The following is a 549,383-nucleotide window of genomic DNA, read 5'->3' as shown; positions in this document are numbered from 1 at the left end:
TGCGAAATTCAACTAGTTAACAGACACGAGTCAGTGTCATCAAACTAAGGGATGAAGGCTGGTTCCAGGATAACTCCACAGTGCCTGGTTCTCTTGCTCTTGAGAATCACTGTGAGGCCTAGAATTGCCCAGCTATCCAAATAAAGCTGTAGAGGAGGGGAGTAAATATTATCCATCTGCATATTTAGACACAGCAGCATACCACAAAACACAGTAGCAAAGACTGTTTTAGTCTTTGAGTACTGTTCAGAGAATCCTTTCCTTCAGCCATTGCAAGAGTTAATTAATGGACTGCTTTGCACCCCCTAAGTAAACTAGAGACAAAGACTGATCAGGCTCTGCACACTGATCTTTGAATCATGTTAAGATGATCATTAGATAAGCTGTTTTTTAATTTAAAAAAAAAAAAAAAAAAAAAGCTTTGCTAGAAAGCCTAATGTAGCTTCTTACTACCAAAACATAAATAACAAAAAGAACCCAAACAACAAAAATATATTAAAAAAAGGCAGGTACCATGGCAGAATCTCATTACTTGTGAAAATAGCCCTTCTGAAAAGGGAGTAAACCAAAGACCGACCAAAAACAATGAGTTGCTAGGGAATAATTTTCTCACGGATGCATGAACCTCAGCATAATGAGCAATGATGAAAAACACAAAACATCAGCAAATTTCCATTACATCTAAGACCTGAAAACAAAACTGTTGCTACAGACAGTGACAAAGAGCATTTTGTCACAGTCTGCTCGTGGATACAAATGGCCACAAAATGATTGCATAAGGGACTGCACAATTTACAATACTGGCAGCACAAATTACCTTACAGATAGAATAAAAGGAATATCCTTTCACAAGTCCAAGCAACAAAACGTGCACTTCCCTCCTGAGAATGACTGTCTCTTTATTCCCACCAGTTTCCTATCAGCTTACAACAGCTCTGGTACCTGAACTATGTGTTCACGTCTAAGTGAGCAAAAGATGCTGACAGAACAGGTAAGATTTGGAGACATCTTGGGTACAATGTATGAAGAGAATGCAGCATGGGTGAGCAGCAAACAAAGGAAGTGTGCCGTAGCGTTTTACATAGTTCAGTGCATCGAGGAACAGTCTGAACGTTTGCAGTGATATATTGACATAAGCAACAAAATACAAACATCAATATTAATAAAGCAAGCAGACTTACAAATGTCATGAGAGCTCACCATTAAGTGGCAAACTGAGTTTAGAACAAGTTTAGCAGAAGCATTTTAAGACAGCAGCATATAGTTAGTAATAAGCTTTATTTCTTTCCAAAGAATGATAAATTAATCCATTAACTTACCTTCTAACGAGGAGAAGCTGTTAGTACTGAAAGGCTACAAAAGCTGGCTGCAAGACAAATGTAGTAAAGAGTACAATTTATTGCTAGTAGTATTTTATTGTTACTTACACAGCATAATGTTGTATAACTGAGACTGGAAGACTTATCAGAGCGGAAGAAAAGTTGTTTTCAGTTTCAGGTTGTTTTTCTATCAGATATGCTACTGCTGGAGCAACTTGTGACAAACATATTCTACAAATGCTTAAAATAGCTGATTATTGGCCATTCTAGCCTAAACAATCAGGCAAGGAAATAAAACCCTCCCTGAGTAGAGAAACTTCAGCAAAACTACATTTAGACCGATGCCAGGTCAGATGTGGAGATCCTGCCAAATAGAGGTTCACGTAGAAGCTGCTGTAATTAAGAGAAATAACAATTACTCAGCATCAAGAACACAAGAGTGGCTTTGGATGAAACCTGCAGAATAATTATGGGCCTTAGTAAGAAATTCCTCTAAGATACACTGTCCATGGGTGTTTTCATACTGTGCTCCATTCACATGTGATGTAGCTCCACACACATTTTCCACCTAAGCAATACTTTTAAGATAGGCTAAAACGCTGAGCAAGTCACTAGTACGTGTCGCGTACCTCAAGCACCAATTGTTAACTGCAAATGAGGAAAAAAAAGAGGGAAGTACTATACACACAGGAGTAATACATTTTAAAGAATATCTGTGCATGATAAATTCTTTCATCTTACTCTTATTTCAGGTAAATCCAAATTACTGTTTGACACCCAACTTCTCCACTACAGTTCTGATTCCACATCCTCAGGTTCTAGAATAGATTACCTCAGAGTTGAGGATTAGCAAATGGGTCACAGCCATCAACATTTTAGTTACTTTTTTCCATATTTACTTTGCCTCAGAATACAGTTTATAAACAGAGAAAATATTAAGTTTTGCAAAGTTAACCTTTGCAGACTGTTGCATTTTTTAACCAATATCAAATAAGGAAGCTGTTGAGTTAGTAAGAAGAGAGATCTTCAGACGGGAGATTTTTTTAATCTACGACCAAAAGAGATGCGTACATCCCACGCAACATTTTGAAGACTGAACCAGCCAAATGACAGCGCTGAGCATGCCCTCGCACGGGTAAACACACATCAAACCTTCTGCAATGTGAATGCATTCTAACTTCACGTGGGCAGGTATACAGCCATAAAAGCCTGTATCCCTGCTTCCAGTTGATTCCAGTATCACAGGATTCCAGCTAAAAAAACAAGCAGAATGTAAAGCCAATATTGAAAATACTGCCTGCCCACTGTCTTATGCAGCTCCATCCTGTAACAGAAAGTCAGCATTCAGTAGCATTTATGTCATGACTGCAGCAAACAAGTTTAAGACTTGCAAATCAAAGTTTTTATTTCCCCTCTGCTAAAAAAATTTGTACCCTTTTATTTGATTATGAATCCATTTTTCACAGATGCTGCTTCTAAAAAAGATCATAAGCAGAAAACCATGAGATAAAACTGCTGTTTGCAGATCTTAAAACAACTTCATGATCACTTCAGTTTGCTAGTTTTGCTCTCTATATGAAGCAGTTACAGGAGATCACAGAATCACCGAATGGCTTCATTTGGAGGGGACCTTAAAAACCATTTCAACTCCCCTGCCACAGGCAGACTTGACAACCACCAGATCAAGCTGCCCTGGATCCCAACCTGGCCTTGAATACGCCTCCAAAGATGGAGCATCCACAACGCCTCTGCATAAACTGTTCCAGCACCTCACCACCCTCTCACTGAAAAATGTATTCCTAATACCTATCACCTAACCCCAATATCTATCCCTCTTTTAGTTAAAAGCTATTCTCCCTTGTCCTATCTCTATCAGACAGTAATAAAAGTTGGTTCCCCTCCTGCTTGCGAACTCCCTTCAAGTACTAGAAGGCTACAATGGTATCTCCACGAAGCCTCTTCTCCAAACTAAATATGCCCATCTTCCACTATCTTTCTCCACAGAAGAGCTCTTTGATGATCTCTGTAAGTCCTCTGCACTCAGTCCAGCAGATCTGCATCCTTTCTGTACTGGGGACCAGAGGCTTGGGCACAGTATTCCAGATGGGGCCTCACAAGGGCAGAGCAGAGGGGGACTACCCAAACCCCAAACTCGTACAAAGATAACAAAGAGGCTGGGAGCACTGCACAACAGACGAGGTTTATGATGAAATAGATCCTCTTCCCAAACTACCTCTGAAGAAAAAAAGAATCTGCAGGCAGGATGGCAAGCTCCCATCCACACGTAAAATACTTAAGCCTTCCAGTCAGACACACAGCAAGAAGTTGTCAGGCAGTTTACGCTACACAGAGGCAGAAGCTGAGATAACTTCACAGCAGGAATATCAGTGTCCGAGTCTGAAAGAAACTGTCCAGACTGTTACAGTAAATGACTTTTATTTAAAAAAAAATGAAATAACCGTGAACATATTAACAGGCCTGCAGGTGGCACTACAGTACAGCTGGATATAAGGTAGATATATTTCCCCATGTACCCAGACAATGAAATTCATTGCATCAATGCTGACATTAGTAAAATCTGAATACAGTTCTATCAAGCAGGAACATTTTACTTAAAATAGTTCTGGACAAAGTTGATACTCGAAGGACAACTTTTCCTTCACTTTCGAAAGGATAAATGTTTTCAGCTAGCACTGGTACTCGAAAAACTATTGCCTGTAGCTACCAGTGCAGGTAGAGATGTACAACATCTCTATGGGAGAATAGAGCTCCAACTCCTTTTTACTTCTCATTCTGTGGAAGCAGTGGGGAGACGGGAGAAGACAAGTGAGGAATATGGGTAAGGAAGGTGGGCTTGTCAATTTCTATTCACTCTCCTTTGGCTGTTTTTGTGCTATTTTGGACTGCCTTCTAAAAATCACTTCTTGATTTTATTGAAAGGAAGACTAAACATAATACACCTTTCCTTGAAAATCCAAGAACAGTTGTGGTACTTCAAAAATACTAAAAATATCTACTTTCATGAAATATTAACTGTTTAACTACAAACCTAGTTTTTCACTAAATACACAATTCTCCTGTTTCTGGAGTCTCCTGGGGAAAAAAAAGTGGGTTCTCCCTTTAGTTCTGCAACTCTACAGTGTATAGGGAAATGGCTGCAAAAAGGGGAGTGCAGAGAATAGCTTTTTCCTTGGCCTGTATCTCACATGGGAAATTTATGTAAATTTCTGCAGTTGGGCTACTGTTACTCACACTCTTTCAGCAGCTACCAGCTAAGTCTGCAGTAGAATGACCCACCTCCAGCAAATTTTGCTACCTTCAAGGAGACTAACTAGGCATGAGGAAAGACATCCACACTCTTTTCACCATTTCTGACCATAATACATATGAACACGAAGTGGTTTCCATGTTCTCCCAATTTGCAAAAGGCCACAAGAAAGGGACATGTCACCTTTCATTAGAATCTGGAATTCTGCATGTAGAAGTGCAACCTTCCATTAGACCTTCAGTGTTGAGGCAGCGTAGAAAACAGTAGCTGAAGAGTGTATAATATGAACCACACCAGCTCTCAGCGAGAAGCCTCTACTCCTGCAGAGGCAGACAGGTGCAGTCCCTGTATATACTGTGAGCAAAAGGCTTACTTCACAGGGTTCTTGGACATAGCAGTTCCTATGATCTAGCTAGCTTGGATTCATGAGCTTTCAGTGTGCCAACAGCGTCTTTCACTGCATGGTAGATAATGTTCTTCACCTGTAAATAGCAGAAAAAAAAAAAAATCAACTTCTCCACACAACAAGGAGTCAACTCTGGTAGCTGAATTTGTGATTAGTTAGCAAGTATACATTAAGTAGACTATTACAGCTTCAGGATATCAACAGCACAAAATTTAAACTGTTACCGCAGAACTATGTCAGAGACCTGCACTGATTTATCTACAGATCGTTTAGTCACCAACTCATTTACCTATGTGAAGATAAATCATATGGCTAAACTGTCTAAGTTAAGAAAATGCAACAAATCATCCCGTTGTTTTTGCATGGAGCCCAGATATTCTTTTAATTTGCGCGTTCTCCAGAAGGCCAAACAAGATCAGAGGTGAATCCATTGCCCACAGCGTTCTGCTTCATGTTTAGCTACCTAAAGCTGTACCTCATTTCTGACTTTTCTGATTTACGTTTATTTGATTTTAGTTTCTAGCTACTGAGCAGAACAGTTTCATCACTAAATGTGCAGCTTTTTCCAAAGCACTACTATGTGCAAAACAACACCAGTGACGTACTTAGGATCTCACAGTATTTTGTATTGAATGTGTGACAGTTTAAGAACTTAGCCTAGTTATTCTGCCTCATATCTATAAGATTTAAACACAAAAACAAGTGTATGAAAAATGCACATAGTATTATACGAAAACTGAGAAATTGAAAGTTACAAAGATGTAAAACCAATCCATTTACAGGTATGCTTCCACGCCTGTATAACTACTGCTGAGCAGTGTTAGAAGTTGGATTCTTCAAAATTAGAGCTGAGTTTTCTGCTTTACTTTAAGAATATATGCAAAAAACATACAGAAATCTACAGCAATTTTTCAGTGAATTCTTTGAGAGAATTAACATGCAGGTTCTGATGTTTGTGGGCAACATTCCTGGAAGAAAGGCTGGCTCAATACCGAGTATTCATTTTCCCAAGAACGGCTATTTCGGCAGATCTTCACCTCCCTTCATTCTACACGCATGAGATTATAAATAAACAAATATGCTGACAACATTTGCAAACTACGCTGTTAATTAAGTCCTTAGAAGCATACATCAGTGAAATCAAGAAAGGTCTCCTTATAGTCTTCTCCATGTTTTCAAGGCAGTAAGTCCTACGGTGTACTTTTTCTGTTCAGTGAATATATTTTGTGCAGAACTACGGTTCAAAGAGTTGCATTTCTTCAAAGCACATTTCTTGAAGCACATTCCACTTCCCTTTTCAGGGCTGACTTAAATAAGCAAGTCTTCACTTCCAGAGCAACTTTTAGGCAATAGAGAAATAAATACAAGGTTTCCTCAGTAAAATAAACATCTATTCAAAGCACAGCATTGCTTTTTCCTTTTTTTTTGGTAAGGATTTGCTTCCTGCTATGCGTCATCATTATTTAGGATTCACCCAGTTATAACCTAAAACTGACACATGCACTAGTTTAATAGTGGGAAAGTTCTCCGGGAAGTCAGAAGTTTATTATTAGTTTTTGTTTCTATAATACTGTAGACATAGATACACTGACTACCTTTTGAAATATTTACCAAACAAGAACCTCCAAAATTGCATAAAGTTGTTTCTGGCTTGTTCACTAGTCACAGGTTTCAAATACTGAACAAACTTGGTGAAACATAGGGCATACTTGGGACTGTCACTCCAAAATGGTTACCTGTAGTTTATCCTCATGGTTTGTATGAGTATTAGACAGGTGTCTGAACTCCTGGGTCAGACGAAAGCAGTGCTTCACATGTTCTGGAGATACAAAGTCTTCTGCCACTTTAATGCAACTGTACAAATTATGAACCTGGAGCAAACCATACAGTATTAGTAAAAAAAAAAAAAAAAAAACCAACCAAAACACCTGCAAACACATGTGAAGTTCTTTTGCATAGACTCATCAGAAAAATTAATTGTAACCTATTTTCATACAGAACTGTATGTCAAACACAGAAAACAGAGCAAATGACCTGACATCTCAGCTGCCCTCTTATCCTCCCTCATCTATTACTATATGCTGTTGTTTCCTGAAGTCATTCTCTTCTGATCTCCACAGTTTTTCAGAATTCTGTTCCCCAGGCTGAAGATTTACAACACAAATGCTTTCCAACCATTCATCCTAAGTATTTTTTTCCCTAATTCTATCACACCACTGTAAATGTGTAATTCAGGTATTTGTATTGTTTTTACTAATAAAACAATGACAGTTCAATTCATATAATTCCTGTAACAGCTGAACACACACAGAAAGAAGTTTAAGTCAGCAATGATAACTACGTTATTTGGAAGTCAAAGTTCTACTGTGCTTCAAACTTAATTATATCTGCCCACATGTCCTACAATTGACATACTTACCTGATGGGGAGCACCTGCAGGAATGAACACAGCATCTCCTAGGAACTGCACTATTGCCCAGCCTTGTACACCGTACTCATCATACAGTCTCTTACGTAAGGTCTGGTCCAAATACCAACTTTGGTCATGAATAGGGTCATGATCTGGGGGATTTTCTTGGCCTTGTTCCTCTCCAACCTAGGGCCAAGATACAAACAGGAAAAAACATCATGACACAGCACTTTTATACCGCTGGCTCAGAAGAAGTTAGGCACCAACACACATAATGCAACCTTAAACTACTTCAAAGTGGGGCACTACTGGCAACAAGTTCATTTAGGTCTTAGTGAGGTGCGTGTTAACACGAAGACCTTAGACTGAACTAAAATCCTGGGGAAAAAATAAACTACTTATTTACACTCACAGACAGCATTAGAACATTTTTGCACTTGATGCCAATAGCGATTTATAGCATTTAGCTGGTATAATTAAGCTTATCAAGAAATCCTACAGGCTCAAGCTTTCTTTGTCAGAAACACACCTTCCGGAGAAGTTCCCGTATCTTTTCAGCATCCTTGGCAGCATAGATATGCCACAATGCTCCAGGTTTTTCCCTTCCTTCATGGATTCGCTGCTTTGTTACATCATCAGCATCACCCTCATCAATTGTTTTCAAAACTTCTGCAAGGGGAATCCACATGAAAGCAGTATTACTATGAAGCTTCTGATTTCTGACACACAGAACAGAACAAAACTGCCTTTTGAAACACTAAATTGCAGCAGTTGCAGAATTGTAGAGTACCTTAAGTGCCTCAAGCTTTATCTTAACAAAATTCAAAAAAGCATGTACACTGACAGCTAATCAGAAGCCTTAGCAATTAGTTCAAACCAAACTAGCTACAATTTATCAAATATAAGGAAAAAGAATAATTTTTGTCCTACTTTATACAACCTAATTCCTAACAGAATTCTGCTCCTTTCACAGCTAGGAACCAATTCAAGATTACTGCACTTTTAAATATGCACTACAGACACCCCAAACTGCCTTAAATATCTGGGTTATGTTTCTCTGTTATGATAAGCTTAAGCAATAATATATAGTCTTTCTCAATGACGTAACTGATTTTTAATGGACAGAAAGCAGCTTTCCCCAAACGTTACCATCATCATGAGTCCCTTCTCCAATGGGAATTCCAACATACACCATGACATTCACAGCATCAGACACATCCAAATGCAGATTTGTTGTACCAACTCGTCTGTCTTCTGCAGTGATTAAGCCTATAAGAGCGTGTAAAATAAAATCAAATTCTACCTGATCTCCTAACAACTTACCTTCTTGAAAAATCTGTAATGATCGCTACATTAATGCAGCAATGAAGGCAGGAACCAATGTCAAAGAACAGCGATTTTCATATCATACGTGGAACTAGTGAGAAGCTTATTCATAATTGGTTTTTGTTTTTGTTTTTTTTTTAAACAGGAAATAGTATAATTCACCCCATCATAACAAAACCATTTCAAAAATAAAGCCTGAATTTATAAAGCAACAGTTTTGCATAAATGATCCTTAGAGAAACCATCTATGGTAGGGAACTTGACGCTTACAATACAAAGGTAGTACACATCCTCAGGCACTGTTTTCCTTTGGCTTTGAGACTAATACAGCAATTAATTCAAGCAATTAATTAATCTATCATATTTAGCCGTAAAATCCACGTGATCCACTGAATTCACAGTAGTTACTGTCCAATTCATTGTTAACATCACAGATTACAACCAAGTAAAGAAAAACACACACAGACTCCCAAGTGCTTACACTTTTATGCATTGGATGATCTCACTCCTCAGAAATGGCTACGACTAATGGTTAGAAAGGGATCTCAAGTGCTTACTGTTCAATGCTTTCACTTCCTCATATAAGAAATCCTGTCTTCCTCTGATCCTTAAATAGCACTCTCTACTTCTAACACTTCCTCTAACAAGTGACAAAGGAAAGAAATTTAAGAGATTACAAGAACAGTATCAAACATGAACAGATGACCACTAGTCTACCACTACACTTCAGGATCACCATCACCACAATCTGTTTCCTATTCAGAATACAAGTTTTTTGGAACAGAGGTTAACTCACTGTAAAGTACTTCTCAGAAACCACCACAGCTAATTTAGACAGTTTGTAACATCATAAAATTGTGCTTTAAGAAAGCACAATTGCAATACAAATATGGATAAGTATCACAAAAAAGAGAGTTAATTACTGATCTTAGGTAAGGGCCCTTACAGCACCCAGACCCCCCAAAAGCCAGCGCTTTGCCAGATACAACAGGTCACCCTTTCCTTAAATATTTTCTACTGTTCTAAATCACACAAAATACGCTGGGAAATATATCATCAATAGCAATTCTTCTCATGTTAAACATTTTAGGTATTCACTTATAAAATTGGTGAAAATTTGAGGATCTTACGCACGCAAAACCTGTTGAACAGAACAGGAATTCTTCATGGCTAGCTTCTATAAATGCGTGTTTTTATTTAGGTAACTGATTAACAATAAGTTTCACTCACAGTTTTCTCATCTTGATGCTTGAAAATACTAAGCACATGCAAGCCTCTACCTCACAACTAAGAGCTTTTCTCCACTACACATTCAAAAAACAAAGTCATATATTTACAATTGTGACATTTAATAAACAGGATCAACTCAAAAACCACAAGTGTGACGTAGGATAAGTTCTCAGAGTTTTGATAACACCTCTTCCTTCCATGAGGATAATAAAGAGTCATTAAAATCTGCACAACTATTCTCACGTACCATAGGCATTGTACATTTTGGGACCTAAGTCAGGACGAACAAAGTAGCTTGGCAGCCTGGAAGCCAAATTCAGTCTGCCATCTCTCTTTGTATATTCAGGAAGAGGAAGATTTTCCATCAAGTCCTCAAACCTAGAGAACAAAAAGAAAACAAAAGCATATTTTCCTGAGCTCTTTGACCAATGTTTCTGTAGTCTCTACAGCACTTTTGTATGTACTGATGTTAAGATTTACTTACCTTGTAGGCATCATATCTCTGAAGTCTTCCCCTGGAGGCCAATCCTTTAACTTTAGTACCATTGGCTGACCATCCTCTGACCTGAGCCGCTCTGCAAGAAAAATTAAGATTTACTCATGTTATATCTTTTCACCACAACCCATTACCCATTACCTTCTTTAAGCTATATGTGTTTTGTATCAAGAGCTCCTACACTGCATAGCAAAACCAGTCCTGATTTTCTGGGAGGTTCTCAAATACTATTGTAATACCATCAAATATTCAGCATTTAGACAGCTTATATCATTGTCTACTGCAAAGGCTCAGACCTTGGACAACTGACAAGTTTTTGTTCAACACTGAAAACAAGCGTTTCCAAATTATTCTGCCTTACTGCTTTCAACAAAGTCTAAAGGAGTTTTATCCCTCAATTCAAGAGAAGAGGGGTTTCTATAAAATTAAAATTATTGGCTAATTATCCAAATAAGTCCTAACTTAGGTATAAAGCACAGACCACGATACACCATACTCCAAAAGCTAAATGGCAGACAGTTACATAAAGAAGACAGCCTTCAGCTTCAACACCAACTGCTGTTCTGGCTCAGATATTAGAATGGCTACGAAAATACCTGGAAGTGTGTATACACAGCAACTCAGAAGACTAAGCATAACAAGTAGAGAGAAACAGAGTTCACTCTAACAGATTTGACAACTCCATAAGAAACTATCAAATGGAAAACAGGATAGACTGCAGCTTGCCATCTCCATATATCTTTTCCCCAGAAAATAATACTCTTCACCACTTTCTACCACAGCATTGACTGCCAGCCAAAAAGCAGCTAGCTTCATCCAGACTGCAGAACCTAGCAGAGCTGCTGAGAGCACCGATGGAGAAAATACACAAAAGAAACTAGGACTTAGAAACCTAAGTGAATCACTTCTGTATTATAAATTAAGAAGCTACACAAGACAGCTCTATTTTGCAATGTAAAATAAAAAGATGTTATTTAATTTAAAAGGAACAAAGAACTGCAGGTACATAAAACAAAAGTATGATGTAAACAGAACAAGCATTGATGAGCGAGGCGTTTTAGAAATTCAAGTGAAATGAAAAGCTCATGGATTTAAACTTAAAGATGTTTCAGAACTTGTAGTATTCAGGATTGTGAACTCATTACGGATCTTTATTCTAAAGCAGGAAAGGAAACTTATAGGAAGGGTACTCAGAAATGACAGAATATGAAGTTAATTAGAGGAGAACATAAAAGACCTGGTAATCTAAGGATGAAAATCCAGAAAACTGGTTCGCAAAGATGGACAGATCTAAGAATGATCCAAACAATTACAACTGCCAGAAGTCCACTTCAAACTCACTGATGTTAAAAGTAAGCAGCGCAAGATTGAAACTTAAAATATCATACAGCGTAATTTAGGGACCATCTCAATACCACCTCCAAACCAAGAGGCTGCTCTGTAGCTCTTCAATAAGTAAGTGACAGTCTGGTTAAAAAAAATCCAGCAGTTTGAGAAAACAAAAATTTATTTGAAGCAAAGAGATCAGAATCATTATATAATTCCCAAACAATTTTCATATGACTTCGTGTGTGAAATCTTGGGACTAGTATCAAATACTACTTCAATTTAGAGATTGCACATGGCTGAAAAATACTACAGAAAATGTCTTTTAAATACATTTGCAAAACTGATAAGGTTTTTCATCCTAGAATCTGAATGTTTCTCAAACAAAGAGAGGTAAGGGCATTGCCTAAAACGAATGCAACAGTTGATTTTGCTGAAAGGGGCGTATTTGGATAATATGCAAATAACATTTCTCAAGGATAACTTGACTCACAAATTCATTATTTTTATGAATGGCCCTTGCAAAAAAAAAAAAAAAAAGTTTGTGAAGTCCACTAATTGCAGTTAATACAGAAAAAGACCACACCATTATATCCTTCTGGACTGTTTATTTCTGAGTAAAAAAAGAAACAGTATGAAAATTAACAGTACAAAATACAAGACTGTACTTGGAACAATACAAATACAAGTCAAAAGCTGGGATTTCTTTGACTGGACGACTATTAGGGGGAATATTGTCATTTTAAAAGTCTAACATCTTATTTGATATTGAACAAACATTCATTTCATTAAGTTGTTCAGCAGTTCACCATTTTTCTTATGTGCACATAGCAATTAATACAGAATCCATTTTGTAGACAACGCTTCCAAAAAAACTGGCAGCCTTGCAATGAACTGTCACAATGCTAACATTTGTAAGTGTAAGAGCACTCTGCTGGAGGTGTGCACAACCTAAAACAGTGCCTCCTGCTTTTCAGAAGCTCTTTAATTTGACCAGCACAAGACAGATCAGTTTTATCCCCAGTAATTTAGGTGGTTAACTTGCACATCCACACTTGACAGAAGGGTTTCTCAAAGCAGATCTCAAGCATCAGCAATGAGTTATCACATAAGGTATGCATACAGCATTGCTATTCATTATTCATATAAAAATATATTTGTACTTGCAAAAGATCTGCTATGGAACTACTTTGTAACTCCCAATTTATTTGCTGCAGGTTCCCTTCAATTTTACATTAAATGCTGATGCTGGAAGGAGAGCAAGGGTAGCCAAATTACTTAGAATCTTAATAACAACAATGGATAATTAATTTCATTCAGGAAAGTTAAAAAAAAAAAAAGTTTCCCCTTAAATGAATCACCTTTTGACACATCAAAATAACGCGCCTAATTTTTCTTCAGTAGTCCAGCTGTTCACCAATAGAATACTTTGTACAGTTCACAACAACTAAGGAGAAATGGCTTCTTTGGATGATGCTGATAACTGCCAGGACAGTTCTTTTGTTGTTGTTTGAAAAAAATACTGAAAAAGGAGAAGCTGAAGGTAGGAATATATACTGCTCAGTTAAACTATAACTAATCAGCTGTAAGTATTACTTACTAGATATTATTTCAAAGCCATCCCAGAAGTCACGCACTTTCACGTCTGAAATTATGGCACAGTTCCTGCAGTTCACCAAATCTACATCTTGATCTCCAAATTCCAGGCTGAAAGCTTCTGGTTTCCAAAGCTCTGACTTCAACTTCTTATGAACACCAGATACCAGCACGGGCTGAGAATACAAAGATGCATGCTTACTCCATTATAACCAATTTTTTTTTTAATTTATTTTTTTACATTTGTTTGCAAAATTTAAGAGGTAAGACTCCTAGCTATCTTTATACAAAAGACATGATAAACCTATTTTCATTCACTTCTGTTTTTCACACATCAAACGTATAGCCAGAACCACAGAAAACTTAAGGCCATGTGCAGCTGCCTTATAAGTGATATTGCATTAGGCAAGTGTATTGGGTTTCTGTGACAAGGTTTTGGTAGCCATGAGACTACAAAGGCCGAGCTCTGTGAGATAAGTTCCAGCCAGCTTCAAGACAGGCCCACCATGGAACCATTACAGATGCTGGTACCACTTCTGTGATAATACATTTAAGAAAGCATACAAATCACTGCAGCAGCTCTAAGAGAAGAGTGAGGGAAAGACTTCGAAGGAAACAACCCCACAGACACCAAGGTCAGTGAAGAAGGATGAGGTCCTTCAGGTGCTGGATCAGAGATTCCCCTGCAGCACATGGAAAGGACCATCTGTGATTGCAGGCAGCCCCCCCATAGGCCATGGACAGCCAACACCAGAGCAGATCTCCATGCTGTACCTTGTGGAAAAGCCCATGATGGAGGCAGGTAGATTTGACCTAAAGGAAGCTGCAGCTCATGGAGAGCCCAGGCAGCGGAATTCTCCCAGTGGGAAACGCAGCCCCACGGAGAGATCACAGGAGCAGACTTTCTGGCAGGACTTGCATATGTGGGGGACACACACTGGAGCAGCCTATTCCTTAGAGATTGCACCCCATGGTAAGGACCATGGTAGAGAAGTTTATTCTGTGGGAGGGACCACATACTGGAGCATGGGAAAAGTGTGAGGAGAAGGGAACAGTGCAGAAGTGTTATGAACTGATTGCAACCCCCATTTCCTATAACTCTGCATCACTCAGTGGGGGAAAGGTGGGGAGGAGTGGAGAAAGGTAGAAAAGAAGGGAATGAAGGAGTGGAAGTGAGACTAGGAAGTAGGAAGGGTGAGTGCAGTTAATGCATTTTGTGTGTTTTTCGTTTCTCATCATTCTACTCTAATTGTCAATAAATTAATTTTGCACACGTTACGCCCATTTTTGTCAGTGACCGATAAGCGATCTCCATGTCTTTATCTTGATTCACAAGCTTCTCCATCTTCCTTCCTCCTCCTGTCCCATTGTAGAAGGAGGAATGAGAGCAGCAAGGTAGGAGTCTGGCAATCCAAGTTCAATCTCTGTAGAACTGTGTGTCCCAGTACCCTCCTTTTTTAAGCAAAAATGTAACTACCACTAGAAACTGCATTTGTGTTAAAACATACACAACATCTTCATATTCCAGTATGTCTTTGTTTCTAACTATTTCCTTAATTTTTGTATACAATTACGGTTCATCAACTCTTTAATACAAAATCAAGGAATGGATAAGTGGCTATTTACATTAAAAAGGTACACCAGGCAATTCTTCCCAGCACTGGCCAAGGACTTGTAAGTTTACAATGACTTGATTCTCTTACTACCTTTAAACTGCTGTAATCTCAAGACAGTTAAGACTTTGAGAAGGGGAAAAAAAAAAAAAAACAACTTAAGGTTTAGTCACTGCTGCCTATGTAAGCTTGAATCATCTTCAAGTTGTACTTTATATATTAGCAATGATTTAAAGGTGGATCTGTTTTATTTGCATGAATAAAGAACTCTGTGCAATTGAGGAGAATATCCTAGTATTACCAGAGTTCTAAGCAAAGATAACTGGAAGAGGTGAAGAGAAGTGATTTTGAAAATACACTCTTTAAAAAACACTTCAGTAACTACCTCTGCTTAACCTGGATTTAGCTGCAAAGGCCTACAAGACCCATCCTGTTCACTTTACCTCACACTGCTTGCTTGCCAACCCAGTCAGCTAATTCCTTTGTGGATTGCTTGTCATCCTCTCCCTCCACTGCTGTTCCTAGTTTGTAGCTCTCCTAATCAGAGTGGCCAGCCTGCTGGCAAGGGTGTTTTTATCCCACCTGGGATCCCACCTCTGGCCTCACTGACAACAGTAAGAAGACCAACTGTCCTCCTGTGCCTTTGACCACTACTTCCAGACCCATATAATCACTCTTAATATTGCCCATCCAAGTCTCCTCCCCAGCAGAATTGTATGCACCAATATGAGAGCGCAGTAGCATGGATGAGGGAAAAAATGCATTAAAAAAACAAAACAAAACCAAACCCCAGTACTTTTAATAGAATCGGTAGACACTCCTGCCAGATGCAAGCTGACAGATAAGCTATTCTTCTTCAGGACAGGTAAGTAAAATCATATTTTGTTCCCTGCTGTATTCACTTGACCACCTGAACGGTAATATCAAAAAACATAGTACAAATGTAGCAGAAGCCTGCTCTACTAAGCAGAGAATTTCCCGTTGAAGAGAAACAATGTTCTCCCTCTAGTGAATAAGGCAGCTAAAGCTGCAAGATAAAAACAAACAAGAAAACAGTGGACTTGTTTGCCAGACATCTGCCCCCAAAAAGCAGGAAGAAAACAAATTAAAACCTCCAACACCACTCCAAATTTTAAGTATCTCAAAAAAAAAAAAAAAAAAAAAAAAAAAAGAAAGCCTAGCATGAAAAGACAAAAAGCAACAGGTTTCTCTCAGATAAGTCATGTAACGGTATCCCTAAACAAGCAGTAGCCACGTACAGGATAGCAAAGTGCTCTTGAAGAACAGCTCCAGAAAGAAATAATCCTACTGCCTCTCCAGCAAAATAATCCAGCAAAATCTGGGTTAAGACAAAATTTAACTTAATTATCATCATTCCTAAGACAAAAATAGCTGAAAAACGCTGCTGCTCTTGAATGACACTGAAAGAGCACTATTTGTTATCCACATGCGAAGGGAAAATAATTTCCTTTGATACCAGTTTGGAATGCTATGGTGACTAAGATAGTCATATGTCTCATATCTAGGGCACAAGTATGGGCCAAGGGGTAGTCAAGAATTTTACTTATTAACCTTCTTCAATCCACTGAAGGTGGAAGGTGAAGGTGATTTTTCAGGGGGTAAAAATCATGTTGACTTCAAAGGTACAGCTGGACTGTACATGGGAATTCAGTTGATAGAGAATTGTGATACAGTAGAGTATGCTGAGAGAATCTCTGCTTGAACAATTTCTATTTACAATGGCCTTGCCAAGACAGCAGCACCTAGGTCACTGGCTTTCTCCACTGCTGTAATGAAAGAGTTCCAGTAAGCCTGCTGCCTGCACCTCAGCAGTAAACACAAGCGAGTGCAACATGACTGGAGAACCCTTGAATAAGCAAGGAATTCAACTTGTTTGTTGCTATGTCTTCTGAATGATAAAATCATGCAAAAACATTCCTACCATCTCCTGGGAAAAAACCTAAAAATCAAAGTTTACTAAGAATACATATGACATGGTCAGAATCAATACTGACTTGGAAGGTGAAGCACACTGCAAGCTACACCACTGACAAAATTCAGTAATCCCATCCCTAGATTCTGTAAGTCTCAAGATTCATTAAGTATCTCATGGTCATAGGCCGCATCTTGCACCTAGTGTTAATCTTATCTGCAGAGGTACTAATGAGCAACTCTTTCGTCAAATTATTCAGGATCGTCCTCTGAGTGAGAATATTATTTGCTGACAAGACAACAGGAAAAATTATGAGCATTCTGACCAGAAATTTAAGAGCTCTTAGCTAAGACAGATGACTGACACCACAGCAGTGCCAAACACTGAACTGAAATCCTTCAAAAAATCTGAAGACATCAGGTTCAAAAAAAAGATGAGATCTCTGTACACTCCAAAAAGAACAAGGATAAGAAAACCGCTACAGTTTAAGGGAAAGCTGTCAATAGCCGCTGTAGGCTATGTTTCTAGACAGGCAAACGAAGCACAGTGGCCTTCAGCATTTATTAGAGAGCCGCCTAGGAACAGCAGATCTGTAGTTGGCAGTGCTCCATCTCCCCAGATTTCACGGGTATCTGATAGTTATGCTTGTGTCCAAGGGATGAAAAGAATGTCAAGTTCCATAGGACATGCTGAAGTTAACTGAAAAGCATTCTTCCACTGACAGGAGCAGATCTGAGCTACAAAGTAGCCCACTGTGCTCCCCCATTACAGCTCAGTGGTGTGCATGACTTGTGAATAATCCATAATAAGGCACAATAGTGCCAAGAATGTTAGTATAACAGTAGCAAGGCTGACAACCAGGACTTCTCCGGAATAGAAGATGAGGGACGTATTTGCCTTGCACCGATGGTCTTAATTCTGAATAGTCAGTGAAGGTAACAGTAGCAGAGGTAACTGCAGAACCCAAATGCTAAGAACATATGTTGAACACCAACAGATATCAGATTCAGTCATATTTATTGGTACACTTCCTCTGCAACAGCAGATGCTCATCCATTTCTTAAGCTTTAGCTTGTCAGATTAGGCCAACCTTAAGGGCTCCAGAGATGTCTGCTGTAGCACTACAGACTGAGATCTGAAGAAACGGCTATACTGGAAGCAGATCTAAGGTCCTGCTCTCTTGACTACAGATCTAACTTGTCAATGACCACTAAGATAATCCAATAGAGAGCTCAACACATGACACGAGGAGTCCAAAACAACATGTGGGTTCATATAATTTGCAGGTTCAAGATAAGATACTGCATACAACACAACCCCAAAATTTTAGCACAAGTTACTTTATGGAACCCTCGTACTCTTGTACATGCTGCAGCTGGAAAGAATGGACCTTCCCCTGAGGCCAAAAAGCATCAAGTATGAGGTAAATGCTAGGATGCAAGCAGGAATCATAATGGATTCACTAAAAGGATGCGGCAGAGCAGGTATAGCACAAATCACACTACAAGCACACATACTTAAGTCACAGCAGCACAGAGTGGACAGGACCACTGCATTCCTTGTTTACATTGCTACAATTGAAATATTTGCTCATCATTTGCACCCAAAAGCAATGGGCCAAAGTTTGAACGGACACAATAAGCAAGGTACAGGTTAAACTGCCAGAACACTTTGAAGAAATAATGGGTTGGCAATTTGTAATCACCCACCTGGCCTTGTTTCCAGCACTCCCTGAAGATCTTCCAGTTGTTTTTGTTGCTAGGATCATGAAGGCAAAGGAGTCTACCATCACACAGCCAGGAGTGGGAAGTGTGTGGATCCAGCACATTCAAGCCCATTACCATTTCCTTCACATCTCTTTGCGTGTCCGCTAAATTACTAGCGCGTTTTGCAGCATCAGATGTCTTCTTATTTTCCACCACAGAAGCAATGATATGATCTAAGAAGTTAGGCAGGCTGGCTTTACCTTTGGCCCCCTAGAAGATGTAAAACCAGACATAATTTTAGTCTTGCAACAGCATACGCATTAACGTATAGCTGCTCTCATGCAGCTTTTAGTCATGAACATTTGCTACCAAAAAAAACATGCAGAAGTAAGTAACATGCAGCACAGAGACAGGCATGGATTCAGTAAGAACAAAACCAGATATCTTGTTTTATTATGGTAAAGTTTAATACAAGCTGCTCTAGGCTACCTAGAAAAAAAATATTACAGAAAACAGTCACAACAGAAAACTTCAGCAGATCTAGCCTCTGCTGCTTTAACAGTATGGATAGATCATACTGTTCATGCTCACAAGATTTTGCCTTTCTGGGGGTACAGTCTTACAGTGTTTTCAAAAATGCAGAATTTAAGTGAGCTTTTATAGGGAAGTGGATCATCAATTGAACAATTTAAAGGCCATACTTAACTCACTTTCACATTCTCTCAAAAAGAACAGCTTCTCACGGCAATAGCAAATCAAATCACAAACTAACAACTAGCATCAAAACGATCTACAACTTTCTGGGATGGTAGACTTGGCTAAATACTATATTTGTTTCAATATTTGACAATAAGATACTACAAAAAATTTAAACAAAAACTGTTGGATCACAAAATTCTTTCCTAGAACAGACACTGTTGAAGGAATTACAGAACTACTTACCGTAGGAGCTGCAGAAAAAACTGGAGGAAAGGGGATTCCTGTGTCTAATGGAACCTGAGGAAGCTTTCCCGGTCCTGTGTGTAGGAGATCTCTGAGGCTGGAGCCTTCAGCTTTGTTGCTAGATGTCACTGGGCCCAACAACAGGCTATTAAACAGCTTTGGGGTTAGTGGGGAAACCTTTGTACTGGAGTTGAAGGAATCCAATCCAAAGGGTGAGTGGGATTCTTTATTAAGCACTGATCTCAGTGACCCTGATTCTGCAAGAAAAATAATGACACTGAGGAAAAAATGGAAGGCAAAGTTCAAATGATCATGAAGTTCTCTGAGATAAGTTGCTCTTGCATCAAATATGATACTGACAGAATCATGTGGTAAATCATCATTCCAACAGTGAATATCACCTCAAAGAGAATCACAAAAAAATCTTATTTCAGACACATTTTACCTTTAGCACACTGTTAAGGTTTTGAGCAACACAGTAGATTATCTGATAGCAATGTTCAATAAGCCACAACTTTATAATCTGCTTACTTATAAAAAACCGCCTTGACCTTCTGAATTAATTTTTCAATATAAATTACTTCAAATGTTAACTGCTAACCCATGCAAAACTAGTTAGAAATTTAAGAACATTCCACATTAACATACGAAGTAGTTTTTGCTAGACACTTGGACAAGAATAAGTTCTGTTAGTTGTGCTGTGACAACTGGAAGGTGTATATTGTAAACAACTATTTTCAGACTGGTAATTATAGTTAATCTACTGAATACTAAAAGTAGTTCTAAGCTTTAATTAGACTTCTCCGATAGGCTCTAATTGCTCAATACCTAGGAAATGCACTCTTCATACAGTGCACTGAGCAGATTTGTTTACTTCAGAAATTAATACACAAATCTGCATCTAAAATGAATCATTATCATTTTACATCAAGACACCAGCTGGTTATTACTTAGAAAATAAATATACTGGAAATTAGATAAACTGGGGAGTTACAAGACAGTATTTTTCTCTTTAGCTGTATCATTATCATCCTAGTTTTCCATATTCCTAAGCCTGTAAGAAAAACAACTTCAGGTTTTTTGAAGAAAAACATTTTCTTCTTTCAACATGAATTGAATAAAAACTTCCATACTAAGACTAAGCACTCTCGTGAAGAATAGTAACCAAGCAGCACATCAACATTTATTTTTTACTTCCACCCCTAGAAGGTGTGTGTTCTGCTCACCTTTTGTTTCTTCCTTTGCTTTTTGTGTTGCTAAGTCTGCAAGCCAGTGTAAGGCTGATGACGGGGCTGTTTCTGAGCAAAGTGGTCTGTTGGTCTTTGTTTCAGCAGTGTTACTGATTGATAACGTCTCTGTTTTTACAGGCTCTTCTATCCTACTGTCATTTGCTTCAGATTTTGGAACACTGTCCATTTCTAACTGCCCCACTCCTGCTGTTCCTGCTCCACTGGAAAAGGTGCTCTCATTTCCAGAGACTGATGCACTGGGATTAACAGTTGGAAGCTAAAACATAAACATAAACATCTGCTAAAAGCTGAATAAAGGGAAGAACTCACCTTGAAAACATTTATTCAATACACTGGGTTTTGGTTGGTTGGTTGTGTCAAGTAAACAGCAGTGTTCCTTTGTGCTTATATAGTAGCAGAGTACAAAAGCTTGCTCTCTGTGTATATTAGACCTTGTGCTGTAGCCTCAATTTTTATCATTTACTGCTTAGCAAGTTGGTTTTTTGAAAGACTGAGCTTGTGTTTGTTTGTTTGGTTTTTTTTAAACAAACAAACAAACACAAGCTCAGTCTTTCAATTTGTTTTTTTTTTTCCAGGAAGCTGTGGGTTTGTGGTTTCTTTGTTGTTGTTTTTGTGTGAGAATAGTAACAAAACTCCTCTAGCTTCAGCATAATTTTCAGGAACTGTAACAAAGTAAATGCACATGCTGCAAGCTACTTGCACTGGTTTGTTCTGATTCATGAATGGCTTTTTAATAGCCCAGATTTCCACTTGGTAAATAAGAGTTGCAGCGCACAGTTCTGAAAAGTTCCCTGGAAGATTTTTTGCTAACCCAAAACACTTGTAACACATACTGAGAAAGAAAGTCCATATTTCACAACAGATAGGCCTAAATGATTTAACAGTATGATGATGATTTCAGTTCAAAACAACGTACCTGTGATATTCCATTAGTGACAGCTGGTCTCAATACCGATTTATTCTGTCGATTAATACATGGACAATTGGCTTTTATACCCCATTTGCCTCGTGCTGCATGAACCATGTCTCCAATATTGTAAAGGGCTGGAATAACATTTAAATCTTTACAATCACATATAAAGAAATCTAAAAACATGGCTTTGACTATCAAGTTCAATGCCTTCTATTTCTTTTTGAATTATTATTGATAAGTACCTTTAAAACCATGCATTATAACATGACATAAATCTCTGAACAGCACAGAAAATTGTGCTAATTCTAGCTTCTAGGACCAGTTATGTGAAGGGTGAACACTGTTTAATTTCCCATGCCATCCCTCAAAAGAAAAACATCTTTCTTGAAAAATAATCAAGAACAGTCTTGAAAAACATCAGTCAATTATTGATGAAAATAGCTGCGCATGAGTAGTCAAAGTTATAACCAGAAATTATCACTTTGAAATTCACAACATCATCTCACTTGTGCTACCATTCCTTCAGCACTTCTGCCAACAGAGAACAGAAGCCTCCTCTGCATCTAAGCTAGACAAGGCAACAGCTAGAAAACAAACTGATTTTTTTTCCACTTGTTTGCTCAGAACTGGGACAAAATTGCACCTTTCAACCTTCAAGCATTACCTGTACCAGGAATGATCTGTGTTGGCATAAGGTTTTCTGGTTCATGAGACTGACCCTTTGCACACTTCAGCCACGAGAAGACTTCCTCATCACCAATCTCCTCTGTCTCTGGAATAAAGATTGAAAAAAATAAAAATAAAAAAAAATTAAAAATCACCCAAATTTATTTATTTAAATACATTTTAAGAGGTTAGAACTGGAACTACAGCAACTTCTATTCCCCAGGTTATAAAACTACCAAATTCATTTTCACTTTACTAGTATCTTAGTTCCCTTCTTGCCTCAATTTCTGAGGATCATATCAGTGTTCTCATAGGGTAAGTCTAACTTTTCCGGTAACCATCTCAAGTTTTTTCCACAAGGAATACCTGCAGATCAGTTTGAAAAAATAAAAAACCTATATGCTTTCTGTGATTACATCTACTTAATAAAGCTAAAAAGTTACTAAAAGTGAATAGATGGAAAGTAGCCGGACAAATTTATATTTCATAGAATTACTCAGGTTGGAAAAGGCCTTAAAGATCATCAAGTCTAACCACAACCTAACCATACTACCCTACCTCTAACAACCCTCTGCTAAATCACGTCCCTAAGCGCCACATCCAAACAGTTTTTAAACGCATCCAGGGATGGTGACCCAACCATCCTCCTGGGGAGCCTATTCCAGTGCTTAACAGCCCCTTCTGTAAAGACTTAAACTTACCCTGGCACAACTTGAGGCCATTTCCCTCATCCTGTCACCTGTCACCACTGAGAAGAGACCAGCCCAGCTCCCACTGTAGGCACCTTTCAGGTACTGGAAGAGAGCAATCAGGTCTCCCCTCAGCCTCTTCTTCCCCAGACTAAACAGCCCCGGTTCTCTTTAGTAGTTCCTAGTAGGGCATATTCTCCAAAATTAGATTGAGTCCATAAATGCAGAAAGAATTCTTTCAGCTATTTCCATTACATCCTGGTACAGAACATCTTGAAGAACACTATGCTCTTTTTTGGTGTATTCTGACAATAATTTCATAGGTTGCAGTATGCAAAAATAAGGAAAGTTAATCTATTTCAATAAAATGTTACTTTTATAATTAATTCGGTTCTCTCTGGCAACTTATTACAATAAGTAGACAGTGGGACTCATATTTACTAACATCCTATTTTGTATATCGGCTTCACAGAGCAACATAACTGTCATTAGTAGACCTACATTTATTAAGATGGTCTACTGTCAGCATACACTCTACCAAAGCTGTCCCAATGCAAATGCACACAAAAGCACCAGATAATCACTTTTGTAAACACAGTGTACCTTTATTTTTTTAGCAAGGTTCATTTTCCTGCATCACAAATCTGAGCATAACAAGGAAAAAAAAAAAAACTTTCCAACAACTCCTTTGTACAGAAAGCACTTCTCCACAGTGTCTGCTTACTAGCCCATCTTGTGATAGCTCAGAATAGGCTTAGTATTATTTAACTCTTATACCTTCTCTAAGGAAAACACAGAACTATGCAGCAGTCTGTTTTAGTACGTACCCTATGCCTACTGATGTTAAAATTTTAATGTAAGAACTCTAATCAAATAGATGAAATACAGGTATTTAAGGAAACACAGAATGAACAGCATCACGTAAGACTGCATTGCTAAAATTCCAAACCTAAAGATCCCCATGCCGATACTTAGCAACTCTTCTGCAAAACCTTCAGCAACTACCTACAAACCATCCCCAAAAGCCAGCTATTTCCTAGATTACAGTAGGAAAAAAAAAAATCCAGTTCTCACCACTACGTGGACGATTCTTCCTCAGCCGGTAACAGTCCAGACAGACCCCGAATCCACACTTGCGACAAACCCAATGAATATTGAACAGAGTCGTCTCACATACATCACACATTTCCCGCACACCCCGTACTGCTCGCTTCCACGCCACTTTCTCTATAAACAGAAGGAACATGAGGAATTATTGCTTTGACATTCTATATTTCTCCCATCTAATGAGAATATCACAACATCGAGAAACAATTCACAGACACATGACTTGTGGGCAGAGCATAAAAACACCTACTTTTTTTTTTTTTTAATATCCAGAGACATCTTTTGTGTCAGTAGTCTCTTGACACTACTAACATAACCATTTTTAAGTTGCAAGGCCAAGTCCCAAAACACATGCTACAGGAAAATGAACCATTTTGCAGAGTTCTGTAGAAACTGAAATTCAAGCAGCACTTAAGGAAGTTACAGGAAAACAACAACAACAAAAAACTTCCACTAGTTTTAAGAACTAATAATGTGAGCCTATAAAGACTGAGTATTTAATTTTCTTGATTGGATGAATGTCAGTTCTTTGAATTTTGAATGCATTTGGTGAAGAATGGCTCCTGCTGCACACTTCAAAAGTGAGAATGAAAAATCAGAGCTATCCATATGATAGGCTGAATTGGATATATTGAAGAAATTTATTTCAAATTCACTTTCCCTCATAGTGGCAAGCTGTCAACTAGTTGCTCAGCTGAGCCACTGCAAGCTGAAAATACAAGCTGTTCCTTACATGGAAAATCCTGTGCTTTCAGGATTCAGGAACCCTGAACATCAGAGGGACAGGAGTATGTTAAAAAAAAAAAAAAAAAAGTTACTCATTAAAAGGAAGTTGGTCTCAAAGTGATAAAGCGTTCATTTTCATTTTCTTAAAAAAAACAAAAACAAAAACAGGTCAGCTTTGTAACTTACTTTTCAATAAGCAAATGCAATGATGTCTGGGAAAGTTACCATTAGCCTTGGTAGAAATGCTACACTGATCCAAAAGACAACCTCAAACCTGGGTCCAACAGTTACCTTAAAAAAGTGAGTACGGCTGCCTTTTTTGGGAAGAGAATATTTTTAACAAGAAATAACATTATTTCACTGCATTGTCTACACACTACACAGAGAAGACAGATAAACAACACGCCAAAAGCCCTGCGCTTACGATGTGGCTCCACCATCATCATTGCTTCCTTTTCTGACATAACGAGCTGGCAAAACTGGTCTCCAACATTGGCAAGGATGTATTTTGAAGTCTCCAGGTCAATACCCTCTGCAGGGGAGGAGGAAGGAATCCACAGACTCATGGCATCAGGGTCACTCTGTTGTGGGTTCAAGAAACCCTCTACTCTTAAAATACCTTTCCGGGTAAATATAAGCCTGCAGAAAACAGGATGAAGTAACTGGGAATCTGCTCAACGACCTTTAATTAATTTAATTAATGCCATCTACATTAGAATATAAACACAAAGGAAAAAAAGGCTTGAGCTACAGCATTATAGTAGTAAATCTATTATGCAAACCCAAATAAAGCAGGGAATAAGACACACAAAGGCAATGGCAGCAAAACCCAACAGAATGAATTTCTAGGTCTCGATACATGTTGGTGGGAAATTCACATAAAAGAGATTGTTCACAGCTTGCCACATTCTATGCTATTAATAGAATAAGATAACAAAACACAGATTACTTGGGCTGCTGAAGATACTGCCTGTAAAATCATGTATGGTTCACACTACATTTAAACTCAGTAAACAGTTATTTCTCAGCTTTTGGGAAACCAATATTTTAGTTCTAGCTAGTGCTGCTAGCACTTAAAAGCTGTTTAAGCCATTCACATTACAAGACACACAAGAATATTTATTGTACCTACTCTTCTTAATGCAGCTCTTCATACAGATGAGAGAACTATTTTTTATCCGTAACAGTTGACACCAATAGTTCTCATGTAAAACTTTTGACATATTAGGAAAGCCTGAATAACTTCAGCCATTATTAAAAGTAACTTCCTTCTTCGGCAAAGATAAACTATGCTTTAACCTCAATGCAAATGAATTTTCAACAAGTTCAGAATGCAGATATAATCCTTATGGGATAGTCGGCACATACTAAAATTTCACTTCATTTCAAAGCCTAAAAGAAAAGGACTTTTGCTTGCAAATGATGCCTTGCACTCACTAGAATGGGCAGATGAAGTGGAAGAGAAACTGGTCAAAGAACTGACAGGAGCATAAGGTGGACAGGAAACTGGACATGAGCCACCAGCGTGCTTGCAGCCTGGAAGGCCAACTAAATCCCAGGTCACTTTCAAAGAGGAGCGGCCAGCAGGGAGAAGGAGGTGATGTGATTGTCCATCTCCACTTAGCCCTTGTGAGACCCCATCTGGAGTACTGTGTCCAGGTCTGGGGTCCCCAGAACGGGTCTAGAAAAGGACACTAAGATGATCAGAGGGCTGGAGCACTTCTCCTATGAAGAAAGGTTGAGAAAGTGGGCTTGTTTAGCTCAGGGAAGAGAAGGCTCTCGGGAGACCTCATTGTGGCCTTCCAGTACTTGAAGGGAGCAAACTGTTTACAAGGGTGGATAGCAATAGGACAAGGGGGAATGGGTTTAAATTGAGACAGGGGACATCCAACCTAAACCTCAGGAGAACATTTTTCACTCAAGAGGATGGTGATGCACTGGCACAGGTTGCCCAAGGAGTCTGTGGATGCCCCATCCCTGAAGGCATTCAAGGCCAGGCTGGATGTGGCTCTGGGCAGCCTGCTCTGGTGGCTGGTGACCCTGCACACAGCAGGGAGGTTGGAACAAGATGATCTTTGAGGTCCTTTTCAACCCAGACCATTCTATGATTCTATCATGATTCTAAGATAAGCACTACAGAGAGAAAACACAGGTGATGTCCATTCCTCCTCGGCATCAATTCTGTACTCAATTTAGAAAACCTAGTAAAACATTAGCTTCGTCATGACAATATTGTCACTTGTTAAGTAAATTAAAACTGTATCTCTATTCTGAACTCATTATGATAGAGTAAAAGAGCAGCATACAAACTGTTATCCAATAAAGCAAATTCAATCCCCAAGGCTAAGTATGGCAGCCCCCATGGTTCCACCCATACAGCTATACTTTCTAGCAGCAGCTCTTCCTTCACCTCTCCAACTGAGAGCGAGGGAATTCCAAGCAGGTGACACAAACACAAAACAGATAAAATCTTCATTATCATACCCAAGGAAATTAAGTAAAGAATAATTACTTTGTGCTTGGACCTGATCCAAGCTCTACATTTAGACTACATAGAAAGCAAGGAAGGGTTTGAGCACCTCCGGAAATGGAAGAAGCGACATGCCACAGTTGAGTCATCTTGCTCTTGCTCCTTAAATTTGCGGTACCGTTCCAGACGGCATTCCCGGCACTTGTGCAGATGTGGGGCTACATTGATGCAAGAACCATCTTGGAGAAAAGGCTCACCTGACTGCTTCAGCTTCCTCACCTTACTCATATCCTTCAGCACAGACTGGCCAACTGGGTGAGACAGAGCAGAAGTAAAAAACCCAAAAATCATAGCAATTGAAAAAAAAAAAAAAAAAAAAAAAAAAAAAAAAATCAGTTAACTGCAACAGCAAAAGGATACTGACCCCAGTAAACATATCCATGTTTTTGTAACCATGCCAATCTAACAATACTGTCCATTTCATCAGACAAAAACTTCTATTAGTCTTTCACATACCACCAGAACCAGAGTTAAAACAAAGTAAGAAGTCTCCGGAAAATGAAGGGTTACCTGGTAAAACTGGGCTACGGACACAAAGTACTTACAATTTATTAACGGACATCTCAGCTTTTGCCCTCAATCTCAACAATCAGCTAATTTGAACAACACCTGTAGCCCATTCTCATCAATCAATGACAGCAGGCACTTTCAATTAGGATGCAAATTGTCAATAAAATTAACAAATTCACACCAAAAATACAAATCTGATGTTTTCAAGTCCACAGGCTACCACAGTTTTGTCCTGACATATTCTTGAGTCACTCTTAAGGCAAACACGCTAATTTATATACAAGAAGCACAAAGCTTTAGCCTTGTCAATATCTTGTGTTTGCTACTTACAATAAGCAAGCCTTGTATCTGAGGCTGTTTTACAGAGTTCATTATACAGAAGAAATCCTAGCATCCCACCCCTTTATGTTTCCAAGACATCCTGCATTCACCTTTTAGGGGAGCCGTGCGAGGCCGGCCCTTCGGGGCTTGCTTCCCTTTTCCTTTCCCCAGCAGCAATTCAGCATTGCGCTCTGCGTTGGGACCTAGTTTTGCCATCAAGTGGTCTGGGATGCCCTTCATACAAGCCTTGGCTTGCAACTGCTCTTCAGAGTCACTTAAATCTGAGAGGTCACTATTGGTACTGGAATCTGAATCCTGTTTAGATGTCAAGCTCCGTTCATCTAGTGAGAATCTTTTCACAGCTTCAAAGGGGGCTTTGTTGTCCTGCAGAAACTCAGCCTGTGAAGAGAAAAAGCCAGGTGGATGCCTGCCAAACACGTTAGAAAAAGTTTTCAGAAGAGGATTGTCCTGCTGGCCAGGCCCAACATCTGGTTTTTCTTCTGTTGGGCTAGAGGAAAGCGTGGGCATCTCAATAGGCTGTGTCAGGTTGCTGGTTGGTGAGCTGGAACGGCCATTCCCTGCAGTGGAAGGACTCTGAACACCAACAGAAGCTGCTGAGCCAGGAGTACTGGACATCATCTTTGAGGAATCAGTTGTTATAAACAAGGTTTTCTTCTTAGCTAGAGAGTCTGTAGCTGTGATTGATTCTGGCCAGCCAGAAGCAGTCTTATGACTCACAGATGTAGACAGAGTAGAAACCCCTGTCTGAGCTGATGCAAAGCCACTGAAAGGACTAAGTTCTGTTTTCTCAGCAAATGCCAGGAAAGGGTTTGAGGGTTCCTCTCTTGATAGCTTTGGGGGCTGTAAAAATAAGTTTTCATGACTATCTGGGGGGCGAGTATTCAACAAGCTTCGTGAAAAAGCTGGAGTTAGGGTGGGCATGCATTCCACAGGCAGCTTCCGCTCCACACAACTGCCAGACTGCGCGTCCACTGAAAGAACTTTACCTTTGCAGACCCCAGCACCCACGCTTTCTGTGCACTGCTTGAATGAGTCCCGACTAGAGGCATCTTCAGATAAGCTTTCTGAAATGACCGTGAAGTAGTTACTGGAAGGTAGGTTTTGGGTCATACACTGAAAAAACAGGTTCTTAGACAGATCAGAATCTTTCTGAGCCTCTTGTCCAGTATTGCAACCAAAAATGAATCCAGAAGGCTTGCTTTCTGGAGTCACCACTCCATTTGACTGGCTTCTTCCACCTCCAAATGCTAAAGAGTGGGAAGCACCTGGGAGAGAAATTCCAAATCCAGAGGAAGCTGAAAGTGAATTTCGAGAATTCTGAAACAAAATTAAAAAGCATTAGCCTGTTAAAGGATTGTTATTTGATTCAGCAAAACTTTGGCTCATTTAATTATACAATCAGCCACCATGAAAAACTTGTAGCAGAAATACTGCTACATCTCTTTAATAATTCTGTTAGAATGGTTTTTCCTACCTAAAAGGTACTGAAAATTTTGAGCTACTATTATAAAATAATCATTTAATGGGCCCATTATTACTGAAGACACATGGAAAAATGAATACTTAATGACCTGACAGGCTTTAGAACAAAACTGCAACACAAGACAAAGTGGGCTAATTCACAGAAAAATAAGGAATTTAAGATACTATTTGTTTTAGCTCCAATAGATAAGCAAAAGGCCTTAATTCACATTGCTTTTCAGTCGTACACTCTCCTGTAGCAAACTCATCCTTTCAATCTCTCGCCATTTCAGTATTTGCCCTCCCCTAAACTCATCCTGATCAGTCTCTCCTACTTAACCAGCATCCTTAAAACAATTAACTTAGTTTGTGAAGTTAAACAAAGTCCTCTAGCAGAGGAACAGAGGGCTCCAAATGACTGGAGGCCACCCCAGCTGACAGGCACATAGATGCATAAGAAATGGCTCCTTCCAGAGGACTGCTCAATGGAAAGCACAAACTGCTTAAATTTTTAAATATTGAGAAATTTTCTCTCTTGCAGGTTTCCATCACCGTTATGATATTCATTTGTTCTCTTCTCCATTTCTTGAGATTTAGTAATTCTCACTGTCAATCCTACTGTAACTGATCGTTCTATAATTAATTCATCAGTTCTCTTCCTTTTTTTCAAATTTCCACTTAGAAATCTTCATATAGGGAATACTCATAATAAGGGTGTATCTCCTCCTTTAAGTGCCAAGGTCCCTTTTCAATATTACAAGGGACAGTAAGAAAAAGGGGGAGCCATAAAAAAAAAAAACAATGAGAGACATAGACCTGACCAACACACGATAAGAGATGCAGTGATAAGAGCCAAATCTGGTCAGTCACACTAATTGACGAGGGCATACGAACGAGACTACAAGAGGCCTTAGTTGTGTGAGGTTGTCTGACTGACGAATGTCAGTTTGGGAAATAAGGAAAAAAGGGAAAGCCAGAAAACAAAATATATCAAGACACAGATCCAAGAAAACAAACAAAAAACCCACAAAACATGGATGCAAGGACAAGAAACAAACTTCCCACTCCTCCTAATTGACAGACTAACTAGAAACTGCAGGCATTGCTTTCAGCATGAAAGCACTTCGCAACTAATAAGACTGAACTTGGGCAGGGGGCAGACTGAGTGCAGAAGTCAACATCACTCTGAAAACTCCTGAGGGAATGTACAGGAAAAGGGAGGAATAAACAACTGAGGTAGGCAGAAAAAGTGTGCAAAAGGGGGCTGTTAGTGCACTTTTCTGGCTGAGTGCAGAGCCCAATCACTGCAGTCTTCCGTATCTTTGTAATCTTAACTATTCATTTCTCTCCCTTATCTGCGTGCAATATAAGGACCAAGTGATGGCTACTGGCGTGACCTGCGTAGGGGTGAAAACCAGTGCCAGCTACCAAAGCCAGATGAGAAGAGTTGGACAACCTTGTCTTCAGGTGCTCCAGGAGCAAGTGTGGGTCTTTTAATCCCAGGCACTGGAGCAGGCATTCTGTGCATTTCTAAAACAGGCTATGGGATGAAGGGATTACCAGTAGGAGAGAGGACTCAGGCCCGCATGCCTGGTGCCAGCTGCTGGAGATAAGCTGGAGCAGGATGGAGGTTGTCAGCACCTATTATATTGCAAAATCACATTTACATTGTTCCTTGCTATCAACCTCCATTTGTAGTAACTTTATCAATATATCAAGATACCAAGTTCTTCCAGATACCAGAATTTCGAATTTTTCTTTCTAAAGCCAAGCAAGAATCTTCCTTCTTTTCCTTAACTCCCTCTTTCTTCCCACAGAGCAGAGGCAAGTAGGGGATACATACTGAAACAGTAACTTGTCTCAATACAAGCTGTGTTTGCCAGTTTAGAATTACTACATTAAACATCCTAACAGTTTTTTAACAGCATGAATACGAATGCAAGCCAAGCTTATTAAGCAAGCTCAAGGACTAGATCACACTGTGATAAAGTCTATAGCCCAGCCCAAAGCAATCTCAAGAACCATAGCTTCAAAAGAAACAACCAAAATTAATCACATCTCAATCAATCAAAAAGACCCCAAAACTTGTCTATGCTAGATTTCCTCCCCTAAAGAAATTACTGTTTGACACAGTGCTTTGGAGAAGAGGAGGCTTGGAGGAGACCATATTGCACTCTACAACTTTCTGAAGGGAGGTTGTAATGAGGAGGGGTTTGGCCTCTTCCCCAGGCCAAACAGGACCTGAGGAAACAGCCGCAAGTTGTATCAGAGGAGGTTTAGGTTGGACATAAGGAAGAACAACTTCTTTCAGAGAGTGGTCAGGCACTGCAATGGCTGCCCAGGAAGCTGGTGGAGTCGCCATCCCTGGCAGCGTTCAAGAGGCGTCTGGATGAGGATGATCCAACAAGATCATCTACAAGATCTGCTTGGTGCTTGTGGTGGCAGCGGTGATGGGAGGGTGGTTGGACTGGATGATCTTGCAGGTTGTTTCCAACCTTGCGATTCTATGATTCATTTCTGGCCTAGCGGTCTAACTGCAAATTATAAAGCCAGAACATTATTATTAGTTTAAAACAAGTAATTTGGGGTTATGGAGAGTAGGGAAGAACATGCAGTACGAAACTCTCTCAGCACAATCAAAGCTCTTCTTTAATAACAAAAGCAACAGATACAATTCTGACCACTCACAGTGAGAACTTGTTCACAACTCTGATTTTGTTTTATTCCTCCAGGCAGAGAAGAGGAGTGAGAATGAACAACAAAAGGTTATGCTGCTATATAAAAATTTAATTATGTAACTTTCCTGACTTCTGCCATCTAATTTCTGCTTTATGTTTTTAAACACTTTGCCATTACTCCACTCATTAGCTAATACAGAAGAGATGAATGTAACTCATTTAACCTCTGGCAATCACCTTGGAATTCCTAATGCATCTTCTACATTACTAACTTCTTTATACTGTAAAAAACAAGTTTCTTCTTTTCTGTCCTCCTTACAGAGATGGGGCTTCGAGTTTGTCTTTTTTTATTTGGTCAGTTGTGTTTTAATTTTTTAATTTAATTTTCCTCTGATTACTTATATATTCTTTTTTTTTTTTTTTTTCCCTCCTTGAAAGGCAAAAATAAAAATTAATAGGATTTCTCTTCTATTATTCCCATTGAAAATAAGGGTGCATAACTAGAAGATCCTTAAGCCACTACCATACCAAGCTCTTTAAACAAATTGATTCTGAAGGTACCCATCTCAAGTCTTTCAATTACTTTGCTTTCAACCCTACACAGTGTATGATGCTACTGGCTCATTTTTCTCATATGGAGTTATCTCTTCTATAGGAGAAACCAGGAATCCATAAAAGGTCCTCCAAATACAGCTTCATATAACTTGAACATTCAACTGAAAGCATATTCTCATGAATATTTGCCAACATGAAGACAAGAGATTTTAAGTAGGCTACGTTCCACGCAACATGACCAAATTGATTATGTGAAGTGCAGTGCTCTAAATCACTTTAAGGTTGCATTTTGTAAAAAATTGCACTTAAGAAATTAAGGCTGAATAAAGAACAGTGTGCTGAAAAGTTCTCTATCAAAAACTATTTTCTTTTGGATCCTTTCTTAGATCAAATGACTGAAAGATCATTGTCTCTGGAAGGGAGAGATTTATGAAAGAAAAAATAGTTTTCAGTTTATGAACACACTTAGTACTATAGTCAAGTTCTAAAAGATCTGATACCGAATGCATATTTCTTCTTGAAGATGGCAAGATCATAGTCTACTCACCTCTCCCTGGGTTTGCGTTCGGCCTGTTTTCAGTTTCTCCTGTCCAGTAATTGCTGGCAAACTAGTATCGGAGATTCTCACAGTTGTTGGTGTCAAAGCAGCTGTACTAACTGTGGTTGCAGAAGTCACTGTGCCTTGGCCAATCTGTTCCAGTGATTTTCCAGCCTCTTTACATCCAGATCCAACTAGCAATGTTTGTCCAGACACAGAGGAAAATGGAGTGAACGGCACTGGTGTGTCACCACCAACTGGCTCATCCTGGACTACCAATGTTCGACCATTCTCTTTGGTGTAAGTAGCAAAGCGAATATTGCGATTAATTTGAGGAACAAATGAAGGCAACTGTTTGGCCCTTGGATCCAGTCCTGTTTCACTACTGGAGACTCCTTTCCAAGGACCTCTGCTTGCCTCACCTCCATCACTACCGTTGCCATCCACCTCACCCCTCTCCTTTAGCTTCTTTGTCGCAGGATCACACCCGGAATCTGAAACATTTTTTCTCCTCCGTCCATCTTTTCCCTCAAAACTTTCTCTCTTCTTCTTTCCTTTAGATGACTTCGATGCTTTTAGTCCCCCTCCCTATAATAAAAAACCCCATACAATCAGTAAACAGAACAAACAAGCCTATCTCTAAGAGCATTTTCTTTGTTAGAACAAGGTTTACTGTAGTCTAAGCTTAGAAACATTTATTTCAAAAACAAACTAGCAGATCTGAAGAAGGATACAATGTAAACAACAATCAGCAGTCTTTTTGCGGTTGCTGAAGGAGGCTCTTTATTTTTGCATTAGGGAGGATCCCCAAAGTAAGCTTGTTAGGTGAGCTGTTTTGCTGTTCCACATGCCATATCATAGCAAACTCTATGAAACACACAACATGGACACACTTCAACATAATTCTTGCTCATGTAAGGCAGGTATTTCCACACTAACTTGTGCAACAATTCTAATAACTATGGCTCTTTTCAAGGGCAGACCTCTCGTCCATTACCCAAAGCCTGTAATTTTCAACTGTATGATATACCTTATCCTTCAGCCTAGGGTAAAAGCACAGGTCCAAATGTTATCATGGCACCTCTCAACTGCAGCAATGAAATGCCACAAGCTTACCAGCCTGCTTTAGAGAGGCCAGAAGATACTTTTTAGAAATGTCTAGCAGGGTTTGTGGAGAAGCATAGGGTGATCCTGTTAAAAGGAAGGCTGTGAGCATAGAGACATTCTTTAGCAGAGCATTATCTCTTAAAACAGAACACAATAACACTGATTACTGAAACTCCCCAAGAGCCATGCTGAAGTTAGTAAAACAGGTCTGAACTAGAAAAAAAATAGATTGTTTAAAGAAAACCAATATCCATTTCTTAAAGTGGTAACTGACAGAGGAAAATTTTCTTCACATTACCAAAAGCCCACAGTGAACACACCATCAGTGTACAGTTATTCTCATGTTCTCTTTTTTCAACACTGTATACAAATAAAGACCTAAAATATTACAGTACCTCACTTGGAGAAGTGTTATCCATCACAACATGAATCAGACGAGGATCCACTGACTTTATTTCACCAGTCTAATTTTTATGCAAATTAATATTGAGGAGGTAAGAGGAAGAAGAGAAGTGGTTATTTTTTAATTCAGAGTAGACAGTATCAACATTAGGAGACCCTAAACACATGCTTGAATTCCTTAGCAATAACTAAAGGCTTTCAGTTTACCTTTCATTTGCTCCATCTCCCTAGTCCAAGAACTTTCAGATTTGATTGCAAACATTGCTTTCTTACATATCTGTTCTAAGGAGCATCTCTAGGTGCATCTCACTGCATTAAACACAACTGTCTAAATCTGTTTTAGTATTGTTCTAGCATTTTGTAAATTCATGCTGCTAGACATAGAAAAGACTATGTCAGTTTATGCTAATAATCCTCATCAGTACCTCTGCTAAGGCAGCGATGATTACCCAGTTTTTGTAGCAGTGCATGGAAGTTACCTTTTTATCTCACAGTAGATACATAGTAAATTTGCTTCTTTCCTGGCATGCACCTGCTGAAAGCCTATACTCTACAACTTCAATCTCTCCAAAGTACCAGACTTATTAACCATACATTGTATATTTCTTTCCTGTGAATTAGCAATAGATACAGTATTTGAAGTGTAAGATTATTGCACGTGTGTATAGGACTTAGCGGGCACACTCAGTGCATTTGTTCAGCACGCTTATCGCATATGGAAAAGTCTACAAGAAAAAGAAACCCACTGCTTTAAGAACATCCACACAGACATACAGATTTCTTTCTAGCTGCTCCTGAAAAAGGAAGCCATTAAAAGCAGGCTGCTGGTAAGGCTTAACTACTGTCAAACTCCACACAATCACGTAATGCAAACCAAAAACTGATTGGAACAGCCTAAGCTGAAGTACCTCAATTCAGTTTAGCCTAAGACTTCATTTTCTATCATGCACTTATTTCAAACCAATTCCCCAGTCTGTCAGACAGAAGCTGAGAAATGGCACAGGAAAACCACAGCCTAACCGATCCGGAAAGAAGCTTTCCTTACTTCTATCTCATGGAGAATAACAGCTTCATCACAACTTGAGCTTCTGGGTAGAAACTGTATTTTAGGAAACTTAAAGCAGCACTTCATATTTTTACCTCAGTCACAGACACCTCCATGAGACGTGTTATTGGGTCTTGATGGCTCACAACACCACAGAGCCAGCTATTTTCATCTTCTGGTTGATAAACTTTAACTCTTTGGCCTTGGATACTGTAAGGAACTGGAAAAGAAGCACTTTTGAGTTTATTTTCAAGAAAGCTCAGCATCATGCAAGATAAGTATCATATAATAAAAAGAGTTCAGGCCCTAATTATGCGTACAGAAGTGCCAGCTTTCGAGCAGAACAAACTTAAAATGCTCAATCTTCTGCCCAAGCCAAGCATTCTGCTCTTGTAGTAACGCCAAGCTACAGTAAAGACAAAATTCCTTCAGTTTACAAGGAGAAAAAAAAAAGTGAAAGATCAAAATGAACTTGGTCCTTTGATCCCCCCCCCCCAAAAAAAAAAAAAAATAAAAAAATAAAAAAAAAAAATCAAACAAGTGTGAGATACTTGCTATGTTCTTTTCCTTTCTAACCTACAGGTCAGTAATTCCGAGGCATCAACCCAGAAACTCAGTTCAGATGCATTAAGTCCCAGAATAAATAGTACATAGTTCAGAGCAGAAACATATTTGTAACTGTGAAAATAATAATATTAAGAAAAATCAATATAGATGCATAAAGATCCAGATCAACCATTTTAGTTCCTTGACATGGGGAATGTCATCTACAGAAAGGTTTACTCCCAACCCACTCCCTCTCTCCAAAACAGCATGCAGCGTGTTCTCCCTGCAGATCAAAAAAAAGTTAATATTAGATAATGAAAATTATCATGATCCACCAGTCTGTATCAGGAAGAAAATCAGAAGCCCAATTGGAACTCTACTTGGCTAGTATAGTAGAAGACAATTAAAAATGCTTTTATAAATACATTAGGAGCAAAAGGATTAAGGACAATCTCTAAACTTAACCATACATGAGGGCAAGTGCAGTGACAAAAGATGTGGGCAAGGCTGAGGTACTTCATGCCTCTTTTGCCTCAGACTGTATCAGTAAGGTCAATTCTCACAGTACCCAGCCCATCAAGTTAGATGATGGTGACAAGGAGAAAGATGAAGGCCCTACGATCCATTCAGAAGTCTACACAGCCAGATGGGATTCACCCAAGAGTACTGAACAACCTGGTATAAGTGTTCACTAAGCCACTCTCAATAATTAGCCACCCTAGCTAATTGGGAAGGTTCCAGTAACAAGAGGCTAGAGAACATGAATCCAATCTACTAGAAGGGTAAAAAGGAGGACCCAGTGAATTACAGGTCTGTCAGTTTGACCTCAGTCCCAGGGAAGATCACAGAGCAGATAATTTTGAGATCACCACGTAATCCACACAGGACACTTAAGTGATCAGAAGCAGCTAGCAAGGGTTTATGAACGGCACGTCCTGCCTGATCAACCTGATCATCTTCTATGATAGAACAACCTGTTTAGTAGATGAGAGAAAGGCTGTGGATGGAGTTTACCTTGATTTTAGTGGTGTTAGGTACTGACTCCCACTGTATTCTCCTGGAGAAACGAGCTGCCTAAGGTATGGACAGGAGGATTTGCTGGATGAAAATCTGGATGGACAGCCAGGCTCCAAGTGTCACTTAAATGGAGTTCAATCCAGTGGCACATCCCAGGCTATTTGGGTCCATTTTGATTAACATTTTTGTCAACAATCTGGTTGAAGGGACTGAGTGCACCCTCAGTAAATTTGCAGACAATATTGAGTTAGGCAAGACCGCTGATCTGCTTTAAGGTAGGAAAGGTCTGCACAGCGGTCTGGAGAGACTAGATTGATGAGTCAAGCACATTACATTCAACAAGGCCAAGTGCCGGCTCCTGCTCTTGAGTCATGAACAATTCTACGCAGCAGTACAAACCAGGGAAAGAGTGGCTGGAAAGCTGTCAGTCAGTGAAGGACTTGGGGTGCTGATCATTAGCAGGCTGAACACAAGCCAGCAGTATGCCCAGGTAGCTAAGACGTCATCCCAGTCTGCATCAGAAACAGCACATCCAGCAGGACTAGGGAAGTGATTGATTGATCCTTTGTGATCAATTTTGGGTCTCTCACTACAATAACAATTTTGAGTTGCTCAAATGTGTGCAGAGGAGTTGTTTAGTTTGCAGAAGAGGAGGCTGAGGGGAGACCTCATCACACTACAGATATCTGAAAGGAGCTGCAGCAAAGAAGGTGTCAGCTTCTTTTCTCTGGTAGCAAGTCATAGGACAGGGGGAAAGGATCTCAAGTTGTGTCAGAGAAGGTTTAAACAAGACATTAGGATGAACTGGAAAGGATGGCTTCCAAATGGACAATTCTTAAGTTACTAGGTGTATGCTATAATGGGATGATAATAGCACAGTGGCAAAATCTTTGGCTACAGCAAATGAGAACAAGCCAAAATACAGCAGCCACAGATGCAAAAATGAAGGAAAAGAGCTGCTTACCTTGGGAAGGCCTCAGGTAGGCAGAGACCTCCAGTAAGAGATGTACTCACCTCCACTGCCAGCCCTTAAATGAGGGCTGGGAAGGGGTTGATCCTGGTTCCACCCCTTCCAATCACTCAAATACATTGCTTGCACCTGAGATCCCCTAGGTTGGTCCTGCCTTCCCACTAGGTACTCAATCATTGTTTCAGGCAATGACTTAGCATTGCCACTACACTTGGTGTATGGGAACTACTGAGTCACGGCCTGAACCTCTGATTAATAACCTGAGGCGAGCCATGAGTCAGCCAGAGGAGCACAGGTGAAGGCAATGCAGCTGTGCTGCCGGAAGGGGTGCAGCCAGGCTGCACCTCTCCTAGACCTATTTAAGAGCTGGCTACCAGTGGGGAAGGATCTCTGCTGGAGATCCCTCCCTCTGGTGTTTTGTGGTGAGCCCAGCATAAGGGTAAGCCTTCCATTTATTCTCTCTTGTTACCATAGTCCACTTCACCTAACTCTCTTGTTTATTTTGTGATTGTAACATCTTGATATCCATTGATCATACACTTGGTCACTCACAATTGATATCAGTACATGTTTTATTAAAGGAAAGAGAACCAAGTAAATCTCCCTTAAGAATTTTATTTGCCCTTAAGTGTAATACAGAGGCCTATGTCTTAAGAGGCTACCCGAACAACAAACTCAAATTCTAGATGGAAAAAAAATCACTTTAGCACCAGACGACCACAACGTGACAAGCAAAACCTATAAAAAGAACTGAATCCTAGAATGCAACCTAGATAACGGCTACAGTAGTAACATTATGCTGAACAGCCATAGTCATGCAGTATTTTAAACATAGACAATGCATTAAATGTTAAAACACCAGAATGTGAATTTGATGCAACAAAGGAAAATTCTCTCTGATCAAAAGATCAATGAATACAGAGTAACTTAATCTCTAAATTTCCAGAATTTAAGAAGAGCACCAAAACTTAAAAATAAAAAAAACGAAAAAATAAATCAAAACAAGCTTTAAAAAAAAAAAGTCATAAATACATGGAAATTACAAATTGTATTCTGTACCACTTTAACTACATCTTCAGTGATAAAATACAGGATTTTTAGTTGTATCTGAGCGACATACTTATTGGTATCTGTCACAAAATAATGCTCCTTTAAATACAGAACTTGAAAAAGAATAGAGAAAAGCGATCTTCCAAACCAAACAGCAACAAATACTATTATTATTCTCCTCTGCAAATCCCAGAATAATCCAATTGTTACACAACAGTCATAGTAGCCCTGAGCAACAAAAATCAATCTTACCTCTACTAAATATCTCCTGAAGTTTCTGGTCACTGAACAATGAATTGACAGATTCTCTTAGCAAAGGCTGCTCCTGCAGTATCTGATTCTGACTTTCTGTTCCCATCTGCCAACAATAAACAATTTTAAATACAAGTAGAATGTTTTAAGGTAAGAAAACCTCCACTTTTTGAGGGACAGCTCTTCTTGGACTGCTTCCAAAAAACAGAACAACAAAAAAGAAAAAAGTATCTCTGAAACTTCTGTTGCAGTTATCAGCTACGCGATGTTCAACTGCTAGCTCATCAAGTGAGCAATGTGGGAAGGAATGAGGACTTCTACAAAGCAGATAGATCAGCATAAGTACCTGGAAAAACGTGGAACAAAGCAGCCCAAGACATGTTAGGCCAATGAAAGGGATTAGACCATAATATGGAAGTAGGTCAGTACAAAACAATAAAAATTGACATGCACAGCGGAAAGTTAAATTTTCACTATATCTGAACAAATACCTGAAACAATCGTAATCCACTGGCATCAGACAGGAAACGTAAGTGTCTGTCCAGAAGAAACTCCACTGGGACCACAGAGCCTAAACCCAGCTTATCTACTAGAGGAGTAAAGGTCTGTAATGAACAAAAGAAAATGAAGGTTATAGAAACAACTGAACATACACAGACCAACAACAGTTGTCTTCATCTACTACTTACATAACAAAAAATTAAAAAGTTTGATTTCCAAATCTGCACTTCCCAGTACCTAAGTTTTAGTGCAAATTATTATTCTATGTGTGAGCCAGTATTTCTTGCAAGTGTAGCATACTAACAATACAAAAGTAAATTGCAGAAAATTGGATCCACTTCTTCATTAAAACTCAAAGCAGAACTGAAAATGTTTTACTGTATTTGATTCTCCATAGATGTCGGGTTAAAAAAAACACCGTTATATACACAGCTTCCTCTGAAACTAACGCCTCTTATTTGTTTCCATGCAAACAACAGATACAAAAAGCACAGCAAATTCTGTTACAAAACACTATTTTTTAACAGTCACCACCACTAGCTATATATTCTTGCCCATGACAAATAAGAGCCTGCATGCTGTGCTCATAAAAATCTACACTGGAGAGATGCCCCACTGTCACCACTGCTGAAAAACACCATCCAACCCTTGCTATGCTGACATCCACTCTTTGGTCTCCCTAAAACATTCAGCAAGCACCGATTAATATCAATGGATGCATTTTTTTTTCTGCATGAAGGAATTAAATTTCACACCTTTGCTTAATATGCACTTCATGTCAGATGCCATTTTGACAAACTGCCTCTCTACTGCCATCTGTCACATGGCAGCAAAATGTAATGCGACACTGGCAGGAACGTTCAATCTCTGCTGCCACACCATGAATGTCCACCTTCGACACTGTGGGCCAATATCATAAAATAGGAAGTATTACTTTTGGAGAAGACCTTGTTTTTCAGGTATAGCCTCTGGAACAGAGGATTTTCATTCCTGCACAAAAGATACATGTTAGCACTAAGTAGGCGTGCAAATGAAGGGAAGCGTTTCTTGCTACTGTTTTATGCAGATTTGAAGCTCATACCAGGTGCACTTCTGACAACCAAACTACAGAATATGTTACTAATGGAAGAATATGCAGCAGACTCAGAACAATTTGACAATGTAATTTGCTGATGGAAGAAGAAATTACCAACCCCTGTAGTCTTGGAAATGTGTAATCTGTCTCATGAATGCACTTACACGGTTTTAACACAAATGTATTTATGACATTTTTTGTCTTTACTGCTCATCAAGTTTATTCATACTCCATTCTCTTGTTCATGACACTGACAATGCACATTTATTTTCCCATTGAAAGGAAAGTTCCACCTACAGAAAAAAAAACACATTCTGTCTACAGAATCTCTAGTGTAAAGGCCTGGTTTTATTCTACCTTAAGCCAACTGCAGTTAAAAAAATATCCCTGAGAGAAAAATGCAGTATCAAACTTTTTGCTTTGAGTTCAAGTGTTCATTTAAAATACCAAGTTCAGATTTTACCAAGTAAAAGGTTTTTAATTGGAAAAAACATTCTAATGAGCCCATGCACAAGATGTATTAAAAAAGTAGACAGTAGCATCTCAAGTAGTTCAAAGATGACAGAAAAAGAACAGAAGAAAGGTGAAATAATAAAAATCAGACTACACAAAAGCTTGAGTAAGATTCTTACATGAGCTCTCCTCTTCAAAAGGCACTAAGAGAAGAAAGAAGGACATAAGGAATCAATCCTCTTCACTGTATGCTACTCATCAGGATGTTTGAAGGATGAATATACTGGCAACTCTGGCTAAAAAACACTGGCTTTAGTCTCCAGTCTCACGGCATCTAAATGCCATGTGAAGAGCCACATGGATTACCGCTCCATGTAACAGGAGGAAGATCTGTACATCATGTTAGTTAATGCTGACAACATGGAAATGAATTTTTGTAGTTTACATTAGGAGTATATAACCCATACTGCTAACAGATCAGGCACAGTCCAGAGCCTCTTTTCTTCCCCAGGGACTTTCAGGAATGAGTGTTAAAATGATGAGCAATCTCTATCACACAGAACTCTACAAAGTCCATAATAAGACCCAAAGGCTTATTCTTTTCATTTCAGAAAAGCCTAACACACTCCAAGTTCTAAAATTGGGAAAAACAATCATCCATGTATGTACCACACTTCTTCAGATATTCAGATATTTCATTTCTGAAGGCTTTCCATTTCTAGAGCAGGAACTATAAGCAACTGCCTTTACAAGGGCACTACAACTCCTCTACACTACTTTTACTCTCCACAAAAAAAATAATAATAATAATAATCTGTCTCCAATCAAGTTTTAGTACCTGCAGAATTGAGCTCTGTACTATAGCCACATCTTGTGATTCATAGTCACGCTGATGCAGATCTCTGAAGGATATGAAAGCTTTCAGCCAAATACTCACCAGTGCGGGCCACTGTTTTGGTGAGACTCGAGCCCCCTGAAGCAGAACTGGATCATTTCGAGGCGCCCACACCAATGATCCTTCCAGCAACAGCACTATAACCTCTTCAGCATGGACTTTTACCCAGGCATGTTGCTTCCAGTTACAGCCATCAAATTCCACAAAGATCTGATTTAGTTAAAAACAAACAAACAAAAACCACCATTCAACTTTTTCAGACACTGAGTAGAATATGTGAGAATACAAGAATATACAATCTCTATTGACAGGGGAACAGCAGCTTTAGTCAGGAAAAAAAAATCAGGATTAGTATTTTAATGTAACCCTGAGAACATCACACCTATGTAGCTATCGTATTTCAAAAGAAATGGAAATCTAATTCATAGCAATTACTAAACTATGGAAGATGATTTGGTGCCCAAACACACATCACTAGCACCAAATGCAGCCTTTCTCCATACAGAACTAAAGATGGAAAACTTCTTTATCCCAAAATACAACTGATGATCCAATGCATCCTTCCTGCACATTGGGAATGACAGGGAGGCTCCTACTTGTCATTTCAACAGACAGCCAGTATCTGTCTGTTATCAGAATGGATAATTTTATAGATGAAATTCACCAAAATCCTTCAGCCAGGTAAGTTGGTGTTTGTGAAATCCACACTATACAAGAAGTCTTGTGCTACCCTGTACATTACACTAAGATCTCTGAACCAAATGCAGATATTTCTGGCATGAGATTATCCAGAAATACCTGTTTACCAGACTTCATGACCTGATAAGTACATGCAACAATACAAACTGCACTCCAGGTCTATATCATTGTTCTCAGATATCTTTTTCCCCCTATCACAAAGGGTACACATTAAAGCTACACGCAATTATACTGCAAGAATGCTAAGCAAAGGAGTGAGCTACAAGCCTCACTTGGTGCCCTAACAGTAAGGGCCGTTAAAGATTAAAAGATTCACCCTCCAGTCCTTCAGCTACAGAACTTACCTATTACACATATACAATCAAACAGGATACTCAAAATATGCCTTAGTACAAAGCACATACAAGACCACTGAGGATAACTGGGCACTAACCAGAAACAAGAAGTTCTCTGCTTTACCAATAATCCACATTAAAAGAGGCAAGAGGAGACCACTTACACTCCTTTTCCTCACCTCTTTTTTCCAGATGCAAAAGCTGCCCAGAGAGAGGGCAGGAATATGGAGCATCACTCCTCATGAAATCTTCAACTCTGTTACTGCCTGAACTGTCCTTCTGAGAAAGAAGACTGGGTTTCTCAAGGTATCCCTTCCTTAAATTCAACAAATTCCAGCAATATAGTGAAAATTCAACTTAACACCTTTCCTGTTTCAGGATCTGCACCTTTCTTAATATTATAGTTATGCTACCACAGCAGTAAAATGTGACAAAGAAAGGACTATCATGTTATGATTCTGTTATCATAAAGATGGTCAAAATCAACTACCGGAACGTCAACTTTGGAATATAGTCTTTTCACAAGGTACTTAAGAATTTTATTAAAAGGAGGATTTTATAAGAGGCTACACAGAGAGACCACCTCTCTGCAGCACGTATACTCGAACTATGTGGCAAAGATCACTGAAGGCAGACAACATAAATTCAACAGCCATTAATTCAAATAAGCAGTGAAGCACAGCTTGCTTCCCAAAAAACAACATCTATTAGCTTAATTTTTAATTCATTGCTTTATACGCAGCTCAAGGCAATTTATTGTGACAGACATGAAATCAGGCTACATGGAAATTTCTTCCAGTCTTAAACTACAACCCATTTCATATTCCTACGAATTATTACAAATTGACCAAGTGGAAAAGCTCTACTTTAACTGTAAATTTAACAAGTTACTGGTTTAAAAACAAAAACAAGGCTCCACAATCCCAGAAAAAATAGTCTTTGATGAACTTCAGGACGGACGTTCCACATTTCTTTAAGGTGCTTGCTAAATATTGAGACAGGTTCTGTGATTGCCAACACTTACAAAGCAGCAGCAATGCCTTCTGTTACTTAACTCTAAAGCCAGATCTTAGTTTCTCTTATTGAAATCTCAGATCCAGAACTGGAGCTGGGCAAAAAGTCTTATGAAGCTATTATACCACGCTCACCCCTCTTCTCTATAAAACAGAAAAGTTGTGGCATTTGTTTTACACAGTTCATGTCCAGTTCTCAGTTTTATTCCACCTTTGTATGCATAAGAAACGGAGTCCTTCCAAACTTTGATTTACAATCATGGAAAGCCATAATTAATTCTAAACCAATACCAAGTAGAGTGCTTTCCTCAACAGAAAAATGTAGGGCAGTTGTTCCAGGCCCATGCAAGACCACACATTATATCAGGAGAAATTACCACTGTTGTTTTCAACAAATCATATCAAACTATAAGGGCAGCAAGCCTCAAGACAAATAGCTGTATTCTCAGCTTCTGCAACAGAAACAGTTTTCCTGTGTACTGGGAGTGGCAACAAGCAGAAGATGACTTGTACAAAGTATTGTTTGTGCATACACTGCCTTGTGTGACTACAGGAAATTAACTACACGATGCATGAAGAGAGGGCCAACACTCAGCATAAGAAAACTGCTAAAGGAATCCTGAAACATAAGTCTAAAGCAAGGGAACTCGTGACAGACTTTTGAGTAAATCGTACTTATTTGCTTTTAATATGTAAGTGGCAAAAAAAAGTTCTACTTTTGTTATAAAACTCAGAAGTTTCAAGCAAAGCTGTTACAGTATAACAGAACCTGTTTTTTCTCATCTTAACTTGAAAATCCTGTAGTTCTGAGTCAAAGGGAAATGCTCAAGCCATGGCTACCCTAGAAAGAATTACCTCTCCAATGAATCGGTGGTCCTACAATTCACGTAATCACATACACCGACATCTGCTGATCCTTCTAACTTTGCTCACAACCAGTTTAGACAATCCACTAATAACAGCAATGGTGCTTCACTGATACCAATACTTTTGAAGAGTCACTGATGACAACAAGTAGGTTGTCAGAATAAGTGCAGACATATCCACATAAAATAGTAATTAAAAAAACCAGATACTGCTTAGATAAAATGCACCTGAAGGATTTCTCCAAGTTCTTCTAACTTTCTGAAGCAATATCTAATTACAAAGAAGCTTGGCTTTTATTAATGTTTTTTTTTAAATCTAGAAAAATTCTCTTGCAACACAGAAAAGGCCACAGATATGATAAGGGGCCTGGAATATCTCCTGTACAAGGAAAGGCTGAGTAACCTGGGCCTGTTCAGCCTGGAGAAAAGAGGATTAAGAAGAGATCTGATAATTGTCTATAACACTCTAAAGGGAGGCAAATGGATGAGGCCAGGCTCTTCTCCATGGTGTGCAGCACTAGCACAAGGAGCAATGGCCTGAAATTTGAATATTGGAAGTTCCATACAAACATGTGGAAGAACTTCTCTACAGTCAAGGTGACGGAGCACCGGTACAGGCTGCCCAGAGAGGTGGTGGATCTCCTTGTTTAGATATCTGCCAGACCCATCTGGACACCGACCTGTGCGAGTCATTGTGGGGAACCTGTGTTAGCTGGGGTGTTGGACTCAATGTCCTCTTGAGATCCCGTCCAACTCTTGCAATGTTGTGGTTCTGTGAAAATAGAGAGGGCGCAAATACATCTGTAATTCTCTCAGCCCATCTCCTCACCTTTTTTTCTTTTTTCGGCCCATGAACGTGACACCAGAAAGTAGAGCTGTTGCTCTGCTTCATTTGATATACAAAGACAACCTAAACTGTTTGCTGAGAAGATACATTTTTTCCTCTAGCTGTTACACTAACATTCAGGTCTTCACACATTCTAAATAACTACAGGCTGGTTGGTACAAACAGAATTTCTCCAAGGTCAGTTCCTCCAAAAAAGCAGTAAGAAAACAAAAGAAGTACTACAGACATATTGGTCTTTTTTTCACCATGATAGGATCCAATCATGACTTATAATAGAAAGACTTCTAGAATCAAAAGGAGGTGGCACAAACTATTAAATGCAGACAGTGATGGTTCAACAGGGAAAGCCTGAAGCACTGTGCAACTGGAGTCACAAGCACAGCGACCTCAGGACAAGAGCTATGCAGAGACAGAAACAGAATATTGTTTGGGTTCTTAAATGGCACTTGGAACTGGAAGCACTGTGTCTACTTGGAGAGTACTCTGACACTGCCAAGAAAAGTTACTGTATGAGCAAATGCACACACTGATTACACTAAGAAGCTATTGAGGGACAAAACACCAAGACAATGCACAAAATTGTCTCCTTGGAAAGACATTTCTTCAAATGTTTTTGTGAGATCGTATGGAGCTACATAGAGAATCACAGAATCATAGAATCACAAGGTTGGAAACGACCTGTAAGATCATCTAGTCCAACCGTCTCCTCATCACCATTGCCACCACAAGCACCAAACCAGATCTCGTAGCTCCTCATCCAGACGCCTCTTGAACGCTGCCAGAGATGGCGACTCCACCACCTCCCTGGGCAGCTATTGCAGTGCTTGACCACTCTCTGAGAGAAGTTGTTCTTCCTTATGTCCAACCTAAACCTCCTCTGATACAACTTGCGGCTGTTTCCTCAGGTCCTGTTTGTTGCCTGGGAAAAGAGGCCAAACCCCTCTTCACCACAACCTCCCTTCAGGAAGTTGCAGAGTGCAATGAGGTCTCCCCTGAGCCTCCTCTTCTGCAGACTGAACAACCCCAGCTCCCTCAGCCGCTCCTCATAAGCCTTGTGCTCCAGACCCCTCACCAGTTTTGCTGCCCTTGTCTGGACACGCTCCTCAACGTCTTTCCTGTAGTGAGGAGCCAAAACTGAACACAGTACTCAAGGTGCGGTGCGGCCTCACCAGTGCTGAGTACAGGGGATGCTCATCTCCCTGCTCCTGCTGGCCACACTATTTCTGATGAAGGCCAGGATGCCACTGGCCCTCTTGGCCACCTGGGCACGCTGTGGGCTCACATTCAGCCGAGCATCACAACACCCCCAGGTCTCTCTCTTCCTCACAATCATCCAGCCACTCGTCCCCAGTCCTATAACTCTGCATGAGGTTGTTGTGACCAAAGTGCAGGACATGATACTTTGCCGTGTTAAACCTCATCCCATTCACCTCAGCCCAGCGGTCCAGCCTGTCTAAATCCCTCTGAAGGTCCTCCCTACCCTCAGGCAGATCCACACCACCTCCCAGCTTGGTGTCATCTGCAAACTTACTGAGGGTGCACTCAATGCCCTCATCTAGGTCATCAATAAAGATATTAAACAAGATGGGCCCCAGTACCGACCCCTGGGGGACACCACTTGAAACGGGTCGCCAGCTGGATTTAACTCCATTCACCACGACCCACTAGGCACGGCCCTCCAGCCAGTTCCTTACCCAAAGAAGTGTATATATCTGCTCAGACCATGGGCAGACAGTTTCCCCAGGAGAAGCCTGTGAGGGACCGTGTCAAAGGCTTTGCTGAAGTCTAGGTAGACCACATCAACAGCCCTTCACTCATCTACCAGGCTGGTCACCCAGTCATAGAAGGAGATGAGGTTGGTCAAGCATGACCTGCCTTTCATGAACCCGTGCTGGCTGGGCCTGATCCCCTGGACACTGCGCACATGCCATGCAATCTCATCCAAGATGATTTGCTCCATAACTTTCCCTGGCACTGAAGTCAGGCTGACAGGCCTATAGTTCCCTGGATCCTCCTTACGGCCCTTCTTGAAGATGGGAGTCACACCAGCAAGCCTCCAATTCTCTGGGACCTCACCAGTTAACCAGGAGCGTTGATAGATGGCCGAGAGGGGCTCAGCAATCACCCCCGCCAGCTCCCTCAGCACCCAAGGGTGCAGCCCATCCTGTCCCATGGACTTGTGACAGTCCAGACGGAGGAGGAGTTCTCTGACTGTCCCCACTGGAATTGCTGGGGACATATTCTGAGCAGCGTCCCAGACTTCCAGATCAGGGCATAAAAAGCCCAGAGGATAACTGATCTGGCTGTTAAAGGCAGATGCAAAGAAGGCATTGAGGACCTCACCCTTCTCCTTGTCCTCAGTGGCCACATTCCCTGCTGCATCAAGTATAGGATGAGAATTATCTTTGGTGGCTCTTTTGCCGTTGATATATTTATAAAAGGATTTTTTATTGTCTTTTACTGCAATGGCCATCCTGAGTTCAAGTTGGGCTTTCGCCTTCCTAACTTCCTCCCTGCATACCTTAGCTACTTCTTCGTAATCTCCCCAAGCAGCCTGTCCTTTCTTCCAGAGGACATAGACTCTCTTTTTCTCCCTGAGTCTCAGCAGTAATTCCTGGCTCATCAACACCGGTCGTCTTCCCCTACAGCTCGCCTTACGGCGCTCAGGACAACCTGTTCCTGTGCCTTTAAGATTTCTGTCTTGAGGCACATCCAGGCTTCCTGGGCTCCTTTATCCTTATGAAGCGACTCCCAAGGGACCCACGCTACAAGCACCCTGAACCGATCAAAGGTACTGGTCTTGGCTGGGATTGGGTTAATTTCCTTCACAGCAGCTGGTATGATGCTGTTTTTCGTTTGTGATGAAAAACGCATTGATCAAATCACTCATGTTTTAGTTGTTGCTAAGTAGTGCATAGAGTCAAGGACTTTTCTGTTTCTCACACTGCTCAGCTAGCAAGGAGGCTGAGGGTGCATGAAAAGCTGAGTGGGAACACAGTAAGGACAGCTGATCCCAACTGACCAAGAGGATATTCAATATCACATGATGTAATGCTCAGCAACAGAAGCTGGGCAGGGAAGAGGTAGCAGGAAAGGTGTTTGTAGTTATGGCATTTGTCTTCTCAAGCAAATGTTACACATGATGGAGTCCAACTTTCCATCTGTCTGCTGATGGGAAGTAGTGAGTATTTTGCTTTGCTTGTGCATGCAGCTTTTGCTTTACCTATTACGCTGTGTTTATCTCAGTCCTCGAGTTTTCACAACTTTATCTTAACAATTCTCATCTCAATCCATCTAGGAGGGAAAATTAGCAACTTACATAAGCTACAACTGCAGAGGTATTCCATCTCCCTTGTAACATCCCTATTCCTTGCATTTCACTGTAAATAAATAGTTACAGAATCCCTCTTGACGCTTTTGATTCTTGAAAAAAGCAGTCAGTGGACACACAAAAGATATTGCTCATTGGATGAATGCTAATTTTTCATCTCACATGTTGGAAGACAGAAAAGACACCGGGGAGAAAAAAAAAAAACCACAACAAGAATTCATAATACTGTGTACTAAGGCCATCAAGAAAGTACTATACAGTGAGCGGAGAAAATGTATGCCCACTGCTTTGCAATCAGCTCTCTTTCAAAGAACGGTATTTTACTTGCAAAGTAAGTAAAAAATTCACTGCTAAAAAGTATTCGATACCCTGTTGGTCCTCGAATATTTATTTTACAACAAGAAGCACTATAGATATGCTCTACCTACTGGCCTAAAGAACATCCATCCAGCCCAGCATTCTACCTTCAACTGCAGCAATAGTAATCAGCAAATGAAACACATCAGACCACTTTTTGGGGTCTATATATATCTTCATAAATCTTTCCAACATGCAAACTCATGTATGTCTTGCTAACACAAAAAATGATCCAGGAATATGGCCATCTTTGCAGGTCAGAATGAAGCAAAGACAGAGTAGTAGAGAAAGCAATCTGGATATCATACAACTCTCCTGGGTTGTTTTGAACCTTCCCACCACCTCCAGAATCCCAGTTTCAACTACTGATCAGCCAACTCATCTTGCAACACTTATTGCAGTATGAATGCCTCCACAAACTTCCCATTCAAACAAATAAGACCAAAATTCTGCAGCAGATGTAAACCCTGACACTACCACACACGGCCAGCATGTGCACTTTTTCTCCACATTTTTTCTTATTGCCAAGAAGGCTTTCAAGTAACATCTCAAAACTGATAGAGAGCATGCACACCTAAATCCAGCCCTGCAGAGTTGCAGCATCCTTACTTAACATTAAAAAAAAAAAAAAAGATTTGCTCCCATAAAATCCCTTATGAAGACGACACTTTAGACTACAACATGCTTTTTTAGTAATACTGCTTTTCCAGTGTTAAAATACTATTTTAACAGCTTTCTGAAATGTTTGAAGTTCCCTGCTTTCCAGCGTTCTCCGTTTTCCTGCTTCAGAAAGGCAGAGATATAAAACTGCTCCTTATTTCTTAAAGGTGAACATGAGACTATGGACCACTAAGAAAAACCTTCTTCACAGGATACCATGAGAAAGCACAGTCCTAATTCAAAGTGTAGATGAGATTTTTTTTTCTAGTCTTCTTCAGACCCAGCTCACGTCATTATCTTAGAACAGTAATTCCTGAACTGGTGCCAAGTACTCACTTCTGACTGAATGAATTTTAAAAAGATGACACTCTCCTAACAGAACATCATTACAGAATAGAAAACTTCTGTTGGAATGGACCTTAAATCATCCAGTCCAACTGTCTGACCACTTCAGAACTAAACAAAAGTTAAAGAACATTACTGACGGCATTATCCAAAAGCCTCTTCAACAACAGGCATGGGGACATCAACCACTTCTTCAGAAAGACGGTTTTGGTGTTGACTCCCCTCACAGAAAAGAGGCTTTCCCTGACGCCCAGTCTGAGCTTCCCCTAGAGAAGCTTTGTGTTGTTCCCACACATCTTTTCATTGATTACCAGGGAAAAGAGACCAGGACCTCTCTCTCCACAAAAATGCAGAGGAATGAAGTTGCTTCCGAGCTCTTTTTCCAGACTGGACAATTCAAGTGTCCTCAGCCTTTCATCTTTCCAACCCTTTTACTGATTAACATTGTCAAAGCAGTGTCCATTATACACAGAAAGATTCATTTCAACACTAAATATTCCACAGTACAGAACTAAGAAGAATTCACCGTGTGTATTTTAAACAGTTTGTATTCAGTAGTTCTTGTACAGATTTGGAAAACATGTTTAGAGACAACTGTATCATTAAAACAGTGTGAAATGGAAAGTTACTGATGAAAAAACTGGGTTGAGAACAGCAGCATTATAAGAACGCTATGAATTCAAATACGTCAAAAAAACCAACAAATTATTTCCTATGCTATCAAGCACAGAATTTGATTTTTTTCTTTGTTAAAGTAGTCTAACAAGTGTCACATGACTAATGAGGAAACAAATGAGTTACTTTTAGTTGTCCAAGCAAAACTCCTCCAGTTCACACAGCTAAACAACAGTAGGAACTGGCACTACAAACACTCTTTACATCATAATCACATTTGTATCAGATGGGACCATAATACAAGGGTACCAATACACGTCAAATTCAGTCTGTTACCAAAGCGGCTTTCCAGACCAGACCACAGCCCTAATGTGTTTCCACATTTCAGACAGTCTCAAACACCTCCCCTAATTTATTTCTCAATATCCCCTCTCCTATGTATTTATTTATTTACCTCCAGCTTAAATAAACAGGGCGGCAATAGTGCATCACCCAATCCTCTGAGATGGTTGGTAGCTGCCAGACTAGAGTGATTTGCAAAGCATGCCATCAGTCACAATGACTTCTAGGAGAAATGGCATGCACAGAGAAACGGACAGGCTGTCTGTCCAGAGTTCTTTCCACAATCTCTACCCGAGTGTCTCACTGCACTACACCAGAGACAAGCAAAACAAAACCAAAAGTGATTAAACGCATTACACTAAATGCAAATTGCTGCAGCTGAAAACAGAATCGAAGACCTGAAACCACCAACCCCGACACAGAAGTACGTATTAAAACAAGAAACCTCACTTAGCCTGATCAAGTATACTTAACGTCTTCCCAGGAAACAGCACGGAAAAGTTGCGCGCACACGCAGCCGTACTTCAGCCATCACAAATCACAGCAGCTGAGGCCGCCGGGCTCCCTTCATCCGACCCACGCCCCGCCACCGCGCTCCCGCAGGCCGGACCACCGTTCCCCGGCCCGAAGCGCGTCCCGTCAGGCCCACGGGCGGCGCGGGCAGAGCTCCGCAGAGAAGGGCCGCCAGCACGGCGCAGCCGCGACCCGACCAGGGGGGAGGCAGCGCTCCGCGGCCGCGGCCCGTTCACCCCGCGGCCCGGCCCGGCCCGGCCCGCGCCCCGTCGCCGCTTCCGCCGCCGGGTCCTCACCGCCAGGTCCTGGGGCACCGCTCCGCTCATAGCCCGCACCGTGCCGCTCCGCCAGGCCCGGGAGGGCAGCGCAGGCCCAGAGTCCGGACCCGCCGCCTCACCCTCGCCCGGCGCCGCCGCCAGCAGCAGCAGGAGCCGCTTTCCCACGGGGGAGGCCGCCACGTCCGCCATCCCCGCCGGACAGGAGCCTCCTCCGCCGCCGGCCCGAGCCCACCGACCGCCGCGGCCCGAGACACCGACGGAACGACCGCCCCTCTCCGGGCCTCCCAGCGCCGCCCGCCCCGATCCCGGCATGCACCTCGCGAGGACGGCCTTCCCTCCCTCCTTCCTCTCCCCCACAATGCCCCGCGCAGCCGAGCTGGCTGGGCCGTTCTGGGACCGGCGGACGGACGGAGCCCTCCGGCCGCAGAGGTGCGGCGGCCGCGGACAGAACCTGGAGCAGTCGCAGAGACGAGGGCCGATCGGTGGCCAGGTGCCTTAGGAGGAGGAGGCCTTCCTGCGGCAGAGATGCTTATGAACTCCAGGTTCAGTGTCTGAAATAACAGAAATTAAGGAGTTTTTACCTAAGTTTTGAGGTAAATGGACATCATAAAAAAGATACAGTAACAGCTGTAGAAGTGGGGCCTGAGTTGCTTCAGATGGTTCTGAGTTGGCCCAGTAGTAAAAGCAATATTGCTAGTCTGGGTTCTTCCCTGTTAGCTGATGCATTTTTTTAATGGCATTATTAGGGGATAATTATGATATATCGTACCGTGTGGAGATGGGGTCAGGAAACCCAAAGCACAGATGGGACTCTACTTGATGAGGGACATGAAAAATAACCAGGGATTCCACAGGTGTGTTGGTCAGAAGAGACAGGCCAAGAAGAGTGCATCCCTTCTGATAAGTGAGAAGGAAGAACTGGAAACAGACACAAAGAAGGCTGAGGTGCCCAACTAGCTCTGTGCCTCAGTCTTCACAGGCAGCCAGAATGCATGTTTCCCTCACATCCTTGAACCTCTAGGTGGGAACTGGGGATGCAAATTCCCTCCCACTGTAAGAGAAGAGCAATTTGAGAAGAGCAATTTGTTTTTGAGAATAAACGTGTACAAGTCTATGAGGTCTGATTACATGCATCCCAGGGACTTGAAGGAACTGATGGATGTGGCTGCCAATCCATCAGTTTTGAAATCCATCATATTTGAAAAGTTGTGGCTGTTAGGTGAAGTCCCCCATGACTGGAAAAAGGGAAACATCACTCATTTTTGTGAGAAAGGAAGATCTGGGGAACTACATGCTAGTGAGCCTTGTGTCTGTGTCTGAGAAGATAATGAAACATATCCTCCTGGAAGACATATTGAAGCACGTGAGGGACAAGCAGATGATCTGAGAGAGCCAGCATGGCTTCACCAAGGGCAGATCATTCCTGAACAATCTGGTGGCCTTCTATGATGGAACAACAGCATTAGTGAACAAAGAAAAGGGCAACTTATTTCATCTACCTGGAATTGTGCAAGGCCTTTCATGTGATCCTGCACCACATCTTCATCTCTAAATTGAAGAGAGATGTGGGTTTGAAGGCTGAACTATTCAGTGGATAAGGAATTGGTTAGAAGACCAAAGCCAGAAAGTTGAGGTCAGCAGCTCTATGTTCAGGTGGAGGCTAGTCATAAGCAGTGTCCTCCAAGGGTCAATCTTAGGACTGGTACTCTTTAACATCTTTATCAGTGACACAGATGATGGGATTGAGTGCATCCTCAGCAAGTTTGCAGACGACAAGCTGAGTGGTGCAGCTGATACAACAGAAGGAAGGGATGCCATCCAGAAGGACCTGAACAAGCTCAAAAGGCAGACCCATGTAAGCTTAATGTGGTTCAACAAAACCATTGGTAAGGGCAATCCCAGATACATATACAGACTGGGAGAAGAACTCACTGACAGCAGCTCTGGCTGAGAATTTAGGGACTTGCAGCCCAGAAGGCCAACAATATCCAGGGCTGCATCATAAGAGGGGTGGCAGCAGAGCAAGGGAGGGGATCGTCCCTGTCTTTGCCCTCATGAGGCCCCACACAGAGTATTGCATCTGGGTCAGAGGCTCCCAGCACAAGTAAGATGTGGAGCTGTTGGAGAGGGTCCAGAGAAGGGGCACAAAGATGATCTGAGGGCTGGAGTACCTCTCCTACAAAGGCAGACTGAAGGAGCTTGGCTTGTTCAGTCTGGAGAAGGCTCCAGGGACACCTCATGTGGCCTTCCAGTACTTAAAAGGAAGATTACAAACAGGAGGGAGACTGACTTTTTATACAAGTCTGATAGCAATAGGCCAAGAGGAATAGTTTTAACTAAAGGAGGGGAGATTTAGATAAGGTGTGAGGGGGAAGTTTTTCACTGAGGGTGGTGAGGTGCTGGAACAGACTGCTCAGAGAGGTTGTGGATGTCCCATTCCTGGATGTGTTCAAGGCCAGGTTGGATGGGGCCCTAGTGCTTGATCTAGCAATTGGCAACCCTGGCCACGGCAGAGTGGTTGGAACTAGATGATCTTTGAGGGCTATTCCAACCCAAGCCATACTGTGATTCCAATATATTAATAGGATGCTGTTGTCATGATTACATAATGCATTTCAACAGCCCTCATGTAGAATAGTGCAGTGTCCTTTTCAGCATGCTTGTACAACTTAGTTCTTCAGAAGTCTACGTGCAGCTTTACACCTCTGTGCATTCAAGACACAGTAGCACTGATTGAAACTAGAATGAGTAGATGCTACTCTTGACATCAGAACAAGGATGTTCTTGTGAAAATCATTTGTTTTTTTCTTTACTGTTTTCTCTGAGTCATAGTTAACTTGACAGTGAATCATGATCAGCAGAGACAAGTTGCTTGCTTTCACCTACGTCTGTTCAAAATGATTGTGCCAGGTTGTTTACATTAAGTGGCAGTATTTCATCTTTGTTACTTTCTGGTTACAGGGATACAATCAATTTTAATAGGAAATGGATACAGTGATGCCCAAATACCAGTTTGCAGATTGCCTGTCCTCAGAATTGTATTTCTTTATCCCCTTATCTGTACTCCTTATCAATTGTCTGATGTTAGCCCTGATGTGGGATGCTGATAAAATAGTGGACAGATTTCAAGACAGATTATTTTATTTAGAGAGAGGCTCAAAAGACTCTTTTTTGCAAGCTGTGTCTGCCCTATGTATTTTAAAGAACTATGAAGAACTTAGGAATTTCTGCAATAAGACATAAACCCGTAACTGGAAAAAAGAGGAATTGGTTATTTTTCAGCCTTCTTGAAACATCTATTTAACCTAAAACTTTGGGGGAGGAAAAAAAAAAAAAAAAGCCTCACATTTGACTTGTGAGAAAGCAAGTAAGTACTGAGTACTGGGCTACATCCAAAGCTGTCTCTTAAGCCCTGAAGATGACTGCTTTTTTCAGTCTTTGTTGATAGTGAGTCTCCAGAATCCAAAGAAAGTCATTCACTATTGGGATCTAGGGAGTAATTATGTGGAAAATCAAACCCATCTTTTGTGATAAAAGTGGGACTGATGCAGACAATTATATGTACATGCTTTTTGTTTGTTTGTTTGTTTTTTGGGTTGGTTTTTTTTTTGCTTTTATACCCCCTCCCTCTTCCCACCCTCTTCAATGTATGCTGTATTTCAGGTTTCAGGCCACCACTTCCACAGACAGCAGCCACATTCTTTGGAGAAGTTTATTAAAATATATCCAAGTAATCAAACATTATCTAATAAGTCAGGAGAGAACTGAGCAAAACATCTGTACAGAGGACAGTGCTGTAAGCTTTTGTTTTACATGCTTTATTTCAATGTTTCACAGTTTAGTTATTGTCTACAAAAATATATTTCTGAAACTCTGAGTCCTCTATAAAAAAGCTGGTCAGCAGCAGTGACCCTGACAAACAGAATGTACCTTGGGACAGTATAAGCACCTCCTGTAAGCAGGTTAGTGAAGGTAGGGCACTCCTGCCTCACCCTAGGAAACTTCTGTTCTTTGGGAATAAAGCTCTGCACTAGTTCTGAAGGAGGGTATTTTAAGAGGGGAAAAAAACATCCTTCCACTTCTGTATACTGCACTAAAGGAGGAGCTGTGAGTCAGTTTATCACACATGAGAGGATGCTGTTGAAATAACTTGGCACTCATGGGATGGGGAAGACCACAGTATACTTCGGTACTGGTCATTTTTCTATGAGCTGTCTGTTCAGAACAGCCTTTGGTCTGGTGACGGCAAGATTAGTCCATGCACAGAGCTACAGACGGAATACAGGCAGAGCAATTCTACAAACACAAAGAGAGCCCTTCACTGAGGATGTCATGGTCAAGGTTCTGTTCAATTTCCACCTCAGCATCTTTTGCTGAGGCTCTCATCAAGGGAGATGTTGCCTTCATATCCAATCACTCTGCATGGTGTTGGATAAAGCAGAGCCACTATTGCTGTCACATTCCACCCATAAGAGGAGAGAAGGGATGCCTAGATTCACAAATAGAATCACCAGTGCTATCAGCTAGTGCTCCTCAGCATCCATAACAAAGTATTTCTTACATCAATTAGTTACTCCTACATTTACTAGTCATCACATACAAAGAGAAACTCGAAATGTCCCCTAGAAGAGATCTTCCCACTCTTCTTCAGAGTGCACAGAGCTGCCTGACTGATCTTAAAAATATACAGATAGACGGAAATAGATATGCTGCCTTTAACGAAAAGCATCTACCTTGCATTGTGCTCTAAAATAGAGACGATGAACATACTCTGATTCTCTGTACTCACTAAGGTTGTAACTAGAAGCACCTTACCACAAAATAATCTGCAGATGTTAACCTCTATGCAGAGCAAGAATTTTTAAGAGCAAATAAGGAAACAGTAGTTATGGACAGACTGCTCCCCTAAAGCAGTAATAGACAGATCAGCTCTCAGTACCTGAATGAAACATTTCCCCCCCGTCCCCCCATCCGTCTGTCAGAAGAACAGCTTTCTGAGTTAGCAGTTTGCAAAATGTAGGTTACCTAAAAATTACAGAAATCAGAAAGGAGCTGCTGGTTATTTTAGGTACGACTCAAACTGAACTGCTTCTGACTCTAAGCTTTCATTCAGAAGAATTCTCTTGTCACTTGCACCTAACACCAGTTCCAGTCTGACCTGGTAAACCTGAGCAGCCAAGGAGGTATATGGATTTTAATTAGAATCAGCATGATCCATGAAACACAGAAGCCAACCTTCACTAACACAAATACCTTATGAAAAAAAGACGCTCAACACTAAAGAACAAATATCTCACTCATGATGAACAGTTAAAAAGTGTTAAATCGGCAAAGAAACACCTGAAGCTTACATCTTGCCTATTTTTCTTTCTTGAATAGCCAAAGTTTTTCTGTTTTTGTGTGGTTGGAGGGGTGGCGGCAGCGCAGACTGGCGGGCGCATACAGGGAAAGGAATGAATCACTTCACTGTGTCATTAGTAAACTAGATAGTAAGCTATTATATAAACACATAAAAACAGGGAAGAGCCTAAAATCTTTGCTACTCTGAAGGCTTTGCTCAACTTCTTGAACTGTAAACAGCCTAAACAGATTATTTCATCCACTCCTCAAAGTGCATTTCCAATCTGTTCCCGCCTATTCAGCTCCCAGTCACAGACACACAAAAGGAATCAAGCAAGGCAGGTAACACCACACACAGGGTATGCCTCCTGTGTAGCACCTAGTATAACAAGATAAAACACACAGAATATTTAGAATTAAGGAAAATCTCCCGGGGAATCTGTTTTGTTGAAGGCTCCACCCCCCTCAAAGAAGTGAATCGGTTGGGACAGAGAAACAGAAAAATACTTCAGAATAACAATCCTGCCTTGGCTTCAGGTGATAACATAATTGTGTTCTCCTTTATGAATAAGCTTTTCTCCTACATGAATAAGCATTGTGATACTAAAAAAAAAAGCGCTCAATTTTACTCTGCTCTCTACTGAAGTTACAACATATGCTAGTAGAGCTACGCTAACTAGGCTAATTTGGTCAAGCCTTAAAAGCTTTCTCCATCAGCAGAGACTAGTGTCACCAGCACTGCTGTGCTACTTCTAATTGGTGCAGTTATGCCTACAAAGCTCTGTAGAACACAGCTTAGAATTTTAACGTCATACACTCTGTGAATAAACAGCGTCGTTAGACTGAGGTACGTGTGTGCAAGGAACCAGCAACTGCAGCTGCAAATTATTGCTACTTGCTGTCTCCCAGTGCAATTTTTTCCTATTTCTGTATTTTCTCATCTTCTCTGAGGTACATTCACATAGGTAAATTATTTTGAAGCCTTGCAAACACAGTGGCCACTGGAACACATTTGAAGACTTTTAAAATTCGTTTCAAATTATTTACAAGGCTGACTTTGAAACTGTTATTTTTATCTTCAGGCCTAGTACTGCATAGACAAAACTTACAGTCACGAACAAGCACTGCTTGTGCTGTCCGTTCTCATAGAAAACCTTAATTAAAACAAGCAAGGTAATGCACAGAGCTGAAGTTGCATTTTACTGACAGCATAATACAGACAAATCACAACTTCTCCAATTTATTAATCTTTTTCTGATATTTCCCATGTCTACACTTTGAGAGGTACAGCCAAAAGGAACTTACACTGCTACAACTGAAAAACATGCCCTGAAGTCTGCTGTTAGGGACACTGAAGGCCATCCCTGATCAGGAGGCATTACCTCTTCTATATTCAAGTGCACTAAAACAGTTCCCTGTCACAGACAACTGAGGCAGACACATAGGAAAAAAACACTGGTTAAACTAAGTATTTCCAAGGGGAGGCAAGGTCACTGCTGCCCTGCCCCAGAGAAGGAGAAAGATTCACCAAGAGATTATAACTAAAAGGGTTACAAAAATAAAGGCAAGACCTAAAGTTTGCCAGTAATGAAATGCATTGTCCTGCCCTGCATTAACAAGAAACAGTCTCTGCAGGGTGTTAAAGAAAGTCCTAGCAGAAGATACTTTTTTTTTTTTCCTTTTTTTTTTTTTTTTTTTTTTTTTTTTTTTTTTCCCCTGCTGCCAGAGAAGAGAAGATAAAGATGCTGCTACTGATCAGCAGGAATCTCTCTGTCTGCATCCAGTTTGCTTGTCTCTCCTGGGGAAGGGGTACGCGGTGCAGAGTGGGAAACAGAAGGGATCCCATGAGCTACAATCCCTTCCACTACTGGTGGTTCTGGTAGCCCAGGGGTGGTTACTCCCACTACTCCTGGAGGAAACCTGAAACCAATAGAAACATAGAAATTACATGCTTGTCTAGCAGTTATGCAAGGGGAAAAGAGATGCGTATGCCCTCAGGCAACTGAATACAAATCCCTCCTTTAAGTAGAGCTGCTCCAAAACAGAACACATGGAAAGTCTCCAGAGCTGAAGAACAGTAGTTACCACCCATTACCAATTTACACTTGATCTCAGACAGGCAGAGGCAGCTCTGTCACCTACTAAGCATTTGGAAGACAGGTGCAAAAATCGGAACCAGTGGGAAACAGCATGAGTCACAGTGTGGAGGCAGCCTGAAGAGCTGGCCTCTCCAACAACAGAAAGAATGCAATCTACCACCTATCTTCCACTGGGCTCCAACACAGAAAAGAGCTAAACTAGAAAAACAGTCAAAATAAGATGAAAAATGGTAAAGACACCTATGAATTGCTAATGAACCCTTTACTTCCATGTGGTCTCCTTATACCTTCCTTCTCCATAAATACATCAGAATCTGCGTAGATATCTCAGAGAAAGGAAGATAATATATTTCCTATTTTACAGAGAGGAGAGAAACAGATGGGAAACAAGCAATCCACAATCACTTGGCAGGTCTGTAACTGCCTGAAATATAACCCATTTAGGCCACTGCCTGAAACTACTGGACAATGTCTTTTTAAAAGTCCTCATCTGTGATGCAGGTAAGAACCATGTTTTATTTATAAAGCCACAGCAATATACACACCTTCTGTACGTTAAGATCCAGACCTCTTTTCAGGCATCCAGCAGGCTTTCTTATATTAATATATCTATTGGAAAGGTCTTGCAAGCATTAGGAAAAATCAACCAATACCCAACTGGAACTAAGCACGTTTCTGGAATGGATTCAGGAGTACTGCTCTTAAGTTTTTGCACAAAGCTCATTTACAGTGTATAAAGGCACAAAAGCACATCTGCTTATACGTAAAAGCCGTTCTCAAGCCCCAACAGTGATGGCTGACTTATTGCAGCAGGAAGATATGTTTGGAAGCAGTAACTCAGACAACCTACATATCTCACCTGTACGCTGCAGCTCCATTGAGTTCTGGGTGGACACTTGCAGGATCAATACCGGACCACTGAGCTGCTAACAGCAAATACTCCTTATTAACACAGTTCCTCAAAGCGTCAGGAATATGACCTGTGGGAACACCAAGAATGACAAACAAAACAAACAAACAAATAAAAACAGGAGACAAATAGCAGGGAAACAGGAGACAAACAGAAGAAAAGTAAAAAGGAAATGCTCAGTATCTTTTCCATCTACTCCCATATGATAACAATGTTCAGAGGAGTCTCCCTTGCCCAACAGAGGAAACTGATCCTTCCTCATCACTTCCGTGACCTTGGGAAAACCATTGGCCACATAAACTGCAATTGCCAAGGCTTACCTTCCCTAAGAGACAAACTGCTACTCCAAAAAAAGTGTACAAATTAACTGTCAAAGGAATTATTGCAAAGGATTTAGAAAACTTAGTAAGAGATTGCAACTCTTATGCCTTCCAAAGGAAGGAAAGTGCCACTTCAGCATTAGTTACTAGATTCTCAAGAAGCAAAGAGACAACTATCAACTTACACTCCAGTTCCAGAAAGTAGTTAACGAGCCTAATATTTAAAGAACAGTTAGCAATTTCAAATCCATAATCCTTGCAGTGAACTAACAAAAAGACTCCTAATTTATCAACAGCTGCAGAGCACAGTCTTCCTCATTACCTGTAATAGCTCTGCGGATCTCTTTAGCTGCATCTTCTCTGGATTCAATGGAAGCCTGCTCGCTGTACCAGGCAGTGTGTGGGGTGCAGATCACATTGGGTGCATCTTTTAAGGGCCCCTGAGCAAAGCTGTGGGGAAAAAAAAAAGAAAAAAAAGTAGTTTCTCTCCAGAAGTGATGAACCCACCTGTCCTCTCAAGTATCACTGTAATTTAAATAAAAAAGAATCATCCACTGCATGAATCATAGGATAACACAGGCATGCAGGCGCAGTTTTACCTGAAAGGCTCAGATTCGTGTACATCCAGTGCCGTTCCTCTGATTCTCCCCTCTTTCAAGGCTTGTGCTAAGGCTTTCTCATCGACCAGACCTCCCCGGGCTGTGTTCACTAAGAAGCAGCCCTGGCGCATCTGGAAGAAGAAAAACATGAAGTGCGTTGATAAAGAGACTTTTCAGGGGAGCAAAGTGAATGCTGGGAAGTCTACTGGAAATGAGCAGCAGCCTGCAGTGATTAGATGAGGCCTGGACGAACTAGGAGTGCTCTCACTGCAAAGCTAACCACAGGGGAAATGCCTGCAAGCAATGCCCAAGAAATTTGCTTTTAAAATGAACAAACAAAAACCACAAAAAAGACAACAAGGGCAAAAGTGGAACTCTCAAGTTTTGCACTCCATATTCATCCTACTACTTTAAAGAAGAAAGAGGACATGAATCAAGTACACAGCTATACAAAACTGGACTGTTGTATCCAGATGCCTCTCATGAAAGTACAGAAAAACATTCACAAACTACTGGAGTAGAGCCCGAGACTGGCTTTGCAGTGGGCTCGAGCAGAAAGACTTTGGCAGAGCAGTGTAAAGAAGCTTATAGTCCCAGCCACAGCAGATCTAGCTCTAATCAATACAGCCAGTTATGAATTTTAAAGGCAATTTGAAATTACTTAATCACTTAAAACATTCTTAATAATAATTCTTAACAAATTACTTGGCAAGAAAATATAATCCTATTTTTTTCTTATCAAGAAATTCTATAAGCACAAAGCACAGGCACCCAGGTCCACATGCTCCCAGCCTCCAAAGGCAGCAGGAGGCACACGGTAGAGGCAGCAGGATTCACACGCTCTCAGCCTCTGTGAAAGCAGCAGTTTCTGTTTGCATTCATTTCCACAGTGTTCTGTGGAGGAAATCAAGCTCCTGCTGCACCTGTTTAATAGTGAAGTCATTGATGAGGTGATGGTTATGTTCATTCAGGCTGCAGTGCAATGTGATGCAATCGCTGTGCATTAGTAGATCCTGCAGGGTTCCTACTCGCTGTAAACCCAAGGATCGCTCCACTCCATCCGGCAGATAGGGATCATAGAAAATCACGTTGAAGCCAAAGGACTTGGCTCGCAGAGCCACTGCCTGTCCAACTCGGCCTTCACAAAAGAAAACCCACAATCATCAAGGAAAGGTAAAACAAACTTTAAAGACAAGATACTGGGGTAGACTGGGAGCCTACGCTGGAGTTTACTGTCAAGGCCCAAGGTAATGCAGCCCTGAACATTGCTAGGATTGCCATAGCAACCCAGAGTAGGCAATTCAGTGTTGATCCCATGTGGCTAATTCTAGTTCTTCCCCATGCAATAGCCTAAAAGGAGCTCTGTTTTTCAAATCAAGCCTGTACCCTGTTTCAGAGGCAGTAAGAACTTGAAGGAAATGGAAGCTTTCAGGCAGCTTTGTTACTGATACAGAGCCTTGTATACAGGGAAACAGTCACTGAGGAGAGCTGCCTGAAAATTCCAATTCTTCTAACAGCATGGACAAGGAAAAAAAATCCCCAAACCCATGACATATACCCAACTCCTCAAGATGTGCATCATCACAGAATAGGGCACTAGCATTTCTTATGAGTCAGTGTGTTTCACAATGAACAGCTGTAGAATTATCCTCTTTGTTTTTCCTCTCCAGCCTGTGACTCTTTTGGTTCCCAAAGACGTTCGGTTTACTTTTCAGCCTAACGATTCCCATCACTTACCCAGTCCAATGATGCCCAAAGTCTCCCCACGGATACGCACAGCACCTCCGGCCACTTCTCGAATCTGCTCTACACTTGAAGCTCGATTCCCCTCCCGCATGGCCTGATGCAGCCACGTAACACGTCGATAAAGGTTCAAGATGTGGCAGAGGGTGGAGTCAGCAGTCTCCTCAACTGAGGAGGAGGGGATGTTGCAAACTGCAATGCCTACAAAGCCACAGAGTTCATGAGATTTTTACTGTCACATGATGATAAAACAAACCAAAATACAACTCTCTAGGCAGAAGTACTGAAACATAATTCAATGCTCCAGAACTACTACCAAGAAATGCAGAATTCATTTCAAAAAGTCGTTCTACAGCAACACAGACAGGACCAGACAGCTTTTTAATCCCAAGGAAATACCATCCCTTCCTTATATACAGATATTAATTTGACACCCTAACCAGCTTGAAAAAAAAATCGAAACAAAAAAAACCACCAGGCTGAAATGAGGACAAACAGATCACAAAGTGACAAAGGAAAACTGGACAAGTTTTCTACACTGAAAGATGCACGCATTCCTGTGGTACTCTTGGACAGATTGTGGAAGAATTAAGATGACAGATGGTTAAGCTCTTTCATGCCTCACTGACCAGATGCTGACTGCAACTAACAGCTTTTCCACGAGCAACGCTAATTACTTAATTCATTAATTGTAGAGAAAAAACACAGAAGTTTGAAATTATATTCAAAAATAATGACATGTAATATATGTGCTCTAGGAAAACATACAGCCACAAAGTACCATAAAACAAAGGCCAGAGCCACCAGGTAAATTACTAACACCAACAGAGTGAAGGTGCTGCAAACCTTAAGAAAGATTACTGGCGGGAAACGGAAAGATGTTAGAGCACAGTAACAAAACCTGGTCAAGCCTGAACAACCTGCCCCCTCAAGAAAACAAAACAAAAATCACAGAGGGACAGGCAGCATATGGCTTCACTGCCACTATCCTTCATTCAACAGCCTTCTGTTGAAAGGCCTTCTACCCCCAACAGGGGTAACACGGTAACACCTCTTTGGAAGAGACTTTTTTTAATCTGGCAAAATTTTTAGCAAAAAAAAAAAAAACCAACTTGATTAAAAAAAAAAAAAAAAAAAAAAAAGGGCCTATTCTGAACAAGCACACTTTTCCTCCTCAAAAGTCCACCAGTATCTAAAAATTAGGGTTAAAATTAAGGTAATCCTTGGAAAGAAATTCAGCAGTGCACCACAAGAGATGTTCAACTAACTTCAGATCACAGCTTCATCCCTAGCCAATTAGGAAAGCAAAAGCTATGCATGATCCCAGCAATGACTCCTTTTATCTATCAAACACTTTGTAATTGTGTCACAATGCCACACATTTTGTTTGGAGAAGATGAATAGAGCAGACAGGGAAACCCAACTAACTTCTTTTAATTTCACTAGTTAGCAGCTCATTCATCTTCAGAAAAGCATTCATTTCTTACATAAGTAGACACATATTTGTGTTTACACCTAATGATATTTGCATGGTAGAAAGCACACATGCAACCGTTTGGACCAATCAGAGGATTGGGAACATGTAAAAAACAGTATCATACCTTGGAATGAATTAAAGAGACTGGCTAAGCATGGAAATAATCATTAATTGTCCACTGAAATTTTGGCTATGAGTAAGAAGGATCACACTAGCTCTCCTTAAAGCAAAAATGGCAAGAAGCAATTTGATGGTGAAAGAACTTTGCCTGTTTAGCTTGAGTGCAGAATGAGGAGGAAAAGGAAAGCTTTGAATCTGAATCAAAAACATCCATGGTAACACTAAGCAGAGAACCCTAGGAGAGGACTAGGTTCGAACGCAACCCTGAAGTGCAATGGCAGGGTAAGAGGTGGAGGCCTTGCAAGGAAATTAGCAATCTTTAGCTGAATGGTTCAGACGAAAAGGCACTAGACAAAATTGCATTCTTCATTTGTTTACAGCTCTTCTGTTCCTACAGACCTCGGAACTGTACTGTCTATCACAATTTTAGATATAAATACTTGCACTTAGTTTAAGCTTAATTTAATTTGCATTAAGAAAGCTTTCAAAACACTGGAACAACCTCAAGACAGAAAGTAAGGGATTCTTAGCTGATCCATCTCCCTAAGGAAGCTACAAAGTTTAAAAGCCACATTGCCATATCTTTAGTAAGAAAAAGCAATTTTTGTCACCTGATACAGAGACTCTTCCCATGCCTTAAATCCAAAGTTCTAAAGTATTCCGTAAAATGTTGTACCAGAATCTGCCTGCTATAAAAACGTAAAAGAAACTCACTAAACTAGCATCTACAATGAGCCTACCCAGCATCAGCATTAGAATGATGTTTTCAGACATCAGTTTGCACAATCATTTTTCCACAAACAATCCAAAACTGCCTCACCGAGGAGTTATGTAGACATTGTATTTTAAGTTCCTGAACTCCAGACAAATTCAAAGAATCTGCCTCTTCAACAGACAAGTTTGAGATCTGAGAATCTTCCTTTCAGGCCATCCAACAGCTCAGATATTTCCCTGCTATGTAAATATGCAGCTCCATGGGAGCTCCCACTAAGCAGCTCCGAACCTTTTCAAGTAAAGGTTTCAAACGTACTGAGTTATAAAAGCAGAAAAAATGTAGAGTGTTCTGACTCCTCATTCAGTTCTGATCACAAAAGAGCCAACATGGCATCATCATACCTAATTCTGCAGCAGATTTGATGTCAACATTGTCATAGCCACTGCCAATACGCACAATGACCCTGAGGGCTTTGAATTTCTCCAGATCCTGACGAGACAGTGTAATGGTGTGATACATCAGAGCTCCTACTGCTTCATTCAGTACCTACAACAGAAAGAAGTTCAAATCAATCTTTGCTTCCTTACTCAAAGAGACAGAGCTTTACATTTAAATGCTCTCATGTTTTCTTCCTCACCTTCTCATGGATTTCCTGAGTTGACTGAGCATCACAAAATGCAACTGTAGCAACATCCTTCAGGATGGGCATCTCCACAGTGCAATCTCTTCCATCCAAGAGCGCAACCAGTGGCCGTGATGGCATTGGGCCATTCACAGCAGGAGGCCGTATGCCTATTAAGAAAGTCAACAGCAGTGGTTACATGAAAGATAAGAACACTGGAGCCCTCAACAGAGGTCCAAGTCACTCAACAACTAGGAAATGAATCTAGGAGGAAAAATAAATAGTACTCCCATCATTGATTCAAATTTTAATTTTTTTTAAAGCTCAATCATTAACAAGGTAACGGAAACGACATACTCGCAAGCACATCACCTTACTCGAGAATCCTAAAACAAACAGCACTCGCTTCAGGCCCAGCCTGCGTTACACCGCCTCGCTCCGGCTCAGCATTCCGTTCCGTTCCCTTCTTAAGCGTGCAGAAGGACCCCCGAGTCGTCCCCGGCGTCCCTGACAGCCTACCCCCGCCGCCCCTTCCCGGCCGAAGCTCTGCCTGCGGCTCAGCGCCAGGCACGCCAACGGTGCCGCAGAGGAAAGCGTCGGAGGAGGAGCGCGCCGGGGAGCGGCCGGAGGGCCCAGGTCGTGCGGGGAGCGCCGAGGCCAGATCCCCGCCGCATAGAGGCGGCCGCAGCACGGAGCCGAGCCGCCCGCAAGGCGCCGCCACGGCCGAGGGGCGCCTACCCGCCTCACCTTCACAGATCCGGTCCAGCCGCTGCCGCTTCACTTTGTGCCGGTCCATGGGCCGGGCCGGGCCGCGCCGCGCCAACGCTCCGCGCCGTGGGGGAACGCCGCCGGCTCCGGCGGGAAAGCAGAAGGGCAGGGCCGCGGCCCCGCGCCGCGCGGCACAGCAGCCGCAGAGGCGTCGCAGACGGAGCGCCCCTCGCTTCCGCTTCCGCTTCCGGCTGCCGCCGGCGCGCGACGCCGCGCCCCGCCCCACAAACCTTTGCGGCGCGGCAGGGAGGGGAACCGCGCGGTGCCGACGGGCGGCCGCCGCTGCCCTGAAACCTCCCGCTGCTCCCCGCCGGGCCGCACCACCGCTCGACCAAGGCCAGCCCTGGGCCGCCCGAGCCCTGCAGGAGCGGCGTCCGCCGTCGCGCCGGGAGTCAGCGCCCTACCCGCACAGCCGCCGCGTCCGGACCCTGCCGGGAGTCACCCCCCCCTCCCGCGGGTAGCGAAGGGCCGCCCCGCCCCGCGCGTGAGCTGAGCTGCTTCGCGGCGGTGCCCGATAAGGGCCGGGCGGGGCCAGAGGCACCGCTTTAGAGAGCGGCGCTACCGCCTCGGCTCCGCTGGAAGGACGATCGCGGTGGCCCCTTTGTATCTAAAGGCCCCACAACCTTTGTGGGGCGGCGTGGTTGGGCTGCCCTGAGCTTCGTAATCCGGTAGCACCAGAAGGAAGGTCTCGGTGCTTTGCTTTCAGAGCCAGAAAAAAGTCTGAGCTTTTCTTTCTGCTCCATAAATACATGTTCCCACATTTGGAAACTGGCTGCTGGCCATATCCATTTCACATTATATTGATGTTATAACCCTTTAAATCAATAAAAGTAAAAGGACAAAAATGAAGGAAGAAAAAAAAAGTTTGAGGGTGGAGAGGCAGTAATGTTAAAATCCGTACAGATACTGACTCATGCACATGGAGGGACTGCCAGAGTGTCTTGAGCAATCAGGGAAAGGCTACACAGAGGGAAACACGGAGTCACCAGAACACAAAAACCCTCACGCATCACAGCAGTGGCCAGCTGCACAAACACTGAGCAGTGATGCATGCGATGCCAGCTGTCACAGTACACCTTTCAGGAAGCATAATTTTTGCTCCATCCAGAGCACTTGACCAAAGCCAGTCTTCTCAGAGCACATCTCTGTCCTGCCCGTAGTCTTTTAGCCAGTGAACTGACTCTTGTCCAACAAACAAGATTCTCCCCTTCCTCATGCCATCCATGGGACAAACAGTTCACGTAGATAAGGGCCGCCATCAAGAGATGGCCAAAAGAGATGGCCAAAGAGATCACCCAAACAAGCTCAAAAGGCAGACTCGTATAAGCCTAATGAAGTTCAGTAAAGCCAAGTGCAAGGTGTAGCACTAGGGTCAGGGCAATCCCAGATACATGTACAGACTGGGAGAAGAACTCACTGACAGCAGCTCTGGCTGAGAATTCAGGGGCTTGCAGCCCAGAAGGCCAACAATATCCAGGGCTGCATCATAAGAGGGGTGGCAGCAGAGCAAGGGAGGGGATCGTCCCTATCTTCTCTGCCCTCGTGAGGCCCCACACAGAGTACTGCATCCAGGTCAGGGGCCCCCAGCACAAGAAAGATGTGGAGCTGTCAGAGAGTCCAATAGGAGGGGCACAAAGATGATCTGAGGGCTGGAGCACTGCTCCTAAGACAGACTGAAGGAGTTTGGCTTTTTCAGCCTGGAGAAGGCTCCAGGGACACCTCACTGTGGCCTTCCAGTACTTAGAGGAGATTTACAAACCGGAGGGAGACTGACTTTTTATCCAAATCTGGTAGCGATAGGACAAGGTACAAATGCACACAAAAAATGCTCACACAGTATTGAGTGAAACAGCCTGACAGCCCACATGGGCACTGTGGAGCTACAGTGTAGAGCTGCTATGCTTGTATATTGCAGCTAGTAATCGCAGCTACTTGTTTTGTTGCATGGCTTGACCCTTAAGACACTTCACTCTCAAAAGACAGTTCCACATTAATTTATCAGTTCTCATGTAACAAAATCCATCTGAGAGCAACAGAGTCTGAAGATTGTACTCACTAGGGAAAGAAAATCACCTTTTATGCACATCCTCTGGAGATAGTAGATAAACATGGTACTGTTCCCCTTGGTATTTTCCAGGTAGCCCTCTTGGGCCCCTCTGGGCTGAGGTGATTGTCAGGTAAGCCTCCCCTGCCATGCACCCAGCGAGGCTCAGGGCTTCTATGCGCGTGTGGAGAAGGGACCCACCAGGTGGCACTCCTGCAGCACCACTGAGGACCATATTCAATATCTGGTGCAGCCAACTGCTATTGCAGCATATCCCCACCCCAAGAGAAAAGGAAATAAAGACAGCTCTTTCCTGAAGGATGGCACAAACAGAAATTTCAGAGCGAAGCAGAAAATCTAGTGTTTCTAAGCTGCCTTCGGGCTGCATGATGGGATCTTCTCCCCGAGGGCTTTAGCTGGGCTACAGGCTCCAGCACTAAGGCCCAGGTGTGCACCTCCATCAAGCAGACTTACTGTGGTACTCCTTTGTTCTACTCCCCGGTATCTGTCCTCCCCCATCACGTGACCTCCCAGTGAACAGGGCCCTAGAGATCTAGCTAGAGTCTAGAGATCCAGCTGTACAAGAGGTGCATGAGCATATCTGTGATGGTGCCTCAGCCATTGACACAGCTTCCTTTCAACATGGCTTTCTTTAAAAAAAAAAAAAAAAAAAAAAAAAAAAAAAAAAGAAAAAAGTGTCTATATGTTACTACTAAAAAATAAGAGGGACAGCTTTACTCTTTTCACTTGCATGCAGAATCTCACCTTAACTTCTCACTTACTAGCCAAACAGATTTAGTTTTAAGGGACCATGTTGCATATGGAACATGCATTTACATTTATGCTGACTGACCTTCACCTCTATGTAGAAACCATAAAGCACCTGTGAATAGTGTATGTTGAGATATCTTCCTAGGCTGCTGACATCATCTTGCTGATAGTTTTTAAGGCAAGCAAATCCTTAATCTCTCCTTAAAAAGGAGAGAAAGGAGGGAAGATGTAAAGGAGAGGGTTTTTTGAGGGCAAAGACAGAAACTGGAAATCCCAGAAACCTTGTTGCCAAGGTCAGAACAGGTAGAGACATCTGGACACAGAAGCTTTGCTGTAGTCCAAAGTCCTACCATGTGGGAGTGGCTCATACCTAGGTCTTTCCTGGTAGACTCTATAGTACCTAATGCCGTTGATAAGATGTAAAGTAAACATTAGACCCTGTGCAGCTGCCCTGCCATGTTCCCATTTGTTTTACAAGCAAAGAGGAGAAAAGCTGCAGGAGTACTGAAAATAAAGCTCTGCTACAAGTCACAGGAAACTGCCACCTCCAGAGCTGCCTTCCACAGTGCTGAAGGTGATGGAGGTGGCAGCAGAGTGCTGATCAGTGATCTTTCCTACTAGGGTGCCTGGGAGTCCTGTCTCGTAGGTTGATGCAAATGGAAATCCAGACAATTTTCTCATGGAAAACAGAAGTAGGGCTGCTAAGGAATCAAGGGAAAATAATTTAATACATGCTCTGTCACTTGTTTCTTCTCATCTGTTTAAGTAGCTTGTCAACCTACACAAACAGTAAAATAACGTTTTAGATCCCATTATTTTTCTGTAACAATATTTAATATAACACGTACCTCTGAACAGCTGCTACCCTTAAGGTACTACAGTACCTTCTCAGCTCTGTCTTGCCATTGCCACATCCATAGTTCTGCATGTTAATTTAGCATTACTTGAGAGAAAGAGAACGCAAGCAGCTGCTCTGACATTATGTGGCATGGATATATCAAAATCAGAAAAACAAGCCAGCATCTGTAGATCTCACAGTGCATCATTTAGATAACTTTGAATCAAAATCTAGTGGAATGCATTATTAAAGTTAATTGTTCTATGCTCTTATCTCTGGGGAAAAAAGGAAACCTAAGGTAGTATAACAATGCTCTCAGAAGGAGCTCCTTTGCTCTCTTGAAAAAAATTTTAGCTTTCCTCTTACAAGCAAGTTTTCATAAGAACTGCTCATTACTTGGGTAGCTCTAGAATCTGTCACTTAAGCACATGCACTCTAACCACTGCCATGACTAGTTGGTGGGAAGGGCCTCATAGAGTCTTTAGTCCAACATCTATTTAACGCAGTACTATCATCAACACAAAAGAGAGTTGCTACAGCTTTTCCTACAAGTTTTGAAAACATTTAAGGATACAGTGCATCTCCAACACATCTGCAGATAACCCATTCCAGCACTGCACCAAATTCATTTTTGCAAAAAAAAAAAAAAAAAAAAACACACCACCACAAAACAATCTCAAGCAAGTCAAAAGCCTATGGGTGACAGAGACTGAGGCAGCAAAGGAAGTTTTATCATTGGTATCTACAACAGGCCACCAGGTCAGTCAGAGCCTGTCAGTGAGGCTTCCTACCTCCAACTGCACAAGGCACCACAATCACAAGTGCTCGTCCTGCTAGAGGGCTTCAACCACCCTGAGATCTGCTGGAACAGTAGTGCAGCGAGCTGCAGGCAATCCAGGAGGCTCCTGGAATACAGGAGGATAACTACCTGATCACAGCAGCATTTGGGGGGATGCAACACTGGACCTGTTGCTCACAAATGCAAATGAGCTGAGTGATGACATCAGGATTGGAGGCTGCCTAGGCTGTAGCAACTATACTATGTTTGAGTTCATGCTTTGAAAGGACATGAGACAGGTGAAGAGTAAAACTAGGAAGCTAAACTTTAGGAAAGCTAACATGCAGCTCATCAGGGAGTTAATCAACAAAGCACACTGGGAAGCTGTCCTCATGGCAAGGGTTTGGAGCAGAGACGGCAGATTCTTAAGGAGGCTTTTCTCAGGGCACAAGAGCTCTCCATCCCCAGGTGTAGCAAGTCAGGAAAGGCAGGCAAGAGACCAGCATGTCTGAACTGGGACCTGCTGGGCAAACTAAAGAGTAAGAAGAAAATTCACAGTCAGGGAAAACAACAGGTACTAGAGGAAGAATATAAGAAAGCAGCTATGCTGTGTAGGGATGGAGTCAGGAACGTCAAGGCCCAGCTTGAACTGAACTTGGCAAGGAATGCCAGAAAGAACAAAGGCTTCTACAAGTACCTCAACCAGGAAAGTCCAGGAGAGAATACCCCACCTAATAAGTGACACAGACAAGCTGGTAATAACAGACAAGATGAAAGTTGAGGTACTTAACAGCTTTTTGCCTCCAACTTCCCTGATAACTGCTCACCGAACAGCTCTCAAGTACTGGGTTTAGTAAGAAAGGATCAGGGAAGCAAAGTCCCTCCCACTGCAAACAAAGATCAGGTTTGTGACCACCTGAGAAAACTGAACATCCAGAAGTCTGAGTCCCAATGAGAAGCATCCCAGAACATGGAAGAAGTTGGCTGATATAGATGCCAAGCCACTCTCTCTATTATTTGAGAAGTTGTGACAATCAGGTGAAGACCCCAGTAGCCAGAAAAAGGAAACCTCACATCCAATTTTAAGAAGGGCATGAAAGAACAATCCTAGGAACTACCCACCAGTCAGTCTCACCTCTATACCAGTGAACACTATAGAACAGACCCTCCATGAAACAATACTAAAGCACATGAAAGACAGGAAGACACCGTGAGAGAACCACTATAGCTTTACTAAAAGCAACTCCTACTTAACCAAATGTAGTAATTGGACAGATCAAAACAAAAGGCACTACAACTGAGATGCGATAACAGAAGGATCAGCACAATAGAAAGGTACTACAAAGAAAAGATCACTCATGCATATCAGAAGATTCAAAGTTTGAAAGGAAAGATCCCCCAAAAAGAAATATTCAGAAAGAAGCCTTTCCCCAGTGGCAATCAGCCCTTAAATGAGGTCTAAGAGAGGAGCAGCCAGGCTCCATCCCTTCCTGTCACACAGGTAAATTGCTGCACCTGTGCTCCCAGGGCTGACGGTCCTTTATCAGGTGCTCCATCAGTGGTTCAGGCCACGACTCAGCAGATACCGTACAACCAACCTGGTTGCCTTCTATGATGATGTCACTGCATCAACAGACGAGAAGAGCCACTGATGATTCTATGATACCTGGCAAAAACAATTTTCACAGTATTCAGTCTGAATCACCCACATTACCAATTGAGGCTATGATCACTTCTTAAGTCATTTGCCCATTATCAACATGGGTTTGGCTTTGTCACTGTAGCAGAAATGCTGAGTCATGGTCTGAAACAGTGATTGGGCACCTGGTGGGAATTCAGGGTCAACCCAGGGGAGCTCAGGTGCATGCAATGTACCTGAGTGACCAAAAGGGGATGGATCCTGGCTCCACCCCTTCCCAGACCTCATTTAAGGGTTGGCCCTGGAAGCGAGGTTATATTTTTCTGGAGGTCTTTGTTCATCTGGGGATTTCTAAAGGTAAGTTTTTTTTGTATTTTGTTTTGTTTTTGATTCTATTTGAATTTCATTGTACTGTTCTTTTCAATGATGCTGTAGCTTTATGGTTATCTTTGTAACTCACCTTCCTGTGATTGTAAGTGGGTAGTAAGCTCCCTTTTGCCAAGCAAATAACCCAGTTTACTTAACTTTTTTTTAACGTGTATGCTGCTTTCTTGGTAGCTTCCTCTGGATCCCTGCAAGTTCCTTTAGATCCCACTTGAACTCTGGGGTTAGGGAATTTCCTACAGCATCCCATGTGGTACAGAATGCGTTGTCTTGTTCAGGATCTGAGCACGCGCATGTTTGTAGTAACCTCTAGGTCCTTTCTCTGAGGCTGTTTCTCAGCCAGTTGTTTCTTAGCTAGAACAGATTCATGGAGTAAGCTTTGCCCTGTTACAGTGTTCAGTCTCTCATTTAAGTTCAAAGGATCTCTGTTAATGTAACTTTCGTGTTTCTTGTGGTCTCTCTGGGTTGAAGCTTTATTGTTCAGCTTACTAATTAATAATCATTCCCTTTAAATGATTATTATGATGGAGTGCTTTTTCCTTTTTCCTTTTTTTCTATGACTACTCTTTTCAAGGGGAGTTATTTTACCTGAAGATGTAGTCTGTATGTTGGGTTACATGACTCTTTATCTATCCACATCTAAATGCTTCTGATACTCCTACTGGAGTGATACTGAGGTTAAAATACAAGAGCAGATCTGAATGTTTTCTTTGTAGGAACATAAGAGTAAAATGATATGAGCTGTAAGTGGCCAAATACTACAGTACATAGGCAGAAAACTATAGGTAACTGCTTTGGCTGTCAAGACTTCAGCAAAGCCTTTGACATGGTCTCACACAGTATCCTTCTGTGGAAACTGGCTGCCCATGGCTTGGACAGTTTTACACTCCGTTGGATAAGGAACTGGCTGGAGGGCCATGCTCAACGGGTGGTGGTCAATGGAGTGAAGTTCAGCTGGAGACCTGTTACAAGTGGTGTCCCCCAGGGGTCGGTACTGGGGCCCATCCTGTTTAATATCTTCATTGATGACTTAGATGAAGGGATTGAGTGTACCCTGAGTAAGCTTGCAGATGACACCAAGTTGGGAGGTTGTATCGATCTGCCTGAGGGCAGGGAGGCCCTGCAGAGGGATCTAGGTAAGCTGGATCGCTGGGCTGAGATGAATGGGATGAGGTTTAACAAGGCCAAGTGTCGGGTTCTGCACTTTGGCCACAACAACCCCAGGCAGCGTTACAGGCTTGGGGATGAGTGGTTGGATGATTGTGAAGAGGAAAGGGACCTTGGGGTGTTGGTTGATGCTCGGCTGAACATGAGCCGACAGTGTGCCCAAGTGGCCAAGAGGGCCAACGGCATCCTGGCCTGCATTAGAAATAGTGTGGCTAGCAGGAGCAGGGAGGTGATCATCCCCCTGTACTCAGCACTGGTGAGGCCGCACCTTGAGTACTGTGTTCAGTTTTGGGCCCCTCACTGCAAGAAAGACATTGAGGCCCTGGAGCGTGTCCAGAGAAGGGCAACGAAACTGGTGAGGGGTCTGGAGCACAAGTCTTATGAGGAGCGGCTGAGGGAGCTGGGATTGTTCAGTCTGGAGAAGAGGAGGCTCAGGGGAGACCTCATTGCACTCTACAACTTCCTGAAGGGAGGTTGTGGTGCAAAAGGGTCTGGCCTCTTCTCCCAGGCAAATAGTAGGACCCGAGGAAATGGCAAGAAGTTATACCAGAGGAGGTTTAGGTTGGATATTAGGAGAAACTTTTTCTCTCAGAGGGTGGTCAGGCACTGGAATGGCCTGCCCAGCGAGGTGGTGGAGTCGCCATCCCTGGCAGTGTTCAAGAGGCGCCTGGATGAGGAGCTACGAGAGATGGTTTAGTAGCTTGTGGCACTGATAGGAATGGGAGGGTGGTTGGACTAGATGATCTTGCAGGTCGTTTCCAACCTTGTGATTCTGTGACTCTGAACCGTCATCAACCATGAGCAGCCAGAGCTGTTTAGGGAACCAATAGTTAAGCTAGGAAATCAAAGAGGTTTTTGTTTGGTTTTCTGTGAATACAGGCACTAACTTCTGCAGGGCTGTTTGCTTTGGGTTAATATTTCTGTAGTGTACAGGTGTTAATATGAGCTGTGAGTGCCTGCTGTCCATTACCAGTCTGGTAAAGAGCAGAGTGTGGTGCTGTAAATATTAGGCCAGACAGGGAAGTGTTTGCTCAGCCTTTCTCTGTGCTGCCTCTTGCGGTAGTACTCCCACATGATAGTGCTCCTCACAAACCATCTGGCGTTCAGCTGTTGGAGTCTCAGCATCTTCTGTGAAGATCTGACTCAAAAAGCACTGCAGTGATCAAATCTTGCAAAATGCAGTGAAATCACTAGTGTGCATATTCAGAAGATTAGCATTACACAAAATAGGATACACTAAGCACTTCAGTGTGGGAATACAAGACAAGCTATTCAGAGCAGTAGCTGCGGAGCAAGATAAACAGTGTGAGAACCAAGCATCCCTCTAGAAGAAGAGAAAGCAAAAGGAACGGCTCATGGCTCTGACTGGATAAGTGCCCACATCCACGGTTAAGGAGTGTGCTCTGATATGTAAAGGTGGATAGAAAAGTTGTAAGAGGGGATGGGAAAGCTAAAAAAGGAAACTTCTGAATGTATATAAGTCATGTGAGAACTTATAACAAAAGACCTGGATCATTCACATCTGAGTCCATGCATCAGACACTGCACTTCAGAACATAGAACGAACAAAATACTTCAGTCAGTCTCACTGTTCATTGGTAGTGGCAGTTCCAGATGCAGAGAAGAAATGGCTAGCACATCACTGAAACACTGCTGCATGTTCTAGTACAGTGCTAGATAGTCATTTCAGGAGGAAACTAAGAATTTGTGCTCTTGATTTATTCGAAAGGGCTCCCCAGTAAAGAAAAGACAGGTCCATTGCTGTTGATTTGAGCAGATGAGGAATGTGAAACAATACCTCTTGCAGATACCCCAGGGATCTTCCAGCCAAAGAGAGGAACAACCAGTGAGCAAACGGCACCAGCATGATAAATGGATTATCTATTCCACACCTAGTCTATGATTAGAATTAGCATAGATGTATCCAAACTTGCAAGATGAGCTCTTGTGCTGTGCCTAGTTCTTCATAAGCTGAAAGCAAAATGAATAAGATGAACTGAGAAAGATGAGCTATTGTAATGACCAGACGTTCATCAGGGCTACCCTGCTCAATTTAAGTTATGCGATCATTGCCATCAGGACCCTCATCAAAGTTATTGTTGCCTCAGGAAGTGCAACAAAAGGCCTTTGTACATGCTCTGGTCTTGACTTTCTATAAGTTTATGAACTGTTCAACACAAAAGCAACAGGAAAACAAGCTGTATGTTGTCATCAGCCACCCTCACAACTAAGTACATGAAGGCGTAGCACAAAAGGCTGTTTTAATTCTCCTCTTCCAATCCAATACTGAGCCAGGTGGATTGGAAAAGCTGAAACATTCCAGTTTTCAGAGTTGCTGTTTGTAGAGAGAAGAAAGCAAATGCAGTATTAGACAAAGACAATACAGATGCGCTGTAAAAAGTCTTTGGGTTAATCGCATGTGGTACACACAGCCTCACAGGTAGCACATGGACAAGCACTCAGAGTAGACACTCGGAACTCTAAGATCAACAGCTAGTCAAATATCCCCCTTTACTCCAAAGCGTGTTGGAGCTTTGAAGATGTAACAAAATTATGTGTATGCCAGTAAGCACCTGTTATATTGAAGTAAAAAGCAAATAGACACTTCAGAGAAAAGCAGTTGTGTCCAAAATTCTTAGCTTTTATGGTGAACTCTTATCAGGGATTCATGGAATGACTTTGGAGTAGACATCCCTCTATGTCCCAGTTTAGCAATCTGTTAACAGCATATTGATTTCTCATTAGTAATTTAACAGTAAACCAACTTCAATAATGTCTTTTTTCTATGAAGTTGTAGGTACTAAGATCTATTTTTATAGAGTTCATTTATGCTAATCCATTTATTCTAATTGCTGCCACCAAAATATTAGGGAAGTCATTACTACTTCTTATCAGTAAGTCATTTGGGTCACAGAAAAATGCAGCTGTGATACTGTGTGTTCATGTGCATATAGGAAATAACTTTATTTCTATTGGGGTGGTTTGATATGTTCTCTGCACAAGGTTTGGTGCTAATATTTTCCATTAGAGGCTGTTGGATTGTAATCTGCACTGCAAAGACCAGAGGGTCCTCCACACTCATGAATGATAAAACAAAAATGAGAAGCAAAGTAAGGCTGTATTCCAGAGGGAAGGTGAGGTGGTGAGGAGAGGAAATTCAGTGTGTATTAGTTTTGCTGCCTGTATTGTACCAGGGTAGTGAGAGAGTTCCTGACTGCTGTAAAAGCAGTTGCTCTCTTTGGCTGATGATTTTGAGTGTAACAATCAAAACCACACAACATCCCTGAGGATGAAATAATGATGAAATGGGCAATGCAAATCTGATGCCCAATCAGCTTGTACATAGCTGTCCTCTTTAGTCTCAATGCGCATCAGGAAGGGCGTAATTTACCTTTGACAATAAAAGCTGAGGAAATGGTTTTCTCCTGTAGTCAGAAGTCTATCTTCCTGGGATTGGGGCTCAGAAGAAGGGGAGCGCAGCTTTTATTATAACACTGGCTCTGGTTGAAAAGTAACTGAGTGCCTACTTGACCATGACATTACTGAATGTTTCCTTCAGCTCTTTTGGCATAACATCCAATCACAAATATACGTGCAGTGATTACACCCTCCAACTAGTTGCTGGGGTGCAAATGCTCTCTAGACTATGAAAAGTGTGACTGCACAGCTCTGAACTCAAAGAATTCACAAGCAAATCAACTTCCTTGATGAATTTGAGCGCGTTTGTTCCTCAGGATCCCATATGTAAATAGTAGCAGTTATCTCTAGAGCTTATGTTTGAGAGTACCTGAGTGATGGTAAAGCAGTGCTTACTGCAGGAGGCATTGACTGGATCATAGAATCACCAAGGTTGGAAAAGACCTAAAAGATCATCCATCCAACCGTTCACCTATCACCAATAGCTCCCTCTAAACCATGTCCCTCAACACAACATCCAGCCTTTCCTTGAACACCCCCAGGCTCGGTGACTCCACCACCTCCCTGTGCATCCATTCCAGTGCCTGACCACCCTTTCTGAAAAGTAATACTTCCTCATGTCCAGCCTGAATCTCCCCTGCCGTAGCTTGAAACCATTCCCTCTGGTCCTAGATGTTAAGAACAAATCCATGAGGACAAGAAGGAAAGGAACGAGGTGACCAATTTCTGCATATGTTTAACTCCCATACAACCCTGAAACTACGCACAGGATTAACACTTTCATTTTGGGCAAGATATTGACAAAGATCTGAGAAGAACTTACTTCCTATATTCCACAGCCATGTCTGTTTCATTACAGGACTTGATGACCTCGCTTACTCCAGTCCAGCCAAGACCTATGTGAAACCAAAAAGAGTAAAATAGATAACAAGACATGGAACTGAGGCTAAATGCTGAGGAAATCAGATCAGCATTAATCACAGTTTGTACAGCTGCTTAAGAAGGTCAAAGGCCCAGACCTGGCAGGGAATCAGGGAGAGACCGATTCGTGAGATATTAAACATTACGCTAGTAGATGGTTCCCATAGGTCAGAGTTAACCTATAAAACTACAAACGGAAAGAGTGATGGCAGCACTACTCATGAGAGGCTGGTAATTATCCAACTCTCTGAGATGCGTAATGAGGTTAAAGTGCTGCTCTGTATGTGTGCATGGGGAAGAACAAACAAATAACCTCATACGTCACAGGTCCCAGGCAAAAATACACGTGAGCAATCAGAAGTCAAGAAAAGGATGTTTTCATCACAGTAGGTTGGTGTGCTGGCTAGTGAAGTGGTCAGCACTTCATCAGATGTCAAGCAACAGTTCCTCTGCTTGGCTACTCATCAAGGCAGCCTGAAAGCACTGCTGCAGCAAATGCATTTAATATGGAGGGAAAATATTTCCTTGTCCATTTTTATCCACTATAAAGAATAACTCAGAACTGAGTTAATCAATTACTTCTGTGGGATTTAGATGAAGATTTATAATCACAAGATCAGAAAAGTGGCCTGGAAAGGACTGTTAAAGATTTTCGCATCTGTCCTCTGGTACCCAGTTAGACTGACCTGATGAAAGCTGTTCTTAAAGATCCCCAGTACTGATGAGCTCTTCTTTTCTCTCTTCCCTACAAAACTTGTTGTTCTGTTACAGAAGAAATCATGTTGGTTCTTGGCTAATCCACTTTGGAGACTAATGGAGCCTGTTGCTTTTTCCCCCACATGCTAGCAGAATTTTTCCAGAGCTTGATGTTAAGATTAATGATTTATATTAATTCCTTTTTCAAGGTACAAAGATGCTTCTCCTGTGAGATGCTTTACATCAGTTTCCTGAATTTACTGGAATACGTCTTTGTTTAGAAGAAGCAAAAAACAGTGTAAAAGAAACAACAGACTAAAGATCACAGGCTGGTAATCACTATCATCCCGATTACCCTTTACATTCATATCTTCACAAAGTTATACCTGCTGCTACAAGTCGGTCTAGCAGAGCTCCCCCTCCTGTGACTGTTGTCTTCAACAGGACTGAGAGTACCACTGGCCACAAGCCTCCTGAAGCATTTGTACTCCTGCACTGACGGATGTCTGTGCTGCTATAACCTCACACCTTTTTATAAGTAAGTCTCCTTCTTAGTCTTTCTTCCATCCTCCTTGAACGATGACTGAAACAATTCTCCTCAAAGTTAAAAAGGCTGCATTCCCTCCACTGTTTGCCTTAAGTTCCCCCAACCATTAGACTTCAGTAAGCGCTTTAAGAATGGTGTGAACACTTTCTCTCCTCAAACAAGAAGTGAGAGCCTCCAGTGTTTGTGGATAACTTCTTCACAACTGGAAGAATTCTCTCACAACAGTAAGCAGAAGGACAAATCTTTTTCAAAACCCAGGAACAGGAAAGCAGCATTGAATTGGACTGTGAATGCTTAATGTGTTTGCACAGTTATTACTCTTTCTGTTGGGCTTTTTGGACAGATGGAGTTGGTCTCTCTTGTACAAACAACCGTTCTGCCAAAAAGTTCACCTTATTTTCATACATTAATGTATGTGTACGTGTTAGACTATTACTTTTTTCACATTGGTTAATTTGATCTTGGTATGGAAACTAAAAAGAAGGATTTGTTCAAAAAGAGACATGGCTGCCTAAATGTTGAGTAGGCTTCCAGAGGTGTCCTGCTCAACAGGACACAATGAAACAGCTCAACAGAAGCCAAGCCCACAACTGTAAGATTCTGAAGAAAGAACTTTCACAACAAAGCCAACGGGAAGGAGGCAAAAGCTCGCACCATCTCTTCGGCAGATGATAGAAGCATCGAGGGAATCAAGAACTAGCCAGCACCTGTCCCCTCTGAGGCCATTTCCTCCGATTAACGTTCGATTTCTTTTAACAAAGCAGCCTCACGTGAGCGCTCCCCGCAGAGAGGAGCATCCCCAGCCTTGCCCTCAGGTAGGACGTCAATAACCGAACCAACAAACGAAATTTTTACGTCACGCCGTTCCAAAGCGCCCCTTCTAAAACACTCGCCAGGGCGCGCGCTCCCTCACCGCTGACACCGCGGGGGTCCATCCGCGCCGCTCCCCGCCCTCACCGCCCCAACCCCGCCGGCTGTGGAGGCGGGCCGTGCGGTGGGGCGGTGCTCGCCGTTTGCACCTCGACGGGCCGGCGGCCGCTCACACGCTGGCGGGCGGCGTTCGGGATGTGAGCGGCGGCTCCGGCGCCGAGCTGCAGCATGTGGCCGGCCCTGCTCCTGGGGCTGCTCCTCTCCCGAGCCGGTAACGAACAGCACGGGGCGGCGGGCGGGAGAGCGCGGCGGGAAGAGCCTCGCGGCGGCGCGTGCCCGTCCCGGTTCCGGCGGGCGGCGAGAAGCTGCGGGTGGCCGGTCCGGCCCGGCCCGAGCAGCTGCTGGTGCTCGGCAGGAGAGGCGCGCGGTGCGACGTTTCGGCGCCCCTTGTGTCCCGTCCGGAGGTTGGGTTATGCGGAGCTCGGGGTGCGTCCCGGACTCATTGCTCCCGTCCGCTCTCGGCAGCGGCTCCGCTGCGAAGGAAGAACCATATTTCAAAGCAGGAAAGGCGCGCTGCTGCTTTGACCTGCGCTGCGAATTGCGAGTGTCGATGTGACCAAACTGGCTGGATGCTCTGCGGGAGGGATTTTAATTTCCTCGAGGCAAAGCTCGCGGAGGTAAAGGAGGGCGGTTTGCTCCTCTCGCTCGCGGCAGGGAGGGACCGATGTCAGGAGCTGATCCCTCAGCGCGGCGTAAAGACAGCGTCCCTTTCGGGCATAAAGACAGCATCAGTTCTAGCTCTCGGAGGAGATGCGGGACCGGAGATATCTTTGCTAAATGTTGTTTGTTTTTTTTTTTAACCCATCTTCCATGCACTCCCCCTCTGAATCGCTCCAGGCTGATATTCTGATGAGGCTCGGTTTGCAAACACCAATCCAGAAAGCTCCTACAAAGATGCAACTGTTTGTCTTACACTGTGCTCCGGTATTGCCAAGTCACAAGATCTGGAGGGGAGAAACGATTCCCCTTTTGCGTTCATCTCTCGTGCAGTCTTCATGGTTGCAGTGGCAAAAAATACAAGAAGTATTAAAAGAAGTTTCAAAAGCACCCGACCCTACCTATGAGATGTCAGTGCTTGACATTAAAAAAAAAAAATGCAACTGCTCAATATCATGACTCTGATAAAGATGAGCTATTGCACTGAGACCTCAGTAGCGTTTGCAGCCACATGACTACAATGGATTTCCCACAATTTTCCATTGTCCAAATACTGGTGCTTGTTTTAAATCTATTCTTAATAAATAAAAAGTTTCCCTTCTGTAATTGTCCTCTCTTACACAGTGTGGATGACAAGGGGTACTAAGATAATTCTTATATATCTAATATAAGATAATATAAGAATTATATCTAATCTAATTAAAATATTATATCTAATCTATAATATTATATTAGATATATTATATCTAATCTAAAATATTAAAATATTATATCTAATATCTAAGATAAGATAATAACTAAGATAACATTAATCATAATTTCATAGGTATATGACAGGGCGTGGATTCAAAAGTGAGAATAGATGGGCATTATATTAACTATCACTTTATTTTTTTAAGGTGTAAATAATCATTGTTTGTGAAGTGATTATTATAACTTTGTTTTTCATTTAGCTAAAGGGGCTCTGATGCACATGCACATTCAGTGCTTTCTGCAACCTAGACCAGAGAGCTTTCTAGTACAGTACTGGATATTTTACCTGATTATCTGGTATTATAAGTAGTAAGAAGTAGTAAGATGACTCTTTTTTTTTTTTTTTTTTTTTTTAATGAAACTTTATGTGCTAGGGCTTCAGGCTGCATAGCTGTTAAATTCTGTTAGTTAAGGAGGATTGCTTTTCTGCTTTGATGCTTCCAGAAGCTTCACCCAAAACATCTGGTGGGCCTGTGGTAGAAACAGAGTCCATCCACTTCACACTCAGCTCTGCCCTACCCTGTCAATTATGATACCGTTGTAAAGGTTTGAAAATGTCACTTCAAGCCATGCTGAATTTTGAGCAGTGCTCATAGCAGTGCGTCCTGTCCTTTCATGAACTTACTACGGCAGCTACTGCGGCCACTGAGGGCAGTGGCACTCTGCTCTGGCCTTGTGAGGTCTGTCAGTTTGCTCAGCTTAGAATTCCAAAACCTTGGAGGTAGCAGAATCATAGAATCATTTAAGCTGGAAAATTGCTACTGGAACTTTGCACTGTTTGCAGCCTTACAGAATGTAATCACACCCCATGTGTTCGTTAATGTTGTTCCAAGATGGAATGTCTAACTAAAACCAACTGTGCTGGTACAAAGCATTTCTGGTGAGAGATTTGTCTTTCTTTCAGGGAGCTTACCAACTCATGTAGTCTTTACGTAACAGCCAGATGAACAACAAAGAATTTGTTAGGAAAGCCAAGAAATATAAATGAATGGGACGGAGACACGTAAGGCAGCATTACTGGATTGAAGGCAGAATAGGAAGTTTGAGAATCAGACTAGTGTGGAATTATATGGCAAATAAACGGATAAAGCCAGTAGAATTGAAGGGAGTGAGAAAACAAATCAGACAGTGAAGACAGTATGCCAGATAATAAAAGCTGCACAGAGATTTTTTTTATTTTAGTCTTCAGTGAAGACAGACAGAAATAGTACTACAGTATATGCTGAACAAAAGAATGACAGATGAGATCACGCATCCAGAAAGCACTGAAGGTAGATGCTAGGTATGCAGTTTTGTCCTGAAAGGAGTAAACGTACTACTAGCCTATGTGTAAATTCTGTTAGCAGTTCTTATTCCAAATCTTTGAAAGGCCAAGTTGGGTGGAGCTTTGAACAACCTGGTCTAGTGGAAGGTATCTAAGCCTGTGGCATAGAAGTTGGACCCAGATGATCTTTAATGTCTCTTCTAGCCCAAACCATTCCATGATGCACTGTGCTCGTAGTGTAAACACAGATCCATATACTACAGAAATGAAGATTATATACTGAGTTGTGTTTAATATGAAAGGTGTCTTCTATTATGCAAAAAAAGTATAGTTGTTATTAAGTTTCCCAACTTAACAAATTAGTTGCTTTTACACCCTGCAAATGGCTTCCTCAGTGCAGCTCTTAATGACTGGCATATATGAGGGTTGCTTCAAAAGTCATGCCTCCTATTTGATGATGTTGGTCCACGACGTCAGAGGCAGATGTTGGCAGTATGGCCGCAGTGGATGAACTGTCCCACCAATAGTACATTGCATCTTGTTGCCATGTGACAGATGGCAGTAGAGGGGCAGTCTGACTAAATGGTCTCTGACATGGAAGCATATATGAAGCAAAGGTGTGGAATTGAGTTCCCCCATGTGGAAAACATTGCACCCAGTGACTTTAACTGATGCTTGCTGAATGTCAGCACAGTAAGGAGTGAGTGGTGCATTTCAGCCGTGGTGATAGTAGGGCACCTTCCCTGATGCAGACTTTTATGAGCACAACAAATAGGCTCTTGTTCATCACTGATGAAAATGCACAGCTAAAGGTGGTGACTGTGTTGAAAAAGAGTGGTTTGTAGCTGAAAATTTGCTCTATCAAATAGTGTTATTGTGCTTTGTATCTTCGTAGTTGCAGCAGAAATAAATAGGAGTCATTACTTTCAGAGTGACCTGTGTCCTTAGCAACAGCAGCAGCACTGACTTACACCACAATGTGGTGTTAGTGCTGCTTATTGCACTAAGCTTCTTATTACTCAGATAGGAGAGCTTCTTCAAAGAAGGCCTCAACAAAGCCAAAGTTTCCTTAGGGATTTACTGCTCTAGGAAAATAGAGAGCCACCCCTGATCCCAGCCAAGCTGAAAGAGTTAAAGGTGGTTTTAAAGAAAAGGGAGGGGATGTTATTAAACAAAATCATGTTGGAGATTTATCATTAATCTTTTGTTCTCTCTTCCACACACTAATTAGTCATTCCTCTGTTTCTAAACGGAGAGTGCTCTTGCTCCATACTGCTCCAATATGAAAGACCCCAACCAGTGCTGCCCCTTGAGTTCTTACTGAGGATGCCTACAAAACAATGACAAGGTGCTTGTGTGGCATTTATCATGACTGAAATCCTTACAATCTTTTCCTTTCTTTACCAGGAGACTTCCAGGCTCTACCACGGAGTGATTGCATAGTAGCAGAACAGCTGTGCCTCTTAGACTCCAACTGCAATGCCACCTACAGGACTCTGGAAAACTGTGACCTTGCTAAGACACGCTTCGTCGCGCTGGATCATGATAGCAGGGTCAGATGTCTGAATGCAGAGCTGTACCTCGGGAACAGCTCTTTACTGCACTGCAAGTGCCATCGGCGCATGAAGAGACAGGAGCATTGCCTGCGCATTTTCTGGACTGTTCACTCCAGCATGACAGACGGTGAGATAAATAATACAAATTTAGAAGGTACCAGTAAGGCTCAACACTGCCCCTCCCACCTGAAAGCACTGGTGAAAGGCCACTTCCCAGTACTGAAGGTACCCCTTTGGTCTCCTGGTCATTACTGCTCTGTATGATTTGCATGGAAAACCAATCTGGTTTGAGACTTGCCCCTCCAACACACCAGGGAGTCCGACAAACAAAGGTAGCAACTTTGAGACAATTACTTAACTGTAGTTCTATGTAAGTCACTTCAAAATGTTTACATCTGTCACTGAAAACGGATATGAGTTTATTGTAATGGCATCCATGAGCAGCATTTTGCTTCTCTCCAGCTTTACTGGGATGCTTCTAATAGCCTGCCACCAGGAACTACCTGTCCTGCACAGCTTCTTAGCACTGAGGCTGACAAAAAGCTAATTTCAACATAGGCTAAATTTCAGCCAGAGGAAATCTAATGACAAAATGTAATGCTGGTACTACACAGTCACACCTTTGCATCTCCAGCAGAACCATTATTGGCATTTGGCTTTCAACAGAACAGAGCACCTCTCAACTCCAGCCTGAAGAAGTGCAAATAAGGAAAAAAAGAAAAAGAAAAAAAAAAGCTGGCACATCTCTCATTGCATAAAATACCTTGTGTCTTGCCCAGGTTATTTCAATTTGGAAACCTCTCCCTATGAGAATCCAGCAATTGAAGAGCACTGGAAAACAGATTATAATGAACTGGCAGCTGTGGTATCAGGTAATAGCTTGTAACAGCTAAGTGATACAATTCTTTACCATTCTTAACTTTTCAGGGGCTAAAAATCATCAATAATAACGATTTGAGGTGATTGTCCTTTTAACCAGATAAATGCCTGCTCTGGATACCTGCCTGTATTTGCACTTAAATGTAATACAGTTACAGACCTAGGCCCATGAAAGAGGGAATAACTCACAATGACGTATTCTCTGAAAAAAAACATCCTAACATGAACCAATAAAACATGTGATTTTGTAACTAGCATCACTGTAATGTCTTACTACGAGCACATAGCAGGACTTCGTTCCCAATTTGTCCATCAAGTAAGGGTTACTCCTACATGAAGTTTCTTCTGGAGGTTTGCTTCTTTGCTTACAGATTTTTTTTTGCTTCATAGGCTCTCAGTTAGCAGGAGATGCAACAAACCCATGCCTGAAAGCAACTCATGTCTGTAATTTGAGCAAGAAGTGCGTTCGGCTGCGCACAGACTATGCCTCAATCTGCACCAGAGGGGCAGGAAGTGAGGACATGTGTGACCGTCGCAAATGCCATCGAGGGCTAAGAAATTTCTTCGAGAAAGTCCCTGAGGATTTCACTAGAAGGATCCTATTCTGTCCATGTCAGGATGAACTCTGTGGAGAACGGCGCCGGAAAACTATTGTTCCTGATTGCTCCTTTCAGTATAGCACCAAACCCAATTGCCTTTGGCTTCTGGACTCCTGCTTGGAAGACCATATCTGCAAGTAAGTCTGGCAGCAGCAGGCAGCGGCCACCAGAAGAGACATAGACACTGATAGTCTCATTTTCATTCCTACAGATCCCGACTCGCTGACTTCCAACAAAACTGCCAACCTGCAGATATGTCCCCAGATGGTTGCTCTCAGCACAACCATGCTGCATGCCTGCAGGCTTACATGGGGATGATTGGTAAGTGATGCCCAGAGGAACATTAAGGGTTACCTGCAGGCAACAAATTGTAGCCTCATTGTTATGCTAAGAGGGTCTGTCTCGCTTTGCTACGAGGGTGATAGTGCTAAGCATGCCAATGAACGTGCCTTAGCCTAATGGATGCCGGTGCTTCCACTTGTTTCTGAGGTAAATGTAGCACAAAGAGAGCTCCTTTGTGGCATTTATCACTCTGCTTTGTCCCATCCTCTGCTGGCAAAGCAGCAGCACTTGCCTGGGACTCTTGCATTCCTGTTTGCATCACCAGCTGATGCAAAGTGCTCTAAATACCCATCCGCAGAGTCTCTGTCAACTTGTATGGATTAAGTTATTCTTGCTGCTGGAGCTGCATCACAGTCACAGCAGAATTCAGTTGTAAGATCGTAGTTAAAGCTGACATTCCCTTGTTGCTTGATGTTTATACTCATGCTGTTTTAACACTGTGTACGCACTGTCTTCTCAGAGCCAGTGAGAACAACAGTAACACAAAGCACTACCAGCTGATGAATGGAAGGTTGTCTTTAGTTACAGGTATTAACTGCCAAGTTGTTTTTACTTTTTCAGAGTGGCTCAAAGGAGCTACAGAATGCAGTAGTATCTCAGAAGCTGTAATTCTAGGCTATATCTTCTGGTTTTCCAGATGTCTTTGCTGTTTTCATGCCAAATAAGCTCAGTGCTCTAATGGCACACTACAGGTGTGTAGCACTTGTTTGGAAAAAAAGCATTTGGCCACAGAGTGCTGCCAGCTACATGAGAGTTAGGAGAGCCATGTTTCAGCACTGCCATTGAATCTGCAGATGCTTCACATCCTTTAGTCCAATGTTTGCACATAGTTCGGTTTATCAGTGTGCTTCATCATCAGATTGACTGAGTCAGGGGTAGCAATCTCCACCCTTTCTCACAGAGCAGCAGACTGCATGTAGGCTCACCAGATGTGGGTCACCTTGCAGGGGCTCTGCAAGGTGACTTCTGAGTAATGGAAGGCTTTTGCCTCCAGGGCAGCATTGCCTTGAGGATAAGGGGACTCATCATGCTTCTTTCATTTGATGAAGTAAATCCTGATTCCCATTTCTGGGGGCTTGGGACAGGCACGCCTATGACACCCAACTACATCAGTAACTCCAGCGTGGAGGTCTCCCTGTGGTGTACCTGTGAAAGCAGTGGCAACCAGAAGGAGAAGTGTGACCAGATACTCGGCATGTTTGAGAACAACAAATGCCTTGGTAAGCAATATGTCGCAGAACTGGGGAAACAACTCAGCATGGGGAAGTTCAAAACCTGTTGATTTCGAGATCTTACGCTGCATTTCTCTAGCATACACTTCTGTCTTCTGCAGCATTTCCATGATCTCCTAACAAACCTCCAAGACTACCATGGATCTGCTTTTGAAAGTGTTTCTATATTTTTATTCAACGCTTCTGTTCATCTCAAACACTAGGAAGCTATCTACAAACAGCATTCAAATGAAGCAGTTGCAAAAAAGCAATACTGTGGGGAGGTCAGACATGCTGTATCTATAGGTTGTTGAGTAGTTCCAGCAATGCCAGGGTTATGGTGTTTTGGTTTCCACTCTCAGTCCTTTCATAGTTTTATAGATCAGCTTGGGTTGGAAGGGACCTCAAAGATCATCTGCCGTGGGCAGGGTTGCCAATTGCTGGATCAAGCACTAGATCAGGTTGCCCAGGGCCCCATCTAACCTGGCCTTGAACATGTCCAGGGATGGGACATCCTCAACCTCTCTGGGCAGCCTGTTCGAGCACCTCACCGCCCTCTCAGTGAAAAACTTCCCCAACATCTAATGTAAATCTCCTCTCATTTAGTTTAAAGCCACTTCCTCTTGTCCTGTCACTATCTACCTGTCTAAAAAAGTTGTTCTCCTTCCTGATTATAATCTTCCTTTACTGGAAGGCTGTAATGAGGTCTCCCTAGAGCCTTCTCTTCTCCAGACTGAACAAGTCAAGCTCTCTCAGCCCATCTTCATAGGAGAGGTGCTCCAGCCTGCTGATTGTCCTGTGCTCGTCTTTGGCCCTTATTTTGCCAAGACAAGTAGCTCCTGACACAGTCCTTGTCAGATTCAGCAGCATAGCAATTCCAAAAATCAGGCTTTGTCCAAATGTTTCCTGTGTGGAGCCAGGAGGTGGACTCAATGGTCCTTGTGGGTTCCTTCCAACTCGGTATATTCTATGATGTATATAATCTGAAGTTAGTATTTCTTTTATGCTCCTTAGCATATTAGCAACAGACTTAAGATTTAAATACTTTCTGTTTTGTAAAAGGTTCTGAAGTATATCAAACAAATCAACCACCTTTAGATAAAAGATTACTATTTAAATTACCTACTGCTGTACCAAAAAGCCTCACACAAGCACTATAGATACACCTATAACCTGAACATCCCACCTGAGATACTACATACTACAAGAAAAGCACAATAAGACTCTCGCTTTGCTTCTGTTCGCAGAAAATGCTATTTGGTCTCAAATGCACCAGAAGCTGACAGGTCTGGAAAGACAGAAAGACTTATATTATTCAGCTTCCCTAAATTTCCAAGGAGACAGCGCCAGCACATCTCTTGCTTCGGAAATGTCCCAGGTATGCATTGTTTTGTTGCCTCCAGTATCAGGTCAAGTAGCCTAGAGACAGTAGTTCAAAAACCCTGTACCTGGAAATGTGTGATTTTGGACATCAAAGTGAGGGATGCCATGTGCATGCAAAAACACAGACTGCTTTGACTCAGATATTCCTTCCACAGACAAACAGAAATTGGAGGCCATGCTGCCTGGCTGCAGAAGTTTTCTACAGTCTCATATCAGTGTCCAGAGCTTGAGGCCCTTCTGCTATTCGTGTTTGAGCACAAATGGGACTAACTGGGATTCATTCCTCCTTTTCATTTCCTAGGTGGCTGAAGTGAAGACACAGCAAGACACCTCTGAACACAGCAGTTTGCCTATGGCCTCCTCTGTATATTCTGGAGCTGCTGTTTCTTGGCCATCTCTGTCTCTATTCCTTCCCCTGTTGCTGAGCCCACTTTAACTTGGCATAAGTGACATCTTTCCTTCCTGTATTATTAATCTTATCCCATATCCAGGCACCTCCCACTACTGATTTACCCTCAACAAACAAAAAGCCTCTGTAAAAGAGGAAGGGAACAGCCTTAGCCTATAACTGCGGTCACCGAAAACCTCTCCCTGATTTGTGCCCCTCTTTCCTCCAATCAGTGTGCTCTGAGATGCAGATTTGGTGCCCACCATTGCTTCTGCCACATTTAGCATTTTGAGTGACAGTCAGGCTTATATTCAACCACAGCATTTTAAAACAAGTCTGCATTCTGTTAGAACTTGCGTGGGGTTCTGTTTCTAACTAGAGGGATGCACATGACACTGTTTCCTACTGCCCTACCTGTTGGAGCTCTTCCATAGGCATAGAGCACAACATACTTAAGCGTCAGGTCCTGCACTTTGGCCACAACAATCCCAGGTAACACTACAGGCCTGGGGCTGGAAGACTGCCTGGAAGAAATGGACCTGGGAGTGTTGATGGATGCTTGGCTAAACATGAGCCAGCAGTGCGCCCAGGTAGCCAAGAAGACCAATGGCATCCTGGCTAGTATAAGAAATATACTAGTATGCTAGTATAGCATTGCCAGCAGGGGCAGAGAAGTGATATGCCCTGTATTCAGCTCTGGTGAGGCTGCACCTTAGGTACTGTGTTCAGTTTTTGGCCATTCACTGCAGGAAAGACATCGAGGCCTTGGAGTGTGTCCAGAGGAGTACAGCCAAGCTGGTAAAATGTCTGGAGCACAAGCTTTGTGAGGAGCAGCTGAAGGAACTGAGATTGTTCAGTCTGGAAAAGAGGAGGCTCAGGGGAAATCTTGTCGCCCTCTACAACTATCTGAAAGGAGGTTGTGGTGAGGTGACGGTCAGCCTCTTCTCCTGCGTAAGTAGTGATGGGACTAGAGGGAATGGCCTCCAGTTGCATGAGGGGAGGCTCAGGTTAGATATTTGGAAAAATTTCTTCTCCAAAAGCTTGCTCAGCCACTGGAATGAGGTGCCCAGGGAGGTGGTTGAGTCACCTTTCCTGGAGGTGTTCAAGAAAGGTTTAGATGTTGTACTATGGGACGTGGTTTAGTGGGGAAGTATTGGAGGGGGTGGGTGGTTGGACTAGATGATCTTGGAGGTCTTTCCCAATGCTGGTGATTATATGATGAGGATTAAGAGCCCTCACTGCAGGGTGGTTACAAGTAAACCTAAGTGAGCATAAAATCCCTGTAAAACACCAGTTCTCAATTACTTTCAGTTCCCTTACATATATTTTTTTCAGTTCATTCTTTTAAATATAGGAAAAATATCGTTCCAGCTTGAAGACACTACACTTTAGTTTATGTTCTTGCTCCTTTCTGTTTTGCCCTTTGTAACTATATGTATCATCCTTTATCATGGATAGCAACAGACCTGCGTTTTGTGAAATAGCAGGGATTCCTGTACTCAATCCTAGTAAATTTACCTAGCCAAGGATGATGTTACCAGGCCTCAGGCCAGAGCTTTTTAGGAATGCCTAGGGAAGGTGATGCTCTATTCACCACAGGTCATTCAGTTGCAAAAGCCTCCAGGAGCTGGAACTGGTTTGTACCTGTCCACACACTGAAGTTGCCATTTTCCCCTTTCAGTCCTGCCAGTCTCCTTCTCTGCCAAGTTCTACTTCATGATCTGTTTATTCTGAATGTAAACATGTGCACTGTGTAACTGCTGTTATTTTATGCTACGTTGGCCTGTTAGAATGTGGTGTTAAGTGAATATTGATTTCTGAGCATAGGTTAATAGTCCACAATCAATTGTGTGCAAGAATTGCCTCATCAGCCAACCCACACTTTCAGGATAGCTAGAAACTCAGCTTAAAGCAGCTTCTCCATACACATGTATAATGCCTCTTGTTTATTCTATGAAATACAACAGATCTGGACAATATTATGCACAGCTGAGCAATATTACAGTCCAGAATAGATGCAGAACATGTGGCAATTTCTTTTTACACTGTGTTTTATCTGCACCTCACGAAGGTACCAACTAGGTAATATATTTTGGTTCCCATTCACTGTCAGACCCTTCTTACTAGAAAATCTTCCATTGCTGCATATATCTCAGTGTAGCTGTCCGTCTCTGCAGTGTAATATTGCCATTTCAAATTCTGGCCTCCTCTTATCTCCTTGGGCAGCTAGGACAGGGAGATGATTGCATGCAATAGAACCTGTCCCTCTGATGCAACACTGCATTTTCACGCAAAAGGAACAAGTATCATGTCATCTTGAGAGGAGATTTAGGACGGATCTTTAGCTCTCTACAACTACTGAAAGGAGGTTGTGGTGCGGTGGGGAATCAGCCTCCTCTTCTGCATAACTAGCAACTAGAGGGAATGGCTTCCAGTTGCACAAGGGGAGATTCAGGCCAGATGTTAGGAAAAATTTCTTCTCTGAAAGGATGGTCAGCCACTGGAATGGGCTGCCCAGGGAGGTGGTTGAGTCACCATCTCTGGAGGTGTTCAAAAAAGATTTAGGTGTTGCACTAAGGGATATGGTTTAGTGGGGAAATACTGGAGGTGGGTGGATGGTTGGACTAGATGATCTCGGAGGTCTTTTTCAACCTTGGTGATTCTATGATCTTAACTACGAGGAGTCAGAATGCTGGTACTTCCCACCATGTGCTGAAACATGGCTACGTGATTGAAGAGACAACGCTGTTTCTATGTTTGCTACCTCTCTTTAATGAAAACTGCCTGTGTTATTATAGGATTCTGAGATCTACATTTGGCCATCCTTCCTATGGTGGGGCTGTAACTGTAGGGTGTGTTCTGTCATTTCCAGAGATTACTTGTGAATGACAGGGAAAAGAAAAATGTTCTTTACAATAATCCAGAAATCAGTGTGAACATTGATAAGAAAGATGGAATAGCTTTCCATGAGCAGCATCCATCTTCTATTAATCTGCATTGTGAACTTTCCTCTTTCCACACTTGAGTGCTCTAAGTCAGGTTGATATGGGAAAAGCTATTATTATTTTGTTGTTCATATTCATCATACTGTGGACTTCTAGTCCCCTTGCCCCTACTAAGAAGGTTATTGATGGCAATTTCGGCCTCTAGTCATGTCCTGGATTACACAGGAAAATGCTTTACAGTCTGACAAAATCCTGCTCTAGACAGAAATTAAACAGAACACAACATTTTCTTCAAATGTCCCTTTTCCACGTTCCTATACACTTTTATATATACAGCTGCCTCCTACAATTGGTCATCAACAACCGGAAGCAAAAATCACCGCTAAATACGCCTGCATTGGTAGGTACTCACTCTGATGTGTATACAAATCCATAAGAGTGTGACGTAATACCAAGACTTGCTAATAAAAATCTATCTTGCAATTTTGGAAGTCTTCTGCCTTCCTGTGCATTTAGTAGAAGCTGCAGTGTTTGTGTCCTCCTGCTGGAGGCATTATGGGAAAGAAATCTCTTACAAAGTAATGTCAACAGCGACTTATACAGAAATCACTGTCAGATTTCAGACACAGCATCTAGAAATTTGACACAGCTTTAGATTTCTTAACATGGCCTACCATAGCATTTACTAAGAACATTAACAGCTCTCTTTGAGCAGTGAGCTCAGTCACTATGAGTTGATCTTATCTGACAAGTGAGAGAACTGATAGACATTTCCTGCCAAAAGTCACAAGCAAGGTGATGCCAGAAGTTATCCTTGAATTCCAAATCCCCAAACTACCATGGCCTTACCTCATTAAAATCATTCCTACTTCCCACAGCAAATGCTTATGTTTCAGGAAGGATGAAGTGGCTGTGGTGTTCTTTCTAAAGGGGACACAATCTGTATCACAGATACAGGAAAAACTAAGTTTTACTCCAAAAATGTAATATTTGGCTGCAGAAACCTGGCATGCCTATCAAAACCTGCTGACAGTGTATGGCAACTTCACATTTACAAGACACTCCTACAGGTTCAGCAGCCACAAAGAGCAAAGGCATCCTGATACATCATAAAAAGTTACTTCGCTAAGATGGAAGGTAACATTACCTGCGGAGCTCTTGGAGCAGGTCCAGAGGAGGCTGCTAAGATGATCAGAGGGCTGGAGCACCTCTCCTATGAAGAAAGGTTGAGGGAACTGGGCTTGTTTAGCTTGGAGAAGGCTGCAGGGAGACCTCATTGCGGCCTTCCAGTACTTGAAGCGAGCGTATAAACAGGAGGGGAAACAGCCGTTTATGAGGGTGGATGGTGATAGGACAAGGAGAAATGGTCTTAAGCTGAGACAGGGGAGGTTCAGGTTGGATATTAGGAGGAAGTTTTTCACACAGAGGGCGGTGAGGCACTGGCACAGGTTGCCCAAGGAGGCTGCGGGTGCCCCATCCCTGCAGGCATTCAAGGCCAGGCTGGATGTGGCTCTGGGCAGCCTGGGCTGCTGGTCATCAGCATATAGCAGGGGGGTAAAACTAGATGATCACCGTGGTCCTTTTCAACCCAGGCCATTCTGTGATTCTATGACAACAAACAGGAAGCCAATGAGCGATACTAAGCGTAATCGTCATTCAGTACTGCTATGGAATGAGAACCAGCTGCTGCTCTACAGTTGCTTCCTCCATCAAAATGTGTACTGGTAAATATGATCAGGGGCTAATCACCCCTACCTCAGGGACTTTGTGGCTGAACGTTTTTTCAGATGAGGGAAGGCCGTTTGAGCTTGGTTTTGCCTCTAATGGAAGCTCTTCTTGTGGTTGATTAGCTCTACTCCAGGAAGTGATTTGGCGTTTGGATTTCTTGCAAACCGTAGGGTTAGCAGAGGTCACAGGATACAGCACTTTCTCCAAGTGCCTTCATGAAAATAGCCCTACATTCTTTCCATTTACAGCTGATCACCTCCATTATCTGCAAGCTAGGAGGAGATGATCAGCTATTGTTAAGTGCTTGTATCAGACTAATAGCTCACTGCTAATTCCCCCAGTAATGTGAATCTAAATTCCTGGTAAACAAACTGACTGCTTTTCACACACAGGGATGATTGCCAAAAGCCTAATACTGGAGCTCTGGAGCTGAAGCTTTTAGAGCAATCTTGTCCACTCAAAGATGTTTAATGACATTATATTATGTACTAAATAATTAGAAAATGAAGGCCCACTTAGAATCAGTGAGTTATTGTCTAATTAAGATGAAAAAGAGGCTCTACTCGGTTTTAAACAAATTTATACTAAAGCTGTGTACCCGATAAATGGCACTGATAGCTAGCTCTTTACCTTTGGGCAGAACAAGGCAGCCATTAAGCTAGTAGTGATAACTCTGTGTGATTTTTGGCTCATATTTTCTTCTTGCTGGTCCCACCTGTTTTCCTGAAAGGCATGACCTTTGGCAGCTGTTCCCTCTCCCCATCCAATGACAGATTTTATTGAGCTCATTCACATAACTTATCCTGATACAGATAATCATCCTTGACTTTGTTTTTACCAAGTTCATACAACTAGATGTTTGAAGAGCTGAGATGTAGGTTGGAGCCTCTAGAAGGAGTTTATAACAGCAATTGCTAATGAGCTTCATGAGAATGCAGGAAAAAATTACAGTTATCTCTGCTCGTAGAAAGGAGAGAAATGTTCTATTGATTATCTGACTGAATTATAATTAATTAGTAAATTAGTCTTGAATTGAATTATATCTCAGCAACCTCTGAGCAACATAAGAGAATTCTAGAAAAGCAATAAAGGGTTAGAGCAGCAGGCACTATTTACCTATTTTTTTAATTACACCTTTGTTATACAACACACACATATATACTCTGTATATATACACACACCTTGAAGAAAGTGCAAGCCCTAACACTTTAATATTGAACTGCTGCACAGGCTTCTGTTTTCTTCCTCCTGCCACAGTCATCTAGCATTCCACACTGAGCCATGAGATCATTCACATTCACATTAAAAACTAAGTTACAGTTGTTAGCATATTCCCTCCAGCGTACTCCTTCCAGTACTACACAGATAATGAAAACAGAAGAGTTTTCCAACTGCTTTGTGTTAGAAACCATATTTATTCCTACACCTAACTTTCTGGCATTTGGTCATGGAGGAATGTGCACGGCAACACACACAGAGCCAAAATCAAACTTTGCTGATTTGCAGTGACATATTCGTTTAGAAAAAGCTGGAGGCTGTTTTATAACGCTGGATTTGGTGTAGCAGATAAATTCCCTTGGCATCCACAGGAGACTAATTTAAGTCCCACTGAAATAAAAGCATTTATTCAGTTGTCGTGAGACATATAAATCGTAGCACATTTACCCTCAGAAAAACAAGTATGTAATAAATTACATGTATGAGGTTTTGACTGTGACAACAGGAGATTGGATTTGGTGACACAGAAGGTTCCTTGCATTCTTTAATCTCCAAACAGAGCAAATAGTTTTCAAAACTGTTTTCCTAACGTTTGTTCCATTCTAATTTTTCTGGTTTTGTTCTTACAATATTGGGTATTATTGTGGAACTACCAGAAAAGGTAGATCATCTCCCTCATGCCCCCACTTATAAAAACATCTAGCATTCAAAGGTCCTAAGTTGAACACAATACAATGTGTTTACTCCTGTGAAAATGACACTATGAGAAACCAAAAGGATTTCTAATCTACATGGTAGTTTAGAATCACCTATCTGAGATTTTTACCAGGGCTATTCAAAAAAGGGTATGTAGTTGAAGAACCGTGGGGTATCAGTTATAATTCAGTGCTTCTTTTTTACCTAGGACTTCAGGAAAATGACTCAAAAGTCCCTGGAATGTGAGTCTGAATATGGGTAAAAGTTTCTTTGTAGTGGAGCATGTAAATATTACAGATCATGCACACAGCATAATTCTGTTCTCTTAACTCCTATAAATGCATAGTGTGTATTGTGTTTGCAGAGTCATATGCACTAAGAAATGTTTTAATAAGGGTAAGCAAAGTGCTACTTTTTCTACTCTCCTCCTTTTCACTTTTTTTCCTCCCCCACCATTCTAGCACTTAATTTTAGTTCCCTTCCATTTATGCTTGCCCATTACATACTGATATTATAGGTCACTGAGACTCTTCTAGGAGCTGAAATGTCTTAAACCATTTATACAGTTACTTGTCCAGAAGCCTCCCAAACAGCTTTTTCCTTTCTTGCTTGCTTTTTTTTTTTTTTTTTTTTTTGGTAAACTGAAGTCAATTTTGCTAAGTGCTAGCAGCTCTCCGAGCTTATTGTGGCAGAAATCCCCAGGGCTCCATTATATCTTCAAGTCTGTAAAACAGAAATTGCTCAGTCTTTTTGTAGAAATATACGATTAGTAGCTAATTCTTCCAGCTTTAAGCTCTTTGAATTTCACTCTCATAATTTCAGATCATAAAAAACCTGGTTATTTTATGAAAGCTCTTGTAGAACCTATTAAGAGATTTCTCATATTCAATCCAATCTTGTACAAAATCTTTATTGCACAAGTCTAGATCCTCAAATATACTACATGACTTGTTGCTATTCTACATCCAGCTTGGAGCTCCTGTGGTATCATATCAGAAGCATCTTAGTGAGCTGATCACCTCTTTCTCAATATGCATATTTCTAAAAGGAACTGCACATCACAGTGCAGATGCAAGTTTTATACTCATTTTAAACACAGAAAGGCTCTGAGGCAGAGAGATTATGATTTGTTATGCAGGGACTTAATAGAATGTTGTCACAAACATCTCTGCTGCATTTGTACCACATAGGACATGGATTCCCTCTTACAGGACTGAAATGCTAACACTAGAAGCTCAAGATCAGCCTCTGTTCTCAAACATCACCAAGTTAACTTTTCTGCCTGGTAAATCAGGCACAGATCTCATCTAGTTAGCATATCTCATCAGAAATCCCATAATAATTCATGATAGCACAGCATTACTCAGTTATCTACCTAAGCCTGTACTTCAATTCAGATTTTTAAGCATGTATTTTTAAATTCAGAAGCCTTTTGCTTGAGTTAAGACATAGCATTTCCAAGATTTAATCGAGCACACTGTTTTAACACCTTACACATTTCAGTTCTGATAAATGACAGCAATGACACAGATACAAGTACAAATGGTCTGTGTACTTGGTAATGTAATTCAGTTATACTTTTAAGATGAATGAATTTTAGATAATCTGGTATGTTGTAAATAAACACAAATACAATGTTTAAAACTCAGTTCAATCACATCACCTCCTGCTGTCACAGAACTTAGCTAACTGGGGAACATGTCCTGCCAAGGGTTACAAAACCATCCGCAACAAGTTATGGCTGATCTTTGATATTTCTCAGAAACAAACTCCACTTAAGTAGAAGCAGCATCAAGCACAGCACCTTTAATGTATCAAGACTCTTGCATGTCAGATGACTTTCTTAGTAGAAGAGGCAAAGCTTCTGAAAGGAATAGAAAATCCCCTTCGCCAATGAAACACCCGTATTGTATTCTTTGTTCTCAGCACTTGAATAAGGCCAGATGCTTGAGGGAGGAGGAAGGGATGAAAAGATCCCTCCTCCCTCCACGTATGAATTAGAGTAAACGCTCTGGGAGCAAACACAAACTGAAGTATGGGTTTGAGACAGTTGCTCTGTGTTGTGCTCATTTTCGACTTCAGAGTTATTTCTACCCAGCAGAGAGGCTGGGCTTCTAGCTGGAGACTGCATCAGCTCTCAACAGGACTGCCTCTTCCCCCCAAGTCCCTTAGTCCCCTTGTGCTGGATACTACTGCAGGATGGCTTCAGAATTCAGAGCGTTGTCTGTCTAGTATCAGCCAAGCATATGTTGCAATCGCTACACTATGCATAGTGATTGTTGTACATTGTTGTACTTCTTACTAAATCAAAATCCTATGTATCTTCAAATACGTTCCATTATATTTGTTCAACTTCAGCTAAATGTCATTGACATCTGATGAATGTTTCATGCCCTCATACACAGAAGATGGCTCACTCATCTTCAGGTCTTCATACCCCACCTTTTTTTGAATTTTCACCTGGCCTCACATCAGTAAAAGGGACAAATAATCCATTGAGAAGGATTAGAAAGGCAGGCATCCAGTCAGTGAACCAGCCCTGGCCAGACACACCAGCAACATAAGCCCTGGCACATGGGTAGGAATGTCGACAGCAGAAAGACAAACTTGCTTTGCAAGTTATTTAAAAGTAAAGTCATTGCTTAGATGATCTATTTTGCACAGAATGAGCTAATCTGGACAAAATCAAACATAAAAGGAGGACACATTTCATAACACAAACAAGTGGAAAGCTTCAAGCAGAAGGCTCTTGTTCAGCCTAATGCAGATGTCAGTTAATTAGAGTAGAAGGTTATATCATTAGTAGCCAAATCAATATAAAAGGAATTAAGAGCTCGGACAGCAAGCTTTTCTGCTTTCCAGCACAGCACCCGAGGCTGTATTTAGCTAAAATTCAATACACATTAGTGGACAATCAGTGCAGTCTTGTATGAAGATGTCTTCTTGAAATACTTTAATTGGACTCTAGTGTTATCAGTGCTAAACAATATGTCAGACAAAGGTAGAAGCTTTCCCAAAGGGGGTTGGCAGCTCACAGTCTGGAGAGGCTGCATGTGCTTCTATTAAAATCTTACTGCATTTCCAATATGTATTAATAGTACTATTTTCACAGTTATCTTAAGCAAGAGCAATGGAAAAGCATCCTTCCATCCATCCTGTAGAATTCAGCCACGTCCATTCTGCCAATAGCAGATCCGCCCTTTCTTGGAAATTTCAGTCCTACGCTTCATTAATCAAGAACCTGTCAGTCACATTGGACTGTTTTTATCCTGAATTTGTAGCCTCTTCAAAAACCACAAACCAATATTGAAATCAGCAAGTGTAAAATACTCAACTGACAACTCTTATAACCAGTATGACATTTCACAAGCCTATGCACATGTATGTAGCAGCACATGCTTTTCATGACAAAAATTTTAAACACTTTTAATTCTGTATAGTTTCTAGGAAAAACTGCAGTACTTCTTACCTAATCCGGAAATTACTGTTACTGTAAGGAATTTTATCTTTGCTGTTCGGGTAGGTAGCACATAGGTGCTGCATTACAACTTAGCTGTTCAGTGGAGGAGATGCTATAAACAGAAGCCAAATGCTTCCTCTGAAAAGTTTTACCTCAACTAAGATAAGAGACAAACAGATCTGTAAGATGACAGTATGAAAAGAAGAAACATTTTTACACTATCCATATTATTCTATAACCAAATAGCAAGGACCCTACTGCAGCTCCCACTGACTGGTACTGCAATCTGACATCAGTGCTTATAATCTGCAAAGTGCTAAATGAAAGTAGCATCTGTAGGGCAGAAAACAGCAGTAACATGAAATGTTCTTTATTCATGTTTAGTCTGGAAAACACAACATCAGGAAACATTACAGCAGATTGAGAAACACATCATCAGGGATGTTACAGAATACAAAAGAATCAGAACTAAAAATGAACTCAAGAATTGAGTTCATAAGTAGAGATGAGAAGTAAACATTCAAAGCAAAGGTGTATAAAAATAGGCCTGTCAGAGGCTATTAAACTTCTGATCATCTCAGAAGCAGTTTCCTTCAGAACAAGGGGAGACCTAAAGATGTCCCTTCTGCTATAGTGGGGAAAAATGATCCGGACAGTGTGTCTTCCACAGCCTAATTCTAACATTTTTGGGGGAGACAAAGACAGGAATGCAGATATGGGATCCTATCTCCCTTCTGTCCATGACATCACACACCAGGACAGCTCAGAGTACAATGCTTTGTGTCAGTGACCTGAAGTCTGATTCCAAGACTCCCCATTGGGCAGCCCACCTACACACTGCAGTTTTGTCAAAGGAAGTGATCAAGAAACTTTCTGATGCCCTAGAGCTAAGCAATAAGCTGTTTCCATGACCAAATTTTTATTTGTCCAGATTAAAGTTTCTTTGCTTTCTTTTGTGTACCTTGAAAAGCTCAACTGTCACAATGTAAGGATTCTTGGCAGCAGATGTTTCCACTGCAAAAGACTTAAGAATAAATGTAAGAGGAGAAATAATTAGAATATGATGACATATCTCCTAGAAATATTACATGCCCCAGAACTTAATAATAAAATATGGCCTGAATGGATGAAAAATCTTCATATTCTTCCCCCTTCAAAACACTTTCTTCCTAAGGACCCTAAGCTGTATTGCTTTAGTTAACTTTTTATTGTTTAAAGGTTGTTTCAAGACATACATTTATAAAATACATGCCCCATTCTGAATTATCCTATAACCTCTCATTTCCAGGAACTTACTGTAAGACATTGTTATGTAGTTTGTTTTCTCACATCTCACTTAAGTATAAAAAGGAGGATGATCATAATTTATATCAATGAATAAAAAAAAGACAGCATCTACAAGTTGTTCAACTCTTCCCTCATATTTGGTCTTCATTATTTCACATTTGAAACAGGACACAAAGTGTGCTTCTACATTTCAGTACCCTCTCTTGAAAACAGGTAATTGCTTGCACAAAAACGCTCACACTGCACGCAGTAACACATCTACCTTTGGGTTACAACTGCTACTAAACACTTTCAGCTGGGTTAGTATGCTCCACTCAGTTTTTCAAACAATCTATCCAAATGTTACCAAATTCTGTCATATTTCCTCAGCCCCAAATGATTCTTAATTTCATTTCTGAAAGATTGTCAGGCATTCTCTTTTGCTATCATCTATGGACATTAACTTTATGTCTGGAGTTACTGTACTAAATGGGAGGAATGAGTTAGGTCAAATCAGCAGAGATGTTTCACAAGTAAAGTCCATATTGCTCAGTTTACTGGAAAACACAGTGACAATCAAGGACCTGGGAAGACTATATCAATTACTGTGTAATGTAAAATGGAAAGAGCTGTCTTCACCTGGTCTTTTTGAAGTCAGTGCACAGAACATTTGTTTAAATAAGCAAAATGTTCCTAAAGTAAGGATCAGCAGTACTCACTGCATAACACAACTGTCAGAGATTTCAGCTGGAAAAAATAAATTACAGCCCAGTCCAGGAAGAAAACTGACATTCACTCACTTCACGGCATCAAGTGCTACATTAACTTGAAGCTCTTGCTCAATTAACTTCCAGTCACGGCTGTTTTTAAAAATGATGCCTCTGAAAAACGCATGGCATCGTCTACTGAATACAAAACGCATAACTGCCCAACAGCAGGAATGTGTAGCACAATGAATCTCTAGTTGACAAGCAGCACATCCATCTATGTTACCTTCACTAGAAACAAAACAGGAAAAAATGTGACAAGTCTTTCTAGGGAACCACAATCGTACTTTAACAGACAACATACAATGACACAGCAGAGTATATTAACAAGGTGTCACACCTACCAAGAACTGCCCATCGTTCCCAAAACACACACTGACACAAGGCAACAGGCTATATCCTATTGTTACACTGCTGATTTTTTTTTGAATTTGTCAAGCATTTTTTTTAAGCTATAGTAACCCAAATTCTTCATATAGGCCACCAGAATGTGTTGCTTTTGGATGTACAGTCTGAAAATCCACTTTGCATAACAAAAATTCTGAAGGTCACATCACAGTAATCCGTGCCACTTTCAAATGTTATACAGCACTTTCATATTGTGTCCTGAAAAAATATAAAGCCATTTTTTCTCCCCAGTAACAACTCATCTAAGCCACAGAGTACTTTCCATAATAGCAGGAGCTGAACGCTCCATCTTCCATTGCCTTCCAGTTTAATTAAATGTTCCTCAAATAAATCATGTGTTTACATTCTTGTGACATGTTACCAATGATGACTTCTCCATTTACAAACCATCTGGATACAGCTCAGTCATCACTGTTTATTGTACCTGCCATTCACCAAAAACTCCGGACTCTTTAAAACCATCTCTCTTGGGTCTCTGCTAGCTATTAATTTGATTTGTCTATTAAATTGAATAAATTAGGTGAGGTACGTACCAACAGACCTCTTTTAACTTGCTTATGTAGAGTGGCCGGGAGGTTGAGGATGGGACACCAACATTCCTTGAACTGGAACTGCTAGAAAAATTGTAAATTACTAATCAAGAATACATGTACCTGATCCAGTTTCAACTTTTAATTAGAGCTGGAAAGTATTGCTTCAGGGAGTACAAAAAACCTCCTCTTTGCCCCAGAATATACTTGTGTACCCTGACTATATAATAATATATGTATTATAATATACATATAATAAATTGTATGTATATAATTTTATATATATAAACACACTGTTCCAGTGTCTCACTACCCTCACAGGAAAGAACTTCTTCCTAACATCTAGTCTAAATCTACCCTCTTCCAGCTTAAAACCATTTCCCCTTGTCCTGTCACTACCTGCCCTTATAAAAAGTCCCTCCCCAGCTTTCCTGTAGGCCCCTTCAGGTACTGGTAGACCACTATGAGATCTGCCTGCAGCCTTTTCCAGGCTGAAAAGCCCCAGCTCTCTCAGCCTGTCCTCGTAGGGGAGGTGCTCCAGCCATCATCATCATCATCATCACAGCCCTCCTCTGGACCTGCTCCGACAACTCCATGTCCTCCTTGTGTTGGGGGCTCCAGAACTGGGCACAGTACTCCAGGTGGGGTCTCAAGAGATCAAAGTAGAGGGGCAGAATCACCTCCCCTGCCCTGCTGGTCACACTTCCAGCCAGGATAGGATTGGCCTTCCGGGCTACAAGCGCACATTGCCGGCTCATGTTCAATCTTTCATCAATAAGCACTCCCAAATCCTTCTCAGGGCTGCTTTCAAGCTATTCTCTGTATCTGTGCTTGGGATTGCCCCGACCCAGGTGCAGGATGCTGCACTTGGCCTTGTTGAACTTCATGAGGTTGGCTCGGGCCCACCTCTCAAGCCTATCTCTGGATAGCACCCTTCTCTCCAGATGTCCGCTGCACCGCTCAGCTTGGTGCCACCTGCAAACTTGCTGATCGTGCACCTGATCCCACTGTCCATGTCACCTACAAAGACGTTGAACAGCACCGGTCCCACCACCAATCCCTCATCACCGAGTGTCACAAAACTTCTGAAAAAAGTTCACAAGCATGTATTACTGATATTATAAAGCTAAGTATCTCAATGATTTGAACTAACCAAACATACAAGCACTGGAGTTAAAACACCAATTAAACTGAAGGTCCTTAGCACTTCAATATCTGGTGAACTGTAGAAAATTAACTGGAAATAGATTACATCGTAGAAATCACTGTTTGGTTTCTTCAACTTTCTAATCCATTGTAATATGACAACCAGCAGACAATTCTGAAGTACTAAATTCTGTTTGAGAACAGCATCATTCCCTCAATTGAAGAAAACAAAGTCAATTATGTGCAGAACGTAGTTTAGTAATATTTAACTTTGTTTTCCTCAGGATGTTTAATATGATACACTCTTACATCAAGGAAATAAATTTTACAGTTTTTATCAGATCCAGTGGCAATAGAAACCTCTTTTGCAGCAATCCATCAACACAACAGAAGTCTGCATGTCCTCAACTTTATCTTCCATCTGAATTGGTACAACTCAGTTAAAAGCTAGGAATTCTAGTGTAATTAGTTTTGTAATTTATAATTGCTGTTTACCTGAATGTATTCAACATCCCAGAAATTCATAATTCAAGCAAGGCTTACAAATCATAAAGTTTCAAAAGAAATGATAAAATTTTAGGAGTAATTGTAACTATGCAGGAAAGTAAATTAAAATTAATTTTATCACCATCACATTAGAACTTACCCTGTTAAAAAACACTTTCAAATTTTATTCTAATGATGGGCCTATGAAATAGAAAGAACACTACTTTCTTAAGGCATGTTCCAGTACATGCTGACAGTCACCCAGCTGGAAAGCAACTTTGCATAAGAGGACTTGGAGGACCTGGACATGACGGTAAGCCAAAAGCCAGCAGTATTCTCTTGACACAAATAAGGCTATAAATGAGGATTCCGACCTCAACCATTAATTTTGTTTCTCTGTAACTACAAGACAGTTTAACTGACCTAAATCCAAGCAAGCTGGTGCACAGCATCTGTACCCAAACTCATGTTCTGTGTTCCAATCTAGCATCTGAGCCATGTGAATGATCAAACAGCTTTACTGCTTCAGGCTAAAAAGACTTGTCTAACACAAAGTAGTTCCAGGCTACCAAATATCACGCTAAGCCTAATTCCTGCTTTGCACATCAAACCTGTTACTTGGCATTTTCTGAACTAAAATTTTTTCACAAATCACAATGGTTTGTTCTAGTCATCCCAAAATGCTTCCAATGCATCAAGTTTTACTCAAGTTTCTTCTTATCACATTTTCTCTTTTTGTGTTTCCTGCACAGAGCCCAAAGTTCCACCTCAAAAATTTCCCAAGTATTCTCCATTTTCTTATGTGCCAAACATTTTTTTTTTTTTAGTCTGGACATTGAAAATCAACAACAAGAAAATGCCCACAACACCAACAAAATGACCTTGTTGAGTCTTCTCATTCTATCTTGGCTCACATGTAAGATTCCTGCTTTTGAGAACTGGTGATGCTCATTAACTCTCACAAACTGACTATATTTGCCAAGACCAGATTAAGATAAGTTTTCAAGACAACTTCTACCAGGGTACCAGCACCTTTAGTATCTTAGGAATTATATTTTTTTTAAACAACTACCCATGTCTGTTTTTATTTTATTTTCTCATATATACAGTTCTGATTTGCACTGTGCCTTCATTACCTTGTTCTGTTACGCAGAAGAGTCACACATTCTTTTACTGGGGAGATGATTTATAAGTGTTTTATAGTTGTTTTTTTCCTTAATGAAGTATGCAGAAAACATTAAACACTCCAGGTCAAAGGAATATTGGATAAATACTGTGTTTTATTTAAAAAGATCAAGTTTAAGGATGACATATTTTCTATTAATTATATTTGCTCAGTAACAGAGATGCAAAATGGAAATGCTAATAAGCATTCTCTTTTGCGATATGCTGAACAATCACAATTCCCTCTTGCAGTCAGGAGATGTGGTTACTAGTCATTTATTTATTTTGTAAAGCCAAAATTACTCTTCCAATCTGTACACAATGCTACTGCCTTAAAACATGATAATGGACTGGCTATCACCATGAAACATGCTCCTCCTTCCTAGAATGGAAAGTATGCCCTTGTGCGTTTATGTCCCTGTGCCCAGTGTGCCCTTGTGCCCAAAAAGGCCAATGGCATTCTGGGGTGCATTAAAAAGAGCTGCTTTGTGGCCAGCGGGTCGAGGGAGGTGCTTCTTCCCCTCTACTCTGCCCTGGTGAGGCCTCATCTGGAGCAATGCGTCCAGTTCTGGGCTCCCCAGTACATAAAATACAGGGATCTCTTGGAAAGAGTCCAGCAGAGGGCCACAAAGATGGTGAGGGGCCTGGAGCATCTCCCCTATGAGGAAAGGCTGAGTGAACTGGGTTTGTTCAGCCTTGAGAAAAGACGACTGAGAGGGGACCTGATCCAGGTCTATCAATATCTAAGGTGTGGGGGGCAGAATGGCGAGGCCGGACTCTTTTCAGCAGCGTGTGGAGACAGGACAAGGGGAAACAGCAGCATAGGAAGTTCCGCACAAACATGCACAAGAACTTCTGTACAGTGAGGTGACAGAGCACTGGAATAGGCTGCCCAGGGAGGTGGTGGAGTCTCCTGCTCTGAAGATGTTCAAGACCTGCCTGGACACCTACTTGTGTGACCTGCTGTAGGGAACTGCTTTGGCAGGGGGTTGGACTTGATGATTTCTGGAGGTCCCTTCCAACCCCTACAGTTCTGTGATTCTGTGTAAATATGAAGAAGAATGGGGAAAAATGCTTGGACAGACCAAATACAAATAAGGATCTGCTGAAATGATTTATTTATTTAAGGTTTCCTGGCATTGGAAACCCGCACTGACTCGCTCAGTAGCAAAGCCCTGACGTGTGAGGAAACTAGCAGCAATCTAAACCAGCATGTTTTCAATTCCTAAAGGGAGGGGAAAAAAAATCACTGCATATCAATAGGTTTTGTGTGTTCCAACTTAAATATACATAATAAAAGGAGTGGGTTTGCTTTCCCACATTCACTGCCCTCACTCCTGTGCTGATTCCACTGACATCATGGAAAAATATCAATGGATTTTCAGCTCAAGCAGTTCACAGAATCACAGAATTGCAGGGGTTGGAAGGGACCTCCAAAGATCATCGAGTCCAACCCCCCTGCCAAAGCAGGTTCCCTACAACAGGTCACACAGGTCGGCATCCACGCAGGTCTTGAACATCTCCAGAGAAGGAGACTCCACCACCTCCCTGGGCAGCCTGTTCCAGTGCTCCGTCACCTCACTGTAAAGAAGTTCTTGCGCACATTTGTGCGGAACTTCCTACGCTGCAGTTTCTGGCCGTTTCCCCTTGTCCTGTCTCCACTCACCACTGAAAAGAGTCCGGCCTCGCCATTCTGCCCCCACACCTTGGTTACTGATAGACCTGGATCAGGTCCCCACTCAGGCTTCTTTTCTCAAGGCTGAACAGACCCAGTTCACTCAGCCTTTCCTCATAGCAGAGATGCTCCAGGCCCTTCACCATCTTTGTGGCCCTTCATCACCATCTAGACTTACAATCAGTAGCATCAAAACCAGAATGGAAGGTGTAGGACTAACCTTTCCAGTGATAGCATAGGGCTCTGTTGGATGGCTGCACCAGTAGAAACACAGCTGCAGTATCTCAGGAGCAAGTGGGCTTCTACATTCTCATCATTCATAGAGTCCTACTGCTCATCTGCAAGATAAAGATGAACACTGAATGAATTGTCTCTAGTCTCTCTTCTCTTCCGTGGTTTCCAAGATGCTTAAATGCACACAAAACACACTCTAGTCAAACTAACCTTGTTGTTAGCATTCAGCCTAAGTACAATTTTTAAAGATTGCTTAAAATAGGTGTCTTGAAATCTTGAAAAGAGAGCAAATCCATTCTCCTGTAAGACAGAAACTGCAGTTTAACACAATGCCATTGCTCATGAACAACAAAATCACTGCAACACTGCACAGTTCTTTACAGTTTCATTGCAATACTAGGGGCCTTAATTGGAAAGTATAGCAAGCAAATGGCATGTGCTTAACTCCTTCAGAGCCCTTGGGCTAGTAATGCAGGTATAGCTGATACTAAATTCAAGTTCACCAGAAACTGCAAATAAATAAAATCTCTTCAAAACAGAAAACAAATGGCATAAGTAAACAGATTTCTCAGACACCGATAAGTGATTCATACACAGCAAATACTTCTGTTGAAGGGCTCCAGGGTCCTCAGAAGCACTTTATGTCACTTCATCTCAATTAACCTTCCAAGAAAGCAATTCAGATCCAAGAAGGAGAGAGAAAAAGAAGACAATTACTGACAACACAGTCTACTCTGACGTCATAGTACTGTACTGCTTGAGTCACAGACTGATTTCCTGGAATTCAGTATTAAAGCAAGAAAATAGAGAGAGGAAAGTATTGACAGAAGAAAACCCACCTACTTTGAATCAGAAAAGAAATTATTTCAGCTGTTGGCTTAATACCAATTAAGTTATTATTGCTGATAAGATTTAAAGCTTACTGAGCTGTACTGTAATATGTTATTTGGTTTTGAAACATTCCCCCAACTTAACGTACACGTGCTGCAAATGAAGAAAACAATAGTTCCATGTAGCAGAAATGCTAAGTCACAGCCTGAAATAGTGATTGAGCACCTGGTGGAAGGCAGGGCCAATCTAGAGGAGCTCAGGTGTATGCAATGTACCTGAGTGATAGGAAGGAGTGGAGCCAATATTTAAGGGTTGGTAGTGGAGCCATAGGGATCTTGCTGGAGATCCCTGCCTGTGTAAGGCCTTCTGATAGTAAGTAATTTTTCTTTGTTTCCGTGTTTATAGTTGCTGCATTTAGGTTTATGCTCGTTTGTTGTAGCTTAAGAGTTTGCTGCCCTCTGTTATTGCTGTACTTTTCATCATTTTATAGTATTACAGTCTAATTCTCTCACAGTGTTTTCTGTATCACAAGGTGCTTTTCTATAGTTCCAAAAAAAACCAACTTGCTGTAAGCTTCTAGCTGCTACTGTCTCTTCTGGCATTGTTGTTCTAGTACCACCTTCATGTTGCAGTTCCAGCTACCACTGGTCAGTTATGTTATTCTAAGACATTTCTTTATTGCTGTTTCACTTTCTGACTGTACTACATCATATTCCACACGTAACCGGAAAGCGTTCTAGCTCTAGAGAAGTGATTAAAAAGACAAATATCAAGGGTTGTTGCAGCTATGTGAAGGTCTCTAGAGTTCTAGTAACACAAAAAGCTTCTTAATAGTGAGACTACCTTAAATATAAAGTATATGAATTATAAAATGTGTAACCTTAATTAAACCAGCTGCTTGGTCCAGATGCTCTATCAACTTTCCTCTCATTCCTAGTCTTCCATTTCAATTCCACTTCATGTTCCTAGAATGGTTCTGCTGCTTCTCTCCTACACTGTGCTACCTCAAATAACTGCATCAAGAATGCAAGTATTAGCAGGGCTATGCAGAGGAACTGCATGGAGATAGTCCAAAGTTTCATCTTTATGCACTAATGATTGCAGCTCTGTTCTACACCAGGACAGACCTGCTTTTGCTTGAGAGGCTCCATGCAGCACTTCTCCATCCCAATAACAACTCTGTTGGAGGAAAAACTAAGACATGTAACTAGAATTAAAAAGTCACACCTTGTTAAATGAAGGTATACATCTTAAGTTGGATCTTGCTTTACAGTTGATCCTACTCTGCTCAGGGGTTAGATGAGATGACCCCAAACTTTCCCCAATATAAATTAGGCTATAATTCTCTAGAAAGAGAATGTGAGGATTAAAAGTTAGCTGAATAGGACCCAGGCTTTGCGACAAATTGCTATGGTTTTGGACAGAAGTAAAATGTTTTCCTTGCTCTTTATTTCTAGTTAAACATACCAAAGATGATGCTATAGGTCCAAGAGCAGCCTTTGGGGAAAAATATTTTTCTCTTATTTGTATGCCCGCTTCCCACATCCTTTCCACAGTCAATGCTTCCCAGAATGCCCCAGCTTACAGATTGTGTGACCATTTCTGCTCAGACATACAGCTTTATATTTAATTTCAATAAGCTCAGCTTACCAAATGAGCCATATACCTTTCTGGTTATCCTGTCCTCTGACTACCCTTGCTGATTGCCTGAGTGCTTGCTGGTAATTGATGTGCCAGCAGCTTATCACACACTGTTGATTCAAATGGTGAACTGCATTTGGCTGTTGAACTTGGTAAACATGTACTTTAAACTGTCCTCTTGAATAACCAGTCTCTTTCAACAGCTATTAAACAGCTGTGAGCAATAGTTTTTGTTTAACCACAGAAGGTGCCTAAAGAAGGGTAGTTAAACCTAATGTTGTGTAATGTGAACAAAATATGAAATTCAGCCCCCTTGCAGAATTGTATGTGTGACTCTTCAAAAACAATTTCATTGCCTAAATCTCTGATTGCAAAGAACAAAATACAGTTTGAAAGCAACTGATCCTGCCCACCCCTCCAAATGAAAAAAGAACAAACTGACCCATGATTAAAGCAGTGATCTTATGCAGTGATCTGGAGTCTACTGCCAGCTTAAGATGACTGTCAGCCGAGGAAGCTCTCTTGCTCATCCTTAAAGCCTGGCACAGTATTATATATGTTAACATTTCAAAAAATACTAAAAAATAACATAACAAATCTCTCCAAGGAATTATGCTAGGATCCTTGGATGCAAGTTCTCTCTTCCTGCTTATTTACAAGTAATTCTCCCGTAGTTCAGCAACTCCATCTGTTAGTAATATGTTAAGCAATCTCTCATATGATACGCACTCCCCTGTTTTCCAAATATTCCCATTTTGTTCTGTATTTTTTCACCATTTTTACAGTTTTAGTATGCCAAAACTATGAAGCTACAACACTGAAGTTGCATTATTGCCCTTAAGAACAAGGGCAGATACTCTTTAGCACAGATTAGAGAAGCTTTCATTGGTGCCATTCTTGTCAGCAGACCTATTTCTGCACCTGTACAGTGTCTGATTTCTAATGTGAGCTCTTCACCCAGTTCTCATACTCCAACAGAATAAGCAGGTTAGTTTTTCAATCATAAATCTGTTTTCTTTGACTTCTTTACTAATGAGAGGGCTGGATATTAACAGCTGGGTGATTATACATCACTTTGGAACTGGACTACTGTTTTGACAGTGACTGGAAGTCTGCTAAAGGTCACCTGATTAGGAAGGCTAAGTGGATGAGGCCCTCAATAAACAGATAGGAGCAGCTTTGCGTACACAAAACATGGTCCTCAGGGGCCTTCAACAACCCCAGTATCTGCTGAAAGGACATCTCAGCAGTGCACCAGGCATCAAAGAGGTTCCTGGAATGTGCTGACAATAACTTCCTCTTCTGAGTAGTACAGGAACACCTGAGAAGAGGTGCTATGAGAGCCTTGCCCTCACTGAGGAGGAGCTGGTGAGTAATGTGAAGCTCAAGGAAAGCCTTGGCTATATTGTGACTGTGAAATGGTGGAATTTGAAATCATAGAATCACCAAGGTTGGAAAAGACCTAAAAGATCACCCAGTCCAACCGTTCACCTATTCCCAATAGCTCCTACTAAACCATGTCCCTCAACACAACATCCAGTCTTTCCTTGAACACCCCCAGGGTCGGTGATTCCACCACCTCCCTGGGCAGTCCATTCCAGTGCCTGACCACCCTTTCTGAAAAGTAATACTTCCTCATGTCCAGCCTGAATCTCCCCTGCCGTAGCTTGAAACCATTCCCCCTGGTCCTATCACTAATGACACGAGAGAAGAGGCTGACCCCCAGCTCACTACAACCTCCCTTCAGGAAGTTATAGAGAGCAATAAGGTCTCCCCTGAGCCTCCTCTTCTCCAGGCTGAACATTCCCAGCTCCTTCAGCCTCTCCTCATATGGCCTGTGTTCCAGACCCCTCACCAGCTTTGTTGCCCTTCTTTGAACACGTTCCAGGGCCTCAATATCTTTCTTGCAGTGAGGGGCCCAAAACTGGACACAGTACTCGAGGTGTGGCCTCACTAGTGCTGAATATAGGGGAACAATCACTTCTCTGCTCCTGCTTGCAACACTGTTTCTGATGCAAGCCAGGATGCCATTGGCCTTCTTGGCCACCTGGGCACACTGTCGGCTCATGTTCAGCTGAGCATCAATCAATACCCCCAGGTCCATTTTCTCTATGCAGTCCTCCAGCCACACCGCCCCAAGCCTGTAGCGTCGCCTGGGGTTGTTGTGGCCGAAGTGCAGGACCCGGCATTTGGCCTTGTTGAAACTCATCCTGAGTTGTGAAAGACGTGCGGTGAGCCTGCTACTCTGCACTCAGGGAGAGCAGGCTTTGAACTTTTCAGGGAGCTGCTTGGCAGGGTGACACGGAGGGGGAAAGCCTTAGAGGCAAGATGGGCCCGAGAAAGCTGGTTGGTGTTCAAGGGCCATCTCCTCCAAGCCTGGAAGCAGTGCATCTCAAGAAAAAGGAAGGCAGGTGAGAATTCTAGAAGGCCTCTGTGGATCAACAGCGAGCTCCTGGACTGACTTTGGCTCAAAAAGAAATAAAGAAATTCTATAGGGGAGTGGAAGCAGGAACAAGTTAACTGGCATGACAGCAAACAAGTTGTCTGAGCAGCCAGGGATCAGGTTAGGAAAGCAAAACCCAGACAGAATTAAATCTAGCCAGGGACATCAAGAGGAACAAGAAGAAATTCTACAGGTAAATCAGTGGTAAAAAGAAAGTTAGGGAGGATGTGGGCCCTCTCTGGAAGGAAACTGAAAACCTTGTAATGGGGGAGACAAAGAAGGCTGAAGTGCTCAATGACCACTTCGCCTCGGTCTTCACCAGTAAGGCTCTAGCCACATCACCCAAGTTGGAGAAAGCAGTGATAAGAACTTGGAAAAGACAGATCTACCTGCTGTAAGTGAAGATGATGTTCAAGACCATCTAAAGAACCTGAAGGTGCACAAGTCCATGGGACTTGCTGAGATCCATCTCCAAGTTCTGAGGGAACTGGAGGATGAAGCTGCCAAGCCATCACGTTCGAGAGGTCACGGCAGTTTAAAGTTCTCACTGACTGGAAAAGGGAAAGCATAAGAAATATAACTTCTTTTTTTTCCCCCCCTTTTCAAGAAGGGGGAAAAAAACTCTGAAGAACTGCAGGCCAGTCTGTCTCACCTCTGTGCCAGGGAGCAGAGCCTCCTGAAGGCCTTACTAAGGCACATGTATATAATACAGCCTATTTTAATAAGTACTTCTGGAGAAGTTGCCATCAAATTTCAGTTGATTAGTCAATTTCAATTCAACTCATTTCTGCATGTAAGAATGCTAGTGGAAAGAATTGGCTGTCTCCATGGGATGAAAAGTTTGAGAAGAGTACTCCCAAAGAACAAAAGTTCCCTGCTCAAGACCCTGACAACCGCATCACAGAGCTGATACAGATTTCTTGGTAACCTTTCTCACGCCTGTTAGACAATCTCCTGTCTTTTGAACACTGTTCACAGTTTGTGAGAATTTAATCTTCAGTCTTGGTGCAAATTAAGTGTAAGTAGTTTCCTTTCATTTTAGGATCACATGGTTTCCAAGCTGTTATTTTAACAATGTTCTGGCAAAATGTAACAAGTAATAGCAGGAGCTGCATAACTGTTGTGCACAGAGAATCCAGGCACCAGTGGAAGAAAAGCTTTTATTATTTGAAGGTTTTTCAGTGTAAAATTATAAAATAACCTCTAATCATGCTTGATTTTTAAACAAATTCAAAAGCGCAGCTTAAGAGAAGCAAAATAAAGAAACTAAGTAATTAAGAAATCAAGATTTTTCTAACTGTGGTTGGAACATCTGCCAACAGCTGAAATTCACTGTCCTAGCAAGGCAGCTGATTATTTGTAAAGACCATTTGCTTTTGATCTTACTGAGGGATGGTTATACTTTGAAGTTTTTAACTTTGAAAAATTAAATCTTTTTAATGCAACGCATTGGTACAATGGATAGGTACTGACTTTGGTTTTATTACCACGTTTCTGTGAGGGGTGAGAGCCAGACCCAGCCAGATAGCTGCACAGTGACACAGCAAACAAGCTCCAGTGGCACTCAGCACAACTAAGTCAGCCAGTATCTCTTCCAGATATTATCAGTTTCATGCAGAGTATTTAATTATTCTCCTGCTCTAAAAGCCAGCCTTGGGTGTCATTTAAAAGATACATTTATTACGTAACGGAATGACAGAAAGAATTATGAGTTCTCATCGTGAGGCAAGTCTTGAGAAATCGAATTACCAATTACTCCTCGCCACCGCAGGCCCTTTCTGGCCTGTTTATATCACTTCAAGAGCTCGCAGCGCCACCTTCTGTTCAGCGGTTGGAATCACGAGCGTCAGCAGCCGGAGGGCTGCTGCAGGACAGCGTTCACACGGATCTGCTGGGTTGGGGATGAGAAAAATCCATGTTTTCTCTTTGAACAACTCAGCGTGTCATACCTGTAAGAGCTGCTGCTCTTCCAGAATTGCAATCATATAAGTAGCCAGAACATCGCTGCTAAAGTGGCACACATCCAGAACGTGACACAAAGGATATTTTGCTACATGCATATGGTAGCAGCACCTCGTGCACTTTTTGCAGAAAGCACCATATTTCTTACTGAGATCTCATAGAGCGCACTAAGAATGCTTTCACCAGGAAAACAGCACACAACGGGGGAAGGGAAGATAAGCTGACTGGTAAGCTTATTTCATAGGCCTTGCTAAAATTCACTCGTATCATTTTATGATCTTAACTTAAAACAATGCAATTATAAAGAAAATATCAAATACAAATTATTGGAAATATAGAGCAACTCACTTTAACAGCTCATCCCAAATATGAAGGATATGAGACTGTAGGGATAACAAAAAATAAATTATATGCAGAAAAAAAAAAAGAGTCTCTTTCAATTGTGTTTTGGGGCAGGGCAAGGGGAGTGAGAAATGAGCCATAGGCATTTTGTGTGTTGATTGGACTTCTTTGCCTACTTCTTTGTCTAACAGTAAGACTCATGAAGAACTTTTATTCACATCTTGTGTAAGTACGTGAGCTGGCAGAGTACTTTTAGTCAAAGCTACAACTGAACTTAAAATATATCTGGCTAAAATCTAGAGAGCACTAATAGTGTTCTAACAGGGCACTTAATAGTTCTATGTCCTCCTGATATTTGGCATGTGAATGTGTACCCAATGCTTGAGGTGAGGTCACACCAAGCAGAGCAGGACAATCCCATGGCCCATCTGGCAGTGCTGGGCCTGGGGCACTGCAGGTCATAGATGGCCCTTTGGGCTGCCAGAGGAGCTGCCATCTCAAATTCAATTCGCTGTCACTTGAGCTTCATGAAGGGCTGCACTTCAGCCTCCTGTTCTCCATCCAGTACACAGAGCCAGGCCTACTCTATTTTAGGTGCAGAGTGCAGCAGTTGATCCTGCTGATTTTTAACATGGTTGGTGACTGCCTAGCCTAATTTATTAGAATCTCTCTGCAAGGCAGGAGGGAATCAACATCTCTCCTTAATGCAGTATCACCTGCAAACTTACACAGCATGCATTTGAGTCCTGCACCCCGATCATTTCAATAACACTGACAACAACTGGGCCAACTTGGAGCCCCGTGGGGTCCCATTAGCACCTGGCCGTCATGCAGAAGGACCAAAGCCCTTTGGGCTCAGCCATCCAGTCACTGACCATAGTACATATTTATCTTTGTCTGAAGGACATTGTGAGAAACAGTATCAAAGGTGTTGCTGGAAAATCAGTAGTAAGTGAGATTTTCAGCTGCTGCTAAGTTGGGGAAGACCACTCAAAACGCCCTCTATACGCACCAACCCTTCTCCAGAGCTCTCTGGAAGGGCTGCCTCCGTTGTCTCCTGCTTTCTCCCGCGCTCCAGGACAGCGGCCTGCTAAAGCCAGACACCGCGCCTCGGCGCCCGCAGGAACACGCGCTCCGGACGCAGGGCGGTGGCATGGCGCCCCCGCGCCGGCTGACCAATCAGACATCAAAACCTCAGCGCGTCTTCTGTGATTGGGAACGAGACTTCGAGCTCACCCAATGAGAAGACTGCGTCTACAGAGCGGAGGGGAACTCAGTACACGAAGCCGTGATTGGCTGTAGGGCGCGCTGGCGGGATGGCGGCCGTGGGAGCGGCGGCGGGGTTGGGGAGCGCTGACTTCTCGGACCTGCGGGAGATCAAGAAGCAGCTGCTGAGCGTGGCGGAGCGCAGCCGTGAGCGCGGCTTGCAGCACAGCGGGAAGTGGTGAGTGCCACGGACCGGGCGGGCGCGCCCCGGTGGGCACCGTGCTAACGGCCGTCTCTCCGCACAGGGCCTCCGAGCTGGCGTTCGCCCTGGAGCCGCTGCTGCTGAGCGAGCTGCCGCCGCCGCCTGCGCTCACGGAGGTAAGCACCGGGCGGAGCGGCTCGGCCGCCTGCCGCGCCGTTAGCGAGCGTCAGCGCGGGGCGGGGCCCAGCCCGGCTGCGTTCGTCGGTGCGGGATGGCTGGGGCGTGCAGGGGGTTGTGCAGAGCTTCCCGTTGGCAGAGCCGCGACCTACTGTTCAGTCGTCCCCAAACCTGCTACGGAGAAGTGCGATAGCGGTATTCTTAACAGCTGCTGTGCAGGAGACGTTTCTGAGTGCTGGTCTCTTTACAGCGCTGTTAAGTTCCTTTTTGTTGTATATTTTTTCCGGGAAGGTGGACAGACCTGAGTGTACTTCCCAGATGAAGCCGTTTTGCTGTGTCCTAAATGAGAAATTTGTAGAGTTAAATTTGAAATCACACCACGTAGTATTCATCTTAGCTAAGGGTTTTTAGCTAAGGTTTAAAAGTTACTGCGGTCTAAATTATTTTCTGTCAGTAAAGTTGTGCTCTTTAGGACACAGGAAAAGTGAGTTGTGTCGTAATCAACACCTCCATAGACATACTGTAGGACTTGTAGGTGTAATACTCCTTAAGTTATTGCAATGTAACATGTCATAAATGCATTTCACAAAAACGTTTGAGGTCCGTCTAGTCCCACTCTCCTTACTCCAGCAGGACAACTCAGCAGGTTGCTGAGGACCATGTCTGGGTGTTCTTTGAGGTTCTCCAGGGGGGGAGACACCAGAAGCCCTGGTGACAGTGCTTTGTCACCCACACAGTATGAAAGTGCTCCCTGATGTTTACAGAGACTGCTTTGTTTCAGTTTGTACCTGTTTCCTCTCGTCCTGTCACTGGACTGCACTTAGAAGGGCTTTGCTCATTCCTCTTTGTAGCTTTCTTTCAGGTATCTATGTACGTTGATGAGATCCCCCCAGCGCCTTCCCTCCCACAACTTCCCTCTGAACCAGTCACAACTCTCCAAATTTTCTCATATTTGAAATGCTTTAGTCATTTCATTTTCATGGTCCTTTGCTGAACTCTCTCCTGTATGTCTGTCATTTCTGTACTGATGAGCTCAGAAGTGGACACAATATTCCAGATGTGGCCTCGTCAGTGCTGAGTGGTGGGGGGAGGATTACCTACCCTGACCTGCTGACAATGTTTTACATAGTTCAGCCCAGGATACCCTTGTCCTTCCTTGTGGCAAGCTTGTTTGGTATCCCCTAGGACTCCCAGGTTCTTTTCTGTCAATAAATTGTTCAAGGCATAGATACCAAGGAAATGTTTGTGTTTAAATGAGCAGGTTAATATTGTTGGATATGAAATTCTTGAGTACTTTTCTTATTTGTTATCATTTTACTTGAACAGCTAATTCTTGCCTTCTGGCGACTTGCCACAGTTTATCTTTTGGAACCTAACTGTTTATTTCAAATGTTTCCAGCCTGTCAGAATCCTTGTTCTCCCACGAGTACCAATGGTGTGAAGGAGTGGAGAGAGCTTTCTGACAGTACTCAACTCAAATGTGAACAAAAAGCCAGTTTTGTGGTTGCATTTTTGTGCAGTTTTTTCTCTTAACTTTCCAGGCAGCTTCATTGATATGCTTGTAAATGGTAAGTGGGTGATTTTCCTACCTGATGTCAGAATTTCTAAGGTATTTAACTCTTCTTTGTTCTTGCAGGAGGATGCTCGGGATCTGGATGCCTACACATTAGCCAAATCTTATTTTGATCTAAAGGAATATGACAGAGCTGCATATTTCTTACGGGGCTGCAAGAGTCAGAAAGCTTACTTCTTGTATATGTACTCAAGATATCTGGTAAGATAGAAGAAGTTGCCTTTAAGCACTGAATTCCTTGGCTTTGCTTCCTTTCCACATGTGGAATGTACCATGCCTTATATATGCTGTTGTAGAATAATTTTGATTTTCCTCTGTTCTCCACAGTCAGGGGAAAAGAAGAAGGATGATGAGACAGTGGATAGTTTGGGTAAGGCTCTACGGTCAAGGAACGTGAGATGATATGACGAAACTTCCAATAACACATCTTCATGTAAATCATTTTGGTTTTATGACTTTTCCATTGATGTTTGAGTAATAGTGGGCTGTAACATAATTTGCTTTCATTTTCTCTCAGTTGATTGACTTAATACAGTTTACAGAATTTCTTTTCTTACTTATTCTATTAAACTGCTAGTCATTGGACTAGGAGATTTTATTTTTGTAACAGAAGAATAGTCACGGACTCGGAAGCTTTCCGGTCGTGTTGGTGATGATTCTGAATGTACCCTTGGCTTCACAGTTAACGTACTGAGACTCCTGAATGAAAGCTGGGTGTTTGACTTTCTTCACATGCAGGACCACTGGAAAAAGGACAGGTGAAAAATGAAGCTTTACGAGAGCTTAGAGTTGAGCTCAGTAAGAAGCACAAAGCACAGGAACTGGATGGATTTGGCCTTTATCTGTAAGTGTCTGCACATGTTCTTAATGTATTTGTCTACACTGATGTGGACGTGCAGTTTTATGAGTGATTAATTTGCTTTACAGGTATGGTGTTGTGCTGCGAAAGCTGGACCTGTCTAAAGAAGCAATAGATGTATTTGTTGAAGCTACTCATGTCTTACCTTTGCACTGGGGAGCTTGGCTGGAACTTTGCAACTTGATTACAGATAAAGAGATGGTAAAACTTGGGAGATGTCAAGTGGTTATAACAAATTACAGAGTTTAGCCTGATTCAGTTGTCAGAAGACTAGTGTTGCCCACTGCTGTATTCTGTGAGACTCTCAGACAGGGCAACCCAGGATTGTAAATTATATTGTTAAAGCCACTTGTGACATGAATGAGTTCATCCTGAGGTTGGTTGTGGTTTTTTTGTTTGTTTGTTTGTTTGGGTTTTGTTTTGTTTTGGTGTGTGTGTGTGTGTGTGTGTGTGTGTGTGTGTGTGTGTTTGTAGTTTGTGTGTTGTTGGGTTTTTTTGGGGCGGGGGAGAGGGGGAGAAGAGCATTCTAGTTCTGCAGTTCCTACGAGGTTTTTTGTGAATTGAGGGTGTGTGTGTAGAATCACTGCAGTTTTTTTTAATGACTGGAAATTTGTGCTTTTCCTGTCAGTTACAATTGTGCAAATTATTTGCAATGATATGGGAGCAGCAGGCACCACTGAACAAGATAAGCCTTTAATAAGTCAATTACTTTGTTACTTACCAAGTAAAGCACAGAAAGCTTGGATCTGTAATAGGAAACGACTTACAAGACCTGATGTTCATACTGTATGTGATTTGGGGAGATTACTTTGAATGTCCTCTGATAGGGTTTTGTGGCTTAGATGCCTATTAGTAATGGGAATGTGTCTCTTGAATGTAGTCTGAGAGAATCTAAGATACTCTGATACAGCTCCGTGATGTGAAATAAAATGTGCTTCTGGGGATCATCACTGAGAAATTCATTTCAGAAGAGCAAAACTGATTCAGGCTAAAACACTAATGTAGATATTCCCTTCTCAAATACAAAATCTCTGTGAGATGAACTGTATCGAAGAATTGAACTTTCATGTAAAAGGTGATTTTTGTCTTTATGCATGGGGTTTATGAGACCACTCCTGTAATTCTTCAGTCAATTCTGGCTGATAGATATATTTTTGGAAAGTAAAGAGGGTGCAGAAGAGAACCTTACTGATCTTTTGAAGAACAGGAAATTAATTTTTGTGAGATTATTTAGATTATTTTCTACATGTAGCTTATTACAAGGAAAAAAAAAGACAAAAAACCTCATGTGTGTAATAGTGATGGGAAGAAAATAGTCTTTTAAAGGAGTCTTGAATTTAAGGTAAAAATTAAGCCAGTAGCTGAAGGAGAAAGCTGGTGCCATCATCTTTGAAAACAATCATTTCTTCACCAATTGACCAAATGAAAAATCATCAGTTTTTTTTATTTCAAGTCACTGGAGTAGATTGGGAGTGACTAAATGGAATTATGTAGTCCATACTGTAATACCTCTTAGAATAGGCATCTCAATGCTCTTTTTCATTTTCCAGTGTTCTTAATTTGTAGACGTTTTTTAGCCTCCACTGTGGAAGAGCTCCATATTAATTTTTGGTCCTAATACTGTTCTTTCATAGCTGGTGTTATGGCCTAAGAAAGCGCTTACAGGAAAGTCTTCTACCTCAAGACTGTCTACTAGCTCATGGGAGGGAAGATAATGGATTCTTTGCCACAGGTGGCTCTTAGAATACTACTGATTGTCATCTCTTCCTCCTCTTCTTTGGTTCTTGCTAGTTGAAGTTCCTGTCCTTGCCAGATACATGGATGAAAGAGTTCTTTCTTGCACACATTTATACAGAGCTCCAGCTGATAGAGGAGGCTCTGCAGAAGTATCAGAGCCTCATTGATGCAGGATTTTCTAAAAGCACATATATCATCTCTCAGATTGCAGTTGCCTACCACAATATACGAGGTCAGTGATATTTACTAATAGGAGTAAGCCTTTTAATGCAAACTTAGCCTTTGTTGTTCTTGTTCTCACATCTTCTCTTCTTTCTTCAGATATTGACAAAGCTTTATCTATCTTTAATGAGCTAAGGAAACAAGATCCTTACAGAATAGAAAATATGGACACTTTCTCCAATTTGCTGTATGTCAGGGTAAGCACCCTTTCTGTTGTTTGTCCATGATGATACTATTTTCAGAGGTAAGTTAAACGCTGGCAAAGCAATTGCTGTTACCTAGTTTCCCTGAACATAAGCTCTCAGCTTCTGTTTGCATCCATTTTGTGGAGTTGCAAAGCAGAAATGTGTGCATTGTCCACTGCCTAGGTCTTCTTTGTCTGAAACTGTAGTATGATCCTTTACTCATCACCTTCGCTTCTTTGTTTCACTAGAGCATGAAGCCTGAGCTGAGCTACCTGGCTCACAATCTCTGTGAGATAGACAAGTATCGTGTTGAGACCTGTTGTGTAATTGGTGAGAGCCAACCCTTTTATGTGTTCTTATTGCGCCATCTCCAGGCTTGGGAAGCAATTTTAGTAATAGCTGTGAAAATGATGACCTGGCAGAGCCATCAAAAACATTTGGTGAATGTGATTTCAGGCAGCCTAAAAAGTAGAGCAAATGGGAGTACCACCTTTCGCACATTCAGCTTTGAAAGAGCTGCTGTAATACTGTTAGAGCTGAAAGTAGTTAAGAAAACATTATGAAGGCCCATGCAGCTGATAATTCCCTTTAGTCCTCAAACTCCAGCAGAAACAGTTGTGCGTCAAGGCTGGGAAATAAATTTTTTTAGATCAGACCGTGAGTTTCTAAGCAGATGATGGGATCTTACTGATAGGTGCAGCTGGTAAAGGAGTTGGTGAGAACACTGGAGAAGATACAACTACTAGGACTCTTGAGGTTTCAGGCACATCTGCCTGTAATATATCCTGCTCAAATTATCTACTGCCTCTGTAGCAGAAATGCTAAGGCAGAGCGCGAAGCAGTGATTGAGTACCTGGTGGGAAAGCAGGGCCAACCCAGCGAGCTCAGGTGCATGCAGTGTACCTGAGTGACCAGAAGGGGTGGAGCCAGGATCCCAGACCTCATTTAAGGGTTGACAGTGGAGGTGAGGGTATTCCTTCCCAAAGGTAAGCAAATTTTATTCATTTTTGTGTCCATGGCTGCTGCATTTGGGTTTATTGTTGTTTGCTGCAGCCTGGGACTTTGCCACTCTGCTATTATTGCTGAACTTTCCATCATTATGGCATTACGTACCTCCTAACTTAGGTTATACCTATTCCATCTGTTTTTTGTTTTTTTTTTCTTCTGCAATTGTTTTCTATTTATTTAAATATTGTGACTTTTTGCTTTAGGAAATTATTATAGCTTACGTAGCCAGCATGAAAAAGCAGCACTGTATTTCCAGAGAGCCTTGAAACTGAATCCTCGTTATCTGGGAGCCTGGACGCTTATGGGACATGAATATATGGAAATGAAGAACACATCTGCAGCTATCCAGGCTTATAGGTATCAATCATGCTGCACACAACATTATTTGCATATATTTGGGGTGAATTAAGGAAAAAAATGGTACTTAGTCTTTTGCCCAACTCTGATCCTAACTGCTTTCTGACTGTTGTTTTTTTCTCTTTGGCAGGCATGCAATAGAGGTGAACAAAAGGGATTACAGAGCCTGGTATGGTTTGGGGCAAACCTATGAAATCCTTAAAATGCCGTTTTACTGTCTCTATTATTACCGACGGGCCCACCAGCTCAGGTAGAGTGGGAAACGTAGCCATGTCAATGGGCATTCACTCATATAATCACTGAAGTTGAAAGGGACTGCTAACATCATCTAATCCAACCTCTCTCCTGATTTCACCAAGGATAGATAACTCTATCATTTTGCATTTGCTGTGCCCATGACAGCTTCTGACCTCGACATCTTCCATAGGTTGTTATTTGTAAACATCTAGCTAGCAGGCAATTCCCCTGGTAGGCTCCAAATGCTTTGTGAATTCTGTCAGGCTTGGTGGTGTGAGCATTTTGCTTGGGAGCCTGTTCTGATGCCTAAGGTTAATAAGTGAAATTTTATGTAAGAGAAGATGATGGACACTGCCAGATGCGGGTTTGCTTCCCCTCTTGTCTCCCCCCTGCAATATCAGCTGGCTGTCTATTAAACTACAGTTAGGAATTTTTTTTCCTTTTACAGACCCAATGATTCTCGTATGCTGGTTGCTCTAGGAGAGTGCTATGAGAAACTCAATCAGTTGGTGGAAGCTAAGAAGGTGAGACACTTGTGGACACTAGGTGGAGTTGCAGTTGAATAGTGCGGCTTGTGCTACTGGAAATGTATATAGCATGTTAGGAGCTATTTTTCTTGTGTGTCATTTTTCTTGTGTGCTTGACCAGCTCTTCTTCCTTGATAGTGCTATTGGAGGGCTTATGCTGTGGGAGATGTGGAGAAAATGGCATTGGTGAAACTAGCAAAGTGAGTATGTATTAGCACTGAATTGTCGATATTGTGTTAAATGCAACAAAAGCACTTTGATACCTAGTGATAAAATGGTAGATGGAAAACAAGTGCAGCTGCTGGTAGATAGTATTGCTTCTGGAGATGTGTAATAAATGTCACCTTTAGAAGGTCTGCAGAGACTACAAACTCTGTTATCCAGCTTTAGCTTTAAGTTTCTGTCAGGGCAAATAGAGAAGAAACTGTGGGATGCATTACAAGGGACTTACAAATCATGGGATGATTTCAGTGCTGTCGGTGTTAGAGTGAAATTTAAACCAATCCATGGTGCTAATGCTTTATAAAATCACAGATGGATTATTTCATCCCCATCTCCTTTTCCTTCCGCCCTTTTTTTCTCCTGATATACGAATGTGACATTTAGCATAGGATCTAATGTGAAATAAATGTGAACAGTGATGTTAACACCAACTTTTGATTGGGAAAAAAATACATGCAAAGGAGGGGAAAAGTGAAGGGGAAGGAAATTGTTGCAAACCTCCACACAATTCCAGCCCAGTCCACAACACCTTATCAGCACCCGTCTCGTCTGCACCTCCACCCGGCACAGGGACACAAGAGAGGCACTCCATGGGGTGCAGCTCAAGTGCCAATTTAATGCTGCGCAACAACTGCCTGTATACTGTGACACGCGACCACCCCGTGAAGCCGTGACCCGTTAAGTGCCGCCCAGGACCACCCCTGTAGCCACCACCACCTTAGCCCACGTACCACCCACACTGAGCACCGCCCACAGAAATGGGCAGGTAAAAGATGGAATTGCTGTATAAAGATTTTTTTGGAACGTGGAGAAAGAACAAACTCTGGAAGAGTAGGATGGAAAAACTCTATTACAGACTTGGAATGTAACAGACCAGACAAAGGTTCCTGCTTTAATTGTATCCGCACTGCTTCTAGCAGGTGACACCTGACTGACTTCCTTCCTGATAACGTAGCTGTCCTCAGGCTGGATCATTTCTTTCTATGAGGACAGTACATGCATGTTTTGCAAATTCTTAAGGAAAAAAAAAAAAGGCTCTAGTTAAGGTCAGACTTCTCATAGGTTCTCATAGACCAGTGAAGTCTGACAAGGTGATCTTGTTCCAGTGGCTATTTCATATCATTTATTTATGTATTTTCCTAGGCTGCATGAACAGCTGAATGAATCTGAACAGGCTGCTCAGTGCTATATCAAATACATCCAGGATATCTATTCCTGTGGGGTAAGACTATCTCTTGGAGAGCAAAGGAAAAGTAAACACGGTGTAGAACTACCTTGGAAAACACTCAGGCTGTTTTTACCCTCTTCACTGTAGGAGATAGTGGAGCATCTGGAGGTTAGCACTGCCTTCCGTTACCTTGCCCAGTACTACTTCAAGTGTAAGCTCTGGGATGAAGCCTCAGCTTGTGCTCAGAAATGCTGCTCATTCAATGATGTGAGTAGTTGCATGATTCCTGGGGTCTTACTTGGGGAATAACGGACTTTAATCTTGGCTACCCTATGAGTAGACCAATCTTTCACTGAATGAATGAGAGCTGTCTGCTGCGTAGATGAACAATTTCATCCTGAATGTTTTTGTGATAGACTTAAGTCAGGGAATATGGCACAGATAAGTAAAACTGGATCAAGTCTCATTACTTTGGTGCTCACTAAATAAAAGAATTTGAGGCTGCAGATGGCAGCCTTAAGGCTGCTGAAAATCTTGGTGGGGAGGTGGTTAAAAGTTTAGAATGCCCCATGCTACAGCAGGGTTACTCACGTGGCTTCTTGTTGCCCGTCTTGTAAATGTAGAAAGTGGGGACAAAAAGCTTGAGTTTTGTAAGTGACTTCATATTCTGAGATTTTCTGCAGCCTGAAAGTAGAAAATTCTGGACTTTTTAAAATTCCAATCTATGAGAGCCACCAACAAAGGCTGCTGCGGGGTTTGTGCCCGGCTCTTATCTGAGTTGTCTGGAACTCAAAAGAACTTGAATTTAGCTTATTTGAAGGTTCTCCAGTCTACTTCTAAATGGAATATTTAGATGGCTGCAGTGGTTGATGGTACCAGTGTCTGAAATACCCAAGTAATATGCAAATAAGGTGAAAAGAGGGAGGATTATTGTTAAAAAGTCTGACATACCTTAACGTTCTGAGGGCATTCTTAAATATCTTCCAGAATGATGGCCTTATAGAGTGACAAATTACTAAAATTTAGACAGATTGCATATTGAATTTGACACAGAAAGCACTCATCCATCAGTGTGCGGTTTTTGTTTTTTACAAATTGTTTTCAGACTAGAGAAGAAGGAAAGGCGCTGCTGCGGCAAATCTTACAGCTTCGCAACCAAGGAGAGACCTCCTCCACAGAGATTGCTACTCCCTTTTTCCTCCCGGCATCGTTGTCAGCCAATAGCACTCCCACACGTCGTGTCTCACCACTCAATCTGTCTTCTGTTACACCGTGAGCGATGCTGGTACCTCTCACCTGTGCGTTGAATGTGATGTTGTGGATGGGACTTGCAACCACCTAGTGTTTTCCAGTGAAATTTTTATGTTCAGTGTTGCCTTCATGGGTAAGGAACGAGGGTAAAGAGCGACTGGAGTCCACAGCTGAAGACGGGTTGCCCAAACAGGCAAACATGCAGCCTGCTTGAAAGTGCCTACTCTTATATGTGAGAACATGCTCTACTTTTCACCAAGTTATTACGGTCGAGAGAGCAGACATGTTCCAATACATGGGTCTGCTAATAGATCATGGCAGGAGACTGACTTCATGAGTTTGTGTGCCTCTGGTCCTTTTCTGAACTTCTCTGGATAACCTTCTGTCTGCTTGGCTGCTTAAGAATTTTTGCCTGTCTTGAGTTACAGAGATGATGAAGCAGTATAAGACACATAAAGACAGTTTCCATGCCTATGTCAAAGGACTGAAAAGTGTTAGGAATTTCAGACAACCACGAAGGACAGCTGTTTGTTAGAACCACAGGTAAAACAGCAGATATTTTGACTGAGTAGAAAGGCAGCCAGTAGGATAGCACAACTTCAAAAAAATAAAATGATTAAGTTACTGTCCTCGGACTCCTTCATAATGTAGCTTTCATGGGTGCTATAGCAAATGACAGTAGAGGTAGATACAGCCATGTGGCAGTCACAGCAGCCTGTCCCATGCTGGGCTTAGTTGTGGTGCTGCTAGCTGCTCACTTGGACTGGTGCATGCCAGGTGCAGGGCTGTGTTCACCCTGGCTGGGAGCTGGCAGGTGGGGGTCTGTATAGGGGCTGCCTTGTAATACCCACAGGTGAGCCTGGTTCAGTTTCAGACCCTGGGAGAAGGTGCCAGCCTGGAGTGTTCCCAGGGGCTGCTCTCCACAGCCAGCATGGGAGAGGCCCTTCCTGCATGTCTTAGATCTTAAGTTCTGTGCCTTGGTTATATGTGAGTTATAACACTTTTTCACATTGTCTCTGTATTACTCTTAGTGGTCAGTGTCTCAGAAAATTCAACTCTCCTTTGCCAGCTTGTGAATCCTAACTACAAACAGCTCTTAATGTATGGGGAGTCAGTGACTGGGTAACTATGTTGTACTCTAGTGTCAGGAAGCTTTATTGTTCAAAGACTGACCTGGAATAAGCACTGCTGCCATTAAGCTGTCAGTGTGGAGCAAATACATGGATGGAGTATACGAGTTACCACAGAATAAACCTACAGCAGAAGTAGACAGTAGCATAGAAGAGTACAGATCCAGAACTCATAGAATCACCAAGGTTGGAAAAGACTTAAAAGATCATCCAGTCCAACCGTTCACCTATTCCCAATAGCTCCCTCTAAACCATGTCCCTCAGCACAACATCCAGTCTTTCCTTGAACACCCCCAGGCTCGGTGACTCCACCACCTCCCTGGGCATCCATTCCAGTGCCTGACCCCCCTTTCTGAAAAGTAATACTTCCTCATGTCCAGCCTGAATCTCCCCTGCCGTAGCTTGAAACCGTTTCCTCTGGTCCTATCACTAATGACACGAGGGAAGAGGCCGACCCCCAGCTCACTACAACCTCCCTTCAGGAAGTTATAGAGAGCAATGAGGTCTCCCCTGAGCCTCCTCTTCTCCAGGCTGAACATTCCCAGCTCCTTCAGCCTCTCCTCCTGTGGTCTGTGGTCCAGACCCCTCACCAGCTTTGATCTGTTTCTTGAAATGGTTTGTTTCCTCTGTGTTGCAATGCTTAGCAAAAGCCAACACCGGGTAACAACAAAGAATAAAATGTGTATGTCTTCAGGTTTTCTGTAAACAGAAGAGTTTGCTTTTGCAGAACAAACTCCTTACCTGAGGAGGTTCAGATTTATCTCCCCTGTAAAGCAGTAGAAGAAAGAATGGTGGATGTGTTCATGGGCTGGCACACCGCATCTCTGAGCGTTTAGAGATGAGGACGCTTCTGAGGAACCCAAGAGCAAGGTCTTTTGTGGCCGTGGCTCTCATTGGGCTTGGCTTACACCTAAGAAGTCTTAGTGCACTGCAGTTTATTTAGATCTACGGCTAGTTCCCACTGTGTCCGTGTGGGATTGAACTGGCACGTTAAAGGACGCCTTGCCGTAAATGTCAGCGCCCTCCGGCCAGCTCTGCGGCCTTCTCGCTCCTTTCGGCAGGGCTTTCAGCTGGGGAGCCGTCCTGTGGAAAGGCGCTCCTTTCGCCCGCTGGGAGCGGCGCGTCGCGGCTCCGCCCTGACGGGCCTCTCCGCTGGGGCGGCCCGCGCCCTCGGGGGTCCCGGATTTCTCGCCCCGCTGCTGGCGAAGGGCGGCTCGGCTACGACGGGCGCTGCCACGGTTCCCCGACCCCGGCACCGCTACCAGCCGGCGGCCCCGCGCCCCTCCGCCGCGGCGTTGCCATGGCTGCGGCGCTGCGGCGGCAGCGTCGGTGGGGCGGCGCCTGCCGCAGACCCCGGCCCGGCAGCGCAGGCCTCCGCCGCGGGGAGGCGGCGGGGCGGGCGCCCGCCCTCAGCGTCGGCGCGCAGGAGGCCGGCAGCGGCCGGGGCTGCGCGCTGGAGCCGCCGCGGCAGCGGGAAGATGGGAGCGCCGCACCCGTCCTTCGCCGCTCAGCATCGTCCCCTGGCCGCGGCACAGTAAGAGGCGGGGGCTGCCTGCTCCCACCGCGCCGCAACAATGACGGCGGGGGGCCGGGACGGGAGCGGGGCCGGGGCGGCGGCGGCGTGGAGGGCGAGCGATGGCACTGAGATGGAGGCCGAGGAGGCGGAGGGGAAGCAGATGGGAGCGAGGAGAGGAGAGGAGGCAGGGATGCAGGTGATGATGGCGACGGCGATGGAGGGAGAGGTGTGGCAAGGATGCAGCCCGCAGCCGTGTCGGAACCCGCCTCAGCCTCCATCCCGCACCATTGTGCTCCAGGTCCGTCATTGTCTCGTCCTCGCCACGGCACGCGGTGCTGCAAATCGCTGCCTGCGGCGGAAGGAATTTTTATGGAGCTGAATTCGATGCGCGGAGCGGCGCAGCTGCGATGGGCCTCGGTGAGATGGCACTGAGCTGGGCGCTGGCGCAGCTGAGCAGGAGCAGCTGTGATGGAACTCCCCTGGTTTATTTTTACTTGTGGAGCATCTTTGCCTGTTCAGCGTTGCACGAGGTTTATTTCTGTGTGGTTTTTTTGGAAACGCACCTGTACGTGTCTCGGAGTCTCAGAGCTGGTGGGTTTGTGGATGTGTGTGAGAACCCGCGAGCTTTGCCCCTTTGTACGCGCAACACATCTTTTTTCTGTTATTATTGGACAGCTGTTAGCTGATGGAATGCGCCAATTAGGCTGATGCACAATTTACTCTTAGGTCATGGAATTGCTGCCCCTCAGCTTCATGATGGCTGCTTAGGACAGCGTCATGCATTTGGGCTGGTTTATGGCACTGAACGCTCATTTGTAGACTGTTTCTGTTTTCTTTTCTGAATATACATATAAAAAAGATGCTGAGCATGCCCTGTAGGTTGGGAACATAGAGATGTGTCTTCTTCGAAATTGTAATTTGAACTCTTGTAAGGAAAAAAATAACGACGCGTGTTGTTGAAACCTTTGCGTTCTGAGCCTGCCCTGTGCATTACAGTAAGGTGATGCCTTGGGTTCTTATTCTCAGTCTCTTTCGTCTTTTGGGTCAGATTCTGTGTGTGTGCGTATACCATGCCCTGTTTAGTAATCCGGGCTTTCTGTGCCCAGTCTCCTAGGCAGAGTGTTTGATAACCTTGTCCTTGTCATATTTTGGTGGTTTTTGACAATTTCTCTTCTTCCACTGGCCATTCCCAAATATGTCTTATGAGTGAGAGCCTCTGTGTCCGCCTTACTAGGAAATGAACACAAAGTACAGCTGCATCGTGGTGGGGTGTTAAGAAGAAAGTTGTCTGTTGCCATTTGTAAATGTGCGGTAGGGTCTGTGAGACATTTTATTATCAAGTTGCTGGAAAATGCTGCATAATTTCTCTGTCATTACAATGGATAAGTAGCCCTTAGGTGTTCAAGTCAGGAAAATACTGTGAAACACAACGGTGTTTCACAGAACGGTGCTCAGAGTAATTTTCAGTTTTGTTTTCTATTCATCCAGTTGATATTTCTGATACTGTGGTTTAAAAATTGTATAATAATAGCCCCCCAACTTGTGAAAAAAGATATGGTAATGGATTCTACTGTCATAAGGCTGGTGTACAGGTGTTGAAATCCAAGTAGTTTGTAAATTACAACTTTTTTCTTTTCACCTTTTGAATGAACTTTGGGACTGACCATGGTGTGAACTCATTTTTTACTACTGTGAAATTTTTCACTAATGTAAGTGGGGGTTGCTTTGAACTGTGGTCAGTATTTATGCTTTCTATTTTCTTTGTGAAGTTGTGAAACAGCAAAATAATTCTCATCAGCTACCTGAAATTTGGATCACGTGGTCTGTCATGCTCCATATCTTCTATGTTCAGCCAGGTTTCTCTGCAACCCCTGTGCATCATAGCATTGCAATGTTTGGTTACTGCAAAATAAATGATTAAAATAATTACTTCAATTGATTTTACGACAGTATGTTTGCAGTGGATGTTTCTATAAGAACTAGACTGCTCTAATTCCCAGGCAGGAAGCTTTTCAAAGTTCCTGTATAGATCTGTATCACTTCAACATCTGCTCTTGACTGGATTATAACAGTCATGTTTTCCCATCTTCAGAGACAGATTCTCTGCTGCCTTCTTTTTAGTCATCATCTACGTCTGTGCAGGGCATCAGTGCAACTCTGCCATCAGCTTTCAAGATCCAGAATCTTTATTACTTGTTTTGGTATCTTTACGGTCTATTTGAATTTTTCCTTTAAAACATCAGGACTGAAAATCCAAAATGCCCCCCCCTCCCCTCCAGTCTAATTTATTTGTTGCAGGAGTTGGGGACCTGTATAGCAAGTTTATCAGCATGTTGCTGACATGAAGTTGCAACGAGTGTATTTAGCAACTTTGTGGTAAATGACAGAAAAGCTGCAGATGGCACTGTGAAGTATCCGATGAACTTGAAAGGAAAAAATAGAGATAAGCAAGTGCTTTTCTGGATGCAGGCTTTCAATTTGGATCATGGTGGGTTGCTGACAAACTGTGGCACATCCTGAAACCTTAGGGCCTGTGTGGGTTTTTTCCTGGAAGATCATGTTTGGACATTGCAGCCACTTCCCTTCACTGCTGTCAGAATAAAAGCAAGGTGAACTGAGTTGTGTGCCCATCTGCCTCGCAGTTACATGAGAAAGAGGCAAATGAATGCAGAAAGTATTTAAGTACATGACTACAATATGAGAATACTCTCAGTGAACTGTGTAACAGCAGCCAGCAAGTAATGAATACACCCGAAGAGCCAGTATACCACAATTCTATCTTCAGATGAAATATAATTCTGTGATGAACAATAAAACAATCAGATTAAATTTATTTTTACACAATACAGCAAAATGACTGATTTGAATTAACTGATAACCACTGATATCAGTAAATAAGCTCAACTAAATGTCCAACAAATGTGGAAATTAAAATTGAAAAGAAGAAATGCAGTTAAAACTTGCGTGGAGTGTCCAGAGTAGATGAGAGTAATCAGTAATGAGTGAACATGTAAAGGTGGGAGAAATGGTAATTGCAGGTTTTCTGAGCATGTTTCTCTTCTATTAGCACTGGTTTGTTAAAATTCAGTAAGCAGACTTTTTTTTTAATTGATGCATAAATATTTTTCATTATTCATTTGTGCAGTGTATGCAAAATCCATATAACTCTTAATGTTACAGGTGTTTGAAATTAATTATAACCAGTACTCAATTGTTTTGTATGTCTTTGATGTAGGATTGGTGTACAAATAAGGTACTGAATAGTATTCAAAAGACCTGGAATTGCATTAATCCATAACATTTTATTATAGTTCAGTGAACATAAACACTTTTTTGTTCCTGAAGTTCTGTTATTAATAGATAAGTCTTTTTTTTTTTTTTTTTTTTTTTTTTTACACTATGCTTTTTTGTATTTAATATTCAAGGTTCTGTGAGCTGATGTTTTCTGCCTGTATCAATGAGGAGGAAAATGAGATGCAGTCACTTTTGCAGAATCAGCTCAGAGAATTTGCTGCAGTTTCATAGGACCCTTAGTAATATTCACTTTCCATCTCCCCTCCCTGAATAGAAATTGTAATCAGTTATAATCACTCTCAGACAAACAAAGGGTGTTTGTAGACCATTGCACTTGAAGTACATGTAGTAATTTACAGCTGAAAGAACAATTGTGTGGATTACTATTTGATAGCTTGTAACTGAATGAATGGTTGTATTAATTAATTTGGAAATGCTTTAAGGAATTAAGCTGTAAGACGAGAGTGTGCTTTAGAGGCACAACTAACTGCAAATCAGCATCCACGTATATTCAGTGGTAAGCATTACTGGCTGAACGGACTGGCCTGTTTTTGCAAAGGTCTGTGTTAGCAGATCACTTCCGTATTGCTTTGCGTGTTTTGTGGGTCACAGAATGACACACGTGTTGCCCTTTCCTTGAAATATGTGGTCAGTGTCAGTGATCTGCATGGTAACCTGCGTAGGATGAAGTCAATGAAGGTGTAAGCATTGTTCTTGAAAGCAGACTGTAGGGCTCTTGAGGGCTTGTAGACTGGTGCATCTATCCTTCAACGTACGATAGAAGGGTAAAAATCACAACAATCAGAAATGAAAAAGAGCAACTCTGGTAATATTGTATCTCTAAGTGAATAATCTGTGTGTTTCTAGTGAATTCTGTTTCTAGCACTGCTGTTTCTAAAGAAAGGCATTTTGACTCGAAGGTGTGTTGAAACAGATAAGAGGACGTTCACATACACACTTGTATTTCTGCTGGAAAGCTGATCTGAAGAGACAAACTGTAATGCACATTGGCTTAGATTTGTACAGCTTGGAGTATAGCCTGTGGTAATGGGAACATGCAGAGTCTTATCCCAGGCAACTTAAGTGAGATACAGGACATGGGAAGTTAGAAAGATATGTTCATCAGGTTCTGAAGGGCACTGACAGCGATGCAGAGAGAGGAAAAAAACCCACGGAATCACACAATCATACATGTTTTGAAGATATATTGAACTTACAATGGACTGTAGGAATGAAGTGATCCGGTCAGAAGCAAGATGTCCAAAGAAGGAAAAGTCATCAGAGAGATCTACATTGTTAGAAGTGAGGAAGGGAGATTAGAACACAGAGTTTTCTTATTCACTCTGACATCTTATGTAAATCCCCTTTCATCAACTGCAGGAAGAATTTAGCTAAAGGTGTGTATGGGAACTGCTGAGTCACGGCCTGAACCTCTGATTAATCACCTGAGGTGAGCCATGAGTCAGCCAGAGGAGCACAGGTGAAGGCAATTCTCCTGTGCTGCCGAAAGGGGTGGAGCCAGGTTCCACTCCTCCTGGACCTATTTAAGAGCTGGCTACCAGAGGGGAAGGATCTCTTCTGGAGATCCCCTCTTTTGGTGTCTTCTGGTGAACTCAACCCAAGGGTAAGTTCTTCCACTTATTCTCTTTTTGTGATCGTTGTCTGCTTTGCCTTCCTCTCTTGATTATATTGTGATTATAACATCTTGATATCTATTGATTATACACAATTATATTGTGGTTATAACATCTTGGTTATACAAAGGTGGCAGAAATTCTTACAGGCTAACTCCACTTTTAATATAAGTAGTATTTAAATATCTGATAGCTTTTAGTGGTGAACGTTTTGTTTTCTTGCTTATATGCATTTTGATTAAATAAAATATGTATTTGCTGGCTTATCAAAATCAAAAGAAGGGCCTGATAATATAAATTGTGGAAATTGCAGTATTTATCTTTCAGGCTCCGTGTGTTTCTCTGATGGGATTTGACTGTGATCCTACTTGCATAACATTCCTTTACAAAACAGCTTTCTTGGTAAACCATGGGTGGGCCTGGAGTAACGTTGGAAGCACATGACCACCAAAATGTCTTCTAGACCACCGCCTTGCAGTGAGCTGGATGGCTGCTGGACTTCATCCCTTTTCTGACAGTTCTGCTGTTCTTAAATTGAACGTCTGTATGGGAACTGTTGAGAAAGGGCCGGTCAGCCCTGGGAGCACAGCTGCAGCAATTTACCTGTGTGACAGGAAGGGATGGAGCCTGGCTGCTCCTCTCTTAGACCTCACTTAAGGGCTGGCTGTCAGCAAGGAAGGATCTCTGGTTGGAGATCCCTCTTTGGTGGGGCTTTCCTCTGTGAGCCTGGAATCTTCTGATGTGGGCAAGCGATCTTCTTCCCTTCCCTTACAGCACCTTTCTAGTGTGCTCATCCTTCTGGTTTTTACACCTCTGTTGCACCGCCTTTTTCCATCGTATTATCTGTCTAATTGCTACCACGTCTGATCTACATCCATGTATCTTTCACTCTTTGATTTCCCTTCAGAACAGGGAAGAATCTTGTGTTTTTACCGGTAGTGTTCTTGGTGAGCACTATGTTGTGCTAACTTCTAGGAAAAGAACTTTGTGAAAAGGAGACAGATGGTATTTTAGCCACAGGATACTAGAATTTTGGTTTAATATATCTCTCAGCTTTGCTGCAGATAACAATAATGCTTCTGTCCCCTTTTGACTGTTTCCATGGTGCTACCAGCAACTTGGGTAGAAATGTTTGGCTCACTTTATAGAGCAAGGGCCAATGGTAGTTTTAGCAGCCTAGAAGCACCAGATTTGTGCTGCGTTCCTTATATTGAGCCTGAATCTGAGGGGTATTTTGTGTGTAGTCCTGGAGGAATTTCAGTATTATTGAAAATTGCTGTGGCATTGATTAAATATGTAACTATTAGACTATGAAATTTTTCTGTTAAAAGCTGAGTTGCTTCAGTTTTTTTTCTGAAGAGCTGTTTGTCACCATTTGGTGAAGTAAAACATGTTAGCTGCTAGCGTGTGAAGTTTGCCATGTCCTCACTATAAAAAGAAGTATGGAATAGAATTGTGTGAAGGCATGCAAGCATTTACAGTATGTCTGATTTAAGACTTTGGGTTGGCCTTGGGATGCTGAACTGTGATTTCATACAAAAATAATGCAAACCACTCTTCTAAATGCAGTTTCCATTAATCTTTTTTTTTCCATTGTGTGACATAACACAAAGAATGGAGTGCTATGGATTTCTTGAATATAAGCCAGAATGCTTGGGTCAAGAGTCAGGAAAAAACTGAGATGGGGTAGGCTGACCTGTCCTGGCATCCTTCTCAGGTGGAGAGTAGGCTGAATTAGCATGTGAATTGTTTTCTGGCCAGAATTGAAATACTGAAGGATAGTCAGTTTAGGCTCAATAGCTTCTGTTTTCTCATACTGTTAGAACCACCTCTCAGTGAAACAAATGTCACCTCCTTTAGTGGAGCAGGGCTTTGGAAGTGTGAGAGACTTGTGGTGGCTACCATCTGCTGCCCTGAGAAAGCAGAAAACTGGAGTATAACTGTAATTTAAGTATGGCCCTTAGAGCGAGCTCTGATGGGGTGAGACCCTTCTGCTGTGAGGAAGAATAAAGCTCAGTTCTTTTAACTGCAACTTAAGATAAAATCAACTTGTTCTTTGTTAAAGCAACTCGCCTAGGTGATGAGACTACCTTAGTAAAACACATAAGAGCAAACAAATTATGCAGTCTAAGAATTCCCGTTATTCTCTCTCCGTTGTTTTAGATGCTGTTATCCCCAGAAATTTCCTCCAGGCCCCTGGTCTATTTCAGAGAATGGAAAGTCGATCCATCTGCTCTTTTACAGACAGTTGATCCCTTGAAATGGACAGAGGATATGAGTTATTGCTTATAACAACATCCTTTTAAAAACACTTTTTCCTTTTTGGTAGAGGCTTCTAAGAAAGGTGAATTTAGCTCTGAACTACTCGGAGTAATGAAACTTGATTGTGGGTGCAGTGTTTCTTGCTGCCAATGGACCTGATTACAATTAACAGGTCACTGAGCTAATACTTTTTAAATACGGCTGAATGGTGACTGTCAGCTGTGTGGTGGTTGCTCATGTTTCCATTGGCCTTTCATGCAGAGAGGACTTGAGGCCTCGGAACCTGTTGTTACCTAGGTTGCTCTGAAAATAATGCCTCCTATTTATTTTCATGGCAATGCAAACAGATACATAGAGTGCAATAATGCTAATCGATAGGACAAGCTCTTAGCTACAAAACGCTATTTTTCAACACAGTCACTGCAGTTAGTTACACATTTTCACCAGTGGTGACGAGGAGCCTGCACCACCAGTGGTGACGAGGAACGTGACAACTTGCCAGTGACTTGCTGTTTCACAGCTGCTGTGGTGGTGTCACTACAAGGAAGCACGGCCCATGCTGTCCATCTTTCATTAGCTGCTCTGCCGTCACATGGCAACAAAATGTAATGCAATAATGACAGGAAGGTTCAACATCTGCTGCCGTACTGCCGACATCTGCTCTGACACTAGGCCAGTATCACAAAAGAGGAGTTCCTCATACTTTGCTTACTTTTTAATAAGCATCGCAGAATCAAGTTTACTATTATGGGAAATAAACCGTATCAAACACCATACTCTGTGAGGGAGCGTATGGAATTTGTAGTAATACAAATGGAACTCTGAACAGCAGCCTAGTTTCAGTGAGACCACAAAATCAAAACCTAGCAGAGGAGTGGCCTGACTATAATTTGTACAGGCAGTGTCCTTTGTGAGGTTAGCATGCCGTGATTTTGTTACGAAATGCACATTTTGTCATAATACACATTAGAATCCAAGTTAATGAGGGTTTGCAGCTCCTTCACCCTGTTCGGTTATCCATGAAGGAAGCAAGTCCTCTTACAACTCTGCAGAACAGCTTGAGAATAGCAGAGAATAGGCTGCTGTCTATTGAGATTTTTTTTCTGTGCTGTAAAACCCATTCTGTAGGACAACTACTTAACATCAGATTTGGTATATAAATCTTTACAAAGCTCAGAGCTTTGTGAGCCAAAACAACCTTTTGCTACAGATTTCATAACAGTTTTTTTAGTGTTTTGTTACAGAGCCATCTGGTTTTGACAGAGGTGTTTCATGATCGTTATGTAGTACTGTCAGCAGCTCTGGCCCAGTGTGCCGGGTTCAGCAGGAAGGGTACAAAGGGAAGAGGCAGGGAGATGGGCCTGAAATAAAACAGTGGCAATGAACGGAGGGAGAAAACTAATTTACGAAATGTGATAGTGGAATGTGAGATTGCACAGTAAAATACAGTATCACTGGAGTTGAAACTAATAAATCAAAATGAGAGATAGAGTAAGGCCTTCACTTTTGGACACTAAAGCTGAAGACAGATGGCTGGGGAGCACTGCAGAGATGAGCAGCAAAAGAAGGACTGTCTTGTGACTGGTGAGCAGGAAAACAGAAAGGGAACAGTGGCAGTCTGCTGGGAATGCCAGCAATCCTCACAGCTGGTGTGTTGGCCTTCCAGTACTTGAGGGGAGTATATAAACAGGAGGGGGAGTGGCTGCTTACAAGGATGGGTAGTGATGGGACAAGGGGGAATGGTCATAAAGTGAGACGGGGAGGTTTAGGTTGGATATTAGGAAGAAGCTTTTCCCGCAGAGGGCGGTGAGGCACTGGCACAGGTTGCCCAAGGAGGCTGTGGATGCCCCATCCCTGCAGGCATTCAAGGCCAGGCTGGATGTGGCTCTGGGCAGCCTGGGCTGCTGGTTGGCGACCTGCACACAGCAGGGGGTTGGGACTGGATGAGCACTGTGGGCCTTTGCAACCCAGGCCATTCTGTGATTAACCTTTTAACTCCCAGTTCACTACATGGTGCGGAATACCAGTGACAAAAATCATAAGACCATGACAGGTATACTAATCAAAAAAGCAATCTCAATAATTATATATTGATTTCATAATAGCAAAGCAATGCAGTAAGATGGTTTCAGTATTTCCCAGATAGTAATAATAGTTTCCATTTCTTTTCTGTTCTGAAGGATACTCTAATTTTCAGGGTTTTCCACACTGCATAAATTTTGAGATATATTTTTCTTAACCAGCTCTAGACTTAGAGATTGCATTGAAATCTACTTAGACTTGGCCCCTTTACCCCCTCCCCCATCCTTGCAGGAGTTTTAATTTTTTTTTAATGCTGAGAAGGGGAAGAGATTTAGAAGTTGCACAGAGGGGATTTGTCTTCCAGTATTAATCACGATCTGGTCTAGAATTTAATGTTCTCACTCTCATAAGAGTAAATACAACTTTAGGGATAGTGACAGCCTGCTAGTTAATAGGTTGATATTGTGAAGTTATGTGGCTCTATGAATATCTTGATTTATTTTTCAAATAAGATTATTTTCTATACTGATGGTACTGCAATTTCAGGGAGAAACAGGGAAATAATGTTACCCAAAAAGTAAAGCATAGAGATGATAGATTTAGAATAATATAAGCCTAATGTTTCTCATTACTTTTGCTTTTAACAGTATTGCAATATATTGTGTGTGTTTTACTGCATTTCAGTAAATGAGATACCAGTCTTCCATGTGTATTTTTAGTGCATAAAGAAATGAACGCTTATCTTTTGGTCAGCATTTTGTGTTCTTACTTCTAGCTTACTCAGTACTTATATCTTCTGCAAGTACTTAAAAATAACTTCTATTTCAGTGGAGCTATTACATGTGGAGGATCTGCTCAACTTTTTTTTAACATGCAAACACACAGATGTCCAATTTTCTGTTACCCTTATGGTAGCTGGTGTACTTTCTAGTCAATAAAGAATACGTTTCTAACTCTTGTGGACATGGGGTGATGGGAAGTCCTAGGAGAAGGATATTTGGCATGAAGTCATTTATGCTGCGCGTGTTTGAGATGCATTAACCATTAAGGGATGCCAAGGAAGCGCAATGAATAGCTGCTAAGGCCGTTTGTCTCTTTCTGTACAGACAGATGTTTTTTTGGATACCATATGTCGCTTAGATCTCCTGGAGGATGCAGCCTGCTGAAGGGGCCATATATTTTCCTTTTTCTCTTCAAAAGTAATGTGTGTGAGGAGAATGCTTACTGCAAGTGGAGGCCATCTATGTATTTCATGACTGTGTGTGCAGTCCTTACAAGATGTCCAGCAGATCTCCTAAATGACCAATAACAACAGTTTCCTCTGTGAAGGGTAGTTTTACACTAGTGAAGGTTTTGATTACTAAAAAGAAATGCAAATCTTAACATAGGCCTTTACTGTGCCAGAATAATTTGTGAAGGGTGCACGTAGACTTAAGGTAAAGATGCCACTTAGAAAGAAATCTTCTCTGATCTCCTTGGCAAGTAGATCCTGCTGCTTCAGCAGAAAATAACAGTAGTATTGACCTGCAGTGGGAATCTGTGCTGCTACCTCTCCTTGTGCTGGAGTGTTGATAGAGCCCAGCTCTTGCTGATCATCTTTTTCGCTCTTATAAACTGAAAGGTTTGTGCTCTGTCAGGAGTGCAGCTTCTGCCTACAGGACTTTGTGGCCCAGCCCCTCTGTGCTCTAGCTCTGCCAGGGTTACAATGTGGGACCTCAATTTAGGAAGGACTAGATCTTCTGTTCCTAGGTGAAAAACTGCCAGTAGTGGTTTAACTGCAGTAATGGTTTGCTGTGATTAATTCAAGAAATAATGAAAGCAAAAATCTAGCCCTTCATTAATAATATAAAGGATGTGCTGAAAGAACGTGAAAGTTACACTGATTACAGAGTTCTCTTCATTAATTATGAACCCACCTAAGTGAAATGATTATTACAGATTTGCAAAGTAAGTCACTGTCTTAAGCAGAATAGCCAAAGTTACAAACCAAAACAGTGAGTGGAAGGGGTAGGAAAAAGAACCTGGAAGTTGTGCGCCGTGGTCTCTTCTCTACCCATAAGATCACATTGTGTTCCAGAACAGCTTCCAGCTCACATTGCATTACTGCAGGGTTTCTTAAGTGCTGCTGCAGACAGCCAGTCTCACCACAGTGTGGTCCGCAACATATGTTCAATACGTATTTCCACCCATTTTCCTAGAGTAGTCTGGAGCAGATCTCAAGGGCCCAAACCTCAAACTAGATTAATAAAGGACCCTTATTACAGTCTCCCTGCACATCTGTATGCTTGAATCCAACAGCATACACTCTTCTTTCTGTGATATAAAAGCAACTCTTTGTAAATCAGTAGGCATAACTCAAGCTGGAAAAGAGTATCAATCTGTGTCAGACTGCATTCCAAGATTCTTGGAAGTAGCTTAGCAAGGAGGGAATTAGGCCACTTGAAGAGGCAAGGTGTGCAAACAACTGACAGATCTGACAGCGAGGGTTACACTGTGTGATAGGTACTGTTGCTGGAAACTCAACCACGTTGAGTTTCTTTCTGTTTTTTTAAGTCTATAAGTGCAGACTCAGACATGGCCAGAGAGTGACTTTGAAGACTCTGCCTGTGCTTAGCATGTTAAAGCAACCCTAAAGGTGCTCATTTGGTCTGTGGTGGGCAGGATATGTGGTGTTGCCAGACCCTTGGCTGATGCAGGGAATGCTCCTACAGTGGAGCAGGGATGCCTTCAAAATGTTCTAGACATACCAGCTCATCTGTGTTTTAGTGTGCTGTTCGTGAAGCTTCCCAATCTGCATATCTTACTGATGTGATTGTGTTTAAACTTACTGCATCAGTTTGGCTAAGGTTGGAATTTTCTCCAAAATTTGGCTGAGGGACACTGTTGATGGAGTCTCCTTTGCAAAATGGCAAAGGAGACAAATTCGAGCCTGGCTGGGGGTTTTTCATATCGTTTTTTTTCTCTGCTTCTAAGGAAACTCAGAATGGTGGTGAGAATGTCAGTGCTTTTCTCTTCCTGTAGCAGTTTGTAGAATTGTTGCGTGAAAGCCTGAATTTGGGAGGCTTGGAAGGATGCAGGGGATTGGGAAGGGCAAGAGGAAGAGATTGTTGATAGAACCTTTGGACTAAAATGCCTGTTCCATCATGATCCCAAACTGTAAGGCTTGAATTAAATGACCCATCCTCTCCAGTTCTGTAGTCTCGATAGCTTTAATCCTTATTGTAAACAAATTTGTATCTTCTTTGCATGCTGTGCCTTTATGAGAAAAGGAAAAGAGTATGTACGAAATCTCTACTAGTATGTCAGAATTGCATGCAGAAGCCTGGTTGTGCTGGCATCTCCCTTGTAGGTTTTCAGACAAAGACTGCAGTGTTTTGAGAAATGAGCTATCCTGTGTTCTGTAACCATGTGAACTGTCATGCTGCAACGTCCACTGGCAAATAATAGTATGTCTAATTTCTTGCAGGGCTTCCAAAGCAGCTGAGGACAGAACCTTAAGGAATGCCATGCAGTAAGTGCTAAACAAACTGGCACAGAAAGGATCAAAAAAGATGGCAGTCTGTATTTGAAATAATTAAACATACGGACTCTCACTGATAAGAAATCATGTCCAAAAAAGGACGTAGCAAAGGCGAAAAGCCTGAGGCACTGATTGTAGCCCTACAGGCTGCCAATGAGGAACTCAGGACCAAGCTAACGGACATCCAAATTGAGCTGCATCAGGAGAAATCTAAGGTGAGTGAGGGTTTGGTATTAAAGAAGTGTCTGCACTGAAGGAAAGAAATGTGGGAAAAACAGTAGAACAGAAATCAAGATATGCAACAAAACTCTTCTCTTGAACAACAGTTTGATGTTCCTTCACTGGAAAAGATTTCTTTTTACTGAGGTACAAATTCAAGCAGCCTCTGGCCTTACAGTGAAGCATTATGCCTTTTGTAACATCTTTGCCCGTGTTCCAATTAGTGATTTTTCATCTTATCTGCTCAAATTGTTTCTAAGTATACTGTTTTTAAAAAATTCCAGTGCCTAGAAGTTGTATAGTGTTGCTGTTTTTTGAATGACTACTTATTTCAGTAAAATATATCTCTATTTCGAAGTTGAGTGAAGTAGTCCTTAAGTGTACAGCATGAAAGTCCATATGGACCTTTGTAATCCTTCTGCAGTACAGACCAACTCTGTCGTGTGCACTAAGGTATGTATGCATTGTTTCAGGCTTGTTCAGGTACCAGTGATCTGCCAGCTTTTCAGTATGATATCTAAACTTCCTTAAAAATCAACTGAGTATTATGTGTAGGTGCACGTAGGATTGTGCTGTGAAAGTGCTCAGAGGTCTCTAGTTGGGCTTAGACATATATTAGTATAAATGTATTGAAGGCTGCTCTGTAACTTTGATTCCAAACATACGGACAAATAACTTAAAAGTTGCCTATATTAAATAGCAACAAAGAACAATCCTTGTAACGACCAGTGAAGCACACTTTTCTTTAGTTTCATGTCCAAGAGCTGACTACCTTAAAGTTTCACTTATGGTTAAGAACATCTACAAAAGACTAGATGTTTTCTGGATGTTCACATTTGCAGCACACGCTTTCATCTAATTTCCTACAGTCATGAATCACATGAAATCTGTATGAATCTTGCTATTGCCAAGCCTTCTACTTCTCTGAGGAATTTGATTGAAATTAGCAGTTGAGTTAGAAAGCTGTTAGTCAAATGTCTATACAAGGACTTATTTCTTAAGGAAAAACTGAAGTATTTATCTTCAGTAAAGACATTGCAGTATCTAAGTGAAGACTTCATGAGTTGGCCCGTATTTTGTTGGAGGAGGATGGAGGAACAACTGGGGTCTGCAGGAAGCCCTTTCTTATTCTGACATGGCTGTGTGTCCAAGTGAGCTTGTTTTGGTAGCAGTATCTTGGTAGCAGTTGACTCTCATTTTATTTCAACTTAGATCGCTAAACTTGAAAGAGAGAAGACTCAAGAAACAAAGCGTATCCGTGAAGTGGAGCAGCGCAAGCAAACTGTGCAAATCACAGAGCTAAAAGCCAAACTCCATGAGGAGAAAATGAAGGAGCTGCAGGCTGTGAGGGAGAACCTCATCAAACAGCATGAGCAGGAGATGACACGAATGGTGAAAGTCCGAGACAGTGAAATCCAGCGTCTCAAGTCAGCATTGTGTGCCCTGCGGGATGGCAGCAGCGATAAAGTAAGGACAGCCCTGACTATTGAGGCTCGTGAAGAGGCCAGAAAACAGTTTGACTCTGAGCGCCTTAAGCTTCTGCAGGAAATTACTGAACTTAAGTCTGCCAAAAAGCAGGTAGATGAGGCCTTGAACAATATGATCCAAGCTGACAAGATCAAAGCAGGTGATCTTCGAAGTGAGCACCAGTCCCACCAGGAAGCCATTTCTAAGATCAAGTGGGAGAGCGAGAGGGATATTCGCCGCCTGGTTAGTAACCCTTCCCTGCACCAAAACATCTCATGTATTTTATTCTGTAGTGAGTTTGTCTCCTTTGCTTTTCAATTTTTTGGTGAATCTTAAAACTCTGCAAAGCAGCTCAGTCTGAAGAAGTAATGAAAACCTCATGTTGCTGTATCTCTGTGGCTGATAGCTCACAGTGAGTCAGTTAGAGCAACCACTGGGTGGGCAGCTAATACCACAGAGTAATGGTGATTGATTTCATCAAGACCTTGGCTTGCCAAGATCCTAATATATCTGCCATGCGAAATATTAGAAAATACATCTGCACTTGAAGTTATTAGTTTCTTTAACCCTTATGTTGGTGTTTTAAACACATCAAATCATGGCAAGAGGGAAGAGACCTTTTGCTTTGGTCTTGCCATAGCATTCAGTGAATTCATACTAATGAGAATGGGTAAAAAGAACCTATACCAGTAGTAGTGCAAGTGGCTGTATTTTTTGTATAGCTAGGGAGCTGGGCCTGCTTAAAATATTGGAACATTTGGCATGAAAACTGACAGTTCAGTAGAAGGAAACGGTGATGTAAATAGTGTCAGGAGTGGTATTTTTGATTTTAAAGCATTGTGGTTGAACACTGATAGGGAGCTATGCACCCCCCACTCTCACATTCACCTCTCCTCTGCTCCCACAGTGAGGGGGTAGAAATAATCGTATAGTAACAAGTTATAAAAAACATTGAGGTAAGGAGAGTTTAAGAAGTAAAAGAGGAAAAGATTTAAAAAAAAAAAAATTCTAAAAACCAAGAAGAAGAAATGCAAATGATGCAAAACACAGTTGCTCACCTCTGGCTGACCAATGCCCGTTCAGCCATTAAAGCATGGCAGCCCCAGCTTAGTCTTCCTACTTTTACTGTTGAGCACAGTGTCAACGTGGTATGGGTATCCCTTTGGCCAGTTTGAGTCAGCCATCCTGGCTGTGTCCTCTCCCATTCTGCACATCACATTGTGCTCAGTTTTGCTTTGTGTAAGGCTATCAAAGCTGTTACTGTAATGGTGTACAGTGCGGCTGACACCTTGGAGTATATTATTTTCAAGCCTGGGTGGTAGGACTTAGCAGATTTAAATGGTGAACACTAGTAAATCCTATTGTACTATATTCACTGAGGCTGAAGTGCTTTTGTTTTTACACACTTAACATTGTTGCTCTTGTGCTTTTATAATCAGATGGACGAGATCAAGGCTAAAGATAGGATCATATTTTCCTTGGAGAAAGAACTGGAGACACAAACAGGCTATGTGCAGAAGCTGCAGCTGCAGAAAGAAGCTCTGGATGAACAGCTTTTCCTGGTGAAAGAGGCAGAGTGTAACATGAGCAGTCCCAAGAGGGAGATCCCAGGAAGGGCCGGAGATGGCTCAGAGCACTGCAGCAGCCCTGTATGCAGGTTTTACTGACTTCTACACAACGTTTCTCTTGCTTAAATGTTGTCTTGGCCCCTGGGAAAACGTTTTAAAAATCAGTACTGCTTTGAAAGTATTGATTGATGAACGTAACTATCCGGATAGCCTGCATCCTCAAAAACAAACAGAAATTGGGAAGATGGGCAGAGAGAAGGCTGTGGGGAACCCAGGAGATTTGGAGAGCACCTCCTATTTCTGTCTTGCTTTATGCGTGTGCAGCTATTGCTGTCATTCACAAGTGTAGCAGATATGCAAATTTATGGCCTGAAATAGTGATGGAACATGTGGTGGGAAGGCATGGCCAACCCAGGGGAGTTCAGGTGTATGCAATGTGCCTAATTGGGTGGAAGGGGTGAAACCAGGATCCACTCCTTCCCAGACCTCATTTAAGGGTTGGCAGTGGAGGTGAGGGGATCTCACTGGAGAGCCCTGCATATGAGGCCTTCCAATGATAAGCAGCCTGGCTGCTGTCTTTGTTCTTGTCCTTGTTTGCTGCAGCCGAAGTCTTTGTCACCCTGCTATTCTGCACTTCCCATCACGTTACAGCATTACAACAAGGAATGCAGCTCCTTGTGACTAAGCACAGTATTTACCCAACAAGTGTGTATGCATGCACATTTTTACATATACGTGAATGAGGAAGAAGAAGGTAAAGACAGTTGATACTGAAAGGGGTGTCCTTACTTTTTTGCCTGACTTAGTGGCCCGGCAGTGTATAGGAAAAATCAATTGAGACTAGAATATTTCAGCTTTGGGGTTTTTTCCCCCCTGTAATAATAGTAAAAAAAAAAAAAAAAAAAAAAAAAAAAAGCATCAGGATCTTTTTACTATTTTTTAGAAGTAAAATTTTTTAATCTTAAAATTTTCCCAAAAGTAGATGTTTTCTTCTCCCAAATACTCATTTTTGCCAAGATGTGTGATCTAAAAAACAAATAACAAGTACAATTTGTTGGTTGTGTTGACTGGTATGTAGCTTTGGGTGATTGTTTTCCCAAATGTGTTTTGAAGAATCAGTAATTGTGTTATGTTGTTACTGATGAACAGGACTTGCGCAGGAACCAGAAGAGGATAGCTGAGTTGAATGCAACAATCCGGAAACTGGAAGACAGGAACACGTTGTTGGTTGATGAACGAAATGAACTGGTATGTGAGCTTTGTGCCGTCAGATAGGGGAGGCCAGGAACTGTAGGGCAGATGAGGAGAGGAGTCTCCAAGCATGTGGCAAATGTGCCTTTTCTATCCATTGGGATTGTCTCCTAGGGCACTTGGGGTGGCTTTTCACTCCAGAATTACTGAGTAATCTCAGTAAAGTTATGTCAGGGCGAAAATCACAATGGAAGAGTCTTGTTGGTTTCTGTGTGACTGCGTTCCTTCCTTGACCTTCTCAAGAGTTCAGGAGCATACAACATTATATGGTGATGTAAATCACATGATGCCTGTAGTCCTATACTTGAGAAGAGATAAGAATCAGCTACAGATAGAATGGACAACAGTAAACTGATTTCTGTATCTGATTTACTCTTAGGTGGTGATTTGATCACTCAGTGTTTTTACTTTCATGATTAAGAATGAGGGTGCTGAAATTCGATTCTGATATTTTATTTTGTTCTTCAGATAGGAGTCTCGGTGCACTCCTTTCATATCAGTATGGCTGGCTTGAGCCTCCTCAATATTTTTAAATCAATATTTTCAAAATAACAAGTTTGTAATAACAGTAGAAATGTGTTCACATGCCTCTCTTCAATTAGGAAAAGCTCTCAGATTTCTGCAATACTAAATAGTTTGTAGCTGTCTCATGCCATTAAATCTTCAGCCTATTTTTTCACAGAAAAAAAACCTTTTTTTTTTTTTTTTAAAAAAAAAAAGGCTTCAAAATTCTATCTTGCATAATGTGACTATAATGAATACATACTAAATGTGGGCAGGAACTGTTGGAAGTACCATGTTGTAAGGTGAGTCACAGCCTGAACCACTGATGGAGCACCTGGGAAAGGACTGGGCAGCCCTGTGAGCACAGGTGCAGCAATTTACCTGTGGGACAGGAAGGGGTGGAGCCTGGCTGCTCCTCTCTTAGACCTCACTTAAGGGCTGACTGCCAGTGAGCCAGGATCTCTGGTTGGAGTTCCCTCCCTTGTGAAGTCTTTCCTGTTTGCCTAGGTCTTTGGAGATGGTGAGCACCTTTCCTTTGTAACGTGGTTCCATCCATGCTGGTCGCTTTACTCTTACACTCCTATATCCCCTTCCACCACGTTAATCTTTCTGATTGTAGCACGTGTGCTTTGAGATACGATCAGACTGGCAATAGCTTTCTTCATTCGTAGGGTTAGGCAGGTAGTTTTGCCAACAGTGATGCTGTTGGAAGATGTAACCACCTCCTACCAGCTCCTCCCTTTCCTGTTAGCAGAAGGGGTCTTCAGGCACTTGCTAGCTTCAAGCAAAATCAATGGGTAAGATGATATGATGATAAAAGGAAATATGCTTAACTCTCCTTAACAGCTACAGGGAACTCCCAGTTTTTTTTCGGGCAGAACTGCATCAGGCAGGAACTTCCTAGTGATGAATGGTAATACAGAGCTGATTCTTGCATTCATTAAGTAGATAATCTGGGCACACATCATCTTCTTTATCCTTCCTTAGGAAAAGAAACGTTGTGAATTAACACTGGGTTTTACCAGACAGAGCTAATTTTGTGGAGGAAAAGAACTTGGTTAAGACTCTAGCTGTATTAATACTGGGACTTCCAAAGATGCCATAAGATACTTTGCTTACTTTGTAGTTTAAATGACTTTTAGTCAATATTTGTTCACTCAAACATTCATTGTGCATATGCATAAGTTCCTACATAAATCTGTCTTTTGATGAGAAAGTCCATGAGTTTCTTGAAGATAAAACATGGCTCTTGGTTTCGTTTACAGTTCTTGCAGCAGCTTTGCAGTTATCTGATAGTGTGTCAGTTTGCTTCATCTCTATAAGTGAGTTTTCCCATTGATAGAACTATCAGTAAAAACATAAGCATTGCTAGGGTAGCTTCGCCAGTTCCAGTAATCACTTTGCTTGGTGTTTTAGTGTGACAGGAGTCCTATAGGGAAGATTAACAAAAAATATTTCTCACAAAAGAGAACTATATCTCTTATTTGGACTACTTACCATTATTAATTGCTACAAATCAATTGTTATCAATTCAGCTGAAGCGTGTCCGAGAAGCTGAAAAACAATGTAAACCTCTCCTGGAGAAGAACAAGTGCCTCACAAAGAGAAATGATGAACTGATGCAGTCTTTGCAGCGCATAGAAGATAAACTCAAAGCAGTCACTAAAGAAAACATAGAAATGGTCAGTATTGAAGAGAAAATTGCATATTACTGCATGATATCTGTCTGTTCTGGTGGAAACGTTTGCATGGTGAGTGCATACGTGTGTGTACTACAATGGACAAGATACAGCAATGGTTAGGTTTGTGCATAATAGTCTTACATAATGTTGTCTGTTATGCTTGTGTGCAGTATTTTTGAGTGAACGCGTAAAATCAGTCTTTAATATCCTGAAAGCTGTATTTGAGGCTGAATTAGAAGTTGTACTGAGTTATGTTCTACTCTACAAGGCAAATCAATTTTAAGACTCTGCAATTCACCCATGCCCAGAAGACAGATACACTTTATTGCAGACATTACAAATCAGAATTCTTTCTCCATGGCAGTTGTGGATGGCAAATCACAGCCCCTTGGCCTCTCTCACAGCAAGCAGGAGAGACTTTAGTGATCATGCATTAGACATCAGGGAACAGCACCACCAGTGCATATGGGTGCACATGGCAACTTAGCTCCACTATCAAGAGTTGCCATCTGTTTTTAGTAGTGTAGATGCACAAATTATGCAAGTTAGCAGGCTGCGGGTGGCTGGAATAATATTCTTGGGCTATAGGTGTTTCCTCTTCCACATGTGCTCAGAGCAGGCAGCACACAGCGTTCTAGTTAAAATAGTTATGCCTCGTTATTTCCCCTTCCTCTTCTTTTGGCAGGATACGAGTTTTTCACAAAGCTGAAATGTCCAGTTGCTCACTGTCTATGGTCAGTTGAGGGGTATCAGCAAATGCGTGGGGACATGGAGCAGATACTACTGGGATGTCCCCTGGACAGGGGATAAATGTATTTGCCATGCAGTGGGCCTCTGAATGCATGTGACTTTTAAGGGGTAGAGGCTAGATTACCACAAAATAAATAGAGATAAGTCTGTATTGTTCTTCAAGCAGAACTCAGCCTTTCTGTGCTGCTTTGTTGTTAAGAACTGCTTGTGGTTTATAAAACTTGTATAGCTGATACTATGAATTATAAAATTGCAAGTTATACAAATTATTTAGCAGAAGCATATTAATATGATGGTACATTCTAAATGAAAAGCTCCACTTAATTTATAACTGAATGTTTGTTTTTCTTGTTTAATTGCTGGATCTTATTTTATCTATGTCTTCTTACCGCAGAGAGAAAAAATGACGTCGCATCCTCCACTAAAGAAACTAAAATCTCTCAATGACCTGGATCAGGCTAATGAAGAACAAGAAACAGAATTTTTAAAGCTTCAGGTCATAGAACAACAGAACATAATTGATGAGTTAACAAGGGTATGTCCAGAACACCAGGAAATTAGCAGCAATTCCTGTACAAAGTTAACTGCCACTAGTATTTCATATTATGAATAGAGTTCTGAGGTTTCATATCTTCCTTGCTCTTAACACCTATGTAGCTTTAGATGTCAGAGTATGTTGGTGTGGCTTTTTTAATGGGATGTTGTCTCTGCAACTTGAAAATGTGACATTTATGTGTGAACTGAGCTGTAGAAATGAACAGACTGAACAGTGGAGCTCAGGAACATACACACACGTTTGCAAGGCAGGGCTGTGACAAGCTGGCGTATGAGGTAACCATGCTGCTATTAAAATCTTCTTGGAGAAGAAAAATGCATGCACACAACGCAGTGCCCTTTGTGTGCTGGGAAAGAGCATGGTGCTAGTAGTTCTCTAGTTCTTATGTTGTATCCTTTAACACTGACAATCCCTTTTTCAGATAACTTTGCATTTTGTTGAGGGGAAGGAGAAAGATACTCCAAAGCAGGCTGTTTCTTCTCCTAAGGCACCATTGCTAGAAGTGGTGAAACCAACATGTGTATCTCTTAATAACTCTGAGACAGAGGAAGCACCACCTTTGCAGTGAAGGCAGTTTGCTTCCCATTATGAACCCAAATGGGTGCCCTGTGAAAGCCTCCTGGTGACTTTCACAGGAAATTGATCAGTGTCGTTGTCTGACAGCCTGCCAAGGCAGCTACACAACAGCAGGGGCTGCTTTTCTGCTATTCCCTCTTCCCTTTATCAAGTGATTTTCAGCTGACAGACAGATTTAGGTATGAATCTTCCCTTCTACCTGGAATCATATTGCTTCTGAAAAATATAGCAGTCAGTGGAAAAGCAGTGACTTATCTCATCTGTAGGTCTAACGTTCTGGGGCTGCAAACAAAAGAAGATAGAGGTAAAAATTGAGTCCAATAACTTTTCAATCTCGCTTTCCAGGACAGGGAAAAACTCATTCGTCGCAGAAGGAGTAAAAGGAGTTCAAAGCCAATTAAGGTAAGAGGAAAAATTATGAATTAAAAAAAGATATGTAAAAGTTGATTGGCATCTTCTGTTCTCGTGGTTTTGGTTTTTTTTGGTTTTTTTTTTTGTTGTTGTTGTTGGATTCAGATTCCTTTTACTGGTAATAGGGCTTGAAACTAATCCTTCTCCAAATTAGAAACCCATACTGGCCATTTCCAGGCAGTTTCAGAAACCATGTTTTTCCTTCTTTAGAGACACGTGATAGACACAGTTTTGGGGTATGATGATGATTCCATGGACTCTGAAACATCCTCAGTGGCCTCATACAGAACAGACAGAACACCAGCAACTCCGGATGATGATCTGGATGAGGTAAGATATGACTCGATTTCCATAGGCAAGGACAAATCTTCAAATGATTCTGACTTCCAAAGCAAGTGACCTGGGTTTTATTGCTGCATATTGGATGGCAAGTTCTTCATTAAATTCGGCCTCATTTTCATATACTCAAATACTGAGAAGTTCTCTCAAAGTCTAGTCCATAGACTCTACAGCTATGACTTCATTGCAGTCTGAGGTGACTTCTTCCCTCTCATCTCCCAAGGAAATGAACTTGTCACGCTTCTTTTTAGCTTAAAGACACATAATTCAGTTAATTCTACATCCTTATCACTTCTCATTACAGCAGGATCACCATAAAAGCTGTTCTAAATCAAGATCTGTAAACCAACTAATGTGTTTAATACCTTACACTTGTGTTCTTTGCTTTGGCGGTGCTGTGCTGTCTGGTGCTTAGGCGTGTCCTTTCTCTTTCCTCAGAGTTTAGCTGCAGAAGAATCAGAGCTGCGGTTTCGACAGCTGACAAAGGAATATCAGGCCCTGCAGAGAGCTTATGCACTACTGCAAGAGCAAACAGGAGGCGTCATAGATGCTGAAAGAGAAGCCAAGGTCAGTAAGGGTCTGAGAGGCAAAGCATTTCATTACTATCAGAATGTTTTGATTTCTCATAGTGGCATGCAAGGAAAAGGAGATAAATATTCATGGACATCTATCTGTTGCATTTCACTCATTGGCAAGTATATTTCAAGAGAGTGATGACTGAAGATGGACACAATTGCTTTGTTTACAAGGGTCTGTTCTCTGGCTGTTTCAAACCCTTGCGTTTAGACAGACGTGTCGAAGCAGATGCTTCTATAGTTTGGCACAGAGTCACAGGAATGGTCTCCTGTTTTGCCCAGGTGTGAAGGGGTTGGATTTGTGTGTGAATGGAGGCCTATGTTTTTCCATAAAGGCATAAATTGCACCAACTTTAGAAATGCCCACCTGAATGCAGCTTTTTTCCCTTTTTTTCTTTTCTGTACCTGTGGCTGCTACGTTTGGGCTTGTTCTCACTTGTTGCAGCTGAAGTCTTTGCCATCCTGCTATTGCTGCTATACTTTCCATTGCATTGTAGCGTTACAGGCTCTTTCTAGGGTCTTTGAGTAGAGCCTCACACTGAATATCTGGCCTTCCATTGCTCTACTCCAGTTTAAGACATGTTTATTAACAGACTTGAGTGGAACTGCTGCTCTGTCCCCTTTTGCCATCTGTATGCATATGTAAGGTGACACAAATATTACAGAGCTAGGATCTTTGTAGTGATTACTCATTCCGTAGTAATAATGGTGTAGATCCAGACTATTTTGTTTTTCTTTTTTTTTTTTTTTTATGTCAGTCACATTGCTGTTTTGGTTGTTGCTGAATGCTGTGTTTGACTTTGACAGGCTCAGGAGCAGCTCCAAGCAGAAGTCCAGAGATACAAAGCCAAAATAGAAGATTTGGAGAAAACTTTAGCACAAAAAGGACAGGTAAGCACCTCTTGTGTATTTTGTTTTTCCTGTTTTGTATCTTCACTCTGTTTAGAATATACCTAGCACAATTTCATTATAGACTTCCCCAAGATGTAATGTCTCTGTGTAATAAGCAGGCAGGTATAGTGTGCTTAGAAGCCTTGCTAAAGCTTGCTAAACTAATATGCTGCTGTTTTGTGATCCATGATTTGTTTATGTAGGATTTTAAAACCTGAGTATTGTGGTTCCAATTTTCAGCCTTGTGAGGTTTGATTATTCTATAACAGAACTGCTTCATTCAACAGGACTCCCATTGGGTGGAAGACAAACAGCTTTTCATTAAGAGGAACCAAGAGCTTTTAGACAAGGTACGTTCCTGAGTTTTGCATGTCTGGAGAAGAGGAGACTCGGGAGGCTATGTTATTGCTCTCTATGGCTACCTGAAGGAAGGTTGCAGTAAGGTTGGGGTCGGCCTCTTCTCCAATGTAGCTAGTGATATAGATAGAGGGAATGCCCTCAAGCTGTGCCAGGAGAGATTGAAGTTAGGATGTTAGGAAAAGGTACTTCTCCGACAGACTGATCAGGTGCTGCTATGGGCTGTCCAGGGAGTTACTGACTGGGAGTGTTCAAGAAATGTTCAGATGTTGGACTGAGGGACATGGTTTAGTGGGAAATACTGATGATAGGTGGACAGTTGGACTGGATGATCGTGGAGGTCTTATCCAACCTTGGTGATGATTGTGTTCACTCTGTAGGGTAATCTTGATCCTAAAATACACCTTTTGGATGTTTACTCTAGTGTTTACAAGAACAGTGTATGGATAGCATAGTGTATTTGAGTATGAACAGGATATACAGATAGAGTGATGTAGATAGATATGGCCTCTCCAGCACTGATAAGACACTGTTGGTAGTAGTTCTTGATGATCTTAGTCTAAGACTTGGAAGTTTTGCTCAGCATTACAGCTCTGCTGTTAACATTATGCTGTTGCAGCATTGTTTTGAAGAGTTTGCTGATGCTGCCTCAACAGGACAATCAGAGCTGAGCTTCTTGATATGAAATGGCAGCAGAAATGAAGTCATCCTTTAACATCCAGACTTTTGTACTCCTGGTCTCAGTATAGTCCGTGTGTTTGGTTGTTTTTTTTTTTTTTTCTTATGGGCTTGAGTTACCCCTAGGTCCTGTGAACTTGAACTGCTCTCTTACTTGGAGCATTTACGTGTGCATATGTATATCCATATATTTGTATGTATGCATTTTTAGTCATGCAATATAAGCCCATGAAGGACCTTAGCATTGCTTGCGTATCATCAACAGTTACAGCAGCGGCTGTACGTATGACTGCCATCAGCACGAGGCCGTTAACACCCAGCAATGGATCTCCTAACTTCTTTCACCTCTCTAGATAGGGCATCCTAGCTGTGTTTCTTCCCTTCCATAAATCACAGAATCACAGAATCACCCGGGTTGGAAGGGACCCCAAGGATCATGTAGTTCCAACCCCCCTGCCTAGCAGGGCCACCAACATACATAAAAAAGTCTTATAAGTCTCCAGCCCTGTGTCATACTTCCCCAGCCAGATGAATTGACCCAAGGGGGCTCATTTGGGAGCATGTTGATACAGATCAACTGTCCTGGTATTGGCTCCACTCGGAAAACCTCATTGCAAAATATAGATCCTGGCACTGGCCAGAGACTTGTGGAAGGGAGCAGGCTGTAGGGGATCAGTGGTGGAACTGTCCAGAGCAACGAAGTTGTATCTAATTGGCCAGTGCATGTTATTCACATCTATTTGCTAATTGACAGAACTGTTCTTGAGGAGTGCTCGAATGAGATAGGATAGCTGCTCAAGTAACTGCATCCAGAGACAGTTGTCCCTGTGTGCCGACTGTGCTACACACTGAGAATCTCTGATCAAGCCCAGGACCTCCTCCAAGGCAGGACCAGGTGTTCCTGATAGGTGCTTATCCAAGCTGTTTGCAGAGTCCTCTAAGTCTGTACAGTTCCCCTCCAAACCACCTATTCTAGTGCTTTACCATGAGAGCAATGCACATTATAGTTAATACAGACTAATCTAATAGCTAGCTTGATGTTTCCATCAGCCTTCCCACTGATGTTCGCTAGGATTGGATTGCTTTAGGAAAACCTTTTAATGTGAGCATTTTATGATGTTTAGCAAGGTGAGCAGAAGTTCATCTGTAAATTATAAACTCTTTAAGTTAACGTGGCAGCTAGAGAATCATCTCTAGAGGTTTGGATTTTACACTGCCTATGCTGTCTGAACTGTTACATGACAGATACTCAGTGTCTCATGTAACAGTCATGCAGATAATGAATTTATGTATATCTATTAGATAGAAAAACTGGAAGTAGAAAACAACCGTCTGCAACAGGAGCTACAGGATGCCCGGGACCAGAATGAGCTGCTGGAGTTCCGCAACCTGGAGCTGGAGGTAGTGATGTTCTGCTTGCAGTAGAGCTGGTAGCAGATGAAACCAGTTCACTCACGCTGGACACCAACTTTGACTGTTTACACCAACACTGTAATGATATGATAGAGAAACTAATCAGTGCAAGCACGTTTATTTGCAGTTTGTGGGAATATGCGGGCTCTAGTGTCCTGGAAACAGTAAGCTCCGTACTTGACTCATTTTGGTCCGAGCCAGATGCCTAGTAAGCAAGGCTAATCTTAGCTGATTAACTTTGGTGTGGCTGTGCAAAGTTATCACACTTGTTGGTATGTTTTTTCTAATACTTCAGAGCGGTCTGTTGTCAGCATGCTTTGTCCTTATTGCTGGCCTGGAGGATATATGCACAGTGCTGGCCAGAATCTATTAAAATTAACAGAAATGAATTGGATTGAAACGACCCAGTGAACAAGACTTAAACTCCATCCTCATGTACTTTACTTAGGGCTGCATCCTAGTTGGCAGCCAAAATTGCTGCTGATATCCAGTTGTGGTTTTTTTGTTTGTGAGCTTGTTTGTTTATTTTCTCATGGAAATGAAGAATTGAGTTAAATGCTCACAAGCCAGAAGTGTATTTCAAGGTGAAATTTAATCTTGTGTGCTTGCCTGACTAAGAAAAGGAATGTGAAATAACATCTTCAGATTTTTATTTTTCTTTGGCCTTTTAAAATAGGTGTTTGTAGGTTTTAGGCAGTGAAGGTGTATAAACAGCTATGTTTATCAACTTCCTTGAACCTGCTGCTTTCCATGAGTAGTAGAACATGTGATGTGAGGATGGCAAGGATGTAATCCAAGTATCCTTGTAGTCTTAAGTAAAATATTTGCTCGTAAAGGTAGTACTATCAGCAGTGTATAGTTTTTTTTTTTTAACACTTTACTGAGCAAATCACTTTAAATGACAGTCTTAGCCGACAACAGACAACTTGCAAACATACATAATTCATCAAATAAATAATGTGCCATAAAATAATTAATTGGAATTTAGGATCCTGTGCTACTCTATTCTTAGCCTAGAGTCCTGCCATTAGATGTTACCAGCAGTTGTCAAATGCTGATGTTTTGTGCTGATCATGTGCTGATGAAAAGAACGCTTTTCTCCTACTGTGAGGAGACTAAGTTTGTGGAGCATGATATAAGCAGTAGCCATGGCATTTGCTGAGTTCTCTACGCATCTCATTCATGTTAACATGCTCTCTGGTGTTGTCTTCATGAATATTCAGGAAAGAGAGAGACGGTCCCCACCATTTAATCTTCAAATTCACCCATTCTCAGACGGTGTGAGTGCTCTACAGATATACTGCATGAAGGAAGGGGTGAAGGTAAGTCAGTTTCATTGGGCAGGGCTCACTACAGGAGTGGCTGATGCTGTCCGTGTAATCACTTACATTGATCTCTGCAAATAACTCCAGTAAATTTTCAGGTTTAATCAGTCTAATGAAACTTGTTTGACATATGGAGTTGTAGTTGTAGTTTTCAGTATGATTACAAAACCTGGTGCAAAAGCAATTGAAATCAGTGTGTGTTGCATTTCCATGTTTTATCTCAATGTTTTTCATAGGAAGGACAAATAATGCAGACATGATAAAAATGTGCGTGCCTTACCTTTATCTTATTTTCTGTTTGCAGGATGTCAGCATCCCAGACCTCATAAAACAATTAGACATCCTAGGTGATAATGGGGTAAGTTAAGAGGGAGATATTTTCTCTTTACAAGCTACATTCTGTACAGAGGATAAGTGAAACCTGTAACTGACTGTTTTCGAAGGTATTTGTTAAATCACGTAATATTGGAATTGTTCCTCTAGAGAACATATACCTTTAACTTTAGCTTTTGTTGGACCTCTATAATCAGAGGATGTGTAACAAAGCAGTAGCTTTAACAGCTGGTTTAGTAGACTGGGAAGAATGCGTGTCCAGAGGCCAAATGACATCTGGAACCAGGCCTGACTGCAATCCAGGCACTCAGCAAAAACTTGTGATGAATTAGTTTGGCAGTATAAGCCCACCACATCTTCGTCATGTCTAGGATTTCTCTGAAAAAAGTTTCATAAATAGTCAAGAAATACCGAACGCTGTGTGGCTTTCTAAGCAGACATTGCCCACTTTAATCATCCTTGTGAAAGAGAATATCCTCTATCTGTGGTCAACATTAGTTATGTCTTAAGAGTGCATAAGAAATAGTAAAAGAAGGATCGTGATTGTCTCTGTGTGTACTGAAACAGATGAACTTTAGCTTAATTGTTTTTCAAGAAGTTATGGAAATTTGGTTTAGAGAAACTACCCCAAAGGCAAACGGGTCTAACTTTTAGATTTCTCCTGAGGTGCAGCAGTGTGAAAACATAGTCCATAGCTTGTGAAGAAATAAAGCATTCTTCTTTCTTTTATGTTAGCAGACCTGGGACATTTTGATGTAGACCTAGTGTGTATAGCATGGATAATCTGTATTCATGTAGGAAACTAGGACTAATTTTTATTCCTTCTCTTCACAGAATTTAAGAAATGAGGAGCAAGTGGCAATAATTCAGGCTTCCACTGTGTTGTCTTTGGCAGAAAAGGTAAAATGTGTGCTTGCTTTTCTCAAGTCTTGTCTAATGACTCATATAATGCTGTCAATTTTCAGCTCTGTTGTTGGAAATATAATCAAACTTTCTAGTATAGGAGGCAATTTCTTGGAAAAACAAAACCCTGCTAGCAGTATTTTATATTAGTGTGCATCAACTAGAGATTTTGCAAGGATAGGAATACCTTAATGTAAATGTAATCACAGTCTCAAACACCTTGCTAAAGTGGCAGAGATGTCAGATTTACCAGACACGAGCAATGTGGTCAGAATAGCTGGAAATACAAAATGAAATAAAACAAGTGAAATAAAACATTACTTGCCTAGAAAACACAGCAGGTTACAGCTCTCATTCTTTTGCCTGCAGTGGATTCAGCAGATTGAGGGAGCTGAGGCTGCTCTGCACCAGAAGATGATGGAACTGGAGAGCGATATGGTAGGCAGACTTTCTTTAAATGACTTCTTAGAAATATGTCACATGACGTGCCACAAGCTATTAAAAACTGGTCTTTTGGCAAAACACGTATGGAGGCTTTCTGTGATTATTAGTGAATCCATAAAGTTTCTGTTTCATGTGCAACAGCAGAATAAAGAGAAATAGTTGACATTTGAGAACTTTTTTTATTAAGATAACTGTTTATTAAAAAATACAAAGACTCACATGCTGCTTGGTGATTTTTCAGAGATGTAAGTGACCACACTCTTTGCCTTAATGTTAAACTTAAACAATTAAAGTTTAAAAGTTAGTAGTTGCACTGCATTTTATTCTCTATAGATAAGTGGGAAATAATTTTTCATGCTGTTTTATTTCATTGTGCTTTAAACCTATATAATCTTTGTTAAAGCACTCACAGATAAACTTGCTACAGCTCTTTTATACTACTCTTATTCTAGTTAGGGGAAGTCTTTTAAAATTAGCCTACCTGCATGAGTTGGCATGTACATACTTAAGTTGAGGACTTAAACACAGCATCTTTCTCCAAATAACATGGTCATGAAAATGCCTGTTCAGTTCCTGTTCAGTCGATTGCATTCTCACACTTATTCCAAAATAAGAAGATCAACAGAAGGTGTTGTCCATGCCTCCAGAGCTGCTGTCTGCACAAAAACTGAAATGCTACTACTGAAATGCTAAGCAGCACCACTAAGAAAAGAGATTATAGATTTAGCTTTATGTAGGAGATGTATTATCGTGAAAAGCAAACACAGCTGTTTTTGTTCCTACTCTTCTGAGATAGCCAAATACCAATAACCCTGCAGTGTCAGCTTAGATCAGTCTTCTAGTCCTACCGAAGTCAGATATCCGTTGATTTAATAAAACTTCCCAAAGCATTTTGAGTAACTAACTCATTTTTCTGTCCAAATGATCCTTTGTTATAGGAGCAATTTTGCAAAATAAAAGGTTATTTGGAGGAAGAACTAGACTACAGGAAGCAAGCTCTTGACCAGGCATACATGGTATGTACAAAGGAAGTGCTACAGCATACATTGGTTCGCACTGTAGTGCGACACAGGCTCCATCTGGATCAAGAAGAGAGGGTTTTTGCTTTCCTCTTGGTATCTTTTATCTGACATACTACCCATGCATCTGCGATGCTTCAAAAGGGCGCCTAGGATTTGCTGGCACATCATAAAAAGGCAGAGCTCCTGAAGTCCAAAACTCTTCTGTCATCTGAAGGCAGATGTTGCTCATTAATGTCAACATGTCCAAATGGAGTCAGTGCAGTCAACTAGAACTCGGATCTGGAATCTTAGAGGGCCCATTTTGTGTATGTCATAGCAAGAAGATGATGTGCCACAAAGAGCAAGATTTCCTGCTGTAAAACACTGCTGTACCAAATTCTGATACGTAGGTCTGGTAACCAGCCACACAAGTTCAGCATATTTGGTTTGTCAGTTAATGGCAATACTCATGACTAGCAGGGTTAAGAGCAAAATTAGTCTATCACTGACTTTCAGTCTGTCTTGTTTTGTTTTAAGACTTATTTCTAGTGCAGTGGGTCAGCTTTAGAGTTGGTGAAATATTCATCTTTTTAATTGCAATTATAAAATACATATGAAAGTTTTGTCCAACTCCTGATCATCACTATAACCACTTAAAAAAAAAAAAAAGTCACCAAGAGATGTCAGTGACAGTATTAGAATACCATGCAAATAAAAGTGTGCGCTTTCTTGGTTTAAGCACTGGGCCCTTCTGTAAGTTCTGCTTGTCACACTCCTGCACGTTTGAGCACAGGGACCATCATGCAGGTGCCTCAATCTGCCACAACTCCCTGTCCTCCCTTTTTTTAAAAAAAAAAAAAGTTCTATCTCTAACTGACTTTTGGTATTGCATCGACCAGAGGATCCAGGAGCTTGAGGCCACCTTGTACAATGCTTTGCAGCAAGAAACGGTGATAAAGTTTGGAGAACTGCTCACTGAAAAACAGCAGGAAGAGCTCAGGACAGCAGTAGAAAAGCTAAGACGCCAGATGCTGAGGAAAAGCAGAGAATATGATTGCCAGATTCTTCAGGAGAGGATGGAGCTGCTCCAGCAGGCTCATCAGGTAAAAAGAAAAAAGCACATGTGTATCTATGCAGTTTTGCAGTGTAAGAGTAAAAACTGAGGCCAAATCTGGGCAGGCTCCAGGTCACAGACATGCCTGACATCTAGTTTCCCGAGTTGTTTTATACTTCGTGTCTTTACTGTGCACATAAACCCTTAATATTAGCTCGTGGAGTGGTCTTTACAAGTATTTGGAGTCTTAAAATTCTAATCCAAGCAGTTTTCATCCTTAAAAGTGGCTGCCCTAGTTATTGGACTTATCTCAGTAGGAACTGCATGAATTGTTCTGGTGCATGTCGCATAGGAGAAGTATCTTTTTCCTGCCACTTCTGGCTTTCTCCTGGTTACTGGCCATCTGTCATAGGTTCTGGCTAAGTAGAAAAAAGACACAAAGACTCAAGGTCTCATTTTTGTAGTCTGTAACTCTGTGGGATCATTCTTCCCATTGTGCTGAACTTCTAAGTTGTATTACGCAGTTTTTGTAGAAGTATCTATCTCTATTAAAACCACATTGAGTATGAGTTTAGCACACCCAGCTAACCACAGAATTAGTGTTAGTCATAAACATTTAACACTTCACATCTGATAACATTTTAGTCCTTTTTTAATACATCATACTGTGAGAAATCTTAATTTTGATATATTTCTAACAGTATAATCACAACTGTACACTTTCCATATCTTTACCACAGGATTAGTAAAATCAATACTATCAAACATCCACTGTTGATGCTAATTCCCCGTGTTTTGAGGATGCAGTAAAATACACACAACATCATGTTTTGAGTGGTCATACGTGAGGTAAAGTCACTGTTAGGCAGGGCTAGTGGCTAGAATCGTGCTGCTCCATAAGTTCATACCTGCCAGAGAAGTGAACTTGTTAATTTCTGGGCTTTTGTCACTTCAGATGTTCGGTTGCTTTCAGCTGAGCAGAGCTACTGAGTCTAGTTGCTTTCTTTTCTAATTTCCAGAGGATCCGAGATTTAGAAGACAAAACTGACATCCAAAAGAGACAAATTAAGGATCTGGAGGAAAAGGTTGGTTTTGTTTTGTTTTTGAAGCAGGCTTGTTTTGAAAGTAATGACCTAATTCTTTTGAACTACATGGATTTCTTTTTATACCTAAATCGGCTGTACATTTTAGTGCTTTTCTACTATGACTTTTTTCAGTTTTTGCCTTTTAGTATATTCTGACTTTAATCTTAGAGTCTCTTCCACAACAGATTGTTTCATTTTAGGAAATAAATTCTGAACACTTTTTAATTATGGTGAATGATACTGGTCCAAATGTTGAAACCTTTATTTGGTGGTAAGAGGCTGTCTTGGTCTCCAAGCAGTACATCCATTAAGGCAGGGTGATGGTAGTGAGCAGGAAGGAGCAAATGAAGCTCAGTGAAGGTACAGAGACTGTCCTTTGGGAACTCAGGTTCTAATGCTGTCTTGTTTACTGAAGTTTGCAATTGATTATGCAATATGAATGCAGTACCAGAATCTTGCTCCTGGCCGACCTGTCAAGTTGCATATCCACATTCTCCCTATATATACAAAGATACACATAAATATATACAGAGCTGTGCTGCTTTTTTGTCACATTAACTTGTCTTAATTCTTGATAGGTTAGATAGGATTGCTGAAGGAAGATCAGTGTGGGCGCATCATAATCTTACCATTGATGTATTTTCTAGGAATGCTGTACTGATGTAAGATGCATCTCCAGTGAGAGCTTTGCCCACGTAGTCATATTAGTGGATATCAAAGTACATATGTGAGCTATAACCATGGCTTTATCAGTACAGTGACTGTAGTGCCAATGAGCCCCCCCAGTTTGTATGTATGTTCCTTAAGTGAAACAAATGAGTTCAGTGTAAAACTTGATATACGTAATTCCTTCCACTTTTCTGTCAGTATTTTCATGACACAAGAACTTGGTGTCTGTCTTTCTTGAGTATACAACATGGAAATATTTCATAATCTGTAATGAAAATCAAAACAAAAATAAAATTTATGCAGTGGTCATATGGAGACCTTGAGTACGAGACTCTTTAGTGTCAATATTCCACAGAATTTTTTATTCACAAAAATTCACATTCTAGGAGATCATTCATGATTAAAATGACATCCAATTTTTTCAAAATATAATGGTTAGGTTTTGATATTGTATAACACTGTGTATACTTATAGTTGCAGGTTATTTCCAGCATAAATGACAGGCACTGTTTTTTTTTTAACCTACTTTAAAATACTACTCATGCTAGTTTTGATGTCCAGCTTTGTGTCTTCCATCATTCCACAGTGGCTTACAGTGATAGCTGTATCTCAGGCTTTCAATATGGTGCAAATTCTAGTTTGCCACCAAAATAAATCACATCTGTTTGTAATGCGACGCTTTGAGATGTAGCTAGGGAAATACAGTGTATTCTGAACATAGAATTACTTTACTTGTCCTTCAGAGTGCAACAAGAACTAATCCTGGTGCTTACAATGCCATGACTTCTTATTTTTATGCTGTCTTTTTCTTCTGCAGTTTCTATTTCTATTCTTGTTCTTCTCTCTTGCCTTTATTCTTTGGCCTTGATGTCAATGTGCCTCTTGAAAAGGTAAGACTATGTTATTTTTCTCCTCAAATCTGGTACTTCTTGCGCTGTGCTGAGGATCAGACTTCATGTGTTCTGTGCACATCCAGAGTCAGGAATCTGGGAAGTCGTCAATTTGTAATAGTTCATTGTGGAGAGTGATCACTGCTGATCTAACAGATGGCGTTGCAGCCAGACCAACACTGTCCAACATTCTTGTAAATGAACTGACAAAGCTTGCTAATTATACTACGCCATTTGTAATTGCAAAAACTAAAGCCAACAGGAATTTCATAATATCAAATAATTAAGAGAACAGCAGGTAAAATTCACTGTGCCAGCAAAGTTTCTGGTTCTTAGAATTACCAAGATGAATACCATTAGGGTGATCTTTGCAAAACTGCTTGACTTCCACTGGATGTATGTTGACTTTATTAACCTTACGAGAGACTTCAAACAGATCTATAATAAAACAACAATAAAAACTCACAGCACCTCCTTGAAATAGACATAAGGAACAATCTGATAATGAGAAAACTTTGGTTTTGTTAGAGCCCTGCTCCAGTTTGTCCTTTAACAGTCTTTCAACACTTAGAGCAAACTGATACAATTGCAGATGATTCCTTCTGGTTTCTTTTTCTGACAGGATTAGCACAGCTCATTGCTGTACTTTTGAGATTAGGATGGACAAGCATTTGAAACAAGATCAGAATGCAATGTGTGTGAATGAAGCCGTATGCAGCATATTTAGCATCCAGACCAGAATTCTCTTGCTCCTTCTGGGAGTTTACTATCTGCATTTTTTTTTTGGTGCTTGTGTATGTACATTTTCACTTGCGATTGCGTAACGAAGTCTGGTCTGCCTCAGTCTCACACTCAGTGAGTTTTACCATGTGGATTTTAATGCTGAGGAAGCAAAGAAAAACTAAGCTGTTTTCTCCCACACTTCAAATCTGAAACCCGGAATTCTTTTCCATATTACAGGAAAGATTTCCTTGAACCAGAAGTAGTCTGCATTTGACTCATTACTGAATCAGCCAAAGTCCTAGACTTGTGGTAAAACCACAAATATATCACCTGCTGTCATATCTGGTAAATTTTAGGCAGCTTTGGTACAAGAGTTACTGACACTGACAGTTTTCCATGGACTGATGTGTAACTGTTTGCCTGACGATACCTGTGGGAACTTCTGTTGACCAGAAGGCTGTACTCTGTAGTGTCCAATAGATGGGGAGCAGAAACAGTCTGCCAAGTTAGCTGGTAATATAAGAAAAAAATCCTTTCAACTTTCTGATAGATTCTGTTTGTCAGCTGGATAGGTAGGCAGCGAACTTATCACTTATCTGATACAGATGTTCTTTTTCTTATACTTTTAGAGCACCCGGCCACACAGATTTGTCCCTAGAAAAGCAAATGCTTCCAACCCCCCAATGAAGAGAACCTTGTTTACATCTATTTAAGAAAAAAACAAAAAAAAAAAAAAAAAAAAACAAATGAACAACCTGTAGCCAAGACCACAACCACCTTGTATTTTAAAGCCATCACTCAAGATTCATTAACGGACAGTTCCTGTCTAAAGCTATGATATATGCTGCATCTAATGAAGTTCTATATGTTGAAATTACAAAAGGGGAAGAAATATAAACTGTCAACCTACTTTGCTAAAGAAAAACTTAAATGGAATCAGCAAGGATCCGCTTCCAGCTGATTGAGTCAGAGTGTGTCTTGGGCATGGAACCAAAGTTACAACAGAAAAATCTATCCCTGCTGTGCAGGGCAGTTGTTTAAATCTGATATCCCACAAACAGATAAAAAATAAGAGGAAAGAGCAGGAGAAACGCTTAGGCTGTGCAGAGAGATGCTGACCATAAGGTGTTCTGTTCGAACTGTCGGACTTTCTCACTGCAGGGAGACTCTTTCTCTCTCCCTTTGGTGTTCACCTCAGGAACAATGACAGCTGCAATGTGGGGGCAAAAAAAAAAAAAAAGGAGAAATGTATTCTGGCTTATTGCACTGTGGGCAGGACAAACCACCATGTTTTGTATTTGAGGTCATTATAAGGCACCATTGTACATGGCAGAGGAAGGGAAGAATCAGATGTGGGGCATAAGGAATATTTCTGGCGGAGTTGTCTTATCTCTTCATACTCCATGCATGAAGAAAAGCCTGTCCTTTGTCAGATACTTCTCAGACTTCCATATTTGGTTTCATTAAAAGAATAATATGCTGAGGAGCACTGGATTGAACTTACAGTGTGGTTTCTGAGAAGATGTGTTCGAGGGGAAAGGAAAGAAAGCAGTCCCCAGTGTCTATGTTGTATGATCCTCAGAGCATCAGCTTTCAGATATTTTGTTCCAGCCTTGATCCTACTGAGCATAAGAAGCCCTTATAAATATTTTGGTTTGGCTTGTCAAATGGATTTTGTTAGCTGGCTTCTTGACCAAGAATGCGCTTACCAAACAGTGGGGAAAGCCATGTGAAGGCATCTTTACTAGATATGAGAAGTAGTGTCATTAGTCCATTTAGATATTACCATAACAACTAGAAGTCATTTCCATTTCAAAGCATTGTGTATCTCTTTCTCGACCAAGTCTGGAACCCAGTCCTGCTGTCTCCCTAAGGCAAGCAGTGCCCTTGCAGCTGCATGTCCCTTTAGTTGGTAAAAAGCAAACCCCAAGGAGAGCTGGCACCTGCAACAAACCCTGCCAAGCTTCTGTGTCTGTTGGATGCACCTTTGCTTCCATCTTTCCTTTCTTCATGGTGTGCTGTATGAGCTAGGCACAGCAGTGCACTTCTCTGCCTGTTTTTATTTCCCTGGAAACAGGGTCTTGCCTGTGCAGACTTCAGGTTCCTGTGGCAAAGCTTATTTGAGCTGTGTCTTCCACAGCGGCGCCTTAATTTCAGCTGGGAAAAAAAAAAAATGGATTTCCATATAACAGTGTAGAAGACAGCCTGTGCGTTACTTAAACCTTCAAAAGAGGGCTCACGTGTTCCAAATTTTATGTGCACAGACTCTGCATACTAGAAGCTTTAAAAGTGCTTTACAAAGAATCTTGCCTTTGCTTGCTTGTTCATTTTCACAGATGAAGCATCTGAGGCACAAAGCAGTGAAGTAACTTGCACAGCAACTCAGTAGGGCAGAAGCTATTCCTCGGCCGTAGCAGGAATGAAGTTCATCTAGTGCAGAGGATGCCTGCCCCTCAAATGTTTTGGAGCTGGAATAGATTTTACTCATTAATGTCCAACACTGGGTTCTGTTTGTCAGAGACTGAGAAGATCCTCATTTCATGCATGTCTGGAAGTTCTGTTGAGCCCTCCATTAAAGGTTAGCAGCTACCAGCAACTTTCTGCTCCTTACAATTAATTTAAATTGCGAAATGAATGGAGCTGCGTGAAGCAGTCCGTTTTAGTCAAGGGGTTTACTGAATTCTGCACTAGCTAGATGTTGTTTGGCTCCATTTTACTTTTTTTTTTTTTTTTTTTTGTAACAGGCTTGTAGGCAGGTATGTTATGTGAATGCTGGTATGTTTGCATGCTCTGTGTTGCAGAAGAATCTATGGATAAGGTTGGCCCAAACCTATCACCTGTGCTTTCCAAGGGTGCTGCTGCCAATTCATCATGAAACTTTGGAGTCAGGCCCTTTGAGAGCCTCCTCCCACACTTGTGACACATTGGGATCACTTCACAATTTCTTGTTAAGTGCAAAAAGTTGTTTTTTCCTGTCTGGTTGTTCCTTCTTTCTCTTTCCACCATTCTTTCTCCCTTGCTGGAGCACAAGTTTGTTTCGTACTTGGCTGCAGTAGTATGTGGGAAGTAAATGCAGCCTGGAAACTTTTCCTTAGACGTTATAATGCCAGGCTCGTCTTTAAGAAGCATGAGTACAGCGTGTGTTTTCCATGGTGGTGCAGTAACTTCCATCTCTGCTTTAGTTTTAAAAAAAATAAGAACTGGAAATGTTTGTTACAGACAATCACAGGGCAGAAGCATAGCAGATAACACTGTCTGGTTTTAGAACATACCTTGCTGATTTTGTGACAGGCTTCATTATTTAGGCCCTATGATCTGTGCTGCGCACATCTTGTGCTCATTTCTCTTGCCTGATTTCCCCTCCCTTACTCTTTCTTGTTATATGCATGTAGGTGCTGTATTTCCAAGGGCTGAGGGAGGGGTGGGAGGTGGCAGAGCATCCACAGGGTACTGTGGTGTGACACGTAAAAGGTTGCAAACTTCAGAAAGATTGCTAGAGTCCCTCCAGAGAACTGAACAACAGCTGCTTTATTCTCCTTGCAGCATTACATGAGCCATGCCTAAAACACACTTGCTGGTAAAATACAAGTTTCCTCCTCTCTGCCTGACAAAAATGAGTTTGATACAAAATGTTTGGCTATATATACATATGTATCTATATTATATAGATACATACATATAAGTATATATGCACATCTATCTGTCTGGTCACTATTGTATATAGGAAATCATTGCTATAGGTTATGAAAATGTATTTCCAACCTAGGTATGGGGAATTCAATCTAGACTTGTTTAGGTACAGCAACTGCTGTGCTCATGGTTTAGTTTTACATCTTATGTGCTACTTCTTTGTGGTTCTGTTTTTCCTTACTTTGCTTTCTCTTTTTTTTTTCTTTTTCTCTCCACCATTCTTTATCCTGAAGCTGTCATCCAAGGCTTTCTGTTTTTCCTGATATTCTCTGAGACAAGGTATTGAGAGTCCTCTCAAACCAGTCTCTGCAGCCCCTCCCTCAAATCAGCCAGCAAACCCACAGCAATTTATTCAGTCCTTGAGGATGGTAAACATAGCCCTGATTACTCCTGTTTGTACTAGAGCAGGACCACAGCACTCCACTACTTCCACACCACCACAGCAGAAGATGAGGCACACACATGATGGAAGTCAGCTGAACAAAAATCAAACTTGCCACTTTTTCTCCCCTTCCTCCACCAAATCAGGAGAGTTCAAAGACATTTCAATTCAAGCACTTCAGACAAAGATGTAATTGGTGAGATGAATTTAGGCAATTTGGTTTGAGAAAGAAATAGGGCTTCTTGCCATATTACCAGCCTGGCTCACAGCTCTGTTCTCACTGGTGTGCCTGCAGACCCATGTAAATTTTATTTTTTGGTTTTTCTTTTTTTTTTTTTTTTTTTTTTTTTTCACACATTCTTCATTTTCCAACTCCCTGCTGTCATCTCAGTGGGGAATACCCTCTGAAACTCCAAAGCTTTCAGTTTCCTGGCATTCCATGAGAACTGGATAGGCCAGGCTTCTTCTCATTAGGGCGAGGTTCAATGAACAGCCATACAGTGGCTGGTGACTGAAAGTTTTTTTTTTTTTGTTTCTGTTTGTTTTTCCCTGCCCTTTTTCACATCAGCACCTGTTTTTAGATATAATTTTGTTCCTTTTTTTTTTTTTTTGGTGTTTACTCCAGAATGGAAGTGTTAATGATTTGGCAGAAAGACCCTTTGATAAACCACTGGACACGTATCTGTATTATATGTATTAATGTGTAGAAGAGAATCCTTACTGTATGTAAAGTTTTATGAATGGTTATTTTTTAATTTATGTATTTAATATAGGATTCAATGACCTCTGGTGTTTTAGTTTGTATAAAGAAAAAATAAAACAGCAGCATTTTTAAAAAAATCTCACTTTACATTCACAGAGATGTTTAGTGTCTGTCCGGAATCTGTTTGGTGGTGAGGGTGGCAGAGCCCCAGCCCAGCTGCTGAGAGGTGGGGAGTCTCCTTCTCTGGAGGAATCCAGACCCTCCCGGACGTGTTCCTGTGCAGCCTGCTGTGTGGGGTTGGGCCAGGGGAGCCCTGGAGGTCCCTTCCAACCGCCGTGGCTCTGTGACTGTGTCGAGGCTGAACAACTAAGACATACGGAACGCACCTTCCTGGCCTGCTCTGCTCTGGTTGCTTACAGCCTCCAGGGAGAGTGGAAGGGCCCGGGGGGCCATAGCGCAGCACAGGCGGGAGCGCAGGCGCAGGGAGAGCTGCAGAGGCTGTGCTGAGCGGGTTGGTTGGCGGGAGGAGGGCAGGCAGCTCTCCCAGCATGAGCCCATCTTTGCATTACTGACTTTGTGCTACACCTGTGTACCGAGGGGAAAAAATAAAGAGAAGATGCTGCCTGTTTTGCGTGGCTCAGGTAGATGGGGAGCCCTTATTGGGCTCTGCCTCACTTTGGGAAAAAGACATCAGAATTCATTTTACAAACTCTTCACACACCAATGCTCTGAGCTGCTGAGAGCTGACTTCCTACAGCAGCCTGTAAAAAAGAATGGGGCTCAGTTAACTGCTGCGGAGAGGCCGCGCGGTACGCAGGTGATGCACAGCCGTGTCGGTCAGTGCGGCAGAGCGCCCTGCGCCGAACGCCGTTCCGTTCTCTGCGTTACCACGGGCTCCCCAGCACCGCGCGAGCGCTGCGCGCGACTCCGCGGGACGCAGAGAGAGCCGCCGGCCGGCAGGTGGCGCTGCCGCCCTCTGCGCCGCCGTCCGCGGCCGCTCCCCGGGCCCGCGATGCGCGCGCCGTGCCGCTCTGGGCGGGACGGGCAGCGCCGCGGCTGTTGGGGCGGTAATGGCGCGAGGTCCGTTTGTACGCGGAGAACTTCGGCATTGAAGTCAGAGAACTGGGGGGGTTCCGTGCAGGTGGACGCAAATAGCGCTGGAAGGCAAGCTGCGATACCGTGCGAACAAACCGCGTGGGAAGAGGACTGAGCTGATTGCGGGTTGAAAAAAATAAAGATATAACGAAAATGACGGAGAACAAGTTGTCATTTTGCCAGGCTTCATCTTCCTGAGGTGCCAATGTTCTCCACTGCCATTTAACTTTTCAGGTCATGCTTCTTACGAGGCTTTAGCTTGTTCAGAAAGACGCCCAAGTGGCCGCACAGAGCTCAGTGTGACTCCTGCGCACAGAAAGAAGTTTGTTCCAGTTGTGCCACTCAGCCAAGCTGCGCGTGTTGTGCAGCCTTTACGTAAAACAGCCTTTGGTGAGTGAGGAACCGCGCTGTGCCGCAGCTGCAGCTTTGGGCAGCACGGCCGACGCTCACCGCTTCTCTGAGTGCGACTGCGTGCGCATGGAAGGGTCTGTCTTCTCTCTGCACCGTTTGGAGAGCAGCGGTTTCCGATTGCGTGGCACTGTCCGAACGTACCGAAACCCTCACGGCTGGAACCGTGTCGTGTGCTCTGCTGAGGGGGGCTCAGTTTCTGAGCATGGCAGAAAAATAGGCTGCAAAGCCCCATCCGTGCTTGGACAGAGGAGCCCGCAGCCTGACGCGAGGCGCCGTGCAGTGCCTGCCGCAGCGTGCGGCCACCGAGTGTCGGGCACAAATGGGCCGCTTTGCACAACAAAGAAAATCCTGCAAAAAAACGTTCAAGCCTGAAGCAGGTCTGAGACCAGACATACAATGATTCCGGTGTGCACAACAGATGGAGACTTCGGAGTATGGAGCCACTAATCTATGGATTACAGAGTCCCTAATTACAGACTGACACTTACCATTTCTGAGTGGAATTGCCAGCCCAGGGAGGAATCTTGCAAATCAGCATTCGACACAGAATGCAGTGTTAGGGATAACTGGGGACGGAATCAGATGTTGTCACCACGTCAACCTTTTACACGTTTGTGCTTCTGAATGCTGCATGGAGTTCTGTGCCACTGCAGATGTTGAAAACAAGGATAGCAGAGCTGAGAAGGGTCCAGAAAAATCTGCATGTGCGATCAAAGGCATGGCCTACAGCTGTACCCAGCCCTCAGTGACAGATACCTCCTCAAGAGTTAGACATAAATCATGCACACATTTCTCAGTATAAACAGGTCAGCGTGTAAGAACAGATAACAAACTCAGTTCTTCATCATCTTCAATTTCTTAACCACCTGATAGTAGCAGGGATTACAAAAAGTTTTAGCACATATGAAATTGAGCAGTGCTTTAAGTCCAGAAGTCCTAACTGAGATGCAGCCACGCATCCTGCCTCTCATTGTATTGAGGTTAACAAAAATTTAGTTGTTTACTTCTGGCCTTATACTACAGCAATCTACATAATAGAATGGAGAAATTACCTGAACATCATAGCCATCACTAAACTGAACTCCTACCCTAGCCTGCACCCTAATGTTATGTGTGTCCTAAATTCCTTGACTGCCTCAGAAACAGGAAAAACACTCGCCAGTCAAGCTCTCATCAGTATTCAAGCCACGAGAGCATATGAGGAGCAGGAAATTCAAGCGATTCAACTTTCTGGTACACTGTACTCATACATTTCTGTACTCATGGCTTCAGGACATCTGCTATCCACAGGCATAAATGCAAGGCAATTGCAGAGATTAATAATACAAACCTGGGATATGGAGAGATGCAGTCATCAAATTAGCTTTTCAATGTTTCCAGTCAGAAATGCTGATTTAACAATAAGCCTGACATGATTGCCCACACTGTCTCTAGGCTGGTGGGATGCCAGTCGTTGCACTCCAGCCACGTGCTGCGAATCCAGTTCCTGGGTCCTTGCAAAGCTGAACCCTGCCTGTGTTGCATCCCCTGCTCACACAAGCTAAGAGCAGGGCAAGGCCTGCAGCTTCTGTTTGGCCACAGGGACACCTCCAGCACCTCTGGGCTTCCTGCCTCTGTCACAGAGGTCCTCCAGCACCGCAGCTCAGCCCCAGCCATGCTGGCAGTGCTGTGCGTACGGGCACAGGAAGGTTGTGCTCTGATTTGTGTTCTCCACTGCCATTCTGCTTCCCATAGGGTATAGCTGTCTTAGCGATAGTCTTTCTGGTGTTGGTTCAGCTAAACCTGCACTGAAAAGTTTTCATGGGGTCTGGCCCTCAACACAGAACTGTTTTGGAGCGTGCACTGTCCAGTAAACTTACACTGGTAGTGGAACTCTACAGGGGTCCCCCACCACATCCTTATCTCCAAATTGGAGGGATGTGGATTTGATGGATGAACCACTCAATGAATAAGAAACTGGTTGAAAGGCCACAGACAGAGGGTGCTCTGTGTCCAGGTGGACGCCGGTAAGGAGTGGCATCCCCCAGGGCTCTGTCTTGGGACCGGTGCTCTTTAGCATCTTCATCAATGACAGCGATGACAGAATCGAGTGCACCCTCAGCAATTTGCTGATGACACCAAGCTGAGTGGAGCAGTCGACACAGTAGAAGGCAGGGATGCCATTCACAGGGACCTCGAGAGGCTGGAAAGGTGGGCAGGGTGAACCTGATGAGGTTCAACACAGCAAAGTGCAGAGTTTTGCACTTGGGCCAGAGGAATCTCAGGCATCCGTACAGACTGGAAGGAGCGGTGCTTGAGAGCAGCCCTGTGGAGAAGGACCTGGGGGGGTCTTGATAGATGAAAAGCTTAACATGAGCCAGCAGTGTGCCCTTGCAACTCGGAAGGCAAATGGTGTCCTGGGCTCCATCAGCAGAGGGGTGGCCAGCAGGGACAGGGAGGTGATTGTCCCCCTCTACTCTGCTCTTGTGAGGCCCCATCTGCAGTACTGTGTCCAGGTCTGGAGCCCCCAGTACAAGAAAGACAGGGAGCTGTTGGAGGGGGTGCAGAGGGGCCACAAAGATGAGCAGGGGACTGGAGCACCTCCCCTACAAAGACAGGCTGAGGGAGCTGGGCTTGTTCAGCCTGGAGAAGAGAAGCTGTGGGGTGACCTCATTGCAGCCTTCGGTACCTAAAGGAGGGGAATCAACTCTTTGAAAGGGCAGATAACAGCAGGACAAGGGGAAATGGTTTTAAGTTGAGGAAGGGGAGATTGAGGTTGGATGTCAGTGGGAAATTCTTTACAGAGAGAGTGGTGAGGTGCTGGAACAGCTGCCCAGAGAGGTCATGGATGCCCCGTCCCTGGAGGTGCTCAAGGCCAGGCTGGATGGGGCCCTGGGCAGCCTGGGCTGGCACTAAGTGGGAAGGTTGGCGGCCCTGCATGTGGCAGGGGGGTGGAGATTCATGATCCTTGAGCTCCCTTCCAACCCTGGCCATTCTGTGATTCTATGAGGTGGTTAAGGTATTTGCTGGAATGCCATAATGAATTTAACAGCAATAATATTGTCAATAGTTAGCATAATAATTATTATTTTGGAGCAAAAGTGATTCTGAATTGGAAAGAAAATGAACCATTTTCCTTATGGAAAAGAGGTGATTCCTACAAATAGAATTCATTAATGGTTTACTAGGAAAACTATGAACAGTAAAATATTTGGTTTAGATTTAAGGTTAGGAATAATTAAATTGTAATCTTGTTGCTTACATTAATGCAGATCTCATCCTGACTGATAATACACAGAGTTACCATCTGGCCATTGTATGTAGGTACCATATTCTCCCCTTACTACAGAGGGCAGAATGATTTATAAACATCAGTTCAACTGACAAACACCACTGCGTTTCCTGGATGTGTTTCCTGCAGGTGGATGTCTGTGTTGCTCAGTACATCTGTGAGCATCTTCATCAAATAATCCTAACCTGGAACTTGCTTGTTAAACATCTACAGATAATTGAAATTGGACCTGCATAGTAATTACAAATTCTACTGCATCTATATCTGTTTGTCTGTGTGTTCCTTTAGATGGGAATGTGTATAGCAAACCACAGGAAGGTTTGTATTTCAAACTGCGTATGCAACTGTTTTGTTTTACTTCACAGTTCACAGATGACAATTCAAGTAGATATTTTCTCTAAAATAGTTTTAGGTGAAAGTCTTAGGCAATTCAGGTGTATAATTTTCTGTACTAATACATATCAGTATTAATTAGTTAATATTAATACACATTCTCCTCAATATTTGAGAATGGCAAACACAAAAGAACATGTATATAAAAAGCAAGACATGAAGTAGGAGGTATATTTAAGTATTAACTTGAATGTATTACAGCACTTGCTTGGCTGTATGAAATGAGCATTTGAGGTCCACTAACTCATCTGCTGAAGTGAAGGTCAGCAGTCATGAGTTCTCTAAGAGTGCAGCTGTAGCAGAAATGCTAAGTCAGAGCTTGAAGCAATGATGGAGCACCTGGTGGGAAGACAGGGCCAACCCAGGGGAGCTCAGCTGTGTGCAATGTTCTGTGTGATGGAAGGGCTGCAGCCAGGATCCATTCCTGCCCAGACCTCATTTAAGGGTTGGCAGTGGAGGAAAGGGTATCTTCCTTGAGGTCCCTGCACATCTGAAGCTTTCTAAAGGTAAGCAGAGTTTCTTCTTATGCTGTTGTGATTGTGGCTGCTGTATTTGGGCTTGTCCTCTTTTGCTGTAGCTGGAGACTTTGTCACCCTGCTATCATTGCTGTGCATTCCATCATATTATAGCATTACAGCAGTATTTGTGGCTTCTGTGGTCCTGTGCCACTGAATAACTGACTGTAGGTTATTGCATGCTGTAACTACTGAAGATGTATCTTGGCAAGCTGGATTAAGCTGGGGCTTTGTAAGTGAATCTCACCCTGCTCCTAAGATGGTGTTTTCTCTCTCTGTAAATGGTACCTGGAGTTCTTGCGAGAAGTCTAAACCAAAAAACCAAGCAAGTATGTGTACTTATTAAATTCTGATCTGCAGAGGACTCGGGGAGAATGAATACTTACAAAATGAGGTGACTTGCAAAAGGAATCTGGAGATTCAAAAAAATTGTGTAGCTTCATCTGGTTTCCTTTAGATGCATAAAACAGAGTTGCTGAATTACTGCATTCTTGCTTGATGTGTAACACGAAATCATATTACTAAGCCCCCAAACACAGCTGTCTGTTCACCACACCCTGAGCAGTGCTTCACCACTGTCCTGGGCAGGAGGGCAGACGGCTCACCCAGGGCAGCAGACCTGCAGGCTGTGCACTGAGAGGTCCAGGAGGGTAAGAGAAGGTGGAACGTGGCAGCAAACAGCAGGCAGAGCGAGGAAGGCTTTCAGCAGGAACTCAAGCAGGAGATAACTGTATTGGCACTTACCAACAGGCGTACGCTGAAATGCTTCCCAGGACAAGTGTATTATCTGGTGATTGAACTCCCCTTAGGCCCCTCTGTAGCCAAAAGTGAAATGCCAGCTTGAGTGCTTTGATATTGGGCTTCTGGAAGTGCGCAGACAAGTTATCAATGAGATGGCATTTCAGTCTCGTCTTGGAATTGGTTTCCTAACAATTCTCTATACATAGAGCTCAATTTGTACCATAAAGAAATGTGGCATAGTGAATACTGAAAGTAGTTAAATAAAAGCCTTTCCTGAGCATTTAAAGAGTAACTAAAGGGAGCAGTCTCACCATTGAATGGGATGGGCCATGCCTCCAGTTAGGGACACTGGGAGCTCTCCTCGTTTTCACACTTCCCCAGTCTATATGCGTTAGCTTCCATCTGCTACACAGCTGACACTTCGGTCAGACAGCAGTGAAGAGAGTGAGTTCATGGTGGACACAACTCTCCTTCCTGCAGTCAGCCACACACATGATCTAACTGCCACAGAACACCTTTAAACTGCAAACGTGCAGATTGATGTGCACCCACAAAGGACATCTGTTCCAAAGTTGCCTTGTGTGGAGGACTTGCAGTGCTTTGCAGGAGCCAGTGTAGCTCTGATATGATTCAGTTCTGTATCCAGGATCTATTCCCAGCGGAATGGCTGAGGCCACCCACAATTACTTCTTGCAGGGAAGGATGCTGCTCTCCATTGCTAAAAAGCACAGCAGACTTGCTGTGTGTTCTGTTGTTACAGTCTTGAGTCAGGCACAACAGAAACTGTGCTTGTGTGTCAGCATCTCTTTGGCTGAACTACATTTGCTCCTTCATGGCTGCAGTCTGGGGCAGGCTATTTCCTGTATGAACAAACTGCAGCATACATTCAGCACTAACATTAAAGAAGTGACTCGTTAGTTTTTAGTTTCCTATAATAGCCCTGATTATGTTCTGTGCATTCAGAGATCTGAATGGAGAAGCTTCTGGAGCATAAAATCTTTTGTACATTCTCTGTGTTTTCACTGTCCCAGAAGTTGAGTAATGTTAACCTGACACAAAACATACTTTACCAAACAAGATTATTATTATTCTGCTTTGCGAAGTCCAGGGGAAACATAATGAGCTTTGCTTCCTAGAGGCAGATAGGGGAGGTCTGAAAGCAGTGCCTTTCCCTTTCAGTGGGGAATTCCCTGCCCTTCCAGAAGTTCAGCTGGCACTATGCAATGTTTTTTAACAGCAGTTTCCAAGTTAAGGATCTGAACTTTTGTCCAGGCATGATTAAAATACAACTGGATGGGTTTTTTGAATTAAGGGAGAGTATGCACTGAAAAAGGAAAAGGGAAGTTGGCAGATTTGGAAATATTCCATGCGTAGGAATGTGATTGCTTTCATGAGGTATCTAGAAATATATGTATTTTTATGAATGAAACCTGAGGAAATCTTCCATGAGCATTCAGGCAGGTAGCATAGGCTACAGCCTCTGGGACATCTTGCTGCTAAGAACAACAGTATCTACCAAGCAAAATAAAAAGACAAGCTACAATAATTTAGATTATTTTGTATATGAAACAGTGACCAGTTTGCCAAGCTTTATTCTTTGTCCTGGGTAAACCAGCCAGAACAGTTAAGGTAGCTTAACTGATGTGGGCTGTAAAAAGAATTTGAGCATTCCAGCTTAGCAAGAAACACAAGCCTTTATTTTTACCTTCACAACAAAGCATGTGGAAACTTTCAGAGTTCACCATGGTAAGTGCTGCTTGGGTTTTTAGCAGTTATCTTAGGCACTGAACAAAGGATTTGAATATTCTGATGTTTGACAGCCGGTGTGCAAGAACACACCATAGACATAAGCTGCTCAAGCATCTTGCACACACTCAAATAATCACTTCTATGTCAGAGCGTGCACATCAGAAATAGTAGAAAGGTAGAAGGAAAAAACAGTGAAGTAGAAAGACCACGTACCAAAGGTGACCTGCCATGTTATCCATGTCTTCGACTCAGAAATCTGTAGTAAGAGGAGAAAATAGAGGGGAAAAAGGAAAGAATTTTAACTTCTTGGTTTGCATGCTCTGAGGAATGGTACGTTTGGCAGTAACAGAGCTGAAATCCCTAAAATATTTTTGGGATGTTTTGTGGGATGTAAGAAAGCTATGGATGTGGCTCTGGGCCATCTGGTCTGGTGGTTGGCAACCCTGCACATGGCAGGGGATGAAATTAGATGATCGTCGTCCTTTTTAACCCTGGACATCCTGTGATATATTGCAACCAAGGCATTAGCGTGTCTGGGGTGCAGACTGATTGCAAACTCAGACATTCAAAGCTTATAATGAGTGGGTACAATACTCATACGCTTTCCTAGGGAAATGGCCAGAATGCTGCTTTCTACAACTTTCCATTTCAAAGCACTTCACTTTATTCATAAAGCTCACAGCCATTTGACATTCATAACTTGTCGGTGCTCTGTAAAGTGCCCCCATCAAAATGCTTCAATCTGGGCCTTGGGCTCTAGCCACTCAGGCAAGGAAGCATGTGTCTTATCTGATCATCTCTCTCTGCTCTGTATTTTTCATGTTTGCTAAAATTCTTAGAGTGGTGATGCTCAGCACAGTGGTATGCTGTGGAGCACAGGAATGAGCCTGTGGTGTGATGAGTCTGTCTGATTCTTTTCACTGCTGTCTGCCTCTGGTATGTGAAGACGAGACACTGACTTAGAAGTCGTCGCAACTGAGATGAGTGAACCACGCTGGAAATGAGGAAAAGCCCCTTCAGACCTTACAAAAGAGGATTTAAACATATAATATAAAGACAAAACTTTAATGTTAATATAGTGTCTGTAATCCTGTAAGGGCATGTAGCACTTTACCTCTATCTAAACTATTCTTCCAGAAGTGTTAGAGGTTTAGTAGCATGACTTTTACTGCCTCAGCCTTTCAGGGAGCAGTTATGCTCAGCAGAGGGTGGAATGGAGCACAGTCCTCCACTGCCTGCTCTGCACATCTTTCTGCAGAGGAAAGCAGTGCAGAACCAGGCAAACATTACAGTATCCTGATTTACCTGCAGCTTCCTCTTCCAGCTTCTGAGACAGGGTCCTGAAATTAAATCTGGATGGCATTCAGGGACAGTTTAGTACTTGAAGTCTCTACTGTCTTCACAGAGAAGGAAAATAGAAGGAAAAAACAGAAGTTACAGCACTCTGGGAGCATAACCCTGCAAGTATGTCTTGCATGTTTGAAGGTTTGCTGCAGAGCGACCTCCTATCACGGCCCAGCGGAGCAGACCCTTAGCAGCTGTGCACATCACACTTCAGTCAGGAAGAAAATCTATTCGGATAAGAATTTTGCTGGGAAACAGGACTAGTCCACGTGGTCTGAAATTGGACCAACTTGCTCAACTCCCCTCTCTCTGGATGCACCATAAGCCTAAGGCTGAGTGAACGTGGTGGGATTTACTCTGGCCAAGGTCTGCCTTTTTAATTCGCTTCCAGGTGCATCCAGTGCAGCTGAGTTTGGGTTCTGGCCTTCTTAAAGAGATGTGGGCTTTATGTGAGGAACTGGAAGTGAGCTCAGGGAACAGCTCATTCCAGGACCATGTGCAAAGAACTGAAGGTCAGGATATGTGCTGGTGATAGATTTTGGTAATACAGATGAGTTGTTTTTGTCATAAGCTGTGCTTACTTTTGTCTTCAGTATAATTAGCAAGCTCCATAAATGGACAATATCTGTTTTGATCTATTTTAACATTTCTCTTGAAGGGATAGCCTACTAGTCCTTAACAGCTGTAGGATAATTTGGCAGTACTTTCAAAGAGAAATTATGTAGGGCAGTGAAAACAGACTGAGCAAAACTACTCGTAAAATGGGGGGAGGGGAGTGACTTGCTGGTCCCGGATCTGCTGAAAGATTCCTCTTTTTACTGTCTTGCTTTCCTTCTTTATCCATAGGAAAATTTTGCTGCACAGCAATGAGTAGTATCAGCATCAAGGACTTTGTTGAACTGCCTTGAGCATATTTATTTCTTGCCTGCCTCTTCTCAGCGCACCTCAGAGACGTAATTGCTTTGTCTGACCAATGGAGTCAGACATCGTTTGTTTGCCAGCACCATGAAAAAAGAGGAAATGTTTACCTCTGTTACAAAACATAGCAAGCCTGATTCTGATTTCAACTGCACTGGGTTTGCACAAATCTATCTCTATGGAGCCACATTTCTGTTAATCCAGCTTTACTTTTACTTTATTATATATTTTAGTTTCAGCTGGGTCGATGTTTTTAAATAAGGATGTGATAAAACCAACTCTCCTAGCCAAGATGAACACAGCAAGATGAAACCATCATCGCTATTTTGGATACATTTAACAGTAACCACTATGAAGTAGAAATGCAAGTAAGTTTGGATGGGTAAATTTTTCACGCGAATGACATTTGCAAGTCAGTCCCTAAGAGAAATGTCAGCATCCCCTTCAGTCTTGGCTGCACCACAAGAAAAACAGACAACTGCCTAATGTGGGTCCAGTCACCAACTCGTTTTGTAATGGTGGTGGGGGAAGAATGCTGCAACTATTGGGCTGGATCAGACCTGGTAATTCTCTGGTGCGTATGTCAGGCTGCGATAACAGCTACCTTCGCAAGGCTGAGCTTGGATGGCTGCAGTGTCCCTGTGAGCTGGGGCGATCTTGGTCTTTAGGCTCTTTTTCTCTGTTCTTTGCATAAAACCTTCAAGGGGACTGTTTTAGCTTAAATAAAATCTCTAGAACTTATCTTTTCATTTGAATGCTTCTCTCCTGAAGCGACTTCCTTCAACAGAGGGGGATTTCAGCCAGGATTTACTTTGATTCTCAGGCCAACAGGAATAAATCTCTATCTCATGATTTCTCTCCCCGCCTCTGCCTGCAAACAGATGGAAGACAAAACTTCAGTGTTTACTACATGGCTCTGTGGTATGGAGTGGAAAGCAGAAATACTTCCAGACTTCCTCTGGACTGGTGGTATTCTGACCTCTGTGGCTCTGTCCTTGCTCAGCATCTGTCACCTCAGTACAAATCTCTGTAGTAATCTGCTACGACAAGACCTGGATCTTGCTTTTCATTTGCCATGTATTTTGCACTGCTGAGAGGGGGGGGTAAACAAAAGGTTATAATCCAAACGGTGTGAGCAGAGACCATGGCAAGGATATAGAAAGATGTAAAAGCAGCTGCTATCAACCATCCTGAGCGGGCCAGAGCCCTGGTGAGAGGCAAGCATCTGTACAGGAGAGTTGGAGGCAGAGTGGACTTTCCTGCCTCTTGGAAAGCAACAGCAGGCATCTGCCCATAGGAACAATTGTCTGTATGTTTCATTGCAGGTGGTTTCAGTGTCTCCCTAGCCTCTCCTGTGAAGCTGCTGGGTTTATGAGCCCACTGTGCTGTCTGAGGTGATAAACCAGGCAATGTAACACATTTGCTCTGTGAGGCAACAGTGGTGCTGACAATGCTGGAAACCAAATGCATCGCAAGCTGAGCGGACAACAGTTTTGCCTGCAACTTCAAATGAACCTGAATTTAGCCTCTGGGAGCACCACACCCCATTCTGAGCATCCAGGACCCACTCCTGTGCTCCACACAGAGCAATGACATTGCTACTGTCAAGCCCTCCTGGGCCAGGGCCTCTTTCTGCTCCTTGCAGGCTGGTTCCTGTCACGCTGACATCAGCAGCCTGCTCAGCCTGCCTGCTGCTCATGCACTGTGTCACTGGCCTGTCATTTCTGTTTCCAGTTACAGTTCATCCCAATAAAGTCATGACTCACTGGGGGAAAAGCAGAGTCTGCAAGCAGTGCTGGAGCCAAGGCTTTGCTCAGCTGTTGCTAATGCTTCACTGGTGGCTGACGCTGAGCCAAGACTGATGCAGGACAGCTGGCAGTGGAATCACCTCTCTTGTCACATTAAGCATCGTGAAATGAGGTTAGCACAATTTTACATGTCCTGAGATAACGATGCTTTCCCAGCCCACTTATTTTCATCTGAATTTGTGAAAATCAGCAAGTAGTCAGGACCACAGCAAGCACAGGTTCCAGATCCTGTGAGGTGGTGCTCACTGCTGTTTAGGGAAGAGGTTTTTGCTTCAGTGTGATGGCAAATGCGTTGTGTGGCTGGATGGACAGCCAAGTAGTCTGTGATCTCTCAGTTACAGCCTGGTTCCTGCAGTGTTTATGCAGTTAAGGTGCTTATGTCCTGGGCTGTACCAGTAGGTGTAGGGCAGTGACAGAAAATGTGCACGGGGAAAGTCCTGCCTACTTCTCCAGCCAGGTCAAAATATATTTCACTGCTTGCATTTTTGCAATCACAAGAAACCATATAAACAAACATTGTACCTTTAAATCCACTGTAATTCTACTTTGTAAACATCTAATTACTAATTATACGCATGTAATCACTGGCATATAATCACTAATTATCTCTAGATACACCACCTGTTTTTGCTGTAGAGCATCAGTATGCTCTCCTGAGGCTAGGAACAAGGCTGTGTGCAGGGAGATTGAAGGGGAGACCACTTCAGGTCTGGAGAAAGAAGCAGAGGCCAGGTTTCCCAAAGGGAAATTTTCTGAACTCCTGTTTCACAATTGTTATTTGCTAACGTTTTGACTACCAGCTCATTTCAGGACAAAAATCCAACGTGTAGAGAATTTCCTATAGATTTAGTTCAGCACTGAGCAAATCTGGAAGCAAAAGGCATTGCTCCATTTCAGAAGTATTCTTGGAATAACCCAGCACAGAAGATTATAGATCTGTTCTAACATTAGGTAAGTGTTCTCAGTTAGCGTGGAGACTGAGAGCATGCTGAAGTCAATCTGTATGTGTTGTTAGAAGGAATACACTCTAGGAGTAGAACAGAATTCTGAAACAGATATGAACATTCTATGAACCTGCTTTCCCTTGTGGCTTTAACATGAAATGATGAATAGGCTTTTGACAATCAAATGTTTTTTCTTTGACTTTGCTGAAATATTTCATTAAAATTGCCACCCTACTTTATAGCAGCTTGTCAGATGCTGCCTGTGCCTGTGATGAAATCTTTCACCAGTACCTGATGTAAAGGCTTATTTCCCACCTCATATTTCTTCCATATTAGATACCCATCCTGCCTTCTTTGCCAGGTTCCAGCAGCACAAAGTATGCCCTTCTAGTCTCACCCATTTACTTATCTCGTCCACTGTAGCGTATCCAACACAAAGCAGAGCTGACAGGGTCTGTATTGCCTTGTTTAACTACAGGTGTGTAGGGCAGCACAACTGCCAAACCAGATGTGCCCAGATTGGGCCCAGTCAAATAAATGGCACGTTCATAGGCTCCCACATAAACTCATATGCTTGGGAACAAAGACATTCCTGTGAGTAAACTCTGTTCTGGAAAACTGATTTTAAATCAGCTGAACATCAGCTCCCAGCATGACTCTGTGGTGAAGACAATTTTCACCAGTTCTTTGATGTCTCAACAGACATATCAAACGTGACTACATATGGATGTATTTAACATTGCTGTACTATTGCCATGCTGTCATCAATTCTAGCTGCCTGCGTTTCCAAAAACTGCCATCCCTCCAGACACAATCATAGCAGAAAGACTGGAAAACTGTCTGTGGTTTCTTCTCAAGGACAACAACACAACCTTTGTCACGTCAAAGAAAAGGTTACATACAATTTGATCACAGTCTGTAAATGTCAGTATGAACTGGCAGATAAAGCATGATCCACTTGCCTTCCCTGACTGATGATGGTAACAGCCTGCTCTCAACAAGTGTGCCATTTCTTGGGAAATGGGAGAAGCCACTCATCTCTGACCTCTGCCTCTAAATCTAAACAGGACAGCAGACTTTTCTTGTCAAGTTTGGCTCCTCCACTAATTCTGTGCTCAGCCTCAGTTTTCCTGAGGCACAGGAAACGCAGTGCTGGAAGTTGCCCTGACATTGCTGCAAGAATGAATTAGCAAAGAAATCCTGTTTATCTGGCAGTCTTCTGAAACTTGAATAAATAAATAAGGACTGCAGAGTAGCACGAAACAAGATAACTCAGTTAATTCAGATAATCTCACTGTTACTTGTCATGTGTGTAGCAAAGGAATGCAACCTGTAAAATCCTGTGGGAAGCATGTGAGATAGAGAGATTGGTGTTATCTTGCTGAAGGAAGGAAATGTCTTCACTCACGACATGGCTCTCCTTTGCCTGAGCTTGTGAGCATTGGCAACAGAGGGGGCAATTGTCAGCTGAAGTCAACAGTCTATTTTCTTCCAGTAACACAACGTTCCCTGAGTCAAATGAGCATTGTGGTCATATCTACAGAGCCCAAAATGCGCCCCCACCACCAGCGGTTCTTTCTTTAAACAGGCTGAGTAATTCCAGAAAAAAGAAACAAGAATAAAGAGCAAAGCACTAAATATTGTGAAGTTCTATTACTTAGCTCTTGACTCTGCTCCCCTAGCAGTCTAACGCAAAAGTGAGGGCCAGTGACCTCCATCATATTAGTGAGACAAGGGAGGCATGAGCCTCTGCGGGCCTCGCCTTCGCCGCATGACCTGAACCTCCCAGTGCATTGAGCAGCTCCCAGGGGCACAGGAATTATGTGAGCAAGAAACCACAACATGGGACATTCCTCACTTCTTTTTAATTCCTTTCTGGTTTTGCTACACACAGAATCACATCATGTAGTGCATCTGGAAACCAGGAATCAGGTGTTCAAATGATTCAGTGGACAATTTAAACTCCCTTTTAAACACTTAGCAGGTAACTCTTGCTATATGGGCAGCCTCACTGAGAAAATGCTGGTGAAAGTTGCATCACGTGTGGTGCCTCTCCCTGGCTGTTCAGCGATTGGGCAGTTGTTATTGAAGCCTGTGATCCCCTGCCCAGGTGCTAGCAGGAAACCCAGCTGGTGCTCTTGCAGCACATGAGTAACAACAAAGGAAATCTATAAGGAGGCTGGGTGTACAAGGCACACCCCAGACAGGGCGATTATGTCCCATCGCATTAACTAATCCTTCTGGAGAAGGATTTGGCTAAAGGACATTTCCAAGAAGGCTGCACTGCTCCCCCATTCATAACTAATATGGTTCACCCTGTGCTGTGACTCATTTCCGAGTGCTGCTTAACAGAAACAGTTCATCTTCAGCTAGAAAGGGACAGTGTAATTGAACATAAATTGAGAAGTTTGAGCACAAAACATAATTCCTCATAAAATACATGCTGTTCCCCAAATCAGATTATCCTATTTCTTTTATTTCAAGATATGATCATCAACAACCATCAGGAAGGCTCAGTCAGACTCCTGGGAATCTTGTTCCATGTCAGGAAATGAATGCAGTCATGAAGCCAGAGAGATGCGCTGTGGGGCTGATGTCGTGGTTCTGGCAGGTCCTGTGGCAGCACCCAAGGACATGCGTTCAGATGCTGCCATCTGCATCCTCCTGCGCCGGGTGGGGACGGCAGCCTTGTCATGGAATCCCCTCCTTGATCTGTATCTCCTGTGCACTTTGCATAGACAAACAATGGGAGATCAGGTTTGCCAGCAGGATTTGAAGACACTCCACTCATGACTACGTGAAAAGCACTTTGCCAGCTGGCATATAAACATATGATTTGAAGAAATCACGCTTAATTACAGAGGACAAACATTCTGTCATTGTGCAGTTAAGCTTCAAATCTGATCTGCAGACATACAAATAAAGAAATACGCATTCTTCTGGGCTCAAAAGCAACGCCATTGCATTGATACTGAACCCAAGCCTCAGTTTTCATAGTAGTTTTGCACAAATGGTCTTATAACACCTAACAAAAAGATCCTTAATAGTGAATGGCAACTTGATCTAAAGATTCTACTGTAGAAGGCAGAGAAATAAAACCAAGAATTGGCTTTTATACAGTGAATAATTTCCATTAACGGTTGGATTTTAAGGCCTCCATTATTTCAAACAGCCTCCATACTCCTTTTCCAGCAAACAAATTCAATGCAGTAATTTCTGCTGCAAAGTACTAGGAAGAATAAACATAAGAACCAAGATTTAAATAAATATTTCTGTTAAAGCACAGTGCAGAAACTTTTGCACATTTCTAGAATCAGACAAAGGCCAGGCCCCGTTCCAAGGAATTTTCCTTCTCTGTACACAGCCATAGGAGGGGTCCCTGCCCAAACAAGGGCTTTACACTTCCACTCCTGAGCATGGGGCTGAGAACACACATTCTGTCCCAAGGAAGGCTCATTTCCTCAAGAGCTCTGACCTGGCAGGGGTCTGCCTGCTGTCTGGAGCTGCTCTGCAAGGAGAGAGCAGCAGTTGTGTCACATCCCCCGCTGCTGGGGCAGAAGCTGGCCCAGTTTTCAGTGTGTGCTCAGCAGACCTTGCTTGCAGCACAAAGAAGATAAATTCATGCAGAAACCCACTGAGCAGCCGCTTCCCATGCAGTGGTTTGAGCAGTGCCAGCAGTCTCCCCAGTAAGCAGCTGGCTACGAATGGAAAGCCTGTGCTGTAGTCGAGGAAACTGCAGCAAACTCATTCAGATGTCTGACGGGTGCTTCCTTCTTCTGCTACTCGTTAAAAGTAACTCATGCAAGTTTACTGACACACAATGGTTATAAATATTTATATCTAGTGGGCCCTTTGTTTTCCTAGCCCTCTGAACCTGAATAATTAGTTAAAAATTTAAGGTCCTGAAAATTGTTCTGCTTAGGTGGGGAAAAAAGGGACAGTCAGTTATTGTGGTATATACCCAGAAACAAATGCAGGCTACTTCCCAGGGCGCAAAAGGAAGGAAACAATCCCAAATCATTTCCCTTCACTTCAGGCCTGTGTCAGCCAGCAGCCACAAACTGCCTCTCCTACCATCACGCAGGGTCATTGTTCTCTGTGATGGGGTCAGGTTCCATGGACACTTCGCTGTGTGAGAACCACCAACCCTTGGAGGACCGGCAGACAACAGTACTGCTTTCTTTCTTGAAAATGTTGGAAAACGACATCTCTTAGTCAACAACAGAACACAAATAGGGGGTGCGAGAAATTACTTTGAACGATATTAAGCCCAGGTATGATGTACAAATGTTCTGTATAACAAAAAATAAGTACTTGGAGAAATAATTTTAAGTCAGAACTCCGGTTTTGCTGCTGTGTAATGAATTTGATAGGCTCAGTTAAACACCAGTTTGCATATTTAAAACTCAGCCTTGCCTCTCTGTCTTTCAGATCTCCCGTGCTTTTGAAATGAAGTTGCAATGGAAATCTCAAAGCTTAAATTAACCAAAACATGCAGCTTATATGCTGGCTGTGTTTGCACGACAGTTTTTGCAGCAGATATCACTTGCGTCTATCTGTAAGGTATGAACGACAACGTGCTCCTGCAGTGACTGCGGACGTGAGCGCAATGCCACACTGCCTCGCGCCTGTGACAGCTCGCCTGCAGGCAGCACCCACTTTTCGTAAAGTCAGAAGCTCACCAAAGCGCCATCTGTGATAGTCGCGCACTCACGCTAGAGCCTATTCGTTGGCAGCGAGCCCTAGCGAACACTGCCAGCAAAACCACAGCGGGATGGGCACCGAACTTCCACCTCGGATTCCCTGTTCCATCGCTGCGCAGAGGCCGGAGATGCGCCCGCGCGCGGACACATCGCAGCGCCGCTCAGCGCCCTGACCGGCGCGGCAGCGGCGGGACCGGACGGTCGGGACGAATCGCTGGGCAGCGCGCCTGCACGCGCCCCGTCAGCCGCCCGCCGCTCCGCGGCTTCAGCTTAGCGCCCGCCGCTCGGCAAACGCTCTCTAGGAAAGCCGCACCGGGGCCGCCCGCAACGCCTGCGCGCAGACGGCCTCGACGGCCCCGCTCTCCGCTCCCGTCCCCGCGGGCGGCGGCACCGCGGCCCCGACACGCCGACAGCCGGCCCGCCCAGTCGAGCGGCCCCCGCGCCTGCCCCTGGGGCCGCCCCGCTCCCGCCCGTTCCCCGCCCCGCGGGGAAGCCCCCGCCCCGGTCGCGGCCCAGTCCCCGGCCCCTTCCCCGGCGGCGAGGCGGGCGGGCATGGCGGCTGGCGGGCGGCGCGGTAGCGACGAGCTGCCGGTCTACCTGGCGCGGCCGGGTACGGCGGCCGTACCCCGGCAGAAGCGCGGCGGCCTTTTCTGCAGCGTCGAGGGCGCCTTCGAGAGCAAAACTCTGGACTTCGGCGCGCTGCGCGTCGGGCAGCGCCGTGCCACGCCGTCCGCCGCCCGCCCCGAACCGGACCCCGCCGCCGTCCCGGACCCCGACCCCGGGGAGGTCCGCGCCGCCGCGGACAAGGAGCGGCTGCAGAACCTGTCCCCCGACGACGATAAGGTACGGGCCGGTCGGCGGACGCTTGTCCCGGTGCGGGGTGGGAGCTCTTCTCGGCGGCGGGGCGGCAGAAGGCGCCGCTGCTTTTCTCCGTCCTGGCGGCGGCAACTCGAGGCAAAGTTTGTTACTCAGCTGCTGCTGCGGCTCGGGCTGTTGCTTTCTCTGGTTTACCAGGAGGAGGATCTGCAGTTCCTCCCGGTCTTCCTTAAGGGAAGGAAAGAAGGCTTTCCTGTTATCTTCCAACGTGCAGCGCTCCTCTCTGCGAATTGGGATGTCAGTGATTTTTGGAAATATAATAGAAAGATCTACACCCCGTTACCAAGAATGGTAAAGCTGAGCGTTAGATTTGCTGACTCTTTCTATTACGTTGCTCTTTTTATGCTTTAATGAATGGACATCCTCTTCTCCCACCCCCAAAAAAGATGCTTTAGAGTTACTCTTTGGAGTAACTGCAGCCCAGCCCTGATCTCACTGTGACACAGAAGCCAGAGACCTCACGCTGACCTGGAAGTGGCACCTCTGAAGGGCAGCATTAGGCACAACGTTTCTAAACTCATACTAAATTCATATGAACAAATAAATACTCTTCTATCTTAGCAGCATGGATTCTTCAGATAGAGGTTGCTTTTTTGGCTCTTATTCCGTATACATCAGTGTGAGTTTAGCAGGAGGATTTTTAAGTTAATGGTGTTGAGTAAGCATGTCATTTAGGATTTCAGTGAATCTGGTGCTCACATACATATGTGAAGCAGTAAAGCTGCAGGCCGGCCTGCTGCTCAGTGAGTTAGGGGGTGAAATTTGTAGTAAACAGTGGTCCTAAGGGCATTGTTTTTCAAGGGTTAACAGAGCAAATAAACAAAGCCCGTTTTTAAAACTGGAAACAAAAATCACTAAACTCAGCAGCAGGAGGGCAGCTGAGCCTGAAGAAGTGATGTGGTGATGTTGGGGTTCTGCAGAAACACCATCTTGTGTCCAGAGCACAACCACTGGTAAAGATCCCTGCTCATCTGGAGTACTGAGCTCAGCTGGAGCCCGGTGGGTGCAGAAGCAGTGGTGTGAATGATTTGGCCTGTATTGGTGTTCGGGAGAAACATCAAGCTGTTCTCAAGGTCCGCTGTGTTCTGTACGAGCTTCTAGCTTGGCAGCTGGATGCTGTGAGCTTTCTTCATTGTGCTTTCATTTCTTCAGTCTCTGCTTTCAGGTTTCTTACTGACATACTGGGTGTGCCTTGCAGTTTGCTCCTTGTACAGAGTCAGGAGCGAACTTGATGCTGCTCCTATCAGTGCAAGCGTTGTCGGTATGGTTTGATTAGTAGACCACTGAAATAACATTAAGCTGATGCTTGCTGAAAAAGAAGCAGAAATTTGCTGTAGCCTGTTTGCGGGCTTGTCTCCAAGCTTTTCATTAATTAGCTGTACCAGTATTTGGAGCAGTCTCGTTCCCTTTTAAGGTCTTGTTTAGACCATTCTACCAGAATTTTGTAGTTGATACTTCCCTTCAACAACTCTTTCTGGTGTTTTCTGCTCCCACATTTCTTCTTCTGAAGGCTTCCATTTGATAAGCATCAGCAACCAGGCCCTTTTTATCTACACTTCTTGTCTGAGAGGGTGGGAAGCTTCACATATAAATGTTCTTGTTACTGCATGGCCAGAAAGAATCATATGACTTTTTCCTACAACTTCCAAGTTCAGGAGTGCCCCAGAGCACAGCAGCCCCAATGGGAAGGGCCCCTCTGGCACACTGACCCCCCGCTATGCAGGTTAGTGTGTCTGTGCAGTCACAAAGACTTTGCTTATGTTGAACTCTTTGCAGATTCAGAGCACACAAAGACTCCTTTGTTGAGATAAATTAAACTTTTTTGAATAATTTCAAGATTAAGAAACAGAAAGAAAGGTTAAGTGATCTACCCTTGACCAAGTAACTGTTTGTTAGAAAAGCTGAGGGTGAAGGACTCGCTTGTGCACTGGGCAGCAGATGGGGTGTATCGGATAATTTTTCGGTGAACATATTCTTGGAGAAGGAGGGAAGGCGGCAGTGAAATCATTCCACTGATTTACTGCAAAGGCAGCCAGGTGCCTGACTGCTTTATCAGTGGGAATCTGAGCTCTGCTTGTTGATGTGGGGACTGTGAGGGTGAGCACTCCTCCAAGCTGGAGATGGCTGAGCCAGGGCAGTGGTGCAGAGGCTGCTGAGCACCTGCATGGCTTTCTGGGCTCGCCTGCTGCCAGTGCAGATGGGTGAGAGCTGTGCCTGGGGCTTTCTCTGCTACGTCAGGAGACCTTCCCCAGATCTGGGACCTGCTGCATCAGGGGTTGTTGTTGCAGAATGCTCAAGTTTTGGAGGAACGGTACATTGTTCTGGAGCATTGCAGGGACCTTAGTTAAGAAGTGGAATTGAGCTCAGTGCAGGTTTCCATCAGGAATAGTCTGTGTGGACTCTACCCTTGTGAAGTTCCATGCAGTTTTTCTCAAGTATTGCCATGCTTTTTATCTACGTGTGTGGATTGCGTCATGTATTTTACTATAATGAAGTCAGAGAAAGTTTCTCTGGAACTCATAGACAGCATCCTCTGAATTCCTGTGGTGAGGGCATTCCCTGGGCATTGATGACAGATAAATGCACCCTGCATGTCTCTGCTGGGCACCTGCAGGGCAGCACGGCTGTGAGGGATGGCGAACTGAACTTCACAGGCATGGCATCTCCTCAGTGCCTGGTGCCTGGGATGGTAAAGAGCAGCCTGTGGCAGCGCCCTGCATGAGCTGCTCTTCCTGCTGCTCGGCGTACAGGGCTCTTACTCTTCCACCCTTTTGCTCAGTAACATGGGCGGGGAGCATTTGGCTTGTTACGCTTACCCCAGACTTCTCATCCCATCCTGCTGTGTGGTTCTGCAGTGAAGTTGTCATTTCCAAGGCAACTGGCTGTGGGCCCACAAACTGGGGATTACAGCTTCCCCACAGGCTGAGGCTGCTCTGGCCAGCACGAGGAAGGGTCCGGCTTCTTCCTGGCTGAGCTGGAGCTGACAGGCCCTGCCCTGCAGTTGTGTGGCACCGCTCAGACTGTAGGTGACAGAACACAGAGTGAGGCGGAGGGCTGCTTCTGATGCAGAACAAAGCTGAGTTAGCAGAGAAGCTAACTCTGTTCTCTGTTATTCTTTTTCTGACACTCTTAACATTTGCTATGACTTCAGCATCCAGAATTTGTTTCCACTGCCAGTAATTTATAGCAGAGACACCGATCCAGGAGTAATCTTTTCCTTACCAGCAAATTGAGTGGGATCAAGAAATTGCGGTTGTGCACAGCCATTCAGAACAGTTTAAAATCTTGCATTTATGCTGAGGATCATAAAGCGCTTCTATGGCATTGATTCATAACCTCTGTATCACCCCCCTCAGGATTGCAGAGAAGAGATTTTTGTTTTGGTTTTCCTTTTTTTTTTTTTTTTTTTTTTTTATTAATTTTTGTGGTTCTATGAGAATCCAGCTCAGCCTGACTGTCCAAGGCTGCTGGGCCAGCCAGGCCTGCGGTGGCGCAGTTATGTGTGAGACCCACAGGGTTCACCGTGATCCCTCTGAATGTGAGCTTCTCCCTTCCTTGCGCTGCTCATTCCTGCCCTTCTGTCCTTGGCTTCCTAGGCAAACTTGCCTTGCCATTGCAAACGGCATCAAAGCAAGCAGCCTTTTAGAGTCATGGAATAGAGTTGTAGAATGATTTGGGCTGGAAGGGACCTAAAGATGACCTATTGCCAACTTGTTCTAGATGAAGTTGCCCAAAGCCCCATCTAAGCTGGCCTTGAACAATTCCAGGCCTGGGGCAGCTGACAAGCCCCCTTTCTAGCAGAAACAGTGTGAGATCTGGAAGAGCATCTCATCAGTGCAGCCTGCTCTGCAGGAGTGGTCTGAGCGAGTGCAGAGTTGGTTGCTGGCAGCCCTAATCCCGAGAAGAACCACCACGCAGACCACTTAGATCCGTACTTCTTCTGATGTTTAGCTTCAAGCACAAGTTTTCCCTATGTGTACTCCTCCATCGTTACCTATGCAGAGAGATGGGGAATGCTGCTTTTTCTGCTCACAAGCAGTTGCTATGATGACTGGAGGAAACAGGAGGAAGAAACAAAAATCAAACATGCCGGCATTCTTCCTGGAGACGAGGCAGAGGAGCTGGAAAATACAGCAGTACTTTGGCTCGCTCTGCTGGGCTGACTCCTGGCTGTGGGTTCAGTCCAGCAGCTCTCATTGCTCTGCTGGGAATGGCCGAATGCCATTTTACAGCAAGCAGGTTTGGATCCAGCGGTGGATCTTCCCGTTTAGCTGAGGGTGAGCAGGAGCGAGGCTGAGCTGAGCACCCGGGCCTTCATTCTGTTCCGTGCCCTGCGCAGGACTTTGATGGCGACCTGCAACCTGGGCCAGCGCCCGGTGCCCCCTGGTGCCCTCCACATCCCGGCTCAGTGCCGAATGAAACGTGCCCGTGTGCGGCTGCCGTGCGGGTGCCGCAGTGCCCTCCGGGTAGCGCTGCGCTCTCCAAGCTGCAGGAGGGGCCCGCGGATTGCAGCCTACGGAGAGCGGAGCTCCGAGGGGACGGCCCCGCTCTCTGGTGACATCCAGCGGCAGCAGCGCCGGGCATCTCTGCAGTCGGGGGGCCGGGAGAAGAGCAATTCTTCTGGCCGAGAGCCAAGTCTCAGCCTGGGCGACCCTGGGCACTGTTCCCCTGCAAACGTGGCTGTATGCTGAATTCTTTGCTGTATCGCTGCTTCTGTCCGGAATGAACTCCTGCAGTCAGGTTTCAAGCACTTGCGTCCCTCCAGGCCATTTACAGGCAGGCGTTGCGCCGTGTGCACTTGTGTCTGCAAACCCAGTGCCACCTGTTTGCTCCTGTGCTTCTGTCCCGTCCCTTTTTACCTCGTGTCATTCTGCTCCTCGCCGGGTCCCAGCAGTCCGCCTCATGTGAAGGTATGGGAGGGGACATGCGGACAGCTCTGGCCACTAAGCCCTGGGAGGCCACGGCTGTGTCAGAGCTGTTATGTTTGTGATCTGTCATAAACCCAAGGCACTTGTGCCGCTCTGCTGCACTCTCCTCGTTTCTGTCGTGTTTCTGAAGCGAGGTGCTGCTGGCAGTGGCACTGGGCAGCACAGTGGGGATGGTGCCTCGGCACACAGCTGCTGGGCCAGCCTGGGGCTGCTAGCTCCTTCCCAGCCCTGCCCTTGCCTCGAGTGCACCACGAAAGGGAGGGCATTTGCTGAGTCACCCAGCTCATTGCCCTGCAGGTTCAGGCTATAATTGCGTTGTAGCTGGCTATAAAGCATCAGTCACTCATGTACAGATTGAGGTATATTCTATTTGACGTGTTTAATTTCAACCTCATTTGTTTCTGGCAAAGAGAAGAAATAATTTTCCCATCCCTTGATGCCTTCCCTGCATGCTGTTTGCTCAGGGGTGTGTGGTCCTGCTGATGTGAAGCAGGGCTGGGTCTGTCTTCTGCAGCCTGGGGTCTATTCATTTCCCAGAGGCCTGGCATGCCTGTTGGGGTTGGGGGGTCCTGGGAGATGTTTGTGAAAGCAGTGACATCCCGTTGGGTTAGCAAGTGTCCGAGCTGGCAGCTGACAGCAGGCTCACTAACAGGGCAGCAGGGCTCCTAGGGGGATTCACCATTTGCTTTCCACAGGCAGTCCCGTAAGTAAGTTCATGCACTTGCAACTTTTGAAGACAGCAGTTAGATTCCACCATCATTAAATATTTTTGAAATGTAATTTTGACAGTATCTAATAGAAATTCAAAGTGCTTTTATATTGGTTTCCCTTCTTCCCTCTGTTCCTGACCCTGCTGTACTTCAGCTCAGCTGGAGGTTCAGAAGTCTTGTCTGGTTGGCTGAAGCCAAATGGCATCGAGGCTGTTCTTAATGGCTCTCTGGGAAGAGTGTAAGGTAGTTCACAAACCTCTGGGTGTCCACAGCCAATGTTTTAACAGGGACGGTGTCTTGGTGTGTGCCATGGGCATGCTGGAATCCCTGTGTTCTGGTGATCAGGGGCAGACCCTCCAGACCTTCTGCTTTTCCAGAGCCTTGATTGCATTCTGCAGAGCATCATCTCCAACAGGCGTGAAGTTGGCTCCTGAGGTTTTTGTGAATGGCACCACTGGTAACCTCAGTCCAAAGGAAAAAGAACAGTCTTGAAATTACTCATCCTCGACAGGACTACAGAGAACTTAATGTCAGTTTGGACAGGTGATTGCAATCATATGGTAATCGAGCTGGGGTGCAGTGGCAGTAATACCTGGTGGTTTTAATATGGTAATTCCTTGAAAACATCAGTTCCTGACCTGGAAATGTAGCTTGTCTCAGGCCATAACATTGGTTAAATTCTCTCCTTCTTTCCATTGCCAAAAACCCAGTGTATAATCCAGCCAGGAGAAAACTAAGCTGAGTTGCTCCACTGTGGAAAAAATGTCATGGTCCCCCCATGCCTTGTACAGCATGGAGGCTCTTCTGCTGCCTCCTGGCAGACCTTGCAAGTCCAGAGCAAGCATCTGAGTTTCAGATTCCATCCCATTCGTATCTGCTTCTGAGTGAGAGTTTGAAAGTCTATAGAGTTCCATGTTGCCTCTGGGAGATGATGTGAATGGTGGGAACGATGGGCAAGCTAGCATGATGGGGATAGCTAGTGAGTATTTTCCAGTAACAGAGCCAGTAGGCTCTTTTCCCACTTTCCCCTGGCTGTGAAGTTGAGCATCAGAGTTTGGGAAGGCTGGAACCAGCAGCACTGACAGCACGGTCATCAAACACTGAGGAGAGCTCATGGCTGGGAGCTGAATCCCCCCAGAGGTGGCCAGGTGTGCTCAGAGGTACCCCAAGGTAGTTCAGACCCTGAGAAATTGACCGTTGTGAGAGAAGAAGGGATGGTTTTATGTAAAGAACAAATGTGGGAGGGAGGAGATGATGTGTGTGGGGATGGGCTGTCCTGTTGTGCCTGCTGAACACTGCAGTGCTGGAGTCTGATTTGCTCCATGAGTGGTTATATTCACTGAACCTCCGTGAGAGCGTCACTGACCAAAGACACGTAGGGCTGCTGAACCTATTTTCATCCTTTGCACAAGGGTTAGATCAGCAGCTTCCTGTCTTCGTGACACTCTTTGAGCCTGGCAGCTGAGCACTGACAGGCCACAGTCAGATGGAGTCTGTTTTGCTGGCAAAGTCCTTGCAGTAGCGTATGGCCGCTGCTCTGCTCACACTGCCGCTGCTCCTCGCTGCGCTCCTTTCACCCACCTCAGTGGGACACTGACATGTAACTGTGGTGTCTCTCCCTGAAGGTGTTCTGGGGAGGTTGAGAGCTGTAAGGGTATTGCCACTTTAAGGTGCCTTACCAGTGGGCTGTTCTTCTTGTCGGGAATACTTGGAAGCCTGAGAGTAACATTTCTCTGACTGCACCTGAAAAAGGCCCTATGAAATCTTTTCCCATGTGCAATGTCTGGGGCCTGCTGAGGTGTGTTTGGCTGTGTATTTATGCAAGTGTCACATAGCAACCAGGAGCAGCCACATAGCACATCTCCTCAGAGGAAGGCTGTGAGGTCACTGTGGTTGGCCAACATCCAGGGGGCTGAAACTGCCTGAGTGCTGAAGGCAGCGGTGCGTGTCTGTGTCTCATCTGTCTGTAAGTGACTGATGAACTGCTGCTCTTTTTGTCCCTGACAGCACACCACGTCCCACGGTACCACATGGTAGGGGGACAGCTCTTCAACTTTCTAGAAAATAGATGTGTGGAGCTTCAGCAGATTTGATGAGAAGGACTGGGTGTCCTCGTACCGCAGGCCCAGCCAATCTTATCTCACCAAAATCCACGACCGACTCTTGGAGCATTGCAGCACTGTAGCAGGAATGGTGCGGTCTGCTGCCACATCCCTTCCCTGCTGTCTCCTCTGTCACAGAGGCTCCAGCCCAGCCCTGCTCCGACTCCGTTTCTGGCACCTGCAGACTCCTGCAGTAGATGGGTGCAGCAGGGAGTTGGGGAAGCTTTCAGCCCTCCCTGTGCTCTCTGGGCTGCTCTGGCAGGGGCAGTGAGTGGCCAGCTGTGGGTCTGCTGAGCCGGGCAGCCTGGGGAACGTTGCAGATGGTGGTAGTGATGGTAAGTTGTGGAGAAGCTGCTGACTCACTTTAAGCAGGTGAATGTTTGTCAGATTTAGAAGAAATACATATCCAGTCTGACTTTGTAAGAGCCTCACAAATGATGGCAGTTTTCATAACGCAGAGGTCCATAGTACTGCCAGCACTGGCAGTGTTTACAGTGGGCACCTGGTTCTTTGAGTCGTGTGTGTAATGCATCGTAGGGTTTGTTGTTGTTTCTGTTTTAATGCTTTTGATTCTCGAGCTTTTGAAAAAAAAAAATGTGATTTTTGGTGCCCCATTTGTATCAACTAGGCTATTCTTTAGAAATCTCTTCACTATTATTACAAAGGGAATGTTTAGCTCGTAAGGAACCCCATTCGTGGCCACCTTTGTTGGTTGCTGTCTCTGCAGGCAGGACCCGGGCACGGAGTTAGCATTGAGCAGTGACCGCGCCGCCCAACTTCAGCGACCCGAACCTCGGGACCTCCCCAGGAGGGGGGACTGGGCTGAGCCCAGCGCGTTGCCCTGTGCCGGCCGAGTGGCGTCGGGCGTGCGGAGCCCGGTTTGGTGCGCGGCTCCAGGCGGGCGGTGCCCGGCGAGCGCCGCTGGGTGCCCGGTGAGCGGTGCCGGTACGGGGGCGCCCCCTGGCGGCGCTACGGGCGGCACGGGGCGGGGCGGGGCGGGCCGGTCTCCCGTCCCCGGTGGCGGCGGGCACGGTGGGCGCGGCGCGGTGCTGCCTTTGTGCGGAGCGGAGAGCAGCGCTCGGCGGCGGGCAGCGCGGCGCCATGTCCTACCAGGGCAAGAAGAACATCCCGCGTATCACGGTGGGGCTGAGCGCCTCGGCGCCTCCGGTGCCGTCGTCCCTTTGTGCTGTCGGGGACGCGGGCGGCGGGGGCGATGCGGGGAAGGGGGAGCCCCGCGCCTCGGGCCGGGGAGGCGGCGCGCAGACAAAGAGCCGCCGCCCGCGCAGGTGTCCGCGCCAGGCAGGGCCGCGCCGAGCGCAGCTCTGGTGGAGCCTCCGCGGCGGACGGTGGCGATGACCGCTCCCCGGGCAGCGCCCGCGGGTCCGGCTCGGCAGCAGCCCGGGAGCTGCCTCCGTCCTCTGCTCGAATCGCGGCACCGGGCGGGAGCGGCCAGAAGTCCGGGTGCAGCCGTCGCGTTCGGCGCGGCTCCCTCCCGAGCGGGGATGCGGACGCGGGAGCTGCCGGCCGGGCGCGGGCTCTGCGGGCGGCCGCTCCCCGTGGGCAGCGCGGCGGGGTCCCGCCTGGCAGCGGCAGCGCCGCCGGGCCGTGAGCGCGGACCCTCTGCGCCGGTTCCTATTGTCCCCGGCAGTGCGCGGCCGGAGCGCAGGTGGAGCGGGCGAGCAGAGACCGGGCGGGGCCGCAGCACGGCTGGTGCGTTCGTGTCCGTGGTCTGCGGGATGCTCGCTGTGCTGGCGGGCGGTGCGCTGGATTCGGAGCCCATCTCCTTTCTCGCCGCGTCAGGTGCGGCGTCCGCACTGCTAGTGCAGTAGAGCAAGGGACCGCACCTATTATGAACGCAGCATGTTTGTGCCACCACCCAGCGAGAAGAGGCGGCTGACATGTTTCCTTCGAAGCTGCGGGCAGTCCAGCTGCGCCAGTGTCGCTGTGGTGCCTCTCCGTGCTGATTTCTCTGTCAGGTTTTCATGCTCGGATCCATCTCATGCTTTCCTCCGTGGGGTGCAGCTGCTTTCCCCCCTGCCCTCCTTAGAAGAGCCATGTGGGGATTTCTTTTTGGGAAGCAAAAAGGTCTTTCATCTTTTATTTGTGGCTTTCTGCTGACTTTGTATTGCTCGTTTTTCCTCCTGAGGAGAGCTTTGGCCTCCTGAAGAAAAAGGATAGAGAGAGCAGAGCTTCATTCTTTTTTATGTACAGGTGTGAACAAATTGCTCCCAAAGAAGCACAGCTACTATGAAGAGAAATTCTTTTGTCAGTGCAGGTTCTCCACCCAATTGCTTTAACAAGCAACGTTGCCTTTTCACAAATCTCTGCACAAATCTTTTTTTCTGTATCCCAGACCGCAGTGACCAGAACTTTGCTGTTGCAGGTGGGATTTCCTGCATTCTCTGGGGTTCATTCCACAAGGAAAGTGCAGTCCACCTTACAGGTGTCAATATGTGGGTATGTGGGGCTGATTCCTGATCCCTTGGAATCCAGCAAGGACTTTCTCACTGCAGTGGTGACAAAGCCTCACAATTTGCTTTATTTCTCACTGTTAAATCCTTCCCTCAGCCTATTGAAGCTTGAATTGCTATGAGCGAATGGCATCTTTGAAGCTGACACCACAGGTAGTTCTTTCCTGTGTCCCATGCAGCTTGGTGATGGCCCCCTGGCACTTGCCCTGAAATTTGGGTCAAGTGGCCTTAGGTCGTGAACACGTGCTTTGAGGTGCAGGGTAGGCAATGAAGTAGTCATGGACGGGGTGGTCTTCTCTCTTTCAGTAGTGTGGCGTAAAGAAAGTCTCAGCTATGGTGGCTTCTCTAGAAGAAAGGCACTGCATTGCTTTATGCAGATTGTGCCTCCCCTGGGCATGGTTTCACTTGTTTGTTCTTCTTCCCGATGTTTCCATCTCAGGGGCTGTTATTGCCTGTCAGGACACGTAGCGTCAGCTAAGCTGTGCTTCTTAGAAGAGGCTGTGTTGTGCCATTAGGATGGGGGATAGCTCAGGGACCTTTCCACAGATGAAAGCTCTTAGAAGTGCCTTGTGCTGGCAGTAGCCCACCTATATGTCTCCAACTGATAGCACTGCTGAGCCCGCAGAGTAGCGCCTTCACTGCCTGTCACCCCTGGAACAGGCAGACTTGACTTTTTTGAAGGTATTGGAGATCAGAGTGGTTTTACTTCCTGGCAGCTATTGTTTAAACTGTCCTGGGCAATTCTGGAGACGCACAGATGCTCCCATCCTATTTCTTCTTATACTCAACACTGTTGCTGTCACAACTGAAGGCTGTTTTCTGACAGTGATCTGTGAAAAAACAGTGTTTGTCTGATGGATCAGTTTGAAAAAGAGAGGGGTGCATTTGTTTGCATGGGGTGAATTGGTGTGAAATTATTCCCAACCTGAACTGGAAGAGCCTGATCAAAGTGACACGTGACAGTGTTACAAGCGAACAGTGGCCACTGAAAGGAGGTTTGGAAGTCTGGGCATGTGTGTTGGTGGTGGTGTGGATTAAAAAATGGAGAGGAGGGGGGTGGATAATGAAATATTTTGGCTTTCTCAGTGCCTGCTTCATCAGCTCAAGAGCTCTTCACTGCAGCTCACGCTGCGCACAGTGCATCAGACTCCAGTGGATGTAGTGCTACTGTCCAGATGCGTGCCAATGCTGTGGCACTGAGCTCAGGAGTCACCCCAAACCTTCTGCATGTTTGCTAGCTCCCCCCACCCTGGCATAATCAAAATATTTCCTTTCCTTCTGTTGACAGTATGTTTTCCTATCCCTGCAGAAAGAGAAGTAGAGGTTCAAAGAAGGGAAATGCCTTACCACAGTTTCACAGAATAGCTATCTGTGGAACTGTTGGTTGGAACAAAATATTCTGGTCTTTCTGTTTTGGTCACAAAAGCCTTTTCTATCCCAGATGGTCTGGAGCTCCCACATCTCCTCATGATATGGGCTGTGCTCACTCCTTTCAGCCATCTCATCGGAGCCCACAGGCAACATCTCTGTGACAGCCTCTCTGGAAATAAAGAGGTTTGCATGGGGCTGGTTGGCGTCTCGCGTGGGGAGAAAAGCCTCAGTTACCAACTGGGCAGTTCTGTTCCACACCTGGCCATAAGTGTTGAGGAAAAAGGCTCACAGCTCACGGGTTCACGGCTCTGCTGTCACTGCCATTCCAGCCTGAGGCTTTTCAACACTCGTGTAGTCCCTTAATAAGAACACATTTAGCTGCTGATGTCACACCTTTGCAATTAGTGTCTATTCTTTTTCAAGGTAAAGAGCAGTACAGCCATGCACCTGCTTCTGTGCTGCCCTAACGATACCCTTGTGCTTAGTTAGTGAGGTGAGCAGTGCTCTTGGCTGGATCCAGCATCCCTCTGGAAGCAGCTGCCTCCCTCCCTGCTACACATCACACCAAGAGATTTTAAGAAGTCTCCTGATACTTCAGGATCTCAAATAGCCAGATGATGCTTAAGAGCATCAAGAGCAGAGTGTGGGCATGAGGAGACGGGTAATGGTTTTGAAAGCTTCTTAACACTGATCCCAAATGCAAGCAGGCATTGCAACAGAGTGTCCAGCACACAGATGGAGCTGCCCAGCAGAACAGAGGTGTGGGGTGGCAGAGATCCCAGTGAGGGCCTGGCAGTGTGCCCTGGGGCAGCTCTCAGCCCTGTGCTGCACCCACACGCAGCCCTTGTAAGAACCAGGCTGCTGCCTGCTGCCTGCTGCCTGCTGCCCTGCCGGCCCTGGCACACGTGGCAGTGCTGCTGGTGGGTCGGGAGGAGAGGGGCTGCCTCCCATCTGCTGGCAGTGCCAGTGACATGGCCTGCGGTGGGTGTGGAGAGGCACAGCCTAGCTCTGGTGGGAGAACAGTGGGCTTATTGTGATCTGGGGCCACTCTGGATGCATGTGCTGCAGAAGCTGCCTATTAATTCAGATTCATTTCCTCCAAACTGTTTCATCCTCTTCCTTTCTGCTTTCCTGTCTTCTCGATGTCTGGGAGCTCCCCTGAGTAATGCAGAGCCTGGAGATGGGGTGTCAGGATGTTCCTTGTTTTACTTTGTTGCATTCTTCCTCCTTGTTATCAGGCGGGTACCAGCACAGCCCTTCTCCTGCTGTGCGCAGGGGTGCTGTGGTGGGCAGGCATGGGGCAGGCCCCATGGCAGAGCCTGACCCCTGAGTAAAGGCCCTGTTTGTGCTGCAGCTGTAGTGAGTATAGCAACCTTATTTATTTAGCAACTAGCTGAGTACTGAGCAGCCCTTCATATCTGTCACAAAGTGACTGTTTGCATTTGTGTGTGGGTGTATTTTTTGACTTTATATTAGCAGTTTATTCAGCAATTGTCAAGTGTTCCATTCTGCTTCCCACACCACCAGTGCCCGTGTGCCCTTTCTCTGTCTGATGAGCAGTAAGAGGTGGTCAGCGTCAGTGTGTGCTGCTGCTTCTGCATGCTGGCAAGAGTGGACTCCTGGGACTTCAGAAGGGGAAGTCAGGAGGTGCGAAGGCTATGGGTGTGACATACCGGAGTTTGGTTTTGGATTTGGGCAGGTTGGCTCTTTTCTCTTCCAGCAGGCTAGCTAAAACAAACAAGGGTCTGCCATGGCATATGGGGGAAATGGGAGAAACTGTACGTAGAGTTAACTGGAGTGTTGTGTTTCTGATCATAGCCCTGATTTACAGCCTGTGCCTGATACTGCTGCATGGTAATTGCTATCTGCCTTTCTCATAGTGATACTTAAATACCAGTCCTTTGCATCCCTAGGAGCCACAGCTCAGCTGTTTTCCCTTGTGACTGACAGGTTATAGTGATATGTCTGTGGTCCCACGCTTTTAGTGTTTTCTGAATTTAAAATTGCAGTATTGTCAGTGAGATGACGTTTGTATAGAAGCAGAAGGGAGGACAAGTGCCCTGTGCTGAGGAGGATCAGTGGTCTGTTAGCAGTATTGTCTGTGTTTGAGCTCCATGGCCCCAAGCCTGGGCATCCCCTGAGGTGTGCAGCTGGGTGGGCCCAGACCTGATGCTCCTGGTCAGCACGCCTGGCTGGGCTGCAGCAGAGACAGATGGAAGTGAGAGGTGCCTGTGACCTTGATGCCACCAGCCAACATAGCAACTCCGTGTGCAGGCAGAGACCTGCTGGCTATCTCCATGCAAACCTCAGTTAGACCTCAGTGTTCCACCTGCAGTCAGGAGAGAAGAGAACTTAGCTGCGTCTTTTGCTCGGAGAGGACTGTGGGTGTGAGGGGTAAGGCATGGCTCCAGCCTGCGCTGCTGAGGGTCCCGGTCCTGTGCTGCTGGTGGCCTTATCTCAGCTGTGGAGCCTCGGGCTGCTGAAGGCTGTCAGTGCTGCCAGGGAGAAGCCCAGGGAAGCTGAGCTGCAGCGGCTGAGAGCACCGTGCTGCGTGCTGCCTTCCCCACCCAGTTTCTTTGTCTGAGCCACACGAGTGAGATTGCCTTGCAATGCGCACCAGCCTTTGCTCTTTGGCGGCTGTGCGCTGCGGGGTGTGAGGGGATTCTGTGCTGTGAATGACCGTGCAGTAGTGATTTTTTTTTTCTTTTTTTTTTCCCCCCTCCCGCAGAGCAGCAAGCCCAGCTCCCTTAGAGGAATTAATGGTGCAAGCTCCTCAAGATGCTTCTGCATGTGAAACTGCAGAGGCTGTCAGCAGCTGGGTGTGGGCTTGTGCTGTGGTGGTGGTGGGGAGAGAAGGGGGTTCGCACCCTGAAGCTGGGGGTGCAGGCATCTGCAGGAGCAAAGGGGGAAGTAAGGGATGGCTGAAAGCTGGGAATGGTGCTGGGTGTGTTTTAAGCAATCAAGAAGTCTGCATGTCCTCTAGAAAAGCAGGAGCAGATAATGTCACTGAACACCTGGAACCCATGTATGAGGCCAGAGTGTTAGCCCCGGAACCACATGCAGCCAGCAGTCAGACTTGTGCAGAGGGAGGTAGAAGATGGAGCTCATATTCCTCAGGACAGGGTGTTCCCTGCAGCACAGTCTCTGTTCTCTCAGTTGCCCAGGTCCAAAAGTGTGAATGCGGGAGGGAACATAAGAGCATTTCTGGTCTGGGTGACATTCAGTCCTTGTGCTTGTTCTGTTTTCCAAATGTTATTGCAGATGCAAACTTCCTGAAGTATCTGCTGTTGCAGTGAGCTGTGTGATGCAGGAGGAGAGCACCCAGGAGAAGCACTCCATTGGTATCTGAGAAATGTGTGTTGCCTGCTGCTGACTTCTGCTGTGTTTTTCTCTTCACAGAGTGATCGTCTCCTTATTAAAGGAGGGAGAATAGTCAATGATGATCAGTCATTCTATGCTGACATTTACATGGAAGATGGTCTCATAAAGTAAGTATGGGACTTCCACAGTTCCACTCTGTCTCCCCTTAAATTAGCTTCCGGTTACATGGTTATTGGCTTTTTGTGGATGCAGTCTGCATCCTGCTTGCCAGCTGTTGAAACGTCACAGGTCACTTTGGTTGGAGGCTCAGCTCTCCACCTATAAGTGGACGTGGTTATGTAGTGACTCCAATGACTGAATTGCAGCTGGACTGGTGACCCGGTGACTCAGTGTCCACTGTACAACTAAGCTGTATCTAATTGCATCAGGAACAAAGTTTTTCTCTGCCTCCTGTGTCCCCCTGTGTCACCAGTGTTAGCATGAGGGACCCTGCCCAAGATCCCATTCATTAGCACTAATGAGGAGTTCAGGAGGTTATCTTCCTCCCTGAGGTTTTGAGGAACTGCATGCAAACCTCTGGGTCCCTCTGGCTTCTTCATTTGTTACAGAGGAGCAATGATAACTGCTGTCTAAAAGCTGTAGTTCAAAATTAGCAAATTTTTCATGGGGACCAGCTCCAAACTGGGTGAACGGAAAGAACCGCGACAATTTGCAGCAGAGGGTCTTGAAAAGCCATTTTTTGCTGTATGCTAAGAGGAAAATACTGATCTTTTAAAAATCTAGCAGTAGATAAATAATTTTCAGGAAGTGGGACTGTATTTCTGTGAGGCTGTTTTTAGCTCAAGGAGGAGAGCAGTCTTGATTGACTGCTGCACATACCTAGGCATGTACCAGCATCAGGTCCTGCAGTTCAACAGATCTTCTGGATATTCCTGGGCAAATCCCTTGCCTCGTCCGCAGCCTGAAGGCTGCAGAATTCCATTGCCTCAGAACTGGAACTCTCCAACAAATGAGTTCTGTTAAAAATACAGTGAGCAGTTTAAATCCTTTGCTGAGGGATTCATCTTAAAAAATGGTGGGAAGAGCTGCTGATGTATTGCCGCGAGGACACTGGAGTAAGCAGTTCTGTCTGCAGAACTTGTGGGATTCTAAAGAAAAAAACTGCAAAGTGGATATGTTGAATGAAATGCAAAAGTGGAATTTGCTGCTCAATTGCCTCCCCAGCATGTCCAGGAAATCAGAAGTCTTCCAGTAAAACTGGTGTTTCTTTTATCTTGATTTATCTGGAAAGACTGTGGAAGGCTTGTTGAAAATAGGATTTCTGAAAGAAGAGATTTGAAGGCTGAGTGCTACATATGGGCAGATAAAGGGATTGAGGGGGTGGGGGCTGAGTGAAGGGAGTCCCCACATTCAGGTGCTCTGGCAGAAGAACTGATGTGTCCAGGGAGGAGAATATCGGTTGTTCTCCTGAGGGCCCTCAGTATGAGCTCTGAGTGGATGTATAGTGGAGGTTTAAGCTTGTTCTTTTCAGGTGTTTTGGTGTACCTTGGGTCTTGCCTTCACTACCGTGTGGGCCTGCTGGTAGCATCCTTTGGGGTGAGCGAGGGCAGCAGGCGAGAAGGAAGGTCCTGGAAGAGGGTCTGTCCTTTTTCCACCGGGTTTTGTGCTTGGAGCAGTGTTGCCAGACCCTGCCGAGCCCTGAGCTGGCCTAGCAGCTGTGGCATTACAGTGGGAAATCATCTTTCTCTGTAAGTAAGCCTCAGACTTGAGCCTTACTTAAGGTGGGCAGAAGGACGGGGGTGAGGGGAGATTAGGGGTGCAGCTTACTGGAGGCAGGGCTGGTGTTAGGGCTTGGGGAGCACTAGTCCCAGCTGAGCAGGTGGGACTGCTGCTCTGGGAATGCTTGCAGGTGCCTGGCTCCTGGTCAGTGGGGCATGAGGTGACCTGGGCAGCTTCTCACCAACAGTGCAGAGATCTGAGTATTCATCAGACCATGCTCCTGGCCACCCTGAGCCGGTGCTGCCCCAGACAGCTGGTGTCACAATAGGCACTGCTAAAGCAGGTGGACAGATGGCAGCCCTCCCAGGACTATGCAGATTGCAATTTTGGGCAGTCCGGACAACCTCACAGTTGGCTGCTCAGTGAGGTGGTCTCACCTCTGGTTCCTGGGAAGGAGCAAGGCACTGCTGCTGGGCTGGGGTTGGCCTGCCCCCTCCTGACCTGTTGATCCATTATATGGTGTCTGGTTTTCCTCTGTGTGTGGCTCACCATCTTGATGTGGTCTCATCAGGCAGATTGGAGACAATCTCATTGTCCCTGGAGGGGTCAAAACCATAGAAGCCAATGGGAAGATGGTGATCCCTGGAGGAATTGACGTCCACACTCACCTGCAGATGCCGTACAAGGGGATGACAGCAGTGGATGATTTCTTCCAAGGGACGAAAGCAGCTCTGGCTGGTGGGACTACAATGATCAGTGAGTGCAGCAGGCAGGTCCCCTGTGTGACAACACCCAGCAGGCTCTGTGCTTTTGAGAGGAGTTAAAGCACTGCTGTGTTAGTTCTGTAACTGCATGGGATCTGTTTGATATTGACTTCCATGACTTCTGAACATTTGTTTGTTGTTGTTGTTCAGAGGGTATACAAAGAGGGCTGTGCAGAAGTTCCTATGTAGGGCAGCAAAGATGGACAGAGATAGCAGCTGACAGGGAAGATTTAGGGGCAATTTTGGAGAAAGATGAGCAACACTGTCATTGTTGCCCTCTGGAAGAGGCAGTTAGGAGCGTTAACACATCTGATGCTTGGGAAAATACAGGAGAGGACTGGGAAGGGAAGTCCCTCTGTGAGCTCAGAAACTTGCAGGCAAAGTGGCAGAGACCAGAGAGCCATCTTGGCATCGATGGTTTTTCAGAGACTCAGTCGAGGATGTTTGTTGTCCTTGCCAGGCCAGCCCACATTTCTCCCTGCCTTGCTGGCGTCTCTAATGGAAAAGCAAGTGGAACAGTAACTGCAGCCAAGTGTGCAGCTCTAGCTTTTGCTACCAGCAACTTGTGGCAGGGCAGGTCTGAGTAGAGCAGAGTTCCGGGATCTTTTTGTTTAAGAGGGCCTTAGAAATTACTTTTTCTGACCAGTGGGTGAAAGGTCTCTTCAGGTATTACAGTGTGAAACCTCTCAGAGCATCAGCTCTCCTGCTTGAGTGCAGGGTAGCAGTAAAGCACAGGGTATGGCACAGCTCACCTCTGAGCTGCCTTGGGGAGGCAGAGCAGTGAGAGGCCAAAGTGAGAGGCAAGTTCACCAGAGTGCAGCCCCTGAGGGTGAAGGGGGTGTATATCAGCATAGCTGTGCGAATGTGAACCAGCTCTCGTTAGTTCCCTCCCATGTCCCCAGTCAAGCATTTTTTTGCAGTGCATTTTGGACGTGGTCCTGTTCTGAGCTGGGGAAGGCATTTGCAATAAAACCTCAATCCAAGTGAAGCTCCTCAGTCTTTTTTGTTTTGTTTTGTTTTTCCTTCACTTTTGGAATGTTGCCCAGTTATTTCTTTTCCTGCTTGCTTTTCATGGTCTTCTTTGTTTTAAAGATCCATGATTATGTGCTCATCTTTTCTGCGTTGTCTGTTAATGCAGGCTGTGAAGTGCAGGATGAATTTGTGGGACCTTTAGTGCTGGGAATAAAAGTGTGCACAGGGCCCTTTGCACAGCTTCAGATCCTGTGTTCTGCAGTGCTCCAACATCTGCAGCTGCTGGTGCCCACAAGAACCTCGAAAAGGAACAAAAAAAAAAAAAAAGAACCCTTTTTTTTTCTGCCTGGTTAAATAAAAATAGGGCAGTGTGATGCTCAGATGATGCTGAGCAGAGAAACAGAGCAATGTCCTGGCATCCTGCACTGCTCAGAAATAAACAGTGCTAATGAAAAAGGAAAGGACATTCTGAGATCCTTTAGAGGAAAAGACCGTGAGCATGCAGTGCTTGCAGATCCAAGCTTTCCTGCTGTGCAGTGGCCACAGCAGTGTGCACTGCAGGTTTTCATGGGATGCAGGAAATGGGATACATGGGATGCAATTATTGATCCTTCCAGTAAAGGAGTGGGCTTCTTGCCCTCTCCCTGCCAGTTCTTCTCCCTTGGGCCAAAAAAATCATGGTGTGGCAGGCTCAAAGTTATGTGGTGGGCTGTAATAGGTGCATTAGTGTTGCAGTGTGGGAGGAGACCATGTTAATGAGGTGGAAGTGGGGGTGAGGAGGAATGAGGCCCTGAAGCTCTCAGCTCATTTCTCAGCAGAAGCCTGTAAAAGCCCATGGTCCTTTGCCAGAAGCTCTTAAGTAAAAGCTGTGTGCATTTCCCCCCAGTAACTGCAATTGAAGGGGACGATGGAAGTTATAGAAATGCTGAGGGCTGTCTGGAAGCAGCTGGGAGACAAGTGTGGGGTGGTAGAGATGCCTTGTGGCGTGCAGGGGAACGGAGGGGTGCACATCAGGACGTCTGGCAGAGGAGCCTTTGTTGATGACTCCTTGTCACCCTGCAGTGGACCACGTGGTGCCTGACCCCGAGTCCAGTCTGGTGGAGGCATTTGAGAAGTGGCGGGAGTGGGCAGATGGGAAGGCCTGCTGTGACTATGCGCTGCACGTGGACATCCCCCGCTGGAGCCAGCGCGTCCGGCAGGAGCTGCATGCCATGGTCCAGGAGAAAGGTTTGCTGCCCTTTCTTCCTTGCCCTGGCTGGGTGCGGGGGACCTGGCAGAAAGGGGAAGGTGGCGGATGCTCTACCCCTGCTCCTCTGGCTGTGAGCGTGATGGGATCCTGCTTGGCCTTGAGCTGAGAGTTGGCATTCTGTGGATGAATGGCAGGACCTCCAGTTGAAGCAGAGATTCTCCTGCCATCCCACTCCTGTGCCCTTTCCCCAGGTCTCAGTGCTTCCCCTGTGTCTGGGGATGGGAAACTGTTGGCTCGCTCTCCTTCAATTTCCTCTCTGCTCTTCCCCTAGGAGTCAACTCATTCATGGTTTACATGGCCTACAAGGACTTGTACCAGATGTCAAACACTGAGGTAGGAACTCCTTTATGGCTTTGGTTGTGTGTGGTTGCAGTGCTAGCAGCACTGCTGTGTGGTCATAGCTCCGCAGCCTGACGTGAGATGCTTTGCAGGGGTTTCCATGCTGCTCACTGCTCATCCTTGCTGCCTTGAGTGGTGTGACCCTCGGGCAGCCCCGCACTGCTCGCTCACAAGCCCTGAGGTGCTTCTCAGTGGCCAGGCTCCCCGTTAGAGAGCGGCAGGCAGAGGGGGTGGGCAGGAGAGGACAGAGAGCGCCTCAGGGAGCCGGCAGCATGCTGAAGGCACGGCCAGTACGACCACAGAGGCCGTTCTCTGTGCAGCTGATACCAGGTCCTGCCTGCCCCTGTTCCTGCACAGCTCTCCTGGGAGCACAGCGTGGGAGACTTACGGTCGTGTGCAAGCCAGGGCAGTGTGTCTGTCTGCGCGGTAATCTCTTCTTCTTGTCTCTGTTTCAGCTGTATGAGATATTCAGCTGCCTGGGAGAGCTGGGTGCCATAGCTCAAGTTCATGCTGAAAACGGGGATATAATTGCACAGGTAGCTACTCCTCAGGTGTGCAGGGACTGGAAATCTATCCTGGGCTGATTGGACGTGGGATGTTTGTAATGTGACACTAAAGCTGCGTGGGCATCTTTTGCAAGGTGATCTCTTTGCTGCTCAGCAGCAGTATCAGATTTACTGAGATTTTCTGCTATGAAGTATCTGGTGGGAGCTGCAATAAAGAGTTTGTGAAACCCTTCAGCATTGTCCTTTGGGATGCATAGAACTGCCTCGTGGTATTTCTATGTTTTGAGGAACAGTAGTAGGTAAAACTCCATTTCAAATGGGCGTGACGGATAAACCAAGGAATCAGAAGGACAATTGTTTTCAAGTGTATGATTCTCTTATTACAGGAAGCATTGTCATCTTCTAGAGATAATAAAAACCCAGATAATTTAAAGGGATATCAGATACTGCGAAATTATTATTTTTTTAAAACAAAATCAGTGAAAATATTTATGACATTAAAGCAAAAAAAAGCAACACAAAAAACCCACGCTGGCTGAAGTTTTGTTAAGTAGGTGGTTTCCTGCTGGATTAGAAAGACAGGCTGATAGATGAAAGAAAGCAGATCCCAGCTGCTCTTTTTCTTCCTAAAATTAAAAGAAACTTGGAATAGGTGGAACTTTCCAGGAAAACATCAGGATTTTAAAGGACCACCAGATAACTGGGGAATTTATTACTGCAAAGCTTTTGTCAGTGGCGTGAGTGAGGTCTGAACCCACAGTCCTGGTAAGGAGATGTCTCATCCCAGCTGCTGCTTTGCCCTTCCCAGAGCAGTGGGAGAGCTCTGGGACCGGTGTGCCCTGTCTGAGTGTCAGAGCTGTCAGCAGCAGCCTGTCACTGCCATTCCCTTGCCATCACTCCCTTCTGGCTGCCCTTTGGAAACTGCTGCAGTTTTCCTCTTCCAAGGCTTTGGGTTGGTGAGTGCTGCATGTCAGTCCCACATGGCAGTGAGTGCTAGTGCTGCTCTGCAGGTGCCAGCGGTGCTGAGAACCAGCTGAGCTGCTCTCTGGTTTGGTGCCCTTGGCTGCGTCCTGCTGAGAGGCCAGTGTGGTTTCTGTCTTTGAGCTCTTTGTTGCTGGGAGGGGAGTCAGGACACTGGGGGGCTCTGGGAGAGGAAGTGGGGGGCGGTGCTGCAGCCATGGGGACCTCATGTCAGCAAGGAGGTGGCTCCTTGGTACCACAGGGCTGTCCTGAGGCTGTTCGCTTCTTTTTGCCTGGTGTGCTGTCACCAACAATGGCCACTTTTTCTCCCTTCAGGAGAAGATTAGCACTTCTCATCTGGGTGAATTTCTCGTGTTCTCCTACTAGCCTCTGTGAGGTTTGAAGAGAGAACCCTTTGTTTATCTGCCTGTCCTAAGTACAGAGTGTGGTGACAGCTCTGTTGGGCCATCAGGAGGGGTGGGGGCAGGTTCAAAGCCTGATAACACTCCTTTGTCCTTTTTGTGTCCTAGGAGCAGGCCAGGATGTTGGAGATGGGAATCACTGGCCCAGAGGGCCATGTGCTGAGCAGACCTGAGGAGGTAAGGCAAAGAGCAGTGTGCATGGCAGAGCTTTTCTGAGCTGTGGTAGGGTAGGGTGTACTGCACACGGCTAAATGTGCGTATAATACTGTGTTGTTCATTATCAGCTCAAGAAAGAGTGAGATGCTCTTTTGTGATCAGCGTTTTTCCACCTAACTGGAGTCTCCTAGCAGAAATGAAGGCTTCTGAGTTGTTGAGAGATTAAGTAATCAACAAAAAATTCTGTACAGCTGTAGCAGCACTTGGAGCAGGTTTGGCAGCATTCATTTTCTATGGGATTCCAGAGCGTAAGAGGCCCGAGGAGAATAGAAAGGCAAGTTTTAGTCCCTCTGAAAGGTCACTGTTCATGTGTCTGAGCACAGACAGATTCCAGCCTCTTCCTGCTTAATCTCTGCTTAGGGTCTAATGTGGGTTTCGAAGTCAGACAGACAAAACCATTGGTGGAAGGAGTGGGAGGAGAGGAAAGGGGGAATTTCCTGGTTACAAGTCATTGTGAAGACACTAATTAGATTATTTCTAATTTTAGCTTGCAGGGTATTTTTCTGTTTGGTCTGTTAATCTGAGTTGTGTCTAATTTTAGATAGGTTTTCTTGAGATAGCTCCCTGCAGAGAGCTGCTTTTAACTTTCTGTGGCATGTGAAAGATGAAAACAACAGCAGAACCGAGTAGGGAACAGTGACAGATACATACTTCGGGGTCTGCAGAAATAAAATCAATTGGCTTAAATTAACAGTGTAAGAAGTTGACTGTGTGGTAGCTGGTAATGACAGTGCCTAGTGTAATGCAGTGCTTACTGTTTTTGAAGTGTGAGACAATAAAGAGAAAAGACTCAGTGTAAAAAACAGATCATAGTTCCTCTGTGTGTAAATGTACACTTACTTTCTTTTATGGCCTTAGACCTGATGCCACTAGCTGGCAAGCTAACCTGCAGTTACAGGATATTGTGCCAGGATTTGAGAACTCTCCTGTTATCATAAGACAACACTGCAGTTCTTCTTGTCCAAAGCCAATAAAGCATTATGAAGTGTTTGATCCTGAAATGCCATTAGAGCTTAAGGCAACTGAGAGCAGTGCAAGAAAGCTCTAGATTCAGTCTGTCCAGCCAATCCCAGATATCATTATCTTTGAAAAGAAAGTGTTGTTCTTCCAGCACATCTTCAACCTGGGAAAACATTCAGTGGTGTGCAAGCGATGTGCTACCCTCCTGAAGACTTGCAGGTGGTTGGCAAGGCACTGGGAGGGTGGCCCAAGGTCCAAGGATCCGCTGTGTCCCGGAAGGACCTCTGTGGGTGTTGAAGACATGCTCTTCTAGCAGGTGGTGCTGGGATTCGGTAGTGCCGGATGGTGCTCCAGACTGGATCAATTTTGAAGGGTGTTCAGTGATGGCTGTTTGCCCCCGGCCATGTGTTAAAGCCCACTCAAGTCTGTAAGTGTGCTGCTATGTTTTCAAAAGAGTTCTTAAGCAGAAGAAGAAAACTGTTTTCACTGTGCTGATGGATGGTGCTCAGAAGTGTGTGAGGTGCACTCGTGTGTTTGTCTGAGCGCAGTGGCCCGCTGCTGCTGGGAGCACGGAGCAGCTGCCAGCTGCAGGCAGCAATGGCACGGTGCCTGCCTTTCCTGGCTGGTTTGCGCGTTGTCTTTTTAAGGCTTCTGTTTTGAACTGTCTCAGGCCAAGGGTTGAAGCCAAGCTGCAGAGCTAACTCTTAAGAGAACGTCTGGAGCTGAGCTCAGGCTGAGCAAGGGCTGATGTCATAGTTCAAAGATAACTGTGTGGTGGAACTGGGCCCTGCTGCAGCGGCAGGCTGGCCGGGACACTCAGCAGCTGGTTCATGGAACAGCTGGACCCCAGCAGCCCACCAGGGCACAGCCTGCAGCACCCCAGGCATCAGCAGGGCAATGTCTGATTAAACTAGCTTAGAGAGGCAGAGCTGTGTCTGCCTGTGCTGGCTGCAGCCGTGCTGCCAGGTGTGGGCGGCTGGCCCTGAGCTCCTCTTGCTGCTGACAGAACTGGAGCCAGGCAGGGGAACAAGTGGCTGCCCAGCTCCATGCTACAGCCCTGCAGAGTTGCCACTTGCAGACTGGGCCCTGGAGCCTCCCCGGGTACCAGAGTGAGCACAGCCAGCAGTGATCCCTCCTTACCTGCTGTGCTTGCTCCTCTGCAGCTACACTGTTCTCTCTTCCAGCTGGAAGCAGAAGCTGTCTTCCGAGCCATCATCATTGCCAGCCAGACCAACTGCCCTCTCTATGTGACTAAAGTGATGAGCAGAAGTGCTGCAGACCTCATCTCACAAGCCAGGAAAAAGGGTGAGCTGATGCTGTATGCATCCACACTGTTGCCACTGAAGTCCTGGGTTTGGTGTTGCCCTGGCTGTTGGGTTCAGACCCCTTCTTTAAGCAGCCCAGAGCTACCCCTTCTTCTAGGGGGGGTTGAGGTTTTACCTGATTTGCAAAGGGCTGCGGGGATCAGGTAGCATCAAGGTGTGGGCATGGGTCAGAGAGGGTCTTGGAGACTAAAGCTTTCCGTGAAGGGCTTTCTCTGGGGAATCTCACACCACCCACATGCAGGTGGTTGAAGCTGCTGGGTACATCCCCAGCCTCTATGGCACGATGTGCCTCCAGGTCTGCACCACCGTCATGCTCCTGTCATGCTCTGTGACTGGAGCTGAAGGACTGGGACAGTTCCTGTGATAGCAGAGAGGTCTCTGGCCCAGCAGTCCCTCCCCTCTGCTCTAGAGGCCACAACAGGTAGACAAGGATCAGACTGCTGTAATCACCAAACCTGTGTCCTCTCTGCTCTTTTTTCCAGGCAACGTGGTGTTCGGTGAGCCCATCACAGCCAGCCTGGGGACTGATGGAACACACTACTGGAGCAAGAACTGGGCCAAGGCTGCAGCGTTTGTGGTTTCACCCCCCCTAAGCCCAGATCCCACAACCCCTGACTACATTAACACCCTGCTGGCCAGGTGAGCAGTAGCAGCCAGGCAGGCTGTGCCTGGTCTTGTGGCTCTGCCAGTGACTGCGAGTGGGAGGCAGCACCTTTGGCCTGGAGTAGTCAGAGAGGAGGCCAGGGAGTATTCAGGTAGCCTAGACACTATTCCAGTATGAACCATTTCACCCCAGGGATTTAATGAGCTGCCTGATGAAATGGCTGTCAAGGGAGGCACTGAAGGCATAGCGCCAGTAATGAGAAAAATACTATGGCACGCAGTCACAAACAGCTTTAAATGCCCTGAAGAAGGGAAAGAAATGAGGGCCAGACGACACAGAATTTGTCAGTGACAGCATTGACTAAGCTGTAGAAGTTGTGTGATTGTGGGAGGAGCAGAAGGTGAGGTTTGGGACGTGGCTGTGCATGAGGAGGTCTGGGGGCACAGGTGGCATAGCTGGTGGGGACCCACATGCCAAATAGCTTTCTGGCTTTTTGTCCACAGGTGAACAGTAGAACAGTCTGCAAGGAGTATGAGGCCCTTAGGGACAGCTTGTGCTCCTCTGGCAGGATTAGTAGATGGTTTTTACCCTAAAGGCAGGGACTGGGGGAAGGGATCTGTTGAAAGTGGAGAGCAAACAATAGAAGCACGTCAGCAATTTGAGGTGACCTTTCCCTCAAAGCTGTCCTCCATCCCCTCACTGGAAAGGCATGCACCACAGCCAGGGATGTAGTGCCTGCTTGCTGGCTGTGCTTACATGTGAGCTGCAAGCCTCACTGCTCTGCATCTGCAGCTGAACGCTGTGTGTGGTGCTGCTCTGTGCTAGCTGGGCAGGGCTGCCTGGGGACAAATGGAAACAACCTTTGAGGTAATGTTGGAAACATCTCTGAGATGAGCATGGGATGCCAGGTCAGAAATAGGTGTGACAGCAGAGCGATAAGCTGGGATTGTGCCCCAGTGAGGGGCAGCGCTGAGTGTGTGTGGAGTTGCTTTGGCTGGCAGGAGAGGTGCCCATGCATATGGGGTCTGAATGTGCACCTCGCCTGGGATTCTGCTGTGGGCAGTGAGCAGTGTGTGCTTCTGCTTGATCTGAACATATGAGATAGATTCAGGTCTTAATGAAACAGCAAAACGTGAGCCCAACTCCTGAACTTGATTTTTGATGTTTTCCTGCTGTTTCAATACCAAATTTACCCCAGACCTCAGAGGAGAGGCAGAAGCACCTCTGAGCCCTGCAGCCAATACAGTTCTGTCCCAGTGCCTTTCCCAGTTGTTTTCTTGAGGCTTTGGCAGGAGAAGCAGCTGCAGGGCTGGTTTGTTTTCTTTCACCAGAGCAAAGGTGGTGGAGATTAGGAAGCATGTTTTGTCATCAGGCTGGATCTCTGGCTCTGCAGTCAGTCAGACATATGGCAGAAATTATCAGAGGAAGATGGAGATTACCAATGGATTATGAGTGATTCGTGGCCCTGTGCAGAGCTGCTCCATCTGTGCCATCAGAGGTCTGGGGCCAGGAGTCCAGCACTTGCAGGCCCTTCCCTCCCAGCTGCTGCAGGAGCCGGCCTGGGCCCTGTTCCCTTCCACCTGGTGGCAGCTGTGTCCCCAGCTCCCCTCAAACCCAGCTGATTTTCAGCTCCTTGTCCTGTCCTCCTGGCAGAGAGCTGGGTGGGGGCTGCCCATACACAGAGGATTTCCTAGTCCCTCGTGTCTCTGCCTCTGTCTGACTATGAAATGGCTCAGGATGCTCTTATTATCACCATGCCAGTGGTGACCTGCAGGTGTCAGGAAGTGCCCACTGCACGTTCAGCACTGCGCAGAAAGCAATTGGAAAAGACAACTTCACAGCGATCCCAGAGGGGACCAATGGCATCGAGGAACGGATGTCTGTCATCTGGGACAAAGCAGTGGTAAGAGCCAGCCCAGCAGCGAGTGGGCAGACTTGATGGGCAGCACTGTGTCCTTGCCCCAGCAGGGCTGAGTGCCCAGTGGCACGTCTGCTTTCTGCTTGTGAGTTGAACCAAGCTGGAGCAGGAGAAACAGCTGCCACAGGGCGAATAGCCATGATATGTGAGCATAGCTCCAGCTTTTGGTCTGTCTAATGCCAGGCCTGGGCTTTTCCTCTTCCCTTCCCCAAAAGGGTGCTTTGTTCTCTCTGTGTCTGAGCAGGCCACAGGAAAGATGGATGAAAACCAGTTTGTGGCAGTGACGAGCACTAATGCTGCAAAAATCTTCAACCTGTACCCACGGAAAGGGAGAATAGCTGTGGGCTCAGACAGTGATCTGGTCATTTGGGATCCTGATGCAGTGAAGATCGTCACGGCAAAAACCCACCAGTCTGTAAGCCCTCTGCTCAAGCTGGGAATGGGTGTGGGAAGTGCTACACACAGTGATCTTGCTGCAAGGAGCTTGGTGCTGCCCTGCTGGTAGATGCAGGCTCTGGGCAATGCAGGTGTGACTGCAGGATAGGGTGCCTTTGAGCCTTGGGCTCTGCTTGCAGCATGCTTCTCACCGAGCTGCCTTGCACTCTCCTTACGCCAAGCCTGCAATGGGCTTTTCTCCTCCTCTGAGTCCAAATTTTTCCCAGCTAAGCTGGGTTCTTGGTGTGATGGACTTGTGAAGGGCAGGAGGCCTTTGAGGCAGCAAGGCTATACAGGTGTGCTCTCTCTGCCCTGGAGGCTTTGTCAGTGAGGTGAGGGGACTGAGCAGCCCTCACTGGGCAGACAGTGCTTGTGTTTCTCCTGACTGTCACCCCTGATTGCTGCAGGCAGCTGAATACAACATCTTTGAAGGGATGGAGCTGCGTGGGGCCCCGCTGGTTGTCATATGCCAGGGAAAGATCATGCTGGAGGATGGCAACCTGCACGTGACCCAGGGGACTGGGCGCTTCCTGCCCTGCAGCCCTTTCCCTGACTATGTCTACAAGCGGATCAAAGCCAGGAGAAAGGTAAAGAGATGGGGATGCCGGCAGAAAGAGCTGTGAAGCTGTTAACCCAAATTGCCCCTTTCCCAGCTAGCTGATTGTTTTCCCTCCAGTGTATCTGATAAGACGGAAAAAGTGCTGTAAACCTGCATGTGCTGAACCTACTGGGGATTGCTGAGTGCTGGGCAGAGCTGTGACCTCTGTGCTGGTGGTGTGCTATAGTGAGGGGAAGGACATGGGGCTGAGTCAGCAGTGGGTGCTGCAGGTCCACCTGCTCCCTTGTTGCCTTCCTGCTGCAGCAGGAACCTGCAGGGAAAAGTTGAGTTAAAAACAAGGAGACTGAGCAAAAAGGGCCTTCATCTGCACAAAATAAACCCATGTCAGGGGGTTGCGTGTTGCATAGTCCCTCAGCACGCAGTGGGAGGCTGTTGTGCAGGAGGTGGGGCTGAGACCTCCATGCTTCAGAGAGGTCTCGGGCATGCAGGACAGGTGAGCACAGGGCTGGCAGTGTGAGTGGCCTCTGCAGTGGGACCAGGGAGCCTGGAATCCATGTGCCAGGATGCTGGCAGCGTTGGTGGGCTCACAGGCGTTGCAGAAGCATTGCAGTGTCACTGTGCCATTCCTCTCTGGTAACAGATGGCGGAGATGCACGCTGTGCCCCGGGGCATGTATGATGGACCTGTGTTTGACCTGACTGCCACCCCCAAGGGTGGCACCCCTGTGGGATCCACCCGGGGGTCCCCCACACGGCAGACACCCCCTGTCAGGAACCTCCACCAGTCGGGGTTCAGCCTGTCAGGTAAGCATGGCACTGGCAGAGCATGGTGCCTTGGGCTGGGGGGCTGGGCTGCAGCCATAGTGCAGCACTGGACTTCTGCTTGTGCTGTGTGGGTCCACACGTGGAGGACCATCTGCTCTGGGAGTGGCCACTTCTCTCCTTGGGGTCCTTCCTCAGTCAGAGGCAGAGAGGTTGCCATCAGTGGCCCAGAGCCTTTCAGCAAGACCCCAGCCTTCCCGGTGGCTGAGTGGGAAAAATCCTCTTGGTGTCACATTATCTTTCCCTCCGTGCTCCAGGTACCCAGATTGATGAAGGCGTTCGTTCTGCCAGCAAGCGCATTGTGGCACCGCCTGGAGGCCGCTCCAACATAACCTCCCTCAGCTAAAGCCCCACACAGAGAGGGCAGTGATCCCTGTGCAAGCAAAGGAAGAAAAAGGGGTGCATTGGTGTTTAAGAAGGAAAAGCAAATAAACCTGTTCTGAAGAATCAGTAAGCCTCAAGCCTTACTTTTCACAAAAGCTACTTGCTACCTAGCTTTAAAGATGTTGCTTCATTTTATTTTATGCATAGCCTTAAAATTCTGTTGTTGTTGTTGTGGGTTGGGTGGGTTGTGTTTTTCCTCTTCCTTTTGTATGCATGCCGCTCAGACAGGTCACTTGGTTCAGGTCGTTGTTGGTGTTGAATGCTTGTGGGCAGGTGGGGGTGCAGTGTGAGCCCGGGCAGCGCAGTGTTCCTTTGTCTTGGCTCTCAGCAGTGTTTCACCACAATGCCCATTAAGGAGCCCAGAACATCTCTGTAACAGCTGTCACAGCACCTCATGTAAGGAAATTTACGACTTTGTACACTTTATTAAAAAAGAAAGGAAAAAAAAAACCAACTGTTCCTCAAATAACTTGTTGTCATGGCTGCTTTTTTCCACTCTGAGCTGTGGCTGCCTGCCTGGCCCTGGGGACAGCAGGGGCAGAGAGGCTGTGTCCCAGGGGCAGGATGTGTGCAGGGCTTCTGGAGCAACTTGGGGCTGTTTGAGCCAAGGGAGATGTACAGCCAAAGGGAGTCTATGTGCAGCACTGGGGGACCAGTATGGATGCTGGGACAGTGTTGCTTCTTGGGCAAAAGCAAAAGCATTAACAAAACAGCTTGGAGCTGGTGCTAGTGAGACTGTTCGCGTTGGCCATGCTGTCTCTGGCCGCTGCCTGTTGTGGCCGTTGTGGGCTGTGCCTGTCAGCTGTGTGGTGACATGGCCCAGGCCTTTCCAGCTGAGGCTGATTTTGAGGTTGTGGACACCTGTGAGTTAATTGCTCTCCCTGTGTCAGGTGGTGTCCAACTGTGGGTCACTGCCTTCTCCAGGTTGCAAAGCATCCAAAAAAATTAGATTGTTTTTTACATATTAGAAAAAATTGAGTGTCAATCTAAGCAGTGCTAAATAAATCCTTTTTTTTTTTTTTTTTTTCCCTGAAGTATTTGACCCTGAAATATTTATTTTTGCATGCCTGTAGCTCAGACAGGACGAGTCGTCTGTGCAGCAGTCCTCAAAGGGGCTGAGCCAGAATAGTTGTGCCGGGGTCAGAATAACTGCTCATACTTGGAAGTTTTGTGAACTTCTGCTATGAAGTAATTAGAGATTTTTTGCTGCTGCCTGTTAGTGATTAAGCTGAGACTGTGCCTCAGAGATTGTTTTAGAGATCTTTTGGGGAATTTTTAAAGGTGCAGCGTTCTCATATAACTTCTTCAGGGTTTTGTTTTTTTTTGTGTGTGTGTGTCAGCTAGTACAACAGCACTGATCTTTGTCCTAGCCAGGAGCAGGGCCAGTTCCCTTGTCTGGGTTTATGGTGTGTGAACCTCTCCTAGGTGGCTGTAGTCCAGTGCTTTGCAGGTGACAGGTATGGCTGTTGTCACAGCCTGGCTTTACTCAGCCCTCCCAGACCTATTCTGCCTTGCACTGCAAGTGACCTCAGAAGAAACAGTGGCTTTTGGTTACCTGGGAAGGAGTCTTTCATTTGCTGTCTGTTTTATTTGGATTTTTTTTAATTAATCAGATTCAGCCAGAGGAGAGAGACAGGAAGGCACAGGGGATACAAGAACCCTTGGGCAAATGGGAGACAGACAGTTCACCACATGTTTATTATATTGCTGAGATTAGGAAAAATGTCAAATAAAGAGGTGAAAGGTTTGGTCTGCAAAAACATTTGAATAATAGCATAATACCTAGCATTTACCATATTAGAGATGCTTTGGTCAATCTCACTCTTGGCAAAGCCTGCACCAGGAGCACAGCTGTTGCTGCTTAAATCAAGTGTGAAGATAACAGCAGAGAGATGAAAAGTACGCATTCAAATTTACCTCTGATGTTGGAAGCCACGACCCATCAGACTCAGAAATTTGCAGCAGTTTAACATGTTTGTGAATGGCTTTTCAGGATGGCCTGGAAAAGCTCTGGGATGCTGCTCATGGGCTGTCACTGTATCACTTCCCTGTCCAGCTGTGTGCCTGCCTGGCTCTGCACCAGGTGGCTCTGCAAGCAGTGAGGAGTGGGAGCATGAATGGAACCTCACTGCCCCTGCCCAGCTGGGGAAGAAGCTTGCTGCCAGCACCAGCCCTTCTGAGGATGTTTGCAGATCTCTGCAAGTTGAGGCTACTGCTGGGTGCCACTGAAGGCGCCACAAGTCAGAGCAGTGTTTTCCACCTGGAAAAATCAGCTCCATGTAGGGACCATGCAGGAATCCTGGCCTAAAGAGCCAGGGCGCACAGCTGCAGATCCCACCATGACAAGGGCTGGTGGTGACGTTCTGCGGGTGGGTGCCTGGTACTCACTAGGCTGTGATACCAACCGGCCAACCCCAGTGGAAGAGTGCTGAGCAGCTCACCCTTCTCACACAGTCACATTGCTGCTGTCATGGAAGGCAAAATCATGGGCTGCTTCTAGTGAATGGTGGCAAGCTACAGGGGCAGTCCCAGAGCTTCCTGCTGCCAGGGCTGTGGTTCTCAGAGGTTGTTGTTCTGGCTGTCCTTGTGCATGCCTCTGCACTTGGCCAGCACTGTTTGCTGCTGGATCTCGTTGTGCTGGTGTCTCACCCTAGGGCAGAGCAGGAGGCAGAGCTGTTGGTGGGCCTGGGGATGCCTGCAGGCTGCCCATTCACACTGCCTGCCCCAGACCAGCTTCTCTAGGCACCTCCTTGCTGTTGGGGCAGCTGGCCCCAGAGACCCGGCCACGGCAGGGTTGCTATGGACAGGATGCCAGCCTGGCCTCAAACCAGCATTAGCAACGTTGCTGCCCATCCCTGTTCACTGGCCAAAAGCTTTTACTCTGCAACAGGATTTGGTACGCTGCCTTTTTATCAGTACTTACTTTTCTCTGTTGAAAACAATGAAGTCCCTCTGGAGTGTCTCTAGATGCTTTTGAAGATGGCAGGCCTTTCACATTTGAATAGAAAAGATGAAGAAAAATTGAATAAATTCACAGTTGGCACAAAAAGATGTTGCAAGGGCATTTTCAAGGAGATACAGCAATATCTTTAGCTCCAAAGCAACACCAGCACTGCAGTTGGGAGAATGGCATTACAACTCTCCTCACATAGAACTGAGTAGGTATACAGGCTTCAAATTATATGTTGGGTTTCCACAGGCATTTTTCTATTGCAGAAAAAGCTCAGACTGCAGAAGCATAAAACTGCTCATGCAGCAAAGCCTTCCAGGGCTCAGGTGTACCCCAAGAGCTCCTGCATTGTGCAGGAGGGAGGCAACAGCTCAGGAACTGTATCATGCTATTTCTTGTGGAAGGTCTACATGAAAGAAGCCATTCAAGCTCAGGTTGCTTGTGTTAACTGCATAGCTGTATGCCCAAACAAATGTATGACTCTTGTCTCAACACTGCAATTTATCCAGACTCTTGCCATTGGGATGGAAAACAAGTGTTTGGCTCCAGTGCCAATGGAGGAGGCTGCAGGCTGGGAGTGCATGAGAAAGCCAAACCCTACGCAGGGCCAAGCCCTGAGAGCCCAATCCATCTTTAAGTACTGAAGATGTTCAACAGCACATCTGACCTTTAAATTACTTTATTACAGAAATGTTCAATAGTGAACAATTAAGGGGCATGAAAAATAATGAAGCTTTATGAAAGCCAAAGCGCTCCTTATGATCTACAGAGGAAATTCTGGCACTGTTGAAGCCAGTAGGAATTTTGACATCGATTCCTGTGTAGGACAGTATCTCAAACTCAGGACCTGGCTAAGCTTGCCCTCTGATACCAGCTTGCATGTTCAAAGCACAGACTCTTCTCAGCTTACTGTTGGCCCTGGAAATGTTCTTTGTTTTCGCAGCGCCTGAGACAGAACCAAAGAAAGAGTTCCTACCCAAAAAGGCTCTCCAGCATCATGAAACCTGCACAATGCTTCTGGAGTGTTTTGCATCTTAGAAACTCTTAATGCAATATTCACATGTTACCATTCCCTCTTTCTAGAGGATGTTTCAGAGGAAATAAAATAGAAAGGTTTCTGCTAATACAGAACAGTAACAGCCTAACTGGAGGTTTGGAAAAGCAATAGTGTGTGTTGGTTGATGCACTGTGAGGAGTGCAGCTGCGTGAGGGATGGCAGGATCTCTAGGGAATAAAGCTGGTCAAAAGGAAAAGAGACAGTCTGTCAAACAGGTTGCTGCAGTACTGCTAAGTGATAGCTGGCTTTCACACAGAATGAAAGCCTTCCTTCACCACACGCATGCACCTGCTTGCTCTTACCTGTGAGGAATTGCTTTTGTTGATGTCTTTCTCCTTCTTAGCCAGGCGCTTCTTCTTCTTGTGAAGAGGTTTGGACTCCAGGATCATCTCTTCAAGTTCAAAGGTTGGGTCACAGTTCAGTCTTCCTTTCTGGAGGGGAGAGAAAGGTTGCCTTAAGTGAGCAGTGCTGGTCATTAATTGGGCAGGTCTGGGATCTGGGTTTTGTAAAAAATGAACTAATTAGAACTGCACACATAGCTGGAACAGCTGCTGCACATCCGACATATTTCAGCACTTCCCTCAGCTGGGGGAGCGCTGTCAAGGTGTGTTTGCTCCCTTTACACTTACTACTTACATTTAACCCATTGGTTGCTTCAAAGTGACAGCCTCTGTTGAGGCTGTGCAGAATCCTGCATGATGAGTTTTGAAGCAATACACATACATCCACCACAGAAAGCCACTGACAGAGGGGAAATACGTGCAGTTAAATATTCATTCAGTTTAGCTCACCATTAGTTTGGTTGCAAGTGAAAGACAGCTGGAGCATCACTGCACAGAGCAGTCCTTGGATTATTTTCAAAGAGGGTTACGTTACCTCTGTGCTGCTTTAATTTGATTAAAAAAGAATCAGAAACCTGAATCTACCGTATTTGTTCTTTTCCTGTGAACAATGGACTTGTTAGGGAGAGTCACTTCAGGAAGAAACAGTTCTGTAATGGACAGTGATCTCCAGGCTGCTAATGAGCCCTCTGCTCATTATTTTTTGCATTAGAAGTGCTGGTCCGAAACAGGGCTGCTAAAGATGGTGGTTCATTGGAGGATGGCTCAAAACCAACAGCATCCTGTATTTTATCTGCAGTGCCAATGGTGCTCATGCCCTTAAGTCCAAGTGTGCGCACAGAAACTTTGAGATTATTATGAACAGAGTGGATCACCTTTGGGGCGCCCATTCCTTGCAGTCACCACCCATTAACCCTCATCAGATTCACCAGAAAGTGAAAATCGTGCTCTTGCCTGTCCTCCCCTGTGCTAAGGGCACCTACTGTTTTTATGGGAATGGTGAGATGTTCCCACTCTGATTTGGTTGAAGGCACAAGGAAAGGATGCAGGCTGTGACGGGGACTGGGCACCTTAAGGACCTTTCAAACTTAACGCTGCTCACCGTAGGAATGAATTCTGGCATTATCCTCTTCTGGAGAACAGCATTCCAGTTTACATCTGACAGATAGGGAAAGTCCTGGATATCTTTCAGCTGAGAAAAACGCTTGTCAGGATTTGTCTCGAGCAACTGTAGCAAGAGTGAAAGGAAAGAGGTTAGAATGAAAATTGTGTGCCCGCTCAGACTCTCCCACAGTCCTGCCCTCCCATCCTGACCACATGAAATTGCATAAATTTCATGGCATTGAGGGATTTCAATATTATCAGCATTTTTTTGCAAATCTTTTCATTATTGGAAAAAATCATAAAACATTTATGCAAGTTTTTAGTCAAATTTGTGGACATGTGTATCAGTACTTCTAAGTTACATCACTCCAGAGAGACGAAGTTGTAGGAGAAACCCTGGAAGTGAACGCTGTGTCCTCAGCAGAGATCCATCCTGGGCTGCCAACATGAGCACCATCACCATCAGCCCAGAGAGCAGTGCAGTTGGCTGATGGCGGCATTAACGAGCTCTGTCATTAAAAGCTGGCTGTTTGACATACAGCACTACCTGAAGGTCACCAGCACTGAGTCTGGATACAGTTTTCAGTGAATCTCCGCCATTTCCCTCAAGAAATGTCAGTGGGGCGCAGTGGAAGTGGATCCCAGCCCCGACGTGCTCCAATGCCACAGCAGCCCTCACCTTTTTGATCAGCATCACCATTTCCTCAGACCAAGCAGCAGGGTACATCACTGTAGCAGTCTTAAATACGTGAGCAATTTCATTTGTGGAAGTGTTGGAGCGAATATGATACGGCCTCTGTGAAAAGTGCAACAAGGAAAGCATTTTAGTGTATCTTTTCAGCTCCTTCAGAAATCTTTTCAGAGCAAGGCGGCTCCAAACAAAATCTCTAAGCACATTCCCCACCCCCCCCACTGAAATCTCTGCCTGTCAGGTCTTGAGCTCATCTGAAATAAGCACAGTAATAATGCCAGAGGACAGCAATAATGGCTGGATGACAGATAGGAGCCATCAGTCAGTGTCCAGCTTTGTCTTCCTCAGCCTCGCCAGCGTTCCCAATGTTTCCGTAAGACGCCTTATATTGGCTGTGACAGAAGGGAAATGGAGTGGGATTTTTCACGCCTCATGGAAAAGCGCCGTTCCAACAAAGGCTGAGAGCCGCCGGTCCGGCACTGCAGGACGCTCTGCACGCGTGGCTGCACAGCAGTCGGGCACCCGACCCTGAGCTGCCGGGCTGCATGCGGGGAAACGGCCGCCTCTCAGCCTCTGCATGGAGCAACCACACTGCTGTGCTTGGATACTGCGTGCAATGGAAGAGTGCTGCTGGGAAGCATCTTTACCTCCCGGATTTCTACAGTGTGTGCGTGGGGAGCTGCTACAAGTGCATTTAAACAACATGGACATGATGTCAGATGCAACTGCATGCATGGTGCCACCGCACACAGACACCAAAGGCACCTCGAGGTCCGCCCAGTGCCACTGCTGTCAGAGCTGCCACTGCTCACTGCTGTGCCGCGACCCCCTGAGTCCCTCACTATGTATCCACTGCTACCACCAAGTCAAAAATCCAATGCCATGGGCAGTCCTGCGATTAATTTAAATTTACAAATAGAAAACTCAGATTTATATTAATATTTTTACAGTTACCCGTCAGTTCAGACTGACATCCCCTTAATGTGCACTGTCAAGATTGCTCACCCTCTGTTTTTTACATTTTTGTGAAAAATACTTTTAGGCTCCCTGCAAAAATTGGCTGCAGCATTTTTTAAAGGTGTTTTGCCCTCCTTTACCAAACGGAGCCTTCAGCCTCTCAAGGTTTTCAATCGCTTTTAGCTTAGAAGAATGTCATTCAAAAAATGGTATCCCACTTTTTACACAGCGCTTCCAAAGCACTGCTCTGATCAACTGCCTGCAAGTAAGCTCACCTGAGAAGCCCTCAGACAGAGCAAGGAGCTGCTGCAATGTGCTCTTCTGAATGGCAATGTGATCATAGCTGTGATCACAAAAGCTCTGATGAAGATTTGATTTCTGCTGCCCATGCTGTAATAAACCTTAGGGCCTAAAATCTGTCTCAGAACTTTCCTCCCTGTTACAAAGCATCAGCCCCTCCAACAGCATGCTTAAGGAAAGAGAGGGACAGAGGCATCAGCGCTGTGTACTCCGTACCCGGGCCCTGAGCAGCTCATAAGCAGTGATTCCAAGTGACCACCAGTCCACAGCAAAGGAATAGCCGATGGGTTTTGTAGAGTTAAACATCTCAGGTGCTGTGAAATACAGAAAAGAGATCATTCACATTGTTGCAATCCTGAGTTAAAAGCAGCAGTACAGAATGCTTGATCCAGTGACACAGAAAGCATCCCAGGGCACACATCAGCAGATCACCTTGTAGCAGAAATGATGAGTTATGGGCTGAAGCAGTGATTGGGCACCTGGTGGGAAGGCAGGGCCAACCCAGGGGAGCTCAGCTGTATGCAAGGTACTTGATGGAAGGGCTGGAGCCAGGATCCACCTCTTCCCAGCCCAGAGGTGAGGGTGTTTCTCTGGAGTTCCCTGCAAACCTGAGGTCTTCTAAAGGTAAGCAGCATTTTGTGTGTGTGTGTGTGTTGCATTTGGGCTTGTCCTCGGTTGCTGTAGTCAAAGACTTAGCTACTCTGCTATCAGTGCTCTCCATTGCGTTATAGCATTACACACCCATTTCTGCTTTTACTTTGGAACAAGGGTACATGGCTGGTCTATTGGCCCCTTACTAAGGGGTGCAGGGTGCTACACAAGCTTGAAGCATGGGCTTGCTTGCACCATTTTATTTTTCAGTCTTTGTTAGGCCACACAGTAGCTGTCTCAGAGCAGCCACCAATGTGATGTGAATGACTATATGAGAAATATAATCCAAATTATTTGCATTACAGAATGCTTTATGTAACTCCCCAAACCATGTAGAGGCTCTCCAGGCTCACTTTCCCGTATCACATAAAGCACCCTAAGTTCTGAGTTCTGGGGTGTTCAGGCAAGGAGAGGCACAATTTAACTGAGCAGAGTCTGAGAGCCACAACTTTTCAGGGCAGGTCAGCGATACGGAGTGGGCAGGGGCTGGAAGGCTTCTCCTCAGCCAATACATTTCCCTTCTAAGATGAAGGGAATAAAATACTGTAGTTATTTTCCTACAAGATAGGTAGGAATAACTGCTCTGAATAAAATAAAACCAAACCCAAAGAGCAGCATTTTCCTTTTGTGCATTTGCTCCTCTTTCCAGTGATTGCACCAGGTGGTGTTGAGGTGGTCCTGATGAGAAGGAGCCTCCTTGTCCCCCTCCCCAGGGCCTGATGTCTGCAGAAGCTTTGGGAAGGGCTTTGTGGGAGACTGCACTGGTTTGTGAGAGTTTTGTTTTTAGTGTTAGCTGTATAGAAAGACTTCTGGGTGCTTTTGCTTCACTCAGAAGTGTCACGCTCCTGCTTTCTTCAATGCAAAGGCTTTTCTGTGTGACATTTCCACCTGAGCTCCATTAGCATTCACCTGGTTTCTCTGTGGTTCATTTCCTGCATACTCCAGCCCTGATTTCTCCCAGGTACATCAGTGGTATTCTGCTCTATCAGCTGTGCTTGTGTGATGAGGAACTGGAGTGATGTTTTACCATGGTTATCGATTCAGGTCTGGAAGATGGCAATTCAGGAGCACAGTGTTCATTGGCTCTTACCCATGTACGGCTTTGTGCCAGCGATTGTGGTGACCTGAGTTTCTTTAGTCAGCATTGTGGCAATGTTGAAGTCGGTGATGTGCACGTGTCCTGGAAGGCAGAGATTGAAGTGTAAACAGATGTGCTTTAATTTCACAAAGAAATAACCTTCCATCAGAAGGTTATCAAAGTAAAGTATCCAATGGAAAGTAGTTTCCATGTGGAAATTTCTCATGCCAGAACTGATAGAAAGCATTTAGCTTATAGGCTGCTTATAACTGTATCTTGTTAGAGGAAATAACCCTTATTTATCCTCTGGGAGTGAAATATCGGTGTTTTCACAGTTGTCACTGTGCACTGTTTTCTGTCTTTGAATGTGCCTTGTGATGTTTGTGAGCTCGTTTCAGTGGTGTTTGTTTTATCAAGGATTTCTTGGTATTTTTGAGCATGGTTTCTGCTCAATGTGCTGCAATGTGTGCAACTATTGCCTGCAAACTGAGAAGGAAATGTGAAGATGAATGTGATAAGCAGGGATGAGAATAGAAACACCTCCACTGGGCTTGTGGCTGATTGGTTACTTTTTCTTTTTTGACAAGTACTTAATTTATTACTCCTTATTCCCTGAACTATCAGTGAGCAAACCCATGGAGTACAGCAGTGCAGGTAATCAATACGGGGCCGACTTCCCTGAAGTGAACTTCTTTGAACCTTAGAGGTTAACCTGGCCTAATTCTTCTGATTAAATGCTGGCTTCTTCCTGGTGTCGTGCATTTTCTTGTAAGGCAATGAACTACTTAATCTCTGACAGTGTTGGACTCATAATTAAATCCAGGGAACGCTGTGATGTTGTTTTGCAGACACTGCCACAGGGGGTGGCTGAATTGCTGTTGTTTTCTTAACCACAGAGGTCAAATGGAAGTGGTTTTTACTGATGGAGATGCTGGGACAATATTCACTCGTGAATTTCAGCAGCTGGAAATTCATTGCTGCTTTACTTCATGAGTTAAAGTAGAATGTGGTTGTCCTTATGGCTAAAAATCTGTGCTTTGGCAGTGAACGTATGCAGTCCTCTCTGGATGCTATAAAATATTGAAGCCAATCCTTACATTTGTACAGAAATATATTATGTGTGAGCAGTGACCAAGTTTGCCTGCTGCAAATGTCTGATCTAGCTGGAGAAAACAAGGGAACAGAAGTACAGTTTGTTATTAGCTAAAAAATCCTGCATCACATCCCTGTTCTGCACGCAGCTTTCCAACAACACTGCATAGAGTGCAGGAGCTCTCTCTCCCCTGCCCTGAATCAGCCATGGTCAGAGCACAGCATGGGTGTGCAGGGCAGGCAGGCAGCCCACAGTACCATTGGTCTGGGATCATTCCTCAGCCTCTGAACTTCCAGCCCCATGTCAGCATCTGGAAAAGACAAACTCATCCTCTGGCCCCCTCCCATGAGTGGTTGTCTGGTGTTTCAGCAGCTTCGTTTTCTGTCAGATTCAGCAGAAGGTGCGCACTGCTCACAGGACAGCCTGTCTGCCAGTTGTCCAGTTCATTGGGTCAGACCTTTCTTCACTGTGTGCTCTGTGGGCTGTTAGTTCCACTGAGACGCAAAACAGCTCCTTAACAGAGCTGTGGTGCTTCCAGGCTCCATTCTGACAGAAGAAATGCAGAGGTCTTTCTGTGAGCCATGTGAACTGCTGGAAGACCCTGGGTGAGAGGCAAAGAATCTCTCGCATGCTGCAAGTTTGGAGCACGTCCCTCCTTGCTGCTGTCAGTGCTGTACAACATCAGTCAGGTCCTTGCTTCCTCCCTTCCTGTGAAGGAGTTGTGATCAGATCGCTGGGGAGTGCTTGGAAGGAAAGGATGATACAAGATTTTCTCATCTTGAGATGTCCTCTACGTCCTTGTATTCTTTTCTTTTATCTCTCATTCCACTGTGTGGGGAGGTGTTTTGATAAATGTAAATCAGAGACTTAGTAAGAATTTGCTATTCCAAGCACAAATGTGCCCTTCTCTGGATGCATCCTTTCAGTGATTCACTTCAAACAAACCACAAGTTTTTAAATGTTCCCACTTGGGAGCACATCAAACAATGGCATGGACAACAGGAAGGAGCTCTGTGCAGTGGGACTTCATGGAATGTAGTTGTGTTGAACTGCAGCTGTACAGGGCAGAGTGGACAGGTTGAGCAGACATAGCTGTTGGTGGACAGGAGGAGAGCACTGTGTGCTGCTGCGGAGTTTTCAAGTCAGACTCCAAGGCCTGTGTTCTCCTGATAGCTCAGCATCTCTAATTGCAGCTGGTGTCTGAGCAGCACAGCCAGAGCTGCACTCTGAGCACGTGTCCTTCCCCACATCTCCTCGTCTGCTGGGAAGTGGCACTTCCAAATCAAATCTTGGGTTCTGAGAGTGCAACGCTCCCCTGTGAGTATTGCATGCAGAGCGGAGAAGGACTTTGTGCTCTGTGGTGAGCAAAGAAGTTTGCTGTTAAATGCAGCACTTCTGTTGCTACATAATACCTTTACCTTTCCAGAACACCTCTGAAGGAGGATGGGAGAGAAAAACAAAGGCTTCTCTCAATTCAGCTAAGATTGTTTTAAAGAATATTAAGCACATCAGGTATGTTGGTAACAATTTGCAGCAGGTGATACATGTCAGTGCATAGTATCACGAGGCAGTGCACCATCAGCAATTTGAACCAGACTCCTCCACACAGACAGAGATGTGCCAGGGCTCCTCTGACCTGCCAGGCATTGGCACCAAAGCTGCACTGAGCTTTGCAACAGGCAAAGAAAAACAGAAACTGCATTTCTGTGCTGAACTACAGGAGGGTGATGGGTGACAACAGAAGGTGGCACATTACTGCTGAAGGGCTGAGCTGGGAGCATGGGGATAATGGGGGCAAAAGGCTGCAGCTGGACTGTTGAAGGTTTCTAGGTGCCTCATGTTTAGAGAGACCTGATCTCAGTGAAGAACCATGGTTAGTAAACAGTGTGCATTTTTTGATAACAGCACAGAATGCCTGGTGAAGGAGGAGGGAGAATGAGGTTCTTCAGCTTTGTTCCATAAGTAAGAACAAGCAGAATCTGTGAGGCTAGATGGAGATAAATGTGCCCTAATAATATATACACAGGGGACAGAAAAATCTGTTTCCCCTTACAGTTTTCTATATGCACAAGAGGATGCATTTTTAGCTGAAGATGCAAGAGGAAAAGAAATAGAAGCATGGCCATAAGGACACTGAAGCCAAGGGCACGATCACCAGAAATAACTCTGAAACCTCTACAACAGACACTTAAAACACCACAGTGATAGAGAACAGGCTCAAAAATCATCCCAAATTGCAGTCATAATGGAGGTCTGCAGGTGATCTGTAATGGAAGCCTGTAGGTGCCACGCTGTGGAGATGCAGAGTCGCACAGTGCCTTCCTGTATGCAAGGATGCTGACCTACATTCCTGTGGTCCTGCAGTGCCTGGAGTCACAGCGCTGCTCGGAGAGTAGCCCTGGGCATCTGGCCCTGTGTAGGCACTGCGTGGCTGGGCAGTGCTGGTCCCCTGTTTGCTGTGCTGCAGCTCCTCCATAAATAAACTGGTGCTTTGAAAGCAGAGGCCATGGGCAGACTGGGAGCCTGGGCTTGGATGCAGGGGAGCCTGGTTATGTGTGAGAACAGCAGTGATTCTTCAGGATGTCAGCATCAATGTTGAAACCTCTGCAGTGATAACGCGCTCAGATACGCCTTGCTCCTTTGCTGGCACTTGCTCTTGAAATAGCTTTATTGGAGCTGTTAATGAAGATTTCTCACAAGACACTATATGTATTTCCAGAAAATATTGAAATACTAATTTCTTTTTTAATGACTTAAAAGCTGATCGGTGTCAGAACAGCTCTTCACTGGGGCAACTTTGCCAGGGTAAAACCAAATGTATTCAGTGATGGAACAGGACTATAGTTAGGAAAATGTATAGCTCTCTCTCTATGTAGTGCATCCAGGCCTAAGTCCTCTTCAGAGCTTCCTCCCCAAGATAAAAGCTCAAGAAAGAAGAAATATGTGAGTGAAGATGTTCTGTGCAACTGTAACACGTTCTGTTTATGCGCATAAGTTACACACAACTGCAACTGTGCTTACACTTCTGCTCAGATTACTACATTTTGGGTATATCGAAAGCAACTGCAGAGGCTTTAAAATGAGAACTGCTTGGAAGCTGAGTCCAAACAGCACAGAATACATCTGACCTGCAACGCCCTCCAGAAATGCCACTGAATCAGTCTACAGCAGAGTTGATTAAACATCAAAATAACCCCAGGAAATTGCCCAGCAATGTGGGATACACAGTGCTCTGAGTGCACCCAGTGCTGCTCCTCTAAAAGAAGTCATCATCATCCCAAGCACAGAAGGGCAATAATGCTCCAGACTGCTTGTGGACCAAAAAAGAAAGCAACACAAAGTGAGGAAAGCTGTGAGCACTGAGAACTCAGCACAGGTTTACTATTTCTGTCCCTGCTTTTATACATATGAATGACTAGGGGGTAAGCGGCACTTACCGTGCTCGTCCAGCAAGATGTTGTCAGGCTTGATGTCCCTAAGAGAGAAGGAAACAGCCATTCAGCTGGGGATGTGGCGTGAAGCAACGCTGCGGGAGATTTCTGAGTAACCAAGCTGTAGGCTGTAGAGGGAATTACACCTCAGAAAAATCTTTTGTTGGAGTTCTTCAGCCCTGATGTTTCTGCAGGGTTTGATTTCAGCACAGGAGAACAGCTTCTCAAGCAGCAAAAGCAGAAATAGAGGTAGAGATGTGACTGCCAGGGCCAGCAGCACCCGGATACTCCAGCCACAGTGTCAAAAGCTGCTTTTTACCTTTTTCGTTACTTCATGCTCTGTCTCAATATAATACTCTATGGAAGTTGTTTGCCGTTTACACCCTAAAAATCACATGTTGGAGTGAAGCAGACAAATGGCGTCCATTGTTGCTCTTATTCTTTTGGCATCACTGGAGCCATTCAGCTGCAGGTGGAACATCAGAGTGGCACAACAAGGAAAGTGTTTGTGTGCCTTAATGGCACACAGTGGAGTTTCTGCAGTGAGGGACAAAAGGTGCAAAAGCAGGATGGCTCTCTAAAAAAAGTGTGCTTTGCATTACAGGAATAAAAATTACAAAATCAGAATTGCATTCATTTAAATGCTTGCCAAATTTCTTCCTTTGGCTTTTAATATGTAGACCCTACAGAAAGTAGAACAGATGTTCTGATGCTCTGATTGGGATTTTATTTATTAATGCTTTCATTTTCTTCAGAAGGATAAAAGTCACCCATGCTGCTGCTTATAAACTTCTTTCCTCCAGGCTACTGAGAAACTGACACAGCGGGGAAATTCATCACCACTGCATCTGATGCATCTCAGTTACCAACTGTGGGCACACTAACAAATACCTCACCGTTGGGGTAACAGCAGGGAGCGTGAGGGGCATCAAAGGTTGGAGAAGAAAAATACGAAGTGAGGAGAAAAAGGATGAACAAAATACAGCTTGTGCTCTACAGCACAAAGTGACAATGATTGTAATAACAAATTGTGAAAACAGCCCCATCCCGTAAGGGAGAAATGGAAGGAATAACCTTAGCAGGAACCCGTTCCTCTGTGGAAGTGCTGCAGAGAACCCCGCTTCCAGTCCATGAGAATGTGGCCTGCTTTCTCTGTCTGCTACTAAGAGAACAGTGAATGGAAATGAGTAAATGTCATTTATTTTGATTAGAGGGAGCTGCAGATGCCTGGCTGAGCTCATCCCTGCCATGAGCTCTGGAAACAAACTGGTTCCTGCAGGCTTTGTTCCTGAACAAAAGAGCAACAAACCCCTGTAGCAAAGCTGTAATAAAAGGCGTTCCATTGAAGGGAGATGTACACCTGATACACCTCCTGAGTGTGCCTGAATGGCTTTACAAGATATTAGCTCTCTTAATGACCTAATTACACCAGCACCCATTGCCTGCTCTCGCACTGAGCCAGCACAGCTCTGGGCACTGTGGGAGGTGCAGAGTGGGGGCAGCACAGCGATGCCCTGGGTGTGCAGATGCTGCACAGGGCACGGTGAGGAGGGAGCAGCTTTCAGCCTTTACAACTGCAAAAGGTACACTGTGGCTTCGCCTGGCCATCTGTGATTCAGGAGAGAACATATATCTGATTACCATATAGCAGCTTTCAGTCCTCTGCAGTCCTGCTCCTTCTGGGCTGAGCACAGACCTTTCCTAGCCTGAAAAGGTTAACAACCATTTCCTACCTTTCTGTGTACAGAGAGAAATAACTGAAGCCATCGCTCTGCTGTCTGCACACAGCACTGTTCAGACAATGTGAACAGTTGTTTGCATCTCTCCTGCCATTCCCAGCCATTCCCAGCTGTGGATGTTGCACTCCTCAGCTGAGTCCCTTTACCTGATCCTGTCCCGCTGAGATACAGCGTTCATTAAATCTCTTGCAAATTTTGCAGCTTGCTATACATTTTGTGGAACCATTGTACTGTGATACTGTACTGCATACAGCTGCTTGAAATACGCTTTGTGGATCAGACTCAGCCTTTGGGGACCTGTCCTTGGACACATGTGCACTCCACCTCCACAATCCAACCTGTATTTGCAGAGAACCCTCTGGGAAATCACAGCAGCTTTGCCCCTAGGCTCTTCCCTGTGTATCTGCAACTGGAGTGGGTGCTGGGGCACTGCACAGCTATGCTGGCATCCCCATGCCCAGAACAGGGACCATCAATTCTCAGTTACCTCTCACCTTTACCAGGTGCAGTTTGTTTCCTGAACAGGCTTTTCCTTAGATCATAAATTGTGCAGCTCTTCCTGCCCACAAGCCCTGGAAATGCCACTGATTGCAACACATTTCTGGTAGAGAAGATTTCCTCCTTGTGCTTCTCTTGTACCCATGTCTGACACGATTTATTTAGACCAAGCCTGCAGCACAAAGATTTGCTCCTGGCTGCCCAGGACAAAGGCAGCTCAGTGTGCGCTTCCCAATGTTTAATTCATGCTCATCCATTATTAGGTGACTCAGGCAGGTGTGGGGTGGAGTCACAGCTCAGTGCCCGCTGTCTCCCTGCTGCATGCAGTGCTGGAGCAGAGCAGGGTGCCGGCTGCTTGCCAAGGTCAGGGTACCGTGGGGCAGAAATCTATGCAGGTATTCATACAAAGAAAGAAGGACTCATGCAAACAATCCAAGAGGGATGAAAAATAAGACTCTGAGAAACTGGCAGCTGTATGTAAGGAAGCCTGTCTCATAAGAAAGAAGAGCAAAATCTTTTTGGTCCGCTGGGGTTTTCTGCAAATGAGGAGGGCCCACTGGAGCATGGAGCCAACCTTTCTGCTTTCACACATCAGGAATGGCAGGTGTATGCTCCTGGACAGAAGCAAGTGCTCATCAGCCTTGAATAGTGCATTCCTTCTTTTGCTAACCACCAGGATCATGTCAACCCTAAATTTGTGCCATGCTTTATTTTTTACACCTCACAAGAATGCTGTCTCTGGGATTATAAATGTGATAATTTTCTGCCCTTGCCCTGTTTTTTAACCCATTCTAACTCCATCCCTGCTGATGCCCTAGTTAGCCAACGCTGAGCCAAAAGTCTTGGACCTCTGAGGTCTACATCACTTAATAAATCAGGAATGGGAAATGTCACACGAGAGAAATGCTTTTCTCTGAAAAATGTACACCGTTTTACACAAAAGCCAACGTATGTGGGGCAGTTTGTTTAGCTCTGAAGGTTCTGCTTGTCCTGTCAAATCATGGAGGAAAAAATCAGCCCCTTCTGCAGCCCACAAATTCCACCCGCCTATGGAGGACCCAGCTGACCTGTGGATGATGTGTCTGCTCTGAAGGTAGTCGAGGGCCAACACCAGCTCACAGATGAACAGTTTCACAGTGCCTTCCTGGAATCGCACGTTCTGTTGGAGGTGGTACCGCAGGTCCCCTCCGAGCAGCAAGTCTACCACCATGAACATGTCCTCTTCGTCTTGGAATGAGTACCTGCCACGGCATAAACATGCTCAGAGGTTTCTCTAGTTAACAACAGACTTACCAGGGAGCAAAGGAGAAATGCCTTACCAGAGATTAACCAGGAAGGGGTGTTCCAGGCCTTGCATGATCTGCAACTCCTTAAAGACATTCCTCACTTCATTACGCTCCACACACTTCTGCTTGTTCATGTATTTCATGGCATACATTTTCTTGGTGTCATTCTTTTGTACAACACAGACCTAAACGAGTAAATGAGTGACCCATCAGAGATGATTTGCCAACAAATCAACACAGATGAAGCATGGCCTCTGGGTGTCTTTCACAGAGCCCCGCAGCCAAGTCCAGCTCCATGTGCTGCTCTGCAGCTCAGGCATTGCCAGTGAGTACCTCAGCGAACACCTCATCCCATGTTCTCCCAAAGGACAGTTTTTGCTGTGGGAGGATGAGGGGGAGGAATGTAGCAGTGAAAAACTGAGTCTGTGAGTGTGCAAAACCAAATATTTAGGGTTCTTCCTCCTTTCTCTCTCCAGATTTCTTTCCATGACAGTTTGGGGATGAATTTGCAAAGTTTTGATCAACATTTTTTGTTTTTCCACCCGCAAGTCTTTCTCTCACTCTGTACATGAGGCACATCTCAGTTATGGGATCTGTGTGCCCTCATGAAAAGGGAAATGACCTTTGAAATTTCTGCTAACATCTAAAACCATGAAATTTCATAACAATAAAAATAAAACTGATGTGACTGTAATGTGATGCTTAATAACAAACACTGTTCCACAGACAGATGTTCCCTTAAAAAGATACCGCCAAGGCTTTTATGTGGGTGTAGCCCTTTGCTAAATACGTATCATGATATTCAGTGTTTTGCTGCAGAAACTTGGGAGATGTTTATCCAGAAACACAGACAATTCAGGCCGTTTGATTTATCACTGTTTAACCTCCTGTAATATCGTTTGTGGTTATGGAGTGGATGAAGAATTGGCTCTGATTCTTTCTTGACCAGCTTGATGAGCTGATGCTCAGTAGATCTCACTGACAGTGCAGCATTTTTTCTTCTCTTTGCTCTCATTAAAGCCTCTCTAATTTCCCCCTCTCTCCGTTGTTTCCAGCTCTCCCAATGCTGATTCACTCACACACTACTTACTTTTCCAAAGCTGCCCTTCCCAATCGCTCGCAGTATCTCAAAATGGTCGAAGGTGACTGCAAGAAACAGCAAACATTCAAATGCAAAATGGCTGAGCAGCAGTTGGATGAAGTTATTTCTAATTCTTCACAAGAGAAAAAAACCTGAAGTGTTCTCCAGCATCTTCCTGTTGTTTCTGAAGACACGGGGTTGTTTAAAATTTGGGGTTTAGCAGATTTTTCTTTCCAGCCCATCTGCCCATTCAAAGGACAGCACCTGCACAGGTCACTGTGTCGCTCCAGAGAGCATTTATTCCTCAGCCGTAGGAGCTGATACGGCACAAAGCGCCTTGAACCAGGCAGGACTCAGCAGAGGGAGCAGACAACGAAAATCAGATTAGTTTCCATCTCACAGCCTGGACACAGCACCCCGAGGAAGGTGGTCAGGAAAGAGAGAAGTGTCAGCCACCTGAGTTAGCACAAGCAGTATTCATGAAAGAAGATGCCAGTATTCAACATTGGGTGTGCCAGGAATGAGATCTCCAGGAAGGTCTCACACCACTGATGTTTTTTCTCCCTCGTGTCTCTATCAGCTGTGCCAGTAAACTTCAGTACAGAGGAATCCTGATCAGATCTGCCCTAACTGCCCTTCCCCACATGTGTAGCACTCAGCATTTCGGGCCTGATAAACATCACACATTTTCTATGAAGCATTGGAACAAACTGAGAATTTCACTCGGGAAGAATTTCGACTGTTCATTTTTAACAATTCAAGATTGTTCAGCATTTGATTGGCATTCTTCTCTGTGTAAGAACAGTTTATAAGTCATCTAAGTTCTCATCTTTTGTTTGCATTTTATTTGTATTATCTATGCACTTTGTTACTGTACTCATGGGAAAGCCCATATGGAAGTTAATGAGCTCAGTCATGCAGCAGGAACTGTATTTATGGAATGATCCTTAAGTGCCACCTCTACCATTTGGCAGCAGCAAAACCAGCCTGCGTGGCTGCTCTCAGTGCCCCTCCTGCTGGGGCTGTCGGCCCAGCTCTGCAGCAGTTCTCCCATGGAACCTAAAGCTCTGAAGGACACACATCGCCGGGCTCTTCTGCTACTCCTCATCCCACTCCTTGAGCTGTGCTCCAAACAAACCTTCCTTCCTGCAGAACAGCAGTTTCTTCCCTGCTCTCAGACTGCCTGGCAGCGTCCCCGGGTGTCTCAAAGCCCCCCCCCCCGAGTGCCCCCATCCTGTGCTCAGCTCGTGGCCACCGACAGCCGGCCCAAAGGCGCGGGGCTGCAGCACGCCTGACACTGCTGTGCCTCGCTGGGGTGCCCGGAGCTGGGGTGACTCCTAGCCGTGCTGCCCTCGGGATATTCTATGTGGACTTTGCAGCTTCAGACACCAACCGCTCTGCAGAGCGGAGCTCTTACCTTCTTCATTCTCACCAAAGGGCAGTGACTTGCTGGAGGTGTTTGCTCCCATGCTGCCTCCCGCCCAGAATCAGCTCTCCCGCTCCTCCCCCTGACGTTTCTCCTACGAGCCCGGCGTGTGCGGGGCTGTCATCCCGTGGGTCACTGCTGGTGGGCCCGCGGCGCGGTGCTCTGCTGGTGCATCCTGGGGAAAACAAGAGGCGAAATGTGTCACCACCGAGGTTTGAGAAACACTTCGCAGCCCGTACATTTCCAACTGAACACTGAGGGCTCTGGGGACAAAACTGAGAATCAGAAAAAGTACAGCAAAATGGACCTGAGCAGAGAAACTCAGGAAAAGTGTAACCTTGCCTCCTTGACCAGAGCAGCTGCCTGCTGAGTGAGGTGAGGTACAGAGACCAGCAGGGCAGCAGCCTGAGGGCGTGCCTTGTGTTTGCAGCATCATCTAATGCACAGAGCTTTGCAGCCCCGGTGATGTTATGACCAATTTAGAGATGATAAAGCATGACTAACCGTAGCGATGTCAGTATACAAAATTAATTACTTGGCTACATGAAATCAGAAAGGCATTTTTGACCAAGAAGGTCGCAAGAAGTTTTAACAACTGTACAAGGAACTCAGTGTCCACCTTTTGATTTAAACGGCACAGGTTTTAATTTCCCAATTCTCCCCCAGACATCTCTGTAAACTGGAGCACATGGTTCTTGTAGTTCAGTGACATTAAAGATTGCTTTCACAGACTTATGTGGGCGCAGTGGCAGCTTTGATTTTTAAAGCATTTACATGAGAGTGATCTTTATATGCTTGCTTTGCTATGGACATCCATGTGAAGTACACAGCATTTATTTCTGCCTGTAAGCCTGTAAAAGATTGAAATGAAGGAGCAGCAATGCAGCACAATCTGGACTTTGTCCAACCTGGAGTACTTTCCAAGACATTCACATTTCCGCTGAACATCAGGGTGCAATGCAGCTTATTCATTTTTTCTCAGACGTACACTCTGGAAACACTGAGCAGCTTCGCTTTTTTACCTGATAGTAACAAAGGGAGATATCATCCAAAAAAGTGTTGGAGAAAAGGTAATTATTTGCACCATGCAAGGAATGAGGGCTGCCATTGATTCCACACACCAACTCAGCTCCTCCCCAGTGAACTTCAGCTTTATCTCTGCTGCTCAGCGAGGAGCTCAGCTCCAGCCTCGTGCCTTGGGTCAGATCAGCAATCTTAAGCAAGTGCTGAAGCTGGTCTGAAATTTAAAGCTACCTCTGTATTCATGGATCTTCCTGCACTGCTCTGCAGGGATGCAAAATCCATCCCCATCATTGCAGTCCTGGGAGTCCATCCGCGGCTCAGCCACACGCTGCATGCAGCAGGGTCTGCCACGCCTCGGTCAGATGGAGCTGAGAGGTCTCCCAGCACTCCCCACATCTCCTCAGCACTGCCAGGGGCATCTCGAACAAAGCAGATGCAGCTCACAGGGTGTTTTACAAAGCCGAATGCAGCCCACCGTCCTGCTGTGGCTCACACAGCGCTCACGATTTGTAGCAAAGGTCAGGGAAGCTCACAGTTCACAACCCTCCTCCCCCTCCAAAAAGCAGTTTTTAAAGAAGGTGAATTCTTGACGTCTCGCCTGAAATGTGATCAAACAATAAAGCAAACAAAACAGCAGATGTTTATGATACCCCTCAATGGAACAGACAGTGCCACCAGTCTGGAACAAAATTACGCAAGCACATCTTTCCAAGCTCCAAAACTTGTGCTTCAAAGTAAAAATACACCTTGAGAGATAAAAGCCACAGGTCAGTTCTGCACACAGATGCTTCTACATCAGAGATCTCATCGGTGGCACCAAGGTCATCTGCTCTGGGAGGTTTGCTTGTGAAGGAGTCTGTAGCTTAATTTGTTTTTGAAAATACATTGATCTAAAAGCTTTGGGGAAGGGCTACAGGTATTCCTCAGAGCTAAGTGGTCTGGACAGCAGTTACTAGGATTTGTATCTTTATAAGAGGTACTCAATATATACATACTCAACAATGATAAATCTTTTCCTATTTCACAATGCAAATTCACTAAATGATTAAAATCATTATTTTCATTAATGCCTTCATGTTTTGTTCTCGGAGCACTCGTGGCTCTGCAGGCAGAGTGGCAGCAGCTCTGTCCATCAGGGACCAGGCAGTTTCACTCAGATACAGCCATCACTGTCAGGCAGCTACTGAGCTTCCTCTGAAGAGGACCACTTGTAGGGATCCAGGAATTATTTCTCTGATCAGCACTCGATTGCCAAAGTGGTGGGATGCTGCTGTTCTGTTGAGCAGACGGAACTGTGCAGTAACATTACAACACGCTATTACTTCAGTACTGACATCTCTGTCCCACAGAAACTAAAGATTATTTGGAACACTTGTGCAGCTGCAGGGAAGTTCAGAGGAGGAAAGCAAATATTGCTCAGTGTCATCTTTGTTTCTTGCCCTGTTGCAGCCCTTCACCTTGTAGCACAACTTCCCTACTGCAGAAAGTGACCAAGTTAATGGTCACATGGAAAAAAGAAAATATTGCAAGCTGCAGAACCGCACGGGAGACCCCATACAGAACTTAAGGGAAGATAGCGGGGAACACAGAGCAATGCTGAAGCAGACCCGTCAGGAGCCCCAGAGATAAAGCGAAAGAAAGCGCTTACCTCGCGGGAGGGGAGGAAGCGGCAGCGAGACGGGGCGGCGGAGAGGCTGCAGCTGCGAGGAGGCGAATGGTGCCGCGAGAGGATGCGCTGGGATGCGCTGGGATGCGCTGGGATGCGCTGGGTTGGGTCCCCGCCTGTGGCAGGAGAGCTGCGGGGGGTGGGGAGGCCGAGCCCAGCGGGGCGCGGGGCTGCGGGTGCGGCGCCGGGATCGGCGCGGAGCGATTTGGCAGCGGGGCGCGGCTGCGGAGCTCCGCCGGCACGGCGCGGCTTTTGTCCTCCTCCCAGATCAGCAGTTTTCAGCGGCTCTGCGTGTGGCGTTTCCTGCCACGAGAGAAGGACGATCCGGTCGTCCGCCACAATGGAAAACGTTTTGACAATTCGAGATGTGTTTGCAAACTGTTCCCTTTGTTGCTGCCTGTCTGGGTTTTATTTCTTCTTTTTAACTCGTGCAGTGCCAGAGATTTTTACTGCTTTTATTACGAGAATGTTCAGGATTCCATCCCACTCAGGTAGGTGCACTACATCGCAAAGCAAGGATCTGTCCTCTTCGAGAAGGGATTGGCCCCGCAAGGCGCTGATGCTCCATTACTTCTATAGTTTCGAGCACTGCCCACCCCCCGTGCTTTGCGTGATTTGGTGGGACTTCATGTGAAGTCCCTGTGAAGGTGAGCAGGACTCTGTCAGAGACAGCCTGAGTTACTCTGCTCGTGGCACTGCCGAGTCCCGGTGGCACCTCTGTCTGCTCTTCCAAACTCGTTCCTATCTGAAAGACTCCTGTAAAAGTGCAGAGACCACATTTCTTGTCCTTTTGCTCGTGTTCTTTAGGTACTGACTTCTCTCTCATTCACAAGATCTTGGCATGTGCTCGTACCCCGGGGGCTCCCAGGAAGAGCAGCTCTTCCTCCAGGGCAGCTGAAAACGTCAGAGTGATTAATCCAAATTTAACTGCCTTCATTTATTACTTGGAGAAGAACCAACGAGCTGAAACACATATTGGGTTCCCCTGAAACGATCTGAATTTTAGAGAAATGCACAAAATCGGATTGGCTCATAGATGAGCACAAGGGCTGAAAAAGAAAGCAGAGCTGCGTGCAGCGGTGCGGCTCCCATCCGCCACTGAGCAGCGGAGGGCACTGCTCGTCTGCCCCTGCAGAGAGATGAAACAGGATTGATTTTCCATAGGAAACAGGGAGCCCAATCTCTTCTAGGTGAGACTGCGTTTAATCTCCATTAAGAGAAGGCACATTCAAAAAAGTAATAATTTCCTCCCCCCTTCCCCAGTTTGCTTCAGACAGCAATTGAGCTCTCTTTGAGGAGTCAGAACTGCGAGGCGGGCAGCTCGGAGCCGCGGCTCTCCGGTGCCGCCCAACGGAGCAGAGGCGAAGCGGTCCCTGCGCTCTGGAGGACCCCGCGGCACACCCAGCGCTGCCCGCTTTCAGCTGCGCACCCTTCCCCGTCCCCTTCCCCGTCCCCATCTCCATCCCCATCGTCCCTTCCCCGCCCGTCTGCAGCTTTGCACGCACAGCAGAACGAAATGCTCCAGAGGGGCCAAGAGAGCAAAGAAATTAGAGAAAAACATTTTATTTTCTTTCACTCTTCTAAACATTTTACTGTTCAGCCAATTATGAATTATTTTCCTTCAGGAATCAAACTCACTTTTAGTAATAGCTTGCCAAGCCCAGGATGTTTAACCTCATTTACAGTACGTATTTTCTGGAACATTAAACCCTAAAAGGATTGAAACTTTATTCAGCATCCGTATCTCAGCTGCAACCCTTGGCAATGTTTAACATTATGTCTTCCACAGACCGTGTTTTAATAGCCATTGCTAGCCTGTCATGGTTTGAATGGGCTCACTTTAACAAGCACCCAAAAAAGATCGAAGCGCCCATGCGTCCCCCAGGGTGGGGGAAGGAACAGCACTATTCTTCTGAAGGGTCTTTAAAAGTCATCAGAGATTGGATTTGCTTAAGAAAAATCTTGAGAGGAGACTCCTTCTCCAAGGACACGGTTTCAAGTATGACTGCACAAAAACATCACTGTCTTCCGCAGCTCTTGTGAGCCAGTGCCAACGTTGCGCTTTGGCTTGAGTAAGGGCTTTGGAAAGCTCTAGACAGAGATGGATAAGCTGAACAATGAGAAGCCCTGTTAGGCTTTGGAGGTTTTTTATCATTAATGTGACAGATACATTTACACCCTTCATCCCCAACAATCAAGTGGCCCGCGTCTCTGGGCTGCACAGTGCGGCTCCTCCCACAGCCAGGACGACCTTCTCTGGGTAGTTCCAGTCATCTTACACAGCAGCTCGACCTTTGTCCTCTCTTTAACCCTTTGCTCATCTCCCTTGGTTCATATGAAGGCAACAATGAATTTCCCAAAAGCTTTGGCAGGGAAGGCTCCTTGCTGACTTCTGGAACCTGCAGCAGGAGCGGCGCAGCTCTGCTGTTTGCTGCCAATGCACTGCACTGCAGGAGCCCTTCAGAGCGCCGTCAGGACAACATGGAGGGAGCACCAGCCTGCAGTGCCCCATGCCTGGAGAGCACTGTGACTGCTGGGCTTTTTGGCATACACTTGTGAATTTGGAATGCCAGTGCCTGCTCACTCATTTCATGCTGTGCATGTTCATCCTAGTGGTCAGATGAGTAAAATATCAAACTGCTGTTATGTAATGAAACAAAGCAGACCTTGGGAAAACTCTTGATATGGGCACCAGGTGTTATGCTCAGTGATGTCTGCATGCTGTATGTAGTTCCTATAATCATGCCCGGGTCTGCTGACTTTGCTTTTTGGCAGGCATTGTGCTGGATCAGTCTGGCGCTGGTTCGCTTTGGAGCTTTTGCCCTTCTCCACCATTTCAGGGTGAAACTGACCTTACTCCGCTGTGCATCACACGTAGAGTAACTGATAGCAGATGTGGGGAAAAGTGGTGACTAGATGAATGGAGTGGATGGGAGTAACTTACCTGGACTGCTGGCTTGTGACTCCAGCACAACACAGCCACCTGCACAGGCATACAGTAGTGCAGTTATACGGCTCCTTCTGAACACGGATGGAACATCCTTGTAAAGCAATCCAAAATATCCAGTAGCCCAATTTAAGAGAGAATTTTCACACATACCAGCGATACTTCTGCAAGGTTTCTGTTAGGGTTTTGATCTCCAATTTGGAAAAGACGCCAACAGCTTTTGCACCCCGCCATGAGTGAAATTGCAGGACTGTCCCGCTAGGGGACACCGGAGCTTACGGCAGAGCAGGTCCTCGGAGCGCGGGGACCTCAGAGGACATCGCCTGCTCAGAGGACTGCTGGGCAGCCCCTCGTGCGATCACGGTACTGTTCACTGAAGCTCCATATTCCTTCTGCGGTTCTACTCCTGGTGAAGAGCCTGCAAAATCCTGCCCATCACGGCGCGCTCTGCGTGCATCCGCTGGCAGAGCAGTGCCCTCGCCCTTATCTCCTGCAGCACAGAGCTCTGGGGTCCCTGAGCTGTACGTTCCTTTAGCTACGGTGCCACCGGGGCACAGAGCTGGCTGCGTTTGCTTTGAAAAGGTCAGCAGCGAATCTCAACTGCATATGAATATATCCAGATCTGAAGGGTGAGAAGTGCTCTATGGAGGGTCAGCTTCTGCAGAAATGAATGCTTTATGTATAGCTTTGTGAGGGGAAAAAAATCCTGTTATTTTAATAGGTCTCCTCAAGGAGCTGGGAAGTTAAAAATTACTCCAACAGACTCTGAGCTCAGCCTTACAGCAGTGAAAACAGACACACACCAAAACTTGCTGGTTTGTAGTTACGAGATATAATCATAGATGGATTGGGAAGTGAAAAGTATTTCTACTTCCCCTCCTTTGAACTACTACAAATCGTAACCTCAGGCACACCGGGGAATGTCCTCATTCTGTGCACAGCACCCAGTCCCCCCAGCACCCACAGGTGTCACACACAGCTCAGGTGGATGCTCTCCTGCTGCTGTACAGCATTCACAGCTCATTGAGTTCCAGAATGGGATGCAATGCCATTGGCAGCTGACAGCACACAGCCAATCTGCACTCACATGCAGCCCTTCCCCAGGTAGATTTGATTTTAGGGAGATCTCCAACTTCTTAAAATAAAAGAGTGTTGTATTTGCACGCAGAAGAGAGAGGTTTGCAGGTAGGCTTTTTCATACATCAGAATCATGGCACACACTTTGCTACTGAAATCCTCTCCTGGCAGGAACTGATGTTCTGAAGGAAACAAGTTCAACACTTACAGATGATGGCTAGCACAGCAGCTCCACGTGGTTTGCTGAGAATTCGTGCAGTCAGTAATTGAGCATAAAAACACGGCACCATTCGTTCAATTCGCGTCTTCTCCAACATGCCAAATGGAGACTCGGACGCCAGAGGCCGTATTTCCAGCCTGGTTTCTGCAGTACTGTGGTAGCGATGCTCTGGCAGCCAGGAGGTTGCGGAGGCCGAGGAGCCCTGCCTGCTGTGCGCAGTGCGACCAGCACGGTGCAGGAGAGAAAGCTCCGATGTGAGCAGGGCAGGGCTGAGGACAGGGAGTGACAAAGGCACGGCCAGGATTCAGGGTTTTTTGGAAAGGATTAAAAAAAACATATTTTTTTACAAGTTTCTGCAGTGGATGAATGGAAGCTGTGCCTACTGGCACAAATCCTTACAGCTCTGTGATTCGTATCGTTTCTGGACTACAGCGAAGTTCCTAGCAAGCTTACATCCAGCCACAGAGGGACTGCTTGAATGCAAATTCAGGAGATATCGATCTGTTATTCAGGCAACTTTTAATTTGTCTGTTTGAATTCAGTTTGTAGAGGCAGAAGGCCATGCCATAAGAACTGGGGATTGCAATGGCAACTGGGAGCTCTGTGTATTTCTTTTTTTTCAATGCCTTGCACACCTGTGGAACTGTTACAACTGCATCACCAGCTCCTGACTTTGAGTCACAAAACAGCTGGCTTTCTTTTGGACCGTGTTCAGCATTTGGATGAGTTCAGACGTCTAACTTCACATTCCTATTGCTGAAAGCTCTTCATGAACATCTTCAGCAGCAGCTGTGCCTGGGAAAACTTTGAAAACATGGAGAGAATGTCACCAAACATGTGGTGTTTGTCTCCCTCAGAACAGTCACACAAAATGAGGCGTGTTTACGCACACAGAAATCTTTGCAAAGTGCCAGCAAGTGAATTTCGTCTGAAACGTCGGACGTCTCTTACGCAAGTGTTGCATTAATAAAGCTGCAACACAAAGCATTCACAGGTTAGCAAACAGAAGAATAAGGACCAAAGGCTCAAATCAATCTGGTGCTTATGCAGAAGTAATGGTGATGCAGCAGATTTAACTGGGACCTGGCCATTCCTGCAGCACATCCACATGTCATAAAACCCCATCCCTTACGTTAAAGCAGCTGGGAGCACAGCAAGGCGTTCACTCCTTCACTGAGCAAAAGACACTTTGTTCCTCAGACAAACGTTATCAGATGACAGCTATCAACCTCGCGTGAGGCTCCTACTTTACCACCATATCAGAAAAGGAAGTATTTGTTCACTGGTTTGCTTGGGGTAGAGAATCAGAAATCTCATTATTGTCATGGCCACATACAGAAAATCCCACACATAAAAATATTCTTGTCTCAGATGGGCTTGATTGCTGTGTTTGCTTTCCAGCCTTTATAATTCACACTTCAAATCAGTGGGGGAAAAAATTGCTGTAACAGCTGTTGATTTGTATGAACTAACTTGCATAAGTGTTCTCCCTCCTATCCTTCTGGGAGGAGGCTGAACAAACACGAGCCAGGGAAGCGTATTCCCTTAGCAAAAGTCATCTTCTGGCAGCCCAAAGAACTCCGCCAGCTGTGAGCACGCATTGTCCCAGCAGTGCCATTTAGTCCCTGATGGGTAAATCTGGTGATGCTGAAACCAGGCAGGGCTCCTCGGGGCTGCAGCACCGCTGGGCGATCAGATCGCTTTTAATGTGTGCATTGATGTATACATGATACAGATTGACTGCTATTAATATACAAAACCGAGTCATCAAACTAAACAAAAATAGACAGAAATCTCACAGAGGCACGGATGAGCCATGGGAGAGTCTGAGGAACTCAGTTCCATCTTGGACCACATCTTATCTCCCTTGTCTCAGGTGTTCCTTTTCTTCTGGGGGGAAGTATCAGGTTTGGGCTGTATCTCAGTGTGACTCCCACGTGAGCCTGAGATCACTGCAAGGTGCCCAGATTTTCTGTTCCAGGTTTCCCTGGTGTGTCATACAGGTATGATGGCACTTCCTGCCTTTGCAGATCCACTGTGCTGCTTTCTTCTTGTTCGGAAAGTGCTCCAGGATGAAATGCTCTGGGAAATGCTCTGCAAGTTGTCCTCTGAGGATGTGGAATTTTTGTGTGATGTGAAAAGGGAAATTTTGCTGAGCTGTCAATAAACTGAGGAGCAGCAGTAGATAAAATCCTCATTTCTCTGATATTATAACAGAGTATTGCTATGGCAGCAAGAACAGCTGAGAGCTGCATCTTGCTGGTGTGCCCTCTGGTCAACATGCCTCCAGTATTCTTTTAAAGTGACTTCGGTGCTCTTCTGCTTCTGAGGGGATTTTGGTAATGGTGTGATGTACTGTGCTGTGACTTTATTCTGATGGGGTTTGTTAGCAATCACTCACCCTGAGATGGGCCCTAAGTTGGAAAAAATACCACGTCAGTGGTAGTAGTAAGTTCTCATTTTCTGCTTGACTCTCCCTTTAACGGTGGTGGGAAGGGTTGGGGCCATTAGTATTCTGATGGAGAGAGGCTGTGACAAAGAGTGTGACTGCGGGGCCTCCTGACTGCTCTGTGTGCTGCTGTGATGTGAGGGGACGGCTCCGACTGCACCATTCTGGGACTGGCCCTGAGATGGCACAGAGCACACAGACGGGCATTCATAGGGCAGGCACAATGCTGCCAGCTCTGCCACACTGACCCTGCGTGCTGGGAGAATGATACCAGGTGAGTTTATTTTCACAGAGACTGTAGATATTCGTGTGCCAGTTTATGTGTACGTATGTGTGTGTTTTCTTGAGAAAGGGCAAGCTGCATTCCAAAGTCATCGCATCTTCATTCTGCATGTGCTTCCTCGGCAGGACTTGGAAACCTCATGCAGGATGTGCTGTGGTGCTTCAGTCAGGTGAAGGGAACCATCGATGTTGGGGTGACAGAAGGTAGGTTCAGTTTCCCCTTTTGTTGGCTGCAGTCACAAAGTCCTCATTTGTCACCTACTTCTTGCACAGGGCTGTCTGCGTGCTGGTGGGTGAAGAGAGAAGGCGCTCTTCTTTTCTCTCCTGCTTTCCTGGTGTAGAGATGGTAGAGGGGGTGGTAACCAAAATTAGCTGTTGACCCAAAGGTTTAATTGGAGGGCATTCTTATTTAATAGCATAATAATACCTGAAATACGTTTCCTTGTTTTTGAGCTTTTATTTGCTTGAATGCCTCAGTGTGTGTGACACACTGCTCCACTGTAACATCCTTCCTGAGAATCAGCCGGGTTCCATTCCTGGGTGACATAACATTGACTTGCTGCCCTTTCTTGTACTGGCATTAAAAATTAATTGCACAGACACAGGTATGTGTCTATGAGATACATGCATCTTCAAAGGTAAGGAGGAGCTGGTGCAGGTGTATGGGAGGTTCAGGAGCTGAGGGTAGCTCCTAGGGGAGCTTGCAGCTTTCAGGGCAATCTGTGCTCATGAATCACTTTGGTACTTTTCCATCCACAAGCGTTCAACCAACACGTAAACTGCAAACACATGGGCAACTGAAAGGAATTGATGCATTCCTTTCTTCTGCCCTTAAAACGGAATGTGTTCATGCTGCCCTGTTCCTCCTATGATGACCATTTGGTGCTCAGCTCCATACTGGGCTTCCTCCTATATTTTCTTATTCTCGTTTCACTCTTCTATCTTGCTTTCTCTTACTGCATTGCTTATTAATCCATCAATTCTTTTCCTCCTTTACTTCACATTTTGTTCCCCTCTGTACTTTGTCTCTCACAGACAAATGAGTGCCACCTGCCTCTTCTAGTCCTCCCAGCACGTGCAGTGTTTTGGAGCTGCAGGGAGGCCAAACGCAGCAGAGAAGTTCTGTTTTCTGACGTGCAGAGCAGGCAGTTGCTGTTAGCATAGAGACCTTTTGCACTTGCACATACATTTGCTGTGTAATTGTGGATGTGTTGGAGAGCACAGACTGTTCTGTGAGGACCCGCTGCAGGCTCGCCACGCGCCAGACAGGCACAAGCACACAAGGGTGCTGACTGGTGGGATGGAAGTACATGGGCAGGGCTGTGCTCACATTGCTGCCAGGCAGCGCTGCACACACAGCATGGGCTGCATCTCATCCCTCTGACAGAGCGGTTTGGGGAAGAGCTTCCCCAGAAATGCAGCAGGGTATGGAAAGGTGCTGCTAGAAGTGCTGCTCCTCACAGCTCCACTTACTAAGGTGCTTTTTGCAAAAACATTTACAAAAGTTTCGTGCTTTTACTGTATAATCAGGAAATCATTTCAAGTTGTCCAAAGCACTTGTTTGCTGGTTCATTATTCATTTGTTCATTGCTTAATGAAACACAAGGTTTCCTCTTCTTACTCACTTTCCCTTTTTTAGTGTAGCCAGGTACAAACTGAAGACCATAAGCTTTTATTTTTTAAATTTGGGACTCAGTGCTGAAGGAACACAGAGCCGCAATGGCAGGGTGCAGTGGCAGTGCAAAGTCACGGCCTGCAGCAGTGATGGAGCACCTGGTGGAAGGCAGGGCCAGCCCAGCTCAGCTGCATGCAATGTACTGAGTGATGGAAGGGCTGGATCCGGGATCCACCCCACCCCAGCCCTCATTTAAGGCTCGGCAGTGGAGATGTGAGTGTTTTGCTGGAGTTCCTGAGATCTTGTAAGGGTAAGCAGATTTTCTTCTGTTGTTTTGGTGTCTATAGCTGTGTTGAATGTATCTTCACCTGCTGCAGCCTGGGGCTTTTTTGCTCTGCTGTGGTTGCTGTGTGTTCTATCGCATTATAACATTACATAGGAAGAACCTGCAATCTTTTTCTTGGGGTATTCAGGAGACAGAGAGCAGAAGAGGGGTACAGATAAGGCTGTGAAACCAGTGACAAAAAGGCATCTGAGTTTGTCAGGTCTGATCAACAGGTGCACATGGGCTCAGTGTGACTAAGAGTTCTGTTTTGCTGGTTTTGTTTGTGCTTGTGTGTGAACACAGGCACGTATGTGTTCAGATGTGTGTAGATAAGAGTTATGTGTTCTACTTGTGCCTATATCACACCTCCCTTTCTCCTCAACAGAAGTTCATCAGTAACTTGTTTGTTCCATGCCAGTCCTCATGGCACATTTCTGACCTTCAGAAATCTTGGTAATATCCAAGCTGTCTGAATTTTGGCTACTAATGGGATGCATGCAGTTATATTTGGAAGGAGGTGCTACTGTTATGTTGATGGAGTTCTGCACCTTCCAGTGAGGCAGAGCATCCTTAAGCTGGATGTAATGCTATTATTCTAGATCTAAACTGCGGTAGAGAATAATTCTGTGTTTGTTCCTTTCCCTGCACATATAAACCCTCACAGAGATACTTATGAACTCTATCACTCTGTTCTTTTCTTGTTTGTTGCTTTTTTTTTTTATCTTTGAATGTGGTGACACAATTGCTCTGTGAGCATGTATAGCAAAGCTGCCCACTGGAGAAACACCACCTTGATAGTGGCTCAGTTATGTTGGCCCCACTGCAGTCAGATGTTCTTCCTGGGGTCTGGAATATTGTGTAGCTGGAACACCCCCCAGTCCTAGCAGGCTCCTGCAACCAACATCTGCTTCCAGCTCACCTGAGGTTTTATCATAGCTGCCTGATCTGTTCACCCCATCATCCACAAGTGATACCAATAGCTCCAAATGAGGGGCTGTTTACTCCTTCAATATTGAATGGCTGTTTGTGGGCTCACCAAGCTGACTCAGCCTGCTTTGTGCTCCTGTGTGTTTTCATTTCTGTGTTTCTCGCTAATTAAGCTCAGGTGTGTAACCCTGCATGCGAGGTGAGATTCCATTTGTCAATGGAACATAAAAACTGACTATTCAAACAGGTGCAGCCCACAATAATGATAGTGAAGGCTTTTTATTTTGTTACATGACTATAATGAAGTGGAATGAATCTGCTTCTTAGGGAATGTTTGTGTCTGTCTTTAAGTGCCTATTTTTCAGCACCAGTGGAAGATACCCACATCCACACAGAGCACAGCAGAGAGGCACGACATTCTTATTTGTCCTACATGTGGGTCTCAGTGGTGGCTTCTGTTCCATGATGAGTTTCCTGGTAAACCTTAAGTGAGTCACTGTGCAGCTCTGCATGGACTGACCTTATTCCAGAAGAATTAACTTTCTCAGGTGTGCTTGCATAAGAAGCAGACACAGCTGATTGTTAGTAAAGAAATTGCTTGTTTTGAAGTCTTTAAATGGAACAAACTGTGTTTATTGGAGAGGTGGAACCACCAAGAAGCAGACTGTGTGACAGGGCAGCCTGGGCACAGACCTCTCTCAGACTGATTTCTCACTTCAGTTTCAGCAGTTTGTGCTGATGAAGTAGTTTGTTTGGGACTTGATAACTGCCAAGAGCTCCATGGGAACTTTTATAAACCTCAAATCCTGCGTAGTCAGATGGGTAATGCTGCCTCAGAGCCCACGAAGTACAAGGCGGTTCATCCACTGCGGGGGTGACCCAGCTCTGGGTTGTCCTGAATAAAGCAGCACACCGGTGTGCTGCTGCCTGCTGCCATTTCTCCCTGTCACACTGCCTGCAGGTAACCACGTGTGTGCTGCCTCCCTGTGCCCTCCTGCACATGCAGGTGTAGCAGTGTGGGAAGGGTGCAACCAGAAGAGCCATGCACACGTTTTTCTTTGTAGGAGTTGAATGTTTCCTTCAGAACTGTTCTCAGATGATGCGGCTTTGGGGCTTTCTCTAAAGTCTCTCTGGCTCCCAAATCTGTCCATTCATGCAGTTAGCTGTGCACAGTCTTTTCCAGATGTTGTTCTAAAACATTGATAACTGAGGAGCTTTGATCATCAGAGAAATGTAAGTGCAGTTTTCACATCTGTAATGTGGTTTAATTACACACACCACACCCAGCTTTCCTCCGTAATTACAACAGGAAATATTTATCTCTTAGATGAACCTGGATGTGGTTTCCAGGTCCAGATAAACAGCACTGTTTGTTTCAGAGGTAGTTTCATGTTTCCAGATGAGAGTGTGGAATAATGTCATTGTGTGAGTCATGCATGAGCGTATGCAGGTAGTTGCCATAAAGAGTACTTGATAAAATACTGCCTCCTTATTTCCTGGGATGGATTTAAGGTACGCAAGTGAGGGTGGCTGATCAAGTATTATTGTGTGATGCAGATGTAGTGAGCAGTATGGCTTTGCCTTGTTTGCAGTGAGACCTGCAGTTTCCTTACAAGACCAGAGAGTATCTTTTTAATAAAGAGACAAACGTGCAGTGAAAAGCTTCTCTCCTCAGTGCCATAGGTGCTTTGCATCTTGTTGGTATAAATGCAGTCATATTGTCATTGTCTGACAATGCAAATGAGGCTGCAGGGAGATGATGAAACTGAACAGCAAACTGATCTTGTGCTCACATGACACAGCAATGTTGGGTGAGTTGGTCCTAAAACAGAAACTTGTCCATAGAGTACCTAAACATCAGGAAAATGGGAGATTAGACTGGCAACTTGTCATGCTATGCCCTTCCAGTCTGCTCTCCTGAAGCTGATACTTTCCATCATGTGCACCCGAGTGGTGCTACAGAGCTGGTGCAGGGTTTGGATTGCACTTGGATTGTGAGATTTGTGCCCTAAGCTCCAACCACGAGAGGTCTGTTTTGCTGCCTAAATGCTGCGTGTGTAACTGGGTGTTAGGAAGGCAGAATTACGAGTGCCTCTCTAGAATAACCTGAAATACGTTGTGACTGTGTGTTACGCTTTGTTTCCCAGTGCTCTCTGTGAACCTTTAGGTTGCTCCCTGTCCCCCACCCGCAATCTGAGGGAGCAAAGCCGCTCGGCTGCTCTGACCCCCGAAGGCAGCACGTAACTGACGTTACCTTGGAAATCTCATTCGCGTTTTGCTTTTGCACCGGGAGAGCGGCGGCGTTTAAGAGCACGATGACCGGGCAGGCTTCGCGCTCCCCCCGCCCCGCCGCATGCGGCCGCAGCGATCGCGGCTCCTCTGCTGCTCGGCGGCGGAGGGGCAGCGGCCGGGCTCGGCAGGACGGCTGAGTCAGCGATCCGCCCGGCCGCGCCCAGCCAATGCCGCGCCGGTGCCGGCCGGGCCGGGCGTCCCGCTCAGCTCCGCTCCGCCCGCGGGGCTCCTCCCGGGGCCGGGGCCGCTCGGCCGGGCCGGCGGTTATGGGGACGGGCAGCGCCGGGGCCGGCGGGGCAGCCCCCGCGGCGAGCCCCTGCCTGCGCCATGTAGGCTATCTGGAAACGGGGAAGGTCCTCGTGGAGTGAGGAGGGCTTGCTTCATGTTTTCCTTTATTTTCAGAGGTTTGGTTGGTTTGTTTTTTTTAAGCTGTAGATGTTTTTCTCGCCCTTTTTTAATTACCGTTTTTGGAAGATGAAATGCTTTTCACGTTACCTGCCTTACATCTTCAGGCCTGCGAACACCATCCTCTCCTCCAGCTGCCACACGGAAGGTACCGGCGGGGGGCGGAGAGGGGGACGCGGCTGCAGCGCGGCGCTCTGCCCCAGCAGTCGGCCGCTCCAGACGGGGCGCGGGGACGGCGGCTGGCTGGGGTGATGCGGCAGGAGAGGGCTCAAAAGGCGGGGGGAAAGGCTGGATAGGCGTAGCAGAAAATGATTTTGATTCTGTAAATGCACGTGCCAAGTGTGCGCTATCTGTGCGAAGCAGCAAGCAGCAGGTCTGGCTTAAGGGAAGACTTTCTAGTTGTTGCCCTGCGTGGTTTACAGGTTTATGTGGTTTGTGACTGGAGTGCTTGCTTCATCTGTATGCTCCGAAGAAAATGAGGAAAAAAAAAAAACCCAACACATCTTGCAGATCCTGTTTTTGCTTGTCTGTGCTCTTCCCCTCACCCAGGGAAGCCTGTTTCCAGGTCTCAGCAAAGCAGCCGTGCAACTATTTGAGTTAATTGTAATGCTCTGAACAGTGCTTGAACTTCATGTTTTGCACGTGGGAATGCAGAGCAGTGCAGGGGTGTGTTTTGCTGAGACTTCAGTGAGAGCTCTCCCATAAGGAGTCCTTTCTCATACTGATTGATAATCCCATGTGATGACTGCATGAATGTTAGCTGTTTTGTGAATCGTGCTCAGTTGTTCCCAACTTCCCTGTGTGGAGTTGCAGCACTTTCCCTCATCCTCCCCAGCTGTAGTAAGTTGTGGTGGATAAATCTGCTTGTTGAGAAGCAATGTCCAACTGTACATGTGCTACCAAAGACACAGAATCGAGGAGAAATTAGGAGGCAAAGCTCTTTTAAGTTACATGTGGATAAGGACCAGTACTGGCAATGTTGCTTTGAGATCATTCAAGTATGTTTATGTATAAACCTGAAAAAGTGAAGGAAGGACTGGTGATTGAATGTGATACAGTGAGCAGTGTGAGCAGTGGACATGCAGGGGAATTCTGGCATAAAAACTATGGCCATCTGGTGATTCCTCAATAAGGGAAAGTAGCCTTCCTGTCAGTCAGCTTTCTGCATACTAATTTGGCTGCTTCAAGGCTGTACATGGAATGAAACACCAACCACATCCATGAACAAGATGACAATCAAGACAGTTACTGTAGGGATGTGCAGTCATGGCTATTTTTGAGATGATTGGCTTCAATCTCTGTGCACAGCATGATGTAGCTGCAAGGAAATGTGGCAGGCAATACCTTGCCTTGGCTTCTGCTGCTTGGCTGAGAACATTGTCAGGTTTAAGATACGCAGAGGAAGGGCTGGGCAGGAAGGACAGGGCGATAGACTCCAGGTTGGACTGTTCTGTCTCTCTTGGTTGCTATGTTTTGCTTCAAACAGGCAGTATGGGCTTTAAGAAAGAAATTACTCTGAAATCTATTGGGATAATTTTATCTGCTTAGAATGACTCAGACTAATTCCAGAATTAGTTACTCTGGAGTTCTTTCTTTGAAAACCTCTTCTCTGAACATTTCTTTTGTTTTTGCTTTGACTTTGTCCAAAGGCACTTAAGATATTCTAAATAAGTAATTTTGGGATTGCTTTATTGGAATAAGTTATGCAACAGAGAAAGATACTGCTGTTTTAGGGGAGGCCATGGAAGAGTACTGAGAGGAAAAAAATGGAGCACTGTATTGTTGTGTTATGTGTTCTCATCCGTTTGAATAAAAAAAAAAGAAACTTATATGGAGTAACTTCTCATACCAATTATCAGATGTGTCATTAACTGTGGGTGAAACTGGGATCTGGAGGGTTTGAGTGACTACAGGCTTAATTGCTGGCTGAACTGAGGTGAGAACAGGCACAAGGAAGGTTCTTTTCTCAGTCCCCTGTGTGGCTGTAAGGGCCAATGGAGCAGACAAGAATCCTCTGCGTGGGGTCTGGCAGGAGCCTGATGTGTTGGACTGGTGAAGCTGCACTTGGAGCTGTAGCTTGATCTAGTGGGGCACAGACATTCACAAATGATGGAACTTCTGTGGGTGAAGCTGTGATGATTCAGTGATGGGATTCAGATGCTGCCCAGGCCTGCACCCAGCACAGGGCTTCCTTGGCAGGTCTTTCAGGCTCTGCTCCACGAGCAGATGATGATGCAGGAGGGCTGAGCCTGTAGGACTGAGAAGGTCCTTCCCACTGTCAGCCCAGCAGCAGCGTCTGCACATCACCCCACACACGTGGTTGTCCTGGCAGAGATCTTCCTCTGCACCCACTTCTAATGCCATGGGAATGCTGCAGCATTGTTACCTTTCCTGTGAATGTGCTGGTTTATGGTAATGAATCAGAAGGAGAGGGTTCACCTGGGGGGAGCTGGCACCTTTAACCTCTATGTTGGTGGCAATGTGACTTGTTACTGCTACTGAGCTCTTGGTGCTCGATGTCATCCTGAAGCGCCAGCCTCCTCGTGTCAGTGCACGTGACAGGGTTCAGAGCAGCATCTGCATCCTCAGATTTTGTCAGAGCTTTGGCAAGCTGAGCCTCAATGGCACCTCAGTGAAGCATTCAAACAGGTGTTTAGAGTGATGTGTTTGAATTCAGTCCTGTTCAAATGCACAGAAACATACACTTGTGTTCCACTGGCCCTAAAGGCGTGCTTGTAGCTTGGCAGAAGATGAGGAGTTTGCATTGTTGGCTCAAATTCTATAACTTTTTGGACTTGGTTTACTACTCCTGAGCTGTTTGAGGGTGGAGTATTGCTGTAGAAGAGCATTTCTCAATCTCTCACTTAGATTGCAAAGTAACTACTTGGATTTATGTTGTTTTCATGGTGACGTGTGAACTGAAAATTAATCCAAATATTTCTTTGATACAGAATATGCACTGTGGACTTCTAATAGTTTCTATGTGCTGAAAAAGGGTTCAATGGTTCCTTGATGGAGCTGTATTCATGTTAGTGTTAGGTTGGCTTGGAGCAGTGGAGGAGCTGCAGCCATGATACACCTGGAGAACGTGTTACACAACAAAGCACTTCAGTACGTGTGAACGCAAGATATGTGAGCAGTGTGAACACAAACAGGCTGATCACAATAACTGCTTTTTTTCAAAAACAAATTTTTTTTTGTTTCTGCAACATGTTCAGCTCAAGGATATGGATGATTGTTTAAACCCTGAGCTAAGTAATGCTCAGGAAAAAGCCTTTGAATTGCACAAACAATGTCCTTTCCTGCAGCCAAGGAAGCGAGCACAAAGAAAGGAAGTGAGAGCTCTGAGGTCACGGTTACAAAGTTTTGGTCATGCATGTGTTTTTCTTCCAGACCTAACACAGAAATGTAGTCCTGTGTTTCCAGGAGAAATGCTGGCTGCTCTACCAAGTGTTATTTTGGATACTTCAGCTGAAGTTGAGGTTTAATTGTCCTTGAGTTGAGACTCCTCGCCCTTAAACCTGTTGATGTGCCCAGGAGCTCTGGGTTGTTAAGGTGCAGATGCAGTTTTTAGTGTCGCAGAATATGAGTGATGCACCTCTGATACTTTAATGCTGAAATTCTGAATGCTACAATGAGAACTTACCACTGCTGCTTTCAAACTAAGTTCAGAAATATGTGCTGAAGATTTTATACTATTTCATTAACTCTAATGAGAATGAGATGAAGGTTGGAGTTGAGTTGGTGCTGTGTGTGGGCTCAGGTGATAAACTCAGCATCTGTCTGTATCAGCACCTCTCACTGTTTCCTGAAGAGCTGACCAGGAGTGTGGCATTACGCTGCAGCTCAGCTCTGTGCGTTCTTTGTTTGTGCAAGTAATGCAGGTTGATTAAACTGAGGAGTTCAGCAAGAGGTTACAGAGCAGGTACCTTGGGATCATGCTCAGTAAGCTGAACATGAGGTCTGTATTGTTAATGTGCAATTTTGGTGCTGGCCAGTGTTCTTTCTTGTGGAGGGGAGAAAACAATGTTTCACTGCACTGTGGATAGATTTCTATTTGCTTGGAAAGTCTGGGGGGGGTGAGGGGGGAGGGGAAAGAGATTTTCCACATCAGCTGTACCCCAAACTGAGGCAGCACGTGAATGGTGCAGCTCGCTTTGTGTGGTGCAGTTGAGCAGTAGCTGCCACTGGTAACGAAGGGTTTTGAAATCCTGCCATGCTTCATCTGAGCAGCTGTAGATGCAGATGTGAAGGGAGAAATGGTAAAATGTAACTTGTTAGAGAACAACAAGTGGTCTGGGGTGCAGAAAAAAGTCATGGATCACAGCTGCAGAACTGGAAAACAAAGAGTTTGCTGTACAATTACAAGGCATCATCTGGGTGTGAGTCTCATTAGTTGCCGTCTCTATTGTCTTTATGACGTTATCCTCCTGGCTGCAGTTGCTGCTCTGCTGGCTGCTATCTGGCCCTTCTATTGAATTAGTGCTGACTTTTTGTTGGGAGATGGTATTGTTAATGATTTACCTATTCTGAGCTACACTCAGTAGGATCACTGGCACAAGTGTGGATTTTCCATGTTGCCTGGAGATCTGAGTATTGGACCAGGGCTGGAAGAAAACATGGGTAGATAGCATGATGATGTTTTGGAAGGATTGTTGTTGTTTTATCTGCTTTCTTCTGGGGAGAATCTTCAGTCCTCGGTTGCATCTTTGTGCTAACATCAATCAGATTAATTAAGAAGTATTCCCAGGATGAGGGCTTCACTCTGTTGCAGCTCAGAACAGCTCCAGGCCCTGTGGTGGGAGGTGGTCGGAGGAGGGCTGTGTGGGAGCTGCCATGCTGGGCTGGAGCTGTGCTGTGCTGGTGCACGCAGTGCCCTCCTGCTCGCTGTCCATCTTGGGATCCTTCACAGGCTCTGTGTATCTTGTCAGCACTGCTGACCAGCAGAGCTGCTCTGATGACATTGCTGTAACAGATCCCAGCTGACAGCAGATGGGAACAGCAGAGCTGGGCCTGCCGTGACCCTGGGGAGGGACCCCACAGAGCGCTCTGTGCGGAGCAGCCACTGCGCTCTGTCTGCAGCCATAGTACTCGAGGGCTGAACGTGCAGCTGAATAAATAGATTTAAATGAATAGATGGGGTAAATATGACACGTTTGAATGTTTCTTTCATGGCCTCTGGACAATGGCTGGCTCCCAGGCAATGCTCTGCTTGAGCCGCAGCTGTGTGGTGGCACAGGGCAGTGCCTGGCAGGGCCGCACAGTGAGGGTGGGCACAGCCCCACTCCCTGCAAGGACAGCACGCCTTTGTCCCCGGTGTCTTCCCCACAAAGGAGGGCAGAGCCAACGGGGGTCAAACTGGGGAGCACCAGGACATGGCGTGCCATACCCCAAGCTGGGTGCTGCCCCTGCTTGTCTGCCAGCCTGGATCCGTGCAGCTCTGCGTGTGGCAGTGAGCTCTCCTCCCTCTGTAGCTGAGGTCCCTCCTGTGGGGAGGTTAAACATAAAGCACCTCCACATTTCTTCAAAAGCTACGGAAGCGTGCACAGAGGGCAGCGGCTCACAGATTAGTTATGATCTCTGCCACCCGGTAAAATGGCAACTTGTTGGTCTCCTGCAGAGCAGCCTCTGTTTCCCTGACCCCAGATCTGCATCTCAGCTTTGGCTCTGTCACCTGTGTGTGCAGCTGGGTCTGTGCAGAAAGCACAGCTGCTGCCAAGAGCTGCTGGCCTTGCTGTGAGGCGGTGCTGCTCGGGCTGCCCGGGGCTGTGGTGAGCCTCAGACATCCTTCTGCACCTCAACCCTGCACTCAGGTGTGCGTTGGGCTCTGCTTGCCATTCAGGTTTGTGTAATACATGAAAATATGCTTTGTAGGTGTGTGTCCTGGGTGGTCTCTGTTCAGTGTCACTATTTGACGAAGTAGAGCTAGAAAAGGCCGCACAGCACAACCTGTGGTATGAGAAGTCTGGAGCAACTTGCCTCTTTTGCTGGGATGACTTCAAGGATGTCGATTTGCTGCTTTAGGAGCTTAACAGAACTGAGCTTAGCTGGAGATTAAACACTGTTTTAGTGGAAGAAAAATACACTATGTGATGAAAACGGCATTTAAATGGACTATTTACTGAATATTCTAATGCCTGCAAGTTTCAGTCATTGAGAGGCCAAAATGTGGCTTTCCTGTTAAGTTAAAAGTTAGGTTTTAATTTCCAGATGACTTTTCTCAGCAAGGCTACGAAATAGCACAGCAGTGTCTGCGTGCAGATCCCAGAGGCAACTGTAACTTTGTTTTCATTGAAGCTTTGCCTTTCTGGAGGTGACCCTGAAGGCTGTAACATTTTTTCACTTACATACGAGCTGATGTTAAAGCTTAAGCTCGAGGGAGAGAGTTTTACGGGATCTTTAACACCGTAGCTCTACCAAAGGCACCTTAAAACTGAGCTGTTTGCCTCGGGGGCGCCTCTGGGCTTGGATTTTGGCATTTAGAGTATTTTTGATTAATGCATATGAGAAATAAAAGGTTATTTCCTCGCGTGCTCCAGACAGCAGCTTCCTCCGCGGTGGGCGCAGAAAGGAATTCCAGCGGCGCCCTTCACCAAGCGCGGTGTTTGGTGAAGGTGCTGCGGAGCGCGGGGGAGGCGGTAAAGGCAAAGCGAGGGGCCGCTCGTGTGGCAGCCGATGGAAGTACTTTAAGCGGTCGCAGGCGTTAAACATCAGTTAAAGGGAAGCGCCGCAGGGTGGCAGTGTGAGCGGTGCCAGCAGCGTCCTGCTCCCCTGCTCCATGCCGCGCTGTGCAGAGCCGGCGCCGAGTGCCTGACGGCAGCTTCACGTTCACAGCCTTGGCAGCAGGGAGCCCACAGGCACCGGCTCTCCTCAGTTCGTTTCTGGGGATGTTAACATGGGCCTTATGCACTGTGCAGCACCACGCGTGTTTGTTTTTCTGGTGAGCCGGTCGGGCATCAGCAGGTGGGAGATCCGCGGCTGCTCTGAATTGCACTGGAGAAGAACACGTAAATTGCACTTGAAACAGTGCTAATATTGCAGGTTGGTACGTGCTCTATAGGCACAGTGATGGTGTGTATGCATGCAAATACTGTTGGTGTAACTAGCAGTCTCTAATTAGAGAGGCCATTAGTTTAATGGCAATGGAATCACAGACTGGGCCCAGGTTGGAAGGGACCTCAAGGATCATGAAGCTCCAGACCCCTGCCAAAGGCAGGGCCACCAACCTCCATGTTGAATACTAGCCCAGGCTGCCCATGGAGGAGAATACTAAGTTGAGACTGAGCTTTCTACGGTAATTGCATTCTCTGATTTAGCTGTTGTTCAACTTCTTGGATGGAATGGTGTATCAGCCTCCCCCTAACCTCACTGCATCCTTCCATGTGCAGGAATCCTGCCTGCTTTGTTATTTCTGCAACGGCAAACGGAGTTTTGTGCAGCCATAAAGATATGGATTGTTTCTAGTGAGGGGGAAGGGGGAATACTTTGCCCAAAATTATGGGCATAGTGCAAAAACGAAATACAGTATATGAAAACTATTTCTCCTTCTAGCGAGCTTAAGGCTTTGTTTCTTTGCATCAAATTCTATTTATTTGCTTGTCTTTACTCCTGTGGAGTTGAAACACAGTCCAGCCCTTCTGGATGTGTCAGCAGCAGTTCCTGCTGAGTGCCAGACATGGAAATGAGCTTCAGTGGGAGAGGAGGAAAGCAGCAGGCCCCTGTCTGGATTCTTCTGTACAAGAAATAACAAACTCTGCCCATGCGGGAGGTGATGGGGAGCTCTGATAGCAGAGTGCTGCTCACAGGCTGGCATGGTGCCCCAGTCTGGGGCTGCCAGGTTCAGTCATTGCTATTCAGGCGTATCGGTGGTAGGCACGGGTCTGTTCTCTCCACTGGGATGAATGGTGCACCCGCATTCTTGTGGTGGTAACTCAGGAGCTGAAAATATCTTTCCTTGGCTGTGGCTGTTGCATCTGCTTTGTATTTTCCATTCCTTTGTCCATTTCAAGGCCTCTTAGGAAAACAAAAACATTTTTATTATTCATATATGTTCTTACAGGTTTTTATTTTGTTCTGTATCGCCTTTGGGAATTTATAGAAGATGATGATTATTTCAGCTCTTGCAGAAACAGAGCTTTATAGTTGCAATTATATTCTCTCAGCGCAGTGTGTTTTTGTTGCCATAGAAAGCAATCAGATACGTTTCTGTCTGAATGGTGATGCTCTCAGAGCACTTTCAGTGTGGAAAAGTGCACGAGGCACTGACAGATGTTAGGGTGCCATTAGGAACTCAGCTTGAAGTCTCTCTTTAATACACAGAGTTTTGTCTTTTAAGAGGTAGAGAGTCAAAGGAGGGAGAGAGAGGGAGGGAGAGAGAGAAAGAGAATGCATTTGGGGTGATTTCTTCGTACTTTGTTATCTGAGCCCATACTCAGGCTTTTGGTGTTCCCTGGGGGTGGTGCAGCAATGGTGCCTGGCACTGGGCTTTCGGACAGTGCTGCAGCAGTGGGGGGTGGGCAGTGGAGCCCCCCTGCTTTGCACTGTGCTGGTTTTGTGTCCAGGCACTTGGGAGGTCAGTGACTGCTGCTGCCCCTCAGCATCCTCCTGCCCACTGAAGAGGGGCTCATGAGAGTTGAGACAGACCTTTGTGTTTCTAAGTGATTCCTGTTCCTCCTTCCAGGATATGTGATGCTGTGGGCCCAGGAGGCTGTAACAACAACAAAGTAGTCACTGGGGAGAATGAAACATTGTTTTCTGTTATCTCACCCCTGGGAGGAGCCCAGGTGCAGCTGTGTGAGGTTATGATGCTCACTGGCTGATTGGTATGAGGCTGTGCAATGGGAGGCAGTTTGCCAGCTGGTTAGCATCCTTCTGCAGCCACCAACGGCCCCAGTGTGCTGACATCGTGTTCCTGCAGCAGCAGGTCCTTCTGCCTGTCCCTGAGGTCCCACCAGGATTCCTGTGGATCCGTGTCACATCTTGTGTGTGTGCAACTCTGCTGACTGCCTGCGGATGGTCGCTGCTCCTTTGCTGGGGAAGATCCTCTGCTGTGTCCTTCATGCTGAGCTGACATCAGCACAGTTGCACCCCGCTGATGGCAGCTCCCATTCAGAGCACATGTTGAGCTTTGGCTTGGGAGCTCATTGCAGGCAATGAACACCAACATGAGCCAGCACAGAGGTCTAAGCCACAGCTGATGCTTTCTTCAATAAAAGCTGAAATTTTTAAAATCAAGTCAGATGTTTCTAAACTTTAGTGCAACATAAAGGTGCTTCATATGCGTAAATGAGATCTGTTAATGTAAACACTTGAGTATTGAGGCCATGGATGAGTTCTTATGCTATTGTAAGCTTACAGCCATAATTGGTACAACTACCCTCAAGTGGTAGTATTTTTTTTTTATTTGAAATACATAAAGCAGTAAATCCTAGGCATAGATGAGGCCTGAGCTGGAGACCATCTTAATGCTACAGAAGTGCATCATAGGCACTAATTTCCCAAACTAAAGTGCGGCCTTATTTGTGCTCTCCCAGAGCTATTGGGTGAAGTTTGGATTGAGTTTCATTTTGAATTCTCATTGGTTTGATACTGAGCTGCTGTTAGAAAGGAATTAATCTCCATATCCTACTCAGGCCAGGAAGAGATGTCTGCATGAGCACAGTTGAGGAAGTTTTTCACGCTTTACCTTTGGATGAGCTGAGGACAGACCCTCACACTCACGCTGAGGCCCTGGGGGCTCTTTGCCTGGATGTGGTTGGGTGTCACTGAGGTGCTGCTGCGGCTGTAGATCTCAGGTGAAGTGCACCTGGACCAGGCTGTATGAAGTCTGGCATGTTAGCAACCTGCTTGCTGTAAGGGAAGGCTGAAAGCTGGGAAATTCTCTGACTGCAGCATTTGTCACTGCGAATGGTCTTCTGCCCAACATCCACTCCCAGGCTGAGCCTGTAGGCTTTTTGAGTTTAATTAAGATGAGATTGAAAGGATGGATCTAGGATTAGTGCTGCCAGGGGAGGTGGTTATTAGAGTTGCATGCTGCTTACAATAGCTGCTTACTAAGGGTGTCTCATAGGCCTTCTCCTGAAGCTTTGTTTCCAGGCTGGGAGGGTACGTTCTCTCATTATATTTACTTCATTTCTGTAAATAAAGTGATATTCTTTGGGCTCTGGGGTGGCAGGCAGCTCTCCTGTGGGTCTGACCACTGACATTCTACAAGGTCCTTGGTTTCATATAGCAACACAGGAACTTGTTGGGTTGATGTTATAAAGCGCTGCAAAGCATCTGCAGGGAAGTGCTCGGACCAGAAGTGTAATGATGACTGGCTGGTATTGGCTCCAGGTAGAATGGCCTTCATGCATTTGGTGTCAGAAGCACAAACACAGAACAGTTCTCATAGATAAGTTCTGGCTGCACTGTCTGTGGAAAGCTGCCCCTTCCCTCGGAGCCCTTCTGGACGGGTGATGTCAGGAGGCTGCAGCAGCAGACATAAGGCCCCTATGGCTGCAGCCTGTGATACATCTGATGGGCTGTCAAGTTCCAGGCAGCAGCATCTGAACTGCAGGGCTGAGCTGTGCTGTGTCCCTGCTGAGCTCTGTGGCCCTTCTGCACTGATGGGGTCATCCTGAGTGCCTGCAGGCAGCCGAACTGCTTCCTCCTTCAGTTGCAGATAGTGCTACTCAGGTTGGCTGTTTGTTTATATCAAAGATGCTTTTAGTTGCAGATACTCCACCCTATTATCAGAGGGTTTTAGAAGTGATTTTTCTTCTCCCCATTTGTGTTGGTGTGTCGCTCCCCTTCCTGTGCTGGTTCTAATCAGAAATCCCAGCGCAACCACTGCTTTCCTGGCTGCCCAGTGCTAAGGCTTCCTGCAGTTGTGTGTCAAACCAGCTTCAGCAACACAAAGGAGCACATTTCTAGGGCTCCAAAATGTTTCCATTATGTCACTAAACATGGGTTCTGCCGGTGTTCCTTTATCTATATTTAGTTAGTCCTTAAACTGGCACTAAGGTACCCTTCTGTTGTCCTGCTCTGAACAGACCTGACTGGGCTGTGCAGCCAGGAGGAGGAGCTGCTGGCCAGGAAGCATTGCCCCTGAGCAGACCTCTTTCCTCCTCCTGTGCCTTGAGATGCAACTCAGTGCTTTTGGGCTGGCAGGATGTCTACCTGCAAGGAGCAAGCAGGGAACTTGCCTCTGCTCTCAACTCAACAGCTTGGCCTCTGCACCATTGCAGGACCAGCACTGCAGTGCTCCCCGCTGTGATCCTGGTGACACCTGGAGATCTGAAGCTGCTGCCTGGGGCTGGTGGGGCTGGATTGTGAATGCCCAGTGACAACCTGCAGCTGCTTGGTTCTCTGCACTGAACCCAGCTGGGAATTTTATAAATTACTGTGTTGGTGAAGTGCAAGAGGAACCATGAGCCCAAGTGTATCAACTCAGTGGAACCATCCATGGAAACAGGAGTCTGAGATTTAAGGTTTCTCTTTTCTTGAAGGCAAATTTGCTGCAGCAAAGTCACAAAAAAAGCCTAGAAATTGCTTAAATATTTTGACATCGTAGTGGAGATGTGCTGGTGTGATTAAAATACACATAACACCGTTCTTGTGAAAGGCTACTGACTATTTGATAGCAATCTAAACTGTATTTGATGCTATGAATGATTTCCTAATGCAGATGATAAAAGAAAAGCGGGCCATCGTAGACTGATCTTGCTATATTTGAGAAATAAGTGCTCTATCAGTGCTTTGTAAAGCCATATGGTGGATTTATTCAGAATCAGCAATTCCTTTCAAATGCAAGTTTGAGGCGCTCAGAAATGTTTTCCAGCACACAGTTCAGTACTCTTCATTTTGTTCTCCTGTTGCAGCAGCAGTTTTGGGAGTGCTCAGCTGGCTGTGGCTGTAGGCCACCTATTGTCTCAGCAGTAGAATTAAGCACTGATCTTAGTGAGCTCTCACAAATTCCGGTGCGCTTCACGTCCTCAGTTCTTGTCCTTATGCAGAGCCATTTCCAGCAATGCTTTTTGCTTTTTCCTTCTATGCGTTTTTTAAAGAATAATGTGACCTTTTTTACGCTCAGTTTCTTCTGGAAATGAAGCTTGTAAGACCACACTCGGAGTGTTTGTATGTGTGGCACCAGACCTGCTCTCTTCTGTTTCTTCTGCTCCTACTCTGCTGGACTTGACTGGGAGCTGGAGGTGTGAGACACCAACTCTGTGATGTGGGCAGAGGGAAAAGGCCATCACTGTGCCCGGGGAGATGCGATGGTCTGGCTTCTAGGGAGGGAGCTCTGTGCCCAGTGCCAGGGCCCTGCGTGCTGGTGGAGCCCTGCTGCTGCCAAGCAGGGTCTGTGTGTAAGAAGAATCATAGAATGGCCAGGGTTGGAAGGACCTCAAGGATCATGAATCTTCAACCCTCCTGCCACATGCAGGGCCACTGGTAATACCAGACCAGGCTGCCCAGGGCTCCATCCAGTCTGGCCTTGAACACCTGCAGGGACAGGGCATCCACGACCTCTCTGGGCAGCAGTTCCAGCACCTTACCACTCTCTCTCTAAAGAATTTCCCTCTGATGTCCTCAGTGTGGAGCTGAGATGACCTGAGTCTGCATAGAAGACTGCAGGTGTGCAGGGGAGAGGGATGCAAACACATGTGGCTGTACCCAGTGTGGTGCAGTGCTGCATGGGATGGATGTGAGATGGGACTCCTGGTCTCCATCAGATGTTCTTCAGTGTAGGTGTGTACGGCTGCGTGTGATTTTTGATGTGCATTGCTCTGTTTCTTATGGGCTGCATTCCTATAAGCACTGAACAGTCATGGTTGTGTCTGTGGAATGCCTGTGGCCTCGCTGGCTGTGCAGGGAGCAGCAGATGCTGCTCCATGGCTCTCAGGACTCAGTCCTTACCTGTTTATTTCTCTTCCCGTGTATCTGAGCTCAGTGCAATTCAGCCTGGTTCTTCCACCACGCTGTCTGATCTCTGCCACAAATATCTTCCCCTTGTGCCTATTCCAGCTGCTCTGCCCACCTGTATAATGAAGACATTTAGCACTAAATGGCATCAAAAAGGCTTTTAAAACATTACCTAATTAATCTGCACAACGTCTTTATGAAGGCATTGTGCATTAAGAAGCTAGAGAATAGAAAAATAACTGCAAATGGGGATGAGGTCAGGACCTGGTGCTTCTTGTGGATGTGTTTTGTATTCAAATGCAGTGTTCTATCACGATGGATGTTTGTTTTTCTTACTCCCTTTGTTGTCTTAGTCTGGAACGAAGTACTTACAGAATTTTCACAGGAATGGTTAGCAGAATGGTAGGGGAGGGGCTCCCCCTCCCGTGTGGTTTTGGGGCTGCGTTCTCCACACTGTATGTGGTTTCTTGCTGGGCTGGAGCAGATGCTGTGTGTCCTCAGCATCACCGCTGAGCTCGTTCTGCTGCCTGCACACAGACAGCTGCTCCCCTGCTGCTTTCCAAGGGCAGTTCAGCCCCTGACGAAATTTCACTTGTGTGACTGAGGTGGCCAAGGAAAGTACATTTGATGGAATGTCACAGCCACGTCTTTTTGATGCATTATTTGAGGGCAGGAGTGAGGAAGATGTTGCTGTCATACTCTTGGCACTTTATTCTCATAAATGTGAGTGTTGGGAAAATTAAGCACAGTAATGTCTGCTAACAGACCTTAGCAGAGAGGCTGTGTGGATAGATATAAAATAGGGTTTAGGTCTTTGATCAGGTGTGGGGAGTTGGATAGGAGGGCTGCAGGAGATGGAGCAAGGGATGTGTTCATAGGAGCTAACATCTGTGCTTTGTCTGGGAGAAGCTGAGTGTGTAATCTCTTATCTCAGGGCATCTTTCTGCAGCAGTTCTGGTGTGTGCTGCTACAGGCCAGGCTGAATGAGTTTCTAGTCTGTGTGAACTCAGGATAACCACCTGAAATGCACCAATGCCTTTTTTCTTTAGCTAGTGTGGTTATTGTTCTAGGTGAGTGGCCATGGCATGGAGCAACTGGCACAGAATTTCAAACACGTGAAGAGCAAGATGCTCGGTGTTTTGTTGCCTTGGTGCTGCGCTGAGTGCCCACAGAACGTACGAATGAATCAATTACTCCCCATGAAAGAGTGTTTTCTTCCTTTAAATGTTCAGAAATCATTAGGAAACATGACAAGAATAGAATCAATTTTGTTTCTTAAATTGGATTAAAGTAACTGCATTCCCATATGGATTGGGCAATTAGATTTAATGCTACTTTGCATATTGTTTCAGTTTCATCTTGGTGGAGATAGCTGTCTGTTTTAGGAAGTAATTTTTCTGAGGGACAATAAAATCTTAATGATCACATCAGTATGTTTCAATGTAGACTCTTCTGCACGGAATGTGGCCTCACTGCTCACATTGTTAGTATGTGCAGTGCAGGCAATGCCTGTGAGAATGCAGATCTGTGTGAGAGCACGCACGCTTGGTGCTTGCTTGTAACCCGTGTGGCAGAGCAGGCTGTTGGTTCATGGTTGGTCAGGGCTATTAGATTCCTTCCCTGAGGCATTTTATAATCTGTTTAACATAACACAGTCATTTGTCTTGTTTGCTGACTACTTAACAGATGGATTTGTGGTTTTTGTAATTACTATACAAACGGTAATAAGACGTGATATCTTTTATTAATTAACAGTTTTTCAGGTTTGTTTTCCACACGATGAGGTAGAGTAGATGTAAATACCAGTGGCATACAAATATTAGTTTTACAGCGTTAGCGTTTTGAGAAACAGTGCAAACTTCCAAGGGTCCTCATGGTGCCCTTCTTGTTGTTCCCAAGGTATCCTTGCTCACTTTGATCTGGAAGCACAATTGCTCTGTTTTGTTAAAATGTGTCTCTCTGTGAATGGAGAGCACAGACCTGGCCCATGTCCTAAAGCTTTCTCTATCTGAATCCTGCCTCTGCGATGTTCTTTCATTGCATTTATTTCCTTGACCAACATTCACATGCCATCTTTCCTCCTGGAGGCTTCCAAAAGTAGAAATTGGGTGTAAAGAGGAGCCATGGACTGCTGGATTTGCTGATTTTGTTCCCTCTTTGTGGCTCTGAGTCGTGGCGAAGGAGCACTGCCATCTAAATTTGGCAGCACATTCATGTAAGCAATGTTGAACAGGAAAAGCGTAACGTTTCTCAGCCTTCCATTAAAACGCAGACACTTCAAATACAAATGTGATTTAAGCTGAGAGATTATTATCTGAAGGGCTTAGTTTTATAAGAGACAATGATAAGATGCACGTGTAGGTGTGATGTGAGCATCGCGTGGTTTCTACCCTGCCGATGGGCAGCCCTGGATGGGCGGAACTGCTTTCCTTTCAAGTGCTTTCCATTCCTGCTCCCTTTACTCAGCTGTGTTGTGGCAGGAAATTCACGTGCTGAATGCCACGGCTGTCATCTCCTGTGACAACCCTGCCATTCTTGTAGAACAGCGTGGCTTTACAGTGCCAAAGAAGTGGATGAATCAGAGTATGTTATGATGACTTGTTGATTTTTCTCATACCAAAATAGTTCTGTGCTTAAAATACATTCCATGTGAAATTAAGCATGAGTGGGGCTGGGCTTGCTTTCCAGCATTCAAATGGATCTCAAACTTACTTTTGCTGCCTGCAGACTTGTGTCTTTCTGTCAAGTCAGCTGTGAGGAAGGAGCTGGCGATGAGCACGAGGGAGTGCAGTGTGCATTGGTGCTCTGCGGAGGGTCACTAAAAATCGCAGGCTGTTGTGAATTTCAGAACAGTCAGCGCAGAGATCTGCCTGCAGGTGGCTGATCTGGGCTTCCTGAATCGTCTGGCTTCCAGTATTGCAGCCAACACTGGTTTTATTTTGCCTTACCCGACGTTGAGCTTTCCACCACGATGGTTGGGCAGCCATCCTTCGATGACTGCAGAACAAACTAATCCCAATGCAGGTCAGAACTGCTGCTCTGCCAGACGTGCAATATTGTTTTCTTTGGGGAGTTAATCCTGTCTGGCTGATTAGCCTGTGTGCTTTCAGTTTTATACGGATGGCCATGCTGTATGCAAGTGTTCTGCTCGGTTCTGCTGCTAGATGACATTTGAACACAAGTAGGATGATTCCTATGTAATAATCCTAGTGCAAAGGCTTGCAGTATTGTAGAACTGGCTGTGCTTGTGTTATAAGATGTAGGCAGCCCTGCTTAGATTTATGCTGTGATTTCATTACTTTTTGGTGTAGTCCACATTCAAATGAAATGAAGGCAGTGGAGTAATTGCAGTTTAGGATATATGATTCAAAATGATGATGTGTTGGTGCCTTGTATTAGCGTAAGTCCTTTCAAATAAAATCCACCTTTGGAGCCATGCAAAATCTTGTGTATTTAGTGTTGATTTAATAGAAATCTGAAGTAGTCATGCTGATAATGTTCATCCGGGGTTCATGAGGGGAAGCTTCTGAGTGCTCTGTAGAAATGCATTGCCTGACAAACTCAGCTTTTCTCTGGGTCTAACTAACCTGATTTTCTCCTCTGTGGTGCTTCTGGTCAGGCAGCTGATGGATAACTGGGTTACAGACTGTTGGTTGTTTGGTAGCTTTCCAGTTTTCTTCGCTGCTGAAGTGTGTGATTGTCATCTTTGTACAGTGGAATTGTTTTTCAGCCTTGGCTCCATGACCAGACTTTTTAAAGTAGGATAGTGGTGAATGATGAGGAAGGATGCTATTGGAGGGCTGTTCACTGGAACGGACACCAACAGCGTCTGGTCCCTAAAGTTTGTGAGAGAGAAATCAGCCTGTTCACATTGCATCCCACAGGCAGCGGATGGAGGGTGCATGAAGCTGAAGAATGCTTCTGTTGGGAGGATAAGCAAATTATCTTCAGTATAGTTTTACAGTGTTTCTTTTGCTCAAATGCACATGCAAATTCACATGTTCTTCTATACAGTGACCAAATCTAAAATGTTGTTGTATTTATATTGCTGCATAATACATCGGAATTAACAGTATGACTTTTTTTCATCAACTGGAAATAAATCAATAGCGAAATGTGATAAACAAAATGTTGCCCTTATTTTTCCACCCTGTGCTCACTAGATTTAGTTATTAGGCTCTAGACTTCCTGTAATGGCTACCCTGTGAACAATGTTCCAGTATTGTCTTGCATCCTTTCTACTGATCTCAGACCTGGGTACCCAACCAACACAAATCAATTTCTGTCACTCCGCTGTCGTTTTTGGTGGATTGTATGGAAAGTTAAGACAGACAAAAAGCCAACGGCAGCAAATTGCCCCAACCACAACAGGAGGCCTCAGCTGGAGCACTGCTCTCAAGCAGAAGCTTTTTCCTTAGCATGAACTGCTCTCAGTGAGTTCTGGTACACTGATGCTATAACAAGTGGCCTTAATCTTCAGACGTGGGAAATCCTATTTACTGAGTAATTATTTAAGCTAATTATATCTCTGATGTGAGGAACATGTGAATTTTTTGTCACATTACAACCTTTAAAAATGTTGGAGTCTTGGATCCTCAAAGAAATAGTCTCATTCTGTTCTGGGAGTGTTGTATGTGTTCTGAAGTAATGTAGTTTAGAAATAATGCAGAGAAAAATGTGTTTGTCGTGGTAGATAATTTGTAGAATAATAGAAGCTGCAGTTTGTAACAAGTCTTCCCTGGAAGGGCTTTGTTTGCACTGCAGTTTCACAGTTAGGGTATCTGTTGTGTTATCAGGAGTGATTGGATAAAAAGAAACACGTTTTGGCTTTCAAAAAGCTGCATTTGAAATCAAACTCTTCTGTAGAAAACCAAGGAACAGTGTTTGATCCCATGGATACAAAACGTCCTGGGGGCAGTGCAGTTTGCATCGAGCACTGACTGCCTAGGGAGCGTTTCTGCTGTGTGCCACTGACACAGGCAAGGTCAGCATTGGCCGGGTCCTGCCTGCAGGATGCAGGTGGAGTCAGAACGCTGCCAAGGGAAGCAGTTTGCTACAGGGAGCTGAATGACAGTGGGCCGAGTGTGAAGATGGGCCGTGTCTGCCTGGATGGGCAGAAGCAGTGCAGGGCTCCTGGTGGTGGGATCTGTCCCTGTTTGCACAACCCAGGCTGGTAGGGATGGATGGCAAGCACAGCCAAGCAGGCTGAGTGCTGGCAACCTGTGCTGGGCTGTGTGAGCCACAAAGCTGCCGTGCTGCTCACTGCTCTGCCTGCTGGTCTGTGCCCCTCTCAGCAGGACAGCAGGTGTTGCAGGTGCAGAAATACAAGTCGGGTTGCTATGGAATAATCAGTAGGTGATCCAGGTCTGCTCTTTGAGACACACAAATGGCGTCTCTTTTTCTGATTTAAATGCATTAAATTGTTATTTCCACCTGCTTAGTTAGCTTTTAAATTCATAATATAGATGTGCATATATATGTATAATTGGTATGTATACATGTGGAGTGAGACAGACTTCACAAGTAACTCTGCCTGTGCTTTTGGTGCATCACTGATAGACATAAGATGGTTCCATGTCTGTAAGGGATGAGGTAGCTAACCAACTGCATAACCCTTTTTACAGTCAGCAGATGACCAGTTCCTCAGGGAAATCCTGATGCTAGCTAAGAATGACCCAAGGAAATGGAAAACAAACTATGAGAAGAGCTAAGCAGAGAACCCTAAGGCGGTACATGTATGAGTATATGCCGGATCAGCTCATGTGCCAGAATAGAAGACAGTTCCCAAAGGAAGTATGATTGTCCCTCAACTGAGAAAGATAAAATTAATGGAAGAAATGAATAGTGTATCCAAAGTACACACAGCCACACGTGTGCTTAGGCATGCAGTTCTGGCAATGCAGACGAAAAGAGAGAGCAGTTTCACACTGAAAAAAGGAGTTGCATTAGCTCAGTTGTAGCTACTGTTGTACGTACAAAGGGAGTAAGACTTTGTTCCCTAGGATGGCAATTGTTAAAATGGGCATTGCTGCAGTGGTGCTGGTATCCTCTGGATGAGCTCTGCTGCATTTAAGGTATCTGTTGTCACAAAGTGTCATTCAGGATGGAGACCATAGGTGTGCACTGCGTGACATCAGATGGGGAGAATCTTTCAAATGAGTCGTGGCTTCTAAAAGTGAAAAGAGATGGAGTGTTCAAGGTGTTGAAGTTCCATAATGTGCGTTTATCTGGAGTAGTGGGCACAAAGCAGCCTTTAAGGAAGTGTTTATACTACCAGAGTGCATTGGGCAGATGAGTGAAGTTTTGGCCAGGTTAAAATACGGGTAGAAGTGCTGACAGTGGGCACTGAATGAGGTTGATTGAAAAAAAGGTAAAAGTAGCAAAATGGGCCAGAGGAGGCACTTCTCAGACCTGACACAAAATACTCAGCAGGAAAAGAGTGAAAACAAAGAAAGGGCTGCTAAAATGTCGCAGAAACTGCCCAGTCTAATTCAAGGCAGAAGAGAAAACATCAAGAGCAGGTAATCTCTGAGCCAGGGCCAGATGTGACAGTGCTCGTTCCTGTTACACCACTAACCAGGGAGCACAGCAACAGCATGTGGCAAGGGTGGAGGCAAAGCAGATCAGTTTATCATGTTCCCTTTGGGAAGCAGAAGTCTCTGCCTATTTTGCATTCAATGAATTGTTTCTTTCCTTTTCTGCCCTGAGGTCCTGACCCTGAGTCCCTCACAGAGGGAGGCATGCTTCTTGTCCCTTACGCTCAGCCTGACTTCCCAGATTTCATTGTCTTGGTTTAAGTCATGCTGAAATAAGCTTCACAGTTGTCTTTTTTTTGGTGCACTGCATGAGAAACCTGCGGATGCAGCTTAGGAGCACTGCATGGGGGAATCCATAAGGAGCTTTGCAATGAGTGGGACTCGCGTGCTGTCCTGTGCCCACAGGGCTGTCCTGTGCTGGGACTGCAGGTGGAGAGGGAAGAGCCCACACGACGTACTCGCCTGGGGCACATTCACCTGCAGTGCACGTCCTTCCATGGCTGGGTTGGATGCGTGTTTGGTGGGCAGTGCAATACTTTCCTAGGTGTTCTTCAAAATCCATGGGCTCCATGGGCTGTGAATGACTTGTGGCATGAGCCAAGGTAATGGAGAGAGACCTTCGAGGTTCAAAAGGAATGCTACCTCATAATATATTAAACAATTAAAAGAAAAAAAGATGCCTTTCTAACACATACCAGCAATTAGGAAAACAGAATAATACTCATGGATGTGAAGGTAAAAACAGATTTGATGAAGGAAGTTTTTTCATGCGAGCTTCATGCTGAGAATCAAATCAGACTTGATTCAGTTATTATTAATACACTGCATAGGTCCTGCAGAAAACTATGCACAGAGCCTATTCTAATTGAAGCAAAATCAGTGGAGTGGAAAGTGTCCTGGCTCTGCAGGAGATGTCAAAGTACAGAACGTGGAGACACCTGGGAGCTTGGGAAACAGTGACAGCTCCAAGCTGACCTTTGGCGAATTTAATCTGCAAATGGGTTCCTGCTTTGGACAGCTAATGCTTTTAGATATTGTGGAGGCTCGTTCCTGGATTTTAAAAAGCTGAGAATAAATGGATTTCATGATGCAGCTCCTATGCACATTGCATAACAAACAGGTGGCTCGCAGGTGTATTACAATGTATTGAGAAACTTTGCAGGACTTATGAATTTGTAATTATGCATAATGAGGAGAATTTTTCTAGTTAATAAAGTAGAAAGGAGCTGGCACATGTTGAAGTGGAACTACATTGAAAGCAGAACCTGCTGGAAAGAAAGGGAAGGAGGTGTTGGTTTGTGCTTATGTTTCAATAATAATATCTACAACCATTTCTGGAGCTTGTGGTTGAGCTGCGTGCTGCCTTTTGACCAAGAGTTGCCATCTGAGGCTTGAAGGGAGGAAGGTAACATTTGGTTATTCAAAAATATTTATCTTCATCTTTCTTTTCTGGAGTTGGAATTGCTTGAGTCAGATTGCATCCTTTAAAGGGTGCAAGTTCCTACCTGCGGGCAAGCACGCGTAGTAGGTAGAGATAATCAGATATCTGTGTGTCTATATATATGCATTTAATCTTTCTTTTCCTTCTCTCTTTTACTGTGGGACCATTAGCTCCTCTTTGCAGACAGGAAATGGATGTGGATAAGAACACAAGTGCAGAGGTGTGGTTTGTCCTGCCCAGGGTCGGCAATAAGTGCTGGTGTTCTCCACAGTGCGGTTTTACAACGCCTTCTATCAGCCTCCACGTGGCAGCATGTCAGAACTGGACCTGGGGGGGGGGCAGACAGCTGAGGACCTGGGAATGCACAAGGCTGGGGTATCTGGTCTGGTAGGAGCACTTGTCTGTGGGGACCTGTGAGCTTCTTCAGCTGCATGGCATGGCCCTGCCCACAAGGTGCACAATGGAGTCCTTCAGCTTCCTCACCAGAAGAAGCTGTCTCCCATGCTCCCCTGAAATAAACACCTCCCCAGGAGGCAGGGCCATCCCAACAGAATGCTGCTGGCTATAAAATGCTGCACCTTGCCAATGAGATTCTAGTTATACTACAGTTAGGAGAAGAAATCAAGCTGCACTGCAGCAATGTATTTTACAGTGTCACCCAACATCTACGTCTGTTCCCTCCGCATCCCAAGTTTCCCCTCCATCCCAGTAACAGTTATGCTCCAATGTGGCACTGTGCTCTGTGGAGGGACTGAGGGGCTACAGGAGGTGGGCACCCAGGTAGGACACAGGCTGTGTTCGTGTGCCCGTGTTCCTTTAGCAGCGATTGGGTGAAGGAAAGCTGTGTGTCAGTTGTGGCTCTGGTGTGAGACATGGAGGTGTGCTTGGAGGTGTGCTGGTTCCCAGGGCACACATCACTGCCCATCTGGGGATATCTTGTATATCAACACCATGTATGGGTTCTACTTCTGAGTTCAGATGCAGCAAGTAGCAGAGGTGGAGTCAGAGGAAATCACCCTCTAGTGTATTTCTGTGTCCGACAGCTGCTCAGTCACTGCCAAGGCTGATTCCCTCAAAACACACCCAATAGGTGATTGTCTCGTTTTGGAGTGCACCAGGTGCCACGTCCGGAACAAAGCCCGTCCTGTTGGAAATGTTCCCCGAGGTGCAGGACGCTCAGTTTCCTAGCGGTTTCTGCGCTTGTGCTGTTCACCTCGTGGTGTCACCGCTCCCCTGGCGTGCGTTGACCCTCGCAGCCATAACTGCCCCGCAGTCCGATCGCTTTCCACAGCTGAGGCACGGCGAACCCCCCTGGAGCAGCCCCGGGTGCGCACCGTATTGCTGCTGGCGGCGCGGTCAGCCCAGTGGCTCGGGACGCGCTGCGGCTTCTCTTCTGCCAGAAAAGGGGCCTGCGGTCAGATCGCCAACGCACTGCGGTTCGGGCCGTGAGGGGCCGCGTTCCCAGTCCCGGTTCTCCTTCAGGCGAGAGCTGCGCCGCGGTAGGAGCATCCCGGAGCCGCTGCGCCCGCCCGAGCTGCGCCGTACCCGACGGGGCGGGCGGAGCGGGGCACGCCCTGCAGCGCGGCGCGGAGCCGTGCGGTGCCGTATGGGAGGAGCCAGCGGCTCCACCGCCCCTGCGCTCCCCCCACGCCGCCGCATTTCGCGGCCGGCCGCCGCGGAGCAGGGCGCGGGGGGGGATGATGGATCCGCGGCTGCGGCTGCTGACGCCCCGAGCCCGCCAGCCCGCCGTCAATGGAGGAGGACGTTGAGACCCGCAAGATCAACAGCAGTTTCCTGCGAGACCACAGCTATGCGACGGAAGGTGAGCGCCCCGGGGGCGACGGCGGCAGCAGGTGGGGGCCGCCCCCCGGCAGCATCCCCTCGAGCCTCCGTCTTCCCTCTTCTCGCGCCGCCGGCACCTCTCTCCTCCTCCCCGACATCTCCCCGGAGCGCGGCGCGGTTTGGCCCGCCCGGGGCCGGGTATTGCGGCCGTCCCGCCTGGCAGCGACAGCTGCTGCTGGGGAGCGGGAGGGGGCGCGGGCCGAGCCCCGCAGAGCCGTGCGAGCTGCGGTTACCCCGCTCCGGTGACTCAGCAACGCCGGACCCGGTGCATTTCCACCAGCATCGCGGCTTGCCCGCCCGCTGCGGCCGCAGTCCTCTCCGGATCCGGCTTTGAGGATGAGGTCTGACATCTTGGATGCACGAGAGCCTCTCGGGTGTCAGTCAGAGCTGTCCCTCAACAGATACCGCAGGGGCTGGAGCCGCAATCCGGTGTGTTGCTCCGCAGTTGCGTGCGAGTCAGAGAAGATCGTAACTGTAGCAAAGGCTCTGGGAGCGCTGCAGCGCTCGCGAGTCCCGGCCCTTCTCCTCGCCGCGCTCCAGAGCTGCCCGACGTCGCTGTGATTCTCGGGAAGGGCAGCGGATGCCTCTGTACCGCGGAGCCCAAATGGGGCCGATGGGACGGGGCAGTGCCAGCAGCGCTTAGCGCCGGGTTTGTGCCTGAGCGGGAGCGAGCCGCTCCCTGCAGATTCGAGAGCGTGTGTGTGTGTGTCACCAGTGTGTGTCCGTTCCTCGGGGAGCTGCTGTGTCAGGGCACGGCTGTGTGGGCCAGGTGAGCATGGGACTCGTCGTCCCACTGCCTGTTCCATTCTGTGGGAGTCAGCAGAGCTCATGTGGGGCTGCTGTGGAGCAGAGGAATTCCTGATTGCAACAAAGCGCTCATGCTGCTGCTGCCCTGCAAGGGTGAGCATTCCTGATGGCTTTTGTGCTAAGTGGGAAGGCTTGGGGGATGTGAGTGGGCACAGGGTCAAAAGAGGCTTCCTTATCTTATGATTGTATAGGTGCTTCCCTAAGTAGCCTTGGACAGTAGCTGTTCTTGCAGGCTTAGGAAGTATAAATGTGTGTAATTGTTGTTGTAGGAGTTAAATGGCTGTCTCAGGGCTATTCTTCCTACAAGCCTCTGCAAGAAGAAACATGCTTTCTGACTTGTGTATTACAGAGGTGAGGAGATGCCTGTTAGACATGAACGGCGTCATAGCCCTGGCTCAGCCTTGGGCCCTGGCCACTGCTGCACTGGGACATGAATTTCCTGTAATGGTTCTGGGTTAGGGGAGGCAGTGAGGCTGTGTTCAGTTCAGGGGTTGAATGGTGAACTGCAAAGTGCTCACCTATGGCAAACAGGCAGCCGGAGTGCAGCCAGCCACGGATCAGCACTGATGCAGCCCTCCTGCTTTCTGCCTCAAGAGGAAAATGCAGCTTCTCTGAGACAAAACCCAATGCCCCATCCAGGCAGTTATTGGTTCTCCTGCCAGAATTGACACCTTACAGGAAACCCTGACAAAGCCTCCACACCAGAGGGCATGGACAGGCTGATCAGCTGCTTGGTTAGTAGCCAAACACTCCTCACCTTATTGGTTCATTCCTGTAAGGCTCTGGAGAAAGATAGCATAGGACCAAACTGGTGGAAGTTATGACTTCAGGGCATCGCTCAAGGAGAGTTAATCTATCTATTGGAAAAATGGCACCTTAATATAGTAACTGCAAGTTTTGGATACCTGATGAGCTGCACAAGAAGATCCTGTGCAAACTGGCACTGCTTGTGTGTAGCTGAAATGCAAGTACTCAGAGCTGGCAAGGACTGGAGGCAGTGGAGTGAAGCTGCAGTGCTGCTGGCTCCTGGCACCGTGTCCCCATGTGCCTCAATCCACGGGGCAGGGCTGCAGTGCTGGCCTGGCTCTGCCTGCACAGGTGGGGACTTTTCTGTGTTTGTGGGATGATGCAAGACAGGGCTTCCAATGGGGCAGTGCACACAGGGCAAGGGAGCTCTGTGCTTCCACCTGGCAGGCAGCCTTGGTTGTGGTCTGTGGAAGGATGAGCTTACCATGACTGTGGCAGGCAGCACAGTGCAGATGGAATGTGGCTGCCCTGCTGTGACCTGGCTGGGAGGGACGAGGGGCTGAGCTGCGCCTGCAGTGAGGTCAGCTGGTGGCACTCGGAAAGCCGGGGATTTTCTAGCCTGCTGTTGCAGTGATAAGATTTGGTCTGGTAATCCATGGTAAATTTCTCGAAGTTGTACACTGGTGTTTTCAGAGTGGTGTAGCAAACAGCACTAGAAAACTCCACCAATCCTCTCTATAGACATGAAATAGACAGAAATGTTTGTAGGCAACCCATTGCTTCTGATTCTAGGTGTAGTTATTCTGCCCCAGAAAGCTGTGTGTGCTCTGAAGTGGTAGGGCTTACTGGTGTGGCGTGAAAGGAAAAAATTATGAAAGAAAATGTTCAATTTAATTATTTATTTACTGCATGCGAAAGCAGCGTATTCCTAAAGTGATCTGGTTGATAACCTGCCTTCAGTTAAAAATCCTCCCAAAGCCCACTTGGAGGGCAAAGACTTGTTTTGTAAACGGAGTTGTCTGTGGTGTGTCAGCTGAGGAAGTAAATAGACTTATATAATGTGGTTTAGTGAAGTGTCACTTAAATAGGTCTGGTATTTTTATGCAAATACGGGGCGAGGATGGTATTTCAAAAGCACACACTCAGTGCCCTGTTGTGTGACTCTCAGAAGTATCCCAATGAAGGAGATGCACCCGTTTTGCTAATTCAACTCTAGCTGCCAGGGAAGAAGATCGAGTTTCAGAGATGTGGTGCACAACACCAGGGGTCCGGCCTGGGGTCCTCCGCAGGGCAGTGCCCAGGGTTGGTGGACCAGGGCCTCGCAGTGTGTCTCCAGAGTGGGGGCTGTGCGTGGAACACTGGGTGGCTTTGTTCTGCTGCGGAAATCCATCTTGATTAGAAATTTTGCTGAGCTCCCAGTCAAAAACAGGACAAATAAAGATTACCTGAATATAAACCAACCATCTGAATAACTTCCACTTTGAGATGTGCTTGCTAGCGATGCTGAAGGGCTTCTCACACCCCTATCCTAAAGCTGGGCAGTTCCCAGCAACCCAATCAAAAGCATCATCTCCTGAAGCCCCCAGCTGGGCTGTGAGCCGCGGTTGTGCAGCCCTCCCACCCACCTGGCCATTCTGAGCCCTTCCCATAGCTGCAGTTGGGCGAATGCCTGCAGACAGGGGAGGAGTCTTTGCTCTGCTTGGTGCCCGGGAGCTTGTACTCTGTGGTTTGGATGGGATGGGAGCTGTGGCCATCAGGGCTCAGCCAGCGGGGCACCAGATGAATGGCAGAACGAGGGCTGTGCTCTGGGAGGTGTGTGTGGCCATGGGATGCATCTCCCATCAGATGCCTGGTTGGTGGGACTGGGTCCTCCTGTCCTCTGTCTGTACCTTTTATGCTGCTGTGGGTTGCAATTGCAGAGAGCCCATGTAGCTCAGCCCTGCTGTAGGGCTCTTGGAGAGCTATGCTTTCCTGCTGGCCTGGTATGATACACAGGGAAATACTGCAAGGCCTGACAGGTGCCCTTCCTTTCCAAACGTCTGTTCCCTTGCTCCCTTCCATGCTGCAGACGCAGGAGAGCTGTGGGAGGAATGGTCTGCAGTGTGCATTGTGTGCTGTGTGCCCCGGCTGTACGCACTGCAGCCAGTGCCCCAGTGCCAGGCAATGAGGTATTGGCTGGCATTTCCCTGGCACGCTCACTTTCCAGCAGAGCACTTTGGAAAACTGTACAGAATACCTGGCCTTGTTAGCAGCCACTCCTGGCTCCTGCCCTTGGCCAACTGGTGTTGTCCCAGTTTGACAGTGCAGCCCTCGGCTGCACCTCCAGCAGTGACCCTGCTTTCTGGCAGCATGGCCACGTCCATGGGGCATGGGGTGGCCCCAGGGCTCTGAGGATGCAGCTCCTGCCTGCACACCCACTCGCTGGTGTTGGCTGGCACTTCAGTGAATCTTTAATTGCTCTGAACTGTGTTTCCAAAACCAAATGGACTTGCCAGTAAGAAATCTGTCATTAAACCCTCATTTCTTTTTCCCAGTTTAATCTCACTCCTCCCAGCTGTAGCTCCTCTGCCGCCCTCCATTCTCACTCAGGTGTGCCCCAGGCATAGCAGTCCCTGCCCCACGGGCCCCAGGAGCATTGGATTGTGAACAGCTTCCTCAGGGCTCTTTTGTTCTGGTTTGTGGAGGGAGAAACGATCCATGCACCCACACCTGGACGCCTCTGGCCACTCATTCCCTCAGGTCACAGGTGACACTGGGTGGCTGCTGCATTCTCCTTGCACCAACAGAGCTGCAGGGATGGATCAGCTGCTCTCTGGACCTGAGTCTTGCTGTGCTGAGTGCCTAAAAGCTTTCTCGCTTTCAGTGTCCACTTGCTAAGAGCTCTCTGTGGCAGTGACAGTGGCTTTTTTTTTCCATCTATGCATAGTCCTCTTAGAAGCAGGAAGTGAGGCGTTTCCCCCGTGCCTGGCTTGGGATGAGAGCTACCAGGTATTTTGTTGTTATGAATGATGTTAATTGTGGTCTGGGGATCATCTGGATTGAGATTTGATTAATCCAGGAACCTCCTTGAAGTGGTTGTTTTATCACATAAGTACTTTGATTACACAACTCCATCCTTTGCGCTTTCAGGTTTTGGTTTTTTTTTTTCATTATTTCAAAATTATTCAATTCATATTCAGTTATTCAAAATTCATATTATTTCAGTTACACAGACATTATGGGGCTCCCCGACCTCTCCCTGCACGTGGTCCAGTTGTTCTGCAGGGCTGTGGACATGTCTCCTGTCTAATCCTGGGGTCACTGCTAAAGGGATGAGCCTAACTTGGCCATTCCTGGTGTACCGCGTCAAAGCTGACTTGGGCTGCTCTAATCTGTGGATTAATGAGAGAATAGATTTGCTTGGGGACTCTGTAATCCTGGATTACTGGAAGTGCTGGGAGCGGGTAATGCTGAGACTCAGGCCCACTACTGATGGGGTGGCTGCAGCGATGCAGAGTGCTCACACCCCGGGCTGCGTCCTGCAGCCGTGTTGGGGCTGTGGTGTCCCTGGGCTGTGCTAGGACAGAGGTGTGATAGCTCTGATGGGGAAACTTCTGAAACCTCCCCAGAGCAGCAGTTACCTACAGGGGAACACAGCTGGGAAGCTCCCAGCTTGTGGGTCGTTAGATCTCTGTGAACAGCGTCTGCAAGAAGAAACCAGGCAAGGTCATGAATGCTGATGGTCAGCTGCTGCTTCGCTTGAAGTCTGGGCTGGAGCAGAGACATTCCACTCCTGGAAAGCTAGGGGAAGAGATCCTCTGAAAACCAAAATCCAGCTGTATGAGATGCTGGAAATGGGCTGGCATGGGCTGTGAGAGGTGTGTGGAGGTGAGGAAGTGGAGCAACAGCACAGCGGGGCTGAGGCTGCTGTTGACGTGGCAGGATGCTGATCAAGCAGGTTAAAAATAGCAGCTGCTTGCTCCTCCCCAGCTCGGCTGCGTGGCTGCGACCAGGAGCTGGAAATGCTTATGCCGACGTGCTGAGCAGGCACAAAGCCCAGCTGCAGCCACGGGGATGGGTACCGCAGGGAGTGTGGGGCCACGCTGCGCTGCGCTGGGGGAGCTTGGAGCTGGATGCTGAGCACCCAGCACGTGCCCTCCTCTCCCAGCGCCCCCTGCAGAGCTTGGCTGCACATCCCACGCTCCTCCTGTGCTCTTTGTGGCTCCCCAGAGCTGTGCCTTCAGGTGCTGGCAGCATCCCGGCCCTGAAGTGGCAGAACCAGGGCCAGGAGCACAGCTACGGCTGCTTGAGCACTCTGTGCAGTGCAGAGGGGCAGGAGGTGGACGAGGCCAGAGGATGGAGCCACTCTGCTCCTTGGCAGGAGCCCCTGCACCGCGGGGTCCAGGCAGTGGGCACACAGCACCTCATGGTGCCTGCACCATCCATAGTGCCTGGTTTCCCAGATGCCCCAGAAGTGTAATTCTGTGTGAAACGGGCATGAGTTGTGTGGCAGCTCTCATTTCTGATGGGAGATGTTCATTCATTGTCAGAAGTGCTTTTTGCAACTTGCATCCTGCTGTCCTCCCCAGTAAAGGTGTAATTGAACAATTAAAGTCAGTATCTCCATTCAGAGCAGTCATTCCAGCACTGTTATTTTTCTCCTGATGTACTACTATAAGCCTAATTTCTCGAAAGGAAACTTTTGATGGATTTTTACTGAAAGATTTTTTTTTCCCATAGTGGCTGCAGCCATGGAGGGGTGGAGAACGGCACTGTTTCCCTTTGTGCTGTGCTGTTGGCCTTTGGCAGCTCTGGAGGCACAGGCACAGATTGGTGGTACCTCTTCTCAGCTGTCTGGGGTGGGTGCCTGGGCACCAGCAGTGCCAACTTCAGCAGCATGGGAGATGCAGGAGCTGTGGAGGCGGCTGTGTGCCTTCTGTGGCTTTTCTGTTTTGTTGCTTTTCAGTCTTTTAATGCTTCAGGCTGCTGAGTTCAAACCAACCCTTACTGCAGCTTCAGCTCGCTTTGTTTCGGGGTCAACTTGCAAAGGATGCTGAAGTGCTTTGAGGTGCAATACATACCTTAGGAAGAAAGAAAGACTCCAAGTAGGTTAGGTGCATTTTCTTGCAACCTTGTGGGAAGTTAAAGGAATCACAGGGGTTTGGGCTTCAGGGCTGCAGGAGAGAGCCATTTCCAGGCAGAATTTCTGCACAGCCTTTTTGTTTCTTTTTAGAGCTGTTTGCTCTCTTGTGTGTGTGCAAGGCAGTCAGCTGCTCAGCTGTGTGCCGGTCATCTCTCCTAAATCCATGCTAAAGCAGATCCTTTGAATGGAAAGATAATGAAAATAGAAAGCGGAAACCAAAATAGACAACTAATCCCCCATTTTGATCTCCTCTGCCCTGTGGTTCAGCTCAAAGAGCGGGCATAAAACACGACCACTATCTCTGCCCCCCAAGTATGTGAACAAGCTGCCATGATTTGGCTTGGATCAGTCCATGTCCGTATTCTCTGAATAACAATAAAACATTAATGGCGATGAAGACTGTTATCTCCCTCGTGTCTATTTTGTCACTGGAATAATAACTTTAAATATTAAGAGTGCTGAGATTTATAGATGCCAAGCCTGCTCAGCAAAATCTAAATCATGTTCTTTAGTGCACGTTACCATTTATTGCTGCTGTACTGTCTGAAGCCTGAGTGGGTGTTAACCCTGCGATAACATCCTCAAAGTGGATTTGATATAAATCTCTAGTTTAGAGTAAAAATTCTGTTGGCTGTTTGGTTAGATTTGCAGCTCTTCTTAGAGAACATTACGGGAGTGGGGGCTGAACAAAGTGCTGATGCTCCCCAGGAAACATGGGAGCAGGAGGAGCGCAGTGTCATGGAACAGCCATGCTGGTGTCAGTCCAGTGAGCTCAGCTGTGTGTGCATCGGTTCCACAGTCTTGCAGACTTTTGAAGTGACTTGATTCTTCTTTAAGTTTAATCTTAGCATTTTCATACATTCATTCATTTTTAATTTAGAGGTCCTCACTGACGTATCTATTAATAACAAATGTACCAGCTGTTATTTAATGGAGCATTCTGCAGCCCAGTGCTCTCTCGGGCAGCTCCTGGTGCTGCTGCTGAGCCCATAGCAGCAGAGCTCCACGTCCCCAGGTGCAATCCTGCTCACGTGAGGCTGTGTCACTGCTCTTGAAATGAGCTGTGCAGCCCTGTGGTTCATCATGAGGCATTTCCTTGTGTTCCCTTTGTTGTGCTCAGTGAGTAAAGGAAAAGTAATCTGACTGATGAAAAGCAGCCTGACAAACATGAGCATTAGGCCAAATGTCAGTACCTGCTATTGACAATTCATTCCTGTGCAGCCTTGTTGCAGTTAGCAGCTGATGAGCAATGTTAGTAGGCATGACTGATGGCTTCAGTTGCAGGTTTAGTAAATATTGCTGGGTGAGAAGGGGACAGAGGTCAGGAGAGTGCAAAGGAGCCGTCCTCTCCGCCTCGCTGTGTCTGCAGTGAGCACTGATGGATGTCTCCAAACGCAGAGCTCAGGCTGATGGGAGCCAGATGCTGACTGCTGTCTGGGGGAAGCTATCGCTTGTTTAACACCTGGCTGCTGCCATTAAACTTGGTCAGATAAATGTTGCAGAGCAGTAAGTGCTTGTGTTCATGGTGCAGCTCCTGGAAGAACCCTCTGTCTGTCATGGTGCTGCAGGAATGTGGCAGCTCTGCAGAGCACAGCCTCAGGAAATGCCATAAGAGCTGCAGTGTGCAGGTGTGGGTTGCTCATCCCTCATGGAACAGGGAGAAAATGAACTTTGCTTCTTCAGGGCCCGTCAGCATTGCTGCCAGATGCAGTGTCCTCAGCGCCCGGTGCTTCATGTGTCTTTGAGGTGGGTGAGGAGCCCCTGTCACCGCGGTGCTGCTGAGCGCTGCCTCCAGCTGAGGTGAGGCTGGTTCTTGCTGCTGCCCTGACGCTGGGTGCTTTGGAGGAGCACTGCGGGGTGATGTGGAGCTGAAGTCCATTGTTGCTGTGTTCCAAGGATCGTGAATTGTGGGAGAGAAGTGAACAGCCCAGCTGCCTCTGCAGCCACTTGTGTGTGTTCCCAGCTCCCTTATGAACAGCTCAGAGAATTGCTCTTCTTTAGTCCTTTCATTTTAAGGGAAGCGCTTTGAGCTATGCTGTTGTGAAACACCACGATGGTTCATAGGGATGATACCTGGATTGCAGAGCTCTGGTGAGCTGTCTGGATGCAGGGAGCGCTAAGGCACAATTTGTTCTTCCTGAGGAAGGGAAATTGCCCTTGTGGCAGTGGTTGGACTTTGTTCTACACAGGCAACGGGATTATGCAGAGGAAGGGAATGGTCATCATCCAACCACATACAGCAGGAAGTGCTTTCATAGGCAGCTAATTCACACAAGATCTACTGAAATCTAGAGGGAGCTGAACGTCTCACACTTTTAATATGAGTTATCTGAACATGTACAGGGAGATAAGTATGAAATGAACCCTTCTGAAATCAGATGCTGCAGTCAGTCCCCAGCTGCCTGCAGGTAGCCGTGGTCTGAGCAGAGGATGTGGTGGCTGTTGGAGGGAGGATGCTCGCAGCTACCCTGCAGGTGAGCCCTAAGCAGCGGCGGGTGGAACTCTGAGCCTGTCTGGCTGCCAGGGCAGTGATCCTCTGCTGAGGGCTGGGGTGGAGCAGGCAGAATGAGAGGAGGTTTCTGAGGGCCTTCCTCAGAGGTCACTAGGTGAACTTGGCCTGGATTGTGCCTGACAGGTCGTTAATTATAATAACAGCATTGGCAGTGCTGCTTTGTGGCTGGTTCCCCACTGCGTAATTCTGGCCAGCACGAATGGTATGATAGATGAGAGATTGTCTCTGGCTGTGAGGATCGGCTCAGGGGTGACACTCTCAGCTGGAGGATACAAGTAATGCAGGTTCTGGTGTTCCTGTGGTTTGTTTGCTTGTTTCTTTGGAAGAAGCCAAGGTGTCATTGCATAGGCCCATCAAAATCCTTGCAAGCGTCTCCACAGCAATTATCTTCTGCAAAAAGTCATTATGTTAGAAGAGACTGAAGTGAATTGGGATCTGCAGGTCTCCAAGCAGCGATGTGCTGCTGAGTTCTGGCTATGCTCTGGAGGTGTCTCTCCTCCTCCTGCAGATCTCTGGGCCGTGGGTTCCTGCAGTTGCCAGTCCACAGCTATACAGAGTACAGCTGGGTCTTATAGCAGTGGGTCTCAGCCCTATGGCAGTGCCTGTGAATCCCAGACATTGTGCTGGACTGGGAAATGTGCTGACTTGTGCTCTGAGCTGCTGATGTTTGCATTTGCCGTGATCATGTGCCAGAGCAGAATCCAACCCAGAGGTGGGAAGGAGAGGCATGGTGACAGTGAGGAGCCTTCAAGCTGATGCCAGCAGGTGTGCCAGGGCTGTGTGTGTGCCAGGGAAGCTGCAGAGCAGCCATCTCTGCTAGCCTTGCCTGATGCTGAGCACGGTGTTGTGCTGTGTGGTGCCATGAGCCATGCACTCCTTGTGCACAGAGCAGCTCCTGCACCGCAGCTGGGACGGAGCCCATATCATGCTGCTGTGTGACACTGATACGGCGCTCTCATGAGGAGGGCTGCAAAATCCAGCAGCTGGGCACTGCTGCTGAAGTACAGCAACAGGTTGTTAAACGTTTCTTAGATGTGGAGGTAATAAAGAAGCATTCCTTCTGTGTAAAAATGCAGCCAAAGGCCAACACCTGACCTGCCTGAGTCCCCCGAGGTGCTCCCTGCGATGCCATGCAGAGGTCACCTCCTGGCTGGGGCTGTCTGCTTCCCCGAGATACGGCTTTGCTGCTCTCACAGCCAGGGGTGACCCAGGGACAGCGCTGCCACCCGTGTGCCCAGGGCACCTTTCTGCTGCACCATGGCAGCAATGGTCCCAGTGCTGACCCAGAGCCTCACACCAGCAGATTTCAGAGCGCCTCTCAAAGGAGATGAGGCTTCTTGCCTGAGCGGTACAAGTGGATGTGCTGATTTGCATCCATTAGAGCCCTTCCAGGGTACGTTCTGATTTTGGCAGATCTTGGCAGTGCTGCTTTGGAGCTGGGTGGAAGCTTGCAGCCTTACCTCATCTTTACGTGGCTTTAGGAGGAGACAGTGAAGTCTCATTGTGTTTGGGCATCAGATCGAATGTAAGAACTTTCTAATTAGAATGTTTATGAGTTAATTGTATGATGCTTTGTTTGCTCCCTGCTGCAAGGCAGAGCTGTATGTGAGGGGTGGGGAAGCAGATCAGCCTTTTTTTGGCTTTGTGTCACCCAAGTGCATTATCTCCTTCTGGCTGTCTCCTCCCTCTTGCGTCTCTCCACTGGAACTAAGTGTGGACCAGGGGCTATTAATAGCTCAATCCTGCAAGTCTGCTTCTGCAGATGCAATTCTGAGCTTCTGAATCCTAAAACTCATTACAGATGAAGCAGTAGGCTGTGTGGTAGTTAATGCAATTAGGCTTGCTAAGTTAGGTTCTGAGGGCCAAATGCTGCCCTTGCTTTCTGTGTGAAGCTCCTCTGGGGCCCTGCCGTGCAACCCCCCCCCCCCCCCGCACATCCTCCTGTTGCTAATGGCTGTTATCAGAACTCAGCCGTGGCGCTAGTAGCAGTGCTGTCTGTTCGATAGCAGGCAGGGTTCTGATCCACACCCTCAGCTTCCCAATCCCACTGTCCCATGGGTTTGCATGGCATTGGGATAGAAGTGTTGGGCTGCTGCTCATCCATGTTGTCCCAGGCTGTTGGCTGCTAAGGGTTTGGACTCGCCTTTCTCTGTTAAAAGCTGGAATCAACTGGAGTGCAGCTTGGTTTTCTGTACAGGAAGCCAAATCTCCCATTCTAACAGGGATATGTTGCCTGCAGGAGGAAGCAGAAAGGCAGGAGACATGAGCATTGCTCCTATCTCAAGGGATAGGGCATTTGGCAGCCCTTACAGCTGGAAGTGGTTGTTGGTGCCTTCTCTTGATACCTCATGTACTCATGCACTTAACTGACCAGCCCCAGCTTTGCAATTAACTTTCATGAACATTCTGCTTGCCATTCTTGACTAGGGGAAAAAATTCACTGGCTCCCCCTGGAATCATTCAGGAGGGCAAGTGGGGTGTGTCTGCTGTGTTAATTGCAATTGTGTTATTGTAAATTCAGCCCTGCTCAGGTGAGATGGGTGCAGTTCTCATGGTGTGTCCTCCTGTGGGCTGGGTGTGTGGCTGTGGGCAGTGCAGGTGGGGGGGACTGCAGCACCCAGCCACTTCCACTGCTGGTGGCTGCAAATGTGATACATTCATGGCTGAGGATTTTGAGTTTATTTTTTGCTCTGCTCGGAGTCTCAGGAATTTCAGTTAATTTTATTCCCCAAATTGCATTCTGCCTCCTGCTTCCATAACTGTGTAAATCTGCTGCTAAAGTTAAAGAACCATGACATTATTCAATACATCATTCATAGATCCTTTGCTGGAATTTCACACTTCCTTAAGCTGCTCAAGAGCCTGCAGGGCATTCTCATCCTGCCACACAGAGCTGCTGCCATGCAGATCCTTGCCCTGGGCAGTGGGGCTGGAGGAGATGGGCAGCCATCTCTGCACAGCTTTCTGCACAGTTTGAGCTCTTCTTCCGTCAGCTCTTCTCCTCTCCCCCTTTATCTTTTGTCTGTCTTTGCTAATTTTAGACTCTTTTCACTTTCCTTGTATTGTAATCCCTATTTTTTTCTCCTCATCCTCACACCAGCCCTTGTTCTTCCCCTGTTCTGCATGCAAACCTGCCTGTTCTGCACCCATCCCCTTGCAGGGGCAGCGCATGGTGCCAGGGAGCTGCTGGCAGCTGTGGGGCTGCAGAGCAGTGTGGGTGAGATGGGGATCTCTTGGAGGCAAGGGGAAGCACTGTGCACTGAGCTGGATTTAGAGAAACTGCCAGAAATGGCTCCAAGCTGTGCTCACGGCTGGCGTGTTCCACTTGCCAAGGACCCACGCAGCCTTGGAAACCAGCAGGGGTTTGCAGTTGTACTCTTAAGGACTTTGTGCCTTTGGTTGAGAGAGCTCTGCTTCCCTTTGGGCTGCTAAGGCCAGCTGTGGTTGGGGGGTGCTCTGCCATCCTGGTGCTGCTGGGCTGTGGGATGGGATCCTCGTGGTGCCTTTGCCCCCTGTGCTGGCAGCCCTGCCCCACCTCCTGCTATGGGTGCAGAGGTTGGGTTACACCTGGTGCTGCCGGCTGGGTTTATAGGCTGTACTTGTTTGACTCTGTGACAGTGTTCTCCCAATACTGCCTGTTTCTGCCCCAACCTCCAATGGCCCGCTCCCAACCCTCTGCACTGTGGCAGCAGAAAACATTTGCTGAAGTCTTCCTCAGTATGAGTGCCCTGACCTCCACCCACAGGAGCTCCCACTGGCACAACCTGTAAGCTTGCTGTTACACTGTGCTCATTGTTGGTTACGTTGCTCATTACACTGTGCTCCTTGACTGGGGCTGGGCACCACGGAGCCTTGGCTGCAGTAGATGCGGCCGGCACCTGTGTTCCTCTCCCAGAGGGAGCGCTGCAGCTGCCTTCTTTGTTTCATGACTTTTATGTTTTCAAGGTGCTAATACAATGAGTTTGATGGATGTGCAGCTGCTACTTAACTGGCTGTAAATGTTCATCATGGATCCAGGCAGGAAACTTGGCCTGGTTTGGAGCACCACTGCAGAGCGGAATCCCGACGTGCTGCAGCACTTTGTTCTCTCGATTCGTCCCTGTTTTGCGGAGCTCCTGTCTCACCAAACCTCCTTCTTTCCTTGCAATCTGTTTCTGACAATGTGTAAAGTTATTGACAAGGTGATGAAATGTGGTGGACAAGGATTTGCCAGAAAGAGGCGGTATTTTTCCTCCTCATAATGCAACTCATCCCCAAAAAGAAACCTCCGCCCTTTCAGCCCTGCGTGCTGCTGCTGGCTGCAGAGCTGTGGCTGCAGGCAGTGACCGCAGGGCCCAGCAGTGCTCCTATGGGGCGGTGCAGGCGGTACTTGGCAGGGGAGGAACACACCAGGGTGCTGTCCTTGTTAGCTCTGCTTCCCCAGGAGCTGGATACTGCTCACCAAACCCTCCCCTTCTCTTTGGATAAATGTGCAGCAATTGTGTCCCCTGCAAAGGGAGCGATCCTCAGTTCTGCTTCTAAGCCTGTCTCGAGATGCAATTGTTTGCACCTACCATGTTTCCAGGAGCTCAGTTTTGTGCCAGTGGTGCAGGTGAGGGTCACTGAAGTCTGAAGTGACAGTGATGCAGAGGGCAGTCTGACCACAGGCCAGGAGCTGCCTGGTGGAGTCACCCAGTGACAGGCTGCCTCTGCCAAGTGGGACTGACAGAATATGAATATGATCAGATTCATTAAGTGAGAAGAAGCTCCCAACAGACAACACTAACAGCTCATCTAGATTGAGCTTATGGGAATGGTTTGTTGGGAAAAATCCTGTTTTGACAGAGTGCTGGGAAATACTGTAATTCTGTGAAGTTAATGTCCCGTTCAGGTGGCAGATACCCACATGGCATTGGTTCTGGGATGTGCTGCACCTTCAGCTCTGCTTGCACAGCTGCCAAAGCTGAGTGCAGGGTGATGCGTGGGGCTGTTCTGTTGTGCTGCACAGAACACTGCCAGGCAGCCCATCCTGGACATCCCCATCTTGAGAAATGGCTGCACTTCCCTTGTGCCATTTAAGAATCTCTGCATGGCAGCGAGCAGGAAGGCAGCTTGTTGTAGGCACTGCACTCGGTTATCTCCAGGGTGGGAATGCAAAGGTACTTGGTTAGACTTGGAGTTGGCTTTTGTTGTGCTGTTAGCCTTCCAGCCTCTGAATGATGCTGCTGTGTTCGGTCTGCTGAATTATGGAGTTTTCTCCCTCATGAGATGCGTGTGATTATATTTCCTAACCAGGAGTGAAAAATGACAAAGCAGGTCTGTTCTTTGTCCCACCTCCCTTTAAAAAAAAAAAAAAAAAAAAAAAAGGGAAAACAATATTGATATTATTGATATTTACCTTAAGCATTGGTTTATGGCTTAGTGGGGTTTCCAGCAGTTCGCTGTGTGCGTTTCTTTTACTTTCCAAAAGCCATTGATTTTTGCAGCACTGCAATTAGAAAACAAGAAGCCTATAAAATGGTGTTATTTCTGTATTTTAAAATGGAGTTTCGGTCTCCTGCTGCCTTCTTATTGGTTTCCCCCTCTCCTGCCCTGCTGAATGTTGCTTGAGTCAGCATGTTGTAATTTTCCTGTGGAGACCCAGGGCTCGCTGGTATCACTTAAACCAAATGGCCCTGCTACAGTTTTGCCATTCTTTGGCTACCCATGTAATAGAAAACATACTCCTTAGGAGTTCGTGCTGCAGTTGTATTGACTGGGAACACTTGGCTAATCACTTCCTGTAATTAAATTCTTCACGAGGAGTAAAGTTAATCTTCTCAGAACATGTAAAACCTGACCCGCAGCCCGAACCGGCAGAAGCGCAGTGGTTTATAGGCAGCTTTGTCCAAGCGTAAAGGCTCCCTTCCCCAACCAGAAGCAATTAGTGTAATTAAATATTCCTGTTCCTGAGCCAAGGATATATAATAATAAACTGTAACCGATACAGCAGATTTCCTCCGCAGATTTGGTAGACTTTCAAGGACACGAGGGATCGTTGTGCCTGTTCCCGTTGACCCCTAGTAAAACGCAGCTCCATCTGAAGGAGCCGCCTTCCCCTCCTGCAGACACGGGCATGCTGTGCTCCCCTGCAGGGCACTGTGTGAATACGGACGCTCTCAGCTGATCGCAGACCGACCCAAAGTGCCGCGGGCACAGCCCGGGCTGAGGGGTTGCTGGGCTGGGAGCTCAATGGCTGTGTGGAGCAGGAGGTGAGGGCAGGGCTGGGCTGAGTGCTGCTCGGAGGGTCGCTGCCTGCTGGGCTGGTTTGTCGGTGCTCTTTTCTGGGCGCCGCACGCTGCTGCCTGTGGGCACGGCGTCAGCTGCTCCGTCTCCCTTAAATTCATTCTGGACTGATGTTCTCTCGACTCTGTGCTGCTCAGTAGGTTTGGTAGAGAGAAATCAAGGAGACTTTCCCCAACTCTTTTTCTCTGTGTTTGCATAAACACATTAATAACCTAATTGCCCAAATCCTCGCTGACTGGCTGAGGCATTAAGCTTGCTATGGGTGGCTGATTTGAACCATATGGTTTGGTCCCAAGGTTTCTCTGGGTTTTTAGAAGAGGTTCAGAAAGTGCCTATTTGCATCATCTTGAAGCATTGCCATTCCCAGCACAAACAGTTCTGCATAATTTATTACCCTCACTGTAGCTTTGCTCGTACTCATAAGTTCAACTTCAAAGTACTGCAGTCTCACTGGTGATTATTTATGTGCAGCAAAACAAAACAACATGAAGTGCCATCCCGGGGTTAAAGTCTTTGCTTCCAATGGGGAAACTCCAGCCATTCTTCCACAGTCACAAAGTTCTTGTACCTTCATTAAAAGTCAGAGTAAGGATAACCTTTCAAGGATCTGTTAACATTTGCCCTTCCTGGCAGTTGGACCAATTGAAATGCAGCGCTTACAACCAGCGTGGTTACCTGGATGATGACAGGTATTGCCATCAGCTGTTCAATTTGGACAGTTAAGATGTATTTGTCACATCCACTTCTGTTTAGCGTGAGTTTCACATGCCAGTTATCGCTCAGCATCTCAGTACAGCAGGATTTCAGCTGTAAATAATGTCAGGGAGCTTTAGGATATGACAGGGATATTATTTTCTTCCCCCCAGTTTATTCACTGTACAGCAATGGAAAAATACTACTTATGTGTAGAGAGTCTTTGCTAAAGCAGTCAGCTTTTGCCTTGCGCTCTGACCGGGAGGTGCTCATCCCCTGGGCTCCTGTTTGCTCATTAGCAGTTGGAGCTGCTGTGGGGCTGAGGGCTGAGCCCTGCGGCGCTGGATGGGCCGTGCAGGCAGTGGAGCTGTGGGGTAGTGGGGAGGTCATCCTGCTGTCTTTGCAGCAAATATTGCATTAAAAAAATTGGAAACATTGGATGCACCGTGCAAAAATAGTGCCAGCAGTTGGAGTGCTAGGGATGCCCTGAAAGTGGGGCTTCACCAAGCCTGCTTTGCTTGTGAAATTTGCTTTCCTAATTGTCAGGTTCCTCTCATTGTGATCTGGGGTTCCCTGCTGACTGGCTCTGCCCCAGCTTACAGCCCATCTTCGAGAGCCATGGGGACTTCTTTCATGGCTTGCAGCCCTGCAGTCAGAGTTCAGATGCCAGTGATGTGTGCCAGAGTGACATCAGCCGCTATGGTAGGCAGGGTCTGAATCAACCTGTGTGCACAGATCATTGAGTATTCTTGTTGTAAAACAAACAGCTGCGGTCAGTTAGTCACGTAAAGAAACATCTCCCAGGTCTCATGGCATTATTTAAATCCTAAATCCTCTTGCAGTTTCCTGAACAGAACGTCTGCTAAAATCTGGAGAAATTAGACCTGGAATGGTTCTTGGGAACGTTGCTGTCACAGTCTGGGGAGGAAAAGGAGCAATGCCTTTGGGTGTTTCCCACAGAGGCTCATCTCTGCCTGTGGATGGCCCTTGTCAGCTTGCAGCCTCCCCGTGCAGTGCCCTCAGCTCAGTGCAGCACCCAGGAGCTGTGGGTGGCAGTGAAGAGCGTGCCTGCTTTGTGGGCAGGGCTGGTGGTGGCCTTGAGCCCCGTGTGCTGTGGCTGGCCCTGGGGTTTCCCTTTCCATCCAACTGCAGCAGCCTTGGGTACAGGTGGGCCTTTTGTTTCCTGCCCCCGTCTCCCCTGTAGAGCTCCCAGTAAGCTCTGGTGGTGCCCATGGCTGTGGGAGCAGCTTTCCATCCACGGTGCCCCATAGGGCGACGCCTCCATCCCATGGCTGAGGCCAAGTGGGTGCTCCCACCCAAAGCGATGGGGCGCTGGGGTGGGGGAGCAGGGCAGCAGCAGCAGGGTGAGCTCCAGCTTTCCCAAGCGCCAGTGAGTCAGATTTTCTCTCTTCCTGTGATTGCGGCAGCAATGCTCCCAGGGACTGGCAGGCCAAAGAAAATTCATTAATTACTGCAGCAATTAGGCAGTGGAGGTAATGCTGCCCTGCCTGAGGTGCAGTCAGTGCTCAGTGCAGTGGCAGCAGCTTCCAGGGGCATGAGAGTGATGGTTTGTGCTGGTGCAGAGCTGGGCTGCAGTGGGACAGCAGTGTGTGCCCAGGGCTGACATTGCTGTGCTGTGCAGCAGAGCTGCAGAGCTGGGCACGATTCAGGGGTGGGCTGAGATGGGAAGCTGGGCAGCCTGGGAGGAAATTCTGATGAGAAATTCTGCTTTTAATTTAAGAAGTTTGGATGGAAATGTTGTCATGAAAAAATTTAGTTCCTTCTTCCCACAATTACAGGCTGGGAAATTATTCCTAGTGTTTTTTTGCTGTTGCAAAAAATAGTAGCTGTGCATTGGAGTAGCCAGACCCACTGACACAGGCTGTTCACTTGGCACATGTGAACTGATTTCCTCATGAAGTGGCAGAACACAGACATTTCTTGTGGTAGAAAGGCATGGATTCGCTGTGTAATTTTCACCTACGTTTCTCTATTTCTATTTAAGGTGCTTCTAAGCAGCTCAGAGCCATCTGAAGCTGGATGTGCTGTGCTCTGTCCCAGCCTTGCTGCAGGGCGAGCTGTCAGTCTGTCTGTCTGTCTGTCCTTTGGTGCTCGGTTCCTGAACATTGGTCCCTTCTGCCCAGGGCCTGGAATTGGTGTCTGCTGCTTTTCTGCCATGATTAAAAAAATTCAAACTGCGGCAGCCCCAATTTACAGTTCATGTTCTGAGAAAGTGGCTCTTATGTCTTGCCAGCCCTCAGCACGTTCCCTTGTTAAATTATGCATATGCTAATGAAGTGTGAAAATCAGGCAAATAACAACTCTGTGTAATAGCTTAATGTCCCCAGAGCGTTGTGGCTTTTTTTTTATTATTATTTTTTGATTTGTGACCCATTCTGAGTCTCATTTCTGCAGGGTGTTCTTCCAACAGCTGAGGTTAATTTGCATTTTCACTTTTTCCCCTTCTGAAAGAAGCCCAAACATGTGCTCACAATCCTCAGTGCGATTTCTGTTCTGGATTTGGTGATCCCCAGGTTTCCATTGCAGTGGGTAGCGATTTCTCAGCACAATTTGTGCAATCCACACCGCTGTCCCCAGTGTCAGTGGGTCTGTGGGACGCGGGGTGCTGGGGAGGACGGCTGGCTGCCTGGGGGGGTCTTGGCAGAGCATCACCTGTTGGTACAGCCCCCACCACCAGGAGCAGAGCTCCCAGCAAAGATCCTTAATTCCCTGTCAGAATCAACTTAATTAAATCCCATCTGACCGAGAGAGGGTTTTCGTTTGGTCTAATGAATGTCCGTACTTCCATTTGGAAGCTTCTTACATCCTGGAGTTCATTCCCTAATAACAAGCGAGGTTTGTTTGCCTGCCTGTTGCCACTAAAGATTGACTAGAATGAAAGCCAAATGGAAATTTCCTTCCAGGAGGACAAAATCCAGGGAGGGATGGTTAATTAAAAATGAAAGGCAAAGGGGGCAGGGAGTGAGTTTGGTGGCTGGAAGGGCGTTGCAGCAGCAGTGCTCTGGGCTGCCCCACAGACTGGTGGGATGGATGGTGCTCAGGGCTCTGTCCTGCCTCTGCACCCTTCCCATGGAGCCCACACATCCAGCAGGAAGGTGCTCAGCTGAACCCCATGGGCTGCTCTGGAGGGCATTTTTTCCTTCAGCTCTTAAACTGAGCTGTTTGCACGCTCAGCTCACGATAAGAAGAGCAGGCTGCTTTAGTGGTAACGCAAGGCTTTGGCAGGGAGCAGCCAGCAGGTGCCCAGGTCTGTGTGCTACCAGAGGGCTTCTCAAAGTTCTGCTGTGTTTATTTCTTTCAGATGATGACGATGAGCAGCCTGGAGGGGATGCTGATAGTTGGCATCATTAAGCTTAAGGATATTAGTTCTCCAATAGTAAAGACGAATTCCTATTACCACAGCACCACAGGCCCTAGAAATAGCATGGCCGTGGCCTCTCCATTTCAAATACAGAGTGAAATGATTTATTGTGCAGGGAAGTAAGCAAGGTTGTAACTTCTGGGCAAACTTGAGATGGTATTTCAGCTGTGTACCAGATCCTTATCTGAGCTGGGAGAAGAGCAGTACAGGCAGGTGTGTGTTTGTTGAAACAGAAACCCCTGACTGGTTTAAAAAAAATATTTGTTGTGATACTTACAGCTCATAGAACAGGTGGGGTTTGGTGCCGTTTGGTTTGTTTGGTGCTGTTTGCTTTTGGCTCTCTGTTATTTACTAGCAGCACACCTGGCAGCACTGCTGTGGGCTCTGCCCGGTGTGTGCAGAGCTGGGCGAGCTGCTGCAGCTTCGTGCTGATGTTGGACAGCCTTGGTGGGGCCGGTGCCTGCAGTGGGGACCTGTGTGCTTACAGCGGGGGGTGCTGAGCATCCCTACGTACAGCACACAGTGTGAACCAGTGTGAGCAAAATGCCAAGTTCTGAAGATGAATTCATTTATAATCTGTCTTCAGCTGCTTCACAGATTACTTTTAAGCAATTCATTTTAGAGACTCAGAACCTCGTTTTATGAACTTAATGCCAAGATGAGGAAAGGAAAGTTTAATTAAAACACTGCATGGAAACTGTCCTGAAGCGATCTCCTTCAGGGCAGACTGCAAGTGGTGGCACAGTGCTCATCTTCCATGGAAAGAAGCACTAAGGGAGCCAGAAGTGGAGCTTTAACCCGAGCGCTGGGGGCTGATCCAGTGTGGGGCTGCTGGGCTTCCCTGGCTGTGCTCATTGCTCCCAGAGGGGCTGTGCCCCCCAGAGGCACTGCTGGGCCGTGGGGCAGCCTGGCAGGGGCTGCAGTGCTGCTGGAGCCCAGCAGAGAGAAACCCTTCCTTGGTGCCTCCACCTCGATACTGCTCCAGATGTTGGATTAAGCCATCTGTAGCTGATTAAATTCTAATCCAAGCCACAAATGCCAGCGACTGTCTGTGCATGGCTTCAGTGTGTTTACTTTCTCCTAAGTACAGAACTGGGATGCTAGGTGTGCTCTTTCCAATGCAGTGCTCTCTGGTCTGTGGTTTCTGCTCTGTTCCTCTGGAGCAGAGGGATGCTGGGGTGGCTCAGCCACTCTGGGCTGCTGTTTGCCTCCCATCAGGCACACTCTGTGCTGGATTTCCCATTCCCCATGGGTTTGGACCTCTATGCTGTCCCTGCATCCTGGCGGCCGAGCGGCATTTGCCATTCCTTACCTCCCTGTCACAGTGCCCTGCCTGAACCCCCAGCAGGAGGAAGTCTGTGAGAGCTGCTGCATGTCGTGCTCTCAGCATTCACCCTGACTGCTTGTTCCTTGTGCATCAAACGGGAGTAATGGTAGAAGAACAGAAAGTGACATCAATGCAAAATGTGACAAATTTCAGTCATAAGCTGAAAACAGCTGCTGGCTACGAGAGGAAAGCTCACAGCTTCCAAATTTTACTCACTTAGCTGACATTTGGGTACTTCTAATTACAGTTTTTAAAAAATCAATAGGTTTTAGTGATAAGCTGACAGATGGCTTCGGCAAGATGACCAGAAAGGCAGAATGCGTGGCGTGCTGAGCGCTTGGCAGAGCATCGGTGCCGCTGTCAGCACAGCCAGCCTTCTGCTGCTATGGCGATCTGACGGAGCTGCGCGTGCATCGGGGTTTCCTTGCCCTGCAAGGCACTGTCTGGAGAATACGTATGTGATGATGATCAGAGCTGGTTGCTGTAGTCATCAGCACAACACAGTCTGCTAGAAAATAGATCTTTGTAGTTCTGCTGAGCATAAAGATGTTCTATCCCTAAAGGACTGGTAATATCTGGGAGTTGGGCTACCAGCTGTTCAGACTGCAGCAATGTGGTGTTGCTGGGACCGATGGGCTTTCAGGAGGTGTTTAGAAACCAGATCACTTCCTTGGCTGCTTCCTGCTGTGTGCCACGAACCAGAGGTGCTCCAGGGTTTGATGCCCCGATCCCACGGTGATGGAGCTGTCTGCGAGGCTTAGGTGGTTCTTGGAATTCCTTGGAGCTTTTAGAGGTTTTAAAGTGAGAAGGGCAGAGGACTTGATCAATGCTAAGGTGCTGTCTACATCTGATTTATTTTAGATCACCCTGGAGGTGGGCAGTGAGGTGAACCTCACTGAGTTGGGCACCGCGGTGCTCAGCACTTCCCCCAGGCTGGCTCCTCCTGAGCGCCCGCGTCGAGCGGTTACAGTGCGCTCAGCCTTGTGAGGACAGGGGGAGAGAAGTAAATTCACGTTCTTTCATGTAAGCACTTTGAAATAGGCACTGTGGTGGGGGAAGCTGCAGAGCTGCTCTGGAGGAGCTGCCAGATGGAAATGTCTTCAGTTTGGGTCGGCAGCACTGAATTATTCTGCACTGTAACAAGGGCAGAGAAATTTTGAATGTGATGGTATTTTTAGCGTTTAAATCTAGGAGATTTATTCCATTTTGGGAAAGATTCGCAGCTGCTGCTATCTCAGCAGCATTGCACTGTGCTGTTGGGAAATGGTCCCCATCTTGCTGAGCGCTGCACCCTGCCAGCCCTCCTGAGCCAAGCCATGCTGTGGGGAGGGGCTGGAGATGCAGTCCTGCAGAGGTGCAGTGTGAGGGCTTGGATGGGCACAGTGTGGTGTTTCACTTTGTTGGTGTGTAATAATGTTGTGGGGCATTATGCTGATGGTACGAGATTCTCACTGGGCTTAATGCAGTGGAATTGATTTCTGTTTGCCAGCCTATCATTCCCCTCAGTGGGGAAAAATCAATGCAGATCAATCACGTGTGATTTTGCATGTCATTAGATCCACGCTGAACCTCTGCTGTCCCCCTCCCTTCCGTGCTCTCACCACATGGCACCACACCTTGCAGGAGGACAGATTGCCCAGCCCAACCCCAGTGTCCCACAGCCAAACTTTGCTGTGTTCATGTAGGTTGGAGGAGCACATCCCTGCATGCCCACCATGTGTCCTAAGTGTTCCTTTTAAGTCCATCTTTTTTGTAGCCCAGAAGCCTTGGTGCCCTTCTTGTTTGGTTTCCTCTTGGCGTTTTCCACAGGCAGGGCAGAAGGCTGCAGAGGAATTTAGTGGGAGATTCAGGTCCTGGGAAGAGCCCATCTCTGCAACTCTCAGACTGTGCTGGAGGCAGGACGTGTCCTGCTCACCCCCTGCTGCTCCCAGCCACCCGCAGCCCTGCTTTGTCTTATGGGAGCCTTTCCCAGTTCCATCACTGGGAGAGGTGCATGGGATCTGTGCAGCCTCAAAGCCCATGAACTGGCCAGGACTGTGCCACAGGTTCCATATGCAAAGTCCTTGTCACGTGTGGGTCACAGAGGCTCTGCTCCCAGAAATGTTCTCCATTTGTCAGCCAGTCACACCTGTGGAGGGAAGGCACCATTTGCCTACACGTGCTTGGGGCTGAGTGTTTTGTTTTGAGCAGGTCAATTTATTTTCTTTTGTAAATACAAACTTATGAAACAGAAAGAAGGATAGAGCTCCTGTTAAAAAGCTGTGCAGTGTGCAAGCTTTGCACTGATGCTTTTGCAACTCTACTTCAAAACTTCAGATGTGTATTTAAAGTTCTGATGTGTGGCACAAAGTTGTCGTAGCCGACATCGGGTGAATTGCAGGTAATGGGAAAACCTCACACTGCCCTTCTTGTTGAGAGGCAGATGAAAAGGATAACTGAAGAAATCTCTTTTAACCAGTGAAAGCAGCGAGCCTCACGACTTCCTGAGTGAGACAAGACCCACAGGCTTCCATGGGGCTCATGGCTGAGAATCCTCCTGGAGTGGAGGCCCATATCTGCACTGCTTTGTCCGGAGGAATCCCAGGGGCTGCGCCCTCAAAGCCCTTTCTGAGCTCCAGGGTTGTGCTGTGCCATGCAGCAGTCAGGTGCAGAGTTGATGCTCTGGCTCTGCCGTCAGCACATGGCCGAGTTCTGTGCTTCTCTCCCTGCACCATTCAGTTTTTCATTACCTCTCTGTTTCCCATAGTGGTGAAAGGTGAATGTGTTCCTGCAGGAGCAGGACCTGTGGCATCCTTGTCCCCACAGTGCTGGGGGGCTGCCCTGGGTGGGAGATGTGCTGATGCTGAGTTTCTATCCCACACTTATCAGTGTTAAACTGGATTTGACATCTTATAGCATGGGATTTGAACGATCTAAACCCTTCTTCGTTTGGCAGCCTGGTTTGCTGTTATTTATGGTGCTTCCAATATATCACCCTTTGCAGGCTTGGAGGCTTTGTGTGTGCTGCCATTGGCCAAGTGATTCTTACCAACAACAGAACACAGGGTTTCAGTGCCCCGCTGGGTCCTGAGACCCCCTCAAAGCTCCGCTTTGTCCCAGTGCAGTAGGAATACTTGTCTGTGTCGCTTTTGGAAAGGGATCTGGGGTCACTTTATGGGAGGACGCCTCAGTTACAGTTGGAGTGGTGTGTGAGGGGTTCTCCCAGTGCTGGCCTGTGGTGTCAGCAGTGGGATGTGGGGTGGGCACATCTGCCCCCCACATGGCGTGGAGGACCCAGGGGTGCTGCTGGCTGCCATGCACTGCCTGGGGCTGAGCAGCACCAGGACACGGGGACATGTGGGGTCTGCAATGGCTGCGTGGAGCAGAGGAGCTGTGCAAGGTGTGGACCTGCAGGGTAGCTGTGTTTGGTGACGTGGAGATGTCAGCTCTGGGCCTGGCTAGATTGGAAACAACTGACTGCAGCTGTGTGCCTGACTCATCTGTGGATCTCAGACATAAGATCTGCTATTCGCAATCTTCCAGTGTAGCCAATTTATCATAATGATGCTTACAGTAATGCTCTTGCTGCCTCCAAAGTGTTTTCTCTTCAGTTCATGGAGAAAGAAGGTTTATAAAAATATATGTGTGTGCCATGGTCCTGCCATGCAGATGGAGAGAAGCAGGATGCAGGAGAGCTGCGTGGCTGCCAGGCTGCAGAGCAAAGGGGGGTGGAGGGAAAATACCATCATGTGCTGACTGTTTGGAGCTGATGGGGTCCGAGCAATGGAGCTGCACGTTCCCACCAGCACTGCCTGCCCTGCTGCAGCAGTGGGACAGGCTGTGAGTGCTGGGAGCACATCAAGGATGTGTTTGTAATGAGGTACTGCAGAGATTTGATCATCCACTAGAAGTGCTTCAGCTGAGATGGTGTTCCTACCTTTCCTGGGCTTTGAATCTTGCCCTGGTTTGCTGTGATGGGGCAGCCGTGCAGCTGCAACCCGCTGCATCCGTGCTGCTGTGCCAGCAGGCATTGCACGCATGATGTGCAGAGCTGCCCCACCACACCTTTGGAGACACAGTTCTGCCCCTTGGAACACGGGGATTTCAGGAGGAGGTGTTCAGAGAGAGGTGGGGATGTGGGCTGTCCCAGTGTGGGGTTATGGGGGTGTCTGGGAGCACGGATGGGGTGTGTGGGCCCTGGGCACCAGGGCAGCCCCTGGCTTTCTCATCCATATTTAACAACCACTCGTTGTCCCTTTGCTGGGGAATGTGCCTTCCTCCCACAATAGGAGAGGGGAAGGGGCACCTTGCCATTCAGCAGCATGTGTGCATACCAGGGTGTGTGTATTATACATTTTCTATTTTTCTGATAAAACCGCATCGCTAGGGTGAAAATCAAATCCAGCCCTCGATATTTTTAGCATGAAAGCGTGAAGGAACATTAATGCTCACAGAAGGGAAAGCTGCGGGCTGGTGCTGCTCGGAGGGGAGGGTCTCCATGGAAACAGTTTTCTTTAAATTCTCCACATTCGGGGCACTGAGCGTGTAGGAGGCAATGAAGGAAATAGAAACAGGAAAAAGAAAAAAAAAAAAAAGAGAAGCATTTTTCCTTCTTACTGTCACAAAACTACTATAGGAACCTTAGGAGAAATGGACTTCAATTACTGATCATTTCAATGCGCGTGCACAGGAATTTTAATGAATAATTGCCGGTTTGCTCTGAGCGCGGGGTGGGAGCGGCGGGCAGCAGCGCGCAGTGCGCCGTGCTGGGGCTGCAAGTTTGGCGTGGGACCCAGCGCTGCTCCGCTGCTGTGCCGTCATCTCTAAGCTCCGTCCTTCTCCCTTGGGAGATGCTCTCCCGGCTGCTGCCCGCCTGCTGTTACAGCCTGAGGGTGTTGGGGCAGAGCCCAGGCCCGGCCCACCGGACCCCAGTGAGGTCCCGCTGCCGGGGCAGGAGCCGGGGATGAGCCGAGTGTCTCAGCCGCCCTTTGCCCGCCTCTGGGCAGCTTCCGGTGGTTTGTCCGGGACGACGTCTGCGCTGGGACAGAAGCCGCTCGAGTCCCTGGATCGCAGCGCTGTGCTGAGGAGGGGGGAGGCTGCAGGTTGAGTCTGGCAGCGCTGCGAGCGGCCGCTGTCTGGAGGCTGTCTCAGTGCAGCAGGGGAAGTTATTGCAACGCATTGACAAATGCGGTGACCTAAAACCAGAGCTGGTGATGGAAGGGTTTCAGAAGGAAAAACGCCTCCTGGTGTGAGGCGCAGCTCTGTGCTGCGTAGCTGTGCTGCTGCAGCGGCGTCTGCTCAGCCCTGTCCCTGTGCTCTCCAGGTGCCGTTTCTACCGGCGTGGAGTTGGCAGAGGGGCCGTGGTGATGTTCACCACGTTGGAGGTCGCCTGCGCTGCGCTCTGCTGGAGTCGGGGCCTTTTTCTGCCCTGTGCTCTGCACCCAGGGCTGCTCTGCCCTCAGCGCTGTCGGTGGCGCTGTGCTGCTCGGGGCTGTGGCTGCTGCTGCCCTCCCGATAAACAAGGCTTTTAGCAGCAGTGTGTGGTTGGGATGTAGCCTTAGAATTAGGAGCTGTTGCCTATACTGTGCTAGAAAGTAGCATAGGAGTTAGAAAATGTTGCCTAAACGTTGCTGGAAAGTAGCATTGCAGTTGCAAATGTTGCCTGAGCTGTTGTGTCCAAGGCAGTGACAGCTGGAAAACATTAACGGTGAAAACCTGGGCTTGTATGAGGGCTTAACCTGGCGCTGCTGAACCCCATCTGGTTCCAAGCACAAAGTCTGTCAGTGTTTGAGTGTGTTTCGTTTTAGCTGAGATACATATCTGCTCTGGGGATGTAGGGCAATGTCTTCTGGACTGATTTTTCAGGGCTGTAGATACCAACAGCTGTCCTGGCCTGCAGGAGGCATCCACTGAGTGAGGGGTCCGGACGGAAGGGCACTGTGCCAGTGGATGCTTTGCTCACCGAAGTGCTGCTGATTTCTTTTTGGAAGCCCATGCAGCACGGTTTCTGTGCAAAGCTTTCCCTGGTGCACAGAACTCTGTGTCTCCTCGCAGTTCCACCTTCGACCCAGCAGATCTGAAGTTACAGCACGGTTACAGTGGGTGCTGGGGCAGAGCGCTTCCTAGTGCTGGTTATTAACAGCAGCATCAGAACCACATCCTCCTGGGTGCAGCTGTGGGGCAGCCTGGGCTAAAAGTGTGAGGAAGGCTCTGTGCGCCCCTCAGTATCGCCTGTGGGCAGTGGTGCTGTCAGCCTGTGCAGCTGGGGGCTCTGCCTGAACCCAGTGGGTGCAGTGAGTGCACGGGGGGCTGCAGGCTGCTCTGCCACCCACACCTGGGCTCTCACTCCCATTTTTTGCTTTTTTTTTTTCTTTCCATAACTCCATGGGGAAGAAAACAGGCAGGAAAGCTTCCCATCCCCATCTTTTCAGTTGCAAAATGGGAATGACGTTTAAGCAATAATTCAAATCCAGCCAAGCAGAAAATAACAGGTGTGTCTGAAGGAGCTCAGGATCTGTTTGGTAGCTTGAAATGAACCCCAAAAGAGTGAAATTCCGAACAGGTGTTATCAGTGCTCAGCGATGCAACCAGCATCGCTGCACTTAGCCTGGCTCTGAACCAGGCTGGCCTTTCTGCTTTGCTTTTTGGTGCTTCTATTAATGTTAGTAACAGATGGTTAAAACCTTCCCGGCAGATTCTGCTGCCCACACGTGCAGGCTGATGCAGAAGGGCTCCATGCAGAGGACAAAGTGCTTTGCTGAGGAGCATTCCCACACAGTGCCTCAGCCCCCATTGCACTCCTAGTCCCATTTGTTCACCTCTGGTCCCTGGGGTTTGTCTTTGCAGTTCCATCTCTATCTGCAGGGAAATGGGCTTCCAAGGCTGTTCACAGCCACCAGAAGTTGTAAATGAATTACAAGAAACTTTGGAATGCGTTCATGTGTCATTACGAATTGCTGAATGCTGGAGAGATGGGGTAACCTGCCTGGATGCCTACCTGTGCGACCTGCTGTAGGGAACCTGCTTTGGCAGGGGGGTTGGACTCGATGATCTCTGGAGGTCCCTTCCAACCCCTACAATTCTGTGATTCTGTGATTCTGTGTGATTCTGTAATGTGGGGAAGAGAAGCGCGTGTTGCATGTTAATGGCAGCAGCATGGAGTTCATCACTCACCTGCCTGCTGCCATCTGGATTCTCCCAGCTTGGCAGATGTGGGGCTCTGTGCACATCACCAGGCTGAATGGATGCAGGAAGTGAGTGAGCACCCAAAGCTTTCACTCACTCCAGTGAGCTTATGAAGGTCCCAGTGACTGCGGTTACTCTGGAGCTGCAGCTGACAGCTGAGGGCTGTGGTTACAGCTGGGGCTGGTGCACAGAGGGGATCCACCATCTCAGGAGCAACGGAAGTGGGGCAAAGCCATCACTGCTCACTGGTTCCATTTAGCAAAGCACGGACATTGAAAGGACTTCAGGGCATAAAGCCAGGAGGAATTTTGCTTCCTGCTTGGCAGAAATAGTGTCTGTGTGTTATTAATGGTGATGGCAGGGTCTGCTCTGTGCTGAGCTGTGTGCTCTGGATGAGGCTGTGGCCAATCTGCTGTAGTGGCCTTCTATGGGTGTTCCAGGGGGATGCAAATGACGGAGACTGCATCCACCCTTCCCTGTCCCCTGCTCTGTTTGCTGCGCTGCACTCCAGGCAGCTGGTGACACCAGTCGGGCAGTAATTGTCACAGAATTAACCTCTGACATTCTTTTAAAAATAGCCCCAATAAATCCAATCGTTAGCAGCTCTCCTGCTTTGCCTCAAGTGTAAGCGCGCAGATTAAAGTCTTTACGTGCTGCAGATTCATGAGTGCTTCCCCGCCTGTCCCCTGCCATGGTGGGAGCATCCCTGCGCCCCGAGGCTGTGGGACACGGAGCAGCACTCCAAAATGCTGCAACTGTCATTATGTACAAAAGAAAAGCTGAGATGCATGGAAATGTCACAGGAGAGAGAAGGCGCTGACAGTGTGCGCTGCCTGAGCTGCGTGGGAATGGTGCATTTAGATGCCTGTGAAAGCCACTCTGCAGTTACTTAAATTGTCTTTGTCTTCTTCCTTTCAGCTGACATTATCTCTACAGTAGAATTCAACCACACCGGAGAATTGCTGGCAACAGGGGACAAGGGGGGTCGGGTTGTCATATTTCAGCGTGAGCAGGAGGTAAGTACAAAATGCCATTTTATCCTTGTAAAGCAGTGTCCTGTTGTTTCCTAATCTGTGCCTGTCACTCTTAACCTCAGTTCTCTCCTAGCAGACCTAGAATTGGAAAGAGGTAATTAGCAGCAAGACCTGGAGTAACATTGTAGAATGCCCTAAAATGCTGCGTTGCGTTCCCACACACCTCCAGCCATGCTGTAGCTCCCCATAGCCCAGCACGGGCACAGCTGGCTGCCATCCACCCCTGGCCATGCTGTCCCACCCTCAGAAGTCCCCCAGGCCTGGGGCACTGTGCCCTCAGCTCGGAGCTGCAGAACTCCTTGAGGGGTTCCTGAGAGGGCTGCACTGCATGAGGCCACCAGCAATGCTATGGGGCATCAATGGGTTACGTTTCTCCCGACATTAAATCTGCCCAGTATTTTGTGTGTGCTGGGGGAAACTGATCAGTATGAGGTTACACACAGATGCTTTGTTGGCCTTTCTGTTACTATTCCATTTCATATTTCTCTCTTTTTTGTTATTCTCCCACTTTTCTTGAACTTCCACCTCCCTGACACCACCTGCGATGCGTTCCGTCCGCCTCCTGTTTGTCACAGCCCTGTGCTCCAAGGGACCAACATCAGAGTGTGCAGGAAGCGACCTGCAGCACAGATCCACAGAACTGCCCCAGCCCCACTCAGAGCCCCACGCTGCACAGCTCTGTACGATTTGGAGAAATGCAGCCCCTGGCAGACGGGCGCTGTGCCTCTCTGGGCAGATGGTTCTCAGACGTTGTCACCTTTCCCAGCAGCATGATTCCCATCCTGATGGACTCTCTTTGTGGTGCTGTTCCCAACGCAGTCTGTGCCTCAGGGCTCTGTACCAGGGCCTGACCTGTCCCCTGGGGGCTGTGGGCTCAGTGCAGAGCTCAGCTCCCAGCCCCAGGGCAGCGCTGGGTCAGGTGTGCAGAGAACCTGGGGGTGAAGGGGTCAGTGGGAAATGTTCTCTCCAAGTCTTACATCCTCTCTGTCCTCCTCAGAGCAAGAACCAGCCCCATCGCAGGGGTGAATACAATGTGTACAGCACTTTCCAGAGCCACGAGCCGGAGTTCGATTACCTGAAGAGTTTGGAGATCGAGGAGAAGATCAATAAGATCCGATGGCTCCCGCAGCAGAACGCCGCCTATTTCCTGCTGTCCACCAACGGTGCGTGTGGTGCAGGCAGGGGGGGCTCCTCTGTGCGCTTTGTTCTGCTGATGGCTCCTGTTGGGCATTTTCTGAGCTCTCTGGGTGAAGTTTTTGTTGCTGTTTTGGCTTTTTTAAGCCGTGGCTGCTGTGTTCCTACACGCAGCTGCGCTCAGCTCAGCAGTTCCGTGTTATATTCAGACAAATAGCAGGAGGATCCAGGAATATTACTTGGGATGAATGGGGCCCTAGGATGGATTTGACTTAATTACTTCAGGGGATGAGGAGGATTCTAATTATCTCCCGTAACCAACTAACTTTGTGTTACAGAATTGACTCTATTGATCACTGTAATAAAATTCGAAGATTTACTAAACTCATCTGGGGGAGAATTACTGAAATGCAATGAAGATTAGTTATAGAGCACAGCGATCTGTTAATTGAGTTTTTAAACAGTTTTTTGATTAACAGGGATATTATCTCTGTGTTTAGGACAGTGTTTCGTATTGTAGTGAGTTATAAAGCCATGCTTTGTAACACATTCCCACGTTGCCCTCTTTCTTTCCGTTCTCACTCTCGAAGTAACGTGGCACAGAGATCGACCCTGAAGGAGAGGGGGCTCATAGCAGCAGCCAGGCGTGACTCTGTTCTCTCGCAGATAAAACTGTGAAGCTATGGAAGGTCAGTGAGCGCGACAAGAGGCCGGAGGGCTACAACCTGAAGGATGAGGACGGCCGCCTCCGAGACCCCTCCATGATCACCTCGCTGCGGGTGAGCGGCCGCACGGTGCATTTCTTTGGGGGTGGGATGCAGACAGCAGTGCTGGCAGGGCCGTGTGTCCAGGGACGGTGCTGACAGCTGCTGGGGGCACAGGGAGTGCTGCACGGCTGGGGGTGCAGGCACACCGTGAGCACAGCCGTGCCCAGAGCTGCTGTCCTGCTGGGATGGAGCTGCAGAGCTGCCTCCTTTGCACTATTTGCAGCACAGTGGCAGCTTCTGCAGCAGCAGTTCCTTCTCTGTCAGTTTTCTGGCCACCTAGGTGGGTCACAACAGGCCTCCCGAGTCAGATGTAAACAGCCTAGGCTATGTGTACCATTTATTGCGAGAGAGATGCATGCGTGGACCCTTTAAAGCAGTCACCCTGTGCCTGGCAGTGCTGGCAGAAGGTGCAACTGAACCCACTCCTCCTATGAGGGTCCCCGGGGCTGTTTCTGAACTTTATTTGTGCACTGGCCTGGGCAGTGTGTGGTCCTGAGGGGGGGCTGCACCATGAGGCCACACTCCTGTGCCTGAATTCAGAGCAGAGACTTAAGGTCTCCCTTCACCTGCAGGCCTGGGAACTCCAGCTACACAGTAATGTTATGGTGGCATTAATCAGCCAGAGCAGCTTGTGATTTATTAACCTCCTGTCAGGGTTTGCATTCTAAGTACTCGAGTTCAGTATTTATGAATACAACACTGTTGATATGTCTGCCCTTGGCTCACTTTGTAGCTTCAGACTTCATTGCCAATTGAGCCTCCCAGAACCTCAGACCCAGTTCTCACCTCTGCTCCAGGTGCTCCTGGGGCCAGCAGGTGTTTCCTTCACAGAGTCAGAGACATTTCATTTCATATGTATCTGCATCTGCTGCCACGTTTCAGGCAGAGTTTGAGCCCAGTGCAGCCCACAGGAGGGGCCTTGCTGGGGTCTGGGTGTTGGTGCTGTAGGAGCTGTGCTTACTGACTCTGTGTGGGATACAGGTGAGTTTTTAAAGGATGGTGTCGTTAAGGGGTATCACTGCAGTTGAGTAACTTGAGCTCAGGGTAGAAGAGATGCCTGTCTCAGTTTCCAACACAAACTGCTTTTCAAAGTGATGCTGGTGTTGGTACATCTGCCGCGTTTCCTTCCCATCCCGTACTGCTGTCTGCACAGTTGGCTGCTGGCGCTGGCTGGCGGAGGTTGGCTGCATCCTGGTGTTGGCATTGGCAGCTGCTAGGCTGCAGCGGGGTCAGACCAACTTGGGCATTTGTTGCAGACATTCAGCCCAAAGTCACAGCTTGGATCTCAGCGTGGTGCTTGTTGGCTGCACAAGTTTGCCTTTTTGGTGTTTTTTAATGCTCCCTACAGTTTCCTGACATCTATAGCAAGCAGCCCCGTGGGAACATGTGATTCCTGCTCCATATCAGCAGGTAGAGGTAAAGCTCAATGTGAGTGCTCGGTGTTATGGGTATTGCTATCCTTGTGCACAACACCTTCTGTCCCTAAGGATGCAAAAGAGAGCAGCCTTCAGTCTGCTCCAGTTCACACTGATGGGTTTCCTCAGGCAGATATTTACATAGCTCTCGGTTTTACTGCTGCTTGGTGTATCCTGAGCACTTAATGCTCCTCTGCTGCTCACGTTTTGTTCATCCATCCATGGTTCCATGTTCAACTGCAGACAAGAAAAAAGATTTAAAACCACCTTGCTGCAGTCATCTCTTCCTATTCATTGTAATGGTTTGGATTTACTCGATGAGCATTGTTACCTGAGGAATTTCTAACCCACGTAATGCAGGACTATTTCCCTCTGTTCAGACCACGAGGGCCTTTGCTTTCTTTGGGTGAGCTCTGCACATCAGGGTAGGTCCCAGCCCGCAGCCTCTGCACCACCTCACGGGGCTCTCTGAGTGTCTCTGCACCACTGTGCGCAGGGGCTGTTTGCAGGAATCCTTAACACAGATAACAGCCAGGGCTGAAAACTCTTTGAATAAGGACTGCGTTGTCTTAGATCCCTGCAGGGCACAAGGGGGCCGAGAGGAGCACAGCGATTGCTATTGTCACAGTGCTGTTGGTGATTAAGAGCTGCTGTTTCACTCAGTTCCGACAGCATCCATCATAAATAGTTTCATATCTCCCATTTCGCCAAAACATTCATATTTTTTGGCTTCTGGGTGCAGCTTCATGGAGTTTGTTCTTTACTTCTCCTGTATCAAATGTATCCGTGCTCACACACACGTGGCCTCGGGAGGGCCGTTTGTTTTCTGAATTCTTACTGCAGAATTCAGGTGCAGATGATGTGAGTCATTCTGAAATGTAAAAGCAGGGACAGATTCTCAGTTACAAACTGAAAAAGGATTCTGTCCTGCTACAAAAACAAGGAAAGCCAGGGGGGCGGCTGGGCTGGGGACGGTGCTGGCAGTCACTGCCCCGACCCCTCCAAGGTGCTCTGACTGCACTGCAGGGCTGGGTTTGCCCTCACTGCTGCAGGTGCTGCTCCTGCGCCCCTCTTCCCCCGGCCAGGCCCTGCGGGGCGCTTTGGGCCCCCATAGGAAAGGCTCTCCCACACCTGGAGCTCTGCTGGCGCTGCACACCGTGTGGCTGGGAGCAGGGCTGTGCTGGGGAAATGACTGAACCAGGAGCTCCATCAGTGCACGGCGAGGGGCCAGACAGCAGGTTTGTCTCTATGGGAAGGGATCTTCTCAGATGGCATCAGGAAAGCCCGGTAAGGCCAAGTCCTGAGGAACGTGAAGCTGTTGCTCTGCCAGGAGCATGGTGAGGAGTGGCGGGGTGGGACGTGTTGGGTGGTGGGAGCGTGCTTTTTGCAGGAGGTGCCTGGTAAAAAGCAAAAAGAAAAATGAAGACATAATTTTTTTAAAGTGAGTAATGAATGGCATTGCCCTCTTCCACAGAACAGGAAGTAATGTAATTTATTAGTGCTTTATTTTATTTGACAGCCATTCTATGTACTTGATGCGGTTTGTTACACCAAATTACCCTTTAATAATGGGTGTATGTAATACCAGGCACTACCCTGCAGGTCCGCTCAGTAACTGAAGGGCTGCACCCAGGAGTTCTCACTGTTGGTGACGGAGGTGGTGGAGTGCAGCCCTGCAGCTGCACTGCTCCCTTTTGCTGCGGCCGGTGTCAGTAGCACTGAGACCAGGCTGGGACCACGCAGGTGTTGGATCTGCAGGTCACCCCACGCCCTGTTTGCTGTGCTGTCGTTGCAGTGCTACTTGGGCTGGGCGCAGCCATGGGTCTGACTGGGATACGGTCAGGCTGCACAGCAGTGCTGAGCTCCGGAGCCTGTGATGATTTGTTTTTGCGTCCAGAGTGGCCCAGTGTAACGTTTGAGCCCAGACCCTTCGCAAAACCATCATGTTTCTGACGGTCTGAGTGACAGCCCACATCCTGCAATCTCTGAGCACAATGCGAGCCTCTGTCCCCAGATGGCTGAGCAGAGTCCTTCAGCAGCAAACGATGCATCATTGAGTGTGTCAGGCTGAATTAGGAAGCAGGCGCATCACATTAAGCTCAGGCTCCAGGCTGGCAGTTCCTGTGTTCCTGTGTCACTTGATCTGGCTGTCATGCTCCCATCCCCACCTCTGCAGCCATGGGAAACCTCTTCGGGCAGCACACAGAAAACATTTGCTGTGATGGAGTGGCTGGAGGGCGCAGCTCCTGGCGGGGGGAGCAATGGTGCACGCAGCTGCCTTAAGAGCACAATGTCTGAAGTTATTAAGTACACCTCTCCTTGCATATGCTGCTTTCATGCCTCCCTCCATCCCCTCATGTTTACGTGAGCTATGCTTACAAATCCAAAATCAAACATTCCTATTTCCTCCATCTGTCCCTGCCCTGTGCTTCCCTTCTATCTCTTCCCCTCCTTTACTTCCACCATTCACTGTGGGGCAAATCCTGAAAATCTGAAAGAAAATCTGGAGCTGATTCAGCTCTTAATACAGCACTTCTGTTAGCAGCGGGGCAGGAATTTCACATTCCGAAGTGACAAAATAGGAGAGGTTTTGCTGTTGTTTGGCCAAAGAAGGAACTGTTGCTGCAGAAGAGCTCCGGACTCGCACTGTTGTCTCCCAAAGCAGGCGATGCTGCGGTGCTGCCCCACGTGGCTCCCAGCATCCCGTGCCCACTGCTGACTGCCCGTCCCCTGCAGGTGCCGGTGCTGCGGCCCATGGACCTGATGGTGGAGGCCACCCCCCGCAGGGTGTTTGCCAACGCGCACACGTACCACATCAACTCCATATCCGTCAACAGCGACTACGAGACCTACATGTCGGCCGACGACCTGCGGATAAACCTCTGGAACTTTGAGATCACAAATCAGAGCTTCAGTATCCTTTGGTGCGTGCACCCCATGGCGTCCCTGGGCCCCTCTGCTGCCAGGAGCTGTATTAACAGAGAGCCACGGGGCCGGGCGCACAGGGAAGCATTCAGTCCTTTCTGACCCAGAAAAGGGAGAACCAAGGTAAAGGTTCGACCCATTGTGATTTTCTTTGGCAGTGTTACTAACTGGTCCTGCTCATTACAGGTTCATTACTGCCAGTTACCCCAGATCCTGCCAGGAGGTCGGTGCAGGAGAGATGGGGGTGTAGGGGCAGAGCACAGCAAAGCCGCAGGGTTCAGTGCTCCACAGTACCCACAGCACCCTCGGTCACAGCTTTGATGTCCTCATCCCCAGAGCAGTCACTGCTGCTTGTGCTTGTCTGCGTGGGCTGAGCCATGGCAGTGTGCTGGCAGTGCTGGGCGCCGAGCCCCCCCGCTCTGTGGGACCCCCACTGCCACCACTTTGAGTTCTGCCTGCAGGGCTGAGCTGGGGCAGAGGGATGGGGGGTGATGTAGAAGACAGATGCCCTGGGGGAGACAGGGAGGGGAAATCTTAATAGCGCAGCAGGGTGACAGGCTGCCAGTCACAGGCACACAAATGAGATCATGCCTGTCACCCTCCTAACTGCTGCATCAGAAATAATCACGGCGGGGCACTAAGCGCCACTGGTATTTATGTCATGTTCTCTACTGAGAAGCCCTGGGGGCACGTGGCAGCGTTAGGCAGCCGGAGTTCAGCAGCCACAGGCGTGTGGTCGGTGGGGGCCCCACATCTGAGCAACGCTGCCATGTCTGCTTATTTCGGTGAGTGAGGGGAGGTTTTAGGCAAAGCTTGAGGGGTTTGATGGCCCGAGGCACCAATTCCATGCAGGGAGCAGCGGGCTCCTTCACTCACCCCCAGATATCGTGGACATCAAGCCAGCCAACATGGAGGAGCTGACGGAAGTGATCACCGCAGCGGAGTTCCACCCCCACCACTGCAACACCTTCGTGTACAGCAGCAGCAAAGGCACCATCCGGCTGTGCGACATGCGCACCTCCGCCCTCTGCGACCGCCACGCCAAGTGTGAGTGCTGTGGGGCCGCGTGAGCTGCCATTGTGTGCTGCAGCACTGGAGGTGCAGAGGGAAGCTTGCACGGACATCTGGAGACTTGAAAGTGTCAGCCGCCCCAGGGAGGTTGTGGAGTCTCCTCGGGAGATGTTCAAGGCCTGCCTGGATGCCTGGGGAGCCTGCTTTGGCAGGGGGTTGGACGCGATGGTCTCTGGAGGTCCCTTCCAAGCCCTACAATTCTGTGAATCTGTGAATCCCAAACCCTAGCAGAACGCATCTCTCTGTTCTTGCACTTCATGACTGTCTCACAGTCCTACAGTGACTTGGAGTGCAATGACACCTAAGGCAATCCCTTTCCCTGATGCTCTGGAGGCAGCAGTCCCTACACGGCCACTGCCTTTGTTTGGTGCTGCCACATCCTTCAGCCCACAGTGAGCACCGACCAGCGGTGAATAAGAGTTTGGTTTGACCTCTCCGTTGAAATTTTCTTACTGATTTCCCTCTGCACCTCTGAAGCAGCAGCCTGAGTCGACTGCAGCTCAGCAGATGTGTAAGTTGAAATTGAGACAGTTCATCGGAGTTCAGAATGAAAAGCAACATTGGCTTTGGAGGCAAATTCTCCAGCAGGGGTATTTAATAGCTGTCAGTAGTATTAAATAGTGGCCCTGAGGCAGGGGGGTTGGAGATTCATGATCCTTGAGGTCCCTTCCAACCTGGGCCATTCTGTGATAGCACTGCACATCCCTGTTGTGTTCAATCAGACAGACACACTTTGCAGCTTAGGGGCAGACTTACTGAAATGATCTCCTATTAAATTCTGCCATCCTGTTTGACCTGAGGCTGCTGGCAGTGGCTCGAAGCAGTGATTGGGCACCTGGTGGGAAGGCAGGGCTGACCCAGAGGAGCTCAGCTGTATGCAATGTACCTGATGGAAGGGCTGGAGCCAGGATCCACCCCTTCCCGGCTCTCATTTAAGGGCTGGCAGTGAGGGGGTCTCACTGGAGATCCCTGCATATCTGAGGCCTTCCAAAGGTAAGCAGCCTTTTCCTTTAGTTTCAGTGCTCACAGCTGTCCTGTTCGAGCAAATCCTCACTTGCTGCAGCTCAGGACTTTGCCACCCCCTGGTTATTGCTGCACTTTCCGTTGTGTTATTGCCTTACAGGACTGAGCCCTGGGTATAGGCACACGTTGCTGCATGACTGCTGTCACCTTCCTGTTGACAGAATATTCTCTTGGTTTTTTTTTTTTTTTTTTTTTTTTTTTTTTCTGTTTTCCTTTTCACCAAAGCCTTTTATACTAGAAAAAGGGCACATAAATGAGGTGCAAGGATCTGCTCTCACATTAGGAACTCCCTGCTCCAGACACGTGAAGCACATCCTGCCTGGGGCTGAGGATCTGTGGTGCAGAGCTCTCGTTGCCTGCTGTCAGTTGGGGCAGCACACAGCCGGTGCAGAGCTAAGATGTGGCAGTGCCTCCAGAAACAAATCACCTCCTTCCTCAGCCCCGAGCAGCGGCTAACGATGTCCTGCTGCATGCAGTAATAAGCCTGGCAAGACCTCGAGCTAAAAATTAACAAGCTGATTGTGCAGAATCTCCGGAGGATGACAAACCTTGTCTGCCACCCTGGGCTCATTTAGCTAATGAGGAAACAAACCTCTTTGCCTCTGCAGCACTCCCCAATCTCCATTTTAAGTGAGAAATCTGTTGTGGCCTGCAGCACGGAGTCAGAGCCTGGAGAGATGGCTGAGGGCTCTGCAGCCCTGCGGGACCATCACTGCAGTGGGGGCTCTGGGTGCTGTGCCACGGGCTTTGTGCTGCTTTGGATTTCCTGGTACATGTGGCCAATGGTCCCTATTAGAGTTTAAATGAAGGAGAGAAAGAAAAGACAGGGTTTGAATTGGTGTTACAGAAATGGAGGGGCGGTTGCATTCACTGAGGAATGGAAAGGAGCCATGTGCTCCGAGCTGCCCGCAGAGCCCTCGGGCTGCACACACAGCCATGCAGGAGCTCGGACAGCAGCGCTGTGCAGGAGCTGCTCTGGGCTGCAGGCTCTTGGGGCGCACTGCAGTGTGGTGCTGCTCGGCCCATGCAGAGCGCACAGCACTGCGGGGTCAGGATCTGAACCCAGCCCTTCTTGCTGCTGCCCTTCTCCTCCTGCTCGTGTTCTTGGTGCTGCCATCACCTCTTGGGTTTGCTCTCTGAGGCATCTTGTTTTTCAATCTGCAGTTTGATGCTTTCTACTTCTATGGTTGTTTATTCGCTGTAAGTGTAACATCCCCAGCCCTAAGAAAGGGCTCCCTTTGTATGTCAGGCCTTCTCTGCTGTGTTGGAGAATAGCTGTGATGAGCACAAGGCTGGGCTGGGGCAGTGGAGGTGAATGGTCGAACCCAGCCCTGGCTCTTTGGAACAGCTCCTCCTGCCTTTGTTTTCTGGATACAGGGAGTGTGGGTGCCAGGCAGTGCTCATGCTCATAAGCTTTATGGCCAAGTCAGTGATGGGACAATGGGTTTCTTTCCAGAAGGAGGAGGAGCCTCTCCTTGTTCCCCAGCAGCATTCTGTAGTGCTGAGGTGGTGAGGGGTCTGTAGGGGTGGAAGGAAAAGGTCTCACAGATGCACTCCAAATGCAGCCTGTTCATCGGTGCAGATCTATTGTTTTCTTTAAAGCTATGCCAGCCCACGTGACGTTACTTTGAAATTGAATTTGTAAATGCATTTAATTTGGACCTTCATCAATGCTCTTTGGGCTGTACAGGCTGTGATTTATTCAAAGACATCAGATTAAATCTGTAGGTTGCAGTAGCTATAAAATATTTACATTGACTTTCAGTTATACTGCGCATTGATTTCTATAGAGAAAAGGTACACGAGGCTCTAAATCTTTTGGTCTTCTCTTGTGCTGTTGATAGATCGGTCTCTGCTGACCCTTCCTGGTTATTGCACTCATTTAAAAATAGAGGCACTTGAGTTGCACAGAGTCCATAACACACAGATGCTCGCTTTATGCCATGCCCAGCGCTCACAGTGGGCTCAGCACTGCAGGCTCAGGGTGCTCACGGCCTCCCGTGTGCCTGCCGTGTCCCCAGCTGCTCTGCACCCCCCATGCTGGGCAGGGCAGCAGGTCCCGCAGGGTCACTGATGCCAGCTTGTCCCTTCCTCTCTTGCAGTTTTTGAGGAGCCCGAGGACCCCAGTAACCGCTCATTCTTTTCTGAGATCATCTCCTCCATCTCCGACGTCAAATTCAGCCACAGCGGCAGGTACATCATGACCCGGGACTACCTCACTGTCAAGGTGTGGGACTTGAACATGGAGAACCGGCCCATCGAGACCTACCAGGTGGGCAGAGCGGGGCTGCGGGATGGGAGGATGGGAGCGGCCGTGGGGCCTGGCTGATGCCCCCTGCCTCATTCCATCCACCTCTGCCTCCAGGTCCACGACTACCTGCGGAGCAAGCTGTGCTCGCTGTATGAGAACGACTGCATCTTCGACAAGTTCGAGTGTGTGTGGAACGGCTCTGACAGGTGAGGGGTGGCTGTGGGGCTGGGCACAGCTGGGGTCTGTGTGCGGGGTGCCTGGGGCTGTGTGCCTGGCTCCTGGGGCAGTGGCTCCTTGCTTACCTCACAGTGAGACAGCTGGGCCTGAATTCTGAGTCTGATCTGAATCATGTTACAGCTCTGTGTGTTCCATTTAAGTCAGGGAGAGTTTGCCTTGAAAAAGGTGTGAAAATCATTTGGTTTGGGTTAGCCAAATCTTTGCCATAAAGAGCAATATCCGTGTAATTATCCTGGAAGAAATTCTTGCCTGCATGAGCTCTCCCTCAGCTGCGAAGACAGAGGCTGGGAGCAGCCCTGCAGAGACAGGCGGAGGGAGCTGGACTTGCACAGGCTGCAGGGAGCCCTCATTGCAGCCTTCCAGTGTTTAAAAGGGGGTGATAAAAAGAAGGGTCAACAGCGACAGGAGAAGGGGTGATGGTTTTAAGCTCAAGGAGGGAAGGCTTAGGTTGGATGTCAGAGAGAAGTTTTGTACAGGTGGAGCGGTGAGGTGCTGGCACAGCTGCCCAGAGAGGCTGTGGATGCTCCATCCCTGGAGCTGTTCTGACCTGGAGGGCGGTGGCCCTGCCACAGCACAGGGGTTGGAATGTGATGATCCCCAGGTCCCCTCCAACCCAAAGCTCTCCACGACTCCATGAGATGCCCACTGTGCGGTGCTGGGCTGAGCGGGGCAGGGCAGGGAGGAGACGGAAGCGCGGCTGTGGCCATGCTCACTGACTCGCCTTTCCGCCCTCACAGCGTCATCATGACCGGCTCCTACAACAACTTCTTCCGCATGTTCGACCGCAACACCAAGCGCGACGTGACGCTGGAGGCCTCGCGGGAGAACAGCAAACCGCGCGCCGTCCTCAAACCCCGCAAGGTCTGCGTGGGAGGCAAGAGGAGGAAAGATGAGATCAGCGTGGACAGTCTGGACTTCAGCAAAAAGATCCTGCATACGGCTTGGCACCCTTCAGAGAACATCATTGCTGTGGCAGCGACAAATAACCTGTATATATTCCAGGACAAGGTTAACTAGGAGGACAAGTTATTCTTTAGGAGTCTCTCATGTACTGAATACTAGTAAACACAAGATTCCAAATGTTTCTTTTCTTTTTTTTTTTTTTTTTTTTCCCTTTCTTTCCTATTCCTCTGTTAAATTGCTGCTCTGGGAATGGCAGTGTGCAGGGGCAGGCGGACCAGCTGCCGTGGGGCCGGGGCTGAGCAGCTCCCAGGTTTCCATTTAGTGCTGGGAGCTCGGACTCGGCGCGGAGCAGCTGGGGGGGCTTCAGCTCCTGCTGTCCCAGCGCCCCGAGGCATTGCTGTGAAGGTGGCTGACGGGTGGCCAGGCGGCAGCGCGGGGCGCCATCAGCTGCAGGGGGAGCAGACGGGGCGGCTGTGTGCACCGCAGTGCGGGCTGCTGGGCTTCTGTAATCCATGCCGATTCTTTAAAGCTTAATCCTAAATATCCCAGCTATTGGTTCAGGATAGCAGAGCCCTGTCCCCATTTTTCACATCTGTCATTTTGCCGTCATCATTTCCTCTTCTCACCAACAGCAAAACCGAACACAGAATGGAATTGTTGCGCCCGGAGCTCCCAGGAAACTCCCCAGGATTTGGCTTTGTCGATACTGTGGTGCCTTTTGGGTATATGAAATACCTTTATAAATGATGCTTCCAAAACACACTGATTGCAAACCAAACTGAACCTGGGCTTTAATTTTTTTTTCTTTTTCTGCACTGTGGTCATTGTTATTGTCCTGTTGCTGTACACCTGCCCTTCAGACTCTTTGTCTTTTTAATTTATTTATTTATTCTTTTTGGTTTTTTTTTAAAGAAAAAGTGTAAGTTGCTAATTTATGACATTCTAAAAGAGAATCCAGCCCAACACTGCTCTCAGCTCCTCCATGGGCTGCCCACGGTCCTAGATTATAATAATAATAATAAAATCAGTAACTCTTCCTCTGTGCATGGCCAGGCTCCCCCTTTCTACTGTTAAGATTGTTGAGATCCTTTTTTTACTTGAGCAAATGTTGAATTAAAAAAATAATTTTCAGTCTGGAAACCGCTCCTGCAAGACCCAGTGAACAAATGAAGGCAGTACAGCACTCAACAGCACCACCTCAGCAGTGTCCCCAGGAGGGTGGCCCTGCTGTGCAGCTGTGCTGCATCCACCTCACCTCACCTGCTTCCACCCTGCTCTAAGGGCAAAGTGCTCCCTGCCCACCGCCCCTCCTGTACTGCGTGCTTCGGATGCCCTGCAGCTCCTGTGGTGCCTCCGGCCCTCAGCCCCTAAAGAGGAGCCTGGGGAGGCCCTGCCTGGATCTGTGGGGCAGGAGCAGGGGGCATTCGCCATCCCAAAGGGATGAGTAGGGGGGACGTGCACTGCCTCACACATTTACTACAAGAGGTGGCTTCCAGGAGTACCTTTTTTTTAAATGGTTAAAAAAAAGAGCCAAGATAAAGTAACTTTTTTTTTTAAATGTTCTTTTTTTTTTTTGTTCTTGTACAGAAAGCCTGCACTCTGGTACCAGAAGTAAAGTTGTTCCAAATGTGCCTGTGTGGAGCTGCTGATTGTTGTGCTTTCCAGGTGGCTGCAGCTGGGGCCACGCTGGGGGGGTGCAGGGAAGCCCTGAGAGCAGGGGGGCACAAGAGCCGGGCAGCCCCGAGCCCAGGCACTGCAGTGCAGGGCACCATCCCCGTGTCTGGGGGGCACTGGCAGCTCCCAGCCAGGTTTGCAGCGCTGAGTCCTTCAGCATTGGTTCTGGCCCCAGGCTGCCCAGCAGGGTGCTGCAGAGGGCAGCAACGCGTTCAGCAGCGGCCGTCAGAACCGAGGCAGTGGTGAAGGAGTCAACAACACAGGAACAGGTGCTGGCTTCTCCTTCAGCTGCAATCTCTGCTGGTAGTGGAATTGGTTTCACAATGAAACCAAACCCAACGCTGCACAGAGCTGCACGGCCTGCGCCCCCACGGGGACAGGATTCATTACTGGTAACACGCGACACTGAGCTACTTCCTCCACAGCCCAAGTGCTAATTCTCAGCTGCTGCTGGTGATGAATTTAAACAGAGGCACCTAATTAGAAGCTGCAGGGCATGGATAATACTGCAAAGGCAATGTTATACAAACAGGCGCTCATTTACCTTCATATTAATGGCATGACCTTAATCTACCACTCCTTGGCCCAGAGAGACAGACCCACACCACATGTGCAGGCAAAGGAAGAAACGCCACAGCCTGAAGAACTGAACTGGAAAATAATTCTGTTTGGCACCGAATTGCACAGATGCTGATCTGAATGTTTATGAAATTTAATTTGATGCTGTACAGTATCACACAGTTTGGCAAAACACAGCCAACATTTTAGGCAATAGGACTTCAGTTCTTTGCTCTGCTCTTGAATTCACAACTCCAACAAAACCCAACAAAAACTGGCATTAGGCCTGTACAATCCATATAAAAAAGGAGTTGGTTTATTGTAGTTCAAATACATAAACTGAACAATCCCAACATTTCAAAATTAAACTTTAGAAACACAAGTTTAACATTCAAAACAGGAGTATAGTTTACAAGAATTGCCCAGAGGGGGAATCCACAGTCTAATCCAGAAGTATGCAAAGATCACTTATCGTAAATAAAAACATTTATACAACCGTCCTGCTCTGGTGGGTAGCCACTGCTACCAGCCACGTGTTTCCAACTGGAGTAAAAATCATTGGACAGATCTTTGCCTGGGCAGAGCAACCTGATTTTGTTTCTAATCCATGGATAGGGTAAGGAACAAAGCAGACCTGTGAGCAAATTTGATTTGGTCTCTGTAGTGCTAATTCTCCTTTCAGTTTTAACTCGGGGCTCCAACGGATTTATCACCACATACAAGGGTGAAATCAAGCACAGAATCAGCACCTGTTACCATAACGCGGCCCGCAGCCATCAGCTACAGCAGCATCTCGCCCTCACAGCCAGGCAGCCCCAGGGCCACGCTCACACCTGAGCCCCACACGCAGCTCTGGGAGCTGCACAGCACCACTCCTCCTGCGCCGCCGCTGCGGGACACGGCCCTGACACAGCCTGCACAGCTGGGCCCACCATCCCGCCCTACAGACACTCATAAATAACTGCCACGTTCTTTTTTCTTCCTCTTTTTATATACATCTTCTATTTTCATACAGAGACCACTTTATGCTCACAAACACTGCTTTCTCCTCTGTTCCTAAGATGGTTTTGCAATATATTCACGGTAATGTATATGTATAAACCTGACAGATGGCTCATGCAAGCTTTTTGATTTAGCAGATACTCTTGCCTTAAGTGAACTCAGCTCTACTTCGTCGTCCGTCTCGTCGGCTCCGAGGCTGTGGGCGGTGGGGGCGGACCTCGGCGGTCCAGGTCATCCACGTAGGACACGATGAGTTTGCGCCTCTCCTCCGGCACGCAGTCAAGCACCAGGTAGCGCTTGTCGTTCTGCAGTATCTTCTCCACATCCTTCAGATGCTGGTCTGACTCCTGGATCAGCTTTTTGGATCTGGAAGCAGGCGCAAGGAATTACTGCCTGGCAGGGCCTGGGGGCCACCCCTCACAGCGGTGCAGGCAGCCGGGGGGGAGCAATGCCAGCAACCTGCACAGAGCTTTGGGCCACGAGCACTTTCTGCTCAGTCAGCAGCAGCAGGATGCTGAAGTATCTGGCAGTATCAAGGCACAGGAGCTGGAGTGTTTGTAGCCTCTGTGCTAAATTAATTAAGCACCATGGAAGACCTGTGTCTGGCTGCCGTGGCCTTGTACAGCACTACATCAACTGTTTAAATGCCAAAACCTAGGGGGACAAAAATCTAGAGTTTTAAATTAGGCATCCAACTGAGACAGACAATTAGGATTTCACAGCTTTGGTACTAAACTGTGTGCACTGCATCAGTTGACAGCACTGTGATTTGCTCATTGAGCAGCATCACCTGAAACCAAAACTCCAAAACACTCCAGTGATGACTGGAGGGGCAAGGACTGACACGAGCACAGGAGATGGCCCTCACCACAAAATGAATCCATTGCCTGGCAGCCAGGGTACACACAGTGCTATTCTGAAGCAAAAGACAACCTGACCTCTGTGCTGGTTTGATTTTCATTATTTGTTAACCATTAGGAAATGCCGAGTTAAACCAAAACAAATCCTCTATCAACTACACACACACACACACACACACATATATATATATATATTTCTTTTTTGACAGATTATGAAAAAGTTATAGAATAAATGTAGGCAAGATTATTCTAGGGAACAAAAGAGCAGCTTCTTGCCACTTACATGCAAACGCACAAAAAGAGCTCCTGGGTGACATTCTGCTACACACCTGTATGTGATAAATTTGGTCTCCTTCAATAGTGTTCGGAAGTCAGCTTTGGCAGTAATGTATTTGTCTCTAATGTACTCCTCAAACTCCCTTTGTTTCTTCTGAAAGACAAAAGACAAACCCAGAACATCGAATGCAGACAAAGTACTTCATGCAACTCAACACACTGAATATAAGTACAAGTCACAGGATGAATGTATTTTTGTTTACTTCTTGCATTTTTTAATTAAAAACTATTAACGTTCACATCCAGCAGGCACCATTTCAGCAGTCCCTGATTTTCCTTCTCCATATCCTGCGCCACAGAGAAGGCCAACAACAGTAATGCAAAGCTCTTACCCGGTCACTTGAAGAAAATTTAATGCACCTCGGATCTTCTTTAATGATTTTTTTTACTTCTTTCCACGTCGATGTTAAAGTTATCTTTCAAAAGAAGCAAAAATAGTTAAGACTGCAAGAAAAATGATATCCTACAGATGTGGAATATAAGTATTACCACATCTGGAAGTAAATATCCCCAGAGCACACCAACAAAATCACTGCTGTGTCCAAGTGTTGGGTTTTTCTCATTCCTATTACTATACTCGTATTTTTTGTTATATGATCTCATACATTTACTTTTCTTCAGACACTTTCGAATCAACATCCTCCCAAACACCATTTACATTCTAAGATCCTTTTCTAGAACATATCTATGGATATATGCTGTGAAAAATTACCTACAGGAAGCTTGCTTCAAAATAACATCTGCCATATGATTCCATCACACTAAGATCTGCCTGCTGTTCCAACAGCTTTTAACCAATGCCTTACAAACACTCAAAGCTGCAGGGTCAAGAAAGCTGACTGAAGCTTGCACACAATTTTAAAAGACCAAGACTCTCTAGAACCTCACAGCACACTGAGAAGATGACAGGCTTCCTCAGCGTGGCACAGAAGTTCAAATTAAAGAGCATGACTTAAAACAGAACGCTGAGACAGACAAAAGATCATCTACTGGTATCGAGACAAACACACTGGTTATTTGAAAGAGCAAGATGCCATACAGAAAGGAATATCAAGCAACTCAATACTGAAGAAACGTAACATCCTGCAGGAGATAAAAAAAAAAAATCACTGATTAGAAGCTTAAATGCAAATGAACTGTATGTTAAAGTGAAACAGAACTCAAGATAAGCAAGGAAACGTAACGCTTACATTTTTCTTACGGAGAAAAGAGACTGGTGAAGCAAACAGTCCCAGAAAATAAAGCCAAACAAAAATCAACTCCTGGCAGAAAACTGAAAAATCCAACTCCCCATGGACTGGCAAATATCTCAGTCTGAGCACATATCGCTCTTACCGCTGAAGTCTCATCCAGAAGTTGCCTAAAGTGTTCCCTCTTCTTTTTGGTAAGTGCTTCGATGTGCTCATTGAAGAGCTTCTCTTTCTCTTCTCTTTCCAGCAAGGAGCCAGACTCCCAGCGGTGATCTTTGCGCAGGGTCCTTCTGGTGTCAGACCACGACACATCTGAGGAACGCACCTGGCCACAAGGAGGATTATTGCTGTCAACGTGTTGTCCTGTGGTTCACTGACAATTGTTACCCAGCCCTTAGCGTTCTTCTATCCCTTCTTTTAAACTATAGATCAAATTAAGAATTAAAGCTCTTCAAAAAAATTCAGAGACAACAGCAGCTTTCTGTTAAACACTAACCAAGCAGCAGCTGGGGGAAGCACTATGCATTAGCTCAAATGCAGGAGGAGAAATCACTGTCCTGGAAGAGTACGCTCTTGTAAAGAAAGTGAAGACAATTCTACTTCTATACAAGCCAAAGTGCTTTTCATACACAGCATGACTGGAAAAGAATGCACTGCCAAGCTCCTGGAGTGAATCAGAGAGAACGTGCTGGTGCCTCACCATGTCAGACAGCAGTGCTTTGAAGTTCTGTATAGCTTCCTCCCGTTTGTGCTGCTCACGTTCTCTGTCGATCTCCTTGGTTTGCTCTGATCGAGCTTTCTGCACTTCTCTTTCTCGTTCACGCAAACTTGCCTCAATGCGAGCTTGTCTTTCCAGCTCCTTCTCCTTTTCAGAGTCTAAATTCTGGAATGTAAGAATAGAAGTTTTTCCTCAATACAAACAATGTGACATCTTTCATGCTTTCATTAGGCAGGTTAGCAAATTAAAGGATTACCAAACCAAAAGTATCTCAGAACAAAATACTTCAAAGTGATGTAAGATCTGCAAAACTTTGCTTCAAGAACTGCTGAACTGCTGCTGGGGCTCCATGGGGGAAAGAAGGCAGGTTACAACACACACTTGTTCTCACCACAGAGCAATGTTTCTCACGAGTGCATCCCCTAACTGAATGATGGATGAGGGAAGCAGTATAACTATCTTCAGCCAACTTTTCCCCACTCCACCATTAATTCCTTGAAGAGAAAAGCAGGAACGCTGCACTCAGAGATGGGCACCAGTGAAGGAGCTGTGTGTGAGCCACCTGTCATCCTGAAAGTTCAGCTGATATGAAAATCACAGAACGGGAAAGTGCCCATTCTGTTTCAGAGCCATCGGAGCGGTGTCTGCACGTTCTGAAGTTCTATAGCCAATGACCTTACAGCACTCTGCTTTTCCTGCTCTGCTGACTAAATTCACCCGTGCACGTATGCAATGTATGCATGCAGGCATGCACACACCATGCAGCAGCAGAGCCACAGACAGCACTGCTAAGATCTGCAGTCATTCCAGGGTACTGCTACAAATAACCACCGTGCAGAGTCTGCTTAAACATGGAAAGAAAGCACACGTGAGGCTGTCTTACAGTTGGTTCCTTCACACATCATTAGCAACATAACAGCAGAACACGCAAAATTGCTTCCCAATGGCACGCACATACCTTAGCTATTTTTTCAATGTACTGTTTGAAAAGGTCTTCCCTCTGTGAAGAGCTATCCACAGCTTTGTAACGAGGGTCAGTCTCTACTTTGTCCTTCACTTTGCTCCAGCGAGACTGACTGTCCAGGTGGTGGTTAGCCAGTAGTTCAAAGAAGTCCATTTTGATCTATTTTACAGACAATAACAGAAAGATAACACTTGAGAAAGAGACTTTGATACGCAGCAGTTTGCTCTTATGAAAGAAGAAATGAACTTACCTCCATTACAGGGAAGTATACTAACATTACATACCATTTTAATTTAGAAAAAGCATTAAAACTACTAAAACTCTGAATTTAGACCTCACATCTAAAACTCACTTCCTCTTTGGGAAGATTTCACATCAGGAAGATCTGCTAAATCTACGATGAGCTACATTCATTAAAGAATGATTCACCAATTTTATTTCTTCAATTTCAGCTTATTTTTGAGCTTTTACATATCAAAATAACAAGCTACTGATTCTCCACTGTAGCATCCTACTATCAATATCACAGAAGCTCTGCAGTTTTAAACAGGGCTCTAAATAAATCATCTATTTAAGGACTCGTATTCCAAGTGTGCAATAAACAGAGGTAAACACTTGGATCCACTCATCTTAAGATGGATCTAACCAATAAAGAACACACACAGTAGTAATTAAGTGAATTACATTAGAAGACAGGTATGCAAATAAGGAAAATTTTTAGTTTACATTTTCAGTTTTAACTGGGACGTCAACACTCTGTCCAAAATGACAGCACCACCAACGGCTGGCACAGCATCAGTCCTGCTGGATTTTTGTTCTGGTTTATTTGTTTGTTTTTGTTGTTGTTTGAATCTTAAGACAAAAGCGAGCAACCAATTTTCACCCAAACTCCCAGAATCAGCCGTCACAAGAGCAACTCCTGTGCCTTATTACACCTCTGTTTTCTGGGGTAGATGATTTCCCTCTTTCCTGACGTGCGTTAACTCCTAGCTGATTTTTCCTTTTTATTTCCTACACTTGGTGCCACAGAAGTCTGCTTTGACATTTAAGACTCCGTGCGTGAGAACAGAAGCAAGGGACCCGTTAGCCTCGCTCCCTGAGCGACCTGCAGCCAGCGGATGGACAGGCCGGACGCAGAGGTTGAGCACGCTGCCTTTGCAGCAGCCCGAGCCTTGCTGACCGATGGAACAACGTCTCCGGTCCCGGCACACCACTAAAACAATTGGTTAAGAAGGACTGGCCGTTCAGTTTGTGATACTTGTCACCTCTCCTCGTCCATTGGAAAAGAACATCGCCAGAAGCAGTTCTGCTCTGGAACACCGAGGTTCACAAAGGAGAACACTCTGCATTTCCAGAGAACTGCTCACCTGCTGCTCTGTGTTACGGCACCAATGAAACAACATTCTCAGAACAACATTCTGCAGGCTGAGCCAGCCACAACTGGAACTCTTCACAATATTAATACATAAACATAGAGGATTTATAGACTTTTGTCTTTACTATCTCAGAAAGATTCAGATAGTAAGCAGAGATTAGAGAACAGTGGTTAGAGCCAGCTGAGGAGTTACTCTGTATCTACAGCACTATCATTTTGCTTAAAGAAGCTAACAAAATGCTAAGCAAACCATTTATTCATTTTAAGATAAAGAATGCTGTTTCAAAACATCTTTAAACATGCATGCAGTATAAAAATATGAAGCTTTCTAAGCCATGGCATTAGAAATACGTCAAAAATCAGACGGTGCCCAGATCATAATACAGAAGTCTATAAAGTAAGGGTCTCTCAGAGCTTAACCAGAAGCCCCTGCACAGACAAGGTGTGACAGACATCCCACGGAACAAGGCGGTCAGACCTCGGGAGGCAGCACTGCACGCTGTGCTTCCACGGCAGCGCAGCGCAAACCACAGCCTGACCAAAGCTCTGTCAGGGACGGCAGCCCAGCCCAGCACCGCCGCCCAGCCTCACACCGGTGCTCCGCAAGCAATGGCTGCAGAAGGAAGGGAGCGCTGAGCCAATTCCTTCCTAAGAAAGATGAGCGACTCTCAAAGCACGGGTTTAACTTCGGCCAGAGCTATCTTTCATCTGCAGCATCTACAGAGAAGCACTGCGATTTGCTTTGTAATTAAAACTCCACAATGTCTCACCAAAGAGCGGCCTTTTGGGATCGCAGCTCTTGGATGTGAAGTTCAGTGCACGTAAGCATTTAACACAGGAACCAGCTGACAAACAGTACAGAGGGGGAACCCTCGGCAGGGCCGCCCAGCACAGCACCAGCACAGGGATCTGCTCCTGCCTGCTCCCCTCCACCCCCAGCCGCTGAGCGGCAGCTGAAAACCCAAGCACCCATCAGCAGCCAGTGAGCCACAACTCCCAGCAAAAACCAAAATACTGGACAACTCCAAACCCTTACATTAAAGATTTCTGTAAAGCGGATCCTCCTTAAATAGAGATTTTGGACTTTTAAAACAGACTGAGAAAGCTTCAAGTTCAATGCTTTAAATTTTCTTTTGTTTTAAACACTTTCAGAATCAAAGGAAAATAAGACCGAAAATATTTCAGGTGTATTTAGGTCTTTTTTTTTGGCAGTTAACACATTGCAGGTACAACTCTCATCACTTCACAAGGAAAAAAACTAAAAAAATGTAAAGTACCGGAGCTGCGGGAGGCTAAAGTCACCACACAGAGATACCAATTCTTTCCTCACTAGGGAATCCCATAATATTTGCGTGTCAGTGATTGACAGCTGTCAGACTGAACTGATTGACAGGCCGCACAGCACATAACTGTAAAGTCTATCCACTTGTTATAAAACAGAATACATAAAATGGTTACAAAAGGCTTTTGGAGGAAAAAAAAAAAACATTATTTCAAAAGCAAACAAACACAGTCTCTCTTCTTTTAACTTTAACTTAAGAACAGTCATGCAACAATACGACATTTTACTTTGCACTACGCTGCAAGAGCGCTTTAAAGTTCCTCGTTCATAACCGAAATGCAGTATGTAAAATTCTAGAGCTGAAATACATCAGTTCTCCTCTAAGAGCACAATTATTCATTGAAAATATCAGCAATAAGGCAACATTTGGAAAAAAAAAGACCAGAGTACCTGGATTAAGGAAAAAAATACATGAGACTTACTGAACAAGAAAACTGTCTGCAAATCTAACGTGCTGTTCAGCATTTTTCTTTTCTGCAAGTATTCTAAGTGCAACATACATTAACTTTACGCTACGAAATAAACACTGCAAACTTCAACATGTTAAAAATCAGGCTTTAGAGCTTTTCTCCACTCACACACCACACGGGGACATCGCAGGAAGGCTGCACGTTTTGGTGGTAACACCCAGCGTCACCTCCGCGGTCAATTGCTCTCCTCGCACTGAGAGCACAGCAAGGGAAGGGAGCCCAGCAGGGCAGGGGAGGTGATTCTGCCCCTCTACTTTGATCTCTTGAGACCCCACCTGGAGTACTGCGCCCAGTTCTGGAGCCCCCAACACAGGGAGGACATGGAGTTGTTGGAGCAGGTCCAGAGGAGGGCTGTGATGATGATGATGGCTGGAGCACCTCCCCTACGAGGACAGGCTGAGAGAGCTGGGGCTTTCCAGCCTGGAAAAGGCTGCAGGCAGATCTCATAGTGGTCTACCAGTACCTGAAGGGGCCTACAGGAAAGCTGGGGAGGGACTTTTTATAAGGGCAGGTAGTGACAGGACAAGGGGAAATGGTTTTAAGCTGGAAGAGGGTAGATTTAGACTAGATGTTAGGAAGAAGTTCTTTCCTGTGAGGGTAGTGAGACACTGGCACAGGTTGCCCAGAGAGGCTGTGGATGCCCTCCCTGAAAGCACTCAAGGCCAGGCTGGATGGGGCTGCAAGCAACCTGGGCTATGGGAGGGATTGCTGCCTACAGCAGGGGGCTGGAACTAGGTGATCTTAAAGGTCCCTTCCAGCCCAAAACATTCTCTGATTCTATGAAAGCCTGCTCTTGACTATTGACACTACGGTCAGATGACATTTGGAATTCATTAATCTTTAATAGCTGACCTTTAATTCTAATAAGCAGCAGTTTATACATAAAATATATTTACTGAAAGATTAAGTCACGGAAGTGCTAGCTTTAAATGCAAAGAAAATATGGAAGCTGTTTGAAATTTACTTGGAGCAGCCTGCAGAGAATTCTAAGATCTTACTGCCTTCACTAAGATCAGAGAGGTAATGGCCGGCTCTGGGCCTCCCAGCCAAGCAGAACAAGAACTGTGTTCCTCTCAGTGCCTAGGGACGGCATCTTAAAGTGTTCTCAGGGTCACAAATATGAGCTCAACACACTCTACGTCAGTATACCTGCAAACTTAAAAGCAGTTAGTTTAGAAAGACCAAAGAGACATCCGTGAAGTGCTTACATTGTAAAACATCTACAGGAAGGGAAGGACTGAGTCCCGGCCAAGGCATGCTGCCAACCAAGCCCTGCTCTGTCCCATCTCACTCAGGCTCACACCACTCACACCGCTGAGCTAAAAAAATTCACCTTACCTTCTCACCCCTGGTCTTCAAATCTTCTTTTTCCTTCTTTCTTGCCGCTGCGATAAACTCATTAAACAAGGCCTCTCGATCTTTCATCTTTTCAATTGCCTTGAATCTCGAGTCTTTAGCATGCTTGGCTGCAAATTCACTAAAAGTAGTTCTGCAACAAAATGGCAAGTGAACTAATGTGGCAGAGCTGTCTTTGCTTGGAAGCAGGTTCAGCAGAGAAAACATTTCTTCTGCTGGTAAACATGCCAGAGCACAATGAAAACCAAAAAGAAAAAGAGAAAAACCATCCTATGTTCTCACTGTAGAGATGCTTGATCAACGAATTACAGAAGGGAGTCCGGTGTAGGCACGCACACGTTAGACACTTGTAAGGTACTGGTTTGTTGCTGTTTTGGCTTAATAGAGCTACCTGCAGAACATGCAGGTGGAGGAAGAGAAACTACAACACAACCAAGAAAAGGAAATGAAAACTCAGCTGACTATAAGTTGTCTTTTTTGTGGTTAAGCAGTTCAGCCACCAGTCTTGTCCAGGTATTTCACACCTGTGAAATTAAAAACTTCGCATGCATTCACTTGCAGCCAAACCATGCTAAGAGTTTACTGAGGAAACAATCTTTCTGTGCTAGTCACAACGTAACACTGGCTGCTGAAATCCTCCCCTACAGTGAACACTGTATTGCCTTATCTTAAAACACGTGAGTTGAAAATACTTCAGACACTATGGGCAGCTGCAGCAGTACTGGGCTTTTCACCCATTATCCCCATAGCATTTTCCTGGCAGTTCTCTCACCTCCAGGGCCAGATTCCAATCTGTGCAGTAGATATAGTACTGCCACTTACCTCAAAAAAAACCACTATTCTGCTTTTTCCAAGCTCTGATGCAAATCTGGCCCCAAGAATACGTGAGACACTTATAATCATACGAATGTTTTCATCACAGCATGGAAATAATTAGACTTGGAAAATCCAGCCTACTGTTGCTGTAGGGTAAATTGAAACAAGAAGAGAATTTGGTAGCTTATTCAAAAAGATTAGAAAATGAATGTACAGCTATATTGAAGAACAAGAGCTGCTTAAGTGGAACACAAACTCTTGAGCATGTTGGACTGAGATAGATGATTAAAAGTAGTCTGACGCTCACAGAGGTACAGCAATATCTTTAGACAAACACTGAAACCAGAAGACAAAGGATAAGATTAAACAAGGCAGTCTTTCAGTCGGAGTTCTCTTTCCCACCCCAGTCCATAATTAGGTAAGAATCAGTCCCAGTACGACACACTGCAGATACCTTGGAAGCTGAGCACACTAGAGCTAACAGGAACCTCTGGTGTTAGTCTGTGAATGCTACATGGAACTCACTGATCCACTTTTCCTTAAAACATTCTCATGCTCCATTCGTCCTAGACTACCAAACTTTCTGCCCTCGTTAAATGAGCAGACTGGTGCTTCACAGTAACAGTTAATCACATCTGAAGTCATGTAAGAATTTACATAACACTGGGTTCCATCAATTTCCAACGCCGATCACTAAAATAATTAAATGGAAGCAAACCGAACAAGCAGTTACTTCACTGTAAAAGAATTAATGCCAAGTAAGCCAAGAGATGCTGAAAGAGAACGCTCACCTGTTGACATAAGCACCTATTTCATGAACTCTGTGTGAGAAAGTTGTGAAACAAACATTTCTAGCAACATAATCTTGAGCGTTAGTACAGTTACTGTTATCATCTCACTGTTACCACTGCATGCTGGCCTGGCTGAGAAGGGTAAGTAACACTTTTCATATGAAAGTAATCAAAACATTAAAAAGTCTTATTATTATTAAGACACTTTTAAACAGAAAAATGTTCCTTCAAACTCTCAAACTGGGGAATCTCCCCTAACACTTCTCAGAGACTACAAATATTCTTAGAAAACAGGGTTACTAAAGAACAACTGTGGTGGACCTTGAAGCCTCTCACAGTCCAGAGAACGTTGTGGGAATTTCTTCAAAATGACTAAAAAAACATAAAGCATGATAAAGTTCTATTATTTTATAGAATAATATAGTAAGCAAAAAAAGATTTTAATACCTTATTTGTCTCCTCTTTCACCACTTTGAAAGAGGTTAATGAAGGTAATCTACCTACCACCACCCAAAATACTTGGTTCCTACAGTGCTTACGCACACGAATGACAAAGAAGTTCCTACCTCGGGTTAATCTTTGATTCTTCCATCATTTTCTTGAAATCCTCCTTGGCCTGCATTATTTTGTTTTTCTTCTCCTTGCGCTCCTCTTCCGCCCGGGTTTTCACATACTGATCAAATACCTGCAGAAACAACACCAAACATAAAACCTGCACCCACACCAGCTCTAGGCAAGGAGGGAGAAAATCCCACTTCTTTCCTTTTCCCCTGGCCCCTTCCTCCCATCACAGAACCAATACAGACAAGGCAGAAAGAATGGTTACAAGTGCTTTGCACTTCAATATGTGAATTACTCCAGTATATTGAGCGTGTGATCTGAACAGTGAACAGTTCCTTACAAGTTCCAGTTAACATTCCACTGGGACTTGTGTTTAAGCAAGCAGACACTTCTTGTGTTTTGGAGTTTTCTGTTTCCGTTCGTCCATTCAAAGCCTCCTGAGTGAGAACTTGCTTAAGAATAAATGAGGCGGTTGGGATTTTTTAATTATTTTTTATCACTATTATTTTTTCAACTGCTTTAATCATTACTCCAGTCGTCTGACAAGATACTGAAGATTCTGATCACTTCATTCAGGTTTTGGAAGTTTTTGTACACATACAACTTTTACTGTGCTAAAACGCTGCATCTTGAAACAGCAGAACCACCAACCAGCTTCTTTCGGCTTTTCCAATTTCACGACAAACCCTAATCATAACAAAAATCCCTTCCAACACTGATTATTCAGAAAGACTTGCACGGAGCAAAAATAATTGGCGGAGGATTTAGATACCAGCAGCAGCTGGAAGGAGAGTGAATTTCACTTCTTTACCTGTTTCCTTTCTTTAGGGTTGAGCAGTAAATAACGAGGATCAAAAACTATCTTGTGCAGTTCTTTCTCCCACGTCGAAAAAGCAGAGACCTTTAATTAAAAATAAAGTCAGACTTTAACTGAGGCTTAATTTATCTTGAATATACAGAGGTTGTACAGTTTTGCTTAAAAAATATAGGGCATGAAAAGATAAAGACAAACTCATGGTGAAGTTTTCATCACTAATAGATGATGAGCTATGGGGGGTGGCCAGAGCAAATTCCAACACTAATTGGCTCTGAAAACTTTAAATAGTAACACACACTTAATTACTCATTAAAACAACTACTGCTGTGTGACATTAAAAGAAAACTGAGAAGTCAGTGTTGAGATTTTGTGTTTTCAGAAAAAATACAGAGCAGACGTTGGATATAAGTGCTATGATTTGTAAACAACAGTTCTGGTACAAGATTCCAACTTAAACAGGCTCAAGTTAATCTTAGGAAAGCTTTATTACAATTAACCCATGACATTTAGTTGTTGAAACTAAAAAAAGCTCACTGGCAGCTGGAACCACTTCACATATTTAACTTCCAAAAAAACTGAATTTACACTCTAATAGTCTAATTTATTTACCAGAACTGATTGGTACAAAGCAAATTCCCAATTTAGTTAGCTAAAAATAAAAAGTCTTCCATTTAAGGATAAGGATGTACAAACTATTTACTGCTTCTCTACCGAATTTTACTACTTACTGGAACTTACTGCTTTTCCCATGTAGGAACACCTCCCAAAACATTAAGCATCCATTTCTTATTTATTTTCACTGGCATCTTCCAATTTTATGCTTACTTAACTTGGATTTTATTTTATTTTTTTCCTCTCTCCTCGCCCCTCACCTCCATCTTTAAACTGTTTAATTCCACCTATTTAGAAATGAAATGTTGCTGATTTTAACACTCACTGAAATATAGGCTCTTGTACCAAACACAACCATGAACTGGAAGAATTACGAAACTGTTCTCCTTGCATAAAGTGCTGCAGGTCCCGAACTGGCTAAGAACCGAGATTTCTGTCTGATCCTCCTCTCACCCCTTTGCCCAGTCACTCATTCACACACACAATTATTTCCCTAACCCCTCTTTCTAGAAGCATGTCCTTGAATTGTTTCATCCGAGCCTCCAAAGGGACGATGGCTCTCTCTCGAGCAGCTTTAATTTCAGCTTCCATAGCAGCCTCCTTCTCTGAGTCAATATCTTTGTTATCATCCTTCCTGGGAATAAAAAGAAAATTAAATATACAGTATGACTTGGGAAGTAGCAAGTCAGCTCTGCGGGTCAGAGGTTAAATGGTAACAGGTCACACAACAGATGGGACAGGTTAATTCAGAAGTACATGCTTACAAGTCGTGACCATTCTTTGAGACTTGGGTAGGAATGCTTTCGTATTGAAAGTGTTCAAGCAACCAAGATATTTTCAACAACTTCAGTGCCAACAAATGAGCCTGAGAACTTAACATGTTCTGGTTGTGTGCAGAGGCCTCACCAGACGTGCACTAGATTTTAGGTTAGCTGCACTAATTCTCTCATCTCCTGTTCAAGACTGTGAGGCTCTATGAAAAAGACTACAGCAGTTAGTTCAAATTGAGAATACCTTAAAATGATTAAAGCAGAAAATGTTGTAATAGAAATAGAAATTTATCCATCAAAACTTTTCTGGAAAGAAATGCACAATTTGCTGATTTATATTTACTATGGGCAAAAGTGCTTAGCTCCAAACACAAACTCACAAACTATCAACAACTTTATGATCACCACTAAGAGTATAAAACAACAAAAAAACCTGTGAAACTGTTTTTAAAACAGCATCTAGAAATGACTCCGACTAAAGCAAGGCCTACTGCTTCCATTACAGAGAGCAACGTGAAAAAGGAAATAAAACATTTAAACTACCGTAACAGAGAGAGAACAAATCTCACAGCAGTAACTGCTATTAAAACCTAGACTGCTGGACTTCGTCCACCAAAGATAGATATTCATAAGCAAGATAAACAACCAACTCAAAACTTACTTGCGCTTTTTAATTTTGATTGGCTCATCCTCATTTGCTTCTTCTATAGATTCATGCTCTTCTCTAACTGTAAGAGATTTCAATACTGCTTTAGGTTTTTACCTTCGGTAACTCACACACGAAGCCTTATGCAAAATCAGAGGATGGACAATACCTGCAGTACTGCTTTCTGATAAAGGAAGAGGCATTCTTAGTTGCTTCCAGAAAAACAGCATCAGAACGTTTTGGGGGCACTAACAGATTTATGGCAGGCTTTGTATTTCAAATGATGAACACTGACCTTTTATTTCCAGGAAAGAAATCAGACTAAGCAGCCTAACAAAGCACATCTGGATCTCCTGATTACGTACTTGCACTTAACTCTCCTCCAACTACCAAGCCCATGTGTCATCCCAGGATCATTTACTACAACTCATATCAGAAAGATGCCTCAACTGAGCAGCCTCTTACGTGCTCTCTGTTCTTGGCAGCTGTTTTCAAACTGTACTGTAGCTGATGTTCTTGCATTCCCACCTTCTTTCTTGAAGAAATTCCAAAACTATATGCATTTTTTTGATATGCCTACATTTTTGTCACTTGTTTGGACATTACTAATTTTGGAAACGAACACAAAATAAATGATAAATTATATTCAGACTTTTAAGGAAGGTGAAAAGAATGCTCTTACTGAGTTTTTTCCCTTCTTCCATTCCTTTTTTGTGAGGAGGTTCTTGAATAATTTTGTCTACATCAGCTCTTCCAATGAGGTCATCTGGTCTGTCCCACATAGAAAGACGTGTGGTAGGGTTATAGAAGAAAACACGCTCATCTCCGGTCCACACCACACACCTAGAAATTCAACAGACAACAAAACGCCTCGTTTTGTCTTGTTACATCGTGCTCATATTGCCTATCACTTAAAAAAACTGGATTGTTTTGGTTGGCAGCTGCACTATTCCTTCCCCAAAGCACAGGGCAGAAGTAGCAAACAATGTTGGGGGGCCAGAATTTCATACCAGATCAGGAGGAACCGGCAGCAGATGAAGGGGAATGGGCTAAGGAAGCTATGCTGGTAATGTACCTCCCAGACTGCAGACTGCAGTGAGCGTGAGATACAAAGACTATGCTACAAAGACTGCTGCCTGAAGGAATCCAATGTCATTGGGATCAGAAGTGTGCCATGAAAGGATCTTCATGCACTATTACTTGTTCTACCTATCCAGCAACATTCCTTGTGATGTTCCAGTCCTCCAGTTGCAGGCTGCAGGGAAAATCAGTACCTACCAAGGGGTTCCTGGAATAGGGGTGGTTGCAACTGGCTTGGCTTTCTGAGCTGCTTTTTCTTCTTCAGTCATTTCTTCCTCTTTTGGCTCCTCAAGATAAAAGCAAGCAAACAAAGAAACAAACAAACAACAAAATCAAGTTACAGGATTTAGGCAATGATAGCTAGGCAACTACTTGTTTATTACAGGGTAATTTACTTGTTTTAAATGAGCAATTGTATTTTGAAACAATGCTAATCACCAGCTCACAATTTCACCTCAACCACACTTCAAACAAAAGCACTGGAATTTCATCACACAGACTGTCAGAGCTGCTCCAAAACTCAATCTAGGAAACCTCCAGGTGTTTGCTTCGCTTAGACTTCACTGAAACCTTACTTAAATACTTTCCTAGATCTGCACAAATCTTTGACACAGTTCATCAAGGACTAAAATGCAGGGGCAAAGAAATATGTATCTGGTCTTAAAATCCATTTATCCAAAACAAAGACGTGGAGCACAAAACAGTCGAAATTCTGCAATGACCTCTGTAACAGAAATAAACAAACGAGCTGCAACCTCAAAAGTAAACAGGACACAGGGGTAGCAAAAATAATAATTGAATTCTGCGTTTTTGCTAAGAAGCGTACATACAGGTTCACAGAAACGAATATAAAAACATTTATTTCATTTATTTTCATTCAAGCACCTTGGCATCTTCAAAACCTGTGCTTTTTCAGCATGACAAAATCCCTTTCAGGAAAAAAAAGGCTGATTTTTTTTACTGCAGCACAAGCACTGAACACCTTCTAGCTCATGCCTTCCTAACAAACTGAACAGATTGTTACAGCACATGGAAAAGTGCAACTTTTGTTTCAAAGCAGTAAAGAAACAAAGCAATAGCTATTTAGGGATTTTGAAGGAAAAGTTTCATTTTTGTGAACGCCTTAAGAACAGCAAAAGATGATTACGTCTGTGCAATCAGATTACCTTTTTTCTTTTTGCTATGCTCATATTAATTTTGTAACTTAATTCATGCTCCTTTTTTTTTTTTTTTTTAAAGTTGCCTTTTTCTGTTAAAAAAATGCTAAAAGGCCAAAAAAAAGAAGAAAAAAAAAGAGAAAGGCTTTCAAAAATCACCCCAGAAATTCAAGAACTCAGATTACCAACCATGTTTCCTGTCAATAATGCTTGGTCTACAGATGCATCCACCCCTGCAGGATGTAGGAACTAAAATGACGATACTATTTGGTTGCAAGGTCTATTACCTCCTTTATAAGTTCTTTTATAGGTTCTTCTTTTGGCTCTTCTTCCTCCGTCTCCATTGGTAAGGGTTCCTCTGTAGGTTCTTTAATTGTCTCTTTAATCTTCTCTTCCATTTTTTCTGCATAAAGATAAAATTCTCCTTACTATTGTTAACAAACAATTATAGAAACAGTCGTGTTTTTTCCAGTATAACTGTCCAGCACAACAGCAAAAACAAAACTTATTTTCAATGTATTTTCACCACATTCCATTCTTGCACTTTACAACATCTGCTTACAAAGACATGATTATCTCCAGTACAAGATCTATTTGGGACTGAACGTGGAAATACCGTAAAACAATCTATTAAAAAGCCAGCTGAACGCACCACCCTCCAGAGCAAGTGCTGAGTTCTGCATTCGGGTTACAAAAACGCCATGCATCACCACAGGCTCGGGGCAGACTGGCACAAAAGCTGCATGGAGGAAAAGGATCTGGGGTGGCCAGCTGACAGTCAGCCCAACACGAGCCAGCACTGCGCACAGGTGGCCAAAGAGACCAACGGCATCCTGGCTCTGTATCAGATACTCTCAGCGCAGCCAGCAGGAGCAGGGAGGTGCCTGTTGTCTGCACTCAGCACAGGAGAGGCTGCACCTCCACACTGTGCTCACCGAGGCCCTGGAGCGTGTCCAGAGGAGGACAAGGCAGCTGTGAGGGCTCTGCAGCACAAGTCTTACGAGGAGTGGCTGATGGAGCCGGGATGGTTCAACCTGGAGAAGAGGAGGTTTGGGGGAGATCTTATCACTCCACTGCTCCCAAAAGGAGGCTGTGGTAAGGTGGGGGATCAGCCTCTGCTCCCAGCTAACGGCAACAGGATGAGAGGTGATGGCCTCCCATTGCACCAGAGGAGACATTAAGATAATAAGAAAAAATTCTCCTCAAAAAGGATGGTGAGATACGGGGACAGGCTGCCCAGGGAAGCAGTGGAGTCACTGTCCCTGGAGGTGTTGAAGAAAAGGGCAGATGTGTCACTGAGTGACATGGGCTAGAGTTGGTTGAATTATTAGAAAGATGGATATCAATTACTTAAATAACTGTATGAATGTCTAAACAATGACTTCTTGTTACCAAAAGAACCATCAGACAATAAAAGGAAGGACTTTCTGGTCTGACTGGATTTTCTTCCCCAAAAAAGACCTTACACACTGAATAAGAGCCACGAGATTTTTCCTCTTTCTTACTTCTTTCTGATAAAAGTATTTTCCTCCAAAGGAACAACACCCACGGACACAAAGTGGATTAGAACAAATGCAAGTTGCAGAACATGACCAGAGCACAACTTCAGACTTAGTGGACAGGAGGCAATTTCCTTTTTCTTCATACTTCAAAGCTGTTTACAAACTCAGCCTCGCACTTTGCCTTCAGAATTTTAATGACTTTCATTTTCCCTGGTTTACAAACTTTAAAATAAATGATCTTTTCCCCCATTTTCTATCTTCCTGTAATTGAGGTCTCCTCAAATTTGCGAGTCTGTACAGTACTTAGATTCTACAGGAGAGGAAAGGTGCATCTTAGATTGCCACTTCAGACTCGTGACTTGAATGGATCCATACAATCAAGGTGTAAAGATTCGTTGAAGACAGATGGGGGATACGAGAACTTCTTGTTCACATTTCGAACACCACCATCACTAGTCTAAGCAGTTCTGTCGTCCCCCCTCCCCATAGCTATATTTAAAAAAACAGCACCTTTTTCTTTCAGTTCTTGGGGCTTTTCCCACGTTGATTCCAAAGTCCTGTTGTTGTAATAGTACGTCTTTCCATCCGCTGTCTTGTACTCTGTCCACTCCGAGACTGCAGTTGCTCCGGCCAGAGTGGCAGGTGAAGCAGCAATGGCGACCTGAGGGTGGATCATCGGAACAATGGGAGGCGCCATTCCTGGCAAGACACCTGCAGGAAGGGGGAGCAAACAGAGGAGAGGAGAGAAAAGAGAAGGAAACGGAACAGTGAGTGACAATGAAATACCAGAGACCCCAAACCTGGCACGTTTCTGACTGACTTCACAAGTTATCATCCCACATCTAAAAAGGTTACTTTCTACATGAGATTGAAAGCAATGCACTGCTACTGGGTTTTCTTCCTACGTATTAATGAACACTAATGCCCATATTACCAGGAAAGTTACATAAATGCAACTTAATTTTAATTAATATTCAATTCTGCATAGTGCAAGGACAGCTGGGCTTCAGATGTTTGCTTTAATATGTCAAAAGGAGATGTATTTTTAAAGTATGCTTTTATTATTTCTCCAGAGTGATTTAAACTGCGGAATAGTTCCATCATTTTAGGATATTCCTAAAGCTGCTGTGAAAAGAAACAATGCTGCCCTGACTCTGAGCCACAGGATGTGTTATGGAGCAGAACTTTGCTAAGTCTTAAATCCTGACTTCATCCTAGCATCAATTCACAGCCTTGGATTACAAGCAAAAAGAATGAAACTATTTCAGAGTTTGTGATGGTTCTGTTTAGTAGTAAAGACTGGAAAAAAACGTCTTATTCACATCCTAAAGCAAAATGACAAGCGAATATGGAAAATAGAACAACCAAAATGCTATGTAATTATTTCTCTGCTCTATCAAACAAAATGGATATACTGACCATGTTTTGAGGGACAACTTCTAGAAAAGCAAGCTGGATATGACTAGCACTACGAGATCACAATTCTGGACTTTTAACATTGACGTGAAAATTGTTTCTTTTTAAATAAAGGAGAAGGTACACACTACACATTGCCATGAACTTATTTCAGTAAATGGCTTTTGTTGAGTTTCATAGTAAGACACACAAACACGCACACCAACACGCGAGCACAACCATGGCACTGCACATGAGGGGGGAAAACAAAAATCCACACACAGGAAACTGCTAACTGAGAAGTATGGGCATGAAAAGGGACACAGCTATCACAGAACTCAATGGTTACAGAACACTGTCCTGGGTTTGATGTACAAAATTAGCTGACGCTAACAGCTAATTGGGAAAGCTACTTCCTGGCCAAACATGGCATTTGCATTTATACTGGTTTTGAAAATAAAGTGTGTGTGTGTGTGTGTGTATATATATATATATATATTCAATCAATTGGAGAAGCAAATAAATAAATAAAATATAAAGCACAACATTCACTACCATGCCAACTTACAGACAAAACGAACTAAGATGGGTTTGAAAATTACCGGTCTTGGTGGTAGCGACTGTCTTTACATACGGGCAGCTGACTATTTGCATCATTGCTACACCTGCAAAACGGATAAGCAAGCATGTTGGAAAGCTGCCATGGTACGTCAGCTACCACTGGGAGTCTGGGTGCTAAGACCTCCTGCCACAATTTGGGATGCCATTCGGCAGGCAATAAGAGCCTCCCGGCAAGAGAACAAACGTTTTTCACACTGATATTTTATGCCAGATCCAATTTCAAATTAATCTTAAGCTGTAGCAACAGTTTCTACCTCCATTAAACCATCTTTTCAGCAATTACTGGGATGCTGCTTAGAAAAAATAAGTGTGCATTGATGACTCAGGGGTTTAAGTTCATTCAGGGGGGAACAGAGCCCTGCATGCAGGGGCAGCACCACGGGAGCAGATCCTGCTAATGGAGATGTTCTCCACAGACAGCATTCGCTCAGGCAGAGCCATGCGAGCAGCAGCAGCAAAGTGAAGCTACCAGCACTGCTGCTGTGCCTGGAAGGTGCAGGGAAGGGCAGCAGGACAGGCAGCCCGGCGAGCACAGCGGGGAGCTGTGGGGTGAGAGCTGCACTCTGCACTGCGGAGGAGACGCGGGGTGGGGGAAGGCTGCAGCTGGAAGAAAGGGGTGCAGCAGTAAAAGCCACGAAGCTGCAGAGGTACACAGCACTGTGCTGCTGCAGAGGCAACAAACGTGGCCCTCGTTTTTCATTTCCTAGAAAGCTGCGAGCTGAAAATGCTCTAAAAACAGCATCAGCCCTCAAAAGGCAGCAGCACAAACTTCTCTGCTCTCCAGCTCCTAAGAAATGGCACAGCCCAAAGGGGAAAGCATCAAATCCTCCTCAATCAGATGGAAAATTTAGTAAGAAATTAGATAGGGAGAAGGAGAATGAATTTCCCAAACTCTTCATTTTCGGCTATGGAAGGAAACTGCAGAAGTTCTCTCTGCATTAGTCAGGTTTTGACTCTCAGAAACAGGAATGCTTCAGAAACCTCTTCCCCTAACCTGTATCAACGCCCCCATGCAAAGCTGGAAAACCTCCAGTACAAAGTGAAATTAAACCCCTGTGTTTATAGCAAATGTAACTACTGTTTTTCTTCAGTAGAGATCTAGGACCAAAAGCATACTAAAAATACTGCCAATTTATTTCAAAAATATTTGTGAGAAGATAGAATTGCAATGACCTTTACTAAATACTTCCATGAAAGAATCCAAAACAAGTCTTATAAAAGAAGTGTGAATCGAGACACAAAAACATTGACTCAAACAGCACTGAATGAAGTATTTGCCTAAATTTAGGAGGAATCATGTTATGCACTTGAAGACAAACGAGCAGATTCGTTTTGTTACGGAAGTTACAGCATGTCTCAGCAGGGCAGCAGGACCTGCGCCACCGCGGGATCGCAGTGCAGAGATCCTGCAGTGCAGATCACACTGAGCAACACCCGAGCTGTTTCCTCTGCCAAGCTCCAACATACAGCTACTTTTAACAGACGAATTAAGAGAAAGCAGACTTACTTTTTAAGATCTGAGATTACGAGATATCACTAATCAACTCTTCCATTGCTCCGTCTTACTACAGCGTAATGCAGGGAGCAGCTTTGAAATCACATGGCAATGGCATTCATCAGCTCTGTCTCTGCAACTTGAGAACAATCCAGCTAACTTTATGCAAGGTGCCCAAAGTCCCAAATATCTGCACATTACACTTTATGAGTCTTTTGGAATTCACCTTGTACTGCCTTGGAGTCGTCTTAACTTCTTTTCACTTTCTCTTCATTGTAGTTTAAATATTTCCTTCTCTTTGATGGTGGCTATGACTATTACAATCAAGCTAGAGCTGGCTGAAAGGATTAAGCTGTTTTTATCCTGTGATCAGGCAAACTAGCAACTTAGACTCATTAGTGGGAACAGACTCTTTGCTGCCAGGTATCCTCGCATATGTAATGAGTTCAACCCAGAAGGCTCATCTCACCAAAGACAGTACCAGGAAAGCTTTGGAAGAACCATGTTCTCAAACATGAGCTTAAGAAGAAGACTGATGCTCTGTCTTTCCTCCTGTATTTTTCCTCCTGTATTGCAATGCCCAAGGAACTCTTTAACAAGCAAAAGAGCACCAAACCAACCACACAGCCCCACCCCGTCCCACTGGCACCCATCTCTGCTGCTTCAACCATCCCCACGTTAGCAGAGTTCACACCTCAGTGTCTGATCAAATCCCCCTAACGTGCACCAACCCTTCACGCTCTGCTGACCCCTTGCTGACAATGTCAAGAACTGCTGCTGAGAACAGCTGGCTGACTGCTGCTGAGGCCACTTCTGCTGTTCTCTAAACCTCACAACACACCAACATCAGCATCCTCCCTGTATCCTTCATCTATTTTTCATTCAGCTTTGGATATTATACTCAGAATAATATTTTTGCCTATCCTAGAACAGTGAGAGCTACACTGTGACAGCCTTTCCAAGCACAGCACAGATGACAACAGCTCACTGTTTGACAAAAAATACTCTTTTAGAAAGAGCAACTGTAAGTCAGTCCTCTCTTTTTGTCTCTCAAAAAAATGCTTTTTATTCCACGCATTTCTAACTAATTATCAAAACTCATCTCCATCTCAGCTGCCTTGACATCTCTATCTTTTGATAAAAGAAGGTGTGGGAACTGTCCTAGAGTATTATTTCTCATCCAATCCATTCACTGGGAGGTCAAGAGCACCCCTCCTATGTACTGCACCCATGTACTGAAGGTACAGGAGAAAGAGTCACCTTGCTCTGTCTGTCCACAAGCACAAGGAGGCAGCTGAGAGTCCTTCCTCGTACGTAGAAACTAACTCATATCCAACACAACCACAACCTAAAACCTTTCCTTGCAACAGAAAACCATCAGTGTATAGTTCATGATATTGCACATAGGGGGAAAAAAAGGTGATCACTTTTGAACTAGAGCAGGAACTCAATGGGAACTCACTGCAAACTGAATTATCTAATTAAGAATCAGTCAGGACCCGTTCAATGATTACAAACAGCAAGTCCAAAGTTTTGCCAGCCTAAAATATTCCAGTATCTAACTAAACATTTGATTGAAAACTGATAAAATTTGATTTATGTAGACACCAGAGAGCTCCCACCTAAGACTTCTTCACAGTAGACTTTGCATCTGAATCTAGTATCCTGAATACCCTCATTTAAATTGTCCCCAATTTAAACCTCCACATTTTGCTTCAATTTTCGGCATCATACTTGAGAGCTGCAACAGAAGAGAGCTAAAAACTCCTGACATCATCAAAGGCAGTGCATCTGAATGGTAACTTTTCCTGCTCACAGGTTATTTTAATCTACTTTTTTGGGGGAGGGGCGTGCAACCCATGTCCTAACCAATACTCAAACACAAGACTCAGGTCTAAATCGAGCAAGCAGAATAAAATTAAAGTGAAACTGTGATCAATAGAATGCAGTCCTCCCGTACTCTCAGCCACGTATAGATTCTGTCCAGAATCTCACTCTTAAACGGGCCGATGAGATGGACTCCTGCTGTAAGACAAGAACTGCACTGAACACTCCCTGCTGTTTTCAACAATCTAAAACCAAAAACGTTTACATGGTTAAATGCACCTATTTTCTGATATGGATATCAAAGAATTAGTAGTGAAAAATTTAACGCTCACTGTTAATTAAAAAGTCTGTCTGCTATCCCTGAATTCTTTCAAAAATGCTCTAAGTGGAGAGGATTCAGGCAAGTTCCATACACAGTGGACACATGAGTGCAAACAAATTGACAACATGGACATGTAGCGGACAAGACAATCACAGTTTGCCAATTTACCTGGAAGTGGAATAGGCATGCCAGGAAGGGGGACACGAAATGGAGGTACCATTACTGGTGGAAAAGCAGGAATTGCTGCAGTTGGTTGAGGTACTGCATGAGGAACTGCAGGAGGCAATGTCTGTGGGACTGGCTGGGGTACAGTCTGCACAGGTGTAGCAGAAGGAGCAGAGGTTGAAACACTGACTGATGGTGTGGCAACTGAAACACCCGAACTTGGGGTCTGGTCTTGTGTAGTAGGTGCTGATAAAAAACAAAACAAAAAAACAAAGAACACCTTGTATCTCAGATACTGCAATATATTCGCTGCAAACATACTGGCTCTCTGTTTCCCAGCAGATGTCACATAAGCAGGTATGCTTAGAATCAACAGGAAGACACTCTTGGACAGAAAATAGCTTTTGCCTTCTCTGTAACACTGAGTTACACAAAGGAAGTCCATTTCAGATTTTACTTTGTACCGTTCGTTACTGCTAACAGGACCGTATGGAGGCAAGAGTACAGCAAAGGACAGAGCTCATTCAGTAAATACATCAACTTCTACTCTGCATCCCTGTTCAGAAGAACAGAAAGGGAACATTACAGAAAGTTTCAAATGGAAAAAGCTTATTCTTATATTGAATTAACAAAGGTTCCATTGTAGTGAGCGTAATAACCAGCACGTGCATGACAACAGTTCATTTAAACCATGCTCATGGATTTGTGATCCAAGAATGGACAAATGTCAATTAAGGAATGTGTAATTAAGCACGGAAAAGGAAAGTACTTTTTGTTCAGAAGCTGCAAGAACTTTCTTGGTTTTCAGTGCCTCGCAGTGGAAAAAGACAATACCAGCATTCAATTCAGCAATCCCTGTAGCATGCCTGAAATCAGCATGTAACCAGGAGCAGTGCTGCACAACAGACCTGATGGCTTGAAGTCAACGGCCAGCCCTGAAATTCATACTCTGAGGTTTGGTAGAGGAGGAACTGTTGAAAAATGTGTTAATAACAAAAAACAACCAAAACCCCCAGCTTATAAGCACATGATATATGGGCACCCTGGATGCCTTCTTTATTTAACCATAGCCAGAAGCACTCCCAACCAGGTATCGGTATTAAGCTACTTAGAAGAAGATATTTGGTCTGTTGTTCTTAAGTGCTTCAGGACAAGAGAGAGTTCTTAGCCTAAAATTTAGGGAAATAGAGCCAAGAGTGAGCAGGTGATTTGTTTTAAGGCCTGCATCAAATCAGTACCAGACGAGGTACCAGAAGCCCCAGACTTTTACAGGCCAAGCCCAAGAGTTGTAAAATTATTTCAACTGATAAATGTTATCACCTGGGCACAGACACCAACAGTCACAGTTCTTGAAAGCAAAGACAAAGCTTAGCAGGTAGAACAGGCAGAAGCAGAACAGACTCTTAGCATTTAGTACCAAGACATTTTGCTTCAGAGAAGGTGCATGAAGAGCGACATCAAAACTAGGAGCAGTTCTCAGAAATCTATGCCAGCACCAAACGTTCACCTTCTGCCTGCTTCCAGTTTCTCAGCAAAATGGCCGCAGCCTCAGGTGATGACACCAGACCTATTTCAACACAGCAGCTGATCACAGCTTTATCTTTCATATTAAAGCCCTGAAAAGTTTTGAGCAATGCAGATCTTTTGCTCCTTCACTGACCTCCTTCCAGGACTAACAAACCATACCTTGTGGGGTACCCAAATGTCACTTGCTTTCAAACAAAGATACCAGAAGTTTGGGTTAAAAAAATTAAGCCTGACTTGTCCCTCTTGTGACAGCATTAAGGTCAAATATTTCAGTGGGACGCATCTGTGTGCTAGAGCTGGAGTTCAGACAGCTCAGCAATTGCTCATCTTCTGCAGAGGATTTTGCCTAGCCCACTGTACATGTTTCTGCAGCACAGCCACAACAAGGGCTATTAAACAGGCTTCCAGAGCAGCAGAGATGCTGTGCTTTCAGTGCCCTGCACACGGGCAGAACACAAACCAAAGCGTTTGTTAATTAGCATGCCTTGTTTTGTCCACACACTGCGATTTTACTCAATTGTTTGCTGGTGACATATGCATGCAGACAGATTTGAGTACCTAAGATAAGAAGCTGTGTCGATGCTCTAGAGGCATTTGTGAGCATATATATGCCAAAGTGTATTGTAAACTATTGCTACATATAAACATTCATTATGTCCATGCTGCATAAATAAGACCCCTAAACTCCCGGGGTTTCTGAGTAAGAAAATCCTTAAAAGCAAAGGCTTAGACCATGTAATCAGCAGTAATCGTCAGAGTCTTATTCAAAGGTCAGCTGTGAATAATAATGGGGCTAAGGACTTTCTTTTTCCGTTTTTGTGCAGCTCCAGCAAATGCAAACTTATGAGGCTCAGCTAGAAAGCTACTAGTGGTAAAAATAAGACATCAGAAGCAGCTCTATTCTGCAATCAACCAATTCTACGTAGCCCAAAAGCAGCACTGAAAGATTTCCTCTTAAAGCAACAAATGCAGCTTTGGAAACAGAGGAGATTGGTACAATTGTAATTCCTACCTCAATTTTTTTAGTTTTTTTCTTTTCAGAGGTACTTTTAAAACCAGTTTTGCTTTAACTGCAGTCAAAAGGAAATGAATGTATAATAGCTTTGATATGATGTGATTAAAAAAAAAAAAACCAACAACACACAAAGACCTAAAGAAAAAGGGCTGCATGCTGACCGAGATTCGCCTACCCCAGCACAGTACTACTCTAACTCTTCCAAATCAGGAAAAAAAACCAACAACAAAACCCATGCAACGTTCTCATGGATTAAATGTACTTTGAACACATCCCACTCTAGGTGGAAACTGCTTCCTGCTGGATGCTCAGCTCTTGCTGCAGCAGCTCCCCAAAGCAGCACCCCAACAGCGCAAAGCTGAGAAGCCCCCAGGGACTCACTGGAATTTGTCTGTGAAACCGACGTGGCCGTGGTTGTGGTAGAGGTTGTGGAGGACTGAGTGCTCGAGGAGGTCGACGGCGACGCTGCACTGCTGGTTGTTGGTGTGGAGGCACCGACCTGGGCCTGGGCTGCCAGCATTGGCGTCAGCTCCGACTGCTGGATGACTTTCACCCCGTCCGGTTTAGTCCACGCTGACTCACGCGTGCGTGCGTTGTAGAAATAGACCTACGAGTTAAGGATGTCACCATCAAACAGGTGCAATGCAGAAAGGGAGCATTCATCAGTGCTTCAGCTACTCCTGCTCTAAGCGCAACTACGTAACTTTAACAAGAGCATCCATAGAATTATACGGGATTTTACCACGCAAGCTTTCTCTAAAGATCTGGGGCGCCCGCATGTAGGACTGTACAAGGCAACACCTTGACAACGGCAGCCAGCACCCGTGGCTCTGCTGTCCCTGGTGACCGTCTCACCTTGCCGTCTGGAGTTTTGTTCTCCACCCATATCTCCTCAGCTGGGGGCATCGCTGGCGTCCCAGGGGCAGTGACAGGCGGCATCCCCGGAGGGAACATCATTCCGGGAGGTGGGGGCATGCTGCCCATGGGAGGAGGCATAAATGGTGGTCTCTGAAGGCAAACAATAGTAATAATATAATACCATACTCAAGCTTGCATTTACTGAAGCATCAATGCTCATTACAGCCACGCTGAGGGTAACTGCCCATCCTGAGAGCTTTAACAAACCAACCTCGGCTCAGAGAACTCCCCAGCAAACCACCGAGCACGGCAGAACAGCAGAGGGAAGCACTGCACACCTGAGACATTGCTGTAAATGCAAAGCAGCAGCAAGGAGTGGTATGAAAAGGAGCAGGGTGAGGGAAAACTACTCTCTGAAAAAGGAGAAAAAATCCCTAGGCAAAAAAGAACGAGTGGTGGAACTATTCCTGAGTAACTGCCCCTCAGACTGCTCACGCTGTGAAGCAAAATGATTTCTTGCATTACTACTGCAGTCACACAATGGTAATTATTTAAAGATTAAAATCACAAACAAGCATCCCGTTAATTAGCACAGTAGAGCTGTAGATTTTATTACAATCCACTGTGCATCTCAAACATCCATTAACTACAACACTAGCTAACGCTAATTAAAAAAAAAAAAAAAAAAAAAAAACACACATCTTCACTGTCACATGATCAGAAGAAATCCAGAACTGCCCTGCACACTCGCTCTCACATGAAAACTGAATGCCTGGTTTTCTAATTAGAGGTACGTTCATTTATCTCACTTGTTTATTTGGACTGTTCTGAAATTTCCTGTGTAACAAGCACAACAGATGCTCCCTATAAAAAAACGGCAGTGGGCAAAATTCATCAACTTGTTTAATTCACTCTGCAGGCACCTACAACTGCCCAATTATCCACATAACTCCTGTTTTAATTAAACTTCAGAAGATTTCCTCCTGCAAAAGCAATACCAAGGCAGTTCACCACAAAAGCTTCCAGCCCTACCCTCCTATCTGACGGGCTCCATACAGAAATGCACACACACAGCAGGATGGACGAAGGCTCTGCTGAAGCGGTGATGTTTTACCATCACAACATTGGAAACCCATTAGCAGCAACTGGGTGGCTCAGTGGGATGCGCCGTGCAAGCCAGCACCAAGCTGCACCCACACTCTGGAATCTGAGTCCTACCCATGGCAGTGTTCAGTGTGTGCAGCATCCTTGGATCCTGTACACATTTGGCTTCTTTTGAAAGTTTTCCTGAGATCTCTGCTCTAAGAAATGCATTTTTAACTGCTTTTTAAACTCATGTACCAGCTCTGATTTTTGCTCCGTACCACTGTAAAGGAAGTCAAAAGGCCACCGACAGGATTAAAAACTAACGAGAAAGCTATTAAGGTGACTTCCTTTCTTCATGACTTCTCTGCAGCTCCTCCATCTGGCCGTTAGGTGATCTCTATCTTTACTACCCTGCAGCTTGTAAGAAGAACCCCAGTAGCCCACTTTTACTTTGCTGCTGCTGCTTCCTGAAGAAAAACAAGTTGGATTGATGCAGGGCAGCACCAGGAGCAGAGAATAGGATCCAGTGTGCAGTCAGGGGATTGAGAAAACAGCTCAGCTCCCCACTAAGCACCACATCACCTTCAGAATCATGTGCAAAGCAGAGCACAGTGCTGACAGCACGAAGAAACGCAGACAAGCTTGGTGTGTGAATTTCATATATGGCAACGAGCTGTAGAAGACATTTAGTGCATGGTGTGATTGAACAGCCACAACGAACAGCTGAGAGCAAAAGCACATTCAGAATATAAATCAAGCACACAAAACAATGAGATGTCAGGGCTCTGGGTTTCAAATTAACTGGCTGATTCTTGAAATGGTGCAGGCACCAGGAAGCATGGTCCTGTGCTTCCTTCCCAGGTCCCACACCTTCATTTCCTTCAGATCTCTCCAGTCTGAGAATGGGTGCATGAATTTTAACACCATATCAGTGGGAAAACAGGACCACAGAGCACCAAGAGAAAGGCATGGCATGTGGAAATAGCGTTAAAAAAAATTAAGCTGAGCGTGAAATCATCCAAGACCAAGAACAAGGTCCTGGTACCAGATGAAGGGAACAGAAAAGACAACTTTGCACTAGATGAGTTGTGGCTGCTGACATCCCACAAAGTTACTGTTTCCATCTTCAACTCCACAAGTCTTTTCAACTGCTTCACACTGCCAATTTCTAACACTGTGCCTCACGTCCAAGGGAAAAAAAGCCTGCTGTGGGAAACACACACATTTTTTTTTTTAAAGATCTCATACTCAAGGTGATGACAGGACACAAGATGAGACTGCAGTCTGATGTTGGTTTATTTCACGTGAAATCCACATGAACTCCTTGCTCCTGCACTGGTGGCTGCTTTGCTTCCATTCCTACTGCTCCACCACTTGCATAAAGCTACATGCAGAGCCATACACTCCCATGCATTAGGAGTGACGTGGAAAGAAGCTCCTATAGCTCAGCTGCCAAAGACATAGGCAAATCAAGACCAAAAATACCATAAAAGTACCAATAATACCATAGAATGACCCACGTCACCATGTTTTCTTTCCTTCCTGCCCACATCCCTACTCTTTCAAATAAATTTCACAGCACAGAAGTGTTCAGTATTCCACTACAAAGCGTGGATTTAAGCTATTATTTAAACACCACACAATATTATGCACCACCTACAGCCCTGCATGGTAATCACACCGTCCTGACACCCCTATATTGCTATTACAACAGAACTTTTCTTACTCCCAGATATGTCGTGCCTTTCAAACTGTCTAGGTATCTGCAAAGTAAGCAGAAGCACTTAAACATACAACATGATAAAAGGTGAGCAGAGATGCACCTGACTTGAGCCCAACAGGCTCACAATGCGCTCAGACTAATCCTGTAGATGCCAGGACCACTCAAAGTTAAAAAGAACAAAATCCAGACAAGCACCAAAGGTACTGTGAGGTAAAGAAGGTTCTCCCCCAGACAAAGGAACACACAGACTCATGTCAGTATGAAAGCTCTGTGCTGATGATTTGGTCAAACCCTGTGTCTACTCTCAGGTTTTTCAGATGTTTGCTCAGTGTTTGTCCGTTGACAATTTCTGGTGCATCACTATTGACATAACCTTCTGAATACAGCACTGAAACAAAACATACTCGATCGCTGATTACAGATCTGCTTATCAGAATTACTGCTTGCCTATCTGACCGGTCGATTGGCAGTGAGAACTAGCAGCAAACTTCCACAGCAACTGCCATTACAGTGCATGCTGGAACTCAGGTAGAATTCAGCTCGCTGTACCGCAGTACCTTCTGCCAGTCTGTGCTCATTCACCACTGCCCAGTAAGCAGTCACAGCACACCAGGACACCCCAGAAGGCCGACACACACATCAGCTGTGCGTTTTTCCAAGCACAGAGGGCCGTGCACAGTTAACTCTGCATTCTGCACAGCCACAGGGCACCGAAGTGCAGTTGGGTTTTGGTTAACACAGGCGGTGAACTCACTCTGCATAAACCATTAACACAGAATTGCTGTAAGGAGTTGAACGCAGGGCGCTTCACACTGCCACATGTCAGCCTGCGTTCCATAACGCCACGCAGAAACGGCGTGCCATCCCAGCTGCCTTCCTCCCCCTCCTCACCGCTCTCATCTCCCCGTTCCCACAAACACAACGGACTGCCCGGCTTACCTGCAGATGCGGAGGTCCCATCGGCGGCGGGATCCCTCCCGGGGGCGGCATCGGAGGCATGTTGGGGTCGAAGGGAGGGCGCCCGAAGGGGGGGCGCGGCGGCGGCGGGGGGCCCCGCATCATCCCGAAGGGCGGCGGAGGCCGCATCAGCGGGGGGGGGGCCGCGCAGCACCGCGTTCGGGGGCGGCGCCGGGCCGCGGAACCGCAGTGCCTGCTGCTGGGCCATCCTGCGGGGAGGGGAGAGAAACCGAGCTCGCTATCGTTCACTCCTGAGCTGCAGGGAAATCAATGCTCGTTAAAACACAAAAAAAGCGAAAGCTAACAAAGCTCAACCACGCGAGGAAAAAACACCAAGCCTGCACTACGTATGTAAAAATCACTTGCAATCTCCAGCAGGTTCTTCCCTTCGCAAACTCAAAGGACGGCGCTCGTTAACTTCTACGCACGGGGAGAAACAACCGCCTGAGGCTGGAAGCGCACCGCCAGGCCAGGCTCCAGGCCCCGAGCGCAGCGCCCGGCGCCGCTCCGAGAGCGGAACTGCGCCGCGACGGCACGAGGGGAGCAGGGAGCGGCACGGCCCGGCGCCAGGCCCGGAAGGAGGAGCCGCGTCCCGCTCCGCACCGGCACTCCCCGCCCGTCCGCGAGGTCCGGCCCAGCCCCACGGCCCCGCGCGGCGCGGACAAAGGCGGACGGGGCGGGGCGGGGCGGGACGGGAACGGAGCCCGCAGCCCGGCTTCCCTCAGCCCCTCAGGCCGCGCCGCGGTTAGGCCGCGGGAGGCCGGTCGTGGCCGCGGCGCCCGGTCGGAGCCCGCACCGCGCGGTACCTCAGCTCGCCGCCGAACCGCTCCGCCGCCGCTGCCGCCGCCTCCCCCTCGCCGCCGCCAGCCCCCGCGCCGCCGCCGCCGCCCCGTTCCGCCATCGCCACCTCGCAGCGCCGCCGAGCCGCTGCCGCCCCGGCCAGGCCCCGCCGCGCCTCATTGGCTGCCGCCCACGCCCGTCAACGACGGCGGGGGCGGGACCGCCCCGCGATTGGCCGTTACGCCCGCCGACTTTGAATGGGGGAAGCCAGACGCACCGGGATTGGCTGCCGGAGTCCCTCCCGCGCCGCTCGAGAAGCGGTCACGTGAGGCGTGACCCAGTGAGAAGACGGGAAATAACGTCACGTCCGCCGGAACAGGCGGTAGGAAAAAAAGCGACGGGAACCACGTCCAATCAGCGGGCAGAGCGGGTGGAGCACGTGCACCAAACGGATCGCGCAGGCGGCTGCGCTCTTCCAATCGCAAAAGGCGAATTGGCGCCCAATGAGCGGGCGCGGATCTCCACCGCCTCATGGGGGCGCTCCGCTCCGCACCGCGCCGCCCTGTCCGCGTGTGGGTGGTGCCGCTCCGCCCTGCGCCGTGCGAGGGGCCGCGTCTGGGCGGCGCTGGGGGGCGGAGGGCAGCGCCTGAGCTGCGGTCAGCTTGCTCCGTGCCGGAGGACCGTCCGTAACGAGTCCTGGGGTGGGAGCCCCGCGGTCCGGTCCTGCCGCGGCCCCAGGGAGCGGGTGCCGGTGACGGGGCGATCCCACGAGAGATGCGGAACGATGGCCGCCCGCAGCTCCAGCACAGCGGCGCTGCCCCGTTCCTCTCAGCAGGGATGTTGCCCGCAAAAGGCGGCTGGAGGTGCGTGCCCAGCACTGAAGCGTCGGAATGCGGGCACAGCCGGCCGGGAGTCGTGGAGTCGGTGCGGGAAATGCGGCCGCAGCTCAGCGGCTCAGCCGCGACTCTGTTCACGTCGCTGAAACACACGGCCAGTCCCCGTGGCAGTTCCGTGGCATACTCGCTGGCTCGGCTGCTCTGATGGCTGAGCAGACTGTAGGTACAGCCTGTAGGAACCGGCTGCAGGAGCTGCGAGCTCAGGTGTGGCGTTGATGTTCCATTTGAGATGCAAGACGTTATAAAACATCCTGCTGAGAAGCCCCCACTGCCGAGTTGCATGTTTCAAAGGCAAGAAGCGCCTGAGAGCGCCAGGAGGCGGATCTCAGCACGTCCCTGCAAGGCCGCGGTGCTCCAGGAGCATCACAGCCCCAGCAGGGCTCGCCGGGTCCTCTCGTCCCAGCCGGCTTTGGTTCTGCCGTCCCACTTTTCCCATCTCTTTCTTTATGTCACAGAAAATAAAATAAAAATAAAAATCCGTCTTTTCTTAAATAATAATTGAAATTACTAAGGGACTTTTTGCTGGGGCTGTGCTGAAGAGACTGTTGGATACTTTGATTTTGCAGCTCAGTTTCTTTATTCATGAGTTTCGCTCAAAGTCGCTGCAGCCGTGAGAGCAGCTGACAGCTGTGGGTGGTTGGGGCTCCCGGCAGCACAGCCCCGCTGCTTTCACCCCGAGGAGCCGCAACACGGAGCTGTGCGTGCAGTGAGATGAGCGCCTGTGCTGCTCCACAGGGACAGGACGGGCTGAGCATCCCCACCCTGCGCCCCAACAGGAACGCCGTGCTTTGTGACAGCAGGAGATTAAAACAATTTTGGGGCATGATTGCTTAGATCCCCACAAACAGTGGGACTGTCTGTCTGCCACTAGCGTCTTTCATCCTCTTTTTTCATCTGCTTGTTTCAGGATTGTCTCAATAATTCATTAATTACGGGCTGGCAGAGAGGAGCATCTGCAAGGCCCCCTTCTTGCATTCAGCAGAGATCTGGCCCCGTTCCACACACAGCCCCTCACCACAGCCCCTCCCTCGCTGCTCAGGTTTGTTTTCTCAAGAAAGCATCAGTCAGTAATTCTGAGACTGCAGCTGTTTCAAGAGCAATTAATTGTGAGATGCAATGTGCAAGTCGCTGTGATGAATTTGGTGTCAGTCGGCTGTTCAGCACAATGTGGCTTTTGGAAATGGTACCATCTATTGCATTTTCAATACCCAGGTTTAAACTTCACCCAGAATTTAGTTGAATTCTATATTCTTATTCCACAAGTTGCTGTGTGAGGGACGCTAATTGACAGCTGAGAGGACTGGGAGCGTAGAGAAAAAACGGAGCAATGGGACGCAGCCACCAGCAGGGCCAGGCTGCTCACATAATGCACAGCGTGGGCAGAAATCCTCAGGGCTGTGGCTGGAAACACATCTTGGGTTTGCTCCTTGGGGGAGTGTGGATTCAGCAAGCACTTGGCCTTGGGGTTGGACCCCTTCATGGAGAACCCAGCGCTGCATTAGCTCCAGTGACTGCGGGCAATAAGCAGAGATGTGACAGTGCGAATGAAATGTCTCCAAGCAAGAGGGGTGTCCAGAGAGCTTCTGTAAAACCTGCAGCCAGGGCGGCAGCTGCAGCCTTGTGCTCCTCCACTGCTCCTCCATACTGCTCTGGTGCTGCACCCATGGCTCTGCAGCTCCGGGCAGCTCAGCAGCAGCTGGCTCTGCTCCGAGCATCACTGCACGGAGCTGCTGCTGCGGGGTCACTGGGAAGGGAGTATTTTCTTGTGGAGGTTTCTAAACGTTCCACCTTTCCAAGTGTTCAGGTTGCTGTAATTTTTAGAAGAGTATTTTTTAAGTGGTCCCACATCACTGTCAGACATATGGGAAGGATGCTTGGAGTTCCATGTTGTGATTGCTCCCTCCCAAATCTGCTCAAATTCCCAAGTTCCTTTGGGTACATCGGGTGGCCTTTTGCTCCCCGCTCACAGCAATGTGACAAATGCTGACCCCAGCACTGTGCCAGGCACCCCAACATGCTGCCCCAACCCCACCACATCCAGCAGCTCCACCACATCCAGCAGCTCCACCACACACTCAGAGGTACTGACATGCTGTCATTCTTTTTCCATTTTTGTTTCAGACTTCAGGTTGAAGTGTGATGCTGAATTAAAAATCTTGCCCTGGGCTGTATGCAGGGCCTGCAGGCTACTGCAGTGCCAGCATCTGCCAAGGAGACCCAGGGGTGCTGTGTCGCAGGGCCAAAGCCCTGGGTTGGCACCGGGCAGTAGTGGGGGAGCCCAGCTGGAGGGGGCGGGCAGCACTCTTGGTATTCCCATACCTGATGTCCCCGTTCCCAGTGTCCCCATTCCCTGCCCTCCCTCACCCCTCGTGCTGTACAGCAGGGCCATGGGTTCGGTGTGGGCAGGGTCTGCACAGGGGCCTGGGACAGACCCCCAGCTGCTAGCAGACCCAAAGCAAACAATGCAGCAAACAGGAACACCAAGCATCTGTGCTGGGCATCCTCTAACGATGCTGGTTCCTGGCACCACAGCCCCGGCACAGCAGCCTGAATGGCTCTGGAGGCAGATGTAAGGGCTGACTCCCGGTGATGGCCATCCCCTGCCCCACGTGCAGCACATGCCCCTCACACCCTTCTGGCTGCCGTGACCACTGTGCTCAGCCATGGGGCAGAGCCTGTGGCTGGGGGGAGGCACCCATGCGGGAGCTCTGGGTGCTGTTAAACTTTAATGAGGTGTGTCTCTGCGTGCCACATTCACTGCCACGCAGCACAGTGCACACAGTCCCCAGGCGCAGAGCAACTTGTTCTGGCCTCATTCTTCCCCTATTGTTCCGTGAAGAAAATACGGATTCCTTTCAGCACAAGGTGCTGAGGTGCTTTCATAAGAGAACAGAAATTTGGCTGCATCAGCTGCTGTGCAGTCAGAAAACACTCAGTCTGTCCGTCCCCCCTCTCTGATGCAGCACCCATCCCCCTGTCCCAGCACAATGCTCCTCCCTTGGCACCCTGCGCTCACCCCCTGGTCACATTGCCCTGGCCATGCCTGGTGCTGCTGCGGAGAAAGGACCAGAGCACTCGGCCGAGGTGAGGCTGCAGAGATGGGACAGGTTGCAGGGTGCCCTCTGGCAGCGAGAGCAGAGGGTCCTCAAACCTGGGCTTTTTTGGACGTCAGAGAGTGAACACGGCCAACAAAGCTGGGCCAGCTTTACTGCTGGTGGGCACAGCACCGCTCCACACTGCAGCACCTTCACAGGGTGCCTGGCCCTGTGGATGCCCCCAAAGCCATGGGGAGCCCCTGAGCAGCGCCCGCCATCACAGCGGCCTGGGATGTGGCAGCAGGACGCAGCGTGCCGGGAACGCTGAACTCCGTGGGAGTCCGGGGAACGTCCCCTGCTTGAAGAGCAGCCACATATCTGACACTAATGGAAAAAGACCATTAAAAAGCTTTATGATATTCTGTTCTCCTACTTCCAGTCCCTCTTTCCCTTCGTTGCTGCTGGCATTTTATGAATTATTGATGCGTCGAGGTGCTCAGCTCCCCGGTCCCTGCTCCGCCGCTCACGGTGCCTGCGCCGCTCCTTCCCCGCGGTGGCTCCACGGGCCCAGGCTGCTCACCGCAGCCACCAGCATTTGCTGCCCATCGGGTGCCCGGCGGCACAGCACGAGGCCCCGGGCCGCGGTTCCCCCGGGCAGGGCTGAGCGCAGAGCTCCGGGGACTGAGGAACAGGCGGAGGCCGAGGGGGCCGCCGGGCCCAGCAGCACGCAGCAGCAGCCTGGGGAGCAGGGGCACAGCCGGGCCCTGAGGGCAGAGCTGTCGCACAGCTCCCCGGGCAGCGCCCCGGCCTCCGGTGAGCTTTGGGCCGCCGGGCAGCGCCGTGCATCGCTCCGCCGTGCTTCGGCTCCGCAGCGGAGTCCCGTGTAACGGCACCAGCGCTCGGTCCCAGGACGTGCGCTCTCACGGCCAATCGCCTCAGGTTTCAGCGGCGGGGCCTAATGCGTTTTCCATGTCGCCGTGGTGCACGTGGCACGCGGCGCGTCGCACACGTGGCGCTGCCGATCGCCCGCTCGCTCACGTGTCCGCTCACCGCTGCCCGCGCCTTCCTGCGTCCCCGGTCGGCTTGGCCGCGTCTGCGGGGCGAAGGGACGCCGGCCGCGTCCCCATATGGAGCAGGGCGGGAGGACAGCGTGGGCTGGGGGCGCAGCCCTGCCGAGTGTGGGCAGAGCACAGCCGCCGCACGGCCTGGGGAGCAAGCAGTCCTCCTTCCCCACCAACAGACAGAAGTCGGCACTTTTCCCCGGATGCTTTTGCATGTTCTCACTGCGCTGCTTTAAGGACAATTCTTCTTTTTTTTTTTTTTTTTCCACAGGCAGAAAGCTGCACTCAGGCCGTAACGTTGTGATGTTTGTAGACTAATTTGTTCTGGCATTTGGGAAGAAAACAGATTTGGAAACAACTGAGACATCAAACATTAAATACCGCCCCGACTCGGATCCCTGCACACCGTGCTCTGGCTGCAGGGCTGCAGGATGGCTGCTCACACCGCTGTCTGCACTGCAGTCCTGCCCCTGTGCTGCACTGCTGCTTCCCATACACCCCTCAGACAGCTCCATCCTGCAGCAGCCGTCGCAATCCATCCCGCCCAACTCATTACCTGGTTTGTCTTCCAGCCCTGATGTCCCTTCACGTGTTTTGCCATGTGAATTCAGGCAGGCTGTGAGAAGCACGGTCCTACAGGTGGCCCTGGAAGGGGATTTCAAACTCTGCAGATGAAGGGATGTTCTCTGCGTGCCATAAATGCTGCAGCTCTGTGCACAGCTCTGCTCACTGTGTGTCTGAAGAGCTCAAACAGCCGCAATCCACTCTGCTTGTCTTCTCTTTTTCAAACAAGTGATGCAGACAGGCCCAATGCACGGTGCTCAGCTCAGAGCTGCACTCCCGGCTCTGTCCCCCTTCCAGCTGCACAGACAGCTCTGGGTGCTGCTGGGGTGCAGCCTCTGCCCTGCATGGCTGCAGGTCCATCCCTGCACTGCAGTGCGAGCTGCCCTCACGATGCTCTGAGGACCCGGGGCCGATGCAAACGCAGCCTCACAGTGTGCGTGCATTGGGCACACCGGGCTCAGGAGGAGAAAACCAAAGGTTTCCCTGCAAACCCACCTGCATACACCTCTCACAGCCCTGCAGCCCTCGCACACGTGGTGTGCTCCAGCACAGCACAGGGTAGCTGTTCAAACACTCTTACATCTACTTCTATTTACATCCCGGGAACATTTAGTGAGTTCTCACCAAATCTCTGGCAGAAAGCACAGCAGCTCAGCAGAGCAGAGCAGAGCCCATGCAGTGCTCCATTTTGGCCACGAAGGGGGCAGCACCCCCAGACCGACCCCCGGCCCTGGGCACCCAGCGCTGCCCAGCACAGGGGACGTGTGGGAGTTCCTTCCATGCATCGGAGGCCCATTTCCAGCAGGCAGGATGAGGGCATTCAGCTCATGCGGTGCTGTTTCAGAACAGCTGATCTTGATTTATATAACAGTATTGCACATTTTTAATTCTCTTCGGATTTAAAGCAAAGATTTCATTTCATCGGCATGCTGTGCCTCCATATAAAATTCTGTTGAAGACATGGTGACACAAAGCTCCATATATATGGCCCTGAATTTGCTTTAAGGAACAATGTCTAATTCACGTCTTGATGGTGGAAGAAATTTGTTTCTAACATTTCTAGGCAAACTGCAAAGCACAACCACTCTCATTAAAGACAAATTTGCTTAATTGCCTTAACGCACCGCTCTGAAGGTAACCAGCACAGCTGCATGAATGGAGCTGCTCCTCCTCTCCTATGGGTGCAAAGCAGCGTTCTGCTTTGAGCCCACGTGCTCCCAGAGCTCTGCTGAATGCCCACCTGAAGCTGATGGCACTCAGCGTCTGCAGAGTGATGGAGAGGAGCGGGGTGGGATGTTCTGCATGGGTTGGAACTGAGCGGGATGAGAAACCGCGTGCAGCAGAGATGGGATGGAGGCCCTCGGGGTGCCCAGCAGTGTCCCACAGCCCATCCTCCCCTCCTCTCCTGCCCCCAGCTCTGTGCATTTGGGGGCCTTCCCCCCCCCCGCCTCTCCCTGGGATATCAGCTGTGCTTCTATTGATTTCCGCCCCGCATTTGTTTTTGCTATTCATTATTAATGGAATCGTTTTTCTATCCTTCGTGCATGAAGGCAAATTTTGTGTAAAAATCAATTGAGTGAGCACCGCCAATGGCTTGTTTGGTTTCCTTCTCTTTCATCTCTGGTGTGGAGTCCCCAGGAGACACAGGGCAGGATATTAAGGAACAAGCATGGGAGGGAGAAAAGAAAATAATAAATCAATTCTTAGTGGTTTGTGAACCATACGAAGGGATTTGCCTGCTGGTCTTTGTCTCACACACGTGTCTCACAGAGCAGCTCTCTGCTGCCCATCTCCCTTTGGTCATATTTCACTTTCTGCCCTTCCTCCAGGGCAGCAAATTCCTCTTCCTAGGAGCGAGGCTGGCCATGATCCACCGTGGGCCACAGGGCCGTGCTACAACCCCACCACTGTGGGTTGGCCACGGAGTAGAACTCTTTTCTCAGCTCCAGTCCCAGCCCGAGCCCCGTGGCTGCGTGGGGGGGAGTGGGCAGTGAGCAGCAGTGGGAGGGATGGGTGCTTTGCAGGGGGTGCTGCCACCAACGCTCTTCTGGGTACCAGTTCCCCGTCTCCCTTCCCCGCATTCCCCCTGGCATCATTTCCCAGATCCAGAGCACTGCCCCTCACACCAAGAGGAAAATACACGCCATTTTCCTGTGCTCCTCGGCACCAAACGCCAGCTCTCAGCTACTCCTGCTGAAGCCAAAGGAACCGATGCCCCAACTCTGGGGGTTTTGTCTCAGTGCATTCACTGGAGCTCTGGAAGCCACACTCAAGGCATCAGGAAGTGTTAATGCAGCGTGTGCTGACCTCCAAAGTGAGATCCTAAATGAAGCCCTCAGGTCAGTCAAGAGAATGAAACTCGGCAGAGGGTCGCCTCAGCCCTGGGCCAGGAGGAGATCCTCCTGGTGCAGCTCTGTCTCCATCTGAGGAACCTGGAGCAGGAAGGATCGTGCCGTCAGTGAGGGTGGGAGAGCAGCATGCAGAGCTCTGGTTCTGGAACAGTGACTGTAAATTTCAGAGCCTAAGTTCATTTAGGTCTTGATTTACATCTTTAGGCCATTTTCTGGGCCTGGCCCAAAAGGACAAATGTAAAACTGTCACATAGCAGAGACAAAACCAGACCAGTCACAAACTAAAGCGGCAGGGACACCTTTGCCATCCCAAGAGCAGCACGATCCCAATCCCCTTTCGGCAGCGGCCGGCAGGAGGACGCGTCTCCACGGCTGCAGCGTGGCACAGAGAGGTGAGCCGAGCCCGGGCGGGGCGAGCAGAACGCAGCTGAGCGAGGATAACCCGGCCTGCAGACGGGAAGAGAGCCGTGCGAGGGGCGCTTCAGAAGCGCTGGAATTCCTGTTCCGTGCTGGAAGACAAACGGCGCGAGGCTGCCGTGTCCTTCTGCAGAAGCGCTGACCGCGTTCAGTCCGGATACTCCTTTTCCGTGGTTTAAGGGCTCCTCGGGATTCGGATCCTTCTGTTTGAAAATTCCTTCGAATTCCTGTATCACAAACAGTGTTTTGGCTTTAACAGAAAGGCGGCGTCGGCTCCACTCCCCGTCGGCAGCTCCGGCTGTGGGACCGATCCCAGCAGCACCGGCAGCCTCCCGAGCGAGCAGCAGGCGGAGCAGCGGGTGCAGTCCCGGCCCCTCCCGGCTCCCCTCGGTCGGGAGGCCGCTTCCCGGGCGGGACAGGCCGAGGCCGGGGCTGTGCTCGCCGGCCAGGAGCCGGTAAGGAGATAGAAACGCCCCTACCTGCTTTTACGGCGGAGCGCCCGTTGGAGCTCCCAGCCCCGGCGGCACCGCCCGCTCTGCCGCAACGAGGATCCGCCGAAACGCGAGCTGGCAGAGGGAAGGCTGCCGTCTGGATCGCCTCCTGCCCTTTTTATACAGTGGGAGGCAATTAATATTGCATCACCCTTATTTTAAATTTTCAGAACCCACAATATAATGTAATGGCATAAGGGCATGTATTATTAAAGGACATTTGATTGGGGGAAAATCATTGGGGCTGATTGGAAAAAGGCGGCGAGAGGAGCGCGCAGCTTCCCGAGAGCCGCAGCGAAGGGCGGAATTGTCGGATCCGCTCCTACCGGGGGCGGCGGGCAGACCCGGCTCCGAGGTTCGGTGTTTGTCACTCATTGAAATGCCAAAGCAAAATATTCAGAAGAGCCTCGCGCTTCGACCATTAATTTTTAATCGTTAAGGTGCTTCTGGGAATCATAAATAAAAGCCTTTTCCCCTTTTAAACAGCATTACAAATGAGCCCGCGGTGGGTTTGTTTGGGAGACGTTTTTGTTCCACTCCAACCGGAGGGGCCGCGGTCGTCGCCCGCCCGCCCCGGGTCCGGCGCCGGGGGCACAGCGGGGCCCGACGGGACGAAGCTTCGTCCCGGTGTCCGGGGGAAACGCACCGGAGGACGATTTTCGTTGATTTCGCGCTCGCAAATATTTTCCTCGGTCCTCCCAGCGCCGCCGGCTCGGAAACGAGAGAGGGAGCCAGAAACGACACGTTCCCTTCGGGTTGAAAAATAAAGCCTTTATTCCAGAGTCGAGGTGGGGAGCGGCGCTCCGTTCGGAGGGCGACGGGACGGGACGGGACGGGCGGGGAGCGCACACGGCCCGGAGCTCCCGGCGCTGCGCCCGGAACGGCCCACACACGGCTCTCCTCGCGCGACAGTCCGGGAAACCGCGGGGACGCCGCGCCCGGCCACGAGGCCCGGGGGGTGAGGGCGGCCCGCCCCGTCCCGGGGCTTCGGTGGGGCAGCGCCGGGGGTTCTTCCCATCCCGTCCCGTCCCGCCCCGCCCCGTCCCGCCGAGCCCCGGGCGCAGCTGCGCCGTCGTTGGGCAGGGGGGCCGCCCGGCCGGGCCGCCGTCAGTGCACCGCGGAGTACTTCATGCGCTTCTGCTTCTGGCGCTGGTTGCAGAACCAGACGCGCACCACGTTCTTCTTGAGGTCGAGCTTCTCGGCGATAGCCGCGATCTTCTCGGACGACGGCCGCGGCTGCAGCGCGAAGTACGCTTCGAGGGAGCGCTTCTCGGGCGCGGCGATGGACGTGCGTTTGCGTTTGCGCTCCGCGCCCGCGAAGAGCTCCGGTTTGGCGGCGCGGTCGCGGTGCGCGGCCTCGGCCTCCTCCAGCCAGGCCTGCAGCACGGGCCGCAGCGCCGTCATGTTGTTGTGCGACAGCGTCAGCGACTCGAAGCGGCAGATGGTGCTCTGGCTGAGCGAGCCCACGCCCGGGATCTTCAGGTTGGCCAGGGCCGCCCCCACGTCGGCCTGGGTCACCCCCAGCTTGATGCGGCGCTGCTTGAAGCGCTCGGCGAACGCCTCCAGCTCGCGCGGGTCGGACTCCACGTCGGGCAGGCAGGGCGCGGTGGGCAGCGGCGGCGCGGGGCCCCCCGGCGGACCCACGGCCACGGGCAGGTGGCCCACGGCGCCCAGCGGGTGCGGCGGCAGCGGCGCGGGCACGGCCGGGGGGTCGGGCAGGGCCAGCGCGGGGGAGAGGTGCTCCAGCAGCTCGGCGTCCAACGCGGGGTGCGGCGGCGCCGCGGGCAGCGCGGGGTGCGGCAGCGCGGCGGGGGCGGCCGGGCCGCAGGGAACGCCGCTCATGGCGTGGTAGGTCGCGTCCGGCTTGAAGGGGTGGCTCTTGGCGTGGGAGACGATGTCGACGGCCGCCAGAGCCTCGGCGCGGGCCAGCAGGCTCTCATCAAAGCTTCCAAATATATTGCCCTGGAGCTGCGAGCAAGAATGCGCATAGTGCAGTCAGTGGGGAATACTGTCATCTCCGGATTAAAAACCTCGCCGAGCACGGAGATTCCTCCTCAAAGCTCAGGTCATAAAAATTAATATGAAGGCAGCGGCTTTGCTCGAAGAGACATGTGGATCAGAGACGGGAGAGGGGAGCGGGATGGGGGAGCGCGGAGACGCGCGATTGTTCTGCTGACATGAAAAAAACATTAAGCGAGCGCCTGTCAAAAACCGTGCCTTAAAGCGGTAATTACGCTCCAGCTACATACCTGCGGGGCCGGGAGGCAAACCCTGCGCATCGCCTCCGCGCCGGCGTGCAGCCCGGAGTATTTGGGCTCCTGCAGGGCGGCGTGCATGGGGAAGGGCTGCTTGGCGTTCATGGCCATCATCTTCGCGCACCTCGCAGGTAGGCAGCCCCGGACATCGATTCAGGGTTGTCTCTGGCTCGCCGCCGTCAAAGTGAGCGATTGGCACTGACGGAGCGTCCCCCCGCCGCTCCCCCCCCCCGCTCCTCACTCATCTTACACCGCCGCCCGGAGCGGGCCCCGCGCACGCGTGTTGCGGGCGGGAGCGGAGGGCACGGGGCCCCGCACCGGCTCGGGACTCGCCGTCGGGGCGGCTCGGTGGGCGGCGGGTCGGGATCGGCCCCGGCCGGGCGGAGAGGCGGCCGCTCCGCCGACCCCCAGTTCTCCCCGTTGATAACTGCCGTCGGGGGACCGCCGAGCCGGGCCGGCCGGGGGGCTGCGGCCGAGGGGCAGCCCTCGGACCTTGCGGGACCTTCCCGCGGCCGGGGGTATCGCGTAACGCGAGGCCGAGTTCGGGCCGCACGCAGCAGCCGTCCGTGCGGAGCCCGCGGCTCGGCTCGGTTCGGCTCGGCTCGCTTCCGGCTGGGTGTGTCCGGGCGAGGGGCGGCCGCCCGCACATCGCAGTCACTTCTGCGGAGCGCACAGGACTCTGCCCCCCCGCCCCCGTTTGACTCGTTAAGAGAAAACGGACAACTCCCTCCTCCCGAAATAGTCCTGAAAGGGGCAAAGCTGCTCCCGAGCAGTTGTTACTGATTTTTGATTTCTAATCGCCTTCCCGCATCTTCAAACGTTACCAGACCTTGGTGGCCTGGGGATTTAAGTAACCTGCACGTAGGAAACGGCCGATTATTTAGCGAACGTAACACCCGTGCCCGGCTTCGAGGTTTACAAGAGCTTTGTGTGCAGAACAAGTTTGGTTTGGTCTCCTGACCGACGGGAGAGGCGCCCGTTGCGGACGGCCGCGCGCAGCCGGGTGCCGCCTCGCCGCGGGCTGAGCGAGGGACGGGGCGCCGCGGGGACGCGGAGAGAGGGGCGGCCGCGCGGGGTCAGCACCGCGGACAGCGCAGCGGCGGAGCGGCTCCCCCCGCCGTGCAGAGAGCGGAGCGGGGCTGCGGAGCTCCGGGCTCTGATTTACGATAAAACATTTAAAGCAAATCATTTATATTTCAACGGGCCTAAATAGCTGCATGAAAGTTTTATCCGAAGCGGCACCATATTTATAGGCGGTCCTACTTTGTTGGGAGTAATTAATAGAGGGATGCTTTTCAGACCTTCGTTTTATCCTTAACCCCTCCTTTTTTACCCGCTCTGGCTGACATCAGTGCAGCAGAGCATCCCGGCAGTGCTGGGAGCAATGATGGGAGCAGTGATGGGAGCAGTGATGGGAGCAATGATGGGAGCAGCGCTGGGAGCAATGATGGGAGCAGTGCTGGGTGCAGTGATGGGAGCAGTGCTGGGTGCAGTGATGGGTGCAGTGATGGGAGCAGTGCTGGGTGCAATGATGGGAGCAGTGCTGGGTGCAGTGCCCATTCCCTGGAGCTCCTCCCCCCTCCCGAAGGACTGCACTGCACTGCCACTTCTCCCCATCCTCACACTCCCCTTCCCTCTGTTGGCCAGGAGCTGCAGCAGCCTGTGGGGCCTCCATTCCCACTCCCACGTGGGATGGCACATGTGGCCCAGGCACACAGCAGCCGAACATTATGTGTGTGCACAGAGCTCTGCCCGGGGCCGTGTGGCATCCCATCCCAGCCCAAGCCCTTCTGCTGCCCACACCGTGTGGTGGCTTTTCCTTCCATCCCGAAGGATGTTCTGAAAGACACCGAACGGGGTAACCTAGCTGCTGAGCTCCCTTTAATTAAAGCTGTAAAATATTGATGTTCCTGGCCCTGTCTACTGACGTTACACCTTACAAACAGAGGAGAGGAGTCCAAGGGATAAACAATAACAAGTTAAAAGAGCCCAGATGGTTTGCCATCAGAAACTATCTGCAGACTCAAAGGTGTCACTGCCATAGATTTCAGAGATCATTCATCTACTGGTAAATAATTAATGGTATTTCTGGAAGAAAAAAAACACCAAGCCCATACCCTGATGAAACATCACCGCTGACTCATTGAAAATCTGAAGGCAGCAGTCAGATTGAAGGCGTGTGCTGAGCCCACGGTGCCATCCTATTCTTTGTCACCATTTGAAGGTCGTTATCCATTTTCCTAAGACATCAAAACATTCTGCTCTCATTTAGGATTTAATTCAAAGCCCATCACAGTCGGCGCGCTGTCAGCAGGCTCTCGGTTTCATTACATCATTTAGTTGGAAGGATTTGTAGTAAATGCTTACATGGGGGTGAGGGATGCTCTGACATACAGAAGTCCATCGTTTAACACACAGTTTGTCCTCACACACTCTCTATGGCGGGTGGTCATCAGCGCTGCCCCACACCACCTCCAGGCTGACGTATCTCACCCCATGAATTTTCCTCAGTTGCCCTTTAAAGCACCCGTGGTTTCCTGCAAACAGCCCACGGTGCTGCTTTACAGGTGAGCAGCTGAAGTGAGGGGACTGGCTCATGGATGTGAACCTTCTGTCCCTTTGCACACACAGCTCCCACCCACTGCTATGGAGCTGCATCCCCTGCCCAGCACTGTGGGGTTTCTCCTCAGCCTTCTTCACTGCCCATCTATAAAAGAAATGACTTTTTTTTTCTCAAATAATGCTTTCCATCCTCCAGTAAGGCTCCAGGGCCGAGCTGAGCTCTTTGCTGAAGCGCAGCGCCTTCTCTGAGGTCGCTGGAGCCCTGCAGGAGGAGCTCTGCGTCGAGCCCAGGATGTTCTCAGTGCACCCTCAGCCCCACACAGCGCTGCGTGCAGCACGATACGGCCGTTCCACTGCACAATCTGATCGAGGAAATGGCTAGGATTACCCAGACGGTCAATTATTCATCAGCTAAACGGCTCAGCATCAATTACCTGGCTTGATTCTCTTATTCATTAAGGAGATTGAAGAGCCCGACTTAACAAAGCCAAAAGAAAGTTGCTAAGCTACGGCAGCTGCCCGGCTCACGGGAGGGCAGCAGTGCCGCCCTGCAGTGGGGCTGGGGCTGAATCCTGCTGGGGTCACCGTGTCCTGGCCAAAGGAGCAGCTGAGGAGGACATCGTCCCTTTGTGTCTCTAAGAGTGCATTCGTTTCCCTTAGGGAGCGTTTGGTGAGGTCTTATCAAAGGTGGAAGCTGGGGTCTCACATTTGGGATGTGGGACGTTCGCATGGTGACAGCGCTGCGCACGCAGCTGCTAAGAGGAGTGGGGAACTGTTGTGATGTGCTCACTGCTTCCAGTTGAATAACAGGGGCTCTCTCTCACCTCCTGTAATTAAAAACATTAAAGCATTTTGCCCTTCTTGTCTTTTCCAGCTGCATGCGGGGAGCTCCCAGAGACCTCAGCTCTGGATGTGTCACTGAGCACCAACGCGGCATTCCCAGAAAGCCATGCAGGTGTTTGCAAGTATCGCCTCGAGATCAAAAGTGTTCCTTAGAGGAAAACTGTGTCTGTACTAAAATATTAAAGGAGCAAAAGCAGTGATGTGTGTTGGAGGGCAGCGGGGGTGGCACTCTGTCCCATCACAGCCGTTGGGAATGGATGCAGTTCCATCTCTGAATTTTTCAGCCAAGTTTTTGGTTGAGGTCTGATGGACACAAGGAGCTCCATGCACTCCTCTGTAACGCACATGAATTATAGAGCTTGTTTCGTGTGTCTTTCCCTGAAATTAAAACTGTAACGAAGCAGACTCTGATGCTCGTTAAAAATCAAACCCGTCTGTTTCCAATGAAGATCACATGAGTGACAGAGCGATATTTTCCAAGGCAGGAGGAGGGCAGAGTGCTCATCTATCAGGCATCTCTTTCTTGTTATATTTGCTCCTAACTCTAGAAATACATCTAAATGTGGTCTAACAGGACTCTGCTCCACAAGAAATTAATGAGGAGCAAGCATTAATTATTCATGGCCTGAAACAGGAGGTCTGCTAATGTTCCCGCTCATCAACAAGTCGCACAGCTGCAGCACACGGCAGTCCCGGGGAGGAAGGAGGAGAGCGCTGCGATGCGCGCCTCGCTGCCTCCGCGCTGCCGCGCCAACCCGGGGCTCCCGAAGCCGCCTGGTGGCACCCGCGGAAACACGGAGCGAAAAGAGCCCGCAAAGCCGCCCCGCAAAGCCGCCCGCTGCCCTCCCTGACACGGGGAAAGTGAAGGAATAAGGCGAGGAAACAAACAGCCGGAGCGAAACAAACAAAGGGCTGCAAAAGGCACCGGCGGGGTCCGGAGCCGGGAACGAGCATCCGAGCCGCAGCCGGGATCCCGCAGTGCGCAGCTCCGCCCCGGGCCGCCGCGCTCGGCTCTCCTGCGGGCCTTCATTCGGGTGGATGCGATGATGTGAACCGAGGTGCTGAGACGGCTGCCCAGAGCACACTTAGAAACGGAGGTCTCCAGTTAGGAAAGACAAATTCACTGAAGTGTAAGTGGACAACGAGTTTCTTCCAGACAAGAAACTGAGATATTGAACAAGATCAAAACATGTTTTTCCTTCAAAGAGACAAAATTACGCGGCCCAGAGGTCCCCAAATCCTTTCCCTCTGCCAGAATCCTCAGCCCGGAGCTGCGCTCCCAGTTCCGTGAGGTCGGCTGCTGCTGTCACAAAAGCAGAGCGCGGCTCTCAGCGCAGGCACGACGTCCCCCCGCGGTGCGGCGGACGCTGTTTGTCTGCGCAGCCACCTGGAGGAGCCCCGAGCGTGTGGAGCAAAGCGATTTGCGGCGTTGCAGGGTTCAGCAGGAGGCAAATTGGAGCAAACGGGGGCAGAGGAAGCAGCTCTGCGTCCATCCCCGTCCGCCTCTGACAGCACGGCCCCACGGCCTCACATTCACCACATTTTGGTCATCATCCGCAAGCCAGTAAGAGCAAAGATACATTTCATTAATTATCCATGATAATTAACATAGAGATTGAACAACTTAAATACTTCCACAGGGGAAAATTGTCAAAATATTTTGCATTTGGGAAGATTTGTACTCCCCACTCAGGCCGGATTTAAAGCACCACAGACTTTGCTAAAGCAGCACCAGCTCAGCACTGACCCCACGGCAGCCTCAGAGACAGTGAGGTCACACAGACACACAGGTTTTGTGACTTATCCCTACCGCAGAGTATCTCTGTGTCCCATGCAGTTCAAAGCTCCATTCAAAACTGCATCCTAAAACCATCCCAAGGGGAGGATTGGGCTGCTGGGATCCCGGTCTGCATCGCAGCAGAGCCCCTCCCTCCCTCCAGGACCCCAAATTCCCCATTCAGCTGCTCACCACCCTTACACCAAGCCCACAGCCCTTCCCGCTGTGGCGGTTTCCCATCACTGTGCTGTGGGAATTGCTCTGCATTCCTTCTGGCTGTGCAGGGCGCAGTGCGACCCCCCGGGGCTGCGTGTTGTACGAGGGAGGGGATGTTTGCTGAGTCCCCCCTGGGGGCTGCGGTGCCCACGGGCTGAGAATCACAGCACAGCAATGGGGGGTGGGGGGGGGGGTTCTGTGCCCCATAGCTCTATGAAATTATTCAGCCCTGTGCTGCTTTCACATTCCTTTTACGTTAATGCTCCCTGAAATCTTCATTAAAATTTGAAATTAAAATGTAACAATCGGAGGGGGGCAGGGAGGAATTCTGTCACCTAACATTAAACTCATCGCTCCCACATTTACATTTCCTGGATTTTTAATTAGAGAAGTCACACGAGGCGGTCATTCGCACCGCACAGGGCTGTGTGTCACCGCAGCTCCGGGCGCTGCAGGGCTGCTCTGCTTTCAGCAGCTCTGCTCGTCAGCATCTGTGACATCTCTCTGCTTCTTGCTCTGTTTCTCACCTGTCAGACGTGTTGAGGAGCGCTGCTGTGATCAGGCAAAGTACATCTTGACTCACTGAGCCACCTTACACCAAGGGGCAAACGTCCCCCAGAAAGCCTGGCAGGCGAGAGACATTTCCAAAGCAGCAGAAAGTTCATGGTTAAGAACCATTGCAGAAACCCCTGGGGGTTCTTGGACCTCAAGGCTTTGCTGTGCAAATCCTCCCACACCCACAGTGGTTTATTCTGGGGGGAGGGTGACCTCGGGAGCACCACTCAGAGCCCCCACAGCCCTGTGCTGCTGCAGCAGACACCGGGGCAGCACTGCTGTCACAGAACTGCTGTGTTCCTCACAGAAATGTTGGGTCTCAGGGCAGTGCTCACAGCAGGTTGCTCTATAGCTACTCCTGGCACTCTCTGGAAGGCACTGGTTCCTCCCAGAGCCCGTGGGAGCCCAGAGGCTGCAGGGAGCATTGGGGGAACTGGTGGAGCTGTGGGAAATCCTCCAGTGCAGCTGCAGGCGAGAGCTGCATCCTCCTGAGCACACAGCTGAGGTCAGGTGGGCACACCTGCAGGATGGGGAGTGCAGGCAGTGGAAGCTCCCGGCACTGTGTATAACCCCATATCAGCCCTCTGCCCACATAACCACCACTTCGAGGCAGCGTCCGCCTTTTGGGATCCCTTCCTGCACACTGGACAAACCTCAGACTCTGACACGGTGCAGCCAAATGAGCGAGTCTTACTGCTGGCCTTCCTGTCCCAGTCGCCGTCCTGCCCCAGCAGAGCCAACAGCTGCAGCCCCAGATGCCTCCTTACAGGCAGCTGCTTCTGGCCAGAATTAGACTCGTCTTTCATAATTTGAAATTGGGACTTGGGAATTCACCTCTCAGAGAAGTCCTCCTCACTTTTCTTTGACCTACAGATAACCCAAAGTCACATTAAAAAGCAGAAACGAAGAGTGGATGGAGTTGCTATTTGACATATCTTTAGCCACCAGAGACCGTGCAGAGGTGCATTACATTGAGTCGACTCCAAATAATTTTCACATGAATTACTAAAGTGCCAGGGATGTTTAATTCATCAGCATTTAAATAAATCAGAGCAGAGGAGCTGCACGCTGACGGCGGATGCTGTGCTCACCTCAGGAGCACTCAGTGACAGGGAGCTGCACCGTCCTGCATTGCACTGCACTGCAATGCCCAGCAACTGCCCCACACTGCACAGCATTGCACAGCACTGCACAGCATTGCACAGCACTGCACAGCCCAGCAACTGCCACACACTGCACAGCACTGCACTGCACTGCACTGCACAGCACTGCAGGCACTGAGGGGCTGTGCTCCCAGCAGCCCCCAGCCCAGCAGTGTGGGACAGCTCAGCTCTGTGAGGCAGGAGGGCCTTTGCTGCAAAGGTGGATCCCAATAAGAGGAGCCACAGCATCAGCTCTTGGATGCCGTCCTTCAGGTGATACAAAGGCAGCCCAACACAGCTGGGTGTGTTTGTAAGCTCTCAGTAAATATCTGGGCAGAAAGCAAGATGGGGAGCACTGAAAACCCACAGCAGTGCTGTGAATGCGTCACAGCTCACGGGAAGGCACATGCAGGCTCACACTGGCAGCGATGCACACGAAGCACAGAAAAGCATCGGGTGCTGTGTGCGAATGTGGGGCTGCAGCAGATGCTGCCTTACAGCCATTTGCCCCATGTCAGTCCTGCACTCAGGCCTACGAGCACAGCGGTGTCCCAGCGGCAGCGCAGATGGCGAAGGGCTTTGAGCATCTCCCAGAGGGGAGAGGAGGGACCTGGGAACGTCCAGCCTGGGGAGGGGGCTGAGGGACATCTGATCAGTGCCTGCAATGCTCCACAGGCCGGCGTGCTGCATAGGTCAAGGAGCAACGGCCTAAAACTTGAACGTAGGAAGCGCTGCACTAAGATGTGGAAGAACTGCGTGGTGACAGAGCACTGCCACAGGCTGCCCAGAGGGGCGGTGGAGTCTCCCAGGTGTGCGGGGCCCCCTGGCCGTGTGACACTGTGATGAGGAACTGATGGTCGCTGTGGTTGGGCTCAGTGATCTCTTCCAGCCCTTCCAACCCCACCATGCTGCCATTCTGCCACCCCCCAGCACAGCAGCTCCACCTGCTCACACACTGCAGCTCCACACACAGCTCCAGCACCAAAGTGATGACGCTCTTTTTGTGATCATTGGGTGGTTTGGTTTTTTTTTTTTTTGAATGGTTCTGCTGTCCAATTTATTTAACTTAGTTTTCCTTCTCTTTTCTCCATTTGGAACCATTCCCGTAGCATATCTTTATTGCAAAAAAGTCAACATGCATCTTAGAAATTCAGATTGTAATCAATAAAACAAACATTACATATATGAATTTAAATGTATAAACAGTTAGAAATTCAACAGTATCTCCTATTACACTATTACACAAGTTCACAATTCTGTAAAAACTATAGTACAAGTTTACTATACACCAAGGGAACTTCATTCCTTTTCACATGATTTCGTAAGGAGGAAAAGAAAAGAGGTGCATTCTCACAGCAAGCAGTGACAGTTTCCACGTCCACCTTCCAGCTCTGGGGCTGCTGTTCCTTTTGCCCAGCTGACACCCAGCAGTGCAGCTCCCCGCCCCACAGACCAGATGCCCTCCGTCCCCACAGCTCAGACCCAACACCTCCTGCCCCTCAGGCTGCACTGCTGCCTCGTGGGCCCTCAGGAAGCATCGGTGTGGAACGGCAGCGCAGAGCAGAGCCCGCAGCGCCGCCGTGCCACCGAGCGCCCAAAGCGGAGCAGCTGCGCATCGCCCGGCGCCGCCTGAGTGCCAGCAGGGCCGCGGCTGGGGCAGGATGCTCGCTCTGGGACACCTCCTGCTCCTGGAACAGCACCACTCGCGCTGCAGGGAGGTGACTGCGCTCACAGCACACAGGCTGAGCTCAGATGCACGACTCATTTTTTCACTCCAGCACTCAGAAATCGCATCTGGACGTCGCTGCCCATGTGGGCTGCGAAGGAAAGCGGTAAGAAAAGCCGAGCGATCCCAGGAAGCTCTGCACAAAGCAGCGCGTGGAGCCGGCGCTCAGCTCCTGCTGCCCAAACCATATGAAAAGGAACCCCGTTCTGCACCAACCGCGCCGCAGCTTTTCTTACGGCTTCATTCATTCACTGTAGTTTTCATTTTGCAAATACAAAAATACAACAGTTCTTATTGAAATCTATACGCTGGTAGTTTTAGTACACAAAAAAGCAACATATTTACAAAATTATACAGTTTAAGAAAAAACTCTGTACAAAAAAATATATAAATCCTTTGTTCCCTCTATCACTTTTAACTGTCAGGACTCAACACGGTTGCTGCAATGGGCATTTCAACATATACACCGACCGAACCGCAGACAACAAGAACAACATCAGAGGAGACGATGGGAGGAGAGACATGGGGAATAGCTAAGATACGTTTTCCCTCATTTCCTTGCAACTTCACCTCAACGTTAACAAGAACGTCCACATCGCACACAGAGGTTCTAACGCGCAGAGGCGGAGCACTGAAAGGCTGAATTCCCTTCAGCTGGTGAGGAAACCGAAGATGACACCGCTTGGACTTCCAATGCACCACCACAGCACAAAGGGAACGCAGGCAGGGAGCAGCAAACACAGCGCGCTCAGCTGTGTTACCAACATCAGAGCCACAGCAACTCAGGGGTCTCTCTAAATTTTCTTCAGTCGGGAACTTGCTGGCAAATACTCTGGTAAACTAAAAAGAGGAGAGCATTTTTCACTGACATTCAGTTTATTTTGTATAGAAAAGCACATCAAAGCGTACTGAGAAGTGCACTGTGCAAACGCACAGCCAAAGAAAACGCTCCCTAGGTGGCACTGATGTTGGCGAGCCACAAAAGCCACGCAGCAGTTAAGAGACGTGGCTGCAGGATCTGAGCTCGCTGCCCTCATTTCCACCATTGCACACCGCCGGTGGGCGCAGGTTTGGAATGGTGCAGCAATGAGGCAGCCGAGCGGCGCCGTGCGAAACGCATCCAGGGGTGCAGACACACAGCGCCGCTCCAAACCCTGCAGCGAGACAGGAAGCGTTCTGCTCTGAACACCTCACGGGTTTGGCTCCAATATAAACAGAGCCAGAGGGAAGAAGAGTTTGGAGGGGCTGTGAGCAGTTGCCCATTTAGTTCCTTCTGGGGAAGCAGGAAACTCACTCGATTCAAGCTCACAGACTCAGGAATGCAGCGAATGAACGGTGCGGCTGAGACTGGACTGCACTGAACTACAGGGGGAAACCATGGGAGAGCAAACCCTGCCCTGCAGCTGAGCCACTGCTGTGTGCAGCGGGGTTTGAAGAACAGAGCGAACGCACAGCGTCACAGCCATCCCCTGCTGGATTACCTGTTTCACCCCCTCACAAAGCAAACACTGAAGCTGCGTGGCTTTCAAACATCCTGAGATGTCTGATGAGTTCAGCCACAGTAACTTCTACAGGCAGTGGCTGCACGTGAAACAAAATGCCACCTTTCTTCAATTAGTAAATGAGGCGTTTTTTCTTTCATAACATTTAATGACAGTTTGTGTCTTTCCCCCGAGCCTAGAATATTGCTAAATAAAACCTGTAACATCTTTTCAATTGTAAGCTAACAAATCAATCACATTATAGAAAACCCAAAACAAGGTAATAGAGGGTGACACAAAAAGAGGACAAGAAAATACTAATATTTGTTTTCTTTCTCTCTTTTTTTATCCTTCTTAAATAGAAAAAAATCACCATCCTGGTGAGCTTGATACTTCTATAAAAAGTTACTGGGCCTTTGGCTAGGTTGGCATCGCAGCTCTATCTCTGAAATGTTTTTATAACAAACTTTGCTCACTTTAAATCTTGTGGTTTGAAAAGAAAGTAAAGCTTTTTTTTGGCTCATCAACTTTCTTAAATAGATGTCTAAAAGATGTAGCTTGAACTATATGCCTAAGGTTATACATTTCTAACGTCAAGTTTCATCTTCTCCAAGAACGGGATTCATCCTCATCTTCATCCTCATCATCATCATCTTCGTGCAAAAACAAATCTGAGGTTTCAGTCTCCTGGATGAAGAAGAAACACGGTTTGAAACCAAAGTTCTGTGCAGTAGTGTAGGACCTGTCACACAGCACAGCATGGGCTGCATGTACAGAGCACAGGGCACAGGGCACGCAGCTCGTTACCTCCCACAGACCGTCAAGGAGAGCGGTGGACTCTCGCATCAAGAAAGGGAAAGAAGCCAGACTTCAAGGAAGCAGGAATGAAGCCTCCCACCCGTTAAACAAGGCCAGGAAACCCCTTAACAGCCTTTAAGGGCTCACAATTGCAATCTAAGAATTCATAACTTATCCTCCAGTGGAGGATTCGCACCCAGTAACAACAAGATGAGCAGCCCCCGTATACGTGAGAACGTGAGGTTTATCCTAGCAGTTTGCAAACGCGAGTTTCCAGTGGTGTTTTATTTTCTTTCACTGGATTAATCAAAACCAGGGGAGGTTCTGCTTTGCAGAAACATCTGCAATGAAACTTATTCTGTCAACAGAAACCCAAGTTCTAAAGGAGCTCTCATGCTAAAGCAGTTATTACTTTACCCACGTGTTTTCCTACCTCTTCCTTAGATTCCTCTTCCTCAACTTCTGTGGACACAGAGGGTACCTTAGGTTTGTACCATGATATCTGCAGCCTTCGGTCTTTAAACTTGGATCCCTGGTTAGCAGCCTAGATTGTATTTTAAATGAACATGTTTTTAAAGGGAAAATCAAATTAAGAAGTCTTCAGATCACCAGTAACGAGTTAAAGCCAGTGAGCACTAATTAGTGCAGACGTGTGTCTGAACATCTCAGACGTGCATCACCTTCTGCAGTCCTCAAGAGCAACTTCACGTAAGCCTGAATCTACTGAATAATGCCCACCTACCATCAATCCAAAGATATTAACAGGGTTCTAAACTGACTGTGACATTGAGTCCACATCAGCAGAAAACCCACCGTAATCCATCAAACATGAAGCCTATCCCCTTTAGCAACACTACATGCAGGAGAAACAAATATTTGCACTATGTAGCTCAAACGAGTGGGATCCAAACCCCCTGAAGTTTAAAGACAAAAAGGCAGACACAAGCAGGTAAAAATCCTTGTTCTGGAACTGAGGAGAAACAAATCCACCACATCACTTACATTCTCAGCTTCAGAGCGAGATTTGAAGGTCAGAACAACACTCAGTGGGGAGTCTTCTTCTTGGAGATCCTCAATGTCTCCGAATTTCTGTAAGAAGAAAAATTGATGAGGAACAAAAGCAATGCTTTCCTTCAAGAGACTCATCATCATAGGCTACACCTGAATCGTTTTGGTCCAGAGCAGCCCCGAAACCTGGTTAGTTTTAGGACAGAACTGGGAGAGAGAGGAACCTCAGCTGTGTTGGATGGCAACACCGCAGCACCTGTGCCTGTATTTTTGGACAAAAGCTCAGATCTATTCACATTCTCATAAATGGAACTTAATTTTGCAGGAAAAAAGGAAATAAATGTATAACTGAATTCAATTCAAATAATTGGCTGTTTCACTTATCTTTCTTGCCCTTCAATACTACTGCAGACTTGTTAAACCAGTCCTTTAGAGCTCATTTATTTGCAGAGGAGATAGGAATCAAACATTGCTACACACCTGAGTATGTTCTGCAAACACACAACACAATTTTGTCTGGGACCATGAAGAGAAAAATGTCTAGCATAGCCAGATGAGCATAAGGCTTTATTTTTAGAAGTCAAACACCATTTTTTGAGAAGGAAAATTGCAACGTCCACAACTATGACAGATTAAAACAAAAAACAAACCATGCAAAAAGAGGGAAAAAAAGATTAACAACAAAGCCAAACCACCCAAATCCCACCAGAAAGGGCTTCTAGAGGCAGCACCAGCAGCCTGAAGCCATCCCAGGTGGCCCTGAAGAGCAGATGGAAAGAACTCCACCAGCCCTGCGAAGGAGGACGTGCCGTTCTGGGCAGTGTGACTGAGGGCAATGCCAAACGTGTTCTTCCTTCAGCATCAGAACTCAGCTAACAGAATAACGTGCTCAGTAACTCACCTTGCACTCTACCAAGTTATCTGCTGTTTCCAAATGAGTTTAACTTTTATGAAATTGAAAAAGCAACAGGGTTTTGCTTTCTGAATTACAGAGAAACAAGACAAATGTGCACGAATTGCCAATACCTGTTAAAGCAGACATGCTGATAGGTATTTCTCAGCCTTCTATCATCTGTCTTTAACTATTCTAATGCAGAATAAAAATAAGCCATTTAGCTTTTCCTATTAAAATAACGTGCTAGGCAGCCACTGTAAAGCAGCCATAAAAGGCATTACATTCACACTCTTGAAAGTGTTTATTCATAGCTTGTTCCATGAATTCAGGATGAATTCATACTACAGAAAGGAAGACTTTTATTCATCCTTAAGACTTTGGAAGATAAACTGTTGCTTACAGAGCTCCCAGCCTGCCTCTCTCTGCAGCACACTCTCACAGTATCAGATACCCACTCCATCTGAGACTGAAAGTGCAGCCCTAACTGTCAGCTTCAGTTTTTCTTTTTAACGTGACCTCATACTTACAGAGAAGTGCTGCAGCAATTCATCTTTCTCCTCTTCAATGAATCCTCCAACTGTTAGTGCTTTGGGACGATGGTCTACCACCATGTGATTTAACATCCCCCTTCCTCTCCCACCACGGCCCCGTCCTCGTCCTCTCCCCTGGGCTGGAGCCGCCTTTCCTCGGCCAGCAGGCAAAATGCCTAAACGGGCAGCCTGTGGAAAAAGAGGGAAAAAAGGCAAATAAGGTGTAAAGGTTTGAAAGGAGCTTAAACTTGTGTATGCAAAGCACATTAAAAGCATAAATCCTGACATACTTACCTCCACTTGCAGCTGATTTAGCTTTTTCCGCAGTTCAGTTGTGTCTTCCCCAGAAGAGAGTCGTTTGTGGAAGTCTAGTTCTGCATCCAGAAGTTCCTTTTGTGCCTTAGAGAAAAAGGTACAGAAAGAGAAAATGGAAGTGGAAGGCAGAACATGAATGCACACTTTTAATGCTTTAGTCCCCCTCTTTAGCAGTAAATTTATGTAACTGACACAAACAGGTCAGTACACAGCAGCCACACCTCCCTCTAAATTCAATTCATTATGCTGCTGCTCGCCTCCATGACTCTCCCCCAGACTCAGTGTTGGAAGGACCTGGAATTCCACGCTTCAGAACTGGAACAATCCTGAATGAGCTGTAAGTCGCTCACCCAAGCTACTTAGAACCATAGTCTGCTTCTCCACAGTGACCAGGCAAATTCAAAACACGCTGGGAAGCAAGCTGATGGAACATGGTTGTGTTTTTAGGACACGGCATTAGAAACAGTTAAACATTAGAAACAGAAAAGTGCATTGCACAACACATACCTCTGTCTTGGATTTTAATTTTGATGGCGTAGAGGTTGCAGATGAAGTTTTTAACTCATCCTTTAACTGAGATATTTTTCCTGCTAGTTCTTTTAACGTCTTCATTATTTCTGCTCTCTCTTCTGGTTTCATGGCCTTGTTTTTCTCCAGCTTGGATATCAACATCTGTACATTAATAAAAGAGCAGCAATATAAATTCCAGCAAGAATAATGCTGAACAGACAGATATCTACAAAACCAGGATGTGCTTAATGAAGTCAGTCCCAACTCACCTTCTGGCATTCTATTTGTTTTTCTAACATCTCCTGCTTCTTTTTCCTCATGTCTTGTTGGAGTTTCATTGCCTCCTAGGAGAATAAAACTCTTCCAATCAGAAGAAGTAGTCTAGCATTATACGTACTCACATGTCACATTTTCTTTCTGAAGCTACAGAAGTGAGGGCCATAATGAAAACCACTAGTCTGCAAACCACAAAAGTATTCAGTACATCTGGTCTGGAAAACAACAATGAAATCCTGCCAATTTCCTGCTGTGAAGTACTCTACTAACTTCTTTCCACCTCCAAACACCCCTTGAAGAAACATATCCCATGCTGTCAGTTAAGTTCCTCATATTTGCAGAGATTAAAATCAGAGAAATGCCACCAGAACTCCATCCCTCAAAAAAAAAAAAAAGCCTTCAATGTGCATTATCACATTGTTCCACGATGATAAAGCTTACACTGACTGTGCAAAACGCTACACAGCCACATCTGAGGTTTAAATTGTCCACCAATTCTTTTTTTTAAAGTACTTTAAGCACTGCACTGCTCATCCAGCAGCACACAGCACAGTACCTGCTTCTTCTTAAGAGCTTCCTGTACGTCGTGAGGTTTAGATCCTGCGCCAGGCTTCATAGCCGCCTTCAAGTTTGAAGAACTATAAACCATTTTTGAATGGCTTGTAGGAGTAGGAAATGTCTGAAACAGTAGAAATGCACACACAACAATATGTGGCAGGTTAAAATTAGGAATTTTAAATAAATATCTTCTGTGAAACAACGCGTGCTTCCAGAATTACAAAAGGAGACAAATACAGCAATGCAATGAAAACATGCAGAAAGCCTTCAGTCTAACAATCAGCCTACTTGGGAGCCACCAGCATAAATGATTCATAGAGCGCTTTCTGCAAAAGATAATTTCTTTTGGTCTTCATCCAAAAACTCCCCCTCTCTCCTGATATCCACGAGGAGCACTGCTAACACTCAGCTCCTGCATCAGCACCAACCCAGCTGGGTAGCACAACCTAACACACTTGCTGATCAAACATTCAGAAAAGAAATAAGGCAGCAACTGTCACTTGCATTCTTCCTTTCTTACAAGAAATAACTTCTTTGTGACCAAGAACATGTGCTGCCTTATGACATCAGTGCTAATTAAACTGTATCAGATTGAACTCTGCAGAAGTATTCTGTAAGTTTCCAGTACCATTGTTAAAGCACAGTGTAAACACCCAAATCACTGAACAGTAATTAGGTTAGTGAACAGAAAGCTGACATGTAAGCTGTAAAATTTGTTTGGAATGAAACAGTGTCAAAAATATGTTATGCTGCTGAAGACGGTGACACTCCCTGGAATTATTCTCCCTGGTTTATATAAAGCAGCTAATGAAAATTGGAAGAAATAAATGATCACGTCACAGAACACCAGTGATGAAAGGAACAAGCAACTGAGGACTCGCAAATCCTGCTCCATTTCCTAGTTCCATTTAGCAGATCCACACAGATGACAGCTGTAAGTGAAAGCACGACGACGGTCAGGTTTAATAACCATACCTGACAGTCCTCTGCCACGGCCCCAGCCTGACTGAGATCAGACTGATTTCCACCTGCTGCTCCAAGGCGACGTTTCACAGGGACTTTGTTCAGGACATAGGCACCAGATGCCAGCGGTTTGTTCACTGCCTGCGCGTCAGAGGTTGAAAAACGAGAGGTTACATGTGCTGCATCTAAAAGCAGCTGCCACTTGGGAGCACTGCTATCAGCTCTGGAGGTCGCTTATGAAAGTACCTTGGGCAGATTGCTGTGCATTGTCACAGCGGGAGCCGGGGCCAGGGCTTGCTGCTGGAGGTGAAGTTGGTGATGAAGAGACGGCGAGGGTGACTGCTGCTGGGGCTGCTGCAGCAGTGGGGGCTGCTGCTCGCTTTCTCTGTGCCAGTGCACCCTTATGAACCGATTGTTTAAAACTGCCTCTGTGCTTGAAATTGCCTTCCTAGCCTCATCATTAGTTAAGTACTGAATCAGAGCAGCTTCAGGATCGTTCTGGAAAGCAACCTAAAAGAAAGAGTTCATGAGAATATATTTCTCAAGGAAGAAAATACGTCAGCCAGCAGGAATCCAAGCTACAGGTAATCCACAGTAACAAGTGGAATGTGTAATGGTATTAGCAACCCAAAATAAAGGCAAAATCCTCTGTGTAATTAGAATCAAGTACATTTTGCAAATGCTATGCACAACTGCAGCAAAGACTACATGTAGTACAATAAAAATTGAGTAAATAATTAAAAAGTTATCCATCAGAGATCATCAGATATTCAAAGCACTGTAAACTGGGATAGAACTGAGGAGACCCAGCGCTGACTCCAAAGCTCTTTATTCTGATCTGAGATAGAAACATCCAAGGACGTACAGTGCAGAGGTTCACCATATTCCCAAAGAAACCTTATCTAACAGTCACACAAAAGTATTTTTCTCTAAAAATCAATCATCACAGGAATGCATGCCTAGTACAAGATGATTGAGGTAGCATGTTTTTTAGAACGCACTACCAAGATTGAACCAAAGAAAGAACCAAAGAATCTTTTGGGCTAAAGCATAAAACTGTGAGCTCAAAAATAGAGGCTCGCCACGTGTCTGTCCTTATTCAGACCTCGAACTGAGGATGAAGGAAGTCACTGTTTTCTGCAAAAATAAAACAGCACTCTAACCATGTAGCTAACTGTGTTTTGTTTACACAGTGCTCTTCCAAGGGACACCACTGAACTGGAGCCTCTTCTAGGATGTAACATGATGCAACACCCACGGCATCTTGGCCAAAACGCTAAGAAACGATGCAGGACTTCACACCAAACAGAGTTTTATAGAATCATAGAATTACCAAGGTTGGAAAAGATCTCCCAGTTCACTCAGTCCAAGCATGGACCTCCCACCAGTATTACCCCACTAAACCATCCCCAGGAAACCAGCAGATGATGCTGAACACCTCCAGGCACGGTGACTCCACCGCCCCCAGGGCAGCCTGGTCCAGCACCTCACCACTCTTCTGAAGAAGAAATTTTTCCAAATATCCAACCTGAACCTAGAAGATCTGTTTCAAAAAGTATAGGCAAGCTGCTCAAAAACCTGAGAATAGTTTAGATGGTGTTAAATCTGCAAGCCTTTCAAATTTAACAGGAGCAAACCAAGCACGACAGGCCTCCAAAAACAAAAGAAAAGGCTTTTTTGAATTCGGTGACCTCCTCCTGCTAGCTTCCTCTAAGATTCCTCAGTGTTGACTGCAGTGTTCTGGAAGGCTCTAGGGGAAAATACCCACACACAGACATAAAACTGAGGGCTTTTTGTGTTTGTTTTTTACCTGAATGTTTACAATAGTTCCAAACTTGCTGAAGTGCTCGTTGAGTTGTGTAATATTGTTCAGTTCTGGTGGAATTTTTCGAACTTCTAACTTTGTGTTAGTGTACTGATTCTTTTTCAGAAAACCTGGCTTATTCTGGTTATTATTTGCTTGCCTGCAGAAAACAAGTGCAAGAGAGTAATTGAGAGAGACATGCACACACCTAAGTAAGGTAGCAAGTTATTGCATATTTAAATTTTCTCTAGAGATTAGAAACAACAACCTCCCCAATATTTAGCCTCTGATTACATCAACACATTTTCTGACTCAGTCAACTCAAACTACAGAGGCCAATGAATTACTGTTTTTACAGCATTGATAGCAATCGAGTGCATTCCAGTTAGCCAACTGCAGCTGTTAATTCTTACTTTCCCAGCCACGGTTTCTTCAGCGGTGGACATTCCAAACTACTTGGTGACCTTTTTCTGCTGTCTGGTTCAAGCACAACTCTAGTTACATTGCTGCTATTATTTGTAATGGGAATGGGAGGTTCGGTCTGGATGATAATGTTGGCAGCTGGAGGAAAATAAAAAGCCCTGTGTTATTTACCACACATCAATGAAAACACCGAGAAAAGCTCTCATTTAAACAGCAACATAGGATTGAGTTTAAAAACATTAAAAAAATAGGAAGACTTCAGTCAGTCAGTTCTGCTTACCAAGTTACTTCAGAGATCACTTACTAGCCCAGCTAACCCACGTGAGAAATACAAGCATTTAGTCTTGCCAGCAGAGAGGAGACTTTTAACCTTCAAGCTCAGTACCAGCTTGAAGAAATGAAGTTTTGGCCTTACTTGCAGGTAGTGAAACTTCTGGTATGAAAATTAGGCCACTGGCACATACAAACCACTCAACTCCTAAAGAGAGGTGTGAGATGTAAATCAATTTCTTTTTGTTTTCCTATGTGCCAGAGCTCTGCTGATTACTCTGATGAGAAAAAAGTATGGGCATTTTCAGGCATACAGCTTCATTCTTACAGTAGGGGATGGTTTTAGGGAAAACCTTTCACACACTTGACAAGGCAACAAAGCAATTGGTCTGAAGATCCACCTCTGAGATTTACAATCCCTTACAACTGGAATGGGTTCTTGGAACCAGAATACAGACCCAATCGTGATTTATGAAATTCATTAAGATGGAAACAGCAACAATAATTTCTGCAATAATACTTAATAATATTCTATACAGGGTGAGTCCCTGGAAGGAATTTCTGGAAAACAAAACAAAATAACAACAAAGCAAACCTTTCTTGTCTGGTCAGTAAGAAACACCAAAGTGTAACAGCAAATACTGAAATGCAACAACTTTTTCCTTAGAGATCATGAGCAGAAAGCAGGAGGAAAAAGACAACTATGCCGAAAACACAAAAATTTCTTTCAAGACCTGTAACTTGTACAAAAGTTCTTTTGAGAGAGAGAACACGTCACCATGAGGAGACCACATCCACGCTCATCCAGTTTATGATTCAGAATTACTGAAGCGTAGACTGGGATTTCCATGAGCTAGGAGAACTAGAATGCTAGCTGCAACAAGCACCTTAAATACACCAGCAGGCTGAAAGGAAGTCAGACCATCAGACACAAGCACATGCCACAGCAGTTCCCCTCACCACGACCACCAGAACAGCCAAGGCTCTTAAACATGTCCTTGTCAAATCAAACCCAGCTTCAAACTCCTGTTTAAAGCCATCTTCCTGCACCATTTGATTTCTTCTTTCTAGTAGCCCAGTACCCAACAAGTACCTTTGTAGGCTAAAGATGAATAAAAACCTACCATCCAACCAATAATAATAATAATAATAATAATAATAATAATAATAATAATAATAATAATAACAACAATAAAAAAACAACGACCCTTCTAATATGGCCAAGCAAGTGGTTATTTTTAACCAGTAAGACTGGTTTGACTTTAAGATTAGCATTAAAAATTAAAAAATAAAAATAAAAAAAAATAGTAGAGACGTCAGATTTTTGGATGCCTGAAAATTGCTCTGAAATACCAAATCAGTGAGAAAAAACACTGCTTTTAGCCTGGAAAACGTAAAAACAAACATTGATGTTCTGAGACAAAAACAGAACCCTTCCTACCTCTTGGATTTGTATCCATCTCCCCAGATGTTAAGCCAATTAGATTCGGACGCTGCGTCTGTGCTCTTGTAAAGAACTGCCGGTACTGAGATCGACCAGCACTGGTAATACTAGGAGCTTCAGGGTTATAGCCATCTGGCTCATACGTATCTGCAAAAAAGAGGAGAGAAATGTAAGAGGTTTTCACATGAGCTTAAGACTCACGGTCAATCTTCCGTTAAGGAAACGCACGGCTGTCCAAGAATAAGAAGCTGTTTCTGTATGAAGAGGGAAGAGAGGTCACACAGACACCAAGTAGCTATAAAAGCCCTTAAATAAGCTTTACACTCAAGTATATCTGGGAATATTCTCCTATTTTAATGATCACTACTGTTTGTCAAAAGTGTGTAAGTCTCCATAACTGAGTATTGATGGCAACCTGCCTGAAAAAGAAATGAGGCATCTCTATCACAGCCTTCAGCAAGCCTGACACTGCTCCAAAGGGAACAGAACATTTCGTTTGAGTATTTATTCTTATGTCTTGTCCTAAGATGCAAAGAGATTTTCATTCTTTCCTACCCAACAGGTCACATCACTTCAGAAGCTGACTTTTGAAGAATGCAGTTAAGCGATTTCAATCAAAGCAAGCTGAGAAATCATGCAATTCACCCCTTACTTACCTACTGAATTCTCTTAAGTCAGTAAGAGCGAGATTCGCTGCCTACCTGTGGGGATGCACTCACAATGCTATTTACAGGGATGACTGCAAGAAGACAACAGAACTGACTCACGTTTTTCACCCAGTCTGCGGTCATTAAGGACGATGCATTCTTCAAATAATAAAAAAGGAAAACCTACACAAGAACTTGGATGAATAAAACCCAACAAAAGCCTCCACAGAAACACAGTAGATCCTGGAACAGAATTGGATGCCGATCCAGAGGGAGTCAGAAGACCCAGAACACTCCATGTGTCCTTACTCTAAGATGGCAATGAAACTGCAGCCTAAAGCAGCTGCCTCAGAACTTCAACACTCGTGTTCTGTCATGCAGTGCTGACTCTGCAGTCAGCACAGCCTCAGCACCACCAAGAACCTTCACTGAACTTGTGTGAGCTCAACTACAAGTTCCACCTGCTCAGGGATTCTTCATGCAATTGCAAGGTAACAATCAGCTGTAAGTGTACCAGTGCAAGAATAGGACATAAGATCCAACTTCTACAGAAGTTTAAGAGAAGAGAATTACATAGAGGAACTGAAGTCACTGATGCCTTGTTAGTAAAAACAGACACAAAGTTTGGAACAAACTTTAAAGCTGAAAGAATCAGATGGGAATGTGGTCTGAAAGCATTTGGACTCAACTGAACAGAGACCCTGATGAGATACTTGGATGACTCTAAGAAGACTTTCAGGTCTCTAAAAATGACTTTTAAACAGCTCTAAAAAGTACAGAATTCACAAAGGAAATGACACAAACCGTAAACTGAAGTTCTCCTTGTATAAAACATCAAAGTGTTATTACTCTTTTCATTACCAAAAAAATATAAACTTTATTGGATTAAAAAAAAAAACAACTTAGGGTTCTCCAGTTATTTTGTTATTCCTTTCATAAAATACACGTTTAAAAAAAATTGTGCTCTGTAAAGAAAAAGATGTCATATCCATCAAACGTTATGTGTTTTTCTTTTGGTTAGAAAGCTAGAATTACATCAATGCTGGAAAGGAGACAGAAATGAAGTACTAACGTATATGAGAAACGTAGAGACAATTCTGATGAACAGCAAAGAAAACAAAATCTCTCACGTAGTACACAGAACTGAGTAGGGGTGAAGACCAAGCTACCCAGTAATTACAGATCAGCAGATGCATCTTTCCCATGCTGATGTTCTACTGAACAGTTTGAAAACAAAGGGTTCCCTTCCTTACACTACAGTTTTGCTACTTGGAAAACACGAGATGAAAAAAAATCTCCCTACAGACGACTTTTCCTCGGGCAGCGACAGAACAGAGCTGCTCCACTCACAGCAGCAGCAGACGATGCGCTCCCACAAGGAAAGGCAGCGCTCTTTTTAGATTTGTGTCTAACGGAAGAAGACAGGTAATAACTTCTAATCCCACAAGCTGAAGAAACGTAACGTTGACATGCTGAGCACATTTAAGAGAAAATAAAGCATTGCTTACGTTCTGATACTGTGTACAGGAGGTTCTGGGGTAGCGGGGGGGGCAGCCGCGCTCCCACAGGCGCCAGGCTGGGCACTGCGCTCGTCCCGGGCTGCTCGCGGTTATTGATCAGACTGGACTGAGTCAAAGGCGGCCCTGCAACCACATCGTGGAACAGATGGCTAACACTCCACAGAGAAACATGCAAACACCCTGTGCAGTTAATTCACTGCTTGCCAACAATTGCAGCTCTACCACATCAGAAGTTCAAGTCGATGAGAAGCCCCGCTCAGGTAAGTTACTCTGATTACAACCACCCTTCCCTTGTCCCAGAACGAATCAAGCTGCAAGCTTAAGAGTTAAATGAATAAATAAATAAATAAATACAAAATTTGCTTCCCCAGAGCTTTATTATTGTTGGAACTTCATTAGCTAAAGCAGCTCCTCCCTCAGCCTTGCCACAGAGAATCAAGGCTTACTCAGAACACGACATCACACCACCTACATTTAAACTACATAAAATTACAGTTCTAAACCACAAGCTACAGGGCAAAAGGTGTTAACAGGCAAGGTCTAGCTGTTTCTCCCTGTATGCAGCACACATATGCTCCCTGTTTACTGTACTGCCAAGGAAGGACAGTTGAGATAATACTATGCAACATACTAAAATTAACAGTGATCCACTGGAGCCTTCCACAAAATTACAGCCATATGTAATTTCACCAGAAGCATCATCTTAAAATAACACTAGCACAAACAACTGTATTCCCAAAGATTAATTTATTAATTAATCCTCCTACAACAACTTGGAAGTGTTTTCCAGAAGCCCGCCTACTAATTGCTCAGTGTACTAATTGCTCAGTGTAAACCCAATACAGAAATCGTTCTGCATCCCATAGCTGCTACGATTGTCAAAACATGCATTGTGTTACTGGAATAGAGAGCAATACAACCACACCTTCAATATTCTTACATTTTTCTTCATAGAACTTGCATTATAAAACAGTGAGATAACAGAAAAGGCTGAACTGCCTCAGAGATCCCAGGTGAACAGATCGCGGATCTATCGGGTATCTGCTGCTAAGAAACTGCATACAGCATAGTACCAACAGCATTTATTAAACCTTTGAGGAGATTAGACCTCTCTGTTTTCGCATTAGAAAACAGAAAAGTTGTCAATCCAAACAACACTTGGGTTACGAGATGATCTGAAAGATTTTTCCCTTCCCAATCTGTTCTGTTCACCTGATTCAATTTGGAGTATAAGAAACACCACGTTTTGCAGGCTGAGTTTTCAAAATTATTTTGGCAATCTTTTGGTTAGTACATTTGGACTACAAGAGAAACTGCAACTCATTGCTTCAACTACAGGTACCTTCCTTTCAGAAAGAGTCACAACTTTAACTTCTAAGACAGAGTGACAAAGAAAAGTGCTTTAACTTACTCGGTACAGGAAGCACAACAGGAGGTGGTGCCTGCGGATGAGCTTGTGGAACTGGGATCCTCAAACTGCGAGCTGGACCTGGCAGGGGAGGCAGAAGCATACCTGGAGGGGGTGGAAGTCCCGGAGGTGGTGGAGGAAAAGGAATCATACTTGGCAAGGAAACTTCATCTACTACTAACGGATCATTTCCATGATCAAACTGACAAAGATCACCAAGTACACAAAATCCTCTCTCTGCAAAACAAAAAAATTACATTTTCAGGAAAAAAAACCTCAAAACAACATCATCCCTGTTTTTGCTGGAATTTTGTACTAAAGAGAACACACAATTACTGATTTAGCACTACCACGTGAATTTTCAGAACAAACTCAAAGCAACCTTCCACAGATTCCACAGCAAGCACACAGACATACATTATGCACCGTAAAATCCATGGAAAAATAAAGATGCATCACCTGTTTCATGTTAAACACGTGCAACCATACCCTTTTTCAGAACTGCTGGTTGCTGAATTATTTGCCAAGGCATACACAGAACTGTGATCAACATCCGTACGTCAGCAACCACCAAATTAAAAGTAAACTGCTCCCAGCAAGAACAACTCTCTCTCCAGTTAAATACAGCTCATACATACATGCATTTTTACATAGAAGGTGCTCTAAAGGCTTCTCTGCTTTGACTTGAATACTTGGGAAAAAAAAGGATATTGCAATATAATGAAAACCAGACAGGGACAGAAAACAGCTTACCATCATAATCTTGACACCTTCTCTTAGGTGGAGGATTTCTGCCAAATGAACTGGGATTGCTATGATTGTTGTAATAATTTGACCAACTCTCTGTTGTGTTTTCAAGATGGTGCGCAGGTGCAATTACAGTAACAGCACTGGGAATAGACTGTGCAGCAGAATACTGTTCAGAAGAGTTACTGGCAGACGCAGAAACTGGATTATATGTGCCTTCAACATCATTTCGTTCGCTCTTGAACTTTGATCTCTCACGGTGCTCTGGTTAAAAAACAAAATGAAAGCAAAACGATTCAGGTAAGGATTCATAATTTGTTCTGTAATCAGAGCCCTAGAAGAAAAAAATAAAACCCCAGACAACAACACAGACGCTCGCTTAAATATTCATTAATCTGTATGTGAGATTGTTCTTGAAGATCAGTCTTACCCATGGATCAACGAACCAGAACGCAGGCTGGTTTTACATATCAGAAAATCAGATGCTTTCTTTACAAAACGAACGTTCTTTCTTTTACTCCTTATACTTCCTTGGATTTTAGCTTTCCCTCTTAAAGTAGAAAGGGTGAATAAACTCAGCAAACCTCCACCCATCAGTAATTGAGGTGGTCTCAAAACACATTTGTAATCTGTGCCTCTTATTTTTCCTAGAGTTCTGAATTAACCCTAAAGAAATAAAGGATTGTGTGGTCATGACCTTCAATACAAAAGGACCTTCTCTAAAAATGCACAGTAACAAAGAGAAAAAGATTCACGCTACTTTGCAAAAAAGAGTGCATCTTTAAAAACATCAGCAGCTTTGTTAGCATATAGAGCACATAAATATCAGCTACTGATATCCACCGGTATACACCTGTGGATAAATTAAGAGGTTAGCAAAGAAGAAAACAATCCCCTTAATTATCCTACCCTGATGAACAGCACCTTAACGATTTCAGGAAGACAAAGTTCTCCAAAGTTGCTCAGATGGCTCAAGGGCACCTGCAGCCTGCTACACCATCCCAGGTGCAGGAGTCCTTGACATCACTGTCCTCCTAAAGCAGCACCTCGAGTACTCACCAACACTTCTGTTTGCATCATGGTCTTTGCTTCTACCCCTGCTGCGGCTGCGACTTCGACTCAGCCCTCTGCTTTTACTCCGGCTTTTGCTCCTGCCTCGCCGCCAGCTGGACTTGTCTCTGTACAGGTCGCTCCTGTCGTAGTACCTGTCGTAGTCCCTCCACTTTCCATCATCTCTCCTTTTCTCTCTGGTTCTAGAAAAACACACATGTAGACTACATTTATGAAAAGAGAAACTAATTCATTCACAGAAAGCAGCCAAGGGAGGACTAACAAAAATCAGAACTGTGAGGAAGTCATAGATGAAGAAAAACAGAAGGAGTTTTAAGAATGATGTTGACTGTATGTTTGTGTCTGTCCTGGTGGAGGAGACAGGGGAAATGCAGCAGGAAAATCCCACCCCCCACCGAGGATTTTCATTTATATAACAAGGGAAAGAATGGAACTGACAACATCTCTAGGCACCAACAGTGGAAAAGTATTGCCATTTTTTCCCAAGGAAGCCAAAATCTAGGGTAGCGTTGTCATACGTGCAATCAGCACAGAAATACACTGCAGACAGAGGAAAGTGGGCAGCAAATCACTGTTTTACGTTTTAACCTAAGAGGTACAAACCCTCAGCTAAAGACTGCTGGGAAATACAGAAGGTATTCAACTACTAGCCTTTGTTCACTGGAATCTGCACGGCTTCTCTGTGGACTAGAATGCTTCTTCTTCCTGCTATCCCGCTCTTCTTCAACTGATTCTTGAAAATTCTGTTTAACAGACAGCTACAAAATAACAGTGAACATTACTTTTTTTTTAAAACAAAGATTTTTTCAAATCAAAACAATACAGAAAGGCAGCCTTAAATAATGATTCACTCATCCTTGCTCAGGATTATTCAGGAAGAATTGTTAGAAATACTCGAGATTTGCCTCGACAGGGCTCAGGATAGCCCCATCTGAGGTGGTACTCTGAACACATGGTTGGATGGCACGATCCCCACTATGGTCCCCTCCAACCAAAGCTTACGTATGATTCCATTCTCATTCCTCCATTTGCAGGAATCATGCAATACACTGAGCTGCATGACAAATCAAGGTGCTGAGGTGCAATAGCTACTGAATGCCCTGCCACATAAAACTATCATCAACATATTTATTTTTCTTCTTTCATATCCCTGAAACACAACCAAAACAAAATTAAAACCAAAACCAACCAGTCAAACAAAGCAGTCCCCCTCCCACCATTTCACTGCTGTTTAACAGAGAGAGTAGTTTTTAAAAAACTGAGAAATTATGTCTGTTTTTGAAGAATTGATCAGCAAACTGTGAAAGCCTTCAGTTGTTCCAAATCACAATCTTCCGTCACCAAAGCTACAATGACAGTCAGTTGTCACAGAATTCTAGAGCTAATCCTCAAACAGAAAAGGACATAAGAAAGGAAAGACCAAGCAGCAGCTCCAATTTAAATGGACTGATGAATCCTTTCTCCCAAATAACATCTACTTTCCACAATGCAGCACAATACAACTTTGCTTTAGTTGACCAACAGAGTTCGATCATCAATTATTTGTTACTATCAAGACTGTCCAACAGTTCAAACACTGACGACAGAACAACTCCTTCCAGCAAGGTGTTCCTTCATCTTATCTTAGGCTCACAAATACACGAATGAGTTTGAATACCAGTTCAGAACACTTGCATCAAACAGCACTTCTTAGGGCTCATTTGTAAAAGACAACAACAGTTTTTGCTCTTAGCACTTCCTGACACAAGCATCCCTGGAGGGGAAAGAACCGGAATATTTTATCTGCTTTATCTGAATATTTCCCATAGCAAAGGAAACACACACATAGCCTAAAATATCTTGCAAATTGTGCTAGGACTATACTAGCAATATACTAGAAATATACTAGAAATAAAGAAAATTTACTTCTGTAGCAATTTTCCCCATCTTCACTCAAAGGTGATACATTAGGATGCTATAAAAACACACAGACACAAAGCTCTTCCCTTGGAATACTACCAACACAGGAAAAAGAGAAGTACCAAACACAGGTGAGGATATTAGAAATTGAAAGGGGTTTGGATACTTACAAAAATACGACCTTGCTTCCTCAAAAACTTGAATGCGTTCAATTTTGTCAATAAAGGTTAAAAGACAAAACAAGAACTGCTGGCAAATGAATGCTACCTCACTTTTTTCAGTAACTGATCCTCAATAGGGAACTCAACTGTAAATATTACAGAACACATTTTAAATAATTTCCAGAACATTTCCTGTTCCATTTTTTCAATGTTCTGTAAGGAATAGAATGTTCTCCTTCTGGCTCACCTCTGAAATCCTTTCAGATCAGTGCCGGCTCGAACTACCAGGGACAACAGGACAGGATTTTTGGATGCTACTAACCTCGATCAAAGGCAGACTTCACAAAGGGATTTTAAAATATTCTTGCCTGAATTACCTTTCATTTTCCTTCAGACACACACAGACAGTAAGGGTCACTAGTCCCAGCACAACAAAGTGGATTTTGCTATTGTGTTTTCTCCCATAACTGTTACAGGATGGCTATTAGAGGCAGGTAGGGAATGAATGTGGTTACCTCCTCCTTGATGACTTCTTTCTCCTGACCTGCAGGCTTCACTTCTACTTTCGTGGGTTCGTGAGAAGGAAGGTAACTCTTCGTGTACAGACTTTCAAAAAGTTTATCTACAAAACCTGAAGTTTCTGAGGATAGAGAAAATAACAAAAATATTATCATATATTAATGTATGATTTAAGATAAATCATATTAATATATGATTTAAGTCATTGTTTGGAATGGATTTGCCAGAAAAGTCCTTGGGAAAAAAAAAAAAAAAACAAAAAAAAAAACCAAACCCTTGATAGACTGCTTACTGCTACAGCAGCAGTAACTCAGATTAATGATTAATAGTTCAAGAAAACAGAATTACATTTGTGGAGTTTTACCTTGTCATCATTACCTGTGATGTCAAATGCATCACAGACAAAAACACAGACTTCTTTCAATCACATTTACAACTTTGAAACGTTCTAAGAGGCAAAAGTGATTGGAATTTACGATCAAGGAAAAAGGTCTACGCCCAGCCCACCAAATAAAATCAACAGTTGATTTTAACACCTTGAATTGGAACCAAACCGCCCTGAGAAGCTCTCCAAAAGTTCAACAGGTCAGGCTTTCAGAAGTCATCAAACATGCGACAGAGAAACTTCCAGCAGTACGAGAGACATTTCAGAACAAACTCAAGTGTTAGCTTTTAATTGAGAAGAGCTCCTCCTGCTCCCCATGAACAAGAGCGGGCTGCAGAAACACGATCTGGTGCTGAAACAAAGGAGATTCACAGTACCTTTCTGCAGAAAGACGTCCAGCTGGTCAGCACAGAAAGCTTTTAGCTCCTTCTCTGGTTTGTCTTTCTTAACTAATGCCACAACATAGTTGGCTAAGGCTGATGGGTCTGCATCACATCTACAGAGAGAAAGAACCGTTCTTGATTCAGCTGAAGAACAGCAAAACCGCTGTGCTTTGGACACTGACTGTTACAGAAGGACCACCAAAGGAAACCCAGAATGCAGCTCACCTGCTGACACAAGAGCACCAGGATGACTGAACTAGCATTCTCCCCCTCCCCACCCCGTTAATTACAGTGAAATACTTTAATTGTCTGGTGACCACCCCGCCCCACCACAGCTGACAGCTCTCCCAGTCTCTCTGAGGCTGCTCCAGAATAATACCTTCCAGCCTCTTTACAAACATCCAATTCCAGGGCAGCAGGGCACATTTTTCTCAACTTTCACTATGCGTTGCAACCACCACCAAGAGCAGCCATACAAGAATTACAGAATGAGAAGAAAAGTCACCGCATAATTGTCTTAAAGTACTAATGTGGTTTTAAAATACACATAATATTTAATATATACAATATGCATCCCAGAGAAATACTCCCTGAAAGCACACGTTAAATATGCACACAGATAAATACACTCTGTACAGCTTAAGTTACTGTGCATAACGTACAGAAGTTTGCACTTCCAGCATTTCCACGCCCACAAATTTCACATTAGTCCTTTCATACTGGTAAAGTGCAAAAAAGGGTGCAATTATTAGCACAGAATCATTAAGCTCCTCACCAAAACCCTCATCTAGCTTCATGAAAGCGAAAGATAGGAAACTGTGCAGCAATACTCTGCCACTAATCTTAAACTGGATATTGTTTAGGTTCCACTATTCAGTGCAATATCATTAAGCATTAACTCCTCATTTTGCTACTCTTTAAGAAGATGCAGATGTAAACCATCAGAAAGCAGGCAGCACCCCAAAGCAGTTCAGTGATTCAATGTGTTTTTTAAACCTTTAAATCTCAACACGCTTTTTAAAGAGAGGAACGTCAGCTATAGAAACATGAAGAACACTAAGTGTGCAGACTCCAAAACAATCTCAGATGAAAAAACTCAACAAACTAACAAACACAAACTCATGTAGACAACAACTGGTTAAAGAAGATTTCTTAATGAGCTGTCAGTCAAGCAGTTCTGCTCCACATTAGTTTGCTTGTTCCCAGAATCCAATTAAAACCGCGTAGAATGCAGCAATTAACCACAAAGAAACCACAAATGTACAGATTTTACAGTTCTTAAGCACACATGGAGAAAAAGAAATAAACTGCACTAAATGCATTCTGTGGCAGTGACCACGTGGAACTGACTGTAAGTGCTATATTTGAACAGGAGGAGATGACCATCCATCACTTTGTGACCTGTCTGCTCCTCCTCAAGTGTTCACATTGGGGCTGTGAGGAGGGGAGCAGAGCCTGAGGAGCCTTTCAGAGGGATCTGACCGAGTGTCAGAGAGACTCCACGAGAAACAAAGAAGGCAAGGAAGCCACCTGCCTTGGGATATGCTGCTCAGAAGATATGCACCAACACGTGCATATGCAAGTGGCACACAGGGACAGGGGGAGAGCAGGAGATGCTTTGCTTTGGGCACGTTAAGATAAAGCCTTCCAGAGATTCAGTTTCAGAGTTTCCTGTAGCAAAGCACACGTGTCTGTAAGCGTACAACCATTGAGATGTTCCACGTTCCTTGTTGCCCGCGCTTCTAACAAACCAAGCCGAGTTTTGGACGCGCACATTCCGACCCTTGGTGCTCAGAGCGGCCACACCGCAGTAGCGCAGGTGTGACAGGCCGGTGAGTCCCCAGCAATTTGCACAAGCCGTTGACGCGCCGCGTGCGAGCAGCCCCGCGCTACGGCCGATCCGCACCGACAGCTCTCGGCCCCAGGCAGCGCCGGGCCCCGGCCGCACCGTGCGCGGAGAGCCGTGCCCGTCCTCAGGCGTTCCCCACGGCCCGGACAGCGATCGGCGGCTCCGGGCAGCGCTCGCCCCCGGCGCGGCGGGGCGGGGCAGGGCCGGGCAGGGCAGGGCAGCCCCGAGCCCCGCATCCCCGCCTCCTCCTCTCCCCGCAGGCAGCCCGGCCCGGCCGCGCCCTCCCCTCCCGGCTCCCCCCAGACGTGAGGACGCGGTAACCGCCCCGGCCCCGCCACGCCGCCCCAGCCCGGCCCGCGCTCACATCGGCTCCAGCAGCTTGGCCAGCCAGGACTTGAGCGCGTCCACGTTATCGATGAGCATGGTGCCGCCGCTCCGCCGCCCCTACGGCTCTGCCCGCATCGCACCCGGCCCGCGGCGGTTGCTGCCCGGTCCCCTCCCCCCGCCGAGGCCTAGTACCGGAAGTGCCGCTCGCCGCGGCGCAGCCTGCTGGGCGCATTGGGGGCGGGACCCGGCCGCCACGCGCCAATCAGACAGCGGCGCCGCCGCGCGACCGGCCAATGGCAACGGCTAGGCGCCCGTCCCGAAGGTCAGCGGGGCTCCAGCAGGCGGGGCCGGGCGCGCACGTGAACCGCGGAGCGCCATGTTTGGGGGGGCTCTTAAAGGGGCCGCGCGCAGCCGCGCGTCAAATGGGGCGGGGCGCCGGGGGACGGCCGGCTGCCGGGGGGCGGGCGGAGCCGGCGTTATTTTCATTTGTGTTCGCACGAGGCGCCTTTCTGCAAGGAGCCGCATCTCCGCGCTCGGCCCGCGGCTCCCGGCGGGCGGCCCCGACCCCACCGCAGTGGTACGGCCCGAACCGGCCGCGCCGCCGCCGTACGTTCCGGCCGTGGGGCGGGGCGCAGCGTTCCACTCCCATCAAGCACGGCGCGCCCGGCGGCAGCATGGCGGTGAGTGGGGTGGCGTCCCGCACGGCAGCGTCTCGCGCTCCGCTCGGCTCTGGGGGTTGCGCGGCGCCGATCGTGCCACGCGGCAGCGGGGAGCGCGTGGCTCCGGCATCACTGAGCAGCGCCTTCGGAAGAGCCGCGCGGCTCGGAGGCGGAGCGCCGTCCCGTAGCGCTGTGCAGTGTGATAGAGAGTCGCGCCTTACGGCACGGCGTCGCGTTTCGTCGCGTTTGTTCTCGGGCGCGGTGCCCGGTGTCATTCCGTGAAAGAGCCGGCCGTGTTTCCCGGTGTGGGGGGGGGTTGACATCGCGATGCTCTGCTGAGGCCGTGCTGCAGTGTGCGCGTCCCGGAGACGTGCTTGCGGTAGTGCTCCGCAGCGAGGATAGCCGGTAACAAAGCGACCTGCGATGCTCTGCGGCCCCGCCGTGTTTGCTGGGCCCTTCGTGCCGACTTCTGTCACCCCGCGCTTCACAGGAGCGAAAAGGGACGGCGAAGGTCGGCTTCCTGAAGAGAATCGAGAAGGAGATCCAGCAGAAGTGGGATGATGAGCGAGTCTTTGAGAGCAGCGCTGTGGACAGGCGCGATCCAAAGAGGTAGCGTTATATTTTCTTGCGTGTTTTGTTTTCAATTTTTTGTTGTTTATTTTTATTTTTATGGATTTTTATGGAACGTTTTTTCCCATCAATACCCAGGGTAAAAAAACGCCTTTCTGTGAGTCGAGTTCCTCTGTGGGGTGGCAGTGCTGTGATACATTGGCACCAAGCAGAGGTGGCCTCGTGCTGCTCGGGTCCCAGCGGGGTGGGGCAAGCTGCCCTGCCTTCCTTGGTGCTGTCAGTGCTCCCTGGTTTTAAAAGTGAGGCTCTTTTCAGTGACTTCTGCTCTCAGCTGTGGAGGAGCTTTTTCAGTGTGACAAAGTGGGAATTTTGGTTGAGGAATGACTCCCCCTGTAGAAGCACAGCTCCGTGGTTCGAGGTGAGGCCGTTTGCAGGACACGGGCTTGCTCTGCCTCACCACGAGGGGTGGTTGCACACACAGCTTGGGTCCTGACGCAGGCTGACCTGTTTTCCTTGGCACGGAGATTGCTGTAGACCAGCTGTGTTTCCTGGTTTGATTTCTGCCTGAATAACCCTGAGAAGCCTGTTTAAGCCTGAAGCTGTGGAAATATTGAGTGTGCTTGGCAGCTGAATCCCTCCCTGATCGATAGAATTGCTATTTACAGTGTGGAAAGACTTGTGAAACAGTACTAGTAGCTTAAGTGGGTATTGTAGTGAAAAAACAGCAACCTTGGCAGCGTGAGTTATTTCTTATCTTGGTTTAGTTTGGCTTTCCTGTATAATAACCTAAGTGCTCTAACAAACAGCACCTTCTTAAACTGTAATCTTCTGTGAGCAGAGAAATGACTTGGCTTTTGTTTTTGTGTGTTTCTGAATCTGTGGCGTCAGAAGGGTGGGTCCATGCTGTGGGTTGGGGTAGAGTGCAAAGATGGAGGCAGTCATTACAAATGGCCTAATGATCTACAAATTATGTTAGATGTTTTGGAAGGTCCATAACCTGTATTCAAAGAGCTGTACAACAATATTATGCTTGATTACTACCAAGTAGTTGTACGCAGTGTTTGAGTGGAAAAGCTGAACTCGGTGGAAGATAAATGATTTCCCTGAGCCTTTGCAGCAGTTCATCTACAGAAATCAGGACTAGAACTTTTACAACTGGGAATGTGTTGCATTTAATTCAGAGCTGCTTTGTGATGTCAGTCCTATGAAGCTGTGGGGTTGTTTTATAAGGGGACAAAACCTGTTGTCATTGCAGTGCTTTAAAATTGGGCTGTTTTTGCAAGATACAGATTATTTTGGTGTCACTGTGTGCTGATAATGTCTGAACGTGTAATGATGTTAGCAGTGTTATTTGTGCTTTTTTTTTGAAGCTCACTTTAAAGCTGCTTGCATTGGGTGTTCTAATTCTTTGAATTTCTTCCCAGCAAGGGGAAGTACTTTGTTACTTTTCCTTACCCCTACATGAACGGCCGACTTCACCTGGGACACACCTTTTCTTTATCCAAATGTGAGGTAAATATTTTCCTTTGCCAATACCCTTAAATGCTACTTTTGAAATAGCTAATGCTTCTTTGGAGCTAGCAGGATGCCTTGCTAAGTACTTTGTAGGCTTAATGATGATGTCTTCCTGCTTTCTTATTTTTCCCACATTTTCAATAGGAATAGTACTGTTTGGGGGGAGAAAAGGATTGCGTATAACCTGTGTAGTTCTAGGAAACTGGATTGCAGGTGCTGCTCTTTCAGAGATCAGAGATGTTTAGGAGATGTTGCTGCTTATTGCTTGTCTAGCTGCTGACTGGCACGAGCATCACAGAGAGCCTTACCCTCTTTGTAAGTACAGTGCTCTGTTTCCTACATTAACAGGCTCCACGAACTCCATCTTTTCTTTGCATTCTTCTGTAGCCTAAAGCAACCTCCCAGGAAAGGTTGGCAGGTTTGTCCTGATGTGGCCAGGCAGTGCAGGTCTGGTAGCCTCTGGAACCTTCATTTCCTTCAGCACCTTCATGGGTGCTGCCTGCTGCATGCATCTGCCTTTCAGTAGCTTAATGGGAGGAAGGAATTGTATTTTCTCTTTGGGATGGGTGCTGTTTTAACTTTTTGCCATTCTCTTTTCATTTCTCTACTTTATATAGTTTGCAGTTGGATATCAGAGGCTCAAGGGGAAGAACTGCTTGTTCCCATTTGGTCTGCACTGCACTGGGATGCCCATAAAGGTAGGACTTGCTGAGGGGTTTTCCTTCTTGCTTTCCACTCTTAAAAGTACGTGGAGCATTGCTTTCTGTCAGTGCAGAACACTGTGGCGATTTATTCAAAGCTTTATCAAGAAACCTGGCTTTGTAGGAAAGGTGTGTTCTGTTCTTGAACTGAACTGCAATGTGACTTCCAAGAAAATGAAGTTTTTGAAATTCAGCTGGAGCAGTTCTTTGTTTGAGAGTTGTAGCAGAGATGCAAAGTCATGGCTTGAAGCAGTGATGGGGCACCTGGTGGGGAAGGCAGGCCCAGCCCAGGGAAGCTCAAGTGTGTGCAATGTGCCTCAGTGAGTGGAAGGGCTGGAGCCAGGATCCTTCAACTACAAGGCTTTCCTATAAGTTGATGCAACATCTGGAAAAAGGTTGTGTTGTAGTGGGAAGCACAGTGTCACAGTAAAAATCAATCCTCAATCAATAGCTTCAGTCATAGATATGGAGAAGTGCTGACAGACTTCCAATAACTCTAATTAGGCTTGTGCAGATAAACTCAAAAGAGAAATGGAGCTGTATGGCTGCCCACCTGAATTTCCTGATGAGGAGGAAGAGGAGGAAGAAAACTCTGCTAGAAAAGATGAAGAGATTATCATCAAAGACAAAGCAAAAGGAAAAAAGGTAAAGTTGATCAAACAGGGATTGGTAGCTGTGCTCTCAGAGCTTCCAGTTGTGTAGCACAGCCTGTTTTCCCTCCTTCACACTCCTCAGAGAGAAACGGGGTGCAGATCTTAAATTGTTTTTCCAAGGCACCTCAGTACTTGTAATGCTGACTTGAGGAAAAATGCATCAGCTGCATGGATCAAGAGATACCATTTTGTTATGTGAAAACTTTACAGTGAGCTGATGTACTGTAGTGATCATATTAACTTCTATATTGGGTAGTAACTTTAATAGAGGGGGGAAAAAGAGCATATGCAAGTATTGCCAGTGTGAGAACACGTACTGTATTTCTCACTGCAATTGTCCTCTCAGAGTAAAGCTGCTGCCAAGAGTGGTTCTTCCAAGTACCAGTGGGGCATCATGAAGTCTTTGGGTCTGTCGGATGAAGAAGTGGTCAGTTTCTCTGAAGCTGAGCACTGGCTGGATTATTTCCCTCCCCTTGCTGTCCAGGACCTGAAAAGTATGGGATTAAAGGTAACTGTTAGAAATGTAAAGCTTGTTTCTGAAAGCAGCCATATTTGTATTTATGAATATGGTTCTGTTCCTTTGGGACTAGAAATCATCTGCGCAATAAAGACATTATCCCAAAAGTGTTTCTATTATTTATAGAATTATTAAATTAATCTTTTAATATTGATCTTTTGATAGTCTCGTGTGATTAAGAGCTTTCTCATCTACAGAGTGTAACTGTGTGTCTGTCGCTCCTTGAAACAAGAATCAGATGAAGAAGTCAGGGCATTCTTTCCCTGTTTCCATATGAAGTTACCATTCTATAATCAGTATTGACAGTAGTAGGAGGAGTAATGATATGATGACACATGAAGATACTTGTCCTACTGATAACAAATGTCTAAAAACAGACAGATATTGAGAAACAGTTACTGAAATTCAGCTTTGTTGATTGGTTAAAACTTCTACCAGACAGTCGGCCCACGAGGCCTGGAGTCACACATGTCAGCTCTCAAGGCTGTGCGTGCAGGCTGCCCAGTTGCCTTTTTAAGCATGCACCATTAGTGTGCATGCACTTCTGTTTATTTTAAAATTAGCATTGCTGTTCTGTGGTTCCTTAAATTTGGTGTTGGATGTGTTTAGTAGAGACTCCTATGCATTTCCAGGTGGATTGGAGGCGTTCCTTCATTACCACAGATGTTAATCCGTACTACGATTCCTTTGTGCGATGGCAGTTCCTGACGTTAAAAGAGAGAAATAAGATTAAGTTTGGGAAACGGTAAGGCTGCTCTGAGGTTACTGTGAATGTGGGTGAACTGAGTTTGTGACAGATGGAAGCGTCACAGCATGTTTGTAACACAGACTGAACTAAAAGGCTTTTATTTCGAATACCCTATCGGTGTAAAAGGCAGGGGGCTTATTGTGCTCAGTTTGTGTTGTAGTTTTACCACAGCTGTCAATTCAAGGTTAAATCAGTACTGACAGCTCATGCAATAACTGTCATTGGCGTCTGTGGATAGTGGGTTGAGCAAAATTTGAGGATATCCTTTGGTTCTCCCTTTGATAAAGGTAATTTTTCTTTATAGTTTATGAACATATACTTTTATTTTTTAGATACACAATTTATTCTCCAAAAGATGGGCAGCCTTGCATGGATCATGACAGGCAAACAGGAGAGGTAGTGTTTTCAGTTGTTTTCATGCACTGCTTGTGGCTCTTATCTGCTGAAAGGGAAAAAAAGTGTCTTGGAGCAAAATGTATTTCATGCATTCCAAACTGCCTGTTCTCAATTGTTGGTACATGGGGAAAATTGAGTGAACTATTGAGAGTACTTACCTTAAACTGCAGATATTTTCCATTGTGATCATTCCCTGTGAATATTTGGCAATTTGTGCCATCAGCACTGCTGCAGCATATCCATCTGTTGAGACATAAGCTTTTATTTTGCTGCTGAGATAGCTGCTTTCATGAGTAAATTTTTGGACAGAGGTATAAAACAGATCCTCTCTCTTCAGTCTGCATTTTATGAAGCAGTTTTGTTTCAGTGGAGTTGTGGTTTACTTTGAAGAAAGCATTGTTGCCTTAAATAGCATTTAGGTTAACTACAGAACAGTTTTTCTTAACTGCTGGAGTCAACTTCGTGTACTGATTGCTGCTTTGTTTATGTGAACTGCAGGGTGTTGGACCTCAAGAATACACTCTAATAAAAATGAAGGTGTTAGATCCTTATCCAGCCAAGTTAAGGTAAGTCTTGAATTCATAACAGCAAGTCAGATCCCTCTTATGGCCAAAAGTGACCTTAAGTTAACCTGGTTTGCCTAATGCAGGATTTAATTCCATCCAGTTACTTCTGTCACTTCCTGAACGTGGTCTCTGCTTTGAGCTGCTGTATTTGCTGTGTGGAGCACAGAATTGAGTTGAAACAAGCAGACATGCAGCAAACGAGAAGCAAGCCCTGCACTGAATTTAATGAGCCAGATAGGAAATGTAACCTGTAGTTCATGTTGGCTTCAGAGCATGTTTTGTGTTATTTACCCTGGATGTTTTTATTTTGGTGACTTACAAAATGCTTTCCCCCCCCCCCCACCAGTGGCCTGAGAGGAAAAAATATCTTCTTGGTGGCTGCGACGCTCAGACCAGAGACCATGTTTGGGCAGACCAACTGCTGGGTCCGCCCAGATATGAAATACATTGGCTTTGAAACTGTGAGTGGGGATATCTTTATCTGCACCCAGAGAGCTGCCAGGAACATGTCCTACCAGGGCTTTACGAAAGACAGCGGAGTTGTGCCTGTTGTGAAGGAACTGATGGGAGAAGTAAGCATCTTGCAGCTTCCTGGCCAAGTCTTTTTCTTTTTCTTGTACTTCTAAAGGTGGTGGTAGAATTCTACTTATAATGAAAATGTAAATGTGGTTTTGGTAGATGAACTCAGCAAGTTTAAATGAGTATCAGCAGGAAGGGCTTAGTGGGGTTGAAGAAATGCTGTTTGTGTAATTATGTTCCTCTGCCCCACACAGGAGATTCTTGGTGCTGCGCTTTCTGCACCTCTCACCAGCTACAAAGTTGTGTATGCTCTTCCTATGCTCACAATCAAGGAAGATAAAGGTAAAGTTGCAGCAGCAGCTTGTTGAGATCTGCCTGGTGCATGCTGTGCATTCAGTATGTCACCTGATGTTTTATCTGTTGTATCTTTTTCTTTGTAAAGGAACGGGAGTGGTCACAAGTGTCCCCTCTGATTCTCCAGATGACATTGCTGCCCTGAGGGATCTGAAGAAAAAACAGGTTCATCTCTTCTCTCAATGACTTCTGGTTTTATTTCCTTTTCAAGGTGTGGAGGGATGAAAATGGATATTCAGTGGATAAATCAAAACTCCTTTTAATTGGAGCTTTGCCATCCCTAACTTCACATCATTGTAGTTAAATGAAGTTAAAACTAGCTGAGCTCAGTCAGGTTTTTTTTGTCTTCAAGAAGGATTTTGAATGGGAATTGTGTTGCTTTTGTCTTACTGACATTCTTCTTCTGTACATTGAACTAGAAATGATTCCTGTTGTGGAAATGAATTTGAGATGAGACCTCTATATGAATTTAAAATGAGTCTTAGAGTAGCTGTTGCTGTTACAGCTTCAGAAGTGCATCGCTGTCTGAACAGCTGTCAGTGGCTGCGGAGTTCTAGTTCTGCTCATTTCCAGTGATGTGTTTTTCCCATCTTCAGATACGTACGTGGTCTGATAGAGTCACCAGAAAATTAAACAGATGCAAGTCAGATGTGTGAAGTAGTGAGCAGGCAGAACAGCAGTTTTGTTTGTTTTATAGTAAATTAGCATGTTTGCAAAAGACCTTGGGAACAGATTAAAAAACTTCTAAGGTAAATTTCTTTCTTCCATTCATATGCTGTGTTTTTTTTCCCCTCTAACTTTCAAAGGCCCTCAGAGGGAAGTATGGGATCAGAGATGAGATGGTCCTGCCGTTTGAACCGGTGAGTTCACCCACTTGGCTGCATCTGCAGTACGTGTGGTGGCTTTGTGCTCCCTGAGAAACGTGCCAGGATGGTGCACCTCTTCCAGAACTGTTGTCTGAAGTTCTGTTCAGCTGGGAAGCTTAGAGTGATATTGTCATGTTTTCTTACAGCTGTTGTATGTGGGCTGTGAAGGGTTGCAGTCAAGATTTTTTTTTTATTCTGTGATATAAGAAATGTACAAAAGCTTTTTTTTTTTGGTGGGAATTACTGTTCTGGAGAATGCAGTACATCATTATCCTGATAGCCTGTTGGTTATAGTAATAATCTTGCCTTCAAGGCAAGATGTAAAGGACTGAAGTTACTGAACTATTAATACAAATGATGGCTGAATCGGTTTTTGTTGGAAAACACAGATTGCTGTAGAGCTGTCCCAGCGTTTTGTGTTGGCCTTGCTTCCGTGGGCCAGCTGTAGTGCTGGTACAGTGTGATACTGGCAAGATGTGAGGAGATAAAACTGGGTTATTGCCTGTGGGGGAGCAGGTGAGGCATCTCATAGGAGGCATCAGGAATTCTTGACCTAATCAGGGAGTTGCACCAATACTTTGTAAATGCCTGTGAAGCTCAATTAGTGATGGATGCTGTAAGTGTGCACAGAGTAGCACGATGCAGTGGAAGTCAGCCATTGCTCTGGCACCTCCTGCTGAGTCACTGGGGCTGTTCAGTACTGGCTCTTGCCCTGCTATCATGCAGTGTGTTCAGGTAATGTGTAAAAATTGCCTTTTTTCCTTTTGTCATCACTTGTTCAAACTCTGCTGTCAGCTGCAAACCAAGCTAAAAATACTCGTCTCTCATTGAGCATGTCTATTCTGAAGTGAAATCTGGGAGATGAATTCTTGTGTGGATTTTATTGTGCTGAGATGATTTGAAATAAATACCCGATGCTGTTTTGTTAATTCTCAGGTGCCCATCATTGAAATCCCAGGTTATGGCAACCTTTGTGCTCCATTCATCTGTGATGAGCTCAAAATCCAGAGCCAGAATGACAGAGAGAAACTTGCTGAGGCCAAGGAGAGAGTATACCTTAAAGCATTTTATGAAGGAGTAAGTAATAAAGGTGGTTCTGCTTAGTTTGACTGGGAGAAAAAATTGCCAGGGCAAGAGTTAGAAATAAATTAAAAGGACAGGAAAGGGAGAGGTTTATTTTTCACCACTTTTTGTTTAAAACTTCTGCAGTTGGAAGAGTTGTGTGGAATTGAGGGAGAATGGAGAAGTGAGTGACTTCAAATTGAGGCTCATAACTTAGTTTTTTTGGAAATGGTCCCATTCTGAGGAGCTGATCAATGTTGTTGCAAGTGTTGATTTGGAAACTGGTATAAAAAGATAGCAGCTTTTTTTTCGTCTGTGCTTACATGATGGCTTTCTGTGACATCCTCAGGTCTGTTTTTGTAAGCTGGCAATGATTTGAATTTCTGCCTAGCCCTGTGTGACTGCCTGTGTTTGTGCTGCCATGTGTACAGTTTATTTTTAAGGAGAAGATTGAGAAACAAAACCAAACAAACCACCCCAACAAATAAACAAAAGCCTCCAAAAAGCAAAAGCTTGCTTCCTATTTTTGCTTGTCAGAGGTAACAAAGAAGTGGCAATTATTGCTGGGTCTAAAACCTACTGCACCTCTTTCTTTTTAGTTTGAAGTGAATAAACTCCTCTGACTCATCTTTTACAGGTAATGTTGGTGGATGGATTTAAAGGACAAAAAGTTCAAGATGTCAAGAAACGTGTACAGAAGATGATGGTGGATAATGTATGTATGCATACCTGTATGGGATGGATGGCTAAAGCAGAGACCTCTTGTTCTCTGCTTTGTCTCACAACCTTATCTAGGAAATATTTTGGTATGATTATCGTATTTGATGTACTTGTAAAGATACTGAAAATGGAGTATCTGAACTGTAAGTCATCTTCAAGTGAAAAGTAGAGGGGATTGTTTACATGGAGATACCCTTTCTGGGGTTCATCAAGCAGAGAAGGAAGAGTAGTAACTGAAAAATGAGCATATCATGTCCAGTAAGATTTTCCTGATGAGGACAGCAAGTGGGACAGCATCTGTTAGTCTGTATTTGCCTGTTGTCACAGCATTGTCATCTTCAGATTATAGTAAAGCACTTTGTGGTATTTCGTGTTGCATCAGAATGGATGGGCTGGGAAGGCAGAATTTCAGTTCTACTTTTCTTTGCCTCATGTTTTTTTGTATTAGCTGTGACATATGTGATACATTTTAGGTTCTGCTATGAATAACTCCTTACCAAAAAACCTCCATTGAACAGTAATTGGTAGGGAGGTGATTAATGAGTAATTTTTGCTTCTGCCCTCCTTGTCATCGTGCATGAAGATGGTACTCTCAAAATTATGTGAACTGACACATCTGAGAGGTACACAGTCAAATATCATCTTCATTTTCTGGAAGGAAATGGTGGGGCAGTGCAGTAATGAAGCCATGTAAGAAATGCTGTAAAACAGACTGGAATTAAGACGATACACGTTTTAGTGAAACGTGAGGATTTGCAAGACTTTGTACTTAGATCTTAGCTTTATTGCCCTTTCAGGTGTGTAACATCTCTTGTAGGATGAAGCCATGATTTATATGGAACCTGAGAAACAAGTGATGTCAAGGTCTGCTGATGAATGTGTGGTGGCCCTTTGTGACCAGTGGTAAGTGAAGTAGAAGTGCAGTTAAAAGTCACTGTCAATTTACATCCTAAGTTATGGTGTTTTTTAACAATAAAATGTTCTGACCGTAGGTATTTAGACTATGGTGAAGTGGACTGGAAGAAACAGGCATCAGAGTGCTTGAAACAGCTGGAGACGTAAGTTATGAAAGCAGATGTGAAGAGGAGTGATTGTTTGGAGGTACTGTGAGGGCGGGGAGGAGTGGATACTCATAGCTTGGTTCTTCCAGGTTTTGTGAGGAGACGAGGCGGAATTTCGAAGCTACTCTGGGTTGGCTCCAGGAACACGCGTGCTCCAGGACATACGGCTTAGGTAGGGAAAGCACTCCTCTCTCCTGGTGCTTTGTGAGCATGGTATTCATTACATCGTTTGAAAGGCTGAAGTGCTGCCTGGAATCCAAAATGGTGCAGTTAAGTGTAGAGCAGGTTTAACCAACTTAAATCTAGATCCAACGTCCCTGAGAAGGCGGCACGCTGTATCTTGTGAACTCGTGTGGCACAGAACTTTTTCTTGGGCAGTTATTTTGGAAGGGATTTCAGCAGAAGAAACCTATGACTATTTCTTTAGCATCTCCTTAAGTGATGAATGCGAAGTGAAAGCAGGTGCTGTAAGCAAGGGGTGGTACTGTCTGATACCTTCTGCCTCTTCCAGGTACCCGTTTGCCTTGGGATGAGCAGTGGCTGATTGAGTCTCTGTCAGACTCTACAATCTACATGGCCTATTACACAGTAGCTCATCTGTTACAGGGAGGTAACCTGAGAGGTCAGGGAGAATCTCCTCTAGGCATCAGGTAAGGAGAATGTAACACCACTTTGCCTGTTCAGTTGTGTGCTTCTCTTCTGAGTTGTTCTTGACAAAGACTTGCCAAGCTAGCTGATGCTTTGCTTTTGTGTTTTAAAAGCATCACTGTAGAAACTTAACTTGCTGATTGCTGTGTTAAAGCAGTGGTGTAGAAGGAAAAATGAGGGAAAGAGAATTTAGTGCTGTCCCCAGAGAGAAGAGGGGGAATGTCCTTGAAAGCAGAACTGCACATGAAGTAAATCACCTTTTTTAGTACCTTGCCTTGAAATGGTCCTCCCCAGCTGTTAGAGTGACTTATTTCAGTGGCTGCTGAAGTGTCTCAGTTCTTGCTGAGAGACTGCTGTACAGCTCTGAAGAATGTTATGGTTCAGTGTACATAGAGCACAAGATCAAACTCCAGTTTTGTTACTGCATTAAAAGTTGGTAACTCCTGGGGGCGTAGAGCCCTCTATCCATAGCCCACGTGTGGAAACGCTAAAGACAGAGCCTTTGTTCTGAAACAGCTCTCAGAACTGCTCTGACCTTTTAGATGGGATGACTGAACATCATTCCAATGATGAATATCAGAGAGATGATGAGGCACAGCTGGTCTGGAATTTAAAGCAAACAAAAGCCACAGAAAACCCAACCCTGTGGCATTCTTGTCTTGAATCTTACGCTCTAATTTTGCCTATTTGGTGAGCTGCTTTCTGGAGTAGTTCACACACTGTGGAATTGCAACATGCCTTTTTTGATGCTATAACTAATCTGAGAAGCATTTCCAAAGTAATGTGTGTACAAAGAGAAGTAATTCTGAAAGGCTTTCATTTGGGTTTGAACCTTTCTAATTACAGAGAGCTTACCAACATGCTAGCCATGCCTGGATGCAAACTTTGTGATCATTCTTAGCACTGAGTTACAGATTTAACACGCTTAAGTATGTAAAATTACAGTGTGCTACTGCATGAGTGGATCACATCTTTCTTCTGACTATTAAGAAATGCTTTTTGCTGAGACTCCGTGGGGTGGGATAAGCAAGGGCTTTATGGCACATTAGTTGCCATTCAGGTAAGCAACCTTAGCACCAGGCGTAGAAGTGAGGACACAGCACACACTGGTGATTTAAAGCATAGAATAATAAATACCAGAGATAAAGCAGTGGAGTGCTGCACAGAAGAGTGTGTAAGACTGGTGTTGTTGTCTGTCATTTGAACTGCTTGTTGATAGGTACAGAAAGTGCTTTGGATCTGGAATGTGTTCTTTCTGCATAATACAGGGCAAACCACCTCGAGAGATGTTAAAGGATGGTAAACATAAGTTTGAAATTATTTGGTTTGAGATATGTGACAGGGGTGGACTCCCCTGAAATTGTAAGAAGCCAGAAATGAAACTGTGTAGAATGAAAACTATTGCTAGTGCAGACTCAGCTGTATCTTCATTCAAACTCGCAGAGCGAATCAAATGAGCAAAGAAGTTTGGGATTACATCTTCTTCAAGGAAGCTCCATTTCCTAACACAGAGATTCCGAAAGAGAAGTTGGACAAGCTAAAGGAAGAGTTTGAGTTCTGGTATCCTGTGGATCTCAGAGTATCTGGCAAAGATCTTGTTCCAAATCACCTGTCGTACTACCTCTATAACCATGTGGCAATGTGGTCGGATCAGAGGTAAGTTTGGAAACGATGCAGAGCAGGTGTGCAGGAGGTAAAGCTGCAGACCCTGCACTGCATGATGTTATGATGTGCAATACTGACAAAAAAAATCATAGAACCATGGCAGACTCCTAGCAAGGTGCAGTTCCTGTGCATGAGAACACAGTTAATATTTCCTTGAATGTCTATTTAAAAGTTGTATGAAATTCTGCATAGGAAAAGCAGTTTCCTGATTGTTAAATATTAAATCTGCTTCCTCCACTGACCAACAGATTTGCCCAACAGAAAACAGAATAGCTCTCCCCAGTGCTGTTGGGTAGTGCTAATGACTGACTTTTAAATTACCTGTACCTGAATAGAGGAGGGTGGGGTTGGATGCCGGGCTCCCTGCTTGGTATTTCAGCAGTGCTGAGCTCTGCCCCTCATGTTGTAGTTCTCCTCGTTTTCAAAGACATTCCTTGATTTCTTAACTTTTAAGACACCTCCCAGATGCTTTCCTGAAGATTCTACTTAAGGTGTTCATCCCTGACTGGAGAAAAAAAAAAACAAACTGTTTTTTGAAAGACAATGTGTTTACTTTGTAATATGCTTTGTATCTTCAAACAGAGAAAAATGGCCGGTAGCTGTTAGAGCAAATGGACACCTCCTCCTCAATTCTGAAAAGGTATGGTGAGGTTTTGTGTGTGAACTTCTTGTGGATGTTCAATAGGCCCTTACCAGACTCAAAAAAATCCATATGAAGATAAAAGGAGGAAAGTGAAAATTCTAGTTCCTTCACTCTTACCTTCCAGGTTTTCATTCACCAGAGGTAACTGGAGAGACAGAAATTGCTGTTCCTCCATTGCTGCTTCACGTTCTTCTGTTAGCTCTTGTATCACTTGATTGGTTTAGTGAAGATTTCAGTGAATTTCTGTTATGTTTTAGGATAATGAAAATGTAGTAAAACAAACAAAAAAAATCATTCTGCCTTTTAGCTTTGAGGCCTGGAGTCAGTATAAGAAGAGGAAATTTTGTGTGGATGACTTGCTAATGCACATGAGTTCTGAAACTGAATTTGAAAGTAGAAGTGCCTGAGCCTAGGAATTTGGCCTTGGAGATTGTCTGATGTGAAACCAAGAAAGCCACCATGATCCTTCTTGAAAAACTGATGCAGGATGAGCTGAAAATGCTGATTTTGAAGTAGTATTTAATTTTCAGGGATTGGATCAGAGTAATTCCTGGAACTGGGTTTTGGTGCCAGTTGTTCCATTTTCCAAGGCCTGAGAAGTTCTGGAGTGGAACCCAAACGACCCAGGAGGCAGCTGCAATTTCCATGAGTTTATAGCTTATGGCTGCCTTGGTAATCGCACGGTTGCCCAAGTCACAGGCTGAGTTCTGTGTTCTGAGCAGATCTGTACTTGTGAAGGTCGGTCTGTTTTTGCAGTGTGACCTCGCTCAGATTTACCAAAGTTCCCTTGCTCTAATTCATGAGAAAATGCTTTCCTAGTGTTTTCACCAAACTTCTTCTGTCTTCTTGCCTGTCCAGCAATGGAGTAGGTATGAGAAAACAAAGGTGGTTCTATTTCTTTCAGATGTCTAAATCTACGGGCAACTTCCTTACCCTAACTCAAGCTGTGGACAAGTTTTCTGCAGATGGTAAGTATGTTCTGACCTGTCTCTGTATTTCAGTGATGCCAAAATGATGAGAACTCATGTTTTGCTCTCAGAGGAGCAGTGGGTATATTGGAGTATTGCATTGCAATAAACCTACCAGCTGCTTTTGTTTGAAAAGCTGAGCTGTGTTTAGAAAATTGGGATGTGCATTAATGGAACACCTGTTTAAATCAAGACCTTCGCCCAGCTTGAGGTCTTCTGGAAGGTGCTTATTTCACACACTGCTATAGGAGATGAAAATACCAGACAAATGCTGCTGATGCACACAGTGTTCCTGCATGCCTTGTTCCTCCTTGCAGCCTCCTGGTGGCTCTTTGGTGTTTTCTGTTCCAACTTTGACGATGCCAGGCTCTTGGTTCTTGCTGTCTGTCTGATTTGCTTCCTAAGGAAAGCAGTGCTCATCTCCTTGGGTAAAGTGCATCCTTTGGGGCATGTCTCTAGTTGGCCAGGCGATTTGTAACTTAATTCCACATTTACATTAACATGGAATTAAAAGTTGGTTGTCACTGACTTGGAGTCCCTTGCCTCCTGCACCCCCATCTAGCAGCTCATTGCAAACCAGCCCTGTCAGCTGATGTGATTTCCCTCAGGAATGCGTTTAGCCCTGGCTGATGCTGGGGACACTGTTGAAGATGCCAACTTTGTGGAAGCCATGGCTGACGCTGGGATTCTTCGTCTCTACACATGGGTGGAGTGGGTAAAGGAGATGATTGCAAACAGAGACAGTTTAAGAAGTGGTCCTGCCAACACCTTCAATGACAGAGTCTTTGCCAGGTACTGTGGGAAGGCTGCTAATACAGCGTGGTGCCAGCTGGTTTTCTGTTTTCTTTCTTTTCTTGCAAGGATTGTCTTTGTAGCAGTCTTATGGAATTCATTAACTTGTATTAAAAAACATTTTTTAAATTCACTTTCAGAAGAGTTGATGTGACTGTGTTGTGCTGGTGGCATTTGTTGCATAGTTCCACACAGTACTCCTATTAAGTGAGGTGGGCTGTGCAATACTGGTGTTTTTACTTTCCTCCCTAGTGAAATTAATGCAGGCATAAAGAAGACAGATCAGAATTATGAGAAGATGTTATTTAAGGAGGCTCTGAAGACTGGCTTCTTTGAATTTCAGGTAAGAGCTCTCGTTATAGAAAAATAATGCTTGACATTTATTGCGTTGTGTGGGTTTCTTTTGATCCTGGTGTCTGTGATTCTTAACCAGACAGCTGAACTGGAATCTGAGTTATATCAAGAAACAAGACCAATTAGTTGGGCTTAATCTGAAATTATAAAGGTCTGTTTGTGGCATTTTGCAGAGGCCTGGAGGAAGACACCTGTGATGTTGCATGTAGGCACTATTGAGAAGACTGTTTCCTGTCTCTAGGTCCTTTTCAATAGAGTTTTAAGTAATCCAGGTAACAACAGAGTTCTCTGCAAATAGTGCTTTCTGATGCACTCCATAAACTACATCCAGAGTGTCTGCAGAAGCATTCCACTTCACTTAACGAGTTACAGACTCTCTTTATGTTTGGGAGTGGAGTTAAATAAGCTGAGTTGTATGGTATTCATTGCTCCTCTTTGTACTTATTTGTGAGGGCGTTTCGGGGTCTTTTATATCTGTCCTAATCAACACTAGGGTACTTTTTGTAAAGTGAAGCTGCCAGCTGACATATTTGCAGTCAGATACTTGAGAAAAATGCACTACTTCCAATAACCTGTTATTGAGTTCTAAGCTTCTTATGTTCTACAGGCACCTTGGAGCAAACAGCTGGGTGATCTTCCTTTTGAGAGCTTCTCCGTGGCAGTTATATTTTGTAATACATAATATTGTATTTATGGTGGTGACGTTGACTTTCTTCTAGGCAGCAAAAGATAAATACCGTGAGCTGGCGATAGAAGGGATGCACAGAGAGCTGGTGTTTCGGTTCATTGAAGTTCAGACTCTGCTCTTGGCTCCTATCTGTCCCCACCTGTGTGAGCACATCTGGTCACTGCTGGGAAAGGTACTAATGGATGTTTGTTTTGTCATTTGGTTCAGATCCGAGGTTTAATTGATTTTTAGGCTGGTGTCAGACTTGTAGATTTCGTTTGTTTGCAAGTAGGGGAAACAGCAGTCCTGTAACGTTAATGTATGCATTGCCATGACAGAATGCTGTGTGTGACAGCAGGTACGTCGAGTTACCCTGCGTCTTTGGTTACTGTAGTGATACGGGTAACTTCAATGCAAGTCGCTTTGACTAACTTCACACACAGGGTGATCTAAAATTAATCTGATCACAAAATATTCCTGCATCTATGCGTGGAACAGCTGCTTTTGTGCTGCCAGGTAAATTGGGGAAATGAATCCGGAGAAGTTATGCATCTATGTGGCAGGTGTGCTTGTGTATGTAACACAAATAAATGCACGTTGGCTGTGTTCTTACTCCTCTGCAACTGAGTAATGGATGAGTGCTCATTGAGGTTCATACTGCCTGAACTTGTTTCCAGTCGAGCCAATTGATTGAAGGACCACCAGATACATGCACTGAGATAAAAATGCCCTGTAACTTCTTCCTTTCTTAACAGCCTGATTCCATCATGAAAGCCTCCTGGCCAGAAGCTGGCCCTGTGGACGAGATCTTAATTGGCTCTTCTCAGTACCTCATGGAAGCAGCTCACGACCTCCGACTCCGTCTCAAGGGCTACATGGCACCTGTGAAAGGAAAGGTGCTGTGTAATGGTCGTCTAAGTGTGCACAGCTGGTGATTCTGCATTGCCTCCTCCCTCCTGATGTTATGAATCTCTTCCTTCCTTTCCTCAGAAAGGTGCTAAAGAACCTTCCCAGAAGCCTTCTCACTGCACCATCTACGTAGCCAAGAGCTACCCGCCATGGCAGCACACCACCCTGCTGCTTCTGCGCCAGCACTACCAGGCAGGTGTTCTTCTGTGGCTTTTTGGGCTCCTTCTCTGCTTTATCTGTAAGGAAGTTTGTAAGTTGTAACTTGTTACCAAATTACTTACGTGTAAAGTGAGGTAGTTCTAATTTCTTCTACAAATGTCCAATGAATTTTAACGCTTAATGGGAACGTTCTGAGGTGTGTCTTTAATTCAACAGCATGTCCTTACTGCTTTTGGCTATTTCTGAGTAAAAGTGGGCCTGTGTTCCCCTTCATTTGAAAGGCTATCCACTTGTAAATGAGTTCTTTCCCAGCAGTGTTTCTGAGGAAATCTTACTGGCCAAGAGGTTGATGCTGCCTTGCTGCACGAGTGGGCTTAGAGGTGTTTTCTGCTCCCTAAGTAGGCATGTACTGTTCAGTGAGGAGGTTGCAAGAAATAAGTTGGAAAGCAGTACGTGTCCTAAATGCAAGAAATTCACTTCTCTGGAAGTGGAGAAACCTGTTTCTGACACGGAGACTGCTGGGTGGCTTTTGCCTTGCTGGTGAGCTGCTATCCTCAGCATTGTAGCTGACACCTTTTGAGTCAGGACTCTTATAACTTGCAGTGTTGAATTAAATCATTATTCCTTGTGTGAAACTTGTCTTTAGAGTATTAAACATTGGGAGTTCTGTAGCATTTCCTGCATCAGCATTAAATTCTGCTGTTCAGTCTGGTTTGCTGAATGGGAGTAATGGCAAATACCTGAGCTGTGAATGTAAAATCAAAACAGTTGAGGAAATTAGTGCTTAAATAGCTGCTCGAGGGTGGACTTAAATATGCATTTGAGATGTGTTTTACTTGATAATTTAGGTACACTAATACGTTGTTGCAGACAAGATTAAAGAATGGCAGTAGATATCCATGGGTTTTGGTAAATTTTACATTTTAAATACTTCTAAAGGGTAGGAAAATGATTGTGTGGAATCAATGATAACAGTCCTTGAGGGCGTTTTGGTAAAGCATGGGGGATAGATGATAGTAAAGGGAACATGTTGTGGTTTGTTTTTTCCTTCTGATCCTTGTACTTAATGGATATCATCATTGTTTAGGTCACTGGAGGTCGGCTGCCAGACAACAAGGTGATTGCCAGTGAGCTCAGTGCCCTGCCAGAGCTGAAGAAGTACATGAAGAAGGTCATGCCTTTTGTTGCCATGGTTAAGGTGAGCATCAGAGCGCTCTCATGCAGAAGGCTGGTGTTTTCCTGACCTTGCACAGAGTGTTGCCAGCAAGTTGAGGGACTCAGTTCTTCTGCTCTGTTCTGCACTGGTGAGGCTGCACCTGCAGTACAGCACCAGGTTTTGGGCCTCACAGTGCAAGGGAGACAAAGAGCTGCTGGAGAGCTGCCAAAAATGAGCCTTCAGAGGAAAGAGGGCACAAAGCAGCTGCTATGAAGTTTCCTGCATAAGAGAAATTTGTAAGAAGACGCAGTATTTTATAGATCAGCTCATACATTTGCAACGTATCAGCCAAACTTTCAGCCATGCAAGCAGATCAGGTCTGAAATGTAGCTGTTTTTTGTCGTTAGTCTGGCAATTAATGATTCCCTTACATGCAGGGAATGGTTTGGCATGCTGAGACTTACCAACACTTCATCCGTGTGCTTTGAAAGAAGAGCAGTAAGCAACTGCATATGAATACATAGAAGAAACATGTGAGCTTAGATTCCCTAGACCAGTATGTTCTCTGAAACAGATTATTCAGCAGTTCCAGGGTATCAGAAGCATTTCTGCTTGTGCTTCCTCTCTGTCAGAAGGTCAGGCTTTGTGATTTACTAAGGGAAGCAGTTCACTGTTGGTGCAGGGAATCTTGCACATTACACTGATGAGGGAGCCATGGCTGTGCTGAGAGTGATGAAGCAGAGCTTCAGAGGAGACAGCTGACTGTGTGGAAGCAAGAGACTAATTAAATTCCAAAGAGGAAGTTCTGTTTTACTCCAATAAATAAATAAAAAGTGGTTGTTATATTGCTTTTAATACTTTGGCTATTGTTACTGTTGCTGTTGGTTTTCTATACTAATTAATTTACCTTTATGTTAACATATAAAGTGGTTGTTATTTCCCTGCAGAGAACTGTTTTATGACTGTTGTGAACGTGTTCAGCTGTTGTGTGCTTGTTCTTTATTCTAAACTAGGTCATAAGACTGAATTTCATGCTGTGAAACAGCAGTGAAGTGCTGACTTACTGGGAGAATTCTCAACTCGCACATTAAATGGAGATTACGAGTGACAGAATATAAAACACCTTTTGAGTTCTGTGTTAAAGATGCGTTATAATTGCTCTTACTCCTCCCATCAGTGTCACCAGCTCCCTGTAGAAGACACCCTGTTACAGGAGAATTATTGCTCCTGTGCCAGCAGAGAGCTCGCGTATTTTAAAGCCTGTTCTTTTCATGACTAATGTAGACAGATTGCAATTTTGAAGCATCATCTTGCAGTGTTAGATGGTTTTAATCCATTTTTTCTTCTGGCAGGAAAACCTGGAGAAGAATGGTTCGCGTGTTCTTGATCTGGAGCTGGAATTTGACGAGCGGGCAGTGCTCATGGAGAACATCGTCTATCTGACAAATTCCCTGGAGGTTAGCATGTTCTGATGCACTTGTTGCTTGGCTCTTACTGGGATAGCTAGAGGATCAGCCTCTTCAGTGCCACTTCTGAAGAGCTTTGCTCTGACCTGTAACCTTGTTTTTCAACTGAAGGAATTAGGATGTGTGTCACTGGTGAGAGTGGTCGCAGTCCTTAGCCTGAAGTCCTCAGGCTCTGGCAGTGGCACACGTGAGCTGTAGCAGATTACTTTGTTCTCTTCAAAAGCTGAATCTGGGCAGTGAAGTAAATGGGCAGTCTAGAGGAAGTTATGCTTAGCATGATCATCAGAACACTTAATGAGGGGACAGCTTGGGCAGGTTTATGAGAAACAGCTTGTTTCGAGAGTTAGAAATTTCAAAAATACAAACCACAGAATTTCATTGTTTTCAGTTGTGCAATATGAAATAAAAGTGGGCCCATTGGATTTGTCCTGTATCAGAGCAAAGTCTAGAGCAAGCAGTGCCTCTTTTAAAACTATCCGTAAGTTTGCTTTCTGTGATGAACTGTGGAAGGAAGGAGATGTCCTGCTGCACAGCGGGGCTTTCATGCAGGAGAGTGTCAAGATACATAAGAGCTGAACTGCTTTATCATGCAGAGTGCAGCAGGAGCTGCCACGTTCAGAACCTTGGCACAGTTACTCTGTTTCTGGGTGAGGTGGGGGCTGGCTGGCTATGAAAGCTATGTCTTTCTGCTATGAAAGATTTGGGGTTTACTGTCAGGTTCAGTGTGAGTGTGCTGTTACTGCAAATGGGCCATGCTGTTTGTTGACCTAGATTAGAAGGAGTTACTTGCACAGGATGTGATTTGGCAAGCCAAGGGAAGCCATCCCTCCCAGCTCTGCTGATCTCAGACTTGGAGGATGTGTGTTAGAGTTCTGTCCTCCTCATTGCCCCCACACCCTCCCCCCAGTGTTAGAAAGGATGGTGAGGAACTGCAGCTTATTGAGCAGAGGCCGTCAAGAGCAATGGTGTGAACTTCTTGGAGTGCATGGAGGTCTGGTATCTCTTGTTCCCTCTAATGTGATCAAACTCCTTGATTCCCTCCCCTCTCCCCGCCCACCTTTCCTGCAGCTGGATCACATTGAAGTGAAGTTTGCTTCTGAAGCAGAAGATAAAATAAAAGAAGAGTGCTGTCCTGGAAAACCATTCTCTGTATTCAGAACTGAGGTAACCAAGAGCAACAAAAAAATCCGATGTTCAGATATTGGAGGTCTGAAAAGTGGAATACAAACCAACCCACAAATATGGCATCTGAAAGTTTACTCAGAGGCGTAAATAGGAATTTGTGCCCTTCACACCCTTCAAAACAGGAAACGTTTACTGAAGCAATTGCTATTTCTTTCCTATGCATACAGCTGTCAATGTGACAATTCTGTCTTGGCCTTCAGGTGCTTCAGATCAAATCTTTCAATTGTGCTGGCTGGAAGGCTGTTAAATGAGTGACTTGAGCATCAGTGTGTATGCCTTCAGTCATGTGCCTTGCCTACCACCCTTCAGATCAAGTAGACTGTGTTCCAGCTAAAACATGGGCCAAAAAATAGAGAACTGAGAGCTGTTGATTCTGCTGATCTGAATTTTGCTTCTCTGCTGTTATTCAGAGCTTCTGGTGGTGCTGTGCTTGCTGGAAGGCATCACAAGCTCCCGTGTGAAACTTCATTTGCTGAATTCTGTAGTGTCTTAATGTTTTCAGTGCTCTTCTGTCAGTTTACAGTGGGCTAATAAATGGCATTCAGTTCATAAAATCACTTAAATTATCCTTTCAGCTCTGTTGTGGAATTCTGAGAGCACCAGTCAGTGAGCGTGAGATCTGTGCAATGCTACAGCAGCAGTAACAAATGTGAATGCTTCTAGCTCTGATACTCTTCAACAGTAAAAATTTCATGGATTTTTTTTTCCTTAGATATGTTCTGAAAAGTCACATACCCTGCAGCTTACATTCTAAAAACTTGTGTAGGTATTTCTGTTCTGCCACTGGCATTCTGTGCTGTGCAATGAAGGTGATCTGTCTGGAACACTTGGTGGTGGCTGGTTTGGTTTAGGTGCATATTTCCTCTGAGCCTTGAATCACAAACGTGGAGCCCCCTCTAATTGTTTGTTAACTGTCTTGCAGCCCAGTGTGTCTGTGTTTTTGGTGAACCCTCAACCATCAAATGGCCACTTCTCTACGAAAATTGAGATTAGGCAAGGAGATAATAGAGAGACTGTGATCAGGCGCCTAATGAAGATGGACAGAGGCATCAAAGGTAAATCCTGGAGCTGACGTGATGGGGGAGGTGGGCACAGAGCTGCTGTGTCAGTGGCACAGTGTGGGTGCAGTACAGGTGCAGCCGTGGCTCAGAAAGGTCTCTGCACGGAAGGAAACAGCTTTCCTAAGGAAACAGCAGCTGTGGTTCTGTTGAGGAGTGCAGAAAGTAGGAATGGAGCAAATCTGAATCACCGTAGAGCTGAATATTAGTGGAAAACTGGGCTGAATCCAAAAGGTTCTGACAGCAGAGAAATCTTTTCCTCGTTTTTCTGTATCTTGTGTTTATATTAACGTTTATCTGTCAAACAGAGGTAACCACTGATGGATGGTGATGCACACAGGGGGAGTACATGATAACTTGTGTGTAGCAAAGCGCATGTGGAGGGCGATGTGCTGTACACATAGAGATGTATATCACAGAATCACAGAATTGTAGGGGTTGGAAGGGACCTCCAGAGATCATAGAGTCCAACCCCCCTGCCAAAGCAGGTTCCCTACACCAGGTAGGTGTAGATACGTATATGTAATGCCCTGCTGCAAGGTGAATACTTTGAGATGATTGGGAAGAAGTGACTTTCCAGCTCTGCATCTCTTCCAGAAGGTGTCACTGTTCTGTTGGTGCACAGGAGAGAGGGGCAGTGCTTGGAGGAAGGCGTTACTGAAAGATCCTGGGTTTTTTTTCTGGTCTGCTCAGCAATCTTCTGCTGGTGCGAATTTAAAAAGGAACTGTATTTCACAAAAACTCTCCCGTTCCTTTCCCCCAGTCTCTGAAATTAATTCCTCGAAACAGAAGCACTGCTAAGTCACTCACAGCTGACATGAGAGCAAAAAGGCAGACGTGCTTGGAACGGGGCCGGGGGACTTGGAGATAAAACAGACAGATGCTGTCTCTCTACAGTTTGTGCTGTGCCTGCTGAATGGCATCTTCTGATGGGTCCAAGTCTTTGGGAGTGTATCTCCTTGGAGAAGATCTCTAGCAGGGCCACGTGTTCAGTGCTGCTGTGATGAGCTGGGCATCGCGGTCTGTGTGTAGATGTGTCCTCATTAGCTGTGGTTGTATTGCAGATCTCTCTAAAGTGAAGCTGATGAGGTTTGATGATCCGCTTCTTGGGCCTCGCCGTGTTCCGGTCCTCGGCAAAGAAGAAGCAGAGAAAACTGCTATTCCAGAGCAGGCAGTTTTCCACATCGACCTGGCTGAGAAACGTGTGTGCGTCACAGAGAGCGGCCTGAGGAGGGACATCGGTGACACCATGGTGTACCTGGTGCACTGAGCTGCCTGTGTGCAGCTTCATCCCTGGCTGAGAGGGAGAGAGCTCATGGAGTGACTCTGAAAGTGTTTGTGACAGAGATGTGGATTTGTTCTTCAAAAAAGAAAAAAGCCCACACAAAAAAATGCCTTTTTTGCATGCGAGTTTATCTCCACTCTTTAAAATGTGGATATAATGGAATTATTTTCCTTTGGCCCTTTGGGTTTTTTTGAAAATAAACAATTTTCCCAAACAATGTGGCAAATCTTCCTTTCCAGCTGGGGTCTGTGTGCTCAGTAGAGTATCAGGCTTAGCACTCCTTTCTCTCCCAGCCAAACTGGGATCCAGGCAGAGCAGTTGGTCATGAATCTCCTCTAATAGACGGGAGAAGCCACTTACAGACTTCTGTACTTTGCTTTTCAGTGACTGAACAGCACGAGGGCATTACCATATGGACCAGCAGGTCAGAATCAGCTCAGTAGTGGTAAACTTTGAGGTAAAAGTATGAAAGCTTCCATGCTAGGCTTTTAAAATAAAGGCTAAAACCTGAATTCTTTTTTTCCCTCACAAAGCTGTTTATAAATGGCAGCCCCTGTGCCTGGGAGCAGCTCTTCCTGCTCTGAAGCCATGGCTGAGGTTAGGAGCTGATCCTTGGTTACCATTATAAATGATGTATTGTAAGAAGATCCATATGGAAACCATTTGGGTGATGGGAATGGCTGCTCAGCGTTGCACGTCGTGCTGCAGCACCATGTTGCTGATGCAGGATCCCCTTTTGCTCAGGAATTCGGCTCAGAGTTTATTAATCCCTGCAGGTTCTCCTAGCAGAAGAGAGAATTATTGACTGGCAGCAGCAGTCTGTGTGGGATCGTTATTTTGTTTAAAGCAGTAACAGTTTTTCTTCAGTGCTGTCTCCCCACGTTAGAAGCATTGCCTGACCTTTGGTGTGAGTTACTGGGCACAGAGGGGGGCAGCATTCAGTGCCTCCATCAGCCCTGGGCAGTCAGAATGGGGCTGTGGGGAGGTCAGGGCAGGATCTCCCGTTGCTCCATGTGGCACTGGGTGTGCTGTGCTGGCTCTGTGCTCCGTGCAGAGCTTTGGGCAGCCCCAACTTCCCCCCCCCCCCCCCCACTGCAGTTTTTCTGCCACAGGGTGTCACATATGCATCTAACGGGACAAAGTCTGCTGCTTCTCATGTTCTGTTCCTCGGGCAGCAGGTGGGTCTCTTGGATTGCGTTGCTTTCCCCAGCTCTGCTGTGTGAGGGGAATGGGTGCTCAGTGCATGTCTGCAGTGTGCATGGGCTCCAGCGTGGGGCTGGGTGTGCATGTGGTGCAACAGCAGTGCAGCAGCCCTGCAGGATGGGTCGCCCCTGTCTGGTGCGCGGCGTGCCGCAGCTCTGCTCTGCTCTGCTCTGCTCTGCTCTGCTCTGCTCTGCCCCGTGCCGTGCCGTGCCGTGCCGTGCCGTGCTGCAGGCCCGTGCTGCCCTGCGCCGCGCGCTGGCGCTCTGACCCCTCCTGCAGGTTGCAGAGCGCCGTGCTGTCCGACGCACGTAAGTAAACATTTGTAAACTTCACGTGTTTTCAAACCTTTGTTTTTCAGTTACAGAAATAGAAAACAAATATTTGAAGATGAACGCAGACCAGGAAGCGGGTATCTTTTTGTTTATTGAGTTCATTCTTCTCCTTAGTGGTACGTTAAATTGAAAAAGCCTTTTTAAAAAATGAACTTCACATCATGGAAAAAAGTATTGAGCGTTGCTGAATTTGTACAGGTGCCTTTCAACCCTAAGGTAAATGTCAGTGTTCTGTTTGCTCTTCCTGCCCGTCACCAAATAAGAAAAGATTATATATACCTGTTTCTAAACATACACGTGTAAAACAGTCCTTCCTGTGCTTTCATTCATAGTAATAAGACTGTAACATTTCCCTGCAACGTTTGCTGGGCTCAGTGCAGAAAGGCATCAAAATTCACGGCCCAATGAGTGCAGTCAGTTACTGTCTGACCCTTGCTGACTTCAGGAAGCATTCAGCTCAGAGGTTTGATACAAATGGTCCTTTGTCCGCCTGTCAGCAGTGCGTGGCCCCACTGGGTGCTGTCAGCACCCAACCCCATGGGGCTGCTGGGGGTGTGGGGTCCAGCCGTGCAGCTGGGCTGAGTGCTGCCTGCTCTGAAATGGGGCCTCTTAGGGAAATGCTGAGCCCAGGGGTGGCTGGGGAAGGAGGAGAAAAGGAAAAGGGAAACCTAAAGTCTCTATAGCTATAATTATGTGTGATACAAGTATTTTGCACAAACGCACCTCGAGCCATTCAGCAGTAAGACAGCCCTCTAAAATACTGATAAATACACATGTGGACTTGCTGCTCTAGGGCTGGGTTTTTGCCTTTCTGGGCACTGCCTTGGTGGCTTAAGGAAAACTAAACAGGATCAGGTTGGGTAATAAAACACTTGGAAGCAGTTCCTGGGCCTTGGAGTGTTGCTGCTGGCAGCCCCTGGAACTGCTCCTGTTGCTCCTACAGCCTCCTTCAGCCTGGGGCTGGGAGGAACGTCCTATGAGAGCCTCCATCCCGCAGTGCAGCATGCAGCCCAGGTGCTGTGAGGAGCTGGGTTCACCCTCACTGCAGCTTGACACCCTCATTGCAGCTTGGGAGCAGCTTGACAGCACCGATTAGAGCTGTTGCTGTAAGTGGTGCCCTGTTTTCGGTTGGCTCTCCCTCCATGTTTTGGATGAGGGAATAGCATCAAAGCAGGGACACCCTGTGCCAGGAGCTCTGGGATCTGTCCCAGAACGGCCTCCTGCTCTTAGCAAAACAGCCCTTCCACTCGGTGCCTTTGCCCATTGCTGTCCACAGCTGTTCACATGCAGTGGTAGAGCCTTTCCTTCCCCCAGCAGCTAGATGGATGCTCAGTGGTTGCCATCACCCAGTGGGTTGGGAGCACTGTGTGAAGTCTCAGCACCACACAACGGGCTGCACAGCATTGCAGTGTTCTTCTGTGCAGTGCTGCCTCAGTGCTGTTTGTCCTGGCAGGGGGAATGGTGTTCTGAGCAGGGGCTGGTAGGAGCGCTGCGTGGCTGCTGTGTGTGTAAATCACTGTCACGGCTGGCCTGGGGCGCTGTGCGGTTCTGTTCACCTCTGGACGTGTCTGGAGGAGGCAGTTGTTCCTGGCTGTAGAGCTGCTGAGGTTTCTGGATTATTTTTAAGGGGATGAGAGGAACCTTCGGCAAAGCGCTGGTGTTTGCTCTGGGCTGTGCAGTGACACTGAGGGCGTCCTGTTCTCTGCCTGCACTGCCCCCTGTACCTGAGAGCAGCGGGCAAAGGATGCAGTGCTGCTGGAAATCCCTTTCTGCTGCTTAAAGAGAAAGGGTCTGAGAGAGCCAAGCCTGTGGGATAACGGACAGTTGTCAGTCCCTCTGTTCCAAAGGCTCCTTTGCTGGGGCTGCTCTAGGGCCGTGGTGAGTTTTGGGTCACCAATGAAGCTAGTTCCACGGGTTTGGAACGTGATTAACGATGGATGTGACGTTACAGCAGTTTTGGATCCGATGTTCATTGTGTCAGATGGGCACGGGTGGTCTCAACACCAATGAGGAGCACGTGAGCCGAAGCCCCATCCTGTAGGAAGGTGACATTTGCTGCTTGGATCCCCGTGGGCACAGCTGTGGCCCTGAGGAGATCGCAGCACGCAGCGCCGTTCCGCTGTGCCCGTCCTCCCATCCCGCTTCATCCCCGTTCCCTGCGCGAGCAGCCGCTCCGTGTCACCGCCCTCCGGGGTCCCCGAGCTCCACACCACCCCCAGGAGGGGCAGATGGCTGCGGGGCTGCGGGCACTACCTGTCAGTTGGCGGAGACGCTGCTGTAGCTCTTCCTGACGGGGAAGGTCAGCGGCGCTGACAGCTCCAGCGATGCCGCCCGCGGGTGCAGCGCTCTGCGGGGATGCAGGGGGCTGCTGCCCAGGCGCGGGGAGGGCAGAGCGGGCGGCTCGGGGCTCCCGTCGGGCGGCGGGGGCTCAGCTGCGAGCGCCGACTCGGTGCTGCTGCGGGGCAGGCGCGGGGAGGGCTGCGGGCCGTGCCGCTTGGGCGGCGGGCTGTGGTTCTGGAACCGCACCGTCTTCACCTGCTGCGAGGAGAGCATCGCGTCACCGCGAGGGGCGGCGTGGCGCCCGCCTCGAGCACCGGGAGCCCCAAGCACCACTCTGTCAACCACGGACCTATTGGGGGCCCCGGGGAGGGAGAGCTGTCATGGGGGCTAGGGCAGGAAAGCGTTCCCTTTGTCCTGCTCTGCAGCGAGCAGCCCAGCGCTGGGCTCTGCACCCAGCTCTGGTGTTTGCTCTTTCAGTACCCGAGAGATAAGGAGAAATGACATCTCTGAAAGACCAGTCAGGTGGGAGCAAGCTGCCCAGGGAGTGGGGCAGTCACTGACACTGGTGGTGTTCCAGAACTGTGGAGATATGGCATGGGGGGATGTGTTTGGATGTTGGTGGCTCCCCTCATGGTTTGGGGGTTGGTTTGGGGGTTTGCAAGCCGTTCTATGGTCTGCAGGCATGGCAGGGGTGGGTTGGGGTAGGACTTGCAGATATCAGAGGTCTTTTCCAGCCTTAATGGTTCTGTGATTTATGGGGACCTCAGTGAGGGGGCCTGATATAAGACCTCAGAAAGCCTCAAAGTTTGATCACTGCCACTGAACCAATGAACACCGGCCCCTTCTGAAGGACACCCTGCAGCACTTTGCCTTTCTGAAGGGCTTAATTCGAACAGCAGTCAGCAGCACCAATATCTGACAGCTTAAGGCAGGCACCAACCCCAGTAGCACCCATCGGCCCGTGGGCAGCACTCTGTACCTTGTCACTGCTGTTACGGGAGGTGTCCGGCTTCACCAGGATGGATGGCGGGGCCGATGCGGGTGGCCGGGGCACCGACTCACTCTTTGCCAGAGGCTCCGTGGTGTCCAGGATCACCGAACTGCAGACAGATGGAGTCCTGCTTTCCCCTCCTCTGACCACGAGTGCTGGCAGGGCTTCGTGGGAGAAGCTGGGCCTCGCGCCCATCTCGGCTGTGCCGGCAGCGGGGCTGCTGTGCGGTGAGCTGCCAGCATGTGGGTACGGCTGCAGCCCGGCCGTGGGAACGCGGCGGAGGGAGCTGGCAGCCTGCAGCCCTGCCTGCCCCGGCCTCTGCAGGGACCCATCTGGGGGTGAGAAAAGGGGAGGGCAGGGCAGAGTGGTTAGCGGGGTCCCAGCGGGAAGGCGCGGGGCAGCTGTGTGCAGTGGGGGGCAGACAGCCCTGCAGGATGTACTCCCAGCACTGCCCGGCCCTGCGTGGTCCTGCACGGAGCCCCCCGAGGTGCCGTGGGGGAAGCAGCACCCCGCAGGCTTGGTGTTCCCCATCCTCTACCGTTGTGCTTTTGGCTGAGTACATCTGTAAGTTTGCACCCAAGCCCTCCCCCATGGTTTGCTGCCATTGGTTGCCCTGCACTGGCTGCTCCATCTGGCAGCTGCTTTCCAGGCTGCAGCACTGGAAGTCGCACACTTAATTTCCTTGTCAGTGCCTCGCTGTTTACAAGATTGATTTTTTAATAAGAGCCACCACAGGTGCGTGGGGTTCTCTACAGCAAAACAGCTTTTAAGTCTAAAGCCTCCAACAGTGGCTCTTGCAAATGAGCCAGGTCCCAGCCAGCATGGCTGTCCATCTGCACCCCAACCTGGGCAGCGTGCTGTGGCTGCTCAAACACATTCAGAAAGCTGTTCCAAGGCAGTGTACCTTTCCACCTGCAGCCTATTCATGACTTTGTGCATCTTGGATATTTCCATGCTGTAAAACTTTGCTCCTGAAATAGAATTATTATATTCTCTTGCTCATCCTTCCTATGCTTATTTCTAATTTTACTCTATTCTTTTTGAGTTATCAGAATATGAGAAGTATTCAGGATATGAGCTCACCAGCACTCCTACAATGGCACTGCTGAATTTTACCCTTCTGTTCTGAGCTTCTTTCTTGATAACTCCTGATAATACCTTAATTTAACCTTCTGTAAACGCCTGTGCACGCGGAGCTCTCAGGGTCCTCTGTGACAACCCCCAAACCTCTCTTCAGAGGACCGAAACCAATGCAGCTCCCGGTGCTGTTTGCACAACCAGGGCTCGCAGTTCCCCACAGCAGCACGTTGGCAGCACCTCGGGCATCCCTGCACGCATCCCAAGCACGGCGCACCGCCCGTAGGGCTGCACCGCCCGTATCCCAGCGCCCACCCGCACTCACTCTTCCTGGTGCAGCCGCGGCCGCGCCGCAGCGCCGTGTGCCCCAGGGGCAGCGCTGCCTTCAGCGCTCGGCTCTGGCGCTGCGCGCTCTCGGAGGCGCTGCCCTGGGAGGACACCGACGAGGCCGACAGCGTCCACGAGGCGTACAGCGCGGGCAGCTTCGAGTCGGGCACGCTCGGCTTCCTGTTGGCGAAGGAGCAGAACGTCAGGTGGTGGTGGAGGAACGCGGCGCTGCGCGCATTGGAGCTCAGCGCAGTCAAGTCCTCCGCTGCAGCGCCGGCTCCGGTCCCGGCGAGGTGGGGTCCGCGCGGACGCCTCCCTGCAGGGCTGGGCGCTGCTGCTCCAAATAATTCAGTGCGAGTCCAGGGTGAGGTTTCCTGACGGCTCCCCCACATTCCCTGTGCAGACACTGTGCACTGTGAGCCCGTGACCGGGTCTCTGCCCAACCTGGGTTTATTTTGGGGAAACTGAGGGCACGGGCAATTTTTTTCTCTCCTAAAGTAAGCGTATATTTTAATGATTGCTCTTCCTAATGCATTCACTCAGTTATATCCATGGCTTCCAGCATCTGAATGCCTGCTCTAAAGCAGTGACATCACCGTGGGAGCAAGAAGGCTGCGTCCTACAGTTCCCCATCCCTCTGCTTTGGTTCCATGCAAGGAAAATCAGTCCTGAGGAGGGGAGCAAAGGAACTGCTGGGGAAGATGCCGGCCCTGCCCCTGGCCAGCGAGGCGCCCTGCAGGCAGCCGTTGTGGTGCTGCCCCAGGACGTGAACCCCTTCACCCTTCTGCAGCTTCAGCTCATCAGGGCCGTGCCCCACATAGGGATGGAGAGGCATGCAGCTGTGGAGACACGGGGACATGGGGGGGCCTTGTCCTTGTGCCCAGTGCCTGCAGCGCTGCCTGCGGTGTGGGGCTGTGTGCTGTGGGCCCTGCATGCACAAGAGTCCCCCTGCAGCCCTGCACAGCTCATGGGGTGCTGCTGTTACTGCAGAGATGACTCACAGTGAAGAGCCTGCCTGCAGGGTTTGACCAGAGGGGGTATGAATAAAAGAAAGGCCAACAGGACTGAAGAAAAGTAGATCTTGTCACAGCATCTTTCTCAGAAGCAGTAGGCAACCAGCCAAGGGCAATGAGCAAGAAGAATGCTGCTGTGCCATCCTACCACACAGGTACCCAGTGGCATAGGGCATGGAGGACTAAAGAGCACCTGGCCTAAGGCAAAGCACCACGAGGAGTGCAGATGTGTGCTCTGCCTGGGCAGTAGCAACAGGAACAGTCAGAATCTGTCTCAAATCTTTCCAGTACTGTACCTAAATTCCTGCCATACCCCTACAACAACCTTCAGGGTCAGCTGCCCCAGCAGTCTGTGCAGCTCCTGCTCAGAAATGCAGACACCCATGCACGGCCCCAGCCCCAGGCACACAGCCCTGCACCCCAATGCCCCTCCTGCAGGCAGGAGCCCAGGGAGCAACAGGGCTGGGAAGAGGCATGGATGCAGTGCGGAGTGCTGTGTGACCCCAAGCACGATTCACACTACGTACATGTTGGCTGAGAGGTGATGCTGCAGGTGGGGCAGAGTGACGATGGCTGCCGAGTGCCTCAGTGATCCCGGAGCAGGATAGTAGGATGCGCTGACCTACCGAGAGGAAACAGAATGCAGTATGTTAATGTGAAGAGGGGCTTATTTTAGCCACTGGAGAAACCATTGAAATCCCTGGATGGGCCTCTCCCATGCTTCCAAAAAGATGAAAAAGAGATACAGAACCTCACTGAGTTGCAGATGGATCCAGCAAATGAGGCTGGTCATTTAGGTCATTTAACGAGCACAGAATTTTCTAGGGAAGATGGACCCTGCTCTTGGTCTTGAAAGCAAAACTTTCAAAAGCAAAACAACTGAATCTGAACTCCCTGAGCTGTCCTGGCTGGTTGCTCTGTGTGCCCAGCAGAGCAGCACAGGATGAGCGGCACCAGGACAGTGCAGTCCATCCTGCAACACCGCACTGTGCTGCTGCTGGAGTTAGAAATGGAGAGAAAAAGGGAAAGAAAGGGAAACAATTTGTCTGCTTAGAAGACAGTGCTCTGGGAACAGCACAGGGACCCAGTGTGAGGCACCTGTTTTAGAATCAAGTTACAGTCAGTGCTTCTCACTGGCACTTAGGAAAGTAGGGTTCACAGCCTACAAAGCAGGACAGTAACCACGTTTCGGGCAGGAGACAGTAAAGCATCATAGGCTGGCACTGCTCATACCTTGATGTGCCTGGAAGCACAGCCCTTCCAGACCTTCCAGCATCCTTCGGTCACTGCTCCACACCGCTCCCACAGCCCTTGCACCCCTCCTGGAACTGCTGCCTCTTCTGTTATTTTTCTGGGCTCCCACCCCAACATCTCCCACCCCCCAGCACCACCCCAGTGCTGTGGCTGTGGCTCACTGGGCGCTGTGCTCACACACTGACTGATGCAGAGCACACAGACCCCTGTGTGTCCCCAAAGAAAAATGGTTGTTCAGAAGGAAGGAAACCTGAACAGGCAGCACATCAACGCATCTGTGCTGCTACTTACGCTGTTGACAATAGCTCACACCGAGACACTTTTGGTAAAATTATATTGGGGTCATGAGACACAGTACCATTTCAATTGAATTATGGTTCTATTGTAGGGCTTCATTTCCACTCACATAAAAGAGGGCCTAATATCCAGGGCCGTTTGCAGGCTAATGCTAAGCACAAAATGCCTGCTGGGTTTTATTGTGCGGACACCGAAGTGCCGGGGGCTGGCTTATTGCTTTATAAAATGTTGGAGCAGCCTTCACTGTGAAAGATGCCACATAAATCTAAACAGAACCTTTTTCCTCCCATTGCAGATGATCTGTGAAGATCCTCTATTGAGATCTTCAGATGGAGCACAAAGCAGCAACGAGGCTCTTTGCCTCTTTGCCTCTGCAGCCAGCAGAGGATGCGCTCTCAGGGTCAGCCTGCACCCCTGGGTGGCTGCGAGCAGGAGGGCTGCTCAGGGACTGCCAGTGTGCAGGAGCCATCAGTCTGGAAGCAGAGAGCTGCAGCAGCAGTGGATTCGGGATAGGGCAGCAACCCCAACTTCCAGGAGGGCTGACACCGCTGCTTGGAAGCAGCAGGAGGTGGGGCACTGCTCCTGCATGTGCTCTCACACTGTTGCATTTGTCCTTCGTGCAGAAGCCTGCCCTGCAGCGGCCTCCACGGAGAGCCCAGCAGATGGGTTCTCCCAAAATAGGGGCTTCAGTCAGGCTTTTATGCTGGGCTCAGGACGATGTCACGGCCCACGGGCCCCCAGCCTCCTCCTGCCCCAACAGTGCCACCCAGAGCAGGTGCCCAAGGCAACGTCGAGGGGCTTTGGAGATCTCCGAGGAGGGAACTCCAGTCCCTTACTTTCTATGGGTTCCCTGGGCTCTAAGAACCAACCTTTCCTGTTCACAAGTGTCCCCAGCAGCCCGCTGAGCCATAATCCCCCAGGTGCTCTCGGTCCAACCATCTCATGCCCTCCATCTGACCGCCAGCCCCACGCCGCCCCGCAGCAGCCTCACCTGGGCGGGGGTCCCACGGGCCGCATCCTCACTGCCGGCAGCAGCCACGCTGGGGTTGCTGGAGCTGATGAGCACCGGGGAGCTGATGCGCAGCGCGGGGCGGTCGGCAGGGGCGTGCACCATGCGGTTCAGCGTGTTGAGGGCCGTGGTGATGGAGAAGGGCCGCAGGCTCTTGCGCCGCGCGTCGGGTGCCTTGTGCAGCTCCCGGCCCTGCGCCTTCGGGGAGGCCACGCTCAGCGGTGTGCAGCGGAGCGGGGTGGGCCAGGAGCCTTTGCTGCTTTGCAGGAGCTGCCGTGCTGTCGTGTTTGGCTGCAAGAGACACAGGGAAGGCCCAGGGGCTGCTGCGGGTCCTCCTCAGCAGCACAGCCGCAGGCAGGACGCAGGCGGCTTCATGGGCATCTGTGGAACACAGGGCTCGAGTGCTTCCCTGCCATGCTTTCAGCAGCAAGTTCTGAACACCAAATTATCAGCGCAGGGCTGGCAGCCAGACTGAAACTGGTTTGGAAAACACATGGCTCACACAGCCGGGAGCTGCCACCGAGCCCCCATTGCCTACAGCTTGCAAGCAAGGCTGGAGCCCGCTGTGCCCCTGCAGCCCATGGCACTGGAAGAGCTCGTGGGAAGGGCCCAGCCCTGAGCTTACAGAGGCAACGTTCAAGCAGTGTTTCTTGGAAACTGCTGATCACTACAGCATTAATACAAAGGGCATGTGGTGACAGTGTTTTTCACCAGGATGACTGCCAGAGGAATTAATCATGATTTACTGCTGACATGAACAAATTGCAAAACTTGGAGATTCTCACCCACTCATGTGAGGCAATGCGCCCGGCTGGGGATGAATGGCAGCGGCTGGCGTGGGGCAGGGAGCTGCTGCTCAGTGCTGTCATTCTGCTGCACGGATTATTTGTTCATTTCCTTCCTCCTCACTTCTTACAGCGAGGTTTAAAAAGAATCATGTGTGCACATGCACACATACAGGCTGGTCATAGCGTCATTTCTCTGTGCAATTAAACCGCAGCCAGAGCCCCAACTTCTCTGCCTTCTCTAAGAGCAGAGGGCCCATTAAAGGGCACGGATGGGAGCATCAAAGCCAGGAAAGCCCCATGCCTCTCAGAGCAGACACATTGCTGCTCCTCTATGGTTAATTCCTAACTCCTCGGTGGCTCTGCGTGGCCCTGCCTGGCTCATTTCTGTTAACGTCAGGCTTAAATGAGTTAAAACAATTTAATTAAATGAAAAGATGTTTTACCAAATATATTAGAGCTTCAAACAGGACGTTCTACTGCTGCCCTTTTATAAAACAGCCACAAAGATGTGTTTGCTGTAATTATGGTGATTATAAGTGTTAATTCTGTTTCGAGGAATTCTTGTTGGTGCCACACTCCCACTCTGCAGCTGCACCACAGGAGCACAATTTGTGTCCAGAGCGCATCTGTGAGGGCTCTGCCTGCTGCCCATGCTCTGCCCCCTCCTTCCCCATACTGCAGTCCCATGCCAGGGCTGTACCCACCTCCACAAACAGCACGGGGAAGATGCCCACTTTGTCTCCCAGCTTGCCCTCAGCCCAGTTGCCATCGACTCTGCTGATGACGGTGATGATGTCTCCCTGCAAGGCAGAGTGCTGTTAGCGGGCGGCTCGCCCCACATTTCACAATGCGGCACCTCAGTGCTGCTCCCCTGCCAACCCTCTGCTCCTTTTGGTGTGTCCTTGTTCCCAAACACAAGTCCTTGCTCAGCACAATGCTCAAGCGTGGGTTTTGTGTAAGGGTGCATGCGTGGCTGAATGCGGACATGGGCACGAGCCTGGCGAAGGGGATGTGAGACACAGAGGTGCTGTCTGGGGGCTCCCACCTTGGGGAAATGTCTCTGCAATCACCATGCCCAGAATGAATAACAAAGATGGCATTTTAGCTCCAAACCAAGCAAGAGGTCAGTGTGAGTGGTGGGGCAGTTGGTGTCACGCTGCTACAACCCTCAGCCCATTACTTCAGGAGCTGAAATTGCCCTTGCTATTGCAGTGCAGGTTTTGGAAGTACGATGGCGGGGGTGGGTGGCAGGTGGGGCGACAGGCAGGGGCTCTTCCCAGCATGTGGATGCTGCCAGATCAGGGACACTGCAGGGCTGCAGGCAGCCACAGGAAGATGGAATTTTTGGAGGTCTGCATAACAGCCAGCTCTGCTTCTGAAGAATGAGCTCGAGCTGTGCTGCACAGCAGGCAGGTGCAGCCGGAGCACTGCAGCAGGCATCCCAGAGAGGTTTTGGTGCTCCTATGTGCAGTGCTGCTCTGCACTGCTTCTCCTCTGGCTCCTCTTCTTGGTCAGGAGGCACAGGGAACTCCGGGATCTTTGGCTTCTTGCCCTGCATGTACCCCACATTCAGCCCTGACCCGCTGCAGCCCACACCTGCCCTGTGCCTCTGCTTCCTGCTGGCCAGAGTGCAGGAGCATCTGTGCTGTGCTGGGAGGGATGGTGGCTTCTGCAGGGACACTGCTGCCTCCAGGCATTGCTCTCTGCTGTGCTCTGCACTGCCTCACCTCCTTCTGACAGCACAGTGACAGTTGGCTGCTGGGAGGTGCAGTTGCCCTGAAAGCCATATCCTCCAGCTGAGAGCAAACACGAGCTCTGCAGACTTTGGGGAATGAAAGGAAATACAGGAAAAGTTCAGGTCCTGCTCTGCAGCGTGTGCCTCCAGCAGGCTGCCTGAATGTGTGTAGGCTGTGTAAGAGAAGCGTTCTCAGACCTGCAAGCAATTTTCTTTGATATATCAGTGGGTATCTTTATAGGCTCTTTCAGTGATCTGGTGGGAGAGCAAACTGCCACCAGCAGCTGCTGCTCATCAACTCCATCAGTCAAACCGGGGCCTGAAATGGCTGCTCAGGGTCACACTGTGCTCTCCCAGGATGCTCCCGTTCTGAGTCCGCGCACCCCCCCGTGGGAAGCCGGCTTTACTCACTGCTGTCAGTGTCTGTAAACCTTCCTGGCTCTCAGCGCAGAGCCGCTATGCCGCTGAATGCGATGCAATCTAAAGAAGAGCACCGGCCCGGCCCGTAGCGCGCAGCCCCCGCAGGGCGGTGTTACCTTGTGGAATGACAGGCAGTCGTTGTTCTCACTCCTATCCCTGCTCCTCAGGTCGAAGTTGTAAAGAGCCCTGCAGAGAGGCGGCGGCAGCGGCAGCTGTTTGATGACCTGCACGGAGCTGGCTGGGAAGACCCCGCTGACGCCGTTCAGCTCCCCCAGGTACCAGTTCTGGTCCAGCTGCCGCAGCAGCACGATGACGTCCCCCTTGTTGAAGCGCAGCTCGCCGGGGTTGTGGCCCCGGTACGAGAACAGCGCTTTGGCTCGCGGCACCTGCGGGACGAGGAACGGCACAGAGCTCAGCCGGCAGCTCGGCAAGAATTTGTCATTACTGGGAAAAGGCAGAGGGATAACGAGGCTGAAGTGTGCGTTGGCTGCGACCAACTGCCCCCATCCTTTCTTGATGTCTTTTTCTAATGAAATCGAGCTCCAAAATACTTCTTCTAAATGTGTATCCAGATGAAAAGCAGGCTGAACTTGTCTGAGAATATTAAGGAATAATTCATGCCTTAATGTAGCCATCCCAAGGGATCCTACTGCCTGCTGGAAGCTCCCTTCTAATAAAATCTCCCTGGAATGAATTTGGGTGTTTCTGTTCTGGTGTGGCTGGAGGTGACAACAGCTGTGCAGCTCCCAGCAGCTGCCACCTGCAGTGCCCAACAGCACGGGGCTGGGGAGGAGCCCTTAAGATTTTGGAGCTCAGTCTGGGTTACAGGAAGAGAAGCTTCTTAATGTTACTGTTGTCATAGTACGATATGAGAAAGAAGAGAGATGCCAGAATCAGCAGATGCGAGGGACCTTTAGCATCCTGACCGTCATCAAAATAAACCCATAAAGTGCATTTAAAATAACAGCCTCCCTGACCTTTATCCACACCAGAAAACTCAATTTAACACAACAGGCAGCAGACCGTTGCTCTGAATGAAGGCAGGCCCACCCTGGCCACAGTGCTGGGGGGGTCTGGCAGCTGAGCTGCAGCAGGAGCCCATCCTGCAGTGTGTCTGTGCTCTGCTGAGCAGTCCGAGACGTGCCTTTGGAAATCAGCAAACTGGAAGGCTTGCTTTTAGTGCTGTGGAGGAGTGATGGAGACCCTTGAGCACAGTGCTGAGTCCCACAGCAGCACATCCTAAAACAACAGAGCAGCTCCTGTTCGTGCTTTCAGTGCTTCCTAACGTTGCCCTGTCGCGGCGGGAGTTATCTCCTCCGCCGAAAAGCAGAAAAAAGAACTGCGATGGCAATTAATTTACATTCAAATAGCTCCTTTCATCCGGCCGGAACCCGAAGAGCCCCGAACACCGCGCTGTCACAAAGGAGAAGGGCAGGGCTCGTCCGTCGCACGGAGCGTGGCAGCTCAGCAGAGCTGTGCTGCGCCTATGGATGGAGCTGCCTTCCATGGGGTGCTGCTAGGATGGCAGCACTCAGAGCTGGGATACCAGCATCCTCCCGGGGCATCGGTCACATAACTCTGCTACTTTAGCACAGGCTGTATTTGGACACTGACGTCCCATCGTGTGTCAGGTGAGCTCCATCTGGGCTCACATCAGCTCCCCAGAATGGTCCCCACACCACCTGCCCAACCCGGACCCCTGGGAGAGCAAGAAGGAGGGGAGAAAAACACAGCACTGGTTTGTTTGGGGTGATCAAAGAAGCACTGGAAAGGATTGCAGTCCGGGGAAGAAAACATCTTCCAGTGCTCCCAAATGCTGACAGGAGGAGAAAGGAACCAGGAGGAGAAACATTTCATGTGCTGCATTTTCTTCAAAGCATTTGGAACAGGAAACAATTAGTTTAATGTTTTGTTCTAATTGACTCGTCTTGTCTGTTAATTTGCAGTAATAGTAAACGCATGCACTTGGCTTAGTAACACTGAAAGTGCATCGGTGAAAAAAAAGGGAAATCGTAACAACCAAATTCAGGAGAGCTTCGCTCAGCCATCCCCACTCAGTGCCTGGGCTGGAAGTCCAGAAGCAGCAGTGCTGCCCGAGGAAACACCCTGCAAAGGCACGGCAGTGCACGGCCCTGTGCAGCACAGGGAGCAGGGGCTCACAGCAGCACGGGGCAGCCCAGGACACAGCACAGGTAGCACTTGTGTTAGGAGCAAAACAAAAGGAACCATGCAAACTGTGGAAGCAGGCGTGTAGAGGAGGAACACAAACGTCCGGGGATGATGAGAGAGTGGTTGCACAGCAAAGTAAGGCCAAACATAAAAGGAACCGAGAACGAGTTATGGAAATGTATTGAAAATAAGAGAAACTCTGAAATGAAATGCAAACCTGTTACTACAGGGAAAAGTCAAACAAGCGACGGTGCTGAGAAGTCTGGAATGTTCTTCCTTCAGCAAGAGGAAGGACAATCAGACCCTCTATAAAATTAGTTTTAATCAGACAGAAATGTGGGCCAGAACAGAGTGCTGAGCAGGATGGGATGGGGATGTCTGTGCAGAACTCAGCCCTGGGGGGTGAGGAAGGGGTCATCGCGCCCCGAACAATTCCTGCTCCTCTGCAAGAGCTCCTGGAAGGCAGAACTGCTCCCAGAGGATGGGAACTTGTTGCAGAACTTGTGGATGCAGACATCTGATTGTCAATGTTAGTGCTTCTGTGCTTCTTTAGCATCCCAAAACTATGCAGAATTTTGGTCTGCTGGGGGACACCCACAGCAGGAGCAGCGCAGCACCTCCCTGCCCTCTGTGCTGTGGGTGACTGCTCCCACCCGATGGAGTTGAGGCTGAGAAGGGAGAGAGAACTGTTTAATTATTTTCGGCATTTGGCATCAGCTGCGCCAGGCAGCCATCCAACACGTCTGAGTCTCCCTCCATAGCAAACAAAGACACAAATTGAATACATGCATGCGAGTGTAAGGGAGCGATTGAAAGCATCTCCTCATAGCTGGGAGAAATGTGCGCAGTAATTATCTTCAATGGGCTCGTTATAACCTCCTCGCTACTGACAGCGGGTGAACGTGAGCACAGCCTCACAGCACCGAGATATCAAGAGGAACGTGTGCATCGGGGTCCAGCTGGGTGCCGGCAGAGCCGATGCACGCCTCGCGCCCAGCGCCGGCAGGGTGGGCGCTGCCTGCGGAGCCGCCGCCGCATCCGGGCCGTGCAGCGATATTCCCATAGCACCCAGCAGCCTCGTCGAGAGGTTTATTTCTAGGACAGCGCCAATCTTTGTCAGGAAGAAATCCAGCCCTGGGCATCTTCCAGCTTCGTTGCTCCCCCGCTGCGATCTCCGGGACGGCGGCTCGTCGTGCAGCCGTCGGTTCCGCAGGGCTGCACGCAGCGCCTCGCGCCGCTCCCGGCCCGTTCTGTGCAGGCGGAGCTGCGCTGCGCGGAGGCCGATCGCCATCAGCGCCGCGTCCCAACCGCGGCGGCCTTCGCGGGAGCCTCCAGCGAGGCGCTGCCTGCCCTCGGTGCGACGGACGAGCCCTGCCCGTCTCCTTTGTGACAGCGCGGTGTTCGGGGCTCTTCGGGATCCGGCCGGATGAAAGGAGCGATTTGAATGTAAATTAATTGCCATCGCAATTCTGTTTTTCTGCTATTCGGCGGAGGAGATAACTCCCGCCTCGTCACGGAACAAAGCCATCCGTAGCAAACCCGTCGCTCCCATCTCCTCGGGTAATTACGTCTGACGGCTCAGACGGCTGTGGTTTCTGAGTTCCCCTCCCAGGTCTGCTCCCACCCGCCAGGTGCCAGCAGCCGCTCCCAGCCAGCGCCAGGCCGGGTCTGCGTTCCTGTGGGGCAGGAGAGGCTGCAAGCGTAGGGGCTGTGAGTGTGGGGGGCTGCAAGCACAAGCCCGAGGCCACAGCCAGGGTGGGAACACGGCCCACAGCTCTGAAACTGAAGGGCGAGTGGGGATGTGAGGAGGGGGCACAGAGCAGCCTGCACACACGAGGGGCAGCAGAGTGGGGAGAGCAGCCGTGTCCTGCAGGCCCACAGCCCTCGGGATCAAACCCCTTCTGAGCAGTGCCTGCTGTTGATGTGGCTTCAGGCTGCAGGGAGGAATGGGAAATAGGGACAGCGATGTCGGGAGGCATAGAGCAGCCCTTATCGAGGGCTCTGCAGCAGTTTGTGACTCAGAGCCGCCGCTCCCGGCCCTGGGGCTCTGTGGAGCTGCCGCAGCAGCTGTGGCAGAGGACAAGGCCATATTAGGCTTCACCTGGCTGATATAAAGCCACAAGAGAGGTTTGAGGTGAGCAGAGCCGGTGCCAAGATGCAACAATGCAGGCGTTCCACCTGCGCCCGGCCTTGTCTCAGAGCTGCGCTCCTCGGTGCAGACAGAGCTGGCAGCGATGTGGGGCTGAGGGCTGAGCTGGGACCCACAGCTGGAGCAGGGCCAGGGCTCCACTCTGTCTTTGGGGTCCCCCCCCCCTGCTGTACATGGCTGCTCTCAGCTGGCTGTCGGTGCTGCACTCAGCATGCTGCGATGGTGGCTGCACTGCGCGCCACAGCTTTCAGCCGCATGGAAAACAAATGTGTCAGCCCTCGGCGTGCCCCAGCACGATGTGCTGCTGTGGGACCATGTGGCCCCGCCGTGCCTGCCTGCCATGCGGGGAGGAACCACAGCACTGCTGCTCTCCACTTCCCACCCGTGTGTGTCCCCGTTGGCTGCAGTGCTGTCCGCTGTGCCCATCGGGCCGTGGCGGGGCAGGGCTGTGCAGCAGTGCCAGAGCTGTGGAGGGGCTGAGGCGGTGGCTCACGAGGCTGCAGGAAGCCAATGTCTCCGTGCCGAGTCCTTGCCTCTCATTAAACCTGCCAGTGCTCTGCACTTTGCTTTTGCCCTGCAATGGCAGCCTTGCTTTCATGTTATTTCAGCAAAGTGCTCGCTTAAGGATGGTGCATCTCTCCATTCCTCTGTGACCTCTGCCTAGCAGATGTTGTGATGGTAAGTTTTCAGCTATATGTGATGTGTGATGCGCTGCCCTTGGCTGACCCGTGGGCCAGGCCTGCAACAATCACTGCCCACACGCCCTTGGTTGCACTTGCTGTAGCCCAGGCCTGCAGCCAGATGAAGGAGCTGCTCTCCTCCTCCTGTGCTTCCACTTCCAAAAGGAGTCTGACTGCCTCTGAAACCAAGGTATGCATGATCCCAGCAGATGTGGTTTCCCAGCAGGCAAGGCTTGCTCTCCCTTCCCTGCAAAACCATTCAGAACTTCTGGGTTCTCAGTTGTTCTGAACCCAAAGGAAAACCTCATAAGGGATCTGATTTCCACAAGATATTTGTCTCTCAGAAATAGTGCCCAAGCACTGGCATTGGTAGAAGAGGGGTCTTCCCCAGGCCAGGAATGGAAAGCTAGGAAAAGGAATGGAAAGATCAATGTCTCAATCACCCACTTTCAGGTCACCAGGAAGAAGTTTTCATATAAATTTGTCATCACTCAGTTGTACGGTGCCTCGCACAGTGTGCTCCTGAGGCTAAGTGGAGTTTGAGTACCTGAAAATTAGTAACAGCAGAGCAAATCGCTGCACTGAGGGACAAGCACTGCAGATTCCCCTGTGAGGAGAGCAGAGGAGAGGTAAAGCAGAGTGAGAGAAGGCTCAGCCCGAAGCACGGCGCTGGTGTTCTCACTGCCTCGAGCCGTGCTCCTCTTGGGCACTGCTGAACTTCGCCTGTCAGAGCCAGTGTGAGCGTGCCTGTCGCAGTGCCAGTGCCAGGGAGTGCAGCACAGCCCATCCAGGTGCTGAGCTGTGTGTGCCCGAGTGGCAGCCAGGTGACGGCGGGCAGCGGCGGCGAAGAGCCTCAGACTTTCAGCCTCCTCGCTGACCACGGCGCTTAGAGGTGAACGCGCTACCCTGCAGAAATCCTGCTGTTCTATTCCTGACTCGCCATCTGAGTCTGACTCATTGCCTTGGTAACAAATTAAAACACTTTCATGTATTTGCAGCTCAGCACCTCATTTTGTGGAACCAGGGAAACTGGCTCCTGCCGCTGTCCCGGTGCCCTGCACAGAGCAGCCCAGGAGCACCCGGCCCCGCTGTGCCTGGCTGCTGGAGGCACGCAGTGCTGTGTGGGCTCTGCATGGGGAACCCGGCACCCTGCCTGCCCCGTGGCTCCACGGTGCTGTTCTGCCTGTGGCTGCCGCTGCCCAGGACAGATGGATGCCCCGGTGCCACACTGTGTGTAGCTCCAGCTCTGCTCCACGGCCGCAGCTGAGCACAGTGCTGTTGAATGCAGCTCTCTGGGGTATGCATTGTTGGGTGATGGATACTGATGTGGCTGACCTCTACTATGGACACAAGAAGCTAAAACCACGTGCAGAGGAGGAAAAACCATGCAGTGGTGAACAGGGCAAAGACTGACACTTGGGTCACCCTGATGGGAGTAGTGGAAGTGAATTGGGGCAAATCTCTCCTCCCAGAGCATCGCCAGACCCCACGCTTAGCAAAGTGCAGCCCTGCACTGTGCAGGTGGAAATGGCCTGGGGCGGGCTGGCCCTGCATGGAGCTGGGCTTCCCCCCGCAGCTCAGTGCCTGGCGCAACAGCCCTGTGACAGCACGGTGACCGGCTCTCCTCTTCCAGGAGGTTTTGCAGTTGGGTCAGAAATGTGTTTGCCCCTGCTGGGTGCAGCCACGAGGGTGGCTCTGAGTGAGGTTTCACCAAGATCCAGCAATCCAAATCCTGTCTGTCAAATTCAGAAAGGAGCTGGAGATGTTTCTGGAGGAGCAGAAAATACCGAGCGCGGGCTCTATATATAGTGCCCATGTGAAGGTGGCAACATTGGAGTGCGATGTATTTTTATCCTGGAGAGCTGTTATCTGCCCATCTCCCACGACGTGCAGGAGGGGCGGCTGCAGTGCGTGGTTCCTGCAGGGAGCAGCTGAAGGTGAGGCAGTACGGCGTGCTGTCCCGGCCAGCTGCAGGGCTCAGAGCCCTTGCCTTGCCTTGGCCCCCACTTGTCGCTGCCCTGTGTGGGCACCGGCTGGGGGTGCTGCACTGCAGCATGTAGCCTCCTGCTGCCCACGTGTCCGGGCTGGGACCGGGTAGAGGGATGCTTTGGTGCAGCAAGAATCGCATCCTGCACATGGTAGGGGCGGCTCCGAGGAGTTCAAAGGATTCGGTGTCAATTATTTGTGCGTTCACCTCCTAGCAAATGCTTTCATTCCTGAGTTCCAGACGGTTTATTACGTGGAGATCATGAAAATCCAAAGTCTTGTCCTCAACACAGACGGTGAAGTCCCGGGGCCCAGGCAGACCTCCCTGGGCCACCTCCTGTGCAGCACCCTGCAGCACTGCCACCTGCAGCCAGCTGGGCTGGGCATGGCACGGTGAGAGGGGAGCTGATGGGTGGTAAGAGAGAGCTCAGGATGGGCTGCAGCTGGAACTCCTGGCTCCTTGCAGCTCCTGGCTGCAGCCTGTGTGCTGTGCTCCCAGCAATCCTGCAGCTCTGCTGGGGCTGCTGGTAATTTTGCACGCCAAGAGGTGCGGATCTTTGGTTTGCTTTGGGGATTTAGTTGGTGTTTTTATCATGCAACAAGCTGGCAAGAAAGCATCTCTGGGAGGCGAAACTTCACTCGAACTTGTGATTTCTCAGCTCCGCGGAGTAAAGGAAGTTTATTTATAGGTGGTCTTTTCTGTAAAACAAAATGTGTCCTCTATCCTGCCTTGATGGTGCACAAGGCTGCAGCGCAGCACGGCGCTAGATTTATTTGCTCTGTAGCATGAAGTGGTGCACATCCCAATGGCAATCAGCAGTCTGCAGGTGGGGTGGTGCTTCTTTGGAGACCTCACCACCTCCCAGCACAGGGAACGCTGCACCGGGGAGCAGCAGGAGAGCGGCAGTGGAGGAGCAGGATGCAGAGAGCTGTTCTCTGGGCTCCCGAAATAGAGCAAGCGTTTGTTTGGGGGCGGCTGTCCCGTGGGAGCCCAGCCTCAGTGCTGGAAGCCCTGCGGCAATCCCAGCACTCCCTGAGCAACTGCTGGATGGCTGTGGCCAACCCAGACGGTTCCTTTTGGGAACACACACACCCCGTGGGGATGGGGACACCATATGCTGCCCATGAGGTGGTGGGGACAGCCACGTTCCTGGGGTCTGAGCACAGTGCCACAGGGGCTGACATCAGAGTGCTCGGGAGCTGCCTGAGTGTGGGACGGCTGGCTTCACTGCTGATAGTGAGTGCTTTTGCCCCCTCTTTGGGATTTTGGTAATGGGGTCATTCCAGGAGTGTTAGCACAGCCTTGAGGATGCTGGAGGAAAAGTAAATCAGCTCAGTTCAAACTTTTTCACAGAAGAAGTCTAAAAATAATTGTGAGCCCAGATTTCTGTTTTGGAAGAGCAGTGCTTGTTAAATAATGGTGACAATAATAATAGTAAAAGTAGTAGTAATCGCAGCATTATGGACTTCTGCTGCCTTAGCCAAGGCCACGGAGAGATGCTGACTCCGGACTGAGCACAGGGTCCTCGGCTCTCCGGGCTGCCACTGTTTGGTGGCCCTGGCAGTTGGCTCAGGGTTGGACCATGGCAGTGCCACCCTGCTGTGTGCTGCCCCAAGCTGCGAGAGACCGCTGGGAACGCTTGGGAGCCAGCAGGGAGCTGCCATAGAGCAACACCCACAGCTGTCCCTGAGCATCCTGAGCACCGGTAAAGGAATGGGAAAGGGGTGAGAGGAAAGCTGCAACCTGTGTGCTGCACCCCTTGTGGCGAGCTGCCCTCCAGCTGAGGTGTGTGCTGTGCTGTGCATTTCAGGGCTGTGCTGGATGTTTCCCTGCTCAGGAGGTTGGCTTGGAGCTGGGACGACCCCCTGGTGGCACTGAGGCCCCTGGCTGTGTACATCCCTGCTGCACAGAACTCACAGTCAAGCAGAAGCATGGGGCCGCCGTGGCACAGCAGCGACAGATCTGCTGCAGGTCTGCCGTGTCTGCAGGGCTGAGGGGTGCCCTGGGCTATCAGAGACGTGGCACAGAGTAGTGCAGGTGGATGAAAAAGAAATTCTGAAATATAACCCCAAATTCAGGCAGAGGTAGGCTCCCTTCATAGGTCTCATGCCACGTCCTAATTATTTCCAAAAAGCTTTTGTACTGTTAGAGAAAATGACAGGAACAGCTTGCAGCTTTAAAATTATCTGAGGAAAGCTTCCCTAGATGAAAGTAGAGTTCACTGAATCTCAAGGTGTTTTGCTAGGGACTCAAATGTCCCTTTACCTTCCTCTTTGATTCTGAGGAAACTGAGGTGCCTCTCTCCATCTCTGATAGTTACTGCCCTGCAGTGATTGATCTGATGGCTAACACACCCAGTGAGTTGCCTGAAAGTTAAAGCATCAGAAACGCCCCCTGAAAGTCAGGAGGGACCTGAAAGCTCCAGAGAAAAGCAGCAAAGTTTGTGTAAAGAGGAAGGCAATCTGCATTTGTCTGAGCCGGGGGCTCAGCGCAGTTACAGCTATGATGAGCTCCAAACAGAAATATCACAAGGAAAACAGCGGCCGGATTTGCAAACAAAAGAACAATCTCTCTTACTCCAAACATCCGTGCAGCATTGGTGCCACGGCAGTTTGGCACCCCGGCACGCAGGGACAGAGCTGTGTGCTCACACAGCGACGAGCGCGGGCGCTGCTTACCCCATCCGTGAGGCTCCTGGGGGCGGTGGGCGGCCGGTGCTGGGCGAGCTGCAGACCCCGCGGGGCCCTGCGGATGCAGGCGGGGGAGGACAGGAGCCCTGAGCGCTGCATGGAGCCAAAGCGGGGCGCATTCTGCCCGTACCTGACACCATCCAGCAGGCGGATGAGCAGCAGGTTGGCCGGCAGCTGCTCGATGCCGCAGAGGACGAGCGTCCTGCACTCGGGGCACCGGAGCTCCTTCTGGGACTTGAGGATCCTCTGCAGACAGGGCTTGCAGAACGTGTGCTGGCACGGCAGCACCTTGGCCGTGGCGTCGAGCTTTTCGAAGCACACCGGGCACTCCAGCAGGTCGAGCAGAGCCAGGTCGTCCATCGTCGGCACCGAGCTGCCGTCACGGCCGTGCCGGAGACGCCCGCATGACACGGGCACGGGCGTCGGGCTGAGGCAGGCACCCTGCGCGGAGGGGAGGAGGAATCAGAGCGGAGCTCGGCTGCTGGAGCCTGTACCGCATCCCACCTACATGGCAAGGCAGCGCCTCACGAGCCCGTTTGCAAATGCCTACTTTGCACTCCCATCCAAGCTGCGGTGAGTCAGTGCTGATTCAGGAGCGAGGGGGCCGTGCCCAGCAGCCCCGCGTGGCACCGCGCGGTGGGGCAGGGCGCGCACCGTCCCGGCAGCACCCCGAGGAGCTCCGGCCCTGCGCTGCTCTGCGGGCGCCTGGCGGCGCGGCACGGTGCGGGCGCAGCCCGATAAGATCAGCCTGAGCTGTTTACTCCCGGCTCCGGCTCCAAGCGGCCCCTCGCACACCCATGCACCGCCTCGCTCCCAAGATCGGTCCTAATTAAGCTCTCTGCCTACCGGTTTTGACAGCAGCTCTATAAAAAGCCCTCCGAACACAACTACGATCCCGTTTTACCTTGGAGGGACGTGGGGAAACTCTGTGCCGACGTCCTCGCCCGCCAGGTTGCCTCAGCTCCCGCAGCTCAGCGAGATTATTCCTCCCACAGCACAAAGTCACTCAACCCGTTCGGCTCCTTCGGGGCTGCGCTGGCTGCGCTCGGGCGGGCGGCTCTGGGCTCAAGTCACAGCTTGTGGGAGAGCAGCAGCTCCCGTGTGCTGGCCAGGTGAGAGCAGTGCCGCCAGTGCCGAAACCTCCCCTGGTGATGGTGTGTGAATACGGAGGTTTGGGGGTGTGAGCTTCTCACTGCTGGGGCTCTCCCTGCCTCGGTCATGGGGTGCCCATGGCCACAAACCCCCTCACACACAGCTGGGCCAGGGCTGGGCACTGGCAGTGCTGCTCCCAGGCTCTGAGCTGTGGATGCTTGAGCAAGGCCGGGGTGCTGCTGGGGATGGCAGAACCCAGCCTTGTTCTGCCTGAGCAACGCGGCTCCGTGTCCCAACATGAGTCCCAGCGGTGGCTCCAGCAACCCCAGCTGTGCCCACGTCCTCCCTGCATGGTGATGGGTTGATGATGCCCAGGAGGGTGCTGTTGCCTGCAGCACTGGGACACTCACACAGCCCTCGGAATGGAGGTGGCTGGGCCACCTCCACCCACACCCACCCAGCAAGGCTTTCACAGGGGGACAGAGCGGTGGGAAGGTGCAGTTCAATGAGATTTATTTTGCACGCCTCCATTTCTGGGCCCATTGGGCACACTGCACTCCCAGGCTTTGGCCCAGAGGGATTTGCTGTCCTGCTGAGAGCTCCCTGTGCAGCACCAACCACTGCCGCAGGGACAGCCACAATCTCAGCTGTGTGCAGCCTATGAGTTAGAGGAAACGACTGTAGATCTGAAGGGTTTATTTCTATTTGGTGCTTTTACACACAATGCAATGATTTGTGAGTGCAGGACACACTTCACTTCTCTGAGGAGGGCTATTTCCAGAAACATTCAGCAGATACAGTAAATGCTCTTCTTTCAATGATTTTTCCGCACAGTGTGTTTTTGTCAGAGCAATTTCTTTCAAATGGTGGCCATTTGGCTGAATTAAGCACTGACATCTTCAGGATAACGCACAGAAACAATTACTTCACTCCGTTTCATCTCAGGTCTCCATTTACTTTGGTATTTCTTTGTAGTCTGTCATACGCTGATCCGTGCTCGGCTGACAGCGCACACTTTGTAATGCATGACGTTGGGAGCAACATCCTGTGCCAGGCTGCTGCTTTAAGATGCAATGTGTGACATCAGCCATATTGAGAACAGGTTTTGAAGTCTGGTTTTTGTTGTGTTTGTTGGTTTTTTTTTTACATTTGCTTCTCTATTTCTGCTCTGTGGTTCGTAGGCACACGGTGTATTTTCGTCTGACTGGAAATGAATTACAAAATACCATGAAGCTGGGAGCTGGTGGGGATGAAGCTGAAAGCTGCGTCTGTGCTCGCAGGTAACGCTGCTCTCAGATGCAATTTGTTCACGAGTCCTTTAAAAATTCTTTTAACTTTTCCCAAGTCCTGATTTGAACTAGTTGTGGTCACTGGGTGGGACTGAAAGCTCCTACGAGAAGCCTGCACACCTCACCACACGTTTCTCCTGCCCATGGTGGATTTCCATGGAAATCTGTGGGTGCTGCACAGGCGCGGGTGAATCACTGCTGCCCTGCATCCCAGCTGGCCCCAGACGCATCCCAAGCACATCCCAGCTGCATCCTGACCACATCCTGGCCAGTCCCAGCTGCGCTCCCACTGGGTTCTATCTGTGCTGGCTCTCAAGGCCAGGGCAGAAGCAGGGTGCCAGGTGCCAGCAACCAGCTCCAGTGTCTGGGGGCTCTCCGAGGGCTGCTCTTTATCCTGTGCAAAACAAGTCTGTTGAAGGCAGGCATAGCGCTGGCAATCGCCTGAGAGCGCTGCCACGTGCTGCAGCTTGGGGCAGCTCTTTCTTTGCCCCCAGCAGCGTCCACGCAGCTCCCTGCCTGCTGTGCACCACGAGCCCTTCAGACAGGGGTGGCCGCTCTCCTGCCCAGGAGTTTCCAGCTGCCCTGCCTGGCACAGAGAGGCTCTGATCCTGATTGCAGTCGCTAGGCTTTGCTGCAATATAAAAAATGGATGATTCCAACAGTTAGCATTACACAACTGCTTAAGTCTTCAAAGTGCTTTGCAAATACTAATTCAGCTGCGGAACGCCCCTTGGGCTGCATGTCACCCCCCCACTTTGCATGGAGGAGCTCAAGGATGAGGCCAGTCAGCAGACCAGTGCCCAGTCTGGGGCTGGGCTGTGCAGCTTTCCTGCTTCTCAGTGTTCAGACCGTCCCACAGAGCTCTATCATTTGCCTCATAACTGGGGTTAAAGCACAAAGGCAGAGCTGTGAAGCTGCTGGTCCTTCCCTTTCATTTAGGAAGTCTGTGCTTGATGCTGATGCTGTAATTAGCTCTGGGCTGGATGAAGCTGTGTGCTGCTCCTCTGGGGCTCCATTGCTCTGAACCTGTGCGGCAGGGAACCACGCAGTGCTGGGAACCTGCAATGGACATTCCAGAGGAGCAGCACTGAGGAGCTGCATGCCCATCTGCAGGGGCTGCAGTCCCAGCTCATCCCTGCAGTCCCTGCCAGCAGCAGCCCTGCACTGAGCAGGGTTCTGTCTGGCCAGGTCAGCCACTGTGGAGGAGAAGTGTGGAAACAGCATTTCCTTCCATCAGCTTTGAATTTCACATATTGTATCTGCTGAGCATTTGGAGTTCTTGTGACTATGACACAGTAACTACAGAAGCCCAGGTCAGCTCCGGGCGGCACTCGGTGGGGCCACAGCAGTGTGCAGGGTCACAGTGTGTGTGGGCAGCTGGGCAGCAGGACATGGGCTGCAGCACCTTGTGGGGTTTATAAAAAGCTGCTGTCGCTATATACAGCACGGGTGGGTGCCACATGCCTCCTCCTCCAGGAAATGAGGGACCCTTCGTGCTGTTTTTAGATCCTGGAGGGCAGGGAGAGGGGGTGCCACTTGTGAGCAGCTGCAAATTATAGCTCTCATGCTAACAGCTTGTCCTCCTGCCACCCACGGCCCAGGCACAGCGCATGGCTCAGCACCCGTGGGAGGGTGAGCGGCCCCCCAGCCCTGCTCAGGGATGAGGAACCGCAGCGGCCACGTCCCCACGCACCGCTCCGATGCCACTCACAGTGCTGTGTGTGCCCTGTGCTGGGCGGCTGCAGCGGGGATGGAGCTGTGTGGGGGCACGGAGCTGGATGGGAACGTGGAGCCAAGAGGGAATGTGGAGCCAGGCATGCAGACAGAGGCAGCGTGGCGATGGCTTTGTGGTCTGGGACCGGAGTTGCTCTTGGGGAGGGGAAGGTGGGGAGCCCAAGGAGCTGCTGATGGAGCTCCATCTCTGCAGCACCGCGTCCACGTAGCGCTGTTGTTTGTGCCCACAGTGCAGCAAAGGGATACAAAACTGGGAGCACTGTGCCTGCTGCCTGCTACCTACCCTATAAGGGCTGAGTCTGCAGGGGGTGATTTTCAGTTTTTAAGATGAGAAGAAATAAAAGCTTTCAAGAAGCAATGGACCCAAGCACCAGCCCAAAAGGCCTTTGAGTGCTGCTCAGCTGTTCCTCATGCAGGGCTGACAGCAGACAACGTCAGGATTCAGTTACCTCATTAAACACAGCTGCCAGGAGCAGTGCTGTTGCTGTCCCTCCATGTTCCCAGGTGCTCCTGCCCAGCAGCATGGCAGCAGATGGGTTATATCAGGCATGGGGCACCTGCACAGAACACTGCAATTTAGCAGCAGTTTCCTGCTGTCCCACCATTCCCTGAGGAGTCCCAGTCAGTGGGCATGGTGCCCATCCTGCCCAGGGGTGCTGCTACATCTCTGCGGCATGTTGGCTGCTTGCAGGCTGCTCCTCATGCAGCTCAGCTGTGGAGATTTGCTGACAGTGAGCACATGCAGAAAGGAAACGGTTTTTCTTTGCTTTATGAGATCAAAGTGATGAGGGTATCTTTTCTTTGGGGCAAGGAGAAGGATGGGGCAAGGAGAAGGATGGGGCAGTCCCCCACTGTGTGACAGTGAGTGGTGGCAGATACCTGCATGGCTGGGTCCCTACAGCTGGCAGCTCAGTGTGCAGCTGCTGTTGGAGAGCTGTGCTGGGTCTGCTCAGCAGTGCATGGAAATGCTGCGTGTGGCAATGGGATGGGGCTCAGGGCAGGGGCAGCTGCTGCCGTGCTGCTGGCAAGGGCCCCTTTGGTAGCACAGGGTGTGCCTGTCACTGTGCTGTGCAGGAACGAAGCTGTTGTGGTGCTGTGGGTCCCTGCAGCACGGACGTGTGGAGAGCAGCCACAGAGAGCGTGGGGCTGGGCTGAGCCCAGCAGTGACAGCGCTGTGCAGGCTGAGGGGGAGAGCGGGTGGGGGCTGGGCTGCCCCTGCTGTGGGAACCTGTGGAGCAGCACAGGGAGGCCAGCTTCCTCCTCTTGCTCACAGGCAGTTACGGTTAATGTGGCATGCTGATATTTCCTCATTCACCACCGTATTTACTGTGGTCATGCCACTACCTTCTCCCCCATTAGGTCTCACAACCTTCCTCTTTGTGCATCCAGGGCTGTCTGAGTGCTGGTGAGATTTTTCCCAGTGTTTATACAAAAATTAAGCTTTTCTTATGCCAGCAGCAAGGATGCCCACTTGTGACCCCACGAGGTATCTTTCTCTCCTGCTTTCACTTCCTGCTCTCTTCAGCACACAGAGCCCCCTCCGACTCCATTAGACAATGGCTGCAGCTGCCTTCCTGCCTTCCGCTCCCAGCAATGCAGTGATGATGCGTGGGATGCAGCCCAGCTGTAGCCCCTGCACATCCCTTTGTGAGTAGCTGCCTGCATTGCTTCCTGCTGCTGCTGCTTTGTCAGGAGGAGCTCCGCAGCGCTCCAAGGAAGTGAAAATGAGCAAAGAGCAACAAAACATTTCTCAGCAAAATGTGCAGGTGGAAACATGTCTTCAAAGAGCTGCAGTGCAGTTCACCACCACTTCTCTATCTGTCCTCGTTTGTACGTATCCTGTGTTGTTGCAATAGACATAAAGCAACATGTTACGCTCCTTAGGGCAAGGCTGTCTGCCTTTGTTCTGCAAACCTTCGGAATGCTTCCAACAGCATTCGGTGCTTCCTAGTGTGCAGAGGGGGTGCAGGCTGGCTGTGTGCTGGGAGAACGCACTGCTAAATCTGATGGACCAAAGGCTAAAGGGATAACCCCGTGATAATGCAGATTGTGGAGCTTGGTGACCTCTGTTGTGTGCAGCATCACTGCTGTGCCTTCAGCAGGATGGGGCCCAGCGCGGTGCTGTGAGCAGGGCTTGGCATGGCCCGCACTGTGCTGGTGGCTGCAGGGCTCCCAGAAGGAATTCTAGGGGAGTTCTGGGCCTGCCGTGGGTCCGTGGCACTGAGCTGTGTGTAACATGGGAGCTGCTCAGCTGCTGGTGTGGATGTGAAGTGCTGCTGTCATTGCTGCTTTCAACTTTGTTTCCTGTTTGATTGTTCTCTTAATCAAAAGAAAATGAACTCCAATTAAGGTATCTTATAAAGTGTGGTTCGTGGCAATTAGGACTGCTGTGTGCCTTTGAACAGCAGGGCTTGCTTGGCACAGGACGAGTCAGGGAAAGGGGTGGATGGGGCTCCCAGGTACACAGAGAGCACAGCCTGATGGATGCAGATCAGTGCTCCACCACGTGAGCTGGTCATGTTGGGGTGGAGCAGGCGGTGGCACAGGCACTGCATGGTGCTGGAGAATGCAGAGGTGTGCCTGGCTGCACTCACGTGGCACGTTGCTGCATGCCCACAGCTTGTGGCACCATAGGGAGGGCCATAGGGGCCTTCTGAACCCCCCTGCTACATGGCCAACTCCTAATTAATAATAAATGGGTGTGTTGAGAATGTTTAGCTATAAAGCTCTGGTTGTGAATGATCAGCAGGATGAAGACAAGATGCTCCACTCAGGTTCTAGTCAATGCAGCTTCCTTCAGCAGCAGAAATGTGCTGAAATGCTGAAGCTTGAAAGGGAGAGCCTTCACCTGCTGTGAGTGCTTGGTGTAAACAGGTGTTGGGATCTCTGAGAGCTGCCAGCAGCTGCTCCACTGATGCATTTTGTACTAAATACACCCCTCCTTTCCCTGCAAGAAGAAAGGTGAGCCCTGGTCGGGAGGGGCCCAACGGGGCTGGGGGAGATCTGGGGACTGCGGCCCCCCAGGGCTGCTCCTGCTGCCCCACAGCCCCGTCTGCTCCTGCAGGGAGCTCTGCTGCAGAGCGGGGCCTGAGCCCAAAGCCTGCAGGAACTGGCGATAGAGGCTGAAAGCAAAAGGGGATGAAATCTTAATTGGATCTCCACCGCCCTGCAGAGAAACGCGTTTGGATTAAAACGAAACGGAGCTTTGTACTCTCAGGGTTTCAGAGCCGGAACGGGAGAGGAATTATTCACAATTCCTATTAGAGAGAGAGGAGAGCTTTTCCAGTGAACTTGTCCTTGTGAATTTCATCTTGTCAGAAATGGTGGGGAGCTGCGGGACGGCACACTGGGACAGCGCTGACCGCAGTGCACAGCCCGGAGCGCGGCGGTCCGCTCAGTCCCGTGGCCCCGCTCGCTCCGTTCCTCGTCCTGCGCTCCTGTTCCCGCTCGCCGGAGCTCTGCAGAACTTGCCACACATCTCGGTATTTTCTCTTTGTGAACTTCTATCAATATTTAACGCAGCAGTGTCGGTTTTGCTGTAAGATGAGAGGAGCTACGAGAAGCCTGAATTATACATGGTGCGACGGGGAGGCTGGGGAGCTTTCAGTGAGCCGAGCGCGGCGCCGCGGCCATGGAGGAGCTCCAGCAGAACCCCGGGCAGCGGCCCCGCAAAGTGCGCTTCCGAATCTCGTCGGCGTGCAGCGGCCGCGTGCTGAAGCAGGTCTACGAGGACGGGCAGGCGTTGGAGCCGCCGGCCGTGGAGCAATCCCGGCGGCTGCGGCACAGCTTTGAGCCCGGGGTGCCGCCCGACGGCCCCGCGCCGGGACCCCCGCAGAGCAGCGGCTGCGGGGGGGATGGGAGCGGCCCCGGCTGCCCCCCCGCCGGCAGCGGGCTCTATGGGGTGAGTGGTGCCGGCCTCGGCCCTGGGACGTGCGGGGCGGGTGGAGATGTGGGCCCAGGGACCGCAGGTGGGGGCTTCGTTCTGGTGTAGCCAGCTTTGTTAGCGGTGTTCTAAATGTGCGCCCGTACAGCCCTGTCCCATCAGCACAGCAGCATCTGCTCTGTGCTCCATCCTTGGTCCTCACCACATTGATTTGCATCTGTCTGTTCTGCAGTGTGAGATGAAACATTTCCCTGTATCCCAGTATCTGTACGGAATAACCCCGACGCATCCAAACGTAAGGTGGATATTATCTCAATTAGCTGCATTTCAAACATTAGAGCTGCATGACTTGTGCTGGCAGAAGGGCTGTGCCCATGACATTGTGTCTCGGAGCAAGCCCCCTGCTAATTAGTGGTGCTAAATCATGCCTCAGGTTTGCTTTAGGAGCCCTGACTTGCTGATACTTGGATTGTACCAAGGTAATACCCTGGGCATCTGGTTTAACCGAAAATATCAAACCACTGTGAATCTCTCCTGCCCCAGACAGAGCGCTGATGTGATCCTATCTATGCCGTTAATTGGTTCTGCATTCCTGGGTAACGCTCATCTCCATCCTCCAGGCTCCCTAACCGTTGGTACTTGCAGTAACCTCGCTGCCCAGCACCGGTCCTGCTCTGTGTCAGTGTGCACTGGGTGCAGGGACACAGCTGTGCAGATACGGGCACTCCATGCCTGGTGCTGTGGGCAGGGCGGGTGCTCACAGCCCCTGTGGTTCTGTTCTGGGGCAGTGATGCCCAGCTGCCAGCACGGCCTTTTGTTAGCAGAGCTCCTCTTCTTGCCGTGGATACTTACACAGGGCGAAATATGAAGAGTAGGTAAAGCAATAGGATGTGGTAACTGCCATGTGATACCTGGGAAAGGTGAGGGAAAGAAAGATCGGGAAAGCAAAGTGATGCTTTCAAATGTCTGTGACTGGAACAAAGCTGGTTTTAAAACCATTAGAAAAGAATATAAATGCAAGGGTCCCCATGGATGGCTGTTTAGGCTGGCTGTTAGGAACACAGCTTAGCACTGGGTAACAAGATTGTTTCACCCCATTGTTTCACCCCATCTGACCACTTGGTCAGCATTAGCAAATTACGAAGAGAAGTTTTCATTTAGGTCTGGAAACCCCACCAAATGCTGCCTAATAGGTAACCATCATCTGAACAGCTACTTCCAGGCCAAGCTCTGGACATCCCCTCCAAACTGCTCAGCCTTCAAAGAGATGTGGCTCAGTCCCCAGTGCGGGGGCTTTTTGGCATATGCCGGCTCTGCTGCTCTGAGCATTGTGCATTTTTCATTTCTTCTGGGTTGAAATGAGAATTTCCATCCTGGGAAGCTTTCCCCATCCAAAATGTGTTTGCAGAGCATATATTATACAGGTGGGAAACTGATAAGATCCTCTTGCAGGCTTCCCCAGTTATTGACTTTGGTCAGATCATCATCTACACCAACAACCTGAAAATCATCCGTGCGCCGATGGACCAGAGAGAGCTCATGAGAAGGATCATCCAGACAGAGGGGGTGAGCGACTGGGCCTTTGTGTACAGGGAGAGGAGAGAAAGAATTGGTGCTGGGCATAAAAAGGATGTGGAAAAGAAGGCTGTCTGCAGCCAGTACATGCAGGTAAGAGAAAACAGGAAGTGTTTTTGTTTCCTGGTTCTGGTCAAACCATTCAGTGCTCCCGTCCATCCCCATCTCTGTCAGTATCTGTCACTTCAGCTGAATTTGGGTTAGGAGCATCGCTTTGTTCCTCTCACTTGGATGTGACTGAGCAGCACAGCCAGCACCCTCAGCTGTTGTTCTGCCTCCAGTGCCCTCGTGCCTCCTGCTTGGTTCTCCTTTGGAGGTCACTGACATTCAGCAGTGTGGTGGAGCTCCGTCCTCCATCACTGAGAGCAGACTGAGTTTCTGCAGCCTGACGAGGCCAAACACAGCTGCTGTGTGGCTGAGACTTCCCCAGGCTAAAATTTTAATATCAGCTGAAACGAGATTGTGCCTTCCACTTATTTTCTCACGGGTTAGACTTTGTTGGTCAGAACCCCAATTAATCCGACCACAATTTGATCCCACAAGACAAATGCTGTCATGCAGGGTAAATACAAAGCACTGCAGCTTTGCCAGCCCCAAACCACCCTGCTGTGTGCAGTGCAGGGTGCTGGGATGCTCTGCTTGGAGCCTCGCTCAGGGCTCGCTCACAGGAGGACCCTGCAGAAGCTGAAAGCAGCCCAGGTATTTACTGATCTTCACGTCTGATGCTGAGTAACAGCATTTTTCATGACCTTTCTGTTGCAGGAAAGAGGTGCTGAGCGCACTTGCTCCCAGTGTAAAGGATCAGGCTGTGCTCCTTGCTCGCTGTGCCATGGCAGCAAGTTTTCGATGCTGGCAAACAGATTCAAGGAGTCCTACAGGGCTCTGCGCTGCCCAGCCTGCAACGAGAGCGGCGTGCAGCCCTGCCAGGTCTGCGCTGCGTGACGGAGCTGCGCTGCACCCGGGGCTGCGGGAAGCTTTGCGTTATTTCACCTCGAGCAGCTCTGCTCTCATGGGGACTTTTTAAAGATGGGAGCAGTACGATTCGGGAGATCGCCATAAATACGAACGCAGCGCCTCTGCTCCATGCTGTTCCTCTTGTCTGTTGCACACATTTGCTCAATCGGAGCCCCGTCCTGCAAATGCACAGCCACGTGATGTGATCTGCACGTGGGGGCTGAGACCTGCAGGACTGCACCTGGCACCGGGAGCCCAGCGTGGGCAGTGCCTGCAGCACTGCTATGGAAGCAGCAGGCAGCAGCATGGGCACAGCTGGGTGTGGGTCTGTGCCACGGCAGCACAGAGTGGTGCCTCCCCTGGGCTTTAATTTGCCAAGCACGTTAACATCAGACCATCTTCTGTAATTACCTCTGAACTCGTGGTGTCACGAACTTTTCCTGAAGATTTTGCTGATTCTTACGTCTGTTTTAATGGACACAACGATTGTTTTAAGGTTTGGCTTATGGGGGAAACTGAAAACTTTTCCCAAATCAGGAGCCATAGAAACTTACAGTAATTTATTATTCAACTAGAAACAAATAAGCTTTTAGCCTGCTTAGGAGGAAGTGCTGAACTGAAATTCCCCTCTCCACTGCTCAGCACTTTTTCTGGATCGGGCTGGCAGCGAGCAGGACTCCAGTTGCCCAATATTAATCCCATGATGTAATCTGCAGAAGGTAAACTCTAATTAGTTAAGGTGGAGCAGTGATGCTGAGCTCTTTGCAGGCTGCCCCTGGTGGTGCAGAATGCGCGGGATTCGGGAGCTGGAAGCAAATGGGGGAAACACGCTGTGTGTTTTTTTTTCTCCCCGAAGCCTTAAATCATGGCGCCGCATATTCATGAGCAAAGCCGAGGCTGCGTTCACTTGCGCCGTACCGGTGAGACCGAGGAGCTCAGCGCTGCCCACCTGCGCCGCGCTGAGGCTGCAGGCCCGGCTCGCTGCCAGCTTTCTGTTTGCTGATGGCTGCGAGGTTTCTCCAAGCTGTTTCAATGGTTGGAAGCCCTCTCAGCCCTCGGACTTCCACTGATGAGCCGCTGGATTTTCTGAGCGGGGACGAATGATTTAATTTTCAAACAAAGCGCACAAAAATGCAGCTGATGCTCGTTCCGCTCCATTTATCGCGTTGGGATCTGCAGTGTGAATAACCGCAGCCCTTCGGCTCTTGGTGAGGGCAGAGGAATCCTCGCGGCTCCGAGAGCGACCGGGGCGCTCAGCCCCGCAGCGGCCGTTTGATCCCTGCGGGCCGGCATCAAAGCTCTGCGGTGAGAACAAAGCAGCGGGCGGAGCTGCTGCCTGATCCTTCAATGTCTACGGCAGAGCTGATGCAAGCACTCGTCGCTGAGGTCACCGCTGCCTGCTCGGTGATTGCGCTGCTCTCGGCAGCCGTACGGCCGGGCTGTGGGTGGCACATAAAGGCGGTGATGTGGGGCTGCTGGTCGGACGCCGAGCCCAACTCCTCGCTAAGGGTCCCTGCGGCGCCGTTGCGGCCCCTGACGGGAACCGGGATGTCCTCTGTGTGAAACCCCAACCCGGGCAAAATCCGAATTTCCTCATGGGCTGAAATGCCAGAACTTTGGTACATGTGCTTAGTCTGGAATCTTTTATCGATCGTCTGTTTCTCTTAATCATTTACAGCTGCTCTTTTATTTCCCTACAACAGGGCTGTGGCAAAGATACATTTAAGGTTTTCTTTCTCTCTCTCTTTCTCTCTCTTTCCAAAAAAAAAAAAAGTAAACTCCATGGCCTTTGTCCTGCTGTGGCAGTCCTGGGCCGTGGCTCCCCGCTCGGGCCTCGCACCCGCTTACAGCCCGGCTTACACTGCCACGCTATGGCTGCCTGTGGATGTGCTCTGAAACAGAGCTGGAAACCTTTGAGCCAACTTGGGAGGGACGGCAGGGGCTGCCCTTTGCCGAGTCTCCTGGCTGCTCGGCAGCTGGAGGTCGGGGAGAAGCAGGGCTGCTTTATTTCATTGTGGAACACATGAGCCGGCATAGAAACGCAAACAGAAATCGTATTCAGTGTTAAAGTTCTATAGGACCGAAGAAGGGCAGTTGGAGGTGAGTAGTGAGGCTAATTATGACAGCCAGAGGCGCAGAGCAGAAAGGTTAAAATAATCCTCATTTCCATGTGCCAGCAAAGTGCATCACTTGCTTTTAAGCAGGAGCTCTGCATGACTGAAGAGAGGATTGCCACAGTTGCTCAGAACGCCACAGTTAAAGCTGATTGCAGCTCTCCTGCTCTTGTTCTTCCTGCCGGGGTTCTGTGGGTGGAAGCATGGAGTGCTGCAGGGAGGCACAGCTGTTCTCAGAGCACAAAGTCACACAGGCAGTTCGTGGGGCTGCGTCCATCCCCTCCTGCCCACTCGCACCCCTCGCACTGCCTGCACCGCAGCGTTTGTGCCTCTGCTGCTGGAGTATTGTTTTAAATTCCCATTTATTCCCAACCACCACCTCTGCAGCACAGTCACAACATGAAGGAACCTGGAGAGGTTGAGCTGATTTTGCAGTGTCACCACTTCATTTCCTTGGAGTTGAAAAAGAAAGAACTGGCATATTTATGCATTTAAACGCTATTACATTTTGCAAGTCTTTGAAGCTGTCAGTTTGATTTATGTGGGCTCCATTTGATTTTGCTGTAAAACCAGCCCTTCTCTGCTTCGAAATATTTCATTTTTATACAAATCATTACGTGTAACCTGCAGTGATTTCTTTCTGCTGCTGAACAGAGCGCTGCTGTAAAAGGCCTGCTATTTCCCCCAAGTAACTTCTAAGAAACATCGCTGCGGATGAAAACTGCTGCTTCTGATAAATGATGGCACACATTCCCATTAGGAGAGGCATGAGGGGTCTTAATTCCCTGGATTCAGCATAATGAGTAATGGAATCAATTCTGTTTGTTGTTTCTTGTGGAAAGCAATCGATACATGTGCAGGAAGAGCGAATGAGAACAGAAATTACCGATTTTAATTGTCTGTTTTTGCTGGTGGAGGATGGGATGCAGCGGAACGTGGCTGTGCTCGGGCACCGCGGGGCGGTCCGGTGCGGGGCTCTGCCCTGAGCGGCCACTTCTGGTGCTGGAGCACAGGGGAGGTGTGTGAGAGCCTGGAGCTGTGGCACTTGGGGACATGGTTAGTGTGTGTGCTGGGGGTGGGTTGGGGTCGTGCTTGGTGATCCGAGGGGTCTTTTCTAGCCTTAGTGGTTCTGCAATTCTGTGTGGCGCTCTGCATCCGTGCAGTGGGCTCAAAAAACTCTTGAAAAAAATGTCATTTCTGTGGTACCGATGGCTTAAAGACGGTCGCTCTGTGGTGCAGTGTCGAGAATTTGTTTGGGGACCTCTCGCAATGATGGGGTCAGATGTAAGCGCGCCGATCTACAGCCGCCCTCCATGGAGCTGCTCAGCAGCGAATGGGCCGGGCAGCCCTCTGCGGGGAGCCGAGCCGAGCCGAGCCGAGCTCCGCAGCTCCGGCATCCCGAGGGGGAACGAACGTCGGCGGGACTCAGGCGGCGCTGCCCGCCCGGGGCCGCCAGGGGGCGGCGTTCATCCGCAGCGGCCGCCGCCATCACCGCGCCCGGAGCGAAGCGGAGCGAAGCCGGACGGGACGGAACGAAACGGAACGGAGCGGCCCAGTGCTGCGGGCAGAGCCGGGGGAGCGCGGATGGCTGCGAGCCCACGTTAAGCACGGCAGGAGCTGCTCGGCTCTGTGCGAGCCCAAGCTTTAGGAGCCCGAGCTCGGCCACACGACGCGAGGAGCCGGGAAAGGAGCAGCGGTCCGGTGTGACAGCGATGGCAGCGGGCACCACGTCGGGGCCGTGCCGTGCCGTGCCGTGCCGTGCTCCCTGCGGGGTTCTGGCGCTGCCGGGGGCGCCCGGCCGTCACTCTGCTCGCAGGCTCGTAATATCGTTTATTTCTCTGTGCTGTGCGGGAAATTGAGTCTATTTCTGTTTAAATACTTGGGTAATAGAGCCTGCTATTTAGCGGAAGATTTATGTCGATGGCTCTTTGTTTCACGCGATTGGGCATCACTGTGTGTACGTTGCGCTGCTAATGAAGCTGTGCGGCTGCTGCCATTTCAGAGCAGAACGACGAGGAGAAGCCTCCAGCCTGCGAGCAACGGGAAGGGAGAGCCTTGTGCTGTTAAAGCCGACCTGTGATCTGCAGCAATAGAAGGCAGGAGAGCTGGGCATGGAACAGCCTGTGCTGGAGCCGAACGTCAGCGCAGAAGCCAAAGTTTTGCTGTGTTGGAATTTTAGAGCTCCCATAAATGCACTTTGTCACTGCATTACCCAGATTGATTTGGTCTTAAATGCAACTTCTCTTCCTTTTCTAAAGCTTCGTATTATTTAACGTTGGTCATTATTTGGTGCTCAGTATTTCTTCAATCTGGCATTTTTATTGTCATAGGCAATACAGTAACCTTTAAGAACTGAGTTCAATACATTCTCATATGCTTTAAATTTTATATTTCATTATTGATGAGTGTTGATTGCTTTCCACAGAAGGAGTAAGGTCCTTGCAGCCCCATCCCCTCAGCAGCAGGGCTATTCCCTGTTCCTGCATGACAGACTGTGATGTTTGCGCTGTGCATTTCTCTCCTGGTAAGGCAGTCCCATGGATAAGCATCTGCATGGGAACTGCTGAGTCCTGGCCTGAACCACTGATGGAGCACCTGGGAAAGGACCCAGTCAGGTCAGTCACCAACACAGCTGCAGCAATTTACCTGTGTGACAGGGAGGGATGGAGCCTGGCTGCTCCTCTCTTAGACCTCATTTAAGGGCTGGCTGCCAGCAAGGAAGGATCTCTGGTTGGAGATCCCTCTTTGGTGGAGCTTTCCCCTGTGAGTCTGGAATCTTCTGATATGGGTAAGCAATTTTTTTCACTTATAGCACCTTTCTTGCACGGTGAAATCATTATGTTTCTGGTGAAAGTCCATTTGCCATCATGCTGGTCTGTCCAATTGCTACAGCATCTTTTGGCTGCAGAAACAGTGGAAGTGTTGCTATTTCCCAGTCACACTGATGGGAAATAAATCTGCTGGGGTTGGAAGTGGTCACATGAGGCCCGGTGATACTGTGTGGGTTGTGTTTCAGTTGCTGAGTTTGCAAGAGATATTTGGCATGTAAAGTAGTATGACTCTGTAGGGTACGTGTTAAGCAGTTATGGCACTGTGGAGATCAAATGCCATATGACTATCCCTGAAAATAATTCTCTTCTTTCAAATACTGGGCCAGTGATGAGATTCTTATTGGCAGTGGAATAAGAACTTGCCTCCCATTCAACCCAAGTGCTTGTGGGTGCTCCTTGTCATACATCTGGGGGTATCTTCTGTCTTACAGCTTAGCAGGGCCCTTCATTCTGGGGCTGCGCTCTTTGTGAGCAAGTCAGTGAGAGTGCTCTGAGATTACAGAGAGCAGGGCATCAGTGCTGCCGTGGCAGCTCTATTGAAGGCAGAAAAGCACTCATCCTGGAGAACACTTTTCTGTTCTCTGCTCTGTGAAGATGCTTCGTATCGCTGATGTGATGTATTTGAGTTCTGAAAGCTGAGCTCCATAAAGTTTTCATCTCTCAGACCCAGCAGAGTGCCGCTCCAGAACATGCTTTTATCCCTGACAAGTCCTTAACCCAGGCTGCCTGCCAGCTGGCCTCGTGTTCTGCACAGTCCTGAGGTTTCTGTTCTTCATCTGGGTCATTAAATATTAAAAGACAAAGTGGTTCTAAAAGCTGGCCATTTTTTGGAGATGCAAAATAACTGTAATTTGTCTCCTAATAGATAGCTTTGTTCTTGTCGCCGGTCCAATTCAGCACAGAAATAAGTGCGTAATAAATGAGACGGGACAGCACTGTAAATCTGATCGCAGTGTGTTTGCCCAGGGATGGGCTGGGGAACACGGATGGGGCTGTGGGCAGCCATGAGGGAAAGCTTCAGTGAGTGCTGCTGCCCTGCCTGCCCACCGCCCCCGAGCAGCAGAGGACAAGGCTGCATTCAAAGCAATAAAAATCTGTTGCCAGCATTCCTGCTCGCACGCCTGCTGTGCCTGTGAGGTTTTCCGATGTCTCCATTTTTATTTAAAAGATGCTAATATCTGCTTCTTTAACACTTGTAATGTACTTTCATCATCAGATTTGTCCATGGGGATTATTTGCTGGAGGGAAGTTGTGACATGCTGTAATTCCTGAAATCCTGAGAAAGATGATCATTTGGAGAAGTTCAGGTAAGTCATAAAGCTTAATACCTGACTGTGGTTGATCTCATTTTGTGAAATTTTACATCTCTTACAAAAAGCCACTCTGCAGTGGAGCTCAGAGGGAATTAAAATAGTTCTCACTGGGCCTTTAGCATGCTGTGAGCTGTGTGTGGCATCCTGAGTCCCTGCACAGGAGGTGAGAGGAGCCCTTACAGGCTGTAGGAAATGTGGGAACCCAGGGCACGATCCCTTGGTGTTCACTCCTGTGTATCCTCCAGTGGCTGCCCGTCCTTCACCATTTGTGAGAAGAGGAAACTTGGCTTTGTATGCAGCAGAGAAGCAGGGCAATGCAAACTTGCTACCTATCTCAGACGGACACAGCACACATTCCTGAATGAGAATGTCCCTCTTCAAGGAGAGCTTGGAAAACCCAAACTGGCTAGGGTCCGAGTGCCTGCTGTGCTCCCCCTCCCTGGGCAGTGTTGTCTGTTGCCTTTTGAGAGCTTGAGATGAGTAATGATTTCCTTTGCTTTGTCTTGACTGCATGTAAAGCAGTGCTGGTTGCTGTCCCATAGCTTTCTGCTGCTGCCTTCAAGCTCTGTGTTAGGCTCTCTGGCCAGAGCACAAGGAATGGCTGGAAATTAATTTTCCATGTGCTGTTGTGCAGTCATAGAAGTCTGTCCTGCTGCTCCAGCACAGCCAGGGCATCTGCTGTGCTCTCATACCCACCAGCAGATGCTTGGCCAGCAGTTAAAACTACCAGCTGGCTCCTGCTTACCGGCCATTGACAGGGAGCATTCCCACTCCCAAACAGTTTTCTTTCTCTGATGTTTGGCCTGCTGGGCCTCAGAGATGTGAACTGCCATGGGACTTTGCTTGGGAGTAAGGCATCGGTATTTGTGCAGAGAGGAGCACAGAAATGTCTTCATGCAGGTTTCTGGCAGGGTTAAAGTGGAATTCCTAATTCCTGCAGCAGTGGAATAAGCAGGTATGTGATATGAGACTGTCTTTAAAAATGATTTGTTTCTTGCTGATGTCAACCCCATTATTTCTTACTGTGCTCTGGTGTCTTGTAATTAGTTGCCAATTCTGCCTTGTGCTGTTCCCTGGGAAGTGTGGCACTGCTGTCCAGCAGGGCCCATGTGGCTGCTACAAGAATGGTTGATAAATCTGACAAAGTTCAAGTCCTTCTTTCTCAGGTGTTTTTAGAAGTCAGTAGTGGGACTTTGCTGTTCGAGGGTATGCTCCTCCTGGTTTATGAGCCATTTTGGTTTGGATTGCTGGAACCCCCCGCCATGCAGCCCTGCAGAGCAAGAGCCCAGCCAGCATTTGCTCTGGGGGGGGATGTTTCCTCCCATCAGCTTTGGATGCTGGTGCTGCTGGTGCAGAGTTGTGCCCCGCTCCTCCAGCAGCCCACAGCTGCTTCTGGCTGCCCTGGTCTGGGGCTGTCCTTGATGTTTGCCATGCTGCTTCCCCCAGCCTGTGCAGCTGAGAGGGGATTTGAGGTGCACTGATTGGAAACAGGTTGGCTTCAGCTGCGTGGATGCCTGTGGTGATGTTCATGTCTGAATAGAGGCAGGAATTATGTAAAAGGCATAATATCAACATGCTTGCACTGGAGAGAAATAAGAGAACTCGCCATGAGGAGACTCGAGTGATCTGATTAGTGGGGAAATTGTTCGTGGTGCCCCTGAAGAGAGAACAGCGCCACGAAAGAGATGAGAACTGAGTACAGAGGGACACCTCCTGTGCACGGAGCTGCTTGGTTTCTCTCCCATGAAGTGCTGCCAGCAGAGTTCAGCAGCAGCTCTGTGCAGCTCTTCAGGGCACTGTGAGTTGAGGAGAGCAAGAAGTCCCAAACCATGCAGTGTGTCTGAGCCAACAGCTTCAGCCTCCTGCAGGGCAGCTCGTGCATCAGGTCACACGGTGCTGCGAGGGCTGAGGCCGTGCCCTGTGTGAGCACTGCAGGAAGTGTGCAGCTTGAGCAGAACGTGGAGCGGGCTGTGAATCCTCGTGCTGCTGGTTGTGAGCTGGGGGGGACCTCCACTGAGGAAGATATTTCTCAGCTGTCACAGCTTTGGTTAATTTCACTGTTCTCCCTTCTGGGCGCTGCTGGCGCACGCTGGTTCCTGCAGGACAGCAGCTCTGCTCAGGCACTGCATGGCTGTCCTGTGCTCCAGCTGGGTGCTACTGCTGCTTTCATTTCGAAACCTCCCCTGACAACACCTGAACGATACTGCTAGACTTCTTATACTAAAGGCACTTTAATTAAACTCCCATCACAAAAACAATTAGGCCAAATTTGCTGTACTTAACTGGTCAATAATTTAGTAGTTGGATCTCATTAATAGACTTCTCTTTGTGAGTGTTGTGAGGATGCAGTGCTGCCAGCTGTGTGCCCAGGAATCAATCAGAGATCAATACCTTCCTCTTTTTTTTTTTTCCTCCTAGAATGGTGAAACAGCAAAATTAATAAGTAATGCTGACCAGTATAGCCGGGTTTGGTGCTGGACATTCACTGCTGACATCCATCCTGCAGCCACGGAGACTTCAAGGCAATGATTTTCTACAGGAGAGTTTACAATGAAGATTTTCTGAGCACAGAATTTGGTGTTCTGTTCATGTTTTGTAGGGTAACCTCACAGAAGGGCAGTTCTGCTCAGGTTTGCTGTGTGCTGGGAGCTTTTCCTCAGTTCATCATAGAAGACATGAAGAGGGTAGGTTCATCCATTCCTTGAAATTCTTCCTGGAATGACACTGTGAATGTTTTCAAACCATCCCATTGTCCGGTCTTAAAATAAATTTGGTATTTTTAGTCTGGGTTCCTTCTCTCTTCTGACCGCTGAAAGAATATTTGACCTTTTCTCTTCTCTACAGAGAACACGCGGAACAAAAGTGGGTTTAGTTTTATTATGGTAATAGCTTTGTTTCAACTACCTTTTAAAGCATGGTGTGTGTGTGTCTGTATCAATTCCTGTAATTTATTCTTATTCCTGATTTCCCCCGGGCATCGGAACAGTTTTTCTTTCTAATGTCTCATTGCACGAGCTGATACTGTGATAATAATCTGCAGCTTTATAGCATCTTTGCACTGAAATAGTCACAAATAGCCCACGTGAGTTATATCCCATCGCTTTTCTCCAGCAGTGCTGGCTGGTTTTGGCAGCCCAGTGCATTTCCAATGGCTGCAGCCCATCTCGTGCAGCAGTTCTGTGCACCTCAGCAGCTCTGTCTCTCAGTGGGGTCGTGGGTTGGATGGGCGCCGTCTGCAGCAGCGCCGTGGGGCGCACAGGGCTCGGAGGCCTTTGGTTTGTGGCTGCGGTGCACAGCCAGCCTGGCAGCAGCAGCAGTGCCTCCTGCAGTTTGCGGTGCCACTGGGATGTGCAGAGTCCTGCAGCTGTGACCTGGGGGGGCTGGGGCTCATCGTGTGCCTCAACTTTAAAAATACAAAAAAATTGTGGCTGCTGTCAGAATGAGCGAGAGAAATCTCTCTGTTGCTGTGTAGATGAGGGTTTTTTGCCTCCCCCTCGGCTCTCGTCTTGTTTCTGATGAGTGAAGGCATCTCTCTGTGCCTGCTTCACACAGCAGTTTCACAGCTGGGTTCACAAAACCCGTGTGTGTGCAGAACTGTAACAAACCCACGCTTCCCATTGGTTGTTGTCTTAGTTCTTTAATGGAGAAATTTGTTTGTCAGGTGTACTTGAAGTCCACAGTCCAGGTGTGACTCTAATTATTTCTGAGCACTGAGTGGTGAATTCTTGTAAAGGTTTTCTTCTACTTATTTACTTTCATTTTAATGTGTCCTTTGCAGCGTTCTGCCTTCTCTCCTGCTGGCACGAGAGCTGTGCCCCAAGAGCCGTAGGTGGGAATGGAGTTCAAACCACAGCATGACCGTTCATTCGTCTGCTTATTCTTGAAAGCTGTATGATCTTCTTGCTTTAAATAAAAAAAAAAGTCATCAAGAAAGCGAAAGTGAGCATCTCTGCTACTGTAAGCAATGACAGCACGTAACAGAACCTGTCTTGCAGGCTGCAGGCAGCACACAGCGAGCAGATGGAGAAACTCGACCACGGAGTCGCTCAGTGCTGTGTTAGAAATCCATTAAAAATGTTGGCTGTGTTTGCAGAGCTCTGGAAAAGAAAAATGCAGATGAGCTGTGTGCCTGGAATACATGCACAGGCTTTAGTTTTACCCCTGAAGTTGCTCTCCCTGTAAGCAACAGCTGTGTGTATGCATTTCATTTCTTTTAAGCTGTTAGATGGGGTCTCTGTAGCGGCCTGGCCACAGCTTATTTCAGAGACACATTTTGCCCACAAGTAATAAATGGCAATGCAAACAGGTATTATGTAGAGGTACAAAAGCAGTTTCGTGTGAGTGACGGAGCTTGGTGAGGATTCTCCTCACTTCCACTGTGCCTGCCTGACTTCTTCCAGCACCTGGTTTGCATCCTTCCTAATGGTGCAATCGGACAGCCCTTGCTTCTCTTGCACCTGCCCTGGCTGGCTGGAAGAAGTAAGGCTGCTGCTTGCAGAGCCCAGACTCACGCTCATGTCCCAGCAGCAGCACTGCTGTGTCCTGCAGGAGGTGAGGGGCTGAGGGGATGGAGCAGACAGAGCAGCAGGAGACAGCGCTGGGAGCTTCAGATGGATGAGTGAGTGCGGCTGAGCTCATGTACTGCGATGCTAAATACTGAATGTTGTGGGATGAGAGGGACAGGTGAACTGCTCGTGGAACTGTTCTTGGACGTTAAAGACAACGATCTTTCTAGTCACTTTTTGTTACTGGCATCAAATCTATTCTCTGGCAGCTCTATTTCTTTAAATGCATAACAGCCCCGCAGTGCCCCATCTCACACGGACCTGTCCCTGCCTTCCGAAGTCGCAATGATCTCTGCTGGCGTTAAGCACTGCAAGGGCAAAGCCGGAGCGATTGTAAGGCTGCATGATAAAGGAGCGATTCTAGCAGAGCATCTTTGTTACGTAGATGTGCGGTTTATCCGTTGTCTCTGAAATGTTGCAGTATTTCAGTCATTTTCACTTCTTGGTTTCTTTTTTAGATTCCTTTCCCTTGACTTGAATGTATATGGGGTGGAAAGTAAAGGAAGGCTGTAATGTGGTGTTTGCTAAATGGAGCTGAGCTCCAATCTCAGTGTTTAACTGAGAAATGTTTTGTCACGGTTCCAGAGGGGTGGAAGCTGTGCGCTCTCTGCGGAGGCAGCAGGGCAGGATGTGCTGTGCCTGCAGCTTCCCTGCCTGTGTGCTGCCAGTGGGAACGCAGGTCATCAAACTCAAACACTGTGCTTCTACGTGTCTCTTAACCTCTTATTTAAACCTTACAGGGTTCGTGCAGCTGTGTGGTGCCCGACAGATGCCGTGTGCTCTGTCCTGTCAGCTGGGCTCTGGCGTGCACTGAATGCAATCCCAGCAGGTCTGCAGTGGAGGAAGCTCCCAGCGCTGCCCAGCAGTGTGCGGGATGCTCGGGGCAGGGCAGCTCATGGCACAAGGCACAGCACCTCTGGGATGGAGCAGCTTTTAAGCTGAAGCCACAGAGGTTCGGTGTGTAATAAGTAGGCAAAGTTTGCTCTGCATTTCGAGTGCATCATTGTGCTCTAAGTAGTGCAGATTTGGCTCCTTTAACCGTGATCTCCTGGGGCTGAGCTTTAAGTGTTTGAACTTTAGTTGAAAGGAATATATTGATTAGGCTTTGATTTAGTCATTGCTTGCTGGAAAGATACCGGGTAACAACTCCTATCTGCCCATTTGGATTTTTAGTCATTACATGGATTCCCCTCTCCTTCCCCTTTTCTTCCTCAACACTTTTCTGCCTAAAAGTCTGCAGTGCTTTGTGAAGAAATAAAAGAAAAAGCAGCTGTCACACTGTGAACATAATTGATTCAATAAACAACATTTTCAAGTCCCCTGGGGTGAACCTCAGCGTCCTCGCTTATGTCAATTAGTGCTTTATTCTGCTAAGTGTGGCACCTCTCCTTGAGATGGATGGGCCGAGGCAGTCAGCTCGTTGTCTTCGAGGAGAAGCTGTGAGAGATGGACTGGTTGCTGTAGATAGAAAATACCCCGTTCATTTGTTATGGACATGTGAAAGGAAGCTTTCCTGACCTATTTGTTAAAGCTAATTGCCTTTTTTCTTGGTTTTGTGGTTTTCTTTTTTCTCTGAATGGCCCCAGCTGAGACGTTCTTTTTCTTTTGCTGCAGCAGAGAACAGCCCGGGTTAAGTCTTCACCCATCTCAGTTGCAGATAACCTTATGTCTGCAACATCGGAGCAAAGTGGAGCAGCAGAGCTGGCAAAGGGGTGCTATTCAGTGTGCAGAGCGAAGGCGTGGGTGAGGAGGGGTGCTTTAGGTTTTCTTCTACACGGTGACCATGTTTTCTTTCTTCTGCTTGTACAACAAATGCAGAGCTGCTTGTTTTGCACTACTGAAGCTTGCACTTGAATCCAAATCAAAACTGAGGAGAGCCTTGCTGCAAAACACCACATCCAGCCCTGGCACAGAGGAGCACTTAACAAACAAAACAGCAAAGCTTCCCATCCTGAGGGAAGCAGCTCAGTGCATCCAAATGGAGGTGGTGGGAAGCACCTGGGGCTGAACTGCCTTGCACCCCAACAAATCAACAACCCAAATGGTGCCTTACTAACAGTTTATTGTCTCACGGTTCCTTTTCCCCTCGCAGATCCGTTCTTGAGAGGAAACGCTCACCCTGTGGTCCTCTGATGGTGTCTGTGACTTTGTTCAGTATTGTTTTCCTACATTATAGAGTTACTGATGTGTAGAACTTCAATCATTGCAGACCCAACCACTTGCAAAGAATACAAGCGATGGCGTTTCCCTTCTAAGGACGAGTGCATTGAGAAGCAAGGAGCAGGGGCAGAACTGGAACACAGTGTGTGACATAACTGATTTGCTGCGGGATCACAGCACCTTGGAACAGCGTGGGAGCTGCAAAGAGTCCTTTGTCCTCTCTGGTTCCTCTCTGAGAAGTCAGTGGTGTTTGGTGCCATGCAGGCAGCAGGGAACCTGCAGAGAGTAAATATGGGATCAAAAAATGCTTTTTTTCTCCAGGGTGTTACTGTGTACTGTGGGGCTCCTCTTTCTGATGTGGGAGGTACTGAAGCTGTGTGTAAAGTTGCCATTTATCTGTGCTTTTGTTCAGGGTATTAACATGATGGAGAGGCTTTTTCAGGAGCAGCTTGTTGACGGTGCTCCTGTGAGCTGTTGTAAATGCAGCATCCTTCTACAGGTGAGGAAAACTGCTCAGATCTGTGATGCCCGTTGCACGTTGTGCTTTTTGCAGTTGTACAAATAACACAGCTTGTTGTCCTTTAGAAATAGCTCCATAAAAGCGGGATGCTTTCAAGAAAAATAACTGTCTGCTGCAACGTTAAGCTTAATAATATCTCTGAGTTTCTGGGCAGTGCGTCAACTTCTGTGTCCTGTCTTTTGTTCTCTCACTTAATACATCACAGTGTGGTAATCTTAAGAAAGAAGTTGTTTCTATCTGAAGGTTTCCTGCTGGAAAACAACATCTTCAGGGTCTGCCCATAGAGGGAAGGTTTGCTCAGCTCTGAGTACTTTCAGAACAAGAGCAAACGGCTGTCGGTTACCTCCTAATAAACGTTATTATAAGCCTATGTTCTCTGCTTTGCAGGAGAAAAAGAACCTGCATTGTTTCCTGGGAACAGAATATCTTCATTGCCATCGCGACTCCATGGCTGTTATCTGGTCTTCATTGGTACCATTTTACTGAGGGGAGAGAATTCCATGTGTGGAGGTGGGGGGGAAAAAAGAGAAGACTGTAGACTGGAACACTGATTGTGAAATCACAGAGAAAAAATGTAAGCTTGGGAATGGCATCTCCTTGTGAATTTGGTGCACCATCCCTAGGGACCGCGTTCGATCAGTGAACACAGAGCCCTGCTGCACAAACAGCCCTCGCTGCCATGAGGAGCCCCGAGCCTCTCCAGCCCATTGCTGTCTTTCCCGTAGGCACAAGCACAGCCCATGCACTGCTCTGAGATGGACTTCACTGCCCCAAAACAGAGCTCGACCTCAGCAGCGCAGTGGGGCTGTCGCTTCCTGCCTGTGTCAGCACTGCTCGTTATTACAGCCCTGATGGCGGTGTTTGGTTACCGTGCTCCCGCCAGTGTAATTATACCCAACTGTAAAGATGTGCCTCGGTACAAGTTTTAAATTGCGTGCATCTGAATTCTTTCAGGAAATGTTTCTCTTGTTGTGTCTGAGCAGAGGCAGAAGGCTGCAGGGGATCAGCAGGGTGCAGGAGTGCCCAACACAGAGCATCTCCTTTGCGTGTCCTCCTCCTGTGACACGTGTAACACTATGGTATCACTTCAAACCTTTGGTGTGAAGCTCAGAGGAGCACAGACCCGCTCTGGTGCTTCCCTGCAGCTGCTGCACTGCGCTGGGGGTGGGAGAGCTGTGGTGTAAACCATCCCAGTGAGCCAGGAACAGAACTGCCTGGAGTGCTGCATGGTTGGTGTTATCTGACTGCTGTGAGTTTGGAGTCTGAGTGCCAAACGCCAAATATTTATGAAATGTAATGGCCAAGACTAAATACGTTCATTAACATGTTGATTCTTCTTCAGTTACTGCTTTGAACACCCAAAGAAGCCATCAAATGACTTCTATTCCAAATGCTTGTATGATTTTAGGACTAATAGTTTTATTCCTGCGCTGCTCTGGCTTTTGGGATGAGCACAGTAAGCAGTTGTGTTCTCCCTCCAGCCTGGAAGCAGGAGCTGTGTGTGGCCACAGTGACCCACTAGCATCCTGTCTGTCCCCAGGAGTTCCCACCTGTGCCTTCCCTGGGAGCAGTGGCTCCTGAGCCTGGGGTTCCTCCCAGACCTCACTGTGGCCAAATGCTGCACTCACTGAAGCCACGTGCAGGGAATGGTGGGCACAGAGCCGACATGATGAGCTCAGAAGTTGAGAAAATCAGAATTTGATTCCCTTAATTACTGTATTACAGCTGATCTATGAACATTTCCATCAGAAAGTCACCTTCTCTGATACCAGCTCTGATCACTGGAGGATGGGTGCTGTGTGCTGAGTGGCAGCTGGAGTTCAGTTCTCCGTTTACAGAATATTGCTGACCCCGCTGTGTCTGTCCAGTTTCTCACGTGTCGCCTGCTGTATTCTGAGGTTCTGCTGTGCTTGATGAGCCTGGCACAGCTCCTTTCTGAGAACCTCAGGGAGCATTAACTCTGTGGGGGTGGTGAGGTGGTCCCACAGTGCTGTGTTCATCAGCACTCACGTCAGGAGCCCCACGAGCTCTGTGCAGCTGAGCTGAGCAGAGATGGGGCACAAGAACTTGCAGCTCACCAGGGAAGGCAATGGGCTGCCTGACCATGAATGGAACAAGTATGGAAAGAAACAGAAGAAAAATGTTCTGCCTCCATCCTTGCCAGCTGCCTCCTGCCTCTTTCCATGGCCGAGGCCCTGTGTTCAGCCCTGTTTGCTGCAGCCACACACAAGTGCCCACGTACTGCACTGTGGCTGCTGGCTGTGGCCTGTGGGAGGCTGTGTGAGTGCTGCAGAAAGCCACCAAACTTTCCAACCCTTCCATGCTGTGACATATGCACGGCCCGGCGTATCCAGAAAGATGACACATTTTGTTACATGGGGAAATTGAACAGTTGGCGGAGGAAAATAATTTCACTAGGAACAGGTTTCTGCTGTAGATATTTAATTGCAACACTGCCGGTGTCAGAGTTTGATCGGTAGCTTTGATTTGTTTTTAGAAACAAAACCCACGGTGTGTTCCAGCTGCCAGCCCTGGTGCTGTGTGTGGGGCTGAGATGGGACGAGCTGGGGGCCCTGCTGCTGCTATGAGGTGGCTCACAGGTGCAGCCCCACTTCTGCAGGGACCCCTCAGCCCTCCTGCCTGCAGCCCCACAGCTCGGTGCAGCCCGCAGTGCTGTGTCTGTGCTCCCTCCTGAGCTGGCAGCCCTGAGTAAGCCGTTAGTTAAGCTGTGCTGCTCTATCCCTGCTGCTTTAAAACTGCCCGTTCCCAGTTATCAAGCACGTTATTATTTTTTGCTGTTTATTTCTCATTTTGTGATTTCCGTTTCATGTTTGTCTCACTAATGACAGCAATGTTTCCGTAGGAGTGGCAAGATTTAGAGCACTTAGCTGCTTTGCTATCCGCCAGAGCAGCCAGGGGCCCCTGGGAGCTGTGTGTGCAATTCCCTCAGCGCGGGCAGAGCTGGGCCTGGGGATGGGAGCTCAGTGCCAAGAGAGGCTGTGGGGAGCACCCAGCACCCACTGGGGAGCACCAACATCATTTGTGCTCAGTGCCCTTTGGGGTGCGTTCAGCACCTGGCACATCCCCACCAAAGTCATGGTGCCAAACTGTAGGAGAGGTTGGTTGGTTGGTTTGTTTTCCCTATGAACAAGTGCTTGCCTTCCTGCAGCCCTGAAGACCTGGCTTGGCTCGGAGCCAAGAGCAGCAGACACAGGGAAGCAGCACGCAGACAAGAGACCAATTAAGCACAGAACGCTGCAAATCCATCTAGTGCCATTACGCTGTATTTTGCATTAGCTGAGAAAACAAAGTGCCCAAATGAAAATGGACTCTGCAGCCTGGCACCAATCTTCTGTACTCTTTAGAAAACAAGTTTCAGAAGTGCTGAATGCACAGTGGACAAAATTGTCCTCAAAAAAACCAAGTTCCATTATGTTTTAGTATTTAGAAGGAGATAAAAAAGGCGTGCAATTCAGTCCCTGCAAAGAACAAACGATGGCATTTGCTCCCATGGCACGCAGGGAGCACCCGGTGCGAAGGACACTGCCCTGAGAGGAGGACGTGGTTCTGAATGCCACCTTGAAAAGACTCACATGTGGTGCTGCCATGTAAACAGGATGTGCTGTGGACGTTTCTGACATTTGGAGGGACAGCTCTGTAATCACAGGTCACTGGCATCTCTTGGTGGGAAGGGAGAGTGGATGCCCTGGTTTTTGATATCTGTCAGATACCAGGAGTACGAAACACAAATGCGCCCAATGTCAGTTGCTGGTTCTGCCCTGTGCAGAAATTTCAGCTCGCCCTTGGATGCGCGTTCCCCCCACACCAAAGATGTGCAGCAGCACGCTCTGTGCAGCAGGCACGGCTCAGCCCAGCTGTGCATCTTTCCTTGCTTCTGCCCACGTCACCCATGTCCACCTCTTCTGTGTGCTCTGTGCTGGTGATACGCAGGCTCTGAGCGCAGAGCTCCTGTCTCAACGGTGTGTTCTCCAGTTCCTCTGTAGAGTTCCTCCACACCATTTCTCACTCACTTGTGCTTTGGTTCTTGTTCATTTTAACCATCGGAGTTTTCAGCCAAAGCAGGCTGGGCTCCCTTTGCCAATCCTCTTGCAAAATGCAGAGCAGCCATTGCAATGCCAGGGCTTAGTGTGCTTTTTCCACTCACCCCACTCGGAAGGCCTTGCAATACGATTAATCTGCCTTGATTGATTCATTCTCATTATCAGTCCTGAACTATTTGCAGAGGTAAATGACAAGCCTTTATTTTCTCATGGTGCTTTATCTTTTCACAAAAAGCATCCAACAAAGTTGCTAATGGAAAAGCTTTTAACCTTCTGTGGCCGCGGGCAATCTTTGCCCATTCCCGTTGCCATGAGACACGTGGAGCTGTGAGCTCACAGAGAGCTTCCACTGCCCCCACCAAGGGAATGGGCACAGTGGTGGGCAGCACGAGGTGATGGGCACAGAGCGGGGAGAAATCGCTCCCTTCAAGAATTAAAGAGAAGTGAAAGGACAAATCCATTCCCCCCCTTTGGAGGCAGGGATGCACAACCATGTGTGGCCTCCCTGCTCCCACTGCATGGAGCCAGCAGCAGGATGGGCTCTGGAAATTTCTCCTCCAAAAGAGCGGTCAGAGCTGGCACAGCTGTCCATGGAGTGGAGAATCGCCGTCCTGGAGGTGTCCATGAGCAGTGGAGATGTGGCACTGGGTCAGTGGGCACGGTGGGGTGCACTGGGTTTGGGCTTGGGGGTCCAAGAGGTCTTTTCCAACATTAATGATTCTATGATTCCCTCTGGTGGTTCTGCCTTGGCTGTGGAGAGGAACCTTTTGGTGTTGGAGGGCCCCCAGGTGCCAGTCTGGCTCTGGGCACAGTTGTGGTACCGCTGTGTGGGTCCTGGCTGCTCCATGAGGTGCTGCCTGGAGCACTGAAGGAGTAGGATGAACTTTAAGCATAAGTTAAACGATCCCCAGCTACTGCATTTCATTCTGTCCTTCACTCACAGGGTGACAATTTGTCCTGCAATGATGGAACAGATGGGGGGGAAATATTAGGAAAATTAGATCAAGCTGTGGTGTAATGCCATGAGATGAGTCAGTTCGATTATGGTGTAGCCTTACAAAAACAGGACGTTGGACAGAGTGTACTTTATAGAAGAAGGCTTTTTTTAATGCTGTTATTCCTTTCTAAAAGCTGAACGAACACTTCCTGATCCATTGCTGGGTGGCGCTGGGCTCCTTCCTGCAGTGCTACCAGCAGCCGGCAGGCAGGCACCCCATGGGAGCAGTGCCACATCCCCACCTGCCACTGCCTGCTGTCAGCTGTCTCATGGGCACCTCCTAAGGGTCAGGGAGAGCCACAGGTACTGCCCCAGCCCCGCTGCCCCGGTTCCATCCTCTGGTGCCTTTCTGAGCACTTGGGGAAAAAGATGCAACTCTTAGAAAGAAGATAAAAAGCTTCTGCAAATATTTATGAACAGGAAATCGATCAAACTGTAATGAATCTCATTATATTAAACAAATTCTGAGGGCTGCAGCTCCTACCTCTGGCTCCACAAGGGAGAGCGTTTCTTGTTGGGCACAGCAGGAGGAGGCACTGCCACACAGGTGTGGGGTAGGGGAGTGGTGGTGCTGCTGGGGCTGTGATGGAAGCACCTGGGTCCTGCTGGGACTTTACTGAATCCCATTAGTGCTAAAAGGACGTAGGTATTGCTGCCCTTCCAAGGGCTGGTTTGGTCTCAGCAGTGGCTGCAGTCCCCAGCTGCTCTCCGTCTGCCCCCAGCTATGGCTGCAGGTAGGGGCCCTGGAGGGGCTGGGGCAGGTGGGCAGCGCCCTGTGCACATGGTAGCTCTGGTCTGGGTCTCCTGCAGTGCTGCATGTGTCCAGCTGGCTGTACTGAGGTGCAGGAGGTGTTGCTGTGGAGCAGGAGTTACTCCGGGCTGATACAAACCGAGGTTTTGTGTCAGTAAACTTCCCTTCCTTTTCTGTGTTCAGCTTTTCATCTCTTTACACCTCAGGATGTCTTAAATACAACAAACCAGGCAGCAAGCTGTTGTGTGAGGGCTGTGGAGGTTCTGAGTTGTTGTGCCACAAAGAAAACAAAGTGCTGGAATAAATCTCATTAACAAGTAACTGTAATGATGTTATTCTGAGAATGCTCTACAGTTCTGCTACCTGTCAGCTGTGAGGGCGCAGCGCGGCTTGCTGAGGGCTTTGCAGGGCCCATAGGTTGTCCTTTACCTGGAGGAAATCCATAGTATGCAATGGCAGTAATTAATAATAATGCAGTGTGAGGAGAGCTCTGCTACCAGAGAGGCTCTTCCTATGTGTCAGCTGAGCCTCGGGGAGAGAGAACTGCAGTTGTATTTGAAAGCACAGCAGCGAATCGCTAACGACTGCTGTATGTAAAAATCTGTGGATTTCCATCAGTTATTCACGTTTCTCTTTGGTCTTTGACCTGATCCAGTATGGTTATGATTATAGTGCATGAAGTGCCACCTGCCAGCAGCTTCTTGTTGTGCGTGGTGAGAGCAGTGGGGCTGTGGGGCTGGGGGTGTCTGGAGCCCATTTTGGGCCCTAAGATGACCCTGAGCCCATTGCTCACACGCAGTGCATCCTTCTCCTCTGCTGATCGCCTTCCTGCTGGGCAGTGCCACTACCTGGGAGGTTCTGTGCTGCACAGTGACCTACTTAGAGCACTTTGTGAGGCACTGGGAGCACAGCCAGAGTGCCACAGCAGGATTGTTTTCCCAAAGCTGTGCCATTGCTGCAGTGCAGGAGTGGGGCCATGGGGTGCAGTGCTGGAGGGGAGAGCCTGGGGTGAGCTGAGGAATTGTTGGTCCTTTGTAGAAATGCAGGAGTGTGTGAAAAAAGCATTGCCTTCTCTGTAAGATCTGCTCTGTGCAGAGCTGGAGGAAGGAATGCAGTTGCACGCAGAGGATTGCTGTGTTACTGAGCTCCTTGTTGTGTTTATGGTGCTGGTGGAGTTCAGGGGGAGGGGAGGAAGGCAGTGTGGGTATCCCCATTTCTCAGGAGCAGCGAGTTGCTGGGGAGGCATTTTCATTCCTGCCTTTGCTTTGCTATGGAAATCTGTTCCAGCACCTGCTGGAGGGGTTGGGATCTCCCTGTCAGTTTTGGTGGGAGAGGACAGGAGAGATGCTGCAGCTCCTTACACTAGGAGGGGCTGATGCCAATGTGGCTCTTCCAGCTTAGAGACCTGGAGGCACCCACACCCCTGCTGCTCCCCACACCCGCAGAGCCCCACACAGCCCTGCCTTCTGCTGTCATAAGCCACCTAAAGCACAGTGCGCAGGGCTTATGCTCAGCTGGTGTGAATACACCATTTTGTTCAGAATAGTCCTGCTATTGTCCTTTAAAAGGGAGGTGGGAGTTATACAAAACACTGCAATTAATCCGAGCTGTTTTCTGCAGCCATCTTTGAGTGCTGCTGGAACACAAACGAGCGGTGGCTGAGGGCTGTTGTTCCAATTAGAGCACCTTCTGCTCAGGCTCATGGGCTGCAGGTAATTCACAGCAAGTGCTCGTGTGCTGCAGTGTGATGGGAGGAAAGGAGGTCAGCGTGCACCTGAAATACACCCATTATTAGCTGCACTTCTCAGTGTTTCTGCAAGGCATAATTTAAAAACAATTTTTTTCTAAATTGCACCATCTGGAAGAAGAAAAAAAAAATCAATACTGTGTTTACATGAGGTTCAATGGCTCTCCCTGCTGCCTCTGCACACATGCTCTGCTGCTTTGCCACACACGGCTGTGGGCAGCGCTGCGCGGTGCAGCAGGAGTGGTCAGGGATGCACGTGTCCTGCTGCCGTGCACTGCATGCTCACACAGGGCTCAGCATGCAGCCATGTCAGCAACCTCCCAGCACGAGGGGCTGAAGGGAAAACTTGATTTACCTCTGTGTTTATAGGCTTACATTTCTTTATGCCATAGAGTGTGTGCTAGTAATTGGAGCAGATGAAGGCAGCAATAGAGCTGTAGACATGCCTTAATGCTGAAGCTGGAAACAAACAGCAGTAAATCCAGCTGTGGTTGTAGCAGTGAAATACCATGGCTCTGGCTCCTGCTGGCAGCTGTGTACCGTGCTGGCACTGCAGCATCCCTGGCAGCGCAGACCTGCGTGGGGCTGGGGGTCTGCAGTGCTCTGCAGATGCTCTGTGAGCTGCCCGGTGCATCTCCTTCCTGCGGGGTCTCCAGCAGCTGCTGACTTGTTACTGGGCCGCTCCTGGCCGTGTGTTTGTCTGAACTACAGGAGGCTGCGGGTTTTGCCAGGCTGTGCTAAATGCCTCTTATAGATGTCACTGGAATAACGCATCTGAAATAACAACATTGTTTGGGATCTCAGCTTTGCTGGAATTGTGGATAAACCAATGGCAGCAGCCAGCAGAGCTCGAGAACAGCCCTCGGGCTGAGGTGTTAAAGCAGGAGTTGGGTCCACAAAGTGAGGATGTGAAAACAGGCCAGCTGGGTTGGGTTTGCATCCCTGTAAGGTTCCAGCACTCTGCTGGCTGAGCTGTGAGCCTGCAACCAGCTGCCTTGTGACCCCCTGGAAGCACCTCTCTGAGCTGCTGCATCGGTGGGAGCTGCATCTTGGACTTGGACTTGCTCCTTAATATTGCGACAACCATGGGCCAAGAAGATCACGAGTGAAATAGCAATCCTGTCTTCATTTGTCCATTTCCCTCCATGAAACACAGAATCCCTCCTTGATGCCCCATGACTGTGCCTGGCTCCACAGGAGCAGCTCTGCAGGGCGACTGCAGCTGGGCTCGCTCAGCAGCGCTGTGTGGAATCTGCTGTGTGCAGCCCAGGGTGAGATGAGGTCCAGCTGCATGAGCAAAGGGTGCACGTGGGGTGGGTGCTCCTCTGCTGTGCTCCCAGGAGAGAGCTCACTGTGCTGTGCTCCCTGCAGCGGTTTTGGGGTGATTGCCACTGAGCCCTGTGCAGTTACAGGGTCAGAACAGAACATGATTGCTGAATCTAAGTGAAATTTTGTGGATCTAAGATCAATCACAATGTCATCTTTCTCTGCTGAATCTGCTTTTTATTAAAAATAATAGCAAACTTGGAGATGGAGCACTAATACAGCGATGCCTTGTTTTGACACTTTTGACAGTGTTTAATGAAATGTTGTCAGTGGTTATTTAATAGCTCTTAATTCAGCAACGTTTTCCAGCAGAACAGGTCTGGTGTAAACTTTCTGTGTGTGTTTGCAATTAGTGGTGCTGGCAGAGAGGCACGAATCGTCTTTTAGTGCTCAGGCATATGGAAGCGGTGCTGCTAAATGTGAGCGCTGTGTCAGCACCGCTTGCTGAGCAAAGAGGAAATGTTCACTTCCTTCAGAGATGATCCGAAATCAAATGCTGATGTTTTACACCCATTAGTTGAACACAAAGCACAGATTAGAACATAGCGACACAACTAATAGCAAGTCTGTCTGCTTTGCAGTGTGCACTGTGCCTTGACAGCTCCGGGTCAGCTTCTGCACTGATCGGTCTTTGCTTATTTCTGTGCGTGGAGACAAGGTGCACATAAAGGCAGTTATTTTTGTTTTTGTAGCCCTTGCTGTTCTGCTCCAATCTTTGTGCTCGTGAGGGCTGCAGGTGTGCTGGGCTGTGTGCTGTGGGCTGAGCAGGTGGTGGGGATGGGGATCCTGGCTGCGTGTGCTGTGCCCAGTGTGGGGACGCAGCCCTGGTGTGGGGGCACGGGGACCAAGAGCTGCTCTGCTGTGTGTGTGCACTGATCTGCTCTTCGAATTCTATCTGCGCCGCATGAACATCTGCACCCCTGGGAATGTCAGCAGCTTTTGAGAATTTGTGTTTCTAAGGCATGGTGCCAATTGTTTGGATGGAGAGAATCAGGAGGGCACCCTTGGTTTCAATTAGGCGTCCTGCACATTAATATTTTCCTAGAATTCAGGCTTGTTTCCTCCTTGGAAGCCAACCTCGGTTCCTTCAGCTACTGGTTTGGATGTGCATTTCTCTGTGCCTTCAGACCTGCAGCAGGTCGAGGCATCCTTCTCTCTCTCCCAAGCACGAGTCAGGCACAGCCTGGGCACTGCAGGCATTGCATGCTGTGGGTTGAGGAAGGGCTGCTCCAGTTCTGAGTGCTGAGCAGTGTGGTGATGTCACAGAGCTGCTCATGTCATTTAAGCAGGCGATGAAAGTTTACCTTAGGTTTATGAAAGGCCTTGGAAGTATAACTTATCTGAGTTTCTTTAAATTGCTTCCGAAATGTACATGCAATTTTCTCATGTACAAAACTGACTGCTTTGCAGCTATCAGCTGTTCATCCCATTGTGGACCCAACTCCTGCTTTAACACTTCAGCCCAAGGGCTGTTCTCAAGCTCTGCTGGCTGCTGCCGTTGGCTGCCCTGTTTCAGGTGGGCCATTCAGCCTGGTTGGATGAGTGCAGGTGCTTAGGGGCTGATCCCTGTGCTTTCTGCCCCTCTGTTGGCAGCAGCTGAAGCTGAGCCGGCACCTGTCCATGTGGGATCCAAACTGCACTTACACCCCAAGCAAGCTGTGGCTTTGCTCTGCTTGGTATTCTTCTGTCAGGATCATAATCTTGGGACAATTCTCTGGTGTTTATACTGGGGTGAAAGAATGCAAAGGACTCGACAGGTCTTTCTAAGAACAATTTTTTCAGGCACTTCTGCTTAGGAAATGTGTGAGCAGCTGCTGGGTCAGCTCCTGTTGGTGCTCAGGAGCTGCAGTGGTGGAACCTTGTGGGTACTCAGCAGCACGCAGCCCTGGGAGGGGAGCACACTGCTGGAGAGAGCATCCAAATACTGGTGCCATACCTGAAGCATCCAGGTCCATTGCATCTTCTGAAATGGAATAACAAATTTAGGGGATTTTCAAACGAGCATGGAAACTTGGGGAGTGTATTTTAGAGCTTTACTAATTTTAATGGTGTTGGGCCTGATGGCTTTTATGTGCACCAGTGATGAGGAATAAAGGATTTGTGATGCTTCATGTGGCAGTGTGGTTGTTACACCTTCCATGTGCAGCAGTGTCCTATCATGGTGTGATCAGCACAGCAGAGTTTCTCTGGTGTAGATTCAATAAAACACCTCTAATTACAGGCACAATTAGTTCTGCTCATGTTCATGGGACATTGTACGCTTCATTGAATGCTCCATGAATATTTATGCCGTCATCCACAGATCAGAGTTCTAAGGCAACTTGTATTGCAGTCTGCTATTTCGCCTCCCTGCTGTCCCTCCAAGCATCCCAGAAGTACCCTTATGACCCAAGAAGGTCCTGTTCTTTCATTCTGAGTGAATTTGGATTTGCAAATACCTGGACGTTACTTTCAGCTGTTCTGAAATACCAGGAGAGTATTTGAAGGTATCACCCACCTTTCAGTTTCTGAGCATGTTTTCTGCTTCTCCCCCACAGTGACCCCTCAGTACAAGTGTTTCTCTGCTGGCAGCCACTTGCTGTTCCAGCAAGGAGATATGAGGAGCACTCAGGAAAGCTCAGTGCTGCCAAACAGGATCTGAGTCCCTGCAAACAGCGACTGGAGGAGCACAGCACCTCCACCGGCCCAAAGCAGAACCAAAGAGATGTTCCTTCTCACAGTTGTCTTTACATGGCTGTGGGTGATTAATTGCATCACATTTCAGCTCATGCAAAATACAGTTTGAACAAATGTCCTTGCTGTGATCTGGCAGTTTAAATTATCCTGTCTGCAGAAGTTGGGCGTTTTAGCATTAATTCGTGCTGTCTGAATGAGGGGTGACTTGAGGCAGCCCAAGAGCCGATTAAAGAGTTGTGTTTTAAAAATTCCACCACCATTAAAGTTGGTGTCTGCGGTACCTGGAGTGTGCATCAGCAGCAGCTCGAACCTGGGGAGTGAACCTGGGGAGGGCTGCTGCTTCGCACTGCCGTCTGTTGGAGGCCTCTCCTCTCCCTTTGTGATGCACATCTTACTTCTGCAATGTTTGTTTAACTTCAGCTGTCACTGCTTACATAATGCCTCACTCTGCCTGCAGTTTTCAAGGTCAGATTTGGGTCTTACTTGAACAAACAGCAAGTGCCTGCACAGGGAATAGAGAGCTGCAGACAGAATGTGTTCCTGATGTAATGTGGATACCTACAAAATCTGGCTGCGAAAAGGGGTTATTGCAGCTGTCTCACATGCTCTGGGAGGATTGCTTTAGAGTTGGCTTTTTCACTCGTGAAAAACAGGTAAAAATCTGAATTCCAAGATTTGTTGAGATTTCTCCTTTGGTCATTTCTTTACCTGCTCTTTGTCTTCATGGACAGGGCAATCTGTGTCCTTTAAATACAGGGAATTAATCAAACCTGTGCTCTGGGTAGTTTTCCTTACCAGCATTTCATCAGGAACCCAGGTGGGTCTGATTTTAGTGGTCACTCATTCCTCTTCTGTGGGTTCACCTGAAGCTCTGAACCTGGGCACACAACGACCCGTCCCCATTTTCAAGTTTAATTGCTGCAAAGTGTGCAAGCTGTTGTGGCAATGAGGAGTTCAGGTAGCAAAGCTGTTCTGATACCAGTGCTTGTACTTCTAATTCCTCACCTAATGCTCCTGGTCCTCCTTGCCTCTCGCATCTGGTCTTCCCAAAGTAAGAATAGAGCTGGAGGAGGCGCGGTTTCTCAGAACCATTCCGAGGTGCTTTCCACTGATCAGAGGACCATGCATGGCTTTGCAGTTTTGATTATTGAATTAGAAGTTGGCGGAGAGTGGAATATTGGCTTGGGCACAGTGGGCTGCCAGGTTGGGCTCAAGGCTGGCTGCAAAACTAAGTGTGGCTGCACCCCTGGAAACAGGACACTGAGCAATCAGTGGGCTGCAAGCAGCGCTGCAGTGGGACCTATGGTGAAGCTCTCATCCTGCAGAGCTCTGACTGTGGCATGTTGAGCCTTTGCCAGGCTCTGGGGAAGAGGTGTTCATGTAGGTCGTAATGGGCAGCACGTGTTTCAGAGGTGTCTGGGAGTTCATCTGTCTGACAACATCGCTTTATTTCTCCAGCTGAGCAGCTGCTCGGCCGGCTTGCTGGGAGCTGATTGACTGCCTAGCTGGAGGGGAGAAGGTGATTGGACTCTCTCCCACCCATCAGCCCTGCAGGGACAGTGTGATGGATGGAACTTAACTTATTTCCAATAGTGAAATCTTGATTTCTCTGCATGGGGCACTTGCAAAACATTGTTTCTTACTGGGTTCCCCATCAGCAGAGCTGCTCTTGGCATTCAGGAGCAGCAGGGCCCAACCCTGCAGTGACCCCATGAGAATGGGGCTCAGAGGAAGAACCAGCCCTCATCTTCTTGTAAGGTGAACAAATAACATGGGTTTGAAATCCCTGGGCTGCAAACAGCTTGGAAATCTGACAAAATGCATTGCTGCCACCTCTACTCCCTGAGAGAGTTTTGTGCAGTTACATCTGACTGCATAGCTGTAAAGATTTCATACAGCACGGGTTAATGCTGGGAGACTGCTGCCAGTCTTGGACAGACAGAAAGAGCCACAATAACAGAACATGATGTGATATAGAGATGAAATTTAGCATAGGCAAACTGCAGCTGATTGACTTTTTACTCTCTCAGAAGAAAATTCACAAACCACTCCCAGTTTAAGTAACAAAGGAGAAGAAAGCTCCCGGTTTCACACTGTATTCCCTGTTTCTGGGCTCCTTGCTGCTGAGGGCTCCTGTTTGCCTGAGGAGGGGCTGCTGGCTGGGTGTGCTCATACGAACGTGGACTTTGGGAAAACCTCTGGTATGGATATGAAGGGTTGTAAATGAGCAATAAATAATAGCAAATACAATAAATAGTGGGCTCTAAAATGCTAAAATACTGGACTGTTTTCAGTACTGTGCAGATGACAGTTTTCTGTTTTCAATAACTGAAAGTGGAGCCACAGAATTTCAATCGCTTTCCATCTTACGGAGAGCTGAATTCCTTCAGAATAACTCAGAGGATTTGACTGAGCCGTATTTTTCATGTTTCCCAAATGAGCAGCTCTGTGGCATGGAAATGAGGATGGAACAGGAAACAGAAGGCTGTGCTGCCTCCGTCCTGCTGAGGAGATGAAGGTCAAAGACACCTTCATTCTTCTCCTCCCAAAGGGGTTGTAAATAAGATCACAGCCTAGTGTGATTAATTGTGAATAAAACCAATTCCTATTGCCTCCTGGCCAGACTGAGAGCAACTTCTGCTACAGTAGGTGCTGTATTTGATAGTGTTCTCTTTCCACCATATTTTGGACCTTGAACTGATTTATGTAAGAGATAGCAAAATTAGGAGAACTTGTTGCACGTTTGACCCCTGTGTTATTTCCATGTTTTTATCCCCTTATTGCAAGTTCTGCAGTGTGAGAAAAGCCCAGTGTTTGTTAGGTAGCCGGGCTGGAGGAGACTGCTGCTGGGATGGTGTGCAGAGCTGCCCCCGGGCTGTCTTTGATTCCTAATGCTGTACGGCGAAACTGGAGACAGCCCTAAAGATCTGCCATGCTCCTGCATGGAGAGCCACCTTTTATTCCTTTCTGTGGGGCGCAGGTCAAGCGCTGCATGAAGCAGAACTCTTATATTTGAGTATGTGCAACTGAAAATCGGGAATCGCTGCATGTGGCAAACAGAAAACAATGCCCTGCCTCACACCCAGGGCAAGGGCAATGGAATCTTGGCCTCGTCTACATTTGACAAATTACACTTACGTTTGTTTCTGAAACCTCCATCTCGTGCTGCTTCCTTATCTGGAACCAATCCTTTGCTGCTGATGTCACTTTGCTCTCCTTAGCCACAAACGAGAGATGTTACATGGGAGGAAATGGTAACACTTTGTTCTGCTTTTGTCTGAAGTGGTGCAGATGAATCTCCTGGAAAGTAAACCAGAAGTCTGCCTCCACCTGTCCCACGATGGCCCTCCAGCTTAGCTTTGAACCCTGGCCCGGTGCAATTCTGTTTCTGGATGTTTGGCCAATGTTTTGTCTTCGCTGGGTTCTCATGGATACTTTGTGTTGACGGTTACGCAGGGTTGTAGTTGTAACAGTGAGCACCAAATGCAGAAGCTCGGCAGGAGGGATTTTTTTCTCAATGAACCTGGTGAAGTTCTCATGAGGCATCTTGCAATTATTTGAAAAAGTGACCGAATTTCCCACTGCAACTCAAAGGCTGTGAAGTCTTCTGTCCTCACTGCCTCCTGGCTTCGTGTAAATATGGTATGTTGGCATTTAAATGTCCCCCCGATTGCCATCAGAACATCACAGTGAACGCACTCATTGCAAGCAAGGAGAGGGTTAAGCTGCTGAGCGCAGTAACACCTCCTTTAAGCCTGAGCTCGTAAAGCAAAGGAGGATTTCCAAGTAATATACTGCTTGAACTCATTTTAGCCCTCAGCCTTTCTTAGGGCAAAACCCATCAACTGTGTTAAACAGTGCACATACTGGTCATTGCCAAAGGGTTTAGCCTTCCCCCAGGAGATGTTTGGCTAACGAGGTGGTTTGCTGTGCATACAGAAGTGTCTGTCAAGCAGTCAGTGCTCTGCAAGTCCTCACATAAAGAAGAGCAAATAAAGGGGGAAAAAATGAACGGAGCGTGCAGTTCCCTGCATCCATAAAGCACAATTTCTGCTCTCAGTGGATCTCTCTGGATCTCTCTGATCTCTGACTGGAGCTGTTGGCATTTCTGAGCCTGACCTGCTGAATGCAGCTGCACTAATTCTGTGCCTGCTCTGTTATGTAAGAATCATTTTGGGTTTAATTTAAGGAAATTCTTGTTTACATGTTATATAGAGCAGGAAGTCTGTGGTGGGCAAATGGTCACAGTGCTTGTCAGCCTGGAGTTATTGGGAGTAGCACTTAATGATTTTTCTAAACCAAAGACGTTGCAGCTCCTTTAAGCATGGCAGCTTATAGAAAATTAAGTGAAATCAGCTGCAATGAATTAAATGACAGAAGGCTCTTGAACTTACTTATACTGAAACTTGAAAACAGTCCAAGTAAGGATTTTGAAAGCACATGCTTGTTTAACAGGAAACATTGCAAGTGACTTTATGAAGTGACATTAAATCTACATTCATTTCTATGTATGGATGTTAAATCAGCTTCCGAAATCCTTAATTTGAGCCAAAGACCTGAATGCAGAACACTCAGCTGGTGGCACGGGTTTCCTGTAAGCATGAGCTGCTGGTGCTGCAGAGCAAGGCCCCCTCCTGCAGCCAGCAGCACCTGCACTGCTCTGTGTTCTCTTCCCTTCTCTGCTCCCAGGAGGGAATGAAAACATGGAACCGCATTGTCAGGATAATGTTTGGCTTCTATTATTATCTGCGAAGAATTTGGTCAGCTAAATGGCAACATGTTCGAAATGCAAAATCCCTACCCATCTTCATGCTTCTACCCCCGGTTTTGAATCTGTTTTCAATATTGTTTTGACAGATTGAGAATAAAAATCTAAGAGTTGAAGTCTTCAGATCTGAAATCTCCCAGCAGCCAGTGATCCTGTCAGAAAAGGGAACGAGTGAGTCACAGGAAAAGCCCGGGGGGCATCTCTCTGCACAGCCCAATTCCTCTTCATCTCCAAGCGGCCTCGTGCTGCGGCACGGCACCCGGGGTTGGTGGCGCTGTGAGCGAGCAGAGCTGCGCCGCTTCGCCTCCTGTGCTGCCGCTCGGGGCTTTGGGATGAGGAGGTTTCTCTGCTCGGGGCAGGCGGGCTGCTGGGGGAGCTGGCGTGTGCTGAGGGGATGTCCCGTCTGAGGAGCCCCAACTGCACGCTTGTCACAGCACGATCCTCCTCCCTGTGCTGAAAGCCCCTCCTGCTCCACCAGACCTGGTGGGATGTGTGCCCAGGGCAGCTGTGTGCCCCAGGGCGCTGCTGTAACTGCCCCTCTCTTCCTACCTGCCAAAAATCCTTCTGAATGCGTCTGAGTGCTGTAGGAAAGCAGGATTTTGAAGAGAATGGAAAATATCTTCATTGCCACTCTGTGGCTCTGTCAAACGGCACGTGGCCATTGGTGTAGGAGCTTGGAAGGCATTTGTGGTTCCAGTTTGTTGCCTTGGTGTTACTGTGTGGATACTGCAGGGGTAGGAGCATCCCTGGGAAACGGCCTGTGTGATGCAAAGCACAAAATGGAAATACAGCTACATCGGGATCCTCACTCAAAATAAAATCAGAGAAACACAAGTCCTCTTCCTCTGTTGGGTGCATGATTGAGTAGGCACAGAATGCAGCCGGCTGAAAAATGCGAGGCTTCTGTATGCAGAGCTGGGTAAGTAGGACATGGCTTTGTTAAACTGAAAGGTTGATGGACGTGCCTTTGGTTTCTCCTTACTGCATTTCTACCTGTACAGGAGTCGCACTGTTTGATCAAACAGCCATAAGGCCCCAGAGCGCTCCTGCAGGTGTCAGTGGCTGGCATGGATCTGTGCAAGTGAAAAGATGGACCCTGCAGTGAAACATCCCCATTTCTGCTGCTTTGATGTATTGGCAGTGTGAAATCATCAATTGCACAAAGCGCTTTCAATCCCTGTAGCATCGTGTTGCCAAACCTCTTAATAATGGCATTAGCAAACTGGAATTGAATTTCTCTTCGTTGGTTTGAGCCAAGTTTTTGACAGCTGATTTACGTCTGATTCACTCTTATTCACCACTTCCCAGACCCCTGATAAATCAAACTCTGTAAAAGCATTGAAATGTGTGTAATTTGCATTTATTTCATAAAAAGTGGGAGGAATTCAGTTCCTCATAGGATGGCAGCACTTCCCAAGAGATTGAGTTTTGTGTATTTTGCAGCAATTCAGACATATATAGCACCAATCCCTGCCTATTCCCCAAATCTGGCCATGTGAGAAGCCCCACATCACCTCACCCATGTGCGGAAGTTACTGGCTTGCTGCCTTTTCAAAATCTGCGTGGCTCCCTCCTTTGTGGCTCTGATATTTATCCCTTGAATGTTTTTCTACTTTTCCTGTTCAGAAACCAGGCCTGGATTCCTTTCCTTTTGGTCACCTTTGTCACAGCCTGGTTGGCGTTGGTTTTCCCAGAGCGTTGGACAGCTCTGCCAAGCTGAGAACTTCTGGACTGTGGCTTTTTGCTTCTTAAGCAAACAACTCTGACCTCAAACATCTCCCAGTTCAGCTGCAAATTCTCTTCCAGGTGGGATCACAGCTGCCCTCAGTGCTGGGAGGAAGGCATGAGGAGAGCCCCGTTCCCTTGGTGCCTGCAGGTTGCTGCTGGTTGTGGTGCAGGAAGGTCAGGGTGCTGCAGGGCTGTGTGCTTGGGCAGGCTCTGGCTGTGTGCAGTTTTCTCAGCCTGCCACCAGCACCAGGCCTTTGAGTGGGGCTCAGAGCACGCTGGCACTGTGCTGCAGTCCTCCAGAAAAGCTGGCTGCTATTCTCGCATAATCAGTTTGTGGTTCTAATTATCAAATGCTGTTTTATGGTGCTTAAGTAACAGATAAGGATTGTCTGTGCTGATATCTAAATGTAAAGTAAAAATCTGCTGCTGGCTGGTAAACGTGTCAGCTGTCAGGAGCACAAAACAGGCCAGCTCACTATTGCATGTCTTGTAGCTTCTGATGCAGCTTTTTTTTCCTTACTATTCTACCATGCTGAGGTCTGTGGGGTTGTACAATAATTCTGAGTTGGCCAATTTACATTTCTCTTAGCTGGAACAACTCTTTCCAGTGCTTACTACTTTGCAGATGCCATGAGGTATGCTGCAGGCTGGAAGCACTCACTGAGGAGCCCATTGTGCTGTATTTCCTTGATTGCAGTGTCCTCACCATCCTCTCTTTGCCTCTTGTTAAAAGAAAAAAGCCCTGGGCACGTCAAACGCAGCCGGATCAGCCTCTTGCCTTTGATGTGGAAAGTGTTCTGAGTGTTTTGAAGGAGAAGCTGCAGCAGAAAGGTTAGAAAATAGTTGGGTCTTGTTTCCATGTAATTCTGGGGTGGATTTTCCACTTGGGTGTGAGGGGATGCGGCCAGGAGAGCTGCTTGTTTGTGCCTGTGTGGGGAAGGACATGCAGCAGTGCAAATGGCAGCACTCCTCTGCCCGGACCTGCAGTGCTGGTGAGGAGGCAGAGCAGCTCTCGTGTCACCTGAGCTGTGAGCACTGGGTGCCCTGCGTGCCGCCCTTCGCTCCAGGAGCTGTGTTAGCACTGCTGTGCTCCGGCTGGGGAAGCAGCAATGAGGGAGCGCAGGGCTTAAACAAGTGGCTGAGGGTTGGAAGGGACCTGTTGGAAATGAAGGATCTGTTAGGATGTGAGTGAGATGCACGGCCAAGGCCCTGCGGAGAGCTGTGAGAGCTGGCGCTGTGTGCTGTGATACGATGGGTGCTCCACAGAGCTGTGCTCCAGAGCTGTGTGACAGAGCTGGCTCTTACAGCAGTTTCTGTTCTTCCTTTTGATTGCTTTCTGCATAACGGGTGCATCCTTTAATCTTCTTTTACGGTCTATGAGTGTTTGCCCTAACAATATTTCTGTAACTTTTAACCTCAGAGAGACTAATTGCCTTACTGCATTTCTTTCACTGTGTGTTTCGATATCTGCCTCTCAAATTCTTCTTCCTCTGCTCCTTTTTCTGGCACAATGCAGCAGCATGGACAGCTGTGTGTAGATTAGAGCATCCCCCACCAGAGGTGTGGGATAAGTTTGGTGATGTTCTGGCACAGCTGCAGCTGTGCTGTAGGTTCTGTAAGAAATGGCCTTTACAAAATATTCTGCTTATCAGAAGCTTCCAAAAGGCTTTTTAATTGAAATTGTAAGTAAGACCTGCATGTTTATTATCCTGAGAGGTTAAAAAAATGGATGAATTGTAGTATTCTTTCTTCTCAGGTCATTATACGGTACTCTCTCTGCTTACTGAGGAGGGAGGCTCTGTCTTTGTCCTCCCTGAGGCTGAAGCCAAAGGATTTTTGCAGTAGGAGCACAGAATGGCACGGCAGTGAATTGTAATAAAGCCCACGCACACCTATTTGCACACAGTAAATACATTCTGCCCACTTCGTGTATTACGTTTTCTGCTGAGCTCTTATTAAAAATGGGCAGAAATGTAAGGTGCAATGCCCATGGCAGAAAGCATCCCCAAGATCAATCTCGAGTGTTTTTCAGTTGTAGCTGGTGAAACCTGAGTGTTGTCTGAAACTTTACAGCGTGAATTCCAATTTCATAGTTCACCTGTATGGGGGGAGTTAATGTGAAAGCTGAGCAGCGCTGATCTGATCAGCAGTGCAGGTGCTCCTTTGGGAGTGGGCACTGAGTGCAGCACTCAGTGCTGTAGCTCAGCTGTGACAGAGATTTCCCTCATATGCAAGCATTTCTAGCAATGAGGTTTTGAATGGAATATGCCTAGATGTGTGCCTACAAAGACTCAAATGTTACGAGTGCACTGGACAGATCTAAAATAAGTATTTGACTTTTTTAACTCTTCTTGTTCCTGAACCAAATGCAGCCTATGGGGCGCCGGCAGCGTGAGGGTGGGATGAGCAGTGGAGGGGACGCTGATGGCTCACTGCTGCCTGACGTCCTCAGGGCCTGGCAGGGGAACTGCTGGGCAGTGTGGGAGCACCACGCCTGCTGCAGCACCCTGGGTTCAGTTCCTGTGGCTGTTGAGTGAGAGAGCTCCTGGGAGGGACGCCTGCGGGTTTTGTTACCTGTGCCACGATGCATGCAGATGAGTTTTACGCCTCCTGCACGGGTGCCAGCCCTCACCTCCTGCTCTCCTGTGGTACTCAGATAGGAGAAAGCACACCTTGATTTTGGGGTTTCCACCAGGTGCACTCGGTTCCAGTTTGTCCACACCTAGCAGCAGATGCAGAATGCCCATTTGCATTTATTTCCCAGACCACTGCCTTTGTGCTTCCAAGATTTTATCCAATATGACTTCTTCTAACCTTGTAGAAATTGCTGTGATGGAAGATGCTTCAGCAATTTTCAGTCTTATTTCTTTTCCAGTGATTCCTATCAGCTCGCTTAACGGCATAATGAATGAGTTCACAGGTGCCTTTCTGCTATCGTTCAGTTTGAGAGGAGCTGCATTTTGGTCAATGAGACAGATGATAGAGATGAAAGGTGAACTGACGTTTACCTTTATTTTGTCTACGTCTAGCAGAATATGACTAAAAGTTAAAATACACAGTTAATTCTGTGGTGTTTACTAGAAGAAATTTTTCTGAGGAGTGGTTGTTATGGAAACAGCAGCCCTCTGTCCTTCCAAATGGAGAAGATTTATTTTAAGGGAGCAAAAATCCCTTAAATATTCAGCGTGTACAAAAAGATGAGATTGTGACATTCCTGGTGTGTGTCCTCTATGGAGCTCCAGAAACTTCAGTGGAACGAGGAGACGGCGTCAAGCAGTGAGGAGAAAAGGCCTGCAGCCTATTTCTAAAGGGGGGCTCCTAAAGAAGGGAGAAGGACATTCGTCAAGCAAAGGAGACTGCTCAAATATGGACAAATCCGATGCAAGTGCTGCTCCTCTCCCAGTGCAGGCAGTAAATTCCACAGTGCAGGGAGCCTGGGGGAAATGGAACAACCAAATAACCAAACACCACCAGAACCCCAAACCCGCATTGCTTTCCGTGGGTCTTTGCTCTCACCAGGGCACTGGCATTCGAGGTTGGCTTTCACAGTTGCACCAAGATCAGGGTCTGTTTATGGGGGCTCTGTGGGCCAGGGAACTGCACATAACTTAAATCTGAACTGTGTCCTTACAGCTTTTTTTCTTGTAGAGTACCTGCAGACCCAAACTCTACTGTATGAAAGACATTTTAGGCTCAGCATAGCAGATCTCTGCATACCAGTGGCTCCTGTTGACAAATTAAAATACTCTGATTTGCTGATCAAAGACATATGTAAAAAAAAAAAAAAAAGAAAACCTGGAATTAATTGCAAAATAACACGGCCAAAGCTGCAGTATATAGCAGGAAAATTGTTCCCTGAAGTACTTTCGTGTTGAAAATCGCACATCAGCTTCACCGTATTCCTGCTGCTTTCATGCTATTTCAAAAAGCACTGACAGCTCAAGTATAGAATGAGCGATTTTTATTTTTTCCTTTGAAGATGAATTTTAAATGAATCCCAAATTTGAATTTTCATTTCTTTAATGGTTTTTAGCTACAGAACGCATTTATTGTTTCTGATATTGTCGTTGTAGTATCGCTTTCTATGCTGGATGCTTTCAGGTTGCAGCTCTGACATGGCAGAGTTGGAGTACTATAAAGAAGTATTAATATTGCATTCATTTTGTGCTGGAAGAGCAGAGCAGGGCTGCAGAGTGGCTGCAGGCACTGCTGGAGGTGGGGTGGGCAGCACAAGGAGGAAGAGAAGCAACCTGCGGTGAGAAGCACAGGGCTTGGAGTCACGTCCTCCCTGGGGCTGTCACTGAACCTTGGCAGAATAGGTAAAAAATACACGACCTCGGAGGAAAGGAGCTGCCTGGCCTGGAGGGCAGCTGCTTAAATGTGGACCAGCATTGTTTTTGCTGGGCTCCGTGTAGTGATGGTGTTTCCACAATCGTGCAGGAAGGGCCTCATGGATGGGTGGACTGTCAGACTTCCAATCAAGATGGTCTGTTTTACTTCTTTTTCGGTGGAGTTTTCACTAATATTGAATTTATATGCCAACTCTAATATTTTCCTATGCAAGCATATTGATTGCAATTAAGTAAGACACTGTTTGCAAACTTTCATCTGAATTTAACTCGCAGTATTTCATTGTATGCCAGAAACAGTTCATTAGGCTTGCAGTTCAAACAGGAGCTAACATAGGCAATGGGAAATCAATGCAGTTTTAATTAATCTTTTGTTTTTTGAGGAGGGGAACGTGACGTTCAATGAGGAAAAAATGAAATTAACCCCCTTCCAGAGACGTAACAGCAGGGCTTTTGGTAGGTAGTCGAAATACTGCAGGTGCAATAGGAAAAGAATGAACGGTGGCATGTCAGTATCCAGAGTTTCGTAGTCAGGAATGTGTGTTCTCCCTGCAAAAATCAACACCATTCACCACAGCAAACAGGGAGTCATGTGGAGCCACTGTGCCGACTGCGGCTGTGTGTTGTTTGCTGTCTCTTTCGTTTGAGTGAAAATTGGGAGCTTGCAGAAATCACTCATAGTGCTCTCTGTCACTTATCCTCTATCTTGCTGCTCCTCTGCAAAGAGTGACTGCCACCCTTTGTACACAAACTCGTAGGCTGGCTGGGGAACGAAGCAAATTTAGTTCTTCCTGAGATGCACTGCTTTCTTCCCCTTGGAGGAGTTGTAATGACGTGGTGTTCTCCTTTTAGACCTCACACTAGAGGAAACAGTTTGTGCGATGTTAAGGGTCCGTTCTGTAGATGATGTATAAGATGCAGATGGAGGCTCAAAGTGGATGCATGCACTGAGAGACCCCAAACTCTTTCAGCCAGCTCTCAGCGACCCACAGCTCATCCTGTGCTGAAACTGGTATTTATCCCCTTTTGCGCTTGACTGGTGGGTTCTGGGGAAGGGAAGTTGCAATTAAATAATTGCCATGAGGAGCTCTGCCTTAAAGAGGTGGCAGATTGCATTTGGACTCTATGCAGGCGGTGTTCAGGGGCTGCTGCCCTGGATCATGTTGAGGCTGAGGCTGTATGACGACTCCTGCAAGCTCTAGTGTGGGTTCGGTGGCTTTTGATTGTTCTCTTGGCTTTGGGGAGGGAATTTGCCATCACAGGCAATCCCAGAAGTCCTCCTACTGTTGGCAAGCCCTGAAACAGTAAGAGATCCATTTCCACACTTAGTTCTGTTCTTTTAATAGCGCTTCGGATCTACCTCCCTGATTGCCTGGGCTCTCCTCCCCCCTCCCCAGGACCTGCCCCTCTCCTCTGCCAGCATGCCCCTCCGCTGCCTTTTGTTAATGGTTTGGAGTCCTTTTCTTAATGGAGTAAGCAATAATACTCAGAGGTCAACCCGTGAACTTTTCCCAGGGCTCTTGAGAAATGCAGAGCTGCTTTGGAGATGCTACGAGTGAATGACAATTACACCCAGATCTTGATCTCTGAACCCTGCAGGCTCTAATGAGCGTTTCTGGGGAATTGTGCCCTTAACGAAACAGCACTTTCCAAAGGGAAGTGATCCTGAACACATCAATGGATGTGTGTGGGAGCCCTCAAGGAGAGAGTCTGAGCCAAGCACTGAAATATCCTGAGCTCTTTTTTTTCTCTCTGTATCTGAAATGCCAGTGCAGACCTCTAAAGCACCTACGCTCATATTTGTTGCATTTTGCATAGGTGAACTGCATGCTTAAGCATTTATAAAATCTTTATAATGCTATTTTCTGCAATATTTAAAATACATGAAATCTCTCGAGTCCCCAAAAGAACACTAATGATACGCAGTGAAACGTTTATGTAAGATGCGTCTCAAGCTGAAAGTTTTGGGTCAAGAAAAGCAGCTTTGCATTGAATTAAGTAGGTGAATTTATTGCCTGGATGTTGCTGCCTATTTTCTCTCCTGTATTCCTGTGTGATGACTTGCTCTGCAAAGATAATGGCCTTGGCTGCTGCTGGGGTTGGCTTCTGCAGAGCAGGTTGATCTTCACAGGCGGTCAGCACTGCAAAAGCAAATTCTGCCTCCGGACTCCACTTCTGCAGCATACGGTGAGAATTTTACAGTCCATTTCTTAAACTCCATTTTAGAAACTTGAGAACAAACGGCTTTTGTTTTACATTTTGATTTATTTTACCAAAGGCATCTTCCCAACCCCGCAGTTTGATGTCCTACCCCAACTCCAGAGAAAGAAAGATCCTTACAGAGGAACCCTTCGCATCAGGAGAAAATACTTAAAAAATGAATCAAGCCAAACCTGCAGAGCAGTAAAATGAAACAAAACTTTACTTGCTGCTACCCACATCCTCTCCAAAACATGTTGAATTCCAAGGTGCATGGGATAGCTATAGCCCTCACTATAGGTGCAGGCCAAGCATAAAAATCATTTCATTCCGTATGTGTACATAATACTTTTGGTATTTTATGTATGTGGCCAGGAGTCACCCCAGCCCAGTTGTCTTTATGTATACTTAAATATGAAATGAAGTCATTGAGAGATGCTTTAGCTCTTCCAATTAAATTTAATGGGGTGCTACTTTCAACCTGATTGGATCATAGCCTGGGATTTGAAAAGTAGCTGCGCTTCTTAATAAACCCTTACAAATCTTTTTCTAAGTGGTGCACGTGATTTGTCAGACTTGGGCTAAAGAAGAGCTCACTGCATCAATTTATCCTGACAGCGTGTGTCTCTGATGTTTAATTTCATTAATAGAGGAACATTTGCACAGAGCATTCAGAATGGTGTGGGGCTGCTACAGTGGCAGAAAGTTAATAGTCTTGAAATAAATGATTGCTTCAGGGCAATTGAGGAGAGCGAGGGGGGAGGAGGAGGGCGTTTGGACTGTAGGCAGTGGTCTGTGTGTTGGCTGATCTGCGTGTGGTGAGGAAGCTGCGCTGGGGATGTGGTGCAAAAAAGAAAAAAAACAGGTTTTTTTCCTTCTTCACAAAAGTGGAAATAGCAACAGCCTGTGGGATCCACAAAGGCAAGGGATTGGTATTACAGGGAGACCCAGCTGAGTCAGTTGCTGTTCTGCCCACTGAGAAGAAAGGCTCGGGACCAGCTATGTTGTTTTAGCACCAGAATGGATGCTAAGGGCGCTTACAACCCAAGCATCTGGCACAGCCCTGTTCAGTTTGAGGTCTGTCAGGAACCCTGCATGAAGTCTGCTGGCTTCATGCAGATGATCAGTGTGAGTGCGGTCTATAATTACTGAAGATGTTTATCGTGCAAATTAATGGAAGCGAAAGCTTTACTTGTACCATTGAGTTGAAGCATGCGGGTGGGTGTTTATGTGCTACGAGTCCCAGTGTTTCATCATGCAGGCACGCATCCCCCCCCCACCGATTTGGGTTTGGATCTGGTTGCTGCTGCAATGGAGCGGCGTTAGATTTCCCAGCATCTGTTTTCTGGCGATATAATTACTGCCGCCGTGCTTTGCATCCCACAGGGCTCGTTCCTATCTCCCCGTGCTCCTCGCAGCTCCTGCCACGAAGGCACTGCACACATCTGCTCCAGCCGCCGTGCGGGCAGAGGCAGCGCAGCGCAGCAGACAAAGGCTGTGCGATAAGGAGCCGCCGGGCCGGCGCTGAGCTCTGCTAATCTGCGCTGCAGCTGGCGGGGCTGCCAGGAGAGCAGCACTCCGCAGCTCTTCCATTACTAGATTAAATTTCCAAGGATGCTCAAAGCTATTTTTCTGTTTTATCTATCTTATTTTGTGTCAAAAAGTGGGTGGAGTGGGGGAAGTTCTCCAAAGTTGATGCGTAGGACGTATTTATAATCCGCTCTGATCTGGCACATGCTTTGCCTTGGGCAGTCTGGAGTATTTTATTGGTTCTTAGGGATTTGTATCCTCCCAGATAAGTGCCTCATGCTGGAAAGGCATCGTCCAAGCACCCTTCTTGTACCATCGCTGTGAATGATTGCTCCAGAAGAAAATCACAGAATCATAGAAAGGCTTGGGTTGGATGGGACCTTTAAGATCCTGCGGTTCCAACCCCTCTGCTGTAGGCAGGGATACCTCCCTCTAGACGAGGCTGCTCAAAAATACTGAAAAAATGAAGCTCAGAATGAAAAAGACAACAGCAGTAAGCTCTCTGATAGGAAAAGAAATAGATATCTATTTTAATTCTACCATTCTGTGATAGTAAAAAATGTCCAAATAGAATTTTGACTGTGACTCAGAGAACTGGGGGGAATTCTGAAGTACTGTAAAGACTTGGCTGTTTTGTTGATTTAACGGGAAATGGATTTGGAGGAAAACATTATGGTGGGGTTAGAGGAATCACTCTTAAAAAAACAACTTGAAGCAGAGTTGGGTAAAGAATTCTAACAATCATTACTGCCTCATCTGCAGCTGGATGTCACAGTGCCAGTGCACAAGCAGGTCTCAGCCTTGGACTCTGTAATTCATGCAGTAGGGCAGCAAAGAAACCAGCCAGCAGGCAGCAGCATGCAAACGGGCACTGGGAATGCCAGGGGCGATTGTAGCCATGGCCAGGTGCTCACTTCACCACAGCCTTCAGCAGGCAGATAACACACCAGTGCTCTGGGTTTGGGGGTAATGTCACTGGAGTCCGTGGAAAAAGGACAAGGAAAAAAAAGCTGGTGTGGAAAATGAACACCTTGAGCTTTGAGGTGGTTCTTCTTAGGAAAAGCTGCTTCTCCAAAGAGCGGTCAGCACTGGCACAGCTGCCCAGGCAGTGGGGGATTTGCTGTCTTGGGGGGATTCAGAACATGGGGATGTGGCACGGAGGGACGTGGTTGGTGGGCTGGGGATCTGAGAGGTCCTTTCCAACCTTAATGGTTCTATGATTCTGCTTCCTAGTGATCTTTTCGTACGTCTCTTCCCTCTGCCCTCCACCTTCCTCCTTTCCTTTGGTTTTGTTTCCAGTTTCCCTGGTTTTGTGGTGATGGCTGTGCAGCCCCCAGCACACCCATAAATCTGAGTGTGGATAGGGCACGTCTCTAAAAACAATTTTAGTAAGCAGAACAAAGTCCATTTAGTCTTCATTACATACATTGCATTTCCTGAAGAGACTGTGGCTGGATTTACTGTGTAGTTTAGTGAATTAACTTACATGTTCTTTCCACATACCTGAGCCTGGGGAATCTGAACTCATCCCACAGAAAACTGACTGAAAATCAATCAGCTCAGATAGATGTAAAGAGCTCACTGGGGAAACGCAGTCAGGCAACTCCATCCTGAACTACTTATGGTATGACAACAGCAGCCTGCATTTCCACTAATTCAGTTGTCTCCAGGGCATTCAGTGTAAAGCGGGTCCAGGAAACACATTTTTAATACCGTGGCTGCACAAATGGCTGCAGCAGGAGGCACGGCAAGGGGTGGCTGCTAACTGCGTGCCGGGGGCACTTTGATTCACTGCTGTCCACCCATGCGTGCCGACTTACAACAACACTGAGTGAGGCCGCTGGCACTTTGCAGAAATACAGGAATATTTATCAGTTCTCCAGCCTAAATTGTCTTTTCTTGCATGGTTCCTGAGACAAGGAGCTTTTTCTTCATAAAAAAAGGAAGGGGGGGATGTACAGGGGGAGTAGCAACTCCAGTTGTCTCCATCATTTACCTGCTGAAGAGGCCAATTCCAGCAGTGAGTTATGGAGTCCCGTGCGCTCGCTCCTTTGCTCTATTCTCAGAAACTATAAATATGCTTTCTGCATTTGACACGAGATGCTCTGCTATTATTTCTGCTCCCCCCTCCTAACCAGACCCCCCCTTTCATTCCCATTTTGGCTGGCTGAATGCACCACTCAAAGCTGAAGAGGTTTCTGTGCCACCCTCCGCCTTTTCTCCCTACCAGCAGAACTTGCTGTTATGAAATTGGTGACCTGAGGTTACACAGAGTGTGTGATGTGTATCAGGAAAGATCTCAGCTGCAGCGTCGGGAATTGGCGCGCAGCGTTGGTCCTCTGGGTGCAGTTCTGAGCACGCAGGTTTTCCTATTTTCCCTTCTTCCACCTCTCTCATAACCACCTTGCTGTGAAGGAGGTGAGAACTGATATTAAGTCCACCCTGCAGCCGGGTTTATTAATCAGGACTTGGTTTTATGATTCTGAGCAGATACGTCCTTCCAGTCTGACCCAAGATTTACACATCTGTGGGTTAACTATGGAAGTGAACAGTGCGGCTGTGAGAGCTGGTGGTTCTGCTCAGATGTGCCAGACTGCAGTCCTGGGAGAGCCATGAAGTTTCTCTTTATTCCTAGCATTCATAAAACAGGCTTGTTTGCAAAATAACCCAGAGGAGCAGAGTTAACGTTTATTTGGGTTGACTGATGCTTTGCAGCCCTGTGGTGAAAATGTGAGCGTGAAAAGCTGCTGTTAGAGGTGGGATGCTGGTCTGCACAGCCAGGGCTTGGGATGGCTCTGTGGGGCTGCTCTGGGCGGCAGCGGGGGGTGAGCATGGGTTGCTGGTGGAGGGGACAAAACAGTGGGGGACTGAAGTATAACAGGGAGAGCAGAGCTGAGCTCCTCCAGTGGGTGGGCAGAGCGTGGTGAGGTCAGCATGGTGCTGCCAGGGCCCTGCTGCCCTCAGCTCCTCTGTTAACTCCTGCCCACAGACAAAGAAACAGGCATGAGTTTTATCCTCCCTTCCCTTTGAACACGAGGTCAGCTGATTTCTCTCTAATCAAAAATAGATCCCTCATTCCTGGTGGCGAGGGTCAATAATGAAGGGGTTGAATTTATTTGAAGTAGTACTTCCACACTATGCCATGCAAACTGCTGGTGATCAGAGGTTTAAAATAAGGAGCCTGGGTTTGTGCCAGGGTGCTATTTTTGAATCCCATGTATTTATAAGCACGGTGCAAGCTGTGCAAACTGATGGGCTGTGTCCAATGCCAAGCCTGGATGTGAAGGGAGCTGCTGCAAGGTTCATGACACAGAAGGAAGTGCAGGAATTGCCTGTAGAGTTGTCCCGAGTTTCCAGCAACCTCACAAACAGAGCGATTTGAAGCTGCAGTTTCCATCTGCCCACACAACTCATAGGCACACTGAGGGGCGTCCACCAAGATGCAGTTATGCAGGACCTGGAGTCCATCCATGAGCAGCAGGTGGAGGAGCGGCTGCAGACGTGAGCAGGGCTGTGAAACGGGCAGCTCCTGTAGCTTCCCCCAGCGCCTTTGCTGCATTTTAGCAGAGCTGTGGTGCCAGAGTGTTGCAGAAGTCTGTATTTCGGAATGTGTTTTTAGGAGGGAAATTAAGAGGGCAGGAGAGCTGCCAGCCACCTGTGTATGGGAACTGAGGAGTCACGGCCTCACACACTGATTGAGCACCTGGAGAAAAGACCCAGCCAGCCCTGAGAGCACAGGTGAAGGTAACAGAGCCAGGCTCTACCCCTCCTAGACCTCCTTTAAGGGCTGGCTGCCATTGAGGAAGGTTCTTCTGCTGGTGATCTCTCCTTTGTGGAGTTTTTTCTTTGGAGATGGGTGAGTGCTCTTCTTTTTGTAGCATCTTTCCATTACGTTGGTCCTCGTGCTGTTACACACGTGCCATTAGGCAAAGGGACAGGTGAAGGCAGAAATCCATCTTACTGCTGCAAGGCATTGAGCCTATTGGGAAAGGCTGTTTTTTTTCTTCTGGTGGCTTGTCCAGCGGGCTTCTTCCATATTGATTTCTCAGTTATCAGAGAGAGAAACACAAAGCAGACAAACCAACCAAACCCAACCAGGCAGCTCTCCCACCCTGAGCCCATCCCCAACCCACCCACATTTCTCTCTAACGATGAAAGACGTTTGTGAGCTGTGATCACCGACCAGCTGATGTGACTGTGTGCTGTAGGGAAGCTGCTTCCTTTTCATTCTTTGCTCCTTCCAAAATTGCCCTTGAGTTAATTTAGAAAGGAGAATGTTGTCAAGACTCTGGAGGTGCAATGGTAGCAGAAGGAAAAAGATTTGATTTTGTTTTTCTTTCTTTTTCTCTGTTATGTGAATGTGCTTTCTGTCTGCTGCTAACTGTGCCTTCAGGAAGGCGAAAGGTTTAAGTTGATCCCATTAATGTATGTAGAAGTAAATCTTTTCTGTGGTGGGTGTTGAGTGATAAGGAAGAAAACTTTATGGCAGGCTGCTAGATTGGTAGGTAATATGGGCATGGATCTTTATGAAATAACGTGGGAAAGCAGTTCTTCACTTTCATCTTCTGCACACAACTGGGGAATGTTTTCTGTTCCCTCTTCCTTCAGTGCAGCTGCTGCTGAGCTCTGTTGCAACGAACATGCAGTTTATCAGATAGAAGTCAGCTGGGGTGAGGATTCATAAACACTGGAGACCAAAGGCAGAATATGGAAAGCAAGATTCTTATATATACTCGTGTGTGTGTAATACGTATTTGTTGTGCTTGGCAGAGGAATCATTTTTAATGGCTTCTTAGTTTTTCCTATTCAGTTTGGTTTTGTTGTGCTCACATTCTTCTATTTTTTTGCAAATCTACCATGAAATACAGAAAAAGGATGCTTTGGGGTGAGAGAGTACGAAGGTGTCTCGTTGCGGACTTCAAACAAACTCTGCCATGAGTAAATCCATATCAAATTCATGTAAAATTGGGTTGGCTAGCACGCTTTTGATGTTCCTGAATTACTGCACAAAAACGTTCAGCAGAGATTATCTATTAAGATTTTTAGTTCAGTCAAGCATTCCTTTAACCAGACAAAAACACCTCACCCTGGGTGAGTGCCGGGCTCACAGCTCTCATCCCACTGGCATCGAACGGATCGATTGGCGCCTTTCTTGGTGCTGACATTCTGATCGCGTTGTGACCCCGGGCTGCTCCCACATGGCTGCCATGGCAGCACCCTGCACTGCCCCAGGCTCCCAGCTCTGGGATGGGGAGCTCACTCACTGCATGGGTGAGTGCCTGAGTTCATTTTGGCTCTCCAGTAAACAGATGTGGAGGTGCTGGACTGGCATGGGGCTTCATCCCATGGCAAAATGAAGGCGCTGCTGGGTATTTGTGTTCTGGCTGCTTTTTCCTTCTTTCCATGATGTCAGAAGTATCAGAGTGGGCTTGATCTTCTGTATTTAGAAGGGAAATCAACACTGAATTCAACAGAATTCTGATAATTTTGGACATAGTATTTCTGCTTTGTTAATTGTAACAGTTTGTGATTAACTTCATTTGCTATAGGCACGTGTGTGTGGGAAGATCTCGCAGACATTCTTCCCCCACTGAGGATGGGTGGGAGGTCAGTTCAGAGCTGAATTAACACTGTGATGGTGAATGGATGCCCATGAACAAAAACCTGAGCTCCTGCACGATGGGGGGGCACCAATGGGGACTGTGCTGGTGCTGGGTGTCAAACTGGCACAGGCTGTGGGGAGAGGGGGAGCTTTCTCCCCTTTGTAAGAAGTGTCATTCAACCCAACTTCAACTGACTGAATTTTGTTTATGCTTGGAAGAGAACAGCCCCCAAACCAAACTGTATGAAACTGAGATGGTTTCAGCCCTGTGGGATGTTTGGGGGCTTGCAAGCAGACAGCTGCAGGGAACAGTCACACAGCATTGCTGACGCTCTGCTGAGCACGGTGCTGTGCTGTGGGTACACTGGTAGTGCTGCGGGGAGATCAGGGGAGCAGCAGGGCTGGGGCTGTGGAGCCCACAAGCCATGGTGCCTGTGGTTCACCGTGCCCACTGCTGGGCTGGCCTACTGGCTGCACAGCCACACACAGCCCTGCCTGCTGTCAGAAGTGGCTCAGTGCCTCGAGGGGCTGCAGGAGGAGATGCTGGGGGGTGTGGGTCATAGGAAGCTGGTAGGAGCTCCCATTGCCTGCAGTCGGTTGGCCATCCCAGGCTGTGTGTGATGGTGCTGGCTGGGGCTCTGAGTGGTGATGGACATCTGCAGCCCCCAGCTGGCCCCCAGGGCCCTGTGACTGATGCTCCAGGGGTGCAGGAGATGCTCTGGGAAATGGGGACCTGCTGGACCCCCCTCCTGCTGTGCTCTGTGACATTTGTTTCCATCTGCCTGTGCTGCTCTTGCTCTGTTACATGGTGCCTTGCCTCCAAGCTTGAATTATTGCCTACATGCATGGGTAGAGCCTTTGGAAAACAACTGAGCATGTAATTAAGAGAGTCAGTGTGTTTTATGGGGATAGTGACGAAAGGAAACAGCTTTTCACTTTAGTAATTGTGAGTGCCTGTCAGAAGAGATTTGTGGCAGAGGGAGGTCAGTGGGAAGAGAGCTCCCACTGCACAGAGTGGGCTTCTTCCTCGAGTGGTGTTACTGCTTATCACTTATCAGCCTTCCATCCGAATTCATCAGGCTCATTGCAGATGCAGTGTGTATGCATTGGCCGGGTGCTCTCTGGGCACACACAGCCTGATTGCAATCTGAGCTCAAAAAGCCCTCAAGCCCCACAGACCTTTCTGGATGGGGGAGTGTCAGAGGGTTGTGCACAGCCTGGAGTGCTGGTGCCAGCTCGCTTCTGTGAGAGCAGATTGCCATTGCTCAGAGGCCTGGGCGCTTTGGGACAGGAAGGGCAAGGGAGGATTTTGCTGATACTTGGATTGTTGCACTCTGCAGATACTTCTAATCAAGCAGCACATTAATGTATCTCTTGTTTTCCAGTAAGTCATTAGTCGCTTAAGTGAAGTTGCTCATGTCAGTTTTCCCTTTCATTAAATATTCATATTTACTAATGGAAATTGTCTTGACAAATTGGTCAAACTGAGCAACTTAGGAATTTATGCCGCAGACTAAAAAAAGTTGTTTGGAACTCCCAGTGAGCCGAAGTAATGCTTGAAATCATTAACACTTCATTGATTTTATAATTAAAAATCCGCAGAGTAAATAAAGCATCCTTTAACTGTGGCATAGCTGTTTATCTCAATGCTTAGTATTAATATTCATTTTTTTTCCCTGCGAGTATCCATGAAGTTCTGAAGGCCCTTCTGCTGTCCCTATGGGTGCTCTGGCAGCTCCTGGTGCTCCCCAGAGAAGGAAAAGGCCCTGTAATGCTGGCTGGCTGAGCTAAGACAGAGCTAGCACCGCTTGAGGCCACAGCAACCAGTATTCATGAATGGATATCTACCTCCTCTAAGCAAGCTTATGTGGCCGAAGGCTTATGATGAAGTCAGATGGGAGTAATCATTCATGGAGACTAATTCAGCCCACTGACCAATAACTAACAGCCTATAACTAGTTTGACAGGGAATTGTGTTTTGATTCGCTGCCCCAAAGCGTGGCTGCTAGAGAATCTGAAGGAGAGAGAGGAGCTCTTTAACATATACACATTTTTAAAAGAATGAGCTTCTTTTGGCAATGACTCTGCTGTTACAAAGACAAAACAAATAGAAGGGATTGAAGTCATCCTTCCATAAAGAATTTCATGCTTTGCAGCAGCTCCAGCTGCTTCCATGTGATGCATCTTTAGAGCTGAGCCCACTGGCCAGTGGGGGCAAATGCCCACCCAGGGGCACACAGCATCTGCCCCAAATGGCCATCGCAGCATGTGTGACCCAGAAGTGCTCTCTGTCTCTCACTCTGGCACACTCCTTGTGCTGAGCTCAGGCTGACAGTGCTTGGTTGCAGTCATCTGGAGCAAATGCGCTTCTCCCATTGCCCTCACTGTCTGCCTGTGCTGCTGCTCGGCCCAGGAAGTCACTACAACTAGATGGAGAGGCACAACCAGCCAGAGCACAGAGTGTGCTTAACTCACCAACTTCACATTTCTTGGGATAATGAGAGTCTGCTGCTGCTTCAATATCAATCTATTTTCTCTCCTATTTAGTCTTCATCTGCCTATACAATACACTCTAGTGGAGATTTCTCAGCAGTGAAGCCCTGCGTGCAGAGAGCAGTAATGGGCAGCACAGAAGCACTTGGGAGAACATTAACCTTGGAGCCCAGGACCTGTTGGCCATTGTGGCACACAAAGACCTGGCTGCAGCTGCTCTAACAGGATGGCATGCAACTCCAGTCCACCTGACTGCAAGCATCCTATTTTTAGTATCCTTAACTATCACAGATTTAGGCAGATTTCTGCCTGGTTTCAAAAGCAAATAGCAGAGCAGTGCTATTCTCTGCTCACAGAAGAACTCTGCTTCTAATTGTTACTGAACCTGCAGTTTTGTGAAGGGAGATGGCAACTCTGGTGTGCTGTGAGCGTGGGGCTGCAGCCAGTGCCTGTGTGCAGTGGGAGCATCTCTGCCTCCACCTTGCATCCCTGGGGGGAGCACCTGCAGCCCCCTCCCTGCATGCAGGCAATGAACAGGAGTGAGCTGGGAGCCTGGTGTGGCATTTTGCAGTTGGAGCACTCTGCTCCTGCGGCTGGCAGCTCGGGAGGTTTGGCTGTTGGCAGCAGTGCAGGGCTGCAATATAAGCTGCCTGAAATCCACGTCTGCACAGCTGTGCAGATGTCCACGGGACTGGCATTTCAACTGAGCAGGAGTTTTTTCTTTAAGGAGTTCACATTTGATGCAGTTTAACATAAGACTGGAGGGCAAAGCATTTAGCAGTGAGATGGATGATTATAGTTTTAAATGAGCTCACAATCATTTGATGAAGTGGAAAACAAAAAATGTGTTTCCGGCATGTGATCTTTTCTGTGTTGTGTTTTTTCTGCCTGAGCGATGTTTTCTTTCAACACTTCCAAGCACACACGAGCTGCTGTACCACCATTGTGCTCCTGCTGTGCCCAAAGCTGCGCTCCTTCAGGCCGGGGGGCAGCACTGCGGGTGATGCTGAGCGGCTGCGTGCTGTGGGGGCTCCCAGCTGAGGGGGCTGAGCTGTGATGAGAGGAGAGCTCAGGAAGTGTTCACTGAAAGAACAGGTCAGCCACGTGTGGCCAAGGCAGTGCAGTTCAGTTCATGGGTTATTAAAAAAGGAGAAGGACTTAAAATTAATCGAGTAAACGTTTCACTTAATAATTTATGTAAGAACTAATTGGCTTAGTAATGCCTCCTAATGTGCTGTAAAAATTCACAGGATAATGTGTTAGAGGTGAAAAGTGGTTGGATGGTAATTAAGGTCTCTCTTGTTGCCATGCTCTTCAGAAATTCTTTGCTTGTCTGCCCTGCTTTGGCCAATAGTAAAGGTGATTTTTGGTTTCATGTATTTGCATCACATTTGAAGTATGTTATAGCACTTCCATTTTGATTTGAGGTAATTTTGTTCCTTGTTTATGTGATTAATACTTCATACTTAATATATTATATACATACTATGCTTTTAATATAAATGTAAATATAAATAAAACACAAAAAGCTCTTCTCTTTGTGCACTGCAGTGCGCATACCTGACCCCTCTATGTTAAAGTAAGGTAAAGCACTGGAAAGGTGTTACTGCGAATGGGGCTTTGTGTGCTGCACAAACAATGGGATGGGAAATACAATGAAGCTGTGGGTTCTCTCATCAGCACGTGTGCTTCCCCACTGCTGAGAACAATACTGGAAATGATGTGCGATAGGAACATGAGCCAGCAATGGGGGGGAGGGAGGGAGCATCGCTGTGGTTGGTAATCTCTCCTGTGTTGTTAGGAGATAACTTCTGGGTCCGTAGGGGATGTTAGTTTGCTGCTCTAGAATGCAGAATTGAGTTAATATCCTTAATTAATAGATTTAATTAGAAGCTTTAACATTCTAAGATAACCAGCTACATCTCTGTGTAGATGAGTGTCACATCACTTAAACTGTAGAACACGCTGATTGGAAAATGATTTTGGCTTTGTCAAAGGATTTGATTTCCCTAATGGTGATGCCCCATGCAGGAGGTGTGTGGGGGCTGTGTTTGCAGAGCTGCCCAGTGTGGGCTTCCACCGATGTTCTGCACTCTGTGTAGGAAGCGTTGCTCCCGGGCGTCAGCTGTCTGCGTGCCTTGAGGAGAGCGCTGGGCCTCCTTTGGGGCACCTGGGATGTCTGTGGTTGGATGAGATATTCGGATTTTGTGGGGGAAAGAAAACTTCCTCCGATGTTCTCACCTGTTTTCCAGAACCTTGTGAGCAGTGCATCTCTCTGAGGAAGAGCCCTGCCTCGATACCTGCATTAAGGGGTAGCAACACACATTGATGGGAACAGAGCTCTGCAGTCTGATAGGAGTGGCCGCAGTGGGATCTGTCCTTCCTGCTGCCCGGAGCTGAAGCTGGGCCTTGTTGCTTGTATCATCGACTGCAGGTAAGCGAGGTAATGTGGAAATAACAATCTACAGGGCTGAAAAAACCTTAGAGAGAGGCTTTTTCTTGGACAAAAATCATCAGAGATAACAAACAACCTGTAGTGTGTATGCTAAGAGGCGAGGCTGTTATCTTGCTGCAGGTAAGTACTGAAAATACCTCTAAAGAACTTCTGTTTCATCTCCTCTAACTGCAGAGCTCTGTCTAACTGTGGGTGAGGATCTAATGGATATTCACTGCTTTGGTGAGATGGTGGCTCTGGCTGTGCAGTGCACTTGGGAGCATTTCCAAGATAAAGATGCCAAAATTAAGTACGATATTAAGCTGTAATTTCTGATACCTTCTAACAGGATGCATCAGGATTTAATCTGATTAAATCGGGACTCTAAGGTCCCACAGGACTCAATACAGTCTTACATTCCGCATCCTATTTCTTCGCATCACGCATATTCCCATGATTTGTCTTTGTTTCTCTCTGTCTGTGTTTTGTGGATCTTCAGAGAAAGTACTTCGCTAAGCTTAGTTTAACTAGAATAATTCCCATTAAATAAAATTTGTTCTGGATAGAAATGTGTCAGAGAAGGTATTTATTGCAGCAATTCTTATTTCAGGGTCTGTTAGCCACTAGAAATGTATACATGCTCTTCAGGGTGTTTACCCAGGATTCTCATCTTGGCTGGCTTTTTCCTTTCAGAAGGAAGAAAAATTTTCTGAGGAGAGACTGTACAATGAAATAAGAGGTTCCACGCTGTGCAGGAGCCTGTGGCAGAAAGCAGATGATGTTAAAGTAGATGATTCCCTAAAGCTGGGTGATCAGATCTGGTTAGGGTACTAATTGTCCTCCTAATCGTCTTGGCTGTATCTTAGGGTGATCTAAGTTACCTAAATTAGGCATCAGCTCCCCCCTGCCAACCCTGTAGAGACCATAGTGATATCAATCTCTACTTTAAGAAATAAAGGGTGAAATTCTGAACCTAATGATGCCAGGTTTATCTGTTTGTATTACTTAAAGCAAGGAGCTGAAGTGGAGGAGGGATCTGTAGAAAGTAAATGAAGGAAAGGCAAAGATGCAGGTTTTTACCTAAGAGCTGAAAACCTGAAAGCCTTGCTGAAGGCTTTGCTCCCTCTTTCATGAAGTTTCTCTCTGGTGGTTGTGGTGGCTGAAGGCAGCAATGAGGCTTCCAAGGAAATTGCTCTGAGATTCATTGGTTTACACACGTGATTTTGGACAGTGCCCCAAGAAGGATCAGTTTTTATTGCTTTGCCCTGAGCTTGTTTGTAAGTTCTTTTATAAGCTTTTGCCTCATAAAGGAAGATCAGTTGGAGATCGATGTTGCTGTGGTTTGTAGGTGCAGAACAGCCAGTTCATGTCTTGATCTGGTCCCATCTGAGTAAACTCAAATCAGAAGCTACATGGGGACCTCGTATGGCACCTAGGCTCATACTCTGTCTCAGAGTAGACTTTTTATGGAATAATGTTGTGTTATTTCTCCTCCAGCAGATGCATTGTCTTGCTCTGGGTTCCATCACACTGTGAAGTGGAAGTGGCATCACGGAGCAGCCCTGCACGGAGCAGCCCTGCATCACCTCCTGGCAACCAAAGCCCCTGCTTGGCAGATTCTGTGGAAAGCATCAGGTCAGGCAAAAACAAAGGATATGGAGTGAGAGGTTTCACGTTGGTCGCTGGCATTAAATTGTGGGATGCCTGATGAATGAACACTGTGTATAAACATTGAGGGCAATAATAAACTCCATTATGTGGATGATTAAGGAAATAATTGGAGCAGGGAGGTAGAGAAATGCAAGTCCAAAGAGCCTATTAAAGTTGTGATGGAGTGAGCAACTCCTTGTGATCGATCTAAACTCAGGAAAAAAAAACTACTGAGGTACTCTGTTCATCCAAGCCCCAGGTTTCCTAGGAGATGGCAGGCAGTTCAGATATGGCTAACGTCGGGGCTCTTACTGCTCAGCTAAAATAACTTCCTCTGCCAGTCCCCAGATGCTCCGGGTTCTCCTCGGCTCTGTGATAATGAACACACACCCAGCAGACGAGCAGGCAGTGCTGCTCCTGCCCAGCCTCGCTCCTGGAGGTGGCTCAGTGCGTCGGATCCAGGGCTGACCTGAGGTATGATTATCTGGCAGCTCACGCTATGCTACATTGATTGCTTCCCCCCCAGTGACTACAGGAGTTAATCTACTTCAGCAGTGACTTGATCAACACTTAAATCTTAAGGAAAAAATAGAGAATTCAGGATAAGGTATAGGAAACTTCTCTCTAGATTAAGCCACTAAATGTCAGAGCTGTGTAAAGGCTTCGTCTGGAGTAAATCAAGATGAAAACTATATGAAATTTCTTGCATGCTATCTGCTTTAAATTTAGCCAGCTCTTGCTGTTACCCAAAGCTAATAATCCTGGGCAACCTGAGCTGAGAGTGTGTTGGTCTGTTACTGAATCCAGCTGGTGTCACTCTGGAAGGGTGACCTGCACTCTAAGGAGCCCCGCGCAGCCACGGGACACCACGTGCACTCAGCATCGCATGGCAGGCCCAGGATTTAGGCAGCTGTTGTGCATCACTGCCTGAAATACAGGTATGAGGCAGAAATACTCTGTTTAGCCTTAAAATTGGCTGTTGTCACTGAAGTATGGCCTGACGTTAATGCTTTTAGTGCCAAACGTGACAAGATGCTGTATCCAGGTTTTGCTGAATCTTCCCATAGCAGCGTGCCTTTTGCCCTGGCACTGCTTTGCATGTGTTCTTACACATAGACAATATTCCTGCAATGCATTTATGTTCATCTTCTTGAAGCCACAGAAAGCAAATAAGTGACAAAAACTCCTGCCATATCCAAATGCTACTTTGGGTGACTCAGGGGACCTAATGGCAAGTTGTCTCTTTCAGACAATTGTGTGCTCCCTGGGACCAAAGCAGACACTTGGATGGAGAGCTGTGTGTAACTGTTGGCTGATTTCATGTGATTTAGAGATTTCCTTTAGCTCTGTTATTAGCTTTTATGAGTCTTAATTGAGTAGTTTACTTGCAATACACAGTCCTTGATGTGCTGGAATATATCCTTAAATGTGCATATGTACTGAGAAAATGGTATTTTTACTTCTAAAACTGAGAGCGATGAGCAGGGGAATAAGTCCCAGTTCTGGCTGCAGATATTTGATGGATCAATACAGATTTAATGGTTATTCTCTTCTGTATTCTGTGTCTGCTACACTGATGCAACAGGTATTCTACATACTGTACGATTTGCAGACATGATTTTAGTACAGTATTCCCTGCACTGGATTCACGTTTAGTTTTGTTATTTCTTTCCCTTTTTCACTCCACTCCTTTCTTTTGCAACAGTATTTATGTTTAAGGTAGCAGGTAACACAATTGCCGGGACATCTTTGGTAGCTGCTTGAATCTCAGCTGAGTACACTGATGAATGGCACTGACATGGGACTCAGATTTCTCTTGCTCTCACTGCTGTAGGGCTTTGTGGTTTCATCTGCCTGGGGCTCTGCTTTTGTGCTGGAGCCATGGCTCTGATGGCACTTTGGTGTCTCCTGGGGTCACAGGTTGGAGCCAAACCTGGGGTACTGGGAACAGCACCCACGCAGATCTTGCAGTGGTACAGCTTACGTATGGACAGCCTTTGCAAACTAAGTAGTGCCATTCATCATACAGCATCATCTAAATTTGTTGCAGAAATGCTGCTAGCCACAGGGAATTTGCGTTATGGCTTGAAGAGCAGCACGTCTTTCAATGCCTGTAGTAACGGCTGTCGGCTCCCTGAGCTTAAAGATCATTATCCAGCACTCTCTCATTCAGTGTAACTTTTATGTCTAGCAGATTAAATTTCTGGGCAAAATAATTACATGTAAAGGCTGCTGGCTATTATTCACAAGGGGCCAATTTTCTCGCCATTTGTTGGCATTTGAAATGTCAAATTTATGGCGCTGCAATCTATACAACATATAGTTCAAAAGTGGATCGTGAAAGGCTCCAGTCAAGTCTGCTGATGTAAATTCTGAAGATAGCTAGGCATCAGAGAGGGAAAATGAATTATCTAATTGAAGCCAAATGGCTGCTTTATTCTGGATGCGCTTTGGTGTCTGTTCCCTGCCCTGGATGTTGCTGAGCTCCTGGTGCTGTGTGTGGCAATGCCTGGCTCTGAGCTCTGCTCTGGGCTCCTCAAAGGAGGCCTGGTGGTGCCTCCTGGTGCCGACTGCTGCTGCCCTTGTCTTTGAGACAGAGGTGAGGCAGGACACGTTTTACTCCTGGTGTCTGATGAATTCTTTTGCTTTCAGTTTTGTGGTCGTCACCTAGTGTGAGGAGCGTGATTGTGTTATGAAGAGCAGTAATGCTGTTGTTTGGAGCTCCTCAATTCTTTCTTACAGCATGAAGTTTTGTGGGTATATGGTCATCTTTCCGGTATCCAGATCAGTGTTCTTGAACCTGTTTTAGGAAGCAGTCAGTGGCTTTCATTCAGGTAGCCTCTGTTGTTGTCATTTTAGGTCCAGAAAAGATTCATTTCTATCTAGTTAGGATTTGGTTTAACCATTCCCTATTCCGGAAGTAGTGCTTGATGAGCAGCACAGAGCTGACAAACTTGTTTTAGCATAGCGCTGCATGACTTTATGCAGGATGTGCTTTGCTCGTGCATGTTGGCATTACACACTGAGATACAATGGGGGCCTCCTGTGAATGAAGACCAAAGGGCTGCGTGTGGCTGTGTGCACTGGGCATCTCACTCCATGCTATCTCCCCATAAAGGCTTTGTTAACAGACACCCCTCGCTCCTGCTTATTCTCACCGTGCTCTTGAAAAAACAATCAGTGTAAAACCCCATTTCCTCCTCCTAAGATGGATGACTAATGAGCCGTAATTGCTCCCCAACCCTACAGGAGGCTGACTTCATGAGGAGTTAAGGATTATCTAGCTCTATGTCCCTGGGAGGTTATTATTCCAGGAAATTAATTTAATTAGATTAGACCTATTAGAAATATAGAGAGAGCACTGAAGATTGGCAGGGCAGAGCAATGTGCTTTTTAAAAAATTGTAAAGACTACAAGTAAAAGGGGGTAATTTTACATTATCAGAATTACTTCCATCTCCTGTGGAGCTTTATTGTTCTGAAAATAACACTCTGTTGGACCTTAGGGCAAACAGCTCCATCCACATCCATGCGAGAGGTGGTTTCGTGCCCGCAGTGACCCTCGCTGCATTTCTCCTCGATTGTATTTGGTCTGTGTCGTTTGCTTCTTCGTTGTACAAAGCCCGACTGCACCTTCAGATGTCCATGTTGGAGTAAAGCACTTTGCTGTGGTGTTAGATGAGAGCTTAGCGCCTTCATGGCAGGAGCAGCACTGCTCCCCCAGGGTGCGCTTAGCGAGCAAGTCTTGGCAGTGACAGAGCAGTGCTACAGATGGTTGTTAGCCCTGCCCTGGCCTCGCAGCCTGATGCTGTGTGTTGCAGGGCAGAGCTGCCTTTGTCTGCTGTGGACCAGAGTTGTCCTGCCCAGATTGCAGCACCTGTGAGAACCACTGTGTGGATTGCTCTCCTGAGGCAGCTCTGCCCTGTTTGCTGGCTGTAAAACAAGAACTATTTTCTGCTTGTGGATGGAAAAGCAATTATGTCGCACAGCACAGGTGTGTGCTGCTGCTGAAGTGCTTGCTGGCCAGAGATGTGCTGTTGTGGCAGATCTCTGCCCATCCCCAGCCGGGGTCATGTGGGGTGGGGGGCGCATCCCAGGACAGGGCACTGCAGCTGGGAGCAGCTCTGGGTGCCCAGCAGGAAGTTTAACTGTGCTGAGAGAGGAGTGCAGTGCTTCTGCTCCTCCATGAGGAGTGTTGGGAAAATAGTGAACAATATTATCCGTAATTATTTTTAAAGCATATGTATCTGTGACATAGCGTATGTTCCCGAGGAAAAATGTTCCACAAACACCAAGAAATGCTGCTGCTTGGGAATTGCCTGTTGATGCTGAGCAGTGAATCTGCTCTCTGATGGAGGGCATGCTGCCTGCAGGAGCCCCAGCATCCTGCAGCCCCAGACACCCACCTGCAGTGCAGACGACTCATGCCACTCGCACTGTGGGGGCTGCAGGGCTGGGCTGCAGGGTGCTGCCTGTGCCAGGAGAATGGGAGTTTGGGATGATTGCTTTTCTGGCAGGAGATTTACACAGCATGCTCAGGCTGAGGTTATCTCAGCAAGTGGGTGATAGGCCCTGGAATGGATTTTCATACTTAAAGGTTCCAGGCAAAGTGCTGTGTGGCTTGCAGTTTGTTTTGCAAATCCTTATCATCTAGCAGCTCTTGCCTGTGAAATGGAGCACAAAATAAAAGCCACGAGGAGCAGTCACAGGGATGCAGCCCACTGCTGCCCTGTGAGCACAAATGTGCTTCCAATGAGCCCCCAAACCTGGACTAGCGTTCACTGATCACTTTGCTGGGTCAGCCTTCCATGAGCTCTGCCATTGGGCTCCTGCTTCACGTGAGGTGTGTGCAGGCATTTTGCTTCCTGGGATCCTCAAGATTATTGCATGTGAATCCGGGTTTCAGAGACATTGAGAACCGTAAATAAAATAAGAGATGTGATCAGTCTCTCTCTGCTCTGGCTGCTGGCAGTCTCAGCAGCTGTGGATGATGGCTGGTAGAGGCAGGAGAGCCCCATGAGCCCCTTGGATGGGCCCCTGCTGTGCAGCAGTAACAGTGACTGAGCTTGTGTGGAAATGCAAGGTAAGCATTTATTGTAAGTAAACCGTATGCAGTGTTTCTCTATAGATGGGCTGTTCTTCAGGGCAGGAGGGATTGCTGATTATGTTGATAATAATTATATCTATTTATTGTTAATCAAAAAGACTTTCTATTTATAGAGTGGCTCCACGTTTCTATAGGGCACACAGAAATTTTTGGAAGTAGAACAGTGTGGCTTTTCACAGAGCACAATTATGGTGCATTTTTTTGCAAATTCAATTACAGAACTGTAGAAGCTTAGGGGGAAAGCTGTGTGGTGTGCAAGATCTTTGGCATGCTCTTTTTTGCTTTAATCTCTCCAAGCTGGTGAGTCTGTGAAGAGCTTAATTAAAGTCAGTGCAAGCGGTTCTGAAAGCAGAGGCTCGTGGAAGTGCTGGATCTGCTGCTCAGTCTGGCCCATGAGCCACTCTCCTTTTCATGCACTTTTCTCTGCTTCCTGTGCCCGATCCTTGGAGATGGCAGTGGAACCAAAACGTGAATTAACTCCTGGATGGCCTCCAGCAGAGCAGGGTCTGGGCCAGGCATTAGGACCAGGCGTCAGGGTGCCATGTGCAGGCTGTGCCCTGTGCCTGCCCTGTGGCTGTGTGAGAAGGCTGCATCCCTCAGAATCCATCCTCAGTGCCTGTGGGCAGCTGGCTGTAGCCAGCCTCAGCCCTAGTGGAGCCTCCGGCTTTGGGAGATGCAATGCAAACTCTGCCTGCAGGGCTCTGTGTGCCCGGATCACTATTCCAAGGCCTCGAGCGCAGCAAGAGCTGTAAGAGGGAGATGTGACCTCAGGAAAGTGATTAATAATAGAAGAGGAGGCAGACAGCCTGTGATAGGGCAGGGAACTGGAGATGGTAGCGTGTGGAGGGCAGCAGCTCATGTTTGAGAGAAAGCAAAACCTGCAGACATAGAAAGGATTTAGAGGTGCGCTGTGATAGCAGTGAGCAGTGAGGCTTCTACAATGTTGTTAGCAAAAAGTGCCTCAGACACAGAAGCAGAGGCACATTTCCCCTCCCTGTACTGCTTTTCTGCTCCTCTGCCAGCACCAGCCACTAAATTATCCCGCTCCCACCTGTTACTGGTTATTGAATGTTTGGATAAGATGGAATCAAATTATATGCATGTTCAAAGAGGGAAGATAAAACCAGTCTGCAGCATATTTTATGGCTTTTATAAAATTTTGATGTATGTTGTTGGAGTAGATGGGAAGCCACCACCACAGCTTGAGGGCAGAGCTCCTCTTTGAGAACCTCACCGCTGAATTAATGCAAGCAAATAGTAGACAGCAAGGATGTGCAGATGAGATCGGAAAAATAAATGTGTTTTTTTTTAATGCTTGGGCTGCCAAGGAAGGGAGGCCCCTGATCACAAACTCCTGATTTTGGCACAGCTCTGAGGTTTTATCTTTACTGTGTAGTTCAAGTATGAACGGCTTCTCATCGACATCTGGAAGGCAGAGAAATGGGAAAGAGCAGCACTCGGCAGCAAAGCAGGCAGGTCAGCTGCATGGCATTTGGGTGTGCGTGCAGGTTTTTAAGTGCGAGCTCAATACGTGCTTTTTGTAGAACACGATTTTCCTTTGGGACTGACGCCGCCTTAATTCTGTTGTCAGCTGTCAGCTGTAATTATTTTGTCCGTCTGTCTGCCCAGAGGTCTCCTGGAGCACCAGGTTGGAACTGAGGAGCACGCTTGCACTTTGAGGCAGTTATTTATGGCCTAGGATTCATCTGAGTAGAGAAGCCCCCCAGAATGCCAATTCTTCTCATGTTGCTCACCCCAAACAAGCAGGAGGGCAGGACAAGGCTGCTCTGCCAGGAGTGCTGGTGGGCTCTGTGCAGGGGCAGCCGTACCCTGCAGGGCTGGGCGCAGCTCTGTGTGCAGCTGCGTCCTGCCTGGGTGAGCAGATGATCCACCAAACACGAACCCACAGCTGCATGCTAAGAGCTTCCCAATGAATGAGTCTGATTTCTTTTATGGATTCAGCCTTAATCTGCTGGTGTTATTTACATATCTGTGTGATGTGACATGGCTTTGAGTCTAGCATGACTCCTTTCATTAAAAGCCTACAATTACCTCCAGATAACCTTCTTTATTCCATCCTTTTCTTCATGACTTTGACATTCTTGTCTGGCGCGCTTCAAGCTTCACATGGGTTTTGAGGAAACAAATCTTTGTGCCTCTGTGTAGTGATTGCATCACATTAGTATTCCGTGTACGTGCACCAGTTTGCAGCTGTATCATTACAGGTAGTGTGAAGTAAAAACTGTTTGACTCATTGCAACCTTGCAGGCATTTTGTTCCTCAGAGCTGGTCTCCTGTCCTTCACAGCTCCATGTGAGGAATGCTCTGCTCACGCTGTGGTCTGCAGCACCTATTTGTGTTGTGGCAGGCAGGTGCCGTCGGGCTGCTGGGATCTCAAGGCTTGCAAACTGTGGCTTCCTGCACTGCTCCTAAGTGCTCATGTGTAATAACTCCATCTCCAGCACGTTGTGGGGAATATATTTTGTGCCTAATAAGAAGCGTATGTCCAATATTCAATGTGTCTGAGTATCATCCTACTTAACCCGCTTTGGGTGCCATGAAGAATAAAGTCGTCATATTTTGCAGTTCTACTGGAAATAGCCTGAACACCAACCTATAAACAGGCATGTATGTACCTAATGTGAGTGCTGCATCTTGTCATTATACCTGCACTTATTCCCACACAATGTGTGCACGTTCAGTTGTGCTGTTGTTCTAAGGAATAGTGCTGTTACGGGCTCATATGGATTTGTTAGGCTGCTACGTGCTCCTTTCAGGAAAACAACTGGAAATAAAATGCTTGAGGATGTGTTCAAACTCCTGGAAAGCAACAGGAGCTACAAATGCATTGCAGCCTGAAGGCAGGAGACGAGCACATACATGATTTCTCTTACACTGACATGTTTGTGAGCCACCTCATCAGCTCTGCAAGAGTTTTGAAGATGAATTTCTCCCGGTTGCAGTTGCAGCTCTAAGCTAACAGTGCAGCTGTCTGCACCATCTCCATCCCTTGAGGAGGAATGCAATTGCTTCCACGTTAGGGGGAAATGTGGGGATTTGCCACATTACATTATGCAACTCTTGTGGTGGTTTTAATGAATAGATTCCAGAGAAAGCTGTTATTAATTAAGCTGCAATATGGCTTGGTCAGCTAGCAATGAGGAGATGCTAACTGGAGCTGAAGGACCCATCTGTGGAGCTCTTTCAGAACCACAGCTCAGTTGTTGTTGTGCAGCAGAGGGAATCTTTGGCAGCAATTCAGTGCATTCCTGTGCCAGAAAGGTGCCTTTGGAAGACAGAAATAAATGGGAAGCATGGGGATGCATTGTGATGCTTGCCACAGGTAGGTAGCATGGGGACAAGGCCCAGTACTGTGTATCAGTCTTGGGTGTGAATAGATGAAAAGATTCAAGCATATGGTAAGCTATTCTCCATATGAATAACAGCTTCTAATTTGCTCGACACTTCTCTAATAATCTTGGCAGTCTCTTTCTTCATAATTAACATCTTCATTCAGCTGCTTGGTAAGGTGCACTGTGTGTTTGGGCTCGGAGCAGCTCATTCATGCAGCCAGCCTGGGGTGAGGTCAGCACAGCCTGCAGTGCGTGGTGTTCAGCAGGTGGGTGAGATGGTGCTGTTTGCTGACTGATATGGAGAACAGAGCTCTGCTTCTGTACAGCCTACGTTCACCTGTGCCTTTGGTGTATGTATATTATTGCCTGGATAGATGCTAGGTCTGCATTATCTGGGCTGTTACTGCTGGATCCTGAGAAAAATGGGAGCTCAGGGCTCTTGGGTTCCTTGTCACTGTTACAACCTCGAGCACCACCTTGTGCCACAGCTTCTGAAGAATGCTGGATCTCAGCAGTTCTCCTTTTACACGGAAATAAGATCTAAGGGTCAAATGCCCCTGGAGCACGATGCAGCACATGGCCCAAACCGAATGGATCCCATCCTTACGGCGCTGTGCAGGGCAGCAGTCCCTCCGTCCCCTGCCTGCTGGATGCTGCCTGCTGCAGCCATCCTAAACACGATGGTGGTTTTCCTGCCACAGCTGCTGTGTGTGACCTAATTATTGCCTCTCAGCACACACAGAAAGCCACAGGAGAACCAAACAGGTATCTGATTGTACAAGGAATGTTGATTACTATTTTAAGCCCTTTATCGTGGAGAGCTCGGGCTCACTCCTCATTGACAGCAGTGAGATAACTAGAAAGGCTTCTCCCCCTGCCCTGCAGTTTGACAGTACTGGAGTTTCAGGCAATTAAAATCACTTCACACGTCTCCGGTGTATCTGTTAGTGCCTGTATTTGCATGCCAACAATATTCAGACTTGAAATAGCAAATTATCTTATTTGGAGGAGGTGTTTTCTAGGTTATTTTACTTAATTGCTGTGAGGTGAATATTTCAGGTGGATTAATTTAACTAAATGATGCTTGAGTGACTGTATTGCTTTGGGACAGAGGTGAGGAAAACCCCCGTGCCAGTGACTGATGCAAATAAAGAAATTGTTTTTTCTTCCTGCCCTCTAAGGGAAGCTTCAGCCGATCCCCCAGCAGGTGATGGGTGCACTGAGCATCCAACATCTAGGACCAGTGGCTCCAGTGCTGTCCTGTGTACAGCTCAGGTGGGTGCAGTGGGGCCAAGTTCTTTTCTAGGACTTCAGTGTGCGTGTAAAACAGGGGTGCTGCTTGAAGTCTTGATTAAGTAAGGTGTGCTGTATCTGCAGTCCTGTTGCACGCTTAGGAGCTAACCTGCAGCTCCAGGTGCAGCTCACCTGGTCTCTGTCTGCAGTGCAGACCAGTGCTGGTGGCTGCTGGGCTCTGTGTTCCTCTCAGCCTGGTGTCAGAGTGGCACATGAGGCCCAGAAGTGAGAAGAGTGCACACTCAGTTTTTCCTTTCCTGCTGTAATTCCTACAGCAATTCACAAAATATATGAAGTACGAAATGTTGTTCATTTATCAGTGTTCCCTACTCTGTATTCTGGGTGAAATCTCTCAAGATTCAGCAGCTGATAGCAGTAAACTCAGCACGTGTTTGATATTTCTTAGCTGGTTTTGAAAGCTGTGTGAGGATCATCCAAAAAAGCGAAAGCAATGGGCACAGCTGCACAAAACTCCTTTCCTGTCACAACTTCATGAAGAAAAGTTAGTCCTGTGAGTTCCTAAAAAAACAAACGTTGGCTGGCATCAAAGTTAGTGAACAATAACCAGAGCTGCTATTTTCAGCTCTATATTAACCCAGCTCAGCCTAACATTGCGTTGCATCAAACTCAGAATGCAGGTAGGACCTGCACCGACTGGCCATCTGCATCTCCACCTCTGCTCCGTGTGTTGGGCTCACACAGCACGGGGCCACCAAAGAGGTGGGCTGAGAATCCTGCCCTGCAGGACCTGCAGAAACACTGCTGGTGTTTAACAACACCTTGAGATGTCTGTTGGGAATTTCCTCTGGTTGTCTCGATGGTTACCCTTTAATCATTATCATCAGTTTTATCGTGTGAAGTCGTGCTCTCTCCTGGGGTGCTGTAAGAGAGGAGAAGCACAATGCAAACTCAAACTCAGTTTGGCTTTGCTCAGAGAAATGGGCGTAAACTCAGTGCCGACTTCTCAGTTCTGCAAGTTTTGTTTTCGCTGATCCCCTTTTCTGACTTTCAGGTGTTAACAGCTAACAGTAGCATTGACGTGAAGTGCGTTGCTAAAACAATTAGCACGCATAATTAAATTGCTATTCATACTGATTTTTCTCTTCTAAGGAGAAGTTTTACTTCAGCTGCTCGTTATTTTAGAGCAATTTGTGAACAGAAGTATCACTGGGAAAAATAGGTGGGTGGCATTTCGGGTGAGCGAAACGCACCACTAAGCAAATGAGAAATCAGTGTAAATTCCTTCCCTTTGACTTCATTTGCTGCAGATTAAGTTTGATCCTAATGGTGAATATCAGGTCAAGCTTTTAGAATATTGAGCTCTTCCCATGCAATAAAACTGAGCAAAAGTGGCAAAAGTGAAACCTGTTTTTTTTTTTTCTGAACAAAATGGGAATATTTTTAGCAGTTTGTTCTTTTTCTCCGGCAGCCAAGGTGCAGCGCTGTCTCTGAAAGCACTGTGTGTGTGTGGAGCCATCTGCAGGCACTGTGGGCGGCAGGTGGGGTGACCCCCAGCCATGGGTGGCAGTGGGACCCAGCACTGCTTCCTGCTGGGTGCTGCAGGCTGGGCACTGTCCAGCAGAGCAGTGGCAGCAGTTGGGATTGATCTGCCCGGTGCCTGGCAGTCAGCTGCTTCGCACCGTGATCATTTTGCTGTGCTGTGGGGTGCATGTTGAGGCCTTTTCTCGGTGTGATTGCTTCTGCTGGGCAGCTCTGATCCCAGCCCTTCTCCAGAGTGTGTGGTTATACTCATTGTGAAAGCAGTGGGTGTGCTTTGTAATATGGTGAGTGTAGGAGGGCTGGAGAGAAAGAAGTAATGAAATACACTGATTGCAGTTACTTACCTGCCTGATGGCAAAGGACACAGCAGGACCACACAGTAGGACTGGGACCTTTTCTGTGCCTATCTGACAGAGCACTACGAGTCTCAGACGCAGTGAGAAGTGCTGGAAGGTGCTGCAGGAGTGGCAGACAGACGTGGTTTGGCTGTGCTGAGAGCCCAGTTGCTTGGAGGAGGAGGTCCTACTGAGGAGGCAAGATTGAGAATGGGCTGGAGGTAAAGCAGCAAAGTGCTCAGCGCCTCCTGGTCAAAGAGCCAAATACTGAACCTTTGCTTCACTGTGCTCTGCTTCTCAGCCTTTCCCAGCCCTATCCTCCCTCAGCATGTAGAAATGAGGTGCTTTGATTGGAGAATGGGATGCAATGATGACTGTGTGACCTGGTGTAGGGAACCTGCTTTGGCAGGGGGTTGGACTCGATGATCTCTGGAGGTCCCATCCAACCCCTACAATTCTGTGATTCTGTGAAAGAGCGGCAAGCGTGTGAGCATGTCAATAATTAAACTGTTCTAAAATTAGAAGGAAAGAAAACCCCGAAGAGTTGAGAAATTTGTATTAAAGCAATAGAAGTCCTGCCCCATAAAATTGTGCAGCCAAAAGCAGCTGTCTTCACCTGGTGTCTGCCACGCCGTATCAGGAGTGTGAGGTGACATCATGAAGTCTCCAGATACATTTTCATGTCATCAGGCTGATTTGTGTCATTTGATAAATTGCATGTTTGTAAAATCAATGCTCTTCACCGTGTGTGCTCTGCTTTGCAGTGTCAGTTCTCTGCTGGAGACGGCAGCAGCTCATAACAGCCATTGCTCCATGGCGTCGTGCTGCCACTTCAGTCAACAGCCTGCATTTTCCAGCAGAGTTGATGTAAAAGATCAATGACTTGCATGAAGATGTGTAAGGTGAATTCTCTTTAATTTTGCTTAATGACATCTGTGTTTGGTTTTTTTTTTTAGTAGGAGACAAAAGGGAAAATTAAATCCTGGTGAGAGGTGAGAAACAGAGCCACGTTCTGTACTGGGACTGTGCTGAGCTCTGGCTATGAGCTGATCTCTGTGCCTTTACCACCAGGGAAACTGTGCTCCTGTGCTGAGGTGCTGGGAAAGCTGTGTCCCTGTGAGGTGTGCAGGTGTGGAGCTGAGCCCATGTGGGCGCCCCGCATAGTGACTGATGGGCAATGTCTTCTGTAGGTGTGTGCAGTAACGAATCCTCTGGAGGTTTAGAAAGTGGCAGAGCATCTGCTGCCCTGCAGCTGGGCGTTGAGTGGATGTGCTTTTAAAATTCCCTTAGAAGGTGCTGGTGATTTTTAACTGTATTGAATTATTGAGATGGAGCCTTTCGGCCCCTTCGATGCAGCACAGAAGTGCTGCCATAGCGTTATTTCTCGGGGCTGCGCAGCGACCTTGGCAGTAAGGAACAGCGACCTGCTGCAGTTTGTAGCTGCAGGTAGAACTGTTCTGGCAAACACGAGGTGAAAAGAACATCTTAATGAATATTAATGTGTCAAAACTTACGACCAGGAGTTGTTCACAAGTTTAATGATGGCTCACTGCTCAGCACACGTGGCTGGAAACACGGATCAGCATTGCTTGGAGCTGACCTCTGCCCCAGGGGAGCTCCCCGCTCCTCCTGAAGATGCACTGTTGCCCACAGCCCACACTCAGCACCTGCTGCACGATGCTGCACAATGCTGTGTGCTGTGCTCTGGAGCCTCCCTGGCAGTGCTGCGCGTTGGTGCATTTTGTTTTCTGCTATGATGTCAGAAGTGATTCTGCAGCTGTTGGACATAATGTGAGCATTAACGCCAGCATGGTGTGTGCCCAACCATGCAGGGCTGCCTCACTGCCTCCAGTGAGAAAGCCCAGCCCTCCTAACTGCTTGGGCTGAGGAACAGAAATACAATACGTGAATCAGACTTGCTTCTTCAGATCATGTATTCTTTTAGACGAGAACTGTTTATTGACATAGATTTTCTTGCAGCTCATTTTGCATTTTCTGTGCCTGAGGTCTCGTAAAATGAGCTGACTTTGAGAGGAACGTTCATCAGTTCTAATTTAGTTTCATATGCAAAGTGCAGTAGTTGGTTTTCCTGCTGTCTGACTCATTTATTAAAAAAAAAACAAACCAAAAACAAAAGCAACCCCATCAAACAGAGCTAAAAAGCAAACTATAGATGCATTTCTAAAATAAAAACAGGCCACACAATCCTTCTGTGAGACACTGATAACACATAGTGCCAAGCTGGACCAGTCCTGTCTATTAGGTAACCATACTGTGCAGCTCCCTGCTCCGTTCTGGCCAATTTGCAACACCCCAGTGACTGATGTAGGATTTAATAGCCTCTCTCGAGTTGTACCGTGTAGTTAAGAGCACATCTGCTGAGGGATAAATCATCCCTTTGAATAGCCCAGATGAATAGCCTTGGTCCTGTATTGTCGTCTAACTCAGGTTTTCAGATCCCCCCAAAAAGGGAGGGGAACAGAACGAAAATCTCAGGAATGTGACATTGCATAAATAAACGTGTTTATGGCTGTGCTCCTCCATCTGTCCGTCTGTCAAATCCTGTGGCCTTCCTCTGGAATGGCAGAACTTCTGTCAGCGCTTTCAATGCCAACGCTTTGAATGTTCGGATGAGCTCTTCTGGTTTTGGGCTGGGGGGGGGAGGAAGGGGGGCAAACACTGTTGCTAAAATCTTTGTCCATAACTGAAGCAGATGAAGTTTGCTCGCTTTTGTTCCTTTGTTTCTTCCCTTTTTTTCCTTCCTTTTTTTCTTTTCTTTTCTTTTTCTTTTTCTTTTTTTTTTTTTTTTTTTTCCCTTTCTTCTCATGGAAGGTGAGAAGAGAAGGGGAAGATATTAAGTAACATGACTTAAAATGTATCATCTTGACCTGACTCTCACAGAGGGAACCCTTTGCAACATCCACCAACAACCTCTGATCAGTTATTTGTCCTGCAGGATGCAAAGGCACAGAGATGCTCCGCTGCTGCTTCCAGGAGCTGAGGTGTTGAAGACATAAATCCATACAACAGAGGAGCATCGCATGGGAAACACTGCCTTCAGGAGAGTTGTAATGGTAGGTTAAATTCTCCTTCTAAGAGTGATAGTGGAATGAAGTACAACATAATTATGGATTACAGGTATTAAGTGGCAGAGCAGCACAATTGCAGTTGTCTCTCAGCACACATCTCCTGTCATCCCCACGGGGCTCCACTCCTCCTGCCGGTTCTGGGAAGATGGAGATCGTTCGAAGAGCAGCCGAAGTGATGGCAGCCAGGATAGGATTTGTGAGGAAAGGTTGGAGAATTAAATATGTACGGGCTGCTAAACGGTGACTAAAGGGGAAGCATAACTTTTTATGAGAGTCTGAAGGTTACAAATATCCAGGATTGAAAGATCCATTCTGCATGGCACAGGCAGGATTGCCAGGTGTGACGGGACAGGGCTGAGAAAAGGCACTTTTTCAAATGTCACTGATACAATTTGTTCACATTTATGTAAAGGAAAAAAAAAACAAGAAATAATCCTAAGCAACACAAAACCTATGGGGAAAATGACTGGAATGGCTCCAGTTCTTGTCACCACAGTCTTCCCACTGAGTCACTGTGCATCAAACAGCAGTGTGCACAGCTCCAGCACGGAGCTCTGCTGTCATGGGGAACTTCCCTCCACTCCTGAGGCATGGAGAGAGGTCAGTTCTCAGGGTGGAGATGGGAGCTTCAGTTGTATGTAGAAGTGGTAGATGTTGAGTGGAAATGGGCAGGGTTGGTTGAAGAGCTGTCCTCAGATTGGAGTTACACATCACAGCATCTTTCTGGGCTGCAGACTGGATGGGCTGGATTGATGAGAAAGGATGTCAGAGTCACCACAGTTAACTTTGTTTGCAGAAGCTGATCGATGTTTCCATTGAATTGCAGAGGTCTGGGATTAAGCCTGCTCTGAAAACATCCCATAAAAAGGCCAGAAACTGTTAGCAATTATTTTCTCTTTCCTTCTTTAAATCACTTTTCTGTTGAGGAGCCTTGCTGCAGTTTTCCCATGGACTTTCCTCACGTCTCCAGGCCGTGGGTGCTGCAGGGATGCTGGGCACTGCCCAGTGATGCTGCCCAGAGGAGCCCAGCCCAGCAGCATCCCAGCACTGGGAGAATAGGTGTAGGGGGCAGCAGGGGTGGCAGAAAAGTATTTGCACTTCTTCCTTTGCACAGCCAGTTTTTGACACAATTCTGTTGTCTTTAGAAAAATGAAACCCCAGGAAGTGATCCTGCATCTTAACAGCTTTGTCAGCAAACTTTCATTCTGGTGTTCTGGGGCCATTTTTCCTGAACTGCCGTTATAATGGATGGTGAATGTTTACATGCCCGGTGTGAGCTGCTCAGATCCAAAGTCATTCTGGAAATAGTCTGTCTGACAGCCGTTCTATTGGCAGAGAAGCTATTTAAATGTGCAGGCCGTGCAGGAGATGAACCGACTGCCCTGTGTGATGGCAAGTGGAAGCTGATGGATTCTGTTTGGGCCACCAGGTGACCTTAATGCTTTCCATTCTAATTACTTTCCTGTCAGATGTTCAATTAGAGTGACAGGGTTCCAAATTCCCAAAGATCTCTGTTTTGTCTTAGAAGATTAAAGGGTGGCAACTATTTTCAATATGATTATCATCATTATCTCTGGGAGATTTTATACTTCAGAAGTCAAAGTCATAATAGCCTGGCTCACCGCAATTATTTGCAAATTGCCTTAATGTATTTTCCAGAAGCTCTTTCTGCACTTTGTAATTTATTTATTTGCTAAGCCAACAGCACATTAAAACGCTGAAATGTCTCTGAACCTACATGAAGCCTGTCTGATGGAACCGGCACAGACATCGCCAACATCGCCTTGACCACCAGCAGCCTTAGCTGCTCTTTGTTGGAATGCCACCCAGGGGTTCTCTTGCCCTTGCTGGTAAAATACCCTGAACATTTCTCTTCTTTTTCCCCTGTTTTTCCCCTCTTTTTGGTGATGCTGCAGTTCTCTGTGCTGGTGGAAAAGTTCGTGAAAATATACATATGAAACAGTGTAGGAAAATACCTACACACACACACACACAAGCTTCTCCAAGCACACCTTGCCCCTGGATGCACGTTGCAGTGGTGCAGGTGTGGGATGGAGCAGCACACAGAGAACCTCCAGCAGGGCTGTGCTGTGCAGCAGGAGGCAGCAGGGCTGCAGGGCAGCAGCACGGCGGGCAGCAGTGCTGAATGCACTGTTAATATCCTGACCATTTCTGTGCCCTTCCTTCTTCCTGGGGAGAAAAGAGACGATGTGTCCTGTGTATTAAATGGAAACTAACTCACATGGCTTTTAAAATACGCTTGGCTAATTGTTCGGGAGTAATTTCCAGACCGAGAGTTACATTGTAATAATTGTGAAGAATGACTGAACCACAAAAAAAGGTAGATGGCTTGCAGACATTTTGTGAACAGAAAATGAGGCTAAACTCATTGAATAAATTAATTGCTATGGATTATTCCCTTGGCTTTAATCTGCCGCCTGCTGAAAGAAATCTCTGCAAACAGAAAAGCTGGTCCGTAGCTCTCATTTTGAAATGTGGCTGCTTTGCACTGAATAGGAGAGAAAAGAGGCCTGAAAGGCTTTTTTCTGTGTTGTAATGATGTATCACGCTTGTAACACAATTTTCACCTTCAAAGTTTTACCTGCCCTTTGGGATGGGGTAGTTTTATAATCCCATTTTATTAGCAAGAAGCAGATGGAGAGCCTGCAGGGAAGAGAGGCCGTTTCTCCCAAGGCCACACATTGTCTCCTTGGCAGAACTGGAGCTGGAGCTTGGGATTTTGCAGTCCCTGGTTGATGCTTATGAAAGTCTTCTGTTTGAAGGCTTCTCCTTCCTTCAAAAACATGCATACTGGGAGATGAGCAAAACAACCCTAAGCTGATTTGAGGCTTTGCCAATGAGAATACAAAGAGAAGAAGAAATGAGAAGACAAGTCCTCCAGTCCTCCATTTGAGAAGTTCAATCCTGGTAAAGAGGAATTATATATTAAGACCCAGACAGATCCTCTCAGATTTACTATCTCAGAGGACAGCAGTGAAAGCAAAATGTTTTCCTGTGAGGATTATGATTACCTGACAGGGCTTTATCATTGCCAGGAGGAATGACCCCAGTTTAGGAATGATTTGTTCGTTTATACATAGCTGTTGCTTTTTAATAGTGCAGTCTTTTCTTGCTGCTATGAATATTGATAAAAATAAAACTAGGGTCCATGTCTTTACTTGGATGAAATCTGCGATTTAAAGCATACTTTGAAGAGCCTTCAGATCAATCCCTGGGTTTTATAAGCTGCTGGCAGCGATTTATGTGGATGTTAGACCTGAGGTCCTTCCAGGCACAGCACATGAGCTGTCTGTAACACATCAGCTGAAGGCAGCCTTCTTCCCTGCTCGGTTTGGCGTGGCCGGGGCCTCAACGGGGTGTCCTTGAGCTGGAAGTGCTTTGTGACAGCCTGGCAGCTCAGGACAAGCCCTTTGCTATTAATGGGGTTCGGAGTGGTGTCACTGTGCTCAGATTTATGCACTGTGAAGCTCATCCCTTTGAAGAAGCATTGGCAGTTCTCCTTGTGCTGGGGCTGATGTCCCCTGCTTGGTGTTGTTTATGGCTGGGCACTGTGCCCCTGCCTGCTCACATGGCAGTGGGAAGCAGCTCTGTGCTTTGTCTCCCTGAGCTCTGGTCCAACTCGCACTGCATGACCAGCAGCTGTGTGCTGCAGGGCTGGGTTAGGGCTGGCGTTAGGATTTTGCTGAGCAGAGTGCATGTACCCCATCTGGTACCACTGCATCCGCTCAGTTGATCAAAACAGATTCTTCCCCTTCATTTGATAAAGTCTAATGGAGCAGAACAAGAACCCAACACCAACGTGAGCTGTGAGACAGCTAAGCTGTCTGTTGCAGGAAGCATCCAAGGGCTGCAGTCCTTTCCTGCAGGTTCTGCTCTCTGGCAGCCCCTTCAGAGAAGCCATTCTGCGATTATTGCTGCTGGAACAAGCAGTAACCAAATCCTGGCCTTCTTTGTGCTGGTTTGTGCTGCTGGTGGTTTGTTCAGCACATCCCTCTGTGCACACCTCAGCTCCCACTCTTTCCAAAGGCCTTTTCCTCCCATGGCTGCCATTCCCACAGCTGCCCACCCAAGCCCCCCCAGCACACTGCTGTGCAGCTGCTTCAGGCCCAGTTCTGCACTATGTGGGGATTTGTCCCGCTGGTTTCTTACTAAGAAAGCCTCCTGGTTTCCTTCTGCTGCTTCAAACGCTCATTGACAGCCAAACTTTCAGCATGAAATGACACCAATGGAAAGAAACAAAAGTACCTGTCGTTTCCTGATGTGCCTGAAGCCGTAAAGTGATTTGTATACAAATGAAAATCAAGATTAATCAAAATCTCTTTCTGCACGTTCAGGGGGGTGAAACCTCCAGCAGCAGTGGCAGAAGCACACTGCACTGAGTTCTGCAGAACAATGTCAGTCTTTTTTATACAATGCTGTTCATTCGAAGTTACATTTTCATCTTCTAATTTATTTGCATGAAAAAGATGGCATGGCATAAATCATCCTGTGTAGGTGGCTGGGTTATTTGCATTTCAGAGGTTGTTTTTAACTTTGTATTAGAAAGGAATTTGCCATTGAGAAGCTTTGGAACATGCTGAATTTTCTGGCTGGTGATTCTCAGGAGGTGATGAAAGACCTTCTATCTGCTTGGGACAAACCTCTTGGAGTCTGCATCTTTCTTAAGCAACAGCAACAACAAAAACAACAAAACAAGAAACCAAACTACTCACCTACAGCAAAGGCCAGGAGCAGTGGCTCTGCAGGTGGCTCCATGTGGTGTGGGGCATCTGGGACTGGCACTGGGACCCGACAGCATCCCATGGTGTTCCCAGTGCTGCTCCTCCTCATGGATGGGCCTGGGGCTCTGGAAGGCCTCAGTGAGGCTGCACATGGCTGTTTCCTGCTAAAGAAGAGTGATGAGAATCTGTATCTTAGATTCAACACGGCATGGAGCACAAAGGGACCAAACCAGCAGAGTCAAATGTATTTTATTAGTGATGAGCTGAGGCTGTGCATGAAAGAGCACATCTGACATGTTAAATGTATTATATTTCCCTTCAGGAAAGGAGTACTCAGAGGGACGAGGCTGACGAACTGAGCTGATTAACTCAGCCTGGCAGTGATGAGAGTGGCATGGACAAAAGGTCGATGGTGGACTGGGGATGGAAGGGGCTGGGGAGCAGCAGCCCCTGCCTGCAAGCAGGACAGAGCTCAGAGCTCCTTAAAGACACGGGGAAATTGATCGCTGCTTCATTACCCTCCTTGCTGATTCATCTGCCCATCAGCCTTCCAGCAGTTTCTTACTGCTGCTCTCAGTTTACTCTCTATTAGAATGGATCTGTGGTCAAGTGGTCCTTAATGATACACAAACATCCTAATACCTTGTAAATTGAATCCCGGAGCTGGCTGGGACTGCCTCTAAGTGCTTGAGTGGGAAAGCACTTCCTGAGCCCGGGGTGCCAGATAACGGTGTGGAGAGATGTAAAGTGACCATTGTTGTTCTCTCTCCTTAGAGAGAACTGCTCCTTTCCAGTTTTCCTCTTGAGACAGCTCCCTTAGCACGATAGGCAGTGCTTTCACCAAGTGGGACTCTGACCTGTTTCTGCTTGAATGAGTCCTGTGTTTGTTGTTCTACTTACAGCTCCTTTTCTTTATGATTGGACAACGGCCCTCCAGCTCTTCAGGAATGTTTACTGCATCACTGCAGTATCTGTGTTCATGTCCTGCATACAGGCAGGTGGAGAATGATATGGCACACCATAATGAATATCTGCGTCCGTTCTGTCATATCCTTATGATTTATTGGTTACCTTGGGATATTCACAGAGATGCAGGTGTTATTCTCCTATTTTTGCAACTATCTGTTTTGGTAGAATTAGTACTTGCTGTGTCGAGGCGCTTTCTGTTGCCTAGGGCTATTGCACTTTGGTCTTTGATCTCAGATTTTGCAAGCTGAGTGAGCTGGGGATTGGCCAGAATGTGGGTGAGAGATTTATAGGAATTCCATGATGCCGAGAGGAATTGTTTGGGACTGAAGATGGCTCTTTCTGCTTGGAGTCAATGCAGGTGTAACAATAGGGGCACAAATACCCTGGTGCAGGGGTGTGCAATGCCGCAAGCTCCGACTGCAGAGGAGCTGCGAAACACATCCTATGAACCTCAGAGTGCCTCAGCCAAAATCAAATGTATGTAATCAGTCCTGCATTCAAAAGCTTCAGAGGATGTATTGTTACTTTTCACTCTCTCCTGTAATGTAGCACCGGGGATTTCAGTGCACAGATGTTCTGAGGAGGATGGAGGGGGAGGAGTGTCCGTACAGACAGCATGACGCCAGCACCCCTCACTGTAAGCCTGGTGCCCTCTGTGGTGTGCTGGAATGAAGCAGGAGCCACTGCTGGCCTGCTGGGCATCTGTGAGCTCCCACCTGAGCAGGGTGTGTTGGCACAGTGCGCTGCAGCTGTTCCTTCCCATGGGGATGCAGTGCTCAGTGCTGCGCCCATGGCTGCTGCTGGGGCACTCCTGGGGCTCATGGGAGGCACCCTGGTGCTGCACCGGAACACCCCGAGTTGGGAGATTTCCCTGCATCAGTGTGGAAAACAATGGTGAAAATCTGGCCATCGATTTCAAAGCATTGTGGGACTGTGAGAGCAATGTTCTCCAACCGCTCTCATTTGCCATTAGTGAGTGACCCCTTAATCACACTGACAAGTAGTCGCTCGCACAAGTAATCCTATTGACAGCGGTTGGGCTGGAGCGCATCGTTATAATTTAGCAAATAATTACTCTGTTGTTTAGAATATAAATGCTTCTAATTTATGTAGGAATGGGAGGCGTTTCCATCTCATTCATTAAAGAAAACATGATGTGAATTGTCACTTACTGAACACGTCCAGGAAAAGGCAGTTTCAAAGCTGCATAATGCAATAAATAGAACGTATCTTTTTCTAGCACAGGTAATGTGAGTTTCCCAGCTAACATCTCCTGTGTTTTTCTGTTGCCTAAAGGGTAAACTCGGGCTGAACTGAATGCTGGCTTCTTTCCAGGTAAGTCACCCTCAGCAGAGAAGCCCATTTGTTTTGAACGGTGTTGTTTTTTAGCTGGTGGTGGGTGGCTCCATCCTGCAGAGCTGCCTGTGTTCATAGAGCTAATGTGAGCCAGGAGAAAAGGAAAGTTCTGCCAGAGGCTTGCTGATACAATGCTCGGGTCATTCACAGAGTGCTGTAACAGCTGTAACAACCCATTGTATTTCCTGCAGACTGAGGTATGGCTCTGCTTGTTTGGATGCCTCTGAATTCTTCAGTCCTGCAGAATTCCAGTTTGGAACCTGGCTCCCCATCCCTGGGCAGTCCTGCAGTTCCCACCAGCGGCACATCACCTCCAGCACGTTTTCCCGAGTAGGGATGCAGCTCTCAGCTCAGTGCTGCAATGCTGTTTTTGTCTCTTCTCCATTTCTTCTTATTGCTCAGTAAATAGTAAAAGCATTCCTAATTGGAAAAAGAGGCTTCAAAGAAGAAATTGCTTCTTATTCACTACATTCCCCCACACTTGGGATATCGATGTACTTTTTGGTAAGCCCCCCCTCCCCTTTTTTAAGGAAAAGTGGAGTTCCAGCTTCTATTTGTGCATAATCTGCTGAGCAGCAAGGGGAGATGGCATAAAAAGAAATCTCTGGAGTAACACAGGGAGAAAAACAAACTGATAACTCCTGACAGATTGATGGCTCCTTCCTTCATCTAAATCTTTACAGATTAGCATGTCTCTTCTTTCACAGATATGTTTGTTTGAACTATGTCATCTAACCTAATCTGTACAGGAAGTATATTTATCCTAGAGCAGCGGGGCATTTGTACTGCTTGCTTGTCACCAAGAGTAATGAACAGGAGAGGTAAGATAATTTCAACCACATTAAGGGCTGAGAGTGACTATGGGTGTTTTGATAATGGGATGCTAGGAGTGAATAAACTGAAGTGCTTTTGTTGTGTATTTTGCTAATAATAGACCTTTTGTTATGGATTCTTCCTGTGTTTCCTCTGTTCCACTGCTGAGAGGGGGCAGGAGGGGCACATGAGGACGGGGTGACACCGAGGGCTGGCTGGGAGGCCCAGGTTGGGCTGACCCAAGGAATTAGGCATCAGTGTCTGGGACCCCTAGGCAGGGCTGGCTTGGAGCCTCCCCACGGTTGCTGCCTCCCTCAGAGCCTTCTTCTGCAAATAGAAGGCAGCACTGAGTGAGGGGAGACATCGCTGGGCACATCAGCACCAGGGATGAGGCAACATTCCTAGTCACAAATATGACCGTTAACTGGGACTTATTTTTATTTTCTTCTAGTGTTTTGCTGATGAAGCTGACAATCTCCAGAAGCTGCTTCCTGCCTTTGTTTGGTGACCAGCCCTCCTGCACGTGAGACAAGTTATCCTCTGCTGTTTGGTATTCAGCTGTGGAAGGAGTCCTCCCGCAGTCCTGCCAGGTGTCCTGGTTTCTCTGCATCTGATTCTCCCTTTTTCAGTAACTTTGGTTACTTCCTTTGCTACCTTTCATCTACCGATTTCGTAGCACTCTACGATTGTCAGGAGTCATTTGAATTCTGATCCTGCCCTCAGAAGTCCCTGCAACCCTTCCAGCCATCACCAATTGTACCCGTGTCACCTCTGCTGCAGCACTGGAGCCTGCACAGGGGCACCTGGGAGCCATTCAGCCGCTCTTCATCTTCACAGGGGGCACTCGGAACACTTTGGTGATTTTCACTGTATTTTTATGTTAATTTTATTTAGACTTTGCTTGTTGAGCTTTACTTGTGAGCCCACATTCGGGAGTTGTGCATGGCACCTTGCTCAGGTGTTGTGTTTTGGCAGCAATGAGCTCGTTTTCCCCCCCCAGCACATTCCCTCCCTGCCATGGCCTAACCCTAACCCTGACCCCTTCCCTGCCCAAATCCTCCTGAGGTTTGACTTCTTTTACTGTTTATTTCCTCTTGAGAAATGTGTAAACTCACCTTGGCTACACCTCTTGGGCCACTGCCTCTCTCCAAGATGACGACAACCTGACTGGTGAGTCATAGAGTTCAGTACCTTTGAAGCTGACATGGAGAGCAGTGATTTCTAAATGTATCCCTTCTGATAGGAGTGGTGCTTGTCCTTCTCTGGGATTTTGTGTTTAATTCACTCTGCTGTCTTTCCACTATTGAAAACATTTTCCATCATAATACACAACAGACATGTTCAGTGATTGGACACTTACATAATGTAGAGTGTAAATTACGGACTCAAAGTTCTGAATGCTGTAGAAATTCCACCAGTGATATTCCTGGCTAGAGAATATTTGGAGGGAAACAACTACAGCCTGCTGGCCAGGCTCACCCAGGCGTGAGCACTCACCTCTCTTCTCAAATCTGTCTTCTTTGGGGTGTTCTAGGGTCTATAACTCCATTGCTGCTCAGGCAGCCTCTCTCACGCTTCTCTGCTGTTCTTCCAAGTTCTTTACCTCCTGCTCATCTTGTTCTTAACCCTATGGGTTATAACTCTGCCCCACACTGTTGCTGTGAGCTGCCTTTCCTTGCCCTTACATGCAGCATGCCAGCCTGCAACCTCCCCCTTATCCCAGAGCAGTTCTGCCTGGAGACCCATTGCTATCCTGATCAGGCATTTCCTTCCATCAGCAGGTTGTTGAAATTAAAAGCCTTTTCAAGAGTGCTGTGACACTTAATAAATCATACATCATATGGACTGTTTGCTGTACACAGATGGCAACAAAGCCATTTTTCAGCTTGCTGGGGGCTTTTCCTCGAGCTCCTGCACACCACATCACTAACAAGGCCACAGGGCAGCTCAGAGGCACCACCTCACTCCTTGTCTTTTCCTCTTTTAACCCTTTTAGGATTACTGGTGTTACAAGGCCATGTGAAACCAAATCTTTCCTGTGTTGTAGATTTCACTGAAAATCTAACTTGAAAATCTCATTTGCTGCTGAAAAGATCTTACCCTTACAAAGGAGATTAGTCCTGTTCAGAAGTTTTTGGACAACTGTTTACCACATCCAAGGCAGAGAAGTTCTTTGGGATCCTCCATGTGACTTGAGTGGGAGTTCAAGCAAACCTTCTGCCACAAAGATAGCCAAAATCAATACTTTGATTCATCCCAGGGAATGGAAAGTGTGATAATGTGCTGAATGCTACTTTGGCTTCTGATGTACTTCTTACATTATAAGAACTGATGAAGCATTTAATGGGAGAGTAGAGAAAAAACAACGAATCAGGGAGTGTTCCCCTAGGCTGCTGAGTGCATGTGGTGTGATAAAATGCCATTATTAATCTCAGCTGGGGGCAAATGATGGATTCACAGTAGAAGGAATCAAAGCCCATGCAAACAAACCACAAGCACTTGGAAAAACATCTCAAACATAAATGCAAAAATTACAGATGTTACATGAAGCTCTGTGGGAAATGGTCCTGAATACAGCCAAGCGCTGAGCAAACTGTTGAATGCAATTATTTCTCTTCTCTCTCCTTCCTCGGGTGTCTCTCAGCCAGGTGTGCTGTTCCCCATTCCCAGTTGCTTTGCTGCACTGCTGCTCCCCTTTGCATAGCCTGCAGTCTCTCCCTCGTGTCCCGCTTTGTTTACAGTGCAGGAGCCAGGGCTGCACATTGCCTTCCTGCAGGGGCAGAGGTGGCAGAGCTCCCAGCCCCATGGCCACGGTTCCCCCGGGCCTTGGGGAGCTGTGGGTCTGTCCCTGCTGGGGCTCTGCTCAGTGCTGTGTGCTGAAGAGCAGCAGCTTGGGAAGGCCATCCAGAAAAGGTACTTCTGCAATGCTGTGATTAGTTTGGGCTGAGTACATATTATTAATTTAATCTTAAATCAATTTAGAGCGTAAATAACGAAGCACCTCTTGAGCCAGCAAGAGTCGAGGTGTGTAGTGCAGCATATGGAATGGAAAGAGCAGCTCCCCTTGTTGTGTCAGTTCCTTGCAGGGCAGCAGTAAGTCACCCTTGTTGCTGGCTCACACTGCTCTCAGATCCTTGAAGTCATCTCCCCCCAGCTGAACATACACCACTGTTGTCAAAGCAACGCCCTCCTCTTCAGAAAGAGCACCGAATTTCTGCACTGCTTTTAACTTCAACAAAAGAGGGTGCTGCAAAGAGCAATAGCTGGGGATGGAAGTTACTCTTCCACTGACTCGGATGAACTGCTGCAAAGAGAAACCTCCGAGAGCCGAGGGTTCCCTGTCTGCAGCCTTCTGGTGCTGAAAAGGAGCTGGGTAAATCTTCCTTCATTCCCATGCAGATATCACCTCGTATTTCTGATCTGAATTTCACATTCTGTCTTCTGGGAACTGTGATGCTTTTTTGCTCTGAAATGATGCAATTACAATGATATGTGTGCTGCTACCGCTGCTCTCCTGCACTGAGGGCCACGTTTTCTAACTCCTGAGACGATATGGGGAGGTTTAGCACAATTGCATCCAATAAAACCAACCGCTGCTATGATGGCAAAGCTCTTCACAATGCCTCAGATCTGTAAGTCACACATGAAGCCCATCAGTTTTCTGTAGCTGTTGGATGGGAATGAAACAGAGATCAGTCATTCAGCACAGCACCTGACCGCCCTCTGCCCCTCCATGGAGTGCTGCTCGCTGTGCTCTGGCCCACCTCACCTTGGGCTGCACATGCGGCTGTGATCCCCTGTGGGGTGTTATTTCACAACAGGAAATTCTGTGCTCTGAACAGCCAGAATCCCTCGTCAGCACACTGTTAAACAAATACGGTCTTTTTCTGATGGTCAGATTTATAAGGTTGATTGCGACTGTCTGGAGAGGGACTTGAGCTGTGTGAGCTGTTGGCTCAGTGCTGTTGCTCCTGCTGTCCCTCTCTCCTGTTTTCCTTGCACGCAGGCAGCCTTCCCTGTAATGAATGGCCCTGTGCCCACCATCGCTTCGTTGCAGCATCAGGAAGAAACAGATAGATGTTGCCATTTACCTGGGTAAGATAAATAGTGATTGGGTGGTGGGTTTCTTGTCTGAAGATGGATTGAGCAATAGAAGCCATTCTCCCTTGCACTTCTCTTTTCAGGTGGCTGAGAAGCAATTTCAAGCGATGGAAGTTTGGGCCCAGCAGTGTTCATCATGTCGGCTCTAGGAGAGAAATTAGTCACAGTGTGAGTAAATAATGGAGAAGGTGCAGAAGGCAGAGCGAGGCAGCATTTTTCTCCACCTTTTGATTGCTACAGTGCAGAAGGCATTGCCATGGAGAAGTGCAATCTGCACTGTGGCTTTTTCCTCTGCAAAAAGGTGGCCCTGGGGCTGGGCTGGAGATCACCAGCTAGGAATGCCTTCTGGTTTTATAGCCAGGATGCCCTCTGATTTTATGAACAAATAATTCCCACAGCTCTGCTGAAGGTGTTGTTTGCAGTCCCTCCTGGTTTCCTACGGACCAGGCTGTGCAGAAAGCTATGGAAGCAGTGGCACATTCAGGCTGCAGGACAGCATGGCTGAGAGTTTGGAACTCTATTCCTACTCCTGCTTTTCTGACTGAAAGGATGGAAGTGCACCACACATGCCTTCAAGGTCTGGAGATTTCTCTGAGTCAGCTTAATGTAAACTAAAATTCATTCCTTAACCTGCATGGCTTCTGCTGAGGGACCACTGCTCCTCTGCCCAGTGCTGTGACAGAAATTTCCTGTGCTTTTTTGAGGTAAGAGCAAAAATATTTGAGTTGTTCTTACACGTGTACTGTTTGCCCATACTGATGGAAAGAATGTTCTGTGCTTACCATAACTGCTAGCAGCACAGATTTCATAGGATGAAAGAGCAAAACAACACAGAAGTGTCGGGGGTTTCAGCCGGAGGAGACTGAACTCCATACAGAGAGTTCTGTAGGTGTAGCTCCCAGCTATCTGTTGCCTCATCAAAGATGCACTGTACAAAGATTTCTGGTCTGTGCTCTGGCCTTGAATGGAGGTTTGTGGCTGCTCGTGCCATGCTTCCCTTTCATCTCAAGGTAACAGGAAAATTACTTCTGCTGCTCCTTCCTCTTCATATTCATTCATCATTTCCATATGGTAACTGTGCCGTGGTGCCGCGTGCTGTGCAGCTCAGCTGCGCTGGGAGCTGCCAACGTTAGAATCAATTTTTGCTCTGAAGCAGCAGTGAGGAGCTGCTTCGTATCGCGCTGCAAGGAAATGAGCACTGGCTCGAAAGCAGTTGGTTCTGTTTTCCCATTCCTCATATCTCCTTGGGATCTTGGAAAGTTTTTTTGATCATCTTGGACTGAAAGTATGAGCTTTTGATGATTTTCTATGGATACCATTTGGGGGTTACTTTTCTGTGTATAGCCAATAGCATATTTTGTGGGGTCACAGTTCACAGTTGTGAATCAACTTACTTCATTTCTGCCACTACTGAGTCCAAATGCGAGGAGCTGTGTGATAATTGCAGGGTGGAATGGTAAAGTCTGGCACAGATCTGACTTTTTAGTTTCCCTGTTGTGTGTCACAAGTCAGTCTAACTAACATGCAGGTGTTTTGGTCTACAGCTGGTGGCTGCCATGGTGATGCCAAAGGGCTCAGATCTGCAGTTAATAAAGACCCAGACATGGGTCGATGGAGCTCTTCTATCCCCTCTGATAAAGAGATACCTGGGAGCACAGCAAGCTTCTCCTGCTGAGACAGAGAAAGTGGTTGTGGACCAGCTGGTCTGTCTGGGCCAGGGCAGCAGTACCCAAAGGTTTCTGTGCCTGGGCAGTGGTGGTAGCAGAAGATAGGGGCATGTGAGCCCCCATCTCTGGGTTGGGCCTGGGTCTGGGCCAGGAACATCCCAGGACAGCTGCCCTGGAGCTGGAGGTGTTGGCTCCAACTTTGGAGCCAGGTGCTGTCTGGGGGTTGATGGGGGGAGCAGCACCAGCACTGGGCCAGTTTGTGTTTCTCACCACTGCCAACAGAATTGCTTCCCCACATCGTGCTGCACTGGGATCCCAGCTCTGTGCCACAGCCAGAATCCCACTGCAGGAGAGGGGGCTGTCTGACGCCAAGAACACGACTGGCAGTGCTGAGGCGGCGGCTTTCCAAACCAGAATGTTACTGACTGCCATGTGGGAGCTCAGCTCTCCCCCAGCCCTCACTGCTGTCTGTTCCTCTGGAGCACTCAGGAGGCTCTGCAGGCTGCACCCACAGGAGGGATTGCACTCATGGATCAGATGCCACAGCACAGACAGGAAAGCTGGGCACAGCAAAACACGGAGAAGCAGAGGCAGAAGATGTAGGGAAAAAAAGAAAGATATTTGAATTTGTTACTAGGAGGAGTGAAATAAACATGGGAACATTTCCCAGGAGCAGAGCTTGTTATGGTATATCTGTAAAATGGCAGAGGGTCACATGGATGGTATTTGCAGAAACATGTCACTCTCAGCCATGAGCTGTGGTGCTGCTGCTCTGTGCCAGCTGGATGAAACACACCAGAGAAATTCACTGCACAGAGCTGTGCATTTCCAACGTGTCATGGTGAAAGATTATTGCAGCCACAGCGTTTAAGTACAGTCATTTGACAAAGGCAATTATGAGAATATTAATTGGGAAAGGTTAACTTCGAAGAACTGTGGAATGTTTGCTCCCATTGGTATTGAAGTGCGGTTGCAGGTATCTCTTGCTAAGAAACTTGAAGTCTGGGTGCACATTAACACAAGGCACATTTCCATCTCTTCACAGCAATGACTTGGCCTGCACGATTTGGATTCAGAACGAAATACACAGAGTGCAGACAGTCACTGCAGGACGGGGCTCCGGCAGTTGGCACAAATGAGTGAGTCCAGGCTCTGCTTTCGTACAGATCCCTGGGACCTCACATTAGGAAACCCCCCCTCCTGTAGCAGCATCTTGTCAGCACGTGCACTGAGAAATACCCACCTTTAAGCTGGTGCTTCCATACAGGCGCTCACACAGTGCTCTCACACACTTCATATAAAAATGTGTCTCCATTCTTTGAGGAACAAACACAACACTTTTACTTGGTTTGACCCACTCAGGTCCCTCTGTGCCAGGCAGTACTGGAAACACTGGGAGCAGCCCATGGGACCAAGCTGTGCTCGGACGTGATGGCCCTGATGTGCCTGTACTGCCCCAGAGCAGTGCTGGCAGGGGTCTGAATGGCACTGCACCCCTGGGTGCATCTCTGGTCTCTAATCTGTCAAAAATCGTGCATGCAGGAGTTACCAGGAAGCGTATCCTGGGACAGATGGTGCCAAAGAAGTGTGCTCTGTGTCATGTTGCTCGTGGCTGCACTCCGTGGTTCTGTGAAGCAGAGCTGTGCTGCAAAGATGCAGAGCTAGATCAGCTCACGCTATGAGATATCACCGATCCCTCCTCTTTCCGTGACCACATCGGGGCTGCCTGTAGAATCTGGATTTGTTCTTTTAAGTCGTACTTTAAAATTCAGATTAAATCATTGTGACTTTAGGGGGATGTTGTGAAGTGTGATTCATTTGTACTTCCAAAGGATTTTTGCATCTTCAGAGAGCTTTTGTTAGTCAATGTTATTGCATAACCCATAAGTAACCCAGAAAGTAATACCAAATAATACACCCCCCCAAACAAACAAACAAACAAACAAACAAAAATCCAGCCCCAGAAAACAGAAGGAAACAGTATGACAGTATGAACAAGTTGTAGGTGTTTCACCTGGTGATATTTTCCTTTCTCAAAACCTCAATACAGAAGCAGGGTGTGGATCTCCAGTGTCTGCAGCCGTTCCCTTGGGAGCACCAGCCCTGCATGTCGCTTGCGTGCTTACTGGGCTGGGAAAAGCAAATAGGAATTGGGCCTTTAAAAGACCTGTGGGCATCTTGGGACTCAGGTACATTTCAGATGGTGTGGATGAACAGCACAGAGTCCTCCAGCAGTTGTGTCTCAAGGGCAAGCGTAGCTTCCAAAGAGCAGCAGGTATTTGCAGGTTGGCTGTACTGAGCTGTTGTCTGGAAAGCTTTGCCATAGCAATAACAAGAATACCAATGCAATATATGCTTCAGACATACTTTTGAGTAAAAAACTGGCTTTTGATCAATGCATTTAAGTAGGTTTATAGAAATGCCCATGGCTGGATTGATCATGGCTTTTTGAAAGTACTGCGGTGATTCTTTAAGTCTCCTCAATGAAATCCGATCTGTTGTTTTCCTAAAGGCATTACGGACAAAGTGGATGTAACAAAGTTTCTTTGACAGGGAACATTGTCCCATCTCCTGTTAAGCATGGACTGCATGTGGGGCAGAGCAGGCGCCCCAGCAGCCGTGGTCCATGGGAGCTCAGGTGGCAGCGCACAGCATGCGGCGCATGGGCAGAGCGCACACAGCCGAGCCGGCTCCTCAGGGAGACACAAACCGAGACATAGAGCAGTCCAGCCTCCCAAAGGATGCACCTCTCCCTTCATCTCAGGAGAATGCAAGTGTATAAGACAAAAAATACCATCTGGAGAGACATGGGGCTCAACCCTGATTTCTTTACATATCCTTTTACTCTGAGTGCCAGGTCTACAATCCCAGCAAGGCGGAGATGCAACATTAGCGCACTCACCTTGAGCAGCAGAGGTGATCCAATCCCTAGATGGAAGTAATTGTTACATTGAAAAGTGACATTTGGGTGACATTTTCAAGATAGCAGAAGAATAGTAATTAAGAGATTTTTATGGAGTAGCGCTGCTTAACCACCCATTTCCATGCGCCTTTGAGAAGTGCAGATGTGTCATCACCCTCTGACAGAGGCTTGGCAGAGCTGGAAGGACACTGGATGATGCCTTCAGCCTCTGAGCCTTACATCTCAGCATAGCAAAACTCAGTAGATACTTCAATACGAGTCCCTAAGAAACTTCTGGGTATCTGACAAGGAACTGCAGGGCTCATCCTCGGACTGTGGTGCAGCATCTTGACCAGCACAGTGTGCACTGAGGATTTCACAGTTAATTACTTACTGCCAAACTCACTTTTTATTGAGCAGGGCTTGCCTCTAACTCATTAATGGAGACTTGATGAGACAAATTTACAAGAGATGACAATGGAATGAGAGCTGTAGCTAAAGATCTCGGCCTTCTGCAGACACCATTATGCTCTCTGATGAACAATTTCAAGACATGTCTATCAGCTGCTGGTAATGCAGACTGAAAGCGAATGTCTCTGCATCAAGACTGAGGAGGCTAAGGCTTTGGCAAGTTAACATGCACTCTTGTCCACAGGGTTACATGTCTACACTAAAGACTATGAGATTCGACAGCTTTTATTGCCTTTGACATCCACTGTTGGTCCATCACTTCTCAGGAATAAGGAACGTGCTCTGGCTATCAAAACCTTCATGGTCTGAAACACTTTCTGTTTTCCAAAGAACTTGTACTCCAACCGAAATGAGGTAAAAATGGATTGCATTAATGCCAAGGAGCTGAAATCAAAAGAAGGCCGTTTATTGTTATATGTTATTAAGGCAAAACTGCAAAGCCTGATATCCAAGAGAAGACATGGTTTGAAAGGTGACCCCTGCACGGTGTGCGTGCCCAGAAATGCTCTGTGCAGCGCGCTGTGAGCAAGGTGTGTGCAGGCTGCCTGAGATGGCCGTGCACACGGTGTGAATCCCTGCACCCTGTGGGTGCTCTGAGTGAGCCATCGTCACAGCTGCACTGCAGGCACCGCACGCAGCTCCATCTGCCCCGCAGCACTGCCAGCACAGCAGTGTGCTCTGCCTGGGGATGTGTGCACTGCAGGTTTGGTCTCTTCAGACCTGGGTTTTTGCTGTAACGTGATGTCTGTTTCTTCTAATTAGGCAGCAGAGTTTAATTGCACATTGCTATTATGTAAGTGGCTCCAGGAACTGAAACTTCAGAGTGCATGGTCTGAAATGCTATAAAGCCGTGGCTTGGGCTGTGGGATACAAGGAGAGCTGAGAAAGGTCAACCTCGAGGTCCAACCCTCACAGTCGTGGCTCAGAGAATGGACATTAAGGCACATCAGAAGGACAGAATGAGAACTCAGCACTTCTTACCCAGCTTCCCAGCCTTCACCTGCGCCTCTGCACAGCACCCCATGACAGCCTTTTTGTCAGGGATTTGCCTGCTTGTTCTCTGGACACCTTCACACATGTGTGCCTCCATGCATTCTATGGCAGTGACTTCAAAATTCAATCACACGTATTTCCTTTTGCTTGTTTTCAAACCACTGCAAGATATTTCATTTGATCTGATCCTTGTTCTTACATCATGAGGAGGATTTCCCCTATTCACCCTTAATCTGCCATTCATGTTTGTATATAACTTGTATCCTCTCCAATAGTACATAAAGGACATATAAATATCACAATTATTTAGCATTTGACAAGCCATCAAAAGTTAAGAAAAACATCTTCCTCGGGTACAGCATCAAATCAAATTCCCCCATAAAGGAATGGCTGCAGGAGTGCTGACCACAGCTATGTGGCCAATGGCAATCAGCCTTTGGGCAGATCAATTACAGAAATAGATCTCTGTGTGTGTGCTGTTGGGAAAAATGAAAAGTAACTCCTGATCTTCCTCGGCAGGCAGCTGCTGTTCTGTGCATCACAGGAGTGGCCCTGCTTGTATCTGATTTCCTTTGATGCAGACACGGGGCTGAGGAAAGCTGCTATAGGAAAAAGTGAACAGCACAAAACACTACGATTAATTTGAAATAACTAATTGGGCTGCAGCTCTGGAGGGTGATGTAAGGCTCCGAGATAAGAGAAGCACAGATCTTTCTGTTTGTTTGTTTGAAGTGAAGGATCACTTCTATGTAAGTTTCTTATTGGTTTGCTGCAGGGAGGACAGCTCCATTTTCTTGCTGCATTTTGTTTGCAAATGTTGAAAAGGATGACCTTCCAGGTTATTTAATGAACGTGCTGAATACCTAAATATCCACCATTGCTTTTACTAAAGTGTTGGCCTTGGTCTTGTTGGTCTTGGTATTATGGAAAGAGGAATTTTCAGCCAAATCGTTTTTTTTCTAAGATCAGTTCAGTGGAAGACACAGCAGGGCAGGCAGCTGCATTGCTGCAGCATCCGGGAGCTGCGAAGGTGCACAAAAATGTTTGCTTTGAAAAATCAGGCTGACATTTTTTTTGTCTGCTCAGGTTGTGATTGTGATGGGTGAGAAACTGCTTTGTCCTCTGCAGAAGAGTTGTAGCTTTATCCTTTTCCCTGCTCAGCAGCACAGAGCTGCGACTTTCCAACGGTTGTTTGGGAACACAGGAGGAGGGGATGCAGTCTCAGGAGTGTGGGTGCTGCGCACTGCAGGTCCTGAGAGCCCTCTGCTCCCTGCAGCAGTGATCCTTTAGCAGCATGGGAAGGGTGGTTCTGCTTACAGCCAATGGGGTTTTAATGGAGTGAATATCTGTCTCCGTTCAGGGGAATATTTGCTCCATTGGAGCTTCAAATGCGTGTTTGGAGATAGCAGAAATCCAAGGGCACACGTGGGGGATCAGTTTGAAGTAGAGCTTTACTGGAGGTGCAGCTCTGAGCTGGCACTGCGCTGTGCACACAGCTTCCTGCAGAGCCATGCATGGCATCACTGAAGTGTGCTGGGCCTGGGATGCAGTGCTGTGATCTGCTCCTTTCCCACACACAGGGCTGGATTCAGGATTACACGTTACAGATACGTTAAATGCACGGAAATACACCATCAAACCTACTGCAAACACAAAGCATTTTCTGTGCTCTGGAGTAAATACAGTCTGACAGAAAAAGAGGGATTTGCTGCCGAGTCTGGACAGCCTTCCCCCTGAATTACAGCTTCGTATGAAATGTGAAATCCCGAATGTACTCATTTACACCAGCAGTCCTGGTTACCCCTGAGCTACTGCTGCGACAAGCATTCACAGATTGCTGAAGTGCTTCCATTTTAGAGAACAGAACTGTGCAACTTTCTGATCAGAAACAGAATTTCTCTGGCTGCCAATGAGAGAAACACACTTCAAACAGGAAGGTGTGCATCTTTCTGAAGGCCAGAAGAAAAACACCACAACAGTGGTAGAAGAGTGAGAGAGATTCTGTGTTTATTTCTGAGAAACAAAGTGGTCCATTTGTGCACTGATTGTCCAGGCTGATCCCAGCTGTGCAGGAGCCAGGCTTTGCAATGCCATCTCTGTGCTGCAGTGCACAGATGTGCCTTTCCTAGCGGAAATCAATGCAGCTGCAGGATGTCTCCAGTGCTGCTACTGTCCATGGCTTCCTTGATTAAACTCTGCTAAAGCCTAATTACCTGGAATGCCTTGCTATTTCCTTGGCAACGCTCACACAGTTGCCAGAGCAGGAAGCATTTTATCAGGACATTAGAGCCACACATAGCACACGCTGCACAGAGAGAATTACTGTCCCCAGGGCCAGAGGACATCTGTGTGCCATGCAGTGCTGGCATCCAGCAGGAAAGCAGCCTCTGTTGTCCTGGCACCAGCCCTGATGGCAGACAGGTTCCATGTGGGTGCAGGAGCTCCTTGCAGGCTCTCAGGGCAGTGGGTGTGGGGGGGCTGGCTGTCCCATTCCTACCTGGCACTGCTGCTACGTTGCAAGCAGTGACAAAACCCACGTCTGTGTGACATTATCCGTTGGCAATCCATGGCTCGAGCCTTCTCCAAGCAAGGAACAGAAGGAGAGCTGTCACGTTAACATTTCAGCTGACTCCAACCTCCTCCTTTTTCTTCTTTTTCAAGCCTGTGCATGAAATCCGCCTCTCCTTCCCCACGCTGCCGGATGGAGCTGTGGCACAGCAGTGTGAGCAGTTGGCCGTCTGAACTCTCCCTCTGCCAGGAGGGGCTGAGTCACAATGCAGCACAGGACAGCGGTGATGGATCCGGAGAGGTTCTGATCCTGCAGTGCTGCACCAGACCAGCTCAGTTGTTCTGAAGGTTGTTTTCTCTGCAATGTAGGCCCAGGCTGTCCCAAGGCAACAGCTGCTTCTCAGCCCCTTCCTTGCTTCTGGTGCTCCGTACAATCAAAGCTTGGGGCACAGCATTTCTGATTGGAAGGGGTAAACTTGGTGAGTGGGAACTGCAGAACGGCGCCCACAGAGGGCAATTCTGCAGCGGGGAGCAGGCAGCTGGGTGCTTTGTTCTGCCATCCACCGTTTCACATCAGGCTCAGGACTGCCTGGGGGCTTCTGCAGACCCTCCTCACCGTGCCAGCTGCTGCAGAGGGAGCTCCACCATGGGAGCTGATGGGCAAACAAACTGAAAGAGGTTACAAATTGGTCTGTAACCACCGGGAAGAAAGAATGTCCTTTGCAGCCATTAAGTTACTGTAAAAGATGCGTAGGGAATTCTTTACTTCTGAGATCCCTTCCTTTCTTGCAGCCCCTTGCTAAGCACTTCCCAAGCCCTGGTGCCCACAGGGGAAAGACCCCATGCCAGAACCAGAGCTCTCTGCTCACTTGGTGGTGCTGGAGGAAGAAATCCCAATGCTCATTTTGACCCCACGATTGTTCAGATGGCCAATAATGATGGCAGTGATAAAGAACATTTAATAAAATGCGGGTTTCCAAAAGACAAGGCTTTTGCAGTCTGCTGTGTGTAGATGATGAAAATGCTAATGATAGCTCATGAAGTTCGAGGCCAACCCGAGTTACACCTCTTTCTGTGTGATCACATTAGCAATTGCATACAGGCGATTCAGCCACTGCAGATTTATTGCCAAATAAGAACACAGCCTCCCCAGGCCACACTCAGCATCCTGCAGCTGTTGAAGCTCTCCAGCCCTGTCCTGCAGTAGGAGCAGGGCCTTGCACCTACCTGGCCTCCTTACAGCCAGAGCAAACAGTAGCAGCTGAGCTCTGCACGAACAGCACTGGGAAGTTCTTTGCATCCCAACCAGTTGCCTGTGCTGTCACATAGTCAGGTTTGTCCTTTGCTAGTCATATTTGCAAACATTTCCCAGGGCTTTTTTTTTTTTTATTTTGTTTTCCAAACAATGTTTTGAAAGTAGCTCCTTTGTACAAGGAGCTCTATTTGTGTATGACTGCTAGAAATTGTAGACAAATAAGGCTGTCTCTAATCCATTTGTTATGAAATGTCATAAAAACAGCAGAGAGAGAATAATGCATGGTTTCTACTATGGGCAGTCCTCCTCTCTGGGTGCAGCTGTGCTGGGAGTGAAGGTTCTCCCCATTCCCAGCTGCTGCCCACCATCTCAATCTGCCACAGATTCAGGTGTGACTACTTTCTAATCACTTTCATCAAGAATGAACCTGATAAGCAGAGACCTTCCCTGTCCTATAGTTTGAAGCCCTCTAGCCTGTTTTGTTTGTTCCCATCTGCATCAGGTGCCCAAGCAGCTCTGGGGGATGATCTGAGCAAGTAATTGTAATGGAGGTGAGCAGGTAGGACTGTGTTGGGAGTGTTTTCCTTCTGAAATGGCATGGCTATATGTATAGGAGAAAGCTTGTGTGTATGATAAAGTGGTGCTCAATGGTCCATAATAATCGAAGAGACCATCAGAGATCTATTGATGAACTCCTTAGCAGCTTATAAGGAAAGTGTGTGCCAGGAGCTGAGCCGAGTCTATTGGAAGGTGCTCTGCTCTGCCCTGGCTGTGCTCTGCTCTCTGTGCTGCATTGGCAGCACGGTGCCTCGGCTGGCAGCAGTGCTGCAGTCACTGAGAGCTGTGCTGCTGATGGTCTCATTTCTGTGGATTCTGTTGACACTTTTGTTGTGACTCTGGGCTAGGAAGGTGTGCTCTGTTTTTGTCTGGCTTTCTTCCTTTTGTTTTTCTCAGCCCTTTTCTCCAGGGTCAGGGATACACGCTCCTCGATTCTCTGTTCTTCTTTCTGTAAGCACAGTAGATGGGAACAAACTGTCTGTTGTTCTCTTTGCAAACGCCGGAGTGCTGAAATGAGCCCACAGATAACAGATTGAAGCAGCAATAATTGGGAGAGAAGAGAGAAATAGAAGGAATGTAAACAAGTCACTGCTGTGACAGTGGAAGCCCCAAGTAAATGTGTTAGGCAGATAGAAATCCTCAGCTTTAATGAAATAGTTGCTGGAGGTTTTCTAATGCTTTTGGAATATAAACCCAATAAACACCAGAAGTTGCCCTTGGCTACAGAGCTTTAGGGCAGGTTTCCCATTCCCAGTGTCACTTGTTTGGCACTGAGCTTGATCTGGACCCTTCCTTCAGCACATGGCACACTCTCCTAATCCTTGCTTACAGCTCAGTAAAGAGCACACTTCAGTATTTATGTTTCTGGGGATTACCTGCTCTAGTAGATGTGCTTACTTTGCTGCTCCTTACTCATTATAGATGGCCAGAGCAGATTACAGCCACGAGACCTTTCATGGCTCTAATTCCTATGTCCTTTTCCTTATCGCTGTTTAACTTTCATACAGCCGAGTTAAAAACTTTGAAGAAGAACAAAGTGGAGATTGAAAGCTCCCCACGCAGGGGGAAAAGCTCTGGGGAGCAGCGGCTGCACAAGAATTTTAAATAGAAATGCTAATTCTCTGATGTCAGCCCCTGAATGGCGCTGCCCAAACCCTGCTGTGCCCTCCCAGCAGCTGCTCTGGGCAGAGCTGTGCCCCCCAGAAGGTTTCTCCAGAGCCTCAGAAGGACGGGTGCCTCTTGAAGACTAAATGCACACAGACTGAAGAGCAGAGGATTCCAAACCTGACCTATAATTGGTGCTGAGTGGGGGCTGCCGCATGGAAAGGTTCAGCCATCCTGGAAAGGAGAAATTCTAGTGTAAGAACTGCATTTCTAGAGCTCTGTCATTGAATCTAGCTGTCAAAGCAGTAGATGACCTAACAAATGGCCTGAGATGCTGTAAGTGGTAGCTAGCAAAACTTAGTAAATAAATGGAGGTGATGATTTGGGTGGCAGCCAGGTGTTGTGCAGCTCTGGCTGGGTACAGAAATAATGGTTTGTGTCAGAGTGTAGCTGGAAGAGTTGCTTCTAAATTGCACCATTTATTTGTGGGAGTGAACAGGACGAGTCAGGACTATTGTAGGTCGTCCATGTCTTATTCTCTGCTGGCAAATAGAGATGGATTGCTGGGCACTGGGGAAAACTTCCCTATGCTAGCAGCACGAAACCTATGTGAGCTTCTTTCTAAAGCCGTATCTCAGGGATATGCTTCCCCAGTTTCAAATACTGTCCCCATAAACTGTGGCTTGTTACTCTAGGAAGCATCCATATTCTTTGTATGAGCCTTGGAAAGATGTGACACTTCCACATGCTGTGGGAGGACCCAGTCCCAGCAACTGCTCTCTCCTCTTCCCCTTGGTATTCATAAAGCTCTGCCTATGCTCGACATATGGGCATGCGAAGTAACTGTGAATTGGGAAACAAAGGAACTGTTTCTTTAAGCCCTCTTTTCACTGGCAAAGTGTGGTGTTCGTGGTCTGGGATCTTTGGCCAGAAAAGTTTGGAGAAGGGAAGGGCAGAGCCTGGATTGCTGTGGCAAGAGTCCTCTTTAGAGGTGAACAACTGCACGAGGGAATCTCTTGGTTGTCTGCTTGTGCCACTCACATTGAAAATATCTCTGTTGACATTCTAAAGGCACACGTGGGCATCCTTTCAGAAGGGTGGAAAGCAGCAACGCGGCAAAATGTGCCGCAGTTTCGGATACAGCTTTGCAAAGCCAATGCTTTGTTCAGAAGGCTTTGAGATGGCAAGTGGAAGTATTGCTCTGAGCAGGGAAGAGAGGAATTAGCAGCTCAGGAGTGTTTCTCTTATTAATTTTGCAGAAGCACTAATGTTAGAGGGTCAGCCTCCTGATGATGAGCTGTGGGATCCCAAACCTGCAATGTGAACATTAAGGATTGGGTTGGGTAGGAATAAATGCATCAGATACAGCTGTTAGCATGAAATATGTATGAATGAGGTGCAGCGGATGTATGGCAAGGTGCAAACTGCTGAAGTCTTGGAGCCTCCAAACTTCTTGGCTAAGTTAAAGTGAGATTTCTGCTGCAAGATGGGTGCATTCTATCCAAGTAACACTCCAGAGAGAAGTGCTACTGTCTCCTCCATTTAAGCTAAATGCTCAGAGTTCATTAACTAAAAAGTTCCATTCTTTTCCACTCTCCTACACAGTGACCTTCTCACCCTGCTCAGTGTGGTGTGCTCTGCTCTGCAAGGCTGCCACTGAACCAGGGCCCATTCCCATCTGTATTACTGACCTGGGTGATGGGGCACAGCAGCTCACCCCAGTGAGCTCACGGCACACTGGGACCAGCTGGGAAGCAGCTCTACAGATGGGCCTGAGCTTCCTGGTGGTCACCACACTGAAGATGAGCCAGCAGTGTGATACTGCTGCAAAAGGAAAAAGTCTGGCTGCGTTAGTAAGGGTACCGCAGTCCAGGTGAGGGTGATCCTCCTGCCAGGGCACAAGGAAGCTATTTATGCTGAGTTGGGCCAAGCACTGGGGTGGGCAGCCTGGAAAAGCTGTGGGGCCTTGAGGAGATGCACTGAGTGCTGGTGGCCAGAGGCTGAGTAATCTGCTGTTCTGGTGTGGCCTTAGCAGGAGGTGAGCCACGTGTCTCCAGAGGTCCTCATCAGCCTCAGCTGCTCTAAGTGCTGTGAGCTGGTCACTGATCAACCAGCAAAGAAAGGAGAATGTGTGGCCTCACGTCCTCTAGACTGAGGTCAGTGACTCAGTGCTAGTGGGCAGTGCATGTGCTGTGGTTCCATGAATGGAGGAAACCAGATGCACTAGAAAGAACAACTGAGAGAAGGTATGGAAAGGGAAAGGAAATGACTGTTTTTCTTCTTTTTGTGGCATTACGATGCAAGAGAAAGTGGGAACTTATTTATCACCTTCCAAAAACAAAAATGAGTATTCTGCATTTATATTTGAGGCCATTAATTATCCTCGAACAGTACAGTTGGGTGACAGAGCAGTGAGTTACTGTGTGGAGCTCCAGGACAGTTAAGGCATCATAATGGATCCTATTAAAGGGAAAGCAGCCTATAAAGTGATGAACAGTGCTGGTTAGGCCAGGTGAATGATGTACCAGCCACCAGAGCATCACCAGCCACTTACCATATAGGAGCAATTGAGCACAGGCTGTGTCATGTTGGGATGCATTCAGATAATCCAGTTACATATAAACCATACTGGTGGATATACACTGTACTGTCTAGGGATGCTTTATGCTGTGGAATGATGACATAGACTTCATTTTCACATTTGACATATTCCTCTCTGTTTCCCTCCTGATATGGTAGTATTGCAATGGGAAGTAATCTTTCTTCTGCAGCAAGTGTTTGGCTTGAGTGACTTTGAGCACTGCTGGGAAGTTGCATCAACTGGTGAACACTTCCCCTCCCGTCCTTTTGTCTGTGTGGAAATGAGGAATGTGCGCAGATTAATTAGCACTGAGCTCTGTACAGAGCAACGTGCGAAGCTACTCAAAACTCTGTTGACGCAATAACAGTTTGCAAGTAATGCATTTTGCAGTGATCAGTGTCAATGGAAAAAGGGCTGTTCTTCCAGCTGGTCATCACTAACTGCCATAAAATACTGCCAACGAGGTTAAAACATTGCAGTGGAACCTGAATTTTGCAGATTTGCTCATCATACCATCTCTACTTAGATTTCAAGCCAGTGCCCCACCAATTGTTGCAGTGGAGATGCTTGTTTATCCTCACAAGCAGCGTCCTACTTACGAATTTGATCATCCTTTGTGGGGATCTGAGCCCTCTTGTTCAGTCACAACATTGAGAACCACTCTAGCACTCACTTCTGTGCTGTGCTATTGCCTCGGAGCCTCCTCCTTTCCTCCAACTGGGAGCCAATTAACCCATCCCTAGGAGAAGACAAATAAACTCTGATATCTAGATGACACCACTCAAACAGCAGCCAGGACTTTTATTAGTTGTTTAAGCCAGTTTTAAAGAAAAAAATCAGTGAGGTGACCATGTGAGAAATCTTCTGTCCCCTTCTACTGGGGAAACAAACATGGAGCTGACAGAAGTGCTTCTGCTGTGTGCTAATGGATACTTGGCTGAGGGCGAGGCTGAGTGATGTAATTTCTATTTTGCGGAGCAATCCCTTGGGGTTCTGCAGGTGCCCTGAGCAGGCTTAGCTGAAAGCCATGCTTGCCATTAATTCCAGCTCACAAATCCCAGCACTGAGAGACGATGCTGTGAAAAATGCAATGAAACTAAATGGTTGTTGGGGTTCTCAAGAAAAGTGACCACAAGCAGCAAGTTCTTGTGATTGCCTGGAGTCTATAAAGAGCTGCTGTGCTGTGATGCCTGGTGGCACTGAAGTCAGTTACCCAGTAACTTTTTTTGGCGCTCACAGTGAGTGGCTGCATGGCTGAAGGAGCGCCGTGCGAACGCCATCTGTGTGAGTAACGGCCGGTGGCTCTGAACAGCAGTTTGTTCAGTTATGTAAACCTAAAAGGCTCAGCATGCTTCTGGGAACACCAGGAGCAGCAGTGGTGTGGTGCTGTGGCCAAGGTGGGATCTGGCCATCGGGGGTTGGAGCAGAGCGGTGCTGTTGGCAGATCACTGCTCAGCTGCCAAACAAAACTGTGTCATAAGGACAGCAAATGCTTCTCTGAGCTCCAAACTCCTCACTGGCAGCTCAGTGCCGTGGTGCACAGCACTGCCTGTGCTGTGGTTGCTGTGGCTGTGGCAGAGCCACCACTGCCAGCAGGTGGGGGGCTGGGGAGAGCTGCCTTAGTGCTGGGCTGTGGCTCTGTGTGGTGTCAATGCTTGGGGTGAGGGGCTGTTCAGGATGGTCAGTGCCTGCATTCCCAGAAGGGTAATTGATGCAAGATGGCCATTTCTCCTTTTCTCAGATGAAATATTTCATGTGGTCACAGATTAAGTAAATACGATTGAGAACAACTTTGCCTTCTGTTGATTAATATTCTACTTAAGGTGTATAATTTTTCCAGTGTTCAGTGTGACTCATTTTTAGCCTTGGTGTGATTTGTTCCTCAGCTCTGAGCAATGGGAGCTGTGGTCCCTTAGTGCTGGGGGAGCTGAGCTGTAGGTGTGGGCTGCAGCACCTGCAGGACCTCCTGGGGCACGGGGGGCTCTGGATGATTGTAAGGGATGCAAACCGTGCGGTACTGTGTTGTGTTCCAGAGGTGGAACAAACCTGCCTGACCCATAGCAAGGGGGGGGAGCAGCCCTGGGTGTGGGGCAAGTGGGCTAAAACCACTGTTAGCTTCATGGCAAGGTTCCATTAGCTGCTCTGAAATCTGCTTCGTGTCCTTCTTGTGGGGTTTCCAGTTCTCGAATCGGTCCCCCTGTTGGGTGTCAGAATTTGGGGTAGAAGGAAAAAAAAAAAGATTTGGCAGGAAAGCAAAACAGAACCAAATAAATGACCAATCCTGGCAGCAATGCTTGGTTTGTTCACAGCCGATGTTTTCCTTTCACTTTATTTCCTTAGAAATATGACTAACTATTTTTTTTCTCCCCTGGTTTTGTGAAATCAATTTGCAATTGAGATGCGTTTCTGCGATCCCAGCAGTGCCGGCTCTGGCGTCGCTGCTCTCACCGAGCACCATATGCTTCCTTCTGTTTGTTTGCTGCCTCCCAAACACTCCCAGATCATCTCATTGGTGAGTGCATGACAAAGTACCAGGAAGATGTTGGCACACAATGCTGCCGTTCCTACAAAAGGGGAAGAAGAGAAAAAATGCTTTCATTTTCTGAAGAAAAAGATAAGGAGTTGTTTTGGGAACCCAGCTGACAGTTGTAATAGCTGTTAATGTTTTTCATCTTAAGAGCAAGAATTTCAGGGGAGGCAGGTAAACTCTGCATTAAATCTTCATTCAAAAGAAAGGCAAGCACCACCAAACAAAAAAACCAAACAGCTCTGCACCTGACTTTCAGGAGGTCTCTTGTCAGAGATACAAGGGAAATGCAGTGGGGTTTTCAAGAGTACCTGGAAGTTAAGTGCCTTATTTGCATCCACCCACATTAGCAGGAGTTGGTCCTAGATCCCACTCTCTTATGTGAATATCTTCTGTCATGTGAGTAGCAATACAAAATAGAGAATAGACATTATTCTGCTGTTCTGGGAAATAATATAAAAACAAAACAAAAAAGCCCCCCACATTTGAGAAGTGTTTTAGTAAGAAGTGCTCTTTCTCAGCAAACCAGCCTGCATTTGCTGCAGATAACATCTGTGTTTTTGAGGACCCTTTTGGATATTGGGGTGCAGTGAGAGCCACTGCTTTGATCAGCTTTAATGTAAGCTGATCAGACCCTGGCAGTGCCTCTCCCTGCTGTGCTGCTCTGCAGCAGAAGGAGCTCCTGCAGTGTCCTGCATCCCATTGGGCTCCTGCTTGAGGCCATTGCACGCAGCCTGCCCCACATCTCAGCTCTGCAGGACAGTGGAGCTGTGGAAAATTGCTCAATGCATCAGCATTACTGAACTCAGTGATGGTGAATCACCCTCTATGCACCCACAGGAGGGATCCAATGCAACTATCTGCCTTCTCAGACCTTCTGCTTCCCCTGCTGCTCTGATGTCAGCATCCTGTGTGCACCAATAAGTCACTGTTGAACACGGAGGGTTCTGCCACTGCATGGGGGGGGGGGGGGGGGGGGGAAGCTTCTTGCTGCTGTTACTGATCCATTGCATCCTGCAGAGTGGTGGAGATCACCTGAATCCTTAGAGCTGGTGTAGCAGTGCTGTTCTGTGCTCGCTGGCAGCAGCCAGGACTTCAGCCATAGCCTTACTACTGATGGTTCATCTGCCAACTATCAGAGCTTCACCTTGCTCTTTGCTTCCCTCGGCTCAGCTCCTCCATGTCGGTATCACTCCTCACTCACGAGGATGCTCCCTGAGCCCACCAGCAGAGTTCTTACGTTTGTAACCTGAGGGCAATCTGTTCTCAGTGACCATCGGTCCTGCGGTGCTCCAGGGAGAGGTGCAGGGGGAGCTCCCTGCAGCCCTTTCTGGATCCTGCAGCCTCTTCTTCCTAAGAGGAAAACTCCCTGAAGTCCTCCCTGAAAAGAATCAAAGGAATTTTGGTTTCAGAGGCATTGTTTGCGTAATTTAAAATGTTCACTTTGCAAACGGTTTTGTTGTAAATTTTTAGGGGCTGAGACTTGCAGAACTGAGTGCGGCTCTCAGACATTGCGGTGCTCTGGACAGCTTAAATCGTTTTCTTTCCTTGTGTGCCCCCAGGACGGCCCCAGTTCTGTGAATCAGCGCTCCCTGGGATGCGCTCACCCAACCCGGAGCCCCGGGGCTGTGCAGGTGGTGGTGAAGCCGGGCTGTTCTGTGTGGCCGTGCTGACATTTCCCATCAGGTTGTTCCCTCCGAGTTAACAATGTTTTTCTTTCATGCAGCTGTTTACCATTAAATAAAATTGATGGTTCCCCTTGCAACACTGTTGTCATTTCCCTTGCTGAGTTGTTCAAACCAGCTCCCTGCGCTCACATCTCTCCTCAGGCGACTTTCTTTTCTATGTTTCCTAACCTTTTCACTTGGACAGCGTGATGATGTTTGTGCTCTCTGAAGGCAGTGGTGGAGCAAAACAAATGGCCCTGGTGATCCCAGCTCAGGGGGACTGTGACCCTTCTGGGCTGTCTGTGCTGCGCTGTGCAGCTGCAGGCTGTGAGCCCGCTGCCTTCCTGAGGCACAGCGGCTTCTGTTTGCACAACTGCCTGCCTTCTAGACAGAGTCACATATGTATGTGTATGAAATATTTAACGTACATAAATCTGTGTGTAAATGGGAATGCCTGCACCCATGGAAGGAAGCAGGCTGCTTTGCTCTGTAGCTGATGGGAGGATCAGTTTTTGTTGGAGCAGAGCACGTTAGAATGCTTGGACCTGACGACACCTTCATTATCTCTTCTTCATTGCAAAGAGCAACCCGGAGGCAGTCTGTAATCAAAGCAGGTGGAGCAGGGAGTCCTGCACTGCTGGGATGCTGCGTGGCATGGTGGTGTGTGTGTGTGTGTGTGTGTCTGGTGGTACGGGGGGCCCAGTGCTGCTGTGGGTTCTGCCCCAGCACAGCAGCCTCAGGAGAACCACCTGCAGCAACCCCAGGGTCAGAACAGGGTGGTGATGTCTTGCATACGGCTCTCAGTACTTCCATCATCCAGGACATGAACAGCCACTGAAATTGTACAGGCGAGGGACGAGAGCTCTGCCTGCTGAGCTTAACCTTTTGCAGAACTTTTTCTTTCCATCTACATGTGCAAGGCAGTGATGCTGAGAACAGCTGGGGTTCAGTGAGAGGTGTGACATGCTCCCTCTAACGTGTCCCTTCCCTGCAGATGCTATGGAGCAAACCTCCCCTGTGCTGCTGCTGCTTCCTCTTCTGGCTCTGTCCCCCTGCTCTGGTGCCCTGCTGGCCCTGCGCTGAGGTGCAGAGAGCTTTCTGACCACCAAGCTGTGTCCTCACTTACATCTGGATGGCATAGCTGTACAGGTGCATAGATACACAAAGAAATTCCTCAATTATTGCTCTGTAGGGCCTCACACAGCACTTCTGCCTATGGTGGTTTGGGATACAGCAAATGGCCGTGCTGCAGGTGCAGGGAGCAAGAAGCACCACTGTGTCTGGCTGCTGGGATGGAAGTGAGCTGGTTCTAATGGTGGGATGTGTTCAAATTGTTATGGTATCTTTTTTTACTCCCACCTTATTACTATTATTTTTATTTATTTGCCACCAGGCTGCTTTCTGGGCCTAATTAAATGCTCTGCTAATCCAGAGCCAGGTTTCGATTCACAGAGTTCAATCTGGCCCTCTTATGCTCCTGGCAGCAAACCCTTTTGCTTTGACAATGCATCTTCCCAGCAGGACCAGGAGGTGTTCTCCAGCTGAGATGTTCTTTCCCACCAGGGACTCATTTTCTCTTGCACTCTCTGCCATTTTTCACCTGTGCTATCCTTCTGCTGGAACTCAGGCTTGCAAATTCCAGTTCCTTTGAACAGCTTTTTCCCCCCCGGTAAGAAATGCAGATCCTGCAGTCCAAAAATAGAGGTGATTCCAAGAACGTATCAGCTGTTAGGGCTTTCTGCACTCCTGGATTCTTAAGGATGTTTTTAGGTTATTCTGTTTCCTATTCTGATCAACAGTGTTACTTTCCCTACATGCCCACATTTCTTACAAGTTCTCCTATGATGCTCCCTAATTAACACCCAGCACGTTCACAATTAGCAATCAGTTTTTACACAGTTGAGTTTGTTTCAAAATATACGTTGATATTTTAGCATGCTCAGTCATTCACTAAAGATGCTGAGAAAGCAATGGGGCTGAGATAACTGGTGGTTAAAATACAGTGCAGAAAAGGACAAAAGACTGCGTTTGCTCTCCGGTGGGGCTGCCATGCTGTCACACTGCCTCAGCCCCCATGGCTGCGGGGAGCAGCGCAGTGCAGTCTGGGTGCAGAGAGGTGCTGCTAATTGCAGCCCTGCAGGGGTGGAAGCGAATGGTGAGAGCTGAGATTGGGCCGAATGAGGATGCGGCGGTGCAATTTTGGTCCTTCTGGCTTTGACTTGCTTATGGCTGCTGCCAATTCTTCCTTAAAACCCCACCTTTCTGCTACAGATTGAACATTTTTTTCCCTAGAAGAGCTTGCCTGGTGGAGCTGAGACTAATGCCAGCAGGACAGAGAACTGTTTCACAGACTTCAATGTTTTTCCTGCTTAGAACTGAAAGCACTGCTGAGCACATCCCTTTATTGCAGTCTTTACTTCAACACAGGATTGCTTTTTTCCCCGGGGGTTTGTTTTGTCGAGTGCCCTCAGTTTCACTAATGAATGAAGTGCTCCTCCTTAGTCGCTGCACTCACTTCAGGATGCTGCTGGGACACAGTGTGACACAGCATGCAGAGCTCCCTGTCACAGGGCTGTGGCTGCTGGTTCTCCCGCAGCTGTCGGAGGACAGCGAGAGTCAGATCGCTTCCTCCCAGCAGTGGGGCATTCAGGAAGATAACGCGAGGAGAAATAACCACCGAGGCCGGAACTAGAAGCTTAGTGAATGTAAATCGGGGTGTGCTCTCAGCCCGCCCTGCTCTCTGTGCCTGAGCCCGGCCCCCTCCCATCGCCCCTTCTTCACTTTCACGTTGGTTCCCTGCAGTTTGTGTTGCTGGTGGCGCAGCTCTGCCCGGAGCCCCAGGCGAGGTCTGGCGGCGGCTGCTCTTCGTCTGCTCTGCAGCAATTCGGACAGCCTGCTCAGTTCTGCTTGGACTGCCTGCAAGGCTCCCCTGGTTTTGCAGAGTGCAGACAGCCTGTTCTCTGCAAACCGACCCAGTGCCCTGACTCAGCACTGGTTACAAGGTGCAGTACAGGCAGCCTCTTCCCTCCTGTTTGATAAAGAGAAAACAATCAGCAAGCCAATAGTGCTCTCATGTTGCCAAGATAGAAGCTGCTAAATTGGGGCTGAACGTTAAATTGTTTTAAATACGCAGTGCCTCAGGTGTTGCAAAACCAGCTTTGCAGGAATTGGCTTCTTGGTAAGGGCTGCACTGTTAACAGCACACCAGGTCCTACCGAGCCCATGCTCGCTCACAGCCTGTTTCTTTTTCTCTCCCATCCCTTCACAGGTACCTGCTGACATGTGCTCCCCAGCTGCAAATGGCCAACCCTGCCCTAGCACCTCAGCTGCCATCCTGCTCAGTACCAGGTGATTTCTTACAAGAAGAACCAAATAGGTGGTTTCTTTGTTTCTGGGGCTTTTTTTCTACTTAAGAAAGCAAATATTTTAATAATTTTTGATGCTGACGGGGTCTGAAAAGTAAAGTGGACAACTGCCCCAGTGCCAGATGCAGGCTGCTTATTGTCCACTTAGTGGTGACAACTTGCAGCAGAAATGCAAAGCCACAGCTTGAAGCAGTGATGGAGCACCTGGTGGGAAGGCAGGGCCAACCCAGGGGAGCTCAGCTGCATGCAATGTACTGAGTGATGGAAGGGCTGGAGCCGGGATCCACCCCTTCCCTGCCCTCATTTAAAGACTGAAAGTGGAGGTGAGGGTATTTTGTTGGAGATAGCTGTGTACCCGAGGCCTTCTGAAGGTAAGTGGCTTTTTTCTTTTGTTTTTGTGTCTATGGCTGCTGCTTTGAGTGTATCCTCATCTGCTGTAGCCGAGATCTTCGCTGTTCTGCTCTTGTTGCTGTATTTTCCATGATGTTACACAGTTGCAGAATGCTGTTGTCCTCAGGACCCTCTCACTGTGCAGTATGGAAAGTGCAGCATGAAGGGTTTGACTATGGCAGTAAAAGTGAAGGATGTTGTGAGTGAGCAAAGCAGGATGAAGTATTGTACTGCAAGCTGTAGACACACCTGAGGAAAGAATTAATGTTTCGTCAGCTGTTGTGCACTCGTGTTTCAATTCAGAAGTTTATAATGAGTGTTTTGATTATTTCATTTTTATGAATGTGCTTCTACTCCATGTTCTGGTGATACAACAGGAGTATTCTATCTTATAGAAATGGGGCAGTTTTAACTCGTATTGCTGGCAGGAGTGAATCCCCCTCCAGCCCCCTGTGTGTGCTGTTCTGTGGGCTCTGCTTTGTGGCAATGTGGGTCTGTCTCAGGCTGATGGATGAAAGAGTAACATGCTGATGGGCACGTCTTGTGGCAGTCCAGCAGCACACAGCAGCTTTCCCTTTTCTTTCTCATTGGAACCAGTGCTTGAAAATCTGGTTACTTGCTGTGACTTTGGTACAGAACACCATGGCCCTACCTGGGAGCTGTGAAATATACTTTTCCAGTGTGGTTTTTTTTTCCAGATTCTTGAGAGTCCCCACTTTGCTCCACCAAAACCTTGTGTAAGAACCAATGCCACGAGGTCCTCAAATGGTGGCTGCAGAGGGAGGGATGATGAGGAATGGAGGCTGCTCCTCCTGAAGTGATGCTGGGATCT

The 549,383-nt window shown here is 46.8% G+C and overlaps 14 protein-coding genes and 3 long non-coding RNA genes across 52 annotated transcripts; 9 read left to right on the top strand and 8 right to left on the bottom strand.

Annotated features, from left to right (window-relative positions):
- Positions 1–3,726: 3,726 nt before the first annotated feature.
- On the bottom strand, positions 3,727–53,353 carry KDM3B (lysine demethylase 3B). Of its 4 annotated transcripts, none has more exons than XM_048960184.1 (24): positions 53,069–53,353; positions 42,892–43,059; positions 40,417–40,530; positions 39,926–40,031; positions 36,186–36,310; positions 35,039–35,107; positions 33,546–34,124; positions 28,394–29,621; positions 27,502–27,703; positions 25,347–25,561; positions 24,164–24,316; positions 22,453–22,506; positions 21,738–21,865; positions 20,798–21,077; positions 19,572–19,828; positions 18,633–18,899; positions 13,382–13,553; positions 10,444–10,534; positions 10,207–10,337; positions 8,553–8,672; positions 7,933–8,072; positions 7,413–7,589; positions 6,730–6,864; positions 3,727–5,069 (listed from the first exon to the last, which is right to left on the bottom strand). In XM_048960184.1, exons 1-24 carry the CDS (start codon positions 53,237–53,239, stop codon positions 4,989–4,991), a joined length of 5,163 nt encoding a protein of 1,720 aa, XP_048816141.1. In that variant the 5' UTR covers positions 53,240–53,353; the 3' UTR covers positions 3,727–4,988. The 4 variants fall into 4 exon arrangements, with proteins under 4 accessions (XP_048816141.1, XP_048816140.1, XP_048816142.1 ...); XM_048960183.1 differs by having other exon boundaries at positions 3,728–5,069; positions 22,399–22,506; XM_048960185.1 differs by lacking the exons at positions 39,926–40,031; positions 40,417–40,530; positions 42,892–43,059; positions 53,069–53,353 and adding an exon at positions 38,618–39,915 and having other exon boundaries at positions 3,729–5,069; positions 22,399–22,506.
- Positions 53,354–56,744: 3,391 nt separating this feature from the next.
- On the bottom strand, positions 56,745–67,957 carry LOC125700027 (C-terminal-binding protein 2). Its single transcript, XM_048960187.1, has 9 exons — positions 67,743–67,957; positions 67,011–67,165; positions 66,775–66,919; positions 64,056–64,262; positions 63,242–63,456; positions 62,319–62,449; positions 62,042–62,169; positions 61,349–61,469; positions 56,745–60,310 (listed from the first exon to the last, which is right to left on the bottom strand). The coding sequence occupies exons 1-9, from the start codon at positions 67,789–67,791 to the stop codon at positions 60,139–60,141; spliced, it is 1,323 nt and encodes a 440-aa protein (XP_048816144.1). The 5' UTR covers positions 67,792–67,957; the 3' UTR covers positions 56,745–60,138.
- Positions 67,958–74,116: 6,159 nt separating this feature from the next.
- Positions 74,117–94,358, top strand: GFRA3 (GDNF family receptor alpha 3). The gene is made up of 10 exons (XM_048960919.1): positions 74,117–74,190; positions 80,628–80,750; positions 80,863–82,106; positions 85,977–86,252; positions 86,905–86,997; positions 87,395–87,740; positions 87,815–87,924; positions 89,031–89,165; positions 90,404–90,534; positions 90,841–94,358. The coding sequence occupies exons 3-10, from the start codon at positions 82,064–82,066 to the stop codon at positions 90,973–90,975; spliced, it is 1,269 nt and encodes a 422-aa protein (XP_048816876.1). The 5' UTR covers positions 74,117–74,190; positions 80,628–80,750; positions 80,863–82,063; the 3' UTR covers positions 90,976–94,358.
- A 6,518-nt stretch (positions 94,359–100,876) lies between these two features.
- Positions 100,877–109,645, bottom strand: LOC125700134 (uncharacterized). Of its 3 annotated transcripts, none has more exons than XR_007379791.1 (5): positions 109,490–109,645; positions 108,861–108,950; positions 108,637–108,754; positions 103,949–104,029; positions 100,877–103,238 (listed from the first exon to the last, which is right to left on the bottom strand). It is a non-coding gene; the product is annotated as an uncharacterized LOC125700134 (long non-coding RNA). The 3 variants fall into 3 exon arrangements; XR_007379790.1 differs by having other exon boundaries at positions 103,949–104,026; XR_007379792.1 differs by having other exon boundaries at positions 109,494–109,645.
- Positions 109,646–109,833: 188 nt separating this feature from the next.
- JAKMIP2 (janus kinase and microtubule interacting protein 2) lies at positions 109,834–169,550 on the top strand. 12 transcript variants are annotated; one of them, XM_048960452.1, is made up of 22 exons: positions 129,339–129,464; positions 142,125–142,393; positions 143,610–144,107; positions 145,304–145,513; positions 146,582–146,680; positions 148,723–148,869; positions 150,014–150,154; positions 151,097–151,153; positions 151,373–151,492; positions 151,940–152,068; positions 152,884–152,967; positions 153,255–153,317; positions 155,305–155,403; positions 156,639–156,737; positions 157,045–157,098; positions 157,908–157,973; positions 158,346–158,414; positions 159,359–159,436; positions 160,321–160,524; positions 161,495–161,560; positions 163,047–163,119; positions 168,774–168,870. In XM_048960452.1, exons 2-21 carry the CDS (start codon positions 142,265–142,267, stop codon positions 163,095–163,097), a joined length of 2,463 nt encoding a protein of 820 aa, XP_048816409.1. In that variant the 5' UTR covers positions 129,339–129,464; positions 142,125–142,264; the 3' UTR covers positions 163,098–163,119; positions 168,774–168,870. The 12 variants fall into 12 exon arrangements, with proteins under 12 accessions (XP_048816403.1, XP_048816409.1, XP_048816410.1 ...); XM_048960453.1 differs by lacking the exon at positions 168,774–168,870 and adding an exon at positions 166,179–168,748; XM_048960455.1 differs by lacking the exon at positions 168,774–168,870 and adding an exon at positions 164,472–164,589 and having other exon boundaries at positions 160,363–160,524.
- On the top strand, positions 117,149–127,792 carry CDC23 (cell division cycle 23). Of its 2 annotated transcripts, none has more exons than XM_048960457.1 (16): positions 117,149–117,310; positions 117,381–117,453; positions 119,091–119,228; positions 119,355–119,397; positions 119,766–119,871; positions 119,955–120,087; positions 121,678–121,855; positions 121,945–122,042; positions 122,279–122,360; positions 123,242–123,395; positions 123,526–123,645; positions 124,081–124,156; positions 124,298–124,359; positions 125,525–125,603; positions 125,697–125,816; positions 126,655–127,792. In XM_048960457.1, exons 1-16 carry the CDS (start codon positions 117,186–117,188, stop codon positions 126,823–126,825), a joined length of 1,758 nt encoding a protein of 585 aa, XP_048816414.1. In that variant the 5' UTR covers positions 117,149–117,185; the 3' UTR covers positions 126,826–127,792. The 2 variants fall into 2 exon arrangements, with proteins under 2 accessions (XP_048816414.1, XP_048816413.1); XM_048960456.1 differs by having other exon boundaries at positions 117,149–117,313.
- A 4,392-nt stretch (positions 169,551–173,942) lies between the features above and the next one.
- On the top strand, positions 173,943–182,729 carry LOC125700387 (uncharacterized). Its single transcript, XR_007379894.1, has 2 exons — positions 173,943–174,293; positions 178,983–182,729. It is a non-coding gene; the product is annotated as an uncharacterized LOC125700387 (long non-coding RNA).
- A 4,295-nt stretch (positions 182,730–187,024) lies between these two features.
- Positions 187,025–216,507, top strand: DPYSL3 (dihydropyrimidinase like 3). 2 transcript variants are annotated; one of them, XM_048960841.1, is made up of 14 exons: positions 187,025–187,352; positions 202,367–202,455; positions 204,579–204,763; positions 206,806–206,970; positions 207,264–207,325; positions 207,787–207,867; positions 209,328–209,396; positions 211,580–211,700; positions 212,203–212,359; positions 214,086–214,227; positions 214,487–214,657; positions 215,085–215,264; positions 215,877–216,039; positions 216,315–216,507. In XM_048960841.1, the coding sequence occupies exons 1-14, from the start codon at positions 187,062–187,064 to the stop codon at positions 216,401–216,403; spliced, it is 1,965 nt and encodes a 654-aa protein (XP_048816798.1). In that variant the 5' UTR covers positions 187,025–187,061; the 3' UTR covers positions 216,404–216,507. The 2 variants fall into 2 exon arrangements, with proteins under 2 accessions (XP_048816798.1, XP_048816799.1); XM_048960842.1 differs by lacking the exon at positions 187,025–187,352 and adding an exon at positions 196,139–196,265.
- Positions 216,508–217,940: 1,433 nt separating this feature from the next.
- On the bottom strand, positions 217,941–239,281 carry STK32A (serine/threonine kinase 32A). Its single transcript, XM_048960106.1, has 13 exons — positions 238,796–239,281; positions 236,116–236,299; positions 234,708–234,763; positions 233,651–233,802; positions 233,399–233,572; positions 230,101–230,138; positions 225,583–225,672; positions 224,058–224,155; positions 222,573–222,689; positions 221,892–222,017; positions 220,751–220,879; positions 219,365–219,429; positions 217,941–219,091 (listed from the first exon to the last, which is right to left on the bottom strand). The coding sequence occupies exons 2-13, from the start codon at positions 236,165–236,167 to the stop codon at positions 219,001–219,003; spliced, it is 1,188 nt and encodes a 395-aa protein (XP_048816063.1). The 5' UTR covers positions 236,168–236,299; positions 238,796–239,281; the 3' UTR covers positions 217,941–219,000.
- On the top strand, positions 224,360–314,974 carry PPP2R2B (protein phosphatase 2 regulatory subunit Bbeta). 4 transcript variants are annotated; one of them, XM_048960102.1, is made up of 10 exons: positions 224,360–224,465; positions 245,915–245,992; positions 303,011–303,108; positions 304,124–304,289; positions 304,927–305,039; positions 309,179–309,356; positions 310,250–310,414; positions 313,564–313,733; positions 313,827–313,918; positions 314,687–314,974. In XM_048960102.1, exons 1-10 carry the CDS (start codon positions 224,375–224,377, stop codon positions 314,964–314,966), a joined length of 1,431 nt encoding a protein of 476 aa, XP_048816059.1. In that variant the 5' UTR covers positions 224,360–224,374; the 3' UTR covers positions 314,967–314,974. The 4 variants fall into 4 exon arrangements, with proteins under 4 accessions (XP_048816059.1, XP_048816061.1, XP_048816060.1 ...); XM_048960104.1 differs by lacking the exon at positions 224,360–224,465 and adding an exon at positions 245,676–245,780; XM_048960103.1 differs by lacking the exons at positions 224,360–224,465; positions 245,915–245,992 and adding an exon at positions 251,173–251,500.
- Positions 314,975–315,031: 57 nt separating this feature from the next.
- Positions 315,032–349,266, bottom strand: TCERG1 (transcription elongation regulator 1). Its single transcript, XM_048960107.1, is given in 22 exon segments — positions 315,032–318,452; positions 319,276–319,376; positions 319,615–319,698; positions 320,618–320,797; positions 321,173–321,355; positions 322,149–322,313; positions 326,680–326,830; positions 328,871–328,989; positions 329,677–329,766; positions 330,793–330,928; positions 331,726–331,810; positions 332,393–332,553; positions 332,989–333,077; positions 334,235–334,350; positions 335,960–336,160; positions 337,447–337,509; positions 341,278–341,520; positions 344,198–344,423; positions 344,672–344,824; positions 348,423–348,581; positions 348,583–348,649; positions 349,247–349,266. Coding segments are annotated over 21 exon segments (2,973 nt in total). The 5' UTR covers position 348,649; positions 349,247–349,266; the 3' UTR covers positions 315,032–318,250.
- Positions 349,267–359,142: 9,876 nt separating this feature from the next.
- On the bottom strand, positions 359,143–360,404 carry POU4F3 (POU class 4 homeobox 3). Its single transcript, XM_048960673.1, has 2 exons — positions 360,285–360,404; positions 359,143–360,003 (listed from the first exon to the last, which is right to left on the bottom strand). Exons 1-2 carry the CDS (start codon positions 360,402–360,404, stop codon positions 359,143–359,145), a joined length of 981 nt encoding a protein of 326 aa, XP_048816630.1.
- An 8,005-nt stretch (positions 360,405–368,409) lies between these two features.
- RBM27 (RNA binding motif protein 27) lies at positions 368,410–391,623 on the bottom strand. Of its 3 annotated transcripts, XM_048960576.1 has the most exons (22): positions 389,352–389,412; positions 389,121–389,239; positions 388,355–388,479; positions 386,431–386,537; positions 385,768–385,961; positions 384,715–384,972; positions 383,965–384,198; positions 382,542–382,676; positions 380,384–380,533; positions 378,663–378,810; positions 378,256–378,409; positions 376,692–376,955; positions 376,458–376,586; positions 375,481–375,603; positions 374,918–374,992; positions 374,646–374,810; positions 374,118–374,222; positions 373,821–374,012; positions 372,393–372,479; positions 371,824–371,934; positions 371,176–371,279; positions 368,410–369,951 (listed from the first exon to the last, which is right to left on the bottom strand). In XM_048960576.1, the coding sequence occupies exons 1-21, from the start codon at positions 389,387–389,389 to the stop codon at positions 371,193–371,195; spliced, it is 3,000 nt and encodes a 999-aa protein (XP_048816533.1). In that variant the 5' UTR covers positions 389,390–389,412; the 3' UTR covers positions 368,410–369,951; positions 371,176–371,192. The 3 variants fall into 3 exon arrangements, with proteins under 3 accessions (XP_048816533.1, XP_048816534.1, XP_048816532.1); XM_048960577.1 differs by lacking the exon at positions 389,352–389,412 and adding an exon at positions 391,340–391,623 and having other exon boundaries at positions 368,410–371,279; XM_048960575.1 differs by having other exon boundaries at positions 368,410–371,279.
- A 173-nt stretch (positions 391,624–391,796) lies between these two features.
- LARS1 (leucyl-tRNA synthetase 1) lies at positions 391,797–415,397 on the top strand. The gene is made up of 32 exons (XM_048960607.1): positions 391,797–391,982; positions 392,452–392,570; positions 393,956–394,043; positions 394,664–394,744; positions 395,252–395,392; positions 395,747–395,908; positions 396,550–396,662; positions 396,998–397,061; positions 397,560–397,627; positions 397,974–398,199; positions 398,401–398,488; positions 398,589–398,665; positions 399,307–399,360; positions 400,303–400,443; positions 401,066–401,143; positions 401,966–402,051; positions 402,141–402,206; positions 402,299–402,381; positions 402,721–402,859; positions 404,301–404,513; positions 405,105–405,162; positions 406,070–406,133; positions 406,742–406,925; positions 407,178–407,268; positions 407,999–408,139; positions 408,702–408,842; positions 408,937–409,047; positions 410,102–410,212; positions 411,523–411,627; positions 412,705–412,800; positions 413,744–413,876; positions 414,944–415,397. The coding sequence occupies exons 1-32, from the start codon at positions 391,977–391,979 to the stop codon at positions 415,147–415,149; spliced, it is 3,534 nt and encodes a 1,177-aa protein (XP_048816564.1). The 5' UTR covers positions 391,797–391,976; the 3' UTR covers positions 415,150–415,397.
- A 1,414-nt stretch (positions 415,398–416,811) lies between these two features.
- On the bottom strand, positions 416,812–438,570 carry SH3RF2 (SH3 domain containing ring finger 2). 3 transcript variants are annotated; one of them, XM_048960497.1, is made up of 10 exons: positions 438,470–438,570; positions 437,554–438,006; positions 428,007–428,276; positions 426,440–426,535; positions 424,930–425,238; positions 422,915–423,009; positions 421,373–421,554; positions 419,959–420,302; positions 418,953–419,237; positions 416,812–418,734 (listed from the first exon to the last, which is right to left on the bottom strand). In XM_048960497.1, exons 2-9 carry the CDS (start codon positions 437,923–437,925, stop codon positions 418,956–418,958), a joined length of 1,950 nt encoding a protein of 649 aa, XP_048816454.1. In that variant the 5' UTR covers positions 437,926–438,006; positions 438,470–438,570; the 3' UTR covers positions 416,812–418,734; positions 418,953–418,955. The 3 variants fall into 3 exon arrangements, with proteins under 3 accessions (XP_048816454.1, XP_048816453.1, XP_048816455.1); XM_048960496.1 differs by having other exon boundaries at positions 416,812–419,237; XM_048960498.1 differs by having other exon boundaries at positions 416,812–419,234.
- A 5,929-nt stretch (positions 438,571–444,499) lies between these two features.
- On the top strand, positions 444,500–463,255 carry GRXCR2 (glutaredoxin and cysteine rich domain containing 2). 8 transcript variants are annotated; one of them, XM_048960762.1, is made up of 8 exons: positions 444,500–445,581; positions 447,016–447,231; positions 447,901–452,821; positions 454,254–454,344; positions 456,769–457,034; positions 458,129–461,360; positions 461,488–461,574; positions 461,983–463,255. In XM_048960762.1, exons 1-3 carry the CDS (start codon positions 445,312–445,314, stop codon positions 448,078–448,080), a joined length of 666 nt encoding a protein of 221 aa, XP_048816719.1. In that variant the 5' UTR covers positions 444,500–445,311; the 3' UTR covers positions 448,081–452,821; positions 454,254–454,344; positions 456,769–457,034; positions 458,129–461,360; positions 461,488–461,574; positions 461,983–463,255. The 8 variants fall into 8 exon arrangements, with proteins under 8 accessions (XP_048816719.1, XP_048816722.1, XP_048816716.1 ...); XM_048960765.1 differs by lacking the exon at positions 458,129–461,360; XM_048960759.1 differs by having other exon boundaries at positions 458,129–461,574.
- A 28,276-nt stretch (positions 463,256–491,531) lies between these two features.
- Positions 491,532–529,836, top strand: LOC125700307 (uncharacterized). 4 transcript variants are annotated; one of them, XR_007379851.1, is made up of 12 exons: positions 491,532–491,583; positions 498,075–498,256; positions 499,754–499,891; positions 500,248–500,380; positions 512,258–512,395; positions 514,450–514,567; positions 521,590–521,628; positions 522,357–522,470; positions 522,914–523,632; positions 524,459–526,557; positions 526,647–526,731; positions 526,962–529,836. It is a non-coding gene; the product is annotated as an uncharacterized LOC125700307 (long non-coding RNA). The 4 variants fall into 4 exon arrangements; XR_007379849.1 differs by having other exon boundaries at positions 521,590–522,470; positions 526,962–527,267; positions 529,276–529,836; XR_007379848.1 differs by having other exon boundaries at positions 521,590–522,470.
- Positions 529,837–549,383: the final 19,547 nt, after the last annotated feature.

The sequence above is a fragment of the Lagopus muta genome, chromosome 14, assembly GCF_023343835.1.
Source record: "Lagopus muta isolate bLagMut1 chromosome 14, bLagMut1 primary, whole genome shotgun sequence".
Taxonomy (NCBI): Eukaryota; Metazoa; Chordata; class Aves; order Galliformes; family Phasianidae; genus Lagopus; species Lagopus muta.
The sequence above is the reverse complement of the archived record's forward strand: the minus strand, read 5'-3'. Positions and strand labels throughout refer to the sequence as shown.

Excerpts from the sequence above, each read along its gene's own strand:
- RBM27 (XM_048960577.1), bottom strand. The coding sequence starts at position 391,398 with ATGCTCATCGATAACGTGGACGCGCTCAAGTCCTGGCTGGCCAAGCTG. Across the intron at positions 385,962-386,430 it reads GCAGATTCCAGTGAACAAAG|AACCAGAGAGAAAAGGAGAG; the intron begins GCTAGTAGTTGA and ends GTGTTTTTCTAG. Across the intron at positions 376,587-376,691 it reads TGCACAGCAATCTGCCCAAG|GCAGTGAACAAACCGCTGGC; the intron begins GTACTTTCATAA and ends TCTGACGCGCAG.
- STK32A (XM_048960106.1), bottom strand. The coding sequence starts at position 236,167 with ATGGGAGCAAACACCTCCAGCAAGTCACTGCCCTTTGGTGAGAATGAA. Across the intron at positions 219,430-220,750 it reads ACAAAAGCAATTCCTCACAG|GCCTGCCATCTTCAAAAGCA; the intron begins GTAAGAGCAAGC and ends CAAATGTGAAAG. Across the intron at positions 219,092-219,364 it reads ATTGTTTTCAACAGAGAAAA|GGTGAGACACCAGCACAACG; the intron begins GTAAGTACTGAT and ends GCTCTGCCCTAG.
- POU4F3 (XM_048960673.1), bottom strand. The coding sequence starts at position 360,404 with ATGATGGCCATGAACGCCAAGCAGCCCTTCCCCATGCACGCCGCCCTG. Across the intron at positions 360,004-360,284 it reads TTTGCCTCCCGGCCCCGCAG|CTCCAGGGCAATATATTTGG; the intron begins GTATGTAGCTGG and ends TCTTGCTCGCAG.
- JAKMIP2 (XM_048960446.1), top strand. The coding sequence starts at position 142,265 with ATGTCCAAAAAAGGACGTAGCAAAGGCGAAAAGCCTGAGGCACTGATT. Across the intron at positions 151,493-151,939 it reads CGGATGATGATCTGGATGAG|AGTTTAGCTGCAGAAGAATC; the intron begins GTAAGATATGAC and ends CTCTTTCCTCAG. Across the intron at positions 152,968-153,254 it reads CTTTAGCACAAAAAGGACAG|GACTCCCATTGGGTGGAAGA; the intron begins GTAAGCACCTCT and ends TTCATTCAACAG.
- SH3RF2 (XM_048960496.1), bottom strand. The coding sequence starts at position 437,925 with ATGGACGACCTGGCTCTGCTCGACCTGCTGGAGTGCCCGGTGTGCTTC. Across the intron at positions 428,277-437,553 it reads CCAGGAGCCTCACGGATGGG|GTGCCGCGAGCCAAAGCGCT; the intron begins GTAAGCAGCGCC and ends CTCGTCCCGCAG. Across the intron at positions 420,303-421,372 it reads CCGCGGCTGCACCAGGAAGA|ATGGGTCCCTGCAGAGGCCG; the intron begins GTGAGTGCGGGT and ends TCTCACCCCCAG.
- GRXCR2 (XM_048960765.1), top strand. The coding sequence starts at position 445,312 with ATGGAGGAGCTCCAGCAGAACCCCGGGCAGCGGCCCCGCAAAGTGCGC. Across the intron at positions 445,582-447,015 it reads CCGGCAGCGGGCTCTATGGG|GCTTCCCCAGTTATTGACTT; the intron begins GTGAGTGGTGCC and ends ATCCTCTTGCAG. Across the intron at positions 447,232-447,900 it reads TCTGCAGCCAGTACATGCAG|GAAAGAGGTGCTGAGCGCAC; the intron begins GTAAGAGAAAAC and ends TTTCTGTTGCAG.
- PPP2R2B (XM_048960102.1), top strand. The coding sequence starts at position 224,375 with ATGGAAGGGCTGGAGCCAGGATCCACCTCTTCCCAGCCCAGAGGTGAG. Across the intron at positions 304,290-304,926 it reads TTTCCTGCTGTCCACCAACG|ATAAAACTGTGAAGCTATGG; the intron begins GTGCGTGTGGTG and ends GTTCTCTCGCAG. Across the intron at positions 313,734-313,826 it reads GGCCCATCGAGACCTACCAG|GTCCACGACTACCTGCGGAG; the intron begins GTGGGCAGAGCG and ends CTCTGCCTCCAG.
- DPYSL3 (XM_048960841.1), top strand. The coding sequence starts at position 187,062 with ATGGCGGCTGGCGGGCGGCGCGGTAGCGACGAGCTGCCGGTCTACCTG. Across the intron at positions 214,228-214,486 it reads TCATCTGGGACAAAGCAGTG|GCCACAGGAAAGATGGATGA; the intron begins GTAAGAGCCAGC and ends GTGTCTGAGCAG. Across the intron at positions 216,040-216,314 it reads GTCGGGGTTCAGCCTGTCAG|GTACCCAGATTGATGAAGGC; the intron begins GTAAGCATGGCA and ends TCCGTGCTCCAG.
- LOC125700027 (XM_048960187.1), bottom strand. The coding sequence starts at position 67,791 with ATGGACCGGCACAAAGTGAAGCGGCAGCGGCTGGACCGGATCTGTGAA. Across the intron at positions 67,166-67,742 it reads GCTGGACCGGATCTGTGAAG|GCATACGGCCTCCTGCTGTG; the intron begins GTGAGGCGGGTA and ends CTTTCTTAATAG. Across the intron at positions 62,450-63,241 it reads ATGACTTCACTATTAAACAG|ATGCGCCAGGGCTGCTTCTT; the intron begins GTGCAGCAGGAG and ends TTCTTCTTCCAG.
- LARS1 (XM_048960607.1), top strand. Across the intron at positions 401,144-401,965 it reads AGAAGATGATGGTGGATAAT|GATGAAGCCATGATTTATAT; the intron begins GTATGTATGCAT and ends CATCTCTTGTAG. Across the intron at positions 410,213-411,522 it reads CTTTTGTTGCCATGGTTAAG|GAAAACCTGGAGAAGAATGG; the intron begins GTGAGCATCAGA and ends TTCTTCTGGCAG.
- GFRA3 (XM_048960919.1), top strand. The coding sequence starts at position 82,064 with ATGTGGCCGGCCCTGCTCCTGGGGCTGCTCCTCTCCCGAGCCG. Across the intron at positions 89,166-90,403 it reads TGAGAACAACAAATGCCTTG|AAAATGCTATTTGGTCTCAA; the intron begins GTAAGCAATATG and ends TTCTGTTCGCAG. Across the intron at positions 90,535-90,840 it reads TTGCTTCGGAAATGTCCCAG|GTGGCTGAAGTGAAGACACA; the intron begins GTATGCATTGTT and ends TTCATTTCCTAG.
- KDM3B (XM_048960183.1), bottom strand. The coding sequence starts at position 53,239 with ATGGCGGACGTGGCGGCCTCCCCCGTGGGAAAGCGGCTCCTGCTGCTG. Across the intron at positions 21,866-22,398 it reads ACAGATCATTCCTGGTACAG|CCCTTTACAATATTGGAGAC; the intron begins GTAATGCTTGAA and ends ATGTTATTCCAG. Across the intron at positions 10,535-13,381 it reads TGGCTTTGAAATAATATCTA|AGCGGCTCAGGTCAGAGGAT; the intron begins GTAAGTAATACT and ends TTTTTCTTGCAG.
- CDC23 (XM_048960456.1), top strand. The coding sequence starts at position 117,186 with ATGGCGGCCGTGGGAGCGGCGGCGGGGTTGGGGAGCGCTGACTTCTCG. Across the intron at positions 122,043-122,278 it reads CCAATTTGCTGTATGTCAGG|AGCATGAAGCCTGAGCTGAG; the intron begins GTAAGCACCCTT and ends TTGTTTCACTAG. Across the intron at positions 125,604-125,696 it reads AGGATATCTATTCCTGTGGG|GAGATAGTGGAGCATCTGGA; the intron begins GTAAGACTATCT and ends TCTTCACTGTAG.